Source organism: Hypanus sabinus, chromosome 19 (genome assembly GCF_030144855.1).
Source record: "Hypanus sabinus isolate sHypSab1 chromosome 19, sHypSab1.hap1, whole genome shotgun sequence".
NCBI classification, from domain to species: Eukaryota; Metazoa; Chordata; class Chondrichthyes; order Myliobatiformes; family Dasyatidae; genus Hypanus; species Hypanus sabinus.
The window spans coordinates 28,747,198-29,323,913 of record NC_082724.1 but is presented as its reverse complement, the minus strand read 5'-3'; the positions used below and the strand labels follow the sequence as shown (position 1 = coordinate 29,323,913).

The 576,716-nt window shown below is 40.8% G+C and overlaps 2 protein-coding genes across 3 annotated transcripts; one reads left to right on the top strand and one right to left on the bottom strand.

Annotated features, from left to right (window-relative positions):
- Positions 1-14,481: 14,481 nt before the first annotated feature.
- Positions 14,482-95,750, top strand: LOC132377838 (cadherin-related family member 3-like). 2 transcript variants are annotated; one of them, XM_059944258.1, is made up of 20 exons: positions 14,482-14,623; positions 17,765-17,967; positions 26,223-26,388; positions 31,357-31,448; positions 32,763-32,854; positions 38,691-38,798; positions 42,060-42,256; positions 47,047-47,218; positions 56,900-57,062; positions 58,563-58,668; positions 59,734-59,835; positions 63,667-63,765; positions 66,857-67,089; positions 76,117-76,288; positions 85,873-86,108; positions 87,319-87,521; positions 89,811-89,830; positions 89,936-89,967; positions 92,768-92,816; positions 94,175-95,750. In XM_059944258.1, exons 1-20 carry the CDS (start codon positions 14,578-14,580, stop codon positions 94,306-94,308), a joined length of 2,625 nt encoding a protein of 874 aa, XP_059800241.1. In that variant the 5' UTR covers positions 14,482-14,577; the 3' UTR covers positions 94,309-95,750. The 2 variants fall into 2 exon arrangements, with proteins under 2 accessions (XP_059800241.1, XP_059800242.1); XM_059944259.1 differs by lacking the exon at positions 59,734-59,835.
- An 86,302-nt stretch (positions 95,751-182,052) lies between these two features.
- Positions 182,053-493,146, bottom strand: synpra (synaptoporin a). Its single transcript, XM_059944257.1, has 6 exons — positions 493,006-493,146; positions 492,827-492,892; positions 286,436-286,560; positions 241,378-241,576; positions 196,472-196,663; positions 182,053-184,926 (listed from the first exon to the last, which is right to left on the bottom strand). The coding sequence occupies exons 1-6, from the start codon at positions 493,021-493,023 to the stop codon at positions 184,612-184,614; spliced, it is 915 nt and encodes a 304-aa protein (XP_059800240.1). The 5' UTR covers positions 493,024-493,146; the 3' UTR covers positions 182,053-184,611.
- Between the last annotated feature and the right edge of the window lie 83,570 nt (positions 493,147-576,716).

Below are 576,716 nucleotides of genomic sequence, written 5' to 3'. Positions count from 1 at the left end.
TGTTAAATGAAAAGATTTTTGAAAGTTTTCTTTGGGAGAAGGGAGAGAAGAGAACTGCAAGATACGATCTCCTCAGTAACTTTTAATTCCCTGGCCCTGACCGCCTCATTTTCACCATGGATCTGCAGACCCTATACACCTCTATTCCCCATCAAGAAGGCTTTAAAGCTCTCCATTTCTTTCTCAATAAAAGAATTAACCAGTTCCCCTCCAGCACCACCATCCTCCATCTGGCGGAACTGGTCCTCAATCTCAACAATTTTTCCTTCAGCTCCTCACACTTTCTCCAGACTCGGGGTAGCCATGGGCCCCAGCAGTGCCCACCTCTTTGTTGGTTACACACAACAGTACATGCTCAAAGCCTTTCCCAGTGATACTCCCCAACTCTCCTCTGTTACATCGATGACTGCATCAGTGCTGCTTCATGCACCCATGCTGAGCTCATCAAATTTATCAACTTTTCCCCTAACTTCCACCTTTCCCTTAAATTCACTTAGTCTACTTCTGACAGTCTATCTCTTGATTTCTCTGTCTCCAGCTCTGGAGACAAACTGTTGACCAACATCTTTTCTAAACCTACTGATTCCAATAGGATCTTTTCACTCTCTTCCTACCCTCTCTCCTTTAAAATGATATTCTCTTCTCTCAGTTTTGTTTGTGTCTGCTGCATCCATTCCCACAATGTGGATTTCCATTCTTCGAAGAATGAGGCTTCCTTCCTCTGATACTGCCCTCACCCGCATCTCCTCCATTTCCTGAACATCTGCGCTCAACCGCTCTTCCCGCTGCCTTAACAGTGATAGTTCCTCTTCTCCTTACCTACCACCCCTCAGCCTCTGCATCCAACATGTCACCCTCCACACCTTGAAATTAAAAGAGCACCCACACGCCAATGGTCCACCAGACAGAAAACATCAAAAACCTGAAGGAATCTCAAACGAGAATATCAACAGATGCTGGAAATCCAAGCATCACACAAAAAATGCTGGGGGAACTCAGCAGGCCAGGCAGCATCTATGGAAAGAGTAAAGTCGATGTTTCGGGCCGAGACCCCTCAGCAGGACTGGAGAAAAAAAGCTGAGGAGTGGGAGTTAAAAGGTGGGGGGGGGGAGGGAGAAACATAAAGTGGTAGGTAAAACTGGGGGGGAGGGGTGAAGTAAAGAGCTGGGAAGTTGAATGGTGAAAGAGATACAGGGTTGGAGAAGGGGGTATCTAATACGAGAGGACAAAGGCCATAGAAGAAAGAAAAGGGGGAGGAGCTCCAGAGGGAGGTGATGGGCAGGCAAGGATAAGGTGAAAGAGGGAAAAGGGGATGGGGAATGGTGGATGGGGTGGGGTCATTTACCAGAAGTTTGAGAAATCGATGTTCATGCCATCAGGTTGGAGGCTACCCAGACAGAATATAAGGTGTTGTTCCTCCAACCTCCGTGTGGCCTCATTGCAGCAGTAGAGGAGGCCATGGATAGACATGTAGGAATGGGAATGGGAAGTGGAATTAAAAAGAGTGGCTACTGGGAAATCCGGGTTTTTTTCTGGCAGGCGGAGCATAGGTGATCGGCGAAGCTGTCTTCCAATCTACATCGGGTCTCATTGATCTACAGGATGCTGCCCTGGGAGCACCGGGCACAGTGTATGACCCCAACATACTCACAGGTGAAGTGTTGCTTCCCCTGGGAGGACTGCTTGGGACCCTGAATGATAGTGAGGGAGGAGGTGTAGGGGCAGGTGCAGCACTAGTTCTGCTTGCAAGGATAAGTGCCAGGAGGGTGATCAGCGGTGAGGGACGATTGGACAAGCGAGGTGCGTAGGGAGAGATCCCTGCGGAAAGCAGAAAGTGGGGAGGGAGGGGAAGACGTGCTCAGAGATGGCAGAAGTTTTGGAGAATTATTTGCTGGTTGGGGAGGCTGGTGGGGTGGTAGGTGAGGACTCGATGAACCCTCTCCCTGGTAGGGTGGCAGGAGGATGGGGTGAGAGCAGACATGTGTGAAATGGAAGAGCTGTGGTTGAGGGCAATGTTGGTGGAGGAAGGGAAGCACCTTGTTTTGAAAAAGGAAGACACCTCCTTTGTCTTGAGAGCAGGTGCAGTGGAGATGGAGGAATTGAGAGAAGGGGGTGGTGTTTTTACAAGTAACAGAATGGGAAGAGGTATAGTCCAGGTAGCTATGAGAGTCCATGGGTTTATTAAAATCATCAGTAGATAAGCTTTATCCAGTGATAGAGACAGAGAGATTGAGAAAGGGGAGGAAACAGTGTTGGAAATGGACCATTGAGGGCAGGGTGGAAGTTGGAGTCAAAGTTGATGAAGTTGATGAGCTCAGCATATGTGCGGGAAGCAGCACCAACGCTGTCCTCAACGTAGTGTAGGGAACGTGCGGGATGGTCACCAGGGTAGGCTTGGAACATGGTCTGTTCCATGTAGCTGACAAAAAGGCAGGCATAGCTGGAACCCGTGCGAGTGCCTGTGGCTGCACCTTTGGTTTGAAGGAAGTGGGAGGAGCCAGAGGGGAAATTATTAAGAGTGAGGACAAGTTCTGCTAGACAGAGGAGAGTGGTGGTGGTGGGGAACTGATTGGGTATGGTGTCTAGAAAGAAACAGAGCTTTGAGGCCTTCCCTGTGGGGGATGGTGGTGTATAGGGACTGGACATCCCCTGGATGATCACGTGGTTAATTGGATCAGCAATCTTGTCGATGACACCAAGACTGGGGTGAAGTGAACAGCAAATAAGACTTTCTTGGCTTGCAGTGGGAACTGGATCAGCTGGAAAAATGGCAGATGGAATTTAATCCAGACAAATGCATGGCATTGAGTGTGAAGGAAGCCAATATAAAGTATTGGCCTAACACCACGGACCCGTGGCCAAATGCTCCAATCCTGCTACTGACTGTCTTTGTTAAGAGCCATCACTGACCCCTCCGCATTCACCTCGAAGCTTGAATCTTCCTCGCTGTTTCGAGATGGAGTCGTTCATGACCACGCTCCCCATCTCTGGTCTTTTCCGTGGGCCAGCTTGTGTTCTCGGATCTTTTCGCCCCCCCGCACCCCCCATCTCTGATCTCCAGAAGCAGCTTTCCAGACACAGCACAGTGTGGATCCTCCAACAGTTTCCATAACACAAACAAATCAAAATGAACAAGCAGAAGATGTAGAAAAAGTGAAACAATTGGGAAGATTTGCTATCTGAAAGATGTCACCTGAGGAATCATTCACTGGCGCCAGCTTGAACGGAAGACCGGCACCTAGTCCATGCCGGCTGATTTGAACTGGCTTCTCCCATTGGCCTGTACCCTCACCATAGCCCTCCATACCTCTACCATCCATATACCTAACCAAACTTCTCTTCAATGTTGAAATTGAGCTCACATGCACCACTTACTCTGGCAGCTCTTTCCACACTCAAATGACCTTCTGAATGAAGAAGTTTCCCTGGTGTTCCCCTTAAACTTTTCACCTTTCACCCTTAACCCATGACCTCCCATTGCTGTCCCACCCAACCTCAGTGGAAAATCCTGCTTGAATTTACACTATCCATACCCCTGATAATTATGTATAGCATGATCAAATCTCCTCTCAATCTTCTTTGTTCCAAGGAATAAAGTCCTAACCTTTTCAATCTTTCCATATAATTCGGGTCCTCTAGGCCCGACAACATCCTTGTAAATTTTCTCTGTACTCCTTCAACCTTACTTACATCTTTCCTGTAGGTGACCAAACCTGCACACTATACTCCAAATTAGGCCTCACCAATGTCTTATACAACTTCAACATAACAACTCATCTGTTGCACTCAGTACTTTGATTTATGAAGGCCAGTGTGTCAAAGGCTTTCTTTCTGACCCTATCAACCTGTGACACCGCTTTAATTGAATTACAAACCTGTAGTCCCAGATCCCTTCATTCTATCGCACTCCTCAGTGCCCTACCATTCATTGTGTAAGACCTACCCCGGTTGACCCTAACAAATTTGAACATCTTGCACCTGTCTGCATTAAATTCTGTCTGCCATTTTTCCAGCTGATTCAGTTCCCTCTGCAAGCCAAGAAAGTCTTATTTGCTGTTCACTACACCCCAGTCTTGGTGTCATCCACAAACCTGCTGATCCAATTAAACACATTATCATCCAGATCGTGATATAGACACCAAACAACAATGACCCAGCACTGATCCCTATGGCACACCCCTAGTCACAGGCTTTCAGTTGGAGAGGCAATCATCTACTACCAGTCTCTGGGTTCTCCCACAAAGCCAATGTCTAATCCAATTTACTACCTCATTTTGACTGCCAAGCAATTGAACCTTCTTGACTAACCTCCGATGTGGGACCTTGTAGATGCCTTGCTAAGTTCCATGTAGACAACTTCCACTGCCTTGCATTCATCCACTTTCCTGATAACTTTCTCAAAAATCTCTGTAAGATTAGCTTGACATGACCTACCATACATAAAGCCTCATTGACTATCCCTAATCAGTCCAGGTCTGTCCAAATACTCATATATATGGTTGCTTAGAATATCTTCCAATAACTTACCCACTGCTGATGTCAGGCCCACTGGCCTATTATTTCCTGGTTTTATTTAGAGCCGTTCTTATATGGTGGAATAGCATTGGCTATCCTCCTAATCTCCAGTACCACACCTGTCTTTAAGGATGATTTAAATATCTCTGCTAGGGCCCCAGAAATTTCTGCACTTGCCCCTGCAGGGTCTGGGAGGACACTTGGTCAGGCTCTGGAGATTTAATATGCCTTAAAATAGCAAACATCTTCTCCTCTGTAATCTGTATAGAGTCCATGAAGTTGATGCCATTTTGTCTTATTTCTGTAGACTCTGTCCATTGCCTGAGTAAATACAGATGCAATAAAATCCATTTCAGATCTCTCCATCTCTTCTGGTGCCACCAGCATCAGTTTTTAATAAGGTGACACAAGAGGCTGTAGCTTCCGGAGCAGCAAAGGAACTCAGCGCCATTGAGTAGCATTTATAGGGGTGCGGGGAGTGTGCTGGAATTGAAACCTTGTATCAGGATGCATTCTGTCTGATGCAGGTTTCTTTCCTTTTCCTCCACAGATGTTGCTCAACCCACCCAGTTCCTCCAGCAGACTGCTGATTGCTTCACTTCTGTTGAAACATCGGGCAAATACCCAAATAACTCACTAACTGGATCCACTTGACTATCAATCAGTGCATGGCTGAAAGGGCCACTGTTGCACTGTACAGGGCACTGTCCTCTTTATCCGTCCAACTTGTTGGGAAAGGAGCAAATCACTTGATGGATTTGGCGTGGGTGAAAGGGCAAGAGTGCAGCTCATTGTCTATGGATTGGAGAGTTTGACAGCATTAGAGAGATGAACTACAAAGAAAGTTAAGGGTGGCTGCTACTTAGAACTAAAGGTGTGAGAATACTCAGCAAGATGGAGTGAAATATTTACTTCAAGGCAGAAAGTTGTCGAAGCTCATCTGTTCTTTCCATGTATCTTTCTACATTGAATCAGTGACCTGCGCACATCACCCATTCTTGTTGGGAGCTGTCGACTTATTCTCCCCTCTACAGGAGAAATTCATGGCCGCTTTCCTCTGTACCATTCGATAATTGCAGTGAAGCTTCTGAAATCTCGGTTCTGAACTGGTTGCAAACCCATCCCAAACACTTCTATGTATGGATTTTATATGCTATTGAGCTCATATCCTGTGATGAAACACGATGCCTGCTGCAGACGTTGAACACTTATAACCTGGTATTTAAACAGTACAACAGAACAGAGATGAACTGATTTCCAGGTTTCACTCATGCAATTCCAGGCCAGATCAGAAAGCCATCTTGAGCAATATTGGGATTGTAGGTTATGTTGACGTAAGTGTCTTAAAAAGCAATGGAACTTTGCCAGATTGAGCATTAATCTGAAGCCATATTTACTTCTTGACTTTGACAACATTAACCATAATTGATAAGACTGACCACTTTGACCACAATTACAAGAAAAGGACAGAGTTATTCTGTCGACATTGCTTCTTCCTCTTCTGCCTGGCCTGCTGCGTTCCACCAGCATTTTGTGTGTGTTGCTTGAGTTATTCTGCCTCTTGGTCAATATTATTACTCTAACCTTTGCCCCCATCTCATCTAATTGTGTGGGATATTGAGGACTAATATAAAAAGAACATGACTAATAACAACAACTTAGATTTCTGGACAACTTGCTCATGTTCACTGTTGACCTATGAAATTATCGGCTCCAGTATGGTCCCCTTTGGTGTGAAATTTTCTATAATTTAGTTAAACTGCCCAAGACTAGTTTCCTGCCTTGTCGCATGAACTCTTTGATTCCTGCCTGCTCCCTTATCCTTTAATTAATCACAATTCCATTCTGGAATACTATCCCCAACATCATTAACCCCCATTTTATACAACAGTGCCTCGCCAAATACCAATTGCAAATTCAAATTCTCGGTTTGGTTCCACTTTACCCATTTTGATTATGGCACTCCCTTTATAAAAGCACACTGATGCTGTCTGTTATGATTTTCTTTAGTGTCTTGTAATCATTGCCTTAGTAATCGATTTCAGCTTCTTCCTGACAAATGAAGCAAGGCTAATTGGTCTTTAGTTCCCTGCTTAGTCTTTCTCTCCTTTGTAAACAGTGAGATTACATTTGCTACTTTGCAGTCTCTTGGTGCCATTCCAAGCAATTTTGGTACAGCACCGTTACTGAATTATTATTCTGGAACCCTGGGATGCATCTGTCAAGTACAGAAGATATTTTAATGTTTTCCTCTCTGTATTGCCTTCAGTACTTTACCTTTAGTGATACTAATTACCTTTACATTCTCAATGTCATTGGATCCTTGGATTTTATTCTTGCTAATTTATTAAGTCAGTGAAGGCTGATGTAAAAGGTGTATTTCATGTCTCTAATATTTCTCTAATTCCCATAACAAATACTCCTGCCTTTGAATCCAAGGGACCTGCAGTTATTCTTGCTATCTCTTCCTTTATACAGAAACTCTTAATCTCTTGCTATTTTTATATATATTCTAAATTACTCTCAAAAATCTGACTTCTTTTTCTTTATCAAATTTTTAGGCAATGGAAACAGAATGACAAGCAGGTTCATTATCCTAAATTATGTGATGTGAAATGTGCTGTTTTGTGACAGCGGTACAGTGCAAATTAATAAAATTATTACAAATTACAACAATAAGTTGTGCAAATAGAAGGAATAATGAGGTAGTATTCGTGGACTGCTCAGGAATCTGATGGTGGAGGTAAAGAATTCAGGCTTGTGTATTTTCTCCCCAATGATAGTAACAGGAAGGAGCATACCCAGATAGTGAGGGTCTTTAGCAAAAGATGCTGCTGTCTTATAAATCTGCATCTTTAACCTAAAGTCATTTTTAATCTCTTAGACACATTTAAAACACTTTTCTCCTAGATATCTTAATTTCTCAGTGAGATACTGAAGGATTTGAATTAATTTTTAAATGTTTGATATGTTTTGTCTATTAAGAAGCTGCAAATCAATATTCCCTAAATTTCGTTAGTTCAGCCTTCACATCTGAGGTTTGGATTATTTGCAACCCGGAGAGTCCCCGTACTTTATGAGTTCTAAAGCACTTTGAAATGTCCTGAGGTCATTGAAGGTGCTAAATACAGTGCCTATAAAAAATATTCAAACGCCCCCCCCCCCCCACAACTTGGAAGTTTTATTGTTTTATGAAATTGAATCACAGTGGATTTAATTTGTCTTTTTGTTTGACATTGATCAACAGAAAAAGGCTCGTGTTAAAGCGGAAACAGATCTCTACAAAGTGATCTAAATTAATTATAAATATAAAACGCAAAAGAATTGATTGCTTAAGTATTCACCCCCTTCAAGTCAGTATTTAGTAAAATGCACCTTTGGATGCACTTAACAGCCTTCAGTCTGTGTGGATAGGTCTCTTATCAGCTTTGCAAATCTGGACACTGCAAATTTTCACTTTTTCTTTACAAAACTGCTCAAATTCTGTCAGATTACATGGGGATGGAGAGTGAATGGGCTTTTTCAAGTCTAGCCACAAATTCACAATTGGATTGAAATCTGGACTCTGACATGGTCACTCCAGGACATTAACTTTGTTGCTTTTAAGCCATTGCTACATAGCTTTGGCCTTATGCATGAGGTCATTGTCTGGTTAGAAACAAATCATCCCCCAAGTCACAGTTCTCTTGCATTAGGTTTTCCTCCAGGATTTCCCTGTATTTCGCTGCATTCGTTTCACCCTCTACCTTCACAAGCCTTCCAAGGCCTGCTGCACTGAAGCAACCCCAAAGCATGATGCAGCCATCACCATGCTTCACGGTAGGGATGGTGTGTTTTTAATGATGTGCAGTGTTTGGTTTACACCAAACATCGTGTTTAGTCTGATGACCAAAAAGCTCATTTTTGGTTTCATCAAACCATCGAACTTCTTCCAGCTGACTTCAGGGTCAGCTATCTCCTGTGAGGTTTTTTCAACAGTGGCTTTCTCTTTGCCACTCTCAAAGCTGCGACTGGTGAAGCACCTGGGCAACAGTTGTTGTAAGCGCAGTCTCTGCATCTCAGCCACTGAAGCTTGTAACTCCTCCAGAGTTGTCATAGGTATCTTGGTGGCCTCCCTCACTAGTCTCCTTCTTGCACGGTCACTCAGTTTCTGAGGAGGACCTGTTCTAGGCAGATTTACAGCGGTACCATATTCTTTCTATTTGTTAGTTGTTGACTTAACTGTACTCTAAGGGATATTCAGTGACGTGGATATTTTCTTGTATCCATCTCCTGACTTCTGCTTTTCAATGACCTTTTCATGGAGTTGTTTGCAGTGTTCTTTTGTCTTCAGGGTGTAGTTTTTGCCATTTACTGACTCACCAGCAGTTACCCTTCCAGATAGAGGTGTATTTTTACTACAGTCAGTTGATACACCTTGACTGCATGCACACAGATCTCCAAAAACAGATCTCTATTTAACTGATTATGTGACTTCTAAAACCAATTGGCTGCGCCTGTGATGATTTGGTGTGTCATATTAAAGGTGGGTGGGGGTAAATACTTATGCAATCCATTATTTTGTGCTTTATATTTGTAATTAATTTAGATCATTTTGTAAAGATCTGTTTTCACTTTGACATGAAAGACTCTTCCTCTGTTGATCAGTGGCAAAAAAAAGCCAAATTAAATCCATTGTGATTCAAAGTTGTAAAACAATATAACATGAAAACTTCCAAGGGGGTGTGAATACATTTTAAAGGCACTGTAGTTATTATTTTATGATGAACTGCAGTAGTATACTTGTTACTTTGATGTATAACTAGTGAAGAGGAATAGCAGAACTTTATTTTGCTTTTGTGTCAAGAGATACTGAAAGCAATTGTTCAGGGACAAGAATGATTGATGCCAAGTAATTTCCTTTTGTCAAAGGAGTTGTTGCAACACATGGGGAGCTCTTTTGGGACGGTGTATCTGTTTGAAGTTTCCCAAGTCAATTGGATCAACTTCTCACAACCAGTTTTCACTATAGATTTGCTGACTCGGTTTAACTTATTGCTGAAATTTACAGTGCCATTCAAAGCGAGGTTAGAGAAATTGTAGTGGTACACAATATATTGTCAAGTGGAAGTGATTTTGTTTACATTTCTTTTATTATTGCTGTACATGATCAAAAGTACCGTGGTCAGGGCTCCTCCTAACTTGACCCTTTTATACATCTACTTCTCAAAACAAAATGACACATGATCCTTTATAGCATCACAAAAGCATGGAACTGTAACTTTGCTCAGACTCTATATCTGACTTTCTCTTTCCTCGCCTGTTCAAACCCATATTTAGATTTGACTTTACACAGCCTTGCTCTCTTTTATTGCTCCAGTGCTGGAGTTGGGTAATTCCCTGGTCAATCTTTATTTCTGAAGAAAACAGTGAATCATGAATCTGTATGAACCTTTAGACCACCATGAAGTTTCTTCTTTCAGGATTTAAGTAATTGATTTTCATCCCACTGGATTTTGAATTTTGGTCTACTTGGGTTGAAAATTAATCTTATTTAATCTTGTATCAGTGAACTCCTGATCAGGTACCAGCAGAGTTTGCTCTTGACCGCTTTGTCCTATACTTCCATAATCTAAAGAACTTCTATTGCATCATAAGGCAATCTATGTCGTTATAATGGAAAGCAAATTCAATTCTCTAATTATTTCATTGTGCTTAAATTTTCAAATGTCCTGATAAGGCAGAAGGTACAGGGGCCTCAGGACTCGTACCAATAGGTTCAAGAACAGTTACTATCCCTCAACTATCAGGCTCTTGAATAGAAGGGGATAACTACACTCAGTTGTTGAATTATTGAAATGTTCCTACAACCAATGATCTCCCTTTAAGGGCTCTTTATCTCATTATTTATTACGATTTACTTTTATTTGCATTTGCACAGTTTGTTGTCTTCTACACTCTACTTGATCTTGCATTGATCCTGATATAGTTGCTATTCTCTAGATTTACTGAGTATTGTCACAGGAAAATTAATCTCAGGGTTGTATGTGGTGACATATATGTACTTTGATGATAAAATTTACTCTGAAGTTTGAAGTAGCACTGTACATCTCTAAAGTTCTGATATATTATACATCCTATCATGATGAGCCTTGTCTGTCTGCCTTCCGTAAATCTGAGCTGCGCATAGCCACGTGACAGCATCCTACTTCTCTGCTAGTCCCATTTACTTTCCACCCTGTGCTTGCTGGCGCTCAATGGCTGCAGTAAGCAACACATTGATTTTAAAATTTTCAATCTTTCTTGCAAATCCATCCATAATTTTACTCTCTCCACCCTGTGATGTTCTCCATGGCTACTGCATTGTGAGGTACCTCTGTTCCACAAATTCTAGCTTTTTGAATATTTCTACTTTTCATTACTCCTCATCAGAGGCCAAATCTTCCGTCTGCAAAGCTTTGAACTGTGGATCTTCCTTCTTAAACTTTCTGCCTTTCTATCTCATTTTAATTCTTTATGACATTTATTAAAATTACTGCTTTGACCAACCAGTCTAATGTCTCCTTATGTGGCTAGTAGTTAAATTGCGTTTAGTAACTCTCCCGTGAAGCACATTAGGGCAATTCTCTTTGATGCATTATAGGAAGAAGTGGAATTGGTTTTGTTATTGAATTTTATCCTGCATGCAGTAGCCCAGCTCGGAACTTAATGTGGTTTTATACAGGCTCATCATTGCTTCTTGGCTTTTATATTCTGATAAATTGCATTCTTTTAATGGTTGGTTACCTAATGCATTAGCATTAAATCTATCTGAACCACAAAATCAAATCCCTTCCCCCTTCCATGGATACCTGCAGCTATTTTTTAGAGAGTTTTATATCTTATCAATATTCCTTTGGTTTTCTTTCACCTTTCATCTATAGCATTGTGCCTAGGTATTCACCATCAAGTTCAGTCATTGTGGTGTGAAATCAGGTTCATGGCTTGGTGAGTGGGGCAGAAGACACTCACAACCAATAAACACTGTTCCCTCTAAGCTGTGCAGGTGTGCGGGAGCACAGATACTGAAATGATCTCGTGCACGTAGTCTTTGTAGCTGGAATATTTTTTAATATAATGTTAATATAAAATACCATGCGGTTTTCAGTCCACGTAAAAATTCCCTGGTCAGAACACTGGTTGGCCTGTGCAGTTGTGAAAAACAGTTAGAGGGAACAAGGAAGTTAGCTATTTATTTACAGGACAAGACAGACACTATACATTCTGTAAACCCTTCCCAGTTACAAATACCAAAAAGTGTGCTCGAGCCCTCTTGCACTGCAGCACACCTCCACTGTTTACATGGCACCGGTTGTGACTCAGTTCATCGGTGAGCCCTCAAAGCAAAAAAGACCAAGTGCTTTCAGCACGCTAGATTTATGCTCTACCAGTGCCATGACATCATCAGTTGTCACCGTGGCGCCAAACAGCAGCCAGCGGAAGGGCTGCATTGCTCCTTAATGGGCCATTCTCTAGCTAGTATGGGAGAATGCCTTTCGAAGAACAGGTAAGATCAAACCTTTCTGCAACATAATACTTTCATCATGCCCAACGTAATCAGAGGAAGAAGAGAAGAGAAAGAGCTGAAGATAGGTGAGTGACAAGTAAAAGGAGTGGAGTAGGGAAGCAAAGAAGAAAGAGTCAAACACGTGTGGATTGTGAGGTGAAGGAATTAGGGGAAGTGTTCAATTTGCTTTGGTGAAAAAGGGAAGTGCTGCAGTCCAAATATTCTATCATATATAATTCCCAATGTGTCAAGTGCTGTAGGACCGGTGTTGCACTCATAAGTGTGCGCAAAGGCCTTTCCTCCACTTGCCCCACCACTGTTTGAAAAGGGAGGGTGCAGTGAGGTGTTTGTTGAGAGAGAATTGTGTTTGGAAAATCAGGGAAGATTAGAGATTGAGGAGGGAGGTCGCTTAATGTGGTCATTACCTCTGTGCAAACTGCTGGAAGAGATCAGTGAGCCAGGCATTTGTGGAGACAGAGGAATGGTCAATATTTCAGGTCAAGGTGGAGCTTCTCAGCCCAAAATGTCAACTATCCCTCTGCCTCCACTGATGCTGCCTGACTTGCTGAGTGCCTCTAGCAGTTGTTTTTTTCTTTTGCTGCACATCCCAGCACCCGCAGTCTCTCTTGTCTCCAGAACTTCCATGGCTGCATTGTTACTTCACCATTTGGAGATGCAGTCAGGAAGGCATTTCTCTCTCCTGCTGTGGAAAGACAAACACGTGAGGGCATGGGCTTCAGGGACATCATTACAAAGAGTGGGCCAGGCTGGTCAAGAGGAGGGAGTGGTAGGCAGATGAAAGCAGAGGTAGATTGAGGTGGTCTGCAGTGGGATCGAAGACGAAGTTGGAGGAAGAGGGTGCAGTTTTGGGCTACAAGTGGTTGTGACTGGATTGGAGACATGATTGGGCTCATGATCTCAAAGTTCTGATGGGGGAAGTGAGGAGAAGGTCTATGATTAGGCTTGGGGCTGTGTAGGTAGGAGGAGTGGAAAATGGCGATGTAATTGGGTTTTAATGTGGTAACGGTATAAGGGTTTTGAACAGAAACAACTGCAGGCCGAGGGAGGAGGAAAAGTTTTAGAGATTGTCACAACAGTCAATGAACCAGCAAGGCTATCTCTCTAATCAGCTTAGACTTGGTGTGAGCATTGTATGAAGGCCTGATTCTCTGTGAGTTGCCTATTTTGTTAGAGGGCCACAGATATACTAATAAATATTGCTTATGAATTAGAAGCTTGCATTGTGAGTTACAATGTCACTGCACAATTTCTCTATTTCCAGTCATTGTGAATGACAGTGTGCATGCATTTGACGGCATTTTCCAAACAATATTTACGAAATTATCTGAATACACACAATCGACCCAAGCTTGCTTTGTGATCATGTTTCAAATTAAATTCCTTTGGGGGAGACCAAGTTTGCTGCTGCTGTATAGTTCCAGTAACCAGGTTTCAATCCACACTTCAGACGCTGGTTCTGTGAGCTTTTGTGAGGTTTGCATGTTTTCCCTGTGACCTTGTGCATTTTCTTTGTGTCCTGCAGCTTCCTCCCACATCCCAAAGACTGGTAGGTCAATTGTCTACTGTATACGACCCTGAGTGTAGATAGCAGGCAAGAGAATTCGGGGTGGGAGATCGTGTATGTCGTGTGGGGGAAGGTGTTGTGGGTGGCTTTGTGAGGGAGAACTGGTTACAAGGAAATAAATGTGGGAATGCGCTGCGAATCAGCAACGAGCCAATGAGCCAAATGGTTTCTTTCCATGGTGCAAGAAAATATGAAACAAATGGGATGCAAAGTTGTGCGGTGCAAAGAAACTTCCTGGATGGGTTCAAGTAGAAAGTAATGTTTAATGAACCAGAGATTCCTCTTTCCGTATGCATGGGGAAATCCAGTTCTGAACAAGCTGTGATTTTCTTTAAGAGTTAACTCTTGAGATGCCAGAGTGAACATGAGCAAGTGTCATATTACAAATCTTTTCCATGTCGCCAAGTACAGTCCATGTAGCTACAAAACTGCATATAAGCTAACTTAAATATTTACAGTGTGTTTTGATATGGAATTTTGTGAGACATGTATCATATTTAATAGTTTATTTATTTATATGAAATTCATACCTAATGGAATAAAAAATTATTTCATCACTGTTTTTTTTAAATAGACTTCTGTTACAGACTGGTTTGTCAATCATTTCATGCGTTTTAAAATGTATTGGAAAATGTTATGTTCATTTAATAAGACTTTAGATGTTGGCTGGAACAGGAGACAATGCTGCTGCTTAGAATATCATATTTCTTAACATACACTTGGGCTAAACTTGAACTGTGATACTCCTGTGATTGGGAGGCAACTCTTGCACAGTACCTGTTTTCTAAGCTACCTTCCCTATGGTTCAGAGGGTGTAACCACCCAGTGTTTATGTTGGATGCCAGGAAACAACACAACCTTAAAATTCCAAACAAATAAAACAGACTTGAGGATAGCAGCTAAACTGGTCAACAGTCCTACACTGTTTTAACACATCTATTTTGAAGAAAACATGGAGAAATATTTGTTTCTCATCTATTTATTCAAATCATTAACAGGTCAGCTTTTTATAGTTAATTAAATATTCCACTCTATTCTAAGTTCACCAATTTGACTTTATAATTATAATATTAGTAGCTTAAAATGGCTTATACAGCTTTTGTGTGTCTTTATTAATAATATTACCAGCACCAGAAATAGACAGTTGTATATTACCAGTTAAGAATGAACGATAACAATTGTGTTCACTTTCATCAGTCATTGGCCTTTAAAAACTTACAGAAATGCTAACTATTGTCTTGTAGATTACTATATTCTAATCGGTTACTGAACTAATTCACTCAAGAAATAATTAAAAATTAGTAATGATATTTTCTTTTAGTAACAGCTTTCCTTATTAAAAAGGATGTGACTTTTTTGTGTGTTCAATACAAATATTCAACTTTGTCAAAACATTATATTATTCTCAGCAATAAAATGAGACGATTGTTGTGGTGTTTTCTTTCCATGGTAACTGAGACAATGTCTGCTGTCTCAGACACTGAGAAGGATGAGAGGGACTCATAGAAAGGTATACGATTATGAAAGGGATAGAAAAGATGGTGGCAGGAAAGTTGTTTCCACTGGCAGGTGAGACGAGAACTAGAGGATGTAGCTTCGAGGTTCAGGTGAATCGTTTTAAAATGGAGATGAGGAGAAACTGCCTTTGTCAGTGAGTAGGAAACCTGTGGAGTTCTCTGCTGAGGGAAAAAGTAGACTAACTCATTAAATAGATTTACTCTAAGACAAAGATAGATTTCTGCATACCAGGGGATAAGGGTTATGGGGAAAAAGGCAGGTGGGTGGAGCTCAATGCACAACCAGAGCAGCCATGATCTTATTTAATGGCAGAGCAGATTCAACAGGCCAGATGGCCTACTCTTGCTCCTCTTAAATTCAATGTAGACAATTGCAATAACTTTGTATTTCTTTGCAAAAGATATGAATTAGTTAATAGCTACTTCTGTTGTGACGATGACGATAAAGGATCAACAAACCACTTGATGATGGTAAATGAGCAACTACATAATAAATGTCCCTGTAGTCTACAATTGCAGAACATAATACTTACTTGATCCATACCAAGGAGCAGAGGGAAAGGGTCGATGAGGGACACACAGTGCCTATAGTTTGCATTCATGTAGTTTAGTCATGCAAAAAGACCTTGGGGGAGATGGTTAAATAAAAAGATGTATTGTGAGTAAATTTCTTTTAGTACAGAAGTAAAAGTGAATGGATGTAAAGAACAGTTTGTTGGAACATTCGAAAATGGATTGTAGGGTTCTGTTTTGAGATCACTTATATTCAAGTGTCCTTAGATTCTATGCAGATCAGCTGGTGAGGGTATCTTTTAATCGCTCCATGCTTGAATGTGAGGGTCCTTTTTTCAAGTGCCAAAGGAAGACAAGGTAATGAGTCTTAATGACTACCACCCTACAGCTCCTCCATCCACCATTAGGAAGTGCTTTCAGTGGCCATCATGGCACAAATTAACTCCTGCCTCCCAGACAATTTTGGCCCACTGCAATTCATCATTTCCCGAGGCAGGTCTACGGCAAACACCATCTCCCTCACTCCACGCACATCCCTGAAGCATTGACAGTACGTCGACATATTTTTTATTGACTACAGCTCTGCACTCAATACCATAACCCCATGCAACTCACTTGATCCTTGACCTCCTGACCAATAGATCATCAGTAAAGATAGGGAGCAATACCTCCACCACAGTTATTCTCCACAAGGCTGTATCAACATACTCCTATGCACTCATTACAGATCTCTATACACTCACTACTGTGTGGCCAGATTCTCCTCTAAGTCTATCCACAAGTATGATGCCATCATATGGACCCTATCTCAAATAACGATAGACAGTGTAGTGAAATGGTGTCATGACAGTAACCATCCCTCAATGTCAGCAGGACAAAAGAGCAGGTCATTGATTTCAGGAAGTGGGTTAGGGTGGGGAAACACACATGTCCTGTTTCCATCAATGGTGCTAAGGTTGGGAGGGTCTTCAAGATCCTAGGAGTGAGCATCACCATTAGTCTGTCTTGGTCCAACCACGTTGATTCCAAGACCAAGAAAATTCACTATCACCTCTACTTCCTTAGGAGGCTAAAGAAATTTGACTTGGCCCCGTCGATCCTTACCAATTTTTATTGATGCACCATAAAAAAGTATCCTATTGAGATGCACAATGGCATGTATGACAACTGTTGTTCCTGTGACCACAAAACACTGTAGATCTTTGTGGACACTGTCCATCACATCATAGAAACCAGCCTTTCCTCCGTGGACTCTATGCGTCTTGCTGCTTCGGTGAAACAGACAACATAACCAAAAACTTCATCCACCCTGGGCATTTTCTTTTCTTTCTTCCTCCTAGCTGGCAGAAGATACAAAAGTCAAAAAACATGTACCACCAAGCTCAAGGCCAGCTTCTTTCCTGCTGTTATACAACTAGTGAACAATAGGATAGATTCCTGATATAACAATTTATCTTGTTAAGGCTTTTCACTTTATTGTCCACCTACTCTGCAATTTCTCTGTAACGTTAACATGTTCATTGTGCAATTTGTAATTGTTTTACCTTGTACTGCTGTTGTAATGCAATGGTCTGTGTGAACAGTATGCAAGACAATTTGCACTGTACCTGAGAACAGCTGACAATAGTAAACCATGTCTATTAATGACATCAGGGAGCAAGATCTAAATTAGCAGATGATGATAGATTTGGAATAATTCAGTGGAAACTACAAAGACATGTAGATAGACTGTGGAATGGGAAAAATGGTGACAAATAGAAATCCCAGTCAGCTACTGTAAGAGTTAATTAAAATATTTAGTTTGAATGAGGAAGAATTATGAAAACATAAGTATTGAAATTAATTAAAATTAATATTAAAAATAAAAATATCAACAGAACACAAAGTTGATTATATAAAAGCTGGATAAAAATATGAGTTTATATGATGTTTGAGTGTGGCCATTTGACTAAAAATTAAATTTCTGATTGGAGAGAACAAGTAGACCATTCAGCCCAAGTCACATAAGCAGTGTTGTTAATTCAACTTTAGTAGAAAGGAGTAAAACATTAAATTATCACTCGTATGTGTACCTGCTTTGAAACGTGTATGTCTCTTTAATTTATGCAGGTACACACAATGCACCAACTATCTCAGGTGTGAACCCACTGAATCTTGAGATTCAAGAAGATACACCAGTGCATCGTCTGCTCACCACTATCACTGCCACTGTGGCAGCAGGAGATAACTTGGTTGGTGGTCCAGTTATCATTAATGCTGATCCAGCGGAACATCCATTTGACATTATTCCAAATGCAACAAATCAATGGGATGTAAGCTTCACAGCAATTTGTTTGTAAACTTTAAAAAAAATTGCCAAATCTTTTCCATCTTTAACTTCATTACCAAAAATGCCTTAGGCAATCTCTTAAACTTCTTGTATTGTTTTTATTAACAGAATAATACATTTCCATTAAAAAATTACCTGAAGAGGCTTATTATGTTATGAAATTTCCAACATACATTGAAATATTATGGATGTGCATTATTAGGCTGGTGATTAAAGAGGGGAGTGACATTTGCGATTTTCTAGTCTTTCAGAACCATTTCAAGAGTCCAATGATTTTTGAAAGATGACTTCCACTGCCTCCACAATGTGTGTAGCTACCTTTTTCAGAACCCTGGGGTGTAGTCCATCTAGTCCATGTGACATATGCAACTTAAGACTTTTCAGCTTCCCAAGCACCTTCTCCTTAGTAGTAACAACTACACTTACTCCTGTCCCCTGATTCTAGCATACTGCTAGTGTCTTCCACAGTGAAGACTGACACAAAATACTTATTAAGTTTATCTGCCATTTCTTTGTTCCCCCATTACTACTTCTCTAGTGTAATTTTCCAGCTGTCTGATATCCACTCTCACCTCTCTTTGTTTGCTTTTTATGTATCTGAGAAGTCTTTTGGTATCCTCCCTTATACTGTGGGCTAGCTTACCTTCATATTTCATCTTTTCTCTCTTTATGACTTTTTAATTGTCTTCTGTTGGTTTTTAAAAGCTTCCCAATCCTCTAGCTTTCCACAATTTTTGTGCCCTCTCTTTCATACTTTCATCACTGAAAATAAAATACCTTGACCCAGAACACATGGTCACATGCAGGAGAACTGCATGACTCCTGTCGCAACGCTGTTCTGAGGCCAGAACACTAAATTGCTAATTTTTACGCAGAATTGGCTTATCAGTTATGGATACCATTTGGTAAATTGCATTTGTTTCAATTCCTTACAATAGAGGTGTGAAAAGTTCATGGAACCTACAAGCTGACAACTGATGCTACTTTGAAGTTAGTAAAACTATTGTCCCTTAGCTGGTGGGTGTATTTCACATCCTTCTGTTATTCCTAACTTGTCTGTCTCCGACACCCCTATTGTGTAAGGCCTCATTCAGTGAGGCATGAGGACACACCCACCTGTCCGATCTGTACTAAGCTGATCTCACTTGAAAAGTCTTTAACCCTTGCCTTAGTGCAACTCCCATCTCGACCCGAAACATTCTTGGTTTATTCATTTTCATACGTGTTACTTGATTTGCTGAGTTATAGACAATAGACAATAGGTGCAGAAGTAGACCATTCGGCCCCTCGAGTCTGCACCGCCATTCTGAGATCATGGCTGACCATTCACTATCAATACCCAGTCCCTGCCTTGTCCCCATATCCCTTGATTCCCCTATCCATCAGATATCTATCCAGCTCCTTCTTGAAAGCATCCAGAGAATTGGCCTCCACCGTCTTCCGAGGCAGTGCATTCCACACCTCCACAACTCTCTGGGAGAGGAAGCTCTTCCTCAACTCTGTTTTAAATAACTGACCTCTTATTCTCAATCCATGCCCTCTGGTACTGGACTCTCCCAACATCTGGAACATATTTCCTGCCTCAATCCTATCAAATCCTTTAATTATCTTAAATGTTTCAATCAGATCCCCTCTCAATCTCCTCAATTCCAGTGTGTACAAGCCCAATCTCTCCAATCTCTCTGCGTAAGACAGCCCTGCCATCCCAGGAATCAACCTAGTGAATCTACGCTGCACTTCCTCAATTGCCAGAATGTCCTTCCTTAAACCTGGAGACCAAAACTGTACACAATATTCCAGGTGTGGTCTCACCAGGGCCCTGTACAAATGCAAAAGAACATCCTTGCTCTTGTATTCAATTCCCCTTGTAACAAAGGCCAACATTCCATTTGCCCTCTTCACTGCCTGTTGCACTTGCTCATTCACCTTCATTGACTGGTGAACTAGGACTCCTAGGTCTCTTTGCATTTCTCCCTTACCTAACTCGACACCGTTCAGACAATACTCTGCCCTCTTGTTCCAGCTTCCAAAGTGGATAACTTCACATTTATTCACATTGAATGACATCTGCCAAGTATCTGCCCATTCACTCAGCCTATCCATGTCTCCCTGTATTCTCCTAACGTCCTCTTCGCATGTCACACTGCCACCCAGTTTAGTATTGTCAGCAAACTTGCTGATATAGTTTTCAATGCCCTCATCTAAATCATTGACATAAATCGTAAAGAGCTGTCGTCCCAATACAGAGCCCTGTGGTACCCCACTAGTCACCTCCAGCCAGTCAGAGAAACACCCATTCACTGCTACCCTTTGCTTTCTATCTGCCAACCAGTTTTCTATCCATGTTGAAACCCTGCCCCCAATGCCATGAGCTCTGATTTTACTCACCAATCTCCTATGTGGCACCTTATCGAATGCCTTCTGAAAATCTAGGTACACAACATCCACTGGCTTACCCTCGTCTAACATCCTTGTTACACCCTCAAAAAACTCCAACAGATTAGTCAAGCATGATTTGCCCTTGGTAAATCCATGCTGGCTCGGCCTAATCCTATTTCTGCCATCTAGATGTGCCGTTATTTCGTCCTTAATAATGGACTCAAGCATTTTCCCCACGACTGACGTTAGGCTAACAGGGCGATAGTTCTCCGTTTTCTCCTTCCCTCCCTTCTTGAAAAGTGGTACAACATTAGCCACTCTCCAATCTTCAGGAACTGATCCTGAATCCAAGGAACATTGGAAAATGATTACCAATGCAACCGCAATTTCCTGAGCCACCTCTTTTAGAACCCTCGGATGCAGACCATCTGGACCCGGGGATTTATTAGCCTTCAGTCCTACCAGTCTACTCATCACAGTTTCTTTCCTAATGTCAATCTGTCTCAATCCCTCTGATATCTTATGACCCTGGCCCATCCATACATCTGGGAGATTGCTTGTGTCCTCCCTGGTGAAGACAGATCTAAAGTATGCATTAAATTCTGTTGCCATTTCTGTTTCCCATAACAATTTCTCCCAATTCATTCTTCAAGGGGCCAACATTGTTCTTAACTATCTTCTTTCTCTTCACATAGCTAAAAAAGCTTTTGCTATCCCCTTTTATATTCCTGGCTAGACTGAGCTCATACCTGATTTTTTCTCTCCGTATTGCTTTTTTAGTTAAGATCTGCTGTTCCTTAAAACTTTCCCAATCATCTGTATTCCCACTCATCTTAGCCCTGTCATACTTCTTTTTCTTTAATGCTATACAATCTCTGACTTCCTTTGTCAACCACTGTGGCCCCTTCCCCCTCTTTGAATCCTTCCTTCTCATTGGAATGAACTGCATTTGCATATTTTGTATTATGCCCAAGAATATCTGCCACTGCTGATCCACTGTCTTTCCTGCCAGGGCATCCGCCCATTTAACTTTGGCCAGCTCTTCCCTCATGGCTCCGTAGTCTCCTTTATTTAATTGCAACACTGACACCTCTGATCTGCCCCTAACCCTCTCAAATTGTAGATAAAAACTTATCATGTTATGATCACTACTTCCTAATGGCTCCTTTACTTCAAGATCACTTATCAATTCCTGTTCATTACACATCACCAAGTCCAAAATAGCCTCGTTCCTGGTTGGCTCAAGCACAAGCTGTTCCAAAAATACATCCCTTAGACACTCCATAAACTCCCTATCCTGGGGTCCAGCACCTACCTGATTCTCCCAGTCCACCTGCATGTTGAAATCTCCCATAAAGACTGCATTACCTTTAGCACATGCCAATGTTAACTCCCTAATCAACTTGTACCCAATATCCACGCTACTGTTTGGGGGCCTGTACACAACACCCATTAGGGTCTTTTTACCCTTACTGTTCCTCAGCTCAATCCACACAGACTCTACTTCCCCTGTTCCCAAGTCACCTCTTGCTAAGGACTGAATCTCATTCCTCACCAACAGGGCCACCCCACCTCCTCTTCCCATATTTCTGTCTCTACGATAGCACGTATACCCTGGTACACTCAATTCCCAGGCCTGATCCCCTTGCAGCCATGTCTCCGTTATCCCAACAATATCGTAGTTCCCCATTTTCATCTGAGCTTCAAGCTCATCTGTCTTATTTCTGACACTACGCGCATTCAAGTATAGAATTCTTAGCCCATTCCTCCTCTCTTTGCTTAAAGCACTGTCTACTGTACCTAACCCAGCTCCTTGAACTTCCATCGGGCAAATTGGACCCTGAATTTTGATGACCTTCTCAAGATCACCCAAACCTTGTACACATTTAACCCCATGCACCTTCTGACCAACCCTCTGGATCTGGATCCCTGCCCCCTGCACATCTAGTTTAAACCCCCCCCCCCCCGAGCAGCACTGGCAAATACTCCTGCAAGAACGTTAGTACCCCTCCGGTTCAGATGTAGACCATCCCTTCGAAACAGATCCCAATGTCCCTGGAACAAAGACCAATTATCCAAAAACCTGAACCCTTCCTTCCTGCACCATGCTCTCAGCCTCGTATTAATGTGCATAATCATTCTATTCTTCGCCTCACTCGCACGTGGCACAGGTAGCAATCCCGAGATTGTCACCCTGGAGGTCCTGCCTTTCAGCTTCACTCCTAACTGCCTGAACTCTCTAAGCAGGACCCCCTCACTCACCTTACCTACATCATTGGTCCCTACATGGACCACTACATCTGGGTTCATGCCCTCACTCTCAAGAATAGCCTGCACCCGATCTGAGATGTCCCGGACCCTGGCACCAGGGAGGCAACATACCATCCGAGACTCCCGATCTGCCCCACAAAATCTCCTGTCTGCAGTTCCTCCAGCATTTTGTGTGTGTTGCTTTGGCTTTCCAGCATCTGCTGGCCTTCTTGTCTTTCAAGTCTTTCAAGTCAAATTTGGCCAGCCCCTCTCTTGTGCTTCTGTTGTTACCTTTATCCAACAGTGATACCAATATATCTAATCTTGGCTTCCCTCTCAAACTGCAGGGTGAATTGTATCATATTATGATTACTGTCTCTGAAGGGTTCCTTCACCTGAAGCTCCATAGTCAAATCTGGTTCATTACACAGCAACCAATCTGGAATTACCTTTTCCTTAGTAGGATTGATCATAAGCTGTTCCAAAAATCCATTTTACAGATATTCCACAAATTCCTTTTCTTGGGATCCAGTACAATCCTGAGTTTTCCAATGTGCCCACACACTGAAATCCCCCGTGACTATTATAACATTGCCATTTTTACATGCCTTTTCTTTATTACCTGTTATAATTTGTACACATTTTGGCTACTGTTCAGAAGACTGCATATAACAGGGTGTTTTTACCTGTGCGGTTTCTTAACTCCATCCACAAGGGGTTCTACATCTTCTGATCCACAGTATGCCACTTCCCTTTAAAGATTTGACCTCATATTTCATCAACAAAGCCACCCCACCTCTCTTGCCTTTCTGCCTGTCCGTTTGATGCAATGTGTATCCTTGGATGTCCAGGATATGACAATCCACAAGGTCATATCCACGGACTTCTAACTGCAGTATAAGCTCATCTAACTTACTTTGTATATAACACTTTCAGTCTGATTCACTAACCTTCTTCTCAATTCTGCCTATTTCCTGAAGTTACATTTTTATCTATTTCTAAAGTTTCTGTCCTGTTCATTATGGTGGTGACTTCTGGAATGTCTCTGACAGTCTTCAAGATGAAGCGTCTTGTCTGGAGCTATGTGTGGTGGCCAGGAATAGAGAAGCAGATTGAAGACATGGCTAAAAGCTGTTCAGAATGCACCTCATAGGCTCTGTTACACTTGGGGGAGTAGATATCATCACCATGTCAAAGAGTACATATTGACTTTGCTGGGCCATTCATGGACTCCATGTTTCTGATTACTGTGGATGCTCATTCGAAGTGGCCGTGGGTCATACCAATGAAGTCAACAACCTCAGCAAAGACTGTCTCCACCCTGAGGACTATCTTCACCAGAAATGGCTTACCAGAACAAATTGTGAGTGTCAATGGACCACAAATCATGTCAGAAGAATTCCAACTGTTCATGAAGAAAAATGGCATCAGGTATATCAAGACAGCTCCCCACCACCTAGCAATGAATGGATTAGCTGAAAGGTTTATCCAAACCTTTAAGAAGTCAATTAAAGCTATGGACAAGGAGGATATTTCTCTACAGCACAAGGTGGACAACTTCTTTTTGTGTATTGGTACTCTGTTCCTGCTACGATAAATCAAACAGCTGCAATGCCATTCATGAACAGGAATCTGAGATCTCACATAGATCTCCTGACACCAGATCTATGGAGGGAAGTGCAGAATAAACAGATCAGCCAGTTGCCGAGTGAAGCAGCAAGGAGCTCCGAGGTGGGGCAGGAAATCCTAGTACATGATTACCGAGAAGACGGGTGGACACCCGGTAGGATAGCTACAAGAACAGGATCACTGCTGTACACAATGGATGTTAGAGATCAGACGTGGAGACATCATGTGGACCAGATACTGGATGTTCAACCAAAGAACACACCTGAGTCTACTGCATCTAATAAGAAGGACGCATTACAGTCACTGGACTTAACTCTCAGTGATGATCAGGTCACTGACAGCAAGGCAAACGAGAATGTTTTCTTAGACAAGACACCTACCAAACCTGATGGCACTCCTCAGGTCCAGAGGCATTATCCAGAAAGAAACAGAGCACCACCCAAAGGACTGAATCTTTAGTATAGTGAAGTTAGTTATGGACCATTATTGTGAAAGCATATTTATTTGGAATATGGTTTATGAAAGGGAAATTGAATGTTTTGTACATACAGAATAGTTTTATGTTGCATTAATCTAAAGGGGGAGGAAGTGTAATGTATGGACCTATTTATTTTAGAGCAATGACCCCACCCCCCCCCCCAGCACTATGTATTGATCTGTTGTCTGCACATGTGCATTGTTCTCTCTTTCACTGCAATGTGAATACAGCAGTTAAAGCCATCTCCTGTGTACATTCTCTTATTATAATTGATATGTAGTTACACAGATACAACAATTACCTTTTTGGTTCTGCATTTTAATTTAGTCATTAGCTGCTCATATTCCCTCAGCAGTGACTTTTGTTGTTCTTCCTGTGTTGTTGGTACATACATGGACTACGACAATTGGATCTTACCCCTTCCACTCCAAATTCCTCTGCAAGCTAGGTGAGGGGTCGGAAACCTGGGCACCAGTGGGCAAAGACAGTCTTCAGGATTCTCAATCATTGCAGCAGAGAATTGTATCCATTGCGCTGACCATACCACCTCCGGTTGAACTGCACTTTTCTTCTCTCCTCTCTCTTGAATGGATTCCGTAACCATGGTGCTGTGGTCCAGTTGCTCATCCTTTCTATAGCCCCCACCCCCAACTGCCCAGGAAGTATGAATCTTAGACCTGCTGGTCAAGCTCAAGGGCTGAGACTTTTCCAGCACTACCACTTGGATCTCCCGAACCGCCTCAGTCATAGTCACACGCTCTTGTCCCTGACCACAGACTGAATTTGAAGTAGTTAATGTAACCAGTGTGACTGCCTCCTGAAATACAGCTTCCAGGTAGCTCGCTCCCTCCCTGATGCACTTGCAAGCTCAGATTCCAACTCATCAACTTTAGGCCTGAGTTTCTCCAGCAGCCGACACTTGCTGCAGATGCGATCACCAGCAGCCACAATGGGCTCCACCAGCTCCCACATGATGCACGGCATGAACGATTGAACTGAAACTCAGATGATCATTGAGAGGAAGTAACTTCATATAACACCAACGTCTAAAATAGAGTCATGGAGTCATACAGCATGGAAACAGATTCCTCAGCCTGACTCATCCATGCTGACCAAGATACCTATTTAGGCTATGGGGAGGATGTGACTGAGATGTAGGTCTCAATTTATTTCCTGTCCATGTAGCTATCCAAATGCTTTTTAAACATTATGGTTATATCCAACTCTACCACCTCCTCCTGTTCCATATACTGACATATGCTGTGTGGAAAAACTTGCTCTCAGATCTCCTGTAAATATTTCCACCCTCAACTTAAACACATGTACGCTAGTCCTAAGCACTCCCTGAAAAAAAAGATTGTGGCTGCCTACCTTATATCTATGCCTAGAAGGATAACAATGGAATATAATATAATCTTACTTCAAATTTTCATCAGTATATTTGAATGCAGTTTTTATACGCTTAATTTTACTTAATACTGTGTTTTTACTTTTTGTAACAGCTAGTGACAACAAGCAGCCCTGAGCTTGATTTTGAACGCACTCCACGTTTCACACTTCAACTGCTTGTGAAAGACCAGAAGGGTAGTTCAGCTTCCCAAACCATTGTAATCAAGATTCTTGATGTAAATGAGCCGCCTGTCTTTCTGGGAACTTTGGGTAATCAAGGTATGCATTTACATCCAGCAGATCTTTACAGACTAAAAAGGTATGTAGTATGTATTAAAAATATACGTGTGTCTGGAAGTCATTGCTATCTACGTGAGTACCACATATTAAGTAGTTTCTCATTAGCAAATGCACGTTACAAATAGCCAAAGTACACAGCAGTAAATTGGGGACAGTCCAGATAATATTTGATATATATTAAGAATCTGAGCCTGATCTAATGAAATAGATTATTTAACAGAGTTGTATTTATAGGGTAAATACCTCCAATCTGATCATCTGAGATGGGGTGAGATCTATACAAAAAAAACATCCAGCACTTCAGCGCTTTTGGCAAGGATTTCTGTGTAACAGTACATAAAAACCAGAACAATGGTTTGTAATAGTACTGGTATAAACCTTTTACATCATACTGATGAGCACTAAAAATGTGTGATCATTACGGGGTAAATCGAAGCCAAGTAACCTGAGGGCAAGGTTCTCAGAGATAATTGACTCATGACGATAATTTTAAGATAGTAAATATTGCCTTTGTTACAGATGCACATATCCTTAAGAGTTAATCCCATTTAAAAAGTCCAGTATCATTCTATTTGGCACTAATTCGAGTGAAAGGATCACCTTATGCACATCTAAGATTGCAGATCACGATTATAATTTTAAAGAGAACGGACCACAATGGTCTAAACTACAACTGAAGAAAGGGTTTTGTTACACTTTCTCTAGGTTGTTTAATTTTGACTTGGGCTATCTGGAACTTTGATACATTTCTGTATTCGCTAGGTGCACTGAACTAGGAAGTTATTTTTTTCTATTTTCGTTATTGATTTTGCTGCAAACATCAATTTAACTGAGTAACTGATTTTAATCAAATTAAACGAGAAAACATTCTCACTCAAGAAGATTGTGCAAGTATAAGAATAATAGAAAATACAGTCAAGAGATGATTTTTTGGTCTGTTTTCATTGAGTGTGGCCCTGGTTAAAGAAAAAATATGATTTGACACTGCTAGGGTAATTCCTGATTCGATAAATAATGTAAATGCAAGGGCCATTATCACAATGTTATTTGATTCTGTCATTAATTTTATTCTGCCTTTCTAAGTTGCAAACCATGATCATACAGTCATAAAAACTAGCATGAAAGAATGAAAACACCGAAACTGATTATCAGGCAAGTTATTAACTGCAGGCCGTGCACAACACACAGGGAGTGTTTATTCAGGAGATTTCTGTGCATCTCCTAGCAACACATGGCAGAATGATTTTGATTGTGACTGGGAGCATTCAGCTGTCCATTAACTTCACCAGAGAATAAAACTTCCTTGGAAATATACGCACAGTTTTATTTTGAACCAATCAATTATATAACACCATTTGAAATCAAAAGTTTCTTTTGGGATCAAAACAGCAGAACATTTATCAGCATGGCATATAAAGTATCTTAAAACTTCAGTATTGATCATTTATCCAAAACAACGCTTCACATGTCAAATACTTCTGTCCATTATTTTATTAGAGAACATAAGACCATAACACATGCGATTAAACTTAGGCCATCGGATCTTCTCTGTCATGACAAACACAATCTTTGGAACTCTTGATTTTGTGACAGAGTTTTGTCTATTCTCCTGACCATGCTACCCTCAATTACAACTACATTTTTCTTCTCTCCACCCGCCTGAATGGCTCCCTGCGCCACGTGCCATGGTTCGGTTGCTTATCCTTCTTACAGCCTCCGCTTTCATTCTCGTGGGGAGCAACAATCTCAGACCTGCAGGCACCTCAAGGGCTGAGGCTCCTCCAGCACTACCTCTTGTCCTCCTACTTGCCCCAGTCTGAGTCACAGCCTCTTGTCCCTGGACACAGACTGATTTGAAGACTTAATGTAATAGTTAGATTGCATCAAAAAGATAGGCAGGAAGGCAGAGGGAGCATCATTGCTCTGTTGGAAAAAAAATGAAATCAAATCATTAGAAAGAAGTGACATAGGGTTGGAAGGTGTTGAATCATTATTAAGGAGCTAAGGACTACAAGTGTAAAAAGACCTGAACAGGAGTAGTATACAGATCCCTAAACAGTAGTAAGGATGTGGCCTTTCAATTACAACAGTAGAAAATGCATGCCAAAGGGTCAAAGTTAAAATAGTCAAGGGGGACTTCAATATGCAGGTAGATTGGGAATTTCAGGTTGGTGCTGGATTATAGGAAGGGGAATTTCTAGAGTGCCTATGAGATGGCTTTTTAGAGCAGCTTGTGGTTAAGCCCACTGGAGGATCAGCTACTCTCAACTGGATGTTGTGTAATGAACCAGATTGATTAGAGCGATTAAGGAAAAAGTACCCTTAGGGGACAAGGGATCATAAGATGATTGAATTCACCCTCAAATTTGAGAAGGAGAAACTAAAGTTGGATATATCTGTACTACAGTAGAGTAAAGGGAATTATAGAGGCATGAGAGAGGAGTTGGCTAGAACTGATTGGAAAAGAACACTGGCAGGGATGACAGCAGAGCAGCAATGGCTGGAATTTCTGGAAGCAATTTGGAATGCAAAGGATACAAATGTCCCGAAGATGAAGAAGTCTTCTAAAGGAAAGATCACAACCATGGCTAACAAGAGACGTCAAAGCCAACATAAGAGCCAAAGATATAATATAGCAAAAATCAATGGGAAGTTAGAGGGTTGGGAAGCTTTAAAAACCAACAGAAGGCAACTAAAAAAGTAATTAAGAAGGTAAAGTTGGAATACAAAAGTAAGCTAGGAAATAATATTAAAAAGAATACCAAAAGTTTCTTCAGATATATAAAATGTAAAAGAGGTGTGAGAGTGGATTTCGGATCACTGGAAAATTATGCTGGAGACATAGTAATAGGGATCAAGGAAATGGAGAATGAACTGAATAAGTATTTTGCACTGGTCTTCATTCTGGAATACACTAGCTGTATGGTGGAAGTTCGAGGTGTTAGGGGACATGAAGTATGTGAAGTTATTTTAACCAGAGAGAAAGTTCTTGGGAAACTGTAAGGTCTGAAGATAGATACGTCACCTGGACTAGATGGTGTACACCCCAGAGTTCTGTAGGAGGAGGCTGAAGAGTTTGTGGACGCATTAGTAATCATCTTTCGTGAATCACTAGATATGTGGAATGGTTCCAGAGGAATGGAAAATTGCAAATGTCACTCCACTCTTCAAGAAGGGAGAGAGGCAGAAGAAAGGAAACCATAGGCCAGTTAGTCTTTCCTCAGTGTTTGGGAAGATGTTGGTCTGCTATTAAGGAGGTCTCAGGATACTTGGAGGGACGTGACAAAATAGGTCATAGTCAGTATGGTTTCCTCAAGGAAAAATCTTGCCTGGCCAATCTGTTGGAAGTCTTTGAAGAAATAATAAGCAGGATAGACAAAGCAGAATCAGTTGATGTTGTGTCTTGGAAGATCAGAAAGCCTTTGACAAGGTGCCACACATGAGACTGCTTAACAAGCTACGAGCCCAAGGCATTACAGGAAAGATTCTAGCATGGATAAAGCAGTGGCTGATTGGCAGGAGGCAAAGAGTGTGAATAAAGGGAGCCTTTTCTGATTGGTTGCAGGTGACTAGTGGTGTTACACAGGAGTCTGTGTCGGGACCAATTCTTTTTACATTATATGTCAGTGATTAGGATGATGGAATTGATTGCTTTGTTGCAAAGTTTGCAGATGATATGCAGGTGGAGAGGCAGGTGATTTTGAGGGAGTAGAGAAGGATCTAGACAGATTAGGAAAATGGGCAAAGAAATGGCAGATGGAATACAGTGTTGGGAAGTGTATGGTCATGCACTTTGGCAGAAGCATTGAAAGGGTTGAGTATTTTCAAAATGGAGAGAAAATACAAAAAAAAAGTGCAAAGGGACGGGAGTTCTTGTGCATGGTTCCCTAAAGGTTAATTTGCACATTGACTCTATGGTGAGGAAGGCATTTTAATGTTAGCATTCATTTTGAGAGGACTAGAATGTGAAAGTAAGGATGTAATGTTGAAACTTTATAATGCACGAGTGAGGTCTCACTTGGAGTATTGTGTGCAGTTTTGGGGCTCTTATCTTGGAAAGAATGTGCTGAAACTGGAGGGGGCTCAAAGGAGGTTCATGAAAATGATTCAGTATTGAATAGCTTGTCATATGAAGATCATTTGATGACTCTGGGCTGTATTCACTAGAATTCAGAAGAATGAAGGATGACCTTATTGAAACCTATCAGATGATGAAAGGACTTGATAGAGTGGATATGGAGAGGATGTTTCCTATGGTGGGAGAGTCTGAGACAATTAGACACGGCCTCAGAGCAGAGGGATGTCCTTTTAGAAAGGATCTTAAACATTTGTCCATTGATAATTGCTCTGGTTTCCTGGACCACAAGATCTATTTCACAAGATTTAGCTTCACAAGATTTTAATTTTTAATGCATTGTCTCTTTGGGTTGCATTTACGGTTGTGGGCCCTGCAACCTGCCTGGGCTGTAGGGACGCAGCATCAGTTGCCTCCATCTTTCATAGCTGTGGGCGAATGCCCGGGTTGTGGCAAAGCTCTCTCTGGTCCACTCTGCAATGTTGTCTGCCCATTTCTTCCTCTGTCTACTCCTTTTTCTTTTCCCCTTAACTGTTCCCTGAAGAATGGTCCTTGAGAGTCCACTTGATCTTGTTATGTGGCCGTACCATCTCAGTTTCCTCTTCTTTGCTGTGGACAGTAGATCTTCGTACTGTCACATGCGTTGGGTGATGGTTCATCACACTTTGTCATTTGAGACGTGGTCTGTATAGGAGTTGTTGAGGAGCATTCTGAAGCATCTCCTTTCTACTGTCTGGCTCTTCTTTTGCAGTCCTGCTGTCAAAGTCGAAGAAGATGGAGAACACAATATGCATTTTAACTGTAAAGAAATAGCTTATATTTTTTCATTAAACACTGTCATTTTGAGCTTTGAAACTAATCTGATTTTGCAGATGCTGAAGTTTATATTGCAGAAAATACTCCGGTTGGCACAGTAATATACAAAGTTTCAGCGAAAGATCCAGACAAAAATGATGTCCTGGAGGTACAAGCTATTTATTCATTTTGAAGTTTTCTTATTTTTCAGGAATACTTGCACTGAGCAAGGAAAAACTGCGTCAATCATACCCAGGTCCCTTACCCTGACTGGATAGTTTGCCTATATACAATACTAAGTACAGACAATGATCTCCTATGCACTAATGGAACACTTACATATCCCCTCTGAACTCTTCTGTCTATGGTCTATTTGAGAGACGTTGTTAATTTTGAGCCACGTTCATAATACGCTGTAAACACATCTACCGAAGCTGTTATGCCACTGCATGTCTGTGGGCCACAGAGGAGGAACTTCCAGCTTGCTTTTGAGGATTGATCCTAGCCCAAGTCCCAGAAATGAGGCAATGGGCTCATCTACTGTAACATGAAGTACATTCATTAAATTCCCTCCTTCTCTGATTGGCAATTAAAAATAATTGTAAAATATTTGTTTGCAACAGCGAGTTGTTCGTTGCTTAGCATGGATATGGAAAGTGGGCAATTCATTAAATGAAAAGCTTTGTCATAGGTAATATCATCATGTCACCAGCAAATGAAAAATCTGATCAGAACAAAATCCATTAAAGTCATGGGTATTTCCTAAAATTACGCTGATTATTTTATTTTTTTGTTAGATTGCAGGAGTTCTTTGGAAGTAAAATTGATAAGTCATGTTGATGTCACTGTACACCAGACCGGGAGTAGCACATTTTGTTCTGCTTTGATTGCAGGCTTTTTTTCTAGCTAGGGAGGGGATTAAAATGTTAAGCGTATTGGGTCTGTACTGCCTCAGGGCAAGGATTTGCTTCTTTAAGATGGGGAGGAATTCCTTCTTTCAGAGGATTGTGCACCTTTTGAACTTTCTGTCTCAGAGAAAAAAGTAGTGGAGGCCCAATCACTGTTTCATCTCCACCATAAATATCTTCTGTTTTTGGACTGCAGGGAAAATAGAGTTATTGGGATTGGGCAGAAAAGTGTTCAAAACCAGATTAGCTGTCATCCTACGGAATGGCAAAGCCTGCTGTGGGGTTGGGGGGGGGGGTGGTTGCTGAATGTCCACTCCTGCTCTCATTTCATGTCTTGAGTTAATTATGATCCATAATTAACCTGCATTGTCAAGAGGGAAAACAAACACAAGAGTTAAAATTACAAACCTCCATTCATATTGTGGGTATATATTGTGGGTATATTTTGTATTAGATGTTGATTTGAACAGATGTTAGAAACTTAAAAAGCACTCAGATTAACAAAAGAAATTAACTGTATGTTTTCCAAAATATTATTATTCAAACAATTAAATTGGTGTTATTGTTTCTGACAGTATTCATTATCAGGCACCACAGACTTCCAGATAGGTGCTACAGGTTCGATATCAATTGGGAAGACTCTTGATTATGAAGGTGGATCAAAGAGGTAAATCAAACATAATTCAGCAAATTTGCTTCAATCTGTTTTTCCAATAAAGAATAAAACACATTTGCACTCACAAAACATCTTAACATGTCCTTTTTAGGACATCAAAAAGGCCTTCAAAATGTATTATTTACCTCTGAAATGCAGTTTGGTAGTTGTAGAATACATCTTCTAGTGCTACTTGGACATGTCTTCAGTGATGAACCTGGGGTCGTAGGATGTTTTGGACCTTTAACCCTCACCCAAGCGACCTAGCCGGGGGTGATCAGCCCCTGACTTGTGTCCAAGTGGCGCACTAATCCACGGATCCCCCTCCGGATCCACGGCCACCGCGAGGCCTTTTCAGCAGCCTCCAGAATGTTCTCGGTGGCTCTTCTGCACTGCAGTCCTTTTACTCCAAGGAGTTTAAGAGTCCGCTGTAATGAATGGCCAGCAAAGCCCCGGCACCCAGCTTCGACTGGCTCACAGCAAGCTCTCCAGCCACTGCTCCAGCACTCTGCAACAAGATCTGTGTATTTAGCCCTCTTGCGCTCGTTGGCCTCTTCAATTCGGTCTTCCCAGGGGACAGTAGGTTCCAGCAGGACCACTTGCTTTGTAGGCTCCGATATTAACACCACGTCCAGGCGGAGCGGAGTAGCTGCTATGATCTCTGGGAACTTGAGCTGCCTCCTTAGGTTGACTTGGAGCTGACAGTCTCGTGCAGTGGCAAGAAGCCCTCCCGAGGAGCTAGGCCGAGGTTGAGCCTTCACTCCCGCTCTTAGAAAGGTGATGGACTGTTTGGGAGAGTGCTGATTTTTGCTGTCTTGAATAGCTGTGCTGATCACGTCCGCCATAGAACTTAGGACTTGGTCAAGGCGCCAGTGGTATTGCCCTTCCCACAGAGCCTTTGGGCAGCCATTTAGGACATGCTCTAAAGTGCCCTTCTTCTGGCTCAGTTGGCGTGCTGGAGTATTTGCCATGCCCCACCTGTGCAGGTTGGCCATGCTTGGGCGAACGTCATAGACTGATTGGACGAGAAACTTAATGCACAATGGTTCGGCTCTCTGGAGCTCTGTCCAGGTGAGCTTGCGAGGTTCCGCATGTTTCCATCTAGTCCAGGCACCTTGTTTGTACACGCCGTCCATCTTGCTGTATCGCTGTTCCTCCACTTCTGCTCGTATCTCGTCCAGAACCAGTTGACGCTTCTCCTTTCCGCGGGTTTTGTCATGGCGTGGTTTGGGAAAACAGCCCAGTCCTGCCCGCCCCACTGCTACAGTGCCTACTGGTATGAAATCCCGGAACTGGATCACTTACCAGCAAAGATAGAGAGGACCATTGAAGTCTGATGGTACTATTTTTAAAAGTATTTATTGATAAAGGGAACAAAAATAAGATTAATGCAAACATACAGATAATATACGTCGTCAATACTAAATCTAAAGCGCAAGTATAATAATAACCAATAAGAAATAGCTCTATCGTTGTCTAGGGGTTACTGTATTGTCCAATGGAAAGATAACAGTCACTATCAGTTCGTTCAAGCTGCAGCGTTGTTGGGTTCAAAAGTGATGCGGTTTAAACTTGCCCCAGGTCTTTTATGATGCCAATCAGTTGATTCAGGGGAGCGGATTCCCCCGTTGTTAGCTAAAAGCTGTTTTCCGTGTTTCCAGCCACCGATTCCAGCCACAGAATCGAACGCACGTGGCCTCTTTCAGATGATTTCCTGCTGTTACGTGGTTGCTTAACGTTTCTTCTGGTGCGTCTGAGGGACTGTTCCTACAGACCCTCTTATCCTGACTCGCAGGGTCATAGATGTCAATCAGGTTGGGGGTGTGCACTCTCTCCCTCAACCAGCCCACTTTGCCTGAGGGCGTTCACGTAGTATAGTAGCTCAATCCACAAATTGGTCTCCAAGAGACAATGGCCATGTCCCGTTCTTTACATCGCCGGGGAAACGAGCCAGCCTGCACGTCTCCATTCCCATTTCCTGGGCCCCTTGACCCAACCCAACAGTGATCTTGCGATTCTCACAAAGGAGGGGGCTACAGACGTAACACTACCAAAATGTTGTGACGCAGCCGTGCCTTCGCTCTGTCGACAGCTTCCTGTGCCTGCCACTTCCTTCCGGTCTTTACACGGATTCCTGCCAAAGCGACTTTAACATCAGAGAAGTCTCGGTACATCATAACCTCCCTGGCTCGAGTGACTTTGAATTCCTCCGATAGGCCGCTGTTGGGGAGCTGCAGCCTGCTGGAATGCAGCTCAAAGTCGACCAAAGTCTTGTTGTTTGGGGGTGAACAAGGCAAAGTTCACTAACTCTAAAACAAATGTGGTTACAGATAACTTTGTTTTAGTTGTGGGGTGATGCCATGTAAAAGAAACAAGTTCTGTCCTTTGACTGCAAATTTTACATTCATCTGAACAGCCTAAAATATTTCTGTATGATGTTGTTTTATGAAGCTGCATAAACAATAGATTCAGAACACGACTGAAATTACATGTTCGGGTTCTCAAGTGGGTCTTGAACCCAAAATCTTCTGAATTCAACGGAATACTGATCCAAGTAGCAACTGAGAGCCAAGTTTTAGCTTTATTATGCTGGTAACTGAGACAACCATGAGCATGTGTGAGGGTGGTCCTTAGAAGTATATTGTACCTGCAGAAACCTCAGAGACAGTGCAACAAAATGTGGAGTTGTGCAGTGATCTCTGTGCCAAAAACTGCATTCTACCCTTGTGACAACATTCTAAGGTCAGTGTAGGAATAAAGTTCCCAGGTATCCACGTTTTTATTAAAATTTCTTCAATTATGCATAACATTGAAAATCATAACTACTAATTTGCCATATTTTCCCTGACTTCTGTGAGAATGTCAGCTCAGCGCTTATAGGGATAAATTCAGTTAATTCCTTCTAACATTAACTGACATCGATTAGATGCAAGCTTTTGTTTTTATATGAAATGGAATGAGGTTAATAAAATACAGGAGCTTATTAGTAGTAAAACAGATTGAAATATTGATTTATACAAGATGACATTCCAATCCAATCATAAATATAAAATGATAGAATCATAGGATGGTTTCAGCACAGGCTGGCACAGAATCACAGCTAGTAGAACCACTGCCTCACAGGATTAGAGATCCAGTTGAATGGACACTTTTGTGTCATAGATTACACCTCATAAGGGAGGTTCCAGCAATCCTGTCTTGACAAAATCCTCCAAATCCACTGGAAAGATAACATACCAATTATCAGCTTCATCTTCCCAAGTAACATTCCCAGCCCTGAGATCTGAATTCCCCTCAATCAGCTTCAACGGGCAGGTTATATTGTCTCCATGCCAAGCAGCAGACTGAAGAAAGAAAGATTCAGGCTCCGTCATAGTGTGTGATTAACAGGCTGTTTTCAAAGCCTCTTTGAAGAAGTGTAATGACCCCACTTATGGGAGCCCCTATCCCAGGACTACACAAAATGGAGAAGGGGCATTCAAGACAGCTTTGAAAACCTGGACTCCATTCATTTGGAGCAAGGCCACTGTAAATGGTAGGAGGGGTGTGCCATCTTACAACCGGCCGGTTGTCCTGCCTAAGGCAGAGTTTGCACGTCTCACTACATCAAACCCCCCAGAATGGAAGCAAATCAGTCCCAACCCCCAGGGACTGGCGAAGTAGAGGAAGAATGATGGAATGGAAATGGATGCTAAGGTAGAATGTCAGCCAAAAGGTCTGCTGAGACAGCTGTGAGCCATCTGAACTTGAATATTTTACCGAAAAGTTATGGTTTGCCGGTTGCCGGTGTAGTGGCATCTGCACCAGACTTCAAGGCGAGAGGTCCCGGGTTCAGTTCTGGCCAGCTCCTTGCATGCTTTTTATCCGTGCTGGGTTGAGTGTCAAACCAGCGACTCCGCCTCCTAAATAAAGAACAGACAAATGCTAAAGAAATGGCAAAGGTTGCCGTCAGATATGTGTGGAGAGGAACAAGAAGTTACTGTTAGTTTCCTTCCAGCTAGCAGCTCCCTGAAGTGAGAGTATGAAAGAGAGAATGATCTTTAAAAACTGGAACTGGAATTTGTGATTTTCTTTCGAGAATTGTGATCTGTTCCTCGACAGTCTCTAGTGTCATACCATTAAGAAAGAATTGATTTGGATTTTGCAGGCAACAGTGCTGACCTTGATATAAAAACTACCCCTATTCCTTCAAAGATCCTTCCACTTTTTTTTATAGGCATTCGTTAGTCTTGAGAGACCATAGATTTGTGCCTTGGAAAGTTTCCAGGACGCAGGCCTGGGCAGGGTTGTATGGGAGATCAGCAGTTGCCTATGCTGCAAGTCTCCCCTCTCCATGCCACCGATGTTGTCCAAGGGAAAGGCTTGGCACTGGTGACATCGCAGAGAAATGTGTGGTTAAGTGCCTTGCTCAGGGACACAACACTCTGCCTTAGCTGAGGCTCGAACTAGCAACTTTCAGATCACTAGACCAACGCCTTAAGCACTTGGCCTCGTGCCAATACTAGCAAATAATAAAGGACCAGAAATTTTTCAGCAAAACCTCATGCCCTATTCTGGGTCATTATTTTGTTCAGCATTATGGTTAGACTTTTTAACACAATCAGAAATTGTCCCTAAACTCAGGAGCACGGTAGCATAGTGGTTAGTGCACCACTGTTACAGCTCGAGTAATTAGAGCTTGCAGTTCAGTTCCAGCATCCTCTGGAAGCAATTTTGTGTGTTCCTTCCCATGAATGTGTAGGTTTCCTCTGAGTGCTCCAGTTTCCTCCCTCATTCCTAAGACATACCAATTAGTATGTTAATTGGTCATTGCAAATTGCTCTGTGGTTAAGCTAGGGTTAAATCGGTAGGTTGCTGTGTGGTTTGGCTCAAAGAGATGGAAAGGTCTGTATCTCGAAATAAAATAAAATAAAATAAAAATATTTATGCACACATTTAAAACTTAATGGAACTTGTAGAAACTTTTAAAATCATCTAAGATACCGTAATAATTCATGGGAGAGGTTTGATAAGACCTTTATATTTTTCCCCTAAACAAACTAAATTAAAATCTGCCACTAGATTTCTCGCAGCTGTTTTCTGCCTTTAAAAGACAATGGTACAAAGCTTCAGTTAAGTTAGCTTTGTACATTAAATAAAAAGAATCACTTTGTTGAAGTAGTTGAATAGCTTCATTGAACCCCATATTAAACTTGTATTGTAGGCACCATCAGAGTAGGGGTGATGATTGCTGACAAGTTTAGGATTCTCACATCCATTTTATAGAATTCCTGCAGTTTCTCTTACTGACATGGAGTAATAAAAAATTGTCAGTTTACCATTTATACTATTTTAAAAAATAAGGCAAAAATTTTAAATCGATTACTTTACACGTCCATACATTGAAATCCATCTGCTACCTTTCTGTGCACTTGGTTTCCCCATCGATGCCCTTTAGTAACCTCTTGTTCAACCTGTAAACTTGGAAACACAAGAGATTCTGTGTGGAGGCTGGAAATCTTGAGCACCACGCACAAAACGCTGGAGGAACTCAGCAAGTCAGGCAGAAACTATGGGGGTGGGTGGGTGGAATAAACAGTTGATGTTTCAGGTCCTGGTGAAGGGTGTTGGCCTAGAATGTCGGCTAATTACTCCCCTCTGAAGATGCTGCTTCGTGTAAACTTGGATTTCTCTCAGTTCCTTCATTCAAGTCATTGAGATGCATGTTGTAAAGCTGAGAGATTCCCAGGAATACTACATGTGGACGTATGTATTCACATGTGTCTTGGTGTTCTTTTTATAATATCAATTATTATGTGCATCTTCTTAACAGAATTTTCTAGCTAATACATATCTTTGTAATTTCAAGCTATTCCTTGGCAGTGAAGGTAAATGATACAAGTGGTCTCTTTGTTACTGGAACCGTGAATGTATTCATCACCGATGTCAATGATAACAGTCCAGTATTATCTTGCACGTAAGTCTTGATAATTATTTAATGAGCTGTAAGATATATTGTACTGCTGCCAATGGCCCACTTACTGCCAGAGCATTTCACAAATTCAAGTACTTACAATGTCCTGACCCTAAGGACTGGAAAACATTGAGTGGTTTCCAGCAGAATTTCTGAGTTGATGTGGAAAGTCCTTCTGATAAAATGGATGTATGCAAAATTGGTCTGTTTTATGTCTTCACCTGAAATAAGAATAAATGCCTTTAGTTATGAACTATTGATTTAAAACTTTCACAATTTCACAGGTGAAGGTACTTCAGAGTTGAAATCTCTGGTAAACATTATGTTGTAAAGTCTCAATCTTAAAACTCCCCACTTTGTTACATTTTAAAGTGAGTACTTTACATATTTAAGTGAGGAAATCTTTGTACTGGACATCAACACATCATCTTTGTTGCATCCAGATTCATTGTTCACAGGTTTGAAAAACCAGGTCGAGATTCAGTTAAGCCATCTTAATGATACCAAACACATCTTCTCAAGTGGTGCCCTGGCAGATCAAAATCCAGTTTTTGCATCAGCTAACATGCTGAGTTGGCTCTGAAAATAACTTACAGTGGGTAGCAATTATCTCTGAATGTCTGAATGCTTTAAGTTGACCAGGAACTGAAATGACAGACCAAACTTATAGTTAATATACTTTAGATTATTGTTGAATGCTAGTTCAAAAGTTCATTCATTATCAAAATATACAACTAGTTGAGGGGCCGGTGTTGCAATCCACTATGTCAGTCAAGCCACAATAAAGCATTTACTGTGCCTTTTGCACGTTTCAATATTCAGACTGGTAGATTTCTTGTAGCCACTGGGGATAGTGGTCAGTTCTTGTTTGCAACAAATATTATCATTTTATTCAATATGATGCCAAAATATGGGTCTTTCTCTTGTAAGTTCCCATACCACAGCAACTGTGAAACTACTTTTCCACTGAGAGATTCGCACACATTTTTTTGTTAGAATTTTGCATCTAGAATAGCACGAGGATTGGAACTGTTCACTTCCTGCTTACAGAGGAAACAATAATACAAATGTCCCTGCACTTACCAGTGACCACTGATGAATTGAGTGTTAGCTTGCTTTTGAGAGATTTGTTTTTAGCCTTTCTAGAAATGCGGGCAAAGAAAACATAATTTTGTTAAGTTGATTTTTATAATTATTGTAATCACTGTCACAGATCCAATATTGATCTACCGTTCTTTACTAAGAAACCAATAGTCGGATGGCCATGTGTGAATGTGGATATATAAACCGATATTGAACTGGAAAAAATATGAATTATTTATAAATTGGCTTAATTCACATTTCTTCAGGATTTATTTATGTCTTGGTATTTTAAGAAAGCTGTCAGGTTCATTTCCAACCGGGACATTTCTTCTGCAGCACTGCATTAGAATGATATTTATCCTACTCACACAGATGAAATTGGGTGTGTGCAAGTAATTCAAATTCCTTTGTGTGAATTGATATGGTGACTAAACTCTTAATATTAACCATTTATAATTCTTACTGGCACTTGGGATAAGAGGCTAAGCCATCTATCCAAGGCTTTTGAGATCCTTTGTTAAATATGTACCGTGGGGGTCTGCTGTCCACCCTTCCAGGTGAAGTCCTTAGATTCAAAGAAATTATGAAAAGTATGTCATTCATTTTTGCTTAGGAATGAGTCTCACAAGGAGAGTTAGGTCTTCCCTAATCTGAATTCCAAATTCACTTTCATACTTCAGGACTTTTCTGTAAGCTGAATCTCTGTACAGACTTGAGTGTTCATGCAAATCATTCACTGTCCAATTCTTCAGAGGCTTTCAGCCTTTATGGGACAGGAGGGAAGTTAATATCCCACAACCATTAAGGGACATTGTGTTAATATTAGTGGCAGTTCTTTTTAAGCCAACCAAAACTACTGAGACACAGGCCAACAACGGCTCCTTCCTCTCCAGGGATGAAGTCTTTGGAGGTTCTGTTGGCATTTCTGTAGCGCTGGGTTTTCACGGGATGGGGTTGCTAGCCCTCATTTTGCACCCAGGCTTGGGGCCATCCATGGCAGTTATTAGTGGCAATTGTCAGGCAGCAATTAACTTGCCAATATAATTTCTCACCCATGCTGTTGCCACACTATTTAAGTAAATCATTTATTAAAGAAATTTATCAAAACAAATACAACTGTTAGCAGTGATATCATGTTGAACTGTTGCTCCATTTGCACAAATGAAACTCAGAGCTTTTTGAATATGTTTTTTAATTAACATATGGATGTAAAGTTTCACCTCATTGTGTTAATTTATGTCATTGAAAACCTTTGCTATGTTGTTAACCATTCAAAGCTTTTATCCAAAATTCAATACAGAGTCTTGCTGGATGTAGACCTAGAGTTGATTTAACATCACCTTAGTTTAAATTACTAAAAACATGATACAGAATCAGAATCAGGTTTATTATCACCGGCATGTCACGTGAAATTTGCAGTTCAGTGCAATATATAATTTAGTAGAGAGAGAAAAAAAATAATAAATAAAATAAGACATAATAATAAATAAACAAATAAATCAATTACATATAGTGAATAGGTTATTAAAATGTGCAAAAACAGAAATATTGTACATTAAAAAAAAGTGAGGTAGTGTCCAAAAGTTCAATGTCCATTTAGGAATTGGATAGCAGAGGGGAAGAAGCTGTTCCTGAATCGCTGAGTGTGTGCCTTCAGGCTTCTGTATCTCCTACCTGATGGTAACAGTGAGAAAAGGACATACCTTGGGTGCTGAGGGCCTTAAATAATGGACGCTGCCTTTCTGAGACACCACTCCCTAAAGATGTCCAGGGTACTTTGTAGGCTAGTGCACAAGACGGAGCTGACTAGATTTACAGCCTTCTGCAGCTTCTTTCAGTCCTGTGCAGTAGCCCCTCCATACCAGACAGTGATGCAGACTGTCAGAATGTTCTCCACGGTACAACTATAGAGGTTTTTGAGTGACCTAATTTCTAATAAATTTTCAAACTGTTAGTTGTCTTCAGCATGGAAACAATTAGCCCATGTTCAATTTCATCTGAAAATGCTCTTCATGTATATATTGCAATTTTATAAATACTTTATCTATTAAAGCAAAGTCTATGAATATAAAGGTCTGGCATAATCATTGTGGTTTTTAAAGCAGACAAATAATCTTTCAGGAATTTATTGAAAACTGTTCTGTTTTAATTCAGTCTAACTAAGATTGTTTTGTTTTATAGTTTCAAAAGTATAACTGTTGGCAAGGAAACAGAGTTGAAAGAAGATTCTACTTCGGGGAACACAGCAATTATGGAGTTAGACGAAGAGCTGGCTGTCGGAACAGTTATTGCCACATGCACAGCTACAGATGTTGATATTAAGAGTAAAATCAGCTACCAGCTTGATCCTGCAAATTCTTATTTCACCATTGACAGCGGTAAGTTTCTCAATACTTATACAATTCTTTACATATTAATAACTTTTGCAAGGTTTGGGTTTGTAGGTTATGGGTCTTCACATCCAAGCACTGATTAACTTTATGGGGTTTCTATTTCTTTCAGGCTGTGAATTCTAAACTCTTGCCATTCTTTCAGTGAACAGCTCTATTTTTTTTAAATCTTAAGACTATAAGCCATGGGAGCAGAATTAGGCCATTTGGCCCATCGAATCTGCTCTGTAACTGTTGTACTAATAATTTCAAATAGAAAGTATTTATCATTATATAGTATATACACTTCAACAACATCTTCGCTCAAGCCTTGATATTCTGAATATTACAGCAGCAGCTTAATTGACCTTTAATCACAGATGAAATTTTCCATTCCTGGCATCATTTTTGTAAATCTCCCCTGGACCCTCTCCAGTGCAAACACATCTTTGTTAAGGGCAGTGATCAACACTGGATATACTACTCAAGCTGTGGACTAACTAGAATGCTACACTGTTCCACTTCCATCTCTTGCTTATTATCAATGTCTCCTCTATGGGACATGTTTTCTTTCTATCTGTTGAACCATTTATTGACCTGTTCTACTATCTATAATTTTCTGATGAAATCTCAAATGTTAATTCTTCTTTCTCCACAGATACTACCCAACCTACTGGAGATATCCAGAAATTTCTGTATTAATTTCAGATCTCCTAGTCTTTGCCTTTTGAGTAACTTTATTGATCTGTTGACATATAGATTCATTGATTCATTGAGGTCCATGCTGACCTATGTAGATGAATCCCATTTGTCCTCATTAGATCCATATTTTTCTTTGCCCTGCTTATCATTATACCATCCATTTTCCATTATCTATTTTCAAGGATGATAAATTGCTGAATATTTCCTTATCTACTACGTTCATCCCATTTAATAATTAGCACATTCACCATAACTACAGTAAAATAATCTTCTATTTTTTTTGTGAAGACAGCTGCAAAATATTCATTAAACCTATCAAATACTGAAAGCCCTAGACAGAGTGGTCATGGAGAGAATGTATCCTTTAGTGCGAGAGTCTTGAACTAGAGGGCACCAGCCTCAGAATAGAGGCATGTCTCTTTAAAACAAAGTTGAGGTGGAATTTCTTCAGCCATGGGGTGATGAATCTGTGGAATTCATTGCCACAGGCAGCTGAACAGGGCAAGTCATTTGGTATATTTAAAGCAGAGGTTGATAGGTTCTTGACTAGCGTGAATCTTAGAGATACAGTGCCCTTACAAATCAAGGCAGGAGTAAATAATTTAGGAGTTATTCTTGGCTCTGACCTAAATATCAAATCACACATTAACCATACTATTAAGATTGTGTTCTTTCATTTAAGAAACATTGCAAGAGTTCAATTTCTTACAGCATCTCAAGATTTTATTTATTTTATTTTCAACCAATTAGACTACTGTAATGCACTCTTTTCAGGACTGCCTAAGAGAGATATAAATCAGTTGCCGCATGTTCTTAATCCAAAAAAAAATCTGAGCACACTTCACCAGTTTTGGCATCATACACTGGCTGCTTGTGTCCTTTAGGATGAATTTTAAAAATATTCTTAATTGTATATAAGGCTCTGAATAATCTAGCTTCTAAGTATATTTTGGAGTGTCTATCCCCTTACTTCTCTAATCATAACCTTAGTTCCCTGAATACAGGTTTGCTTTGTGTTCCTAGAGCTAAGCATATAAGAACCAGTGATACAGCCTTTTGCTCTTATACACCAAAAACCTGGAATACTCTATTGAGTGAGATATGCCAGGCAAGTACTGTGGAACGTTTCGAAACCCTTCTAAAAACTACTTTTTTCTTTTGGTCTTCATGTGCCTGTTGATGTTGATTACATTTATGTAATTGGTATATTTGATTACATTTTTTTCTATATAATCTTTGTCTTTACTTAAGATTTTTAATTTTGCTTCATATTTTATGACTATACAGATATTGATTTATTTTTACAATCTATGTAAAGCACTTTGAGCCTGAATCTTAGCGTATGAGAGGTGCTATATAAATAAAGCTATTATTATTGATTAGTAAGGGCATCAAAGGTTATGGGCAATAAGCAAGAGAATAGGGTTGTGAGAGATAATAAATCAGCAATGATCAAATGACAGAGCAGATTCGATGGGCCAAATGGCCTAATTGTGCTCCCATGGCTTATAGTCTTAAACCTTCCACTTTTATTCATAACTTTTGTTTGATTTTTAAATTTCTCTTACAATTTTCTTCCTCCACTCCCTATACCTTTTAAAGTTTTTTTTCCTGCTGCATTGAGATCCCAGATAACTTCTGAATTGCCAACTCTGAGGATGATGAGAATACTGTAGATCATTTGTATTAATTTCACGTTTCAAATAGTTACATGTCAATTTTTGGATGGTTGTGTTTGTGTTTGTGTTTTAAATGGTTACATTTCCGTGATTTCAGTGAATCATTGCACTTTCCTCCTATGAGTGGCTGCATTCACGTCGTTTGAACGATAATGTTTCAATTACTTCCGTAGTTTGTTCTCAACATTTTGAATGGTCACATTTATTTACAGTCATTTGAATATTTCACTTACAATGGTATCACTGAAGAAAATATTTAAAATAAAACAGCAAGCAACTTTTGAAAGGGAAGAAGACTAAACTATCAATTCATGCATGTGTTAAAGGAGTGGCTCCAAGGAGGAAAGATAAAGGTAGAGAGACAGAGGCCTTTATGTGCAGATTTGCTCAGCCTATTCAACTGAAGGCATTGATGGCATGAAGGGAAGAAAAGTTCTCCAGAAGACTAGACTTCCAGGGGCAAAATCTACAGATGGAAGACAGTAAAGACTTGTAGGTGTGGGAGATCATGGGGGAATTTCAACACAAGGTGAAGTTCAAAGTAAATTTTATAATCAAATTACATATATATATGGTCATATGTCACCATATATGACCACAAGATTCATTTTCCTATGGACATACTCAGCAAATCTATAGAATATTAACCATAACAGGATCAATGAAAGATCAGCCAGAGTGTAGGAGACAATAAACTATGCAAATACAAATATAAGTAGGTAGAAATAAGTAATGAGAACATGAGATAATGAGATAAAGAGTCTTAAAGTGAGTTCATTGGTTGTGGAAACATCTCAATAGACGGGCAAGTGAGTGTAGTTATCCCCTTTAAGAAAGAGTCTGATGGTTATGGGGTAGTAACTGTTCTTGAACCTGGTGGTGTGAGTTCTGAGGCACTTGTGCCTTCTTCCTGATGGCAGCAGGAGAAAAGATCATGGCCTGGATGGTGGTGATCTCTGATGATGGGTGTTGCTTTCCTATGACAGCGTTTCATGTAGATGTGCTCAATGATTGGGAGGGCTTTATCCATGACGTACTGTGCTGAATCCACTACCTTTTGTAGGATTTTCTGCTCAAAGGCATTGGTGTTTCCATACCAGGCTGTGATGCAGCTAGTCAACACACTCTTCATGTATGAAGAAGTAAAACATTGCTTGACTGTGGTGAACAAGTAGAGGGCAAAACTGAACTGGAAATGCATTCAGACTTGTGACATTTTTGTGAAGGGTGGTTTTATAGATGAATAGTGTATCAAATTTAAACTGTCTTTACTTTCTTTGTGTGCCTCAAATATTTTGTCTAAAAATTATGTAAATAAAAAACTGGCAGTTTAATTAGACATCAGTAGCAGAAGAAGGTTGCTTACAATATGTATGTTATTTCCTGCTGCAGTTTACTGACTATAGCTTATAAAACACAGTTGGAAATTATTTATTAAGCTGACCTATTTTACAGACATACAGTTCATTATGTTGACCTAAGTTAGACTGGATTGATTACTGGTCCCATATGCATAAAAAAATCTATTAATCAAATGTTTGAAATATTCTAACGACCTGTTTTTTTTAAGGCATCATCTTCTTCAATGGGGGATTAAGAGTGGGCTGGATATGATAGCAATTCTAGTTGATGCTTATTGGTGCTGGAATAGAAAACTAAACAGCTGAAGGCAAATGAAGCCGTTTGTATAAAGAAAGTAATTCTGAATTTGTCTCAGAAGTACTGATTTATTTTTTCCTCCTGGTGTTTTAAATTTGTTTTGGTGCACTATTCATCACCTAGCAACTCTTGATAATCATTTATATGTGTATCCTACCGAAGTAATATACATTTAGAATGCAGCTGAGAAAGGACTCAAGGGAGGCATAACAACGATCCTACGCTATTAACATTTGATAATGAAAGTTCTGCTTATGGAAGCTTTCTCCACAGGCTGTCACAAGCTAATGTCAGGCTCAGAAATGAAGGCCTGTTGTTACATGTCTTTGTTCTTAATTTCTGTGAAGTGTTGAATTTGAGTGTTATGATCACAAAAATAACCCTCACGATAGCTCTCATTCATTATCTTGCAGTATTTTTATAAAAGCTAATGTGTCAAATTAACAATGACCCTAGGGAAATGTTTATCCAATGTAACTTTATTTAAAGGGATTGCAGACTTTAAAGAATCACCAAATAAAAAAATACATAATGATACTACATTCACTGGCACTTAGGATAACGACAATTTAAGTGCACCAAGCCACAGTTTCCTAAATGTCAATGATGAGAATGCTCCCTTAGCAATGTGCAGTTTTTATTTAACAGCAAATTAGTCTACACTTTGTCAGGTTAGCAATATCTAATGTGTCTATCATCACATCTGTCATACCTGTCAGAAAGAATATAGACTCAACTTTGTTCATCTTTCGGACACAGGAAAGGTGGTTGTTTTTTCTCAAATGGACAGGGACCAAAATGGATTTCAGGCAGTCCAGACGTTCTCTGCTAAAGCATGTGATGAAGATCTGAAGTGTGCAACTATTCCAGTCAGAACGAACATTATTTCAGTTAATGACAATGCTCCTTCTTGCAACCCATCTGTTTATAGGTAAGTGGTTTATACAAATCATCAATGCAGCATATTATTGCAAATGAGCAATAAACCTTAAAATGTAGACTTTAACTAAGTCAGACTACAAGGTTCACATTTATGCCTTTTCATAAGGTATTAAAATTGGAAGTTTACTATCTTCACATTATAAGGGGAATATATATTTTTTCCTTTTCCTCATACTGTGGCATTTATTTTAGTTTCATGACTGGTCTTAAATTAATCTTCTTTGGAAATCTTATGATAATCAAAAAGAGAGATGAGATTAAATTCTACCAAATTCCCATTTGCTTCAAAAAGGCAACAATTATACCAGAGCTAGAAGAATAATGTGAGCTGTCTTAATGAATATCAACTGGTAGCACTCACATCTACAGTAATGAAATGTTTTGAGAGGTTTGTTATGACTAGACTGAACTCCTGCCTCAGTAAGGACCTATTGTAATTTGCCTATGGCCACAGTAGGTCAATGGCAGATGCAATCTCAATGGCTCTTCACACGGCTTTTGACCACCTGGACAACACAAAGACCTATGTCAGGATGCTGTTCATCGACTACAGTTCAGCATTCAACACCACCATTCCCACAATCCTGATAGAGAAGTTACAGAACCTGAGCCTCTGTACCTCCCTCTGCAATTGGATCCTTGACTTCCTAACCGGGAGACCACAATTTGTGTGGATTGGTGATAACATCTCCTCCTCGCTGACAATCAACACTGCTGCACCTCAGGGGTGTGTGCTTAGCCCACTGCTCTACTCCCTCTATACCCATGACTGTGTGGCTAGGCATAGCTCAAATACCATCTATAAATTTGCTGATGAAAGAACCATTGCTGGTAGAATCTCAGATGGAGATGAAAGGGCATATAGGAGTAAGATATGCTAACTAGTGGAGTGGTGCTGCAGCAGCAACCTTGCACTCAGTGTCAGTAAGATGAAAGAGCTGACTGTGTACTTCAGGACGTGTAAGCTGAAGGAACACATAACAATCCTCATTGAAGGATCAGAAGTGGTGAGAGTGAGCAGGTTCAAGTTCCTAAGTGTCAGGATCTTTGAGGACCCAACCTGGACCCAACATATCGATGCAGTTATAAAGAAGGCAAGACAGCAAATATACTTCATTAGGAGTTTGAAGAGATTTGGCATGTCAACGTATACACTTAAAAACTTCTATACATGTACTATGGAGAGCACTCTGACAGTCTGCATCACTGTCTGGTATGGGGGTGTGGGGGGCTATTGTACAGGACCATAAGAAGCTGCAGAGAGCTATAAATTTAGTTGGTTCTGTTATGATCCCAGCCCCCTCCTTTGTGAGAATCGCAAGAGCACCCGTTGAGGGTGGGGGGGGGGGGTCTGTAGACCCAGTCGGGGAGAGAGAGAGAGAGAGAGACGTGCCAAATTGCAGGTACCACCAGGGATACAGAATAAAGACAACAGCGACTATTGTCTCATGGAGACCACGTGAAAAGCCCTCGGGCAAGGTGGGCTGGTTGAGAGAGAGATTGCATCATCCCAACCTGATTGACACCTGCGACCCCGTGAGGAAGTATAAAGGAGAGTCTCAGGGGGACAGCCCCCTCAGACGCACCAAGAAGACAGGAGAGGGTGGTCCCGCAGCAGTGGGAAGCCATTCTGAAGGAAGCCACGTGCGTTAGATTCCGGGATTGGAATTTGTGGCTGGAATCACAGAAAACCGGTTTAACTAACATCAGGGAGAGGAAACCAACGCACCCCCGATTTCACGGAAGACTCATCGAGACTCGGCAAGTTCTTTCTCTTCTCCCCCCAATCTCTCTCTCTCGGTCGCCCCACGTGAAACCCAGCGATTTTCAAAGGGCTGAGGCCGGCAGCCCTCTGAGTGACTTTTATATTTCCAACGGACAATCTATTAACCCCTAGACACCAGCAGAGCTAACTTCTTAATGATGATGATTACTATACCTGCGCTTTAGATTGAGTGTTGACAATGTGCATTATCTGAATGTATGTATTAACCCTACTTTTGTGTCCCTTTACAAATAAAACATTTAAAAATAGTGACAACAGACTTCAACAGACCTCTCTATCTTTGCTGGTAAGTTATCCAGTTACGGGATTCGTAACAGTTCCATCTTAGGTACTAGCCTACAAAGTACCCAGGACATCTTCAAGGATCGGTGTCACAGAAAGGCAGTGTCCATTATTAAGGACCTCCAGCACCCAGGGCATGCCCTTTTCTCACTGTTACCATCAGGTAGGAGGTACAGAAGCCTGAAGGCACACACTCAGCAATTCAGTGACAGCTTCTTCCCCTCTGCCATCCGATTCCTAAATGGACATTGAATCTTTGACACTACTTCACTTTTTAAATATCTATTATTTTTGTTTTTTTGCTAGATTTTTAATCTATTGAAAACAGATTATACTGTTATTGATTGATTGATTATTATTATTTTTTTCTCTCTTCTATATTACGTGTTGCATTGAACTGCTGCTGCTAAGTTTAACAAATTTCACGACACATGCCGGTGATAGTAAATCTGGTTCTGATTTTTTTTTCTTTGATATACTGAATTTTCTATTCAATATAAAGATCTTTTTTCCTTTACTGTAAATTTTTTTGGACTAAGACCCCAACCTCCATTGTTTCCAGCTTATAAATTATGCAATAATATACTTAGCTCTCTCCGGACTAGCTTCTGAGGCATAAGGTCATCAGTTATGGAGACCTTTACACCTTTATCAATAGATTGACAGATTTTGGAATGCTATGGAATCCAGGGATTTGGGAAAGTAAAGGCTGAGCTGGAAGAGTGGGATTGATATGGATCAGCTTTAATCGTCGAGGGCTTGGTGGCCCGTTCTGCTTCTCCACTATATTCATATGTTCATCAGATTATGTGACATGTCAAAATGGCCTCGTCTCTGGGTACTATGAGGCAATGTACCTTCAACACTCATTTATCACTTAGGCAGCTTGTGAACGGTTTAGTGCAGGGGTCAGCAACCTTTACCACTGAAAGAGCCACTTGGACCCGTTTCCCACAGAAAAGAAAACACTGGGAGCCGCAAAACCCGTTTGACATTTAAAATGAAATAACACTGCATACAACGTTTTGTTTTGCCTTTATGCTATGTATAAACAAACTATAATGTGTTGCATTTATGAAATTGATGAGCTCCTGCAGAGAAAACGAAATTACATTTCTGCATGCAACAAAAACATTTTGAACTCCGAAAATAAGATGTTGGGTTGAAGGTTACTTTTAAGTAAAATACTCAACGTCTATTTGAGTCCTTCTTGTGTTTATGAAAAACGCTAAACTTAAATTTGCCGCCAGCAGCAAACCAAAAATAACGTCAGCCAGCTGTCAACCTGAAAAATAAAAGGACTATTTCACTGAACAATGAAAACATATGAATATACGTAAAATAATAGGCAATTAAAATATTTATCATACTTGGTCAGGTTGACTCACACCTGACAATGCAGTCGTATTCGGTAGGGATGGATCGATGCTTAGGGGAGTGACCGGGAAGGATAATGTGTTTTTTTCCTCTCTGAACTCACAGAAGCGTTTCCCAAACGATGTTTGCATTGCGATGATTGCAGAATGTAAATACTCCGAATTTATCATGTCGTGACCTTGTTTGAACTCTCTCAAATTGGGGAAGTGAGACAATGTGCCTTTCTGTAAATCTCTGGCAAGCACTGTCAACTTGCGCTCGAATGCCAAAACATCCTCCAACATGTGTAGGGCTGTAAGTCCTTACCCCTGAAGAGCTGTTTTCAGTGTGTTCAGGTGCGCTGTCATGTCTACCATGAAGTGTAGCTTTTCCAGCCACTCTGGCTGTTCCAGCTCAGGAAAGGTGAGCCCTTTGCTGCCCAGGAAAGTTTTCACTTCTTCCAGACACGCGACAAAGCATTTCAGCACCTCCCCTCTGGACAGCCAGCGATAAAAACACGTTGTAGCGGTGTGCTCACGCAGTCAGTAAACTGCAGTCGAATAACTTTATTCGAACTAAACAGCCTTGCTTTTAAGCCTCCCTCAACCCAGCCCCCATGGACGCAGATGCTGCAAAAGACGCGTACTCACAAACCCCCGTAGGCTATCTCCCTTAGCCGGAATGCTGGCTAATTGTGAGCCATTTCGGATGTGCCAGGAAATGTGTCGCCACACTTAGATTGTACAAGATCACCATAATCTTCAAATTTAGAATTACATTTCAAAAGCTAACAAACTAACATAAAATACATTTTAATTAAATACTGACCAATTATTTCCCAAAGCCACAGGGAGCCGCAGCACAGAGGTGAAAGAGCCACAAATGGCTCGGGAGCCGCGGGTTGCCGACCCCCGGTTTAGTGGATAATGGATTTGTACATTTAAGGCTTTTGATAACGGTGGACGCTGCAGAATGAGCGGATAATGAATGTGCTGTTTTGTTCTTAGATACCCTCTCTCTGAGGCAGCATATCAGTGGAGGTGCAAGGTGTGAAAACAATGGGAGTGGTGGTGAGACCAATATGAATTCCAGTGGTTCTCAGCAGCACAGGCAGGCAGAGTGGACTTCTGTCACAGGGTGAAGCAATGGGTTACTTACAATATCTACGTAGGTGTTTTCTTGAATGGCAACAAAATGCAGATAATATAAATCTGAAATATAAAACAAGCATGATAGCACCTGGGGTGAGAGAAACAGGGTTAACATTTTAGGCCTATGCTCCTTCATCAGAACCCAGGTACTTTTCCTCTATTGTGCAGTGTAATCCAGGTATAGTTAAGTGTCAAGATTATGAAGGCAAGGTAAAGACTGTTGAGTAGTCAGGAGAGTTGGAACATGAAAGTAATAATGATACACATTTAACAATCTTGAGATTGTGAGTTCCCCTCATGGCAAACTGTTAATTTCACCCCTCTTCTCTGCTGCCCACTCTGTCCTTTTACTTCTTCTCACCTGCCTATCACTCCCCCTGGATCCCTTCCTCCTTCCTTCCCTTTCTCCTGTGGTCCACTCTCCTCTCCTATCAGATTCCTTCTTTTCCAGCCCTTCACCTATCACCCTTCAGCCAGCCTCCCTCCCCTCCCCCTGCCTTTTTACTCCGGCATCATTGCCCCTTCATTCTCAGTCCTGAAGAAGGGTCTCAGCCCAAATCGCAGACTATTTACTCATTTCCCTAGATGCTGCCTGACCTGCTGAGTTCCTCCAGGAATCGTGTATATTGCTGTTGATTTGCACCTTGCTAGATTATCACAAGATTCCTGTGTGGAATCCCAGACTGTCTAGTCCAGATATGACTTAAGTCCACTGTTCTTGGTATCGGCTTCTGAATTGATACAGGAAGGCCACCTGCCCCCAAAATTGGAAAGCAGAAAAAGAGAAATATTGCATCAGTGTGGTGTTACGAACCCCGTAACTGGGTCACTTACCAGCAAAGATAGAGAGGTCTGTTGAAGTCTGATGATAGTATTTTTAACAGTATTTATTATTAAAGATACACAAAAATACTATCAGTGCAAATATACAGAGAATATACGTCGTCAATACTAAATCTAAAAGTGCGGGTATAATAATAATCAGTAAGAAATAAGCTCTATCGTTGTCTAGGGGATAATGTATTGTCCGATGGAAATATAAAGTTCACTCAGTTCATGCAGGCTGCAGCCTTTGGGGACCGCTGGGTTGCAATGGTTGGAGAGAGAGAGAGAGAGATTTGGAGAAAAACTTGTCGGCTTTCCTTTTATGATTTTGATCCATCAGGAGTCCCGTTCTTGTGGCTGTTCACTTGTGGCCTCTCCTTCAGCTAAGCCGTTCTTCCGTGGTGAGGCCGCCAATCCCAGGCAAGGGAAGGATGCACACGAGCCCCCACCGGCTGTCGCTATTAAACGCTGTCACGGGATTTGTAGCGTTTCTCCTGGTGTGTCTGAAGGGGTTGTTCCCCAGACCCTCTTTTATCCTCACTCACGGGGTCTCAGATGTCAATCAGGTTGGGATGATGCAATCCCTCAACCAGCCCACTCTGGTTGTCCCCTGAGGGGTTTCAATGAATAGTACAGTAGTCAATACTGTTATGTACCCCGTAACTGGGTCACTTACAGGCAAAGATAGAGAGGTCCGTTGAAGTCCGATGGTACTATTTTTAACAGTATTTATTGATAAAATTACACAAAAATAATATCAATGCAAACATACAGATAATATACGTCTTCAATACTAAATCTAAAAGCGTGGGTATAATAATAATCAAATGCATCTGGATATCCTCCGAAACACAGCTTTTAAATTCCTCAATCAGAATTAACTCCCTGAGATGCCAAAAATCCTCTTCCACTATTTCTGCTGTACACCAACGATCCAAGAGCACACCCTTCTCATAGGCAAACTCGGTATATGTCTGATTCCACCCTTTCTTTAAATTTCTGGACATTTGTCTATACGCTTCAGGTACCAATTCATAAGTCCGGAGAATGGCAGCTTTTACTTTGTCATAACTCTCCGCCTCTTCTCCCTCCATGGACAACACTGTATATGCTCGTTGTGCCTTCCCTTTTAACACACTTTTTTTAACAACGCCACCCACTGCTCTTTGGGCCACTTCTGTTTTACTGCCACCTTTTCAAAAAGCAAGAAATAACTATCAACATCCGTCTCCTCGAACGGAGGTACTAACCTCAACTCCCGACTAACATTAAACCGCTCCTCTCGGTCTGACCCTTGATCTCTTCGCTCTTGCCTTAACTTCTCCATCTCCAAGTCATGTTTCCTCTGTTTCTCTGCCTCCCTCTCCTTCTCAGCTCTTTCCTTTTCTTTTTCAGCTCTCTCTCTCTCCTTTTCAGCTGCTTCCAGCTGCTTTAACTTAATTGCATGTTCCAACCTTAATTTCTCCAACTCTAACTGAGCCGTCCCACTAGCTGGTACCTTTTCAGGGATATTTTCCAATACCTCAGCTGCAAACACATTCTTCCCAATATAATACTGAGTTATTGCCCTTCGAACTTCCCGCTTTTTCATGGACAACCTCACCTCTGCGAGGTTTAGCCCCTTCGCCATATTTATCAAGTCTGATTTGGTGGCCACCTCTAGCGCCTCCAGAGACGGGTTTTCTATAAATTCATCCATGTCCATCTTTGCTGGTTTCCCATCTGGCTACCCGCGTAACCAGATCCAAGTTTGGACTTACAAGCCCGATTCACTGGCCTCCCAATTTGGTGTCAAATCCCGAGATGAGAACCCCAATTGTTACGTACCCCGTAACTGGGTCACTTACCAGCAAAGATAGAGAGGTCCGTTGAAGTCTGATGGTACTATTTTGAACAGTATTTATTGATAAAAATACACTAAATAATATCAATGCAAGCACACAGATAAAATACGTCGTCAATACTAAATCTAAAAGCGCGGGTATAATAATAATCAATAAGAAATAGCTCTATCGTTGTCTAGGGGATAATGTATTGTCCGATAGAAATATAAAAGTCACTTTAGTTCATTCAAGCTGCAGCTTTTGGTTGGAGAGAGAGACGGTGTTTTTAGAACTTGCCCGTCTCCGTTTTATGATGTCGATCCTTCGAAATGGCGTCGGTGGTGATCTCTTCCTTAGCTAAGCCGCCTTCCGTGGTAGGGCCTCAATCCCGGGGCAATGGGAAAGGACACACGTGGGCCCTCCACCGGCTGTCGCTATTAAATGCTGTCACGGGACTTCTTAGCGTTTCTCCTCGTGCGTGTCAAGGGCTGTTCCCCAGACCCTCTTTTATCCTGACTCACAGGGTCTCAGATGTCAATCAGGGTGGAATGATGCCATCCCCCAGCCAGCCCACGTTGCCTGAGGGCTTCCATGAAGTACAGTATTCAATACACAATTCCGTCTCCAAGAGACAATGACCTGTTCCGTGGCTTTGTATCGATGGGGCCAGGACATTCCAAACGTCTCTCTCTCATTTCCTGGGTCTCCTGACCTGACTTAATAGCGATCTTGCGATTCTCAAAAAGGAGGGGGGCACAGGCTTAACAATACACAATTCTGTCTCCAAAAGACAATAGCCGCTATCAATGGTTCCGTTTCGCTGAGGCCAGGACACATTCCAAAGCCTGTGTATTCTGAGTGTCCCTCTCTCATTTCCTGGGTCCCAGACCCCGAATTAATAGCAATCTTGCGATTCTCAAAAAGGAGGGGGCGACTTTGTACCCTTCGGCCCCTCAGAGTTGCGTTACATTCATAACAGTGGTATGAAGTTGAATCTGGTTCATTATGTGATGCCTTGGACACCAGTGCCTAAGGATCAGTGTTCAGTAAATCAGAAGATCAGAAATTCTATGACCATAGTAACAAAAACAATCCATTCTTGGAGTTCATTGATATCACTGGTCCATTGCATCTTCCAAGATTTTGCCATGACCCATCACACAAAGTACCATTGGGTTTAAACTTCTCATAGATTCAGAAAGTATGGCTCCAAGCACTTTAGATCGCCATGACTGTGCTGGCCATCAGCGCCTACCTACAATAATCCAATTTTTTAGTGCTCAGCCTTAGCTTTCTTTGCCCAGATGTTCCAGAAGCTCATTATCCTGTGTCTCTGTAGCTTTATTGTCATTAATTTTCGTGCCCCGCACATGTATATTGTTCTCTCTTTCTAACAGGTACGTAAATCATCACGTTTAATAAAAACACTTTCTCATTGGAGAGAAGTTGCTTAAGTTATGCCATCACACTCTATAAATATCACACAGCAGGTTTTCCAACAGACTAAATAATGGGCTTTGATATTACATGCCAAACTAAAAAAAAAATCCTTCATTTCTTAAACAGACATTTCAGATTTCCTATCATGAATGACATTCCATGCTGCAGGACCAGCATGAATCAAAATCTTGCCGTTTCATGGGCATTATTACCAAGACTACTTTTAACTAAATTTATTTAATTGCTCCAATTTAAGGAACTTGTCACCAGCACAGACATGGTGATCTAAAGTGCTTGCAGCAATGCTTTCTGAGTCTCTGCCTTTGCCACACTTTATGCTTTGTGTTCCAGATTTCAATACCTTTGATTAGGAAAAAATTCTCCCACAGAATTCCAAGGAATCTCCTATCCTTTATCTTAAGCCTAGAATCTCCTCTGCATCCAGTGTAATCACATCTTCCCCATTGTGTGACCAGAATTGCACACAATAATCCAGCCGTGGCCCAGAAAATATTTTATATTGCTAAAGCATAACTGCCCTGCTTTTATATTTGGTGCTTCGGTAATGAGGGCAAGTATTCCATATGCCTTCTTAATCATCTCATCTGCCTGTGCTGCTGCCTTCACTAAACCTTGGACATGTATACTACTTCCCCTTGTTCCCTGAACATATTTGGTATTTTAGCCTTATTTATCATACCAAATTGTATCACCTTACATCAAAGTTAAATTCCATCTGCTATTTCTCTGCAGGATCAATGTTGTTCTGCAACCAAAGACTACTCACTATCACCAGCACATGCTTTATTGTTGTTAATTCCTGTGCACTTTGTATATGTTGGATCATCTGCAAACATACCAATTATATCTCCTACACTCATTCCTCTATCATTAATATATACAAATAAAGAAGAAGGGTCCCATCAGAATCTGAAATATTTTTGGGTTGTTGTATCACACAAGCTGAATCCTGATTCGAAATTTCCCTGATATCTATTTCTTTTCAGAATTTCATATCCTGAGGTAGTCCTTCAAGGAACAGTGGTAGCAACTTTAATCTGTACGGACTCAGATGTTCCAAGCGACACCTTATCGTATCTTCCCATAAGTGGGTCTCTTGGCCCTGGAAGTACCTTTGTCCAAAAATCTGGTGCAGATCATGTTATACAGGTAGGCCTTATTTAATCAATTTACGCTAACAAAAATTTATTGCATTTTTATAGTGGAGTAGGTGATTTTATTAAATTTATTATCTTTCACTGTATAAAGAGTGCTAACTAAAGAATGCCAAATCTTTGCTGATGACCATGCAGAAAATTAAAAGCACTGAATATGCATTTTATATCATAGTCAAATAATTGAGTGTGCAATGCACTGTCATTCATATCCCTTGTGTTCGTCAGAGTCTGATTAAGTTTAATATGATTCTAATAGAAATATTACCTTGTGTTTTTGTAGCTTTATTGTCATTAATTTTCATACCCCACACATGTATATCTTTTCTCTAACAGATACATAAATCATCACATTTAACAAAAACACTTTCTCATTGGAGAGAAGTTGCTTTAGTTAAGCCATACACTCTATAAATATCACACAGCAGGTTTTCCAACAGACTAAATAATGGGTTTTGATGTTGCATGCCAAACTAAAAAAAAAATCCTTTTATTCTTAAACAGACATCTCAGATTTCCTGTCATGAAATACATTGATGATGCAGGACCTGGTGGATTTTTAACAAAATCCTGCAGTTCTATGGTTATTGCTAACAAGACTAGTTTTAACTAAATTTATATGATTACTTGAATTTAAATTTCCTAATTGCCCTGGTGAGATTTAAACTCACGTTCCTGGATCAATGCTGCAGAATTTTGGTTGATGATCCAGTAATTTAGCCATTAATCTACTGTACCAGGACATGCTCTTTTCTCACTGTTACCATCAGGTAGGAGGTACAGAAGCCTGAAGGCACGCACTCAGCGATTCAGGAACAGCTTCTTCCCCTCTGTCATCCAATTTCTGAATGGACATTGAATCTTTGACACTACCTCACTTTTTAAATATATTATTATTTTTATTTGATTTATTATTATTATTTTTCTCTGCTAGATTATGTATTGCATTGAACTGCTGCGGCTAAGTTAACAAATTTCACGTCACAGGCCAGTGGTAATAAACCTGATTCTGACTCCACTACTTACAGAGCCTAACCAAGATTTTCCTTCCACACCCACTGAGTAAATGCAACTTATCTAAAATCTATTCCTGCATTCTTTGTAAGGAAAAGAGACTTTTGCATTGGGTTTATCCCAGACTTTATTAGGGTTTTCTACATATCGCTTTGGAGAAACAGAACAACACCAATGCAAAATGGGTATCTCTGCTAGTTGGGTATGTACTGTATGTCCTCTGGAATTAGCACTTGACTGTAAGGAGGCCACAGTCCAGGTTGACGTCAACATTTCTGTTTTGGGCTTTTTAAATTTGGAGTTCCCTTTCTTATTGAAAGAATTGGAAACCCTTGAAGTGCTACACCATCTTTCAGTTTTTATTCTGATGTTTTTGCTTTTGTTGTTTGTGTGGTAGTTACATACACATACACATACAGCCACTTTTGCTTGTCACAATTACACTTTAAACTATTTCTGAGATGGTATTTTTGGTTTTTAGGTAGGAGCTAAAGACCTGGATTACGAAGATGTAGCTGTTGCTGCTGTCGGTTTTACATACACAATGATGATAGCTGTGTCCGATTCAACTATCTCCACTCACACTGGTGAGTGAAGTACTTTCTTCACATATGTTTGACATTGTGAGTCAGCTAGTCATCATACCAACGGGAAATTTATATCAGAGGATAATGTTGCCTGAAGTAATAAATATGACATGTCTGAAGAAAATTTAAAGAGCAATTTCCACATCGTGTGAATTCCACTTTTTTATTCATTTAACGCCAATTTAAAAGTTTATGTTAGAAACATGGCCATCGAGCTTCTGTTTTCTAAATACTAAATGGTTTCCTGAACCTTCAGTATGATGACCGTGAGTATATTAAGAACTAGAGATGCACTGTTTCCCACATTGAAAAGCTAAAATAAAGTATCTGACTCTGGCCACATCTGAAACAGCTGCTAGACTCTTTGTCCATTTCTGATAATCACCTTGAGTAGTGATCATAACCCCAGCTTTCAGTTCCAGTTTGCCTTCCAGCAGGATATATTTGTTAGGTATTCTTGTAGGAACCTTTAAGACTAATGAGGTATGAAGATCATGGGAGGCGTTTATTGTTGCAGCTTTGTCAGAGTTGTTAATCAACCTAGTTCAAGAAATACCCCCAGAAAAGGCATGCAGAAGCTCTAGTGCTGTATCTGTTATGCATGTATTGTCTCACCGAATACATACAGCATCAACTATGGTAGGGAATGTGCCATTCTCAGGAGCACTCTTAGCTAGTTCCTGTGCTTGTGCACCCTTGTTTAAATTTCTTACATTCAACAGTAGACTTAGGAATTAGCAGTTAATACTTCTTCAACTGTTGGCATAACATCTTGGAATGGTGAATATTTACAGCCTTGCGGAAACCTATTTTAATCTGTCATGTCTTTGCTAGAGTTATCTTCAACTAATCTCACTAGCCCATATGCTCACCATAGACTTCTGTTGAATTCTGTTTCAAATATCCAGTTTCTTCTAAAACAAGTCCGTAAACACTAATAGAAAATGTATTTTTCCTGTTGTCAGTCACACTTTGTCATGATCTGTATCAGGAAATATCTCCTAAAGTCTTCTCTCTTCTGGTGACATCTTCAATTTGACAATTCTTTGTAACCGTTTCCCAAAGGAATGGTTGAAGTGAAATCGGGCTCAGCTGCTCAAGATTCGAGATTCGTTTATTATCAAAGAATGCATACGTTATACGACCTTGAGATTTGTTTGCTCACAGGTAAAGGAACAAAAATAATGATAAATATATGCATGTGTTCCTCTTCTGTGCATCATGCTGGTCTTGGCAGACTAGGAGATCACACAGCAAGCAGATCACTGTCTCAATCATCATTCTGGCTGTCACTCGTAACCTTATCCCACCTAAAGTGCCCAAGCAGTGGGAAGGGATCCCTCCACATGCTTTATTTAAGTGAATTATCCACTATGTTCTTCTTAATTGTTAACAAATTTCCTCTGGCTATCGTTGCAAACATACAAGCACTTTGTGCTTTCTGGAATTTTTCCAAAATGGAAGATCTGGACTTAATATCCTTTATGTATTAAGTAGTCCAAGCTGCCCAGGGCCCTGAAGCCTTTTTCATGTTATAAATTCTCCTAATTTGTTATTGCCTTATACTTCTATTTATAAAAGTATTATCAAATGGTGTTGCACTAATTTTTCTTTCAGCTTTACCTCTGCACTCTCACTGCTATGGAATTATGGATTTCAAATTGTTCAACCTTCAACTTCATTCCAGTAATTATAAGCTATCATTTCTTGTGTTCCCTCCCACACATATCCACTTTACGTTGTCCCTACACCATTAACATGTTGTTAGCCTCCTGAGCATTGGTTTTCACCACTGTTTGCCAAACCTCCATTAGCCCATCGCAAGGAGCAGCAAGTATTTCTTTCTACCACACCATTATGACTTGCTCACAGCATGCTCACCCAACTGCTATTTTTGTGCAGCTTTTATTTAACACACTGCTTGCCGTTTAACAAATAGAATGATGTACAAGGCTGTGTTTATTGTATCAAGGTCTGGTCTTTGTGGTGACAGTTAGTGCTCACCATTATATTAGAGGAACGCTGACAGCATCATCATGCAAGCTGAAATACGTTTAAAGTGAAAATTCAGAAGCTGCTGTCAGTGATTCGTTCTTCCCCACAGGGTGCGCTATTACGGTCATTGCTGAGGCATTCAACATTCAATTAGAAAGTGATGTGAACTTCAACCTTTTAGCTGTTATTCTTGCTGTTCAAAAAACAGATTTCTAAGCTGTTAAAAAACAGAATTTCTAAGCCACAGTCACTGATGAACCATGACTTTGACCTTGAAAGGAAAACTTTTCATATGTGAAGTCTAATATCCTCAACATGATTATTTTGAAGATACATGAACATTTAAAATAACAAGATTTCTTTCATAATGTGTGGATTGCTTCTTCACTGCAGCTATTCTACGATTCTAACTTAATCTACAGGCACACCCAGTTCTTTGCACTCAGTAAGGCCTTTTAAATATATCCAAATGGGAGCTCCTTTTACTTAGTACAGTTTTGCTGTTTGTCAGTTTTCTTCAGTCCAGTTGGCTCTTCTGACCCTTGGCAGCAGTTCCCAGATAATACGGATTCATTTGAACTAAGTCTCAAACAAAAAAACCAAACTCCATCAACTCACTGAAACTTGATGGGCATGCTTTTTGATGCTGGTAAAATCCTGGCCTCCAGAACTATTAGTTTAGTTATTTTTTTAGCAGCCTCCAGGTGTTTTTTTCCCAGACACAGTACTGTGCAAAGATCTCAGACACCCTGGATTTTTTCATACAGTTTCCGATGGTATGGCCTCCATAGAGCCCTGATCTCAACATCAGGGAGGCAGTGTGGGAGTATCTGGAGAGATGGAATCAAGTCAGGCAGCCAAAGTCTGCAGAAGAACTGTGGCAAGTTCTCCAAGACGCTTGGAACAACCAGCCTACCAGCCAGATTTCTTATAAAACTGCACCACAGTGTACCTCAGAGAACTGGTTCAGTTTTAAAGGCAAAAGGTGGTCACTCCAAATTTTGATTTGATTTAGTTTTTTTTATCGCTTACTGCTCTTAATAGAATTATTTGATATTCAAGTCAAATCACTTTTTATTGTCATTTCGACCATAACTGCTGGTACAGTACCCAGTAAAAATGAGACAATGTTTTTCAGGACCATGGTACTACATGAAACAATACAAAAACTACACTGAACTACATAAAAACAACACAGAAAAAACTATACTAGACCACAGACCTACCCAAGACTGCATAAAGTGCACAAAACAGTGCAGGCATTACAATAAATAATAATAGGACAATAGGGCAGTAAGGTGTCAGTCCAGGCTCTGGATATTGAGGAGTCTGATAGCTCGGGGGAAGAAACTGTTACATAGTCTGGTCGTGAGAGCCCAAATGCTTCGGTGCCTTTTCCCAGACGGCAGGAGGGAGAAGAGTTTGTATGAGGGGTGCGTGGGGTCCTTCATAATGCTGTTTGCTTTGCGGATGCAGCGTGTAGTGTAAGTGTCTGTAATGGCGGGAAGAGAGACCAGGATGATCTTCTCAACTGACTTCACTATCCGCTGCAGGGTCTTGCGATCCAAGATAGAAACTTCTAATGTGTTAGAAAGGATGCATTTTAAAATGTAAAGAAGGAACTTGAAAAATAAAGTGTTCCCCTTGATCCTCCTTACAGAATAATTCATCTTAGAAAATCGTTAAAATATTGATTACTCCAGGTTTCAATACAGATTTAGGGTGGTGATTCATTTCAATTCAAAATTCAAAGTAAACTTATTATTGAAGTACATATATGTCACTATATACAACCCTGAGATTCATTTTCTTGTGGGCATACTCAATTTAATACACAACAGAATGATAACCATAATAGAATCAATGTAAGTCTGCACCAACTTGGGTGTTTAACCAGTGTGCAAAAGATACAAACTACGTATAAAAATAGAAGGACATAATAATAATAAATAAAAAAGAGATAAATATCAACATGAAGTAAAGAGTCTTTGAAAGTGAGTCCATAGGTTGTGGTAACATTTCAAGGATGAAGTGAAGTTGAGTGAAGTTTTCCACTTTGGTTCAAGAGCCTGATGGTTGAGGGTTAATGACCGTTCCTGAACCTAGTGATGTGAATCCTGAGGCTCCTGTACCTTCTTCCTGATGGCAGCAGTGAGAAGAGAACATGTCTTGGGTGGCTGGAGTCCCTGATGACGGATACTGCTTTCCTGTGATGATGTTCCATATGGATGTTGTCCATTGGTGGGGAGGACTTTATCCGTGATGGACTGGGCTGTGTCCACTGGGCTCACTTTCTGTAGGATTTTCCATTCAAGGGCCTTGGTGTTTCCATGCCAAGCTGTGATGCAGTCATCAACACACTCTCCATCTATAGAAGTTTGTCAAAGTTTATGTCATTTTTCTCATTGGTATTTACAGTTTCATTTTATAGACTGAACAAAAGGTGATGTTCAGAAAGTGGATTTAATAATGTCTCATACCAGATGAGACACATTTAAGGTGAGGGGGGTAACTTCAAAGTAAGTATGCAGGGGAAGTTTTTACACAGTGGTGGGTGCCTGGAATGTGCTATTGAGGGAGGGGGTGGTGGTGGAGGCAAATATGATAGAGATGTTCAAGAGGCTCATAGACACGTGGATGTGCAGGAGATAGAAGGTAATGAACATTGTGTAGGCAGAAAGGATTGGTTTAGTTGTCCCTTTACTTAATTAGTTTGGCACAACATTGTGTACCAAAAGAACCTGTTCCTTTGCTGTAGTGTTTTATGTTCTATTTAGATCAAAAAGCATCTAATTAACTAGAGTAGTTAACAACGATTGTAAGCATTGATTCAGAATGCTTACCTGTGAAACTTCAAACTGAAATGATTTCTCAGCTTAGCTACAATGTGACATGTGTGAAATGGAATAATACCATTGTCAAATTGTACATTTCTTCTTGTTAGATGTGAGACCAGAAAATGACATTTGGAAAGGAATAACTTCCAGTAATTGTTTTCTCCAGCAACTGCCACAGTGATTGTAGAAGTTACACCCATAAACGACTTCAGTCCAGTATTTGAGAAGAATCCGTATCGCTTTGATGTTTTGGAAACAGAAGCAAGTGAGTTATTCTCCTTTCCCACCATGGAAGATTTAATGATTTTCAAACAATGTGTGTATATGCAATAAAATCTTCACTGGTAAGATAAATATATAGTGTGTGCGCTCTCTCTCTCTCTCTCTCTCTCACACACACACACACACACACACACACACACACACACACACACACACACACACACACACACCACACACTCTCTCTCACACACACACACACACACACACACACACACACACACACACACACACACACTCTCTCTCTCACACACACACACACACACACACACACACACACACTCTCTCTCTCACACACACACACACACACACACACACACACACACTCTCTCTCTCACACACACACACACACACACACACACACACACACACTCTCTCTCACACACACACACACACACACACACACACACACACACACTCTCTCTCTCTCTCACACACACACACACACACACACACACACACACACACACACACACACTCTCTCTCTCACACACACACACACACACACACACACACACTCTCTCTCACACACACACACACACACACACACACTCTCTCTCACACACACACACACACACACACACACTCACACACACACACACACACACACACACACACACACAATATCAACAGTGATTTCAGGGCATTGACAGCTCATGGTTTAGATTTTAATGTCCAGAGCTGCCATTTGTAAGAACTTGATGGGCCTACAGATTAACTGTATTTTAATTCACAGAGAAATTAAGAATGTAAGTATCAATTTTCTATGTGAAAGCTTATTAATTTGATGTCAATCAACAATTCTCTCTGGAAAAATTATTTAAGTTAAGAAATTCAGTTTCTTTGGCAGGGCATTAACTCATGCTTCACAGATAGTGCATGGAATGCATCTAGCAGTGTGCCTGATGTTGTAGTGTGTGCGGGAAGAGAATTGAGTGCAGTTACTGTTACAAGAGAGCAGCTGCTCAAAAAAGCTGAAATATCTAAAGATACACAAGTCACCAGGACCAAAGGAATGGCACCGTGGGGTTGTGAAAGAGGTAGCATTAGAGATTGTGGAGGCAATTGCAGTGATCTCTTAAAAATCATTGGACTCTGGTATGGTTGCAGAGGACTGGAAAGTTTCAAATGTCACTCCACTCTTTAAGAAAGGAGGAAGGCAGCAGAAAGGAAATTATACACAAGTTAGCCTGATCTCAGTGGTTGGAAAGATTTTGGAGTCAATTGTTAAGCCTGAGGTTATGGAATACCTGGTGACACAGGACAAGAAAGGACAAATTCAGCATGGTTTCCTCAAGGAAGATTTTGTCTGATGAACCTGTTGGAATCCAAGTAGGATAGCTAAAGAGGATGTAGTAGATGCTGTATATTTGGATTTTCAGAAGGTCTTTGACCAGGTGCCACACTTGAGGCTACTTACCAAGTTAAGAGCCCATGGTACTACAGGAAAGTTACTAAAATTGTTAGAGCATTGAGTGATTGGTAGGATGCAGTGAGTGGGAATAAAAGGATCCTTTTCTGGTTGTCTGCCAGTGACTAGTGGTGTTCTGCAGGGGTCGATGTTGAGACCACATCTTTTTATGCTGTATATCAATGATTTAGATGATGGAATAGATGGCTTTGTTGCCAAGTTTGCAATGATACAAAGATTAGTGGAGGGGAGGTAGTGTTGAGGAAACAGGCAGGTTGCAGAAAACTTAGACAGCTTAGGAGAATGGGCAAGAAAGTGGCAAATGAAATACAATGTTGGAAAATGCATGGCCATGCACTTTGGTAGTAGAAATAAATGTGCAAACTATTTTTTAAACAGGGAGAAAATCCAAAAAACTGAGATGCAAAGGTGCTTGGGAGTCCTTGTGCAGAACACCCTAAATTTTTACTTGCAGGTTGAGTCAGTGGTGAGGAAGATAAATGCAATGTTAGCATTCATTTCAAGAGATCTAGAATACAAGAGCAGGGATGTGATGCTGAGGCTTTATAAGACACTGGCGAGGCCAAACCTTGAGTATTGTGAACAGTTTTGGGCTCCTCATCAAAGAAAAGATGTGCTGGCATTGGAAAGGGTCCAGAAGAGGTTCACAGGGATGATTCTAGGAATGAAACAGTTATCATTCAAGGAATATTTGATGGCTCTGGGCCTGTACTTGCTGGAATCTAGGATGACGAGGGGGGATCTCATTGAAACCTTTTGAATGTTAAAAGGCCTAGACAGAGTAGATGTGTAAAGGATGTTTCCCATGGCTGGGGGAGTCTAGGACAAGGGGGCAGAACTTCAGGATAGAGGGGTGTCCATTTAAAACAGAAACACAGAGAAATTTTGTTAGCCAGAGTGGTGAATTTGTGGAATTCGTTTTCACATGCAACTGTATTGGCCAGGTCCTTGGGTGTATTTGAGGCAGAGATGGATAAGTTCTTGATTGCACACGGCATCAAAGGTTATGGGGAGAAAGACGGGGAGTGGGGCTGAGGAGGGGTAAAAAGGATCAGCCATGACTGAATGGTGGAGCAGACTTGATGGGCCAAATGGCCTAATTCTGCTCCTATGTCTTATGGTCTTATGGAAATGCAGTGAGCAGGTGTAAAATGTTAGCTTAGAGGAGCACATAGACAGATCTGTGAGAATGGGTGCTGAGAAAGGACAGAGGGGGTCCCTCCCCTTGAACTGAGTCCAATTTTCTGTGAGTTGTCCACAGGATCACAAAAGCTCTACGTGAGAATAGAATGTAGAATTTCAGTGCTTTCAGAAATAAGGTAAGTGATGGATGGGGTGTCAGTTCATAGAGAATTAAATGGACTCCAATATTGGCCTGAGGCCCGACACATACTGGAGCTGTGCTCTTCATCTACTGTAGCATTATATTTTGCGGGTACTTACATTAATCATTCCAGATCCTTCTCTTGTATACGTCAAATAAAAGTTATGAAATAGGCCACCATATCTGCCACATCTTCATCCTCTGTGGCTGAAGTTTCATCTCAACTTGTAAACTGACTCTATCTCCTAACTCCTTGCTCATTCTAGATTCTGGTGCATGTCTCACAAATGAGTTTGTTTTTAAATTGTGTATTCTGAACAGCAAAACAGAAGATTGGGAGAGTTGTTGCAACAGATAATGATTTTCCACTGAATTCCGTGACCTACAAAATCATTTCTGGAGACATGCAAGTAATGGCACGGTTCTGGATCGATCCAAAAGAAGGAATTCTGGAGCTGATAACACAGTTAGATTATGAATCTGTCAAAGAGTATACTCTCACTGTCGAAGCTGTGGATAGTGATCCTAATCAACCTAAAACTGCAGTCACCCAGGTAGGAATATGTGTTTGGTGTGGGCAACTCTTCGAAAGAATAAAAGGCGTAATAGATAAAAACTATAAATGGCATTTATCTACATTTATGTACATGTATTTTCTAAAATGTTACACATTATCTTTATGTGTAGACTTTGGCTGTGGGATACTTAAAATGCAAGACTAAACTTCTGAAAATGATGTTAGAAAAGTCATGTGGAAGGAACTGCCCTTGAACTCTCCAAGGATATCAATTGTCAGTCTTTACAGATCCTCCAATACTGGGAACTAAATATTTCAATGCATTCCACATTTAGAAAGATAGGCAAGAAGGAAAAAGAGGTGGGGTAATGCTATTAATTACAGATCTCATTAGCACAGTGATTAGAATGGATCTTAGCTTGGCAGGGCGTAGTATAGAATTAGCATCAGTGTGGGTCATGCTCTGAAGCAGCAGAAGCAAGAAAATCATAAACAGGCCGAGACCTGAAATGTCAACCCAGGAGTGGAAAGGAAGGAGAAAGATAAAATGGTGGGGGAAGAGGAAGGAGGACCAGCAAGAAGATGATAGGTATAGCCGGAAGAATGGGAAAGATAAAGAGCTGGAGATGAAGGAATCTGATAGGAGAGAAGAGTGGACAATAGAAGAAAGGGAAAAATGAGAGGCACCAGGGGGAGGTGATAGGTGAGGAGAAAAGGCATGAGGCTAGAGTGGGGGATAGAAAAAGAGGGAAAGGAAAGAGAAATTTGTACTGGAAGGAAAAATTGATGTTCATGTCATCAGGTTGGAGGCTACCCAGATGAAATATAAGGTATTGCTCCTCCACCCTGAGAGTGGCCTCATCACGGGAAAAGAGGAGGCCATGGACCAACATGTCAGAATAGAAATGTGGATAGGAATTAAAATGGCTGGCCACTAGGAAATTTCACTCTTGGTGGATGGAGGTGCTCGACCAAGCAGTCCCCCAATTTACAGTGTGTCAGTCTTCACCAATGTATAGGAGACCACACTGGAAGCATTGTATACAATAGACGACCCCAACAGATTCAGTGGTGAAGCGTTGCCTCACCTGGAAGGACTGTTTGGGGCCCTGAATGGAGGTAAAAGTTTGAGGTAAATAGGCAGGTAACTTGGAGGGCTTTTTGGTCACAGGAGGAAGATTAGTGGGGAATGAGGAATGGACACTGGAATCACAGACAGACCAATCCCTATGGAAAGTGAAGAATGAGGGTCGGGTAAGGCCAGAAGCAAGAAAACATCAGCAGAAGTTGATAGAATAGGCCACTGAATAATAGTGCAGTAGGGAATGATATAAATGAGTCATTACATTCAGTAATTATGGAGAACCTAAATGTGTCACATGGATTGGCCAAACAAATTAGTAAGGATAATTTCTAGGATTTATATAAGATAGTTTTCTGTTGAGGAACTGCAAGGGTTCCGGCTAGTGCTATACAAAGGGAATTGGGAAGAAAGTCCACAGTATTCTAGAATTTTGCATTAAGCCTGAAATTAATGTAATTCAATTGGAAACCATGATTTTCAAACTAAACACAGGAAGTCATGAAGGTATAATAAGGTGGGGTTGGTTGTGGGAGAGCGGGGACCTCTTTTATATAGATTCCCATGGATAGGCTATGGCTAGCTGTTGAAACAATAATACATAAAATGCAACAAATAAACATTCCTGCAAGACACAAAAACACAACATGGTCCAAACATATAATAAAGGAGAAATTAAAGATGGCATTAAATTATAAGAGAAGGTTTATAGAATTGTTAGAAGAAACAGTGAACCTGAAAATGATGAGCATCTTAGAATTTGGCAAAGAATGAGAATCAAAACCAATATCAGCCTGTGAGAGCTTCCATAGATAGGTAGAAAGGAAAAGACTAGAGAGGTCAAATGTGAGTCCCATACATATAAGATAATTTATAATTGGATATAAGGAAATGGCAGAGAAATAAACTAATACTTTGTGTCTGTTGTCACCAAAGAAAAGAGAACACATCCAGATATAGTGGGCAACAAAGTTTCAGCGCAAGTGAGGAAAAAAAAGTGTTACTAAATATTCCTAGAGAAATTAATGAGCCTGAAAACTGATTTATCCCAAAGACCAGAGGATGTCCATCACAGAGCTGTTAAAAAGGAATTACTGACCTATTAACCTGAAAAAGGTGGGAAAATAGTTCAGTCTATAATAAAGAGGTCTGTGTCTTTGCTATCGCATAGCTCATGCTTGTGTTCGGTTACGGGTGTGCTTTTTGTTTTGCTGGTGGGGGAGAGGGGACTGTTGCTCACTGCCACTTACACGTGGGAGGGGGGCAGCTGGGGGGCTTTGGGGTTCTCATGTTTAACTGTCGTTCATTTTTTGGGACACTTCTCTGTTTTAGTGGATGTTTTGCAAAGAAAAAGCATTTCAGGATATATATTGTATGCATTTCTCTGACATTAAATTGAACCTTTGAAGAGGTAAGTTGGTAGGTGGACTTTGTTTTTGGTTTCTCTTTGCATTTTTTTTGAGGAATAGAGAGCATGTCAGTAGGGTTAGTATTTTGCTCTGGGTGTCGGATGTGGGAATCCTGGGAATTTCCAGTCTCCCAGATGACCATCTCGCCAGGTGCACCGAGAAACAGCTCCTGAGAGACTGCGTTAGGGATCTGGAGCTGTGGTTCGATGACCTACTGCTTACTAGGGAGAGTGAACAGGAGATAGAGAGGAGCTACAGAGAGTTAGTCACCCCAAGCCTGTGGGAGTTTGATAAGTAGGTGATGGTCAGGGAAGCGAAGGGAAGAGCTCAGATAGTAGAGAGCACCCCTGTGGCCACCCCCTCAGTAATCGTTACCTCATTTTGGATGCAGTTGAGGGGGATGACCGGACAGAGGACGACAACAGCAATTGGGTCTCTGGCACTGAACCTGGGTCCATGGTGAGGAAGGGAAAGAGAAAGATGAGGAATGCGATAGCCATAGAGGATTCCATAGTGAGGGGGACAGTCAGGAGGTCCTGCCAGCCTGCTAGAGATACCCACATGGTGTGTTGCCTCCCAGGTGCCAGGGTACGGGATGTCTTGGATCAGGTGCAGAGTATTCTGAAGGGAGAGGGTGAACAGCCAAAAGTCTTGGTACACATTGGTACCAATGACATAGGTAGAAAAAGAGAGGAGGTCCTGAAGAGAGAATTCAGGGAGTTGTGTAGGAAGCTGAAAAGCAGGACCTCCAGGGTAGTAATCTCAGGATTGCCGCCTGTGCCACGTGCTAGCGAGTGCAAGAATAGCATGATCATGTGTGTTAATGTGTGGCTGAGAGACTGGTGTAGGGAGCAGGGCTTCAGATTCCTGGACGATTGGGGCCTCTCCTGGTGGAGGTACAACCAATACAAAAAGGACAGGTTACACCTGAACCCAAAGGGGCCCAATATCCTAGCAGATATTTAATAGAACTGTTAAGGAGGGTTTAAACTAATTTGGCAGGGGATTGGGAACAAGAATGATAGGGTTGAGGAAGGGGAAAGCAGAAATAATTCAAAGATAGTGTGCAACAGAGATTATAGAAAGTACAGGCAGGAGATGAGGCTTAATCTCAGCCAGTGGCGTGAGTTACAGGGCAATAGAGGGGTGGTGAAGTTAAAACAGAAAGCAACAAATATTGGACTGTAATATCTGAATGCATGCAGCATAAGGAATAAAATGAATGATCTTGAAACTCAGTTACAGATGAGCAAGTATGAATGATGTGGCCATCTCTGAAACATGGCTAAGGTGTGGCTGCCTTTGGGAGCTGAATGTCCAAGGATGTATTAGAAAGATAGGTTAGTAGGCAGAGGGGGTAGTGTGGCTCTGTGTATAAAAAATAATATTAAATCATTAGAAAGAGATAACATAGGATTGGAAGGTGTAGAGTCTCTATGGGTTGAGTTAAGAAATGACAAGGGTAAAAGGATCCTAATGGCAGTTGTAACAGGCCTCCAAACAGTAGCTGAGATGTGGATTACAAATTACAGCAGGAGATAGAAAAGGCATGTCAGAAAGTCAATGTCATAATAATCGCTGTGGATTTTAACATGGAAGTGGATTGGGAAAACCAGGTCAGTACTGGACCTCAAGAGAGAATGTCTAAGTGATGACTTTATAGAACAGCTTATTGTCGCCCCACACTAGGGGATCAGTTGTGCTGGATTGGGTGTTGTGTAATGATCGGGAGATAATAAGAGAGCTTAAGGTTAAGGAACCCTTAGGGAACAGTGATCACTATATGATCGAGTTCACTTTGAAATTTGAGAGGGGAGAACTCCCCAATGTGTTGGTATTTCAGTGGAATAAAGGAAATTACAATAGTATGAGAGGGGAACTGGCCAAGGTTGATTGGAAAGGGACATTTGCAGAAAGGACAGCAGAGCAGCGATGGCTGGAGTTTCTGTGAAAAATGAAGGAAGTGTAAGACAGATATATTCCAAACCAGAAGAAATTTTCCAAGGGAAGAAGAACGCTACCGTACCTGATAAGTGAAGTCAGAGGCAAAGTAAAAGCAAAAGAGAGGGCATACAAGGAAGCCAAAGCTAGTGGGAAGGAGGAGGAATGGGAAGCTTTTAAAAACTTCCAGAAGGAAACTATGAAGGTCAATAGGAAGGAAAAGATGAATTATGAAAGGAAGCTGGCAACTAATATCAAAGAAGATACTGAAAGCTTTTTTAAGTATATAAAGGGTAAAAGAGAGTTGAGGGTAGATATAGGACCAACACAAAATGATGCTGGAGATATTGTAATGAGAGACACAGAGATAGCAGTGGAACTTCCATTAGTCTTCACAGTGGAAGACATCTGCAGTATACTGGACATTCAAGACTGTCAGGGAAGAGAAGTTTGTGGAATGAAAATTACAAATGAACAGGTGCTCAGGAAGCTTAATGGTCTGAGGGTGGATAAATCTCCCGGACCTGATGGAATGCACCCTCGGGTTCTGAAGGAAGTAGCTGGAGAGATTGCTGAGGCATTAACCATGACTTTTCAAGAATCAATAGATTCTGGCATTGTACTAGATGACTGGAAAATTACAAATGTTACTCCACTATTTGATAAGGGTGGGAGCCTGTTAGCCTGAAATCTAACAGTGGTTGGGAAGTTGTTGGAATAGATTGTTAGGGATGAGATCACAGTACCTGGAGGCACATGACAAGCATGGAGGCACAAAGCCAGCATGGCTTCCTGGAAGGAAAATCCTGCCTGGCAAACCTACTGCAATTCTTTGAGGAAATTACAAGCAGAGTAGACAAAGGAGATGCAGTAAATGTGGTGCACTTAGACGGCCTTTGACAAGGTGCTGCACATGAGGCTACTTAGCAAGTATAGAGCCCATGGAACTACAGGGAAGTTACTTGCATGGGTGGAGCATTGGCTGGTTGACAGAAAACAGAGAGTGAAAATAAAGGGATCCTATTCTGGCTGGCTGCTGGTTTCCAGTGGATTTCCACGGGGGTCGGTGCTGGGACCGCTGCTTTTTACAATGTATGTCAATGATTTGGACCATGGTATTAGTAGATTTGTGGCTAAATTTGCCGATGATACAAAGTTACGTGGAGGAGCGGGTAGTGTTGAGGAATCAGAGAGGCTGCAGAGAGATTTAGATAGTTTAGGGGAATAGGCAGAGAAGTGGCAAATGAAATACAATGTTGGAAAGTGTATGTTCATGCACTTTGGTGGAAGAAATAAACGGGCAGACTATGATTTATTTGGGGAGAGAATTCAGAATGCAGAGATGCAAAGGGACTTGGGAGTCCTTGTGCAAGATATCCTAAAGGTTAACCTCCACGTTGAGTCGGTTGTGAGGAAGATGAATGCAATGCGGGCATTCATTTCTAGAGGTCTAGAATATAAGAGCAAGGATGTGAGGTTGAGGCTCTATAAGGCACTCGTGAGACCACACTTGGAGTATTGTGTGCAGTTTTGGGCTCCTTATTTTGGAAAGGGTATACTGACATTAGAGAGGGTTCAGAGAAGATTCACGAGAATGATTCCAGGAATGGAAGGTTACCGTATGAGGAACGTCTGGCAGCTCTTGGGCTGTATTCCCTGGAGTTCAGGAGAATGAGAGGGGATCTCATAGAAACATTCCGAATGTTAAAAAGCCTGAACAGACTAGATATGTCAAAGTTATTTCCCACGGTAGGGGATGCTAGGACAAGAGAGCATGACTTCAGGATTGAAGGACTCCATTTAGAACTGAGATGCAGAGAAATTACTTTACTCCGAGGGTGGCAAATCTGTGGAATTTGTTGTCATGAGCGGCTGTGGAGGCCAAGCCATTGGGTGTACTTAAGGCAGAGATAGGTATGTTCTTGATTAGCCAGGGCATCAAAGGGTAAGGGGTGAAGGCTGGGGAATGGGGATGACTGGAAGAATTGGATCAGCCCATGATTGAATGGCAGATCAGACTTGATGGGTTGAATGGCCTACTCCTGCTCCTATATCTTATGATCTTGTGGTCTCATAATGGTTGTGAAATTAGTAATTGGAAAATGATAGGGTTCAGCAGAGTATTTATGAAAAGGAAATTACGCCTAACTAATCCACTGGAATTTTTTGAGGTGCATTTGGTAAAGAAGATGAGGTTGGGCCAATGTATGTGTGCATTTGGATTTTCAATGTGCTTTTGATAAGGTTCCATGTAGAAGTTTGGTGAAAATAAAAGAACTGAGAGCACAGAACTGAGCGAAATATGTCAGTGTTAATTAAGAGCCAAGTAACAAATAGAAAGCATGACGAAGGAACAACAGGTTGGCACATTGTGAGTAATGGAGTCCGTTAGAAATCAGTAGAGATCAGAGTGGGACACAAGAGGTTGAGACTCTCTGACCTGATTCAGGGTTTTGACCTGACACATCAACAGTTTCTTTCCCACACAGACGCTGACTTCCTTCAGCAGCTTGTTTGTTGGGAGATCAACGTGAAGCTATCCAGTTCAGTAGACTAATAGAAACGCTAAGCATTTTTAGAGTGAGGGACTGAGAAATTTTGGTGTTTAAAGGGACATTTGTAGCTTTGTACATGAGTTACTGAAAGCTGAGATGTAGGTTCAGCAAGCTATTAGGAAGGAAAATGATATTCTGTATTTGCCTTGATTGCTGGAAGATTCAAGTATAGGAGTAAGTGTCTCCCTTGCTGAGATCACAATATTGGAGTATTGTATATGGTTCTAGTCTGCTTTGCAAAAATACTTGCTTTAGAGAGAATGCAATGAAGACTCATCAGAGTGTTTATGTAAATGTCTGAGTTTCGAGAAATTATTGAACAAAATAAATCCCCATCCTTTCGAGTTGAGTGGAATGAGACCTGATCTCACTGAAACACAGAATTATGAGAAGACTCAACAACATGGATATGGAGATGCTGTTTCTCATATCTGAGAAGTCACAGAATCATTGGGTTGTACAACATAGAGTCTGGCCCTTTGGTCCACTACATCCACGCCAACCTTCTTGATCCTACCTCTACCATCTCCTCCAGCAGCTCAGTCCAGATGCCAACCACTCCTTGAGAGCCCAATTTACCCTTCAGATCCACTTTAAGCCTCCGTTCTCTCCCCTGAAACCCATGACCTCACATTAAAGATGCACTGTCATGGGGAAACATGACTCTGGCTTTCTAACCTCTCTATACCTCTCACAATAACTGAATCATGTCACCCTCAGGCTCCTCTGCACTAAGGAAAACAGACACAGCCTCGCCTTATAAACCAAGCTCTCCAGTACAGACAACATCCTTGTCAATCTTTTATATGCACTCAATCTTAATCCTTCCTGTAGAGTGGTGAAGTGATGTAAGCTGGTTCAACAAAAGGAAAATCAAACTCTACACATTTTTAATTTTGTTCTGTGACAGGATGGAAATATACACAATGGGTTTAAGTGAACTTTGCCAACTTTGGAGGGGTTATTGGTGATGGAAGTATGGGTTGAGTGGCAGTTACTGGCAAATCAAATAGTGCAGTGAGCAATTGGCAAAGGACCAGGCGGAGAGCAAGTGATACATGGCTGGAAGAGACTGCTCTGTGAGGTAGTTCCTGGGAAATTGACAAATCAAATTTTTGAAAGGTAGGGTGAGAAAAGAGATGTGAGAAGCTCTGGAGGTCAAATTGGATCCTGTTGAGGCAATTTTCCAGGGGTTAAAGTGAAGTCTGTAGTTCAATTTAGAGAGCTTAATTCTAAATTTAGGACAGGGCAGAAAAATGACCAAAGTAAAGTTGTATCAGAGGTTGTTTATCTTGTCTGCATCTGACCTAACTGGGACTACAGCCTTCCCACTCTGTTTAAAGGAGAGCAATACAGGTTGGGATCAGAAGGATTTAATGAGAGTGCATCTGTGTTTACAGCTGAGAGCTGTGATTTATCATGTGTCAGTGAATTTTCTTTCATTATTTTTTGCCCTATTTCTTCTGTTTGCATTTGAAGATAAAAGTAAGATCGTGTAAGAGAGGACTAAAAAGATAATTGATTATCTTTTACTGATAATATAAGACCCATTGGTGTTGAGGTATATATTGTGACATTACAGATTTGTTTGCAGTAATGTTTGTTATCTGGTATACTACAAAGCTTCACAAAATCTTTTGGAGAGAGCCTCAAACGTTGGCTAAAGTGCATCACCTGACATGAAGTAGACATCACTCTGACCTTTGGGTTTTCTGGTTAGCTTCTAATGGCTGGCACTGCTGTTTTAGCAGCCGGTTTGGGTAAATTTTCCTGGCTTCTGATATTAAATCTCTTTTTTGTTTTCTGTAAAATTAATATGTCACTCTCCTGTGAAATCAGAATATCTCAAAATGTGAATTAAGTGCAAGTTTTCAGATAGAATACTAAAGTATTCCCCTGGGAATTGGATATTAACATGATACATCAGTTTATAATCCTTAAGCAGTCTTTTATATAATTTTCTGGCAAAGATGTGGGTACGTGTTCATGAAAGCCAACATAACTTTGAAAGCTCCACTCTTCGCTTTTTGCATATTAATCTTGCACTTCTTTTCCATTTGAAATCTGTTCCTTGTTAGGTCATCATCAATATAATAGAGGAAAATGATGAAAAACCTATTTGCTTTCCACTTACTTACAAAGCAACTATTCTTGATAACATTGCTGTTGGAACTAATATCAACAGCTTCAGACTGAGCTGTCAAGACAGAGATTCCAGTCACAATGAGACACGCTTTGAGATTGTATCAGGTATGTATATTATATTGCATCTGTCTTGAAATAAAAGTCTGAATATGGGTTGACATACAAAATTACTTTCTTGATAAATATTTATCAGCATGCATGAAAAGAAACATTTTCACCAGTGCTTGCTATTGTGTGTTTTTTAGTTCACATGTATAAATGGATCACAAACAGGTCATCAGCCTGAAATGGAATGTTAATTCTTTCCGCCTCACCTGCTGTGTCTTTTCAGCTTTCTTTGTTTTTACTTCAGAAATTAGCATTTTTATTATTGATAGTTCTAAAAGTAAAAGTGTTACTTTTCCTTGATATTTTAAAATATAAATTCTTACAGTATGATTACATGCCAGATTACACCCATATGATCAATTAACCTACTAACCCATAAGTCTTGTGGGAGGAAAACAGAGCACCCAAAGGAAACAGACACACACAGGGAGAATGTATAAACTCCCTACAGACAATGGCGCAAGTGATGTAATAGCATTACGCATACCACCATTCTACCCCAACTTTTGTCAGCTGCCTTCTACGAATGGGCTGACCCTTTCGTCTTCCTCAAATTGGCATTAATACAGCTATCCATGTGTATATAGCACTTTTAATGTAGTCAGGTGTTACAAAGTGTTTCACAGTAGCATTATAAAATTATCTGAACCAACCAAGGAAATTTGATGGATTATAATAAAACTAGCTCAGTTCTTCCTTTGAGAACTCTGTTTAGTCCCTTCTCCCTCTGTTCCCTACCTGACCTCCTGTGAACTGCAGTCTTATTAATAGTTCACCACTCTAGTTATGTGCTTTCCCACATGGAGTCTTTTTTTCTGAATTCAATCCATCAAAAACTTTCAAATAGCTTTAAAGAGCTTTATGAATTCACCCTCAATCTTATTTTGAAGGATAAATTCTGGATTCATGAAGTTACACAAAAAAACATAGCAAGTTTATAAAATATACAAAGGAAGATGCAGATTTACTTCTAGAGCAATAGTAGTGAAGTTGAGCCAAATCTATTGAAGTTTATTTCACTTATAGTCGGTGATGCACCATCAATAACTCTCTGAGATGTGAGGCGAGATATCAGCTTTTATTGACTGGAAGAAAGAACAAGCAGTAGTTGACCACCATACTACATCCTGGAGACTGATTTTACAGCATGCAGGCCATCCTCAAGTAATGAACAGATTCTGCTTTTACAAATGTCCATAATTTGATTTTGTCTGTAGGTCAGAAAATGTCAACAATCTTTTAGCGTGTTAACTATATCACCATTGTATTTTAATGAATGGTATCAAAAGCATAGCACTGATAAGAAAGAACAATTACTCAAAGTAGGGAGAGAGAGGAAACTATTTCTAATCTCCATTGAAATGAATGTGTCTATGTACACCAGACATTTGAATTTAATAATATCATGGGAGTTTGATTGTAGGGTTGATACACCATCAATAACTCATTCTGAGGCGTAAAGGCGAGATATCAGCTTTTATTGACTGGAAGAAGGAACAAGCAGTGAGTGACCACCATACTACATCCTGGAGACTGAGAGGCCGGGCTCAGGCCTCAATCGCCTTTATACAGGGGTCTGTGGGAGGGGCCACAGGAGCAGTCAGCAGGGGTTGTGTCCTGACAGGTATATGTAGTTCACCACAGTTGGACAACATTTTCATAGCAAATTAAAAAAATATGTAAAGCAAGATGAGGATTTATTTCTAGAGCAATAGAATTGAAAAGCTGTGAAGTTCTGCAAAATCTGTATTGAACCTTGGTTAGATCATATTTAATACTGCATATATTTCTGGTTGTCTATTACAGAGAGGCACCAGAGAGGTTTACAAGGATGATACAAGGTGCGAAGATATATAAAAGAGGAAAGGGTGAATATTTGGGTGTTTTTTTAGAAAATAAGGTTGAAGGGTGACATCATAAAGTCTTTAAGATTATGAAAATTTTTGATAGGTTCAGAGAAAATATTTCCATGTAGGAAGAACATAACTAGAGTAGTGAAGTGTTAGTAAAATGATAGTTAACTGGAAGTCAGATAGGCATCTGAAGGGAAACAGCAATACTCACAGGAGGAAGCCCGCGCACTACATAACTACAGGCATGTACTTGTTTTGACAGTTATGGTGCCATTGTGATTTGTCAGTGAAAGCCTTCTGAGCTTCTTGATGCCATTGCTGGCAAATATTTGTTTGGCATTGCATCTTCACCATTATTTTTTTCCAGAAAATATTAAGTGAAGCTTACAGAAACCTTATAAAATAGCAGGTAGGGCAAGTACAGGAACACAAGGGATTGCAGATGCTGGTATCTGCAGCAAGAGAAGATCAAGCTGCTGAAGGAACTCAGCGAGCCAGGCAGCATCAGTGGAGGCAAAGGGACAGCAAACAACTTGGGCTGAAATCCCTGGACTGACTTGAAAAAATAAAGTTTCTTCTGTGTGTGTAAAAAAAAATCGGCTGATTGACAGTAGGCTTTTCCTTTATATTTCGTGTTAAAAATAAGCAGTTTAAGATGTCAAGGCTGCTTTTAGAAAATACCAGTTAAATACTTTTAAGTGTAGTAAACAATGTGTATTAATACTATATGATCAATGACACAATTTGACCAGCAACCTTTCTAAGCACAAATAGCCACTGACATGACATACTTTCTAATTTGGGATACACAGTTTGACATCCATTATTCAAGTCAAGTGCTTTGTTCTTGCAGATTGAACTCTGAAATGTATGCTAAATGGTTCTTGTTAAAGGGTTTCAAAAAAATTCGACAACAATGTTTTTGATGGATTAGTTACTACATTAGCTTAAGTACCACAGATACAGAGACAAGCTGCAGGTTCATACGAATGTAAGAGCAGGAACAGACCATTCAACCCTCCAGCCTATTTGGGCCTTCAAATGCTGTTACATTTCTATTAACTCACTTTGATCCATTTGCTTTTCTGTTCTTGCCCCACCAGTTGCAGATTTAATATCTTTATCGTTGAGATGCTATTCAGTGTGTTGGAGAGTTTGCTGAAAAGAGACTTTTTACGAGTTTCTCTCCCAATAGTCTGGCTCTGACAAGAATTTTCCTACCATCGTATGACGTGGGCAGTCATGGTCTCCACGACCATGATTGTTCTTAGCAAATTCTTCTGCAGAAATGGTTTGCCATTGCCTTCACTTGGGCAAGACGGGTGACCCCAGCCATTATCAATACCATTCAGAGATTCTCTGCCAGGCATCAGTGGTCACACAATTTGTGATATGCACCAGCTGCTCATAACGCCCATCACTTGGTCCCATGGCTTCACATGACCCTGGTCGGGGGTGGGAGGGGGCTAAGCACCCTTGCCAGGCTAGCGGACTGAAGGAGTGCCTTACATCTCCTCCCCACCACCCTCTACCATAGGTAAAAATTTAATTTTCTATAACAATTCCTTCAAAACTCATAAATCCTCAACTAAATCACCCTTGAATTTTCCCTGCTCCAATGAACATAAATCTATCATTTTAGTTACATCTGTAATTTATCATTTAGATCCTTGCTAACATTCTGGTGAATCTCTGCTCCACGGCAAATATAACCTTAGGAAGACTCAGATCGAGAACCAAACACTTTGGTTCAGATATGCTCTAACCAAGCCATTGTATGGCTATAATAATGCTTCATTTATAAAATTCTATCAGAATTCTCTTTCTCAGTCTAGCACATTTTAGATGATGATATAAAATGGTAGCATAATTCTGTGAAATATTCATACCTGTTTAGCATTGTAAAATCATTCTAATTTAGTGGAGCATTCTTTGTCTTTGAAAAACTGTGAAAAGAAAACTATCCAAAGAAATCAATTGAAGTGCATGGTCTTCAGGGAAGTCAGCGTTTGTGCAGAGAAAAAGAACCCTGCACATTAACTGTGATTTGAACTACTGATATACAATTGCATGCCTGGAATTTTAACATGACTATTCCTCTTCATGTAGGCTGACCTATGAACTTATAAGAACATTATCTGTCAGATTTCTAGCATTTACAATTTATTTTGTTTTTTAAAAATTTCTATTAATGAGCTAGTCTGTGCTATTTCAGCTGCATGCAACTACTAAAAGTTAATATAAGGTTTGGTAAATTGCTCTCCACAAAACACACATGTTTGGCATCTTATGAAAATGGCTAGCTTATTCTAAGTAACACAAAAATAGAAATGCAGATGCTGTGGATCAAAGAATATGTACACAACGCTGGAAGAACTCAGCAGGCCAGGCAGCATCCTCTAAGTAACTATTTGCTGATGAGATTGAGGATTTTGAGCCCTAGTTCATGGGCTTTTACTTTTGAATTTCTTGTTTGCCTATGACATAGTAACTCAGTTTTCTATACAAAGCTACAATTCAGTTTTTTGGATAAATTCTGTTATGTACAGAAATATGTTGCCTAATTACTGCTGAGGGTGTTTTTCTTTCTAACTAGTTGTGTTTGTGTGAGGTATCGGATGTTTCTGAGATAGCATGTCATTTTATGAGGATCTGTAATTTGCAGATTTGCAGCAGTACTTGTAACCTGCCAAGAACAGCAGATGAAAACCAGCTTAGTTCTCGGGAGTTATCCTGCTTATCAGCAATGTTCCAAAGACTACAAGAGGCAATTTTAATTCACTGCATCTGGCCGGACTGGTGAAGATTTGAAGTACCAAATCTCTTCAAATTCCTAATGAAGTATAGCCGCTGTCTTGTCTTCTTTATAACTGCATCGATATGTTGGGACCAGGTTAGATCCTCAGAGATCTTGACACCCAGGAACTTGAAGCTGCTCACTCTCTCCACTTCTGATCCCTCTATGACGATTGGCATGTGTTCCTTCGTCTTACCCTTCCTGAAGTCCACAATCAGCTCTTTCATCTTACTGACGTAAATTCCAACCTCATCTGTAAGGAGTCTGCACGACCTCCCCACGAACATGTGGGATTCCTGTGTGTGAACCCACATTCCAAAGATGTAGTGGTTAGTAGATTAATTGGTCATTATAAATTGTCCCGTGTTTAGGCTGAGGTTAAATTGGTGGGTTGTTGGTGGCGCAAATTCAAAGGGCCAGAAGGGCCTATTCTGTGCTGTATCTCTAAATAAATTAGAAATGAATGAATTACAATACTGAAGAATCCTCCCAGTATCAATACTGAATTCAACTAACCAGAATGATACACCTTCTTATAGAGGAAATGTTTACAATTGTAACCCTCAGGTTCAGACCGCATGAGTTTGTCTAGAGGGAGACAGCCTCCAGCCTGGCCAAACTTGAGAAATCTTGTTGGTGTGGATGCTGCATAATGTGTTCTCAGGTTACCAATTCGTACCACAAGATGTCAGACAGCATACCATTTGTAATCAAATGATTTAGATTTATGATTCTTAATCTCACTATAGGGTTAGTAAAGAAAACACGAAGAAAAAGGGCCCATTTTACTGAAACAGTCTAAAGTGCACATTGGAGCTCACGGTTGTCCGTCCATTCATTCCACATTGACCTCCTCCGACAATTGTCGACTCCCGGACCTTCGCTCCAAGTCCACTCCATCCTACGGTCTGCTAACTCTCTCCACTCGCGTCTCCTCTCTTCATCACTTGCCAACCAAAGACCACAAAACCCTTCTCTCAGACACACAAGAAAGAAACAACATGCCTCTCATTGGATGGTGCACACGCTAAAGCCCCATTATCTCTAGTCATAACCCAAACACTGCTGCTACAGAGAAGCCATTACAATAGCAGTGAAACCTTACAGAGTGTTACACTCTTCAAATGTGAAGTGGGTTGCCAGAAATCCCAGAGCGTTGCTCATTATTTCTGGTAAGTCCCCAACAATGACATTTATACAAGGCCCAGTGGGTCCAGGCTTTTGAAGCATGACATTGTATTCCCAGCAACCTGCTGTCAGATCAATCTACATACACCCAAATACAATGAGAAATGGCACAAATAATGAAGGGAAATGCTGAATGAAAATGCCTCAACTGAAAACATTTGTTCTATTCAGATTTTCTGGGAATAATCTGAAAGACCAGAGACCTTTCACTGGGTCTCATAAAGGAAGTGAATTAGTTGCTGATGCATCTACCCCTCAGAGAATCGATCTGCTGATTGGTGTTGAGTCTACTGCAATTCTAATTGCCTACCAGCATACAAGTGAAAACCTTCCTCTACACGGACGATCTCACTGTCTTCAGCTCACGTCCATGGCCAGTTTACAGGTTGATCAGCATCTGCGACCAGTTTGAGTTGGCGTCCGTGTTAACTGCATGAAGAGTGAGGCTATATCTCCTTCACCATCAGGTCTGATTACGTGAAGGTGCTGGGAGTTTGGTTTGGAGGGGCTGAGACATGCAACAAGAGCTGGCTGGAGCGGACTGGGACTGTGGGAGAGGGCGCTCCCTATCGATTTCGGGGAAGAACCTGGATATTGGGTTTGAGTTGCTCTCAGGGCTGCTGTGCTTGATGCCGGTGTGACCCATGCCCTGCTCCCCCAGCTTGAGAATCACCTGCGGTGTCTGCAGGTTCAGCAAGGGATCCAAGATAGAGTGGATCAGGTGGGTCACCACGCACAAGGCTCTGGACACTGGGGACAAGAATGTTCCCAATGTTACCCTTACCCTGATGACCACCTTTGTGCATGACTGCATCAGGCTGAACGTGGAACCTAAATAAGTGGACTTTGATCCAAGATGGCGGCGCGACGCAGCTTGCAGCGGCCACTCCGGAACTGATTATGTTATTTGTGAAGTGGGGTGCTGTGCACAATCATAATTGAGTGAAAACGGACGTGGAAGCATGGAGAAACATTGGGAAATTCCAGGAAGACCTTCTTCGTTGCTGCTGCTGCTGTGAGGTCCAGGACTCTGCTGGGAAGAACAAGCCCCCAGTCCATAGGGTCGTGTTGCCGATGGCAGTTGGCGGGGCTGTCTTAATACGCTCTGCAGAGGATGGTGCTCAGAGAAGCTGTGCCAGAGGGGATGGTTGTCGGCTCGGAGGCTCGACGGACTCGGAGTCCTTTCGATGGACTCAGGTCGCTTTCATTGTGTGCTGCATCTGCGAGGCTGAGTCGGGCAGCGTCGTGGAAATCCATAGCGGGGGTATTCCCTTCTGCTGCCAGCGTGGGATGGCAAGTCTGTCGGGACCCTGGGGACTTGTGGAAACTGGTGATTTTTTTCGAACTTACAGTTCTTCAACATCTTGGACTATTTTTACTGTGCCCATAGTGTGTTTTTTTTTAATCAATTATGCTATTGTTTGCACTGTTGTAACTATATGTTGTAATTATGTGGCTTTGTGCAGGTCTTGTAGCTTTAGTTTTTGGTCTTGTTTTTGTCTGGTGGATTTGGAGCTCCTTTCCAGGGAACGCGCTAAGACGGTAGCGCGATATTAATATGCAGCAGCCTCTCCGGACTCTGGATTGGGGATTGCCAAACGTTGTGTGGATTTTCTGGTGTAGTCTGTTTTGTCATATGCTTTTGTGATATCATTCTGGGGGAATTTCGTCTCATTTTTTAACAGCATTGCATTTGTGGTTTCTAAGTGACAATAAACTGAATCTGAATCTGAACCAAGTGCTAGCACATGCCGAGGTGTAGCGAAGGGTGGGTCTGCACAACATCCCAGTTAGTTGGACATTGCCACACCACCGGTCCTTCATGGAAAAGTTCTTACAGACCAACACCTTTGACCACAGGGCCTTCAGGCAGTTGGACGTTCTGCAGAAACTGCAGGAGAAGGATGTGGTGGAGGTAGTGGGGTGGATCCCTGAGCAGAATGCCTCATCCCCAGGCCTCACCAACAGGCAGCTAGACCTAGCCGGTGAGAGGGGCCCCCCCAGTCAGATCCTTCCTGTGTGCATGGAACATCATCCCTGACTGTGGTGGGGAAGAAACAGCAGCTCACCTCCTTGCACACTGCGCGCTTGTGAAGAAGGTGTGGAGGAAGCTGAAAGGACACGTGTCGCGTTTCATCCTGAGCAGCAGTGTGACAGAAAACTCTCGGGCTGTTCCCGGGGCACACAGGGAGATGAACATCCTGTGCTGCTGGCAGATCATCAACTCAGTGAAAGATGCTCTTTAGTCGGCCCGAAACTTGTTGGTCTGCCAGCACGTCGTGGAGGAATGCTGTCGACTTTCCAAGCGGCAGGGGTACGTGCTGGGGACCCACTGAAGCTTGGTGCAGCCACCGCAAAGGCTCGGTGCGGAAAGACCACAGTTTAGGTTTCTTCTCCTGCTGGAGATGGAGGGGCAAAGTGGGGGGAAGGAAGCCTCTCAATTACTGTAGAGTTTAATATAAAAAGCCAGAGAGGCAGGTGAGTTCAGAGTGTGAGAACAGTATGGAAAACATTGACCATGTATATAAAGAATGCAAAGACATAAAACAGTCTATTTTTGTCAATAATCTTTTTATTGTGAATGAAGTTTATTTTGTTAAAAAAAGCACAGAAAAATGTTATAATGGAATTACAAACAGATAAGATAATCATTAAAGTCCTGATCATACTCTGGGAATCACTGGCATATGTTCCTAGTTTCATTGTCCAACAGAAACATAGAAGCACCCATAGCCCTCTATTTTTCTAATCTCCATGTACCTATCCAAGAGTCTCTTAAAAACCCTATCATATCCATCTCCATCACCGTCACTGGCAGCCCATTCCATGCACTCACCATTCTCTGTGTAAAAAACTTACCCCTGACATCTCCTCTGTACCTACTTCCAAGCACCTTAAAACTGTGCCCTCTCATGCTAGCCATTTCAGCCCTGGGAAAAAGCCTCTGACTAGCCACATGATGAATGTCTCTTGTCATCTTATACACCTCTATCAGGTCACCTCTCACCCTTCGTCGCTCCAAGGAGAAAAGGCCGAGTTCACTCAACCTATTCTCATAAGGCATCCCCAATCCAGGCCACATCCTTGTGTATCTCCTCTGCACCCTTTCAATGGCTTCCACATCCTTACTATAGTGAGGCGACCAGAACTGAGCACAGTTTTCCAAGTGGGGTCTGACCAGGGTCCTATATAGCTGCAACATTACCTCTTGGCTTCTTTACCACAGAGTCAACCTGTGCAGCTGCTTTGAGAGTCCTATGGACTCGGACCCCAAGATCCTTCTTATCTGCCACGCTGCCAAGAGTCTTACCATTAATACAGTACCTCCACTTCCTCATCCAGGTCGTTTATAAGTATTACAAAGAGTAGCGGCCCCAGAACAGATCCCCGAGGCACACCACTGGTCACCACTAAGTGCCAAAAACTTGCAGGGCGTTTAGTTTGATTATTAAATAACAAAAAACTACTTTAAATCTCACTGAACATTCTTCTGTATTGAAGAGATTATATATTCAATTATGACAGAATTCATGTCATATTTGATACTAAACGCTTTAACTAAGCTAACAGTTTCGAGCGAGCATACTTAATGAATTTCCCTCATATGAAGTAAATCCCACATATTCATAACTAGTCATTGTTCCATCAGTGTTTTTATAATTAACATTTTAGAGTAAGATGGAAATTAATCTGTCAATCCATTCTTCACCACGATGTTTTGTTCCATTTCATTTTATAAACAGGAAATGTGAACCATCATTTTGGTTTTGATCCTGTCCGTGGACTTAATACTCCTAAGCTGATAGTAACAGCTCCATTTGACTTTGAGGGGAAAGTAGACATTCAGCATCAATACCATCTTGTTGTTCACATCATCGATGATAATATTAATAAAGTGAAACCAAGGACAGGAACTGTGCTGATTGACATTACCGTAGTTGAGACAAGAACAACTGCTCCCACAACGACATCCTTTTATGTGAGTACTTTATTTTTTAAGACAGCACACTACCCATTAATCTTCATATTGTTATTACTTTATTGTAATAGTGTCATGCACCGATAATGTGGTAGGAAGTGACTAATTAGGGCACTGTCACTATTTTAACTCTTTTGGTAACTGCAAGTTTAAAAATGAGTTAAGATATTCTATCAAACAACTCACACAAAATGTTGGAGGAACTCAGCAGGCCAGGCAGCATCTATGGTAAAGAGTAAACAGTCGACGTTTTGGGCCGAGACCCTTCATCAGGAGAAAAAAAGACGAGAAGTCAGAGTAAGAAGGTGTGGGGAGGGGAGAGAGAAACACAAGATAGTAGGTTTGGGTGAAATCGGGAGACAGGGAGGGGAACCCTGCTGAGCTTCTCCAGCATCTTGTGTGTGTTGATTGGATTGCCAGCATCTGCAGATTTTCTCTTGTTTAAGGTATTCTGTGTGCGACTTCCCTGACTGCAAACCACACAGTCCGTTGTTGATGGAATCAGACAGGGATGTGTTACAGTTACTGGTCTTGCCCATCCCACTGAGCTATGCCAACAATCAGGCCGAGATGCTTGCCCTGTGCCCTAATCTCACCTCCAAAGCCTGCTGAGATGAGAGTGAGTCCAGTAGGTGGACTCCAGTTGGTTCAAGAATGGCCTGTCATTGCTGGAAGAGTTTCCTGGTCATGGTAATTCCAACTGAGACTGAAGGAGTCCATGAGAGAGGCCAGGAGCCAGGTAGGGTGCCCGGATGCCGGCTGCATCATCTCTGTGACTCTTCCAGATTTAGAAATGCTTCAATATACTTTGTACAAGATACCAAAATGCTTGCACATTCATGGCTCCTTCACAACCCACCTCCCTCTCCAGAAATGCCACCTACCCTCTCCGTCCACTCCCAAACCTAACCTGATACTCAGCTCCACAAGTGAACTACCTGCTTTCTCTTCCCTCTGACTGGCACCTTAACCTTTGGCTGGGACGAAGAGTCCTCTGCCTGCCAACTATTCCTTTCTGGATACAGAATTAATGTCACGCTGACTGCAATTAATTTCACCCTCTTCTTTCATGCCTCCCCTGGATTAATAGTGACTCTCATTTTAATGATGGCCCTGGGGATTTCAATTAAAGAGACTGAAACATGTAAATCCGTTCCGCACTAATTCATCATATGTATATGGTAATGAATTTCTCATCTTTCTTAAACAGGAAAGAAAAGGACTGATTATCATTAAGAGTGCAGTGAATACCTATAATGGATCAGATTGGTATGTTCCCTTTGTTATCACGTTGCTGGCAATCATGTTGGCTATCCTGTTTGCCCTGGCTCTTTATCTTATCTTGACCCGGACTAAATGCATACAATGCTGCAGCAAAGCATGCACGAGAAAGCCAAAACTACCTCCCAAGAAGTAAGTTCTTTAAAATTCATTACATTGAAATGATTTTAGATATGCTGCATTTTTAATTAGGAGACTTGTGTTTAGAACAGTGTTTCATTTGTAGAATTATTAAAGTTATGCTGCTTTAGGCCATGATCATGGGACAAAATTATGTTTTCTTTGTTTAACGGATTTGAAATCTGTAATGTGAGGACAAAGGGAAAATGCAAATACAGACCATGCAGTTTTTCAGTGATACCGTGTGCCTGCCTGCAATTGAAAACTGAGTCAGACTGGATGTTATATTGGCAAGTAGTAAACATCAAAAGAGGGTTAGTCATTGGCTGTAAGCCTCTTTAAGCTGCGTTGAAAGGGTGCTACATTAATGCAGGGTTCTCTTCTATCGATTAAGATGGAGCGGAGCTTCACTTGCCTCAGTCTCCTCAGATAGTGGAGGTGATATTGAGGGATCAGGTGAGGTTGTCCGTGATGCGAGCTTGCAGGAGCATAGTGTACTTAACTCCCTCTAAGGAGGAGCCATGTATCTGCACAGGGGAATTGTGCAGCTTCCTAAAGTCCACAGTCATCTCCTTGGTCTTCTCCATGTTCAGACTTGGGCTGTTCCCACACCAGTCCACCAGCCACTCCACTTCCTCTCTGCTCATTGTTGTCGATGAGGTCAGCCGCTGTTGTGTCATCTCAAACTTGATGACACAGTTTGAGCTGAATCCTGCGACACAGTCATGCATCAGCAGTGGGCTGAGCCCACGGCCCTGGGGAGTTCCAGTGCTCAGCGTAATGGGATGAGCGACGTTGCTGCCCACATGGACTGACTGTGCCATTTCTGTTAAAAAGTGCAGGATCCTGTTACAAAGGGAGGCATTGAAACCCAGCGAGGTCAGTTTCCCACCAGCTTATGGGGTATGATGGTGTTAAATGCTGAAATGAAGTCTATAAACAGCAGTCTGGTGTATGAGACCCCGATTTCCAGGTGGGACAGGACAGAATGGAGGCCAGAGGCTATGGCATTGTCAGTGAATCGATTTGAGCGATAAGTGAACTGGAAAGGGCCCAAAGTAGCTGGGAGAAAGGCTTTAATGTACTCCATGACCAGCTGCTCAAAGCCTTTCATAATAGTTGATGTTAATTCCACAGAACGATAATCATTTAGGCAGGTTACTGCCACCACCTTTGGCACTGGAATGATGGTTGCTACCTTGAAAGCCGAGTGGACTTTTCGAGAGAGGTATTGAATATGTCCATCAGCACCTCAGTTAGCTGGGGTGCACAGTCTTTCAGAACTCGACCTACTACATTATCGGGTCCCACAGCTTTGCGTGGATTGACTCTGGCTAGAATCTTCCTCACCTCTGCTTCAGCCGGACGGTGTCTGCTCCCCTGGGGGTGGAGGGGTGCCTGCCTTGCCAGTACTTCGCTCTGTCCATCAAACTGGACATAGAAGACATTCAGCCTCTCAGAGTGAAGCACCCTGGTTGCTGACGCACAGGGTAGACTCGTAGTCTGTAATCTTCAGAAATTCCCTGCCACGTGCTTCTTGTGTCAGTATTCAACAGTAAATTCTTGTCTTGGTTTCAATGTCCCTTAAAATTATGCATCATTGAATATGTCTTCAGCATGATAATTATTTAAAGGGATCAGTGCGTTCACGTTAGTTCTGACAAGCGGGTACCATGCTTGTTAAAGTGTTTGAGAGTTTCTATAATTACAAAGGTCAACTCGGAGTTGTGTGGGAGGGGCTGAAGGACTTTAAACTGACTTCGAGGCCTCTGCAACAACCAGATGCTGTAGACTTGTATATGGATCAATAGACGTTCCCCAGGAGCTCACAGTTCAATCTGCCAGAGAGAAAAGAAGGAGACATGAATCTTGCAGTGTGAGGCCACATGTACGCAGTGTGATCACATCACAGTTCTTCTCAGTAAACCTCAACATGCAGGCTTTTAGGTTGGGTATCAAAATAAAGTGGCAGAGGTATTTGCACTTCAGTTAAGACACTTGCTACAGACATAATGGACGTCTCCTTAACACTTCCTAGCTGGTTATAACACCAGCCTGTCACAAATTCCAGCCCCATACTGAGGCTAACAGTCACTCAACAACCACTTACTGGCAGTTCCTCATCTGAACTAAGCAGGCAAGGCAAAGGCGGTTGGCTACTTGCGTCAGAGGCAATGGATACCGATCATGATCCCAGTGCCCTCTAAGGTGTTTGCTTGATCGTTCTCTGAGAATCTTGTAAAATGTTTTATGATAAACTGTATTTCTTTTAATTAACTTCTCGTCTTGCTACTTTTGTAGAGTGAAGATTTATGCACCAGGTGTGTATGTTATATTATAAATAAAACCAAAAATTTGTTATGCAAACAATACTATTCAATGATGTGGTATTAATTTTGACAAGTTTCTATTCATTTTTAAAACAGAACCTAAGAAAGAAAAAGTGGAAGTGCTAACAGTAAGTAGGGCAGAATTTTGACTTTATTGAACAAAATGATGGGAAATGAAGGGGTACTGAGGTCAGTCTCATATGTACGAATTCATAAACTTCTCCCCAATGAGCAGCATCTAGTAACGTGTGTGACACCAGACCAAGCTTACACTAGTAAGTTCATGGAAATCTGGAAGCTGGGCAAAAGAGAGAATTATTCCTTACATGTCCCACACAGCATGGATAACTTCACTCACCACAACATCGAACTGAACACTTTCAAGGATTCCACAACTCATGTTTTCAGTACTATTTATTAATTATTGTTTTTATTATTAACTATTTTTGTATTGCACAATTTGCATTCTAAAGTTCAAAGTAAACTTTATTATCGAAGTACATAAATGCCACAGTGGATAATCCTGAGATTTGCTTTCTTTTACACATTGGTTGTTTGTCGGTCTTTGTGTGTAGTTTTTCATTGATTAAGTCTTTGTTTAACTGTGAATGCCTGCAAGAAAATAAATCTCAGGAAAGTATATAGTGACACAACTGTTTGTACTCTGATAGTAAATTTACTTTGAAGCTTTCTTGAATTGAGTCCATTTCCTTTCACAGAGTTTCACAGTTCTGTCACCATTCATGCTGAAGGTTTGCTTAGATATTTAATGCAGTGGGAGTGGAGTGGTGAGAGTGAGGCAGGGTCTGGGAGGGTGTGAGGGAGCAGTATGAATGATAGTTCCAGGTTGTCATTAAGGCACATTGTAGAAACAGATTGGAGGGATCTTTGTCAGTAATGACTCTGACCTGGAGAAAAATTAGATAGACAGCAACATCAATCAGTTTGATTAGAGCCAATATAGAGTAAGGGTAAGATATTACATAGTTGTAAGAACAATAAGCAGACTCACATGTTATTTGAAAAATAAGAAAATAAAATGAGACTCAAAGGATTTGGAAGCACAGATAACGATTTGTTAAAGTAATGATGCAGGTTAATAGAAAAAAAAGTCTAAGCACTACTTGTAGAAAATGTAAACTGAAAAAAACAATGATTTATCTGACCATGGTTAATCTACTTCAGAATGTTGTGTTCAATTGTGGTTATAGGAAGTGTATAAGGATACTGGAGTGGAGCAGAAGTATTTCTGAAACTGGTGGCACAGATGTAAAGTCTTTTTGTCTCCCTCTCTCTGGCACCAGCTTTTTAAATGTTTCTGCACCACTTTGGTGTCCCTGTACACCTCATATAAAACAGAAATAACAATATAGGACTATTTAAATTAGGGAAGATTTTTATGTTTACACATGCAGGCAAGAGCAAACGTAGAGCCTGTCAATTTAAAAAAGAACAAAATAGTGAATTCAGAAGAAAAAAATTAAATGGGGAATGGTGAGACTGGAGCTGAGGTGAATTGTGTGGGAGAAGGTATATTTATATATATGAGGGAGAGAAACTAGAATGCTATTTTAATAGGGTTAACTGAGATGTGAAGAGGTTTGAGAGGCAGCATAAACTATAGTATGGATTAGTTTGGGTTCTTAGTGCACTCAGTGTGACATACAAGACAATAGATAATTTCTTGAATATTGTTATGTGGCTGATTTAGCAAAAAGGTTGAAGTTAAAATTGTCTAAATTTCATAAACATGAAAAAGTTTTCAGATGCTACAAATCCAAAGTAACACACACAAAATGCTGGAGGAACTCAGCAGTTTGAGCAGTATCTGTGGAAAAGAGTAGACAGTTGATGTTTCAGGCTGAGACCCTTCTTCAAGACTGGGATGGAAGGGGCAAGATGCCAGAATAATAAGTGGGGTGGGGAGGGAAAGAGGGTTGCTGGAAGGTGATGAGTGAAGTCAGGTGGGTGGGAAAGGTCAAGGGCAATGTAAGAATCTGATAGGAGAGGAGAATGGTCAATAGGAGAAAGGGAAGGAGAGAAGGAGGAGGTAGGACACAGGGAGAAGTAATAGGCAGGAGAGAAGTGAAAGGGCAAGGTGGGGAATAGAGGATGGGGGGGGAAACACCAGACAAATATTCCCGCTCTTGCTATATTCCCCACTCTGATATTTCACTTCTTCTCACCTGCCCATTACTTCCCCCTGGATACCTTCTCCTTTTCTTTCTCCCATTGTCCACTTCCCTCTCCTATCACGTTCTTTCTTCTCCAGCCCTCGACCTTACCCATCCACCTGGCTTCACCCATCACCTTCTAGCTATCCTCTTTCCCCTCCCTCTACCTTTTATTCTGGCATCTTCCCCCTTCCTTCTCAGTCCTGAAGAAGATTGTCAGCCTGAAACATCGACCGTCTGCTCTTTTCCACAGATCCTACCTGACCTGCTGAGTTCCTCCAGCGGTCTGTGTGTACCACCTTAAATTTCATAAATTTGTTTTGCATCAAGTTTAATATTTCATAGCAACCGGAACATTCCCAGCATGGGTGAGGAAGACTGTAGGCTTGACACTGATGTAGCAGTTAAAGCCTTCTCATTGTGCAAACAACTTCTCAGCAATTAGCAAAGGGTGTTGGCAGGAAGACTACCTGGTCTCTAGAGCGAAAATGTGAAAATGACTTTTAAACTACTACCTTTGTGTTTTTAACACGGGGAAAGAGATCATTATCTTGTCAACTCTACTCTAACATTAGAAATGTCTCCATCAGCTAGAAATTGCTGATCACAACACCCTGCCCATAGGATGTGAACTCTGAATTATTTTAAGGTTAATATAAAGATTTGAAAAGACTGCAGAATAAAAGATTACACAATGAAGTAAATATTATTAATTTCTTAATTTGACTAATGCGTAACTGTTTGCTCTTCCCAGGAGGTAACTAAATACGACACTGTTTTCAATGGGCAAGCAGTCGATCCAGGTAATGGTGGACAAATACTTTTTCCAATGATTTGAAATATTTATTTGCACATATAATCTTAGGCTGAAAATTTTATGCAGATGGTTATAAATCTTTGTATGTGCATACTTAGGTGGTCTGTGGCTGCTGATCTCTGAGTTATATAGGTTCTTTGACTAATAATTAGAATCAAGAGGAACACCAAATTTCTTGGTGTTCACCTGGAGGAGAATCTCACCTGGTCCCTCAACACCAGCTTCATAGCCAAGAAAGCCCAGCAGCATCTCTATTTTCTACAAAGGCTGAGAAAAGTCTATCTCCCACCCCCCATCCTCACCACATTCTACAGAGGATGTATCAAGAACATCCTGAGCAGCTGCATCGCTGCCAGGTTCTGGAATTGCACCATCTCGGATCACCAGACCCTGCAGCGGATAGCGAGGTCAGCTGAGAAGATCATTGGGGTATCTCTTTCTCCTATTACAGATATTTACACCTCACACTACACTCACAAAGGTAACAGCATTGTGAAGGACCCTATGCACCCCTCATACAAACTCTTCTCCCTCCTGCCATCTGGCAAAAGGTACCAAAGATTTGGGTTCTCACGACCAGACTAAGCAACAGTTTCTTCCCCCAAGCCATCAGACTCCTCTAGACTGACATCTACACCATTTATTATTATATTGAAATTTGTCCTCTACTGTGCCTATTGTCTTGTTAACTAATTAATTATTGTACTGCCCTGCAATATTTTTGTGCAGTCTAGTGTAGCCTTGAGTTGTCTCACATAGTCTGGTGTAGTTTTGTGTTGTTTCATGTAGCACCGTGGTCCTGGAGGAACGTTGTTTTGTTTTTTACTGTGTACTGTACCAACAGTCTATGGTTGAAATGACAATAAAAAGTGACTTGAATGGTTGGAGACACAGGATTTGTGTGGTTGCATGACTTGACCCTGCTCTTATTTCTCGTACTTTCAGAGAAGACATCGAACTTTTATCATTTATTAGGCTGTTAAAATCAGTTCTGTCTTCTGTTATTCATTCCTGGACATTACAGCAAGACCAGAATTTATTGTCTATCCTTAACTGCCCTTGAGAAGATGGTGTTGAGCCACCTCCTTGAACCACTGTGCATCTTCCAGTGAAGGTACTCCCACAATACCGACAAGAAGAAATAATGGAGATTTAGGCCCCTTGAGGATGAAGGAATAGCATTTCCTGTTGCCTTGGGGTTGGGATTACCAGGTTTTTTATGCTTGTTTCTTCAGGTGCTGAACTGAAATACGACATTTTGTTTTTTGCTGATGAGCTGTTTTTAAAAACTCTGACTTAACTGAATAATAATTTTCTAACTGAAAATATATCTACTTTCTTCAGTTTCTGGAAGGTTGTATGAGTACAACAGTGCAACAGGTGCCAGGAAGTGGAAGGAAGAAAATGTACCAGATGTGGAAAACAGAAATACAGCACCCAAAGTACAAAAGCCTGAGAAATCTCCCTCTCCGAAATAAAGAGAAATTATTACAACAAATAGGAAGAGGAGATCTCATAAATAGGTTTATCCTGAAAAAGGATCTACGTTTATCCTCTTAATCAATATAGGATTGCTTGTTTAATAGTTTGGGAGACATTTTACAAGGTGAATAAAGATATGCATTCAGAATATTATTGAGTTATATTTTTAATTAAAAAGTTTGGATTTTGAGATTTGATTACAATTACTGATTTAGCTTTACTTTGCAACCAATAGGTTATATCAAATGTTATTGTTGACTTCCAAAATATCATAAAAGTACCGTTTTGCTGTAATTTAAAAACCTGCTTTTTACAGGGTAACAGAAATAATGATAGTTTGATGAATAAATAATGAAGCAATTTTCTAGTCATTCCTTGATTTAATCAAATTAGTGGAGCATTTATGAAGTCTGTATTATTGTTTTATCAATTCACTACCAGTGGAACTATAATAGTACAGAATTGGTTTAAGTATGTTGCTTTCTTGGGTGCATTTACTAATATAGAAGGAGACCATTCAGGCTATTAACTTTGTGTTGGCTTCCAGTAGGGCAACCTGTCAGTCCCATTTTCACCTCTTTGCAACTTCATCTGTCTCATACCCATTAACGCACCCTTGTCCCTTTTGCCTCTTAAATAATGCAGTGGATAATTTATATTAACCAATTAATCTCCCAGCCCAAAACTGGGAGAAGTACATGATGGAGAGGGGTTCATGGAAAGCCAATGCATACAGCAGCTCAAACCATGTCCATTAGAAAAGTAAAAGCCATTCTTGGGTAGCAAACAGTTTCCTTCTTTATCAGATGTCAAGTCAGTCTTTGATTCAGTATGGTAGCTCTATCTTCACAGTATTGTACTAAATGATGCACAAGCACACATGACTGAGAAGAAAGAACAATTACAGGAAGTAGAGCGAGAGCTGAAACTTGTTCTGCTGTTTGCAGGAGTGAAGGTACCGTGTGTATGTTGAACATTTAAATTTAATAATAATAATACAGGAACTCCGTCATCTGTAGGAGTGTCCGTAACTTGGATTTTTGTAACCTGGGGATGGCTGAACAACTTCTATAACTGGAACTGTGAGGTGGCACCGCTGACTGCTGTACCCCTATTCCAATTAAATATCCCAAATCCTCAAATATTCTATTTCAACTTGATTTCTAAATGTTCTTTTGCTTGGCGGGTGAGAGCAACAGAAACATAAGATAAGGCTTGACATTGCCACCCAGTTACTGGAGAACTGCAAGCTAAGAGAACTGGAATGGGAGCTGTGACATTTCTTTCACATTTTTGATATCCAAAGTGTGAGGCACAATATTTGAAAATGTGGCAAAAAGCATGAAGAGATGCAGGGACAATATATTTGATGTATATCAGTATTTTTTTCAGCTTCTCAAAATAACCTTAATAACGAACCTATTCTAATCTTGTCAATTTACAGATGTGTACATGTAAGATGCTTGTCCTTCATTAAAATCCAATTCTCTGTGGATTGAAGTCTCCTAAGGTTCAGATTTAGTTGCCAGAAATAGAAACACTGACAGACAAGTGTGCATCACCTGCTGACATCATTTTAATTTGTAATTTTAAGTATCTTCTTGCAGAGAAGTACAAGCCCTTTTTTTGTCTTTCACTGTAAAATCTGCAAAACAGAGTGCACTATTATCACCAGGCCTGCCCAAATACAGTAAAAAGACTATGAGCCAACACAGAAACAGTAAGGCCTTAGGAGCAGGTGATATCCCTGCTAAATTTCTTAAACTTGCCAGAGAAAAACAGCAGTCACCATTCCTAAATCTATCCCTCATGTCTTGGAAGAAAGAAACACACTAGACATGTTATCATCTTCAAGGAAGGCGACAAAGTTGATTATGTTAACCACAGAATGGTCTGCCTGCTGTCCATCATGAGGAAAGTCCTCCACATAATGAAAATTTTTCTTAGATTCAGTTGCCTGCAGAAACTCATCTCCAATTTATGTTTGCAAGCCAGGACCTTAATCCAATGGGTTCGCAATATGCCCAATCAGTGCAAACCACTGTCAAAGAAGGTGTTCTCATGACAAGACAAGGAAAACAACTAAATACTTTGTTATTCACATTTTTCTGGCAAATGATCATTGCAAGTAATAGCCTGTAATTCCCCTTTGGGCTCGGAGGCAATTCGACGTGGCAAAACCGAGGCAAGGAAGACCCGAGGTTCAATTGTTTTAAGAACCAGGCGGATTGGAAAGGTCAGGTACAGGCCGAATTGAGGCGGCAGGATCCAGGCCACAGAATGATCTGAGGCAGTTGAACCCAATGTTTGGATGTTGATTTAGGCACCAGGCCAGGTTGAAAAGTTCAGGGTGTCAGGGCACAAGGCAAGGGAGCAGCTGGCAATGGGTCTCAGACTCTCTTTGAGGACTTCAGTTCAAAATGCTATTTATTAGTGTTTATTGTTTGCATGATTTGTTTTCTTTCTCGCAGCACATTGGGTGTTCGAGAATCTCTTGGGTTTCTTTGTTTCCATGGCTGCCTGTCAGGAGACAAATCTCAAGGTTGTATAATGTATAGATTCTTCAATGATAAATGTACTTTGAACTCCAACACTTTACTCAGTCCTCCTCCCCACAATGCTGCACCTCACGTCCAGTAAGTCTCACAGTGGAGACCAACCACCTTCACCTCCAGTAAGTCTCACAGTGGAGACCGACCACCTTCACCTCCAGTAAGTCTCACAGTGGAGACCGACCACCTTCACCTCCAGTAAGTCTCACAGTGGAGACCGACCACCTTCACCTCCAGTAAGTCTCACAGTGGAGACTGACCACCTTCACCTCCAGTAAGTCTCACAGTGGAGACCGACCACCTTCACGTCCAGTAAGTCTCACAGTGGAGACCGACCACCTTCACCTCCAGTAAGTCTCACAGTGGAGACCGACCACCTTCACGTCCAGTAAGTCTCACAGTGGAGACCGACCACCTTCACGTCCAGTAAGTCTCACAGTGGAGACCGACCACCTTCACCTCCAGTAAGTCTCACAGTGGAGACTGACCACCTTCACCTCCAGTAAGTCTCACAGTGGAGACCGACCACCTTCACCTCCAGTAAGTCTCACAGTGGAGACTGACCACCTTCACCTCCAGTAAGTCTCACAGTGGAGACCGACCACCTTCACCTCCAGTAAGTCTCACAGTGGAGACTGACCCCCTTCACCTCCAGTAAGTCTCACAGTGGAGACCGACCACCTTCACGTCCAGTAAGTCTCACAGTGGAGACTGACCCCCTTCACCTCCAGTAAGTCTCACAGTGGAGACCGACCACCTTCACGTCCAGTAAGTCTCACAGTGGAGACCGACCACCTTCACGTCCAGTAAGTCTCACAGTGGAGACTGACCACCTTCACCTCCAGTAAGTCTCACAGTGGAGACCGACCACCTTCACCTCCAGTAAGTCTCACAGTGGAGACCGACCACCTTCACCTCCAGTAAGTCTCACAGTAGAAACCGACCACCTTCACCTCCAGTAAGTCTCACAGTGGAGACTGACCACCTTCACGTCCAGTAAGTCTCACAGTGGAGACCGACCACCTTCACGTCCAGTAAGTCTCACAGTGGAGACCGACCACCTTCACCTCCAGTAAGTCTCACAGTGGAGACTGACCACCTTCACGTCCAGTAAGTCTCACAGTGGAGACCGACCACCTTCACCTCCAGTAAGTCTCACAGTGGAGACCGACCACCTTCACCTCCAGTAAGTCTCACAGTGGAGACCGACCACCTTCACGTCCAGTAAGTCTCACAGTGGAGACCGACCACCTTCACGTCCAGTAAGTCTCACAGTGGAGACTGACCACCTTCACCTCCAGTAAGTCTCACAGTGGAGACCGACCACCTTCACCTCCAGTAAGTCTCACAGTGGAGACTGACCACCTTCACGTCCAGTAAGTCTCACAGTGGAGACCGACCACCTTCACGTCCAGTAAGTCTCACAGTGGAGACCGACCACCTTCACCTCCAGTAAGTCTCACAGTGGAGACTGACCACCTTCACGTCCAGTAAGTCTCACAGTGGAGACCGACCACCTTCACCTCCAGTAAGTCTCACAGTGGAGACCGACCACCTTCACGTCCAGTAAGTCTCACAGTGGAGACTGACCACCTTCACCTCCAGTAAGTCTCACAGTGGAGACCGACCACCTTCACGTCCAGTAAGTCTCACAGTGGAGACCGACCACCTTCACGTCCAGTAAGTCTCACAGTGGAGACCGACCACCTTCACGTCCAGTAAGTCTCACAGTGGAGACCGACCACCTTCACGTCCAGTAAGTCTCACAGTGGAGACCGACCACCTTCACGTCCAGTAAGTCTCACAGTGGAGACCGACCACCTTCACGTCCAGTAAGTCTCACAGTGGAGACCGACCACCTTCACGTCCAGTAAGTCTCACAGTGGAGACCGACCACCTTCACCTCCAGTAAGTCTCACAGTGGAGACTGACCACCTTCACCTCCAGTAAGTCTCACAGTGGAGACCGACCACCTTCACCTCCAGTAAGTCTCACAGTGGAGACCGACCACCTTCACCTCCAGTAAGTCTCACAGTGGAGACCGACCACCTTCACCTCCAGTAAGTCTCACAGTGGAGACTGACCACCTTCACCTCCAGTAAGTCTCACAGTGGAGACCGACCACCTTCACCTCCAGTAAGTCTCACAGTAGAAACCGACCACCTTCACCTCCATTCCAAAACCAGCCCAACATCAGCAAGCAGATGACGCGAGCTCTCTGTATGGACGGGTGTCGCAATGAAGCACTCTCCCCTCAGCCCACAACAATGATGGATTAGACCATGCAAAATGTGGGAGCCACCTCTCAGACAAGGCAGATGAATGACGAAATTGACCGTCACCTCTAGTGCCTCAGCAGAAACGTTGGTTATCTGAGGAAAAGAATGATCTTTAAACGCTGACCTTTTAAGCTATTTATATGGATTTTTTTTGCATCCTGTGAATTTGTGTCACTTAAATAAATATCTTGTTAAATACCAATTAAACCATCTGATAAGATTGCTCTGCCTGTGATAATGAGGTCAATTTCAACTGTTCCCTCCAGGCATAAATTTATTTCCGTTTCTATTAACTACCATTCATTTCCTGCCAGGTAGAAACTTTACAAAAAAGGCCATTATTTTGGAGCTAGCCTTTGGCCATAATTACTTAATAATGCTTCACAACAGATAGAATGCAATGCTGCTGACTAATTATCGATGAGAGTAGAGAGATCTGACTTTGTAAATGTACTTGTAACATACACCTGTTAGGGGGCATTCTCCAGATACCTTATGAGGTAACTGTAGCCTTCAGCCAGGAGCAGATGTCATCAGGTGGTTCCTAGCCTTCACAGAGTGTTTCGACCCTTAACGTCGACACTCTCCAGTTGGTGGGCCGGCAGTGGTGGCCAAGTCACTGCCCATCTGCTCCTGGCTTCCAGCTTCCCTCCTCTCGCCTACTCCAAATCCAACAAGAGGCTCGTTCTGCCTCTTCCCCCATCCTACGAGCTGCTTGTTTTTTGCTCCTTTCATCCAGGTCCAGAGCTGACAACACTACCATGCTGATTTGGCTGGGAAACCTCTGCAGCCAATCTCCACAGGGAACAACCATACCTGACATCCCTTGTCTTTGCACTTCTGCACTAAGGGCTGGTACTTCAAGGCCTTCCTCTCGTGTGGCTCATCCCATCCTTCCTCCCACGGCACCGTCAGCTCCACCAGAATTATTTTCTGGTCTTCAGTTGACCACAATACAATGTCCGGGTGGAGGGTTGTGTGCACTGCCTCCGGGATCTGCAGCCTCCTTCCCACATCGACCCTCATCTCCTAGGACCTGGCCGTTAGCAGCAGATTTGGCTTTGGTTGTTTGGTTACGAAAGGCCTGGCTCCCTCTTTGATGAAGGTGATGGCCTTCCTCAAATCTGTGCCAGCCATCCTCTTCTTGCATCTCTCTCGCTCTAGTGTGTCAGCAAGAGCCAGCAGCACCTTATCATGGCACCACCTATACCGCCCTTGAACTAGAGCTGTTTTACACCCAGACAGTATACAAGCCAGTGTTTGCTTCTGACCACAGAGCTTACAGTTTGGGTCCTCTCTCATCCCCCATGTGTACAGATGTAAAGGCGAAGGAAGGGTGTCATACACGGATTGCAAGAGGAAGGAAATATGGAAGGGCTCCAGTCTCCATAACTCTGCCCATGAGATCTTGTGCTTGGGCAGATCCCATTTTGTCCAGGCACCCTGAGACACTTGTTCCACTGCCTTTGACACCTGCTTCTCTTCCTCGCGGATCTTTACTTCTGCCTGCACCATGTCACGCCTGTTCCTTATGCTTGTGTTTCCCCACTGCTGGAAGTGAACTGAGCCGAGGCCTTACTGCCTGACGCGGGGGTTGCCGATGATATCTCACAGCTTCAGAGAATACACTGCCTGCTCTACTGCTGCGTTGGCTGCCCACTTGCGCCCAGATCTGGTTGTAACGCCTGCTTGCTTTACCAGGTTGTCATTGGAATCTCTTAAGCTTAATAGGGCTCTGCATTTAGCCACCTTGAATTTGTCCACAACAGAGAACAGGGGAAGCTGCAACTGCCCGGATCGAATAGAGAGGCCCACTGAAGAGAAGCCTGGGGGAACTCCTAACCATCTCCTTAGGTGCTTGTTGGTTTTCCTCTCGATGCCCTCTACGGCAGTCATGGGGAACTTGTAAAGTGTGAAGAGCCAGAGAAGCCTGGGCAGAAGGCCGTATTGGTACAGCCAAATCTTGAATTTACTGGGAAGTCCGGATTTGTTGATCTTCTTCAGCCATTCGTCTATCTGCTTCACAGCATTAGTGACATTGGCCCCATCTGTCAGTGGCACATTAAACCACTTCCCCAAGCATTTTATTGGGTTATCTTCGAGGGAAGGGTTGACCTCACCCTGAACTTGGAGGCTAAACTTTCAAGTAACTTTGCCCTTTCCGATCACCATACACCTGGGCTTCTTGGCCCTGAAGGACATCCTCGCCCGAGTGGCTACATTGTCCAGGATTTCCAATACCCATCTTGCTTGGACATGTGACACAGTTGTTATGGTAATATCATTCATGAACCCTTGTAGAGCTGGCTGGGCAATGGGCGAATCCAGCGTTGGGCCGTGGGTTACGTCTTCTGCTGCTGATATTAGGAAGTTCACTCCCATAATAAATAGGGTGGGGGGAGATGGTGCACCCTGTTGGAATCCCCTTCTGGAGGTCCTGCCAACTAGCTGTGAAATGGGCTGATGTAAATCTGAGTTTGTGTCCTCCTAGGTAGCTGGTGATCATGTCTCGAGTAACCACTGGGATGTCGTAGTGGTCAAGTCCTTCTAGGATGAAGTCATGTGGAATAGAGCCGTAGGCATTCCCGAGGTCTAACCAGACAATTGTTAGCTCATTTTTCCTGCTTGGCCTCACAGATCAAATGGCTAATCATTGAAGTGTGTTCCAGACACCCCGAAAAGCCTGGAATGTCGCCTTTCTGGATGGACGTGTTGATATAGTGATTCTGCGTCGTGTAACAAGTCACACTTCTTGCTAGCACAGAACATAAAATAAAAATTATTTTGGAGCTAGCCTTTGGCCATAATTATTTAATAATGCTTCACAACAGATAGAATGCAATGCTGCTGACTGACTAATTATCGATGGAAGTAGGGAGATCTGACTTTGTAAATGTAATTAGGTGGTACCGGCTTGTTGGGTTGAAGGGTCTGCTCAATACTATATCTCAATAAATAAAAATCAAAATAAATGAACTATTGCAAGCAGCCAATTTCTGGGTGACTTTATTGCACCTAATTTGAATACTGCAGTAGAAATAGATTAAAATAATTCAAGTTCACTCAAAGTTACTTTTGCTTATGTAACACCCTGGGAAAGGTTTCACTGCCAATGTAATGGTTGTTCTGTAGCAGCAGCGTTTGGGTTATGACCAGAGATAACGGGGGCTTTGGAATGTGCGCCATCCAATGAAGGGAGTGTTTTTCTCTTGTGTGCTTGAGAGTGAGTTGTTTGAGGTCTTTGGTTTGGCGGAAGATGGAGAGAGATGGTGCCAGAACGGAGTGGTTGTAAACTGCAGGATGGAGTGGACTTGGAGTGGAACCGGGAGTCGATGACACTCAGGAGAAATCGATGGAGGACTAACAGAAGGGAAACTGTGAGCTCCAATGTGCACATTAGATTGTTTCATTAAAATGGGCCTTTTTGTTTTTGTTTTTCTTTATTTGTTTCCCTCCAGTCAAATTAAGAATTATAAAGCTAAATCATTTAATTGCATATGGTGTGTGCAGTGTGTGTAGGCCTCCATTAGTTACGATAGGCCATGGATTTGTGCCTTGGAAAGTTTCCAGGGCGCAAGCCTGGGCAAGGTTTTTTTTATGGAAGACCGGCAGTTGCCCAAGCTGCAAGTCTCCCCTCTCCAAGCCATCGTTGTTGTCCAAGGGAAGGGCATTAGATATGGTGTACGGTCTGTTATTTCGTGGTACTGATTTGTAATGGGAACACATCACACAGCATCCACACAAACAAGAGTTTTTGCTCCTCGGATTTCACACATTTGATGGGCCGCAGATTGTCTTCCCTAGACTAACGCCGCCAGCCAAACCCGAGGGTTACACTTATTTGCAATGGCTCTGATGTGACTTGAAAATTGGACTGCATTGGTGAAAATAGGTGTAAAATTGTTCATTCTAAATACTGTAATTTACAGATCAAAAGCCAGACTACTTAAGGGTTTAACCTCAGCTATGACATTGAGATTGATACAGTCCTTAGTTGCAAACTCAGAAACAACCTTGATATTGGCTTTTCTAAATTGATTTCACTACAATTGCCACCCACAATCTAGAGCCATTGGTCTGAATCAAGTTTAATATCACTGACATATGTTGGTGAAATCTGTTAACTTTGTGGCAGCAGTACAATACATGATAGTAGAGAAAAAAGAAGATTGCATTACAGTAAGTATGCACATACTAAATAGTTAAATTAAATAAGTAATGCAAAAAATCGAAAATAAAAAATTAGTGAGGTTTTGTTCTTTGGTTCAATGTCCATTCAAAAATTGGATGGCGGAGAGGAAGAAGCTGTTCCTTAATCATTGAGTGTGTGCCTTCAGGCTTCTGTACTTCCTCCTGAAGGTAACAATGAGAAGAGGGCATGTCCTGGGTGTTGGGTGTCCTTAATAATGGACCTTTCTGAGTCACCGCTCCTTGAAGAAGTCCTAGATACTTCAGAGGCTAGAGCCCATGATAGAGCTGACTAATTTTACAACTCTCTGCAGTTTACTTTGATTCTGTGGAGTAGTCTCCCCATACCAGATGGTAACGCAGCCAGTTAGAATGCTCCCTATGGTACATCTGTAGACATTTGCGAAGGTCATACTGTGACTCCAAAACACAGATTTTGGCTCAAACTTTTGACAATTTCTCTACTCCCACAGACACTGCTAAACCTGCTGAGTTCCTCCAACAGACTGTTTGTTACTCCAGCCCCAGCATCTTATTGTCTCTATATTGCTATAATTGCAGTTGTCAAGGTAACAAAAACTTGTGAGGTCTACATTAATTATCTGCTAAGCAATGTGGCAAAATGGAGACACAAAAGCTGGCAGATGTTGGATTTTGGAGAAACAAACGATCTGCCAGAACAAATGATTGACCATAAAATATAGGAGCAGAATTAGGCCATTCAGCCCATCGAGTCTGCCACACCATTCCATCATGGTTAATTTATTATCCCTCTCAACCCCGTTGACGTTCCATTTTACACTACACCCATTCTTCCTATTGCATTAGTTACTTCAATATCACTGACTTATTTTATCTCAGAGCTCTCCAGATTCATGACAATTTTGGGTCATCCTGCGCTTTAACAAAAGTAACTTTCTTTCTAATGTCAAAGATCGCAAGTTCCAGCGCTGCTCTTCCCAAACTCTCACAATCTGCTTCTACATTCTTTCCAATTCCCTTAACTGTACTTCGCTGGTAGATTCATATTTCAGCTTGTGCTTGCCCTGCAAAGCTTATCTCTTAAACCTTTTCTTCCCCTGTTCAGCTTTTTTCAGCCTTTACCTCCAGCTCTTCTGAAGTCCACCATTGCAACATTAGTTTCTTCTTTCTCTCCTATTGTCTTGTTGTCACCAAATCCGCTACATCTCCGACCCTCAACAAACTGAGGACCCTTCACCTTTCTAAATAATCACCAAGACTCATTTATCTCTCTGAATTTGTTGTAATATAGGATCAATTTTCCTTTGTTTCTACTCTCTCTGCAAATGAAACGTGTTGCTGTGGGAAGCTTCTTGCACTCAAGCAATCGCTAACACTTCAAATGATGCATTCTGTACTCTGGTTCTAATCCAGTCACCTCCTCAGACGTATAATCTAAGACTTTAATGAATATTGTCATTGTTTTCTTTTCTCCTTCCAATGTGCACAATGTCATTGTTTGATTCCAATGTGTACTATACATTCAATTTCCCATCTCCATTTCAACTCTCTGTAATTTCCTGAAATAAGCTGTCAATTCATATTCACTCAAAGACTACTACAATTCCAGTTATTTCCATTTTGCTTTCTATTAGGATTCCATTCCTGGAAGAACAAAGTCCTACCTTTGCATCTCAAGAGTAAATTCAGGAGTTCTAGGTATTGGTTTTCCCATTCTTGCACAAACCTCCCTGGAGTATTCTGATAGAACACAGCAGGCTAGGCAGCATCTATAGGGAGAAGCGCTGTCAACGTTTCAGGCCAAGACCCTTCGACAGCGCCTCTCCCTATAGATGCTGCCTAGCCTGCTGTGCTCTACCAGCATTTTGTGTGTGTTGTTGTTTGAATTTTCAGCATCTGCAGGTTTCCTCGTGTTTGGGGTATTCTGATTGTTTCCTCACTTGCTTAATGATCACTTCCTTTTGCCTTACACCATTACTTATTTTGTCATTTAAATCTCTCCACCATTTCACAGAATTTCTTTTGTTCTTTCCTTTTTTCCCAACTATCAATTTTCCACTTTTTCTTCCTTACTTAAAACCTACTTACCTCAGACATTTCCCTAGTTCTGATGAAAGGCCATTGCTCAAAGTCATTCTCTCTATTCATCACTATACAGGTACTGTCTGATGTGATCTTTATTATTCCATTTTCTTTCTCATTAGCTTCAATGAAATGAATTAATCAGATCTTTTTCCTTTCATTGGAGCATGCTCGCTGACACTGTCCCAATGTTTCACTGCCATCAGGTGTTCTTCTCTTCTAAAATAATATCATTGTTATCTTACCTGCATTCCTCAGAAAATGTACCCCAGCTCTGATATTTTATCTGTCTCTTACAAGCTCATTCTTCTACAAGTTTTTATATGTATGTCTTCCCTCCACTCTCTGAATGCTCTTGGCATTATGTCTGTAAAGGTCAATGTCATTAATAACATTCCATGTGGCTGTCACTGTGACTTCAGCTCCCTGCCCCTCTGTCCTCTTCAATACTCCATTCTCCATCATCTTTTTTCCTCCACAGTCATGTTCATCTCTCATTTCCCTTTTTATAATATTTCCCAAATCAGTCATTACATTTTCTAAACAATTTTTTTCTGTTAACACTACATGGCAGTTTCACAAATACCCTAGGGTATATCCTTCCCTCTCTCCTATTTATCTTTTGCATTTCACAATGTGGGAACGTAATTGCTTATCATGAGCTCAACTCACACCAATATGGTGCTATCAACAATTCCAACTTTTTGTTATTGCAATTGACTTCAGGGGCTGAATGTTAACATTTTATTGAATCAGGAGCAGGCTGCAGGTGATTTGTACTGGGTGTTACTATATGGAGAAATACAGAAGCTTCTGTATAAGTTAATGGCTTTTTAACTTAGCCTGTGCATTAATATCTTATATCTGGGTTTCCTGATTTAGTAGGCTTAGCAGGTTGACAGTGATAAGCATTACCGATCTGTGTCCTCACCTTTTCAAGGGATATGCCGAATATGACACTTGATGGCTTCTGGAACTGAAATTGGTATTTTGCCTCCCCCAAGGAACTTGCTTTCTTGCGGGCTGGCATATTTTCCTGAAATATTGACATTGACAAATTGGAATACTTGGCCTCCACAGTCGCCTGTGGCAACAAATTGCACAGATTCACCACTCTCTAGCTAAAAAATTCCTCCTTATCTCCATTCTAAATGGATTTCCCTCAATTCTGAAGCTGTGTCTTCTGGTCTTAGATTCACCCCACCACAGGAAGCATCTGCTTCACATTCATTCTATTGACATTCGATGGGTTTCAATAAGATCTCCATCATTCTCCTGAATCCCAATATTCATGAACCTCCTTTGATAATAGGCCCAAAACTGCTTGAAATACTCCAAGTGAGGCTTCACCAGTGCTTTATAAAGCTTCAGCATTACATTCTTGCTTTTATATTCTTGTCCCATCCGAATGAAGGCTAACATTGCATTTGCCTTCCTCACCACAAACAAAATCTGCACATTAAACTTTAGTGACTCCCAAGTCCCATTGTACCTTAGATTTTTGAATTTTCTCTCCATTTAGGAAGTAGTCTACGCTTCTACTCCTCCTGCCAAAGTTAATGACTACACACTTCCCAACACTGTATTCCATTTGCCACTTCCTTCCCCATTCTCCAAATCTGTCTATGTCCCCTTAAAGCCTATTTGCTTCCTCAACACTACCTGCCCCTCCACCTATGTTCGTATCATCCACAAATCTGGCCACAAAGCCATCATTTCCATCGTCCAAATCATTGACATATAATGTACAAAGAAGCAGTCCTAACATGGAACACCACTGGTCACTTGCAGCCAACCAGAAAAAGCTCCCTTTTTCCCCATTTTTTGTTTCCTGTCAATCACCCAATGCTTTATCATTACTCGTATCTTTCTTATAATACCATGGGCTCTTAACTTGTTAAACAGCCTCATAGGTGGCATTTTGTCAAAGGACTTCTGAAAATGCAAGTACACATCATCCTCCGATTCTCTTTTGTCTATCCTGCTTGCTCATTCTTCAAAGAATTCTAACAGATTTGACAGGCAAAATTTTCGTTAAGGAAACCATGCCAACTCTGCATATTTGATCATGTGCCTCCAAGTACTAAAGTTTAATGTGCAGATTTTGTTTGTGGTGAGGAAGGCAAATGCAATGTTAGCCTTCATTCGGATGGGACAAGAATATAAAAGCAAGAATGTAATGCTGAAGCTTTATAAAGCACTGGTGAAGCCTCACTTGGAGTATTTCAAGCAGTTTTGGGCCTATTATCAACTACCTCCTTGACAATTGACTCCAACACCTTCCCAACCACTGAGGTCAGGCTAACTCACCTATAAGTTCCTTTCTTCAGCCTCCCTCCCTTCTTGAAGAGTGGGTTACATTTGCAATTAAACAGTTGTTCGGAACCATGCCAAAATCCATTGATTCTTGAAAGATCATTACTAATAGCTCCACAATTTCTTCAGCCACCTTCTTCAAAATCCTGGGATTTAGACTATGTGGTCCTGGTGACTTATCTACCTTCAGATCTTTCAGTTTCCCAAGCACCTTCTCTCTTAAAATAGCAACCTCATTCACTTCTGCACCCTGACACTCTTGAACTTCCAGTATACTGCTAGTGTCTTCCACAGTAAACATTGATGCAAACTACTTATTCAGTTCATCTGCCATTTCCTCGTCCCCCATTACTACCTCTCCAGCATCATTTTCCAGCAGTCCAATATCTACTCTTGCCTCTTTTTTACGCTTTATATATCTGAAGAAACTTTTGATATCCTCTTTAATATTACTCTTTAAAATAAAGCTTAACTTTGTATTCCATCTTTTTTCTCTTTATGACTTTATTAGTTACCTGTTGTTTTTTGAAAGCTTCTCAATCCTCTATCTTCCCACAAATTTTTGCTCTATTATATGCCCTCTGTTTGGCTTTTATTTTGGCTTTGATTTCTCTTGTCAGTCACGGTTGCATCATCCTGCCTTTAGTATCCATCTTCTTCTGTCCTGTCCCTTCTGAATTGCTTCCAGGACCTCCAGCCATTGCTGCTCTGCTGTCATCCCTGCTAGTGTTTCCTTCCAATCAATTTTGGCAAGCTCCTCTCTCATGCTTCTGTAATTCCCTTTATTCCATTGTAAAATGCTGCTCTAGTGGTGTCACCCATGAGCTGCTTTAAAAGTCACCTCAAAATAAGAAGGTCGGGGGAAGGGGAGGTAGAAGTTCAAGGTGGCAGGAGATAGCTGAAACCAAGAGAGGAAGAGGGTTGAAGTAAAGAACAGAGAAGTTGATTGGTGAAAGAGATAAAGGGCTGGAGAAGGATGAATCTGATAGGAGAGGATAGAAGACCATTGAAGAAAGAAATGGTGAAGGATCACTAGAGGGAGGTAATGGGCAGGTAAGGAGATGAAGTGAGAAAGGGAAACAGGAATGATGAATGGAGAAGGAGAGGAGGCAGAGGCTGAGGCAATTACTGGAATTTCGAGAAATTGATAGTCATGCCATCAGGTGGGGGGGGGGGGGGGGGCTACCCAGACAAAATATAAAGTGTTGTTCCTCCAACCTGAGTGTGGCCTCATCACCTCCATAAAGAAGGTCATGGACTGACATGTCAAAATGGGAATGGGAAGTAGAACTGAAATAGGTGGCCACCAGGTTTTTTTCTGGAGGATAGAGCAAAGGTGCTTGGCGAAGTGGACTCCCGATCTATGTCGGGTCTCGCCAATATGCAGGAGGCAGTAGATGACCCCAAAAACTCACAGATGAAGTGTCACCTTACCTGGAAGGACAGTTTGGAGCCCTGAATGGTAGTGAGGGAAGAGGTGTAAGAGCAGGTGGAGCACTTGTTCTGTTTGCAAGGGTAAGTACTAGGAGAGAGATCAGTGGAGATGGATGAGTAGACAAAGGAATCGCATAGGGAGCGATTCCTGTGAAAAGTGGGGGGAGGGAAAGATGTGCTTGATGGTAGGGCCTCGTTGGAGATGGCGGAAGTTACGGAGAATTATGTGCTGGGCGAGGAGGCTAGTGGGGTGGTAGGTGAAGACAAGAGGAACCCTATCCCTGATGTGGAGGAGGGTGGATGGGGTAAGGCTAGTGTTGATGGTGGAGGAAGGAATATTTATTACATATATAGCATGCATTCACATTGTGCAGGATTCCCTAAAGGTTAATTTGCAGGTTGAGTCTGTGGTGAGGAAGCAAATGTGAAGTTAGCATTCGTTTCAAGAGGACTAGAATATAAAGGCAAGGATATAATGTTGAGACTTTATAAAGAACTGGCGAGGCCTCACTTGGAGTATTGTGAACAGTTTTGGGCCCATTATCTTGGAAAGAATGTGCTGAAACTGGAGAAGTTTCAAAGAAGGTTCATGAAAGTGATTCCAGGATTGAATGGCTTGTCACATGAAGAGCGTTAGATGGCTCTGGGTCAGTATTCACTGGGATCCTGAAAATGAGGGGTGACCTCATTGAAACCAATCAAATGGTGAAAGGCCTTGATAGAGTGGATGTGGAGTGTCTAAGACCAGAGGACACAGTCCTTTTTGAATGGAGATGAGGTGGAAGTTATTTAGCCAGAAAGTGGGAATCAGTGGAATTCTTTGCCACAGGCAGCTGTGAGGGCAAGCCTTTATGTATATTTAAGACAGAGGTTGATAGATTACTGATTGGTCAGGGTGTGAAGGGATACGGGAAGATGACAGGAGACTGGGGCCGGGAGGCAAATTGGATAAGCCATGATGAAATGGTGGAGCAGACTCAATGGCTGCTATATCTTATGATTTTATATAACAGCTTCAGTCCTGTATTCATCACCTTTTTTGGTTTTGTCCCTATTTTACAATGCAACTCATCCCTTTGACTGCAATTTTGCCTATCATCAGCCTCTCCTTGCCAGCAGTCTCACTACACACTGGCTCTGTTTGTAAACCGTCTACCCCATCCTCAGTCCTATCATACTCATTCTCAAATTAATCATTGCCAAATTAATTTAAACCCTCCCCAACAGCTCTAGCAAGCCTGCCTGCAAGGATATTGGTGTCCCTCGAGTTCCCTTTTGTACAGGTTATACCTTTCCCAGAAGAAATCCCATTGATCCAGAAATCTGAACCCCTGCCAGTTCTTCAGCCACATATTCATCTGCCAGATTCTCCTATTCTTACCTTCTGGCGCAGGCAGCAATCCAGAGATTACTACCTTGGAGGTCCTGTTTTTCAGTTTTCTACCCAGCTCTCTTCAAGACCTCCTCACCTTTCCTACCTAGATGTACCAAGACTTCTGGCTGCTCCCCCTCCCCCTTTAGAATGCCGTGGACCTAATCTGAGACTATGTGTCACCTCTTTCTAACAATTTGATTTCATTTTTTACCAACAGAGCCTCACCACCCCCTCTACCTGTCTTTTCAATACAATGTGTACCTTTGCAAGTTAAGCTCCCAGCTATAATCTTCTTTCAGCCATGACTTAGTGATGCCTACAATATCATACATGTCAATATGCAACTGAGCTACAAGTTCGTCAACCTTATTCTGTATACTGTGCACATTCAAATATAACACTTCCAGTCCTGTATTCACCCTTTTCAACTTTGTCCACCTTTTATATTGCAAGTCATCCTGCTGACTGCAATTCTGAGCTATCATCAGCCTCTCCTTGCTAGGAGTCTCACTATCACTCCAGTTCCCATCCCCTTGCTGAATTAGTTTAAATGTTTTAGGCAGCTTTCTACCTAGCTCCCTAAAACCTCTCTTCAACACCTCCCCATCTATGTCATTGGTGCCAATATGCACTAAGACTTCTGGCTGTTCACCCTATCCTTGAGAATGCCATGGATCCTATGTGAGAAATCCCTGACCCTGGCACCGGGGAGGCAGCATAGCATCCAGGTGTCGCTATTGCATCCACAGAATCTTGTCTCCATTCTTCGAGCTATGGCTTCTCCTATCACTACTGCAGTCCCTTTCACCTCGCTTCTCTTCCAAGCCACAGTGCCAAAAGCAGGTCGCTGTGGCTTCCCCACCCTGGTAGGTCAGGCTTATTATTGAGTGGATCGGCCACAGAGGACCTCTGCACTGGCTGCCCTTTTCTGTCCTTCAACTGACAGTCACCAAGTTACCTGCCTCCTTCAACCTGGAGGTAACTGCAAGAAATGTGACTAAAACAATATTTCAACCTTGGGTGAAATGCTTCTAAATGATTGATGCGATATTGTGTTTTCTATAAAAAACAGTTTGTTCATCATCTTGTGATTCTGCTATGCCAACTTAATGATCAGAGGAAAAATAGTCATCATATCATACTAATCTTGCTGCTCCTCCTTCTTTCATTGTTGGATAACTGGTCCAGCTTCCATTGGGGAATATGGAGATAGATGGACAGACAGGTAGGTTTGAAGAAGTAAAGAGACTACAGAAGGACTTGCATGGATTAAGCGAATGTGGCAGATGGAATGAAGTACAGTACCAGAGAGAGTATGGTCATGCATGCCATGCACTTTGGTAGGAAAAATAAAAGTGCAGACCATTTTCTAAATGGAGCGAAATTTCAAAAATCTGAGGTACATGGGGACATGGGAGTCCTCATGCAGGCTGCATTAAAGGATAATTTGCAGGTTGAGTAAATGGTGAAGAAGGCAAATGCAATGTTGGCATTCATTTCAAGAGGACTAGAATATACAAGCAAGGATTTAATGTGAAGGCATTATAAAGCACTGGTGAGGCCTCACTTGGAGTTTTGTGAGCCCCTTATCTAAGAAAGGGTGTGCTAACATTGGAGAGGGTTCAAAGGAGATTCTTGAAAATGCCTTCAGGATTGAAAGGCTTTCCAGATGAGTAGAGTTTAATGGCTCTGGGCCTCTGCCCACTGGAATTCAGAAGAATGAGGTGTGATTGCATTGAAACTTGTCAAATATTGAAATGCCTGGATAGAGTGAATGTGGAGAGGAGGATTCCTATGGTGGGAGAGTCTAAGACCAGATGACACATCCTCAGAATAGAGGGGTGCCCTTTTAGAACAGAGATGAGGAGGAATTTCGTTTGCCAGAGAATGTTGAATCTGTGGAAGTTGTTGCCTTATGCGGAGGCCGTCATTGGGTATATTTAAGACCAAGTTTGATAGATTCTTGATTGGTCAGGGCATGAAGGGATATGGAGAGAAGGCAGAAGATTGGAGTTCAGAGCAAAATGGATTAACTGTGATGAAATGGTGGAGTAGATTCAATGGGCCAAATGGACTGATTCTTCTTCTATATCTTATGGTCTATAAGTTCATAATAAGTTTTATAAACTTGTGCAGACTTCTTCAGTGACAGCACCTACCAGAATGTAGGTGTGGTTATTGTCGGATTTGCCTTCTTTTCAGATATCATAATATTAATTAAAACATTTTTCCTTAATTTTTTATGGATTTTGGACACAGTTCACTTTCTATTACAGGAGGGAACATTACAGTAAGATATTGATCATGTTATTACTTTACATGTGCAAATTTCTTTTCAGTCAGCAAATATAGATTTTGATCGGTAGCTTTGCAGTTGAGTGTTTTGGATATTTTTGATTACATCATGAGGTGTAAATAACAAAATTAATTGATGATATTGAAAGTCACAGTTCATTTACTGCCACTTATCACCAGGAAACAGCTGTTAACAGAAAGTGCATCCATGTTATTTGTTTTCTCTTAATAAGTATGGTGAGGCACTGGAAGCCTACGGTATGGTTTTCTGTTGCATATTTAAACAAAAGAAGGCACCTCCTATTTTGGCAGTCATGTAAATTAATGAAAGTTCAGTGTGATGATGCCCGCTTTGCTGACAGAATAATTGGAGAAGACTTGAAGCGGATGTTCTGCTGCTAGTTCTGTGCAGCTGTCTGAAATAAAAGTTTGCTCATTATTGCCCCATGTGATAGTCATGCTTTTTGATGTGAAGGAAATCTAAGCATGTGCGTGAAGTATGAGAGGTAAAGGAACTGAAGAGATTTTAGAAAATAAATTCTAATCACAGCATACCCTGTCAATGGACCTGGTATATGTCACTGATGAGTTGTACACGGATTTTCAGACTTACTACAGGAGTTCCTTGGCTCTTATTTGCTCATTTACGCATAACCTCTTCAAAGAGAAGCAAATTAAACATCGAGTAGAATATTTTTCTTATAAAGCTAGCAGTTACCAAGTTGATTCCTGCAAAGACAATGGGGATTCTGCAGACAAAGGGGTGCTGTTGTACTATGGTGGGCTGACCCCTTCCTTGCTGAAGCTAGTTGGCAGCTGTCAGACACAATTCCGCAATCCTACCCCTTTGAAGAGAAACTCCCTCCAGATCATCAGAAAGCTGCCTCCATCACTGGCCTCATCAGCTCTGGAGAACTCCCATTTATTGCCACCAAGCTCATTGTTCCCTTACCCCGCAGTTCCTGCTTCTACCTCCTACTCAAGATCCACAAAGCTGACTGTCCAGATAGGCCTATTGTTTCTGCCAGCTTCTACTCCACTGAACTCATGTTCTCCTACCTTGTCTCCATTTTATCCTCCTAGATTTAAACCTTCTCACCTATATCTGCAACACTTCTCTTGATCTTCTCAGTAACTTTCAATTCCTTGGTCCTGACCACTTCATTTTCAGCATGGATGTCCAGACTCTATACACATCTATTCCCATAAAGAAGGCTTCAATGCTCTCTGCTTCTTTCTCAGTAAAACAGCCAACCAGTTCCCCTCCTTCACCACCATCCTCCATCTGGCAGAACTGGTCCTCAATCTCAACAATTTATCCTTCTGCTCGCGCTTTCTCAAGACTCGAGGGGTAGCTATGGGCACCTGCATGGGCCCCAGCAATGCCCGCCTCTTCTTTGGTTACATAGGACAGTGCATGTTTGAAGCTTTCCCTGGTTATACTCCACAATTCTTCCTCTGTAACATTGATGAGTGCATTGGTGCTGCTTCAAACATCCGTGCTGAGCTCGTCAATTTCATCAACTTTGCCCTTTAATTCACTCCCCTTTCTTGCTCTCTCTGTCTCCATCTCCAGAGACAAACAGTTGACTGACATCTTTTATAAACCTACTGATTCCTATGGTTGTCTTGCCTATACCTCTTCCTGCCCTGTCTGTGTTTTATTACACTTGCAGCAATTACAATATTTTCCTTTTCTAATAGTTCTCACCTGTGACTATTTCTGAATATATTATTCAAAGTAAAACCTGCCCACGTTTTCAAAGATTGGCTCGTTGATGCTTTATCATAGTTTCTTTTAAGAACTTCAGCTGCCAATCTGGATTTATGATCTTTATTCTGCAGCAGTCCCCAGGGAAACATGGAGATTGGGTTTCAACAACTTGACAGCTAATTATAAGCCAGGTGCACATTATGAGTATAATAGAAAAGTTCAAACTTCCAAAAACATGACATACTTCCCTAAAGTACGTTCAATATTAGCCACTGGCACATCAAGCCCGCAACTACTATTCATGGTAACATGCAGAGTTGCTAGTTTCCAGCATCAAGGTTAAGTAGAAGTTTATCAGGCCATATTAATTAATAATTGATTAGTGAAGTGATCACCTAGTGGATATTGTTAGAGCATTCAAAAAGAACAGTAAAAGGTATAAGCACAGTCTACATATTGTAAATTAGGTAAATCTATTAACTGAAACTTCTGCCAACGAGCTGACTTTTCCACTTCTAAACTTTTAGCTCTAAAAACAGGCAGGATGGTGTAAAGCATGAATAATCAAAGAGAATTGCCGTTGTCATCCCGACGATACCAGACTCCTGGGTCTGACGCCTTATTTAAGGATCATTGTGGGATGGGACCAGGTGGAGTGGGAAAACAGATTCAAGGACGTGATCAAAACCTCTCTGAAGAACTGAGCACTCAAAGCAGAGAAGGAATATTAGGGATGGTGCTGAGGATTTTGAGTCCATCAGCAGGAGCCTGAATAAGTAGCAAAAGGAATGGACTACCCCATGAGCTACTATCAGCCTGCCCTGTCAGGCAAGGGCACCCACTTGATCCCATCAGTCAGCTCACAGTCCACAAAACAGGGGTGGTTTAGGTCATCCTCGATTCTAAGGGATGGCCTAAGAAAAGGAAGCTCCTCATGGGGTCTGCTATTACAAAGCTTGATGGAAATTCCAGGGTTTGAATGTTTAACCACACTGTTGATTTTGTGTAAGTAACCCATCCAGAGAAAAGGTAGTCATATACCAGCAGGACACTATTTCTGAATGTTGGTACCATAACATTCCACTGACTTATCTTTAAAAATATTGTCAATGCTACCAAAATGAGTTATAAAAATCTTTCAGCACTTCTGTGCCAAAAACACAGGGAAACATTGTGAATTTGTTTAGAAACATTTAATGCTGTGTACCTGTCCGCCTATATTGCCTGTTTACCAGAAGAGCATGACACTTGCCAGTTCTCTGGGCCATCCAATTGTTGGCATTACACATTTATGTTCAAAGTAATTTATTATTAAAGTATGCATACATTATACAATCGTGAGATTCATCTCCTAACAGGCAGTCATGGAACAAAGAAACCCAAAAGAAACCATAAAAAAGACCTTTGAACATGCAATGTGCAGAGAAAAAAACACATCATGTTTGTAAAAATAGAATCCATAAAAAAGTAACAGCACCCATTAAATGAAGACCGTCGAATACCCAATGTGCAGAGAGAGAACAAATACATTATTGTTATGTTACTTCTGTTTAAATGTACTGTGGATTAACAATGAAGAATCATATTCTGGAAGAATTAGAGAACTTTTATTTACAGTAATAAACAAACACGTCTTAATCCAGCCATGTGCTGGAACTTTCTAGCAATCTTGCATATGCTCAGTGCTCTGTCCAATCATGTACTGGCACATCACTGCACATGATATCACCACATCTTCCTTTCCTTAAAAAGAGAAAAAACAGTTAACAACATTAGTCAAAACACATCTATATCAGATAACTAAAACTCTGAAGTTTGCTCTTTCTTAAGGTCTTTGCGAATGCTTCTTAACAATGTCCCCTCCTCTGTTTGGACCATGTATGATCTGGTCTGTGTTCATGTGTTCATTTTATCTTGTATCCTCACTTTGTCTCCTTGTCCTTCAGACAAATGTCTCCGTAGATCAGTCAATTCACATTCCACTTCCATTTGTAATGAAATATGAATCTTCTTTTCCTCATCTAATTCATTCATTAACTGTGTAATCTCTGTTTTATGCTGAGACTAGATCATTTCAATAAAACTTCTCAATTCCTTCACTTGTGCTTTCACTTCTTCCTTATACTGTGCCCACTGTGAGCGTTCTTGCTCTAGACAGTGATGAAACCGATTCTCATATTCTCCCAGTGTCTCTTTCATTATCGCTTGTATTGAAGCAACCTCCTCCTGCCATTGCTGTTTCATATCATCAATTGCCTCCCGTTTGGTTGTCTCAGACACTGCAGCTACTGCTTTTATGTTCTCCATGTCAGCACTTGCCTTCATGAGCTGGACCTGCAGTGGAGTTCCATCACCTTCCACCAACTGTAATGCAACATTCTGTTACCTCAGCTCTGTGTCACTATCCAAGACTAAAACTCTTCTCGCCAAATTAAAAAGTTTTTCACAGGCAAATAAACCCAGAATTGACTGTATATTTTTTGGCATGACCACAAATGAAAGCATGTGCACAATATTTTTGTGTGATATCTTTGCCACGCATGTTCCTTTAACTGGAATGTCTGCACCAGAATACCCAATCACTTTTATATTCATCTGATGTAACTTCGGTATTGGCTTTAAAGTATTAAACTCAGATTCTGCAAGAAAATTTACTTGTGCTCCAGTATCAAGTTTAAACAGAATATTGTTTTGATTCACTTGCAATGGAATAGTCCAGTCATTCTTACTTTGTTTATTTTCACAAAGCACATTTATATAAAATTCCTTATGTTCATCTTCAAGCACTGCATTTACTTGTTTCATTTTATTTTCCTTCTTTCTACTTTTACAACAGCGTGAAAAATAGTTAATCTTACCACAGCCATTGAAAATTTTGCCATATGCCAGACACTGATTTGGACGATGTTCCAGCACACAGCAATACATGACTTTTTTCTTTCAAATGCCGTCTTGCTCTCTGTCGGTTTTGTCGACGTATTATTATATTTCTTGATATATTCACGCTTTTTTACAGCATTTACATTGCATTATTGGATAAAAAGCTCTTCAGCCTGTGACATCACAGTCTCAGAAGCTTTGCAAAGCACCAAAGCTTTTTCAAAATTTAAATCTTGCTCTCTCAACAGTCTTTCTTGCAGAACATTATCTCGAATGCCACAAACAAGTCTATCTTTAATGGGAGAGTCCATGAGCAATCCAAACTTGCATGTTCTACTAAGCTTTCTTAACTCAGTAACATACCAATCAATTGTTTCAGCAGCTCTCTGCACACATGTGAAGAATTTATATCGTTCATATGTTAAATTACATTTAGGTATACAAAATACTTCAAATCTGTCCATTATTGACTTTAAATTGAAATTTTCTCCATCTTCAAAGACAAGATTATTATGTACCTCTACTGAATCATTCCGGAATACATGGAGCAGAAGCACAGCTTTGGTTTTTTCCCGTTTTTTTTCATAATCAATTGCCGATAAGTACAGTTCAAGCTGTTGTTTGAATATCCTCCAATTCTCAGCTACATTGCCAGTCAGCTGCAGTTTTGATGGGGGTTGTAAACCTTTCATTTTACCATTTACAGTTTGGACTTTTTTTTGATTATCTTCGATTCTTGATTCTCCCGTATTATTCTTCCAGAATCACTCCTGACACCATGTTATGTTACTTCTGTTTAAATGAACTGTGGATTAACATGAAAAATCATATTCTGGAAGAATTAGAGAACTTTTATTTACAGTAATAAACAAACATGTCTTAACCCAGTCACATGCAGGAATATTCTAGTGATCCTGCGCATGCTCAGTGCTCTGTCCAATCATGTACTGGCACATCATTGCACGTGATATCACCACAATCATGAAAACAGTGACCACCTGCAAATAGTGTTCTGACCTGAAGTCTGTAAAGAGAGTCTCCTAGTTCAGTGCAGAGCCAAGTGGTGGAAGAACGATCTTAACCAGACCATCCCTCACCTCAGACCCCGACAGCCTGATCTTTTCAATCTAGTCTGGCACCTAAGTCAATGTCCAAACATCGTATTCCATTTCCTTGATATGCTCCGGGGCCAGGATCCCACTGCTTCAATTCGGCCTGAAACCAACCTTTCTGATCCAGCCCTGAGCTTAAGTCTCCTTCCAAGCATTGGGTTCAGTCGAATCGGGACTCTCTGATGCCAAAGCCTCATTGTCTCGATTTGGCCTTTGGCTTCAGCATGGTGCTTAAAACAATTGATCCCTGGGTCTTCCTTGTTTTCAGCAACACAGCTGTAACCTTGCCTTGTCTCAGTTCTGCCACATCAAATTGCCTCCAAGTCCAAAGGGAAGTTACAGACTATTGCTTGTGATGATCGTTTGTCAGACACTGTGGGACCAATAGTGTATTTAGTTGTTTTCCTTGTTTCGTCAGCCACCAGCCAGAAGTCGCTGAGGTTCACCAGTGCCGCCTTACGCCGGTGACCATATGAGGAACATTTGGGCTGTATTCCCTGGAGTTCAGGAGTGAGGGGGGATCTCGTTGAAACATTCCAAATGTTAAAAAGCCTGAGCAGATTAGATATGGCAAAGTTATTTCTCATGGTAGGGGAGTCTAGGGCAAGAGAACACAACTTCAGGATTGAAGGACATCCATTTAGAACAGAGATGCAGAGAAATTACTTTAGTCAGAGGGTGGTAAGTCTGTGGAATTTGTTGCCTTGAGTGGCTGTGGAGGCCAAGTCATTGGTTGTATTTAAGGCAGAAATAGATAGGTTCTTGATTAGCCAGAGCATCAAAGGGTATGGGGAGGAGGCAGGGGAGTGGGGACAACTGGAAGAAGTGGACCAGCCAATGATTGAATGGTGGAGCAGACTCAATGGGCTAAATGGCCTACTTCTCCTCCTATGGTGTAATGTACATGAGTGATCAGGGATGAAAAGCTAGGTGGACTGATTCGTAGTTTTGCAATGTTGTGGATAATGTGGAAGGTTGTCAAAGCATTCAGTACAACATAGATCTGTTGCAAATTGAGCAGAGAAACGGTAGATGAAGTTCAATCCAGACATGTATGTGAAATTTGGGAGCTCAAATGCAAGAGGAAAATATAGGTAAATAGCAGGACTCTCAGGAGCATTGATGGTGAAAATCCATAGCTCCCTGGAAGTGGCAGTAGAAGAAGATAAGGTGGTAAAGAAGGCATATGGCATATTTGTTTTCACAGGTTGTAGCAGTTAGCACAAACGTCTGGAAGTCATGCTGTAGCCGTATAAAATTTTGGTCAGCCCACGTACAGAGCCATCATCATTATGTGCTATTGTGGTGACCCACTTCCTAGAGCACTCGAACCGGCTCACAAATAGCCAGCGCGCCGACATAAAGGCCAGTCCCAAAAGGGCGCCAAGTCTGCTTCACCAGCAAGGGGAAAAGCCCACGCGTGGGACAGGACTGTGAATACGTGCCCCCTACAGCATCTGTGCGTGGGACAGGACTGTGAATACGTGCCCCCTACAGCATTCGTGCCCGGGGGGGGGGATCAGGAAGGGTTTAAAGCGAGGCCGCGAAGTTCGAATAAAATCTTTTTTGTAACCACAGTTCACTGACTCCGCGTCGTTATTGCAGCGCTGCGTGTAGCACTCAGCTACACTATGTTATTTACAAGGGTGAACATGGTCTCTGATCTTGATTGTTCTTGGTAAATTTTTCTGCAGAAGTGGTTTGACATTGATTTCTTCTAGGCAGCGTCCTTACAAGACGGGTGACCCCCAGCCATTATAAATATTCTTCAAAGATTGCCTGGCACCATTGGTCTCATAACCAGGACCAATGTGATATGCACCAGCTGCTCATACAACCATCCACCACATGCTCCCATGGCTTTACATGACCCTGACTAAGGGGTTAAGCAGGTGCCACACCTTGCCCAAGAGTGATCAGCAGGCTAGTGGAGCAAAGGAGCATCTTACACCTCTTTTGGTAGAGATGTGTCTCCACTTGCCTCGTACATATGAGTACTTTGTGCATTTCTGGTTGCTGCATTACAAGAAGGATGTGGAGGCTTTAGAGAAGGTGCAAAGTATCTGTAAACCCTGCATTGAAAATCTGATATATCCTATCTTAAAATCCATTCTACTGATACTGCTGATTAATCATAGTTCAATATTGACCAGATATTCGCTTGTTAACTAATTCTTTTTCTTGCCATTGAGGAAGCAATGTACAGAGCAACCTCGATCAAATGTGCTATTTTACACTGCAGTTTTGCTTATATCACTGATATTACTATATACCCCTAGGACGAGTGCAATTTATTCCATAGTAATAATGCTCACAGAGTGCAATAGAACTGTGTTTGTGAAGCTCTGCCTGACAATTGCTGTACTGAGGAGGCTGCAGCAATTCTGGAGAAGGATTGACAATGCAACACTGGGAATCTGCTCCTCAAATTGTAGCTATGGGTCATAACAATGGAGAGAATAGGGATGGACATTGAGGAAATCTGTTCACATCTGTCAGGTGCACTGTAGCACTGGGCAAATTCCAAATTCCTCCACGGAGTTTCAGGTACATCTTTGGATCTAGTGTCCTTAGTTTAATTGGTAGAGTTTGAACATCTGATTCAGATTTCTTCTGCTTTATTTTTTTTTGTTCATTCATTGTTCATTTACAATTCTCTTTTTATTGACGGTTTGAATCCCTGATTTTTGATAGTAGTTACCTTATATTTGGTATTGAGAAGTAATCTAGCAACTGCAGATTCAGATGTGTGATATGAAATCACTACTTATCAAAGTACACTACAGTGCTTTTCAATATATTTTTATTAAACCTCATCAGATGTTAAAGTGTGAGCTGGCAGGCCTGCCCTAAATCTTTTATCCACTAACACTGATGACATGTTCTATTGAGGATAAATTTAAATCAGCTCATGAATGTGAAGCTTCTGGTTTTATGGAATTTCATTTATTTTAAATAGAATCTTTTCCCATTGCATTTGCTACTAGTTAATCATTTTTTCCCTATCAAACAGATACATTTCCCAGCAAACCCCAACTAAATAACAAGTTAGAAAACATGTTAATCATTCTAAAACAGAACAATTGTCTACAGCTAATTAGTGATGAATGAAGAGCAATTATTACTTCAAAGAAGAATGTTACTGCCTTGGGCAGTGAAGCCCATGAGACCAATTGTGGCAAAGAATAGCAATTTCCTTAAGTTTAACAGTTTTCTGAGTTCTATAAACCATGAAGGAGAAAGGCAAATACTCACCAGCACCCCAGTCCCCTTACCTGATAATACAACGGGCTTCAGTAAATAGTTCTTGTCAGTCAAATTAGGTGTAGGAAATTTTGGAAATTGATAAGGGAACTGAGTAAATCAGTACAAGAGAGAATCTGCAGGTTCTGCAAATCTGAGCAGCACACACAAAATGCTGGGAAATCTCAGCAGGCCAGGCAGCATCTATGGAAAAGAGTACAGTCAACGTTTTGGGCCGAGACCCTTCATCAGCACTCAGAACTTACAGTTACTGAATCTTTTTTTTATTTTCTTGTCTCAGAATGAGAGAGAGGATAGTGAGATGAAGAATAAAGGACAGGTGGGGACTACACGGTTCTGGAATATTAAGTGTGTAGTAGAGAAAGGTGAGGCGGAACAAGTGATAGGAAGGACACATGTACAGAGGGATGGTCTGATGGAACATGGAGTTAAATGTGCAGAAAGAATAGGCAAATTTAGGAAGAACAACAAAATTCTAGGGGCGCATAGCCCGATGGGAGTTCAGGGAGCTGGGTTAAGCACAATAGGGAGAGATTCAAACAGAGAGAGGAGAAATGGGCTAAAAATTCTATATCTGAATGCACGAAGTGTCAGAAATAAGGCGGATGAGCTTGAAGCTCAAGTGCGAATGGGTAACTATGATGTTGTTGGGATAACGGAGATATGGCTGCAAGGGGATCAGACCTGGGAAATGAATGTACAAGGGTATACGTGCTATCGTAGGGACAGAAATGTGGGCAGAGTGGGTGGGGTGGCCCTGTTGGTGAGGAATGGGATTCAGTCCTTTGCAGGGGGGGACATAGGATCAGGAGAAGTGGAGTCTGTGTGGATAGAATTGAGGAACAGTAAGGGCAAAAGGACACAAAGGGTGTTGTCTATAGGCCACCAAACAGTAGCATGGATATTGGGTGCAAGTTGAATAGGGAGTTAACATTGGCATGTGACAAAGGTAATGTCGCAGTAGTTATGGGGGATTTCAACATGCAGGTGAAGCTGGTGCTGGACCCCAGGATAGGGAGTTTGTAGAGTGCCTAAGGGATGCATTCTTGGAACAGCTTGTACGAGAGCTGACCAGGGACAAGGCTATTCTGGATTTAGTGTTATGTAATGAACAGGATTTGATAAGCGATCTTGAAGTAAAGGAGCAATTAGGGGGTAGTGATCATAATATGATAAGTTTTTATCTGCAATTTGAGAAGGATAAGGTCAGCTTGGAGGTGTCAGTGTTGCAGTTGAACAAAGGAGACTATGGAGCCATGAGGGAGATGCTGGCCAAAGTTGACTGGACAGATATCCTAGCAGAAAAGACAGTGGAACCGCAATGGCAGGTACTCTTGGGAATAATGCACAAGGTGCAAAATCAGTTCATCCCCCGGAGAAGGAAGGATTCAAAGGGGGGAAAGGGGCCACAGTGGATGACAAAGGAAGTCAGAGATTGCATAGCACTAAAAAAAAGGAAGTATGACAGAGCTAAGGTGAGTGGGAGGACAGGTGATTGGGAAATTTTTAAGGAACAACAGAACTTAACTAAAAAGGCAATACAGGGAGAAAAAATGAGGTACGAATGCAAGCTAGCCAGGAATATAAAGGAGGATAGCAAAAGCTTTTTTAGGTATGTGAAGAGAAAGAAGATAGTTAAGAACAACGTTGGGTCCTTGAAGAATGAATTGGGTGAAATTGTTATGGGAAACAGAGAAATGGCAGAAGAATTTAATAAGTACTTCAGATCTGTCTTCATTAAGGAAGACACAAGCAGTCTCCCAGATGCATGGATGAGCTAAGGACATAGGGTAACAGAGGAAATGAAACAGATTGACATTAGGAAGGAAACAGTGATGAGTAGACTGATGGGACTGAAGGCTGACAAATCCCCAGGTCCAGATGGTCTGCATCCTAGGGTACTAAAGGAGGTGGCCCTGGAAATTGCGGATGCATCGGTAATCATTTTCTAATGTTCCTTAGATTCAGGATCAGTTCCTGAGGATTGGAGAATGGCTAATGTTATCCCACTTTTTAAGAAAGGAGGGAGGGAGAAAACAGAGAACTATCGTCCTGTCAGCCTAACATCAGTAGTGGGGAAGATGCTAGAGACCATTATTAAAGATGAAATAGTTTCATATCTAGATAGCAGTGATAGGATTGGGCCGAGCCAGCATGGATTTACCAAGGGTAAATCATGCTTGACCAATCTATTGGAGTTTTTCGAGGATGTAACCAGGAAGTTAGACAAGGGAGATCCAGTGGATGTAGTATACCTCAATTTTCAGAAGGCATTTGATAAGGTCCCACATAGGAGATTGGTGGGTAAAATCAAAACTCATGGCATTGGGGGGAAGATATTGACATGGATAGAGAATTGGTTGGCAGATAGAAAGCAAAGGGTAGCGGTGAATGTGTGTTTCTTGGAATGGCAGGTAGTGACTAGAGGGGTGCCACAGGGCTCGGTATTGGGACCACAGCTGTTTACGATTTACGTCAACGATTTAGATGAAGGCATTGAGAATAACATCAGTAAGTTTGCCGATGATACTAAGCTGGGTGGCAGTGTGACACGTGATGAGGATGTTAGGAGAATTCAGGGTGACTTGGATAGGCTGGGTGAGTGGGCAGATACTTGGCAGATGGCGTTTAATGTGAATAAGTGTGAGGTTATCCACTTTGGGAGTAAGAACAGGAAGGCAGATTATTACTTGAACGGTGTAAAGTTAGGTAAGGGAGAAATACAAAGAGATCTAGGAGTCTTTGTTCATCAGTCACTGAAGGTGAATGAGCAAGTGCAGCAGGCAGTGAAGAAGGCTAATGGAATGTTGGCCTTTATTACAAAGGGAATTGAGTACAAGAGCAAGGAAATCCTCTTGCATTTGTACAGGGCTCTGGTGAGACCCCACCTGGAGTATTGTGTACAGTTTTGGTCTCCAGGGTTAAGGAAGGACATCCTGGCTGTAGAGGAAGTGCAGTGTAGATTCACAAGGTTAATTCCTGGGATGTCTGCACTGTCTTACGCAGAGAGGTTAGAGAGACTGGGCTTGTACACGCTGGAATTAAGGAGATTGAGAGGGGATCTGATTGCAACATATAAGATTATTAAGGGATTGGACAAGATAGAGGCAGGAAATATGTTCCAGATGCTGGGAGAGTCCAGTACCAGAGGGCATGGTTTGAGAATAAGGGGTAGGTCATTTAGGACAGAGTTAAGGAAAAACTTCTTCTCCCAGAGAGTTGTGGGGGTCTGGAATGCACTGCCTCAGAAGGCAGTGGAGGCCAATTCTTTGGATGCTTTCAAGAAGGAGCTAGCTAGGTATCTTATGGATAGAGGAATCAAGGGATATGCGGACAAGGCAGGAACCGGGTATTGATGGTAGATGATCAGCCATGATCTCAAAATGGTGGTGCAGTCTCAAAGGGCCGAATGGTCTACTTCTGCACCTATTGTCTATTGTTTCTATTGGGAATTTTCTTTTCTCATACCACCCTACCCCATGCTTAAACCATCATCTCTCCTTATTCTTTCATTTTCATTCTTTTTCGGTGCTCTGTACATATTGCAAATTTTACTTATCTCTTCTCTGTTGCTTATTATCTCTTATTTTCCTATAGTATTTCATTTTACTCTTACTGAAGTCCTATAGAGTCATAGAAAAATACAGCAAAAACAGGCCATTTGGCCCATCTAGTCTGTGCCTACTCCAATCAACCTGAACCAGGACCATAGCCCTCCATACTCTTATCATCCAGTACCATGGTACTGTCTTCCTCTCAGTCCTCTTGGGTCTTTTCTGGACCTGTGTCTAGAACTTAGATTTCATGCTTTTGATTTGATGCACTAAAACACGTGAATATGTGCTGCTTATTGGCATAAATTTCCAGACAGATTCCTTGCAGTATTTTAAGAGATTGAGGGAAAACATTACAAACAGTACATTGAACCATGGACTACAATAGAAAATGTGCAATCTAGGTGCTGCTTGAGAAATTTGCAAAGCGTCTACACGACAGTTGTGAAGACTGTCTGACAGTAAGTCTATTCTCCATGGCAACCATGGACCCGCTGCATTAGAGACTACTTTGGAGCTGAGGGAGGAGGTATGGTGATCTCCTTTGCATGTTGGTGCATCTCAGGAGATGGTCTTTTCTGACCTGAGCTGCGACTGGCTCCACATTACTTCAGGGTGTAGGATGATGAGGGGGGCAAAGGTCACTGGGTGCCATCCTGAGATCTACAGCAAATGGCGAAGGGGCATCAGTGCTGAGATTTTCATGATTGTGCTGCAAAGTCACTTACATCATATTGTTAATGAGTAGACGCAACTTAGGGCTGTAATGACTTCTTAAAGGGGAAGCACACTGTGCATACAGGAGATTGTGGAACATGGTCTGGAGTGTAACATGGTCCTCCAAAAGCTTTGGATTCCTTCCTCTTCTGAAACAAATGTGCAGGTTGAGAGGATAATTAGCCATAGTAAATTGTCCCTAGTGTGTAAGTGTGTTAGAACCTGGGGAAGATGATGACAATGTGGGGAGAATAACGTGGAATTAATTTATGGTTTGTGTAAATTGGTGGTTGATGGTTGGCATGAGCTCAGGAGGCTGAAGGACATGCTTTTGTGTTTTAACTCTCTCCGACTCTATGACTGTATTCGCCAAGGAGGTTTGCAATCTTCTCCACCAAAAGTGAACACTTCCACTGACTCACACTGCATCTATTGTAGGTGCACTGGGAACAGAGACTAAGGGAATGCATGGAACAGATGACAGATTTCAACCGGATCAGAACTTGATGTCCTCCTCAGCTGTGCGATTTCTCATTCAAATCTTCCATCTAAATTTCTAGATGAGGGTTACTGAAATTTGTCTTTTAAAATCCATTCAACTATATGCTTGAATTTATAAATCGAATACGGCGAACATCACCTTAGGTTCTTCAATACCAATGAAGATATTTAAGACCGTAAGATATAGGAGCAGAATTAGGTCATTTGTCCCATCGAGTCTGCTCTACCATTTCATCATGGCTGATCCATTTCCCTCTCCACCCCATTCGTTTGTCTTCTCCCTGTAGTCTTTTATGCCCTGACTAATCAAGAACCTATCAACCTCTGCCTTAAATGCATCCAATGACCTGGCCTCCACAGTCACCTGTGGCAATGAATTCCACAGTATTACTGCCCTTCAGCTGAAGAAATTCCTCCTCATCTCTGTTCAAAATGGACATTCCTCTACTCTGAGGTTGTGCTCTCTGGTTCTAGATTCACGTACTATTGGAAACATGCTCTCCACGCCCGCTCTGTCTAGGCTTCTAATATGTGATTAAATCAAATAGGGCATTGGGAATATGAAGCAAACAGTTTAACCATAGCAATGCATTCATAGATGTCAGTGTCGTCACTCGTGAGATCGCTGTATGCATTTAGCTCTGTTCAACCTGTTCATTGGCCTGGCACGTCAAGGGAAGCCTCATTTATTACACTGACTGGCACATGTAATGCTGGTGCAACATCAAACCAAGCCATCCTCCTGTGGGAGGAATATTATGGCCGTAGCAGGTTCTGAAACTCAGTCTGATTAAGAGTGGTAAATATGAAGAAAAATAATTCCCAACGTTTCTGGATGTGATCCTCTCTCTTGCATTGATGTTTTTGTGGCTGGCTATGCAACCATAGGAAATGCCTTCTATGCTCCGATTGTACTCCATTTTACAATGGCTAGGGTTAAAATAATAAAATTCAGTTTTAAAATATAGGCTTATAGTTCATCTGTCATTAAGGATAGGATACAAGTAACTGGTGTTCCTTTCTCAGTACTGGAGAGAAAGGCTCCCAGTAATATGACAGTCTCCAGCTAAGGCTTTATAAGGTATTGGTCAAACTGCACTTGGAATAGTGTGAGAAGCTTTGGGCCTCTTATCAAAGAAATGACATACCAGCATTGAAGAGCATCCAGAGGACACAAGGATGATTCCATGAAGGAAAGGATTAATAGTTGGAGCATTTCACGAGGAAATCTGCAGATGCTGGAAATTCAAACAATAACACACACAAAATGCTGGTGGAACACAGCAGGCCAGGCAGTATCTATCGGGAGAAGCGCTGTCGACGTTTTGGGCCGAGACCCTTCTTCAGGACTAACCAAAAGGAAAGATAGTAAGAAATTTGAAAGTAGTTGGGGGAGGGGGAAATGCGAAATGATAGGAGAAGACCGGAGGGGGTGGGATGAAGCTAAGAGCTGGGAAGGTGATTGGCGAAAGTGATACAGAGCTGGAGAAGGGAAAGGATCATGGGACGGGAGGCCTCAGGAGAAAGAAAGTAGGGGGGAGCACCAGAGGGAGATGGAGAACAGGCAAACAACTAAATACGTCAGGGATGGGGTAAGAAGGGGAGGAGGGGCATTAATGGAGGTTAGAGAAGTCAATGTTCATGCCATCAGGTATATAAGGTGTTGTTCCTCCAACCTGAGTTTGGATTCATCTTGACAGTAGAGGAGGCCATGGATAGACATATCAGAATGGGAATGGTACGTGGAATTAAAATGTGTGGCCACTGGGAGATCCTGCTTTTTCTGGTGGACAGCGTGTAGGTGTTCAGTGAAATGGTCTCTCAGTCTGCGTCAGGTCTCACCAATATATAAAAGGCCACACCGGGAGCACCAGAGGGAGAGGGTGGGAAGCGGAATAGTTCAGGTAGCTGTGTAGGCTTATAGTAGACATCAGTAGGTACGCCGTCTCCAGAGATGGAGACAGAAAGATCAAGAAAGGGGAGGGAGGTGTCGGAAATGGATAAATATTGATAGGGACACCAGGTACCTTCTCATGGCGGAGAGTGTCGCCCTCAGAGCTCAACGGGAGAAACAACGGGAGGCAGCGCCAATTAAATGTAAGTACCTTTGGAGTATTTAATGGCTCTGGGTCTGTATTCACTGGATTTTAGAAGAATAAGGGGGGTGGGGGGATCTCATTGAAACTTATTGAGTATTGAAAGATCTCTGCTGTAATAGGGATTTGCATTAAGGGGAATACAGCAAGATGAGTGTCCTCTTTTTAAAATCTTGTGATTGTGTCCTCCAAGAAACAGAGCCCATCTCTATATTCATACCGTTGCTGTTAGTGAACCACCCTTCTGTGGAATTTAAATTGACACTGGTGATTGATGATCAGTAATGAGGGTAAACTCTCTCCTACACAGGTACTGCTTGAAAGATTTTACAAGGCAAACCAAACTCGAGGCATCTTTGTCAACTTGTGCGAAATTTTTCTCTGCAGCGGTAAGGGAAGGCAATGTAAAAGCTAAGGGCCGGTTCCTTCCATCACTCATAACATGACTGCATCTATAACATAAGATGAGGCCTCATAGGCAGGCTTCACTGGTTGACATGGTTACAATGTGTGAGTACAGTGTCTAACATCACCTTCGTCTTTTGGAAAGCCACGCCATACTGCTTTGTCCATTGCCATTTCTTCCCGATCTGCCATAATGAGTTCAAGGGGTGGAGCATAGTAGCCAGGTTTGGCAGGAATTTGTAACAATGTAACCCAAGTAACAATGAGTGCCTGGACACCTTGCAGAACCTGGCTTATTGCTTTCTGCCAGACTGTGGGTAAATAAACCTATTATAGTGATAGAACATAGAAATCAACAGCACATTACAGGCCCTTTGGCACACAATATTGTGCCAACGTGAAACCTACTCTAGAAACTGCCAATAATCTCCCTCACACATAACCCTCCACTTTTCTAAGTTCCATGTACCTATCTAAGAGATTCTTAGAAGACCCTATTGTAATCACTTCCACCATCACCAAAGCCCTTGTGGGTGCTTATGGCAAGAAATACTTTGAATTCCTTTTCAATCTCCACTCGTACCTGTGTCTATTTTGTGGAAGTGTTTTCCTCCAGAAAGATTTTTGAAGATCTGCTCTATCCTGGGCTGCGGGTGTTGATCTGCTTTCAGTACTGGGTTGACGGTGACCTTAAAATCACCACAGATCCCGACAGTCCCATTCTTCATGGCATTGCTCATGTGCTCCACTCAACCTCAGAAAGAATTCCTCCAATGTCCATACTCACTGGCCGCTTTTTCATGGATGGTATAAGGAACCAGACGGGCTTTGTAAAGCTTGAGTGTGGCATTTTCATTTGGCACTATTTTACTCCTGACAACACACACAGATGCTGGAAGAACTCAGCAAGTCAGGCAGCATCTATGGACCTCCTGTACCTAACAAAATGGCCGCAGAGTGAATGTTCGTGGTCTTTTGTTAGTGTCGCCTATACACTTCAAGGTTCAATGTGTTGTGCATTCAGAGATGCTCTTCTGCACAAAGCTGTTGTAACGTGCAGTTATTAGAATTACTGTCACCTTCTTGTTAGCTTGAACCAGTCTGGCCATTCTCCTCCGACCTCTGTCATTAACAAGGCATTTTTCACCCACAGAACAGCAACTCCCCAGATGTTGTTTTGTTTTCCGCATCATTCTCTGTAATCTCTGGAGACAGTTGTGTGTGAAGACCTCAGAGGGTCAGCAGTTTCTGAGATAAACTTCCCTGTCTAGCGCCAACACAGTCAAGTTCACTTAGGTCACATTTCTTCCCCATTCTGATGTTTGATCTGAATAATAAATGAACCTCTTGACCTCTTGCATGTTTTTATGCTCTGAGTTGCTGCCACATAACTGGCTGATTAGATATTTGCTTTAACGAGCAGGTGTACAGGTGTACTAATAAAATGGCCACTGAGTGTACATTTTAAAGGGGCTAATCAATTATTTGTTGTGTGACTGAATATAAGTAATTATACCTTTAGTAAATGGATAATAACTGATTTCTGCAAAGGTTTTCACAGAGTACTTGAAAAATTATAATTGGATTCATTCCTGATTTTCAATCTTGTAAATGCATTGAAAATCTCTGAACTGAAAGACAGTTGTGAATGCTTATCATTCCCAACAAACCTGAAGGTCAATAACAACACCAAATGTTCCTCATTTGTCTATTTTTGAAATAACATCTAAAAATAGGTTAATTATGTAGTACCGTTCACAGCATTGGGTCATCACAAATTGCTTTGCTGTACATAAAGTGTATTTTTAGGTGTAGACACCATTGTAATGCTGGGATTGAAGCTAACAATTTGCACAAGACAAGCTCCCACAAGCTGCCATTGTTGTAAATTTGATTGAGGGATAGAGGGATTGGCCAAGATACAGCAGAAATTCTCCTGCCTGCTATTCAAAGTAGTGCCAAGAGATCTCTTACATTCACTTGAGTATGAAAATCTGAGTATAACCCTTCATCCAAAAATTGCCAGGTTGGCGCTGGTGAACCATAGCGACATGTTGAGGGTTGCTAACAAAAATGTAAATACATTTCTGAATTACTCTCACTGCAATATGCAGCTCGTAATTTCCCTGTAAGCAACGCACTTCTGAACCAACTCAATGAACTAATGATTTCACAATCTTCTGAAGGACTAGGTGGACTTAACTCTCAAACATGCAGGTATGGCACCTTTAAGCAGAAGAAGTACATCACTATGGCCAAAAGATAGAAAAGAGAGGAAGGATGGGAGGACTGTAATCCAGACTGAAATGCCAGGGAGTGGAACTTCCTCTCCCCGGTATCTTGTTAGCAAATGTACAGTCGCTGGAGAACAGGATTGGGGATCTAAGGGCAGGATGGCTATACTGGAGGGAAATGAGTAATTGGTGTGTTGTGTGCTTCATGGAGACATGGCTCTCTCTGGACATGCTAATACGTTGATAAGATCCGAAAATTTCTTGATACACCAGATGGATCAGACTGTTGATTCTGAGCAGGATAAAGATGTGAGTCTGTGTTTCATGTTAAGCTCTTAGAGGTGCTCAGACACACAGCAGTCCTGTCAGACTCTTATTCCCACAACCTTGATTAAATGCCAACCATTCTACTTACCAACAGATCTCCTCCATGATCCTGACCACAGTTTACATAATGCCAAGGCAGATGTTAAACAAGCACTCAACTTTCAAAGTTCAAAACACATTTATTTTCAAAGTGTACAACCCTGAGATTTGTCTTCTACAGGCAGCCATGAAACAAAGAAACAACATGGAATTCATTCAAAGAAAATATCTAACAGCCAACAAGCAAAAAAAAAGAAAAATGAGTGAATAGCACACAGAATATCGAACATCGGAGTCATTGAAATGGTCTAGAAATGTTCAGCTTAGTTCAGTTTAGTACAGTTCAATGCTGTGCTCCTTGTTGAGCCAGTCCATGTTGAACTCGGGCAAAATAGGAATAAAGACAGGAAGCAGAAACACATGTGATATGAACCGCAGTGTCCTCTAAAATGAGTCCAATCCATGGCCGTGCTGATCAAACTGTGTCAAACACTGAAGCCTCCTGGGCCTTCCTCCAGCAGCACTGAGCAAGAGGCAGAGGAAGACCGACAAGTACACAAATGTGGTGATGAGCAAGCACTCACCTCCCACCTTCACCCTTGTTGCTTTCAATCTTGCCCTCTGCTTCAATCAGTGAGTTTGGTGAGTAATGGAGCTGATCGTGGGTTTGCACTCCACCATTATGCCACTCACTCCATTCTCAACCTTGTTCTCCACCCCACTGAGTTCCCCAGGAGACACCAAATCACTTGAAAACACATAATCATAATGTAAGTTACAAGGTGCAATTGCATGCAGTTTAGTAGTAGAAGCACACTTAAAAGAAGAAGAAGAAGTAGTTTGACTGCAGGATGTCACAGGTGGTTGCATTGGTTGCTGGCATCAATGCATTGATACGTCAATGTGCTTAGTGCTGTGATTAGTCAAACAAGAAACAGCTTATCCCGACACCTTTCACAATCATTGTTAGGAATTTAAACCAGGCTTGTTCGAAGAAATCTCTGACAATTGTCATAAACGTATCACCTGCAGCACCAGGGGTCCCAACACACTCAACCACTGTTACACTACGATAAGGAATGAATACCATTCTATGCCTAGACCAAATTTCACAAAACCAGATAACTCAGCTGTCCTCTGGAAAGGCATCTTACACGCAAAGTGGCAATTCCAGACCAAACTTGAACCACTGAAGGATGTTCAACAGCTGTTGATCACCTCCTATAAAATAAGCAAGATAGATGATGACAAGGCTTCGCTCCCATATGAGTTCAATGCCTTTTATGCTTGCTTTGACCATCTAACCTTCACAAGCTCCCACACCACTCCCATGATACAGTGATTTCAGTCTCTGAGGCCGCTGTGAGAGCATCCTTTAGGAGGGTGAACCCAAGGAAAGCATTCGGCCCAGATGGATTACCTGACAAAGTACTAAGCACCTGTGCTAATCACCTGGCTGGAGTGTTCACTGATATCCATAATCTCTTGCTTCAGCAGTGTGAAGTACCTACCTGCTTTATGCAGGCTTCATTTATCCTGGTGCCATGGCAACCTGCCTCAATGACTATTGTCCAGTAGCACATACTGTACATCCACTGAGATGAAGTACTTGAGAAGCTGCTGATGAAACATATCCACTTCTACCTAAGAAGTGAGTCCTGATGAAGGGTCTTGGCCCGAAACAGCGACTGATTACGCTTTTCCATAGATGCTGCCCAGCCTGTTGATTTCCTCCAGCACTTTGTGTGTGTTACTTGGATAGTCTCCATTTTGCCTATTGCCACAACAGGTCAACAGATGCCATCTCATTGGCTCTTACTGAATTCTGGAACATCTGGACAGTAAAGATGCTCAGGATGCTCTTCATGGACTACAGCTCTGCATTCAGTACTATCATCCTCTTGAATCAATCAATAAGCTTCAAGTCCCAGGCCTCAATATCTCCTTGTACAATTGGACCCTGGATTTCCTCATTTGCAGACTCCAGTCAGTTTGAATTAGCAACGACATCTCCTCTACAATCTCCCTCTGCACTTTATTCTACTTGACTTATACATATAATTGCGAGGCTAATTTCACCTCCAATGCCATATTTAACTTTGCTGACGACACCATTGTTGTTGGCTGAATCAACAGCAGTGACGAATCAGCGTGTAGGAGAGAGATTAAAAATGCGGTTGAGTGGTGCTGCAACAACCTCTTACTCGATGTCAGCAAGACCAAGGAGATGATTATTTTATTGATCACAGGAGGAGGAAGCTGGAGGTCCACAAGCCAATCCTTATCAAGGGATCAGAGTTGGAGAGGGTCAGCAACTTTAAATTCCCCAGTGTTATCATTTCAAAGGACCTTTCCTGATCCAGCATGCAAATGCCATTATGAAGAAAACTTGACAGTGCCTCTACTTTTGTGAAGATTCGGCATGCCATCTGAAACTTTCTGGAAACCTTCTGTCGATGTGTGATGGAGAGTATATTGGCTGGTTGCATCATAGCCTCGTATGGAAGCACCAATGCCTTGTACAGGATATCCTACAAAAATTAGTGGACATCGTCTAGTCCATCACGGGTAAAGTCCTCCCCGGTATTGAGTGCCTCTATACAGTGCGTTGTTGCAGGAAAGCAGCATCCAGGATTCACCACTGATGCACCATCAATAACTCACACTGAGATGTAAGGCGAGATATCGGCTTTTATTGACTGGAAGAAGGAACCAGGAGTGAGTGTCTATCATACAACGTCCTGGAGACTGAGGCCGAGCGTCAGGCCTCAGATCTCCTTTATACAGGGGCCTGTGGGAGGAGCCACAGGAGCAGTCAGCAGGGGGCGTGTCCCGACAGGCACATAGTTCACCACAACCACCCAGTCTGTGCTCTCTTCTCTCTGCTGCCATCGGAACACACACAAAATGCCTTAAGAACTCAGCCTACCAGGCAGCAACTATGGAAAAGATCAAACCATCAACGTTTCGGGCCAAGACATTTCATCAGGACTGAAGAGACAAGATGAGAAGTCAGAGTAATAAGGTGGGGGAGGGGAAGGTAGTAGGTGATAGGTGAAACCAAAAAAGGGGGCGGGGTGAAGTATAGAGCTGGGAAGTCGATTGGTGAAAGAGACAAAGGGCTGAAGAGGGGGGAATCTGATAAGAGAGGACAGAAGGCCATGGAAGAAAGGGAACGGGGAGGAGCACCAGAGGGAGGTGATGGGCAGGAAAGGAGATAAAGTGAGAGAGGGAAATGAGAATGGGGAATGGTGAAAGTGGGGGGTGGGAATTAACAGAAGATTGAGAAATCGATGTTCATGCCATCAGGTTGAAGGTTACCAAAAGATATGGGGGTCTGAGGACCTGCATCATCAGGTTCAGGAACAGTTATTACCTCTCATCCATGAGGCTCTTGAACCAGAGAATATAGCTTCATTTGCACACTGAGCTGTTCCCACAACCTATGGACTCATGGATTCTTTGTCTCATGTTCTTAATATTTATTGCTTACTTATTCATTGCTATTATTATTACTATTTCTCTTTTTGCTTTAGCACAGTTTGTTTTTTTTTGCACAGTGATTGTTGTTTGTGCTGTTGGGTGCAGTTTTTCATTCATTCTATTGTGTTCCTTGCATGTACTGTGACTTGTAAGAAAATTAATCTCAGGGATGTACAGTATATGGTGACATATGCGTACTTTAATAATACATTTACTTTGAACTTTCAAAAGTGAGCAACATCTTGGTAATGCAGGGAAATTTTCAGACTGAATTCGGTGCTTAAAGCTCCAGGCTCTCAAATAGGACTTGAAACTGTGAGCTTCTGACTTGGAGGCAAAAGCCACAGCTGTCACCGAGCACTTCAGAAAAGATTGAAATTTGAGCTGTTTGCAGACAATGATCACGTTAGAGGGCATGAGGGTGAAACTCCCCAGAGGGTTTCAGGATTAGTTGCTGAATAATTGATTCTAAATTGCAATTTTTAAAATAAGGTTTATTCAGATTTTATGGGTGACTTTAACCTTCTGGGTAACAGAATATTTTACGAATTACTTTATTTATTCCTGAATATTTTGCGATTTACCTTATTTATTCCTGCTTCAAATTAGTGAAAATGAGGGTCTTGCATATAAGGATTTCAGGCATAACTACATGGCATTCATTAAAATTCTTAGTGGTGAATTTGATAATCAGTAATTTTTTGGAAAAATGCATAATGCATATTTACTGCATATGTTTGAGTTCTCTGAGCAGAGCAGGGTCAACTGGCTGAACAGCCTAATCCATTCCTACATCCATTGCAGTTTTTATTCCATCCTGTGCCTAAACAATATTCACTCTGTGACTGTAGCACAAATACTTAATGATCGCATGAAAATCAAACAATTCTTAGAGGCTTCACTGGTATGGAGGACCTGTTCTGATTGAGCAGAGCCTCCTTCCAGGAATGGAGAGTAGTACATGCTATTATGAAGAGGGTAGAGGAGTGGAATCTGTTTTAACATTCTTCACGATGATATGAGAATGCACATTTTCTCAGCACACGAGGAAGCAAATTTATAATATTTATTTCAAATATCTTCATACACCATGCATAGATGGTACCATTTCATGTGGAGATAAGAAGGGAGCTTGAAAGATTAATACTTCCAAGGACCCCTTGGTTCAAGTATTGGGAGAGTGTGGTTTATCTTTGGTTGGCAGCCGTGACATTATTGCTGGGAGTGATGTTTGTACTTTGCATTCCACAGATTCAATAATACCTTTAGTGGAAGCATTTTATAATCAGATTGTAAGAACATTAGGCACAGGAACAGAATTAAGCCATTCAGACTTTCGAGTCTGCTCCGCCATCTGATCATGGCTGATCCTGGATCCCACTCAACCCCATTCACCTGCCTTCTTGACATATCCTTGGATGTCCTGGCCAATCAGGCAACGATCAGCTTTTGCCTTAAATATACCCATGGACTTAGCCTCCACTGCAGTCTGTGGCAGAGCATTCCACAGATTCAGTACTCTCTTAAAAACACCTCCTTACCTCTGTTCTAAAAGGTCACCCCTCAATTTTGAGGCTGTTCCCCCTAGTTCTGGATATCCACACCATAGAAAACATCCTCTTCACATCCACCCTATCTAGCCCTTTCAACATTCGGTAGGTTTCAATGAAATCCCTCCCCCCATATTCTTCTAAATTCCAGTGAGTACAGGCCCAAAGCTACCAAATGCACCTCATATGTTAACCCCTTCATTCCCAGAATCATCCTTGTGAACCTCCTCTGGACTCTCTCCAATGACAACACATCCTTTCTGAGATATGGAGACCAAAACAGTTGACAATACTCCAAGTGTGGCCTGACTACTGTCTTATAGAAGCTCAGCATTATCTCCCTGCTTTTATAATCTATTCCCCTTGAAATAAATGTCAACTTCACATTTGCCTTCTTTACCACAGACTCAACCTGTAAATTAACCTTCTGGGTGTCTTGCACGAGGACTCCTAACTCAGGCATGATAATGAATACATTTAGTTTCTGATTGTTTCCCATGACTATGTGAGATTATCCTCGACAATTGCCAAAATATTGTAGATCAATATTGGTAATCCTTCATTGGATGTAAGGATATTCCATGATATTATTTTCAGAGAAAGTGAGTACATTTCAAACACAACATGGTAAATAATGAGATCATAAGGATGTGAAAGGCAGTGCATAAATACCAGTTGCTTAGCCATCCTATTTTTTCCACATCTTCAAGCCTCTTCAAAGGCTCCAGCTTATGCCTTGCTTTGAGGAAGTTTTAGTATTGAGGATCCCCAAAGAATAACTTGAACCAAGCAGTTACTTATGTCATTATCTAGTAGGGTTTCTGTCTCCCAGCTCCAGGGACCTGTGTTCAATCCTAACATTTGGCGTTCTCAGTGTCGAGCATGCTTGTTCTCTTTGTGGCTGCAATGGTCCCCTTCCAGGTTCTATAGTTTCCCTGCACATCCCAAATATTTGCAGGCTTGTAGATTGAGTGGCCACTGTTCATATCATAATACCATAAGATATAGGAGCAGAATTAGGCCATTTGGCCCATTGAGTATGCTCCACCATTTCATCATGGCTCATTTAATTTTCCTCTCAGACCCAATCTCCTGACTTCTCCCTTATCCCTACATGCCCTGACCAATCAATATTCTATCCACCTCTGCCATAAATAAACATAAAACATTGGCTTCCACAGCTGCCTGTGGCAGAGAATTCCACAGATTCACCACTCTCTACTAAAGAAATTCCTCCTCATCTCCATTCTAAAAGGACACCTTCTATTCTGAGACTGTATCCTCTGGTCTTAGACTCTCCCATCATAGGAAACATCCTCTCCACATCAACTCTATCAAGGCCTTTCACCATTTGATAGGTTTCAATGAAGTCACCCCTCATTCTTCTGAATTCTAGTGAATACAGGCCCTGAGCCATCAAGTGCTCTTCATATGATAAGCCTTTCAATCCTGGAATCATTTTTGTGAACCTCCTTTGAACCTTCTCCAGATTTAGCACGTCCTTTCTAAGATAAGGGGCCCAAAACTGCTCACAATACTCCAAGTGAAGGTTCACCAGTGCTTTATAAAGTCTCAAAATTACATCCTTGCTTTTGTATTCTAGTCCTCTTGAAATGAATGCTAACATTGCATTTGCCTTCCTCACCACAGACTCAATCTACAAATTAACTTTTAGGGAATCCTGCACAAGGACTCCCAAGTCCATTTGCACCTCAGTTTTTTGTATTTTCTCTCCCTTTAACAATAGTCAACCCTTTCATTTCTTCTACCAAAGTTCATGACCATACACATTCCAACACTGTATTCCAGCTACCATTTATTTGCCCATTCTGCTAATCTCTCCAAGTCTTTCTGTAGCTTCTCACTACCTGCCTCTCCATCTATCTTCATACTATCTTCAAACTTTGGAACAAAGCCATCAATTTCATCAAACAAATTATTGAAAAATAACATATAAAGAATCAGTCCCAACACAGACACCTGAGTAACAAAGCTGTACACTGGCAGCCAAACAAAAAAGGCTCCCTTTATTCCCACTCTTTGCCTCCTGCCAATCAGCCACTGCTTTACCCATGTAGAATCTTTCCTGTAATGCCTTGGGCTCGCAGCTTTTAAGCGGCCTCATGTGTGCAACTAGTCAAAGGCCTTTTAAAAATCCAAGAATACAACATCAACCAATTCTCCTTTGTCTATCCTGATTATTTCCTCAAAGAATTCCAAAAGATTTGTCAGGCATATTTTCCCTTGAGGAATCCATGCTGTCTATGGCCTATTTTATTATGCACCTCCAAGTACCCTGAGACCTCATTCTTAGTAATCGACTCCAACATTTTCCAACCACTGAGGTCAAACTAACTGGCCTAGTGTTTCCTTTTTCCTGCCTCTCTCCCTTCTCGATTGGTTGCTCTTCAATGCAGTGAAACTGCCGCAGAACTCTGCCTTTAAAATCTCAATCCCTGTCCTGATTAAAAGGTAGCTCTCTTAAGCAATTCCTGCCATGGTTTGTCCAGTTGTTTGCAGTGTATGAGTGAATGGTAGAATGTTAGGGCAGCTGACGGGAATATGAGGAGAGAAAAATAGGATTAATTAAAATGGGGTTGGCACAGGGCGGCAAGATGCTCCAAAAAGCTGAATAAATCACGAAGCACAATTCTGGTCAAATTACTTGACATTGGTTCTCTCTCAAGTACACTACAGAAAATTAAGCCACACATTATTATAACAAGATGTCACATTAAACAGAGGTATTATTTCCACTGCTCCCAAAAGTAACTTGCTTCATTAAATAATGTTGTGCATTATTGTTGTTAAAGAATCCAGTACCAACCTGAATGCTACCCAATCATGCTTATCTAGTTAACATATCCTTGTATATGTAACTGATTACCTCACTGGGACATCACGGTAGTGCAGTGGTTAGCACAACGCTTTACAGTACCAGCGACCCAGGTTCAATCCCGGCTTCTGACCGTGAGGAGTCTGTACGTGTTCCCGGTGACCACATGGGTTTCCTTCGGGTGCTCCAGTTTCCTCCCACAAATCAAAGACGTAATGGTGATAAGTTAATTGGTCATTGTAAATTGTCCCATGATTACGCAAGGGTTAAATTAGGCATTGCTGAGTGGTATGTTTCGAAGTGTCAGAGGGACTATTCCGCGCCGTACCTCAATGAATAAATAAATACTACATGAATATGAGGAACCAGAGAAAACGGCTTCCAGTAATAACAGTCAAAAGCCAGATTTACAAGTAAACACCTTCTTCTAAACATAATAATTTTATACATGGAATAATTCATGTTATATTAAGGTTTTCTTACCTTTATGAAACTCTAAAACTGAGTTGAAATTAAATCATTAGCCTCGGCTTTATTGAGTTTTCCACCTGGACAAGCATGATTATTAAATATTATAGCTATACAGATTTATCTAGTTCTGTGTACCTCCTTAGCACTGCAAGTAGCCAAGTACAGACTCTTTAGAAACAGTTTTATACTCTGTTATCGACATTAAATTAGTTACTGAATACAGGGACTCCCCAGTTCTGAATGACCTAAATTATGGAAAGCTGACTTTATGCAAATTCTCCCATTCATTTTAACACATTTTTCTATAGTATTAGCAATAATAATAATAATAATAATAATAAAATATTCACCGATTTCATTAATAACTGGATACAGTATATATTTCATTAGTTTAAATTTGGTTGGTTGTGGGGCGAATATATGATGAACTGGAAGAATTACAGCAAGCGTGTGTAGAGTAGTGTGTTTATGGACAATTGGTGTGCTATGTATGTGCATAGAAAACAGACATTTTGAAATTATGGAGAAATCAGCTTTCAGACACTTGTCAGGAAGGGCGCCCTTACATAACCAGGGGAGTCCCTACATACTCATTACTGATATGTTTACTCACCGTGTCCTTGCTAGTTGTTTTGTGCTGCATGAGGACAACGGATATTCTATTCTGTTATTGCACTAGTTTAGGTAACTTCTGATACATGAGTAACTTATGACGTGAAAATTTGTTGAGATAATGAAGCAAGGTTTTTTTATTCCTAGAAGTATACAACAGTTTACACTATTTAATTTCACTTCCAGAATTTTCATTTAGCTTTCCTTACATTTGTCTTAGTAAGAGTAATAATACACATCATTCATATGTTGATTAGACTATTCTAAGCCTTGCTCTACTTGTATCATTAGGCATAGCCATGTTGTGTGTTCATACAGTGAACCTGATTGGTCAAGGGAGTCATGTGATATACCTGCTTAGCAACCGAGTCTCAGACATTCAATCTGTAGTATTTGCAGCAGCAGCATGAAGTCTTATCATGTAAATAATTTGTTCTAACTTGCAAATAAACCATTATCAATGCTTATATGTAAGTGTATTTTCTATATAAGCTGTGCCTTAATTAATTGATGAAGAAATGGCATTATAATTTACCTCAGATACTTCACATTAGTCCATTATAATTTCCATTTCCAACTTTATTCAGCTCTTGCAATTGATACAATTGATATATTTAGCTTCACGTGATCAGATTATGACTATTCAATTCTTAATATCTAGTAATCTACATTGATTAACATGTGTAAAGATGTGATTAACTTGCATAAAGATGTAGCGATTACAGTGGACAATTACTCTGTGGTAATTAGAACTGATATGGAAGCACATAAAATCTAAGCTATCTTCTTATTTAAACAATGTTGATGTGCAGTCACTGTCTATTGCCTCTTTATGGATTTAATTTTGACCTGGGTGCTGCCACTGGAGCTCGTGCTGACCTAGGGCATATTCAGTGATGTAAGTATTCAGCATAATTACAAGGGCCAAATTAGTTTCATCAGGCTGTCAGCGTTGCATTAGAGACCTTGGAGGAAGTGGGGAAAGCAGAGATGTATTCAAGGTAGGTGACTGGGAAGAGATAGCTGTTAGCATTGTCAAGTCAAGGGGTTACACCTCAATTACACAGTGCTGAGAGAGGATGTCATGTACATGCTCGATAACAGTGATGTGTGTTTAAATGTAATGTCACATCAAATGCATCAGCGGCCTCAGATATTGCTGAATGCATCATTTCCTATGATTCACTCACTCAGGACCCCAGTCAACCATAGTGTGGTGAACTACATATACCTGTCTGGACAGGCCCCCCCCACCCACTGACTGCTCCTGTGGCTCCTCCCACTGACCGTGGCTCCTCCCACAGACCCCGGTATAAAGGTGATTGGAGCCTGAGCCCTGCCCTCCGTCTCCAGGATGTAGTGTGGTGGTCAATTGCTGCTTGTTCTTTCTTCCAGCCAAAAAAAGCCGCTTGGAGAGTTATTGATGGTGCATCACATAGTGTTCAGCCTGATCACTCACCAATCAGGAGAGTTGGTGGGACTCCTGATGAATGGAGAATTAGGACTGTATTTATTGTCAGCACATCCAGTGAGTTTGTTATGGATGATCAGAGGGTTATCTGTGTTATTTTCTCCTTTCTCTTGCTCCTCCTCCTCCTCCAATGGTCTCTCCAAGCCTTTAAACTCTTGCTTGTAGGGAGTTGTAGACCATACAGAATCATATTGCACTGGTCTATACTGACAATCAAGTCAATCCCACTTGGGCTCTTAGCCTACTATTCATTGCCAATTCAAGAGCTCATTCAGATGCTCTCTAAATCTTGTGAGAGTGCCTACCTCCACCTCCCCCTTCAGGCAGTGCAGACCAGTTTGCAACTACCCTCTGAATGAAAGAAAGAAACATTCCTCAGGTTTGTTCTAAACCTCCTTCTCCTTGCCTCAAATGCATGCTCACTTATACCCTCTTCCATTGGTGGAAAAGATACTATCTACCCTCTCTGTGCCTTTTATAATACCAAACACCTCTGTCATGTCTGTCCTCATGAATGGAACATTCCATCTCAGTCAACATCGTGGTGAATCTCCTCTGCACTCTCTCCTGTACAATCACATTCTTCCTATAGTCTGGTGACCAGAACTACACAACACAACATTCCAGCTGGAGTCTATCCAGTTTTTACCAGCATCTCTCTGCTCTGGCTAACGCTCATTCGCTCAGCAATCAGCCGATGACAGCACAGAGCACTGGTGATGATGAGGCTATACCTCAAATACCATACCTCATTTCTGAACACCGCAAGCCTTCTTGGGGCTTTGTGGTAGCAGTGGAATAATCTTGGAACGCGTTAACAGTCTGGTTACTCTGTGTGGCAGCAGGCATGTGTGCTTCCATATGGATGGGCTGTACCCTGGACTCCAGCCATATCACCCTGGCACCTGCTTTGCTTTGTTATAGTCACCCAAATGTAGTTGGCTTTGTATGTTGCTGCAAAATGAAAGACTTGTGGCTGTGGCTAGTGTTCGGACAATAACCTGCAGGATGAAATAAAGGCAGCAAAACAGTGGAGTCACTCAGTGGATCGGGCAACGACTACAGAAAGAGAAACAGAGGTTTCAGGTTCAAGATGCTGGGGCACAGACCAAGCTGCAACGACATTTTATGTGTCAGCTAATGAAAGCAGGCATCTTGGGTGCCTTTTTTAACCAACCGATACATTCCTGCTCCATCTTCAGGGATCTTTAGTCTTGTATATACGAGACCTTTTGTTCCTTGATACTCCCTAGAGCCTAGATCCTACAATTTATTCTTTAGTTCTGCCCTCACTAGATCACTCAAAATGCTTTAATTCTTGAACTCAAGACAAAAATTTTCAGAGCTAGATATACTACTGTTTACAGTCTTTAGCAAGTGTTAAAAAATCTAAAAATACCAAAGACCTGAAAAAAACACTCAATATAAATTAATCACCTATCTTAAGAATATGTTGATGCCTTTACAAAGTGCCATTGGGGTCCAAGCTTGGCCTAGAAAGCTCACCATTGTTTCTACTCTTTCAGCAGTTTAAAGAAACTTGGCATATCCCTGTTAACCCTTACCAATATTTAGTGATGCCTCATAGAAATCATCCTCTCTGAATTTATAATGGCTCAGTATGGCAACTGCTCTGCCTGTGACCACAAGAAACTGCAGAGTTGTGGACTCAGCTCAGCACATCACAGAAACCAGCCTCTCCCCCATCGCCTCTGTCTATGCATTTTGCTGCTTCAGTTAAACAACCAGCTTAATATGACCATAAAACATAGCAGAAATACTCACTGATTTGGCCTCTACAGCTGCCTATGGCAATGAATTTCACTACGCTCTGGCTGAAGAAATTCCTGCTCATCTCTGTTCTAAATGGACATCACTCTATTCTGAGCTGTTCCCTCTGGTCCTAAACTCACCCACCATCAGAAACATCCTCCCCACATACAGTGTATCCAGACCATTCAATGGGTTTCAATGAGACCCCCCCTCATTCTTCTAAGCTTCAGTGAGTGCAGGCTCAGAGCCATAAAGCACTCCTTGTACGTTAACTCTTTCTTTCCCAAAACCATTCTCATGAATGAGCTCCTCCAATGCCAGCTCATCTTTTCTGAGATAAGAGGCCTAAATCTGCTCACAAATCTCCAAGTGAAGCCTGACCAATGCTTTTGAAACCTCGGCATTATATCCTTGCTTTTATATTCTAGTCCTCTTGAAATAAATGCTAACATCACACTTGCCTTCCTTACTAATGACTCAACCTGCAAGTTAATCTTTAGAGAATATTGCACAAGGACTCCCAAGTCCATTTGCATCTCTGATGTTTGAGTTTTCTCCCTGTTTAGAAAATAGAGTATGCTTTTATTCCTCCCACCAAAGTGCATGGCATACATTTCCCTACACTACATTCCATCTGTCACTTCTTTGCCCATTCTCCCAATATGTCTAGTCATACACCCCACCCACTCCCACCAGGCCGAAGAAACAAATGCCTGAAAGCACTTACCACCGACCTCATGGACAGATTCTATCCCACTGTTACTGAATGGTTCCCTAGTATGATAAGACAGATTCTTGACCTCACAATCTACCTTCATATGATCTTGCACCTGCCTTCACTGCACTTTTCTGTACCTGCTACACTCTATTTTACATCCTGTGATTGTTTGACCTTGTTCGACCTCAATGTGCTGCCCAATAGATTGATCTGTATGAACAGTATGCAAGACAGGCTTTAACTGTGCTTCAATACATGTGACATAATAAACCAATTCCAGTTCCAATTTGAATACACAAAGAAGAGAAAACCTACAGATGCTGGAAATCCGAGCAACACATGCAAAATGCAGGAGGAGCTCAGCAAGGCCAGGTAGCATCTATGGAAAAATGTACAGTCAACATTTCGGGTCTCAGCCTGAATCGTCGACTGTACTTTTTTTCACCGGTGCTGCCTGGCCTGCTGAGTTCCTCCAGCATTTTGTGTGTGTTTCTCCAATTTGAATAAATAGTATTAGTTGCTTTGTTCAATTGTAATTTGATAGTGTTATCATTTGGATGTTTATTCACTTTATCATTTGCTTATGTTACATACTTGCAGTAGGTGACAGCATCCCACACCAGTGCCCTTTTCAAAACCGAAACCATGCAACTATGTACCACACACTATAAATGCATGTCTGTACGCCAGATATCAAATTGGACTGTTCAAAGGGTCCCACGCAGCTGAACTCGGTGGCTATAATTTAGAATCAATTTCTGACTGAAAAAATTCTGCAATACCATTGATTTAAGAAAAACATACTATTTACTGTAACCATATATATCATCATATTAGTTAAAGGTGAAAGAGCATCATTTCCTTGTAAACATGACTCATGTTAAAATTGCACTTAATTCAAGAGACTTAGAAAAGGCATAAATGAAGCAGACACACTTCATCCTGTCTCTGTTATTGCATTTGTTTGCTTCATATGTCAGAACCATGCCTCAAGGCAGCACATTTTTAGAAATCCTTATTCTACTTCAATACACATGCAATTTTTCTTGGCTTAATGTCAAAGATCATGGGCTTGTCACTATCATATCCCTGCAAAAGCAATGTATAATTTTGGGATATTGTCTGATGCAGTACAGCTATTGATTACTGACAACATATCCCTTCAGGACCTCTAGGGGTTTGACAGAAAAATGCTGACCTTAACTAATGACATTATTTGTGAGCTATGGTCTTACATAACATATCAGATATGGTGTTCTCATTATATACCATTATTATAGATTAATGAAGTAAAGATGGGAAGTTAATAAAAAGACAATGAAGTGCTTAAAATAATTATTTTCTGTGAGCTTCAGTCCATGATGTTTAATAGTTGTGGTGCACTTGTGGTGCACAGATGCCACTTTATGATGGATAAGTAAAACTAACGCAATTTGATAATGTATTTCAGTGTTTTGATGAATGAATGTGCTCAAATTCAATTAACTATATGTGGTTCTGAAGAAAAGGGTGAAGTAAAACACAAGGCAAGCATTGATGTGTTGACTTGGATCCACTGTTGGCTGACTGGTGGTTCTGTGAAACTCTTAATTTCAAAACTTCTGCACTGCTGTTGAAATTACTTAAGTGTCTATGGATATAAAATCCCAACTGTGAACAAATAAGTTTGCCAGGCATACAGCTGAAGCAATCTTTTCCCATTTCATTTTTCAATCTTTTTATTGATTTTCCAGTAAAAAATATACAAATCAGAGGTTTAGTAAACAGATAATACAAAAGACGTATAAACAGTAGTTAAAAAAGTGTAAATTCTCAAAATGTTACGCTGTTATATATACAATATAATCAAGAAACCCTCTTAACAAATCATAAAAAAAGTGGGAAATTTTATTTAATAAGAAGGAAAAAAACCCCACTAAACTAAACTAAGACAAAAAAAAGAAAAGGAAGATTGGGGAGTCCATTTGAGGATAAAATTAGAAGAAAAAGACAGAGAGAAAACATCCTCCCAGTCACCTCCGAACCTTCACGGATAAGGATTTTCCCGAAAGAGAATAAAGAAAAATAAATAAATAAATAAATCGGATCATTTGAAATATTGAATAAAGGGTCATCAGACTTGTTTAAAATTAAAAGATGTATCGAACATCCGGCTTCCAATTTTCTCTAAACTTAGACATGACATAATGGAGGAAAGCCAATAAAAACAGTAGGCGGGATTAGAGTCTTTCCAGCATAACAAGATAGCTCTCCTAGCCAGTAAAGTTGAAAAGGCTATCACATGTTGAGAGGAAGCAGACACTCTGCCTGCTTCCTCTGGAATAATCCCAAAAATTGCCGTAAGTGAGTTGGGTTGAACATCCCCATCTATAACTTTAGATAATATTCTAAACACATCCCTCCAAAAATTATTTAAGCTTACACAGGACCAAAACATATGAGTTAGAGTAGCCACCTCTGTGTTACATCTGTCACAAACAGGGCTTATATTATGAAAAATATGCACCAATTTATTTTTGGACATATGGGCCCTGTGTACTATCTTAAACTGAATTAAAGAATATCGCCTAATGATAGGGTTCAATGCACTTGGGAAATAGAACTTCAACATTCACTTTCAGATGATCAATGGAGTAAAATTTATTATCTAGTCAATAATTCATCTATCTGTGCAATCTTTTCTAATGGTGTTCAACTTAATAACTCATCACTGTGGAGTGAGGAGCTATTATGACTGTATTATGAAGATTATATTTTTGTGGATGGTTGAAAATCACAGAGGGGTCGAAGAAGCAAATCGAAGTCATTGAACATTATTAAATCCACTTAGTGGTCGTTCTCTGACATACCTCCTATACCTAATAAAGTGGCCACTGAGTGTATGTGCCTATCTCACTCCTGTTACATAATTACAGAGACCTTTCTTCTCCCATGGCAGCTAGGATATCAAACCTCCATTCAATTTTTGAATCTGTGGACCAACATTTGCTTTAACTATGTGGCAACTGACCCAGGTTGTCATTCTTCCTGGAGGTATGACCACCTTGCCCAGTCTAATGCACTTATAAGAGCTGGTCTGCAGGTTATCTGTCTTCAAATGCAAACTCAATCATCACTTAAGTGTAACCAGGACTTCTGCTCCCACAATCTGCTCAAGTAGTAACTTCTAGATTCGGAGAAAAAAGTCCCCATTTCATTCCAATCATCTTCAAAACATCAACTGTCTCAATTCCACCACTCCGCTCTCTTAATTCCAACCTCACTCTTTCTGAATACACAGCTGTCCATTCTCTCAGCACTAATCCTAACGTCAGTTTTATCCCCCCCCGCCACCCCCGGTTCAGTTCCTTCCCATCTACATCTGTGACACTTCACGCATTCTTGATCTTTTCAATGACTTCAAGTTCCCTAACCCCGATCACCTGATTTTCACGATGGATGTCCAGTCCCTAGACACCTCCATCCTCCACCAGCTCTCCATTTCTTTCTGGACACCAGATCCCCTCCACCACCACTCTTTTCTGTCTGGTGGAACTGATTTACACTCTCAATAATTTCTCATTCAGCTCCTTCCACTTCCTTCAAACAAAAGGTATAGGCATTGGTACTCGCATGGGTCCCAGCATATGCCTGCCCTTTTGTCGGCTACGTGGAACAGTCAATGTTCCAAGTCTACACCGGTATCACTCCCCCACTTTTCCTATACTACATCGGGGACTGGATTGATGTTGCTTCCTGCCTCCACTTGGAGCTCTTTGATTTCATCAACTTTGTCTCCAACCTCCACTCTGCCCTCAAATTTGTCTGGTCCATTTCTGGCATCTCCCTCCCCCTTCTCAATCTCTTTGTCTCTATCTCTGGAAACAGCTTATCTACTGATATTTTTTATAAACCCACAGGTTCTCACAGCTACCTGGATTATACCTTTTCCCACTCTGTTACTTTAAAAAATGTAGTTTCCTTTTCTCAATTCGTCCATCTCTGCCGCATCTGCTCTCAGGATGAGGCTTTTCATTCTAGAAATAAGGAGATGTCCTCCTTCTTCAAGGAAAGGGGCTTCCCTTCCTCCATCATCAATGCTGCCCTCACCCACATCTCTTCCATTTCACACACGTCTGCCTTTACCCCATCCTCCCATCAGGGAGAAGGTTCCTCTTGTACTCACCTACCACCCCACCAACCTCTGCGTCCAGCACATAATTCTCTGTAATTTCCGCCATCTCCAGCAAGATCCCACCATCAAGCACATCTTTCCCTCCTCCTCCACTTTCTTCTTTCTGCAGGGATCACTCCCTACGTGACTCCCTTGTTCATTCGTACCTCTCCACTGATCTCCCTCCTGGCCCTTATCCTTGCAAGTGGAACAAGTGCTACACCTGCCTGTACACCTCCTCCCTCACATTACCATTCAGGGCCCCAAACTGTCATTCCAGGTGAGACAACACTTCACCTGTGAATCTGTTGGAGTCCTCTACTGTTTTCAGTGCTCCTAGTTTAGTCTCCTGTATATTGGTGAGACCTCACGTAGATTGAGAGATCACTTCGTCGAGCTCCGATGCCCTGTCTGCCAGAAAAACTGGGATCTCCCAGTGACCACCCATTTCAATTCTATTTCCCATTCCCATTCCAACATGTCAGTCCACGGCCTCCTCCACTGCCGTGATGAGGCCACACTCAGGTTGGAGAGCAACACTTTATATTCTGTCTGGGTAGCCTCCAACCTGATGGCATGAGCATCAATTTCTTGAACTTCCAGTATTGGCCCACCCCCAATCCTTCACCATTTCCTTCTCTCACCTCATCTCCTTACCTACCCAACATCTCCCTCTGGTGCTCCTCCCCTTCCCGTTCTTCCAAGGCCTTCTGTCTTCTCCTATCAGATTCCCCTTTCTGCAGTCCTTTATCTCTTTCGCCAATCGACTTTCCAGCTCTTTACTTCACCCCTTCCCACCTCCCTTTTTCACCTATCACCCCTTCCCCTCTCCCAGTCCTCACCTACTACCTTGCATTTCTTCCTCCCTTCCCCAACCCCCAACTTTATACTCCTCATCTTTTCTTTCCAGTCCTGATAAAGGGTCTCGGCCCAAAACGTTGTCTATACTCTTTTCCATAGATGCTGCCTGGCCTGCAGAGTTCCTCCAGCATTTTGTGTGTGTTGCTTGGATTTCCAACATCTGCAGATTTTCTCTTGTTTCCAATCATCTTCTCCTTGGTTATATTGATCCAACATAATTTTACATACCTGAATTAACACTTCCCTCACCCTCCTCTTTTCCTGCCCTATATGATCTTTCCGTAAGGTTAGCAGTCCCTATTTCTACCAAGTAATAGCTCTCAAATCTCTCCCACATCTTCTCCAGTACAATCATGTTTTTCTTATAATGTAGTGGCCAGAAGAGTACTAGAGATTTCATCTTGCCCCTCCTAAATGCAGTTCTTGCACAACCACCTTGCTCTGAAAGTTAATGCTTTAGTCAATAAAAGAAGATATTATGCATGACCTTTGAACTCCTCAATTAATCTCTTCTGTTAAGTTCCTTTAAGTTCAAAGTTCCTTTTTGCCTCTGTTTCATCAACAACCTACCATTCACTCTATGTTCCTTTTCCCTTTTACATCTCATCAAAACCTTTGATTTACCAATACTTGATCTGTCCTCTCCAGCTCAGTGGATGACTGCATTTGCGACTTTAATGGCTAGAAGATCTACTTTATTGAATTGGAAAGAGATGAATCTTCCAACTACTTCTCAATGGTTTTCCCAAACCGTATCCTATTTAAACTTAGAAAAAATTAAAAGTGGTACCTTTGATCCCTCGCTTAAATTTGAAGAAACTTGGAGGCCATTTATCCAATACTTTCATAGAACGTAATTTGACCTTTTCCGATTCCTTTATATTATTTATTAATTTGAGTAGAGGAGCGGAGTTGATGACATTAATGATTTTATCCAATATAATAGAATAGCCCAACTTTGTTTATGGTCGGGCCCGAAGTCAGTGTTCCGGTTCTTGATCCGGTCTGTGGACTCCGGACTCCGGGTCCTTCCACCCCCCCTCGTTTCACCTTGAACTTAAGTAGTCACACCTGAGGATCACCTTAGCTTGGTTGGGCTCAAGGAGGCGCAGCTGATGCTTATTGGTTGGCTGTGAATATAAGGGGCTCTGGGAGTGAGTATATTTGGGGGGTTGTCCCAGCTGGGAGTAGCACTGTTAATGATGAGCTCTGTGAGTGAGTTATGCACTAGGCTGCTCTGTAGCCCACCTGAGTCTTCCAGCTGCAGTGAGTCTTAAAGTCACCCTGGACTGAGCTCCCTTCCTACCCCTGCCTCCATTGGGTAAGCCAGGCCAGATTGCTGTTGCCTGGTGGAGGGCTCTGCCCCTTCCTATCCCTTGCCTCTGATGGGTTGTGCTTTGTGACCTGCCCAGGCCCCTGTGTCCTGCCTGGGAGGTCTGGGCCCTGCCTAGGAGTTCTGTAGCCTGCCCAGAGGACTCTGCCCCTTCCTATCCCTTGCCTCTGATGGATAACCTGCCCAGGCCCTTGTGTCCTGCCTGGGAGGTCTGGGCCCTGCTCAGGAGTTCTGCAGCCTGCCCAGGGGGCTATCCTCCTGACATTCCTAGACCCAAGAACCCATCCTCAAGCCAAGCCTCTAGACACCAGCCTCTAGCCAAGCCTTGAGACCTCTGCCTCAAGCAAGCCTCAAGACTCAAGCTTCTAGACCCCAGCCTCTAGCCAAGCCTTGAGATCCCTGCCTCTAGTGAAGCCTCAAGAGCATCTCTGAACTCCAGGATCCTCTGAACTCCACGGTCATCTCTGAACACCATGGTCTCCATGAACGCACAGTCTCCACACCTTGTCCTATCCTTTAGCTTGTCCCGTCCTGCCCCCAGTACTTCAGTGCTTGTGTCCAGAATTTGTGTCCAGTCTCACGTCCCCTTATGACACTTTCTTTAGTTTAGTTTTAGTTCTGTTTAGTTTATTTTGTTTCTGATTTTTCAGTTTGAGGTTTTTTCCATCTTTTTATTTCCTTGTATCTTGTCTATGTTAAGAGTTTGGGAAGTCAATTATATTGAATCACCTATAGTTTCCACTCATGTATGTTAATTGCCAACAATGTAATCTCACTCCCTTTGTACTATAATGAACACTATGTATTTGTCTTAGAAAAATTCAATAAAAAGATTGAAGAAAAAAACCTCCCTAATGCTTCTCTAGATTAAGTTTAATCTGCCAGTGCTCTGCTCAGTTGACAAGAACAGTAAGATCTTCCTTTGGTCTAAAATTTTCTTCTTCACTATCAACCACATAGACAGTTTTTGAACTATATTCAATGTCTTTATCATTCCTTTATATCTATCATCTTGCTCTGCCCTTGGACGAAATGCTGATCCCAGAGGTATTACTTGATCTTGGTGAACTGATTAACTTGATACGCTTTGTATCTGATTAGCTTTATACTAGCCAGGGTTGAGCAAGCACCATTGATGCGAATAGGGATAATAACATTAACTTTGGAGTTTTATTTTTTTTTAGTTTCATTATGCCACTGAGAGCACAGAGTGACCACTCTCTGCTGAACATTGATGGGTCCTCCATTGAGATCGTCAAGAGCACCAAATTTCTTGGTGTTCACCTGGCAGAGAATCTCACCTGATCCCTCAACACCAGCTCCATAGCCAAGAAAGCCCAGCAGCGTCTCTACTTTCTGCGAAGTCTGAGAAAAGTCCATCTCCCACCCCTCATCCTCACCACATTCTATAGTGGATGTATCGTGAGCAATCCTGAGCAGCTGCTTCACTGCCTGGTTCGGGAATTGCAACATCTTGGATCACAAGACCCTGCAGCAGATAGTGAGGTCAGCCGAGAAGATCATCAGGGTCTCTCTTTCCACCCTTAGAGACATTTACACTACACGCTGCACCTGCAAAGCTAACAGCATTGTGAAGGACGCCACGCACCGCTCATACAAACTCCTCTCTCTCCCACCATCTGGCAAAAGGTGCCAAAGCATTTGGGCTCTCACTACCAGACTGCAACAGTGTTTTCCCCCGAACCATCAGACTCCTCAAACCCAAAGTCTAGACTGACTTCTACATCATTTATTATTATATTGAAATTTGTCCTCTACTGTGCCTATTGTCTTTTTTAATCATTTATTTACTATTTAATTATTGTACTGCCCTGCACTGTTTTGTGCACTTTATGTAGTCCTGTGTAGGTCTGTAGTCTAGTGTAGTTTTTGTGTTGTCTTACGTAGTCTAGCATCTCTAGTGTAGTTTTGTGTTGTTTCATGTAGCATCATGGTCCTGGAGGAACATTGTTTTGTTTTTACTGTGTACTGTACCAGCAGTTTATGGTCAAAATGACAATAAAAAGCGACTTGACTTAACTTGACTTGAGTACTTTGAAGAAGGTGGGATAATTTACCGCAGGGATAATTTCCTCTCTGTCTTGGCCAATTTTAATAAGAAACAGACTTTCTAAGTATTATCATATCTGGGATCTCACAGTGCCTTTCTTTCCAGCTTGGCTTCCAATATTTAACTCTGAAAGAGACTTTACACACTACAAAGCATCATATTTTCCTTTTTTTCTTTCAAAGTTTTTTTTACATTGTGAACTTTATTTCATGAATCTGGCGTTTATGAACCCACTCCCATGGTGAAAGCTTGCCTCAGTTTTGTCAGAGGCAGGCTTAGAGATCCGCATAAGAGCCTAGGGAGAGGATGTTCTCAATGGATATACCTGAAATCCATTTCTCTGCTAAATACAGTCAATAGCTCAATAGCTGGGCTTCTCTCTTTGTCATCCCATTATTTCTTTAGCCAGAGGGTGGTGTATTTGTGAAATTCATTGCCACAGATGACTAATGAGGCCAAGTCATTGGGTATATTAAAAGCAGAGGTTAATAGGTTCTTGATTAGTGTCACGTACCCCGTGATAGGTTAAAGAACCAGCAGAAATAGAAAATACCGTGGAGTCTGGTACTGCTATAAACTAATGCTATTTATTAGTAACTACGCAATACAGTAATATAAATGCAGATATATCAAACAGGTTAGCAATGATTATATAAGTGTGGAAATAGGAAAACCAAGCTTCCTCAAGCTTAGGGGTAAATGGATACAGTCTTACAATGATGAGTGAAGTTCAATTCAGTTCTTGCTATTGAGTCAAGTAGTGATAGAGAGAGAGAGAGAGAGAGAGAGAGTTTTGAGTCTTCAGGTAAGCTGATGCCCTTGATCGTCCTGTTGTCCTCTGAAATCCTTTGGAAATCACCGACTGTGACTACACACTAAGGTTCTTCTGCAGTAGAATTATTAACGTTGGACTCACGAATAACTCCTCACCGGTCACACCCTTTTCACACTGCGAGAGCCACTGATCGATTCTCCTGATTGATCCTCCAAAACCCACCTTTTCTGTGGGCACAACCAAGCTCATTCAGTGTTCAAAACCATGTAGCTGTAGGTCCATCAGCTGACCTCCTATTTATCTCACCGTGCTGAACACCAGCTGTCCATCAAACAGCTCCTCCCTTCTCTCTCTGTAAGAATACAGAAGCTGACAGCATCCTTGTAAAAGTGTAAACAAGCTTGCCGAGAAACCATAACACCATCTCTGAGCAGTCTTTGCCTCTCTCTCCCTCTTAATAACAAGGTGTCTGTTGTTGAACAACTCCCTCTCTCTTTTCAAAAACACAGTTCATAAGGGTAAATCAGGACCCCGTCAAAATTAGTAAGAGTGTCAAAGGTTATGGGGAGAAGGGAGAAGAATAGGGTTGAGAGAGGAAAAATGAATCAGCCATGATCAAGTAGTGGAGTAGATTTGATGGGCTGAATGGCCTAATCTACTCTATACCTTATGATGTATTAGTGTTCTAACCTGTTCATTGTATGGTGGCATTTCAATTTGTTTATTTGAGCCAGCTTCCACTGCACAGAGTGATGAATCCAGACTCCAACCTGCTTCCAAATGCAAAGATGCATGAAAGGCTGTTTCTTGAATCTATCATTAAAGGCATCAGCTTCAGCAGCGTTGCATCTGATTCTTGTATTTAAATTTAAAATTGCAATAGTTGTGAATTGGGGCAGCTCTTTCACTTTTGCTGTTTTTTTCACAGGCCTACAAAACAGATGGATGTGTTTCATTCAAACCATTCATGTGCATTCATTTTGCCACTGATGTTATTGTGAGGAAAGTCACAAATCTATCCTCTTTCCCCAGAACTGCAAAATATTCATAAGTTACAGCGTGGCTAATAATAAAGATGGTCATTCAAATCCAATAATAACATATTAAGTAATATTATATAAACTAACACAAGCCTGAAAGTAGAGGCATGTATTCAATTCAGGATATCATTATTAAACAGAAAAATGCATTCACTGCAGTTTACATGAATAGTTTTTGAGAATAAGGTAGGTTCTACTTTAAATAGTTTATTTTGTTAGCTATATAAACTATGAAAAAATTATGCAAATAAGAAAAATCTGAAATCATACCATTTTAGCATTTTGATTGCAGCTCTTGCTGTTCTGGTCTGTAGATTGCAGTTCAATTTTTTTTATAGTTCTTCAGACTTCACTGCAGTGCTTCATTCTAGGGACCATAGCTCACAGCATTTCATGTTTCAATGGTCTTATCTACACACTAATTCAATAAATTATTCCAGGACTTACCCTAAGAAATGAAATTTTTGCACAGTGGTTTGCAGATTTACTCTGAAGGCTGACAGATCATGATTCATGTCCAGGACATTGTTGCTGTGCAGTAATGCTCAGTGGTGTTGATGGTCACTGCGTGGGGGAAACAAATCAATATAGTCATGCGGGGTCAAAGAATGAGAAAATCCCATTCACTGTGAGACTGCCAGTATAATTACATCCATCATCATATCTGGGATAATGTCAATGATAAGTATCGAAGTGCAACTTCATCCAGTTTCAGGAGCCTCCTAGTTTTACAAAGATGGGTTTTAAATGGAAGTGCTAGCTTAGTCGATGTTTAGTGTATAGTATCACCTTGGTAAAGACTTTAAGCCTTTCCTGTTTTAAGACACCGGACAAATTTAAGTTACGGTACTTGGCAATTAGGACAAAAACTATTGTATATGATAAATCCAAACTTTCAATCAGGTAGGTCTTTCAGACAGAACAGCAAGTTACAAGCTCGAGATAGTAAGTAATGCATTGTAAAAGATAACATTGGTCCAGATACTGTAAGTTTTGTGGCACTGAAAATATTCATAGCTGAACAATATAAAACTATTAGATTCCAAGAAGAGTTTACAAAGTAAATAACAACAACACACATAAAATATTCTTAGAACAACACACACAAAATGCTGGTAGAACACAGCAGGCTAAGCAGCATCTATATATGGGAGGAGGCAGTGACGAAGTTTCGGGCCAAAACACCCTCCCATAGATGCTGTCTGGCCTGCTGAGTTTTGCCAGTATTTTGTGTCTTTATCTATTTCTCTTTGTTTTTTTTCTCTCTGTTGTAAATAGATATGAGAAAGATGATTAACTGTTTTTTCCTTCCTTGCTTAGTTGAGAGCTGGCATTGAATCCAATGCCATTTTGCTGGCAACATTGAATGGACTGTATGCCCAATATTGGGAGAACCTCAGACCTCACCATTTATCCACTTGCAACTCTCCCAGCTGTCCAAAACTAGGCATGTCCTAGTTTCCAGGGCAATGTGTTTAAAAGCCCAATTTAAAATAGTCTTGTTTGAACAGTTAGTAAATACAATCTCATGAAAAAGAGTAATAAATGATCAAACATTGTACTACAAAAAATTAGAAGACCTGAACATAATTTGTCTTGTTTACTATCCATTCAGCTTTTCATCTTCACATAAAAGCCTGTTTGGGCTTATTGAATGATAAATGTTGGAGCCATTGACCAACTGGCACATTGGTACATGCATTTTGGCATCTCTCTCTAAAAATGGTTTTAGTGAAGTGTTGGTGCTTCTTATTGCAAGCAAACAGATTAGAACCAGTCACGTGAATTCCATTGTTAATAATGAATAAAGAATCAATTCCAGTTATGTATTTCTTCAGGCTACTAATATTGTTATGAGTCTACATTAAAAAAATGACAGACTTAGACTTCAGAGATTAAATTTGATGGAGTACATGGTTTTTTATTTCTAATTGTGCCAATATTCTTCCATCTTGCATCATGAATCATGAGGACACAGTCTCTGCATGACATGTAGGTTTCATGAAGAGCATGTGTACACCATAAATATATGGAATTTGTGATAGTTGGTGATGTCAATCCTGAGGCAAAACTGACTTGGTATCTGGCCTGCCAAAATGAGCCATGATGATCTGACTGTTGTGTTTAGCTTCAGGAGGAACATCCATTATTTCAATGACTGGCTGGTTTGTTGGTGGTTGAACATTTGTTGGCGGTCAGAACATTTGACAGAGCTGTGTGTGATGAAGGTAATGTCTGTTGCTTGCACACAAGCTGTTGAGGCTGGCAGTTATCTGCAGTCTTCAGTGATGCCATTTGCTGGCTGAAGTGGGGACATTCTGCCCATTCTCTCTCCTCTATCTCCAGAGACTGGGCTGAGCTACACAAACAAAGGAGGGATGGGTGCTAAAAGGCTCTAATTTTCTCAAATTGGGTGAGCATCTGGAATTGCTCTCTGCTGGTGTGTTGTTGTTGGCATCAGGTAAATGGCAACTTATCCAGTGACAACCAGGAGTAAGTTAGTGAATCTATTATCTTACATTTCCCACAGCTTAAGAACAGCCAGTCAGGACTAGCAAAAACTTAAAATGCTGTTGTGACACTTGGAGTATGTGCTTGTATGGAGGGTGTTAATTTTCTGATTGTTAAATGCTACTTTTAAGGTTATTGAACACACAACCCAGGTGCATTTATTAAGATTTTGCATCTAGTTTGAAATGCTTACCTCTCATGTTTCTTCTCTCATTTGTCTTGATGTGTATCAGTCAAACTTATTGAGCTCGCCAGAGAACATTTTGTTCTTTTTCATCTTATCAACTCTGGCTATGAATGCAGTATTGGAAAATTAGCATTTCTATTTCCTCCTGGGTGGAGCCATTTCATTGCACCAGCTGCAAAGAGCTTGTTGAAGGTTTTTTGTCATTCAACTATACATGTGTGTTCATACCACCGAATGAGACAACATTCCTCTGGACCAAGGTGCACAACACAATACATGTAACTCATGTATAAAACACATAAAGTAATAATACCTCAAATAAATTAACAAATGATAAAGTGTATTGTTGCATGAATGAAGTCATCAGTGAAAAGTACTGGTAGACATGAAGCAGCCTCATTATTCGACAAAATGCGATACAATAGGCATCATATTGAGACCCTTTTCAGTGTAAGGTCTGCTTGGCCCAGCACTACACATCATTTTATGTGCTCAAGATCAAAGAAAAATCTAGGGCAATTCAAACATTGAAATACACACTCCTCCCTCCTTCTCATCCATACTACAGAGACCCAGGTACCCACAAATAGTAAATTCAAATCAGCATTGTCCACCCATTGTTCAGAGTTGCATTTTAGATTTAATCTTCAATGCATATTCGGATCTGAAGATTGGTCACTAAAGTCAATATTCACTTGTCAATTTCCAAACCCCCAAAACACTCTAGTAGTCCCTCCTCTTAACCCACTGGGACAAAATAAATTATGTACCAGGAAAATACAACCTGAAGGAGGATCTACTCAAATTGGGCAGCAGAAATGTCCTGCTTTGGAACCCTCTCAATTACTCCATGTACATCTACATCTACCCTCTCATCCCTAATGGCTACCTACAAAATGCTAAGCAGAGAGATCATTCCAGACATTTGAACAACAGTCTTTAGAAATCGAGCTTCATTCGTATGACTGTTGGCTCTTTCCCTGCTGGCCAGTTGCAGCTTAATTATGTTCCTCATCTTCACCCCTTCAGTCTTTGGTAGCTAAAACTCTCTTTCCAGGTGCACCAGCAAGATGAGTGTATCAGGCTCACAGGTCACGTCTTCGATGTTCAGGAAGGGGTTGGGATGGTCTGTATTTGAATGACTGCAAGGACCTCTACCCAGTAGCCCCCTTCAGAACTGTCCAGTTGATCACTGGAAGGACCCAACTCATTCATATTCTGCGAGTGACTGCCTTCTGATGCCGTGTGCAGTCTTTCTCAGTCTGAAATGCCATCAAAGTTGTGGAACTTGATGTCTCTGCTTTAACTTTAATCCCTCCCCATCTACTTTACCCAATATCTTTTAAACTCTACAGTATCCCTTCAGCAACAAGCCTTCACTACAGAGTACCATCACCATCACACTTTAGCATGCTATTCATGGGTTTCTGTCACACTGTCTGTGTCTTCTGCCTTCACGTTTCCTGTGGGTGTGTTCTCATCAACTGTGGTCAGGTCTGCTTTGGCCAGCTGGTGTTCATCTCTTAGGTTCTCAGCAATTACACGGTTACTGGCTACATTTGATACCCCATTCTTTCGGTGGGGGCAACAAGATGGTGAATCATACAGTTTAACTTGAGTTCTGTGTTTCCACTGGCTGCCTCACCGAGTCTGACAAACACAAGTGTCACCTATTAAAAGTAACACCTGTGGTCTTAACCATCTGGGAGCAAACTTTCAGGCATCACCCTCACCACGACTTGGTCACCTGGCTGTGGGAGGACTATCTTTTCTGATCAGTAAGGTGCTTTTGTTCCTTTGTCTGGTCCTTCAACACTTTCAGTTGGTTGCAAAGGTCTTTCACATACTGTGTCATTCTATCTCTGTAGATCCCAGGCTCAACGCAACCTGTAATTACCTCATGAGTGTCATATTGCTCACCCCCATCAATAATCTGTGGGGGCTGAGATTCAGCATGTGGTCTGTGGTGCTCACAATCTCTTCTGCTTTCCTGGTAATACATCAACCCATGCCTTTCCCGTCTCCGTTAAAGCTTTGGCTAAGGCATTCTTGATTGTTTGGTTCATCCTTTCTACATTCCTGAGCTCTGAGGGTGGTAAGGTATGTGGAACCACTGTTGAATCCCTAACAGTCAGCACAGTCCTTCATCACTTTCCCTGTGAAATTGCTCCCTGATCCGAGTCCACCTGGATTGGGGTTCCCACCTTGGGAAGATTTCCTTTGCTTCCCTTCCCTCCCTTTCTCCTTCTCTTTGGCCTCCACCTCTTCATATAATTTCACTAAACTGGCTTCAGTCATTTCTTCCTGCACACTTGCAATTTCAATTGCCTCTTGTTCCTCGGCTGCCTTCTTTGCACTCATGTCTAACCAGTCATTTCCTTTCTGCTCATTCCTCTCCCCTTTCTTTGAACTACACACCCTTTTCATATGTCGCGCCTTCACAACCATACTACAGCCACACAAGTAATAAATTTAAATCAGCATTGTTCAGAGTTGCATTTTAGATTTAATCCTCAATGCATATTCAGATTGAAGGTTGGTCACCAAAGTCGATAAACCCCCATAAATGCTATAACAGGTGCATATACGATACAAGTTAAAAAGTAAACAGTATAATGCTATTGGCGGTTCATACCTGATGAGGCTTGGGTGATGCCAGTGAATTTAGCAGTCTTACAGCATGTGGGAAGAAGCTCCTTTCCCATCCTAACAGTTCTTGTCCTAATGTTATGGTACCTCCTCCCTAGGGGTCAGGGATACTGTTAGATTGTTGGATGGATCTTTGACAATGCTAAGAGCCCTATCTACACAGTAGTCCTGATAAATATCTCTAATGGGTGGAAGAAAGACTCTTTGATCCTCTCAGCAGTCCTCACAATTCTTTTTAGGGACTTGTAGTCAGATGCCTTGTAATTCCCTTACCAGATGGCGATGCAGATGGTCAGGACACACTCAGTGGTGTTGTGTACTTAATATTTCAGAAATATTCCAGTAATCTTTTACAGATTTTGGTTGATAAAGCATTCTTCCTTGTTTAAATGATTCATAATGAGTTATATGTATAAATATGTGGATTGCATACATTATCACGCTACCATGTGATACTTGCACACCTTGTTTAAAGTAAACACAAAATTAGACTCGCATTTTGAACTCAGGTGTCTTTCTTTGAATTATTTTAATGTTTTGAAGTCACAAAACATAACATTAGCAATGAGGTATTTTATAAAATGAAACCGAGATATCTACCGATCCGTTCAAGCACAGTGTGACATTCAAGTTAAAAAAAAGTGCCGTGTGGAACAATAAAAAAGAGCAGCACATATTTTTTCAGAAGGGAAGACTCAACTGAGATTTTAAGAAAAGTCAGAAAGCGGAACAGTTTACGAGTTTATAAAGAGTGAATACTAGGTAATAATAATCATTTTCAAAAAAGAACTGAATGGGCTGGCTATGTTGGAAAAACTGACACACTTGATTACACAAAAGATAACTGGAATGTGTATACAGAGCTAATTCAAAAATATTTTGAAGCAAATTAAATACCCACCGAGAAAGAGCTACCAATTTTGCTGAGTTGATTGGGTTTAAAGGCATACTGTTTGCTTTGAATTTTAACTGCTCCAAACAAACCAGCAGAAATGAAATTTGCTAATACTGTTAAAGTATTGCAGGAACAGTTAGACCTGAAACCATTGTTGATTGCAGAGTGCTTTAAAGTTCAAAGTTCAAATTTCAAAGTACAATTTATTATCAGAGTACATATACTACACGTTATCATACATAACTCTGTTTCATAAGGTTTCAGAAGCTGAATCAAAAGGAAGGGAAGTCCATTTCCGCTCACGCAGCTGAATTGAAGAAGTCGTCTGACCATTGTCAGATCAGCAAAGGACTTAATGTTGCACTGAGAGATTGTTTAGTTTGTAGAATCTTACAAGAAAGCATTCAAAAACAGCTCCTAACTGAAGTACAGCTTATATTTAATAGAGAAGTTGAAATTGCCATATCAATGGAAACAGCAGGTGGAGACTCAACTGAGTTGCTGTCAGGAATGAAAGTGGGTGTGAACAAAATTGCAGCATCTAAGCAGAAGCTGGCCTGGCCAAATTAATTGTGTTACTGTTGTGGCAGGGGCTCACATACAGCAGACCAATGCAGGCTTAAATGCAAAACTTGCAGAAAATGCAACAAATACAAAGAGAATACAAAGGACACATACAAAGAGCATGCCCGGCAGACCAAAATAAAAGGATTGCTCAGGGAAGAGAAAAAGCTAAAAAATTCCAGTTAGAGTTTCAAAAAGGGTACTAATCTGCATGCTATTGATGAAAAATCTGATAATGATGAGCAAGGCATAGGACTGTGTAGCCTTGAGGTTTACAGTGTGAAAATTAACAACAGACAAACAATATGGCTTCCACCAGAAGTGAATGGCAGGTTGATTAAAATGGAAATAGACTGCTTTAGCCATTCTACAAAATGAGTTTGAACGGCATTTTAGAGGGACTGAACTAAAACCTGCAGATATTTAGAACTTAAGAACTCATACTGGAGAAAAGATAACTCCTGTGGGAATAGCATTCATAACTCAAATGCAACAACCAACAAGCCACATTGGGCTTGTATGTGGTAAAAACCGAAAGGTGTTATTGGCTGTGACAACTACAACTTGACTGGAGATCCATCCACCATTTGCACGCCACATCCCCTGCTATGAAGCCATCTGAAAGCAAATTAAGAAAGGCACTGGATGATGCCAAAACTGTCTCCATGCTGTACACCAGTAACCATTGTCCATTGTAAGCCGTTGTTGGTGCCAACCTCTGTGTTTCCGGCTGGAAAGCATATTGGGCCAAGGAAGGAACATGCTGTTCAGAAGAGTCATGAAAGTGACAAAAACAGTGGTCCGACTACAATAGTTTTATAGGTCACATATCTAAGAAAGCTTTTGATACGTTATTCAGGCAGTTCATTGCAAAACATGGCTTGGTTCCAAGCTGGATAAGGATTCAAAGAGCTTCAGGAAAGTTGCAAGCATTTGACTTTGTGAGTATAAAGATCCAGAATCTACTCTACATGCATTAAGGTTACTGCATGAACTTCAATTGGGAAGCAAAAAGCTGCATGTAAGAGTACCGTAGGTGCAAAGACCAAAGCCCAGCTGGATGAATGGAAGGCCAACAAGAAAGCAGTCAATAGAGACATGAATGCAGAGGATTTGTTAGATGACATTGTGGATAAGGAAACCAAGGGAAGATATTGGATTGTAAAGGGAGCAACAGAAGGATTAATAAAAGAATACTCTAGTGAACTAAATGCACCTTCTCAAGATCAGGATGTACAAACTAGAAAAAGAAAAATGAAGGAGAAGCAAGGTGTCCAGAGCAGTCAGAACCACCTTCTGCATGTCACAATCAATCCCTACAACCACCACGAACCTGAGATTGTTTCACAGCCAAGCAGAGTGATCCTCGTTGACAGGAAAGATTTTATCCTACAAGAGGAAGAAATCCTCCAGTGATTAAGTCTTTAGGCCTGAATGGGACAATTTTAAAATTTAAGGTTCAAGGTTCATTTTATTGTCAAAGTATGCATGTACCATACAACTCTGATATTTGTCTTCTCCAGATAGCCATGAAACACACATGAAAAAGTAAAAGAAACAGAACTCACAAACCCCAGAATCCCCTGCCCCTCCCTGCAGGAAAAGAACAATGACAATAGCAATCCCCAACCCCCTTCTCCGGAGAAAGAAAACAGCAGCAGCAATACAATCCCTGACCCCCTCCCAAAATGCTGTGGATGTCTGCATACCGTAGTTGTATTATATAGTGTATTGTGTATATAGTTGTGATGCATACTGTATTGAATTGGAGTTTATAGCTAAATGTATTTAATATTTCAGAAATATTTGTGTAATTTTGTACATATATTGGTTGATAGATCATTCTTGTTCATTTAAATAATTCATTATGAGTTATACATGTAAATAAGTGAATTGCAAACGTCGTCACACTGCTATGTGATACATGCTCGCCTTGCTTAATCAAGCAGTTAGACCCTCATTTCGAACTCCCATGTCTTCCTTTGAACTAGTTTAATGTTCTGAAGTTACAAAACATAACAGATGGTACTCCTGTAAAAATATATTAAAATGAGGTGTGGCGGGGGGGGGGGGGGGGTGAAGCCTCACTTGCCTCAATCTCCTCAGGAGGTTGGGATGCTGCTGTGTTTCCTTGACAAAAGTGGGGGTGTTGAGGGACCAGGTGATATCACCTGTTATGTACACCCTCAGAAACTTGGTGCTCCTAACTCTGTCCATGGAAGAACCATGTATGTGCCATGGGGAGTGGTCAGCCTGCACATTTCTGAAGTACACAATAATATCTTTGGTCCTGACAAAATTGAGACTCAAGTTGTTGTGCTTGCATCATCCTACCAGCAGCTCTACCCCTTCTCTGTATGCCGTCTTGTCACCATTGCTGATGAATCCAACCACCGTGGTGCTACCAGTGAACTTGACGATTGGGTTTGAGCTGGATCTAGCAGTGCAGTCATGCCTCAGTGATGTGAACAGCTCTGGGATGCACTGGTGCTCAGCGTAATAGAGCTAAAGATGTTTTTGCTAACACAGATTGACTGTGGCCTTTCTGTTGTGATGTATTGGGCTTGCTTACCACAAAGGTCTAAACTTAAATGAAGACCTTAAGTCCTATCAGGTATAAATAGCCATAAGCCCTCTCACTAAAGTGAGATTATACTGTAACTACCCAATCTTCAAACACTAGTTCACCTCCCTGTTTATTGTTCATGGCAAGTTTAACTGCCAACAACCACTATTCAAGTAGTGGGTTCCTTCTCTCTACCAAGGCAGAGATACAAAGTAGCTTAAAACACAGTTAAATTATGCATAGTGATACAAATTTAAATCCACAAAACACACCTGAAACTCTCAGAGGATTTCTATCTTATCTTGAATCATTGAATCATTGTCTTGAATCTTGAAACATTGTAAACCATTTCCAAATTAAAAAAACATTTTTATAACTCAAACCATTTCCTAAACCTAAAACATTACACTTTTGTTAGACTCAAAAGATAAAGCATAAAACATAAAGGACAAGGAATTTCCAAAATTTATATGAACTGAAAATACACATTAAAGATGCAGTCAAACAAGATGTCTTACAGATCAAAGCCAGGGGAATGGATTCTAATTCTTCCATGTTCCTGATGTTGCTTACCTCATTCCAAATGTGCCCTGAACTGAATTTAATACCCTTTCCAGCCACTTGAATGACTTCACAAACATGTGGCATTTCTTCAGATATCCTTTTAGCTCAGATGGTCTAAAAGCATTTTTTGGAGACATAGATCTTAGCTAGCTACCATTAATACTGTTAAGCTAACTTTTGAGTACATAAACCTTTAAAGTTATAAACATAACAGTTTTTGACATTCTAAATGATGTTATCCATCTGGTTCTGCAAGCTAGCTTGAACTAAGCAACATAAGAGTCAGCTTGTCTGTTTGAAAAAACTCAAATTAACCAACCCATTGTCCTATACTCTACTCTTGATCAATAATAAAGCAGGTCGAGGTGACTTTTTGCAGACAGAGCGTCTTCAAAACACAAAGCCTGTTTGCAAAGCGGTTCTATGAAGACTGCTTTACAATAGTGGTCGCCAACCCATCAATCACGATGGACTGGTCGATCTTTGAGACTTTCCCAGTAGATCCTGAAAAAAAAGAAAAATAACTACGCAAGTATTGTTGAGAGATTGTTCCTGGGTTGTGGGGTTTTAGTTCCATTCTTTCTGCCCGGTGTGCATGCGTGTAGCTCCCCCGTACTACACAGTGTACTTCAGTGGTCCCCAACCACCGGGCCATGAGGAAATGGTATGAGTCAGCTGCATCTTTCCTCACTCCCTGTCACGCCCACTGTTGAACTTGAACGAGGTCATTACCTACGCGAGGTCATCAGTTGCCTAAACGCAGTGATACCCTCGCACCAGGGATCACTGTGTGGTGAACTACATATACCTGTCTGGACACGCCCCCTGCTGACTGCTCCTGTGGCTCCTCCCACAGACCCCTGTATAAAGGTAATCAAGGCCTGAGCCCGGCCTCTCAGTCTCCAGGATGTAGTATGGTGGTCACTCACTACTTGTTCCTTCTTCCAGTCAATAAAAGCCGATATCTCGCCTTACGTCTCAGAGTGAGTTATTGATGGTGCATCACACTGGGTGCCTTGCATGGCCGGCGGGAAGTGCCGTTGCTACTGGCCCAGAGCATTGACAGATGGGTGTGGCCTCTAAACCTGTTTTACCACGCCGAATGTTCGTGGGGAACCCAGTGCTAAAATAGTCGCAGACGACCTAATTCGGGCTCTGGGTTTCGTAAGTAGCAGAGCAGCTGTCTCGCTGCGATCTACTGAAGCAAACTTTTGTCGGCCAAGAGATCCTACGAGGGGGGCAGGTGGGTGCCCTGTCGCACTCCTCGCTCGGTCGGTCACTCTCTCTGGACTGCGACCACCGTGGTCCTGGCGCAGGGACCTCTGGCTCTTACCTTGTCCTCTCACTCCACCCACCACCAGCCGCACTGGCTAAGGCGTCTGGTGGCGGGCGGGCGGGAGGTTGCAGTTCAGGCCTGGAGGCTGTCTAATGAGGCAATGAAGCCCTCAAAACTGCTTCGGTTCCCTGAGTCCAAGCACCCTGCACTTAAAGACAAACCTGTTGAGTTTTCCCAGTGGAAAAAATTGTGAGCAAGCGGGACAGAAGCTAAGTGCTGAGAGACACGAAAACTAAATTGCGGAATAGACCGGACATAAGGAACCCGTTTCGAGTATCGCTGTATTCTAGTCGTGCTTAACACCACCCTGCCCCCATCGGCCTGTCTGCAAGAATATTGTCAATACTAAACCGGTCCACGGTGCAAGAAAAGGGTGGGTATACCTGGTGTTTATACATTATTTCTACTTCCGGGTTGCGGGGTTTTACTTCTGGTCTTTTCTGCCCAGCTGTGCATGCGTGTAACTAATTGATCTGGGGCTGATCTTGCCTTCCACTAAGGCGAAGGTAGGGGATGTTGGGCTTAAAAAGGTTGGTGACCACTACTTTACATTCACACTTTAAGAACTGAAGATTGATTCCTACTTATGACCAGAAGTTAAACAAGCTGTTAGTTGGAAGGTTACTTGCAACTGTTTCATCTTACGAGATGCTGTCTTTAGAAAGCAAAGCTGGCAAAAAAAAAAGACAAGGAGTGAATATCTATCACACTGTTCAGAAATCGAGGATCCAGTTACAGAGAGAGGTGTTGAGACCCAATGAGGACAGTTCACCCACCAGCTTCTGAGGGATGATCATATTGAACGCTGAGCTGAAGACAATGAACACCACAAATGAGGCACAATTTTCTATGTGGGACAGGATGGAGTGGAATGCCGAGGCTATGGCATCGTTAATTGACCAATTTAAATGAAAAGCCAGCCGGAAAGGGTCCAATATAGCAGGAAGATGGGTTTTAGTGCAATGCATAACCAGCTGTTCAAAGCTCTTCATTATTATTGAGGGCTGTGCCACTGGATGGTAGTTGTTGAGACAGGTTACTGTTGCCCTCTTGAGCACTATGATGATGGTAACCACACATGCTGCAGCCTTAATGTAGCAGTCTTTTATTTTGTTCAGGCTTCCAGCAGTGTAATCCACTGAATCTGACCAGTTACTCATGTAATTGGACTATGTGGTAATTCGTTAATGCAATCAACACTGGGGTTAGCTCCTGCTGGATACTGAAACTGTGGGGACAAGAATTTTAGTTGCAGCTAACACTGAATAAAATAGGTAAAGGTTAGCAATGCATTGTGGCTCCAAGTTACCTTATCAATGATATCTAATGTAGCCTTGGAGTCAAAATCAACATAATAATCATGTTTTTTATGCTGCTGATTATTAAAGACGATCTTGAAGAACATTGGAAATAAACTGGTTCAAGTAGGTGATAACAAGTCAGCCCATTTCATACTCATCTCTTTTTCTTTCTCATTGGCAATGTTAAAAGTTAATAACATGATATTTCTGAAAGCTTTGTAAAATAAATTTTAATATCTTAGTAGATAGTATATACCGGAGATCAGTTTCTGGAACATATTGGCAATTAAATTTTCATTATAAACTTTCATTATTAACAATGAATTATTTGTTAGAAGGTTTAGTCTGAAAATATTTCTGGCCTTCATATCAGATGAGTGTTCAGATAAGTGTAAATATCCACAAGCAAGGTTATTAGAATAATCTTAATTGTTCATGTAAAATTGAAATAATTCAAAAGAGCTTAAAAGCCATTGCTAACTAAAGCCAATTATTTGTGACAATTTATAGAAGATTGTATTAGAATTTCATTGCTCATCTTTATACTGAACTCATTTATAATAAATCAAATCGTACTGGATTATTTAGCAGATTCTGTGCAGATTGCATTCCTTGGGGATGTGCCCACACTCTAATGCCATTCTCATTACTTTACTGATTTTTTTTCCCCATTTCTACTGTACTGCTGCATAGTTCTTCATAAGCTTTGATCATTAGGTGAAAATTTTAAAATAGAATGATAGTGTTCAACTTGCAGATCAAAGTCACCCGGCTTAGGTCAGACATTTCTGTATCTGATCTACGGTGATAATACCGGCGTGGGTTTGCTGATAATTCTTCCCTAGCTCCTTGGGGACACTTTGCTGAAGGCTGCCTTTTTTAGAATATGGTCCTCTTAATTTACCCCGACCCTCTCTGTGTTTTCAAAATCTCTGGGAAAGGGAAGAGATAGGTCTGATGTTTGTGGGACAAAGTTCATCAAGGGCTAGTGGCACCAATGGAAATTTAGTAGTCTGTTCAGTTACACTAAAGGCAGAGAAACCATTCAAATAAGAAGTGGTTGTGACATGCAATATCTATCAGTCTCTAATATAAAAAAGGAAAGCTGCATCCTGCAGTGAGATATTGTAGAAACCACCCCCCTCCCCACAACTCCTGAATATGAATCTAAGAGATGACAAAAAGTAGTGACAGGAATAAGAAGAGAAAATCAGGAACTGCAATTGTGTAATGGTTAGTACGAGGCCATTACAACTCGAGATGTCTAAGTTTGGAGTTCTATTCCGGCATCCTCTGTAAGGAGTTTGTACATCCTCCCTGTGGAACGTTACAATTTCCTCCAGGTACCCTGGATTCCCCTCACAGTCAAAGACATATCGGTTAGTAGGTTAATTTTTCATTGTAACTTGCCCCAAGATTAGGCTGGGGCTGGGGTTAAGCCGGTGGGCTGCTTGGGGGGGGGGGGGTGTGGCTTGTGCTGTATCTCTAGAGTCGCCTCTCCATCCTGAGGAGATGAGGTCCTTTGGAGTATGCAGGCCTCTCCTTCACATGTTCTACCAATCTGTTGTTGCCAGTATAAGCTTTTATGCAGAGGTGTGCAGGGGCAATGGCATCAACACTGGTGATGCCGAAAGACTCAATACACTAATTAGAAAGGATGGCTCTGTAATTGGAGTCAAACTGGACACACTGGAGGTTGTGGCAGAACAGAGGACCCTATGGAAATCTCATGGCAATTCTGGACAGTGTTTCTCACCCTCTGCCTGCCACCTTGGCTGAGCAGAGGAGCACTTTTAGAAGTAGACTAAGACAACTTCATTGTTACAAAGAGCATTATATGAGCCTCTACCCTCTGCCACTAGGCTCTATAATGAGTCAACCTATAGCCAGAGAAGTGATGACATCCTCCTGTTAGACTATTTTTTTATTCCTGCTTAATTCTCTGCTAATATGTGTAAATTGTGTATCTGTGCACTTGTAATGCTACTGTGACACTGTAATTTCCTTTGGGATCAATAAAGCATCTATCTATCTAAATAAATAAAGCAATGGGCCACGGTTGCCGGCAATGTAACACCATGGGGAAGAGAATTCTAACTCCTGTGCGTCACGGTCTAGTGAATAGTCAACAACACCTCGCACAATATGTTCAGCTGTTGCCTCACCATAGAAAAAAATGCATGTGCCTCATATCAGTTCTGTCAGGTGGGCTCTGTGAATCTTCACTCATTGAATCATTGAAAGAAAGGAGAATTAGATGATATAGGAACATGAAATCAGACACACACACACACACACACACACACACACACACACACGTCTTTTGATGCACCATGTCCATGAGGACCATCTATAACTAAATCCATTCACCAACACCTGGTCTGTCTTATTTATTCTTCCAGATGCCCCTTAAATGTTGTAAGAGTGATGCACCATCAATAACTCACTCTGAGACGTGAAGGCGAGATATCAGCTTTTATTGACTGGAAGAAGGAACAAGCAGTGAGTGACCACCATACTACATCCTGGAGACTGAGAGGCCGGGCTTAGGCCTTGATCGCCTTTATACAGGGGTCTGTGTGTCCAGACAGGTATACGTAGTTCACCACAAAGAGTCTCTGTCTCCACCACCACTCAGGCAGTGTATTTTAGATTCTAATCACCTTCCAGGTGAAAAGGAACTGAAATTCCAACTAAACCTCTTCCTCCTTGCTCTAATCCTATGTCCTCTACTTTTGCATAACTCTGTTGTGGGAAAGATGTTTCCTCCTCGCTACCCTTTCCATGCCCCTCACTATTTCTCTCAGGTTCTCCCTCAGCCTCCACTGCTCGAAGGGAAACTAACCCAACAATACAAACTCTCCCTGTAACTAAAACCCTCCATGCCAGGAAGCACGCTGCTGAATCTCCTTTGCAGCTACTGTAATTCCTTGCTGTTGTGTGACAAGCAGTTGCAAACTTTTAGCAGCTAGGAAGTGTTAATAAACCTATGCTTTTAACATTTTGCTCTTATGTTCTATGCTGTCGGCTAATGAAAACAAATAGCACATTTCTGTTTCTCATCACCATTTATATCTTCAGGGAGTCTTGGACTTCTGTGCTAGGGTCTTTCTTTCCTAAACACTCCCTAAGGCCCTATTATGCATTGTGTGCGCAACTCGGATTAGGGTTATTAAATAGAACAGTATCTCTTTTGAATTTGGGATTTCTATCATGTTGAAGGTTGCAGGCAATTACCTTGCAGGAACATCACCAAGTGTAGCTGCTTTTCTAGATCATGCACATCTGGACACATTGTTCTTGCTGGGTTTTAATCCTGGAGTTTGCTACCCAACAATGTTGCGGAAGTTCTGTACCTTCAGCAGAAGCACTGCATTGATTCAAGGCAGTGGGTCACCATCACGTGCATAAGAGTGGTTAAATATGCAGAAAAAATACTGACCTTTATATTGATCTTCACATTCTTTGGATGAATAATCAAAAAGTTAACAGGAGAAACAATATACCAGCATGACCAAGTCAGGTTTCCACTTTGTGATTTAATTACTGTGTGAGTTTGGCATCTTGGTTAAGGCTACTAAGCATCACACTGCCGTCCTCAATTGAGTCATCATCTTCTTTCCTTTATCCTCCTCTTAGTCTGCAACCCTTCTTCTTTTTTCTCTACCTCCTCTTCTTTATCCTTGCTTCTTCTTTCTTTTCCACCTCCTCTTTTCTTTCCTCTTTCCCCTTCTCTTCCTCTCAACAGAGATTCGCCATTCACCAGTCTCTGAACTAACATCTGCAGAAAATCAAGTGTCAGTATCTGAGTGGTGATTATGATGTTAGGACTGTCTTGCTGTGGAGAGACCCAGGCTAACTGAAGGGAAGAAAAGCACAGGTAAAGATTACAGTGAGTAGAAAAAACTGGGGACAAATTAGTGCTTGTACTTGCTCTGTCTGCGGCCTTCAAACAGTCAAAGGAACAGCAGGATTAACAACCAACAACTATTGTCAACATGAGCTATTGGAGTTCTTCTAAGCACTGCGTGAAGCTAATGATGCATTAATATGAGATATACTTTGATGATGTATTTACTGACCTTGTCCATAAGTGTAGCTTCATTACACTTGCAACTCTTGCGTCCATTGGCTTAGATCTTCTCTTGTTGAATTCACCTCAGCCCATTCCTTCTACCACTACCACTTCACCTAATTACCTGAGGCTTTCTGGCCTCTATGGTAGAGTCAGAATGGACATTGATCAATATCACATTTCAATATCAAACACAGGAGCAGAACAATTTCCTTACGTGAAACCATTGCACAAGCACTCTAACTCATTTAGAGCTGCTACCATTTTCAGGTGCAGATTCACACCAGTGAATAATGTTCAGAACACAGTAACATACCAGCAACACCATTCTTTATTTAAGTTGTGTAAAGTTGAACTGGTTATCTACTGGACTTGCCATGATCCAAACAATCCTCATTGTTCAGCTCAGAGGCTTACAGCAATGTGATTCATGATCCATATGAAATATTGGGAGAAGGATTCATAGGAAAGCATGGGATCCAGTTTGGGTTCAGAAGTCATACAATGATAGCAAATATGCGGTGTTGAATTAGGCCATTCAGTCCATTGTGCCTGTCAAACAGCTACCTAGCCTGATCTCACCTGCTGGCACTATGTCTATAATCATGCAGGTCACTGTACTTCATGCATACATTCTAGTATTACACATTCTCATTATTTGTACATTATGAGACAATATCATGGGACTGATTACGTCTCTGGTAATGTACTACTTACATCCTGGTAAATCAATCTGAAAGATAACGAGTAACATCAGTACGATATTAAATCTTATGAATTCAATGTCAAAGGTATAAAGTTGCAGATGTGAAGATGAAGATCTTAAACAAGCACTTAACAGAAAGTCATACTTAAGATTTTTTTTCACTTCCATTATTTCATTTTCTTGGAACATTGTCATGTATTGAGGGGTTTACAATCAAAACAGTTTAGGAGAGTTGGAATACCTCTGGCTCTCATTAAAAGTCACATGAGTTATGTCACATGGGATTTGGTAGATAGGTCATGGGGAGATGAGTTGTTTTGCTGCAGAAAAGCTGTAAAAGTTCTACCAAGATTTGAAACTTAAAACAATTTATTGCATTAATAAGCCACTGAAGCAATATAAAAATACTGACTTATTTTCATGCTCAATATATTTCCTTACAAAAATATACTGAGAAAAGTAAATCATATCAAAGTAATCATTTTTCAACAGGTAACATCAGTTTGAAACAAGAATCATAATTCCATTTTTCTACAATAAGCCATAATATATTTATGAATTAGTCAACCAAACTGGATGGGAATTTGCATCAGAGCCTTATAAAGATGGATTCTATTAAAACTTGGTGTCACCTCATCAGCAGCTTAATGAAGGTTGAAATTATCATTTAGAATGAGCAATCAGAAAAACAGCTCAATTCAAGGAAGAAGGAAAGATATCATTGTGTTAACAATATTGGATTTACAGGTACTTTATGGGATTCGCTGGCTGACAAAAATGACCTTTCTTTGCCAGGAGACAGAGTTTACGAATGAGATCCTTAATACTGTTGGTTTGTTAAATAATGAGTGTATGGGGTTGAGTGGGATCCAGGATCCGCCATGATGGAATGGCAGGGCACTCGATGGGCTGAATGGCCTAATTCTCTCCAACGTCTTATGGCCTTATGCTCTAAGTACCTGTAAGTGGATCTTCTGGTAAAACTTATATAACCGTTGGTTTGATACTGGATAGTTTCAAAGACTTCTATCGCTCAGCAGCATGGTCATGGTTAGATAAAGATGCTACAAATATTATGCATGCAGCATGAAGAAGAAGCATGATAATATTTCACAACACTCTCTACAAAACATAAATTCTAAATGTGCCCTCAACTATCAATTAGATTGGCAAAGTTTGCAAGGGCCATAGGCAATAAAAGTGTCATTAAATCTGACATAACACAGGTCAAAATGATCTCCATATCTGAATAATTTATTCTATTTACTGCATTCATCACAGCAAGAATTTGGCATATTATCAATTCCAAATAATCTACATGATTTATTAATTTTAGATAATGGCTGTGATCCTGTGGGATAAGATAACATCAATATGAAACAGTTTTATTGAAAAGTAGTGCTTAATTATCCCGAGTCCACTGTTGCACACTGCAACCAGGTATCACCATGAAAGGATAATTTCACTCTGCAGTTGATAGTAACTGCCATTATGGAAGGGATAATTTATCACATAGTAACACAAAAATAAAAGGGATGAAAGCAGAATTTCCATCCTATGATTCATGGTGACTTCTCTACCTTTAGCTTTTTTAACCATGTTTTAAAACATGTGATTAGAATACGGCAACACACACAAAATGCTGGTGGAATGCAACAGGCCAGGCAGCATCTATAGGAAGAAGTACAGTCGACGTTTTGGGCCGAGACTCTTCGTCAGGACTAACTGAAAGAAGAGATAGTAAGAAATTTGAAAGTGGGAGAGGGAGGGGGAGATCCAAAATGATAGGTAACCGGAGGGGGAGGGATGAAGCTAAGAGCTGGAAAGTTGATTGGCAAAAGGGATACACAGCAGGAGAAGGGATACAGAGGATCATGGGATGGGAGGCCTAGGGAGAAAGAAAGGGGGAGGGGAGCACCAGTGGAAGATGGAGAGGAGGCAAGGAGTTATTGTGTGAGGGCCAGAGAGAGAGAGAAAAAAAAGGGGAATAATAATGTAAATAAGGGATGGGGTAAGAAGGGGAGGAGGGGCATTAACAGAAGTTAGAGAAATCAATGTTCATGCATTCAGGTTGGAGGCTACCCTGACAGAATATAAGGTGCTGTTCCCCTCCCACTTTCAAATCTCTTACTATTTCTTCTTTCAGTTAGTCCTGACAAAGGGTCTCGGCCCGAAACGTCGGCAGTACTTCTTCCTATAGGTGCTGCCTGGCCTGCTGCGTTCCACCAGCATTTTGTGTGTGTTGCTTGAATTTCCAGCATCTGCATACTTCCTCGCGTTTGTGTAATTAGAATACCAGTTGTGTCTCTTCTGTTAGTGACTGAGGAAGCACGTTATTATCATTTGTGATTGGCATGAGGTCATTTAAGAGTCAACTGAATAGTGTGGGACTGGGTTCGAAACTTATCACACTAGTGATTACGGGAGAAAGCCGTCAGATTCTTACAGTCACCTGAAGCTCAGCTACGAAATTCTTGAGCTCAAGGTCACGAATTTTGTGTTTGAATTAATGACACTAGTTGGGGTATCTGATGCAAATTCACAAATGTTTGTTCAGCAGTGTTCAAGATGGTGATTGAAGACCAGCTGTCTTGAGATCTCATTATTTGTTTTGTAAATAAGGACATAGAGTCTTTGCCCTAAATGCTAATTAAATGAATTATGCCAAAAAATAACTGGCTGCAACCACCCTACTGAATTGTTAATATACTTTAAATAGTAGTGTGTTCATTAGTTAAATCCAATTATTTCAATGGCAAAACCAATAAAGGCAAATGACTCAGAATCAGGCTCAATATCTCTGGCATTAGTTGTGAAATTTGTTGTTTTGTGGCAGCAGGACAGTGCAATACAAAATATTGACCCTACTTTGACTATTTATGACTGAGGATGTTGGTTTGCAAAACAGCTATGGGTTGCAGAAGGTGGGAACACAAATGCAGGCGGCAGTTCTATGAAGGTGGGGAATAAGCATCAAAGCCTCATTAACTCGGAAAGATGGGCCATCCTGCATTTCCGTTGAAACATCTACAGAGGGCAGCCATCTGTATAAACGTTCTGCCAGTCTCTATCAGCACTCAGGCCAGGCCAATCAGCAGCTTGGCAATTTCAACAGTGCCAGTGTGATATTGGATACTGGCATAGATCTCTTGCAATTGCGTATACCATCTCAGACCCACAATCTTCCCTCCAACAATTACTAAGATTTCTGAGGGGCCTTCATTTGGGAAAGGCAACCGGGATTATGAGGCGCAAATCAATGCACTCGGGGCATTTGTGCTCCCTCCACTACCAATTTGGTGCCTGTAGCCAGACCAGGCTTCAGATGCTCATGATGAGAGTGTGAGGCCTGAGGTCTCCTTCCAGGTCCTCCAGGGGGTGCAGCTGTTAGAAGAGAGCCTTGTGAGAGTATTTGGACAGGCAAAGGAAGCCAGCAGCTGTCCGCGGGAGTCAATATCTGATGTGTGTATACATTTTTGATATGATTGGTCGCATAAAAATGGTTTGGAGCTTTGATTTGGTTTGGTCTTTGATTCTGTGGTTGCATCATTGTGTCTGCTGAAGAAGGACAGGAATTGGCACCGTATAGAGAACCGGGAAATTATTTATTGAAGAGGCAGTTAGAGGAGCCAGTCTCAGACCTCTTGGCCGGAAAGAATCTCCTCACATTGTCTGATCCCTTCCACCTCTCCTTCCATTCAGCTTAATTGTAGACCACATCTTCAACATGTGACCAAAACAGGTTGTACTAAATGCAGTATTCAGCTTAATACTGCAGAAAAATGTGTGAGAAAATACTATTACAAGTCAAAGTATATTAAATCTTTTTGTCTAAATGCATGATTCATACTGTAGTTGTTACTCTTTGTTGTGACAGTAACCACAGGAAACCTACTTACACTGAACATGATGTAAGAGCTTGATTCCATTAGGAATGATACAATCATTTCCATGACAAAAGTATTTGTTTAAACTTTCTAGTCAATACAATTTAATTATTGGCATTAAGTGTATCTTAGTAGGTCAGATTTCTTCCTAGAAAGGTCAGATCACATTTAACTTTGATGATACCAGATTTATGATTTCATTTGCTCTATTCTTGTGTGCTTTGTTTTTGGAATCCTATTTAGTCATTAACAATGAAGAACATTATTGTTTAAACAACACACACAAAATGCTGGTGGAACACAACAGACCAGGCAGCTTCTATAAGGTCCTGAAGAAGGGTCTCGGCCCAAAACGTCGACAGTGCTTCTCCTTATAGATGCTGCCTGGCCTGCTGTGTTCCTCCAGCATTTTGTGTGTGTTGTTTGAATTTCCAGCATCTGCAGATTTCCTCCCTCGTGTTTGAACATTATAGTTTGTAATCTGTCCCAAGAAACTACTGGCACTCCAGCAATTAAAAAAAAGTGAACAATGCCGTGTTATGACGCAAAATGAGATTAGCTTCCAAACTTCAAGGAATGATACAGGAATCAGGAATACCATAGGGTTGATTCTTACCAGGGAATTATGGAGTTATTGCTGTGTGGGAAGGTGCCCATTCTGCCCATCTGCTGTCTCCTGGTGGAATAATTAGTCTCATTCTTTTGCTCTTACCCACAAGTAGTTATCCTACTAATTCTGCTTTTTTTCAAATACTACACTCACGGAGGTTCTATTCATAACTATCTTCGCATAAATACTTAATCTCCCACATAGAAGAGAAGTCGAGTATTTTTACAATGTGAGAGATTGAAAAGTATCGGTGTTTATAAGGACATTCTCTGTCCTTTTAATTAGTACAGACAACAAGGATGAAGACAAATGATAAATTAGTCTTTTCTGTAAGATAAGTTGGGTTTAGGAACAGACATCTTGGTCCAATTCCTGACACCATATCTAGAACATTGTCTACTAGTCTGATCTCTCCATTTGAGGAAGGGTATACTGTATTGAGATAGAAGAATTGGAATAAAGGTTCCCCAGATTCATTAATATCTTACATATTTCAATCCCACTATAAAATCACCAAGAGTCCAGTAGAATCAATTAGAAAAACCGAGGGACCTATCCAGGTTTAAACTCCTTCTTTTTGCAAATATTAAGGTTCTAAGATATCGGAGTTGACGTCTGGACCATTTTCATTGAAAACAGCATTGTAGTGGTCACTCTTGAGATATTTAAAGGATCGTGGTTGGGTATGGGAAATAGGGAAGAACATATGGAGGGATATAATTCATTGGGAGGCAGGGTCTAACAATGTTCTGTTACAGAGAACCAGAGCTGATGAGCTCTGAAGAAGGGTCTTATGTTATTATGATCCTGTGTGCAATGTGGGTGGTTCACCTGGAAGCAGAGGGGACATCAGTGAGCTGGTTGCATGTGCGCATTTTGAGCAGAACCTTTACTGAAGTGTCCTGTAAATAACAAATATGTGTAACCGGGTGACCATTGAATACTATTCATTATCATTATAAAGTGTACTCAGGCATTCATCTGGGTAATGCTAGAATAGTTGTCTGTGCCTTTAAGTGGAGATGGTGATGTCATTACGTACGCGTGGGATAGTGGGGATACCATTTTGTTTTCTGCAGAGGAAACTGGTGGAGCTTTGGGATTAAGTTCCTCCCAGAAATATGGGGCATGCTGAGGACAGGTGAGCATTAGTTGACGATATCCATGTGAATTTGTTTATACTTGTTGGCAAATCGAGAATATAGGTAAACTGACATGCTTTACATGCGGATGCTTTAGATTTTCATGAGCGAAGGCATTGGCGCGGATAGCGTGGCTTGTGCGAAGTTCCTCACCGGCCGAGCAGGTCAGTCTTCCTGTAATTTAACTACCAGGCAATATCATGTCAAAGTTGTGCCAAAGTGTACCTTTTGTCTAACTTTATAGTATCATGACTGACTGTGAATGTAACAGCATAATGTGAATGTTTAGTCTCTGTTTGGAAGTTAAACATGTGTGGGAGTAGACGTCTTAGATGAGATGTATTTGCTTATATTTTCACTGCTACGTATAAGGTACAGGGTTGGGGGATTCTAATCTTGTTTGTATTGCGTTCCTTCAGAATTGCCACTACCGTATTAGTACTGTATTAGTTTTGTGTGGTTTTCTTTATGTATTTTTATACTGCATATGCAATTCATCGATACACAAGTGTGTGGATTGAAGGTTAAACGGAGATTGTAATGGCAGGAATGGGTTGTAAGTTTGTTTGTTTTGTTTTAAGACCCTCTTCCAGCACTAAAACTTCTAAAACAGATAAAGGAATTAAAACCCGAAAAAGTATTTGTTGTCCTGAGTGTGTACTTTTCCCCAGGCTACAAAATATGTGCTAGCATTTTTACCCATGCTGTTTGTCTTTATTATGAACAAATATAACATGCTGTCAGAAGTTGGCATGAGGTCAATCCAGGGAGCATAAATGAATATTGTGACCGGCTAAGAAAGAGATGCTACTTCTGACAGGAAGAAAAAAGAAAAAGAGAGTGTAGTCGGTGGCCAGAGTGGTGACACACCACATTATTCTAGAGGTTCACCAAGAGATTAAGGTGCGAGATGCCAGAAATCCGAGTCCTCCCGCCCCTATGCAGCTTGCTGATGACTGGAAACACTTCAAACAGCAATTCATTATTTATTTAGCAGTGAGCAGAGCTGGTGGGGCTGATGGATATTAGAAAGTGTCCATCTTTTTTACATGTAATTAGCGAAGGTGCTTTGGACATCCTTAACAGTTTTCAAATTGATGGGACAGACTTTAGATTGAACACTCTGACGACAAAATTTGATGAGTATCTGGCCCCAAGTAAAAACAACACATTTTAAAGATATGTTAGTTTCCTGTGACCAGAACCAAGGTGTTAGCTTTGACTAATACTTAGCTGAGCTTCACCCACTGAGTAAGTCCTACGAGTTTGGAGATCTGAGAGACTCATGAGTTAGAGGCAAAATAGTTTGTGGAATCCCAGATAATGGACATAGAGAAAGCTTGCACCATGTAAAAGAGTTAATGCTACAAAAAGCTGCGGCTATGTGTAGGGCAGTGGGGAGACACAACCACAAGCTAAGGAAATGCACAGAGCAGGAACAACAAATCATGCTGTGAAAACAAAGGAACAGAGCACAAGACGTTTCCCAAAGCAACAGCAAAGCAAGGAGGTAGGCTCAAACAGCAAATGCAGCAATTGTGGAGGTTGGCACATCAAAAAAAAATTTGTCCTGCTTACGGAAAGTCCTGCAATCATTGCTGGAAGAAATATCATTTTGCAAAGTGGGGGCTTCCAAGAGGAAGTGGGGGAAGCCTTTGTTGATACAGACTGCTGGTGCTGGTAAAACAGAATGAATGTTCCAGTGACTGTGAATGAGACAGCCATTCCATTCAAGCTTGACACTGATGCTCGGGTGAATCTGTTGTTCATGGATGATTACAAGACTCTCCAAGTAAAGAGGAAGATTTAAAAGTGACAGGCTATACTGGAGAGAATAATCTAGTAAAAGGGGGTGGTATAGTGATCTTCAAGCACAAGGGGAAGCACTTAAAGGCACAACCATTGATAGTAGATAAGAGAGTACAGCCAATATTAGTTCGGAGCAATGTTCCCTTTAATTTGTAATGACCAGCGTGTGAAAAAAATCTTGTGCTGTGCAGTTTGTTGCTCAGTGACAACAGTACGTGTGCATTGAAATTTATATAGACAGGTATTTGTTTTAATAGCTAGCAAAGCACTGACAATTAGAACTTTGATCTCCTCTGGGTTTGATCAGTTTTGCTCTCATTCATCTGCACTTCTCACAGAACATATACAGCAAGCCTGTAGCGGGTACGAAGGTGCTTCTTGCCAGAGCTTTTGCACACCGTCTATATGTGATTTGCTTGCTAAGTGATGCCTTAAAAGGTCAAGTTTTCAAATACCACTCCATTTCTTCCCATTGGAAACTTCTCCGGCGAATTTTGCATTGAGACGATACTAGCAGGTAATACCAGTTTCTGTATTGTACATAAATATTTCTCAGAGCTGCACGTTCCTGACCTCATGAGCTTTTGGTGTAGCAGCAGCTTTGCTTCTTTGTTTGGAATTGGATCAACAATTTCTTCAATGAAAACAGTATAAATAAGCCAGTTCTAAACTCTGCAGACAAATCATTGCAAGCTCCACATTGTCAACACCATAAAGGAAATGTAATTGTGTACGATCATGATATATACTTCACATGCCAATGAGGTAGAGGGTGACAATCTATTGTGTGCAGTTTAAATTCCTTCATGCAATAGTAGCAAAAGCTGTGTGCATGCACACACCTTAGGGGGAACATTGGCTCTGAGTGCAAGTGGAAAGCCAGGTCTGGAGGAAGGAGTGCTTGTAATGGCTTCACAAACCGAAGAGGACCACACAACACCCATGGAAGAGTACGCAGATGTCTTTGAGAGGCTTGAATGACGCAACTCGAGAAACTTTGGACAGCATTCTTGAGAGATCCAAAGAGGTTATGTATGAGAAGCACAAGAACACCACCTTTCAGAGGCATGCGTACCGTCTACATCAGCATCAGGATGACGAAGTCGCCAGTCTTGCTTCCACAGCATGCAGCTTTGGATCAAAATCTGTTTCTCATCGACTTCTAGTTAAAGATTGGAAATCAAAAACCAGGACCTTCTCTGAAGTCGAAGAGGAAAAACTAACAGGAAACTGGGTAGACCACACTGACCCCAAGGTCAAAACAGCACCACCAGGTCAACACAAACCAAAAGGAGGAGTTGCTATCTATGATACGCTTCCAACAGAAGGAGCTCTATGAATTGAGACAGAGTCAGTTTGAACTTGTGCGCAGACTCATTGATCACATGAATGTATTCCAGGGCTCCATTATGAGGCATGTGGAATTAATTATGGTCAGACAGCAAGATCAAGAACAGAGATGGACAGACAGGAACACTGTAGAAAGATGTGAAAGAGACAATCATGTAGATCAGCGTTCTCAGAAAGACACTAGTATTAACACAGCAGATGAAAGCAATACTGTACATCAGTTGAGACAAATAGCAGACCAAAAAGGCCCATCAAACCACTTATGAAACTGATTGAGAGTTGAAGAGTGAATAATTACTCATTACAATTGAAGTTAATGTAAATATCTTTGTTGAAAAGGATTATTATTTCTTGCAAGTTTATGAGGATGTAGTATTGTATTTGTTTTCTTTAAGGATGTGTACATAATAAAGAACTGCAGATCGCAGTGTGCATTATGGGCTGTTCACCCGGAACTGGAAGTGATGTTGGTGAGTTGGCTGCACATGCTCAAGTTGAGCAAAAGCCATTACTAAATATCCTGTAAATAATAAATATGTTCCAGCATTTTTACCCATGTTGTTTGTCTCTATTAAGAACAATCATAGCAGATCTTTGACCTGAACTGTTAAATATTTCTACAGATGCTGCTTAACCTACTGAATTTTTCCATCATTTTCTGTTTTTATTGGAGATTTCCAACATTTGTTGTTTTATTTATTTAGAGATAAAGCGCCAAACAGGCTGCACTACCCAGCAACCCACCTATTTAACACTAGCCTAATCACAGGATAATCTACAATGACCGACTAATTTACAGTATGCCTTTGTACTGTGGGAGGAAACCGGAGCACTCAAAGCAGACCCACGCACTCACAAGGAGAATGTACAAACTCCTCACAATCAGCGCCGGAATTGAAATCCAAACTCCGGAATGGCTGAGCTGTAAAAACATTGCATTAGCCACTATGCTCCCATGTACCCTAGTCTTGCTTTGATTTCTCTCTTCACCATAGGCCACCACATTCTCAATACAATTTTTCAATTATTTTTCATAGCAGCCAGTGCAAATAACAAGCTAAATACTTTCATTGGAATGCAGTATTGCACTTTAATTTGATATTTTAAAATGCAAATCACAATGTACTGTACTTATAACAAAGGAATCATATCCAGATACAATGAATAACAAACAATAATATTGTTGCTATACACCGATATTAAGCATTAGACGACTACACAGTTCAGCTTTTTTAAAGAACTGTATCAAGTTGTGATGAGAGCAACACAAAAATTGTCATTTCAATTTAAATTTTTGTATGAAACTGTAAATTAATTTTTAAAAATCAGCCAAATATTTGTATATTGTTGGATTTTTAAAATGTAATTAAAACTAACTAATAATGCAACAATGAAAATTCTGATTTATTTTCGGCAACGTTGGTCTGGGTAGAGTATAACACTCTCCTTTAGAAGGTTCAGTATTCTGCTGATGATAAAATAATTAATTTAATATAAAATCAAAACATTAGAATCATGGAAAACATACTGCACAGGAGGCTGTTCAAACCAATGTGGAGGAACCAGTGGCAAAAAGAAATTCTAATCTGATCCCACCTTCTAAACATAAACCTGTCACCCTGCAGATTTCTGCCTGTATCATTTTCGCAGATGGTGAGTGCCACGCCCTTCCCTGGCTTTGGAAATATTTTCCTCATTATTCCTCTGATCCTTTTGCTTATGCTTTAAGCCTATGCCTCCTGACTTTTAAGTGCACTATATGAGGTCTTTCCTATTTACTATATGTAAGCCTTGTTGTACTTTGCTCTAGAGAGCAGAGTTATCCACTAAGTCCTTAAATTTAATGTGGAACAAATCACCGAAAAGTGTGAGCTTATATGACTGCAAAAAGTAATATTAAGTACCTAGTACCTGACTGAACAGGACAAGCAAGATGCATCTCCTGAACCAATCTGGAGACTTATGACTGAAATAGAAATGGAAATTAATGCAAATGAATTCAACCAAAATCAGGTACAAAAAATGCTAAATTATCTTGAAAACAATCAAAACCTGAATGAATTACAGTTTAGTGCAGGGGATAGAGGAATGGGAATAGAGTTGATGGGGATGATGGCAAGACTGATTAATACCTTATTGTTAAAAGGGGGCTTAGACTATTGTGGACATGAAGTGACTTCTGTCAGTATGGTTAGCTTGCATAAATCCAATGCTCTGACGTACATTGCATTTCAATTGTGTACATCTTTCCCCCAGTGTTAACTTTGAAGCATCACATTTCAGTTTGAAATATTTTTGTTTCAAATGTAAATTTGCCCCTCACTTAAAGTTGCTGTAGCATCTTTGTGTAAATTATTTTGAGCACCATTAGTAACTCCACTATTGTTTTGACAGCAAACATGGCCCATTAAAATCTGGCAAGAAACAGACTATGTGGGTTGTTATGACATATAGATTATTAAGACTGTACTGTGTAAATCATGCAACTGGTTTTAGAGATTTATCTACTGGTTTACTTTGCCTGGTTGTGGTCACATATGCTAGAGATTACTTTGAATACATTAACACACCTACTTTTCAACCATTTGCACAATACCACAGTACTAAATGTTAGAAAGACTGGAAAGAACAGTAGTTGCTTTGTGCTTTAATATCCATAGCTAATGCCAAAATATCTAGCGTAATATATTAACTGTTTTACACACATATAAATCCAATATTTCTACAGCCACTGTTTCATTAGTGTGCGAACATAGTGACACAACATTGCAGGCAGCTACATGACTGACTGTAACCATGGATTAACTGGGAGAAATAGCTGTGGCAAGTTGCAAGCTGGTTGTACTTCTATTCATAAAAATTAAGCATTTTCCTTAATAAAGATCTTTCAATATTTTAGGATTGTCTGATGCAGTTTTTTTTAACCACTGCAGTGAAGTAGAAGATATTATAAATACACACTTGCATGCTGAAAATAATCACATATACAAATCTTTACAGATAAATAATCAAAATATCTTTTACATTCAGACATATAAAGACTTTTGAACAAAATGCATTCATTAAAAGCTGACTTACAAAGGTAATTTTCATTCTAGTGTAAACATATTTGTTCTACTGACATCACGTAAGGTGCTCTTAAGTATCACCACATCAAAGTAGGCCACAGTGGAAAAGGTATAGTAACTCCATGCATAACCTATTTTGAAATACAATGCAGTATTTTAACAGTCAGCAAGGGACGCTTACTTCTCACCCAAGTGCAAAAGGATTAAGTCAGTTTTATCTCTGTTTGCTTAGGGAGAAGCTACTACAGATGGCAGGAACAAACAGTGTACAAGCAAATCACACTTGTGCATTTCAACTATTTAACAGATTTTACCATTTCAGTACAACATAAAAAAGACAATCACCACAAAGGTATTTTATAAAGCAGAGTTTACTTATGGTAACCATCAATACTTTAATCACCACATTTGAACACGTGGACACCATTATTAACAAACATTTGAAATGACTGCCACTTTCTACTGATATTTTTCATTACCAATATTACAGCAATACTCAATGCCATTTTGTCAATCAACTCTAACTGAAAACCTTGTACTATGAAGATTTCAGACAAGAACACATAAAAGTTACAGCTGGAACGGATTACATTTGATTGGTAAAAGAAGTTGGAGGTTGCTGGCTGTAGCCACCCTGACTGTATCCTCCAATCTGGCCATAGGAAGCTTGTTGGCCAAAGCTTGCCTGCTGTCCATAGCTCTGTTGGTTGTATCCACCAGTTTGACCATAGCTTTCTTGATCGCATGAACCTTGGTTGTAAGATTGGTTGAATCCACTTGAGGCTGGCTGCTTTTCCATGGTGCTTTGAGAGTGCCGTTGACTAGATGTGTGCCAACCAGTCTCCTTGAACACAAACCAAATATTGCCAGCCCACAGAATAAAGTTAAGAAATCCAAACACCTGTGGAAATAATAAAACATTCAGTTTCTATATGTTTCAGTCTCCATTATGAATATGTTTTGTATCATAATTATCATAGTTGTGAATAAGTGGGAGGAACAAAGTGGAACATTTTAGAGCTGATGGGGAGGAGCTGTTACTATGTTTGTGATGCAAACAAAATTACAATTATGAATTATTGGTGACGAACATATAAGAAAGTTGTTTTAAAGTGCTCTGGTACTAACTCACTCTGCTATTCCTGACGAAATGCTCAAAGTGTCAGTGCTGTAAAGATGAAAGTGGTGAATTTGTAATTTGACAATCAAGCTTATCCTGATTGATGGTGAACTTATTAAGAACTTCAAGCACAGCATAAAGAATTTAAATAGGAGTGTAATTTGGCTTTGAGTGCTGAGGGTAAATAAGCATCAGAGCATTCTTTTGAGTTAGTGGAGGAGAGGAGGTCACTAACCAAACCGTTATCCATTATGGACAATCTGGCACATCCTCTCGAAGCAGAGAAGAACCTTTTTAGAAAGACTCATTCAGCTCTGCTGTCACAAGGATCATTAGAGAAAATCTTTCCTACCAAATGCAAAGCGCATATACAACAGTTCATTTCGGAGCCACAGGTGAGCACACATCATAGTACAGTAGTCTCTGCTTTATAATTTTGTACATTATTATTGCACATTGGTACACTATGTCTATATTATTACTATTTTCACACTATTATTATTGTGCATTTATTATTTGTTAAGCACACTGCTAAGTGTGTTTTTGAATGCTGCTGTAACAAAAGCATTTCCCACTTGGGATCAATAAAGTATTATTATTATTATTTGTTCTCACCTGGGTATTTGGTTCCATTACAATGACTTGAATGTTGGGAAGAAATCACAATGGACAGCTATCACTGCATCATTTGTTTAGTATTAGTGTCCAAAAAACTTTAAAAATTCACGTCACCGCAATTGACCCAAACTGCAGAACTATGCAAATAAGTTTCAAAACATATTTACATAGAAATAATTCCTGATTTTTATTATTAATTTAATCAAAACTAAATCTTTCTTAGCATTGTAAAACATATTGCTGGAGGGAAAAAGTCCATAAAGCATAAATAATTATTTGGAGAACCAACCAGTCATCGTTCAGAGTGTACATTTGTGATTTCAATTGAGTCTGAAGAGCTCTACCACCTGTAATTGCTATTATTATGCCATCAACAAAATCAGACCTTGCAAGACAACCAAAAAATGCAGATCAGCAGGAAAACAGTTATGTCTTTAGAAATTACTCCCGGTATGTACATACTGTAGGTGTTATGTGACCTTTAAAACAATTTATCATACTATTTAACAAGTTGAAGTGACAAATATAATTTTAGCTCTCAGCATAATTATCTTTAGGAAATGAACCAACAAGTAATTACTTATTATCATTTTCACCACATACCAACATTGCATTCTAGTTGTCTTGTTATTCCATCAAAAATGCAAGCTTAATTTTAGGTACCAAATGTAGAAGCATGGAAATTGTTGAAATGAATGCTTTTTAGAGAAAAATATATATTCTATTACTGGTCATCATTATTCCTTAGCAAAAGAAGCATAATTCACAAATCCCATGCTTAGGAGTCTAGCTTTGTCATGTTAAATAAACCTAGAAATGAATGCTGTATGCTAAGAAGCATTAATTTTGTATATATTAATGAATGGAATTAAAACAAACAAAAATACAGCATTGAGAATGTTATGACCTGTCATTTTTAAATTCCAAGGAGAAGATCCTGAGATTTTTCTATGAAAATATTGGTGTTTCTTTCCCTGATTTTTTTTCATAAGCAAGATATAAATTTGGGTACAGGTCACATTGATGGTACCTGGGCCTAAGAACGTATTGAAGCGGCTGGGCCCAGGACCAAGAGCAAGGAATGACCTGCTGTTTGGTTGATTTAAGCACCGGGTCAGATAGAAAAGGTCAGGGTGTTGGGGCTGGAGGTGAGAGATGGACTGGTGCTTGTGCAATGTACTAGTCTCTGCGCTGAACTGAGGCTGGGGCCTGCAACTAATGGACTTCTGGATTGGCTATAACTGGCTTCATGGCTATGGACTCACTTCTGTGGACTGCCTGAGTCAAAAAATGAGAAAATCTGAAGATGCTGGAAAACCAGACAACACACACAAAATAATGGAGGAATTCAGCTGGTCAAGCAGCATCTATGGAAATGAATAAACAGTTGATATTTTGGGCTGAGATGTCCACTCTTTATTGATTTCCATCTGCCTGAGTCAGATGTATGTATATCTTATTAACTGATTAAAAGTTGAAGAAGAGCATAAATTTCTTCCATGTAAGTATTGAGAAGACCTGTATTCTTGTGTGTTTGCTAGGAACTTGGTTCTCTAGCTATCAACTCCATCTGTTTCCTTGTTTGCAGTCTGATGCTCTTACAAAGCCTGAAATGTGTTTCTGATCTGGTCCTTCACTGAGACCACTTATCATCTCCACATCATCATGTCTGAACCATTGCTTCAGTTTATGACCTTCAGTCATAACTACCTACTCTTGGGGTTGTCTGCTCCCCTAGCTAGCCTAAATCTCAACTGTTTATAATCCTCAGCACCCCCTAACTGGAGTAAATCCTTTTCTCTTATCACCCCAGTTCCTGGGGATCAACTTGAGTCCTGGTCTAGTTACTGCTCAGTTTAAAATTCTCATCTTTGTTTTTGATGCACCATCAATAACTCTCGGAGACGGGAGGCAAATGATAGGCTTTTATTAGCTGCAAAGGTGACCACAACATCTTGGAGACTGAGGAAGGAGCAGTGCCTCCAATCGCCTTTATACAGGGGTCTGTGGGAGGAGCCACAGGAGCAGTCAGCAGAGGGGCGTGTCCAGACAGATATACACATAGTTTACCAGAGTTTTCAAAACCACCATGATTATTTCTGTGGCCACCCAAGTAAAATCTGGCAGTAATTGTTTAGGAAGCAGCTTGGGGTTTCATCATGTGCCTTCAGCTCCGGACCTGACTACTGAAGGTAAAGTAAAGAATACTGTCTCCATTAACACAACAGCATTTGGCAGTATGGCTTCAAAGTGCTTTGGTGGAACTGAAGAAGGGGCCAATACTCCCATAACAGAGTCATACTTTGTATTAAATAACTTGGTTTGTCAGTTGGAGGTAACTCACCCCAGCCCAGGAACATAATTCCTGAACTCAAGATGGCAGTACGACGCAGCTTGCAGCGGCCACTCCGGAGCTGATTATCTGTTATTTGTGAAGCGGGGTGCCGTGCGCAATCATAATTGGATGAAAAATAGATTTGGGAGCATGGAGGAACATATGGAAATCTCCAGGAAGACCTTCTTCGTTGCTGCTGCTGCTGTGAGGTCCATGTCTCTGCTGGGAAGAACAGGCCTCCAGTCCTCAGGGTCGCGTTGATGATGGCCATTGGCGGGGGCATCTTAATACGCTCAGCAGAGGATGGTACTCGGAGAAACTGTGCCGGAGGGGATGGTCGGAAGTTCAGAGGTTTGACGGACTCGGAGTCCACTGCGGTCAGGGCACTTTTACCGTGTGCTGTGTCTGCGAGGCTGAGTCAGGTGGCGCTGTGCAAGTCCATAGCGGAGGTACTCCCTTCTGCTGCCTGCATGGGATGACGAGTCTATCGGGACCCTGAGGACTTGTGGAAACTGTGTGGTGGTTTCTTTTGAACTTATAGTCTTTTAACATCTTTGGACTATTTTTACTGTGCCCATGGTCTGTTTTTTTTTATCAATTATGCTATTGTTTGCACTGTTGTAACTATATGTTGTAACTATGTGGTTTTGTGCAGGTCTTGTAGCTTTAGTTTTTGGTCTTGTCTTGTCTGGTGGCTTTGGAGCTCCTTTCCGGGGAACACGCTAAGATGGTAGCGCAATATTAATACGCAGCAGCCACTCTGGACTCTGGATTGGGGATTGCCAAACGTTATGTGGATTTTCTGGTGTAGTCTGTTTTGTCATGTGCTTTTGTGATATCATTCTGGAGGAAAGTTGTCTCATTTTTTAACTCCATTGCATTTGTGGTTTCTAAATGACAATAAACTGGATCTGAATCTGAATTGAAGGATATGCTTGGAGCAGTACCTACCCCATCCACCTTCACTGTGTTCATCAGCACCTTCCTTCAACATGTCACAAGCGGGGATGTTCACCAACAAAAGGATTATATTCAGCTTTATTTTCAAATTCCATCCACTTCTCCATCACTTTAAACAGCCTGTTTATGTTTATCCAAGCTTTTGTATGCCAATGTTAATAGCTCCTCGTATAACTTCGTCAAATCTTGATTTGATGGAGTGCCTTAGAATATAATATCATGTCAATTGTGTTTCATAAATGCATTTATCTGGAGGTGTCACCACTACAGCCAATCAAGACCACTATGGTTTGTGGAACCAGGAGGAGCCTGGATGCTTACTGCCCCAGGATCTTCACCAATCCCCACCCACCCACTCCCACTTACAAATCTCTGTCAAACACACTCCTCGTACGGCATATTTGATTGCCTTCATGTAAGAAGCTGCCCCTTAACTCCAGCAGGGCAGAAAGGAGACTTAGCACTTGTAAGAGAAAGCCTGCAGTCTTCCCACCCAAAATATCACTCCCTTTGTGCATCTCAGTGGGCCCATTCTGTTCCTTTGACTTTCATAAATTGATACCATAAGTGGTAAAGGAAAGCAGTTTCATAGAACTGCACAATGGATCTTAAGTCTATCTGTTAATGAGTGCAAATTCATATACTGTAGTCTCCTGTCTTCTTCTTTCTCTGCTTTCACATCTTGTCATTTTTCCAAAGTTTCTTTGTGTTCTCTTTCCATTTTCCAGCTTATTATTTAATATTGCCCATCACAGCAAAGCAATAATGTCATTTATTTCAAAAAATATATAAATTGTTTATGATGGGACATTGCAACAGGAAAGAGCTGTTTTTGATTGACTGATATTGAGTTTGTTAGTTTTTTTGCACACTAAAGGAATTTCTCAGGTTATTGTACTGGAATCTGAAATATATATTTTGTTGGAGAATATATCAGTTTTGACAGCAATTAAAAATCAATTTAACTATTGTTATGAAATTCCTGTAACTGGATCAATTACCAGCAAACGGAGAGGTCCGTTGAAGTCTGGTGGTACTATTTTTAAAAGTATTTATTGATAAAGCGCACAAAAAGAAGATTAATGCAAGCATACAGATAACATACGTCGTCAATACTAAATCTAAGTGCGGGTATAATAATAACCGATAAGAAATAACTCTATCGTTGTCTAGGGGTTACTGTATTGTCCGATGGAAAGATAAGTCACTATCAGTTCGTTCAAGCTGCAGCGTTGTTGGGTTTAAAAGTGATGCGGTTTAAACTTGCCCCAGGTCTTTTAAGATGCCAATCCATTGAGTCGGGGGAGTGGGCTTCCCTGTTGTTAGCTAAAAGCTGTTTTCCCGTGGTTCCAGCCACCGATTCCAGCCACGGAATCGAACGCACATGGCTTCCTTCAGATGATTTCCTGCTGTTACGTGGTCGCTTAACGTTTCTTCTGGTGCGTCTGAGGGGTTGTTCCTACAGCCCCTCTTTTATTCTGACTCGCAGGGTTATAGATGTCAATCAGGTTGGGGGTGATGCAATCTCTCCCTCAACCAGCCCACTTTGCCCGACGGCATTCACGTAGCAGAGCATCTCAATCCACAAATCTGTCTCCAAGAGACAATGGCCATGTCCCGTAGCTTTACATCGCTATGGGGGGGAGAAACGTGACATCCTGCACGTCTCCCCTTCATGTCTTGGGCCCCCCTTTTGACTCAACCCAACAGTGATCTGGCGATTCTCACAAAGGAGGGAGCTATGGACGTAACACTATAATTTGCAATGATAAACTTTGGAAGCTGAATGAATTTAAAATAACACAATCTGAAATAAAGGCAATGCAGTTGCTGTGTGTTGGCTCCTCCCAACACTCTTTAAACAAATTCATGTGAATAGTCTTCCTGCTGAACAATGATATCAACAATATTCAAATGCAGCAAAGATGTGCCTCACAACCACATTAATTCAATATTCTGATCTGTTCTCAGCTTTTGAGCTTGTAAGATATTAGCTTTGTTAATGAGTAGAGAACACACTGTTTTTATTCTAATATCAACCCGTAAGATATTTGATTAAGGTAGTGCTGTTTGAATAAAGTGGAGTCTAATGATTTTTGAAACCGCAGCATTTTGTGATGTTATCCATTCAGGGTTTCTTGAAATTGCATCCAAGATTGTCACCAAGACAAATATTTCTCTTTCAAGAAAGCAGTTGTTTGATCAGACTAAACTATCAAGACACAGTGCTTGACGTTTTTGCTCTTGATTCCTCTGACTACTGAACAGGTGGTTTTGCTGAGCCTGGGTTGCAAAGAGGGCTGTGATGGATACTATATCTACCTACTCTTCAAGGACTAGCTTACCGCCCTATCTAGTTTCTGTAACATGGTCCAGCTGCCAATATCCATTACTTGAGAGGTGAGCTCCCCTCCCGACCACAGAGGAGATATTTCCATCTAACAACATAGTACCTGTAGATACCTACATCGGATAGGACTTAAAATTGTCTTTTGAGTTTAGGGCTTTGTGGACAACACCATCATAGGACCTCATCGTGGCAGATCATTAAACTGCAAGTCAAGTTAGGGAAATTTTACTGATCAGCGTCAGCACTTCAGGAATAAGGAGACAAAAACACACTTCTCACTTGGAAAGGGCATTGGGAAGATTATTGAAATGAACTCACTTGGTACTTGCTCAAGAAAAGCCTTCCCACTGATGATCAAGATATTGCTGGTACAACAGGACATCTTTGAACACTATCCTAGAACAAATCTTGCAAAATCTGGAGTTTATGAACAATCTTACTAGATGAGAAATTATTAAAGATTAATTGTAGTTCCATGTTGTAAAAATGTTTTCCATTTAAGTGCATTATCCATCTGCTTGGCAATTTATTGTTCTTCTCTTTCCTGACAGCAAACATATTTGCAAGTCCTATAGATCTTTGACAAACTTTTATAGATACACAGTGGAGAATATGCTAATTTGTTGCATTGCAGCCTGGTATGGAAACACCGATGCCCATGAACAGTAAAGGGTAAAGGGAGTGGTGGATACACCCCATTCAAACAGAGGCAAATCTCTGCCCAGTACTGAGTACATTTACATGGAGTGCTGCCACAAGAAAGCAGAATCAATCATCAAAGACCCTCACCATCTTCTCATTACTATAAGGAAGGAGGTACAGAATCCTTAGGTCCCACACACCAGGTTCAGAAACAGTTATTATCCTAGAACCACCAATCTCCTGAACTGGTCTGGAAACTTCATTCACCACTACTCTGAAATAATATTATGATCTCCAGACTCACCTTCAAGAGCTCTTTACAACTCATGTTCTCAGTGTTATTTTTATTTGCCGTTTACCTTCTTTTGTACCGCAGTTGTTGGCCAGTATTTGCCTGCTTATGTATAGTTTTTCTTAAAATTGTATTGTATTTCGGTTTTCCTGTAAATGCCTGCAAGAAAACGAATCTCAACATTGTGTATGGATATTGGAAGTTTTGAGAGGAGAGGTCTTCAATGAGATCTACTGCCCGGGTACAAAAAGCAGCAGTGGGTCGCTACAGTGAAAAAGAGCTTTGACCAGCAGCCAATAAGGACATCAGAAGTTTTGTGAGGAGGGGACTTCAGTCAGCTGCAACACCCATGGCATAGGTAGGACAAGTGATGAGGTTCTGCATATGGAGTTCAGGGAATTAGGTGCTACGTTAAAGGGCAGGACCTTAAGGGTTGTGATGTTAGGATTGCTACCTGTGCCATGTGCTAGTGAGGCTAGAACTAGGAAGATTATATAGTTTAATAAATATCTAAGGAATTGGTGTAGGAGGGAGGGCATAAGATTTTTGGATCATTTGGCTCTCTTCCAGGGAAGATGGGACCTGTATAGAAGGGACAGTTTGTACCGGACTGGAGGGGGACTAATATCCTAGCGGGAAGGTTTGAAAATGCTGCATGGTGGGGTTTAAACTAGAGTTGCAGGGGTTGAGAACCAGAGTGCCAGGACAGTTAGTGGAGAGATTTTGATGTTGGTAAGACCTCAGACAAAGTTAGGAATCAAAACATTGAGCATGGTGCGACTAGTGTCCTGAGCTGCCTATAGCCTATATTTCAATGCAAGAAATACCGTAGGAAAGGATGATAAGAGTGCTCAAGATAAGGTAGCTGGCTTACCAACAGAGGCAATCAGTAGTGAGGAGTAGCTGTTGATAGGGCAAAATTGCAGTCAACAGGATGAAAGGTGGACAAAATCGAAAAGGGTGAATACAGGACAGAAAGTGCTGTATTTGAATGTGCACTGTACAGTATACAGAATAAGGCAGATGAACTTGCCGCACGGTTGCAGATTGGCAGGCATGATGTTGTAGGCATCACTGAATCATGGCTGAAAGAAGATTATAGCTGGGAGTTTATTGTGCAAGGATACACATTGTATTAAAGGGTGAGGCAGGAAGGAAGAGGGGGCAGTGTTGCCCTGTTGGTAAAAAATGAAATCAAATCATTAGAAGGAAGTGACATAGGGTTGGAAGGTGTTGAAGCATTGTGGATAGAGTTAAGGAACTGCAAAAGTAAAAAGACCCTGATGGGGTTGTATACAGACTATCAAACAGTAGAAAGGATGCCTGTAAATTACAAAGGCAGATAAAAAATGCATACCAAAAGGGCAATGTTACACTAGTCATGGGGGATTTCAATATGCAGATAAATTGGGAAAATCAGGTTAGTGCTGGATTCTAAAAGGGGGAATTTCTAGAGCGTCTATGAGATGGCATTTTAGAGCAGCTTGTGGTTAAGCCCACTAGGGGATCAGCGATTCTGGATTGGGTGTTGTGTAATGAATTAGAATTGATCAGAGAGCTTAAGGTAAAAAAACCCTTAAGGGCAAGATATCATAAGATGATCAAATTCACACTGAAATCTGAGAAGGAGAAACTAAAATCTTCTTATCAGTATTACAGTGGAGTAAAGGGAATTACAGAGGCATGAGAGAGGAGTTGGCCAGAATTGATTGGAAAAGAACACTGGCAGGGATGATGGCAGAACTGTAATGGCTGGAAAAGTTTCTAAAGGCATGACTATACAAATGTGGCTAACAAGAGACATCAAAGCCAACATAAAAGCCAAAGCGAGGGCATATAATAGAGCAAAAAATAGTGGGAAGTTAGGGGATTTTAAAAACCAACAGAAGGTAACTAAAAAAAGTTATTAAGGAGGAAAAGGAGGAATATGAAAGTAAGCTAGCCAGTCATGTTAAAGATGATACCAAAAGTTTCTTCAGATACATGAAATGTAAAAAAGAGGCGAGAGTCGGTATCAGACAGTTGGAAAATGATGCTGGAAAGGTAGTAATGTGGGAGAACAAAATAGCAAAGGAACTGAATAAGTATTTTGTATCAGTCCTCACTGTGGAAGAAACTAGCAGTACAGTGGAAGTTCCAAGTGTGAGGGGTCATGAAGTGTGTGAAGTTATCATAACCAGAAAGAAGGTTCTTGAGAAATTGAAAGGCTTGAAGGTAGGTAAATCACCTGGACCAGCTGGTGTACACTCCAGGGTTCTTAAAAAAGGTGGCTGAAGAGTTTGTGGAGGCATTAGTAATGATCTTTCAAGAATCACCAAATACTGGAATGGTTCCAGAAGACTGGAAAATGGCAAGTGTCACTCCACTCATCAAAAAGTGAGAGGGGCAGAAGAAACGATACTATCGGCCAGTTAGTCTGACTTCAGTGGTTAGGAAGATGTTGGAGTCAATGATTAAGGATGAGGTCTCAGGATACTTGGAGGCACATGATAAAATAGGCCATACTTAGCATAGTTTCCTCAAGGCATTTGTCTTGCCTGACAAATCTGTTGGAATTCTTTGAAGAAATAACAAGCAGAGTAGACAAAGGAGAATTGGTTGATACTGTGTACTTGGATTTTCAGAAAGCCTTTGACAAGGTGCCACACTTGAGGCTGCTTGACAAGTTAGGACCCCATGCTGTTACAGGAAAGAATCTAACATGTTTAAAACAGTGACTGATCGGCAGGAGGCAAAGAGTGGGAATAAAGGGAGTCTTTCCTGGTTGTCTGCCAGTAACTAATGGTGTTCCACAGACGTCTGTGTGGGACTGATTCTTTTTATGTTATATGTCAGTGATTTGGATGATGGAATTGATGGCTTTATTTCAAAGTTTGCAAATGATACGGAGATAGATAGAGGGGTAGGTAGTTTTGAGGAAGTAGAGAGGCTACAGAAGGACTTAGACAGATTAGGAGAATGGGCAAAGAACTGGAATATACAGTTGGGAAGTGTATGGTCATGCACTTTGGTAGAAGAAAGGAAAGGGTTGACTATTTTCTAAATGGAGAGAAGATACAAAAAAAAATACTGAGATGCAAAGGGATTTGGGAGCTCTTGTGTAGGATTACCCAGAGGTTAATTTTCAGGTTGAGTCTGTGGCGAGGAAGGCAAATGAAATGTTAACATTCATTTCAAGAGGATTAGAATATAAAAGCAAGGCTGTAATGTTGAGACATTATAAAACACTGGTGAGACATCTCTTGGAATATTGTGAGCAGGTCTAGGCCCCTTGTCTTAGAAAGAATGTGAAGAAACTCGAGAGGGTTCAAAGGAAGTTCACAAAAATGATTCCAGGATTGAATGGCTTGTCATATGAAGAGCCTTTGTTGGCTCTTGGCCTGTATTCACTAGAATTCAGAAAAATGAGGGGTGACTTCATTGAAATCTATCAAATGGTGAAAGGCCTTGATAGAGTTGATGTGGAGATGATACTTTCTATTGTGGGAGAGTCTAAGACCAGAGAACACGGTCTCAGAATAGTGGGGTCTGTGTCTAAATGCATTCTAAATCTGCATTTAGAATGCAGACGAGGAGGAATTTCTTCAGCCAGAGAACGGTGAATCTGAAATTCTTTGTCAGAGGCAGCTGTGGAGGCCAAATCTTTATGTATATTTAAGGCAGGTGTTGATAGATTCTTGATCGGTCAGGGCATGAAGAAATATGGGGAGAAGGCAGGAGATTGGGGTTGAGAGCAAAATTGGATTAGCCATGATGAAATGGCAGAGCAGACTCGAAGGGCCAAGTAGCCCAATTCCGCTCTTATATCTTATGCTCATAAATTTACTTTGAACTTTTGAACTTTGAAAATTCTTGACATTTGCTGCCAGGGTATTGACAGTATTGTTCTCTGCACAACCATAAACCATTATGCAAAATTAAAAACTATTTACATTCTTGTTCTGCTTCTCCTATTGTACACCAGAGATTAGGAGATTACAGGAACAGCTATTCACTTTACTGTCTGTGGCACTGAACATTAAAGACCATTATGTCTGTGGTGAACTACATATACCTGTCTGTCTGGACATGCCTCATTAAAGCAGCCTCCTCTTTACATTAAAAATATTAATAACATTGTTCTACTCACAACAGATGTGTTTAATCCTGACATTGCAGGGTCTCTAACAGGTAAGCATTTATTGCCTTGCTGCTTGCAAGCTGACATTAGCAAAAGCACTTCGTCAGGATCCGTAGCAACCTTGACATCAGAGAGTCCTTTTGCCCAGGCCGATGATCCCACAAGCCACAAGAATGAGAAGACCACAGTCACAATAAAGTCCTGAAAGAGATTTTTAAAAAAGTCACATGTAAGTTGCAGTTTTGTTGTAAAGAGACACAACATTCGCATGTTGCCATCTGAGGATTCCTTGTATAGAAACCTGTTCATACTAAAGGTACAAATTCACCTTGCCCCCAGCCAAGGCTATAGTGATCAGTTCGATGAAAAACCTCTTTCAGTCATTTGACTCCTGATTATCCTATATCTTGTTTTTTTTTGTCCAATGGCTAAGGAGAATGTGGAAGGTTAAAATTACACCAGGAAAGCTGTGGCTGCAGAACATATAGATCCGAAAGAGGAAGGAGGAGGTTGGAGCTGGTCGGAGAATATTGAAACAGCACAGACAATCAGTGAAAGAAAACTTAATTAGCTGTGCAAGCCTTTAATATATTCAGAGGACTCACATCAGTTTCTCAAAGAGAACCAGGAGGTTTCACATACATTGCCAAATTCCACCCACCATTCGTTTTCACTTGGTAAATCTCTGATTCTTCCCATTACCTGTACTTCTTCATTTCACAGGGATAGGCTTGTGACCAATAGTATCTTAAAGTTGTGGATACCAAAAAAAGCTTAGTTATAATTTCTTCTCTGCTTCCTGAAAGGGCTCGATTCATGCTGTCAATCTCCATAGCATGTATTCTGATGATGCCATTTACCATACCAGTGTTCTAATTCCCTCCAAAGATTCCCAGATCCTACAGCTGAAAAGAACCTCAAACATCTCTACCCTGTTTTCTGCACCAGTTCCCTCCTCCAATCTTCTCAAAATAAGGTGAAGATAGTTTCCTCTGGTCACTATGCTCCTCCATTTTGCACATTCAGCAATTCATTGCTGTCAGTTCAGACACCTTCATAGTGATGCCACCACCGGTCAGGCCTTCCCCTCCCCTTTCTGCATTCTGAATGGATACTTCCCTCCTGAATATTTTGGCTCACTCTGTCATCTCCAAAACCAGTGGCATCTTCCGAAGTAACCACAGGAGAAGAAACACTATCTTTTTACCTCTTCCTTTCTCAGATTTGAAGTCCCCAAGCAATTTCAGTAGGCCCAACAGTGACTAACTTGTACTTATTATCAGTGTACTGCACTCAATGTGTCTTCTTGGCTTCGGGAAAACTAAATGCAGAACGCCACCATTCAGCCTGCAACATTGACGCTGAGCTTCTGGTGTCCTATCACTTTAATTCCCTATTTCACTCCAACTTCAACTTATCTGCTTTCAGCCTTTTATACTGCTCCAGTGAAGTTCAAACCATATCATGTTCAGACTCAGCATATAAGAATCCTCAAGGCTCAAAACTGAACTCAACAATTCCAGATAATCATCTATCCTAAAATATATCTCATATTTTATCTGCTTTTCTTTAAAAAACTGCTGATTTCTTCCTGTCTCCCATTTACATCCTTTACCATGTACATTTTGTTTTAATTCTTTAGCATGTACTAGTTGGTGCCATCACAACTTTGATTAAAAAAACAGTCTTAGACTTTATCCTTTCACAAACCTTTCCTTTTCTTTCCTCTGCTCTCCCCACTCCTACATTCATACTGAGAACTTTTATTTCCAACTGATCCCAGCTCTGAGGAAATTGAAATGTTAAATCTGGTTCTTTCTCCTCAGCTACAGTTTGTGCTGATGAATGTTGGTACTGTGTTTTATCTTATTTGAGATTTCATGTATCTGCAATTTTTCACTTTTGAACCATGATTGCAGATGCTGACATCATATTTATAGCTATCTTTGGAAGACAATGACAATGGATGTAAGTATCCATAAAGTTTCACTTGTTTAAACTTTTTTGTGGAATGTGTAAAGTGCTAAATCTGGAGATTAAAGTTCACTGAGTAAATAACTTTAAAATTGCACTATGCTTCAATTGTAACTTGTCAGAAAGTGAGAAGAAATATCTTTATTTTAATCACAAACAAGAATTGTTTCAGCTATGAAAGATCAACAGTAAACCAGCAGAATGAATCAGTCTTCTAGCTCTATTAATTACTGCATATTTCTTTCCTTTTCAAAGTCTTTGAACAGGCTTTCTAAAACCATGAATAGGTCTACATTGAACCCTTTCTAACAGATATCTACTTCTGCCACAGCACTAAATGATCAGTATTCTTGTGATAAATTATTTCTTATTAGCCTTTGTGGCATGCCTGTAGCATCTTTCTCTTTGACACTCATTTGGGTGGCACTGCCGTGATAGAAGTCTGAAACAAAATATGGAAAATGATAAAAACACTTAGCGAGTCAGACAGCACCTTTGAAAAAAGAGACAGAGTTAATATTTCAGGTTCAAGTTCTGACAAATGGACTCCAAGCAGAATTGTTAACTCTGTTCCTCTTTCCACAGGTGCTCCTTGCCCTATTGTGTGTTTCTGGTATTTTCTGTGTTTATTTCTTTTCCTGGTTTATTTTAATCTGTTCATTTTAGGCAGAGAATCACCTCAAATTGTTCCTCTTTCTGGCGCTGTGCCTTTACCTTTACTCACTCGTCCCTGGTTTCTGCCAACCTTTCATTCTCTTCACTGACATCTTTTCAGGTGGTTGCTGATGCCTTCCAGGACTCTCTCTCCACCTTCAAACCCTCAGTCACATGTAGTTTGCTTGCCATCTCGAAATCTCTTCCAATTAAGACAAATCCGGTGTCTTTGGTGCCTTCCACAAGCTTCAAACTACATAGGCTACCCAATTCTTATCCCTAGGCACTCCTTGATGATAATTCAGAGCACATGATAGATATGTTCCAAGATAAACTTCCTACCCCACATCTCTGCACTACCAAGGCTGTCGTATTCCACACCTGCCTTTCAACACTGACTTCCTCGGTCCATTTACAGCAAGGATCCATCCAAGTTTATCTTTTCTTTTAGCTTTGACTAGCCCCCCATACTGCAAATCTTCCCAAACAGAAGCAAGCTCAGGCCGAAACGTCGACAGCGCTTCACTCTATAGATGCTGCCTGGCCTGCTGTGTTCCACCAGCATTTTGTGTGTGTTGTTGCCCAATCTTAGCCTAGCTGACTGCTCCATAATATACTTAAAAGTTCACTCACCTATCATTTCTGTTCTCATTGGCTCCTGATACAGAAACACCAGAAGATTCTCATATCTTTTAAAATCTTTCTTCAGCTTCTGTGCTTCCTTTTATGTATAATCCTCACAGGCTCTATAATTCCCCTAGTTCTGTATTTCTAATGCTTTTGGCTGGCTGTAGCCCAAACTCGGGAATTCATTCTGCCTTCTATCCTTTTCTCCCCCGTTAGGATGTTACTTACATCCTTCCTCTGGTGAAGATTTTGGTCACCATTTTTAAATTTCCTTAGCGAATTCATGTCAAAATTGATCTGGTAACGCAGCAGTGATGTGCAACAAGACTTTTTTTGCCTCATTAAAATTGCATATATACAGTAAGTGCATGGTATAGTTAAAACACCTCAGTTAGCAGACGCAGTAATTCTCAGCCGAAACATTAGCTGACAATGATGCTGCTAAAATATCACTGCATTTTCAGAGCAAGTGCCATTATCCATCAAATGAATACATATAAAGCTGTTGAGAAATTTGAGAATAGTGATAAATCATATAGATATTGTATATTGATTATGGTCACTCAGTCAATGTTATTGGTCATTTATTTTTACCTCCTGGTTCTTCTCCCAGCTATAAATCCAAATATATTTTGATGGGAAAATGAATACAATGCAGACATCTATGTTTAAAAAGCTTGATAATTACAGCCTCTAATAGTTAAACATGACCATATGCTTAGTCATAAGGCTAGGTTTATTAATTAGTTCTACACATCAAAATAGGGAAACAAATAAATATAACATTTACCTTGTCATTAGACTATGAAAGGAAAACAAAAAACATCTATGTAACTGAAGGAAAGTTCACTAACAATGTTCACAATTAACTCAGTCAGTATTAGTAGCAAACTGTTACACATATGCTGAATTACTGCCTTCAGAAAAAGACAGCATTATAAAGATATTGACATTGATTAACAACAAGAGAAAATCTGCAGATGCTGGAAATCCAAGCAAAACATTCAAAATGCTGGAAGAGCTCAGCAGGCCAGGCAGCATCTATGGAAAAGAGTACAGTCGATATTTCGGGCCGAGACCCTTCAGCAGGTCTGGAGAAAAATAGACGAGGACTGGAGAAGGTGGTGGGGGGGGGGGGGAGGAAGAAACACGAGGTGTTAGGTGAAACTGGGAGGAGGGAGGTGAAGTAAAGAGCTGGGAAGTTGATTGGTGAAAGAGGTATGGGGAAAAGGAGAAAAGGAAATGTGATAGGAGAGGACAGAAGGCCATGGAAGAAAGAAAAGGGGCGCTCAAGAAATCAATGTTTAATGGGGAATGGTGTCTGACGTGTCCAGTCCAATGGGGAATGGTGAAGGAGGGGGAAGGCATTACTGGAAGTTCGAGAGATCAATGTTCATACCATCAATTTGGAGGCTAGCCAGATGGAATATAAAGTGCTGCTCCTCCAACCTGAGTGTGGTCTCATCGCAACAGTATGTCAAATACTTTGGAAAGAATTCACAGCAAACTAGATAGAAAATAAACATGAGATTTTGCTTGGTTTAAAATATTGCTACCAACTAGGAAGAGTAGTCACTTGCACGCCCATTTTAATTGCTCTATCTCTGTCTCTAATTTCACTCCCACGTCTTCCTCTGCTCCGATAACTCCAGAGCCAGGTTTTGGATTAAATTTGAGAATCCATCCCCAGCATCTACTCCACTGTCCTTAGTCCAAAGTTATCAATGATGCCACTATGACAGTTGAATAATATTTCAAATATTAGGTCTGTAGTTGACTAAGTGGAGGTAGCCAATGTTCAGTCTGATTGACATCGAACCCAAGATAGTTACCCTTTTCACACAAGAGATTTATCATCATTTGTCAGTGCTTGTTAACCTACTTTAGATCTGTCTAGTAGATTGTAGAATGTTGCTTCAACATTGATTATTGAATTAGGTAGAGTTTTACAACTTTGAAAAGTCTACCCTGCTTTAGCTAACAGTTACTAAAAATGCAACTCTATCAGCAACTTTAATTTCAAAGCACTTATTCAATCATATATGGGAGTGGCATTCTGCGAATCTTGGAGGCAGATCATAAAGTATTACTAACACAAGGTATTACTGTCCATCAGAAAAGGATAATTGATTTATAATCGATGTCAATCAGTAACTTGACTAAACATTGACTATATCTACCTAGTCACCTACAAATATAAAATATGTAATATTATTCAGCTTCTGGTACTGTCAATTTTCATCCATGAGATTCCTGGATCTCAGGCAGCAGAGAAATTTCTAGGGATAATTTTGAATTTTTGATGAAATTTGAATCCCAGATTATTTTGTGAAGAGTGAGATGTGTGATGAGCATAAGGTCAGTGTTATGGTTTGGCTGACAAAATCAAAAATCTTTGGCAAAGTCCCCGAAGTTTGGCAACTGTGCAAAACAATGAGGTGTTGCTAATGGAATATGTACGGTTTATCAAAAATGGAAATGTTTAAGAAGAGGTTCTCAATGGAAAAAGTTAAAAACAACTATCAATGGAGAATCAATCTATGATGTGCTCAAAATGTATATTGAAGATAGTATTCCAATTAGGAACATGATTTCTGGTGCAACAGAGGGAGCACCATGTATGATGGGTCACCATGCTGGATTAGCGGCATTTATGAAAAAAGAAATTCCAAGTGTGCTTGCAATCTATTGTGTAATTCATTGGCAACATCAGAAACCAGAAACCTCAGCCAATGACTTTTTTCAAGAATGACTCTTGTAATATCTGCTATCAACAAAATTAAAGCTCATCCATTAAATCATAGACTATTTTGCCAGTTATGCCAAGCTAACGATGAAGAGTTTGAATGCTTGCTTCTTCACATTTAAGTATGTTGGCTGTCAAAAGGCTGCTGCTTGAAACATTTCTTTGATCTTCTTGGCACTGTGGTTGAATTTTTGCTCAAAGTCAACAAGAGATTAGGAAACCAGATTGAAAGAGCTTCAGAAACCAACGAGAAGTCAGGTGGTGTTGGGGTCAAGTGGGATCCGGGATCAACCATGATGGAATGGCAGTGCAGAACTAATGGGCTAATTGGCCTAATTGTGCTCCTATGTCTTATGATCTAACCTCTACGTGGAGATGTGGCATACCTAGCCATTCTATATGACAAAAGGAACATTCCAAATATGAAGCAGCAGGGTGAGAATCTCAATTTATTGATTTCAGTTGTAGACTTGGATGTGCATTGAGAAATTTAAAATATATCAACAAAAAAAACCCCATCCTTCTTGCTGTCAGTCAGTTTTATCCATGAGAATTGAGATAATTGGCATTTTAGTTATTGTGTGCTTATCCATTATGGCTGGGTTTAATAGACTGTACAATGCAGATGAGTGGTAATTACAGTCCATGATGTAAGTGATAAATATCCCTCTGGTAATAGCATTGTTTATTGGGTTGTCAGTAACTTCAAAGTATCAACCCTTTTCTTAAAGTCTTATGCATCATTACTTGTGAAATGACACAGTCGAAATGTGCTTGGTGATCAACAATGATTCTACCATCTGCAAAACCAACTCATAAAATTCTGAATCTTCTTGATTTACCATCACTTGTGTTTCCGATTTGTATGTACTGTCACAGAAAGCAAAACAAATCCAATCCAGCTAATTAATGGACAATCAGTCTATCTCAATAATCAGCAAAATGATGGAAGCCTTCTTGAACTCAGTCACTATTAGTCTATTCATAAATGCCTGGCTTGGAGTTTGCTCTGGTCACTCAACCCCTGACCTCAAAGATTTTGTCCAAACTTGGACCAACCAGTGAAATTCCACAGGGGTGGTGAGAGTGATTGCCTTGACATCAAAGCAGCATTTGAAAGGGCATGGACAGAATTTGTTACTCTGTTTGTCTTTTCATACCTTTTTAACTACTTCCATGAAAACTTCGGCTAATTAGGGCAGCCACTTAATTGGGTCAAATTTACCAGCCATGATTTTGTGTGTATAACCCATAGCTCAGTGATGGGGTGAGTGAAGTTATCCCCTCTGGTTGAAGACCCAGATGGCTGAGGGTTAATAACTGTTCCTGAACATGGTGGTGTGGGTCCTGATGCTCCTGTACCTTCTTTCTGATGGCAGCAGCGAGAAGAGTGCATGGTCTAGGGAGAGGGAGTGGGATCCTGGATGATGGATGCCACATTCCTGCAAAGGCACTCTGTGTAGATGTGCTCAATGGTGGGGAGGGCTTTACCAGTGATGGTGTGGGCCATATCCACTACTTTTTGTAGGATTTTCCATTCCAGGGCATTGGTGTTTCCATACTTGGCAACCAGTCAATATATTCTGCTCCACACATCTATAGAAGTTTGTCAAAGTTTTAGATGCCATGCTAAATCTTTGCAAACCTTTAAGGAAGTAGAGACGCTTCCCTGCTTTTTAAGCAATTGCACTTATGTGCTGGCCAAGGACAGATCTTCAGAAGTGATAACAGAAGAATTTAAAAGTTGCTGACTCTCTCCACCTCTGATCCCCTGATGAGGACTGGCTCATGGACATCTTGTTTCCACCCGCTGAAGTCAATAATTAGCTCCTTGGTCTTGCTGATTTTGAGTGAGACGTTGTTGTGACGCCACGCAGCCAGATTTTCAATCTCCCTCTTTGATGCTGATTCATCACCACCTCTGATCGGCCAATTGCAGTGGTGTAGTCAGCAACCTTAAATACAGCATTGGAGCTTGCTTAGCCTCACAGTCATAAGACAAAAGTAAGTAGAGCAGGGGACTAAGTACATTTTGTATATAGCTTTGTGATGCAACATGCTAATGGAGATTGTGAAGGAGATGTTGCAAAACCAAACTGACTGGGATCTGCAAGGGAGGAAATCAAGGATCCAGTTGTACAAGGAGGTATTGAGGCCAAGGTCTTGATGTTTATCAATTAGTTTTAAAGGGATGATAGTGTTCAATGCTGAGCTGTAGTTGATAAAGAGCATCCTGATGCATGCTCCTTTGCTGTCCAGATGTTTCAGGGTTGAGTGAAGAGCCAATGAAATGGCATCTGCTGTGGACCTGTTGTGCTGTTAGGCAAAATGGAATGGATCCAAGTCACTTCTCAGGCAGCATTTGATCTGTTTCATCACCAGCCTCTGAAAGCACTTCATCACAGTGGATCTACCTGACTTTCAGGAAACACTTCATATTGTGCAATATTGTGATTTCCTTGAAATCATTCCTTTAAAAACATTTGTGTTAATTTACACCATTAATTTGTTTCCATTTCTAAAGAATGAGTGTGATAAAAATTCTTCACCTGTCTGGACACTACTGATAGTAAGTACTTCTTATTATATTCACTCTACCTTCTTGACACAATCTGCTTATCCTTACCCAGGTCAAACAGTGTTCTTTTGCTCTGGAATTGCTGTTTCATTTCTATTGGATTTATATGGATTTCTAATAACTAGTTTATTTCTAAATAAACTACATAAACTCTGAACATTGCCTATATCATCACCAATCTACTACTTCACACTACTGATAAACCTACTCTCTAGTATAAAGACTATGGAGGGTCCTAGATATGTGGTTTACCAGGATATTAGTTCCAAACCATTTAAGAAGAGCTAGTTCCATCAAAAAAACTCTTTTATTTCCCTAGAATGGATGTGAGGTGAGGTTGCTTTCTACACTGGTCTTTGAGTCACACTTTTAAGTCTGTTCTAAATACTGCAATTGGTTATTATCTTTGAATTTCTGGTTTTCAGTTTGATCCTCAATTCCTCAAACTCCCTAAGCAGAAGTTTATTTTTTGTAGAATAGCACAATTGATCATGACAACCTTTCCCTCAATTGAATACAAGAAGAACATATCTCATATTTACTAGGCAGAATGTTTACTGCCCGAAGCTCCTTTAGCAAATAAATCCTAATCTCAAGTCTTCTTGACTCAACATTCATCCACTGCTGCGTTTGATCGCTGACTAACTTTGAAATTGTTCTTAACGCAAAGGATAAGACCGCCTTCTGGATCAAACTGTTCAGATCATTTGACTCATTTCTGAAGTACTACTTTATCTGCAGCTAAGATTCCAGTCCAGAGATTCTGAACCAAAAGATTTGCAAGAGGAGATAAGTTGGAGAAGTGAATTACCTTTAATTTTTATATTAAGAATGCATAGAATGGTACAGGGATGAATAATTTCAGTTAAGATGAGAGACTGATGTTCTTCATGGAATATTGAAGATGAAGAAACAATTTGATTGGTATTGTTTGTGATTGCTTTAATAAGGTAATTCATTAAAGTAATTGACGATTTACTGCAGCACAAGTATGAGCCGCATGACACACCCAGAAGATGATGACATTCAAACATACATTGATGCCAATCCCATTTACTAGACCCTAGTTTGAGGCCTTCTATGTCTTGGAAATTCATGTATTTGTCCAGATACTTTTAGATGTGATGTGTTAATATCTCCACCACTCTCTAGTGTTGGAGCCATGCAGCACAAAAGTGGGCAGTTAGCACATCTTTTGTATGCTGACCTTTTTTGCCCATTTGTCGGCATAAGACCACCTTCTTCTATGTTTTACCTGTTAAACATAGTAGTTCTGACTGGTGCTACCATCTCCTCTCACAGCACACTTAGGATCTAAACCAATTCTTGTGTAAAAAAAAATCCCTCAGATCCCTTTTAAGCATCTCCCGCTCATCTTAAATTTGTGACTGCTTGTTTTTGAAACCACTACCACTCCAGGGAAAGAGATTCTGACTATCTACAGTATGCCTCCCATAATCTGGGGTCAGGTTATTCCTCTGTCTTCTCTGCTCCAGGAAAAACAAGCCCAACCTATCCAATATCTTCCAATAACTAACGTCCTCCAATCTCAGCAACATATTGGCGAACCTCCTCTGAACTCTTTCCAGTGTAATCACATCCTTCGAAGTATGTGGAGACCACAACTACCTCACCAGCATTTTGTGAAGTTACAACATAACATCCCAATTCTCATATTCTATGCTCCAACCTATGATAAGAAGCCTTCTTCCCTATCTTATTGACCATGTTGCCACTTTCAGGGAACTACAGACTTGGGTTCTTAGGCATCTCTGTTTGTCCACATCCCTTAGTATCCAGCTATTTACTGTATACATATCCTATCCCTATCTGACTTCCCAAAGTGCATGACTTTGCGCTTGTTAAAATTAATTATATATGCCAAATATCTGCCCAGTGTTTTATCTGATCTATATCCTTCAGTAGTCTTAGACAATTTTCCTTGATATCGCAAAATGACCAACTCCCATGACATTCAAAACCTGCTAATTATATATCATATATTTGCTTGCAAGTTGTTAACATATATTACAAACAGCAAAAGTCCCGGCATCAATCCCTGCACTACAGCATTAACCACACACTTCCAGTTAGAAAAACATACTTCCACCAGTACCCTCTGCTTGCTATCACAAGTCAAGTTTGGATTCATTTAGTAAGCTCACTGTCTATTTCTTGTGCCTCAACCTTCTGGTCTAAGTGACCATGCGGGACTTTGTCAAAGGCCTTGCTAAAGTCTACTTATACAGTACCTCCTGCCTTGTCTTCACCAATCTCCTTTGTAAACTTTTCAAAAAAACCTTAAGCAGATTAGTGAGGCAGGATTTCCTTGAGACAGATTGATGCCGATAATCCCTGGTTAACTTCTGCATTCTCTGTCTTTCCAGATACACAAATCTTGGTGGTATAAGGTCAATTACAATGAGACCTTAATTGACTGAGCCAATGGGCCATGGAATGGCAAATTGAGTTTAATTCTGATAAATGTGAGGTATTGCTGTTTGGTAAGACCAACCAAGTACAACTTGCACAGTAAATGGTATTATTTTAGAATGAATAACTTAGGGGTACAAGTACCTAGTTCCTTTGATGACACAAAAAAAAACCCCCAGAGTGGTGAACGGTCAAATGTCAGGACATCATGTTATAGCTGGTAAGGCCATGCTTGGGAGCATCACATACAGTTCTGGTTGCCCTTAAAAGATGTCATTAAACTGGGGAGAATGTGTAAAAGATATACAAAGGCTTGGTTTTTAGGGAGAGGCTGGATGGGCTAAGACTTTCTTCCTTGGTGTGTGGATGGTTAAAAGGGGACCTTACAAAGCTCTGCTAAATCATGAGGAGCATAAATAAAATCAGTAGGCAAAATCTTTTCAGAAGTCCAAAACTGGAGGGTTTGGTTTGAAGTGAGAGGAGAGAATTTTGAAAGAGACCCGAGGAGCAACATTTTAATCCAAAGAGTGGGTGATGTGGACATAATGAGCTGCCAGGGGAATTGTAGAGGTACGTACAATTGCAACAATTGGACAGTTACAAGGATGGGAAAGGCTTGGAGGAGTTTGGGGCCAATACAAGCAAAGAGGACTAGTCTAGTTAAGCCACATGGTTGGCATGGGTGAGTTTGGCCAGAAGGCCTTTTCCCATATCATATACCTCAATGACAATGATCCTACTACATGATAACACCAATTTCTGTGGCTATTGCGAAGACAACGGGTAACAGACTTAAGATGATGTGCAAAAGTTATGTTAGGGAATGCAAGTAAGACTTACTTAAGCAGAGAGCAGTTGTGTTCTGGAGCACACTGACTACAAGAATGGTAGAAACAGAATGAGTCAGGTCCTTCAAGAATGATTGGACTAATACCTAGATAAAGAAACTTACAACGCTAAGGGTGGAAGGCAAGTGCTTCACAAAGAACTTGTGTACCAAGATCCCTTTGTTATTCAAGATTCTTCAGGGCCATTCTGGGCACAAAAGGGTTAAATAGAGTTGCTGTCCTGTTATGATATATGATTCTATAGTTTCCATCAACTCTCACATGGTGCGACTACAACGAACCTTACCGATTTTCTGTATCTAATTTGTTGAGTTTTAAACTTAATTTCAAATTTAATTTGTTTTTGAATAACCGGTTGATTTTCTAAAACTTAATTGATCTGTATTATTTTTCTGCATCTTTTAGTCTGTTGTAAGCATTCAAAAGCACATGCTAAAATGAGATAAGCATGTAACAAAATCTTATGTTTACTGCTAAGCCTTAAATAAAGCACAGTTGGAGGCACAGTAGAGCACCTCTTTCAGCTTCTCAACCCTGACAGCAAACTGCCCAACCCTACAAATGTTAACAATGAGCTGTTTTTCCAGTCCTCCCGTTTAAGCAGGTCCTTGTAATAAAGCCAACTCCACAGAGCATTGAGAGCAATTATGCAAATTAGCCACCCAAGGAAACTATCTGCAGTCAGCTCACTACATTTCTGGCAAGCTTTGTGCTAACTGTATTTCTTAGGGACCAGGAAACGTACCATTTTGTTCTATTATTAGTAAGGATAATGAAATAACCTTCCCATTGTTATGGTCCAAAAAGGAAGCTTAGCCTTTTAGAAGCACATTTTGGGAAGACAAGTGACATGTCCTAAAATATACTTATTGCATCCTGAGCAAGGGAAGCCAGATTTTAAAGCATAGCATTAGTTTGTGATGTAGCTGAAAAGCAAGGTTTATTTACTAACTTAACATCTATAAGTATGCCTAAGCATATTCTGATATAAAAATCATGTGTTGAATTCAACAGCCAACAGCAGAGCTATTTTTCTCGTTTGGATATTAAACTGGCTTTCATTGCACAGATAAGGTAATATATTTACAACTTAAAATGTATTAAATTTTGCTCCTGATCCCTTGTTCAAGATTTTTTTGTAATGTGCTGCAGGTAGCACACTGATGCATATCCATTGCAGGCAAAACTTATTTGGAGTTAGCATTGACTGGGAATGATCAGCAGGTCAGAAGCTCATGGCAGCTTGCAAACAATGTAAAACGTGGCCAAACCACACTGAGAAAACTAATTATGTGTGATAGTGTAGCGGTGTGCTACATGCAGCGCTGAAATAACGACACGTAGTTGGTGAGTTGCAGTTGCAAAAAGGTTTATTCAAACTTTGCGGCCTCGCTTTAAAGCTTTCTTGTTCCCGCCCTCCCCGGGTGGGAATGCCGCAGGTCTTGGGGTACGCAGGTCAGGTTCTGCCCATGCTGTGAAGTGGGTATGGGGGCCAGGTTACCGAGCCTCTCGCGTAGTCTGCCCAGGACTGCTGCGGGTTCTTCCTCTTGCCCCCTTGGGGCTGGTATGAACTCTCCTGGGACGACCAGGGGTGCGCCATGCACCAACTCAGCCGACGAGGTGTGCAGATCCTCTTTGGGCGCCATGCGGATTCCGAGCAGGACCCAGGGAAGCTCGTCCACTCAGTTAGGCCCTTTGAGGCGGGCCATGAGAGCCGACTTCAGGTGATGGCAGAAACGCTCCACTAGTCCCTTCGACTGTGGGTGGTAGGCAGTTGTGTGGTGCAGCTGTGTCCCCAAAAGGCTGGCCATAGCTGACCACAGGCTAGAGGTGAACTGGGCGCCTCTGTCGGAGGTAATGTGGGCCAGTACACCAAAGTGAGATACCCAGGTGACAATCAGTGCTCGGGTGCAAGATTCGGAGGTGGTGTCGGTGAGCGGGATCGGCTCTGGCCATCTTGTGAACCGGTCCGCGATAGTGAGGAGGTACTGCGCTCCGTGCGACACTGGCAGGGGACCCACGATATCCACATGAATGTGGTCGAAACGCCGGCGGGTGGGGTGGAACTGCTGCGGCAGGGCTTTGGTGTGCCGCTGCACCTTGGCTGTTTGGCAGTGCATGTACATTTTGGCCCATTCACTGACCTGCTTGTGGAGTCCGTGCCAAACGAACCTGTTGGCTACCATCTGGATGGTTGACCTGATGGAGTTGTGCGCTAAATTGTGAATGGAGTTGAAAACGCGCCACCGCCAGGCTGCCGGAACGACGGGGCAGGGTTGGCCGGTGGTGACGTCACAGAATAGGATCCTCTCACCTGGGCCTACGGGGAGGTCCTGGAGCTGCAAACCGGAGACTGCGGTTCTGTAACTTGGGATCTCCTCGTCTGCCTGCTGCGCCTCCGCCAGTGCTTCATAGTCTACCCCTGGGACAGGGCTTGAATGTTAGAGCGGGAGAGGGCGTCCGCCACGACATTGTCCTTTCCTGAGACATGCTGGACATCCGTCATGTACTCGGAGATGTAGGACAGATGTCGCTGCTGGCAGGACAACCAGGGGTCGGATGCTTCCGTGAACGCAAAGGTAAGAGGTTTGTGGTCCGTGAACGCGGTGAAGGGCCTACCTTCTAAGAAGTACCTAAAATGCCGGATTGCCAGGTATAGCGTCAACAGGTCCCGGTTGAAAGCACTGTATTTGAGCTCGGGTGGTAGTAGGTGTTTGCTAACAAACGCCAGGGGTTGCCAGCGACCCTCAATGAGTTGTTCCAGCACCCCACCAACTGCCATGTTAGATGCGTCCACTGTGAGGGTGGTAGGGACGTCCATTCTGGGGTGCACTAACATCCCGGCATTTGCCAAGGCTTCTTTGGTTTTAATGAAAACGGCGGCAGACTCCTTGTCCCAGGTAATGTCCTTGCCCGGACCCGACATCAGGGGGAACAGGGGGCGCATGATTCGGGCAGCTGAAGGGAGGAAGCGGTGGTAGAAATTTACCATACCCATGAATTCCTGAAGGGCTTTGATTGTGTTGGGTCAGGGGAAATGGCAGACCGCGTCTACCTTGGCGGGCAGAGGGGTAGCCCCTCCTGTGGCCCAGGAAGTCAATGGTGTCGAGCCCAAACTGGCATTTGGCCGGGTTGATAGTCAGGCCGTATTCACTCAGTCGGGCACAGAGTTGACAGAGGTGGGGCAGATGCTCCTGACGACTGCTGCTGGCTATGAGGATGTCGTCCAAATAGATGAATGTGAAGTCCAGTTCGTGTCCCACCACGTCCATTAACTTCTGAAATGTCCATGCGGCATTCTTTAGGCCGAACGGCATGCGGAGGAACTCGAGAAGGCCGAAGGGGGTGCTGTGCCGTTTTGGGGATGTCGTCCGGATGCATCAGGATTTGATGGTATCCCCGGATGAGGTCTACCTTGGAGAAGATCCGTGCGCCGTGCAGGTTTGCTGCAAAGTCTTGAATGTGTGGCACAGGGTAGCTGTCCGGCATTGTAGCCTCGTTCAGCCTGCGGTAGTCGCCGCATGGTCTCCAGTCCCCTGTTGCTTTGGGCACCATGTGCAGGGGGAAGGCCCATGGGCTGTCGGTCCATCGTATGATCCCCAATTCCTCGATCCTCTTGAACTCCTTCGCAAGTTGGAGCTTGTCCGGGAGAAGTGGTCCTTGTGTCGGGATGTGGTGCTGTACACCGTGTCTGGGCATGGCTGCCATGAACTGTGGTGCGAGAACCGATGGGAAATCCGCCAGGACTCTGGTGAAGTTGTTGTCAGACAGCGTGATGGAGTCTGGGTGTGGGGCCGGCAACTGGGCTTCACCCAGGGAAAACGTTTGAAAGGTCTCGGCGTGGACCAGTCTCTTCCTGGGCAGGTCGACCAGTAGGCTGTGAGCTCACAAAAAATCCGCGCCCAGGAGCGGTTGGGCTACGGCGGCCAGTGTGAAGTCCCATGTGAACTGGCTGGAGCTGAACTGTAGCCGCACTGTACGGGTGCCATAGGTCCTTACTGTGCTGCCGTTCGCGGCCCTGAGGGTGGGAACCGGTGCTCTGTTGCGGGTGTCGTAACTCGTCGGAGGTAAGACGCTGATCTCGGCTCCGGTGTCGACCAAAAAGCGGCGTCCCGACCACTTGTCCCAGACATACAGGAGGCTGTCCCGATGGCCAGCCGCTGTAGCCATCAGCGGCAGCCGGCCCTGGCGTTTCCCGGGAACTTGCAGGGCGGGCTACAGCGGCGGGCCTCTGGGGTTAGCGGGCTTTGCGGCCAGGCCTGGTCTGGTTTGCTGCTAGGAGTGTGGCCTGGTGGTCTGTGTGACGGACGCCCCATTCTCCTTCTTGGCTTTCCACAGCACGTCCGCCCGGGCCGCCACCTTCCGGGAGTCGCTGAAATCCGTGTCGGACAGCAGCAGGCGTATGTCCTCGGGCAGCTGCTCCAGGAACACCCGCTCAAACATGAGGCAGGGCTTGTGACCTCCGGCCAGGGACAGCATCTCGTTCATCAAAGTCGATGGTGGCCTGTCCCCAAAACCATCCAGGTGCAGTAAGCAGGCAGCTCGCTCGCGCTATGAGAGTCAGAAAGTCCTTATGAGCAAGGCTTTGAATTCTGTGTATTTGCCGTCCTCTGGGGGCGACTGTATGAACTCCTCAACCTGGCGGCTGTCTCCTGGTCAAGGGAGCTCACCACGTAGTAGTAACATGTGGCATCTGAGGTTATCTGCCGAATGTGGAATTGGGCTTCTGCTTGCTGGAACCATAGGTGAGGTCGCAGCGTCCAGAAGCTTGGCAGTTTTAATGAAACTGCATGAACAGTTGCGGCGTCGTTCATCTCTGGTCCGAATATCATTTGGGCCGTCAGGGTCACCAATTCTAGTGGTGTGCTACATGCAGCGCTGAAATAATGATACGTAGTCGGTGAGCTGCAGTTGCAAAGAGGTTTATTCAAACTTAGTGGCCTCGCTTTAAAGCCTTCCTGTTCCCGCCCTCCCCGGGTGGGAATGTCATATTCACAATCCCGTCCCGCGCGCGGGGCTTTTCCCCTTGCTGGTGAAGAAGGCTTGGCAGCCTCTTTGGGACCAGCCTCAATGCCGGCGCGCGCCACTTTGTGAGCCGGTTCGAGTGCGCTGAGAAGTGGGTCACCACAATAGTAACATTTTCTGTCAATAGCTAAACATTTGGTCTTATCCAAAGACGAACCTCCAGCAGGCCTGGATGCCAGGAGAAATCTACATTACTCTAATTCCTGTCGCTGGTGTACCTCCCTTTGCATTCCTCTGGAGGGCAAGAATCATCATTCAGAGCTTTGCAATTCCCTCCTCAATCCTTTTTGTTTGTCAACCATGCATCCTTGTTTGATTTCTATAGATTGTGTTGGGAAGATCTTAAATTACAGTTGATATATAAATGCTAGTTATAGTTTAAAGTTCAGTATTTCATACAATACCTTTCCCTCAGTGAATTACCTAAAATAGCAATACTTTAGATAAAATCTTCAACAATATTAGAATTTTTCTTATTAATTTTGAATCATTATATCTCATTAATCTTTTGAGTCCAATAAGGTAGATCTTCTAAAATTTACTTTTTTAATTAGATGCTAAGCCAAATTGTATCAATTTCACATACCTCCTGGCAGCTTCAGTGTAACCCTTGAACTAAGCATTTTGTGAAAGATTTTCATCTGAACAACTAGATGAGTTATCTAACTTTTATATCCCTTGATATCCATGAAAATGAAATTTCTTTGGATTCTATAGAGCACAGAAAAGTACAGTATAGGAACAAGGTCTTTTAATCCACCATATCTGCTTCAACCTTAGTTAGATTAATCCCACCCATCTACCTACAAGTGGATCGTAAGAGCTTTGACCGGCAGAAGTTTGGAGATGAGGGGATTTCAATCAGGTTCACTGCTCGAGGATAAAAGGCAGGGTCATGGCAGCAAATAAGAGTTTTGACCAGCGACCAAACAGCATTTGGGATTGAGTAAATTAAAGGAAGGTAGGGGCAAGCACAGCTGCCATCATCTAAGTGGACACAGACAGAGTCAGTGGCCATTGGCTGAGTGGACAAAGTTAGAGTGGTGATCTTGAGGCTTCCGTGAGGAGAGGCTTCAGTTGGAGAAAGCAAATGAAAGAAAGCTCAAGTTTTTTTCCCCCTTTTCTTCTTTATATCTGTTCAGCTAGGACAGTAGAGATGCCAGGCGGGACAGTGAAATGCTTCTCTTGCGGGATGTGGGAAGGCAGGGAGACCACCGGTGTCCCTGACAACTACAACTGCAAGAAGTGCATCCAGCTGCAGCTTCCAACAAACTACTTTAAGCAGTTGGAGTTGGAACTGGATGAACTCTGGATCATTTGGGAGGTTGATAGATAGGACATATAGAGAGGTAGTTACACCCAAGCTGCAGGACGTAGGATACTGGGTGACAGAAAGGGGGAAGGGCTAAAGGAGCCAATGCAGAATACCCTTGTGACCAACCCCCTCAACAACTGGTATATCATTTTGGATACTGTTGACCTAACAGAGGAAAGTCACAGTGGTCAGAACTCTGGCACTGAGTCTGCTTCTGTGACTCAGAAGGGAAAGGGGGAGAAGAGGCATACTGTGGTGATGGGGTATTCATTAGGGGAATGGACTGGTCGCTCAGTGGTGAGAATGAGATTCCCGGATGGTATGTTGCCTCCCGGGTGCCAGGGTCCAGATTATCTCAGATCGATCCTCAGTGTTCTTAAATAGGAGGGTGAACAGCCAAAAACCATGGTCCATAGATAGATATATCAATACTTTATTGATCCCAAAGGAAGTTACTGTGTCATAGTAGCATTACAAGTGTCCAGATACTCAAATCTTCAAATATTAGAAGGGAAGTAAGAAACAATAAAAAAAAAGTTACTTCAAACAGTCTAACAGGAGGGGGTCATCACTTCCCAGGCTGTAGGTTGACTCATTATACAGTAGAGCCTAAAGCCTCAGGATAAGAATGACCTCATATAGCACTCTTTGGAGCAGCACAGTTGTCTTAGTCTATAGAGGTGTATAAGATGATGAGACATTGATCGTGTGGATAGTCAGAGGCTTTTTCCCAGGGCTGAGGTGGCTATCACGAGAGAGCACAGTTTTAAGGTGCTGCGGAGTAGGTACAGAGGAGATGTCAGGGGTAAGATTTTTACTCAGAGAGTGGTGAGTGCATGGAATAGGCTGCTGGCAATGGTGGTGGAAGCAGATACGATAGGATTTTTTAAGAGTCTCCTGTTTAGGTACATGCAGCTCAGAATAACAGAGCTGGGGGTAACCATAGGTAACTTCTAAAGAAAGTACATGTTCAGCACATTATTGTGGGCCAAAGGGCCTGTATTGTGCTGCTGGTTTTCTATTTCTATGTTTCTACTGAAAGTGTTCCTCTGTTCAGCCAAGGTGGCATGCAGAGAATGAGAAATATTATCCAGAATTGCCAGGATTTTCCGGAGGGTCCTTTGTTCTACCACAGCCTCCAGTGTGTCCTGTTTGACTCCTGTAACACAGCCAGCTTTTCTAATCAGTTTATAGAGCCTGTTGGCACCAGCTGTGTTGATGCCATTGCCCCAGAACACCGCTATATAGAAAATTGTACTGGTGACAACAGACTGGTAGAGCAAGTGAAAGAGAGGCCCGCACACTCCAAAGGACCTCAGTCTCTTCAGGAAGTGGCTCCTCTTGTATTCAGCTCCACCCAAATCTGTCATCCAGGTGCACCCCCAGGTAGATGTAGGTCCTCACTACATCCATGTCCTCACCATCAATAGTAACAGGGAGCAATGCAGGCTTAAAATCCATCACTATTTCCTTTCTCTTACTGATGGTGAGCTGCAGATGATTCAGCTTGCAGCACTTGACAAAGTCCTCCACTAGGGCCCTGCATTCATCCCCCCCGTCCTTCCTTTATACACCCAACTATTACTGAGTCATCAGAGAATTTATGCAGACGACATGACTCACTGTTGTACCTGAAGTCAGAGGTATACAGGGTAAACAGGAAGGGAGCCAGTACAGTCTCCTGTGGGACCCCAGTGCTGCTTATAGCCATGTCTGACACACAGCTCTGTGGTCTGAGAGACAGGTAGTCCATTGTCCAGGATACAATGGAAGAGCCAACCTGCACTGAACAGAGCTTTTCCCCCAGCAATGAGGGCAGTATAGTATTGAAGGCACTTGAGAAATCAGTGCTGCCCTGCTTATCCTAATGGGAGTAGGCTCTGTTCAGCTGGCAGGTGACAGCATCATCAAATCCAATGTGCCCCTGGTAGGCAAACTGTAGGGGATCAAAGGCTGATCTGACCAGGGCTTGGAGTCGAGACAGGACCAGCCTCTTTAAGACCTTCATGATGTGGCCACTTGAAGACTTTTGGTTGGCCCTTCTTGGGTACAGGGACAACATGATGTTTGCCACACAGTCGGTACCCGTTCCAGGCTGAGACTCTGATTGAAAAGGCCCTGGAGAACTCCACACAGCAGCTCAGAATACCCCTGGGGTTCACATCATCCGGTCCCGATGCTTTGCCGTGTCTGAGTTTCCCTAGAGCCCTTCACGGCTGCTCAGTAGTGAAGGTGAGTCCATGATGACTGGGGAGTTGGTGGAAGGTGGGTCTGGGGAAAATGAAGATTGGAACTACAGCAGTTGGTACGTGGAAGTGTGGATGGTAGTTGCAGAGCAAAGAGGGGATGTAGACAGTGGTAGCCTGGTTTGTTCATCCACATGTTGAACTGGAGGGGGGAGGGGGGAGTTGTTGATGCTGAGGGAGCATTAGGTGCCTTGGCATCTGGCCTGGTGAGCTGAAGGATTGTGAACAGGAGGGCAATTGTCAAATTTATTGAGGAATTAATTAATTCACAGCTGCATTCCAAAGCTCTAAAGCTAGGCTGTTTAAAGCCAGTGATGTCCTTCATGCCTCTCCACACCTCCTGTGTGCTACTCCGCCCAAGCTTGTTCTTCAGCTCTCTCCTGTATTCCTTTTTAGCCACCTTGATCTTCCCCTTTAGCTCCCTCTGCACATGTTTCAAGCCCTCCCTGTCTCCTGATCTAAAGGCTCTCTTTTTGTGGTTGTGGTTGAGAAGAGCCTTTAAATTACTGGTGATCCATGGTTTGTTTGGGGAAGCAGTGAACAGTCCTGGGTGGTATTACAGTGTCCACACTGAAGTTGATGTAGCCAGTGATGCAATCAATAAGTGCGCAGAATGTCCTCCCCATATTGTTCACAAAGCACATTTCAGTCAGTAACCTCAAAGCAGCCCTTCAAGGCCTTCGATGGCCTCTGGAGACCACTTCTTTACGATCCTGATTGTAGCTAGCTGTCGCTGTACTTTGAGCTTATACAAAGGCATGAGGTGAACCAGGCTGTGACTTGATCTTCCAAATGGGGGAGACAGCTGAGGAGCTGTACGCGTCTTCAACATCTGCATAGAAGAGATCCAAGGTTTTATTCTGGCACTTGACAAACTGATCAAAGGTGGGTAGGGTTGTTGAGGGAGAAATATGGTTGAAGTCCCCCAAGACTGCAATGAATGCATTGGGTGTTGAATCTGGAGTCTCACGATGGTAGTGTGTACGACATCACACGCAGCATTGGGACTGCGTTGGGAAGGCGGAATGTAGACAACCAGCAATATGGCGTGGCAGAGCTTACGCGGTAGATAAAATGCACGCAAACTCACAGCAAGCAGTTTGATGTCCGGACTGCAGAATCGTTCTTTCACAGAATTGTGACCAGGATTACACCATCTATTGTTCACAAGCACAACAAGCCCGTCTCCTTTCCTGTTACTGCACTGTAGATTAACTCTGCTTGTATTGTTGAAAATCCATTCACAGCAGCTTTGGAATCCGGGATTTGCTTGAATAACCATGTCTCAGTGAAACATGTAACACTGCATCCCCAATATTCATTCTGCGTCCTCAAGAGTACTGCTAGTTCCTCCATTTTATTTGCCAGTGATCTTGCGTTCTTCATAATAATAGACGCCATGGTACCATGTAGGTACCAGTGACGTGGGTAAGACGAGTGATGAGGTTCTGCATAAGGAGTTCAGAGAGTTAGGTACTAAGTTAAAAGGCAGGACCTGCAGGGTTGTAATTTTAGGATTGCTACCTGTACCACGTGCTAGTGCGGCCAGAATTAGGAAGATTATACAGTTTAATATGTGGCTAAGGAGTTGGTGTGGGAGTGAGGGCATAAGATTTTTGAATCATTTGGCTCTCTTCCAGGGAAGATGGGACCTGTATAGAAGGGACAGTTTGCACCTGAACTGGAGGGGGACTAATATCCTAGTGGGAAGGTTTGTTAATGCTGCATGGTGAGGTTTAAACTAGAGTTGCAGGGAAATGGGAACCAGAGTGCCAGGACAGTTAGTGGAGAGGTTGTGCAGGCAGATATTGGTAAGATGTCAGACAAAGTTAGGAATGAAAAGGTTGTGCATAGTGCGACTAGTGTCCTGAGCTGCCTATATTTCAATGTAAGATGTATCATAGGAAAGGTGGATAAGAGTGCTGAAGATGAGGTAGCTGGTTTACAAACAGAGGCATGAAGAGACACAAGGAAAGGGCAGGAGATTGTGCTGAGAGGAAAATTGGATCAGTCATGATGAAATGGCAGAGCAGACTTGATGGGCCAAATGTCCCAATTCTGCTCCTATATCTTGTGGCCTTATATCCTTTTCTTTCCTGTCCATTCACATGCCTGTTTAAATGCCTCTTATTGCATCTATTTCTACATTTCCAGACACTAGTTATGTTTGTTCTTTATTAAAGACAAACTTGCCTGGGTAAATATGCTAGAACTATTTAGAAACAGATTTACAAAATGGCTTCAGCTCAATCACATTTTACATGGGACACTCTAGCCCACCAAGAGAGTGTTTGTGTCCCTGTTGACCAATGTCACTTCCAGTTCTGGGTGAACCACCTGCATTGCACACTGGGAACTGAAGTTCTTTATTATATACAGACATAACAACACAACACCTACCAACTGTCTGTGTAAAAAAAAATCATGCTTTGCAAAGCTCCTTTAAACTTCCCGCTCTCACCTTGAACTTTTGCCCTCTAGTATTTGATATTTTCACCCTGAGAGAAAGACATGGACTATCAAATATATCTCTGCTTCCCTTAATTTTATATACTTTTATCCAATTGTTTCCCTGCCTCCGATGTTCCAGAGAAAACTTTCTAATGTCTTTGTAGCTAATACACTCCTTTCCAGACCCCAACCTGGTAAACCTCCCGTCCCTATCCAAAGCCCCATACCATGAAAAACTTGTCTTGAATACTGTCTTTCAGGTCAAATCATTGCACAGTGCACTAATGTAGGACAAGGTATAGCAATAGCAATGCAGATTAAAGTCTAACTGCTACAGAGAAAGTGCAGTGCAGGTAAAAATAACATTGAAGATCATAACGCTATATTGCCACAACCAGAACTGCACACAATACTTCAAATTTAGCCTCATCAAAATTTTATACAGCTGTAACAAGGCTTCCCAGATTTTATACTCAATGCCTGACCAGTGAAGGCAAGCATGTCATGGACCTACTTTACAACATGTATTGTCTCTTTCAGGGAACTATGGACTTGCACCCCAAGATTCCTTTGTGCATCAGTAGTCCTAAGGGTCCTGCCATTTATTGTATTCTTTCCTGTTGATATGACCTCTTAAAATGCAACATCTTTACCCAAATTTCCAACTGATCAACATCCTTCTGTATATTTTTGACAACTTTCTCACTACCTATAACTCTGGAAACTTTCATGACATCAGCCAAATTTCTAATCAGATCACCTACATTTTTCATCCAAATTATTGCTATCCATTTTACAAACAATGTAGGTCCTAACACTGACTCTTGCAGAACACCTCTGACCACAGCTCTCCATTGAGAAAAACATCTCTACCCTCTGTCTTCTATAAGTAGGCCAATCTTGAACCTAACTTCCCAACTCACCATGGATCCCATGTGATCATTTTGACCAGCCTATTGTAAATGACCTTGTCAAATGCTTTACAGGCCGTGGTTAAGGCTTTGGTCTAGTGATCAGAAGGTCGCTAGTTCGAGCCTCAGCTAAGGCAGCGTGTTGTGTTCTTGAGCAAGGCATTTAACCACACATTGGCATTGACACCGGTGCCAAGCTGTATCAGCCCTTGCCCTTCCCTTGGACAAGAGGGGAGACTCATAGCATGGACAACTGCCAGTCTCCCATACAACCCTACCAGGTCTGCGCCCTGGAAACTTTCCAAGGTGCAAATCCATGGTCTCGCGAGACTAATGAATACCTATGCTGTAGTCCATATGCACAACACCAACCATCATCAACATTCCTCAAACCTCAATCAAATTTGTGAGACTGGATCTCCTCCACACAAATCAATGATGACTATCGCAAAATAATCCATGCTTTTCCAAATCTAAGTAATTCCTGTCCTTCATAATTTTCTCCAATACCTTCCCTCTAATGCACCACCAATCCAACAGTTCTGCTTTATATCTTTGTGCAAATTGGGATTGTATCCATTTGCTGCCGCTTCTTCAGGGAGTGAGGAGTTTTATAGATATAGTGGACTATTCAAAGCAAAGGCATGAACATGGCTTGGAAAGTAAAACTGGAGTGAAATAACTAGTTTTATTTTTAAGGCTAATTTATTAGATTATATAAAGCCTAATGGGACTATACATAGTGAATGTATAGCCTTATATTAAATCTACACCATCCTGTCTATTTTCCACTTCACTGTGTATAAATCGCACTCTTGATAAACTCCAATACATGCATCATAAATGTCATACCCCAGCACTAAACTACTCTGCAGTACTCATTTATATTGAAAGAGGCAGAATCCAAAAAGTGTGCAATAAATGAAGGGGAAATATCTTTCTGGAAGGATGCTTTTAACTTATACATTTCTTCTTGGCTTGAAATCAACTGAATCCAAAGTTGAAGCTGAGTTTATTGTCATCTTGAATCCAAAATTCAACATAAATTTATTATCCAAGTACATATATTTTACTATCCACAGCCTTGAGATTCATTTTTGTGCAGGCAATTACAAGAAATATAAAGAAATACAATAGAATCTTTGAAAAAACAATACATAAAAACTGAAACAACAAATTTGGAAAAGACAGACTTAAAAAAAAGACAAACTAAAAACAAAAATAGTAACACTGGGAACAAGAGTTGCAAAGACCAGAAGACATAGGAGCAAAATTAAGCCATTTGGCCCATCAAATCTGCTCTGCCAATCGATCAGGGCTGATTTATTATCTCTCTCAGTCCCATTCAGCAGCCATCTCTCCATAACCTTTGCCATCCTTACTAATCAAGAACCTATTAATCTCTGCTTCAAATACACCCAATGACTTGGCCTCCACAGCTATCGGTGGCAATGAATTCCACAGATTCACCGCCATCTGGCTAAAAAAATTTATTTGCATTTATTTTCTAAAGGGACATCCATGTGATCTGAGGCAGTGTCCTCCGGTCCTAGACTTACCCATTATTGGAAACATCCTCTCCATGTCCACTTATCTAGGTCTGTCAATATTCGATAGGTTTCAATGTGATACCCTCTTCATTCTTCTAAACTCCAGCAATTACAGGTCTGGAGCCATCAGACACTCCTCATACTTCAACCTTTTTATTCTCAATATCATTCTCATGAGGTGAGATTTTTGTAAAGTCCCTTGAAAGTGGTCAGAGTTGTGGTGAGTGAAGTTATCCATGTTGATTCAGGAGTTTACTGGCTGTAGGATAATAACTGGTCCTGAACCTAGTGGTGTGCAACCTTTGGTTTCCAAACATCCTTCTCAATGGTAGGGGCAAGAAGAGATCTTCTCTTGGAATGTGGGGATCTTTGATGATGGATGTTACTTTTTCGTGGCAGCACTCCATGCAAATGTATTTAGTTGTGTGCACTGTTTTGCTTATGATGAACTGGGCTGTATTCACCACATTTTAAGTCTTTTCCATTCCCGGGCATTGGTTTACCCCCTACCAGAATGTGATGCAACAAGCTAGAGTACTGTCCACTCTGCATATGTAGATATCTGTCAAAGTTTCTGGTGATATGCCAAATCTATGCAAAATTCTAAAGGAAGTAGAGGCACTGAAAATGCCTTCTTTGTGATGGCACCTAAGTACTGGTCCCAGAAAAGATCCTCTGATATGATAAACGCCAAGGAATTGAAAGCTACCAACCCTGTCCACCTCTGATCCCCTAATGAGCACTGGCTCATGAACCTCCATCTTCTTCCTGCTGGAAGTGATCAGGTTTTTGGTCTTGCTGACATTGAGTGAGAGGTTGTTGTTGTGGCACCATTAACCCAGATTTTCATTCTCCCTCCTATATGCCAATTTGTTACCAAGTTTGATTCAGGCAATAACAGTGGTGTCATCTGCAAACTTAAATATGGCACTGGAGCTGTAGTTAGCCTCACAACCATAAGTATAAGGTGAGTAAATCAGGGGACTAAGCACACAGACCTGTGGTGCATCTGTGTTGATGGTGAGTGTGGAGAAAATGCTGTTGTCAATCCATACTAACTGGGATCTGCCGGTGAATAAATTGAGGATCCAATTGCACCAGGAGCTATAGAGGCTTAGACCTTAGCTTAAAGAGCTTTGAGGTGATAATAGTATTCATTGTTGAGCTGTAATCTGTGAAGAGTATCCTGATATAGGTATGCACCTTCACTGTCCAGATGTTTCAGAGTTGAGTGAAGAGTCAATGAAATGGCATTTACTGTTGACCTGTTATGATGATGGGCAAATTGGAGCAGATCCAAGATACTCCTCAGGCAGGAGTTGATATGCTTCATGACCAGCCTCTCAAAGCACTTCATCACATTGGATGGATGTATTACTGGGCAGTAGTCTTTGAGATAGATTACCATGTTCTTCTTGGGCACCAGTATGATTGAAGCCTGCTTGAACCGGATGGGTACCTCAGACTGATGAAACGAGAGGCTGAAGATGTCCATAACCACTCTAATCAGTTGATTAGCACAGGTTTTCACTACTCAACAGGTATGTCATATGGGACAGATGTTTTCTATGGATTCATCTTCCTTAAGGATGCTTTCATGTCAGCCACAGAGTCTGAGATTAAAGGGTGATTGGGGGCTGTTGGAGTTTGTGAAGAAGGCTCCAGGTTTTGGCACAAGCTGCATAAGTGGCTTGTTGGTTGGTGTGTTTCACTGTTACGAATTCCATTCCCACAGGAGTCATCTTTTCTCCAGTATAAGCTTTTAGTTTTTGTGGAATGACTGAAACAGCTGAGCCAGTGTCCAATTCTATTTTAATTAATTTGCCTTTCACTTCTGGTGTAAACCATATTGCTCGTCTATTGTTAGTGTCAAGGTGACCCACACTTGTGTTACTCTCAACATTATCAGATTTTTCATTAACAGCTTGAAGATTAGTGGTCTTTTTGAAACTGCAACTTGACTATTTAACTTTTTCTCTTCCCCGTGCAATCCATTTATGTTTATCTACCCAAGGTGCTCTTTGTCTATAATCCTACTTTTCAGCAAGTTTCACCTTTAAACCTGCATCGGTCTGGTGTTTGTGAGCCTCTAGCGCAATGGTAAAACAATTTGTTCAGCCAGGCAGGTTCCTATTTAGACATTGCAATTTTGTTCACACTCACTTTCATCCCAGACTGCAACTCAATAGTGTCTCTGGCTGCTGTTTCCATTGATACAGCAATTTCAACTGCTCTTTTGTTTGCGAGTTGCGCTTCAGTTGGGTGCTGTTTTTGAATGCTTTCTTGTACAATTCCACAAACGAAACAAGCTTTAGTGAATCATTGAACTGGCAATGCTAAGACAATCTTTTCAATTCAGTGACATGCACTGAAATAGATTCCCGTTCTTTTTTATTCCAATAATAAAACCTAAATGTTCTGCAATCAACAGCAGTTTTGGTTCTAAGTGTTACTGTGTTACTTTCAAGCTATCAGCAAAGCTCATCTCAACTGGTTTGGTTGGAGCAGGCAAACTTCTAAGCAAGCTATATACCTTTCTGTCCAATGCACTCAGCAAATCTCACACTCACTTTACACTGGCTATTTCATTTGCTTCAAGATACAGCTCAATTCACTCAGAATACAATATCAATGTATTTCTTGTGCAATCAAATACATCTTTTCTTTTGTGACCCGCCCCTTCTGTTTTTTAAAAGATATTTATGCTTACTCACTGCTTATGAACCTGTGAATTTTGTCCATTTTCTGCCTCTTATTTTAACTTAACTGTCTCTGTCCCTTCCCAAAAGCTGCATTTTTCTTTTAAAACTTGAACATCTTGCTACACTTCAACAGGTAGCTAGTTGTCTTGGGTTTGTTTAAAACTTCCTCGTCGCCACTGTTATGTCTATGTAACTCCAAAAATAATGGAAAGAAAGACACGGGGAGCCCGGAGAGTGTGTGTACTCTATGTCTTTTTTTATACTTTAGTGAGTCATGCACTTATGATATGGTGGTGTAATGACAGATAACATTCACCTACATTTACATACCATCCTTAATGAATTATATAAAGAAACAAAGAATGCTTAATCAAACAATATATTTACAATATTTCCGAAATACTGAATGCATATCAGGGAAGTCGGTACATGTCATTGGGGAGACCACACTTGGAGTACTGTGAGCAGTTCTGGTTACAGATCTATTGGAAGAATGCTATTAAGCTGAAATAAATGCAGATAGGTTGGATATTTTTTTCCCCTGGAGCAAAGGAGATTCAGGAGTAAATAGATTGAGGGGCATAGCAAAAGTGGATAGTCACAGACTTTTTTCTTCAGGATAGGGGACATATCCGTGCAGAGTATAGGTATTCTATGGAAGGACCTGCCAGAGAAAGAAGTAGAAGCAGGTGCAATTACAATATTTAAATGACCTGCATATACGTACATGGATAGTAAAGCATACAGGAATATGGGTCAAACTCAGGCAAATGGAATCTAGGCTTGTATGAAAGAGTTGGGCCGAAGGGCCTCGTTCTATAATTCTATGTTTCTGACTCTACAATGAACAAAGATGATACACTGCTTGAGCAATTTTGCAGTACAGTACAAAATCTGCTAGAATTATTGGGATATTACATATTTAAGACACAAAAAAATAGAAGATAAAAGGTTGATAGGTAAAAAGCACAATAGTGACCCAAGTTGATGCCTTGCTAAAAGAAAACCAAATGTACAGTGTGCTTTTGCTAGAGAACTATTAAGGGATCAAAAAGTACGGACAATGAGAGTTTTACAGGACTTTAAAAATTCTTCAGGAAAGTTGTAAATAGTTTTCTAAGTGCTTTTATGATAGGAGTTGGTATGTAACATCAGAGGATGCTTAAGATTTTCAATGAATTCCATATCATTTGAAATGTCTTTTATTTATATTTTTAATTTATAATCATATTGAACTATAACAATAATGAAAGAGATAGGATTGTTTTAATGCATAAAAATTATGGGGATCAATAGTGAGACAACAAAATTGCTATGAAATGGTATGACAGAATTATTAATAGCAATCAGTTGAAGAAAAGGAAACAATCATCAATGGACCAGCTAGTAATTTGATCCGGTAGGGATAATACACTTTTTTAAAAGATCTCATTATAATGCTAAAATAAGTGCATTCAAATATTTGAATGCCATATAAAGCATTCGTTGGGAATTTTCTCACCAATAAACTTTGCTGTTAAACCTCTAGAAAGTCTCATTAATTAATTTGGACTGCATTTTTCCTAACTATTCATCTCTAAACTCAACTTGTCACATTCTTGTTTCTGAAGAAGATGTGGGTTGAATTTCCACTCAGATGCAAGTGAAATAATCTTGGCTAATGTGCTACAGCAATATTGAGGAAGTGTTGCATTACAGAAGGTGTCTGTTTTACATGCAACTCCAAACTAATGTCTGCTTTCTCTGGTGGGCGAAAGCTGTCCAGAAGTTTGACTTTGAAGAAGAGTTGGTGAGTTGCTCCACCTTCTTATTCTGGCTTCTTTCTCTTTCCTTTCCAGACCTGATGAAAGGTCTCGGCCTGAAACAACAATTGTTTATTTATTTCTATAGAGGCTGTCTGAACTGCTAAGTTCCTTCAGCATTTTGTGTCCATTGGGCTGCTCAATGTTCATTTTCAGTCACTGTTATTAAACTTAACATGACAAGATCATGTTCCTGTTATGGATTTTCTTTGTGACGACTTCTCCCCATCTCCCTTCTCAACTTTTTGGCCATACTTTGGTCACCTACTCATTTGTCACTTATCTAGGGAGGGCCTGAAGATCAATTTTCAACTTGCCTTTGTCTGTGTCTAAATGTTGATGTCCACAGCTTCAGGGAACAGAGGAAATGAATCTCACAAAGGGACAACAATACTACACATGCTTTGAAGCCCATCTTTCAAACACAGGAACTTAAATGCAAATTAGTTATTCACTCTCAGATGTACTTCAGCACAATTACCAAAATTGCTTATTTCTTCTTTGTTTTATAATCCTCAATTCTTTGTGTTGCCTTCTTTAGATTGATATTTTTCTTCCTACTTGTACGGCTCATGCGGTTTCTACAACCACCATATTTCTTTGTTTTCTAATACTGACTTTTCTTGTTTTCCTTTCCCTCTTGACTGCACTTCCTTTCTTCTGCATGTTTCTTATTCTCCCCGTAGAGCTTGTATACGGAATCTTTCATGACAAAGAACCCCTGCTGTTTCAATAACATTCTTCAGTGGCTAATATTTGGGTGATCTACTTGGACAGCCCAGTGACAAAGCTGAGTAATTTGCCCAACAGTAGAATATATGAACCAGCTGGCACCTTCACTGAAGCAAATATAGAAATGCATTCAGACAACCATAACTGCCTAAGGTTTATGAAGCATAAAACTACACAATAGAATGTCTCCTTCAGTTACATTGTGAATTCTAGTGCAAAATAATAAAAACTGATTTTGTTTAGACAAATTAATTAAATACGTGCACCTTACTAGACAGTCCTTGAAGTTCAAAGGAGAAAATGACAGTATTTACACAACCTCCAGAGAAAGATAAATATCTGCAGCGTTTAGTGAAATAAACCTCTTCCTTTGTTCAGTTTACTACACATTTTCTCACAAGAAATGCAGGTTCTTTTCTCTAGGCCTAATTTATCCTGTCCACTTCATCAGCCTTCTGTAGCAAGTTATTATGCAACTCTGTTACCTTCTTAGCAAGAAAATTCTATTGGATTCTTCTTTTCATTCCTATTACACTTTCCTGTTTCCTTGAAACCAGATCTATTCCTACCGGGCAGTATTTCTTGCTTAGCTTTGTTAACCTCCATTGTAACTAGACCAATGAGAGGATGCTGTTAAGAAGAGATCAAGTGCAACTACTGTAATTGGATAGTAAACCATTTTACAAACCTCACATAATTCAATTCACATCCTTTTCAGTAGTAAAACTCAAGCTCCTGAAATTCCTACAACTGCTACAACGTTCTGTCTTTGGAATTTCTTTTCCTTCATTAGTTTGCTCTGTTTCATCGTATTTCAGATTCTTAGACTTATTTTCTCTTTTACTTCACCCTGCTCTTTGTCCCTTCATTATTTAGAGGCAAGTTATAACTTTCTCATTTGTAATACACGATGGGGTGATTGATAAGTTCATGGCCTAAGGTAGAAGGAGTCAATTTTAGAAAACCTAGCACATTTATTTTTCCTATCAATGCTTTTCTCCTCCCCCCACCCTCCCCCAAATGTAAACTAACCAATTGGGTGAAAAGTCTAAGGAGTACAGTGACAAAGTTAAAGCAGTCAGTCAAAAGAAATTTATTATCTAAGTGTGTATATGTCACCATATACTATGCTGAGATTCATTTTCTTGCAAGCATTCACTGTAGAACAAGGAAATACAGTATAATCAATGAAAACTACATGGAAAGACTGACAAGGTAGTTTTGTGAGCTGCCTGCAAGATATCGCTGTGTATCACCAGTGCCATCTTGTCTTTTTAGACGTGTGATACTATATAATTGAAGCAACTCAAATGTTTAGAAAATGAGGACGTTAATCTCCTGGTTATTGTTTTCAGTGCTCAGGAAACAATACAAAAATACATCAAAAATTATAAAATTATAAAAAATATAAAAAGATATAAAAAATTACCATTGCTTTCAATACATACTATATATCCATATGATGACTTGGCATGATAACCCGGATAAGTGTGAGGTGGTTCATTTTGGTAGGTCAAATATGATGGTAGAATATAGTATTAATGGTAAGCCTCTTGGCAGTGTGGAGGATCAGAGAGATCTTGGGATCTGAGTCCATAAGACACTCAAAGCTGCTGCGCAGGTTGACTCTGTGGTTAAGAAAGCATACAGTGCATTGGCGTTCAGCAATCGTGGGATTGTGTTTAGGAGCCAAGAGGTAATGTTGCAGCTATATAGGACCCTGGTCAGACCCCACTTAGAGTACTATGCTCAGTTCTGGTCGCCTCACTATAGGAAGGATGTGGAAACCATTGATAGGGTACAGAGGAGATTTACAAGAATGTTGCCCAGATTGGGGAGCATGCCTTATGAGAATAGGTTGAGTGAACTTGGCCTTTTTTCCTTGGAGCGACAGAGGATGAGAGGTGACCTGATAGAGGTGTATAAGATGATGAGAGGCATTGATCATGTGGATAGTCAGAGGTTTTTTCACAGGGCTGGAATGGTTATCGTGAGAGGGCACAGTTTTAAGGTGCTTGGAAGTAGATACAGAGGAGATGTCAGGGGTAAGCTTTTTATGCAGAGAGTGGTGAGTGTGTGGAATGGGCTGCCAACAACGGTGGTGGAGGTGGATACAATAGGGTCTTTTAAGAGACTCCTGGACAGGTACATGGAAGTCAAAAAACTAGAGGGCTTGGGTAACCCTGGGTAATTTCCAAGTAAGGATATGTTCAGCACAGCTTTGTGGGCTGAAGGGCCTGTATTGTGCTGTAGGTTTTTTATATGATTTCAAACTGCATTGATTATAAAACACCAGTAAGAATAAGAAGGCTGTTAACAATCTTCAGGGCAATTGATGCATTGCCCACTCATCACAGAAAAATTTGAGAGGATGTATTTTGGGAAGATGAAAAAGGAGAAGCTAAATAATGCAACTTCAAGGAACAAGCTGCAAGATGACAGAAACTGACAAGCCTCGAAGGCTGTTAGAGTAGCAAAAGGGATCATGAGCTTAGAAAAGGATAAGAATATAAAAAATGGGGAAGTTACATTAAACACTTGTTAGACCTCAGCTGGAATATCTTGTCCATTTCCGTGTCTCATGTTTTAGAAATGAAGTGAAGCTTTGGAGAGAGTGCTGGAAAGATCTGCTTGAATGGTACCATGGATACGAGACTAGTTTCACAGAGAGTGGAGAGGCTGCAGTTCCCTTTGCAGCAAAGGAGATTACAGTGAGATTAAAGAGACGCTAACAAAGTCATGAATGCTTTCAATATGGCAACAAGAAACTGCTTCAGTTTGCGGAACCTAGAGCACATAGATTTAAGGTGATTAGCTAAAGAATCACAACGTGAAGGCATTTAAAAAAACATACATTCAGTTATTGTGATTTACCATTCATTCTCAGAAAGGGTGATGTAACCCAATTCAAAACAAAATTTAATAAGTCATTAAAGTGCAGTAAGCAGTAGGTTGAAACAGAATAACAACCCAGGAGCTGTATTGAAGTATAGTTCTACAAAGCAGTCCAAAAATAATAATCTGAAAAGATTTCATCTGAGCCATGTAATTCTATGAATGGTAAGTATCATGCTTCATTTTAGAGGCCAGTTGGATGAGTGCTTTCTGGCTCATGAAGGTAATCAAGGCTTACTCTGATCAAGACTAATACAGTCAAACTACTTATCAATTCTTGTATGAAATATATTTTGAATCACTTTTCAAAATATAGCATCATCATGCTTTGTTTCACAAAATATTCATCACACAGAAGTTTTCAGCTGTGAAATATCTTAGTACGAACTAACCACAGGATTTTATTTAAAAATATTGTCACCTTTGGACAATAATTATTTTCCTTAAACCACAGGCCAGTCATGGACATGAGGTAAATGAACTGGAGTTGGATGGTAATTATAGATTAAAGATTAGCTTGGTTCATCGCATATACATCATAATATGAAAAAAATTGAAATGCATCTTTGCATCGTGGCCAACACAGTTTGAGGATGTGCTGGATTCAGCCCATAAGTGTTGCCATGTGTCCTGTGTCAACATAGCATGCCCACAGCTTACTATCTGAGTCCATGTGTCTTTGGAATGTGGGAGGAAACTGGAGCACCAGGAGGAAACCCACACAGTTATGGAGAGAACATACAAACTGTCCTGATTGCAGATTTAACTCTTTGCCTTCAAGGGTCAAACCATTATAGTTTTGTAGTGAATTAAAATCAAGGGATGTGTACTGGATACTAAGGAGACAATCTTTACTTTAAGCTCAGGGGATTCAAAGGTAGGGAGAAATGGAAAAGTATGGTCTGTTTCCACATCTAATTTGCAATCTTGGACTGGGAGACATCTGTATCAAGCAAACTCAGCCTTTCTAGCATCTTTTCAGAACCAGCTCCTTAACAATTTTTACCCTATACATTTTCTAAGCAATCTCCCTTTTTACCGTCATTTTTCCTTTCTAAGTACATGTGCAAAGTACGGCATTGCCCTTAATCGACCACACCCATTCCCTTTCTGCTCACTTATTTTTGATATGACTATGGAAGACTTTCATGTTTCTTCCCATGATGGTTACCAATCTAATCTCACTTTCTCATCTTGCACTTCTTATTTCCTGTTACTTCACCCTTGGGCTTTCTATTTTCAGCCTGGTCTCAATGTGCTTCTCCTACTCTCACTTCTGCCATCAACATGATTCTGGCTTTGGTTGCACCTCAATCACCAGGGTCTTACACTGATCATTATTTTTGCTTATCAATTTTTAATTTAAATTCACAATCCGTATCTCTTCTCGTCTAAGGTCTTCCCCCACTTAAGGAGTTCTTCTCTGGGTTGCTTCTTGTCCTTTCCCATTACTAAACTGAATCTTGTGGTACAATGATACATGGTCCACTTGTTCCCTTCTTTCTCCAGAACCAGATCCAGCAATGCCAACTTGGACAAGACCAAACTGACGCAATGATGCATTCATCTTTCTATAATATTTATGCTGGTTCATTGTAGAAATGGATATAATAACATTCATTGTAATATTATCTCTTTCAATGTAAGGATACAAGAGATCTACCTTAAAATTATAAGATCAACCAGTATCACTACTCTACAGTTCATGTACCTCACTTTCTCTTTTCGCTATTCTGTAGCCAACAGAACACCTACAGCTAGGGGTAATGTCATAACGATGAGTCAGCTTACAGAGAGGAGGTGCAGTGGCTAATGGACTGGTGCAGAGCCAACAACCTGTCTCTGAATGTGAACAAAGCAAAAGAGATGGCTGTTGACTTCAGGAGGGCACGGAGCAATCACTTCCCACTGAACATCGACGGCTCCTCGGTAGAGATAGTTAACAGCACCAAATTTCTTAGTGTTCACCTGGCGGAGAATCTCACCTGGTCCCTCAACATCAGCTCCATAGCGAAGAAAGCCCAGCAGCGTCTCTACTTTCTGCAAAGGCTGAGGAAAGTCCATCTCCCACCCCCCATCCTCATCACATTCTACGGGGATTGTATTGAGAGCATCCTGAGCAGCTGCAGCACTGCCTGGTTCACAAATTGCATCGTCTCGGATTGCAAGACCCTGCAGCGGATAGTGAGGTCAGCTGAGAAGATCATCGGGGTCTCTCTTCCCGCCATCATGGACATTTACACTACACACTGCATCTGCAAAGCAAACAGCATTATGAAGGACCCCACACACCCCTTATACAAACTTTTCTCCCTCCTGCCGTCTCTGGGAAAAGGCACTGAAGCATTTGGGCTCTCATGACCAGACTATGTAACAGTTTCTTCCCCCAAGTCATCAGATTTCTCAATACCCAAAGCCTGGACTGACACTTACTGCCCTATTGTCCTGTTTATTATTTATTGTAACACCTGCACTGTTTTGTGCACTTTATGCAGTCCTGGGTACGTCTGTAGTCTAGTGTAGTTGTTTTTTCTCCCTCTCTGTGTTGTTTTTTTACGTAGTTCAGTCTAGTTTTTCTACTGTGTCATGTAACACCATGGTCCTGAAAAATGTTGTCTCATTTTTACTATGTACTGTACATAGCAGTTATGGTCGAAATGACAATAAAAGTGACTTGACTTCTTAACATAAACAAGCATATCCTCCTTCTCTAGATCCAGAACCTATTCCTTATGAGCATAGCCATCAACAACACTCCTTTTTTACTTCCTTATTTTTCAAGAAATTATGTGAATATTTAGTACAAAGATGAGAAAATCTGTTGGTAATTGCTCCCTCCCTTCCACCATTCTCCCTTTCTCATTTCCCTCTCTCACCTTATCTCTTTACCTGCCCATTACCCCCTCTGCCGCTCCTCCCTCTTCACTTTTTCCCCCCTTCTCCAACCCTTTAGCTCTTTCAACCATCAACTTCCCAGCTCTTTACTTAACCCCTCCCCTTCTGGTTTCACCTATCACCTTGTACTTCTTGCCCTAACTTCTCATCTTTTCTTTCCAGTCCTGATGAAGGCTCTTTGCCCAAAACGTCGACTGTTTACTCTTTTCCATAGATGCTGCCTGGCCTGCTGAGTTCCTCCCGCATTTTGTGTGCGTTGCATGAATATTTAGTACCTTTGTTAAGGCATTTCTTATATTAGCATGCCATCACAATCCCATGTGAGATTTAGGGTTTTGGACTCATTGGCAAAAGGCCATTCAGCCCAACCACCCCACACTGACAGTGAACACACTTCTGGCTCTATGATGATGACTGCGATGGTTGAGAGGTTCAAGTTCTTAGGAGCAAATGTTACTAATAGCCTTTCCTAGTCCAATCGAGTGAATGCCATGGCCAAGAAAAAGCATACTAGCACCTCTACTTCCTCAGGAATCTCAAGCAATTTGGCCCCGATGACCCTCACCAAGAGGCATCGTAGAAACCATCGTATCCAGGTTCATCATCACTTGGTAAAGCAACTGCTCTGCAGAGACCGCAAGAAACTGCAAGGAATTGTAGGCACAGCTTACCACATCACAGCAACTCCTTGGGCTCTGACTAGTTTTTGGTCAAGTAACCAACATAATCAAAGATCCCGGATGGCTGCTCAGAACATTTGTTCTTCTGCCCCTCCCATCAGGAAGAAGGTACAAAAGCCTACACTCATTTATTACTTGGCTCAGGGCATCTTTCATCCTACTGTTACAAGACTTTTGAAAGGATATCTTGTACAATACGATCAATTGACCTCACATCTACCTCGTCATAGCTTTGAAACCAATTGTCTGCTTGCACTGCACTTTCTCTGTAACTAACATTTTATTCAGCGCTCTGCTAGTGTTTTTTACTTGTACTACCTCAGCGTATTGATGCAATGTAATTATCTTTCTGGATGATGTGCAATATTTAATGTTTTTCACTTTATCTCTGTACGAGTGACTATAATAAATAAATTTAGCAATTTATCAGTGGTGTCTCTTCTGTATAAATCCCATTCCCTACCATTTGCCCATGCCTTTCCAAGCCAAGCTGATTCTAGTTCTCATTGAGACAGTTCCGAAGTATTGTCAATAGTTCAGCTTGACCCACTCTCCCAGGCAGTGCAGTCCAGGTACTTACCACTCAGCAGGTGAGTAGAGTCACCTAAATCCCCTTTAAACCTCATCCTCTTACACTAAATCTGTATTCTGCAGTTTTATACACCTCAGATACAGGGAATGGCTTCCTGTGGTCTACCCTACGTATATTGAACACCTCATAATGTTGCATCCTTCAATCACATCTCCTCCTAATGTCTTCTGCTCAGGGAGAGCAGATCTAGTTTCTCTTGTTTCTCCAAGTGTTTTTACCACACGTAAGCTGTTAACTCAAATCCTACTTTTGACTTTTTTGCCGCCTCTCTTAGGTTGCTTTGACCAACACTGCCTTGTTTTTTACTTTAATGCAGGGGTTCCCAACCCGTTTTATTCCTTGGAGCCCTACCGTTACCTCAGGGGTCCCAACCAGGCTGGGAGATCGCACTAAAGTTTAATGCAATCTCAATTTCTCAGTCCTTTGTGTATTTTTTTTCTAATGTAACTGTCTTCTCTGTTACCACATTAAATGCCTCACTGGGCACACTGACCCCTGTCCTTTTGAGATCTAACTCATCCATCTTTAAACTTCTATAGATGTACCGTAGAGAGCATTCTGACAAGCTGCATCACTGTCTGGTGGGGGTGGGGGTGTAATTGCATAGGACCAAATGAAGCTGCAGAGGGTTGTAAATGTAGTCAGCTCCATCTTGGGTACTGGCCTACAAAGTACCCAGGACATCTTCAGGGAGCGGTGTCTCAGAAAGGCAGCGCCCATTATTAAGGACACCCAGCACCCAGGGCATGCACTTTTCTCACTTACCATCAGGCAGCCTGAAGGTACACATTCAGCAATTCAGGAACAGCTTCTTTCCCTATGTCATCCGATTTCGAACAATTTCGAATGAGATTAGAGGCTATATCAGATGCACAGCAACTCGGGCAGGGACAGCAAGGCATTAATTCCTACAAAGCGAAACCCAATAGTATGAATGGCAGCGATGCTTCACTACCAGATAAACTCAACGCTTTCTATGCACACTTTGGAAGGGATCTACAGCTGTGAAGATCCCTGCTGCACCTGATGACCCTGTGATCTCTGTCTCAGAGGCCGATGTTAGACTGTCTTTAAAGAGAGTGAACCCTCGCAAGGCAGAAGGTCCCGATGGAGTACCTGCTTTGGCTCTGAAAACCTGTGCCAGCCAACTAGCGGGAGTATTCAAGGACATTTTCAACTCTCACTGCTACGGGCAGAAGTTCCCACTTGCTTTAAAAAGACAACAATTATACCAGTGCCAAAGAAGAATAATGTAGGCTGCCTTAATGACTATCGCCCGGTAGCACTCACATCGACAGTGATGAAATGCTTTGAAAGGTTGGTTATGACTAGACTGAACTCCTGCCTGAGCAAGGACCTGGACCCATTGCAATTTGCCCATTGTCACAATAGATCTCCATGGCTCTTCACACGGCTTAAGACCACCTAGACAACATAAGCACCTATGTCAGGATGCTGTTCATCGACTATAGCTCAGCATTTAATTTAATTTAATCCTAATTGAGAAATTGCAGAACCTGGGCCTCTGTACCTCCCTCTGTAATTAGATCCTTGACTTCCTAACTGGAAGACCACAGTCTGTGCGGATTGATGATAACATATCCTCTTCACTGACAATCAACACTGGCGCATCTCAAGGGTGTGTGCTTAGCCCACTGCTCTACTCTCTGTATACACATGACTGCGTGGCTAGGCATAGCTCAAACACCATCACAAATTTGCTGACCATACAACCATTGTTAGTAGAATCTCAGGTGGTGACAAAGGGGCGTACAGGAGCGAGACTAGTGGAGTGGTGCTGCAGCAACAACTTGGCACTCAACGTTAGTAAGACGAAAGAGCTGATTGTGGACTTCAGGAAGGGGAGGACGAAGGAACACACACCAGTCCTCACAGAGGGATCAGAAGTGGAGAGAGTGAGCAGTTTTAAGTTCCTGGGTATCAAGATCTCTGAGGATCTAACCTGGTCCCAACATATTGATGTAGTTATAAGTGCCACTCTCTTTTTGCTTCAAGCAATGCATTAACTTAACCTCCTTAGCCTTCTGATTTCGCTCTCCCTGACCCATTGGGAGGCTGGCAGAGGTTATATGATATCTGGGCAAATAGAACAAAGGTGCAAATCAATGTCAATCCAAGTAAATGATGGAATAACCAAATGGAGAGATTTACTTATTTGCCTTTGTCACTAATTCTTCAATAACTTTGAAAACTGATGCCAACCTGATGAATCATGAAACGGGAAATGCAGAGCATTATCAATGACAAAAGATGAAAGCCACCACATCCCATTTCCTCCTGATATGGTGTTAATGTTCTGATAAACACAATTTCTGTTGTAAATTAAGATTCTTTGGTTGCCTCTTAACGCTGACTAATGCTTACATACTTTTTAATGATGTCGGTAAGATGCGTTAGCTCTTCCAAGTAATTGGCTGCCCTGCATAGCAGGGAGAAGGCAAAAAATAAATTAAAAATTCACTGAATTTTGCAAAGAAGATGAATAATTATAGGACACAAGACGACAGCTGATTGAAATAAGCTCTGCACCCACTTTACATTCTGCAACATTATCTTTTTTATAATTACAACACTTACTGTAGTTTAAGGCAACTGATAAGGAGAGAGAATACCACTCAGAGTTCCCAGTGACAGCAAGTGTAGGCTTGCTCTATATAATTATTTTAATGTCTGTCAGATAATCAAATTATATGTTAATTCTGTGCAATTTAAGTGACACAGATTTGAAGAGAACAGTGCAGTGCTCTGTGTAGAGCCAATGTGAATTTCTTTCAGATGATTCCAAGGTGCTTGCAAACTGTGGCTATACTTTGAGATCATCTCGCTCAGAGACACAGGCAACAGCCTGGAGTAAGGTGTGGCTACGTTCCCGCTGCTGGCTATAATCACAGCAATTCCATGCCCGCACTATGAAAGGAAAAGTGGAATCCTGAATCGGTCATGTTAAAATGGAAATGAAGATCCAAGCATAGGGGGCCATCGTGGATAATTTTGAAGTGTCCTGCACATTCTCTGTCCAGAAACGGAAGTCAGTCTAGCCAAAGGTGAACTTGGATATATGACCGTAAGATATAGGAGCAGAAGTAGGCCATTTGGCCCATCAAGTCTGCTCTGCCATTCAATCATGGGCTGATCCAATTTTTCCAGTCATCCCCACTCCCTTGCTTTCACCCCATACCCTTTGATGCCCTGGCTAATCAAGAACCTATCTATCTCTGTGTTAAATACACCCAATGACTTGGCCTCCACAGCCGTTCGTGACAACAAATTCCACAGATTTACCACCCTCTGACTAAAGTAATTTTTCCGCATTTCTGTTCTAAATGGACACCCTTCAATCCTGAAGTCGTGCTCTCTTGCCTTAGAATCCCCTACCATGGGAAATAACTTTGCCATATCCAACCTGTTCAGGCCTTTTAACATTCGGAATGTTCCCATGAGATCCCCACTCATCCTCCTGAACTCCAGGGAATACAGCTCAAGAGCTGCCAGACATTCCTCATATGATAACCCTTTCATTCCTGGAATCATTCTTGTGAATCTTCTCTGAACCCTCTCCAATAGCAGTATATCTTTTCAAAAATAAGGACCCCTGAACTGCACACACTACTCCAAGTGTGGCTTCTAGAGTGCCTTAAGGAGCCTCAACATCACATCCCTGCTCTTATATTCTATACCTCTAAAAACATTGCATTCACCTTCTTCACAACCAACTCAACCTGGAGGTTAACCTTTAGGATATCTTGCACAAGGACTCCCAAGTTTCTTTGCATCTCTGCATTTTGAAATCTCTCCCCATCTAAGTAACAGTCTGCCCATTTATTTTGTCCACCGGTGTAAGACATCTTTTGTATAATAATGACTGAGAGGTGAAGATGCTATCCTGAGATGGCAATTTCCAGAGTCAGAAATAGATGCCACATCATCTTAGCTGTGGGATCTAACTTCACTTCACATAAAATGAGTCCCTTCTACAGATTTCAGACAAAACCTATAACTTGAAACTACCTGACATCATCAATTGTGTTATAAGCTGTCCAAGCAATCAGGTACCAAAAGAAAGGGACATCACATACGCAGTGGGGAAGCCTGGTCAACAATATGGAGAACCCTGCTTAATGAAAGAGAACCAAGCTTTTGCTTTGGATTTGGAAAGCCAGAGGACCAAGTGAACAGGAGAATGGAATAACCAAGATGAACTGATTACTTGCTATAGTAGACTCAGATATATATTTTGCTCACATACAAGTTTTGTTCATGATTACAGGAATGTAATTACTAGGACTAATAAACCTGAACTCTGAATGTTTGACTCAAATACACAAAAACAAAAAGTGTGTGGGGGGAGGGGGGGGGGAAACTTCTTGGTCATTTGATTTGAACAACGCAGAACTGTCCCAAGTCTCACCTTCTCATCTTTGTCTATAGAACCTAATCCCTGATTTTAGATACGTTGAAAAAAATCTGTCTTCAGTTTAAAGGACTTGAATAAGCTAGCTTCCTCAACCCTCTGAGGACTTCAGAGATGCACTACCCTCCAAGAGAAGACATTTCTGTGTTTCAGTTTTAAATGACTCCCCCTTATTTGTACCTGTTTCTTCTAATTTGAGACTGTCTCATGAGGAAACATTTCCATATCTTCCCCATCATATCCCCTTTGAATTTTATATGTTTCATATAAAGATCACCCATCATACTTCTAAACATCATAGAATACAGACCCAATTTCTAAAAGCTCTCATGATAAGACAACCTTCTCATCCAAGGAAATAACCTGGGGTATATCCCTTTTTAAAAAAAAAACAATGCATGATCTCACCAACCCCTGTGCAATCATAAAAATACTTCCCTTTTTCTAAACACCAGTCTCTTTGCAATACTTTGACTTACCTACTTTTGTGCCTACCTGCCTGTTAATTTTTTGTGCATCACATACAGGAACACCGAATCCCTCCGTACTCAACTCATTTGCTATTTCTCTCCGTTCAGATTTCTCGTATTGATGTACATAACCTCACAGTTTCCAACTTTAAACTGAACTTGCTGAGTTTTTGCCAACTCATTCAAGAGAAACAAAAATTTGCTCTGAAGTTTCTGATGGTCACTCCTCTTGGGATCCAATAACGAAGTGCCAACATCATGTCTTGCGCTGTACTTAAAGCTGGGTGATCTGCCTGCTGAACCTAAGTCAGGTCAGGAACTGTGACTTCATTCATTGCAATGTAGAGCCACAGCTATGAGGGACGGAGGGAAGTATACACTAAGGTATATATCTTTTTTTAGGTAATTGAGTTTACTTAAAGTTTTTAATTGATTTTACACGCTTATAAATAGGCTTTTGAATGTATCTCAGTGTCAAATTCATTCACAAATATTCAAAATATTTTTGACAGCGTTGATAGCTAACTTAGCCAGAGGTTCTGATTTATTATTTCAAACAGGTTGGATAAGGACATCAACTGACAGAGTGTGGGTGACTTTGAAACTTTAAAGCCAAGTATTCAAGTTTTAGTGGCTTAGTAAACAACTTTTTCTTCCTCTGGAGTTACAAATTCAGGGAAGTCATCAGGTACTGCAATTGGAGGATGCCAGCAATCAGGTTGGCACGAATCTGCCTGATGAGCCACTGGTCAACACATGGCTGCTGGTAGAGCCTGTCCCTTAACATTTCACAAAGACAGAAACCATGTATGAAAGAGCATACAGATGGTCTCATTAAGTCTGAACTTAATGAGACCCTGACCCCAACAAATTACGGATCTCTTACCTACTCCCTCTGGATACACATACCCAAATGTTGAATCAATTTGCTTGAATAAACAAGACACTAGTGAGCTGCTTGACACAAGCAAGCTACAATGCAATGTACAGAACTTGTAAATGATCACAAATGCAGTAGCAGTTACAGGTAAAAGCAGAAGGTGGACAGAGGATAGTTCCATACAAATAATATGCATAAAATAAAGCCCAGTTGCTTTTAACAGCACTGATTCTCTGTATGATTGATGCAGGAATAACAGAAAAGTATATTTTTTACAATCACAACAGTCTTATAGATAGCCTCTTCTATCCAAAGGATTGATTCAACTTTTCCCTAGATCTTCTCTGGATGCCTTCATATGAGATAAATATTTAAAAGTTCTCATTCAGTTATATATGGTCAATGTGCAATGTAGAAACACTAGCATGATGAACCAAAGTTCAACGGTGGGGCTTAATCTGCTTTTGTTATCATTTTGTGCAATTATCCACACTACAGAATAAAATTTCTGTTCCGCGGCATTTTATTTGGACATTCAACCATCTGCACTACTTCCGTTAATGCCCCTCCTCCCCTTCTTACCCCATCCCTGACAATATTTAGTTGTTGGTTTTTTTCTCTCTCTCTGCCCATCACTCTGCCTGTTCTCCATCTCCCGCTGGTGCTCCCCCCTCCCTTCCTTTCTCCCGAGGCCTCCCATCCCATGATCCTTTCCCTTCTCCAGCTCTGCATCACTTTCGCCAATCACCTTTCCAGCTCTCAGCTTCATTCCGCCCCCTCCGGTCTTCTCCTATCATTTCACATTTCCCCCTCCCCCCACTACTTTCAAATCTCTTACTATCTTTCCTTTCGGTTAGTCCTGACGAAGGGTCTCAGCCCAAATCGTCGACAGTGCTTCTCCTTATAGATGCTGCCTGGCCTGCTGCGTTCCACCAGCATTTTGTGTGTGTCATCTGCAGGGACTGATGGTTTCTGTGTGCAGTGTCATGAAAAAGGGGAAATCGTTGAGGTAATCAAGGATGCTACACAACTCCAATTAGCACATATTCACTTGCATCCCTCCTGCTTCTGAGAGGAACTGTGATCATCAGAAATTCTCCACCAGCAATATTAAGTAACCTCTACTCCAAACCACATTATCTGTGAAGGCATTTTCAGCCTCTACCATCAGTAGGTGATAGCAAGAAGTCCAAGTTCATCTACTGGTGCTTTCTTTGATAAGAAGAGTACAAACTAGAATATTTGAACATCCTAATGGGCTATTAAATTATTCCATATAATAATATCTTAACAACATTCCCTAATATTCCTAGAATTATTCCTCATTTTTGAAAAATATAATGTGTTGATGATTGATTGCTACTTAATGTTGGGACTTCATGTGGTGTCAGAAATTCTTAAAATTCGACATCGGCTTACTGTACACAACTTAAAAAATACAGAGAACTATTTAATAATACAGCAAAATATTACTTACAATCAGAGGACCTCTGTTGTTTTCACGATATTTATTTTGGAAGAAAATATACACCACTGTTGCTGCCAACGAATAGAGAAACGCAAAGACTGCAATGGTGACAAAGAACTCAGCAGATGAAGAGTAGTCGCCTATCAGAAACAGACGCTCCTGCCTTTTGCCTTCACAGGTGGGTGCATCGAAATACACTTGGTGTAACCTGGAAGTACATATCACAATATAACTGCAATACCCTTAGCATTTTTATTAGAAGGAATATTGTTTATATGATATTTCATTTACTAAAATATACTTAAGTTAAACCAGAGTGTATAACCCAATTTGACATTATTTTGGCCACAATATTATTTGTTGTGTATCTCTCTCCTTGGTTATAACTAGACTTACAGCAAACAAGTGTACTTTACAGCAAAGTCTATTCAAGCATTTTGTTTTTAAAAGGGGTTCTACACATTGTAGTGTACAGAATTTGCAGATGATCATCTGCAGGCGAAACTGCGATAAAGACTTCAGCCAAACACTGTGAACAGAGGATAGTTACATACAAATTATATACAAAAAATAAATTCCAGTCACTTTTAACAGCATGGGTCCTCGGCATGACTTATGCAGGAATGACACAAATATCTATTTCCCAGCAATAGTTTTATCATAATAGATAGCTAGCTTCTCACAGTGCCTTTAATCCCATAGCTGAGAATTGCCAAATTGTCCATTACGCCTGGATCTAAATTTAAATTCATTAATAAAATTTCAAACACCATATATCATCTTCTGAGCATGAGATTGATGAATTCCTTGGAGGTCAAGTTAGAAATCACTTGTCTAGGATTTTAATGTTACCAAAGACTACAATTGTGGGAATCTGGAGCAACAAGCAATCTCCTTGTAGACCTCTGCAGGTTTTGCAGCATTTGCGAGAGGAAAGGAATTCTTGACATTTTGGGTTGGTATGTTCCAACCTGAAAAATCAACAATTCCGTTCCTCCTGCAGATGCTGCATGACCTGCTGAGTTCCGCGAGGAGTTTGCTTGCTGCTTTGTGGTTTTGATCTTTCCCGTTACTGAATGGACTAGCCTCTAAACGAGTCCCAGGTTATGGAGGGAGGCTATCATGACTGACCTTGCTTAAGATTTAAGTCATACATACTGCCAGGTTCAAGGAAAGCTTCCACCCTGCTGTTCTGTGACAGGTTCCTTGTGTGATAAGATGGACATTTCACTTCACAATTTAACCCGTTATGATCTTAGACCACAAGGTCATAAGATACAGGAGCAGAATTAGGCCATTTGGCCCATCGAGTCTGCTCTGGCATTCCATCATAGCTGATCCATTTTCTCTCTCAGCCCCAATCTCATGCCTTCTCCCAGTATCCCTTCATGCCCTGATCTATCAAACATCCTCTTAGAACGGAGCCAAGAATTTGGCCTCCACAGCTGCCTATGGCAATGAATCCCACTGATTCACCAATCTCAGGCTTAAGAAATTTCTCCCCATTCTACAAGGACACTCTTCTATTCTGTGTCCTCTGGTCCTACAGTCATCTACCATAGGAAACATTTTACCCACATTCACGCTATCGAGGCCTTTCAACATTCGATAGGTTTCAATTAGGTCAGCTCTCATTCTTCTGAATTCCAGTGTACACAGGCCCAGAGCCATCAAGCACTCTTCAAATGATAAGCCGTTCAATCCTGGAATCATTTTGGTGAACCTTTGAACCTTCTCCCATGTCTTGTACTTTACAATCTACCTCGGCTGCATTTTATCCACAGCTGTGCACTTTATTCTGCATTCCGTTATTGTTTTACCTTGTACTACTTCAGTGCACCATTGATAGCTTGATCTGTATGAGGAGTATGCAAGAAAAGCTTTTCACTGTACCTTGGTACAGGTTATAATAATAATTCAATAGACATGCTCCTATAAAGGATTTCATCACTACAAGGAACTTGGATGTGAGCAAAGCCCAATACATACCAACAGACTGAAAGCTTTTCCATTTTTTTGTTTAAAAGTACAGATTTTGCAACACTTTTTTCATCCGTTGTTGTAATGATTCGGTCATTGAAACCAGCAAAATGGAAAAGTTTCTCAATTATGGTTGTATATTGATGCTATTCTTTTTAAAATCTGAACAACAAAGTTCAAAAGTTCTAAGCAAATGTTATTATCAGAGTACATAACTGTCACCATATACAACCTTGGAAGTCTTTTTTCCCGTGGGCATACTCAGCAGATCTATAGAATTGTAACTGTGACAGGATTAATGAAAGATCAGATCATAGAAGATAACAAACTGTGCAAATGCAAATATAAATAAATAACAATAAATAATGAGAACATGAAATAACAAGCTAAAGAGTCCTTAAAGTGAGATCATTGGTTGTGGGAACATCTCAATAGATGAGTGTAGTTATCCCCTTTTGTTAAAGAGCCTGTTGGTTGGGGTAGTAACTGTTCTTGAACCTGGTGGTGTGAATCCTTCGGTTCTTGCACCTTCTATCTGATGGCAGCAGTGAGAAAAGAGCATGGCCAGGGTGGTGAATACCTTTGATGACGTGTGGCCAAGTGGTTAAGGCTTTGGGCTGGTGATCTGAAGGTCATTAGTTCAAGTCTCAGCTGAGGCAGTGTGTGTGTCCTTGAGCAAGGCACTTAACCACACACTGCTCCTGCATGTTTATAGCCCAGTGGTGGCATTTGGTGCAGTATGGACAAGACAAGATGATGGATGATGCTTTTCTATGGCAGTATTTAATGTTGATGTGCTCAGTGTTTGGGAGGGTTTTACCCGTGAGATATTGGGCCAAATCCTCTACTTTTTGTCAGATTTTCCATTCGAAGGCATTGGTGTTCCTATACCAGGCTGTGATGCAGCCAGTCAACACATCCTCCACTACACATCTAAAGAAGTTTGCCGAAGTTTTTGAATCTCTGCAAACTCCTAAGTAGAGGCGCTGTGGTGCTTCTTTGCAACTACATTAATAAATAAAGGGTAAATGACAGGCCTCTGAGATAGTACTACCCTGGAATTTAAAGTTACTGACTCTCTCCACCTCTGCTTCTCCGATGAGATCTGGCTTATGAACCTCTGATTTCCCATTCTTGAAGTCTACAATCAGTTCCCTGGTCTTGCTGACGCTCAGTGGGAGGTTGTTGTTATGACACCATCCAGCCATATTTTCAGTCTCCCTCCTGTATGCTGATTCATCACCACCTTTGATACAGCCCGCAACAGTAGTGTCATCAGCAAATTTGAATACAGTCATTGGTGTAAAGTGAGTAGAGCAGGGGCTAAGCACACAGCCCTGTGGGGCTCCTGTGCTGAGGGAGACTGTGATTGTGGAGGAGATATTTTTGCCAAGACATCAGCATAGGTAGAAGAGTGACAAGAAATAATTATGGGATATACAAAATGATCCTATTTACAACAAGATTATACCGTAAAATTGTGTTTTTGCAGTGCTTTGAGAAGGGTTAGGGCTTATGATATCCTATAAAGAAAACCTACTAAACAGGGCCTCTTTTTAATATAAGTGCTAAGCAATGTTCATCTCTTTTAAAGGTCCATCCAGTTCCATTTAGCATTCAATGGTATTATCACTGCATAATCTTGCCCCATCCCTTAGGCTCCCCATTGAACAGGAACACAATATGATTAGTAGCATAAATCCTGTAAATTTCTGTGCGAAACAGCTCATGGTGTCACCAGCCAAAGACTTTCAGACCACATGCAAAATGGAAGCAAGGAATGGGAATGAGGGAATAATCTCCATTTGTCTGGGAGAGTGCAATACTTGAAAACCTCAACACCATCAAGGCAAAGCAACTCGCTTGATTAGATCATCCAGCAGGCTGAATATTCTTTCCCTCTGCTACCACAGTCTACGGCTGCCGTGTTTACTATCTACAAAATGTAACTGCACTCGCTCACCAAGTTTTCTTTGGCAGCTTCTGCAAGTATCAGGATCATTACCAACCAGAAATCCAACAACAACAAGGTTACAGGGACACTACCATATGTGAGCTCCCCTTAAAAGGTCTTTAACATCCTGTTGTTGAATTAAATTTCAATTTTGCTGGATTAAAATTCTTGAACCTCCCACTTAAGTTTAGGTACTTATCCAGAAGGAGAGCGATCAATCAATAATGTGCCTAACTGCCAGCTTGTCAAGGGCAACTAATTTAATGCCAGCATTGGCCAATGAAGCCCTCACTCTGTTCATGGATTTCAAAAACTGCAGTTCCTCATTGTGAAAATCCCACAATTTAATTCAATACCATTTGTGAGCCTGTTATTCTAATTGACAAAGTGAAGATAATCGGCTTCACTTAGGTCATAACCTAAGCAGAGCAACTTTTAGATGCTGTCTGAATTTCAACCCATAAAAATAAAAGAAATTGGCTTGCTCTTTGAAAATCTATTAAAATCATGCATTTTGATTGTAAGTTTCAGATTCCATCTCTGAACGTTACACAAATATTCTGTTAAGTCTAGAGAAAAATAGACAAATCACCCAGCAGCATTATTTATGATGTGTTTACATACAGACATCATCGTTTGCTTTGTATTTATATTGGCACAGTGCAAAGAGGTTGCAGACATTTCACTCATGAAAAGCAGGATCCCAAATTCAATCTTGGTGACAATTTGCATGTAATTTTAGCACCAGTTGTGCGGGATCTATCAGAGCTAAGTGGAAGGCATTTCATTTCATTTCATAAGGCCAATCACACAGCTCTGGTGTTGTCAGGCCTATGCAGCTGAAAAATCTAATCAACTTTCTCCCAGTCTGTCTTGGTCATCAAGTTATTGAATTATTTTATTTTAAAATAGTTTAATGTATAATAATGTACAAAATGAAAAAAGAAAGAGAAATTAATCTACAGGATTAATTGAGATAAGAGAGAAAGGAAGCATTTAAGAGTTTAATTTTTTATCCCCTGTGATGATTAAATTCTTTATAAGACTCCTCATTTGTGAGGTTAATTTTCAAAGCCAGGTGGATCGATTAGGATTGAGGCATACTAAGCCATTAAGTAGTCACTTGCGCTTGGATGGAAAAACCCAAGCGATTTCTGGCAAATGTAGTTGGTATCTATCACTTAGCTATCCTACCCTTAGGATGTGCAATCTGTTTCGTACTAAATCTCTCCACAAGTAATTGTGAGAGTTTCTGGAGGGTTGGGTAATTCATGCTTGAAAGTTGTCAATTTCCATGTTTAACTGAACCTCTGGGATGTCAGATATCACTGCTCAATTTACTTATTGATAAGAGTGGTTTCTGAAAGATCTATTTCTTACATTATTATTTTCTTGATTGTTTATTGTAGAGATACCACACAGTCTGTACTGTAGTTATTTATTTAAAATCTCACGCACTTTGTGGATTTCTTACCATGACCATAATCTTTTTAGCTGTTAATCTAATTACTACATTACTTGAATCAATAGTGAAATTATTTCTCTGCTCCAGAGAGAAAATTAATAATAAAATTTTATAAGAGCGTCATAATAACTGAAGATGATAATCACATGGTAACATACAAAATATGGGTGGAATTGGCTGGAAATTTATTGAATAACAATACATCCTCTCTCATCATTATCAGGGACCTGACCAACCCCTTCTAAATGAGGTAAGAACTCCCATGCATCTCCACCTATGTTGACATCCTTTGCGTTGGTGAGAACAAGTGCAATTTGCACTCCACCTGCCATGGCCAACTGGAACTCTTGATTTCAAACCACTTCAATTCCCTTTCCCTTTTCCTTAATGACATGTCTGCCCGTGGCCTCCAACACTGCCTGGTTGAGGACCTCATATTCTGCCTGGGTAGTCTGTGACCTAGAGCATGAACAGCCTACATTCCAATTTCAGGCAATCCACTTTCCCCCTGCTCTTTTTTCCCTCTGCTCGTAATCTACCCAATCCCTCCTATGTGCATGGTGCAGGGGGTGGGGGGGGGGGTAGGGTACAGGGGGCATTTGTTATTGTTTCAGATCAAGATGTTCTTATTTGAGTTTTGATATTTTGCAGGTGGAGGAACCTGTGAAGAGTGAACAATTCCCAGAGGGTGGTAAAAATTTGAAACGGTCATTCAGAAATAGCAAAATCCGGCTAGACCAGGGGTTCGCAAACTGGTGTCCATGGACCCCTTGCTTGATGGTATTGGTCCATGGCATAAAAAAGGATGGGAATCCCTGTGCTAGATCATTTCTTAATTTTTATTTTGAGATGAATAAATTTTGGCAACCAAATCTATTAAAAGAGAGAGAATGGGTTTAGATCAAATATGGTATCATTAAGTAGTACAACTGGCTGGAAGGGGTAAGAAAAGGATATAATATAAGCATAGAATATACTTTCCTGTCTTCAACTTTCTTATTTTTGTTTGAATAATTTTAGGCTGGGTAGAAATTGGCTGTGAAAGTTTGCAGAGGAATTTAAAAAAGGATATTGTATGTCCAAAAACCTCTCTGGTGCTATAGTGTAGTAGTGCACCCCCTTTCCACTTCTTCCAATCAGCCGAGAGTCTCAGCAGTACTGGAAACTCTACTGGTTGTGGTCACAGAAACTCAGATCATTATCAGAATCTCCATTCCAACATCAGAGCTGCCCAAGTTTAACTGGTCTTATCAGGTCCATTTACTTGCAGTTCATTTGCCACGATTATTCCCCAAGCCAACATGGCAAGAGGGAACAGAGACGGCATGATGATGCGATGTCCTTCTGCCTCCAACACTCACCAAACACAGCCCTCAGCCTAATGCAATGGAACAGGAAGAATTCGGACACAGGCCCATGCAGTAGCATAAGCGTCTGTCTCTCGCAGGCTCATCTCAAAACCTGAACTCGGGTGAAAAGACAGGGGTGATGGTAGAGGAAGATATATTAGGGACATTTAAGGAATTCTTAGATCGGCACATAGATGATAGTAAAATGGAAGGTTACGTAGGAAGAAAGGGTTAGATTGATCTTAGAGTAGGTTAAAAGGTTGGCAAAACATTGTGGGTTAAAGCCCTGTGCTCTAATCTATGTTCTCTAAGACCATAAGACCATCAGAAATAGTGGCAGAATTAGGCCATTTGTCCCATCGAGTCTGCTCCACCATTCAATAATGGCTGATTTATTACCCCTTTCAAACCTATTCTTCTGCCTTCTTCCCATAACCTATGAACTCCAAACTAATCAAGAACCTATCAACCTCTTCTTTAGATATATCCAATGACTTGAACTCCACAGCCATCTGTGGCAATGAATTCCACAGATCCATCACCCTCTGGCTAAAGAAATTCCTCATCTCTGTTACAAAAGGACATCCTTGTATTCTGAGGCCCTCTGTTCCTAGACTCCACATTATTGGAAACATTCACTAAATAGTCTTTCAATATTCAAAAGGTTTCAATGAGAACCTCCCCCATCATTTTTCGAAACTCCAGCAAGTACAAGTCCAGAGCCATTAAACACTCCTCACATGTCAACCCTTTCCTTCTCAGGGTAAGTTTTGTGAACATCCTCTGAACCTTCTCCAACACCAGCACTTCACAAGGGTCCCAAAACTGCTCACAATAGTCCAAGTGCAGTCTGACCAATGCCCTCTAATTTTCAACATGTTAACTCTCTTTTCCAACTGCACATGCTGTGTATCCAGAGTGAGTATTTCCAAGATTTTCTGATTTTACTCCACCTGAATATTGTGCTGTCAGATGCTGAGGATTATCGAAGTCAAAAGAATTTTCTTTTCAGGTTCACCAGTCAGCTACCTTAGTTACTCAAGATGCTCTCTTCAACAGGACTAGTTGGGTGTAAAGAGCTTTTAATCACAAAATGGCAGCATGGGGAAACACTGTGGCAAGATGCACTGTACGATAATCTAAAATTATTGTGCAATTAGGGTAATTCTGTATGTAACTTCATTTTTTGAATGATCTGCAGGAAAACAGGGAATGGGCTGAAAACAGGGAAATAAGGAGGCCAAATGTCGATTGTTAAAACACCTGACCAGATTCTGTGGTCAACAGTCCTTGAGAAATAGTGGGACAAATATCTGCACATGATTAATGTTGTAGCTCCTTGCACATTCATGCTTTGTTACCAGTTGGTAGCACATTCCATTAGGACTTCTTTATAATAAAGTCCATCAAAAGTACACTGCAGATGCTGTGGTCAAATCAAGACGTACAAAAAGGCTGGATGAACTTAGCAGGTCTGGCAGCATCCGTCAGGACTGATGAAGGGTCTCGGCCCAAAACGTTGACTGCTCCTTTCAACGGATGCTGCCCGACCTGCTGAGTTCCTCCAGCCTTTTTGTACGTCTTAATAAAGTCCATTACCAGTTTCTGAATCATTCTGAAGCACTAGCCAAAGAAAAAATGCATGTAAAATTAAAATATACAGTATATATATATATATACATACACACAATGGGAGTGATTCAAAAAGTTAGTGAATTATAGAGCCTTGGTTTGAATTATTGTGATGAAAAACTAAATTCTGATTTTGATTTGTGTTGCTAGAGGTTACTAGCTTCATGAGATCAAAGAAGATTGGATATGGAAAAAAAAGCAAGCTGAAGTTTGTCCCAAACACATCAGACTAAACTTTTCAGTATATAGCTTCTGCTTTTATTTTTACTTTTACAGTTCAGCTGATGTCCAGAAAAAGACATTGTCTATAAATTGGAGGTATCGTTATAATTGTTTTTCTGTTTCCATTGTGAAAAATATTTTGGAGGGTAATTTTGTGCTCATCAGGCTTGAAGTGTCAATAATGCTGACAGAATGAATTTCCAGTACACACGTGTAGTTAAAACATCAGATTCTTGTAAGTCAGAATTTATATAGGTAGATTACAAACTCAAACTTCTGCTTACGACACAGTGCTCTGAATTCCTAATACTAGCCCAAAGACTCACCTATTTGTAACTTAGTAAGTCATGGGTGCTCTTATCTGGAAATCTCAGCCTAAAATTAACAAACTAATAACTAATAATAAATAATTAATAAAATAATTAACTAGGAGTGAGTTAACATTTTCCATCTTTGAGGGTGCACCTTAAAGTAGTTAGTTCCTTGATGCTTAACAAGCTCATTAAAAACCTACTGTCGTAGTTTGCTTGTTTCACTTTGTTTAAATCATACTCCTATTTCTTTAGTAATTCAAATAAAGCTAATTATTATCCAGTTCTGTGTGTTTTGGTCTGATTATTTTTCCACATGTCCCTCACATTTCTTTGCAACATAGGAGACCACTTAGTCCATTGAATCTATGACATACCTCAGAGTATACCCACTACCCGAGTTATTTCCCTGTAACCTATTCCCTCCTACATGCCAATCAACTCGCAACACCACCTCACCCTTCTCCCACCCACCAATTGTTCTGTCATCCACGTACACAATGTACATCAGCCAATTAACTTGCCATCATGTCTTTGGGATGTAGGAGGAAAGTGGACCCTCCAGACAAACTCCACGCAGCCCAAGGGAAAACATATAAACTCCACCTGAGTTCAGGATCAAACCCACATTCCTGGAGCTATGCAGTAACAAGGACTAGCGCCACCCACTAATGAGCAGGAATTGAGACAAATATTTCAGTATCAATCTCCATCTACAAAGTTTAATATTTAATTCTGAACAACTCTTCTGTCACAGGGCCAATGTTTGGATATTAGTACCAAACACAAGATCATATAAGGAATTAAAATGGATTATAAAGAAACTCGGTGATAAACTTAAACTTTTGTTAAATCTCATTCTTTATCAAGAATGACAGTGCATAGGACACATATTATATATGGAACACATACAGCATATACAAGACTTTCAGCCCATGATGTTGTGGTGACCTTTTAACCTACTCTAGATCAATCTAACCCTTCCCTCCACTTTTTCTATCATTCATGTGCCTGTCTAACAGCCTTTTAAATGTTCCTAATGTATCTGTCTCTACCACCATTCCTGGTGGGGCATTCCATGCACTCACCACTCTCTGTGTAAAAAACTTGCCTTTGACATTCTCCCTATATGAAGGCCTAAGGTAGAAGGAGTCAATTTTAGAAAACTTAGCACATTTATTTTTCCTACATTTACACACTTAGTCCGGCAGTTGTGGAGCATTTGGGTTCCTTCTTTGTAGAAATCAGCATCTTGGACCTCCAGAAATGGTCCACAGTATGGGGTGATTGATAAGTTTCTGGCCTAAGGTAGAAGGAGGTGAGTTATTAACTCCAAACTTTCAGCATTTTCACTCAAAGAGTTGAACTACACATGCATGTAATGAGAGCAGTATAACTCATCTCCTTCTACCCTAGTCCACGAACTTATCAGTCACCCCTGCCTTGGACCACTGGACGTCCAAGACACTCTCGTTACATGCACGTGCAGTTCAACTCTTTGAGTGATAATAAATTGATTCGTTCTACTTTAGGCCACGAACTTATCAATCACTGCTCGTACTTCCCTCTAAGCAGTTTAAAATTATGCTTCGTTGTATTAGCCATTTCTGTCCTGGAAAAAGGTCTCTTGTATTATGTAACCTATTCTGTGCAATAATCTTTATACAGAAAATCAATAATTAGAAATGCATTTTTAACCCACGATGGGCTTTGGACAAGTTATAAGCAAACACTGAACTCACTTTTCTAACTGAGGGCAATGGTGTCATTCAAATAAATGGGTCCAAACAAGAGGCATAGCTACCACCATGAGAAAATCTGCAGACACTGAAAATTCAAAACAACACATAGAAAATACTGGAGGAACTCAGCAGGTCAGGCAGTATCGATGGCAAAGAGGAAACAGTTTGGGTTGAGATCCTTCTTTGGGACAAGATACACAGCCACATGGTCACATACGAGAGCATCCTGCTGCACATCTCAGCCCAGACATGATAGCGAGTTCAAGAGCAGAGGGAGAGGTCAAACTTGCGTACATCTGATCTGCTCTGTGGGTTCCCAACTTCCACTTTGAAGCACCCATGCTTGGACGTTGGAAACGTGCTGACATCACACTTCAGGTAGCTAACGGCTTTCTATGAATACCAGTGCCATTGTTCCACCTGTTACGTACCCCATAACTGTGTCACTTACCAGCAAAGATAGAGAGGTCCGTTGAAGTCTGATGGTGCTATTTTTAACAGTATTTATTGATAAAAATACACAAAAATAATATCAATGCAAACATACAGATAGTATACATCATCAATACTAAATCTAAAAGTGCGGGTATAATAATAATCAATAAGAAATAGCTCTATCGTTGTCTAGGGGGATAATGTATTGTCCGATGGAAATATAAAAGTCTCTTTAGTTCATTCAGGCTGCAGCCTTTTGTTGGAGAGAGAGAGACGATGTTTTTAGAACTTGCCCATTTTCCTTTTATGATGCCAATCCTTCGAAATGTCGTCGGTGGTGATCTCTTCTTTAGCTAAGCTGCCTTCCGTGGTAAGGCCTTAATCCCGGGCAACGGGAAAGGACACACGTGGGCCCTCCACCGGCTGTCGCTATTAAACGCTGTCACGGGACTTCTAGCGTTTCTCCTGGTGCGTCTAAAGGGTTGTTCCCCAGACCCTCTTTTATCCTGACTCACAGGGTCTCAGATGTCAATCAGGTTGGGATGATGCAATCCCTCCACCAACACCCTCTGTTCATTGCCTGTGGGCTTCGTCTCTCGGAGGCCCAGGACACATTCCAAACCTTGAGGAATCTTTGTGCCTCTCTCTCATTTCCTGGGTCCCAGACCTGAATTAATAGCGATCTTGTGATTCTCAAAAAGGAGGGGGCTACTTTGTACCCTTCGGCCCCTCAGAGTTGGGGCACAGGCGTAACACACCCCATTGACGAGGACATCTAAACATTCTTGCAATGTCAGTGGCAACAGTTATTTGTTGATAGATTTATTTAATGGAATTTTTAAAATAACAAAGAAACAAATAAGCAGCGTTTGCCTTTATATTTATTCTGTATCTGTATCTATTCTGTAGAACATTTGGTACTGGAAGCCAAAATTAAACAAGTAATGCATCTCCCTGCTGTGAAATTGATGACCATGACCATCTTGTCTTCATATTTTTTGTTCCAAGAATTGGACCAGAGAAATAACACTCATTATACAAATTTACAATGCTCTTTCATGCCCGGTGCCATGTAAAATAGTCCCTCAGGGTTGCTTCTGTCTGTGTTTCAAGTGTTTTTGTTCTAAAAAGGCAAGTTATAATGATCCAGAGAAAGAGAAGTCTGGAAACTAAAGCTAAGTTACAAAAAATGTTGCTCTACCACTGACATCTTTGGAAATATTTGGAACAACTCAAGGAATGTTGCTTAATTTATATTATCTTTCTTTTTCCAACTTATTTTTTTCTGTGTTTTTGGTAATGATTGCATGAATTGGCTGAAATTAGTTCTGAGCATTCAGGGGAAATAGAAGGTATCAGGTGTGATTATTAAAGCTGTTCAACTTAAGTCTATAAAGAATGTATCAGTCTTGCTTTGGTTTTACATTTGTCAAGGATAAATTTTACAAAGTATGTGCAAATATTTGAAGAACAGGGGGTGCAAATGCAGAATGATGATTTGTATTACTGTCAAGGCATTTTGTCTTTTTACATGGTGGATCAGAAAACTATCTACAAATAGGTGCTGTCCAATTTGCAGCCTACTGAAATAACTAAAATGAATAATAAGTGATTTCTATAATGACTGGACAAAATAATCCCCCAAATTATATCCTTAGCAGTTGAGCTGAAGATAACCCAAAATATATGCTTACCTATTTCCCCCTCAGATATACAGTACATGCATAAACTGACACATGGTGTTAAAAAATCTGTTTCTACTTCAAATTTCTCTATTTCATTTCTAGCTATTAATTATCACATTCATATACTAATCATTTAAATACATATTTCAATCCCACTATTTTTGTCTTATAGCAGTATGCTGTAAGACAAAAATTACCATAAGTTACAAAAAATATCTATAGTGCTAAAGAAGAATAATGAAGTACTGTTCATGGGTTCATGGACCATTCAGAAATCTGTCAGTGGAGAGGAGGAAGCTGTACCTTAATCACTGAGTGTGAGCTGTAGGGTTCTGTACCTTCTACCTGATGGTAGTAATGAGAAAAGGGCGTGTACCAGTTGTTGAGGGTCCTTAATGATGATGTCACCTTGCTGAAGCTCCCCTTCTTGAGGATTTCCATGATGGTAAGGAGAATTGTGCCCATGATGGAGCTGACTGAGCCTAAAGCCACCTGTGGCCTCTTTTGATCCTGCACATTGGAGCTTCTATACCAGGCAGAGATGCAAACAGTCTCTACTGTGCATCTGGAGAAATTTGCAAGAGTCTTTTGGTGACATCAGTAGATGTGAGTGCTACCAGGTAACGGTCATTGAGGTAAATCATGCTACTCTTCTTGTCTTCACTGCATTAATCATTCTAAGAGGATGCAATTTTTTTGCAGAATATAGGCTGAATGGCTCAGTCACATATTATTGTTTTAAGCTAATGTTATAATTCAACGATGACCAGACCCAATACACTGGGCTCTGGTTAATTGGGACATGCCAGAACAAGTACATTTTGGCCCAATTATGTGGCTGCCCCAATTATCTGAGTTTAATTGGAAATAGTTTAAAATTTATAAAAATAAGACAAACTACCATTTAACTGAGTAATGATTTACATATTTAAATGAAATACAGAACAAATTAGAACACAACCAATACCTCAAGAATACTATAACATTGTGTATTTATTCCTAATTGTTGTCAATGAAGGAATAAATCCAGTGTACGTGTACACTGCTGTGTTCTTTTGATTGACTGTAGATGAACCAAATCAATGCAGACACCTAATGCAGGTAACGGACAGCCTTCCTATAAATCTTTTGGCGATTGAGCCCTCCAAATCTTTGTTATCATTGTAACATTCAATATGATTGTTGATGCCTTCAAATTCTTCATAGTTCCTAATTTGTAGAATTAGTGAAATTATTTCATTTTCACACCTGGCTGTTTCTGGCATCTCCAGGCCTGAATGCCTGAAGTGGTGGTGAGTAAAACAATTGCAAATTGTTTTGCTGCTTATTATTCAGCAGTTATCAGTGACAAAACTCACTGCTTTTGAATTGAATTGATTTGTCTTTATTACTTACATCCTTCATATACATAAGGAGTAAAAATCTCCACATTACGTCTCCATTTAAATGTGCAATGTACAATTTATAGTAATTTATACTAAATAGTATGTACAACAGGACAGTCAATATAATATAGAAAGACAGTTGTGTCAGCATGTATTAAACAGTCTGATAGCCTAATGGAAGAAGCTGTCCTGGAGCCTGTTGGTCCTGGCTTTTATGCTGCAGTACTGTTTCCCAGATGGTAGAGGCTGGAAAAGTTTGTGGTTGGCGTGACTCAGGTCTCCAATGATCTTTCGGGCCCTTTTTACACACCTGTCTTTGTAAATGTCTGAACAGTGGGAAGTTCACATCTACAGAGCTATAGGCACCACTCTTTGTGGAGTCCTGCAATTGAGGGAAGTACTGTTCTCATACCAGACAAGGATGCAGCCAGTCAGGATGCTCTCAATTGTGCCCCTATAGAAAGTTCTTAGGATTTGGGGGTCTAGACTAAATGTCTTCAAACGTCTGAGGTGAAAGAGGTGCTGTTGTGCCTTTTTCACCACACAGCTGGTGTGTACAGACTATGTGAGGTCCTTGGTGATGTGGATGCCAAAGAACTTAAAGCTGCTCACCCTCTCAACCCCAGAATCATTGATGTTCAGTACAGGCTGGCCTGTCTCCATTCCTCCTGTAGTTCACAACCAGCTCCTTTGTATTGAACGCAAATACATGCAACTGATGCTGTTTAAAAACTGTTCACATTAAGTATGGTGTAGTGCGTTACAGCGACACAAGTGCACGTGACTGATGCTTGACAAAAACTGTTCAGCAACAGTCTCCTGTTTCAGTTAAGTGGCATAGTGTCCCAAATAAAGGAAGGGAATCTCGGCGATTTTATTGATTAGTTTTTGTTCTGTAAGTGTTGTCCCAAGTAAGCAGATACCTCATTTAACTGATGGCTTCAGGTTGTAGTGAAACTAAGACTGATGTCTAAAAAGTTATCCATGGTCAGTAGTGTTGAAAATGTTCACCATATCATACTCAGCCTCCACAATTCATTCCATTGACCTAACTTCCAGTTTCCCCTTAAGTCTCAGTTGCAGAGACTACCAATGTGGCTGGAACTCAAAGTGCACAGTTAAAGCTAGGAAACAGTTGTGAGGAAAGTAATTCTAAGGATAATTTTTTGAGAGCAAATTGTTATTGGCATTACTAGTACTTGAAAGTCTCTAATATTGATTGGTTGAAATGCAGTGGATTTATACAGCAATTCTGAATGACGTGGTGTTTCTCATCATCTGGGGTATTAGATCCAGAAGATATACAGTACAATACGTAGTTCTTGAAGGTGGCATTCAAAAATAACCTTTAGGTAAAGTAAGCATTTAAGTATCAAGGCAGATGATAAATGAACTCATGGTTTTAAATCTCTGATTCTCTGCATTGTTCACCAATGGCATTTGTGTTAAGGTGTGGCTGGAACTGGTGCGGGTCCCTTTAAACAATACCATTGATGGAGATTGATTGCCTTGAATAGTCAAGATCTCCATTCTCATTACATCATGCAACCACCAAGATATTCGAGGCTGATTAAGATTGATTGTGGTCTTTTTCTGCTTATTTTTCTGTAATTTACACAACCATGCAATTATACTTTAGGCCATCAGATTGATTCTGCTGTTCAGAAAGAGGAAAATGCATTTGCAATGGCCACATATTACCTGCTCCTCCCCTTAAAGCAGTAGAGCTTGAAATTGCTTGTGTTCACTTGACAAACTCTGGAATAACAGCAGATTTTTTAAATCCCTTATCGATAATTAACACTCTATGAACAACTGGTTTGCTTATATTTGATACATGTTATTTACACAACACTAAACCATTGAATCATTTTCACAATACATTAGAAACTGAGACGTTAGTTGCATAAAAACTGATATTGTTCATTATAAAACTGAACTCATGACTTTATCTGGTGTGAAAGGCAATGACAACTGTTTCCACCTCAAGTTTCCACCTGGAGCAATTTCCATCTCTGTTGTGAGTGGTGTGACATAATTCCTAATGCAATTTTCCTTCTGGGCATAGCAGGGAAATTTACTATAATTATGCTGGGAGTGATCCTAACCCGTTCCTGTAAAAATGTATCTATGCTCTGCAATGTTGGATCAGGACCACATTGATTATCTTTGATCGTTCAGGCCTTCACCCAACACACCATTCATACAAAAGTTGGCACCATCTCAGATAATGAAAAAGGTGATCTAAGGCTCAGGAAAGTTGGGTGACGCAACAGTAAATGGAACTTAATCCTGATATATGTGAGATTGTAGCGGTGTGCTACAAGCAGCGCTAAAATTACGACACGGAGTCGGTAACTGCAGTCGCAAGATTCGGAGGTGGTGTCGGTGAGCGGGACCGCCTCTGGCCATCTTGTGAACCGGTCCACGATAGTCAGGAGGTAACGCGCTCCGCGCGACACTGGCAGGGGGCCCACGATATCCACATGAATGTGGTCGAAACGCCGGTGGGCGGGATGGAACTGCTGCGGTGGGGCTTTGGTGTGCCGCTGAACCTTGGCCGTCTGGCAGTGCATGCACGTTCTGGCCCATTCACTGACCTGTTTGCGGAGACCGTGCCAAACGAACCTGCTGGAAACCAGCCGGACAGTTGTCCGGATGGAGGGATGCGCCAAGTTATGAATGGAGTCGAAAACACGTCGCCGCCAGGCTGCGGGGACGACCGGACGGGGCTGGCCGGTGGCGACGTCACAGAGTAGGGTCCTCTCACCTGGGCCCACGGGGAAGTCCTGGAGCTGCAAACCAGAGACTGCAGTCCTGTAACTCGGAATCTCCTCATCTACCTGCTGTGCCTCTGCCAGTGCCTCAAAGTCTACCCCTTGGGAAAGGGCATGAACGGTAGGGCGAGAGAGCGCATCCGCCACGACATTGTCCTTACCCGAGACGTGCCGGACATCCGTTGTGTATTCAGAGATGTAGGACAGGTGGCGTTGCTGGCGGGATGACCAGGGGTCGGGTGCTTTCGTAAACGCAAAGGTAAGCGGTTTGTGGTCCGTGAACGCGGTGAAGGGCCGACCTTCTAGGAAGTACCTGAAATGCCGGATTGCCAGGTAGAGCGCCAACAGTTCCCGGTCAAAAGCACTGTACTTGAGCTCGGGTGGCCGCAGGTGTTTGCTGAAAAACGCCAGGGGTTGCCAGCGACCTGCGATGAGCTGCTCCAGCACCCCACCGACTGCCGTGTTTGATGCGTCCACTGTGAGGGCGGTAGGGGTGTCCATTCTGGGATGTACTAGCATTGCGGCGTCAGCCAAAGCTTCCTTCGTTTGAACGAAAGCGGCGGCGGACTCCTCGTCCCAGGTAATGTTCTTGCTCGGACCCGACATCAGGGCGAACAGGGGGCGCATGATCCGGGCAGCTGAAGGGAGGAAGCGGCGGTAGAAATTGACCATACCTACGAATTCCTGAAGGCCTTTGATCGTGGTGGGCCGGGGGAAGTGGCGGACCGCATCTACCTTAGCGGGCAGAGGGGTTGCCCCGTCTTTAGTAATCCTGTGGCCCAGGAAGTCAATGGTATCAAGTCCGAACTGGCATTTGGCAGGGTTGATTGTAAGACTGTACTCACTCAGTCGGGCGCAGAGTTGACGGAGGTGGGACAGATGCTCCTGACGACTGCCGCTGGCTATGAGGATGTCATCCAAATAGATGAACGCGAAGTCCAGGTCCCGTCCCACCGCGTCCATTAACCGCTGGAACGTCTGTGCGGCATTCTTCAGGCCGAACGGCATGCGGAGGAACTCGAAGAGGCCAAACGGGGTGATGAGAGCCGTTCTGGGGACGTCGTCAGGATGCATCGGGATTTGATGGTACCCTCGGACAAGGTCGACCTTGGAGAAGATCCGGGCGCCGTGCAGGTTTGCCGCAAAGTCCTGAATGTGCGGCACAGGGTAGCGATCCGGTGTGGTAGCCTCGTTCAGCCTGCGGTAGTCGCCGCACGGTCTCCAGCCCCCCGTCGCTTTGGGCACCATGTGCAGGGGGGAAGCCCAGGGGCTGTCGGACCGCCGGATGATCCCCAATTCCTCCATTCTCTGGAACTCCTCCTTCACCAGTCGGAGCTTGTCCGGGGGAAGCCGCCGAGCACGGGCATGGAGGGGTGGTCCCTGTGTCGGGATGTGGTGCTGTACGCCGTGCCTGGGCATGGCTGCTGTGAACTGCGGTGCCAGAACCGATGGGAACTCCGCCAGGACCCTGGTGAAATCGTTGTCGGACAGCGTGATGGAGCCGAGGTGAGGGGCTGGCAACTGGGCCGCGCCCAGGGAGAACGTCTGAAAGGTCTCGGCGTGTACCAGTCTCTTCCTGGGCAGGTCAACCAGCAGGCTGTGAGCTCGCAAAAAATCCGCACCCAGAAGCGGTTGGGCTACGGCGGCCAGTGTGAAGTCCCACGTGAACTGGCTGGGGCCGAACAGTAGCTGCACCTGACGGGTGCCATAGGTCCTTACTGTGCTGCCATTCACGGCCCTCGGGGGGGACCCGGTGCCCTGCTGCGGGTGTCGTAACTCGTCGGAGGTAAAACGCTGATCTCAGCCCCAGTATCGACCAAAAACCGGCGTCCCGACCTTCTATCCCACACATACAGGAGGCTATCCCGATGGCCAGCCGCCGTAGCCATCAGCGGCGGCTGGCCCTGGCGTTTCCCGGGAACTTGCAGGGCGGGCGGCAACGGCGGGCTTCTGCGCCCCACCACTGGTGGTAGAAGCACCAGTGGTCATTGGGCCGGGGGTTAGTGGGCTCTGCGGCCGGGCCTGGACTGGTTTGCTGCCGGGAGCGTGGCTGGGAGATCTGTGCGATGGACGCCCCGCTTACCTTTTTGGCGTTCCACAGCAAGTCCGCCCGGGCTGCCACCTTCCGGGGGTCACTGAAATCCGCGTCGAACAGCAGCAGGCGTATGTCCTCGGGCAGCTGCTCCAGGAATGCCTGCTCAAACATGAGGCCTGTGTGTCCCTCGGCCAGAGACAACATCTCATTCATTAAAGCCGATGGAGGTCTGTCGCCCAAGCCATCCAGGTGCAGTAAACGGGCAACCCGCTCGCGCCGTGAGAGTCCGAAAGTCCTGAGGAGCAGGGCTTTGAATTCCGTGTACTTGCCGTCTGCCGGGGGCGACTGTACGAACTCCGCGACCTGGGCAGCTGTGTCCTGGTCGAGGGAGCCCACCACGTAGTAGTAGCGGGTGTCTTCTGAGGTGATCCGGCGAACGTGGAATTGGGCTTCGGCTTGCTGGAACCATAGGTCCGGGCGCTGTGTCCAGAAACCCGGCAGTTTCAACAAAACCGCATGAACAGAGGCGGCGTCGGTCATTTCTGGTCCAAAAATCGTTTGGACCGTCGGGGTCACCAATTGTAGCGGTGTGCTACAAGCAGCGCTAAAATTACGACACGGAGTCGGTAACTGCAGTCGAAGGAAAAACTTTATTCGAAAACTTCAGCCTCACTTTTAAGCCTCTGTCAACCGGCCCCCCATGGCGAAGAGGCTCCAAAGCTCTGTGCTCGCAAACCCCCGTAGGCTATCTAATTGTGAGTCGGTTCGGATACGCTAGGAAATGAGGCGCTACAAGATGATGCATTTTAGGAGGGCAAATGAGGATAGGACATACATTCTAAATGGTAGGCCTTTAAGAAGTGTAAATAAACTGAGGGACCATGGCAATATTGGAGGCTAAACATAGTGACAAGTGAGAAATGTATTTTTCCTGACAAAGGTTGGGCCAGAGTTACAGAGCACAATGACAAGTGTTTTTGCATCATGCAAGCTGAAAGATGTGCCTTCATTGGAAAATTACTCCAAAGTCAATAGAAATAGCCAAAAGCTGTAACTTTGTGACAGGAGCCAGAAACAGGGTGAAAGAGTAAATACAGAGACCTGGATCACACTGCACCTGCCCAAGGCCCCCAGCTGCTCTCAGAGCTGCTAACTTCAAGGTCATGCCACTGCAGAATGGCGGCTGCAACTCAGGGAGCACAACTGAAGCTCCACCCACAACCAGCCCAGTGAAGGTTGTCAGAAGGCCCTGTCATCAGTTCTCCAATAAACAGAGAAATTTATATACCATTACAAAAATATCATTAAAAAGCTTCGAAAGTAGACAATAAGTCCGCTTCAAATGTAAATAGAATGTTGGTTTTAAAAATAAGATTAATTAAAATAAGTTTAAAAGCTCAAATGCAAATGCTCCTATAATCAGCTTATTATGGAATGCCTCGCTAGGTGTAGACCATAACACTGTAAGATATAGAAGCAAAATTAGGCTATTTGGCCCATTGAGTCTGCTCTGCCATTTCATCATGGCTGATCCATTTTCCCTCTCAGTCCCAATCTCCTGCCTTCTCCCTGTATCCCTTCATGCCTTGACCATTCAAGAATCTACCAACCTTAAATATTTTGAAAGACTTGGCCTTCACAGCCGCCTCTGGCAGCAAATTCCACAGATTCACCTCTCTCCTCACCTCCATTCTAAAAGCACGCCCCTCTATTCTGAGGCTCTGTCCTCTGGGCCTATACTCTCCCACCATTGGAAACATCCTCTGCATATCCTTTCTATCAAGACCTTTCACCATTTAATAGGTTTCAATTAGGTCAATGCAATGCAATGTGACCTTTTGTTTCATTAAAAAAATACCTTTGCATTGTCCTTTTGATTTCTTCTAGGGTTGTGTTTCTCTTCATGGTTTCAAGCGAAACACAATATCAGAAGAAAATGGCACGTAAAATTAGTGTATCAATGGAAAGACATTAAAGTATATTTAAGCACTTCATCAATCACAATCCTCTCGTACAGAAGCAAAGCACAGTTAGTGAGCCATAGCAAAACTGAATCCTATCTGAAACATGATGAACATACCATAGTTCAGTTGCTTTATATCATTCCATTGGCAATCTGGTCACATTCTGTCAGTTTCGATCAGCCAAATTATTTCACTAGTCAAATTAAATTTCACATTTCAACAGTTTGCCGATCCAAAGTAAGCAACAACCAAAACAATAGGAGAAGAGAAGATTTCAGTGGAAAGTTGTGCAGACAAAAACGAACTGGGATAGTACAATATCTATCCACAAATAAAAATGGTAGAAAAAGAATACTTTTAGGAAAAATTATTTGATAAATAATTAGTGCAATAATGTGAAACTTGAAAAATGCAATAGAATTTTTGACAGTATGATATTTGAGCAACTTTCTGCATTGAGAAAAAGCTATATCAAATGGGAAAATTGTTAATGCTAGGGGATTAAGGAATCTGGGCAACTGGCAAATGTACTCAGTAAGTATATTTAAGACAGAAATTTAGAGCTTTTTTGATATTAGGGGAATCAAAAGATATATTGTTAGTGTGGGACATTGGAACTGATGTAAAGGCTCAGCCACGATCTTATTTAATGATATAGAAACATAGACCTGCTCTTCCTTGCATTTCTTATATTCTAATGTACACAACAGACATTAAATACAGATATCAACAATATTGTAAGCAATCAAAACAGCCCAACTTTAATGGGTAAGAACCAGATGAGATCATTAAAGGAGGTATGGAAGAATGTTTTTCACACTGATTCCTTCAAGGAAAGATATGATGACGTGTCAGAACAAATATCCGTAAATATACCAAGAGTAGAATGCGTACATTTGCGTCAGACCAGATGCAAAGCCAGCCCATTGCAATCTCAGACCAGTCCTGTATGCCTTAAAGATAAATCTGAGAAGGAACTAGACAGACTCGAACAAAATAGTGCTGTGGTGAAAACTGGCCAGACTGAATGTGCCATACCAATAGTGTCTGTGATAAGGCAAAACCAAACAGTGTAGCTATGTGAAGTTACAAGGTCAGATTAAATTTTTGCATCTCGCACTCTCATTGGGAGTGTTCATAATTACACAAATCAAAAAGAAAGTACTTGGAAAAGTGTTTTATCAACACTTCTCGAGATTATGGAGCAAATCCTTGATACCAACTACAGGGGCATTAAGAATACGAAGATGTCTATTACAGTATAACTATGCAATCAAGTACAATTCCAGACAGAATGCTACAGTCAATACTTGTGCATTAAACTCTGGCATTGGACATAATCTCCATGTAATCTCTGTAACTATGACTGAAAAGGCAAGACCCAGAAAAATCTGGGTCAGTAATGAATAACTGAGAGCACAAACAAAATTTGACTAGTTCACCATTAACCATACTGATGAGAAATCCTCAAAGGAACAGCAGGCAGCCGTTCTTGTTTTTCATTACTTTGTAGGGCAGGTGGAGCTAGCTGCTAGGATATAGAGATAAAATGAGCAAAATACTGGTGGATCTTGTCAAGACTGACTTTAGACTACTTTATCTTCTAATTCAAATAGGGATGAAACTGTCTTCCAAGGATAGGTAAGCTGGGTGGTGTTGCACACTTAAATTATTTCAAATGTTGCAGTTGACTCCACAAACCAATTGGACTCAATTGGTTTTAAGGAGGTGAGTAAACAATGTGCCCTTAAGAGAAGGGAAAAACAATAAAAAATCTAGTGTATTTAAGTTTAGATCTAAACATTCCAATGGATTCAACTTCAAAGCAGGAGGCAAAAGAATTATTTAAGATTATATAACTGAGCAGTGACCCCCTTTTCTTTCTTTTACCATATTAATTAAAATTATTAACTGGATTACAATATAACATATTTTATGCAAGTCTTGTAGTTCTGTGAAGAGAGCACTTACAGATTTCTGTGTACAATTCCAAACCCTCTGGCAGATTCCTTGTATTTCATAAATTTACCAGATACTTGCTAGCTGGCAATAGAAAAGGAAATGGAAGCAGACACTTCACTTTGACAACTGTAGAAAATTGATCAATCTGCAGATGATGTTCTGGTGGAAGATTCATTGTTCCAGAACCCTTAGGTTAAGCAGGACTGAAAGTTTGAAACCATTAGCTCTATCATTGTGTTAAGGAGATCTGACGCAAGTCAAATTTGCTAGGTCAGCATAGCTTGTGCTTCACTTTTGCTTTCTTCGTATCTCTAAATGCATGAATTGCCTAAGAGCCCACTGTCTGAAAACACTCACAGCTCACTGTGTAAAAGCAAGAAGAAAGCAGAAATTTGTAGAAATGGTCTACAAATTGCTCACTGAATCTTCCTAATCTGATCCTTCAAATTGACGCGTTATATAATTCAGTCCGTAGCAATGTCCATTTAGTATAACAGGTGAACTAGCCATAAATACAGAGTATATACAATTTGTAGAGTTTTTCTGTCATTCCCAAAACATATAATTGAAATTACATTTCAATATGGCAATTATGTGCTCAATCACTACTCCCTACCAATTAGTACAAGGGTTACACATTGTCTGCAGAGAGGACACAATTTTGTGACATTCTATCTTTTGAATATTGGGTATTATGAATAAGAAAATTAAATTTTGATTGCTAATTATTGAGTATATTTTAGATGGCTTGATAGTGTGAAAAATAATGACATATATGGATCTGTTTTGAATTTTATAGAATTTTAAAAACATATTGTTGGAAATGGGTGAGGAATCAAAACGTGCATCTTATGTTCACTTCGGATCATTTAGAAAATGATCTAAAGTCTTTAAATTAAGATTTTAAATTCAGTTTTGTTGACAGTTGTAAAATTCAAATATTCTACTTCTGAAAAGCTTTGAGACTCTGATTTTATTTACAAAGAGGTATTTCTAAAAAGGGACAGAAATCATGGCATTTTGAGGCACGAAAGAGAGGAAGCTTAATGAGAGACAAAGGTAAGCATAGAAAAAATACAGAAAACATAGAAAACCTACAGAACAATACAAGCCCTTTGCCCCACAAAGCTGTGCTAAACATGTCCTTACCTTAGAACTACCTAGGCTTTACCCATAGCCCTCTATTTTTCTAAACTCCATATAGCTATCCAGAAGTCTCTTAAAAGACCCTATCGTTTCCACCTCCACTGCTACCACCGACAGTCCATTCCACGCACTCACCACTTTCTGCGTAAAAAACTTACCCCTGACACCTCCTCTGTTCCTACTCCCCAGCACCTTAAACCTGTGCCCTCTTGTGGCAACCATTTCAGCCCTGGGAAAAAGCCACTGACTATCCACATGACCAATGCCTCTCATTATCTTGTACACCTCTATCAGGTCAGCTCTCAGTCTCCGTCGCTCCAAGGAGAAAAGGCTGAGTTCACTCAACCTATTCTCATAAGGCATGCTCTCCAATCCAGGCAACCTCCTTGTAAATCCTTTCCATGGTTTCCATATCCTTCCTGTAGTGAGGTGACCAGAAGTGAGCACAGTACTCTGAGTGGTTTCTGACCAGGGTCCTGTATAGCTGCAACATTACCTCTCGGCTCCTAAATTCAATCCCACGATTGATGAAGGCCAATGCACTGTATGCCTTCTGAACCTCAGAGTCAATCTGCGTAGCAGCTTTGAGTATCCTATGGACTCGGACTCCAAGATCCCTCTGATCCTCCACACTATTAATGTTATAGTTTTATAATATATTAGTTATAATGTATTATAATGTTATAATATATTAGTCTTACCATTAATGCTATATTCTGCCATCATATTTGACCTACCAAAATGAACCACCTCATATTTGTCTGGGTTGAACTCCAACTACCACTTCTCAGCCCAGTTTTGCATCCTATCAATTTTCTCCTGTAACCTCTGACAGCCCTCCACACCATCCACAACACCTCCAACCTTTGTGCCATTAGCAAATTTACTAACACATCCCTCCACTTCCTCATCAAGGTCCTTTATAAAAATGACAAAGACTAGGGGTCCCAGAACAGATCCTTGAGGCACACCACTGGTCACTGGCCTCCATGCAGAATATGACCCATCAGCAACCACTCTTTGCCTTCTGTGAGAAAGCCAGTTCTGGATCCACAAATCAATGTCCTCTTGGATCCCATGCCTCCTTAGTTTCTCAAAAAACCTTGCATGGGATATCTTATCAAATGCCTTGCTAAATTCTGTATACACTACATCTACTGCTCTACCTTCATCAATGTATTTACTCACATCCTCAAAAAATTCAATCTGGCTCGTAAGGCATGACCTTCCTTTGACAAAGCCATGCTGACTATTCATAATCATATTATGCCTCTCCAAATGTTCATAAATTCTGCCTCTCAGGATTTTCTCCATCAACTTACCAACCACAGAAGTAAGACTCACTGGTCTATAATTTCCTGGGCTATCCCTACTCCCTTTCTTGAATAAGGGAACAACATCTGCAACCCTCCAATCCTCCAGACCCTCTCCTGTCCTCATTGATGATGCAAAGATCATCGCCAGAGGCTGAGCAATTTCCTCCTTCGCCTCTCACAGTAGCCTGGGGTACATTTCGTCCGGTCCCAGTGACTTATCCAACTTGATGCTTTCCAAAAGGGATGGGGTTGGAGTGTATGTGTGTGGGGGGGGGGACATCAGGCTGCGAGAACTGTTACACTTTTCTACCTCACCTCAACTCTGACCTTGCCCCAAAGTAAGGATGATAGCAATGCTCATCGCCTGCCAATTATCAATTTTGGTGGGGGCTGAGATACAGAAAGCCAACCGATTTCTCATCTTCCAATATTATCTGATGGCCTACCACAAACAATTTTGTAATGAGGAAACAAAGATCTCTCTACAGTTGCTCCCAAATTTGCTGAGTATTTGGAGGACTTTCTGTTTTCAGTAAGGTGTATGTAGAGGTGGTGTGCTTCATCAAATGCTAGATCAGGCATTCCCAACATTTTATGCCTTGGACCACTGCCATTAACCAGGGGTCTGTGGACCCCAGGTTTGGAACCACTGTGCTGGATAAAGAGAAAGAACTTTACCAATACTTGAGCAAATATCAGAAACATAGCTCCGAATCATGTTTAAACATAGGAAACCTACAGCACAATACAGGCCCTTCGGCCCACAAAGTTGTGCCGAACATGTCCCTACCTTAGAAATTACTAGGCTTACCCATAGCCCTCTATTTTTCTAAGCTCCATGAACCTATCCAAAAGTCTCTTAATAGACCCTATCGTATCTGCCTCCACCATCGTTGCCAGCAGCCCATTCCATGCACTCACCACTCTCTGCATAAAAAACTTACCCCTGACATCTCTGTACCTACTCCCCAGCAATTTAAACCTGTGCCCTCTTGTGGCAACCATTTCAGCCTGTGTCATGAAATTGTGGTCTTTGCAAAGGCAGTACAATGCAATACACAATAATAGAGAAACAAAAACATAAATTACGGTAAGTATATACAAGATATATTAAACAGTTAAATTAATTTATCAGTGCAAAAATAAAAACTTTAAAAAAGTTGTGAGGTAGTGTTCATGGGTTCAGCGTCCATTTAGGAATTGGATGGCGAGGGAAGAGGTTGTTCTTGATTCATCGAATGTGCGTCTTCAGGCTTCTGTACCTCTTTCTTGATGGTAGCAATGAGAACAGGACATGTCCTGGGTGATGGGGGTTCATCGGGATGGATGCTGCCTTCTTAGGGCACTGGTCATTGACAATGTCCTGGATACTATGGCGGCTAGCGCCCATGCTGAGGCTGACTGAGTTTACAACTTCCTGCGGCTTATTTCAATGCTGGGCAGTAGCCCCCACCCCCATACTAAACGATGATGCGGCCAGTTAGAATGCTCTCCACAGTACACCTGTAGAAATTTACGAGCGTCTTAGCTGAAGTCTAAGGTTCATCTTTCCTTTTGAGGCTGTCCATACCTATTCTAATACTACATTTAATACATTGTTAAGCAACCATTTCAGTTGTTCCTCTTCATTTTGTGGGCTCCCTATTGTCGACAGGAATCCCTTTGGACGTCTAGCTTCAGCCGATAAGATTAGAAAGCAGACCAGGTCGGTGAGGGTGGGACAATGTTAATTCCAGCTCTGAGAACCCTGATGCCCAAAGGAAAATCGAGCTCCCTGTGGTCTCTTCATGTTAATTTGATTAATAAGCAGAGAATGAAATAAGCAAGTTGAATTTGGAAGGCAGGGGAACTTTCAGTGAAGAATCAGAATCAGGTTTATTATCACTGGCATGTGACGTGAAATTTGTTAACTTAGCAGCAGCAGCAGTTCAATGCAATACATAATCTGGCAGAGAGAAAATAAAATAAAACATAATAATAAATAAACAAGTAAATCAATTACGTTTTTTTGAATAGATTTAAAAGAATGTGCAAAAACAGAAATACTCTGTATTAAAAAAAATGGGTTGGTGTCCAAAGCTTCAATGTCCATTTAGGGATTGGATGGTAGAGGGGAAGAAGTTGTTCCTCAATTGCTGACTGTGTGCCTTCAGGCTTCTGTATTTCCTACCTGATGGTAACTGAGAAAAGGGCATGCCCTGGGTGCTGGGGGTCCTTAATATGGATGCTGACTTTCTGAGACACCGCTCCCTGAAGATGTCCTGGGTACTTTGTAGGCTAGTACCCAAGATGGAGCTGACTGGAAACTGGATAAGAGATGCAGGGAAGAGGGAAAAGACATTGAGGCTCAGAAGGTACGACTGAAGGGGTAACGAAGGTAAATGACCTTTTATAGAATGAAAGAAAAAGAAAGGTGAAATTGATGGGATGAAGTCAAAGAGGAGGTAAGCCAGTGATTAGATTGAATGATTAGTTGGAGCTGTGGTAGGTGGGAGCATTGAGAAGGAAAACAGAGAGGGCACATCATGGGAATGAGGACAAAAGGGGAGAGGTGGAAAGTTATCATAAAAATATAACCTGCAATCCCAGCACATCACCAATAAATTCCCACTGAAAGGAGCAAAATAAAGACATGAGAAAAAGATAACAGGCTAACTAGATGGCCAAAAACCACAGGAACAGAGAAAAAACAGACATTAAAAAAACACTCGAAAAAGATAAAAACGAATAATTTTTCCACTTATAGTGGATAAAGCATAATGGAAACTACATTAATATTTAAAACAATGCACCACATGTAGGGCAGGACTAGAATGATTTTACAAAATTAAATGAAAGATCCAAGTAAATTGCGATGTGTTTGATGCTAATCACATTCAGGAAACTGTCATGTAGTGTGAACTGTTAACTAGTAATTAACTATTGTTATTTCTATTTTTACTGTGGTTAATTGTCATGTCTCTAGGCTGTGACATCTCACAAACAGCACAAGAATGAATATTTCTCCGATTTTCACCGAACAGTGACAGAAGCCAACGTTAACCCAAATGCAGTCTGACAGCTCTTTGGATCTGGTTACCAGCATGCTACTGAAAAGTGGAAAGATGATAGAAGTTTTTAAACTAGGATGTAAATAACATCCATCAGCCATAAACAAACTTAAAGGTGCTGTTTGAGGCATCACAGTAGTGCAGCAGTTAGTTCAATCCTATTACAGCGTCGAATGTGGGGGGTCAATCCTGGCATCTTCTGTAAGGGTTCTTCTACACCCTCCTTGTGGAATGCATGGGTTTTCACTCCTGTTTCCTCCCACAGTCCAACGATGCACTGGTTTGTGGGTTAGTTGGTCGTTGTAAATTGTCCTGTGATTAGGCTATGGTTAAATCACGGGGCTGTTGAGCGGCACAGGTTGAAGGGCCAGAGGATCTAGTCCACATTGCATCTCTAAATAAAATAAAATGAATAAAAACTGACTGAGGCAAAAATGAACAATCCCTTTTATTGTATTATGTAGTAACTGCAGATCAAATAGAGGACCAGTTAAATAAAACTGTATAGATACATTTATAAAAAAGAGGTTGGTGATCAGGAGCATCATTGTTAAAATGAAGTGTAAAATCAATTTTGTGGGAAACCTACTCCTACATTTCTTATGTCTGTCCCTAGACTTCAACAATGTATTCCTCTTTAGCCACCCATTTTTGGTAAAGGATCTTGTTCAAATTTTTGCTTCCCGTAGCCTCCATGCAATGGAATTCTATCATGCCATTATCATAATGCTGTAAGACCATAAGGCAAAGGAGCAGAATTAGGCCATTTGGCCCATTGAGTCTGCTCTGCCATTTTATCATGGCTGATCCAATTTTCCTCTCAGCCCCAATTTCTTGCCTTCTCCTGATATTCCTTCATGTTCTGACCAATCAAGAATCTATCAACCTCTGCCTTAAATCTATATAAAGACTTGACCTCCACAGCTTGCTCATAAGCAAAAAAAATTCCACTGATTCACCACATTCTGGCTAAAGAAATTCACACTTCACACTTCACTGAGCTATATTAGCACCCAATCTTATTTGGAAATTCTCACCCAACTGTAATACCCCAAGCACATTGACCATGTTCCATAGTTTACCAGCTCTGGCCATTTATTCATCCCTAGTTTCCTCACCAATCAGTGTTGGACTGACAATTCCTTAAGCCCTAAATTCTGAAATCCTTTCCCTTACTTCCCTGTCTGTCCTTCTTTAAGGCAGTTTTAAAGCCTACTCTCTGAGAATGCCATACAATCTAATCTGCTGCATTTAGCATTTCACAACATTAAAGGTCCTACATAAAATCATATTGTTGCATTTGTACAGAATAGAAATGAAGAATAACTGACATGCCTGAAATCAATTACGCTCAGTGCAATCCCCACTAAATATTATGATCCATCCCTATTTATTGGTCCTCATTTTCTCCTTGCACAGTAGATGAGCTGAAATGTTCAGCTGTCTGTGAAGCATACACAGTATGAGTAGTTTGTTATGATTATAATCGGCATGTAAATGCCAGGTAAAGATGATAAAACTTAGATAATTAGGAACACTCTTGATCAACATGAATTATGTTGCAAAATCATGCATAGAAAATCCTTTATAACCCAAGAATTGCAGTTGCCATGGTTTCAGCCACCAGAAGACAAATCCACCATAAAATCAGCATGTATAATTCTTTAAGAAGATATTTATAATACTGATTCAGGGAACAAGTTCACAAATAAATGTTGTGATGCAATTGAAAGCTAATAGTCTCCTTTTGTTGATATACTATTGGGTTGATAATAACCAACCAATTCAGCAGAAGGTGCCTTAACATAAGGTTTGTAGCTTGCTGCTGCATTGTTGATTCTGATTAGTTAATTGCAACTTTCACAAGGTATATCAATATGCAGCTGCCTATTTCTGCTTTGAAGGCCACTTTTAACATGAAATTAGAATCCTATGATCCACTTTGGATTCTAATAGCCATTTTAGTATAGATCTGCGTGGATTAATGTTTCCAAGCAGTTTCACCGGAGGTATGGAAGCAAGTGAACGCATACTTTGAAAAAAAGATCAAAGAAGGGGACTATTTGGCTGTTCCATAATACACACTGTAGTCCTTCCTCCACGATACACAAAACTTACTTAACAGCCACACAGTGAGTTAACAAAACCCATTCAAAACCACCGTAGATAATAAAGCAATGTCAGAATTTTAAAGTTGAAATTTCACTCCATAGAAAGTAGGAATCACAAAAAGCTCTCAGAATTCCAACTAATTTTATTTACTGTTTAGTGTAAGTAATTTATGACAATTTTTTTTTAACATTGTCAGCATCATACAAATACAGACACGCAGTCGGTGCTATGAAAGTGTTGTATGTTATAAATAATGTTATAATTTATCTAGCATCTGTGCTTGATGAAATGAGCTATTAAGTTTTGCAATATATTGGTCATAAAAATCAATACTTAATTATTCTGAATATATAATGCCCATTTTAAAGAATATCTGAATTATTAATAGCATTGTAATGCTGTTATTGGATTGTTTATATAGATCCAAATATTTTGAACACAAGAAAAAAATCATATTCTTTGCCAGAGTTGTAAATCCACATTTCAATGCAATCAATGTTTGGCACAATGATCTGTTTTGCTGACTGCCATATAAACAATGAAGACGAAAATTAATCTAGGTGATGTTTCAGTAAAGTTTCTTTCCTGGCTGTGAGTTTGAGTTCAGAGACTACTATTGGCATTTACCATTTCTGTTTAAGAATGAAACTCAACACTAGGACAGTGTTTAAAAGGTTGCAGCCCCATTTTCTACAAGGAACAACAAAGCAGCCAGTAGCCGAAAGAGCTCACTGATCTTTGGGCATGTGGAAAACCATCAGCTGTTTTCAATATTTCACCTGCATTTTTGTATTTGATGGAATTCATGGTATTCAGCTATTAATTAATGGTTAAATTTCACAGATGAACAGTTAACTTGTGAGAAAATAATGATGTTATAAGTTAAACTCAGATCTCCTTGGATCATATGTGGTGAGTGATTATGTTAAGTGGATAAAGACTTTTTTGTTATATCTCACCCCCACATTGATCTTACTATGTATCTGTTATGCCCCATTCATAATAAAAATAGGATTTCCACTTGGAAAATTACTTTCTAATTCAAAGTGATTCTTTTAGCATTGGAGAATATTAACTGAATGAGTGCTGAACAAATAATATCATTATGGTTTAGACCAGACACAACCTCTGCAGCTGCACACCAAATGTCCCCTTAAAATCACATCTGTCTTATTTGTGGTGGTGATAATAACTTGGTTAGCCTTGGGCATACAGATGCAAAAAAATTCAGGGAGACTTACTTTCAAACTCAACCTAACATAGGAAATTGGGCTCAAGCAGGTCTTAAAGTTGGACTGATGGTTTCTTTGGCAGACAATTTGAGTGTAGTTATTTCTGAGAATGCTTATAATGAGTGTACTAATAGTGCGAAGAATCTAGCATCAGTGATGGAAACATATAAAAATAAGAGCAGATGTAGGCCATTTGGCCTTCTGAGCTGTCATCACACAGTCATGAATGTATTGTTTTCAAGTCAGCAATACTGTATATTACCACTCTCTCCTCATATATTCTTTATATGTCTGGGAATTTATTTTAAAAAGTCAATGGTCTGGCCTCTAGTGCCTTGTGGTAGCAAATTCCACAGGTTCACCACTGCTGTATGAAGAAATGTCTCCTCAACTCAGTTCTAAATCTGTTACCCCATGATCTGAGATAGTGAAAATTCACTCTAGACATCCTAGCCAAGAGCTAATATCCTTCCTGCATCCAATCTATCTAGCCCTGTCAGAATACATTAGTTTAATTAAGATTACCTCTCTTTCTTCTAAACCGTAATGAAAATGATCTCAACCTAGATTAGTCAACTAAATCTCTTGTCATGCAGCAATCACACTATCATAGAAATCAGTCTGATAGCATTATAATTATAAAAGTAACATGATTTCCATTCATTTTCACACGTAATTATTTAACTGTTTCACTTTATGGTCCTGATCTTCCTTCATTCTAATGAGTGCTAAAAACTCTCATCTAAAATCCATCCTAAAAAACAAATACATCTTATCCCCTTCAATTATAAACCAATGTTGCCTTCCTGCAGTATTCCCTTCAGTAACCTCAATCTGAACCTAGATCTAGGATATTCAGTATTTACAAATAACATAACTGAGAAAATCATGTGAGTTTTAGCAGAATATTTTCATTCATTCAGGATTAGTAACAAATTTCACATATTGAATGCCAGAAAAGAGCAGGTAATTCTCGGTTAAATTAAAAGGCTTTTCACAAAGGCCACCAAGTGGAATTTAAATTTTATGAGTGAAGTTTATCAAATGAAACTTTTGTGTTTAAGGGTAGTTACAGTGACATCACTTCCTGGGTGCCAACACAGATAACCCGAAAATGGCAGCTGTCTTTACAGCCATGTAACAATTACAGCAAGGAAAAAGGCCATCTCGGCCCTTCTAGTCCGTGCTGAACGCTTACTCTCACCTAGTCCCACCAAACTGCACTCAGCCCATCACCCTCCATTCCTTTCCTGTCCATATACCTATCCAATTTTACTTTAAATGACAATATCGAACCTGCCTCTACCACTTCTACTGGAAGCTTGTTCCACACAGCTACCACTCTCTGAGTAAAGAAGTTCTGCCTTGTGTTACCCCTAAACTTTTGCCCCCTAATGCTCAGCTCATGTCCTCTTCTTTGAATCTCCCTTACTCTCAATGGAAAAACTCTATCTATCCTCATAATTTTAAATACCTCTATCAAGTCCCCCCTCAACCTTCTGCGCTGCAAAGAATAAAGACCTAACTTGTTCAACTTTTCTCTGTAACTTAGGTGCTGAAACCCAGGTAAGATTCTAGTAAATCTTCTCTGTACTCTCTCCATTTTGTTGACATCTTTCCTATAATATCTTTCCTATAATTCGGTGACCAGAACTGTACACAATACTCCAAAATTGGCTTCACCAATGCCTTGTACAATTTCAACATTACATCCCAACTCCATTACTCAATGCTCTGATTTATAAAGGCCAGCATACCAAAAGCTTTCTTGACCACCCTATCCACATGAGATTCCACCTTCAGGGAACTATACACCATTATTCCTAGATCACTCTGTTCTACTGCATTCTTCAATGCCCTACTATTTACCATATATGTCCTATTTGGATTATTCCTACCAAAATGTAGCACCTCACACTTATCAGCATTAAACTCCATCTGCCATCTTTCAGCCCACTCTTCTGACTGGCCTAAATCTTTCTGCAAGCTTTGAAAACCTACTTCATTATCCACAATGCCACCTCTCTTAGTATCAGCTGCATACTTACTAATCCAATTTACTAATGATACAGATCATTAAAGTATACGACAAACAACATTGGATCCAGTACAGATCCCTGAGGCACACCACTAGTCACCGGCCTCCAACCTGACAAACAGTTATCCATCATTACTCTCTAGCATTTCCCATCCAGACACTGTTGAATCCATTTCATTACTTCAATATTAATACCTAACGATTGAACCTTCCTAACTGACCTTTCATGTGGAACCTTGTCAAAGGCCTTACTGAAGTCCATATAGACAACATCCACTGATTTACCTTTGTCAACTTTCCTAGTAATCTCTTCAAAAAATTTAATAAAATTTGTCAAACTTGACCTTCCACACACAAATCCATGTTGACTGTTCCCAATCAGACCTTGTCTATCCAGATAATTATATATACCATCTCTAGGAATACCTTACATTAATTTACCCACCACTGACATCAAACTTACAAGCCTATAATTGCTAGGCTTACTCTTAGAACCATTTTTAAACAATGGAACAACATGAGCAATATGCCAATCCTCCAGCACTATCCCCGTTTCTAATGACATTTGAAATATTTCTGTCAGAGCCCCTGCTATTTCTACACTAACTTCCCTCAAGGTCCTAGGGAAATCTTGTCAGGATCCAGAGATTTATCCACTTTTATATTTCTTAAAAGCACCAGTACTTCCTCTTCTTTGATCATCACAGTTTTCATAACTTCCCTACTTTTTTCATGTACCTTACACAATTCAATATCCTTCTCCTTAGTGAATACTGAAGAAAAGAAATTGTTCAAAATCTCCCCCATCTCTTTCAGCTCCACACATAGCTGTCCACTCTGTTTCTCTAAGGGACCAATTTTATCCCTCACTATCCTTTTGCTATTAACATAATTGCAGAAACCCTTCAGATTTATTTTCACCTTACTTGTCAAAGCAACCTTGTATGTTCTTTTAGCTTTTCTAATATCTTTCTTAAGATTCTTTTTACATTCTTTATATTCCTCAAGCACCTCATTTACTCCATGTTGCCTATATTTATTGTAGATACCTCTCTTTTTCGGAACCAAGTTTCCAATATCCCTTGAAAACCATGGCTCTCTCAAACTTTTAACCTTTCCTTTCAACTTAACAGGAACATAAAGATTCTGTGCCCTCAAAATTTCACCTTTAAATGACCTCCATTTGTCTATTACATCCTTCCCATAAAACAAATTGTCCCAGTCCACTCCTTCTAAATCCTTTCACATCTCCTCAAAGTTACCCTTTTTCCAATCAAAAATCTCAACCCTAGGTCCAGTGCTATCCTTCTCGTCTATAATTATATTGAAACTAATGGCATTGTGATCACTGGACCCGAAGTGCTCCCCAACACATACCTTCGTCACCTGACCGATCTCATTCCCTCACCTGAGATCCAACACTGCCCCTTCTCTAGTTGGTACCTCTATGTATTGCTGCAAAAAACTATCCTGCACACATTTTACAAACTTCAAACCATCCAGCCCTTTTACAGTATGGGCTTCCCAGTCTATGTGTGGAAAATTAAAATCTCCCACAATCACAACCCTGTGCTTACTACAACTATCTGCTATCTCCTTACAAATGTGCTCCTTCAATTCTTCCTTCCCATTGTGTGGTCTATAATACACCCCTATAAGTTTTACTACACCTTTCCCATTCCTCAATTCCACTCAAATAGCCTCCTTAGACGAGCCCTCTAATCTATCCTGCCAGACCACCACTTTAATATTTTCTCTGACAAGCAATGCAACACCTCCCCCCTCTTATCCCTCCAATTCTATCACACCTGAAGCAACGAAATCCAGGAATATTTAGTTGCCAATCACACCCCTCCTGCAACCATGTTTCACTAATAGCTACAACATCATATTTCCAGGTATCAATCCATGCTCTAAGCTCATCCACCTTTCTTACAATGCTCCTAGCATTAAAATAAATGCATTTAAGAAATTCTCCACATCTTACTCTCTGTTTATCCCTAACAGTGCAAACAACTTTACTATCTTCTTTTTCTTCCTTCTCCCATACATCTGTTCCTACACTCTGGTTCCCCTCCCCTCTTGTATCTAGTTTAAATCCACTGGAGCCTCTCTAGCAAACCTACCTGCAAGAATATTTGTCCCCCTCCAGTTCAGATGTGAATGGTCCCGCCGGAACAGGTCCCACCTTCCCTGGAAAACTGCCCAATTATCCATAAATCTGAAGCCCTCCCTCCTGCACCGTGTCTTCAGCCATGTGTTAACCTGCACTATCTCACTATTTTTAAATAGGCAGGCATGTGGCACTGGTAGTAATCCTGAAATTGCTATCCTGGAGGTCCTGTTCTTTAACTTGGCACCTAACTCCCTAAACTCACCTTTAAAACGATGGAAATAATCAAATAGAGCATTTTAAAGCATGTTTATTAAAGCACATTAATAATGGCATTAACTCCACACTTTTGTTGCAATGGATCATTTGTTTATTTTAGAATTTGCAATAACAACTTCAATATGAGGGAGAGGGATTTAAATGATAAGGAATACCAGTAACCAATTGAATCTGACTAGCTTGTCAACTTGATAAGTTTTGAGCTCCATTAAGCTCCAATACATTTAATTCTACTTCAAGTCAAAGTGCCTTATATGTTTCATCAATTTGGATTATAGTGGGGTAGATTTTATGGTAAGTGTATTTATTGAAAGCTAACTTATCATCTATTTTATCAAAAATGTTATAGATACCCCTGCTGTGTTTGCATCCACACTACCCACCACTCACTACTTATCTCACACAATTTACCCCTTTGAACTTACCCTCATCACCTTAAAACACATTTGAACAATCTGTTGTCTAAATGTGGTGGTGGGGTGGGGTTATGTCTCTACCAAAGGAAGTTTTAGGTTTTTCTGCCTTCCACTAGCCTGCAGTTCACCCTTGCTTGGACAAGGAGTAGCATATGCTTGGACCCCTCCTCCCCGAATCAGGGCCACATGAAGCCTTGGGAGCAGGTGGTAGATGGTCATATGAGCAGCTGGTGTATATTCCTAAATGGACATTGAACCCACGAACACTACATCACATCTTTTTATTACTTCTGTTTTTGCACTATTTTTACTTTAACTATTTAATATATATGTACTATATATACTTACTGTAAATGATTTATTTATTTTTTTCCTATATTATCATGTATTGAATTGTACTGCTGCTGCTTTCTTTTTCAATCTTTTTATTAATATCAACATGGTAAGACTGATACATAATTATTGGGATTACAAAATTAAAATAAGCATAAAAGGATACATAAACAATAAGTACAATATACGTTTGTAGTTAAGTTTTCCCAAATAATACATGATACAAATATAATATGGACAAGACAAAAAAAAACTGGGTATATCCATATGAAAAAAAGCAGAAAAGGAAGAAAAAGAGAAAAAAAATTATTACCCCAAAAAACAAGAACTAATCTAACAAACTAACCACTATCTAATAAAAAAAGAAAAGGAGAAAAAAAATGGGCTGTTTATAGTATCTAAGAAAAGACAAAGAATCATCAGTGTCACCCCTACCACATTTCATTGGTTTTCTCAAACTATGTTATGTTTAAATTTGGAAAAAATTAGAAGTGTCATATATGACCCTTCTATTAAATTTGAAAAGACTTGGAGGCCATTCATTCAATATTTTCACATAATGTAATTTCACCCTGTACCAATCCTATTTTTTTTTCTGGTTCTGATTACGGTATATATAAGTAGAGAGGATCGGAGTTGGTGACATTGTTCTGCTAACAAAGTTAGCAGTTAACAAATTAGTTAAAAAAATTTCATGACATATGCTGGTGATATTAAACCTGATTCTGGTATCAAAAGTTATGGTTATGCAATCACTGATGGCAGGCAGACAGTCCCTGAAGAGGACTGATAATGGCTTGGATCACCCGTCTTGTAAAGACACTGTCTGGAAGAGGGCAATGGTAAACCACTTCAGTAGAAAAATTTGCCAAGAACAATCATGGTTGCCTGCATTATACAACACAGCACATAATGGTGCTTGACTAAAGTCATGAATACCTCAAGCAATAGTGTTTTTTAGTCTGTTAGTCATCTATATCCATAATGTGTGGTTTGTTTGGACCCTGGGATGCTGATTTTGACAGCTATGACATTCCCTCTGCAAACATTGTCCATCACTATATCATAACAGATTCAGTGAAGGAAACATTGAGGCTTGAACGTTTCAGTTTTAGTTTTGGTTCACTTGTGATTGTTACTTTAGTTTCAGCAAAATCAGGTGTTTTTGGGTATTTACAACTTTCACTCAGGGGGTGGCATCAATTTTTAGCCCACATAAATTGAAAATTGTAGTAACACCAATTACACATTAGTCTCAAGCTTTCAACAAAATTTTTATTTCCTTTCATGTAATGACAAACTCCTTTTAGTTCCTGGCCATTTTTTGACTGTACTTTAACTCCGCATACTTTTTCATCAGTGTCATGTCAAGCACATTTTGCATACAAGTGGTTTGCATCATTAGTTTGTCTATACATGTGAATGGCTACACACACACACACATATATATATATATATATATATCATTAAGATATATTAATGAAAATATAACTTCTCTAGGCTTGATATATATTGTTGATACAGAGTTTATTGGTGGACTACTCTTAGTCTTTGACCTGTTTGGCGTGGGCGACCCTACCAAGAGTCAAAGCACAAGGCCCTGACTCCAGCCAACACAGCTCTTCAGGTCACTGGAGCATGAAAGTTTCCAAACCCTATGCAAAGATGTGGTCCTCCTGAAGGATGAATAATATCTGTAACACCATTTACTGCTGGTCTATCAAATTTCCTTAAGGTACAAAGTAAACAAACTTCCTATCCACAATTACTTGGATAATGCAAGTATTTTTTGGTCTACTATTTGTTGTTGAGGTAGTTAAAATGTAAGTATTTTATATATTTGTTTCCAGCCGCCTTCTTAAGAACTTCCTTAAGGTTTGTAGCTGTTCATCAAATAATAAAAAAATGTAGGGATTACTTCCAAGCTGGGAAAATGACATTTAAAATTCAAGTCACTGATTTATTGCTTTGTGGATAGTTTAATGCTGCTGTTTTATTCAGTGATTCAGCACCTACCTGATTAAGTCTAAAACCCCATCAATACACATAACCCAAAGCTCAGTGACTTTGGGGCTGCAGTATAATTTAAACTGTACGCTCTGCTTTGTGTAAGCTGATATACATTATGCAGAGGCTCACTAGGTAGATTTAAAGATTTTCTACGTGGAGTCAGTAAGTCTGAGGTACTATCCTCTCAGGTACTAATTTTTGCCACCTGCTAAGGCTCCTGAGACTCGCCAAGTTCCAGCCTGTTGGGTGACATACTTTTTGTTGGATGTTTTGGGTGACAGTCGGCCAGCTGCAACATGGCACAGACCTAAAAATAAAGCCACCATTAGATCAGCTTTTGCTGCTTGCCAGCAGGAACTAAGACCTCGGATATTTTCTTGTTACCGTTCATGATGAATTGTAATCATATGGCATAGAAGGCAGCAACTGGTGCGTTTTGCCTGCGACCACTGGTGCCAACACTGACTTGTTTCCCAGAGCCCCTTGTAGCTGTTTCACTCCTCAAATATACACACCGTTCCTTTTTGAGAGGTAACTTGCATTCACACTTGAAGTTGTGCGAGTTGGAGTTTGTTTTTGATTCTGCAGAATCCTGACTTGAATATTCCCCCTAGGAAGGTCACCTAGTCTGATTGATCCTGCCTACACTGTCAGAGATCAAACTCTTGAGTGTCTGTTCAAAATTTGCTGCAAGCATTGGTCTGCCAAAAACAAAACAAGTGACAGCCAAAACATTACAACTGGTAGTGACCTTATGTGTCATTCATAAATTTGCCACTTAGTTCACAGAACATTTTGAAAATCCCACAGCAGGATAGGGATCGGAATTTTGTGATCGATCTCCTGCACATGAGCAGTGCGCTTCTCCATGGGAACCTGATCCTTGAACATTTTCTTTCTTGATGTCACAATGCTTTGAAGTTCCATGAGCTTACTTCCCCAGACACCAAGTAAAAACAGCCTCCCAGATTGTCTCATTTCTTTAGACATGCCATGTTCAAATGCAAAAGAGCAGCTTGGAAACCCAGCTCCCAGTATTGGTTGGAAAAGTGGAACATGGTCTTGAGTTTTTGGATGTTGTAAAGAACAATCTAGAAGAATCCTGTATTTTAAACAGCTATTCTGCTATTTCACAATTGAAAGTATTATTATATTTTTTGTTACCTTTTGTTACAAAATAACGTTTTGTATTATTGGAGAATGTGAGCCGAATATTATCTTTCAATGCACAGGAACAGGGAAGCATGCCCGTGACAGGAGATCTGATTTACTTGGCAGCATAGTCCTTGGAGCAGATTTAACTTAGTCATACCATTAACATATTGGGCAGCATCAAACAGCAGGGAGAAATCCACAGCTAACAGGATTCCAAAGCTGGAGATAACCATGGAATCAGCATTTGGAACGTCAACCCCGTTTCTGCACTCAAGGTCATAAACAATTTATTGATCTCGTTACATGTTGAAGAACGAGCACATTGCCACATTCACATTGATTTCATTTAGTGTGTTACCTCATTCACCTTCTTAAGTCCCCGGAAAGACCCAGACTCAACATCTTTTAGAACAGCTTCTTCTCCTCCACCATTGGATTTCTGAACACTTCATGAACTCATGAACAGCACCTCAATGTTTATCTTCTACACCATTTATTTTTCTTGTAACTCATGGTAATTTTTATGTCTTGTACTTTACTGTTGCCACAAAATGACAAATTACACGACATGCAGTACGTCAGTGATAGTAAATGTAATTATGAATCGGAACCTGAAACACATCACTCCTTGCACCAGCTCTGAATGCAGATGTGTCTCTCTGCATACACCTTGTGCCCTCACAATTTTCTCAGTCGCCACCAATACTCAATGGTGCTCTATCATTCCTTTTCCTCATTGTCACCAATTGCAGAAGTTTGTACAGAATACTGTGAACTCTTCAGAAAGGAAGTTAGCTCACAATACTGTGAACACTTGAGAAAGGACAGAATTCTCAGTCTCAATACGCGCTTATTTGCTTATCTAAACTTAAAAATGATCACGCATGTCATGAAAATTGTGAAAAAAAAACTTCCCCTAAAAGGCATGGAAATTTTAATTCCCGCCTTTACTACTTCACCTGATCTGCAGGTTGTACTGCAAAAGGAGAACAACTCCTCCCCAGACAAATGCCTTCCACAGAACTACTCAAACACAGAATGTGCTTGCAGTTAATGCCTCACCCCTCATTAGTGAGACAAGGGCCACAATCTACAGACATCGGGATATCAGGATTCTCCAAGCTCTGCCCAGGTGAGAGCAGATGTCAATCTGGGGATGAAACAGAAATTATGTGCAGCTCTGTTAGGGTTCCCAGCCCCAGAATGTCCTCTTGCAGGGAGATTAGAGGAATGCATATTGAGCACAAGATTCATGTCATAAGCATTTGCAATAATGCCATTGACCCTAAGAAGAATGCCACATTCAAGAAGCATAAAATGTAGCAATCTAACTAATGTACCTACTGCAGGTCTTTATCAAGGGCTTACAGATTTAGAGTGTCACTTCTCAGAAAGTTGAAAGATACCTGATCCTCGGCTGCTCCATGCCTCACTTCCATATTTAAAAAATGCAGTGCCTCACAGAGGGAAATGTCAGAAGACCACAAGAGTACATAGGATTCTGATAAAAAGAATCAGAATCAGATTTATGATGTGAATTTTTTGAAGAGCATTATATTATTAATTAGCAGTGGAGTGTTGTGTTTCTGCTGGTCTGTATTGTCGAGACTGAGACAACTTGTACATTGTCTCCATGCTGTTCTCATAATGCACTTACCCATTGCACCCATGTGTCTTCAATCTTCCGGCCTTGTTTCTGATGACCTTTTTACAGTTTGTGTTGTCAAAGGTTATTTAAATAATTTCTGATCTTTAAGAGGTTAAGATCATGCAAATAGCAAAAATATAAAAATAATACAAATAATGCAAATTAAATATAAATATCATACCTTTAGTTAAATTCACATTTAATTTGCATTTTATTAGTTTTAGTCTTAATATTACTTCATGTATATAAATAATATATGTATAAAGTCTTACATAAAAGTCTTACATGAAGTCTTTATATCACTTTATGTTTGGTAGATAATTAAAACCAAACATAGAGGGATATAAAGAGAAATAAACACCAAAATTTTAATCCCTTTAGTGAAGGCAGAAATATTATTCACATGAGAGGCTTTTGCTGGGTGAAGAGGTGCAAATCATTCTTGACTCAATATCAGCATTTGGCATTTTTTCACTCCCACACTGTATCCTGCTGACCTATGAATAGCACCATGTTAGTGGTCCTTTATCAAACATTTCGCAAAAGGTATTCATGGTTTGTACTCAACCTCAAAGCATTTTCTGACATTACTTTCTCACATGGACCGATAAGTTCCTTTTAAACTTTTGTGGAATAGTGAGACTATGGGCCGCCTTTGAGCAGCAGGGTCAGAGCAGGTGTGTATGGTTGTTTGTTAGACTGGATTGCACTGAGGCAAAAATTGGCTTCCAGATTTCAATGGTGGCATGGCTAAAGATGCACAGAATCCAGGAATTCAATGCAGCAATGTCTTCTGCTCCTACGCAACTGGCTGAAGCTTCTTCCTTCTCTTTCTCTTTAGTCATAAGGACTGAGTCCAACACCTGCTGCCCTCAATAGACCATGACTGTTCCTAATACTCTACCTGGATCATGTTGAAAAGAAATCAGGGAATCTAAAATACAATCTGAAAAGTATTTTTGCTCATGAACATTTCAAATGAACAGAGGGCTTTGATTGGAGCACTTCAGATCATTACTGCAGTTCCTCACCAGGCTAATCAATCATGTCTTCAATGAGCAGTTGGAAGATGATAGTTGGAAAGTGTAGGATGTTTGGATCCTGGCAGCTGTACAAGTATTTATTTTAAAGTATTTTACGTTATTATAAATTAATGAAAACACACACACACACACACACACACACACACACACACACACACACACACACACACACACACACACACACACACACACACACACACACACACACACACACATATATATATATGTTCCAAAGCTAGAGAAAGATCCTGTGGTTGCAGGTCAGCTGACTATCAATGATATGAAATCTATTCTAGTTGGCGAACACTCTAGCAAATCTAGGTATACCTCTGCAGTCACATAGTATGGAATGAAAAGAGAGCATGTCATGGTTGGTGAGGGCCTTTAGCGATAGATGCATTTGAGGCATTTGAAGGTGTCCTCAATGATAGGGAGGGCTGTGCCCATGATGGTGCGGTGGAGGCTACAACCCACTGCGGGCTCTTGTGATCCTGCACATTGGAGCCCCCATACCAGGTGGTGATGCTACGAGCCACCGTACATCTGTAGAAATTTGCAGAAGTGTTTGGTGACATACCAGATCTCCTCACAATCCTAATGAAGTAAAGTTACTGGTGCACCTTCTTTGTGATTCTTTGTGTTGACCCAATTCCCCTTTGTCGGTGCACTAGCAATGCAGAAGTCACAAGCGTTACATGGAGGTCCAAACAGGAGCGGGTATCAATACCATATGCAGCACATGTTTACCATACCACGAGAGAGTGAACTGTTTTACAGCCAATAGTTGGGTCAGATGAGCAATTATTAGCCTGAAATGTTAACTCTGCTTCCCTACGGCACAAGTGGTTGAATATTTTCAGTACTTTGTTTTTATTTGTGATTTGCAGCATCAATAGATATTTTGCCTCTCTGTGTTACGATCTTGTGGGACAGAGATCAAGGAACCAGATCCATAGTAAAGCATTTCTCTTCTGGGGTGGTAAGTATGATTTCCTTTTTATATTATTGTGCACATTCTTTTGGAATAAGATCTACAGGCCTTTGCAGGTAAAGTATAGGGTCCATTTTCACCAACATACATCAGCTGATTATGTCCATAAGTCACCAAAATTACTTGCTATAATAATCAGACTTCCATAGTATGTGCTTGAATGCACTTGTTCATATGGGGGGGGGATGTCTGTATGTTGGGCATTTGTAACTCAGATTCATCTGTATCAGCTTAAGAGTATAAGACCATAAGGCAGAGAGACAGGATAAGGCCTTTGTGTCTTCTCCACCATGGCTGATTTATTATCTCTCTCAACTCCATTCTCCTGCCTTCTCCGTGTAATCTGTGAAGCCCTGACCGATAAAGAATCTATCAACCTCTTTAAATATACCCATTGACTTGGCTTTCTCAACCATTTGCAGCAATAAATTCTACACATTCAGCACTTCTCATCATTTCTGTTATCTAAATGAATGTAGCTCTACTCTGAGGCTATACCCTCTGGTCCTAGAATCTCCCTCTATCAAAAACATCCACTGAAAGTTCACTCTACCTAGGCCCTTCATTATTTGATAGGTTTCAATGAGATTCTTCTGAATTCGAGGTGAGTACAGGCCCAGAGCCGTTAAACGCTCCTCATACAGTAATCCTTTCTTTCCTGGGATGATTCTCATGAACCTCTTCTGGACCCTCTCCAATGCCAGCACATGTTTTTTTTTAGAGAAGGGGCCAAAACTGCTCCAAATACTTCAGCTGTCGCCTGACCGATGCCTTATAAAGCCTAAGCATTACATCCTTGCTTTTATATTCTAGACCTCTTGAAATGAATGCTAACATTGCATTTGCCTTCCTTATAATTGACTCAACCTTTAGGGAATCCTGCAAGAGGGCTCCTCAGTCCCTTTGCACCTCTGATTTTTGAAATTTTCTGCCAATTTAGAAAATCGGTTATGCCTTTATTTCTTCTACCTAAGTGCATGACCACACACTTCCCGGCACTATATTCCATCAGCCTCTTCTTAGCCCACTCTCCCAATTTGTTTAAATTTTGAAGTCTAAGTCAGCTCGAACCATAAACAAATGCAAATTCATTAAAAAAAAACTTTGGACAGAAAAACTAGTTTAACTAGCTTCTGAAAGTTATTCAGCAAGCAATCAGTGAAAACTTTATATCATGATGAGATCATGTGTTGAACTTCAGACACATAATGAACCTGATTAATGAAAGGTTAAATAGTTCCTACAGCGAATTATCATACTAAACAGAATAAGAATATAAAAACATACCTGAAAGGATATGAAAATCCAATCTCTATATTCAGGTTACTTTCAGTTTTGTTTGCACAATCCACACTGACTTTCAGTGCTCCTGAGTAACCACCACATGTTGCAAATGCAAAGATTGCAAAAATCTGCCAAGAGAAAAAAAATGGACATTTGACCTATTGTGGCAAGTTGCTATTGTTTTTTTTTAACCATCAAGGCAGAATGAAAAGGCTATTTGTAAAATGACTCCTTAATCAAAATGAATTAAATTCATTAAACAGAGATTAACTAGAGATCTGTGCATTTGACCTCTTTTTCTTCAGTTGGACCCAGCAACAATGGAGCATTAATGTGCTGAGCTGTACTTCAGCAGCAGGCCATAACTGGTGAACATTACACAACATCAAACACTGACCATCATCAAATTATCTTGCTTTAGCTCATTGCTTGAATTAATTCTTAGTATTGTTTAAAATTAAATTTTTAAAATGTAATTATTTTAAAATGCACATAAGATTTTGAATAGTTTAAAAACATTTCCTATTATTTGTTCGAACTGGTCAAGGGTCTTCATTTCTCCCATTACCATTCTAGTGCCTATTTTGTATTAAAGTAAGTGCAATGGCCCATCAGAGAGAAAGTGGTGGTATTTGTGTCTGAACTTAAGGCAACTGTATCATGTTTCACAAATACATTTGCTGTCAGCCATTAGTTACAGGAACACTTGGTGCCCAGCAGCAGTGAAGGCATCAAGCAAGCTGAACTCTTTAAAGAGTAAATCAGGAGCTAAAGCTTACAATTTTAAACTAGCATTTAAAATAATTTATAGTTTGAAATATGTGCTCAACATTAGTGCAGATATTCAAATATCATTGAGTAAAATGGAAAAAAAATCTGCAATAATATGAAATATTGAACGACGAGCATCACAATCCATATGATTCTTTTAGTCTAGAGATTATGTTAAGCAATAACTATGGTTTAGAAAGTTTAAACTCCTCAATAAATGATCACATACATTTCCTGTACTGAGTACAATTTGGAATTAATTTAGTTTCTCACTGATCCACTTATTAACAAAGATTCTATCAATATGACCTACGGGGGCTCAAGGAATCTAAGAGAGCAACTTCAGATTTTCAGTATTTAATGAACAATTACTTAGTCCTTAACAACTATAAAATACAGGCCAAAATATATTATAAATATTATTGATTGTTCTGGAGTGCAATGTAATGGAAAGCATAACCTGAAAATTACAAAAATAGAATTTTTTTGGAATGTTGAAATGCTTGAAACTGCTGCTACCTGGTTAATATATTAATCACAGTGCAGAATTAGTTAACTATATGAGTGGGTGGTGTATTGGTTAACATAACATTATTACAGTGCCAGTGACCTGGGTTCAGATCTGCCATTGTCTGTACAGAATTTGTATGTTCTCCCTTTGACCTTGTGATGTCCTCCCACATAACAAAGATGTACGGGTTAGCAGGTTAATTGGTCACATGGGTGTCATTAAGCCAGGAGGGCCCATTACCATGCTGAGTCTCTAAATAAAAATAAATTATTTTACATAATAAAATGGATACCAGACTGAGCTGATACAGCGGAATAATAAACCCAGAACAACTATCGTTTGGACTTTACCCCATGATCCTATGGTTGGGTTTTTAATACAAAGCCTATTATTAAAGCAGAAGTATCTCCACTAATCTAAAATGGATATTGTTCTAAAACAATTAATAATTAATCCTGATATAAAGCACCAGAAAATATATGCTCAGGATATTCTGTTTAAAAGTCAAAACAAAACAACTCAATGTTTGATTTGAACTGCCTGGGAAATAATTATAAGTCTACAATCTTATGACTAGAAATTAGAGCTCAATTTCTTTGGGTGTGCTTCACAAAAAGCACCACCAGCCAGTTGAATCTCCCCTAAATAAAACAGTGACATCAGGTAAAATATGGTCAGTGTATTGCTCTGGTGGTTCTGCACACCAGCACAAACTACACTCTATTACAGTTCCTCTTGGACCCTACAGGCAGAGTTTACAGCGACGATACCTTTGCTATACTGACTATTGAGAAGTGAGGACGATTTCTTAGCACACTGACAAAATATCAGTTCAATTGGAGATGAATGGGTTAAAACTGATGGGCAGAATGGACTGAGAGTAGCACATTGCTTGGCCCAGATGACTCAAATTTCAAATTGCTGAAGAAAGTATGAGAGAAGATATGGGAAATAATCCAATCCTCCCCAGAAATGAAGGGAGGTTTTTCTTGGACCCAAAAAGATTAAGGAGAAGAATGACAGAAAATGTACAAGAGTATGTTAAGTTTGGATGAGACATGTAGAGAGATAATAAACACAAGAGATTCTGCATATGCCGGAAGTCCAGGTTAACATACACAAAATCCTGGAGGAACTCAGCAGGCCAGGCAGCATGGATCTTGGCCCGAAAAACACGACATTTTGTTCCTTTCTGTAGATGCTGCCAGATCAGCTCAGTTCCTCCAGGATTTTGTGTGTTACGTAGATAAATGCTGTTCCTCTTTACTCAAGATACAGAGTCTAGGTGACTACAGATTTCAGGTTTCTTGGCAAGGGTTATCAGGAGGGGAGGGTGTTATGAGGAGGTATGGTAATGACTTGGAACTCATTGCAATGGATGTGGTAGAACAGAGATGATTAATGATTTCATGGGCAAAGGGATAAAATCTTGCAGGCTATTGGGATGAGTGGGAGAATAGGAGGAGACTGGATGGTTCAGCCATGATCTAACCTGTTCCCAACATATTGGTGCAGTTATAAGGAAGGCAAGACTGTGGCTATACTTCATTAGGAGTTTGAAGAGATTTGGCATGGCAACATATACACTCAAAAACCTCTATAGATGTACTGTGGAGAGCATTCTGACAGGCTGCATCACTGTCTGGTATGGGGTGGGGGGAGGGGGCTACTGCACAGGACTGAAAGAAGCTGCAGAAGGTTGTAAATTTAGTCAGCTCCATCTTAGCCTACAAAGTACCCAGGACATCTTCAGGGAGCGGTGTCTCAGAAAGGCAGCATCCATTATTAAGGACCTCCAGCACCCAGGACATGGCCTTTTCTCACTGTTAACATCAGGTAGGAGGTACAGAAGCCTGAAGGCACACACTCAGCGATTCAGGAACAGCTTCTTCTCCTTTACCATCCGATTCCTAAATGGACATTGAACCCTTGGACACCACCTCACTTTTTTTAATGAACAGTATTTCTGTTTTCTGCAGAGTCTATTCAGTATGTGCATACCGTAATTGATCGATTATTATTATTATTATTATTAATTTTCATCTATATTACGTATTGCATTGAACTGCTGCTGCTAAGTTAACCAATTTCACGTAACATGCCGGTGATAATAAACCTGATTCTGATTCTGGATCATACTGTCACATTTCTGTAGCAATCACAGTACAATGGCAGGAAAAGCTCTCACCAATGCCCACCCCCACCACCACCACAAGGCATAAGCTGATTGGCTCCTGTGCCACAGGCCTAAGCCAGTTTCCCAAGAGTCCCAAAATGACACAGATTAATGGCAAATAAAACCTTGCACAATCTCAGAAGCTTTTATTCTGTACTTGCCCTTTAAAAATATGGAAATGGAGCTATTTCTGAGCATTAATGTTTGCTTAATTGATGAATCTGACAATTGCAATGTGATTCATCTCCAGCATACCCAATGTACCTCCAATCTCTTTACTTGTTACTGCTAACCTCCCACTTCTTCCCTTTGATCACTGGAACAATCAAGTGAGTAAAAGCTGAGAATGAGAAAAATCAACTGCACTTGTATTGATTTTAATAAAAGCTACAATGACCAGGATGAAAGGCATCTTTTCATAATAGGCACACAGGCAGGCAGACAATTTGAGAAAAGGATCTGATGTAATTGCTTTTAATCTTACTATCTGCATATCAAACAGTTTAACTCTGAGAATCACAATATTTGTGCCTCACATATATTAAAAAAGTTCAAAGGGGATTTCTAAAGCAATTCACTTTTTAAATTTACATCATGATTTGCTCCTTGAACATCAGCTAGCCCAGACAGAAATAAAAATATCCTTATTATATCCTAAAAAATCCTTAAAATATTAGTGTTGTGTCTAATTTTTTTGGAGCAATATAGCTGGAAAATATCCAGTATAGTACACATTGCAGTATTTCAAAATGCAAGTGTTCCACACACCTCAATACACTTGACTGTTCTGGAATATCAGGTTGAAACATTTCTAGACACTGCAAATTCAATTTAACAATGTATCCCCGTCATAGGAGTCTTTCCAATCTTGTTCTGACCCCAAAGCCAGACTTGCCTAGCAACTTCTAACACTTGAGGCAGAAAGATAGGAGCAGAAGTGGGCCACTCAATCCCTCAGGCCTATTCACAATTTAATTAAATAAATGTCTGATCTGTATGTGAACTCACTTCCCTGCCCTAGATCCTTGTGTCTAATGCACTTTTATAAGAAAACTCTGCTGGTCAATCTCAGTTTTATTGCAAAGTATGCCCTGGTATAGGGTCACTAACCCAAAATGTTAACTCTATATCTACAAGGGGGTTGATTGATAAGTTTGTGGCCTAAGGTAGAAGGAGTCAGTTTCAGAAAACCTAGCACATTTATTTTTCAACATAGTCCCCTCCTACATGAACACACTTAGTCCAGCAGTCGTGGAGCATACGGATCTTGGACCTCCAGAAAGTGTCCACAGCAGGGGTGATTGGTAAGTTCGTGGCCCAAGGTAGAAGGAGATGAGTTATACAGCTCTCTCTTTACATGCACAAAGAGATTCTGCGTCTAACAACATGACGGGTGATCACTTCTGAGTTCTTCGTTTGGAGTAAACATTTAAGGAACTGTACTTCAGCAAAACGACAATCTGCTGGAGGAACTCAGCAGGCCAAGCAGCATCTGTGGAAGAAAAGAACTGCTGCTGATTGAGGTTGAAACCCTGCATTAAGGTGCTGACTCCAGCAATGGCAGTCTCTTGTGTCTTCATTATACTTTGGAAAAGACTGAAATGCAAGCAAAGACTCATGCCTGGTCTGCCTCATCATCCGGACTGAAAGAATAGATTTAATCTTTTCTTCAGTACAGTGGCTGGATTATCTCCTGTCTGTAGCAGTGGGGCAGCAAACTATTGGGGAGGGAGTGTCAGGAGAAACTAATCAGAGGACATGGTTAGGAAATTGTGAGTGATGGTAACCTTAATTTTGATTGCAAGTTTGATCAGAGTATGTGTGCAAGTCCCTATTTGTCACTGCAAAAGATTGCAGATCAGAAAAATAGAGGGCTATGGGTAACCCGAGGTAATTTCTAAAGTAAGTACATGTTCGGTACAGCACTATGGGCCAAAGGGCCTATATTGTGCTGTAGGTTTTCTATGTTTCTGTGTTGTATCACAAGTTTGAGGCCATTTTGAGGACTGTCTTGGTGAATCAGAGTCTGTGAAGACAATGCTTACCATGGAAGTCTAGCTATGAGCATGCTTCCCATCAAAGCTTTTGATAAAGTCCCACATGGGAGATTAGTGGGCAAAATTAGGGCACATGGTATTGAGGGCAGAGTACTGACGTGGATTGAAAATTGGCCGGCTGACAGGAAACAAAGAGTAGCGATTAACGGGTCCCTTTTGGAATGGCAGGCTGTGACCAGGGGGGTACCGCAAGGTTCGGTGCTGGGACCGCAGCTGTTTACAATATACATTAACAATTTAGATGAAGGGATTAAAAGTAACATTAGCAAATTTGCCGATGACACAAAGCTGGGTGGCAGTGTGAAATGTCAGGAGGATGTTTTGAGAATGCAGGGTGACCTGGACAGGTTGGGTGAGTGGGCAAATGTATGGCAGATGCAGTTTAATGCGGATAAATGTGAGGTTATCCACTTTGGTGGCAAGAACAGGAAGGCAGATTACTATCTAAATGGAGTCAAGTTAGGAAAAGGGGAAGTACAACGAGATCTAGGTGTTCTTGTACATCAGTCAATGAAAGCAAGCATGCAGGTACAGCAGGCAGTGAAGAAAGCTAATAGCATGCTGGCCTTTATAACAAGAGGAATTGAGTATAGGAGTAAAGAGGTCCTTCTGCAGCTGTACAGGGCCCTGGTGAGACCATACCTGGAGTATTGTGTGCAGCTTTGGTCTCCAAATTTGAGGAAGGACATTCTTGCTATTGAGGGAGTGCAGCGTAGGTTCACAAGGTTAATTCCCGAAATGGCGGAACTGTCATATGTTGAAAGGTTGGAGCGACTGGGCTTGTATACACTGGAATTTAGAAGGACGAGAAGGGATCTGACTGAAACATATAAGATTATTAAGGGATTGGACACGTTGGAGGCAGGAAGCATGTTCCCGCTGATGGGTGAGTCCAGAACTAGAGGCCACAGTTTTAGAATAAGGGGTAGGCCATTTAGAACAGAGATGCGGAAAAACTTTTTCACCCAGAGAGTGCTGGATATGTGGAATGCTCTGCCCCAGAAGGCAGTGGAGGCCAATTCTCTGGATGCATTCAAGAGAGAGTTAGATAGAGCTCTTATAGATAGTGGGGTCAAGGGATATGGGGAGAGGGCAGGAATGGGGTACTGATTGTGTATGATCAGCCATGATCACAGTGAATGGCGGTGCTGGATAGAAGGGCCAAATGGCCTACTCCTGCACCTACTGTCTATTGTCTATAATGTCTAATTGGATAAGGTCTTGGGTGATGTGTTTCTTCCCACATGGTCAGTGAGGCTACATGAGCAATCTCTGATTCCGGTATCGAGCAAAGAGATTGGTATTGTTTTGCATTGAAGGGGAATTAAGGGTTATGGGGAAAAGGCAGGCAGGTAGAGATGAGTCCACGGCCAGATCATCATGATCTTATTGAATGGCAGAATAGGCTCAACGGGCCAAATGGCCGTCTCCTGCTCCTATTTCTTATGTTCATATGTAAGTGTGGACAGTAACACAACAAAAGTCAGCTTGCGTGTTTAGAAATATAGTTGAAGATGCAAGGAAATCTCAGTATTAAGTTTGAGCAGTGTTTGAAGCACGTATTAGGCCGCAGATTGCTGGCAAAGAATATGGCTTGAGTTTGATGTTTCCTTTAGAGAGCCATGGCCTCAAGGAAAACAATGTTTGTGAAAGCCGATTGTTCTGGGAATGAATTGGACTGTTGGATTCTCAGTAGGTAAGATTGAAAAATCACACTGAGAGGCTAAAACCAGATGTAGTACCATTGCTGAATTTTGCACTAGAATGCAGGTTTCTGCATTAGTGAAGATCCCAATGGAAAGTTATCAGCTGAGTTTACCACGAGGCACAGAAATTAGTGCATTTTTGCTCTGTCCTGCATTCAATCTATTTTTGATGGTGCAGCACTTATTCACCATCGGGAAAATTAACTTCTAGACCCATCAAAGGAAATGTTTCACTCAATCAACCCTATTACATACATTCATCAGAGTTCAATGGATTAATTATATCAACTCATAATCCTTATTCTTGGGAGAAAAACAAGCCTATAGTACTCAACTTTTCTAATAGGTTAATACTGCAAGCCCTGACATTACTTTGATAAATCTGTGCTCCTCTGAAACCAGCACCTCCTTTCTCTGGTGTACTACCTTAAACTGCACTCTGATTGGGCTTTTTAATAACTGGGCCTGGGCTTTCTCTTCCAATTGGTGTATTTTTAGATCAATTTATGCAAAATCACCATGACCATCTCAAGGTCATGTGGAATTTTAAGCATATCTGCAGTCAGTGCATCTCAAATTTCATAGTTACAAAGTTCATGCAATGCAAGAAATGTACAAGAAATGTACAATTGTATCCAAAATCTAAGTAGAAAGTACTTTCATGATTATAGAAGTCATAGTTTTATGCTTAAAATGTAATTGTCCAGTGATAGTAGATTGACTGATTAAAAATATGACAATCCCATTCTCAGCAATCAATCATTTAGCATCTTTGCTCTTAGATGTATCAAGGAATACTGTCTATCTTTTTTTAAAAAGCGAATTTTAAAAAATTCTTTAAAAAGCAAACTAATTTCACTGCTTCATGGCAGGTTTCAACATGTTCATTTGATGTTGACTTTTCTTGAAAACACTTTCAAAGCAGATGCGATTTTGCATCTGAGTAAATATAGTACGATTGTACCTTTGCCTCTTCCCCTCTGCAGCTTTGATCCTTGGGAAAAGAGCTAACATTCCATTTTTCTTTTTAATTATGCAGATCACCAAAATGTTCTGTTAAGACAAATTATTGCATCCTTCTCCCCTTGCATAGACTGAAGTAGGGTTTTTGAGTTCTAGTCTTTGGCAGATTATAAATTCCTCCACAAAAAAAAAGATGGGATTATCTGCACCACTTTTATCACACATGGTCCCGTAATCATCCTTGTCTACCTGTCTATGGAAAAAGATTGCTCTCTGTCAAAAGTTAGCCAAATTTCATGCCATTTTACAAAGGAACTCCTCTCCAGCATACCACAGCATTACTAGATATATTTAATATGCTATAAAACACTTAATATAAAACATGCTTAATTAAATATTAAAAAATTAGCCGATGATTTTATGACACAACTTTCAGAGTGCACCAAATAGAACCTGAAAGGAGTACTTTCCTTCCACAGTGATTACAATGAAGAGATGGCAAAAGAAACAAATGAAAAATATCAACAATATCTCAAAAGATTGTAGTACAAAGTGATTATATCTGCCATTGTTGGAACCATAATTTGCTGCAACTGAATTATATTTTTTGCTTGATTATACGTAGATGCTGTTGACTATGCTTTCCACCCATTAACAATGAACTGGCAAATGGATGTCCAGCAACCTAAACGTATGAGGTACATATGTCAGTTCTTGGGCTGTATTCCCTGGAGTTCAGGAGAAAGAGGGGGGATCTAATAGAAACATACTGAATGTTAAAAGGCCTGAACAGATTAGATATGGCAAAGTTATTTCCCATGGTAGGGGATTCTAGGACAAGAGGGTACGAATTCAAGATTGAAGGATGTCCTTTTAGAACTGAGATGCGGAGAAATTACTTTAGTCAGAGGGTGATAAATCTGTAGAATTTGTTGCCATGAGTGGCTGTGGAGGCCAAATCATTGGATATATTTAAGGCAGAGATAGATAGGTTCTTGATTAGCCAGGGCATCAAAGGGTATGGGGAGAAGGCGGGGGAGTGGGGATGATTGGAAGGATTGGATCAGCCCATGATTGAATGGCAGAGCAGACTCGATGGGCTAAATGGCCTACTTCTGCTCCTCTATCTTATGGTCTTATAATTTGTAGTCTTGTTATAACAAATCCCCCATTTCTGTTACCAATGGAAGAAATCTTCAAATCCACTTTCATTTTTTAAATTTTATATATATAATAACTTTAATATCGCTTATGCTAATTTTATTTACATTCCTTGCTGTTACAGTTGCCTTGAAGTGTCCATTCACTACCATCCATCCTGTCCCTACCAGCAAACAGCTGTCTAGACTTTTTGCAGAAATAAAAAAAATGCCATCGACCCTGGAAGAATGAGATAAGGATGACAAGGTGACAATCTAGGGCAGTAATTCCACTGTTGCTTTTATCAGAACCATTTCTGTCACTAAACTTTGATACATTGCTGAATGCTGTGTTTAACTCTGAGATAATCAGATGGAGGTACTTCACTTAAATGCCAGCTGATGCTTGGTTTTAGTTTGGCATCTTTATCTCTCTATACCAGAATCACAATACTGACATTTGTCGTGATATATACATTCATTGATTTATTTAAATTAGTAGTGCAAGTAGAGAGGAAAAATATTGAGTAAGTGTTTATGGGTTCATTGTTCATTCAGAAATCTACTGGAAGAGGTGAAGAAGCTGTTCCAGATGTGTTGAGTGTGTGTTTTCAGGTTCTTGTATCTCCTCCTTGATGGTGGCAATGAGAACAGGACATGCCCTGGGTGATGAGGGCCCTTTACATTAGATGCTGCCTCTTTAAAGCATCGCCCTGTGATGGTTTACTGGATGCTGGTGAGGCTACCACCCACATTGGAGCTGACTGAGTTTCTGCAGCTTTTTCCAATCCCGTGCAATGATGCTTCCAAACCCCTCCAGGGGTTGATGCAACCAGTTAGAATGGTCTGCTTGGTACATCTGTGGAAATTTGCAAATGTCTGGTGATATATCAATTCTCTTCAAACGCCTAGTGAAATATGGCTGCTGCTGTGTAATTGCATCAATATGTTGGGGAGAAAGAATTGGAAATGCTGGAGCTGGGCATCAAAAGGAAGTCATGGAAGTAAAGGAAGAGGAAGGTTGGCCAAACTTGCTTACTGCTGAGCTCTCCAGCAAGAAAAGTCTGCTAGAGCATGGCTCTGTGATTGTGCATTGGGACCCTTCACTTCTAATGAGAAGAGCAGAAAGAATTTTAAAAAATCAGCTGTTAGTAACAACAGTTTTCAAATACGGACAAGAGGTAGTGCAAACCTCAAGTGAACCTGTTTATTTGGTTCTATTGGTAGTTATAATTCAGTTTAGGATTTGTTAACTTTGGATCTGTAGCATAATCTTTTGGAGAGCTGCTTCTTTAAAAATCACAAGCCCTGCCAACATAGCAGTGCCACTTTGTTTTCCGGTGGGATGGAACAAATTGTGGAAAACAAAGAACATGCCAGCCTACAAAAAGAGAGCAAATGAGCAAAAGGAGATCATATATCAGATACAGCCATAAGAATAAAATTATCTTTATTCAGCTGAGGAAAAAGCTGCTGGCTTTTTTCCTTTGTATAGGACACATGCTGTATAATGCTATCCTTTCCGATCTACATTGAAAAATGCCTTATAACTATAAAAGTATTGAAAACTGCTGTTTGAGATTGCCAAGGGGCTGGTCATTTAGGGCAGTGATCGTGGTATGGTTCCCATTGTGGTTCTCCTCAGCATGTGGACACTCACCTGTCATGACCAGGTATGTTCAGAAGATGATCCTTACCCTCAAACACACACCTTGACATCCCATGAGTTGGGTAGGATAGGGAGAGAATTGGCAAGCATGGGATACATCTGAGAACCACCAGGAGACAACAGGAAGATCTGCATAATCCACTGCTTCTCAATTCACACCAGATTCACTGACTGAATAGAAGACACTTGTACATTGGGTACTTAATGTGGAGCGTGCAAAGCCAGGCTCAATCGATGATATCCTTGAGGAAGCCCTTTATTTTGGACAAAGCCCAGAATAATTCTTTATTGTTTTTTTCTCTTTGAGAAAGTAAATAAATTTGATTGTTAAAGGGAGAAAATTCATTAGTTGTTTCATATAGCTGTAGTTTCCCAGTTGATTGATGTCACAGATGCCATCTGTTGCAACCTGGAATTCAAGGTCATGGTGAACTGCAAAGCCACCAATTACATATATAGCCCACTGCTGAGTTGCACTTAGTGTAAAGGGCGGTTATGTGGTTCTGTCATATGTTCCCTGCTGAAGCAAATATATTGTTTCTCAGCTGAATAAAGGTAATTTTATTCTTATAGCTATATCTGATGTATGATCTCCCTTTGCTCATTTTCTCTCTTTTTGGAGGCTGGCATGTTCTTTATTTTCCACAATTTGTTCCATCCCACCGGAAAACAAAGTGGCACTGCTATGTTGGCAGGGCTTGTGTTTTTAAAGAAGCAGCTCTCCAAAAGATTATACTACAGATCCAAAGTTAACAAATCCTAAACTGAATTATAACTACCAATAGAACCAAATAAACAGGTTCACTTGAGGTTTAACAGACTACAGCCAAAGATCTATTGAAATTGTGCTAAACAACCACTTTTCAGAGTCCTGAAACTAAGGGTAAAAAACTGGCTAAAAAAACGACATCCACAATGTGCCCTCTGTTCATTTTGACATAGGACTGCTTAACTAGGGCTAGATTCTAATTCTAATCTATTTAAGGTGCACCGCTTCACCTGATCCAATTGCTAATCCAACTATATAGTCTGGAGTAATACTGGTGGTGCAGAGGCATCACCACTGGGCTTCAAGGCAGATGTCCTCAGCTCAAACCCAACCTGGGAAGCAGCAGTACCTGTGCGGAAGAAAGGTCTGGCCATCTACTTCCAGTTCTTGCCGTGAAAACCCTATGGACCCTATGGTCACGAAGAATCAGACTTGATGTAACGACTGAACAACAATAACACATGCTGGAGGAACCCAGCAGGTCAGACAGCATCTATGCAGAGGAATAAAGTCCCTTCAGTCCGGTGCTAGATGGGGTGTAGAATAACATTACTTGAATGTCACTACCTGAAATTCATAGATTCAATTACCGGTATACTATCGTCTGTAATATTCATTCCAATATCTTACTGTTCATTTGGTGCTAGTGACCAGAACATTAAGTTTTCTTTTTACTCAGTTATCGGCACCTATGACCAAATGCTGGAATTACCTTCCTGACCTTTACCAGTTTTCCACAATGCAAAGTCCCTCTTTAGCTGGGAGCATTATGGCTGAACCTTTGATCAGAACTTCTCACTTTGCCTTAACACCAGATTACTCATATGTTTCTGCAGAAGCACCTTTAGATTGTTTTGTTTTGTTCAATGTATTGCCTTACTTGCATTGACACAAAGATGCATGACATTGAGTTTAGAATTCAGCAAAATTTGGTGGAACCTCCAGTAATAGATTTTGGAGAGTGATAAACTAATTACAGGGAGACAAGATCTTCTTTACTAAGTCAACATTGTTTTAATCCTTCAGTCCACTGATCAAAAAATTTCCATTTAATATTCAACTTGAGCGAATTAGTGACTTGCTAAATATATCAAGCTTTATAAGAAATGTTTTCAATCAACTAAAACAATTGTCTACATTACGCAATATTTAAGATTAAAGATTAGCTTTGTTTGTAACACGTCACATCAAAACATCGAAATAGACAGTGAAATGCATCATTAGCACCAATGACCAACACAGTCCGAAGATTGTGCTGGGGCCAGCCTGCGAGTGTGGTTGTATTTCTACCACTAACAGCGCAATACTCTAATGCAAATCTCCTACCCTAACTGTACATCCCTGGAACATGGGGGGAAACTGTTGCTCCTGGAGGAAACCACACGGTGGTGGGGAGGATGTACAAATGTCTTATACGTAGTGCCAGAAATCGAACCCTAATCAGGAACTGCTGGTGCTGTAATGCATTGAGCTAAAGACATGCTACCATACTGCTCATATGCTTTGACAGAAAAACTTTATCATACCAAATATGCTTTGGTAAACTGGAATTCAAATAAATCAGCTGTTATTTCTAAGTGCCCTTTTCTTCGGGTACAGTGTAAGGGTGAAAGTGACTACTCCACAGGGGCCTGTCAGAAGTGACAGCTCAATTATTGGCTATCTTGTTGATTCATCTCATAGGTTAAATTGAATGCAATCAACTGTAGAAAATTGGAAAAAATATATTTTTTAAGTCAATCAAAAGAGAGATTAAAATAGTAAGAGTGCCACCTCACAGGAAGCAGTTCCTGATTCTCAGCAATGGATGCCACTAGATGTGCTGAATGTCTAGTATTTTGTATCGTCATGGTGGTCAGCAGCAAATACAGTTTCTTTCTTTATCAGCAGTCCATAGTAGATAAGAAGCAACATCATCAAAATGACCAGAACTTATACAGGACAATAAACTGTTACACTTAATCAGATTAAATTAGACAGAGTATGTCTTGGAAGAACACAAAGGATTCCTGTTTCCTATAGTATGATAATCATACTGAAAAATATATTCTAACTCCCCATCAATTAGTGCCGGCCCAAATAAATTAATCTGTGGTTCTGTACAGTTTATGATAAGCATAATGAAACATTGAGAATTTCACACCAATATTTAGCCGCAGAGGGTAACCTGTGCAGCAATTAAGAATAAAAGAAGAAAAGGTTGGATGAATTGCTAACCATGAGAGTCAAAGAAAGGCAGAAGTGGATGGCAGGGGTAATTGTTTTTTTTATTATTGTTTGACACCTTTTCATTTATAAATATGACCTCCAGCTCATTATAACATATTATCCATGTTTCCAACTTGATGTCTTTAATGTCAAATGGCATTACTCTTTGAGTGAGGAAGGTGGTGTTACTTCGCTGAGAAGAATGGCATCAGGAGCTTGGGGAGAGATGAGAGAACAGCAGGTCGAATTCAATGGAGAAGAGAAAAGATTGGCAGGTTCCTTGGGAGGTACATATTTGATTAATGCAATCAAGCTAAATGTGTCCAGTATAGGCAATAATTCTAAGATTCCTTTACTTGGGACTCTTGTATCATAACCTGTTTTACATCTCTCCTGAATTTTACTTTTGTTGATTTCAAACTGGATGCTAATTTATGATCTCCATTTTACAAGAGCCAATACATTGTTATTGATGTAGTCTCAAGTAACTACATCTGGGCCTACGTGATAACATAGCTGCAGGCCATTTCTATGAATGAACAGGTATTAAAAAATTGTTTCACAATCTGCTGTTCAAGAGTTAAAGAGATTGAAATTTCTCATCTTGTTTACACCATCAAAGAAATTCAATTTAATTATTTTACTCAGGAGCATTGAGCTTTGCCTCTAGTATGATGCACTAATTGCTCTAGCTATCTTTCATAATCCAAATGAAAAAAATCATTGTGATAAGTTATCTTGACTTCAAAGTACAGCAATTAGTCACGGATAATTTCAAATAAAGTTTGAATACAGCACATTATTAAAAGTATCTTTATTTTAATTTCTATTCTGCCACATTTAACTGCACTGGAGCATAATAAGAATCTGCATAACTATTCAAACAGCACATCATATCCAACATCACACATTGTTAAGATGTGTTTAGATCCTCTTATAAGAATGTGCATTATTGCAGAGAGATTAATTTAATAGTATTTTACCTAAAGTCAACATTTCATTGTACACATACTTAAAAATGAAGCATATAAACAACAAAATAACCCTTTTCACAAGATATCTATTATTAGATTGACTATTTATTCAGTTTTATAGATGCTGCCTGACCTGCTGAGTTCCTCCAGCATTTTTGTGTGTGTTGTTCTGGACTTGCAGCATCTGCAGAATCACTTGTGTCTATCATCGGGTGTTATTGAGTGGTACTTCTTTTGTTCAAACATCAAGATACAAGTTTTCATAGCTTGTGAAAATTAGAAGGATTTATAAACAATGGCCATTAAAAAAAATGTGAAGCCTGTGGATAGGAGTATACATCTCACTCCAGTGCACTTTGTGGAAGGTAACAACACTTAGCTGGGTGATGTTTCCTAGCCTAGGCAGCCAGAATGTAGGGACATATTAGAGAGTAAAATAGTACAGTATTCAAGTGAGAATATTCTTAAGTCATGTCTATAATGGTGCTCTTACTTAGCTGCTACGATTACAAAGGGGTTGACATCTGTAGTGCTGCAAATGCTCCCAAACATCTAGTTTCTAGATCAAGCAGTTCCTTGACTTGCTAGCTACTTAAAGATATTTTTGAAGTTTAGCACATGATATGGAGTCACAATCAGTGCATGGTCTTATCTTGCACTCACAGAAGATCCTTTGGGGTACTTTTGGCTTTCCTTTGATGGAAAACTTACCGTTGTTTTCAGGGAATTTGTCTTGGAAGCTCCACCTGTGAAAATATTCTGGTTCGGGGTGGTGGGATAATCCTTACTGGGAGAGGTCACTTTAAGAGACGTTGTGTTTCTTTGTTTTCAAATTTGTCCGGTGGTTGGATAGATAGTGATACAAATTAAAGTGCCTTCCTCCACAGAAGCACATGTTGAGTACTGCAGTACAACGAGTATTTTTTTTACCCAGTGCTTGCATACACTGAATGGTGTCATAATGACTATTAGCTATCAGGATGAAAGGCAGCTCACCAGGATAGTTACATTCGTGTTTCTTGTCTTTCACGAGAGTTGGAGTTTTATTTCTGGAACTGCAGAACAATATAATCAACTGAGAACAAGATAAGGTATCTTTTTGAAAACTTTCTAGCAGTTGCATTTGTCATATCACAGAGAAATTAAGGTGTCCAAAACTGGTACTTTACATTCTTTCAAAGGAGCATTTGAATTATAGATTGAATACATGGAAAGATGAAAAACTTTTTCATGGTAAATGACATTGAAGAAGACAAAGATCATTTTCTCCTCTTTAGGCAATCTCTTAGGAATAAGTAGAATTGCTTCCACTTAGGTTTGGTGGGTTCTGAAGTGACAGGTAGAGCACATGTAGGAACCACAAACTCTTCCACAGATGAGGCAGGAAACGCCTGACAGAGCAAGTGAATGGGTTGTGAGGTGAGCATTTTTCTACTCCCACTGCATGAACTTGAGGTTCTTAATATCACCCTGAAAAGTCCTCTATGTTGAGCAGGTATGGACCAGGAAATCAAAGTACAAAGTTCAAAGTAAATGTATTATCAAAGTACATATAAGTGACCATATATGACCCTGAGATTCATTTTCTTGCGAGCATTCTCGTAAATCCAAGAACCATAATAGAATCAGTGAAAGACTGCACCCAACAGGGTGGACAAACTTTGTGGGAATGCTTCATTTTTTCCAAGGAAAATTTAAGCACCTCCTTGAATCTTACTTCCCCAATTCACCTAGAGCCATGCATAAATGCACCCCCTCATAGGCTAACTGCCCTATCTGCCTCCTCCTGCCCCATCTGAGGATGAGTCTGTGGTTTCCACATTGACTTTATCAATACGTTCAGATTCCACAAAATCAGGGTGTAAGCAGGTCGCCACAATTCCAAGTGACAGGAGAAGGAGAGGAGAAAAAGAAGAGTGGTCAAGGCAATAGAGATGTGCAAAGAGTGAGTGAGAAGCTGAGGAAGTGAGGCCAAGCTCCCTGTCTTTGATTACCCCAGGGAAACTTGATCAGTTGGAGCAGACCATGAAAGATAAAAGCAGACGAGATCAAGTTAGATCAGCTACACTTGGCAAAAGCGCCAAGGATTTTCAAGATACTCAGTATTATTCAAAGTATAAAAGGCAAGTTTCACCTAAAGGTAAATATCATAGTTCTATTCTTCAAAGTATACTGTAACGCACAGTACAAAGGAAAAGGATCAGAAAGATGGTAGGCAGCAGGCAACATTGAACGGTTGAGTTTTCTGATTGAACTAATTCAACCATTACTGTCATGAAGATAGATGGAACCATTTGGATCTGTTAACAAGATAACACTCAGAAGAAGAAAAGCTAAACAACTGTTTTCTACTTATGTTTGCTCAGTGAGGGACTGAGAAATCTCTGACAGTTGATTTGCATGCCAGTGAATCAAGCCAAATGGATCACATAGGAATAAATATTCACCTTTGACTCCTAATGCAACAGATTTCCATTTCTGACAACATCAGTCCTGGGCATTTTATAGGAATCTTTGCATCATTTAATCCAGGGTTTATATGGTATCACAAGATACCAAAATGATATCCTGCTGTCTGAAAAGCTAGAGCAGGAACAGAAGAAGACTTTAGAAGGTGCATTCTGAAGGTATACAATGTAGGAGTTTAGTTGAAGATGAGAGAAAGACAAATCTGTCATTGTGGCCTTGGATGTAAATAAACACAAGAGATTTTGCAGATGCTGGAAACCCAAAACAACACACACACAAATAGCTAAAAGAACTCAGCAGGTCAGGGAGCATCAATAAACAGTCGACATTTTGGGCCAAGACCCTTTTTCAGGACTATATGGAAATATATATACTGGTTAATATTGAAGGACTTCATTCAGTAAGGACAGGATTAGTGTTTAATGTACTTGATATGACCAATCTGACAGTTAACGTTCTATTAAGGGTGCTTAATTATTATGAATATTTCCTGAATTTTAAGTGTTATTAAAAGAGCTGCAGATCACAAAACAACTGCAAAAAGGATAATAAAACAAGAAACTGCATTCCAATGGTAAAAATGCTTGTTGTTTAATTTATAGATTCTTTTCATTACAGTCCTGAGAAGCTGTTGTTGTCTGATGGAATTGTATAGTTTTGTTACAGTATATGGGGAATGGAGATGAATGACTAATTATTTTGCTCTAAAGTTTCTTTCCAAAGCAGAGAATCAATATTTAGTTTGAGAGAGAACATTTATCTATGATATAAGTTTCTATAGGTGTTAATATGGTCAGTATGTTGTGATTTTCACGGACAGAACTTCTACAGGATATTTTGCTGAATCTCAAGGAAACCTCCATAAACTTCCACAAAAATCTAGGAATTGGCACTAATGTCATCTGGTGCTATTGGTGTAGTTTTACTCCATTCTATGGAGACACAATAGTGTACTGTACAATCAGAATCCAAATGCTCAGAGTCAGCCATTAGTTAATGCAGTTCCAAGCAATATACCAAAAGCCTGGTGAGACTGCGTCACTGCCACTCTCCAACTGCTTGCACCACGATGAGGCATGACTCTGCCTCTTGCAGGTAAATGAACACATTCAACAGAATAGAAAGAAGAATGTAAAAATTACACCATATTACCTTATGTCCAGGACAAACAGATATATGTTAAGAAAAGAGAATGATATGATTTTCTCTGTGGTCTAAAGTGGTTTGTTCCAAGACAAGAAAGAGCATATATCCTGAATCACTTGCATGCTGGACATACAGATGTATCAAGAAAGTTGTCATAAATTTTATCTAATGGCCTGATATCAATAGCCAGCATTCACAGTTGCCATTATGAAAGATATAACCCTGTATAACATGGAAATACTGATCACTGAGAATCATCATCGACTGCACAAGACCATTTGTGTTTGACTGAAGAGGCAAAATTACATAAATGATTGTATGTTTTCATCATCAAAAGTATGAGGTCTGCTATGACCAGAGGATTCCTCATCTGTTTCTGCAACTCATGTAGTTTATGAGACCAAACCTTGAAATGTGACCTTACCATCAGTGCATTCAGCTTGGAAACTAACAGGTAAACTGAATTTGCAAATATAGAGGTTGTAGCTGCAGGGTTGTGTTGTAGTATTGAGATTCTTTAATTGCATTTTATTCATATTAAAGGGAAAGAGCTTTGTCACTTTGGGAGTTTTTGATGATCTGGCTACCATCTTCTGAGTGGACGATCTGGTAGTTTCTGTGCGAGGGAGGGGATGGGAGTTTTGCGGTTTGTGGGATTTGTTTCTTTTTCATGCGGTGAGGGGGTTGATGACTTTTCTTTCAACAACGTGGCCCACGTTCTTTTCATGGCTGTCTGGAGAAGATGAATATCAGAGCTGTATTGTACGTGCATACTTTGACAATAAAATGAACCTTTTGAACCTTTGGATATGATAAATATTCATGACAAATGGAGATTTAACAGCAAAGTACTGATATGAACTGAAGTAATTGAAAGATATTCTAAGTTAGTATATTTCAAAATAAATGCCAGTTTAGCAGCAGAATCCTAGTGGGGATTTTTTTGACATACCGCATATAATACTAAAGAATGGTCTCGGCTGTGAGACCAAAAACTAATATTTGACAGCCCTCATATGATAAATGTTCTGATTCAGATTTTACACAATTATTCAAGACATTAAAATCTGGTGTAACAGTGACTTGAGATTTAACCATGCAACTGCAGAACATAGTTTACCAATAATAAGAAGAATTTAACAAGCAGAAAATCCATATTTTTATTCCTCAATATTTGTCTTCTTTTGAAAGCATCATGATTTAGGAATCCACAAGGCCCACAACGACTATTCCTCACAGATTTGTGGCATCAAGGTAGGATTTTTTAAAATCAGGAACAGGGTATTAACATTCTGTGAGCTAATCTGCGTGGGAGAAAGGAAAGGTCAGCTCGGTCTCTGCTCCCTGCATAGTTGCTGAATTGAGCTCCTTTCAGAAAGTATTTCCCCCACCACAACAGATATTAGAGAGCCTAAGTTGCCCATGAATGGTACAAAATTGGAGATTATTGAAAGTAGCAGCATGTTGAATTGCAATCTGCCCTACAATCCATACCCCACATAACCCATTCTCTCTTCTGCCTTACAGGATTACATATGTCTTTCTTTCTTTCCGCCCACCAACCATCTCCTACATTGAACATACACCAGACCTTTTCTCACTTCAGATACTGAAGTGATACCAAAAGCAGAGGCTGCAACTAATCATTCTTTGACATTCAAAATAAAAGTACCTTGTTACTCCATTTGGTAATCACATCCTACTGTTGATATTAATATTTCCTGTATAATAGAAGGTAGTTAAGAGATGTGATCTGTGCACACATGATAAGACACCAGACTCAACTGGTCTGAAACCCAGTAATAAGGCATAGTTTCTATCTAAGCTCTTTGGAGGGCATGGGATTTTTTCCAACGTGCTTGGTTGAGGTATAAATTTGGACCATCTATAGCTAAAGGATTATAAACATATAAACATACAATGAGGTATTTGATACATTGTCTACACAGCCTGAAAGCTTGCATGAATTTCCTTGGAAAATGAGAACATATGACTTTGGATGGAGATTGAAGTCTATTTTGAGCAACTTCATTAAACATCTTTTGAAGGGCATTTATTAATCATAGCTATTCAAATTCTATTTAGCCTCACTTTCACAAAACATTGCATTTCATTATCAATGGAAATAGTTAACATTGTTCTATATCTAAGTCACCTCACAAAAACTCAAACACATTGGGCATAATAAAGGGTGACTTGGATATAAACTGGTGTCTGATGTCTGCCATCTCCGCTTTCCCTGCCATCTCTGTCAACTCTGCCAAGCAGGCTCTGACAGCTGCCACCTTGGCTCATTATTCATGTTCAAGAGGGCTTTAAGGGTGTTATGACACTCCAACCATCTGTTCTCCAACAAATTACTAGAACTCCTGATGCCCTGGTAATGGATCTATGGAGCCCTTCATTAATGCCATTCAGGTAGTGCCTCTGTACTTACTAGTCTGCCAACTACCCCCGAACTTTACTAAAGCCACACCATGTGGCAAGGAACAAGCTTTGAAGAATCACTATCAACCATTTTACATAACTCACATTGTAACAATAATGGACTAGAACAAGGACTAATTGATGTAATGCAGTGCTTAGTATTGTAATAAATACAACATAAATCTATTGGTTTTATGGTCTTATAGTCTTAAATAAGTAAAACTACTTCACTCTCTTTGGAGTGGAAGGTGACTTCTTTTAGAATCTCAATGTGCCTAATTGTCCTTTGGCAACTGCTATCACTGATATCAATTTTCCAGAAGTCTAGCATCATAGGAACTGTTATATGCCGCAAGGATATAATTATTTCCATTGATTCTTATAATACTAAATGCCAATATTAGTCAGGTGTTTACAGTGATTTCTTAAGTCAATAGTTCATGAGCATTTAAGTGTCTGCACCTCAGCGCATTCTGTTGTTGAAAGTTATTTTAAACCTCAAATATTGCACATTCATTCATTATGTTCTTGATTCCTACTGTTCCATGATTCACATTTTTCCCACAATCTTAAATACTTTAATGACTTCTCTTATTTTTTCCATTATTCCAAAAATGTGCCAAGACCAGGGAATCATTATTTCTTAAAAGCACAATATAACCAAGGTGGATGTCAGTTGCTAAGTTTTCTTGGAATAATCTGCATAATACTTTTTTACAATGTTGTGCACCAGACCTCAACCAATAATTTTCTAAATTAAAAATAATTGTCAGAAACCCTGACAAATGTACTCTACGGTGTGCCAGATGCTGTGATTATAATAGCTGCAAGGCAAATGAATGGACTTACCCTGCAGTTTCCTCCAAATATGAGGCAAAAGCAGACATTTGGAAAGTTGTGACTCTGAAGTGATTAGAAGTGATGTGTGGGCAGCAATCTACAGGTAACAATATCAGCATTGAATAATTTTAAATGGATTTCAGTATAATCATTATTTTACATTACATTAAAGTAGACGTCATGGTAAGAAATAGATTGAATGCATGCAAATTTCAGTTTGCACAGATTTGCTGTTTTAAATCTACATTAAAGTCCATATATTAATGGTAAAGTTAGAAATGCTGAATTCCATTTGATAAACTACATTAAGAATTTCTACATATTTGCTCTTTAAAGGAACCTGGAATATAAGAGGGGTGATTGATAAGTTTGAGGCCTAATGCAGAAGGAGGTGAGTTATTAACTTCAAACTTTCTGCCTAATCATTCATAGAGTTGACATGCACATGCATGTAACGACAGATGTATAACTCATCTCATCTCCTTCTACCCTAGGCCACAAACTTATCAGTCACCCATCTGTGGACACTTTCTGGAGGTCCAAGATATGTATGCTCCACCACCACTGGACTAAGTGTGTAAATGTAGGAGGGGACTATGTTGCTAGGTTTTCTAAAATTGACTCCTTCTACCTGAGGCCACAAACTTATCAATCATTTAACAGTAGTGAGGGTTTTAGGACCAAGATGTTGTTTTTGATTAAGAACTAAATTCCACCAGAATTACCTCTGCAAGCTGTTTAGATAAGGCATGATAAACACCGCCAAGATTATTTTCTTTTACTGTGCAACATTTTTAGTAGTTCAATTCCCAATCGATTTGTTAGATGACTGGAAGAGATTTAAAGGCAGATTTGGCTAAATTTATCAGCGGTCTTTGCTTTGTGGCTTCTTTCCAAATTAGCTTTCTTTTCATTGCAGATGTAATTAGTGCAGAAGTAGTGGTCAGTCTGCTGTGCCTGATTGCATCTGTCTGGAGAGAGAAGTCAGAACTAACTACTGAGGAATGTGGGTGAGAATGAGGAATTAACAAAGTGAGAATACAGACACTGTTAGAAAAAGAAGCATGAAACATAAACTTACATAATTGTTCAGCATGCAATTAAGTGTGGCTAGGCATAGCTCAAATACCATCTACAAATGTGCTGACAATACAACCATTGTTGGTAGGATCTCAGGTGGTGACGAGAGGGTGTACAGGAGTGAGATATGCCAACTAGTGGAATGGTGCTGCAGGAACAACCTGGCACTCAATGTTAGTTAGACGAAAGAGCTTATTGTGGACTTCAGGAAGGGTAAGACAAAGGAACACATACCAATCCTCACAGAGGAATCAGAAATGGAGAGAGTGAGCAGCTTCAATTTCCTGGATGTCAAAATCTCTGAGGATCTAACTTGGTCACCACATATTGATGTAGTCATAAATTAGGCAAGACAGGAGCTATATCTTACTAGGAGGTTGAAGCAATTTGGCATGTCAACAAATACACTCAAAAACTTCCATAGTTGTACCGTAGAGAGCATTCTGACAGGTTGCATCACTGTGGCTACAGCACAGGACCGAAAGAAGTTGTAGAAAGTTGTAAATCTAGTCAGCTCCATCTTGGGTACTAGCCTACAAAGTACCCAGGACTTCTTTAGGGAGCGGTGTTTCAGAAAGGCAGCTTCCATTATTAATGACCTCCAGCACCCAGGGCATGCCCTTTTCTCACTGTTACTATCAGGTAGGAGACACAGAAGCCTGAAGGTACACTCTCAGCGATTAAGGAACAGCGTCTTCCCTACTGCCATCCAATTCCTAAATTGACTTTGAAGCTTTGGACACTACCCCACTTTTTTAACATACAGTATTTCTGTTTTTGCACTATTTTAAATAATCTATTCAATATACATTATTGATTTGCATGTTTATTTATTATTATGTTTTATTATTATTATTATCATCATCATCATCATCGTCATATGCTGGTGATAATTAACCTGATTCTGATTTTTTCTTTGATGACCAATAATTGAGAAAATTCAAACTAAATGGAATTAATGTCTTATTTATTAGTTTAAACTTGGCCTTTTGTAAAACTTACTTTGAGGAGTTAAGCCAGCACTTATACAGGACCATATAGCAGGGTACTTATGCAGAAAGATATTTTTCACGATTGCTCAAATGAATGCAATGTTCCAATGAAAACCATGCTTAATAGTTATTACACCAGTAAGTTAGTATTTGCATATGAAGTGGTAGTTTATACCATTGCTGTTTATGATTCAGAGAGGTTATATCTTTGATGGAACTGGGCTAAATATTGTAGACCTAATTTATTAGCTGATGTTTCTAATATTTGAATGCCTGCTTGACATAATATATTGAAATATGGATGTAATCTCCCAATGTAGCAATAGCAGGATTGCAGCACTAATTAAGATCTCTTCCACTGCTTTTTACTTAACTTCAACAGGCTCTACTTTGGTTTGTAAGCTTTCAGCTAGTTTAATGGAAATATCTCCAAGTGGATATTCCACTTAAGGTCAGGAAAAGGTAAGTTTAAGTTGGTTGATCAAGGCTTGACACTGAGCATGATGATGAAGGAAATTCTCCCATGTTTCTCCCTAACACTTGGGTGAGGCTGTGTCAATCAGTGGGCATTTCTGAAGAGAATCAATAAATTATCCATTAGAGTCAAGCCTGTAACACTGGGTAAGTAGAAACTACAATTCATTTCATGCTCCTTACTTAGTTGATACACTCACCATACAATACTTGTAACACAGCTGTCAAGCAATACTTGTGGAATAAAAACAGAAAATCTTGGCGAAACTCAGCAGATCCAGCAGCATTTATGGAAAGGGAAAGACCAAGTATTCAGACTGACTTGCTGAATTGGTCCAGCATCTGCAGTATTGTTTTACATTTTCAATTGGAGTTGCTATAAAGTAAGTGCAATGAAAGGAATTCAAAAATGTCAATGATGCTTAAACTGGTTCATTGAGTTGCTGCATTATGTAAATTATACATGAACACAATTATCACAAAAGGATAACTTAATATCATCTGAAGGATGTAAAGAGTAGATGATAATTGCTTAGCCACCCTGGCTCATTACATGAACCACAGAGTGATCTCAGTCAGTGAGGCTTGGAATTCTTCCCTCCAACTCCAGGTTATGCAGCATCCACAGTGAACAACCTCACGGGGAAGCTTGCCAATGCTGGTTCAGCACAGGCATTTAAAACATGTGGCAAAATGGAAAATCTACCCATGCAGTTTTTTGTGCTATGGTTTGGAAAGTTAGCTGGGAGAACAAAAAAAATTGTTGTGGTAACAGACAGACATAAATTCATTAACTTCTGACCCATGGTTAGCCAAATCTATCAGTGTATTTCCATTATTTTTGTACCAGCTAATGATTATGGTATTTGTTCAATGGATGCATCAGCAGGGAGCCAGTGTCAGCAGTCCTCAAGTTAAAGTTAATCCTAATCTTATTAAGGCAATGGAGTATGTTGAAGTATCTACAGTCTGCTTTTCTACAACTTAACCTAGCAAAGCAAAACATTAAGAAATGGCACAGTCTGAGAGACAGGGAATTCGGAGACTTTTAGACATTGTATTTATGCATCAGTTGGGAAGTGGAATGGAAGTGACACAGTCTTTATTTTAAGTGTGTTGGGATGCCCTCCAAATGTATAGTATCTATAGTCAATTACCAAGGATACGTACAGAATGTAGTGCCATAAATAGGTTTAATGATATAGTGCATGATCACGGTCAGTGAACACATCCCTAGATGCCCTTCCTACCACATTTATCACATCCCCCCAACCTCCTCTTACACCAACAGCCACACCCTAATCATACCAACCACTCATAGGCTCCACTGCACCCTTTGCCTTCCTCAAATACATGTCTCATAGTTAGTACACAATGCAAACTATTCAATTACAACATACATCCACCTCACTGCTACAGACTGCATGACAACCAACACCTTAGCATCAGGTAACAAGAGAAGTGCAGGTGTGCTTGAATGTTATAAAGCTCACCGAGATGACAGTGGTTACCATTAACTGAGACAGATGTTAATGAGGTCATAGCAACAGCAAATCCATTAAATATCATGGAGTCCCCATGGTTAATACACCTTCTTATCCACAGCTTCCTTCTCAAGCTGTAACAATTTATAAGTTGTAGAAGGAATGAGCTTTTTTATTCTCTCTTCTGCCTGTGATTCTTTATTCTTTTGTAGTTCAGATGCTCAAGACTGGAAACTGGCACTGTAAGATGCTGACCATCACTGAATTTCACTCTCATAGCTACCACATTGCTACTGGCAACTGAAGGCGTTTTAGAAGAAAGTACATAGGGAACCCTATCACAAAGCTCTGTAACCATGTCAGGCTACATGCAAGTGCAAATTCAGCAGAAGAGATTAATCTGGTGCAGAATCCATCCTTTCAAAACTGGAAGTGGAGTTCATCTCTGTGTAAGCAGCCCAAACACCGTTAATCTTTAATGAACGGACAGAAATCACTACAAGGAAATCTCAACACTTTCCCCTCTCTATCTCCCCCCTCCCCCACATATTGATGCTAGCTAATCAGCTGAGTATTTCCATTGTGATCTGTGCAATCAGTTATTGAGGGTTATTTGCTCTGCCAAAAAATATGTGAGTTTGGTTCAGATGGGTAATTAATTTTGAATTGAAACCTAGGCAAAATCTGCCTCTACTTTGTGATTTTAACACAGGTAGGATAGGAAACAGGAAACTTACTTCCCGGAGGAGTTAAATATCTTCATTCACATTGTTCATTTAAACATTTTATAATAGTGCCTAGGGTCGAATCTGGGTTTCAGCTTGAATTGAGGCAGATAAGTTTCTCAAGACTCAGGATGGCTGGCAGCTGACAAAAAACAAGATTTGTTCATGCACAGTCTGTGAGCCTAAGCACCCCTGTGAATGCAATAGCACCCATTAGAGGGCATACCTTATGAGAATAGGGTGCATGAACTCGGCCTTCCCTCCTTGGAGCGATGGAGGATGAGAGGTGACCTGATAGAGGTGTATAAGATGATGAGAGGCATTGATCATGTGGATAGTCAGAGGCTTTTTCCCAGGGCTGAAGTGGCTAACACAAGGGGGCATAGTCTTAAGGTGCTTGGAAATAGGTACCAAGGGGATGTCAGGGGTAAGTTTTTTACATAGAGAAAGGTGGGTGCGTGGAATGCACTGCCAGTGGTGGTGGTGGAAGCGGATACAAGAGGGTTTTTTCAGAGCCTCTTAGATAGGTACATGGAGCTTAGAAAAATAGACGGCTATGGGTAAGCCTAGTAATTTCTAAGGTAGGGACATGTTCGGCTCAACTTTGTGGGCCGTAGGGCCTGTAATGTGCTGTAGATTTCTATGTTCTATGTATGTTCATTGTAACTTCAATCCTTTCCCTCTCTCTCCAGTTTTTCACTGAACCTCTTATTACCCCAACCCCTCCCTCCAATTCTCACAAAAGCATTAAATTAAACTAACAACCCCAGTGCCCTCTCTGACTTCTCCTCGACCATACCTCTTCTGCAGTTTCCCCAGCAGCAATCTATCAACCAGAACACTTGCTCTGTATGGAGTCTGTTAATGATACAGCCTATAGGCTAGGCACCTGAGCTCTGCCCCATCCCCCAACTTCCCCACTGTGGTTGGGAAATGCGTCCTATGTATTAGCATAAATCATAAACTTTGGTCAGTGAAGAGTCATAGTGATCAAGTGGAGAAAGGTATCGTACCCCGTTAGATTGTTGAACTTCTAAATGTACAGTATATAAATAGTGCTGGGTATTAGACAAAGATAAGCAGCCTGAATGATGTATCATTGTCTGTTCCTTGTAATTTCACCAGCAGCATTGATTAGTGCAGTCTTTATGGGACAAGGTAGTCCAGTGTGTTATATCACTCAATCTCATAGGCTGGAAATAGACAGGGAAAGCTTTTCTGTTGCATTTTATCAGCAAAACTTTCAAAAGTTTAAAAAAAAATCAATTGGAAACAAGAGAAAATCTGCAAATGCTGGAAATCCAAGCAATACACACAAAATGCTGGAGGAACTCAGCAGGCCAGGCTGATGCTCCATAGGGAAGAGAGAACAGTTGATGTTTCGGGCCGAGACACTTCATCAGGACTGATAAACAAAAGAGAAATGAGGAGTCAGGGTTAGAAGGGGGGGGGGGATGTGTGTGAGAGGAAGAAGCACAAGGTGACAGGTGAAACCAGTGGGGGGGGGGAGTGGTGAAGTAAAAGAGTTGGGAATTTAATTGGTGAAAGAGATACAGGGCTGAAGAAGGGCGAATCGGATAGGATAGGACAGAAGGCCATGGAAGAAAGAAAAAGGGGAGGAGCACCAGAGGGAGATGATGGGCAGGTAAGGAGATAAGGTGAGAGTGGGAAAAAGGAATGGAGAATGGTGATGCGGAGGGCAATTACCATAAGTTTGAAAAATTGATGTTTGTGCCATCAGCTCGGAGGCTACCCAACGGAATGTAAGGTGTTGCTCCTCCAACCTGAGCGTGACCTCATCGTGACAGCAGAGAAGGCCAAGAATTGGCATGTCGGAATGGGAATGGGTGGCCACTGGGAGATCCCACTTTCTCTGGCGGACAGAAGATAGGAGCTCGGCGAAGCGGTCTCCCAATCTATGTCGGGTCTCACCAATATACAGGAGGCCACACTGGGAGCATCAGATACCGTAGGTGACCCCAACAGACTGACAGGTGACCTCACCTGGAAGGACAGTTTGGGGACCTGAAATGGTGGAGAGGGAGGAGGTGTAGGGGCAGGTGCGGCACTTGTTCTGCTTGCAAGGATAAGTGCCAGGAGGGAGATCAGTGGGGAGGGACGAACGGACAAGGGAGTTGCATAGGGAGTGATCCCTGTGGAAAGCAGAAAACGGGGTGGGGGGGTAGGCTTGGTGGTGGTAGGTTTATTTTGCTTACAATCCCTTAAAATATAGATAACCTATCTAGAAGAGAAAAAAAGCTTTTTATTTCAATGATGGTATAAGAATAGACATTCTGTTTCTGGAAAGTGCTACTACTCAGACAAATGTGTTTCTCTTCCAGATGGTGTAGGTTGATAGATTGGTTGGCTGTTCCCAGTTTGTCAATTTTAATCTATGGTGTGATGATAATACAATAATGAAATGATAAAAAATAGTGTCAATGATCACTCTTTGGCACCAGATGACCACAAATATAGGTTTGTAAATATTTTATGTTAGTAATAAAATGCTGTAGAATGTGCACTGACTAGGATGTGTTGTAATAAAAATTTAATCCCAAGTGTAGCATCATCTCAAAAAATGAGCTAAAGCTGTGAACTACGTAAATCTTCAACAAAGAATTACCTACATGTTAAACAACAAATGTAGCATGCTTTAAACGGGTCCAACAATCCCATTACAAGTGGATGTGATCAAAGCTGCAAACCCACGCTCTCTTCTTGGTGCTCCCATAGGGACGGAGGCACAGGAGCCTTAGGCTCACAGCATCAGGTTCAGGACGAGTTATTACCCTTCAACCATCAGGCTCCTGAACCAACACGAAAAACTCTGCTCACCTCAGCTCTGAACTGATTCCACAAGCTAAGGACTCACTTTCAAGGACTCTATAGCTCAGGTTGTCAGTATTATTTGTCCATCTATCTATCTATCTATCTAATTATTTATTTATACAGTTTGTCTTCTTTTGCACGTTGGTTATTTGCCAGTCTTTGTTTTTCATTGATTCTATTGTATTTCTTTGTCCCACAGTGAATGCCTACAAGAAAATGAATCTCAAGGTAATATATGATGACATATAGGTACTTTGGCTATAAGTTTACTTTGAACTTTGAACCTGACACATCTGGTGGTGAATGGTGTTGTATAACTAAATTACATGAGGAGCTCCACAAACTTTCCCATCCTTAGTGACAGTGCCTTAACAGCACTGTTGAAGCAAGTGCAGGTCTCCTTACATCTTCATGATCAACAAAACTTGTCTTCATACAATTCAATTAAACCCACATCATGTCATGAGATGGCTGAGTGCACCAGATGCTATAGGAATGGTGACCACCCTGGTTGTATTAATGAAGATGTTCTTCAGAATTAACTCTACCTTCAGTCAAGCCCTTTCAGTACAGTTGCAACATGAGCATCAGCCCCAAAATGGGCAAACTTGCGCAGTTTGTTCTGTGCACAACAAGCAAGACAGATCCAATCTGGCCAATTACCACTTTATTGGTCAACTCTAGTAGTCATAGAAAGCATCCATAAAGCTGTCAAACATTTACTTATCAATAACATACTCAGTTGTGTCCTGCCAGGCCCACTTGTCCCTTTTCATGATCTCAACTATGTTATTACAGCCATGAAACATAGCCTCAAGATTCAGAGGAATAGTTTAGTACGGAGATGGAGGAACTGCTTTTCCCAGAGAGTGGTGAATCTGTGGAATTCTCTGCCCAATGAAGCAGTGGAGGCTACCTCAGTAAATATATTTATGACAAGGTTGGATAGATTTTTGCATAGTAGGGGAATTAAGGGTTATGGGGAAAAGGCAGGTAGGTGGAGATGAGTCCATGGCCAGATCAGCCATGATCTTATTGAATGGCGGAGCAGGCTCAACAAGCCAGATGGCCAACTCCTGCTCCTATTTCTTATGTTCTTATGTAAGAACTAAATTATAGAGTTGAGGTGAGGGTGACTAGTCTTAATGCATGTGTCTATGGGACTGATTGTGGCATCAAGAGTTTTGAATAAAATTGGAGTTAAAGAAGAAATTTCTCGGCTCGTGAGGATTAAACCCAGCACGAAGAAAATAGCTGTGACTATTGGATACCAATTATCTCAACTCAGTCTATCACAGTAGGACCTTGGGAAAATTATCCTCTGGCCTATTATCTTCAATTCCATCAGTGAACCTCACTCCCTATAGCTTTATTAGTAGTGAAGTTCACAAATCATTGCACAATGGTTAGTTTAATTTGCTCCTGTGCAGAGACTGATGAAATCTACCCCCATATATGGCAATGGCAGACCAACATTGAAATTTAGTTTGATGAATGGAAGGGTCTAGTTGCCTCGGTGGGTAGGGCCTCAATGATATTCAAGAAAGACGAAAACCTTTCCTTCAATGTCAACAAACCAAAAAGGAGGGTGGTGCACATGCTGCCATTTACATTAACGTTGCTGAGTTTGAGAGTGTTGAGGGCTTCATGTTCCTGGATGTGAACTAACCAATAAACTGCCTTGGCCCAACCACATTGATAACATGGCCAGGAAAACTCACCTGCACTTCTTCTTTCTCAGGAGGCTAAAACATTCGGCACTTTTAACAATTTTTATCAGAGCACCATAGAAGGCACTCTGACTGGATGGCAACTGCTCTGTATGTGACTGTAAGAAACTGCAGAGAGTTGTGAGCACAGCTTATCACAGGAAGCAGTCTCCACTTTATGGACTTGGTATAGGCCTATAGTTCTTGGTATAGCTAGCATAAGCAAAGGCACCACCCACCCCAGATATTATCCCTTCTTCCCTCTTCCATCAGGTAGAAGATAAAAAAGTCTGAAAGCATGTACCACAAGGCTTAAGGACAGCTTCTATCCCATTGTTATCAGACTTCTGAATGGGCTTCTTACATGTTAAGATGGACTCTTGCACTAATTGGTTACCTGCACTGCACATTTTCGGTAGCTTTTACACTTGGTTTTGCATCTTATTGTTCTATCTTATTCTGGCTCAATACACTGTGTAATGATTTGACCTGCATGAACAGTATGCAAATCAAGCTTCTCACTCTGTCTTGGTATATGTGACGATAATAAGTCATTACCAATACACCTCCCTCAGATTCCTTGCATCACAATCTCACTGTGATCTGTATATAAGATGTCCTGAAGTTTTTCATTAAAGTTTCTCCATATCTCTGTCAAACCTTATTGTAATTTGCTCTAAATCGTAGAATTCCCAATCCATTATTATGTAATAGTACCTTCACCATGAAGACAGTAGAGGTTCAAGAACTTTATGAATATCGCCTTCTGAAGAGGAATTAAATGATGAAACTCATTCCATAACGAGCAAATAATTTCATGTTGGCCAGATCGATGAATTACTTTTTCCTCTATTATGAATTAATTCCATCATAATAAATTATTGGCAACCACAACCTGAAACATGTAGAAAGGTCTCAATTGATATCTTCACTGTGTTTTTAAAATTCATCTTATTCCTTTCTCAATTTCTCACTCAATCTCTTCAATAAAATAGTTCCAAACTGTCAAGCCTTTTGCAAATCTCATATAAAAAAAGGATTTCATTAATATGTCAAAAACTGATTGTTACTTGCACTAGTTTTTGTACTAAATAAAGATTGAAATTTCTATTTTATTGAATCTATTTCATTAGTTGCTGAAAAAAATCAGTAAATATAATTGTTGTCTACTAACTGCAAAAATGCCTCATTCTAGAGACTTAACGCCATCTAGATACATTTTTAAGCTATGTCACTGTTTCATCAGTGAATTAAAAATCTCTTTTAAATATTTTTGGGGCTTCAGAAATGGGTATCTCCTGGTAATGTAGTGGAGGTAAGCAGAAACTGTTATCTTTCTTTCCTATTGTTTTAAAACTCAGCTTCAAGGGATTCTATAATCTCTTCTGTGTGCCATGAATATCTGTAGAGCCACGTTCAGTATAACCAAACAAGCAAGTAATTTACAATGATATGAAATGTGGCACACATTTTACAGGTTTTCAGTTAAGCTGATAGAAAAATTAACAATCATTAATATACTACATGCAATTTATAAATAGAAAGTGAATGCAGAAACATTTACCAAAGTAAAAAGGAAACAATATAACTTACTCTAATATCCAATAGAACTACACATTTTCTTCTAAGTGTTAAGTATAAAAGCATTCTTTTACTAATTAGACAACAAAATGCTTAATTAAACATTCATTGCTTACAATTTCTTTCAGATGCTAAAAAAATTATCCTTTACTTACCGGAGCAAATATCACCATACACATTTACAGAAAAAATTATAATCCACTTTCACTCCACAAAGAAACAGAACCTGGCTCATGCTAAAATTTGGAAATCCTTCTTGTGGACAGTATCTCTCAGACTCACTTTAAGAATAGATGTACAGCAAAGGAGAAAATCAACATGAGAGACAGAAATACCAAATCTGGCACTGCCTCAGTTGTATTTGTTGAGGGCAGCACATTCACATTAGAGAAGAAATGCTGCATTCTTACTGGAGGAATCTGAGTCTGCAAAAAAAATGGGCAGACTTTCCAGAAACCACAAAGCTATTGACAGCTTATAAAGGTGGTCAAAAACAGGAAGATTCTTGATTCACGCAGTTTATAAAACAACAGCTTTTGCCTTTGAGAACTTCTCTTGCTTCAAAGCAGAAATAAGTTTAATATAATACAGCATATAAAAAATCTCTTTTCAGCAGTGCAATATGTTGTGCCTCATTTTATTTTGAAAATGCCTGATCGCTGACAAATAATTTATTCTGCATGAGATATTCATGCTACTTTCTGAGTGCCTGCTGCACTTATCAAAGTTATCAAAGGAACTGTTGCTATTAAAACAGTTTTAGACAACAGAGACAAAAAAATGAATAGGATATAACTAAAAAGACTGATGAATAAACTACTTAGAGTAAGAACTAACAGATAGACATATAGCAATACTTTATACATATATCTCATAACGGGGATTAATATCAGGATTTCAGGCTTTTTGAATAAATAATGTTGGAATATATCTTTATTTTCAATAGTAATACACATTTATTTATCATCTGTACCAAGAGATGTATTTACCTAATTTTAGTTTTTGGATCCGAGGATAGATCTCAATATTCTGTGTATTACATTTGTTGTTGGTACTATCCATTATTCTCACTGGGGTAGATTAAACAATTAACACAAAACTAGGAGGGGACTATTTAATTTTACACAGCAGTTACTGCAGAGAATCAGCTAGCCAGTTCAAAATTGGTCAGAATTCATCATCTCCATTCCCAAGGACCCTCAATGTAGTGCATCCTTCTTCATTAAGCTAGCCCATATAACGTCTCAGATGTCTACTGTGATACTGTTTATGTTTAATACTGACTATGTGATGTATGCCTTTTCTAAAGTTCATATAGTATTCTGAGTCACTCAGGTGAAACAGTTTATAAATACATTGGATTAATCATGAGTACTGGTAGGATTGCAGGTTGACTGGTTCAGTCTGCCATTTAATTATATCTTCATGCAGAACACACAAATGGGGCACCTCACCCACCTATAATCAATCATTTGTTTTTAACCCATGAACTATTCTTCTGGCTTGTAAAGAATTGCATAATTTTGCTTTCTTCCAAGCAATAAATGTTTATATACAGTACGTAGGAAAATGACTCAGAACGCATTTTAATCAATGAGATAGTATTTGCATAATTTATGCAACCATAGGGACCAGGCATGCTTTTGTGCCTCCCTTGAACTCAAGATTTACCATAATCTGCTGAAGCCATTCACATTTAAATCACTGTAAAACTAAACTAATTTCAAAATCTAACCTTTATCCCTGTACTGCAAAAGTTTATTTCGTATGCTAGTATGTTTCCATTTTATTAATGGAGAATTTCTGGTTATTCATCTGTCATGTGAATAATTTATTTCATAATTCCAACAGGAATTGACTTCCTGCTTAAGTTTCATATTCTGGAGCTGTCCCAAATGTGTCAATTATAGAAAAGAAGCAAGTTTGATATTATTACTGGTGCTCTTTTGATATCTCTGTCATTAATGCTTGCTTAAACTGCTGGCTGCAGACTTGAATCAAGAGGCTTCATGAACTTCTGTTAAGCAACAGGAAGGCTCCCTTCTACTATCACTACCAACATATCACATTTTGAGGTGTTCATTAACAACTCACAGGTTATGTGCTTTTTCTCTCTACACGTCCACAACTGTTTATATTATTTCTTTAGTTACTTCAGGTATCAAAAGGCTGCAAAGAGTGTTGTGCACAGAGATGAGGACTTTTGATGACTTCAAGGCTTCAGGACTACTGTGTTTTTTCTTAGATTCCCTTGAATTAACTTGAAATACTGGTAGAATTGACAAAGGGCATGCAGAGGAGAGCAAACTGTGAGGTGAGTAAGGAAGGGGATTAGGACATTGTTCACTGTATAATCTAGAGTTTCATGTAGGGTCAATCTGAAGATTCTCAATCTGAAAGATGCCTCTACTTCCTTAGAAGTTGGCGCAGATTTGGCATTTCATCTAAAATTTTGGCAAACTTCTATACATGCAGGTGGAGAGTATCCTGACTGGATGCATCACACCCTGGTATGGGAACGGCAATGCCCAGGAATGGAAAAAGGCTACAAAATGTGATGAAGGCAGCCCAGTCCATCACAGGCAAAGACCTCCCCCCCCCCCAAACAATGAACACATTTACAATGAGCCCTGCCACAAGAAAGCAGCACCTACCATCAATGACTCTGATCATCCAGACCATGCTCTCTTCTCACTACTACCATTGGGCAGGAAGTATAGGAGTCTTAGATCCCCCACCACCAGGAACAGGACCAGTAAGTACTCTACAACCATCAGGCTCCTGAACCAGCGTAGATAAAATCATTGACCCCAGTGATGAACAATTCCATAACCTATGGACTTTCAAGGAGTCAACAACCTAATATAATGCATCCATTTATTTTTATTATTTGCATGACTTGTCTTATTTTGCACATTGGTTGTTTGTCAGTCTTGGTTATTTATATATTTTTGTAAATCCTATTGTATTTCATTATTGTAAATACCTGCAAGAAATTAATCACAAGGTAGTATATGTTAACATACTCATAGTTTGAGAATGAACTTATTTTGAGCTTTGAACTTTTGAAATGAGAAGTTCCACACTGAGATATCCTGTTTCATCCAGACATAATCGCAGCAGAGATGTCCCCTTCCAATCACACAAGACCCTACTGTGACTCTATCAGAAATATCATTTAACGTCTTAGAGCTTCCTGCCTTATAAAATATACACCTGCGATAGAGGGAAACCCAAGTTTACCAGACTGATTTCTGGGACTGCAGCTTTGTTGCATGATTAAACAGACAGGATAAATCACTTGAATTTACAAGATTAACAATTTTAAAGATTAGCTTTATTTGTCACACATACATCAAAACAGCGAAATGTACAGAGGAATGCATCATTTATGTCAATCCAAATCGACAAGAGTTATCTTGGGCAGCCCACAAGTTTTTCCAGACTTCTGGTGCCAACATAGCATAGCATAGCATACGACATACTAACCCTAACCACACGTCTTTGGAATGGGGAGGAAACCTATGCAGTCATGGAGAGAGCGGACAAACTCCTCACAGCCGGACGTGAGAATCAAGAATGAGAAGTAACCTCAGTGAAATGTACAAGATTCTTAGAGATTCACAACAACTTAGAGATGAATTTTCCTTGGCTGGCTTGTCCTGAATCATGAGTCGCAGTTTTAAAGTAAGGGTCAATCACGGAGGACAGAGATAGTCCTTTAACTTAAAGGTAGTGAAACTTCATGAAAACTTTCAATGCACAGAAAGATCAATTTTTAGATATTAAAGGAAGCAAAGAATATGGGATTAGGGCAGGAAGTTAACATAGTGTGAATAAACAGATATAATCTAATTGATTGGCAGATCAGGTAGCTGGGGCCACAATGTCTACGTTCTTATGTTTTCAAAATGAATTCAGAACAGTGCAGAGAGCACATTGCAACTAGCTATCAAGGACGGGAACTTCTGACTGACTAGCTCCTTCCAACTTTAGAGCTTTACAAAGTCTTGTAGTGTGGTTTCCACTAACAAGTTTCTTAAGGCTCTCCATTCAAAGAGCCTTTTCATCTTTTGATCTGTCGCACTAGAGAACAGCCAGTGCAGAAAGCTAGCTACTATATAAGAATTACAGGCTTCCTATGGTGCATCCAGTCATTGACTACAGGAATAGCATATCCTCCTTATTAGTTCCACCAAACTGGACAGTAAAGAGATTCCATTTCTTCAATGTGAAACTAGAAAGCGAATGGGGGCCATGTTTCAGGCAGGTCAATACCCTGTATTCTTGCAGAACCCCACTTGCATTCAAAATACCAGAACAAACCAAACAGAGCTTTCCAGGTGTGTTGGAGCATTTGCTGACGACATTGTTGAAACCTTTAGTGCACAACCTATCATGCACAAGTGCATTACCTGAATTCACTGAGAGTGGTATTCCACATAAATGCAGGAGTGTGAATCAACCATCGGCAATGTACTGTAGATGCTTGACATTGGAAATAAAAAACGTCAACCACTATTTCTCCACAGATGCTGCTGATTTGTTCAGTAGACTAAGGCTCCTCGTGCCCCTGGATATACCCTAAAGTGTCTGACCAAACTGGAGTCAAGAGTCATGGTGGTCTATTGTGTGTTGTACAGTGAACAGCGGAAGGAAAAGATTATGAGGCTGAAGACATTGAGGAAAAGGAAGAAGATGACTTTCAGCATTTTAGACTGCTCCTCACTCATGGATAAAAATAAATATAAAAGCAATCCTCTACAACACAATGTACAAGTAATTGTCTTATACATAGAATGACTGTATGTACATAAAGTGATGTGAGACAATGTCTATGTAATGGTGGTGGAGTGGGTTAATGTTTGGAGCTGTTGATCAGCCTGATGACTTGAGTGAAGTAACTGTTTCTGACTCTAGTGGTCCTGGTGAGAGTAAGTGTTCAGCACTGACTAGAAGGGCCGAGATGGCCTGTTTCCGTGCTGTAATTGTTATATGTTGTATGGTTATATGGCATGGATACTGCATAGACGCTTTCCTGATGGAAGTGTGCAAACAGCATTTTTGGGTCCACAGTCTGTTAAGGGAAGTGTTTACAACTTCTATGCACATAGAAGGTCTTGCACTACAAGATGAGTATATGGAATAATAACAACTTGCTGCTGGGCTCTCTTCTTGCAAAGTAATTGGACTTTCTGACTGAGTCTTGTTTTATTCTTAGAGATAGTATTAATAATTATCTGGATAGACAGGATCTGATTAGGAGTAGCCAGCATGGATTTGTGCGTGGAAGGTCACGTTTGACAAACCTTATTGAATTTTTTGAAGAAGTTACGAGGAATGTTGACGAGGGTAAGGCAGTGGATGTAGTCTATATGGACTTCAGCAAAGCCTTTGACAAAGTTCCACATGGAAGGTTAGTTAAGAAGGTTCAGTCGTTAGGTATTAATGCTGGAGTAATAAAATGGATTCAACAGTGGCTAGATGGGAGATGCCAGAGAGTAGTGGTGGATAATTGTTTATCGGGATGGAGGCCGGTGACTAGCGGAGTGCCTCAGGGATCTGTTTTGGGCCCAATGTTGTTTGTAATATACATAAATGATCTGGATGATGGGGTGGTAAATTGGATTAGTAAGTATGCCGATGATACTAAGGTAGGAGGTGTTGTGGATAATGAGGTGGGTTTTCAAAGCTTGCAGGGAGATTTATGCCGGTTAGAAGAATGGGCTGAACATTGGCAGATGGAGTTTAATGCTGAGAAGTGTGAGGTTCTACATTTTGGCAGAAATAATCCAAATAGAACATACAGGGTAAATGGTAGGGCATTGAGGAATGCAGAGGAACAGAGAGATCTAGGAATGACAGTGCATATTTCCCTGAAGGTGAAGTCTCATGTAGATAGGGTGGTGAAGAAGGCTTTTGGAATGCTGGCCTTTATAAATCAAAGCATTGAGTACAGAAGTTGGAATGTAATATTAAAATTGTACAAGGCATTGGTAAGGCCAAATTTAGAATATTGTGTGCAGTTCTGGTCACCGAATTATAGGAAATATATCAATAAATTAGAGAGAGTGCAGGGACGATTTACTAGGATGTTACCTGGGTTTCAGCACTTAAGTTACAGAGAAAGGTTGAACAAGTTAGGTCTCTATTCATTGGAGCGTAGAAGGTTGAGGGGGGATTTGATCGAGGTATTTAAAATTTTGAGAGGGATAGATAGAGTTGACGTGAATAGGCTGTTTCCATTGAGAGTAGGGGAGATTCAAATGAGAGGACATGATTTGAGAGTTAGGGGGCAGAAGTTTAAGGGAAACACGAGGGGGTATTTCTTTACTCAGAGAGTGATAGCTGTGTGGAATGAGCTTCCTGTAGAAGTAGTAGAGGCCAGTTCAGTTGTGTCATTTAAGGTAAAATTGGATAGGTAAATGGACAGGAAAGGAGTGGAGGGTTATGGGCTGAGTGCGGGTAGGTGGGACTAGGTGAGATTAAGAGTTCGGCACGGACTAGGAGGGCCGAGATGGCCTGTTTCCGTGCTGTGATTGTTATATGGTTATATATGGTTATTATGCTCCCCGACGTAGGCTAGCCCATCAAATTTCTCATCTGAATGTTCAGCAGCAAAATGCTGAAGAAATTCTATCCTTCAAAAGCCAGTAGGGAATTGTGAACTATTTGTTCTGTACCTCAGCGGAAAGAGATAAGGGGATGAGCCTACAGATCAGATATCTACAGACAGATAACTTGTCAATCATATCTGCCTGTAGCAGAGGAATAAAGGAGGTTCCTACAGCGTTGATACCAAGCAATGGAAGTCTATAACAGTAATGGAGGGAAAAAGTAGATAAGAACAATGCAAACTTTAGATTGTAGAGCATTTATTCTAGGGCAAGTGACTCCTCTGTGGATATTGGCTTGTAATAAAGAGTAAGTTTCTTTTGAAGGTAAACACTGGACTTCTTCTGTCTGCATATGCACACAAGACCTGTCACCTTACTAGTTTGTGAGGATGCGTAGAGTAGATGAATATTATATCACAGCCCTCACTGATGTTTTTTATGTAAGTGATGGGTTTGATTAATTGACCAGTGGCTGACACTATGATAGTAGCTGATTAAATATAGAAATTAAAGTCCTGCCACTGGCCCCAGCTATTGATGTGCGTGTAGTCTTTGAGTTTCATGCACCATTGCATGCAGACCTTCAGATTTTGGTTGCAGGGACTAATGTTATCACACTGCCTTCTGAATATGCTTCTGACAGGCTTCCAGCCGTGCATATGTCACTCAAATCCACAGCAGGGACAGGAAAACTTTCAGAAACACATTCACTGCTATGGGTATGAAACTCCACTTGAACCTCCAATATCGCCTCAGAAAACCACAGCAACTTGTCCTGATGAAGGGTCTTAGCTTGTAACGTCGACGCTTTATTCCTTTCAATAGGTGCCACCTGGTCTGCTGAATTCCTCCAGCATTTCGAGCATGGTAATCTGGATTTCCAGCAGAATCTCTTGTGTTCATAGCATTGGGTCACACTCTTGTATATTGACTACTGGTTCAGATTTACTTCTAGGTTGAAAGTGAGAATCTGCATCACCACAATGCGCTTCAAATAGAACTGCCTGTGCTATCAACCCTTGTGAATGTTCAAAGTTCAAAGTAAATTTATTATCAAAGTGGAACCCTGACATTCATTCATGCACCAAGCTAATGAACAGATTGGTGAGCACTGACTGATGCTACACACACAAATGCTGGCCTGCTGCCTGCATTCCACTCAAAGTGCATTGGTTGATTACATACAGTATTATGATTCCTGCATTGGTTTACATGCAATTTTGGATTTATTCCCAATTTTCTTTTAATCTTTAATTGTGGCTATTCAGTGTTTGGTCATACAGTAATTCCAATTATTTGCCTATCAAATTAAAAAGACAGGTCAGGACAACTAAAGCAATGTTTGGGGCAGATTTACACTGATTCTTATGTTAGAACACAGATGATGACCTCAAACTTGCATTGGATACATCTTAGTGAGAACGATGGGAAGAACCAATGTAAGCTAAATTATATTGTTTTATCATGGGTATAGGGACAGAGGGACCCCGAACGTTGGCTCACAAATGTACAGGAGTCATGATTTATTAACAGAGACATAGTAAACAGAAATTCCCTCTTGGGGTGATAGTGCTAAACTATCACCAGGGAAAGCCTTTGTATGTGTGGAGAAACTAGAGAATCTGGGGCCATTCTCCATAATGAAGCAAACACTAGGGGGAAGCACTTAAAATCATACACAGGTCTGAGCTGCAATATAGAGACTGCTTCTAGTGTCAAATGACAGAATTAACATAACTAGGAAAAGAACAAGGGACAGCTTTCATGATTGAAGATTGTTTAATATAATTTCCTACACACAAGTGTAAAGGAAAATGAAATAATTGTTACTCCTGATCTGATGCAGCATAAAAAATGCCACAATAAATATAAATACATAAGATAGATTATATACACAGATTGATTTATGTACATAAAGTAAAACTAGGTTCAGGAGGATCTGTACATATGACGTCTAACAGGAGTTGATAAAGTAGTAGGGGTGGGGGGCATGGTGGGGGGCATTAGTGGGTGGAGGTGTTGAACCGCCTTACTGCTTGGGGAAGTTACTGTTTCTGAGCCTGGTGGATCTGGTGTGGCTGCTATGTCGCCTCCTCCCTGATGGAAGTGGGCAAACATTGCTTTGTACAATCATTTTTAGAAATAGGATTCTTGGAAAATGGAATTTTCTAGTGTATGGGTAAAGAAGGGAGAAGAGGAACACGATGGGCGGCTCTGTCAAATAACCAGCAGAGGTACCATGGGCCACATTTTCTCCTTCTGTGCTCTGCTTATTGAACAGTTGCACTGATTTCCCATTTTGTATTTTCAATAGTTAAGTAGGTTAGATTGGAAACTGCTTTGAATCTTCAAAAAATGTTACATTAGAACCAGGGACATACAGGCACCGGCAGCCTAACATTCATTATTAAGAAGGAGCTAGAAGAGGTCCCTAGAGAAGTCCTTAAAATCAGTAAGGAAGTTAGGGGCAATGAGAAATTCACATACAAAATGGTGAAAAAAAATAGGTCAGCTGCCAAAAACCATATTTGATGTTGACTTTATGGTTGTGTATGAGGGAAATAAATAAACTGGGATATTTTTTTCCACATGCTTGATAAAATGTCTCTCAACACATAATTTTACTTTGTGATCAAGATTTGAAACATTAGTTCAGGAATTGGTTAGACCTCCTCCAAGCCAAAGAAATAAAATTAAAAGACTTTAATCAGCATGGAGCCATGGTTCTAGATTACTAGACAGTTTTCACTGGGAGCAAACCTAAGCTCAGTTGTGCCTCTGTCCACTGGCTTTAATGTAAACTCTTAAAAGTCAGTAAACTTGAGGTGATGGCAGATTCTGTGCAAGAGTTAAGATCATGAAAGAGTGAATCAAATGCCAGAAGGTTTATATAGGCATGGAAAATAGGCTACACAATGTCACATTATACAAGTTGATAAGTTTAATATAGACTCCATGCATATTTACAGGCAACAAAACTGGAAGATACTGATATGAGTAATATTACAGTCCTTCCAGATGAGACAACACTTCCCCTGCAAATCTGCTGGGGTTGTCTGTTGTGTCCGGTGCTCTCAATGCAGCCTCCTATACATCGGTGAGGCCCTTCGTAAATTGGAAGACTGCTTCATCGAGCACTTCCACTCCTTCTGCCAAAAGCGGAACATCACAGCGGCCGAACTTTTTAATTCTGATTCCCTTTACCGTCTAACATGCCGAACCCTGGCATGAATATAGATTTCTCCTTCCAGTAAAAAACAATCTCACTCCTTTCCCTCTTTTTCTATTCCCCACTCTGGCCCCTTACCTCTTCTCACTTGTCTATCACCTTCCTCTGATGCCCATTCTCCTTTCCTTTCTCCTATGGTCCACTCTCCTCTCCTATCAGATTCCTTCCTCTCCAGTCTTTTCTCTTTCCTACCTACTTGGCTTCACCTATCACCTTCTAGCTTTCTTCCTTTCCCTTCTCACACATTTTTAGTCTGGTGTCTTCCCCCTTCCTTTCCTGTCCTGAAGAAGGGCCGCTGCCCAAAACATTGACTGTTAATTTCCATGATGCTGCCTGACCTGATGAGAACTTTGTGTGTGTTGCTTTGGATTTCAGGCATCTGCAGAATTTTTGTATTTATGAGTAATATCATGGGTCACTGAAGGTTCATGAAAATATTGAGTAAGTTAGTTGGGCATTATTAAAAATTCATTACAAAGCTCTGGACTTTATTTAATCGTAACACAGGTCACAGGCTGAAGAGCAACAAGGTATCTGGTTTTCGGAATTTCAACAAGATGGTGATAAAAAGGCTTTTGAAGTTATGATAATTGTTTCCTTGCTTACAAAATACTTAGATACAATATTCAAGGACTAATATGTTACCTCATATAAAGCTGGGCCCGTGCTCCAATGTATTTTAGTCTTCCTTGACACAATGTTTCAACTCATCTTCAACAAATCCCAAACACCTAGATTGTCCTCTTTGGCACACAGCTCTCAACACACCTGCTGATAAAGTCCATGATACTTATCTAGACTGGTTGCTATGTCTTTGAACATGGACCAGACTACCAATTCTATGTGATTATGTAGAAACTCATCTATTTCCTCAGACCAGTGCTGTACAACTTTATGTACCAGATCTTCATGTTTCAGTTTCTGTTTCTATGTAGGGAGAAGGAGCATAGTCTGGTTTACCAAGGTGTGGAAGAGGGATAACTCATTAGGCATCTTTGATGGTTGCATAGCAATGGTCAAGGGGATTTGGGCTCCGGGAGACAGCCTGGTAGTACTTTGTAACACTCTCTTTTAGTTGGGCTTGTTTGAAGTCACCAGCAATGATGAAGAGGGCTTCAGGTATCCTATTTCAAGGCTGTTGACCAGCATTGATGGAAGCGTGGTTGGTAGAATGCCTTCATCTTGTACGTGAGGCCCATTGTCCTGCCAGCTTCAGTGGCTTGGAGTAGGACTGTTGAGAGTGCACAAACTGCAAGCATCATCTGTATACTGCAACAAAAGATGAGCTAATGGAGGAAATGAGTGGCTTAGCAGTGTATTTGAAGGGAAATAGACAGTTGACATTGCAGGTTTGGCCCTTATCAGTCCCAAAATGCCAAGTGCCCATTTCCCTCCACGGGTCCCTTTTGACCCACCGAGTCCCTCCAGCAGGTTGCTCTTTCCTGCATTCTGCAGATGGCACTTCTAAGAGCTTACCTGCCAATGTGAGGTTTGGAAAAGCTGTGGTGGCTGGAGAGAAAGAGATGAAGGGAGGAATTATGCATGATCATTTTCTGCTTCTGATCATTGAGCTAATTCCTTAATTCTTTATCTCTACTTCAAATTTCCTCTATTCCCACAGACATTCATCTTATTAACCAGTCTCCAGTGTGGCATTTTGTTGAATGCTGTGTGATAGTCTGTATCAGCAATGTTTAGTACATTTTTATTAATATTCCATGTATAACTACCTTCTCTTCTAATATAATCTTCTCTTAATCCATCTTCATGTGAAGACATGAGCAAAGTATTCACTTAATATGATGGGAATATCTCTGTCAGTATCTATCCAATTTCCACTGAATCTTTAATATGACCAACTTTCTTTCTTGTATTAGTTGACCTCTTACACATTTTATATTTTTAACATGTCTTAGGTTTCAACATAGGGTTGCTGGTTAATCTCTTCTAATAAGCTTTTCATAATTCCTTCATCATTTTTTTCACTTTTCTTCTTACTGAGTATTCACACTGTACTTTTACAATTTCCATAAATCTTTTTAAAATAAATTTTATTTCCTTTGTCATCCAATGTGCATTAGCTATTACGTTTTACCTCTGCTCCTCAAATGAGCCTGCCAAGTTTTATCTGAGTTCTTTTCCATGGTTTTGAAACTACTGTTAACCAAAAATTTAAATTGGCAAAGTGAACCCTCCTGAAGGCAGAGACCCACCCAAGGTTTGCTTAAATAATGGCACAAAGACCAACAATGAATCATTCCTGGTTCCATCGCATTGATCGGTCTTATTTCTGGAGGTAATGAGACAGCCTATAGAGGAGAGGCTGCCACCCTGACACAGTGGTGCCAGGTTAACAGTTTCTCCCTGAATGGTCAAAAAACAAACGAGCTGATTGTGGATTACGGGAGGAACGCAGACAGGCTGAGACCAATCAACATCAATGGGTCTGCAGTTGAGAGGGTGAGTAGTTTCAAGTTCCTTGGAATACACATCACTGATGATCTCACCTGGACTGTACACACCAGCTCATCCACCTCAGGCGACTGAAGAAGTTCAGCATGGGCGCCTAGATCATCAAGACCTTCTACAGGGCCACCATTCAGAGCATCCTGACTGGCTGTATTGCCGCTTGGTACAGGAACTGCACCAACCTTGATCGCTAGGAACTCCAGAGAGTGGTACGGACAGCCCAGTGCATCTGCGGATGTGAACTTCTCTCCGTTGAGGACATTTGTAGCAGCAGGTGAATAAAGAAGGCCTGGAAGATTATCGGGGACACCAGTCACCCCAACCATAAACTGATTCAGCTGCTTCCGTCTGGCAAACGGTGCTGCAGCATTAAAGCCAGGACCAACAGGCTAAAAGCTCCCTCATGTTGTGGGATGGATGCAAGATTTAAGGAAATTCTAATTCTAAATATGAAAAATAGAGAACGTTCTGATGGGTGAACTGAAATGGAGAGATGATACTGATAAGGAAGCATAAACATTTCGACTGTCCTGTCAGACTAACTTGTTAGGTTCTGCAATGCAACATCTTGACAAGTTAAGGTCAATTCCTCCACGACCTTCTTCTGTCCGACCTATACCATCTTCTCCAGTCTAATACCCACTGCCATGAAAGAAAGAACTTGCACATTGTAGTGATTGCTACCACTGAGCTGACAAGGAGATGAATTATGGTTTCATTGAGTTCCTTCATGTTATTTCATGCTCCTGCCTGACGCACAGCATTTTTTTTTTTGTTTAATGAGCTGTATGCAGTGATAGCTCTAAATCAAAAATTAAATTGTATGCAATGAGGTGGAAATGCTCACTGGAAATGTTAGTTATTTTCAGCATTCTATTTGATTTCAGAATTCCAATTCTGATTTAGTATGTTATAACCCCGATGCTGAATTGAAACAGGTCAGGTTTAGATGAAGGGTCATCAAACAGTAACATTTACTCAATTTTTCTCCCTCCACAAATTCTGCTGAATTTGATGGGGTATTTCCTGCATTCTCTTTAATTTCAGGTTTATTGCTAGTGCAGTATTCTGTGTCTCATGGCTCATCTATTTTATTCCACTCTTCCCGTCCCCGTTTGTTTCCTTTTCCATCAGCTTTCAGCACTCTCTCACTTGGTCCTAACACCATCTGTAACAGATCTGTAAAACCACTCTACCTTGCTTCCCATTGCATCAGTCATGCTTTCTCCACGTATCCTGCTCTCTGCAACTTATTAGATGCCTGCTTTGTAACAATGTTCAAAGTAAATTTTATAATCAGAGTGCAGATATGTCATCATATACGACCCTGAGATTCATTTTCCTGTGGGCATACTCAGCAGATCTATAGAACAGTAACTATATTGTTGTTGTTCAGTCGTTTAGTTGGGTCTGACTCTTCGTGACCTTGTGGACCATATGGTCCATAGGGTTTTCATGGCAAGATACAGAAGTAGATTGCCAGGCCTTTCTTCTGCATGAATATTACTGCTGCCCAGGTTGGGACCTGGCTGGTTTTGAACTCAGGACCATCTGCCTTGAAGTCCAGTGCTGATGCCACTACACCACCAGCCTGTAACAGGATCAATGAAAGATCAACCAGAGTGGAAAAGACAACAAACTGTGCAAATGCGAGTATTAAAAAAAAGCAATAAATAACAATAACATGAGATAATGGGATGAAAGAGTCCTTAAAGTGAGATCATTGGGGAGGGAACTTTTCAATGATGGGGCAAGTGAGTACAGTTATCCCCTTTTATTTAAGAGTTTGACGGTTGTGGGGTAGTAACTGTTCTTGAACCTGGTGGTGCAAGTCGTAAGACCTTTGTAGCTTCTAGCTGATGGCAGCAGCAATATAGTGTATGGCCTGGGGTGGTGGGGCTCTCTGATGATGGATGCTGCTTTCCTGTGACAGCGTTTCATATGGATGTGCTAAGTGACTTGTTCTGATTACAGGGAATTGACCTGAAATTTAACTGTTCCCCAATCCACAGGTGCTGGCTGTCTTGTTGAGTATTTTCAGCGTTTCTATATTTTATTTCAGCTTTCCAGAGTCTACAATAATTTATTTTTTGTTTGTCGTGTCTGTAAACTGATCTTCTGTCCTTTCAGTTCACTTTTGCCCCGTTATCTATTTCTTCAAAATTACTCACTTTGTTTGAAATTCTGCCTCCAAGTATCATTTCTCAGTCATTTCTCATTCAATCATCCCTCTTCTTCCCTGCTTTGTCTCCTACATGATAACTCTGCAATAATTCCTGTGTACCTTATCTAAAATTCCAAAACCTGAAAAACTCCGACATCCTAATTTTTTTTGAGCACTGACATGACAACACAAATGGAAAATTCCACAAGACGCTGGGAGAGTTCTCAAGTGTGCACCACAGACGGTTCTGAGAAGTGCCATTACATATGGAATGAACAGAAGTTAATGAAAAATAGAAAACACTGCATGCAGTAAAAAATAGAGATATCGATCGTGTATTGAAAGAATTAATTTATTAGTGGTGGAGCAATGCCTCATGAACTGAAAATCAAAGGCAATTGTGAATATTCAGCAGAAATGTAAGAAAAGGCACATTAAATTTTTAAAGATTTAAACATTTTTAAAGATAAAGTGTCTACTGATCAGAAAGCAGCAGAGGAATTCTTTGATAAGTTTGCAAAAATTGTCAATGATGAAAATCAAACACCAGAAGAACTCTACAATGCTGAATGTTTTTATATGTTACATAAACCCTAAAAGAATGTAAAATGCTTAACCTTTTAAGTAAAAAATGGAATCCTAGGTGGAGATTGAAAGCCTGCTATTGTTTGTTGTTGTTCGACAGCTGATTCAGCTGTTCTCCTAATCTTGCTGTGTTGCTTCTGTTACCCTGCACACATTATATTTTCAATATATTAATGGTGTGTAATAATTTTCACTATTAATTATATATGTGTGATGAATGTGTAAGACAAAGGCTGCTTACTAGAGTCAGAAATTATATATTCCAAAATCTGAAAAATTTCAAAATCCAAAATATTTCCGGCTCAAGTATTTGAGATAAGGGGTACTTAACCTGTAGCAATTAATATTCAGTTTGACTCTCAACTTCGCTGGTTTAGGTGTTATTTTACAAGAACTTGGATTACTTGTGTTTCTTGTGACCCATGGCCATGAAATAGCACAGAACAGCAGAGAGTGAAAACGAAATAAAACACGAAATTGAAAAACCATCAAATCAGATTTATTCAATAGAAGATTTATGAAATTACAAAAGCTTTCACTATGACTTTTCAAAGTCAGCATTTCTATCGTTTTACCTAAAATCAATTTTCTAATTCAGGACTATCACAGCATCCACTTAAATAAACAATAGAAAATGCTCTCTACGGGTCAGGACACATTATAACACAAAGACGCTGAATGGGGAAATAAATCACAACCTTCTCAGCTCAGAAATAACATACAGGTAGGTCAATATCATATAAATACAAGTTCATAAACACCAGAAATTCTGCAGATGCCGGAATTCCAGAGCAACACAACATGCTGGAGGAACCTGGCAGATCAGGCAGCAGATATGGAGAGGAATAAACAGCCAAGAACCTTCATAAGGACTGGAAAGGAACAAGAAAGAAGTCAGAATAAAAAGGTGGGACGAGGGGAACGATCACAAGGTGGCAGGGGATAGACCAAACCAGGTGAGGGGGAGGGGGAATGAAGTGAGAAACTGGCAGGTGATAGGTGGAAAAGGTGAAGGGCTGAAAAAGAAGAATCTGATAAAAGGGGAGAGTGGATCATGGGTGAGAGTGAAGGAGGAGGGACACCAGAGGAAGGTGATAGGCAGGCAAGAGAAGAGAAAGGATAGTTATGGAGCCAGAATGGGGAATAGACAAAGGGAGAAGGGGAGGTGGAGACAAATTACCAGAAGTTAGAGAAATTGATGTTCATGCCATCAGTTTGGAGGCAACCCAGACAGAATATCTGGTGTTGCTCCTAAACCTGATAGTGGATTCATTGTGTCCTGGATTGACATGCCAAAATGCGAATGGGAAATAGAATGATGTGGTGGATGGAGCTAAGGTACTCAATGAAGCAGTCCCTCAGTCTGTGTCGGGTTTCATCAATGAGGCGGAGGTCACACCAGGAGCACCAGTTACAGAAGGTGACCCCGGCAGACATGCAGGTGAAGTGTTGCCTCATCTGGAAGGACTGCTTGGGGTCCTGAATGACGGTGTGGGAGGAAATGAAGGGGCAGCTGTAGGACTTGTCCTGCTTGCAGGGTAAGTGCTGGGGGAGGGATGTGTGGATACAGGAGTCACAGAGAAAGCAATCCTTGTGGAAGGTGGAGATTGGGAAGAGGAAGAGGTGTGTTTAAGATCCCACTGAAGATTGTGGAAGCTACGAAGAACAATGTGGAGGCCTATGGGGTGGACAAGGGGAACTGCATCCTTGTTAAGGGTGACAGGAAGATGGGTAAGGGGGGGGATGTCTGGAAATGAATGCAAGTTCTTTATTTAATGTCAAATGTCAATTCCCACAATGTATGTTTATATTCTTCTATGGTAGTGGGCCCCAACCACCGGGCTGCGAGGAAACAATATGATTTGGTGATACAAAACGATATGAGTCAGCTGCACCTTTCCTCATTCCCTGTCACGCCCACTGTTGAACTTGAATGCACCCGAGGTCATCAGTTGCCTAAACGCAGTGATACCCTAGCGCCAGAGATCACTGGTTGGCCTCGGGTAACCAGCTACCTCACGCAGCCGGCGGGAAGTGCCGTTGCTACTGGCCTGGAGCGCGAACAGATGGGCGCCATCTCTAAACCTGTTTAGCACACCAAATGTTCGTGGGGAACCTGGTGCTAAAATATTCACAGACGACCTAATTCGGGCTCAGGGTTTCGTAAGTAGCAGAGCAGCTATCTCGCTGCGATCTACTGAAAGTCATCCCTCGAGCCAAACTCTTGTCGGCCGGTAGATCCTACCTACCTACGGGGGGGGGGGGGGAGCGGGCATGTACCTTGTTGCACCCCTTGCTTGGTCAGTTGCTCTCTCTGGATTGTGACCGCCACGGCCCCGGCATGGGGACCTTCGGCCCTTAACTTGTCCTCTCACCGCACCCATGACGAGCCACACCTGGCCAAGGCGTCTGGCGGCAGGCAGGCAGGAGGCTTGAGTTCAGGCCTGATAATCGGTCTAATGAGGCAATGAAACCCTCAAAACTGCTTCAGCACCTTGAGTCCAAGCACCCTGCACTTAAAGACAAATCCATTGAGTTTCTTGAGGAAAAAAAACGTGAACAAACAGGACAGAAGCAAGTGCTGAGAGCCACGAAAACTAAATTGTGGAATAAACTGGACATAAGGAACCCCCGTCGAATATCACTGTCTCCCATCAGCCCACAATGGGACTGTCTTGTTGCAGGGAAACAAGCCCAGGGCTCCCACTGATTCAGCGATATTGGTGTGTTGCAATGATTTTTTATGTTCATATGAGGAAAATATGTGCTGTGTGTTTAATATCCAAAAGTTACTTAAAATATTATGATGGTATTGACTTATAAGTGAGTTATAATTGACTTATCACTATATTCATGCGAGGAAAATATGTGCTGTGTGTTTAATATCCAAAAATTACTTAAAATATTATGATGGTATTGACTTATAAGTGAGTTATAATTGACTTATCACTATATTCATGCGAGGAAAATATGCGCTGTGTTTAATATTAAATTCATTAGATATACCCTTTTAGAAATGAAATTGAACGTATTAACCACTTATAAATGACTTATAGTTGACATCACCTATATTCCAGTCGTGATTAACACCCCACCACCCCCATCAGCTGGTCCACAAGAATATTGTCAATATTAAACCGGTCTGCGATGCAAAAAAGATTGGTGACCCCTATTCTATGGTAGGTGAACTCATCAAACAGTAATTATTCATGAGAAGATGGAGATTAGCTAGCATCTTCAGCTACACGATGAAGATTTAATGTTGTTAGTCAGGGAACTCCAGAGTTTTGATCCAGTGATATTTAGTGATCTATGCTCAGTGGCCACTTTATTAGGTACACCTGCTCGTTATTGCAATCTTCTAATCAGCCAATCATGTGACAGTAACTCAATGCATAAAAGCATGTGGACATGGTCAGGAAGTTCAGCTGTTGTTCAGACCAAATATCAGAATGGGAAGGAAATGTGATGTAAGTGACATTGACTGTGGAATGATTGTTGGTGCCAGACGGGGTGGCTTGAGTATCTCAGAAACTGCTGACTTCCTGGGGTTATCATGCACAACAGTCTCAAGAGTCTACAGAGAATAGGGTGAAAGACACAAAAATGAACACAGTGAGCAGCAGTCCTACACCTTGTTAATGAGAGAAGTCGGAGGAGAATGGCCAGACTGGTTCAAGCTGACAGGAAGGCAGGGTGTCAGTAGCTCAGATAACCATACATTACAACAGTGGTGTGCAGAAGAGCACATCTGAATGCACAACACATCAAACCTTAATGTTAATGGGCTACAGCAGCAGAAGACCATGAACATACGCTCAGTGGCCAATTTATTAGGTACAGGAGATGCCCAGTAAAGTGGCCACTGAATTTATTTCTGAGTTAAGGTGGAGTATGGCTTGGAGGAGAGTTGCAAGTGCTTAAGACCCCATCAATTTATTGTGTTTTCAAGGCATAGAAGTTACTAACTTAAAAAATGTGGTAAAAAATATCCTTGGTAAGATCCATTCTGTGCTTCTTGATTGTTATTACTTAGTTGACAAGAACATGATTTGTTTTGTAGATGGTACGCATTGAAACTACCATGTACAGGTGGTGAAAAAATAATTATTCATATTGACAGAAGGGGTGTCAATCAAGCCGACTGCTTTATTCTGGATGACGACAGCTTCCTAATTGCTGTAAGAGCCATGCATATCCAGGCAAGTATGTGTCTGGTTCTTTAGACAAATGAAATAAGTAATAAATTGCCAAATGAAGTGGGTACACTTGCATAATCAAAGAGGCATTTAGATAAGTTCATTCAGGGGAAAGGTATGAAGGGTTATGGGCCAAATGCGGACAACTGGAAATGGTAGGAAAAAATGAGTGTCTACAAGTACCAGAAGGCCTGTTTCCATGCTACATTACCCTAATACTCTACTCTAAGTTTTCTTTATGCACCTGTAGCGTAATTTCCAGCCTTTCACCCGGACAGGTAGACCACTTTTTATGTTACTTTTCCATTAAGTTTCCAGGCCAATGGAAACATCTGGACATTGATGTGATCATAATACCACTCAAAGTTAGTCGAGGTGGTTAGGCATTCAACTGAATGGTTACCACAGAATGTAAGTCAAGCCTTGGCTTACTTCCAGTTATCAGCCAAGTCTAATGTTTTCCAGGTCTTGTTGCAGACAGGGGTGAATGTTTCATATGGTACAATGCTGCAAGTGGTACGATCTGCAGTCATCAATGGGCATGACCTTCTGACTTAATATGGAGCAGCTGAAGTTGGGGGGGGGGGGGGTTAGGTTTTTACTTTGCTCAGATTTTCACAGTGATATCACAGGGATACAGCTGATTCGATTCCTATTATCACAACCAATATCACTTTGGTAGAAAGGCTCTTAGTGTCTGCAGAACCTTCTCCCCAATTCCTATTGATTTTAACTTTACTGAGCTTTAATGAGATGACAATAAGCCAATTTTATGAGTAACCCATACAAAATGCTGGAGGAACTTAGCAGATCAGGAAGCATCTATAGAAATTAATAAATCATCGACAGTTTGGGATAAGACCCTTCATCAGAACTGGAAAGGAAGGAGAAAAAAGCTAGAATAAGAAAGTGACAGGAATTAAAGGAGTATAAACTAGCAGATGATAGGTGAAGACTGGTGAAGAAGAAGGTTGATGGGTGGGAGAAGGCAAATGAAGTGAGAAGGTTGGAGGTAATAGGTGGAAAAGGTAAAAGGTTGAAGAAGAAGGAATTGGATTGGAGAAGAGAGTGGACCATGGGAGAAAGGAAAGCAAGAGGGAAATGTGATAGGTAAGGAGAAAAGAGGTAAGAGAGGAGCTAGAATGGGGAATGAAAGAAGATAAAAACAGCATTTTCTGTCTCTATTTCAAATGTTCAGCATCTGCAGATTATTGATTTTCATTGATGAATATATTATTGGTAAATAAGAACTAGCTGATAAGACAATTAGCAATATTTCCTATCACTTGGTATAGAAATAAGAACAGACTATTGGGATGGAAAACTATAATCAGTCATGTTAGATTTATTGATTTTTGTGTAGAGGATCTAATAAAACAATTTTGTATAATGTTGGGCTGATGCCAATAATTCTCAACCAAGTATTTCTCAATTCCTCAATTAAGTTGTTGGGGCCTACAGACTTCACAATAATTTGTAACCAAGTTGTTTCTTAAATCATTGCAACAACCTGAATTGACTAAAATAGCTAAAGTGAATTTCAGACCGATTTCTACACGGTGGGAGGATTAGAGGAAATGGAAGATAAATTATGTTCTTGGCTGCAAATGCTTCAACCTATGGAATAATCTTGCTGTTAAATAACTTAATTCAAGAATTCTTGTTTTTTTTTAGTCTGTGATTCAATATGTACATTGTTTTGGTTTTCTTGACTTCAAGTCTTTCATGGCACACATTATTTCTTAGCAAAAAGACCAGGTGATTCAAATGAAAGTAAGCAGCTCCATTATGTAAAAAGCAGCAGAAGGAGGCAAGGTCTTTTATAAAAAAGACAATCTGGGAATAAGAGATTGCTATGGAGACACGAAGTAGCACATTAACTTGTAGCTCATGACAGATAGGAGACAGTAAATCACACAATAAAATCATAGAAATTAGCAACAGTGCCAACCTGCTTCCAAAGAGACTGCAGAGATGTTTCAAGATAGATCCAACATTTGGGTATTGCACTCTCATTATTAAAACAAAACATTTAGATTGCAGGATTTAATAATTGTACCAGACACTCAATGCATTAGCCTTTGCCATTATGCCTTGAAAATCCTAATTGCACGGGAATTCTGGTCACACTTAATTGTTCCAAAATAAAACCTTTAAGTAAGTGGCACAATGCTGAGGTAACATTGCAGAGTCACAATCACTACTAACATTCAATGATTAAACAGCATGGCCAGAACAGGTCAAGCTCCTTAATCAGCTTTTCAAAAAGCTGGTAAATTCAAACACAGAAGCAGCTCATTTTATGGGAAACCATCAACAAGATTATGCAGACATGCACAAAAGAATACTGCAGGGCACCTACTGCAAATATAACTGCCTGCAGACTTAGTGATTGTCTAGTTGGAGAAACACCTATAGTAGCATTAATTACGTTGTCTTTATGTCATTTAATACAAAGGGAAATAGTATTTTTTCTGGCTGTACAACCACTTTTCTCTAATTTCATGTATTATGTACTTGGTGAATTAAATTAAATATAACCCTATCAACATTTTTACCATGCTTCATTAGCAAGCTCAATATTATTCATTGACACAACTGATTATTTGTTCTCTATATATTTTCATAGAAATTATAAATTTTAAGATATTTTTTAATAGTAGTAATCAGTGGGCAGTTTATTTAACATTCAATTTCAGAGCTCTAGTACAGAGCCCTGAATTATAGAAAGCAGCGATAACTTTATTCGTTCAGACATTTCTGAGGATCTGTATTGAGGCAAGATCTTGATACTAGTCAGAAAGTGCGTGAATTGAGATAAAACGTCACTGGTTGGTCACTGCAAGTGTGTCCAGATGAGGAAAAAGATTTGTTTCTTAATACTGTCTTTTTTAAAAAAACATCATTTGCTATAAAACAAAGAAAATAAACATGAGTGCTTAAGACTATGGACGATGATTGAAGATATATTAAAATGGTCACAAACATGAGGAAATCTGCAGATGCTGGAAATCCAAAGCAACACACATAAAATGCAGGAGGAACTCAGCAGGCCAGGCAGCGTCTATGGAAAAGAGTAAACGGTCGACATTTCGGCCCTTCATCAGATAAAGGGTCATGGTCCAAAATGTCATCTGTTTACTCTTTTCCATAGATGCTGTCTGGCCTGTGGAGTTCTTCCAGTATTTTTGTGTGTTACATTAAAATGGTACTCTCTTAATATAGCCCCCGTCTGGGGCAGATTACACGGTTGACCTTTTCAGCCATTCCCTAAGAAACACGGACGCATATTATCCATTGCTGGCTGACGGAAAATCTACCAGAAGATACTTAATTGCAAAGATAGGCATCACTGACTATAATTTTATTACTGGTTAGTAGGGTTAAACACAGTATATAATATCATAAACTCTATTGGATACAATGAAATTTTAGAAGGAGAATACATTGTTCAGATGTTACCTTTAGTGTTTTCAGCTCTACTGTCAATAGGGAATGATTTCCAAGTAGACAAAAATCTTAAAAGCACTGAGCTGCAATTCTCTTTCTATCGCAAGTTCCAGAATGACTTGTATAGTTTTCCTGGAATGGTTGAATTATAATCAGTTTTACCATAACCTTTCTTCTGGTATGAAAACCTTCTGATGACCAGAGATACCTGGGGTCTGTAGTAAGATGAAAGAGAATTAGTGATTTCCTTATTGCAACAGTTATAAAATGACTGAAGATGTTGACAAGATGGCTGACTGAAGTTTAACTTCGGGCGCCATTTTCTCAGATAGGTCTGTCAGAATCAGAATCAGAATCAGAATCAGACTTTAATCGCCAAGTACCTTGTGCACATACAAGGAATTTACTTCCGGCAGATGTTGTCTCTTTGCTCATAACAGATGATAAATATAAATGAAAATATAGATTACACATACAAGTAGTGCAATCCAAGTAATAGTTAGCCGACAGTTAACCGGCAGTTAACTGTTCAGCAAAGTGACCGCAGTAGGGAAAAAACTTCTCCAGAGCCTATCAGTCTTAGTCTGGAGGGATCTGAAGCGCCTACCAGACGGAAGCAGTTCAAACAGTCCGTGCGCAGGATGGGAGGAGTCCTTTATGACGTTCCCCGCCCTCTTCTTCAACCTGGAAGAGTACAGGTCCACAATAGAGGGCAGGGAGGCTCCCATGATGCGCTCGGCAGTCCTCACTGTGCGCTGTAGTCTGGTTCTATCCTGCTTGGTGGCGGCTCCAAACCACACAGTGATGGAGGTGCACAGGACAGACTCAATGACTGCAGTGTAGAACTGCAGCAGCAATTCGGAGTCGGTTTCCTGGAAATCATGTGGTAGCTTCCAGTAAATTGCGTGTCAGGGGTCTTACCATATGTGGAGTTGTTATTCACCTTTCAGGGAGATAAGTGAAATGCAGAACAGTATAAAAGTAAGGTTGCTTCAAGGAAACTTTGGAGCTTTTCGATTTGCTGAATTGTGCCGTCGAACTTGATACCCCTTCATGCATCAACGAAGTGTTGGGGCTACCCGGTGGCTACAGGTTGTGGTTAAGAACATAAAAGCTGTATTGTCAATTGTTAATTACTGATAAGTATTACTATAATTTGCATGCAATCTTGAGCTTGATTTATTAGTGAAGAACCAAATAAAGAAGTCAATGTTGCATCTATAGGGAGAAACACTGTCGACGTTTCGGGCCGAGACCCCTCGTCAGGACAAAGGGTCTCGGCCCGAAACGTCGACAGTGTTTCTCCCTGTAGATGCTGCCTGATGCACCATCAATAACTCACTCTGAGACGTAAAGGCGAGATATCGGCTTTTATTGACTGGAAGAAGGAACAAGCAGTGAGTGACCACCATACTACATCCTGGAGACTGAGAGGCCGGGCTCAGGCCTCGATCGCCTTTATACAGGGGTCTGTGGGAGGAGCCACAGGAGCAGTGAGCAGGGGGCGTGTCCAGACAGGTATATGGAGTTCACCACATTCACACCTCCTTTGTTTTAAAAAGAGTCCCCATATGGCGAAGTTTCTTACAGGTTAAGTCTATCAGGTGGTCAAATCTGTCGCTGCGATCTACATAGCACCGTTTGTGATTGCACAGATGCCGGTGGTGGTGCTTGCACAGGAGACGGAGGATGTGCTGGTTCCGGCCTAACTGGAGGTGTCAGCCCACTAGGCGTCAGTGATCCCTCACGCATGTGCGAGGCGCCTGGTATATACGTGTATGAAACACCCGGTATATGATTGTCGTGAGGAGTCTGTGTAGGACCTGGTGTGCGCGGTGTCACCTCGGGTACAGGGTTCATAGTTACCGGGGAGTGTTCGGGGTAGTGGTCTGCTGCTCCTGCGGGCGCCAGATCGCGGACGGAGACCGTATCCTCCCGCCCATCAGGTAAGACCACATAGGCATACTGGGGGTTCGCATGTAGAAGGTGAACCCTCTCGACCAGCGGGGAGTATTTATTACTCCTCACATGTTTCCGGAGCAGCACTGGCCCTGGGGACATCAGCCAAACTGGTAGGGTGGTCCCAGTGGCAGACTTCCTGGGAAAAGAGAATAGGCGCTCGTGAGGGGTGGCATTGGTGGACGTACATAACAGGGAGCGGATAGAGTGGAGTGCCTCGGGGAGGACCTCCTGCCATTGAGAGACCGGCAACCCTTTTGACTTAAAGGCTAAAAGTGTGGCCTTCCACACTGTGGCATTCTCCCTCTCCACCTGTCCATTTCCCTGGGGATTATAACTCGTGGTCCGACTAGTAGCAATGCCCCTAGCTAGCAGGTACCGGCGCAGCTCGTCACACATAAAGGAGGACCCTCTATCACTGTGGATATAGCAGGGATATCCGAACAGAGTGAAGAGCTGGCGCAGGGCTTTTATGACGGACGTGGTAGTGGTGTCGGGGCAGGGAATGGCAAAGGGGAACAACGAGTACTCGTCGATAATATTGAGAAAATAGACATTGCGGTCGGTGGAGAGAAGGGGGCCCTTAAAGTCAACATTCAGTCGCTCAAAAGGGCGGGTGGCCTTGACAAGTTGCACCGTTTCAGGACGGTAGAAGTGCGGTTTGCACTCAGCACAGATTTGGCAGTCCCTGGTCATCGTCCTGATGTCCTCCAGGGAGTACGGCAGGTTCCGGGCTTTCACGAAATGGTAAAATCGGGTGACCCCCGGATGGTAAAGATGTGCATGAAGGGCGTATAGCTGGTTGAGCTGTGTGCTAGCACACATTCCCCGGGATAGGGCATCAGGGGGCTCATTGAGTCTTCCAGGCCGGTACAGGATGTCATTGTTGTAGGTGGAGAGTTCTATTCTCCACTGCAAAATCTTATCATTTTTGATTTTGCCCCACTGTTGGTTGCTGAACATGAACACAACCGAGCGCTGGTCGTTCAGCAAGGTGAACCTTTTGCCAGCGAGATAGTGCCTCCAGTGCCTAATAGCTTCCACTATGGCCTGGGCATCTTTCTCCACTGCAGAGTGCAGAATTTCAGAGCCTTGAAGGGTACGAGAAAAGAATGCTACGGGCCTGCCTTCCTGATTGAGGGTAGTAGCCAGTGCGAAATCGGAGGCGTCATACTCTGCTTGGAAGGAAATGGTCTCGTCCACCGCATGCATCGTTGCTATGGCAATGTCCACTTTAACGCAGCTGAAGGCCGCGCAGGCCTCAGCAGAGAGGGGAAAAGTGGTAGACTTGACCAGGGGGCATGCCTTGTCTGCGTAATGGGGGACCCATTGGGCGTAATAGGAAAAAAAACCCAGGCACTCTCTGAGGGCTTTGAGAGTGGTGGGAAGAGAGAGTTCTAACAGGGGGCGCATATGGTCGGGATCAGGGCCAATGACCCCGTTTTCCACGACATACCCAAGGAGAGAGAGTCGGGTGACTCTTGAGAGGAGAATTCTGTGCATAACAGCTGAAGCAGCTCTTGCCTTTGAACTCTGGCTTGCATGCTTCCAATCATACTTGGAGGAGGTTAGTGCAACTGAACCCGCTGTTATGCACAGAATTCTCCTCTCGAGAGTCACCCCAAAAGTTTATTCCATTATCTGGGACCTGCCGACCTACGAAGGGGCACTGGACGCCCTCAAAAGACAGTACCTGCGGCCGATGAACACCGTCTATGCAAGAAATCATTTAGCTGCGCGCCGACAGTGGCCTGGAGAGTCGTGCACCCAGTTTCTCCGAGCTCTACAGACATTCGTCTGAACTTGTGACTGTAAAACGCTCACAGCGGAACAGCATGCGGAGCTGCTAGTACGAGACGCCTTTGTGACAGGAATTCGGTCAGTGGACATGCGCCAGCGGCTGCTGGAAATGCCGATCTTACCTTACGCTCAGCGATCGAGACAGCCGACATGATGGAAGCTGCTCTGCACAATGCTGACGCTGTCCAGCCACGTGATTCCCCACCGGTTCCTTGGACACCTCAGACCCCGCCGCCGCCGGTTCCTGCGAACGAATTAGCCAATGCTGCTGCCAGTCGTGATTCCACGAACTCCCCAAACCCGACCACGGTGGCGGCCAGGCGAAAGCTCAAGCTGTGTTATTTCTGTGGACTCGAAAAGCACTCCCGAAAATGCTGCCCGCCCCGAGAAGCGACCTGCTCCAGCTGCGGGAAGAAGGGCCATTTTGCCAAGGTCTGTAAGTCTAAACCGTGAGTGGGGTCGAGCAGCACTGCATGTGAGACGTGGGGGCCGCCATCTTGCATGCCCGGATGTGGGCGGCCATCTTTGTCGGCGCCAACATGCCCCGACCCCGACCCACAGATGCTTTCCGGGTACCAAGACGGCAGTTCAACTCTGGTCTCCGTAACCCTCGACCAAAGCGCCCCACACCAGCTCGCAAGATCAATGATGGACATCCTGGTGACATGGGCAGCACTGAGAGTTTTATTAACCCAGACACGGTGCAATGCTGTGGACTTGTGACACGACCAGTAAGCCAGAGGGTCACCATGGCTTCTGGGTTGCATTCCACAGACATCCGGGTGGGTTGTGTAGCGACATTGGTGGTGCAGGACACAGAATATCAGAACCTTGCGCTACTGGTCATGCCTCAACTGGGCGCATCTGTGCTATTGGGGCTGAACTTCCAGAGCCACCTCAAAAGTGTGACTATGGCATATGACGGGCCCCTCCCACCACTCCCTTTCAGGAATACTCAGTTTGGTGGGACTTCACCATGTACCCCATTACTGCACACACACACACACACCGAAACACACGAACCGCCCAGCGCCATGCCAACAGCTGCCTATCGACACCACTTGCAGCCTCTCCACTCTCAAGATCCCTCCCCCATCGCTGTTCGCCAACCTGACCCCCGACTGTAAACCAGTGGCAACTAAAAGCAGGAGGTACAGCGCGGGGGACAGGGCCTTCATTCAGTCAGAGGTGCAGCGGCTGCTCGGGGAGGGGATCATCAAGCCAAGCACAAGTCCCAGGTGGTTGTTGTTCGGACTGGGCAGAAAGATAGGATGGTTGTGGTCTGTAGCCAGACCATCAATAGGTTCACGCAGCTTGACGCGTACCCCCTACCCCGCATCGCGGATATGGTCAACCAGATAGCTCAGTGCAAGGTGTACTCGACAATAGATCTGAAATCCGCTTATCACCAGCTCCCAATCCGCCCAGAGGACCGCCCCTACACTGCCATCGAGGCAGGCGGCAGGCTCTATCACTTCCTGCGCGTCCTCTTCAGTGTCACAAATGGTGTCTCTGTCTTCCAGAGGGATATGGACCGGATGGTGGACCAGTGCCAACTGAAGGCCACATTTCCCTATCTGGATAACATCACCATCTGTGGTCGCGACTGGTCGGATCACGACACCAACCTGCAACGACTTTTCCAAGTGCCTGAAGCTCTGAACCTTACTTATAACAGGGATACATGTGTGTTCGGAACCATCCGACTCGCTATCCTTGGGTATGTCGTAGAAAACGGGGTCATTGGCCCTGATCCCAACCATGTGCGCCCCCTGTTAGAACTCCCTCTTCCCTCCACTCCGATATCTCGCCTTTACGTCAGACTGAGTTATTGATGGTGCATCAGGCCACTTGAAAAAATCGTTGGAGGTTGGCATCGTGATCTGACCAGTCACAACCACAGATGGTGATGTTATCCAGATAGGGAAATATAGCTCTCAGTCTCCAGGATGTAGTATGGTGGTCACTCACTGCTTGTTCCTTCTTCCAGTCAATATATTGATACACCATCAATAACTCAGTCTGAGACGTAAAGGCGAGATATCGGCTTTTATTGACTGGAAGAAGGAACAAGCAGTGAGTGACCACCATACTACATCCTGGAGACTGAGAGGCTGGGCTCAGGCCTCAATTGCCTTTATACAGGGGTCTGTGGGAGGAGCCACAGGAGCAGTCAGCAGGGGCGTGTCCAGACCGGTATATGTAGTTCTCCACACTGCCAAGCCTGCTGTGTTCTACCAGCATTTTGTGTGTGTTGTTTGAACTTCCAGCATCTACAGATTTCCTCGTGTTAAGTCTATGTTGACTCTTTTACTTGAATTAGATTCGATTTGTAGCTGCAGTTAGAAGTTGAATTAGTCATGTGGTTAAGAGTTAAATAAAATTACTTGGGTTACTAATTTCTTTGTTATTTTAGTTTAGGATTAAATAAGGTTATTTCAATGATTCAAAAATTCAAAGTGGATTTATTATCAAAGTATGTATACAGAATCCAACTCTGAGATTTGACTTCCCACAGGGAACCACAAAGGAAGAAACACCATGGAACCCATTCAAGAAAACATCAAACTATTTATGATGTTGTGTGGTTTAGTACTGACTCAGTTGCTCAAGAGGAATCAAAGAAACCTGTGCTCCACTTTGAGACAGGATCCAAGTCCATAGCTCTCTGAAATGGCCTCAGTTCAATAGAGTGTGAAAATGGCATAATATATATTTCAGAGCTTTCAGAGCTCAGGGCACAGAATATAAGTTATTGGGATGTTATGTTGCAGTTTTAGAAATAAGTGGTTGTAGGCCATACTTGGAATATTGTGTGCATAGGAGAGACTGCAGAAGAGAATCCATAAGACCATAAGATATAAGAACAGAATTAGACCATTTGGCCCATTGAGACTGCTTCGCCATTTCTTCATGACTGATCCAATTTTCCTCTCAGCCCCAATCTCCTGCCTCTTCTCTATATTCCTTCATTCCCTGACTAATCAAGAATCTATCTACCTCTGCCTTAAATATACATAAAGACCTAGTCTCCACAGCTGTCCTTGGCAAAGAATTCCATGTATTTACCACTCTCTGGCTAAAGAAATTCCTCCTCATCTCCGTTCTAAAAGGACAGCTCTCTATTCTGAGGCTGTGTCCTTTGGTCTTAGAATCTCCCACCATAGGAAACGTCCTCTCTACATCCACTTTATCAAGGCCTTTCGCTGTTCAATAGGATTCAATGAGGTCACCCCTCATTTTTCTGAATTCCAGTGAACACAGGCTCAGAGCCATCAGACTCTCATCGTATGACAAGATATTCGATCCTGGAATCATTTTCGTTAACCTCCTTTGAACCCTCTCCAGTTTCAGTACATCATAATACTCATAATACTCCAAGTGAGGCCTCACCAGTTTCAACATTACATCCATGATGGGCAAGATGGTCCATGACCAATGGTGATCATGGAGGAGACATTGTTCCCTATCCCTATTGACTGGGGTCTGCAAGTGAGGAAAGTGAGGATCCAATTGCAGAAGAAGGTATTGAGGCCCAGGTCTTGGAGCTTATTGATTAGTTTTGAGGGGATGATGGTGTTGAATGCCGAGCTATAGTCAATGAAATGCTTTGCAAGGCATTTATCTTCATTGTCCAGATGTTCCAGGGTTGAGTGAAAAGCTGATGCAATGGCATCTGTTGGTGACCTGTTGTGACAATGTGTAAATTGGAGCAAATCCAAGTAGCTCCTCCAGCAGGAGTTGTTATGTTTCATCACCAACCTCTTAAAGCACTTCATCACCATGGATAATAGTGCTACTGGATGCTTGTCATTGAAGCAGGTTACCATGTTCTCCTTGGGCATCGGTATGACTGAAGCCTGTTAGAAGCAGATGGGCACTTCAGACTTCTGAGGCGAGAGGCTAAAGATCTCAGTGAACAGTCCATCCAGTTGATTAGCACAGGTCTTCACTCCCCCGCCAGGTACATCACCTGGGCCAGTTGCTGTCCATGGGTGTACTTTCCCAAAGGATACTCTCACGTTGGCCTCAGAGACTGAACTCGCAGGGTTGTTGGGGACTGTGGGAGTTTGTGATTCTGGCTCCATGGTCAGTCAATGTCGATAAAAGGCACTGAGCTCACCTGGGAGCAAAACCTTATTGACACATGTCGGAAGCCTTGGTTTCACTTTGTAGAGGTGACAGCATTCAAGCCCAGCCACAACTGCTGAGCGTCATTCTGTGATTCAAGTTTCGTCCAGAATTGCCATTTCACTAATGAGGTACTATGAGTATCTTTATAAAGTCCATGACAACCATGGCAAATTTATTCAGCTTCTCTGATGAATACTTGAACATGGCACCACCACTGACTCAAAGTAATCCTGCAGCCACTCCCCCTGTCTCCTGCCACCACCTCTTTGTTGTCCTTACGTCTGGTGCCTTGCCTTTTAGGCTCTGCCTGTATGCTGAAAGGAGGAAATCAGCCTGATAGTCAGATTTCCTGAAATGCGGTCTGGGGATGGAATGGTAAGCATTCCTGATCACAGTGTAATAGTGGTCGAGTATGTTAGATCCCCCCCCGGTGCTGCAAGTGAGATGTGGATGATAACTGGGCAGAGATTTCTTCATGCAAGCCTGATTGAAGTCCTCGGCAATTCTGTGGATGGTGTCAGGGTAGGCTGTTTCTTGTTGATGATACTAGAATCATAGAACCATAGAACAATACAGCACAGAAACAGGCCCTTCGGCCCCTCTTAGCTGTGCCAAACTATTTTTCTGCCTAGTCCCACTGACCTGCACCTGGCCCATATCCCTCCATACACCTCTCATCCATGTACCTGTCCAAGCTTTTCTTAAATGTTAAAAGTGAGCCTGCATTTACCACTTCATCTGGCAGCTCATTCCACACTCCCACCACTCTCTGTGTGAAGAAGCCCCCCCAATGTTCCCTTTAAACTCTTCCCCTTTCACCCATGTCCTCTGGTTTTTTTCTCCCCTAGCCTCAGTGGAAAAAGCCTGCTTGCATTCACTCTATTTATACCCATCATAATTTTATATACCTCTATCAAATCTCCCCTCATTCTTCTGTGCTCCAGAGAATAAAGTCCTAACCTATTCAACCTTTCTCTGTAACTCAGTTTCTCAGGTCTTGGCAACATCCTTGTAAACTTTCTCTGCACTGTTTCAACCTTATTACTATCCTTCCTGTAATTTGGTGACCAAAACTGCACACTATACTCCAAATTCAGCCTCACCGATGTCTCATACAACCTCACCAAAACATTTCAACTCTTATACTCAATATTTTGATTTATAAAGGCCAATGTACCAAAAGCTCTCTTTCTGACCCTATCTACCTGTGATGCCACTCTTATGGAATTATGTATCTGTATTCCTAGATCCCTCTGTTCTACTGCACTCCTTAGTGTCCTACCATTTACCTTGTATGTTCTACAATGTCAAGTAAAGTTACTCCGCAAAATATGGAATAAACTACACATAGGCTATTCTTATTCTGTGGTGCCATATTGTTATTTATAAATTCAGAGAATAAAACCGTTTTATTGCAAGTAAGGATGGAAAACTTAATCTGTTTATCAAAGTCTTCCCACCTTCCAAATTTAAAGAGTCGGCCCTACTGCATATTTGATCTAGCTTCATAGAGCTGATATCTCCCCAAAGATTGCAGTGTTTGGAAGATATTCTATTTCTAATTACATTTAATTATTTTTAAATACAAATTATCCCATAAATTTAGCGTCTGTTTTGCTAGTAGCCATGTCAAGTTGGAACAATCGGTTTGAATCTGCACTGATGTTAATGGGAAATGTGGGATCAGCAGCAGCACATCAGTATTTTTAATGGCATGGATGTTGGATACCTGTGCCACAATGCAATCATTTCTTGAATCCACCTTACCATGTTGAAATCCAATTCCTCTTTACCACCATCACAGACAGCAAAGAACCTCTTCTCAAATTATTTTCATAACTCCTCACTCCTGATTAAGGGGCCCAATCAAATTTTTATTAAAATAAGACACCACAAGCTTTCTTCAGAAATATAGGCCTCTTCTCTTGGTCAGATTAACAAGATCTTTTCAGAGACCATTATAAATCAGTACTGATTATGTAGTTCCAGTAGATACGTTGTCATGGGGATGAACATCTAAACATAGGGTTCTCCACCCAGTTTTTACTTTGACACTTCAAAGACTAGGTACTGATCACGATGTCAATCACTATGTTTCTTATTCAGAAAATATTGCATGTAACCTGATTTATCATCTTCCACCATTACTGCAGGTGGGAATCCAGGAAAATTGTTGATCAAATTTAGGTTCAGTCAGTACCTGATTTTGCCCAGAAGAGAAACTACTGTCTTTCTCTTTTGTATTTAAGAACCTTTTAACTATGGCGTGTGACTCTCAAAGCGGAGTAGATGACCAGTAGAAATTTCCATTGAGTTACTAACTCCCTAATTTGTAATTCAAAGATACAGAAAATGCAAGGGCAAGAGAATCCAGCTGTCATTTTCAGATTGTGTTAATTTGTGATTTTTTTCCTCAGCATAATTCTGAAAGAGAAATATCACAAAGCAATAATCACAAAGTGCTACAGACCTCAGATTCGAATTTTCAATTTCTGCACAACTGTTTCGTAGGTAAAATTTCAAGATACACAGTCTTGTTATAAAGTATTGTATTTCACTTTTTTGCTTAAAATAAATCACTTTTTCTTGACACAGTAAGTAGTTCACTCCTTTAGAATATCTTTCAGAATTATTTTAGAATATCTTATATGCTTGTTATCTTGTATGTACTACATGGGTCTAGTGCTGTGTGTGACTGTTGGCATTGTTTTCCCCTTGAACCCAGAGTGAAGCTGTTTCATTTGTTGTGTTCAGATACTCATGTGTGGCTGAATGAAAATTAAACTTGAACTTAATCAAATAAAAGACACCCTTTTTTCGTAGATATTAATAGTTATCAACCAACATCACAGCTGAGATTATCTTCCGAGTAGGTAGTTTGTGAGTCTGCCTGCTGGAAAGGCAGAAAAAGCAACCAATTATAAGTCAAATATTATTCCATTTACACTTTGTCATTAGGAAGTCATTAATAGGTTTAATATTTGGAGCATTTGATAATGAAAATAGAGAAAATACTAACTTATCCACAAGGCTCAGTGCATAGCATTCTGATTATTCATTACATTATTAACTTAATGCAATTTGAAATTCCAGAATACAGTTTACTCTGTGGATAAAAGCTAAACTACCGAAGCACAAGTACCTGAAACTGGGTTACCGTGTTCAGTGACAACACTCTACTGTTTATTGATGTAGCTCTGGATTACGTCAATGTGCAAGCCGTACATTTGACTGATTTAGAGTGGCACTTTAAGTAAATACTCATACATATGCTACTATGCGATAGAGAAATCTCCGGAGAAGAAGGCCCCGAATCCTCGGTTTTGCCTGTTGCGTGGCGGCCGGGGCCGAGGTCGAAGCACTTGGCAGAGATGGTGCTCGGTGCTCAGTGCTCGGTGGCGGAAGGCTGGTTGGAGGCTCGAAGTTCTTTGGACGGACTCCGAGTTGGCTGCGGTCGGATGCTTCCAGAGGCTGCATCGGGAAGATTTGCGGCGCTAGAGATTCATGGCAGGAAGAGCTTTTCTTCCTTCTACCATCTACGTGAGATGATGGGCTATCGAGGACTTTGAGACTTACTTTTACCATGTCCATGGTCTGCCCTTATCAAATTACGGCGTTGCTTTGCACTGTTGTAACTATATGTTATAATTATGTGGTTTTTGTAAGTCTTGGTCTGTCTTGTGTTTTTGTGATATCATACTGGAGGAACATTGTATCACTTCTTAATGCATGCATTACTAAATGACAATAAACGAGGACTGAGTGTCCTCACAATCTAATAAGTGTCCACAATTACAGGGAGATCATGTGTCTACTGCCCCTTCTCCCACTGCTGGTTTTAGGATTTCCTTTCATAAGAAGCCCAAGTGCATATCTGAGCTTTCTTCTTGTTTAATAACAATGGTGTTAGGAGCACACCATTCCACTCATTTTTTCACAACCATTTCAGCTTGTGAAACTTGGGTTGGCTAATATATGTTTGCTCATTAAATTTTTTCATCAAAGTGTAGTTTTTCAGCTTCAAACGCTCAGTCTATGCAAAGTGAGTACTTCCAGTGTTTTCTGTTTTATATCTTGTTTCCTACATCCATTTAGATTTCCTTCCCTGCTTCAGTACAGTACTGAGGGTAGGCTGGATTACTATTGGTATTTTTGACTGTGTAGACATCCAACCTGCCTCTCAACTGAATTCATAAATTCCCATGGCATGACTTGAAGTGCAGTTGTGTGATCCTGATTCCCTGACCAAATTATGTCAAATATATATTCATAATTTAACTTATTGTGCCCATTCTGGCATTTGTCAATTTAACTACTAAGCTTCCTAACATTGACAGTACATCAAAAAAGTTTGGTAATTAATTTTAATGTTCTGAGATGCTTTATATCTGTTAAGTTGTTCATATACGCTCAGTGTCCACTTTATTAGATACCTCTTGTACCTAATAAATTGGCCACTGAGGGTACATTTGTGGTCCTCTGCTACTGTAGCCCATCCACATCAAGGTTTGATGTGTTGTGTGCTCAGAGATGCTCTTCTGCCCACAATTGCTGTAATATGTGGTTATTTGAGTTCCTGTAGCCTTTCTGTCAACCTGAACCAGTCCGGCTGTTCCCCTCTGATCTCTCCCAAGGCACTTTCACCCACAGAACTGTCGCGCACTGTATGTTAGCTTTTAAAATTTTTCTCAAAATACTCTATAAATTCTAGAGACTGTGAGAATCCCAGGAGATCAGCAGTTAGTGAGATACTCAAGCTACCCCATCTGGCACCAACAATCATTTCACGGACAAAGTAATTTACTTCACATTTCTTTCCCATTCAGATGTTTGGTCTGAACAACAGTCTGAACTTCTTGACCATGTCAGTATGCACTTCTGCATTTAGTTGCCTGTATGCATTTATGTATTGAGTTAATGCCTCATGATTGGTTGATTAGATATTGGCATTAACGAGCAGGCGTACTGTACATGTGTACGCTCATAAAGTAGCTACTGAGTGTATTTGTCCTCATAAGAAAGACTAATGATGCAGCTAATAAAAAAATTGCTCTCTTATTTACACACAACTAGTTTTAAATTTAACTGAGCAATTTGCTAAAAATCGAACACTGAAATTTTAGGGTATGAACAATAAAATGAACCTGCAAAACTAATTATCAGCGGTTTTTAATAAAACTAGGCACCCGCTAACTATAATCACATTGCTTCAGCATGCAAAGGTATCTATTTAGATTTCTTGCTCTCACCAAGCTGATTATGCTTTTTTGAAAGATTTTCGATTCATGATAAAGTTATACAAATCACTTCATGGAAAAACTAGACAATTAAGTTTTCTTGAGGGCCCTTTTTAAGAGATTTTGCATCCAAAGAATACTTGTTTTCAAACTGAGAAATTATACAGTCTGTGAGGTACTGGATTCCATTCAAAATTGTTCTATTAATTTCTGCTATATTTTTAATGATGTGGAAACAAGTTCAGATTCATTTATTTATCACAGGTACATTGAAAAATAAAGTGAAAAGGGCCTTCAGCCCTCACTAACCATTAAGCACCCATTTACACTTATCCCAAACTAATCCCAATTTTTATTCCTCCCATATCCCATCAGCTCCCCCAATCCTACCACTCACCTAACCCACTTAGAGCTGATCACAATGACCAATTAAATGAGCAATCTATGCCTTGAAGAAATGGGAAGAAACTGGCCTCAGTGCTGGGACATTGACAGCAGACACATATTAATTTGCTTTACTTTTGTATCTTTCTTCATACAAACTTCTGCAACTTCATATTTGCTTCCATGATTTTTCTGTGACGATGCCTGATTCCCTAATATAGAATAGTCTCCTCTGTCATGACTTCAATTGATCTGCGGTGTGGAATGTGTCAAGCCACCACAGCTTCTGCTGCCATCTGTCATCTACTGTCAGAATGCCGTGGAGAACACGCTGACTGGTGTGGAGGTGCCAATGCCCAGGATCGCAAGAGGCTTCAGACAGTTGTGGACTCAGCACACACAATCTTCCTTGTCATTGAGGACATCTTCAAAAGATGGTGCCTCAGAAAGGTATTGTATAAGATAAAGGACCCTCACCTTCGAGGAAATGCTCTCTTCTCAGTTCTACAGTCAGGGAGGGAGTACAGGAGACTGAAAACCCATACTCAAAGTTCTAAGATCATTTCTTCCCCTCTGCCATCAGAATTCTGAATGATCTATGAACTCATGAATACTACCTTGCTCTTTCTCTTTTGCACTACTTATTTATTTTGTATGGCAACTTAGAGTCATTATTATGCCTGCACTGATCTGTCTCCACAAAGCAACATCTGTCACAACTTGTGTCGGCATCAATAAACCTGATCCTGATATGGGCTTCATCCTCACTGTCTCACCGTCTCTCAGCGGTGCTAGGGCTATTGACATCACTGTTGAGTAGTGGGTCAACCTTGGTTTGGTTTTCCATGCCAGGCTTCTCTGTTTCTATCAACCTTTGTCGTTGAGGGCTAGTTCTGGTTTGTCAACTTGCAAGCTTCGACACTTCTTCTCATAACTTGATTTGGGGCAGAGCAGAGGCTGGGATGTTCAATAAGGATTTCTCTGTGACAGCATAGCCACTTCCTTGGACATCTTCGTAGCATCCTCTGCCTTTCGTTGTTCTGTTGAACATATGATCATATGTTCAGTGATCAGACTGCCAATTTAGAATCTCACAATGTGAACTGAGACACATTGACTGTGATCATCGGCACTTGAGGATGTCAAAGCTGGAAAACTACATTGAACTTGAGAATTTATCATGAATGGGTGATTTGTTTTAAATTCTTTCTCCCAATGGCCAACCATTGCTTGGTACCATTTACATTGTTTTCAACTGAAACTGAACCGGACTCTGTCTCTGTTCCTGTACAGCTCACCTCATTCACACCATGGTCTTTCAATAATTTTATTGTGATCTGTTAGTATAATTTTTTACCAATGCATATTATGCACTCTTCTTCCTATACACAGGCAATGTTGTTACACAGAGAGCAGATGATCATCTGATACATTCCTCAAGATGGTACAGACCAGTAACATTCAAGCTACTTATGTTATTTTACATACCATACAAAAACGAAATGGTCAGAGTGTCTCCATGCATACTTCCTGCAGAGCAGATATAACTTTATCAGGTAAGATTAAAGATTAGCTTCATTTGCCACTCATATATCGGAACATTGAAACAGAGTGAAATGCATCATTTGCGTCAAACCAAATCAGCGAGGATTGTGCTGAGGACAGCCTGCAATTGTCACCCTTCTTCTGGCGCCAGTATAGCATGCATACAACTCTCTAACCCTGACCCATACATCTTTGGACCGTGGGAGGAAACTGGAGCACCCGGAGCAAAACAATGCGGTCATGGGGAGATAGGTTGAACCCAATCGCTGATTGCTGGCGCTGCAAAGCAACTGCGCTAACTGATGTGTCGTAGGAAGTTAATTAGACTTGTTTATTCTTGAAGAGGATGTGCAGCTGAATCAAAGCACTAAAATGGTAAAAATTGTTAGCATTGATGGATAGTTTTTTTTTTCATTTTTAAAGTAAAGCATTTTTATTCTATTTTTAAGATTTACACTTTTGATGATTACCAAAAGGACACACACCATATCTATGGTTAACACCATATGGCTATTCAGGAGTCATAATCACGATAATTAGCCTTGACATCTAATTATCATTCAGCTGTTCTCTCTGCCCTTTCTGAACTATGGCATCTGCAGCTGGACAACCCATTTCATGGTAGAAAACATTATATAATTACATATTAATGACTAATCTGGCTCAGTGACAAGTAGCTTACTGTTATCCCATTATGGTAGACTCTTGAAGGCATTATACTACTATTAACAGGACACCGGTATTCTTCTACAAAAGGGGAAAAGTGTCTGGAACTCTCAACTGGACTGCATCAACTGTGGAAATTTTCAAGATTATTTAATGTCATTTCCAGTACACAAGTATAAAGGAGAAAAAAAATTGTTACTCTGGATCCAATGCAGCCCAAGAAAAAAACAATAAGATTCCTTCCTGGTGAGGCAACACTTCACCTGCAAACTTACTGGGGCTATCTATTGTGTCCTCTACATTGGTGAGACTTGTCGTAAATCGGGGGACCACTTCGTCGTGCACCACTCCTGCTGCCAAATGTGGAACTTCCCAGTGGCTAAACATTTTCATTCCCATTCCCATTCCTGTTCTGACATGTCGGTCCATGGTCTTCTCTTCTGCCATGGTGAAAACACCCTCAGGGTGGAGGAACAACACCTTATATTCCATCTGGGTAGCCTCCAACCTGATGGCACGAACATCAATTTCTCCTTCTGGTAAAAAAAATCCCTCCCCCTTCTCCTCTTCTTCTGTCCCCTTACCTCTTCCCACCTTCCTTTTTCCTATGGTTCACTCTCCTATCCTATCAAATTCCTTCCTCTCCAGCCCTTCACCTTTCCCACCCACATGGCTTTACCTATCACCTCAAGTAATCCTCCTTCCCCACCCCTACCTATTTATTATGGCATCTTTCCCCTTCCTTTCTAGTGCTGAAGAAGGTCTCAGCCAGAAATGTCAACTGTGTAATCATTTCCATAGACGTTGCATGACCTGCAGGGTTCCTCCAGCATTTTGTGTGTGTTACTTTGAATAAGGTAAAGAATAAAGCAATAAAACAAGCACAATAAATATACTTCAATTCACTTCAAGTTTAATTGTCATTCAATCATGAATACAGTCAAATGAAACGGCATTGCTCCAGGGCCAAGATGCAAAACACTGTACCAACAGTCACACACAGCACAAAGTACGTATAGTACATACATGATAGCAAGCACATAGAGAAATCAGTAAGATACAGACACGCATAAAAAGTAGGCCAGGCCCGAGGCATAAATGCCACAGAGGTCTGCAGTTGACCACAATACAGTTTGGCTTCTGCAGAGTGAACACTAGAGGGCAGCACCAACCCCAGCCTGGATGCCACACCACGCCGTCCCCTGTGGAGTGCATCGGCTCTTATTAAATACTCCCAATGGTACATGTCTCAAATAGCCTCTGACAACCAAGTCCAGCTCCTGGCCTTCATGTGGCTTAGCTACTAAGCCCGGCAAAACTGTTTCTACTGACAGGAGAAGGATCAAAGTCGGGTTACTGATATGTGACTGTCACTTCAGGAAGATGGGGCTTGTCAATGGTGGTTGGCAGCTCATCTAGGAGAAGAAAAATTCTCATCTCAAACTTCTGCATATCTCCACTCATGGGAAAGGCTTTCAACAGTAAACGCCAAAGAGAAACTCATAGCTGGAATCCCTAAGTTCAACGTTGACTGGCAAGTCCTGCGATGCTGCTGGTGCCGAACTGCATTACTCTCTGCTGTTCCTTTGGATTCATCAGCTGCATAGAGAAGGGGGAGCCTGCTACTTAGGCCACAGCTTGCTCTCCAGATCATGCCACCTTGGCTTGTGAATCATGTAGACAGCTGGAATGCAACATCCATGGTCATCCCCTACCAACAGAAGGCCTCAAATTGCTGAATGTCCGGTGTGGCAGGAATGGAGTTTCTAATGAGTGCCATTACCAGCCATTCAAAGCTCTTCATGCTGATTAGCGTCATGATGATCAGCAGTACAGTGCAATACATAACAATGTTATAAATTACAATAATAATTGTATGTGTGTATGTATATGTATGTGTGTGTGTGTATGTATATATATATATATGTGTGTGTGTGTGTGTGTATGTATATATATATATATATATATGTGTGTGTGTGTGTGTGTGTGTGTGTGTGTGTGTGTGTGTGTGTGTGTGTGTGTATATACCTCCTCTCCAATTGTAATATTAGGAAGAGGCCATGTCCAGTTTGATGGGGTCCTTAATGCAGGATGCCTTCTTTTTGAGATGTAACACTTTGAAGATGCCCTCAATGCTCCTGAGATTCACGCCCACACCTATGATGTAGCTGGCAGAGTTTGCAACCCGCTGCAGCGTTCTCCGATCTGGTGTGGTAGCCACTTCGTCCAATTTGGTGATTCAACCAGTTAGAAATCTGCTAGAATCTTTGGTGACATACCAAATCCCCTCAAATTCCTAATGAAATATTGCTATTGGCGTGCCTTCTTCGTTATCACGTCAATATGGCGTCAGTATAATGGGCCCAGGATAGACCTTCTGATCGGTCCTGTACTAATTACAGTCTTAGGGCCACTTGGTCACTTCCCTTACACTCAGTGGTGTCGTCCATTCTCCCATAATCCCCATACATTATCTAGCAACTGTACTGGACTTCCTGCAATTATGGTCCTGCTGAAATGTCTGCACTGAAGGGGGTATTCAAAAAAGATGCAACATTGCTGGAGCTAACTATTCACATCTACCTAGCCTAATTCCATTTTCCTGCCCCAGACATATATGTAGTTAAAAAAAAATAAAAATATAAACTGATATTGTGGAAAAAAGCTGGGCCTTACTGATTGTTTGATCAGCTTTCCAGATTCAACCATGAGTTTAGATTTCAGATCATAGTTATTTTTCACATTAGCAATGTTACGAATTCCCGTAACTGGATCACTTACCAGCAAAGATAGAGAGGTCCGTTGAAAACTGATGGTACTATTTTTTAAAGTATTTATTGATAAAGAGCACAAAAAGAAGATTAATACAAACATACAGATAATATACGTCGTCAATACTAAATCTAAGCGCGGGTATAATAATAACCGATAAGAAATAACTCTATCGTTGTCTAGGAGTTACTGTATTGTCTGATGGAAAGATAAGTCACTATCCGTTCGTTCAAGCTGCAGCGTTGTTGGGTTTAAAAGTGATGCGGTTTAAACTTGCCCCAGGTCTTTTAAGATGCCAATCCATTGAGTCAGGGGAGTGGGCTTCCCCGTTGTTAGCTAAAAGCTGTTTTCCGTGGTTCCAGCCACCGATTCCAGCCACGGAATCAAACGCACGTAACTCCCTTCAGATGACTTCCTGCTGTTACGTGGTCGCTTAATGTTTCTTCTGGTGCGTCTGAAGGGGTTGTTCCCCAGACCCTCTTTTATACTTCCTCACTGGGTCTCAGATGTCAATCAGGTTGGGATGATGCAATCCCTCAACCAGCCCACTCTGGTCATCCCCTGAGGGGCTTCAATGAATAGTACAGTACTCAATATACAACTTGGTCTTCCGGAGACAATGGCCATGTCCCGTAGCTTTACACCACCGGGGAAACGAGCCAGCCTGCATGTCTCTTTTCCCAACCCTACAAGTGATCTGGCAATTCTCACAAAGGAGGGGGCTACGGACGTAACACCCCCTTTCTTCAGGGCGTTTTTTACCATCAGAAAAAAACGAATTCATACAGAGTCTTACAGGGTGTTAGAATCTAACACAACACCAAAGTTTTTTTTCTACAGAGTAATGCAGTTATACACTTAATTCAGCATCTAAACAGTTAACGATTACAGTGTCACTTTCTTCAATATCTTAACATCGTGTACCATACTAAAGTCTTGTAGCATCAGACCTCAATTTAATAACCACCTATTTTTATTTCTTTCCTTCAGCAACAACTCTAAGGAGGTGTGATCTTAGCTTCCGTGCATCTACAAAAGTTTATGGAACTACAAATCTTTCGGTCATTTTCAAACTGAACAGGCAGGCTTCCATGGGGTTGTCTTTATTATTCACAGGCTGTGTCGAAATCCCGTACAACCGGCTTTGCTATTTAAAAATGGCGTCCCCATTAACCCTCGCCTCGTTTCCGGGTACTTCCCACGTGGGGAGTTGGCGCACCCTGGCGAACTTGGCTTTCGTCTGCTCCTTCCAGAGGAGTTATTTTATCAACAATGTGTTTCAAACTTAGACCATCTTCTGGATTTCCACCCAACTCTTTAAGTTTACACAGGTGGCTAACCCCCTCGTCAGGACCCTTCAGGCTATGTGTTTCTCGTTCGACCGCTTTGCTCAAGCAGTATTTCAAATTCTGCCTCTTCACACCACCCTCTGGGGCCCCTTTTCCTTCCACTTCAATCTGTAATTGATCTGCAGGGTTTAAAATTTCTTCATTCGATTTGGGAACTACAGATTTCCCGTTTCCTTCAATAATAATATTTATCTCCCCGTTTTCGAACTCCGCATTAACTTGCAACACACCTTCGAGCACAAACACCTGGGAACTCTCACTTCCCACGATTACCAAGTTTAACCCTTTCCTCACTGAACCAAGTCTATCTGACCCACCAGGACGGCCGTCTCATTCCACTGAATCAAATACCTCAGACTTTTTCTGAGCTCCGTTACTAGGTTCAGTACCACGTGCATCCCCATCTTGGTCACACTCAAACGGGACATTGGCCTTTTCCTGGCTTTCAATACCTGTACCCTTTTCAAATTCTAAGTTTCCCCGATCCTCCCAGGTACTCTCTGGGCAACTCCCTTCCGGAGTAAACTCAACCCCACGGGCTGAAACAACCTCATCTGCCAACCCAGCAGACTTCTTCAAGGCAAGGGCACCCTTTTCATCTAGGACTGCCCTCATCTCATTATCGGGAACACCTTCAGAATTTTCAACTTCGTCAAACAGTTCTGCCAAACCAGACAGATCATCCCTGTCCAACTCTGGACCTTTTAACCACTCTATCAGTTCCTCATCTTTATTTTCTGCCTCTAGGACCTTTCTCCTCGCTAAGGGCAGATCTACCTCTGCTCCCTTACCCTCTTCCACTTTACTACTCTTTGTTTTACCACCCTCTAAACCCTCGTGGTACAGGGTCAGTAGAAACGTCTCGGCCAAATCAAAACTGGCCGGATTTAAACTGCTCTCGATCTCAGCTGCCTCTCTCGGCAGGCTGCGAGTGACTGCGCATGCGGGATAGATCTTGGAATCTAGGTGCGGGGCCACTGCACTCGCCGGTCGGCGGGTCGGCGTCATGGCTGCCCAAACCTTACCACCTGCTAAATTGTTACCGAGAAAGAAGTCCGCGTCAGTTCTCGGGAATTCTGATCGCACCCCTATTTCAACTGGTCCAGATACCAGCTCACAATCCATAATGACATTATGTAAGGGCACCATTTCTGTTCCTTTACTTATTCCCTTCACAGCTACCATTCTCGTCTTACGACCAAACTCTAGTACCTTACTGCTGATCAACGACAGCTCAGCTCCTGTGTCTCTCCAGATCCGTACGAGAACTGCTGTGTCTCCCTCCCTCACAGACACGGTTCCGTGTGACAGACAAGTCTCGGACCCTTCTCGTACTCCGTCTACCCAGGGCTCTCTTGTCGATTTACTGATTACCACGGCACATCTGATAGGGACTGCTGCTTTCCCTTTTCCTGTCTCTTTCCTCGGAGCAAAGCACTGAAATGCAATATGTCCCCCCTTTCCACAATTAAAACAGGTCAAGCCCGGAAATCTCTGGCTGTCTGGCCTTTCCCCCTCAACCTTACCACTAGCTTCCGGCGGGACCTCTGCCTCAGCCGGCGGACTTTCTCGATCATTCCCACAGTCTCTCTGGGAGCTTTTATTCGAGGAAAACTTGGTCTTGTGGGTTAGGGCATATTCATCTGTGAACCTAGCAAATTCCAAGATGGACTTATGCAGCTTCTCATTCAAATACGTCCGGATATCCTCCGAAACACAACCTTTAAATTCCTCAATCAGAATTAACTCCCTGAGACACCCATAATCCTCTCCCACTCTCTCTGCGGTGCACCACCGGTCCAAGAGCACACCCTTCTCATAGGCAAACTCGGTATACGTCTGATTCCACCCTTTCTCTAAATTTCTAAACTTTTGTCTATATGCCTCAGGTACTAGCTCATAACTCCAGAGAATGGCCTCCTTTACTTTGTCATAACTCTCCTCCTCCATGGCCAACGCCGTATATGCCCGTTGTGCCTTCCCCTTTAACACACTTTGTAACAGCGCCACCCATTGACCTCTGGACCACTTCTGATTCACGGCCACCTTTTCAAAAAGCAAGAAATAACTATCTACATCCGTCTCCTCGAACGGAGGTACTAGCCTCAACTCTCGACTAACATTGAACCGCTCCTCTCAGTCTGACCCCGGAACTCGTAGCTCCTGCCGTAACTTCTCCATCTCCAAGTCATGTTTCCTCTGTTTCTCTTTTTCATCTGCCTCCAGCTGTTTTAACCTCATTTCATGCTCTCTCTCTCTCTCTCTCTCTCTCTCTCTCGGCCCTTTCCTTCTCTTTCTCTCTCTCTCTCTCGGCTACCTCCAGCTGCTTTAACTTAATTGCATGTTCCAACTTTAATTTCTCCAACTCTAACTGAGCCATCCCGCTAGCTGGTGCCTCTTCAGGGATATTTTCCAATACCACATCTGTAAACACATTCTTCCCAATATAATACTGAGTTATTGCCCTTCGCACCTCCCGCTTTTTCATTGACAACCTCACCCCTGCGAGGTTTAACTCCTTCGCCAATTCCATCAAGTCCGATTTGGAGGCCACCTCCAGCGCCTCCAAAGTCAGGTTTTCTATAAATTCACCCACGTCCATCTTTGCTGGTTTCCCGTCTGGCTACCCGCATAACCAGATCCAAGTTTTGGACTTACAATCCTGATTCACTGGCCTCCCAATTTGGTGTCAAATCTCGAGACGAGAACCCCAACTTTGTTACGAATTCCCGTAACTGGATCACTTACCAGCAAAGATAGAGAGGTCCATTGAAGTCTGATGGTACTATTTTTAAAGGTATTTATTGATAAAGAGCACAAAAAGAAGATTAATGCAAACATACAGATAACATACGTCGTCAATACTAAATCTAAGCGCGGGTATAATAATAACCGATAAGAAATAACTCTATCGTTGTCTAGGGGTTACTGTATTGTCCAATGGAAAGATAAGTCTCTATCAGTTTGTTCAAGCTGCAGTGTTGTTGGGTTTAAAAGTGATGCGGTTTAAATTTGCCCCAGGTCTTTTAAGATGCCAATCCGTTGAGTCAGGGGAGTGGGCTTCCCCGTTGTTAGCTAAAAGCTGTTTTCTGTGGTTCCAGCCACCGATTCCAGCCACGGAATCGAACGCATGTAACTTCCTTCAGATGACTTCCTGCTGTTACGTGGTCGCTTAACGTTTCTTCTGGTGCGTCTGAAGGGGTTGTTCCCCAGACCCTCTTTTATACTTCCTCACGGGGTCTCAGATGTCAATCAGGTTGGGATGATGCAATCCCTCAACCACCCCACTCTGGTCATCCCCTGAGGGGCTTCAATGAATAGTACAGTACTCAATACACAACTTGGTCTTCCGGAGACAATGGCCATGTTCCGTAGCTTTACATCGCCGGGGAAACGAGCCAGCCTGCATGTCTCTTTTCCCAACCCTACAAGTGATCTTGCGATTCTCACAAAGGAGGGGGCTACGGACATAACAGCAAGTAGGAATCTCAGTATTGCAAAAACGAAATACTGTGGCTGCAGAAAATCTACAGTAGAAAGAGAAAGAAGTTCTTTAAATGTTTATCAGGTAAGGCAGCGGCTTCTCTCCAAAGAAGCTTCAAGGACCAAATGTGGGCAGATGGGACTGGCTCACTAGGCAATGGGTAAGTTAGGCTGGAGGGCCTGCTTCAGTGCTGTTTTCAGTCTATTTCATCATGTCCATCAGACCATCTGATGCTGATGCTATTTCTGATGCTTTTCATACCTCTGGTCTCTTCTTGTCTTTGTCCCATTATTTCTCTTTGCCCCTTTATCATATATCCATTCCTCTCTTTCACTTTGTCATATTCTTTTCCTCTCCATCTTTCCATCCTTGTCTCTGGACATGTTTTCATGCACAAAGAATATAAAAGATAAGAATCAGGAGCAAGAGTAGACCATCTTGCCTTGCGTTCATTAATCAAGATCATGGCTGATCATCTATCCCAGTCCAAATTTCTAGCATTATCCATATAACCTTGATTTCCTTCATGTTTAGGTCTTCCACAACCCTCCAGAATACTTACTTAAGCATATTACCCATACTGGGGCATAGGTCATTGGCAGCTTACCAAGGTCTTCTGTCCTATACCAGTCTTTCAAGCTGTTCCCAAGTAGCTTCCAGGCAAAGATCCTTCCTCTCCCAGGGATGAGGTCTTTGGAGCTTCTGTTGGTCTTTCTGTAGCTCTTTTTTTATGGGATGGGGGTGCCCAACCTTCCTTCTTTCACAGCCAGGCTTGGGACCATCAGCGGCAGAGTCCCCTCCAGAATAGAGAGTTCCAAAATCCATTATCATCCGAATGAAACCATTTTTTCCCTCATTTCTATTGTAGGTGGTCTACCCGTCATTCCCAGGATCTTGAGTCCTCAGCCAGGGAAAACGGACTTATGGACTTCCTGAACCCTGCACCCACCCTGTTAAGCCCAGTCTATTCCTCCCCAGCTCTGATGAAGGACTGTTGACTTAAAATGTTAATTCAGTTTCTCGAGCCAGACCACACCCCAGGCCAAGCACTCAGGGAGTGTGCACACCAGCTCACTGACATCTTCATGAACATCTTCAACACTTCACTCACTCAGCTGCTGTCCTCACATGCTTCAAATCAACCACCGTCATTGCTGTACCAAAGAACTAAATGACTACCATGAATAAAAGGGAAGTGACCAAGTGGCCCTAAGACTGTAATTAGTACAGGACCGATCAGAAGGTCTATCCTGGGCCCATTATACTGACGCCATATTGACGTGATAGCGAAGAAGGCACGCCAATAGCAATATTTCATTAGGAATTTGAGGGGATTTGGTATGTCACCAAAGATTCTAGCAGATTTCTAACTGGTTGAATCACCAAATTGGACGAAGTGGCTACCACACCAGATCGGAGAACGCTGCAGCGGGTTGCAAACTCTGCCAGCTACATCATAGGTGTGGGCGTGAATCTCAGGAGCATTGAGGGCATCTTCAAAGTGTTACATCTCAAAAAGAAGGCATCCAGCATTAAGGACCCCATCAAACAGGACATGACCTCTTCCTAATATTACAATTGGAGAGGACGTATATACATACACACGCGCGCGCGCACACACACACACACACACACACACATATATACATACACACATACAATTATTATTGTAATTTATAACATTTTTATGTATTGCACTATACTGCTGCTGCAAAACCACAATTTCACAACACATGCCAGGAATATTAAACCTTCTAATTCTGACGCTGATAACTAAAACTGAATACATTGACAATCCATTTGTATTTTATAAGTCAGAATGTTTAGGTATCATTTATCAGGAAACGTTCATTTTCTCTGTTGCTGTTGTAATTGTTGAAGGCAATTTTGTATATTATAAATCATTATTTATTTTTTTTCATCAAAATATGTTTTGATGGGAAAAACTCATTTGTCTTCACCGAGTGGTCTATATATGAATGTGATATTCAAACTTAAAATGATTGAAACTTGATGGCTGAGGCAATGAACAAAATATCTATTAAAAGGTCAATTCTTTTGCAGTTGCTGAATGACATTTCTACTGAACAAGTACTTTTACCATTTATCTCTTCAAAATCACATCCTAGTAGAAAGATTTTTTTTATTATTTGTTAATAACAAATTGCATTGTCTCATTGAGTCCTCATTTCTATAAAGTGTCTTGAAAAAGTGCACAGGCCCCAATCCTTTGTTCACATAAATGAGTATTACAATCAGAGATTTAGATCAATATAACTGAAAATTTTCATTTGTGAATCACATGCTTCTTTTTTCAACGTACAACCCAAAACTCGGGGAAAATTGTAAAGTATGAAAAACTAAAATTTCTAAAACTGAAGCATAAGCAATTAAAAAAAAGTCATTCGCATTTGCTCAGTACTTAGTTGAATAACTTATTACAGCCAGAAGGCCTTCTTGGATAAGTCTCTTTTTGGACAAGTGCATGACATGATGGAGCAAGATTTACCCGTTCCTTCTTGCAAAATTGCTCTAGCTCCGGGTTAGTTGGGGAGTGCCGATGGACAGCAATCCCGAGATCTTGCCCAAGATTTTTGATCAGGTTCAGCTCAGGACTCTAACTAGGCTACTCGAGGCCATTAATCTTCTCAACTGAAGCCAGTCCATGGTTGCTCTGGCAGTGTGCTTTGGGTCATTGTCCCACTGAAAGGCGAACTTTGAGCTCTCTGGCAGAGACCAGCAGGATTTTATCCAGGAACTCACTGTATTTAGCAGCATTTATCTTCCATTCAATCCTGACCTGATTTTGAGACCCTGCTGTTAAATAGCCTCCCCATAGCATGATACTTTACAGTACAGATGTTGTTATCTGGCGGATGCCAGTTACCACTTAGTCGGGGAGCACCAAACTTTTGTTGAGACCAGAAAGTTCTACCTTAGTCTCATCTGACCACAAGACCTTGTTACGCAGCTTTACAGTATCTTCTAAGTGTCACTTTGTGAAGACTTTTCAGGAAAAGATATACTTTTTAAGCCGGGGCTTCTTTCTTGCCACTTTTCCATAAATACCTTTTTTGTGCAAGCCTTGGAGATTGTGGAGCCATGAACTTCATCTCCAGTTGCAGTCACGGACTTCTGCAGCTCACTCGGACTGACTGTGGTGTCACAGTAGCCTCTCTTAGGAGTGCTATTCTTCTCTGGCAACTATACTTTGAGAGGCTGCCTGACCTCTGCACAACAGCTCTGGCTTCATTTTGTTTCCTCTTTTTCACAATAGATTGCACGAAGCCTGAGGTATGTTCAGTAGCTTTGAGATGATCTTGTACCCTTCCCCAGGTTTATGCTTCTATATTATCATTTACCTGCCTTGTCTTGAATGCTCTTTTGCCTTCATTTTGGTTTGGTCTGTTGAAAATCAACCATACTGTTGGACTTTACAGAGGGATGGAATATTTTTTCTTATGAATTCATTGAAAACAGGTGATCCTCCAATTTCATACATCAACAAATTGGGTGAATTGGTAAAGTGGTACGTATATTGCACCTGAGGAAAGTTAGCATTATAATTGCAATGGGGATGAATACTTTTCTACCCTCACAATTTTGCTTTATAATTTTTAGTAAATTGTTGACAGGTTTTGCAGTTTTTCTTTTGTTTTGACATGATGCACAATGTTTTGTAGCTCAAAATCCTACTTCAATATATTTTAAATTTATAAAATGAGACAGTAAAATGTGAAAACAGTTGTGGGAGCTGAATACTTTTTCAAGGCACTGTATAATATCTTCAACCCAATTTTCAATATAAGCAGCTTATAAATATTAAAGACTGGAGATTACAAATGTAAATTGTACATACAAGAAATAAAAGAATGAAACTTGATTTATCACATATAGAAAATGATTGATTAGCATGGCCCGAGGAATGACTTTAGAGTGTTAAATGAAAAACAAAGTGCAGCAGAAGAAATAAGATAGAAAGCAATGGGAATTCTCAGCAGGTCAGGCAGCTTGAATACACAGAGCGCACAAAGTTAATATTTCAGGTTGATGATCTTTAATCAAAGCTACTTAAATTCTAAGCATTAGCGCTCCTATCAGAATTGGCATGAATATTAAGGAAGCAGATTACCTGAACTGATAGAACTTTAAATTTACTTGTTAGTTACAATGTTAGGAACTTGGGCCATGTCCAGAGACTTGCCTACAACAAACATACTGGTAAGGGTGTTATCACCGTCCACAGCAGTATATCTTCTGAGATACTTAGAACAGACAGAAGGGATGACGGTGCATCTTCATTTTATTGTACAAAATAGCCAGGAAAATGGTCTTTAAAAAATCACCTGTTCTCTTCAGGATGTTCAACTTTACGAAAAAGTGTTAATAAGAATCCAATCAAGTCTAGTCTTAAACTTTCTTTGTCTTTTACTGCACAGTAAAGTCTTAACCAAATTAACCTATCTGTATAGTTGGCTGGGCTCTATTTAGATCTAATTTGCCTGCTCCAGAGTGAGCTGAGCATTTTTGTCAATAATCACACTTCTGTCAACATTATTCCCACTTTAAATGGCAAGATTTTAAGTGGAAAACATTTTAATCACAAAGTCACCATAATATTAACATGCAAATACTTTGTCTCATTACCATCAAATTGTATTTTATGTTATTAATTGAAAACAGATGGTAAGCATTACCACTCAAGCGGAAAATAAGTAATTAAGTCAATAATTAAAGGGTGGAGCTGCGGCAAACAATGTAATTATCTTTTACTGAGTTCAACAGCTCTGTGGTAGGTCAGAAACGCTTATATACCATCAAGGTCTCTTTGGTGTTGTATTGTTGAACATTTAGATGAATCATGAAATTGAGGGCCTCTCAGGTGAACAGGAAAGATCCCAGAGCATCATTTCAATGAAGAGCAGCAAAGTTTGTTTTTGGTGTGCTGGTCAATCTTTACCCTCAAGCAGCATTACTGAACAAAATAATTATTTACCTATTACCAGATTGTCCATGGGGTCTTTCAATCCACACATCAACAGCAATATTTCTACACCATAATAGTAAGTATAGTTTAAATTTGCATCATTGGCCAGTTAACTAACATTACCACTTAGTCATGCTGACTACATTATGGGTGTTATATTAGCTTTCAGTTTCCAATATGCTACATGTCATTGACAGCATTTCACCCACTCTTGCCATTCGACTGTATCAGGTTTTAATGCTTGATCTTTCAGAAAAGACTGGAGTTTTTGGACTGGAGCTTAATGGGCAATGTGCCAACCAAAGGAGCCCAAATTATACCCTAAGATGAATGACCATTAATTTTAAAATGGAGTATAAAGAAAATTCTTAAAATTTTGGAGAAACCAAGCCAATGCCATGAAACTTACTATATATAAATATTAAAATAACAAAATAAAAACTTTACTTTTCAATCTGTTCATGAGAAATATAAAATTAACTAATTAATGACAGTTTTTTGATAATTGAGGAAAGATAATTATCACTCTGATTAATGTTTTCAATATTTCTATGATTAATTTGTGTGTAGTGCTCTTAAAAGTTTGGCTTTATTGCAGTAAAGTTTTGGAGGCTATTAGTAAAACAATGTTAGAAATGCAATTCAAATCTCTGCCCTCAGTCTGAAACTTCTGTAACACATATGACTGTCACTCTCCATATCAGACTCAAATTTTGAAGAGAACCTTGCAAAGTAACAGAACTGGTTGAAACATTTTGAAAGTTATGGTTCATTAAACCCCACCATTCTGTGACACATAAAAATGTATCGCATTTTAATTGGGAAAAGTATAAATGAACGCAGCACTCTAAATGCATCTCTAATTACAGTCCTCAGGGTGAATCATTGCTTAAAAAATGGAGTCTAATTAAATACCCTGCAGATTAAAGTACTTGAGTTTTGTCATTAGTTTAAGCCATTTTGACGATTTATTTTAGGCCATCATGAAAGAAGTTATATCTTTATGCACCACAATCATTTCATCAGATGATGATAATCAATACTTGAATCTTCAAACTTCACTGAATATTGCAAAAATTGTATTTTCACTTTCTTAAAAATATTCACTTAAATTTTGAGGGTTCATGAAAGTTTACACAAACTTTTGAAATTTCTGAAGGGCAGTAGCCCTTATGATTCCACGTGTACTTTTCCCTTTTCTATTCCCTTCCTCTTGATCATCCATAGATCTCGTTACTTGTTTGGCCTCAGGACTGACGATAGAAGCTAAACTCAAAACTATTTCATAAATGCCTAATGGGGAAAGGAATCTGCCATTCCCATCTCTTTATCCTACTCATGACTTTATTACTATGGCAAAAGGAAAACCAAACTGTTGAAGGATTTCAGGTAATCTGCCGTACTCTGCTTCAGTCTCCCGGATTGAAATACACTGAAGTCACTATACACACATTCAGTTCGACTAGTCTATGTTGGTGCTTACTTTTTATTCCAAGAAATAATTCTAAATTGTTCTCTTATTCTTTTTCTCTCTCTAATTGCCAGCACCTTAAGTAATGTTACCTGAACTATTTTGTCCTTATTCTCTCTTAGATATCCCTTTTGTTCTGTTCATCCTCTCACCTCTCTGAAACTTAAAGCACAGATGTTATCTCACTTTTCTGTTCTGATGAAGGGTCATAAACATGAATCACTATTTCTGATTTTCTCTTCCCACAGATGCTATCTAACCAGTGAAATGCTTCCAGCATTTTCTGTTTTTTTTTGTTTCAGATTTCCAGTAAGTACAACTTGTGCTTCAAATTCTTTATTGATGGATAACAAAACCCAAGGAGTAACAGCTGCTGAATTATCTGGGGGGTTCTGCAGACCCTCATATAGGCAATGCTTAGAAGATATGTTTTGCAATGCGGACAAATACAGAGAAACATCCTGAATGTTAAAAGGCCTGAACAGATTAGATATGGCAAAGTTATTTCCCATGGTAGGGGAGTCGAGGACAGGAGGGTATGACTTTGGGATTGAAGGACGTCCACTTAGAACAGAGATGTGGAGAAATTACTTTAGTCTGAGGGTGGTAAATCTGTGGAATTTGTTGCCACAAGTGGCTGTGGGGGCCAAGTCATTGGGTGCATTTAAGGCAGAGATAGGTGGGTTCTTGATTAGCCAGGGTTCAACGGATGTAGGGATGTAGGGGGAAGGCAGGGGAGTGGGATTGACTAGAAGAATGAGCTCAGCCATGATTGAATGATAGAGCAGACTCGATGGGCCAAATGGCCTACTTCTGCTCCTATATCTTAAGGTATTATGGTCTAAGTGGGATTTCTGTAAATGGCCAAACAAATTGGTATGTACATGATGGGCTGAAGAGTATGCTTCTGTGCTGTGTAACTCTATAACTTTATATCAAATTTCACACCAAATACTACAGTGCTTTCCTTTTAAGTGAATGTAAAAAGAATTACCTTAATTATGACTTCCATGTTTTAAATTATTCTATAAACTATTTACCAAAAATAAAAACAGGTTAAAAAAATCTTAGAAGTTCTGTCTCTCAGGTAGTTGATCTGATCAACCATTCTGGTTAGCCACCCCACCCCCTCTATCTATTACCTCAGTCACTGCACTGTATTGAAACATTTTAAACTACTTTTCATAATGCTATTTACAATGTAAGTACGTACAGGTATTTATGTATTTATGCAATTATTATTCCATATCTGGACTGGCAACTTTATTTTTATCTAATTCTTTATTCTGTACAATTGTTGAATGTTGTCGTTTTTTGTGACCTGTACCGCCAACATGTAAATGTATATGGTGAATAATGTTGATGCCTGATCCTTGATGTAATTAACATTTGTACACAATATCACCAACTACAAATTGAGCTAAATAGAATTCTACTTAATTTCACATTCTCCCAACCACATCATTAAAATATAGATTAGACATCGCTCAACAGTATGTGCCCCTGATACCAACAAACACAATAAATGAATTCTACAACATTTTTCATGTATAACAAATCTCACATGGTATAGTAAAGAACTACTTTAAAGTTTACATAACAGTCTATCATACACATTTTGGAATTTTCAACATGTAATATGGAGCAATGCCATCCTGTTGACGGCCACAAAAAGCTGCCATTCTTTCTAAATTATTCCCAAGTATCAATGACATTTCTAACAGAAACAGAATGCCTGAAGCATTCAGCAGGTTGAGCAGTGGGGAAGGTAAAATAGTCTACATTTTAAGTCAAGAACTTTTCATCAGCTACTCCTTTTAACATATTGCTTAAAGCTTCCCTGATCTTGTCTTCCTATACACTCTATTTCATATTACACCTCCCATCATGCCCGCCCCCCGTGGATACCAGTGCTTTCTTTTCCTCTGTTGCATTTTACATGCGGGCTGGCTCTCAGTGCATGCAACACAGTCGTCAGCCTCTCATGCCACACTTCAGCTTCACTGCGCTGAGCTGAGCTGACATCACTGAATCCAATTCTGAAGTAAAAGAAACATGTGCGGTCTTCAGATTTTAAAAATCACCTTCATGTCGCAAGAAAACCCGTCTCACGACATCTAATTCAATCAGAGCCTAGTTCAGACCTTTTGACAATTCTGTTACCAGCATGCACTTTGCAGGCACTATACCCTTTCCAGAACTTGTGCAGCCTCTTCCACCAGCACCCTATGAGCTTTTAAATTCCATCATTCCTCTGGATTCCAGTTTAGTTACTGCATTCGGTGCTCATGATGTAGTCACCTCGATGGATTGGGTGACTACAGCACTTATTTGTCCAGTCCACCAGGGGATCCAGAGGCTCCAATCACCTGTCGTTTTAATTCTCCATTCCATTCCACTCTTAGCTCTCTGCCACCGTTCCCACCACTTTGTCGTCAGCTTCCTGCACTGCTCCAGTGATGCCCAGTGCAAGCTGAAGAAACAACACCCTGCTTTCTGATGAGGCAACGTACAAATCCTCAGGTCTTCAACTAAGTTTTTTTTAAGCCAGAAATGTCTCAGTACCTTGCTGTTTCAATTGTTCAGTTTTAAATTGTCCCTTTTTCCACACGGTAGGCTTATTCAGAAAGTCAGAAGGCATGGGATCCAGGGAAGTTTGGCCGGGTGCTTCAGAATTGGCTTGCCTGCAGAAAGCAGAGGGTCGTTGTGGAAAGAGTACATTTGGATTGGAGGGTTGTGACTAGTGGTGTCCCACAAGGATTGAATCTGGGACCTCTAATTTTCGTGATTTTTATTAACGATCCTGGATGTGGAGGTAGAAGGGTGGGTTGGCAAGTTTGCAAATGACACAAAGGTTGGTGGTGTTGTGGATAGTGTAGAGGATTGTTGAAGATTGCAGAGAGACATTGATAGGATGCAGAAGTGGGCTGAGAAGTGGCAGATGGAGTTCAACATGGAGAAGTGTGAGGTGGTACACTTTGGAAGGGCAAACTCCAAGGCAGAGTACAAAGTAAATGGCAGAATACTTGGTAGTGTGGAGGAGCAGAGGGATCTGGGGGCACATCTCTGAAAGTTGCCTCACAGGTAGATAGGGTAGTTAAGAAAGCTTATGGGGTGTTAGCTTTCATAAGTCGAGGGATAAAGTTTAAGAGTCGTGAGGTAATGATGCAGCTCTATAAAACTCTGGTTAGGCCACACTTGGAGTACTGTGTCCAGTTCTGGTTGCCTCACTATAGGAAGGATGTGGAAGCATTGGAAAGGGTACAGAGGAGATTCACCAGGATGCTGCCTGGTTTAGAGAGTATGGATTATGATCAGAGATTAAGGGAGCTAGGGCTTTACTCTTTGGAGAGAAGGAGGATGAGAGGAGACATGATAGAGGTGTACAAGATATTAAGAGGAATAGATAGAGTGGACAGCCAGCGCCTCTTCCTCAGGGCACCACTGCTCAATATGAGAGGACTTAGCTTTAAGGTAAGGGGTGGGAAGTTCAAGGGGGATATTAGAGTAAGGGTTTTTACTCAGAGAGTGGTTGGTGCATGGAATGCACTGCCTGAGTCAGTGGTGGAGGCAAATACACTAGTAAAGTTTAAGAGACTACTAGACAGGTATATGGAGGAATTTAAGGTGGGGGCTTACATGGGAGGCAGGGTTTAAGGGTCGGCACAACATTGTGGGCTGAAGGGCCTGTATTGTGCTGTACTATTCTATGTACTATGTTTTTGTTCCAACTTATATCTCTTAAAAGTAATTGTTATCTTGACAGCCCTATTTTGCATCCTATCACACTGTTCTCAATACCTTCTCCTCTGCAACTTAAAACATGCTTGTCTTCTCATTTATCAGTTCTGATGATTATTAACTCCCTCTGCAAGTTTACAGTTAACATCCTCAACTATCAACATTACCGGTCTGACCTACTTGCATCTTCTGACCCACACCATGCAGCCTAACTCTTAAATGCTCTCATCTGGTCTAGCAAGCCACTCAGTTAAACTAGTACCGGTTTCTATAAAGAAACAGAAGGAATAGAAAGTAATTAGGGAAGGAGAATAAATGGCTCCAGGGCCCAGATCCTAAAAACAAATACAAATAAGATGACTCAAGTTCATCCCATCTCTAGCACTCATGTGACCTATTACTTTCTCAACATTCTTCCACATTACTTAGTCTCAAAGGTCACACTGCCACTATAATCCTTGGGCTTGTTCCCTGCCAGCTCCTTCAGGAGAAACTATTTCATGCCTGTCAATGCTCTTTCTGCACTGCTCCCTTAAGCGTCTGATTTGGCAGATTAGACAGCTTCGCCCAAATTTTCTTGTTTGACAGCGCAGAAGTAAATGCACAGCACCGTCATTAAAAATTCTGAAAGTCATGCCTTTTAGTCAATTCCTTTACACCAATGATATTTTCCACCACCATCATTTCTGGTCCCTGGCCGAACAAATGAAATTTGTAACTTGTGAAAATCGCTAAAGGTGCTGAATTAAAAATCCACCATGTCCCATTGAAATTCTTGTAATATTCACTCGGAAGACCTTAGCCACGATTCATGACACATACAAAGTTACTTGCATTTTGTACCACTATTGATCTTTTTGCATCCCACTTTTCACGTAGGACAGTGCTGCTCAGTTCACAGTTCTCTCCTGAAACCTTCACGATGTCATTCCCTCTCAGGAATATCACTACCTGTAAATGGTGGTGACCCATTATACTTTCTCAGCTCGTAGTATATTAACCATATCCATTACTTTATTGAGAGAATAATCTCTTTCACACTTGATTATTCCCTTCTGACTTCCTCAAAAGAAATATTCCAAACTCACTGCTAGATACAATTCTACATTGTCTTCCATTGCATCAAGTAAAGCTTCAAACCAAATATCCTTTATTGATAGCTGACACCCGGTTGACAGCAGGGGCTGACACAATGTTATATCAGATTCAGATTTATTTATCACAGGTATATCAAAACATACAGTGAATTGTGTCTTTTGCATTAACAGCCGACCCATCCAAGAATGTGCTGGAGGCAGCCCACAGGTGTAGCTGCACGTTCTGGCACCAACGTAGCACACAGATAATATTCAGTGGAACAATGCAGGGAGCAACATCAATCAAACAAGACAAGAACAGCAAAGCAACTCCCTTTCCCTCCCTCCATCACACCCACCTGCACCTCCCTGAGAAAGACACACACACACACACACACACACACGCACACACACACGCACACACACACGCACACACACACACACACACACACACACACACACACACACACACACACAATCATTCCTTGCTTCCAGACGCTCAAGGTCACAGACGTCGGGCCTCCAACTTTGGACTTCCCCCACAACTCACCATTCATGAGTTTGACCTTCAGGCCTCGACTTCTAGATTGACACGGACCTCCAACACCAATGGCCCAGATCTTTGTGTCTCTTTTGGGCCACAACCTTCAGGCTTCTGTCTCCGACCGTGCCGTGGTCTGACACTTCACCCTTCAGCTTCGCCTTGCAGACTTTGCCAACAACTGTGTATCAATCCCAAAATTCACCAATCATGGGTTTGATCTTCAGTCCTCAACCTCTGCACTCGCACGGACCTCTGGTCCCGGTGACCTGGGAAGGTAGAGTGAACTGGCTTTCAAGCTCAGACCGTTAATACCCTACAATCATCAGGCTCCTGAATCGAACTCTACTCAACTCTGAACTGATTCCACAACCCACAAACTCACTTTCAAGTGCTCTACAATTCATGTTCTCAACGTTAGTTTTACTTTATCTGCACAATCTGTCTTGTTTTGCACACTGGTTGTCAGTCTTTATGTATAGTCCTTCATAAATTCCATTGTATTTCTTTATTTCCCCGTAAATGCATGCAGGAAAGTTCATCTCAAGGTAGTATATAGCTGCATATACGTACATTGACAATAAATTTACTTTGGTTTTGACCTTGACTAGACCTCCTGCATTGGTGACGCTCGACCAGGCAGCTTCCCAACCTGGAGTCAAAACATTTATTGCCCCTCACCTCAATCTTCCCCTCATCCTCATCCCTCGAACATAACCTGAACCCAATCTCCCTGCACTTCCCCTAAAACTATCTCTACAAACCTGAAAAAAACTAAATCTGAGTCACATCAACAGACAAAACAGCTCAGAATTGTATCGCAAATTGTACATTATTAACATTGATATAAAAATGGCATATGCTCAACTAGTTATCACAGCCTCAAAAATTACATGTCTTTCAGGCTTGTAAAGATTACTTTATTGTCGGGGATATGAACAATCAACATTTCAAATTGCAAATATCAAAATATCGACTGTCCATTAGCTTTCAAAGTTGCTGCTTGACCTGCTAAGCTCTCCAGTTCTTCGTGTGTTGTCCAGATTCCAAAAAATGGTAGTCCATTTGTGTCTCCGTAACTTTGTTGCTCATTTTAAGTTCTATACCTAGCAGTATAACTTAATGCAATAAGCACCTCAAAAAAATCTCTTCCAAGATCTGCAGTGAAATTTTTTATTGAAAAATCCATACTCAACCGCACGTAAATCTAAGCATTAATGCTGGCTTTTTCACAGCAGGATCATTAGCATGTCAATCTGATTTCATGAATTTCATGAAGCAAAAGACCTCTTGGTACGGTGCTTCCTTGATGATATGTCAATCTCATTTTTTGTACTGTAGTCAGGAAACAAAACAAAGTGCTTGATTTTCTTTTGATAGAGCTAGGGGGTGGATTTGTGGAGCTGTGGAAGATGGGTGACGAATGCAGCTGAAAATCTACCGCTTCCTTCTTGTGGAAATCAATAACTATAAAAATACAAGCACGGAAGTTTCTTCATTATTTGGAAAGAGATTCATGGATTCAAGAACTCAAACAAAAGCCTCCAAATAGTGAATTGTGTTTCATACCAACTGTATCCCTTTCTCTTCCCCTCCATTACTATCATTGCATTCCAACACACTTTACAATGTTGTTTCAGCTACTTCAACAGTAGTTCAGGCGTTATATGCATATAAAGACTTCTTTTTGCTCAACTAGACAAGTATCCAGGCTTCTGCTCAGAATGTTTTCACCTCACATGTTCCTAGAATACAATCACTGGGTGTCGTTTTTGCTTTCTTATGCTGAATTTCAAATCAAGGTTATAGTAATCTGGTGACGTTATCACAGGGACACTAATCGGTTACAACAGACTACTGCCCAGTCAGCAGAGGTAAAGATTATAAAATTTACAGCCCAAGAGAAAGAATCCATCTATAAAATCTTCCCAGTTCTAAAATTATAAATAGCCATTCTGCTTTGGCTATAGGTCATGGTCCTATTAAACAAAGTTAAAACCTTAACACCTACTTCTGTTCCCATGTTCTTATTTTAAACATACTTTCCTGCTTTGTTCATTATTTATTTTTGCTTTACATTACATTTGTTTAATATTACGGGAAAGTCATTGGAGGCTATGGAATGATTCAGAAGAAGTTTACCGGCATGTGCCCTGGATTCGATGGCATGTTCTACAACGGGAGGTTGGACAAACTTGAGTTCCTTTCTCTGGAGCGCTGGAGGTTGAACGGAAACCTGATACTTAATGAGAGGCATAGATAGAGAAGACAGCTAGTATCCCTTTCTCAGGGGATTAATTGTCTAATGTGAGTTGGCATATATTTAGGGTAAAAGGGGGAATGTTTACAGGAACAACACACACACAATGCTGGAGGAATCAGTAAGTCAGGCTATGGAGGGAATAAACAGTCAATGAGTGGGGCCAAGGACCTTCATCAGGACTGGAAAGGAAGGGGGCAGAAGTCAGAACAAGAAGGTGGAGGGAAAGGAAGCAGTACAAGCTGGGAGGTGGTAGGTGAGACCAGATGAGGGAAAGGTGGGTGGGTGGTAAAGGGGAGGGGGATAAAGTAAGAAGCAGGGAGGTTTAGATGGAAGAGGTAAAGACTGAAGAAAGAACCTGTTAGGAGAGGACACGACCATTAAAGAAAGGGAAGGAGGAGGGGAAATGTGGCCTCATCATGGCGGTAGAGGACAAAGTTAAGCCAAGCTCAAGTTGGAGGAACAACAAGGCCAAACTCTGGTTGAAGGAACAAAACCTCATATTCAACATGGGTAGCCTCTAACCTTATGCCATGAACATCAATTTCTCTAACTTCCTATAATTTCCACCCCACCAGAGTCCTTTCTTTTTTCCATTCCTCATTCTGATTACACTCTCATCCCCTCTCATCTCCTCAGCTGCAAATCACCTCCGTTTGGCTCCCATTTCCTTTCTTCACTGTTCTTGACAATGAGGATCAGTAAAGCAATGTTTATTCTCCAGATCTTGCCGAGGATAAGTTTCAGAGGAAGAACAGGAGACTAAGACCAATGGGATTGTTCTACTAGGATCCAGAAGATGCTCAGTGGGGCAAACGTCTTCATTCTGCACTACCCTGATTCTGTGATTCTATGGCTCATAGCCTCAACCCCATCCAAAGTGACAACCATCATCAGGAAAACCAATACAGTGCAAATAAAGACATTTTGACCAACCTCAAATATACAAAATAAACTCTGCAGAGAGGACATGCTTACTTAAGTATCAATGGACAAAGTTGTGTCAAGGCCTTACCATTGGTTCGAGAAATTCTTTAAAGATTTAAAAGATATTTGCTACCACCTTTCTACCTACAGGTTACTTGTCATCCCAGCAACACAATAGAAAGCAGCATGTAATAGTAACAGGTTGGAGCAGTGTAGCAACAAACTCTGATTCCTCACCAATTAGCAGCAATGATGCACTCAACTTTAACCGATCAGTGGAGGTGAAGATTATGCCAATTCTAGTTTAAGCATGATGGGGTTAATTTTCACGTGACAAAATGTGGTAAGAACTGTTAAGGAAAACAGTCTTATTAATGTCATTAATGAGTCACAAGCAAATTTCTTCAGCACTTCTGGCAGAGGCTGAAGCATCTGCTCTAAACGAGCAAATCTGAATCCTGTGATATACATAGGAGCCTACTTGCTATTTAGGATTAGAACTGCATGAATTACAGGGCTTTGCCTGTGGGAATTTATATTGAAACCTAGGCACATGTGGTCTTCCTGAGTCTACCTTACTTCAGCTTGCTACCTGCCCTTCTCCATTAAAAACCTAATATTCTCTTTTTTTATCCTACTCTCATTCTATTTTTATTGGTTTATGACCCTTTGTGTAAAGTAGTGTAATCTAGCTTCTTGAACCATCACAGTGCATAGCGTGCAGGGACTTCTACAGTCTTATTAAATAGGGAATTTCAAGCTTTTGACCTAGGCCATCTTAATAATATAAATGTTCCCATGTGATTGTAAAGACCTCATTCCTTCCTGACCTACTTGATTCCAGCATAATATAATCATTTTGTTTCACTCACAGGTCATTCTAATTTATTTCTACCATTTTTAACTTTCTGGAACACGTATAAATTATGAAGTGTATTCTTAACTGAGTCCGTATGTGTTAAATCTTAAATTTGTTATTATCGGAACTACTATACAAATGAGGTGCTAAGCTAGCATGACTCCTGTAAATATTAAAGCATACTGTTGCTTACACTAAATGTTTCTTTATGCCTTATCCAACACAAGTGGAACTTTGGCCTGGATATTGCTGTGAATTGTAGATAAACTCTGTTCACTGTTCACTTTGCTGGCACTTTCTCACACAATGCCTATGGCTTCTGCAAGTAATTGTAATTTACAGCTAATAAAGAGTCACCTTCAGGGCATCCGTGATTGATGAGATTTTGGCCAGCATCAGGTTATCTCTTAAACTTTGCAAATTAAGGATCCGAACAAAATCAAACAGATTCTTCTCTCTACAAACTACTCTCTCTCCGATCAGTTCGTCTGTTCTGCTCTTCAAGCCTCTATTTATTCTCCCAGTAATACTGCACACCAATAGAAAATTCTAATAGTGCATCCATATCTGGGATTTATGTAGAAGCTTGAAGACAATTTTATTCAGCTTGCTGTGTATACATGCATAACTCCACTGCAGATGTTAGTACCTTTATCATGCACTAAGATCTAGCCAGTAGAAATCAGTGACGTGTAACGAGTTGGCTATCCCATTAAATATGTGCGATTAGGATCCTTCCTGTTATACACCTGTGCACTCTGTTGTAACATGGCCCACAAAGTTTGGATCGGTGATGAGCGATGTTCCAGTCTGACTAAGCTCCATGCATCTGTGCAAGTGCATTACTAGGACATTTGTTTCAATGCAGATCCTGTTGGAGAGAGAGTATTGACATGCGAGTGGCTGGCTGATGGTGCACAGATGTGCTTGAGTGGTGCAGGTAGTGGGATATGACAACTAGAGTCGCGTTTGTGAACGACTTCACACAGGTAAAGTTAATGAATTCTCTACAGATTCTCACATTGACAGCTCCAGCTAGCAAAAGAGTGCAGGTCCTGTTTCTTCTGCAGTACATCTAGACCAGCTCTTTGTCCCATAAGCATAATACTTCTCACCCAGCACCCAGCACCAGTGCAGGGTCAGAAGTCAATAAAGCATGGTGCACGAATTGAATGTCTTCCCTTATATGAAAGCTGAAATTTAAAAAAAAACATTATTTTATTTGTTCTATTATTTAGAGATACAGAACAGAAACAGTACCTGGGCTACCCAGTTAGACCCATGTGACCAATTAAACTACTAACCCATACAATTATGAACTGTGGGTGAATGCTGGAGCACCTGGAGGAAAGCTATGCCATCATTGGGAGAACGTACAAATTCCTTACAGTCAGCAACAGGAAGTGAACCTGGGCCACGTACACTGTAGTAGTGTTGCACTAGCTGCCACGCTACTGTGCTGCCCCTTTGAGAGGTATAAGAGAACATCTTCCTTTAAGGGGTATTATCCAATTGGTCATGCCCACAATGAATCTTCCTCAATGAGCAGTTCAGTTAGTGCTCGGTACACACTGTAACAAACAGAACCTGATACGCGGAATTATATTAAACACAAGTTCCTCCAGCTGAGTGCTCATTGCATTAAACAGATTTGGGTTAATCACATGTTGCTCTGCTTGACCACATCTTTAGGGGCTGATTTATGTCCTTTTTTTTTTATTTTAACTAATGGCCATGTTATCCGTTTAATGACCAATTAGTTCTGTAATTTATTCCATTCTCATAATTCCTTGGAATCAATGGCAACATTAAATGTGGCATGTTGCATTAATAATTATAGAAAACACCCTGAGACTCTATTGTAACATTGAACATTGTAATGTTATAAAGATTCTTTGCATCACTGGGAAATGAATGAGCAGACAAAAGAGACAGATGGAGAGTAAAAAAATGAACAGCCTATAAATGACAAGATCTGCTAGAACTGTTGTAGAGAAGACTGATTATCCATCACATCTAATCAGTCCAAATATAAAATCCCAGAACCGAACGTTAAAAGGTTATTAAATACTGTACTGTCACATGGTAGCTATAATTATAGTCATTATATTGGTTGAGGAAATATGTTGGTGCCAACTTGTGTCCGAAATGACAGCGATGATCATAATGACACCAATTTTTTCAAAGGAATGGTAGAAATATGAACACTTCTCTAACTGTATTACAACAGATAAATTGCACAATTCATCATCACTCAAATGCATTGGACACAGCACTATAGTAGCAAACTATGGCAAATAACCTCCAACCTTCTCCAAGAAAGGATGAGGTCAATGCAGTCATTTCTATCTTAGCACTAAGGAACTTGCTGGCCATTTTTCTTCCAACATTAGTTCTTTGTCAGGAAAACCATTATCCGGCGGAATATTGAAGATCCAACACGATTAACTGCTCAGTACCCCTTTTTCTTATTCATTTCAAAGAGATTGCTAGTGCCTGTTCAGATGGATGGTTGTGAGACCTGAGGAAATCAAGCATGTTCTGTTAGATACCATGAGGATTTCACTAGTGGAGCACAGGTATCGTGTGGTCATTAATTCCCAGTTAAAGGAGTTTGCAAATAAATCAAATGGTACTAAGTGGAAATCATTCTGCATTAACAATCACAAGTTTTGCAAACTAGACTGCTAAAGAAACCACAACTAATTACTAGAACATGAAACATTTTGACACAATGTCAGTAACATTATATTTCATCATCAGCCTGCGCATTGTCACCTTCTACTCAACTGGTTTCAAACCTTCCCAATATTTTATCTGATGTCAATCATAAGATTTGTGAAAAGATTTTGCAGTTCTAGTTTTCACACAGAGCATTCACCAATAATGTAGCCGCTTCCTCCAAAGGGACAACGTGATAAAGGTTTTGAAAAAAATATTGGAGTTTCGTGGCAGCTGGAAGAATAAGTGATAGACTTTTATTACACAGGCTATTGCGAGCTGACTCATCTCAAATATTTTATTTAGTTTTATTTATACTTTAGCAATAAAATGCTGAGTAGGCCATTCTGGCCCTTTGAGCCACACCACCCTCACAACCTCACAAAATTATTTAACACTAACCTGATCATCGGGCAATTTACGACAACCAGTTAACCTACCTGGTGTGCCTTTGGACTGCGGGAGGAAACTGGAGCACCCGGGGGAAACCCAGGCATTTTACAGGGAGGACAGACAGAAACTTCGTAGAGAACGGCACTGGTTTGAACTACAGAGTACTCTGAGTTGTAGTAAGAGTTGTGCTGATCACTATGCTACCATGGCGCCCACTTCTCAGGATATTCCACTAAGGAATACAAAGCCCTGTTATTGCCATTTGCGGTAGGCAAGTTGTGAGCATTAGGATTAGTATTACATCTGAGGATATCATTATTGCAGATTCAGGATAGTTCACATTTTAACAAGGGAATAGCAGATTTTCCTCTGATTTGTGGTACAATTTTAGTGGGGTGGACTGTCCCCTAACACTGTGGCAGGGTTTTTCCATTTGCCATGAATTCAGATGTATAGTAAGCGTAACCACGAAGAAGACTATAATATATTACAGTAGGAGTAAAATGGCAGGAGATATTATTGTCTACTGTACATCTTCTGTCCACTTGCAGCACTCGTGCGCACATTTCAGAGTAGCTTACTGCATTAAGCAGCGATTTGAAAAGGATGTCATGCACCACTTCTGCAAGACCCGGTATACCTAGTTATCTATTATATGATTTTATTATTATTGTCACATGCACTGATTTACAGTGGAAAGCTTGTTTCCATACTGTTCATACAGATCAAGCCATTCTGCAGTGTATTGAGATGGTACAAGGTAAAAGAATAAGAGAATGCAGAATAAAATACAACAGTTACAGAGCAAGTGCAGTGCAGGTGGATAATGAAGTACAAGATCATAACGAGGTAGATTGTGAGGTGAAGAGTTCATCATACTGTACTAGGGAACCATTCAATGGTCTTATAACAGCAGAGTAGAAGCTATCTGTAAGTTTGATGGACGTGCTTTCTGGCTTTTGTATCTTCTGCCCGGTAGAAGAAGGGAGAGGAGAGAAGAGGGAATGTTTGGGATGGATGGGGTCTTTGATAATGCTGGCTGTTTTGCCAAGGCAATGTTAAGTACAGACAGAGTCTATAGAGAGGAGGTGGATTTCTGTGATGTACTTAGCTGGACCACAAAATTCAGCTGTTTATTGTGGTCACAGGCAGAGCAGTTTCCCTATCAAACTGCGAGGAATCCTTCCATGGTGCATCAATAGAAATAGTTAATGATCACCAGGGACATGCAAAATCTATTTAGACAATAGAGGAAGTAGAGGAGTTGGTGAGCTCTCTTGGTCAAGGCCTCGATGTGATTGGACCAGGACAGACAAGTGGTGATGTTCATCTGAGGTACTTAAGGTTCTCAACCTTCTCAACCTCAGCACTGGTGATAAAGACAGCACCATGTACTTTGTCCCCTTCCTGGGGTCAATGACCAGCTCGTTTGTTTTGCTGACATTGACTGGAAGGCTGTTGTCATGACACCATGCTGACATTACCTTGCGGATGGAGTTAGAAAAGAAACTGGCCACACAGTTATGAGTGTACGGGGACTAGAGTAGGGTGCTGAGGATGCAACCCTGTGGTGTTTAGAAAATCAATAATTGTAGCGGAGGTCTTGCTGCCTATCCTTACTGATTGTGGTCTGTTGGTTAAGGATCCAGCTGCAGAGAGAGCCGTTGACTCACAGGTCTTAGTGTTTAGCAGTGAGTATTGTACTGAAAATGGAGACGTAAGTCAATAAACAATAGTCTAACATAGGTGTCTTTCCTATCTGAATGCTTTAGAGACCAGTGCCAACAGATTACTTTCCTTTCACCGTCACTTCTTTCTTTGTAATTCATCAGGAAATAAATTCAGGTGCTTTTTGAGACACCAATAATTACAGGACCACCAACCTACTAGGCTTCCTTTAAGCTTCCATGACACCCCATTGCCCACTTTATTAGTGTATCCCAGACTTTCTTTCTCTCAACAATGTTGTAAAATACACATTTGACATTAAGTGACGGAAAGCTTATGCTGTTGAATCAGCATTCTTCCTATTCCAACTTTGTCCACAGATGCAGTCAGACTTTATGAAAAGACTCTACACTAAGCGCACAAATTTAAATATAACTTTTGAAGCGGTATTAGCCAATAGTAACTATGACAGAAAAGTTAGTGTGTATTTGTAGCTGCTGGACAAAGCTGCTTTCGTGACTTTATGAATTCAGAGTAAGCTGCAATTTTCTATTCAGAGGCATCTGAAGTCCATTATATCCCAAATGGCCTTCAGATGTCTCATTCAAAACTTTGAAACTTTAAATGCCATTAACATCATTTAAAACTTTAAAAACTGTCTAGATCAGAAGCATAGGATACATGACATTTTGAGTGCTACTTTTGGACTCCATTGACAGAACTTCTAAACTTCACTTATGTTTTTGATTGCTTCTACAAAGGTTCAAAGGTTTATTTTATTATCAAAGTATGCGAGCAGAATACAACTCTGAGATTCGTCTTCCCCAGATAGCCATAAAATATAGAAAAACAATGGAGGTCGTTGTGGCCCCCGCCCCCCGCACATAAGAGAAACAAAACTTGTAAACCCCAAACCCCGGAACCTGTCCCTTGCATAAAAACAGCAGCTAAAAAATCAAACCCCAACCAACCCCTCCAAACTTACCCTACACAAAAAAGCAACAATAACATCAAACACCCAACCCCTCCTTCATCGTAACATATTGCCCATCCACCAGTCAGCAACAGGAAAGAAAACACAGAGGAACTGAGCATAGAATTGATTAAGTGATACAATTAGTGCGATACTTTTTGTACCTCTAAGAAAAGTTGAAGAGGTACATGTGCAGTATCCACAGGAAGACCTAAATACAGCAAGCCTTCGATTATGACCTGACAAAGTCAGTAAGTGATACACACGAAGCAATTACATATTGATGCTGGTAGGGAAATGTAGCCTTTGGCATCAATATGTAATTTTAGAGGTGTTGCTTGCAGCCTTAATAAATTGAACAATGCACAACATGAGCAACTTGTAATGTAAATTGCCTTTAATTCAGCAAAATACCCCAAGGTGTCTCACAAAGTAATTTGTTGAGCCAAACAATAGGTATTACGTTTATTGACCAAAGATTTATCAAAATAAATGGTTTCTTAGAGAAAAAAATCTTTAAAGATGAGGGGTAAGTAAAATTAAAGGTTTTGGTGAGAGAATTCCTAAATGTCGGTTTTAGATGGTTTATGGCATTTTATCATTGTTAGAAGGGCAGGGAGCTATTGGAGATTATCAAAAGAGAACAGAAAGCCAAAAGAGGAATTAACCAACAACAAAAGGGATGGTAAACACAAAATACTTTGCAGATGCTGGGGTCAAAGCAACATGCATAACATGCTGGAGGAACTCAGCAAGTCGGGCAGCATCCGTGGAAATGAATAGTCAACGTTTCCAAGAAAAGGGATGGAATTGCAACTATAGATAAATAGAATCATCCAAATATGAAGGTAGATTTAAATTAGCAAACGAGCTAGACCAGAAGGGAAGATAGACAATGCTATGGCAATAGAGTCTTAAAATTAAACTTGTAATGAGCTGAGTTACTTCATAAAAAGGAAAGGAAACAATCTTTTTGAATGGTAATTTCTGGATATGTCTGTTCAAAACTTAGTATTTTAATGTTATCTGTGGCTGGTGCTGAGCATTAGTTAACTTTGTGTCATCTTCCTCAATTATCAAATGAACATGTTGTGTGAATACTTAGAGGAAAAACTGTCACTGTTTCTGTGGAAAACTTTAAAAGAATTTTCAGTCAACTGCCAGAGTTCTGTGAGAACTGGTAACGTTTAACTCCCATCTGTACTTAAAATTAATTATTAGGCATCTGTAACATCAAACAATAATTATATAATAAATAATATATTTTTCAGGTATATAAAATCTGCGCTTAGTATACTGCATTCATTTTAAACATTATAGGAAAACAAAATCACTAAACAAAGTAAACAAAATCATTAAACAAAGTATTACATACACCCTTGGATGTCAATGGAGGGGTGGGGGGATATGAGGTTGTGGGTGTCAGGGGTGCTACCTCCCTGAAATGAGTTATTGCAGGGTGGGATGTCTGCCTTTGCACGGTCCACCTTTGACCCCTCCCTCCCTGTTCTTAATGTCTACCTCCACCTCAAACATCCCCTACAAACCTTTTCTGTAAGGAATTTATGTAAATCAAAGACAGACTATAATTTGACTCTGACTTAGATTGTTGTGTCAACGACAGGATTCAGAATCAGAATCAGAATCTGGTTTTATTTCACTGTCATATGTTATGAATTTTGTAGTGTTGTGACAGCAGTACATTGCAACACAATAATTTAAAAGAAAATTATAAATTATATCAAGAAATATTTGTTTGGTGTGTGCATAGCAAAAAGAGAGCAAAGAAAGAAAAAAATAGTGAGTTAGCATATATGGGTTCACCATCCATTCAGAAATCTGATGGTGGAGGGGAAGAAGCTTGACCTAAAGCAGTGAATGTGTGTCTTCGACTCCTATATTCCTCCTTGATAGTAACAATGAGAAGAGGGCATGTTCTGGGTGAAGGGGGCCCTTCATGATGAATGTCAGCTTTTTGGGGCAAAGCCTTTCGAAGATGTTGTCGGTGCTAGGAGGTCAATGCCCAATATGAAGCTGGTTGAGGTTGCAACTTTCTGCATCTTTTTCCAATTCTGTGCAGTGTCCCCCCCCCCCCCCCCCCCCCCCCCCCCCCGATACCAGAGAGTGATCCAACCAGGAGACAACACTGCAGTCTGTATTGATCAGCAGGAAATGGATGGTCATAGAGCTGGGTGGAGGGGTGGGATGTTGCTGCATTATAGGGAGTGGTAGCAATCATGTTCATTACTGAAAGAGGAACGCCCCATTTAACAAATTAACTATGACAGAAATAGTAAGATTTCTGCTCATTATCACGCTGATTAGAGTGTTCCAGTATTCCCAATACTTTCAAAGATAGAGAAAGCAAATGGACTTTATGGGAAGAAATCAAAGATGATGATATTAACATAATAGACTTGCTTTTAAAGGACAATAATGTTTTGTGTAAAAATTAACTTAAATGCAAAGGCACCCTCTACTGTGGAGAGCTGGAATTACAATACATATAGCTTTATTGCATTACTGAACACAATTAGTACTTTAAATTTCTGCAAAAATGACCAGGATGCTTTTGGTAAACAATAATTTCAATTGACTTTTTTTCACAACACTCATAAAGAGTTTTATCAATGTATTTTATTAGAGTAACTGCCTTCAGACCATTACAGTTGTGTTGAAGTTAAAGCAACAAAGATTTCACCCTCCGGAAAGGGAGTAGCATGCAACTGGAATATGCATTGATGATTTGGACATACCTTTCCGAATCACTGTGGTCAGAAATGTATGCTACAGGTCCCCAGAGTTCTCACACTACTGAACCCCTGATCTTTGCCTTTGCACTAGCCTTACTTGAGTATTACCATGATCTCCCCATCAGACTCATTTCATGTACGCTCATTAAACTTAACCTCATTCAAAGCTATATGGCCAATGGCTACAGCTGGATATTGCACACAGCAGAAGTCAATGTCTATGGTGATTTCAGATGTTAAAAATGGTGGTAGTATCTGAACAATGGGCCCGATTCAAATCTATACACATCGTTACAACACGAGACATATTAACACCAATTAGTTCCCAGGGTTCATTCTTTCATGTGGACAACTTCCACAATGACCTGCTGTACCTAACCTATTTGAAATATATAAAAACTGGATAGAAAATTAATTCATCTGGACTTCTTTCAGAGTTTATCAAAGTTACGGACCCATTAAAGTTCAAAGTAAGTTTATTACTAAAGTATGTATATGTCACCACACACAACCTTGTGAGTCATGTTCCTGTGGGCATTTGCAGAAGAACAAAGAAATACAATAGAATCAATGAAAGACTACATGCAAACAAAGACTGACAAACAACCAATGTTCATAAGAAAATAAAGAGTGCAAATAGAAAAATTTAGAAATAATAAATAGATAGATAGATAGATAAATAAACAGTTAGAGATTTGAAGGGTCCCTGAAGGAGTCCATAGGCTATGAAATCGGTTCAGTGCTGAGATGAGTGAAGTTATCCATGTTGGTTCAGGAGCCTGATAGTTGAAGAGTAATAACTATTCCTGAACCTGGTAGTGTTGGACCTAAGGCTTCTGTAGCTCTTTACCAAAGAGTGAAGAGTGTAAGAAGAGAACATGGCCTGAACTGTGGGCGCTGATGCATCGTCAATAACTCTCGGAGACGTGAGGCGAGATATAGGCTTTAATTGGCTGGAGGAAAGAACAAGCAGCAATTGACCACCACACTACATCTTGGAGACTGAGGAAGGAGCAGTGCCTCCAATCGCTTTTATACCGGGGTCCGTGGGAGGAGCCACAGGAGCAGTCAGCAGGGGGGCGTGTCCAGACAGGTATATGTAGTTCACCACAGGCGCCTTTGGTGATGGATACTGCTCTCTTTTGACAGTGCTTCCGTTATATGTTCTCAGTGTTGGGGAGGGCTTTTTGTGCAATGGACTGGGCTGTATCCTCCACTTTATGTAGGCTCTTCCGTTCTTGGGCATTGGTGTTTTCATACCAGGTTGTGATGAAACCAGTCAGGATACTCTACATTGTGTATCTAAGGGAGCTTGTCAAAGTATTAGATGATTTAGGCATGTGTCAAAGTTTATAATTTTAGTCAAAATGGCCAGTGGTGACATTTTGCAGACAACTCACAAAACAACCAGATACTCCAGTAGATGCACTTTTTCACAATTGTGATCACTGCAGTCTGAAGCCTGTAATTGCCTTTTTAATGATGTTCTTTTGGACTAACTAAATGACCTGGTGCTTTTGTGACCCCTTGGGGGATTTGGCAAACTAGACTCTTGCAAGTATAGGTACGGCCAGGGCAGCCACTGATGGGGACAGATGCTGCATCGAGGCCTGCAAACCTACAGTTGACTTCATTACTCCACACCGATTAAAACACTGTGATCAAGTTTAAACTCATTGAGGAGAAGAGCGGAAAGCAGGCAGGTGTCTGCCTCTCTTCTCGCTGCTCCATCGCGTGGCAGGTGCAGGAGTCTGGGGTCCCGCACTGCCAGGTTTGGGAACAGTTGTTGCCTTGCAGCCATCAGGCTCCTGGATGAGCTTCACTCGCCTCAACAGCTGTGGGCTCATTTTGCAGCCTCTGCAGTTCATGTTCCATGTACCCTTTTTTTTGGCTTTTTTTAAACTATTTGCACAATTTGATCAAGTGTCACAGCTGAGGGTGAGGGAGGAACCAGTGTTCAGTTTACGACTCTGTGAGGTTTACTCGTTTCTGCACTAAACTAACTCTGACTTTCAATCGGCACTCACCTCAGTGCTGAACTGGTTCCATGGCAGTAGACTCACTTTCGGGGACTCTGCGGTTAATGTTCTGCGTGTTATTTGATCACTTTTTTATTGTTTTGCTTGATTTGGGGTTTTTTTTGTGCATTCACTATTTGACAGTCTTTGTTGTGTGTGCTTATTAAATAAGTTCTATTGCATTTCTTTTGTATTGTGGCTGCCTGCAAATCAATGAATCTCAAGATTGTATACAGAACACACTTTGATACTTTGAACTTTGAGCTTTGACATGCTGAATCTGTGCAATCTTCTGAGAAAGTAGAGGCACTTTTGTTGTTCTTTGTAATGGCACTTGTTTGCTGGTCCCAGGACAATTCCTCGAATATGATAACTCTAAGGAATTTAAAGTTATTGACTCACTCCACCTCCAACCTCCTAATCATAAGTGGACCAAGTACCTCCAGTTTCTTCCTCCTGGAGTCATATAGTATCAGACAAACACAGAAGAGAAACAGATCCTTCGGCCCATCTAGTTCATGCTAAAACACTTAAACTTCCTAGTCCCATCCACCTGCACCTGGACCATAGCCCTCCATACCCCTACAATCCACGTATCTACCCAAACTTTGTTTATATGCTGAAATTGAGCTTGAATGCACCACTTGTGCTGGCAGCTCGTTCCACACTCTCATGACCCTCTGAGTGAAGAAGTTTTCCCTCGTGTTCCCCTTAAACTTCTCAGCTCTCACACTTAACCCATGACCTCTGGTTGTAGTCCCACCTCTGGTTGTAATAGCAGGAAGAAGCCTGCTCACATTACCTTATCTATATCCCTCATAATTTTTTTATACATCTATTAAATCTCCCCTCAGTCTTCTATGTTCTAAGGATTAAGGTCAAACCTATTCAATCTTTCATATTACTCAGATCCTCCCCTCCCAACAACATCATTGTAAATTTTCTCTGTACTCCTTCAACCTCATTTACATCTTTCCTGTAGGTAGGTGACCAAAACTGCACACAATACTCCAAATTAGACCTCACTAACTTCTTACACAACTTCCAACATAATATTCCATTTCCTGTACTCTATACATTGATTTATGAAGGCCAATGTGCCAGCTTTCTTTGCAACCCTATCTACCTATGCCGCCACTTCCAATGAATTGTGGACTTGTATTCCCAGATCCCTTTGTTCTACCACACTTTTCAGTGCCCTACCGTTCACTGTGTAAGACCTACTCTAGATGGTCCTATCGAAGTGCAACTCCTCACACTTTTCTGCATTAAATTCCATCTGCTATTTTTCAGCCCTCTTTTCCAACTGGTCCAGATCCCACTGCAAGCTCTGATGGTCTTCCTAGTTCTCCACCAGACAATAATCAGCTCTTTGGTTTTGCTGATGTTGAGTGAGAGGTTTTTGTTGAAGCACCATTCAACCAGACTTTCATTCTCCTTCTTATAAGCCAATACATAACCACCTTTGACATAGCCAACAACAGTGGTCTCGTCAGCAAACTTAAATATGGCATTAGAGCTGTACTTAGCCTCATGTCATAGGTATAAAATAAGTAGAGCAGGGCGCAAAGCTCACAGCCTTGTAGTGCACTTGTGCTGGTGGAGATTGTGGAGGAGATGGTCATCAATCTGAACTGACTGGGGTCTGCAAGTGAGGAAATCAAGAATCCAGTTACACAAGGAGCTATTGAGACCTAGGTCTTGGAGCTTATGGATTAGTTTTGAGGGAATGATCATGCTGAATGCTGAGCTGACATTTACAGTCCACTTTACAAATGACATCATTCAAATATTAGCCTTAATATTCCACAAAACGGCAAGTATCCAGGTCTATAAGACACTGCGCTCTTAAAGTGTGTCCCAAACATTAAATCCTTCAATGATAATTTTCAACAAATGTTGTCAATATTTTCATTTTTAAGCTGTAAGTTCAAACTCTTCCAAATTTCTACTTCATGAGGGCTAAGTCTCATTAATTTGCAAAATGTTAAAGGAAATTATTTCCATGATTAGTAGTTTAATTACTGACTTGGAAAATGTAGCAAAGGTGTAGGCCATGAATCCTAAATGAGTTACTATGGGCAACATTAATTAGAATTTAATGGAATTCTAAGGATTGGCTTTTGGTTTATGCACTAGAATCACGTGGACTGGCAGTGCCATAAGCTCAGGCTTCCTGTGATAAATGGTCAGTGAACATAGCACAAAAGCACACTCAAAGGAAACAAAAAGATAATTTGCCATTCCAAACTTACAAGTAAAGCCCCGTGCAAGGCAATAGGAACTTCACCAGGAAGTATCTGCAACATATTGGTGATAGCTGAGCTTAATTATTCTGTGCCATCTGGTGATCCGTGTCTTTTGTGTAAATCTGTCAATTCATTGACATGGAATCTAAATATTGCATGAATTGTTCCACCATTATCCACACAGTCAATATTGTTTGTAATACGGGGAATGGAGACGAGTCTACAACTAAAACAGTTGCAAATAAATTGAACTAAGATAATATTCCAGTAGAATAGGAAAATATTTGTCAAATGAAACCGGAATTTTGTTTTATTCCCTTGTGTATATTTATATAAATGGTAGAAAAGCTGCTCCTCCCTCTCTATCATCCTCAACATGGGTGTCCCCCCGGCTGTGTACTGATCCCACTGCTGTACATTGCATTCACATATGAGCGCATGGCCAAGGATTTGAGTAATGACATTTTCAAGTTCGCCGATGATACGACAGTGGCGAGGCTCATCACAGCAAAGATAAGACGGCCTACAGAGAGGAAGTGGAAGAGCTTGAGGCCTGGTGTCAGGTAAATAACCTCTTCCTCAATGGACCTTCTGCAGATGCATCCTATCATGCTGCGTCACTGCATGGTATGGAAACTGCACATCGGTGGACAAGAAGGCTCTACAATGGGTAGTTAAAACAGCACAGCACAACACTAGCAGCAGCTTACCCGTCACCAAGGACATATGTACAGAAATGTGCCAGGAAAAGGCCAGCATGAAGGTTAATGGACTGCTTGTCCCATTTCTATCAGGGCAGAGGCTACGTAGGATCCACACCAGGGCCACCAGTTTCAAAAACAGTTCCTTTCCCAAGGAGTAAGGCTAATCAATCCACTAACCCACCCCACCATACCCTCTCCCAACACCATTACTTTACACGTGAAAGTCTGAGGATGTTGGAAATCCAAAGCAAACCACGGACAGTGCTGGAGGAATAGAGCAAGCCAGGTAGCATCCATGGAAATGAACAAACAGTTGACCTTTCTTCATGACTGGAAAGGAAGACCAGAAGATATAGGAGCAGAGTAAGCCACTTGGCCCCTCAAGTCTGTTCCGCCATTTCGTCATGGCTGATCCATTTCCTTCTCAGCCATATCCCTTCAGGTCCTGACTAATCAAGAATCTATCTCTAATCTGTCTCAATAACACCCAATGACCTGGCCTCCACAGCCACCTGTGACAATGAATTCCACAGATTCACCACTCTCTTGCTAAAGAAGTTCTCCTCACCTTCATTCTAAATGGACTTTCCTCTATTCTGAGGCTGTGTCTTCTCGTCTTAGACTCCCCACCATGGGAAACATCCTCTCCACATCTTCTGTATCAAAGTTTGTCTGTCACGAACCCTGTGGCTTGCCATAGAGATTGAGCTTCTAGGGTTTTTGAGTACCCATATTTACTAATCAATATCTTAACTAGAATTGTTAAGCCCTTGTATTTTCCATTTAATCTTGTCAAGTTAATGGCAGCTGCCACATTTCCCCACATTCTACAACTATTTACACATTTGTGGGATCATTGTGTCAGAGACAACAAATTGTTTTGTGGTGTCACTCATCGTTTCTCCTCTGAAGCTCTGTTGGTATTCTGATGTCTACCTCTTGTTTCTATCTCTTCCTGGGAATCCTGCCATTCCTCTGCTCCTGGTTCAAGTCATGAGACTGCCGTCAGCAGCTCTGGGTTGAGTAGGTGCCGGTGACCTCCGAGGCAGAGAAAGCCTGCCATTCCTCTGCACCTGGGTCCAGTCCTTCAAGAGTGCACCATAACATTTTCAACATTCGATAGGTTTCAGTGAAATCCACCTCTTTCTTCGGAATCCAGAGTGTTTGATGGTCTAGTAACACTCGTCATGTAATAATCCTTTCAATATCATAATCATTTTCATGAACCCCTTTGAACCCTCTCCAATGTCAGCACATCCTTTCTTACATAAGGACCCCAAAACTGCTCATGGTACTTCAAGTGAGGCCTCACCAGGACCTCATAAACCCTCAACAGTACATACTTGCATCCAATCTAGTTTTATTTCAGTGGTGTCCTTTACCAGGCGGTCCCATAAGCCATTGGCTCGGCACAGTGACATTCACAATGACTACAGGATTGATTTTGACGGCACAAAACTATTATGCTGCACCAACAGCTTTTGGGACCGCCTGATAAAGGAAGCCTTTGAAATAAAACTAGAGGAAAAGAATTTTAACAAAGACAAAGGTCTCGCTCTATGTAAGAACTGGAATTTGATTCTAAACAAGATGGGAGAAAGAAAATCTGTTTGGATGAGGACTAACTAATCAGGATGATGAACTACAGGGCTATAAATACCACTGGACTAGACTTGCCCAGATATCAACCCTGATAAAGATGGCAGAGTTTGTCATCAGAATGTCGTTTACAATCGATACCTGTACCCGATTGGAAGCCTGAGAAGAGTTTATTCGACACTGATACTGATACAGATTTTGAGTCCTTTATGTCAAGAGAGCCTCATCTGAGTTAATTGACCTGGTCAGAGACTTGGGTTTGTCAAAGGCAAAAGAAAATGACTGGGTTCAAGACTGCAAGGATGGAATCTGCTGTCACTAGGCCAACATTTCCATAAAGGGTTTTGATATTTGACACTGATGTTTCCCAGAATAACTGACGCTAAGATTAAGGAAGGCATTTTTGTTGGTCCACAAATCAAACAGATCATCAGTGACAGGCAGTTCGAAGGACTTCTAGTGAGACTGGAGAATTTCGCATGTAAGGCATTCAAGGATGTTGTTGAAAGTTTTCCTGGCAACTACAGACCACCAAACTATGGGCAGCTAGATGACAACATGCTTCAATCATGTAAAAAACATGAAGTGCAACGTGTCACTAAAGATTCATTTTCTGATTTCCTATTCAGACTTCTTCCCTGCGAAACTTGGTGCTGTCAGCGACAAGCATGGCGAAAGGTTTTGCCAGGGCATTGTGGTCATGAAGAAGTTGTATCAGGGCAACTGGAATCCATCAGTGCTGGCTGAATATTGTTGGACACTTAAACAAGAAGCGTCAGAGACTGAGTACAAATGAAAATAGTCAACAAAACATTTTTAACTTAGCTGAACTATTGCAAGGTGCCAGCACTGTTATGCAATTAAACACATTATATTCAATAAAAAGTTAATTTCTTTTTTCTTCAAATTCCTGAGACACAAATAGTCTGAAATTATATTTGCATTCAGCTTCAAATGCTATATCAGAACCACAATAGATTTCTGAGGAAACAACACATTTGAAAAAATTTGTTAAGCAGTTTCATGTGTGGCACTTTGTCAAAGGCCTTCTGAAATCCAAGCACACAATATCCACCAATTTTGCTTTGTCTATCCTGCTTGTTATTTCCTCAATGAATTTCAACATATTTGTCAGACAAGATCTTCCTGTAAGCAGACTACAGCCTATTTTATCATATGCCTCCAAGTACCCTGCAACCACATCATTAACAATCAACTCCAATATCTTCTCAACCACTGAGGTCACAGTTACTGGAATATAATTTCCTTTCTTGTGTTTCTCTCCCTCCTTAAACTGTGGAGTGACATTTGCAGTTTTCTGGTCCACTGGAACCATGCCAGAATCAATAGATTCTTGAAAAATCATTACTGATGCCTCCACAATCTCTTCAGCCATCTCTTTCAGAACCTGGAGGTGTAGACCATCTAGTCCAGGTGATTTATCTACCTTCATACTGTTCTGTTTCCCAAGCACTTCTCCCTGGTAATGGCAACTTCACCAACTGTGACCCCCTGACACACTCAAACTTCTGGCATACTGCTATTGTCTTCTACAGTGAAGTCTGATGCACACTAGTTATTCAACTAATCCACTATTTCCTTGCCCCCCATTACTACCTCTCCAGCATCATTTTCCTATATCAATTCCTGCTTCTCTTTTACACTTTATATATATCTGAAGAGACTTTTGGTATCCTCTTTAATATTGTTGGCTAGCTCACCTTCGTATTTCAAATTTTCCTTCTTTATGACATTTTTACTTGACTTCTGTTGGTATTCAATAGCTTCCCAATCCTCTAAGTACCCACTAATTTTATTCTATTATATGCCCTCTCTTTGACTTTATGTTAGCTTTTATTTATCTTGTCAGCCACTGTTGCATCATCTTGACTTTAGAATATTTCTTCTTTTTTGGAAGGTATCTATCCTGCATCTTCAAATTTGCTCTCAGAAACTCCAGCCATTGCTGCAATGCCATTGTCCCTACTAGTGTTCCCTTCCAATCAATTTTGGCCAGCTCCTGTCTCATGCCTCTGTAATTTCCTTGACTCCACTGTAATACTGATATACCTGACGTTAGCTTCTCCTTCTCAAAATTGCAGGGTGAATTTTATCATATCATGATCACTGTTTCCTAATGGTTCCTTTAATTTAAACTTTCTAATCAATTCTGGTTCATTACACAACTCCCAGTCCATTATAGCTGATCCCTAATGGAATCAACCACAAGCTGCACAAAAAAGCCATCTCACAGGCATTCTACAAGTTCATCCTCTTGGGATCCAGTACCAACCTAATTTTCCCAATCAATCTGCATATTGAAATCTCCCATAATAATCAAAACATTGCCCTTTTAACATGTATTTTCTATCACCCATTGTAATTTGTAAATCAAATCTTTGCTACTGTTTGGAGACCTGTATGTAATTCCCATCAGCATCTTTTTACCCTTGCACTTTCTTAGCTCAACCCCACAATGATTCTACACCTTCCAATTATTTTTTTTACCACTCCATTCCCTCTGAATACTTGCCCATCCTTTCAATACAATGTGTATCCTTGGATGTTAAGCTCCGAGCTCTAATCTTCTCTCTGCCACAATTCAGTGATGCCCACAATGTCATATGTGCCAATCTGTAGCTGTGCTACAAGTTCATCTCCCTTATTTCAAATATGTAACACTTCAGTCCTGTATTCATCACCTTTGCCAATTTTGTTCTTCTTTTACATTGCATCTCATCCTGCTGACTGCAATTTTGCCCTATCATCAGCCTCTCCTTGCTAGCTGTCTCACTAAACACTGCTTCTGTTTGTAAACCATCTGCCCCATCCTCAGCCCTATCACTCCGATTCCCAACCCACTGCCTAATTAGTTTAAACCCTCCCAAATAGCTCTAGCAAACCTACCCGTAAGGATATCGGTCACCATTGGGTTCAGGTGCAGCCCATCTCCTTTGTAACTTCCCTAGGTGAGATCCCAGTGGTCCAGAAATCTTAACCACACCCCCCGCATCAGTTTCTCAGCCACACTTTCATCTGCCAAATCATCCTATTCTTACCCTCACTGGCATGTGACACAGGCAGCAATCCAGAGATTACTACCCTGGAGATCCTGCTTTCCAGCTTTTTTGCTAGCTCCCTAAAATCTCTCACAGGACCTCCTCACCTTTCTTATGTATGTCATTAATGCCAATATGTACTGACTGCTCACCCTCCCCCTTTAGAATGCCATGGACCCAATCCAAGACATCCCTGACCCTGGCACCTGGGAGAAAAGGACCAAAGATAACCACATAACCATTACAGCATGGAAACAGGCCATCTCGACCCTTCTAGTCCGTGCCGAACGCTTACTCTCACCTAGTCCCACCTACCTACACTCAGCCCATAACTCTCCATTCCTTTCCTGTCCATATACCTATCCAGTTTTTTTTTAAGTGACAATATCAAAACTGCCTCTACCGCTTCTACTGGAAGCTTGTTCCACACAGCTACCACTCTCTGAGTGAAGAATTTCTCCCTCGTGTTACCCCTAAACTTTTGCCCCCTAACTCTCAACTCATGTCCTCTTGTTTGAATCTCCCCTACTCTCAATGGAAAAATCCTATCCACGATAATTTAAGAGCAGGGTGGAAGCTGGGGACAAAGTTGATGGAATTGATGAACTCAGCATAGGTGCATGAAACAGCATCAATGCAGTCATCAATGTAATGGTGGAAGAGTTGGCGAGCATTTCCGGGGAAGGTTTGGAATATGGAGTGTTCTACATAGCCAATGAAGAGGCAGGCATAGCTGGAGCCCATGTGGATGTCCTTGGCAACCCCTCGTGTCTGGAGAAATTGGGAGGAAGCAAAGGAAAAATTGCTGAGGGTGAGGACCAGTTCTGCCAGTCGGAGGAGGGTGGTGGTGGAGGGGAACTGATTGGTTCTTTTAATTGAGAAAGAAGCAGAGAGCTTTAAGGCCTTCCTGATGGAGGTTTGAAGCGTATAGGGACTGGACATCCGTGTGAAAAGTCAGGGCCGGGAAATTGAAAGCTACTGAGGAGACAAAAAGCATGAGAAGTGCCATGGACATATATGGGAAGGGACTGAGCCAAGGGGGATCGAATGGAGTTGAGGTACGAGGACACGAGTTCAGTGGGGCGGGAGCAGGCAGAGACAATAGGCTGATCTGAACAGTCAGGTTGGTGGATCTTGAGTAGGAGGTAGTAGCAGGCTGTGCAGAGTAAGGGAGCAATGAGCTTGGTGAGTATGGTGGCAGTGGATGTGAGTTCACTGGGAGTTACTTCATCATTTCCTGTCAGAGTCACCTTATGTACAGACACTCCTGTACCTAGCATCACTTTATGTGCGTACAATCAGTTGATGTATATAAGCTATATTTTATGTACTGTATTTATATTTCTTGTCTTAACTCTATATTTATGTTATTTATCTTATTGTGTTTTTTGTGCTGCATCCAGAACTAGAGTAACTTTTATTTTATTCTCCTTTACACTTGTGTACTGGAAATGACATTAAATAATACTGAATTGAAAACCAATCTGTATGAGCTAACAAGCTGAGATCAAAAACAGTAAGTTACAATGAGAAGCAAAATGGCAAACAGCAATTGTCTGACTGATAGATCTCATCCAAACTGCAGCTCACTCGGGCCAGACTCTCGCCTGCCTCCTTGACCGAATAATCCAAGCAAGCTCCATCCCATGGTGTGGGTCAGGGAAGGAGACAGGCTGAGTTGTTGACTTCAATTGAAGAAATTTAACAGAATAAAATTTCTTCAACAACACTCCTTCCCCTATTTCACTATATCCAAATGATGACTGGTCACTTTTGGATAGGCTGTTTTATAAGCCAAACACATGCTCTTTCATTTATCAGGTACATGTCAGTTCATACCCCAGTATACAATGTTATTTCTCCATAGAGAGTAGCCACAAATGGTATCTTCTTTATTTCAAGAACTGTTCACCAGATAAATGAATTGATCTGTATAGATGGCATGCAAACCATTTTTTTAAATCATACCTCAGATCATGTGAAAACAATAAACCAATAAGAATTCAAAGGCACACGAGTGAATCTGCAGAAGCTGGAAATAAATAAAAACACAAAATGCTGGCAGAACTTGACAGGCCAGACAGCATCTATGGGAGGAGGTAGTGACGACATTTCGAGCCAAAACCCTTCATCAGGAGTGAAGTAACATGGGATGGTGGAGAGGGGATAAGAAGTGGAGGGAGGGATGAAGTAGAGAGCTGGGAAGTGATAGGCTGGAGTGAAATAACCCTTACCCCCATCCCTATCTATTATTTTAGTCTGGTTCTCTTTCTCTCTCTTTTTCCCCCCTCACTATAATCTCCCCCCAGCCCTACCTTTCTTTCTCTTTTATTTCCCATAATTCTCCACCTTCCCCCTAGCCCATTTCCCTCCAGCCTATCACTTCCCAGCTCTCTACTTCATCCCTCCCTCCACTTCTTATCCCCTCTCCACCATCCCATGTTACTTCACTCCTGATGAAGGGTTTCGGCCCGAAATGTCATCACTACCTCCTCCCATAGATCTGGTCTGCTGAGTTCTGCCAGCATTTTGTGTTTTTAACCAATAAGAATTATTCTGTCACTGCGGAAATAATGTCAATACTGTTTCAAGACACCAGAGGGTGCTGTCTACTTTGCTTTCTTAGCATTAAAACTATAAAGCTATAAATTGGTCTTGTTTAGGAGCACTCTTTAAGGGAAGTTTCTGAAAATGGGGAATTCTGAAAATAGACAATCTACCTTATTCAAACTGTTGAACTTTGCTTTAAATTGGACTTCCTGCTTGTTCACATGATTCGATTTGGAGCATCCTGAAGAAGTCGGAAGATGAAGACAAAAGAAATAATCAACAGAGAGGAAGGCCACGACCCTGAGTTAATAGCACTTTTGCCAAGGGAAACGGAGTGACAGCTCACAATGGATGAATTTCCTCACTGCCTTTTGTCACAGTTATAAGGGCAGCAGAGTAGCGTGGCGGTTTGCACAATGCTCAGCGATTCCTGTTCACTTACTGCCGTCCATGGCCGTGTGAGTTTCCTCCCGGCGCTCAGGTTCCCTCCCACAGTCCAAAGACGTACAGGTTGGTAGGTTAATTGGCTGTTGTAAATTGTCCCGTGATTAGGTTAGGCTTAAATCAGGGTTGCTGGGCAGCACTGCTTGAAGGGCTGGAAAGGCCTACTCCATACGGTATCTCAATAAACAAATAAATAATTTCCCCCATGTGGCACAAACTGCACAAGTTTCCTTATCCTAAGGTAGCACCCTGCACGACTTATCCTGCGCACGTGCAGAGACATCTCGGTAAATGGTGGCCAGAGTTGGTAATAAGGCTGAGCAGTCATATTGGATTAAAATGAAGGAGAATGGTGATAGTAAAGGTGGATAGTGCTGCCTGTTCACTGGTGCCTTACCGTGCACCTGAGTTCTATCAAGGTGCAAGATTCCAGACCGTTCTATGCAGAGCAGACTCAATGGCAAATGGCCTAATAAGATTGCTTTTATGTTTATATTTATTGTGATGGTTGTTTTTCACTGTATCAACATTTGTGGCAAACTTCAAGACTTCAAACACTCAGATATTGTCGGTTACGGAACTGGAAATGCACTTAACGTATTGAGTGCAGAGTATGTGAAAGGAAGTGCAGTCTCGGGCACTGCAGTTACTGATGGGTGCCTACAGGGTCCCTGTTTGTCACTGGTTGATTAGGGGACTGAGGTAACAAGGATAGTGATTGAACAAGGAGAATATGCCAGCTCCTAGAAATGGGACGTTTAACTTCATGCATAGTGGTAAAAGTCAGAAAATTGATGGAACCTTCAGGATGGTCTTGGCTGGACGTGGTTCACTGGAAGAGATGTAGACCACGAGGAAGTATCATAGAATTATAACATTGTGCTGCACAGAAGATCGAAGGCCGGACGTCAATCAGAAGCCAAGAACTGAGATCTGCGAGTCTGTGAGGCACAGGGGAAGTCAAAGTCCTAATATCTGAGTCTGTGAGCCCTCTGGAAGTAAAGGCCTGGAGGCAGTCTGCCCTAGGGTTGGAAGACTGCCTGTGTGCATTGCTGGTGGGTGGGTAGTAGAGAGGAAAGGGAGTTATTTTGTTGTTGTTGTTGTTGTTTTGTCACTCTTGTTCTGTTGTTGTTGAGATGCGTTAGATATTCACTTCTTGTTTTTTTTTGCTAACCTTGCTGTCCAAACATAGCTGCCACTTGTACGATCACAAACAAATGTAAGTAAACCTCCAACTGACTGTTTGATTAACTTTTGGCTGTAAATGGAAGTCAGTCTTCCGCTCTTAAAATGTAAATGACAGGCAGTAATCAGCTTGAAGTTAAAACAAAGTATTGTCAACAGAACAGCTTGGCAAACAAGTTCAGCAGATAAAAGACACTGTCTGTGCAGAAGCAGACGCTAGCTAACTACACCTGCTTTATTATTGCTCAAGGTGTAGTATAAGACAATGGGCTGTTTAATTTGGTTCTTTCAAACAAATAAGCTGACTTCAAGTTGCTTAGTTCAAGGAAGCTTGCAGAACAGGTGGATAATATCATTTAACACATGAATAACTGACGTGTATTCAGAAAAGTTAGCTTCAGAGTGTTACTGATGGAAACAGAGATCGATGTCTTCTAAAATGCTCTTAGACCAGTTGCTTTGAAGGAATATCTGAAGAAATATTATATGTGTGTGAAATCATCCAGGGGGTGGGGTGGGCATCGTAACTGTATAAAAGTAGAGAGCTGTTCAGGCTTATTAGGAATGGGATAAAGAACATCAAGAAGCCATGAAAGGAACATGGGGTGAATGAGAATCTATTCCTCCAGCTTAGGTTTTTGTGACAGATGATTTGATTGTCTGAAATTTATTGGTATTTCTTTTTAGTTTATACTTTAAAGGAATTGTACTGGTATTTTGGAAATCCTTTGAATTTCAGAAATCTTTACTGCATTGTGTTTAAGTAATGCTTTGTATTTAGGAAATAGAATATGTTTTAAAAATGGTTCAGAATATGTGGCGATATATTGTGGACTGCCTGCAGTACGTCCTTTGGTTAGGTTGGTTGTTAATACAAATGACACATTTCACTGTATGTTTCAATCGACATGTGTTAAATGAATGAATGTGAACTTGAATCTGAATCTGAAACTGAAGGGGGTTGAAAGGATTGGATATCGGAGAGTCAACGGGGATCAAGGAGGTCATGTCAATTATCAGAGGATCAGAGGGTAGGATGCAGAATCAGGGGCAAGTGGAGGCAATGGCAGGGGCACAGGGCATGATAAGGTAAATGACAGAAGGTAAATTATCCTATTTAGCACAGTGGCAATTTAACCTGTCACTGGGTTTTGCAAGCTTGGTTACCAACAGACTGCCTAACATAGTTCACAAGACAACGTCTTCAATCACTCTTACAACACTTCAAAAGGAGTTATGCTAAAGGAACATAATAAATTTAAATACGCCATGTTTGATATGGTTTTCCACTTAATGAAATGGAAACTGGGACTGCTGAAGCTAAATATCACTGAATCTCACACAGCTAGGAAGGTAGGCTGGAACACCATATGACTGTGGCCTACGTGTAGGGTGGGGTGAACATAGAAGAAAAATGTCAATATGTAAATATAGTTCAGGAGAACAGATCTTACATAATGTTTTTTAATGATTTTATTTAACAGGATAGAAGCAGAATCCAAGAATAGAAATGGACATTGTAGTTCAATTGCCCCTGAGGAGGATGAATTTTCCCATTTCACACAAACGTGTGCATCAGCATAGTAGAATAGCGACTAGCACAATGCGTTATAGTGCCAGCGATCGGGAGATCAGGATATATCCCCCCCGCCACTGTCTGTAAAGAGCTTGTACATTCTCATTGTCACTGCGTGGGCTTCTCCCAGATGGTCCATTAGGGTCAGTAAGCTGTGGACATGCTACGTTGGCACTGGAAGCATGGTAATTCTTGTGGGCTGGCCCAAGCACACCTACGGGTTGTGTTGGTCATTGACACGTGATGCATTTCACTATATGATTCAACGTTTCAATGTTTTGATGTGCACCTGACAAATAAAACTAAGCTAATCTAAAAGATCTTCAGTCTTTCAATGCTCTCAGAAGTCTTTCAGACTCCTTAACTCCAGTCCACATTCTTCCAGCCTATAGTTTTTAATATTGTGTTCATTGATGCTCACTGTAAGGCAACAACTAATAGCATAGATTATACATTTTAGACTACTTACTCATCAGTCATTCCCTGCACTGTGGTTTTGCTAGTTAAACATGACTGGATGATTTAAAGGTATATCGGAGGCAAGGAGATTACACCATATTTGCCAGGTGGGTCTTATTTCTGGCTTTTGAGCTCATTTAAGTGTTTTTGAAGAAGGCAAGAGGAGAGCTATAACTAGGAACAGATGCTTCATGAGTTATATTTAGTCCACACAATAGGAATAGGTCAGGGGTACAGTGGGTCCCTGAGAGGAGAATGTAGTCTTGCCAACAATGGTAACTGGTTCAACGAACAGTGGTAGAAAGGGAAGAGAAGCCGCCTTCAGGCTGTCCCTTACCTGCGAATGTCCTTACTTAAAAACTGAAAGGTCACCTCAGCATTTCTCAACTCCTTCAGCTAACACAGAAGATGTCTGGAAATTAATTAATCTAAAAATGCATCAATTCTCTAAATAGAGGCAGTAAATCTGAAACAATAACAGAAAACGTAGAAAGTAACATCTGAAGGGGGAGAGATGTTTAGATTATTCAGATCAATTCCCTTCCATCAAAAGTGGGCACTGATTGAGATAAAACAAATTTTTAAATGAAAAGAGAGATCAAAGGGGAAATATCTGATTGGGCAGGAAATATAAAGTGACAAAAGGAGTGGTAATGCAAGATGAAAGAAAATGAAATTGGGGTACAAAAGGTAAACAAGTAAAAGACGAATTCAAAATGAATATTGGGCATTTGACATAAAAATGCCAGAAATACTAATTACCTTTATTGTTAAGTCCAAAGGCCTGTACTTACTTGGAAGGTTAATTGAGTTCAAGTGGCTGCAGATTTGCAGTTAAGGAAGCACCCCGGTTGAAAAAGCTGAAATGATAAAACCATCAATCAATAGGAAACACAGGAGATTCTGGAGATGCTGGAAATCCGGAGTAACACACATGAAATGCTGGAGGAACTCAGCAGATCAGGCAGCATCTATGGACAGGAAAAATGAGTCGATGTTTCGGGCTGTGACCTTTCACCAGAACAAAAAGAGGAAACCCGGCTTCTGCAGCCACACTCAGGCTTTCTCTACACAAGTAATCCTGGTATAGAACTCCTGAGTTTACTGTGAACTCCATGATTGCATCACTAGATACTAAGTTCATGCTGATAGTGTTGGCCTAGGAATATCCAGTTCCACTCCCCAGCCTCTTTATTGACTCTGTGGGAAAACTTCTGTCTTGTGTTAAAGGTAGAAAGACCAACCACCTTCCCTTCTAATCTCACACAGAGATGACTGGCAACCCTAACAAGGGCAGTCAAGTCAGTGTGGGACTAGACAATCAAATTGAAGAGAAGCCCAGTGGGTGGAGATGACCTGAAAACCAATGATCTAATCTGTATCTGGTCTCCATGCAGAAGTTATCACATCAAGATTAACAGATACAGTGTACTAATTTGAAACATATGGAAGTATATCACTGGTTCTAATGATTCACTGTCTTTGGCGATGGTTGGCTAAAATAATTATTTTTAAAATGAACGAAGAGAAAGTAAGTCATAATTCAACAATCACTGTAGTTCGCCAGGCTGGGTACTCCAACGACAGAAGTAACATTGAAACACCCTCCAGCAATGGATCCCGCAGCTATAGACGTTACAACAAAGATTAGAATAGAAAAGAGATTATTTTAAATTTTTGTAAGGGTGTGAATTATGTTTTAAAAACTTTTAGATTTGATTTACATATTTCATATACTTTTAAAAAGAGCTAAAAGTGCAATGAAGTGCTTTTGTAGAGCAGTCACTGTTGGACTGCAGAAAACTTAGCCAATTTATGTCCAGCAAGATCAACTTTCATATAGTTGTTGAGGATTATGTATTGATAGGTCACTTGGAGTTATTAATGCCAGTGGACCTCGGAATCTCTGTTTAACGTCGATTATAATGTTACTTCTGCCAGTGCTGCACTGGTGCTCAAATCTCTGTGTGGAATTGGCTGCAGAACCCTCAGAGAAATGAATGTGCTCTAGTTCTTTTCATTGATGAAGTTCTAGAACAATAAATGTGTACCACTAAAATGCCAGCATTTTACCCTATGAATACAGAGCATGTCAGTCTAGTTCAGGTGAAGATTACAACCTGAGAAATGGTTGCTCTTATCAAAGCTATTTGACCTTACAGCTCATCAATGATAAATTAAAAATCACATTGTAAATAGCAAGTATAATTTCTAAAATTTAATTTAATGATTTATGTTCCTCCCTTTTGCAATTTGGTTATGTAGATTAATTCTTGCCACATTATATTTCAATTAAAAGATTTTGCATCACAGAAAAAGATATATAAATCCATAAAGAGATAAAATGAATTAATTTAGAGGCATCGAGAACTGACATATTCCTGCAGGCCATAGGTTTTTCAGTCTCTGAGGCTGAAGTGATAGCACCTGGCCCAGAAGGGGTAGCTGGCCGAACAAGTACTGATAAAATGGCTGGAGTGTCAGCTAAAATCTTGAACCTCTCCCTTTGGCAGTCTCAGGTACCCACCTGTTTCAAACAGGCTTCAATTATACCAGTGCCTAAGAAAACGGGGCAACCTGCCTCGACGACTATCGTCCAGTTGCATATACATCCACAGTGATGAAGGGCTTTGTTAGGTTGATGGTGAGACAGATCAGCTCCCGCCTGAGAAGTGAGTTGGATCCATTCCAATTTTCCAATCCATTTTAACTACAGTCACAACAGGTCCACAGCAGATGCCACTTCTCTGGCTCATTGCTCAACCCTGGAACACTTGGACAGTGTAGGTGCACGCATCAAGATGCTCTTTATCCATTACAGCTCAGCTTTCAATTCTATCGTCCCCTCAGAACGAATCAGTACGCTTCAAATCCTGGTCCTCAATACCTCCTTGTGCAATTGGATGCTCAGTTTCCTCACTTGCAGACCCCAGTCAGTTTGGATCGGCAAAAACAGCTCCTCCATAATCTCCATCAGCACAAGGCTGTGTGCTTAGCCCCCCTGCTCTATTCACTTTACACTGATGGCTGTGAGGCTAAGCACAGTTCACATGCCATATTTAAGTTTGCTGATGACACCACTGTCATTGGCCAAATCAAAGGTAGTGATGAATCAGCAAGAGGAGGAAGACTGGAAATCCGGATGAGTGGTACCACAACAACAACCTCTCACTCAATGTCAACAAGACCAAGGAGCCGATTATCGACTTCAGGGGGAGGAAATCAGAGGTCCATGAGCCAATCTTCATTGGAGAATCAGAAGTGGAGAGGGTCAGCAACTTTAAATTCTTCAATGTTAGCATTTCAGAGGATCTATCCTGGGCCCAGCAAGTAAGTCCAATTACGAAGTATTCACAGGAATGCCTCTACTTCCTTAGGAGTTTGAGAAGATTTGGCATGATATCTATGACTTTGATGAACTCCTATAGATGTGTGGTGGAGAGTATGTTTACTGGTTGCATCATGGCCTGGTATGTAAACAACAATGCCCTTGGATGGAAAATCGTACAAAAAGTAGTGGTTACAGCTCAGTTCATCACAGGTAAAGCTCTCCCCACCACTGACCACATCTACCTGGGGCACTTCTGCAGGAATGCAGCACCCATCAGCAAGAACCCCCACCACACAGGACATGCTCTCTTCTCGCTGCTGCCATCAGGAAGAAGGTATAGAAGTTTCAGGGCTCACACCACCAGTTTCAGGAACAGTTATTTCCCCTCAACCACCAGGCTCTTGAACTGGGGAGGGGGGGGGGGGGTTAACTTCACTCACTCCAACACTAGACTGTTACTAGAGCCTATGGACTCATTTTCAAAGAGTTTCATCTCATGTTCTCAATATTTATTACTTATTATTATTTTCTTTTGTATTAGCAGTTTGTTCTCTTTTGCACATTGGTTGTCTGCCTGTCCTGTTGGGTGCAGTCTTTTATTTATTCTGCTTTTTTTCTGTTGGATTTACTGTGTATGCCCACAAGAAAAAGATTCTCGGGGTTGCATATGGTGACGTATAGGTATGTACTTTGATAATAAATTTAGTTTGAACTTTGAACTTGCATTGTCCAGTCTAACATACTCCAGCTTAAGTAATGTCTCCCCTCTTCCTTTATTGCCCACTCTGGCCTTATACCTCTTCTCTCCTGTCTATTCTCCTTCCCTTGCTCCTTCCCTTTCTCCTACGGTCCTCTCTCCTCTCCTATGATTCCTTCTTCTCCTGCCCTTTACCTTTCACACCCACTTGACTTCGCCTATCACCTTCCAGCTAGCCTCCTTCTACCACCCCCCCCCCCCGCCCTCCCCAACTTTTTTTATTTTGGCATCTTTCCTTCAGTCCTGAAGAAAGGTTTTGGTCCAAAGCATCGACTGTTTATTCCGTTCCATAGAGGCTGCTGGGCTCCCCAGCAATTTATGTGTGTTGCTTAACATATAATAACATAAGAAAGGAGCAGGAGTAGGCATCTGGCCCATTGAGCCAGCTCTGCCATTGAATAAGATCATGGCTGATCTGGCCATTGACTCATCTCCACATACTTGCCTTATCCCCATAACCCTTAATTCCCCTACTATACAAAAATCTATCCAACCTTGTCTTAAATATATTTACTGAGGTAGCCACCACTGCCTCATTGGGCAGAGAATTCCACAGATTCACAACTCCCTGTGAACAGCAGTTCCTTTTCACCTCTGTCCTAGATCTACACCCCCAAATCTTGAGGCTATGTCCCCTAGTTCTGGACTCACCTACCAGTGGAAACAACTTTCCTGCATCTATCTTATCTATCCCTTTTATAATGTTACATGTTTCTTTAAGATCTCCTCTCATCCTTCTAAATTCCAGCTAGTCCCAAGCAACTCAATTTCTCCTCATAGTCTAACCCCCTCATCTCTGGAATCAACCTGGTGAACCTCCTCTGCACCACCTCCAAAGCCAGTATATCCTTCCTCAAGTAAGGAGGCCAGGACTGCACACAGTATTTCAGGTATGGCCTCAGCAGTACCCTATACAGTTGCAGCATAATCTTCCCGCTCTTAAATTTAATCCTTCTAACAATGGAGGCCAACATTCCATTTGCCTTCTTGATTGCCTGCTGCACCTGCAAATCAACCTTGAGTGATTCATGCATAAGGACTCCCAAGTCCTTCTGCACAGCAACATGCTGCAATGTTTTATCTTTTAAATAATAATTTGTTCTTTCATTTTTCCTTCCAAAGTGGATGACCTCACATTTACCAACATTGTACTCCATCTGCCAGACCCTTGCCAACTCAATTAACTTATCTATATCTCTCTGCAGACTCCATATCTTCCACACAATTTACTTTTCTACTGAATTTAGTATCGTCAGCAAACTTAAATACACTACACTTAGTCCCCTCTTCCAGATCATTAATATGGGGAGCATTTGATGGCTCTGGGCCTGTACTTGTTGGGATTTAGAAGGATAAGAGGCAATTTCAATAAAACATCCAGCAGTGGGAGAGTCTTGTGAATAAAACCTTCAGAATAGAAGACATCCCTTTAAAATCAGGATGAGGAAGAACTTCTGCTGTCAGAGAGTGGTGAATATGTGGAATTCATTGTCACAAATGGCTGTGGGGGCCACGTAGCTGGGTAAATCAAAGTCTGTTAGTTTCTTGAATAGTGGATTTGGCCCAGTACATCACGGATAAAGCCCTCCCGCCAACTGAGAACATCTATATGAAATGCCGTCTAGGAAAGCAGCATCCACCATCAGGGATCCTCACCCAAGCCACGTTCTTTTCTCACTGCTCCCAGCAGGTGGAAGGTACCGGTGCCTCAGGACTTGCATCACCAGGTTCAAGGACAGTTACTACCCCTCAACCATCAGGCTTTTGAACAAAAGGGGGTAACATTCCCTTGCCCATCCATTGAGATGTTCCCACAACCAATGATCTCACTTTATGGACTCTACCTTGCTATTTCATGTTCTCGCTATTTATGGCTATTCATTTCTATTTGCATTTGCACAGTTTGCTGTCTCCAACACTCTACTTGATCTTTAATTGATCCTGTTATAGTGATAATTCTATAGATTTACTGAGTATGCCTGCAGGAAAATGAATCTCAGGGTCGTATGTGGTGACATATATGTATGTACTCTGATAATAAAAATTACTTTGAACTTTATTAGTAAAGGTCTCAATGGTTATAGGGAGAAAGCAGGGGAATAAAGTTGAGAAGGGTTAATAAATGGAGCTGTAGTGGAGCATGTATCAAGCTTCAAATTCCTTGGTGTCCAACTTTCCAAGGATCTCACCTGCTCACTGAACTCCTCCATCCTGATCAAAAAGGTGCAACAGCGCATTTATTTCCTATGGAGCATCAAGAAAGCTCACCTTTGTCCCAGGATATTGATGGACTTTTACCGCTGTACCATTGAGAGCATACTCACCAACTGCATCTCAGTGTGGTATGGCAATTGTCCCGCATCGGATCGCAAAGCACTCCAACAGGTGGTGAAAACTGCCCAGCGGATTATCAGCACCCAATTGCCCACCACTGAGAACATTTACCATAAACGCTGCCTGGGTAGCATTATCAAGGATGCATCTCACCCCAACCATAGACTTTTTATGTCTATCCCATCCGGTAGGCGCTATAGGAACCTCCGCTCCCACACCAGCAGGCACAGGAAGAGCTTCTTCCCTGAGGCTGTGACCCTGCTGGACCTCACATCACAGCGCTAAGCAGTATTGCACCCATATTGTACTGTCTCAGTACTTTTATATTTGTGTGATGTAGCACTTACTTTTTATTCACAGTTAATTTGTAAATAACACTATTCTTTGCATTTCTCATTAGATGCTAACTGCATTTCATGGGCTTTGTATCTGTACTCGGCACAATGACAATAAAGTTGAATCTAATCTAATCTAATCTAAAAATCCATGATCAAATGGTGGATCAGAGTTGATGGGCTGAATGGCCTAATTTTGCCCTTATAATCATATGGTCATATGATCCAATATTTCTTGGTTTTTTATGAACAAATCCTAAAGAAGCTCAATTAACCTTGAAAGCTGAAACAGAGATGCCTCATTAATCTTGTGAGTACTTTTACTAATCATCTCATTTCTCAAATTTGCTAGCAATTAGCCAGTTTCTTTGAGATTTTCTGCAGCATATGGATTACAGTAATGTCAATATGCTAATTAATGCAGACGCAAATTCCTTATACACCTAATATTAGCATTATCTATAATCGCTGAAACAGTTTTAATAATAGGACTTCTTAATTTAAACGGTTTTGATTGGTTGAATTCAATGAGACAGATTTCGAAGATGAATTAACGCAAAAACCCTTAAATTACTTCCTGAGATCCATTAAGTAAATGAAAACTTACATTTTTGCAGCCTAGCCTTATCTTATCACTGAGGCCAACAATACTCCAAACCCTTTAACCTAAAAATTGTACACACAAAGCAAAATGAATCAGCATCACATATATTTGTCACTGATATATGTTAGGGAATCTGTTGTTTTGCAGAAGCACTATAAGTGCATAGAAAATTATTAGAAGTTACAATAAGAAATTTATTATTAAAAATAAATAAATAGTGCAAAAAAGAGATAAATAAATAAATAGTGTCTCACTTCTTGTGGCAGCTTTTTAAGATGCTCTCAAAGGCAGGGAGTCTAGTGCTCCTGACGGAGCTGGCTAAGACTAAAATCCTCTGCAACTTTTCTGTTGATCCTTTGCATTGATGCTTCCAGTCAGAATGCTCTCCATGGAGAAATTTGCTAAGAGTTTTTGGTGATATGTCAAATCTCAAATTCCTAATGAAGTATGTCTGCGGGAGTGCCTTCTTGGTCATCAATACGTTGGGCTCAGAGAAAATCCTCGGAGGTGCTGATTCCCAGGAGCTTGAAACTGTTCACCTTTTGCTGGTACTGACTCCTCGATGAAGACTGGTGAGTGTCCTCCTGACCTCCTTCCACAATCAATTCCTTGGTCTTGCTGACATTAAGTGCAATGTTGCTGTCGTGATACCACTCAACCAGCTGACCTATCTCACTCCTGTACGCCTGCTCATCACTGTCTGAAATTCTGCCAACAATTCTGTCATCAGTGTTTTTATAGATGGTATTTATCTGTGCCTAGCCACACAGTCAGGAGTTTAGATTAAGTAGAGCAGTAGGCTTAGAATGCATCCTTATGGTATCCCTCTGATGATTGTCAGTAGGATGAGATGGTATTGAGCCAGTAACTTCCCTTCTTAATTCACCCTAATTCTAATATAACTTCCCTATCAAATTTTCCTCATGTGAAAACATCATCAATATGTGGGACACACAGTATTTAATTAATGATAGAAATTGAATAGAGGTGTCATGATTTACAATTGTTGTCATAATTTCAGTCCAACAGCAGTATATCAAGAATGATAGTGGCAAAATTTGTGTGATTTGAAGTGTTCCCTGGCATTTCATCCCAGTAGCCTTTAGTGCAGGTCTAGTCTGTTGTTCACTGATCCTTTGATTCAAGCATCATTGCTTCATGCCTGAGGCTGCCAATAAATGATCTCCCATTTGCAATGAGTCAGCATGGAAATGCCATTACTGCTGGCTGTTTATCTAGTTAGAGATGTACCATACCCTCAAATGTACAATTGTTGAGTTACTTTACTGAATTCAGGCAATTATGACACACTTATTCTGAGATAATCCACACTATCATCAGTATTTTAGCCTCAATAAAAAGGTGACAAGTGCTTTGCTTTGAAATATGGCTACCAAGGGCAGTCTGTATACAGTAATTGCTGCTCTGCAGTTGAAACAGCGCAGACTATTGACTAATTATGCTGTCCTCTGTGGTCTACTTGGTATATTAGGTTCAGAGATTTGTTATAGTCACTGTATGCAACACAAACTAATTATAATAGGGCTCAGCCCTCAACACAAGCTTAATGCAAACAACTATGGTATAAAAGGTGAAATTGGAGGTCAAAGAGCAGGAAAAAGAGGAAAATTAACTGACATTAGTTAGATATACACTTTGTGTCCCAATTGACAATGATGTCAAATGGAGAAACACAAATTAGCCTATTGAGTGGCAGAGCAGTCTCGACGGGCCAAATGGTCTACTCCTGCTCCTGAGTTACTATGTTCTAAACTAAGTGACATCACAAAATGGCATCAAGCTATGCAAAACTAATACATTAAAACAAAGCAAAAAAATTCAATGACTCAACTTCAAGGCTTGCCTTCGTGACTTCATTTTGCATGTCTTTGCCTGACCTAGTGTTCTCCCAGTGGTCAGCATAAATGGTCTGGCTCTCCTAAAATAGTGTTCCTTGCTCAGTTCCTAATAAACATTGTAGCCCAGTCTGTGTCTGCAAGGCATTACAGACATGATACTGAGCATGGAGCACTAATTTTGCTGACTTCCTGGATTGGTCCATTCAGGCAGGTCTGCCTATTCTAGTTTGGACAAACATCAGATCATATTTTCCAATATCATGCATATTATCTATTTTCTTGTGCACCTTGCCTACTTGCAAAAATCCTTGACTTCCTCCATCACTTGGAAAAGTGTCTCTTGACAGAGTCCATCATTGCATGGAATTTCCTCCTAATATTCCTTTGACCATTTAAATAAAATTTCACCTCTTTAATGAACAACTGCATCTTTGAAGTTTGTCATTCTGACTATATATACTGCATTTGAGAATACTTTGGGGAAATATATATAAAAGCTCCAGAGCAACAGACTTGGAAGCAATTGTTGTATTTAATCCTTGCACTAGCCAGTAGCCCACAGAGGAAGAATAAGCACAATTTATTCTAAATTCTCAGGTTGGATATCTTAGTTGAATATAAAGATGAATGGTAAATCCACATATATCCAGCAGAGGGCCCATCACAATGTTGTTTGCTACTTTATGATAACGCAAAATCTCTAGCTGGACAACATGAAGAAACATACGTACATCAATATAGAGGCAAAAAGAAAGTACAATAATTTACTGGCCAAAATGGTCAGTGGAAGATACATTTCAGTAATGGACATCCATAAAAGATACTATGTTCGGTTGGAAATGCAGGGTTGTAAAAATGCTGAAATGAGCTTAAATTTCCATTGAAAGTGCAGCAAGATTTCTGCTTCTCAAGTTAGCACCTGCTTGATGTATGCTGTAATTCTGTCTCCAATTTCTTTAACATGCAGGTCAAGCTCACCAGCTTCTGCTGGGCTATAATAATTGCATAGTTATTTATAATGCATTCTCTAAAATTTCTTTCACCTATTGTGTTTTGCTGGAGTTCAAAGAGCAAAGAAGACATTGTTATATAACCATCTGACTATTACAGCAAGGAAACAGGCCATCTCGGCCCTTCTAGTCTGTGCCGAACACTTTCTCTCACCTAGTCCCACTGACCTACACTCAGCCCATAACCCTCCATTCCTTTCCTGTCCATGTACCTATCCAATTTTACTGTAAATGACAATATCGAACCTGCCTCTACCACTTCTACTGGAAGCTCGTTCCACACAGCTACCACTCTCTGAGTTAAGTTCTGCCTCGTGTTACCCCTAAACTTTTGCCCCCAACTCTCAACTCATGTCTTCTTCTTTGAATCTCCCCTACTCTCAATGGAAAAAGCCTACCCATGTCAACTCTATCTATCCCCCTCATAATTTTAAATACCTCTATCAAGTCCCCCCTCAACCTTCTACTTTCCAAAGAATAAAGACCTAACTTGTTCACCCTTTCTCTGTAACTTAGATGCTGAAACCCAGGTAACATTCTAGTAAATCTCCTCTGTCTCTATTTTGTTGACATCTTCCCTATAATTCGGTGACCAGAACTGTACATAATACTCCAAATTTGCCCTTACCAATGCCTTGTACAATTTTAACATTACATCCCAACTCCTAAACTCAATGCTCTGATTTATAAAGGCCAGTACCAAAAGCGTTCTTCACCACCCTATCCACATGAGATTCCACCTTCAGGGAACTAAGCACCATTGTTCCTAGATCACTCTGTTCTATTGCATTCTTCAATACCCTACCATTTACCATGTATATTTTAAAAAGAAAATGCTAGAAACATCTACGACGCAATAGGTCAGACAACACATATCAGATGAAGGGTCATGGACTTGAAGCATTAACTCTGTTTTCTCTTTCCACAGATGTTGCATAATCTCAGGTCTTGGACGTTGCCTGTTTATTTTTGCCAATAGGTGCTGCCTGACCATCTGAGTTCCTCCAACATGTTATGTGCATTGCTTAAGACTTCCAGCATCTGTAGAATCTCTTGTGTCTCCAATTTTCTGTTTCTGGTTCTGATTCAGCATCTACTGTTTTTTTAGTTTTACGGGTGCACTTGTCGTTAATGTCCATGTGAAGAACATTTTTTTAAAAATTGAAGCATTTAAAATGCAACACATGCATAGACAGACACATTTTACAGGACTAGGTATTAAGGTAAGATTTCAAACATGAAAATAAAAGTTAATTAAGGGTAACTTTTAAAAAAATTGATTTTGAGCTGATGCTTGAAAGTGTCAACTGAATCTGCATCCCTTGTAGCTTTAGGTATTGAATTCCACAGTTTAGGAGTGTAGCATGAGAAAAGCTGACCTGCCAGTTATCTTTTGAGGAAAATTGTTTAAATTTAAGAGACTGGCGGAAGAAGACCTGAGAGTTTCAGCAGGATTATAAAATGAAAATGATTCTGTAATGTGCTCTGGTCCTAGATCATTAAGAGTTTTAAAAACAAGTAAGAAAACATCAAAATCAATTCAAAAAGATACAGGAAGTCAATGCAGAGTAGCTAGTATGGGAGTGATATGTTTCCTCAACCTGGTTTTGATTAAAAGTCTAGCAGCAGCTGTTCTACCTCTCTAAGGAAATTGCCCCCCCCCACTTTAGCACTATGCACTGATCTGTTGTCTACACATGCACATCGTTCTCTCTCTCTCTCGCTGCAATATGAATACATCAGCTAAACCCACCTCCGCATGCATGCTTTTATTTAATTGATATATAGTTGCAAAGACACAACAAATTGGCGATGAGTATGAACCTGAATGTCAGAAAATATCACCACCTGTACCGACAGCTATGGGACGAAACAGCGTGGGTTAAACTGCACGAGAAGGTGGTCACAGACGCTAACAAATGCATGAGTACAGCATAGTACAGTGAAAGACGTGCTGTATTTAAAGTAAAAATAACATGTCAATGGCTTCAGTTGGAAAAGTTGACAAATTTGATAGTGCTAATGAAGGCTGGGAGTCATATATTGAGAGGATTGAATTGTAATGCAAACAATGTGGAGAAGGAAAAGAAAGCCCCTGCATTTCTTAGCTTAATGGGTGAAAAATGTACAGTCGCTAACACCCAGTAACCCCTGCAAAGCCAACAAGCAAGACATTTAATGACAACTTACAGAATCACTTGAACCCTGAACTGCTGGGAATAGCTGAGAGATTTAGATTTTACAAAAGGAACCAGTCAAAAGATGAAAGCCTTTCTGAATCCATTGCAGATCTGTGTAAACTTTCCCAGTACTGTGACCTTAGAGATGGACTTTTCTGATGCATTAAGGGACAGGCTTGTATGTGGTATACATAGTCAAAGCTCTCAAGTGAGCCTACTGGCAGAAAGAGACCTAACCTTTGGAAAGTCATTGGCCATTGTAATATTGTTAGACTGCAGCAAAGGATGCAGCAGAAAAAATAATGTTAGAATCTGAAATGCACAAAATGTTCCTTAATGGCGCAAAAAGCCAAAAATATTATCGATGTTGCAAATGTTTGTTGATTCAAAGAAAAAGTTTGCAGGAAGTGTCACAGACGAGGTCACATAGAGAGAGTGAGCAAGGCATACAGAAAGCACAACCCAGTGAAAAGTTTCAAATACAAAACTAAACAAATGCATAAAGTTACCGAATGTAAAACAGAATCAGACAACATAGAGTCTGACAAAGATGAACTGTCACGTCTAGAACTGCAGAGTACAACTGAAGTAGATCACAAAATCATTTGAATCACAATAGATGTGTCCAGTGTAACACTGAAAATGGAGCTGGGTACAGGGTCACCTTTGTCCATAATTTCAGAGGCTGACTACAACAGACTATTTTCCAAGATACAATTAGAGAAGACCTCAGTAATCCTAAAGACGTTCACAGGTGAAAAAGTGTCTCTCAAAGGCACACTGAAAGTGAATGTGACGTATGGAGGCTAAACACAACAGTTAGAGTTTTATGTATGGAAAAGTGAGGGCCAGCACTTTTCAGATGTGAATGGTTGAGAAAAATCCAACTAGACCAGCACTCAATCAAAGCTCTCAGTGTGACATCAACAGACAACAACAGCCCAGTTGGTAGCACTAACCAGAGATGAGCACAGCTACTTAATGCTAATGAGAAGGAGATTAGTAAATTCAAAGAAGGCTAGAATTGAACTGGATGAGGCAGCAATCCAAAGATTCCATAAAGCGCTTACAGTGCCCTACGCACTATGTCCTGAAGTGGACACTGAACTGCAGAGTTTGGAGGCATCAGGAATTCTCTCTGAGTTTAAGTAGAGTGAATTGGACATGCCCATTGTCCCGGCAATCAAGAAAGGGAAGGCCAAAGCAATTTGCATATGTGGAGATTTCAAGGTGAGCATCAACCTGATGCTGCATATTGTGCAGTATCTCCTGACATGAATAGAAGACATTTTTGCATCTTTGGCAGGTAGGGAGAGGTTTCCAAAGATTGACTTGTCAAAGTCGATAAAATCACTATGCCAGCTCATGGTAACCCTATGTTTCCAGACATCTCAGTGAGACAAGATATGTCAGAGGATGCTGATGTGTGGGTCTCATGTTAGATATCCCTCTAAACTGTGCACCACAGGGCTAGAAAATCTGCATGAAGGACACCTGGGTACAGTCAAGAAGAAGAGTCTTACCCAGAGCTACATGTGGTGGCCAGGAATAGATAAACAGATTGAAGTGTTGGCCAAAAGCTGTTCAAGATGCCAAAAAGTTCAAAATGGACGCCCACAGAGTCCTTTACACCCATGGGAGTGGCCTTCAACACCATGACTAAGAATACATATTGACTTTGCTGGGCCATTCATGAACTTCATGTTCCTGATTACTGTGGATACTAATTCAAAATGGCTGGAGGATAGACCAGTGAAGTCAACCGCATCAACAAAGACTGTCTCTGCCTCGAGGACTCTATCTTTGCCAGAAATAGTTTACCAGAACAAACTGTGAGTGGCAACAGACCACAATATAAGTCAGAAGAATTTTGACTGTTCATGAAGAAAAATGGCATCAGACATATCAAGTCAGCTCTTCACCATCCAGCAATGAATGGGTTAGCTGAAAGTTTATCCAAACCTTCAAGAAATCCAATAAAGCGATGGACAAGGTGGACATTTCTCTACAGTGGACAACTTCCTTTTTGTGTATCGGAACTCTGATCATGCAACGACAAATCAAACACCTGCAATGCTGTTCGTGAACAGGAATCTGAGATCTCGCATAGACCTCCTGAAGCCAGATCTATGGAGGGAAGTGCAGAATAAACAGTTCAGCCAGTTGCCAAGTGAAGCAGCAAGGAGCTTCGAGATTGGACAGAAGTCCTAGTGCATGATTACCAAGAAGATAAGTGGTTACCTGGTAGGATTGCTACAAGAACTGGACCACTGATGTACACAGTGGATGTTGGAGATCAGACATGGAGACATCATGTGGACTAGACGGTGGATACTCAACTGGAGAACACACCTGGGCTGACTGCATCCAACAAGTCCAACAAGACAGGCATATTACAGCTACCGCACTTACCTCTCAGTGATGATGTCACTGATAACATGACACCGGAAATCAAGAATGTTTTCTTATACAAGACACCCACCAAACCTGATACCACATCACAGGTCCAGAGACGCGACAAGAACATTATCTGATAAGACACCCGCCAAACCTGATGGTACTCGACAGGTCCAGATGCGCCATCCTGGAAGAAACAGAGAGCGACCCAAAAGACTGACCCTTTAGAACTGTGAAGTTAGTGATGGACTGTTATTGTGAAAGCATGTTTATTTGGAATATGGGTTTATGAAAGGGAAATTGAATGTTATGTACATATACAGTTTTATGTTGTATTAATCTAAAGGGGGAGGAAGTGTAATGTATGGATCTATTTCTTTTAGAGTAACAACACCACCCACTTAGCACTTTGTTTTGATCTGTTGTCTACGCATGCACGTTGTTCTCTCTCTCTCTCTCTCTCTCTCTCTCTCTCTGTCTGTGCAATGTGGTTAAAGCGATCTCCTATGTGTGTGCTTTTATTTAATTGATATGTATTTGTGCACAAGCACAACAGGAGCATTCTGAATGAACAGAAGCTTGTCAATTGATTGCTTTGGAAGGCCAGTGAAAAGCACTTTGCAGTAATCTTGTCCGTTTGGTATAAAGGTGTGAACTAGTGTTTCAGCATTATTATGTGACAGAAATAAACAGACCTTTGCAATATTTTCTAAGTGTAAAATTGCTGCTCTGGTCACTTTCTTTATGTGGGATTTAAAATTAAAATCTGATTGAAGGATAACACTCAGGCTAGTTACTTCTGATTTTTCAAGGAGAGCCAGTTTTCCAAGTTTATCAAGAAGTTTATCGCCTTTGACTTTGGGACCAGCCAAAAGTACTTCAGTTTTATCTACACAAACAGGAGAAAATCTACAGATGCTGGAAATCTGAGCAAAACACACAAAATGCTGGAGGAACTCAAAAGGCCGGGCAACATGTAGGAAAAGAGATACTGCCTGGCCTGATCAGTTCCTCCACCATTTTGTGTGTGTTGCTTGGATTTCCAGCATCTGTAGATTATCTCTTGTTTGTGATCTCAAAGGTAATAATCTCTGTGTTGCTGCTTGTGCTACACACCAGTGAAAGCAAAAGTAGTATGATTTATCAGATGAATGTGTGGCTGAGGAATTGATGCAGGGGCAGGGTTTCAGACTCCTGAATCATTGATATCTCTTCTGGGGAAGACAGGATCTGGGCAGAAAGGATGGGTTACACTTGAACTCGAGGGGGACCAATATCCTCGCAGGCAGGTTCACTGGAGCCATACGGGAGGGTTTGAACTAATTTGACAGCAGGATGGGAACCAGAGTGATAGGGTTGAGGGGGAGATATATGGATTCAGAGTGGGAGAGACCATGAGGAAAGAAAGGCAGATGATAGGGTAAAATTGCTGTAAGCAGAATGAGTTTAAATGTAATATGGGGGAAACTTGAAAAGGGTGATGAATACAGGACTGATGGTGTTTTATTTGAAGACACACAGTATACGAATGAGATGGATGATCTTGTAGCACAGTTAGAGATTGGCAAGTATGATATTGTGGGCATCATGGCTGTAAGAAGGTGGGAGTTGGGAGCTTAACATTCAAGGATATACATTGTATTGAAAGGACAGGCAGGTAGGCAGAGGGGGTGGAGTGGCTCTGTTGGTAAAGAACTAAAATTTTAAATCCTTAGAAAGATTTAACAGAGGATTAGAAGATGTAGAATTCTTGTGGAGAGCATTAAGGGCAACTGCAGGGGTAAAAAGACCCTTTTGGGAGTTATATGCAGGCCTTTGAACTGTAACCCAGATGTGGGATCCAAATTACAACAGGAGATAGAAAAGGAATGTAAGAAAGGACAATGTTACAATAGTCAAGGATTTCAATATGTAGGTAGATTGTGAAAATAAAGTTGGTGCTGGATCCCAAGAGAAGAAATTTAAAGGGTGCCTATGAGATGGCTTTTTAGAGCAGCTTGTGGTTGAGGCTACTAAGGAAAAGGCAATTCTGGATTGTGCATTGTGTAATGAACCAGATTATGTTAGGGACCATAGGGTAAAGAACTCTTAGGAGACAGTGATCATAATATGTTAGAACTGAAATCACATGTATCAGTATTACAACGGAGTAAAGGAAATTACAGAGGCATGAGAGAGGAACTGGCCAAAGTTGATTGGAAGGGGACACTATCAGGGATGATGGTAGAACAGCAATGGCTGGAATTTCTAGGAGCAATTCAGAAGGCTCAGGAGAGATACAATCCCAACAAAGAAGTATTCTAAAGGGAAGGTGAGGCAATTGTGGCTGACAAGAGAAGTCAAAGACATCATAAAAGCAAAATAAAAGAGGGCATATAATAAAGCAAAAATTAGTGAGGATAGGGAAGCTCTTCAAAAGCAACAGAGGGTAACTGAAAACAATAGGAAGAAAAGTATGAAAGCATGAAAGTAAGCTAGCCAATAATATAAAAGAATACCAAAAGTTTTTGCAGATATAAAAATAGTAAAAGAAAGGCAAGAGTAGATATTGGACTGCTGGAAAATTACACTGGAGAGGTAGTAATGGGGCCAAAGAAATGGCAGACAAACTTGATAAGTATTTTGTATCAGTTTTCACTGTGGCAGACACCATCAGAGTGCTAGAAATTTAAGAACATCAAGGGGCATAAGTGAGTGTCATTGCCATTACTAAGGAGAAGGTGCTTGGGAAGTTGAAAGTCTGAAGGTAGTCCTGGACCAGTTGAACTACAACCCAGGGTTCTGAACAATGTAGTTAAAGGGGTTGTGGAGGCATTAGCAGTGATCTTTCAAGGATGACTAAACCCTGAAATGGTTCTGGAGGACTGAAAAATTGTAAATGTCTCTCCACTCTTTAAGAAGGGAGAGAAGCTATAGACAGAAAATTATAGGGATGTTAGCCTGGTTGGGAAGATGTTGAAGTCCATTATTAAGGATGAGGTTTCAGGATACTTGGAGGCACATGATAAAATAGGCCATAGTCAGCATGGTTTCCTTAAAGGAAAATCTTGTCTGACAGACCTGTTGAAATTCTTTGAGGAACTAACAGGATAGACAAAGGAGAGTCAGTAGATGTTGTTTAGTTGAACTTTCAGAAGGTGTTGGACAACGTATTACACATGAGGCTCCTAAGTAAGATAGGAGGTAGGGGGGATTCACAGGTGGAGTACAGTGTAGAGAAATCTATGGTCATGCACTATGTTAGAAAGAATAAAGGTGTAGACTATTTTCTAAATAGGGAGAAAACTCAAAAATCTGAGGTGCAAAGGGACTTGGGAGTCCCAGTGCGGTTAACTTGCAAGTTGAATCAGTGGTAGTAAATCAAGTGCAATGCTAGCATTCATTTTGCAATAACTAGAATTAAAAAAAACAAGGATGTAATACTGAGGCTTTATAAGGGATTGGTCAGACTGCTGTTGGAATATTGTGAGCAGTTTAAGATCCCTTATGTGATTGCATTGAAGAGGGTTGAGGAGGTACACAAGAATTATCTTGGGAATTAAGGGGCTAATGTATGCAGAGCATTTGATGTCCCTGGGTCTGTACTCCCTGGAATTTAGAAGAATGAGGCAAGGAACCTCATTGAAATCTATCAAATATTGTACACCTAGAGTGGATGTGGAGAGGATATTTCTTATAGTGGGGGAGCCCATGACCAGAGGGCATAGCCTCAGAATACAAGGACATGCCTTTGTCCTAAGATGAGAAGCAATTCCTTTAGCCAGAGGGTGGTAACCCTGTAGAATTCAATGCCATAGTTGGCTGTGGAAGCAAAGTCAATGAGTATATTTAAAGCAGTGTTTGATAGGTTCTTGATTAGTAAGAGGGTCAAAAGTTATGGGGAGAAGGCAGGAGAATGGGTTTCAGAGGGATAATAAATCAGCCATGCTGGAATGATGGAGCAGACTCAGTGGGCTGAATGGCCTACTTCTCTTCCTATATCTTACAGGCTTATGGTATTGGCTACACTATCATGTAGTATCTTATTCCAGTCACCTTCTATTTCCCTAAAGTCTATAATTTTCCAAGTGAGCTAGATCTCCTTTATTTTCTTTGTTCTTCTGCAGCAATACTTAGAATTATCCAGAAAACAAATGAATCCCTTAATTTAACAGAATGGATTTTTGGGTGGATTCAATCACTGGCTAAAGGTACACTGTGTCTCGGGAATTTTGGGGTTAAATCTTCAGCGACATGCAGACACGGGCAGCAGCTTTTTTTGCCCACACCGAGTGTGCTTTGCTCAGTGTGGAAGCCATAGTGGAGGAACCCTGCAGACAATCTTCAACTGAAATAGGAAGGACATTAAACTACAATGCATGATCTATATATGAACACAATCTGAGTCAGCTAGTAAAAACAAATCTTAGCTACACTCAGTTAGATTTAATGGAATATATTAATGAAATTTAATTTAAATTTCGTACAAGAATTTCAGCACAGTTAAGAGGTTGTCCTCTGCTGTCAAGTAAATTAACAGAGAAGAATAGAAGGCAAAGAATGCAATCAAAAATCGACTTTACACAATAAACAAATTGCCAAGGCTTGATTGTCTTTATCTGAACACAACCCAGCAATAATTGTCTCTGTGGGTTTTCACTTCTCAGTCTGTTCAACATTTCCATTGATTTTTCTACTTTCCACCTTCTTTACATGTTTTTCGTATTCCAATGAAAGGTTCAATCTTTAACATTGATTTTGTTCCTCTCTCTCTACAAGTGCTAAGGAATTCTAGCAGTTTATTTCAAGTTTCCTTGAAATGATACATTTTCAATGGTCAAAAATTTTGAACATTTGGGATCAATGCATACATGACAAAGGCACAAGAATCTGTTGTACTCCTGAATAGGAATACATAACTGAATATGTGTTACATATCCGAGGAGATGTTGAAGTTGTAGTTGATGGATAAGATCATAACACATCTGCAGATGTAACAGGGATTCAATATCACCATAGTCATAATAATATCTAAAGATGAATCAAGCACCGAATATTTTTATTGAGAGAATGGTGAATTATTGGCAATAACAAAAGCTGTTTGAATTTACGTATTTGCTTTGATTTCAAAACAGGAAAAAAAACAATGCAAACTACTTATCTAAAGTATATCTTTGAATGGTATAGGGAAAGTTTAAAAACTCCAACTTCAGTCTAACTACCTGAAGGAAATTTCCCGTTATTTATGGTAAATTACTATTAGTTATCGTCCAATGGAAGAATATTATATTGGGTTTCTTCACACCAATTAAAATTTCACTGTATACAAAATGAAACTTATAACACTTGTCATTATTTTGCCTTATTTAATTGAGAGTGCATCATTAGAACACAGAATATATAATAGATCTATGACTAAGAAGTAAATGTTAACTTTGATGTGCTAGGAATGAGGCATTAAGGGTACTTAGGTCCAAACTGATGGGAGAGCTGATTTTATCAACAACACTTATATTGATGGTTGGAACACCATCAGCAGATCAGGACCAGGGTTCCTGACGAATTAGCCAGACAGAGTATAAAGATGTCACGAAATTCAAGATTAGTTCAATATTTAGTGACATTTCATATTATATTTGTTACACACCTAAGAAGATTATTCCATTTGATGAGAGTGATGAATAATGAAGTAAAAAGTGATGAATAATGAAAAACATGAGAATTTTTACACTAAAGTCTTAATTTATACAGGTTCTGTGGCTGAACCTTCATTTGTCCTCCAAAATGTTTGGCAGGATAAATTGTTCATGCCTCCATCGACCGGCTCGGATTTCATACATCGGTGAGGGCATTGAAGCACTGAGTTCTTACCCTTTCCCCCATGTATCATGTGAGCAGGAGTAGATGGTGGAGACGGAAGCAGTGGTGCCAAGTCCATGTCCAAGTGCAATATACTCTACAAGCTCTAGCTAACTGGAAACAGATGTTAGGCCTTAGGTGCTGCTGGCCACAGACCTTTTCGGGAACAGCAAAAAATGTACAAGGTGTTGGCAGGCGTTCTAGCAAACAGACTGATGAGTCAATTTGATCATATAAGGTGTGATGCAGCAATCAATGACTTTTTGAAGACCTTATCCAGGAGCTTTACAGGATGAGTCATGTTGGCCTTGGCTGTCTAATCATTCATTCCCCTGCACAGCTCAGTGCTTGAAGGGAAATGAGATAGTGACAAGGGACATGGAACTGAAGACTCCATCTTCTCATCCACAGTTCACTGCCAGTTCTTCTCCTCACTCATTCAGTGTCTCAGAGACATTATCTTCCCCTGCTCTGCAGCAGCTTGATCGGGTTATGAAGAAGTCATCAAGACATAAACACAGAAGGATATCTGCCAAGGAATTCTCGGGGATTTGCAATTTTAATTATGAGTAACCTATGTAGCTGCATCTACAGAGGTTGAATCAAGTAGGAGTATTGGAAAGAAGAAAGATTTTGTTACAGATATGATCTTGTACCTTATTGTTTACCTGCATTGCACTCTCTCTGGAGCTGTTACATTATTTTGCATTGTTATTGCGTTATCATGTCTTATCTCAACTGCTTCCCTGGGCAGAGAATTCCACAGACTCACCACTCCTTGGGAAAAACAGTTTCTCCTCATCTCTGTCCTAAATCTTCTCCCCTGAATCTTGAGGCAATGTCCCCTAGTTCTAGTCTTACCTACCAATGAAAACAACTTTCCTTACTTCCATCTTATCCATCCCTTTCAAACTTTTGTATGTTTCTATAAGATTCCCTCTCATTCTTCTGCATTCCAGAGAACATAATCCCAGGCAACGCAATCTCTCCTTATAGGTTAACCCCTTCATCCCTGGAATCAACCTGGTGAATCTCTTCTGCACTGTCTCTACAGCCAGTACAGTATATTCTTCCTCAAGTATGGAGACCAGAATTGCACACAGTATTCCAGGTGCGGCCTCACCAGTGCCATGTATAGTTGCAGCATGACCTCCCTGCTCTTGAATTCAATCCCTCTAGCAATGAAGGCCAACATTCCATTTGCCTTCTTAATAACCTTTTGTACCTGCAATCCAACTTTTTGCAATTCATGAACAAGCACTCCCAAGTCGCTCTGCACAACAGCATGCTGCAACCTTTCACCATTTAAATAATAATCTGCTCTTCTATTATTCCTTCCAAAGTGGATGATCTCACATTTATCAACGTTGTATTCCATCTGCCAGACCTTGGCCCACTTACTTAACCTATCTACATCCCTCTGCAGACTCTCCACATTCTCTGTACAATTTGATTTTTCACTCAATTTAGTGTCATCAGCAAATTTTGCTATGTTACGCTCAGTCTCCTCTTCCAAATCATCAATGTAAATGGTAAACAGCTGCAGGCCCAGCACCGACCCCTGCGGCACCCCACTCACCACCGACTACCAACCGGAGAAAGACCTACTTATACCAACTCACTGCCTTCTATTGGTTAACCAATCCACTATCCATGCCAATACACTTCCTCTGACTCCATGCATCCTTATCTTATTTATAAGTCTCTCGTGCGGCACCTTATCGAACACCTTCTGGAAATTCAGGTATATGACTCTTATACTGTTCAGTATACTGTTCCCCTCTATCCACTGCACTCATTATGTCCTCAAAGAACTCCAGTAAGTTTGTCAAACAGGACCTGCCCTTTCTGAATCCATGCCACATCTGTCTAATGGAGCCACTCCTTTCTAAATGTTTCACTATTTCTTCCTTAATAACAACTTCAAGCATTTTCCTGACTACAGATGTTAAGCTAACTGGCCTATAGCTGCCTGTCTTTTTCCTTTTTCCTTTCTATCCTTTTTCAAAAAGTGGCGTGACATTTGCTGTCTTTCAATCTGCTGGGACCTGCCCAAAGTCTATAGAGTTTTGATAAATCATTATCAATGTGTCTACGATAACCTCCACCGATTCCCTCAGCACCCTGGGATGCATTCCATCTGAACCAGGGGACTTATCTACCTTCAGGCCCTCTAGTTTGCTCATCACTGTCTCTTTAGTGACAGTGATTTTATCGAGGTTCTCACCTCCCATTTCGTCCATAACATCCTTCTTTGGTATATTAGACATGTCCTGCACCATGAAGACCAACACAAAATAGTTGTTCACTGCCTCAGGAATTTCCTTATCACCCAATATCAATTTCCCCTTCTTGTCTTCCAAGGGACCTATGTGGACTTCAGCCACCCTCTTCTGCCATATATATTTATAAAAACTTTTGCTATCTGTTTTTATATTTTGTGATAATTTACTTTCATACTCTATTTTCCCTTTCCTTATTTCTTGTTTAGTTGTTCTTTGTTGCTTTTTAAAGTTTTCCCAATCCTCCAGTCTCCCACTACTCTTTGCAACTTTGTACACATGAGCTTTTAATTTGATGCTATCTTTTATTTCCTTAGTTATCCAAGGCCGGCTCTCCCCACACTTACTGTCCTTACTTTTGGCTGGAATATACTTTTGTTGAGCACTGTAAAAAATCTCTTTGAAAGTATTCCACTGTTCCTCAACTGTCCAACCAAATAGCCTGTGCTCCCAATCCACATTACCCAACTCCTCCCTCATCCTGTTGTAGTCTCCCTTGTTCAAGCATAATACACTAGTTTTAGATCTATTTCATCCTCCATCTTTATACGAAATTCAGTCATACTATGATCACTCTTTCCAAGAGGATCCCAAACTACAAGGTTTGTTAATCTTACCTGTCTCATTGCACAGGACTAGATCTAATTTAGTATTTTCTCTTGTAGGTTCACTAACATGCTGCTCAAGAAAGCCATCATGGATACGTTCTATGAAGTCCTCCTCAAGACTTCCTTGACCAACCTGATTCACCCAATCTATGTGGAATTAAAATCCCCCATGACAACTGCCATTCTGTTCTCACAAGCCTCAGTTATTTCTTGGTTAATTGCCTCTGCCACTGCAATATTTTTATTAGGTGGCATATAGATAACACCCACCAGTTATTTTTTCCCCTTTACTATTCTTAATCTCTATCCAGATAGACTCAACATTCTGCTCCGTAGATCTTATATCGCCCTGATCTCATCCCTAATCAACAGCACCACTGCCTTCCTGCCTATCTTTCCACATTACCTGATACCCTTGGATATTTAATTCCCAGACATCTCCATCTTGCAACCAGATTTCTGAAATGGCCACTAAATCATATGCCTTGGTACTGATCTGTGCCACAAGTTCACTAATCTTGTTTCTAATACTACAGGCATTTAGATAAAGTGCCCTTATACTTATTGTCCTTTTAGAATCTAGTGACCTGTGCGATTTTTGCTTTTTACTTTAAAGCATCTACTCTTACTTTTTTCTTCACTAACTCTAGCTTTGGTCTCTGCATCAGACTTCTCTCTTCTTTTCTGTGTGGGTTCCCACCCCACTGCCATATTAGTTTGAAACCTCCCCAACAGCACCAGCAAACAATCTCCCTATGACATTGATCCCCGCCCTGCCCAAATGTAGACCATCCGGACGGTACTGGTCCCACCTCCCCTGGAAACGGTACCAGTGCCCCAAGAATCTGAAACCCTCCTTTTTGCACCACCACTCAATGGGCCAGATGGCCTACAGCTCCTATTTCTTATGTTCTGATGTTCTTATCTCAACACACTGTGAAATAACCTGATCTGTATGAGCAGTATGCAAGACAATCTCTTCACTGTAATTCAGTACATATGACAATATTAAACTGTTGTGGTCAAAAACACATTATTTTTATTACAATGAGTTTGGATTTTCCAATAATTTTGCACATTTCTGATATCTTTGGGTTTGCAGCATATTTGTTGAATGGCAAAGAGAATCAGACATGAATCAAACATGAGTCCAGTGCTCCCACTGTGGCCTCCTATATAATTGGTGAGACCCAATGTAGATTGGGAAACTGTTTCGCCAAGCACCTACAGTCCATCAGCCAGAAGAAGTAGGATCTCCCAGTGGCCACCCATTTTAATTCCACTTACCGTTCCCACTCCAATATGTCTATCCATGGCCTCTTCTATTGTCATGATGAGACCACACTCAGGTAGCAGGAGCAACACCTTATAATCCATCCAGGCAGCCTCCAACCTGATGACATGAGCACTGATTTCTCGAGCTTCCAGTAATGGCACCCAAACTCCCTCACCATTCCCCATCCCTTTTTTTCCTCTCTCACCTTGCCTGCTGATCACCTCTCTCTGGCCTTCCATGGCTTTCTGTTCCCTCCTATGGGACTCCCCTTCTCCAGCCCTGTATCTCTTCCAATCAACTTCCCTGCTCTTTACTTCATCCCTCCCTCTCTGGAATTTCACCTATCACCTTGTGTTTCTCACTCCCCTCAACCCAACTTTTAAATCTACTCCTCATCTTTTATTCTTCCAGTCCTGCTGAAATGTCTCAACCTGACACATCAGCTGTACTTTTTTCTATAGATGCTGCCTGGCCTCCTGAGTTCCTCCAGTATGTTGTGTGCGTTGCTTGGATTGCCAACAACTGCAAATTTTCTCATTTGTTTTTCCAAATATGAATTTCGTGGTTCTGTTAGTCGAAGGAGAGAAAGCATTGAGGATGGCATCTGAGTTTCTGAACTGTCAAGCTGCTGTACTTTATTGCCAGATTACATAGCAACTCCACAGCTTTATCCAATGCCACCTCCACATTGTACAATGGAGGCAAATTTCCAGCATCTTAGAAAGCCTATCCCCCAAGAGTTAAATTCAAAATCTAGAATTAAATCGATTTAGCATATTGAAGTCAAAATTCAAAAGTTCAAAGTAAATTTATTATCAAAGTACATATAAGTCACCATAAACAACCTGTGATTCATTTTCTTGCAGGCATAACCAAATCCGTAATTGAATAATGATCATAATAGGATCAATGAAAAACAGCACCAACTTGAGTGTTCAGCTAGTGTACAAAAAACTGTGCAAATACAAAAAGAAAGAAACAATAATGATAAATAAGCAATGAGTATTGAGAAATTGAAATGAAGAGTCCTTGAAAGTGAGTCCATAGGTTGTGAGAACATTTCAATGATGGAGCAGGTGAAGTTGAGTGAAGTTATCTCCTTTGGTTTAAGAACCCGATAGTTGAGGGGTAACAACTGTTCCTGAAACTCATGGTGCAAGTCCTGAGGCTCCTGTACCTTCTTCCTGATGGTAGCAATGAGAGGAAAGCATGATATTGGTGGTGGGAATCCATGGTGATGCCACAATACCTTGTATAGATATGTTCAATGCTGGGGAGGGCTTTACCCATGATGGACTGACCCACATCCACTACTTTAGTAGGATTTTCCATTCAAGGGCATTAGCATTTCCATACCAGGCTATGATGTAGCCTATCAAAATACTCTCTACTTCACACCTATAGAAGTTTGTCAAAGTTTTAGATGTCATGCCAAATCTCTGCAAACTTCTAAGAAAGCTGCTGTGCCTTCTTCATGATTGCACTTACTTGCTGGGCTCAGGAGAGGTAATCTGAAAGGATAACATCAAGAAATTTAAAGCTGCTGATCCTCTCCATCTCTGATGAGTACCTGCTCATGGACCTCTAGTTTCCCTCTCCTGAAGTCTACAATGAGTTCCTTGGTCTTATTGACATTGAGTGAGAGGTTGTTGTCATTACACCACTCAGCCAAATTTTCAATCTTCCTCCTGTATGCTGATTCATCACCACCTTTGATACGGCCCACAACAGTGGTGTCATCAGCAAACCTGTATACTGTTTTGGAGATGTACTTAGCCACACAATCATAAGTGTAAAAGTGAGAAGTGCAGAGGCTAACCACACATCTTTGTGGAGACCATTACAGAGGCTTAGATGGCTCAGGGGCAGGAATGGTTACTTCAAGTGCCGGGCTTTAGATGTTTCAGAAAGGACAGGGAGGGAGGCAAAAGAGGTGGAGGCGTAGCACTGTTGATCAGAGATAGTGTCACAGCTGCAGAAAAGGTGGACGTCATGGAGGGATTGTCTACAGAGTCTCTATAGGTGGAGCTTCGGAACAGGAAGGGGTCAATAACTTTACTGGGTGTTTTTTATAGGCCGCCCAGTAGTACCAGGGATATCAAGGAGCAGAAAGGGAAATGGATCCTGAAAACGTATAATAATAACAGAGTTGATGTGATGAGAGATTTTAATTTCTCAAATATCAATGGGCATCTCCCTAGAGCAAGAGGTTTAGATGGGGTAGACTTTATTAAGTGTGTTCAGGAAGGTTTCTTGACACAATATATAGCTAAGCCTATAAGAGGAGAGACTGTACTTGATCTGGTATTGGGAAATGAACCTGACCAGGTGTCAGTGGGAGAGCATTTTGGAGATAGTGATCACAATTCTATCTCCTTTACAATAGCATTGGAGACAGATAGGAACAGACAAGTTAGAAAAGCATTTAATTGGATTAAGGGGAATTGGGAGGCTATCAGGCAGGAACTTGGAAGCTTAAATTGGGAACAGATGTTCTCAGGGAAAGGTATGGAAGAAATGTGGCAAATGTTCAGGGGATATTTGTGTTGGGTTCTGTATAGGTATGTTTCAATGAGACAGGGAAGTTATGATAGGGTACAGGAACTGTGGTGTACAAAGGTTGTAATAAACCCAGTCAAGAAGAAAAGAAAAGCTTATGAAAGGTTCAAATAACTAGGTAATGATAGAGATCTAGAAGATTATAAGGCTAGCAGGAAGGAGCTTAAAAAGGAAATTAAGAGAGCCAGGGGCCACGAGAAGGCCTTGGTGGGGAGGATTAAGGAAAACTCCAAGGCATTCTACAAGTATGTGAAGAGCAAGAGGATAAGATGTGAAGGAATAGGACCTATCAAGTGTGACAGTGGGAAAGTGTGTGTGGAACTGGATGAAATAGCAGAAGTACTTAATGAATACTTTACTTCAGTATTCACTATGGAAAAGGATCTTGGTGATTGTAGTTATGACTTGCAGCAGGCTGAAAGGCTTGAGCATGTAGATATTAAGAAAGAGGATGTGCTGAAGCTTTTGGAAAGCATCAAGTTGCAGAACTTGCCGGGACCGGATGAGATGTACCCCAGACTAGCGAGGAGATTGCTTAGCCTCTGGCAATGATCTTTGTATCATCAGTGGGGACGGGTGAGTTTCTGGAGAATTGGAGGGTTGTGAATGTTGTGCCTTTATTCAAGAAAGGGAGTAGAGATAGCCCAGGAAATTATAAACCAGTGAGTCTTACTTCAGTGGTTGGTAAGTTGATGGAGAAGATCCTGAGAGGCAGGATTTATGAACATTTGGAGAGGCATAATATAACTAGGAATGGTCAGCATGGCTTTGTCAAGGGCAGGTCCTGCCTTATGAGCCAGATTGAATTTTTTGAGGATGTGACTAAACATATTGATGAAGGAAGAGCAGTAGATGTAGTGTATATGGATTTCAGCAAGGCATTTGATAAGGTACCCCATGCAAAGCTATTTGAGAAAGTAAGGAGGCATGGGATCCAAGGGAACATTGCTTTGTGGATCCAGAACTGGCTTGCCACAGAAGGCAAAGTCTTGTTGTAGATGGATCATATTCTGCATGGAGGTCAGTCACCAGTGGAATGCCTCAGGGATCTGTTCTGGGAGCCTTACTCTTTGTGATTTTTATAAATGACCTGGTTGAGGAAGTGGAGGGATGGGTTAGTAAATTTGCTGATGACACAAAGGTTGGAGGTGCTGTGCATAGTGTGGAGGGCTGTCAGAGGTTACAACGGGACATTGATAGAATGCAAAACTGGGTTGAGAAGCGGCAGATGGAGTTCAACCCAGGCAAGTGTGAAGTGGTTCATTTTTGTAGGTCAAACATGATGACAGAATATTGTATTAATGGTAAGACTCTTGGCAGTGTGGAGGATCAGAGGGATCTTGGGGTCCAAGTCCATTGGACGCTCAAAGCAGCTGTGCAGGTTGACTCTGTGGTTAAGAAGGCGTACGGTGTATTGGCCTTCATTAATCGTGGAATTGAATTTAGGAGCCAAGAGGTAATGTGGCAGCTATATAGGAGCCTGGTCAGACCCCACTTGGAGTACTGTGCTCAGTTCTGGTTGCCTCACTACAGGAAGGACGTGGAAGTTATAGAAAGGGAGCAGAGGAGATTTACAAGGATTTTGCCTGGATTGGGGAGCATGCCTTATGAGAATAGGTTGAGTGAACTCGGCCTTTTCTCCTTGGAGTGACGGAGGATGAGAGGTGACCTGATAGAGGTGTATAAGATGATGAGAGGCATTGATTGTGTGGATAGAATGAGGCTTTTTCCCAGGGTTGAAATGGTTGCCACAAGTGGACACAGGTTTAAGGTACTGGGGAGTAGGTACAGAGGAAATGTTAGGGGTAAGTTTGTTTGTTTGTTTTTTTTAAAAAAACACAGTGAGTGGTGAGTGCATGGAATGGGCTGCCGGCAACGGTGGTGGAGATGGGTACGATAGGGTCTTTTAAGAAACATTTGGATAGGTACATGGAGCTTAGAAAAAAAGAGCGCTATGGGTAAGCCAAGTAATTGCTAAGGTAGGGACATGTTTGTCACAACTTTGTGGGCTGAAGGGCCTGTATTGCGCTGTATGTTTTCTATGTTTTCCAGGTTTTCTATCCTTGAGCTGTTCCTGTCATGATGGAAATTGTGGAGGAGAAGCTTTTGTCAATCCAAACTGACTGGGTTCTGTAAGTGAGGGAACCCGTAATCCAACTGCATAAGGTCCAGGTCTTGGAATTTTCTGACTAGTTTTGAGGGGATGATGGTACTAAATGCTGAACTGTAGCCGATAAGGAGCCACCTGCCATATGTGTGTCTTTGTTGTCCAGATGTTCCAGGGTTGAGTGCAGAGCCAATAAGATGGCATCTGCTGTGATCCTGTTGCTGCAGGGTACAAGTTGGAGTGAATGCAAGACACTTCTCAGGCAGGAGTTGATATCAAGATTCAAGATTGTTTAATATTATTTCCTATACACAACTGTAGAGGAGAACAAATCATTGCTTCTCCGGATCAGATGCAGACAAAGAAAAACACATTAAATATCAATACATAAGATAGCTTAGATACATTGATTGATTGTATGGTCCATAAAGTGACACTAGGCTGTGCATAAGGTTACTGACAGGAAATAATAATGTAGTGATGGACTTAGTGAGCAGAGGAGATGATCAGCCTTACTGCTTGGGGAAAGTAACTGTTTGAGTCTCTGTGCTGCGGGTGTAACTTTCTTCCTGATGGAACTGGGATTAACAGTCCTTGAGCAGGGTGAGTGTTATCCTTCATGATGTGACTGGCCCTTTTCCAGCACCTTTCTGTATACATGTCCTTGATTGTGGGTAGGCTGTTGCTGGTGATGCTTTGGGAAATTATGGATACGCTTTGTAGAGTGTTCCTGTCCATGGCAGTGCGGTTTCTGTACCGAGCTTGTTACGATGCTCTCTACTGTGCACCTGTAGGTTGAGAGTATTGATATCCAGAGTCTAGCTCTCTTCAGAGGTGTGGGTGAGCTTTCTTGATTGTGTAGGATGTATTATTCTGGGACCACGAGAGGTTGTGTGTGTTGTGCACTCCCAGAATTCTTAAAACTGCTTGCAGTTTGCACTGCTATGCCGCCAATGTTGAAAGGGTGTGAGTGGTACGTGTGAAGTTTCTCGAATTGGGTTGAACACAGGGTGAGCAGAGTTCCCAACCCATCAATCCTCTGTAGTGCCCTGCAAAACAAATGTGAACTCAGGTGTTAAAATGCAACCCCCCCCCCCAAAACTGTTCTGAAAACGCAATTTAGACTGAATTGGCATTTCATTCATAATTCAAGAGATTTGATATCACATAAAGCATCATTTTGTCATTAATGGATACTTTAAACCTTATTTAATATAAATTAATTCTTAATCAAGGTTATTCAAGATCATCATAATGCCTTCCAATTCATGGCAACAAAACTGCCCACAAATATTAGGAAATAAATGTCGGACAAGAATGGGCCTGAAATACTCTTACTGCAATCTCGCCTGATCTTAAAGAACACAGGCAAATTTCCAGCCACATATTTTCAGTTCACCATTCAGGCACTATAGGGGCAGCTGTAACTTCAATGAGTGCTTTCCAAGGAATCTGTTCCCACACTTACTGATATTCTACTCATTCATTCAAATAAATGGTAGATTAAGGATTGAAGGATCAAAGAATGTTTGCACTGTAATTATGCTTACGTGAGTGTAATTACTCTTACACTGTATATGAAACCGTGGGATTTTATACGTGCCCTCTGTTTCAATTGCACATTAATCCTACTCAAGGTACACAATAAAGATGAGCAAATTTCCTATCTGTGACATTTAGGAAGTTAACATTTATGGAAAAGGTTTCCTTAATCACATGATAGAATCAGAATCAGGTTTATTATTACCGGCATGTGACGTGAAATTTTTTAATTTAGCAGTTCAATACAATATATAATCTAGCAGAGAAAAAAAATAAAAAATAATAATACATACATAAATGAGTAAATCAATTACGTATATTGAATAGATTTAAAAAAAATGCAAAAACAGAAATACTGTATATTAAGAAAAAAGTGAGGTAGTGTCCAAAGCTTCAATGTCCATTTAGGAATCAGATGGCAGAGGGGAAGAAGCTGTTCTTGAATCACTTCAGGCTTCTGTACCTCCTACCTGATGGTAACAGTGAGAAAAGGGTATGCCCTGTGTGCTGGAGGTCCTTCTAACCCCAATCTTATTTCTATGATCATATTTTACATATATATTGTCCTATCAGATCCGAAAAATCTATGAGAATGTTATAGAAATAAAAGATACAGCATAATTTTTTTCATATACTTGCTGCTTTCTGAATTCCATTAATGCTGAACTTCAGTTCATTCCACTTTGCTTTTCTTGCTTTCCGAACAGTATTAATATAGAATATTGCAAGTAAAAAGATGTGACAGCATTAGTATTTTTAGCAATGAATTATTTTTGATGTTAAGTTTAAGCGTAGCACTCCTCCTTAGATTTAGATGCAGCTCAGTGGTAACATGCAGACTTGAAATTCACAAATGCAAATTCATTCAAGTCCCACTCCGCAGACATATATAAAAATGGAGTTGAAGTTCCAGTGCAATAATACTGAATGCCTCAATGTGACAGGGATGGTCTTTTGATTGAAATGTTAAACTAAGCCCCTCTGGCCCTTACAGATAGACTTAAGAAAATCAGTGGCGCTATTTTCAAAGGAGTATTTAGAACATTACCAAATTTTCTGGCCAATATTTATTGTCCAATTAATATCATAACAAAATAGATGATCTGTCCACTTCTGCTGTTGTGGGATCCGTATTTCTATAAACAATGAGCACACTTAGCATGTAGTGCACTGGCTGTAACCTCCAAGAGGACTACAACCTTATCATGGTTTGGAGGCTTGCGTGGCTATGTTGGCTGGACTCAAGGTTCTTTTATGTTTTGGCTCTTGGTAGGGTTACTCATACCCAACAGGTCAAAGAACAGAGGTCAGACTAAGAGTGGTCCACTGGTCCTCCAGCTCATGGGTTCAGCTCAGGGCTAACAACCCTGACTGGTAAAACAAAGTCGTTACAGAAACAGCAATGAAGAATCCTTCTACATCTGAGTGCAGCGGTACTCCTGAGTTACCACCCAGAACTTGAATGACTGACGCTAGTGAAAAACCAAGCTACTGACATGATGAAGGAAGCCTTGAACACACCAGAGATGGAGGACCTTCATTGCTGTTGTAAACACCAGTGGTGTAATGGATAGTAGACAGATAGATGGCTGTAAAGTGGTTTGGAACATGTTAAGCTTGTGAAAGTTGTAATAAGTTCACCCTTTCATCGATTTTTGAAAGTAATTATCAACACTAAGTTTTAATGAGTTCAGAAACTACTTTTGTTTCATTATCATTGTATATAGCTTTATTAAATCAGTAGAAGTAAATTATCCCATTAAAATTCATTGCCAACAACCTGTCACATATGTAAACATACTTAGCTAAAATGATCCTCCTATCTTTAAGTAGTAATTATGACCTCTATAAAAGGATTGAATCTAAGAAAGAGAAGCAGCTGTTTATTCAGACAGATTTAGCAAATTGTCCAAGTGTTCGCAAGGCCATTGATTTCCTTGCCATTAAGTGGGGCTTTGTCGTCATTGCTTACACATAGATTTAAACACATTCCAAAGTAATCTATTTGACCAAGAAATGCTGGAATATCTGAAAATGCATAATGTACAGTCAGTCCAATGACAAATTTAATCAATTGCTAGAAAATAAATATTCAGTGCCAAAGATACAATGACTTCTTCAACCAAGGTCTTTCATTTTAATTATGCATTAGTGCTGAATAGAAAACTTCAAATAAATTTGATTGGTTTATTCATAGTGGGGAGAGTTCGTGACTTTGTTAGTGGCTGATGCACCATCAATAACTCTCTCTGAGACGTAAAGGCGAGATATCGGCTTTTATTGATTGGAAGAAGGAACAAGCAGTGGTTGACCACCATACTACATCCTGGAGACTGAGAGGCCGGGCTCAGGCCTCAATCGCCTTTATACAGGGGTCAGTGGGAGGAGCCACAGGAGCAGTCAACAGGGGGCGTGTCCAGACAGGTATATGTAGTTCACCACAGTGGCCTAGCAAAAACCAAGATATGTTTGCCAAACAATGCCAGCAAAATTGGAAAGGAACATGCACTCAATATAAAGCCTGCAGAACAGGATTTTGCACATGTTGAACTACATTGATTATTGATGACCTTTGTGCTAAGACCTGGTACGCCATTCTAATATATGTTAAAACTGTGATCCATCGATTTTACATCATAGCCTGGATTTCCACAGCGAAATAAACTCTTTTTGTACATATTAAAAGCACAAGTGTACCTGTCCGTCTTTCCTCTAAGTGGGTCAGCAATTTGACAAAAAGTACTGAGCAGCAGTACATTTTTAAGACTTCTTCAGCAGGTGGATAGCTCATGTGGAACGGTGTCAGCAAAGCCATCCTGTGAGTGTGTACAGTGTATCTCTTACTTAGGAGGAAGAAGCCTTTTCTAAAGTCATAACCGAAAACTAGTCAAAATAATATGTTTATGCTTTCTGAACCACTGGCATCTGGAATCATTTCACTGAACTGTACATAGGCTTTGATTAGAGAAAATACAAATCCTTGAATTATTTAAACAATTATTTCTTCAGATTTGAAAAGAGAGCAATCACCCTATGTTTCATGTAATAGAAAAGCACAATGCATGTTACCTTCCGCAGAAGGTTGATGAGGCAGCATTTACTTTCATTTCATTTGCTAAAAATAAAGAGGTTCTGAGGTAAAATAATGCAAATGGACAGCAAGCATTTCATGCTCTTATTTCCTGAGGCATGAACCTGATTTTTTAAAGTTCCTTGAAACTGAGAAAAACTGATATCATTGAACAACCCTGCCAACGTTTAAATCCAGGACCCTTTGAGCAATTTCCTATTGCTCATCCAACTGAGCTAACTTGCTACATACAGAACTATATATAAATGATAAAAGGCTTAATCCTTCTAACTATTGTTCATTAGCAATAAAAGGAATCCCACAAAGTGTTCAGCCTCAAGCAGTAAGCAAACTCAACTTTAAAATATTGGTGAAAGGGCACCCAGATTTGAATGCATTCTAAAAATTTAACTGGAAGCCATAATAAGCTTTCAAAATGGCAGAGAAAAGGAGAAAGCAAAGCACTGAGGCCTGCAAAACATATTTAGTTACGTTCGGTATTTGGTGACAGAAGGCCAAATGTAAATGCTGAAATTGTCAACATATCCAAACAGGTTAACCCTCCGATACACTTCAATATTCTCATTTGGCTCCCATAATGAAGGAGTGTTATTGCACACTGGCTCCACACCCAACACACCTCTGCCCACAACCCCCACTCCCTGAGATAATTCTTGTTGACCAGGAATATTCTTCTGCTATGGATAAACTTCTGGACTGCATAATTTTGTAAAAAAAATAAGAAAATAAATAAAACAGCCTCCTGATGGGAATGAACATAAATCATGATTGCAAGCTTCATAAAACGATGGACAGAAAAGGTACTGCAGAAGCCGGAAATCTAGAGCAATGCGTGCAATCATCTGGAGGAGCTCAGCAGGTCAGGCAGCATCTCTGGACATTTCAGGCTGAGACCCTTCAGTGGGTCATAAAATGACTTATTTTGCAAAGACTAGAGCAAGGTTTATAAAGTGTTCAATGGTTTTCAGCGATACCGTCTTTACTAACAAAATGGCTTTGTTACAACTTTAGTTGCATTATTAGTAATCAGATCCATATTTTAATTCTAATTTTAATCATGGTGTAGTATTCTGTCTCTAAAGGAAAACTTGTCAATGGATTGAAAACTCTGCAATAGTTAATATTTTTAATAATATTGTTAATCAGTTGATAGTGCAAAAGGAGTTAAATGTTCAACAATTTTCATTATTGATATCTCCAAAAGTGCCACAAAATGTCTAGCAAAAACTGATAAAGAAAATCAAAACACTACAGCTGCATGAATCTGCAGTGAAAGGTCCCAAAACGTTAATTACTTCTTCCTGTGATGCTGATTGGCTTGCTAAGTACTTCAAGCATTTTGCGACTAAAACAGACGGTATGGAGCTAACAGAGAGAGTGCAGGAAGACTCAACCCTGTGCTCATTTGTCTAATATAGCAAAGAAAGTCACTCCCACTGCCCTTTATTATCAATGCATCTCAGTGAGAAAAAAAAAACTGGATCTGACTCTAACCTCCTGGTAGTGGAGCAACTCAGTTAACATCTATTGTCCAAGTCTTTACATAAAGAATTTACATTTAACCATGGCACCTAAGATCACCAACTGCAGGTGTGGAGCTACCTCACAGAGCGCTTCTTCCAGACCTCCAGCCTTTTATTAGCTAAGTAAGCACCTCATCACAACTTCTTGCCTGCCAATTCTCAAATCCAGGCTGCAGAAACTCAAACATATATCAAAAGAAACAGAATCAGACTATTCCCTACGAGCTGCACACCTTCTGTCTGCTCTGTCAGTCAATAAAATCACGATGATCTTTTACTTCGGCACCACTTTCCCCACACTAAACATCTCTCTCCATTGCCTCAATATCTAACTTTAAAATGCTGCACTAAAAACTGTAACAATAAAATTTGCAATCAGGAGTCAGCAGTGTAGTGAATCTTCAAACATGGTGTGCTGGCTGTTTTCTGTGAATGTGCATTGTGATCGAACGGGTGAGTCATATCCTGCTTCTCTGCAAAGTAACATTATCACAGTCCTATAATTAGCAGCAAGTCTTAGTCTCAATATATGAAGAGTTTTCAGATAGTGTCTTGTAGATAAGCCCATATCTCTTCTGGATAAAAGGTAAAAACAAAATGGCTGATCTTTTGTGTCAGTGTCATTTTCTGGTACTAACTCCATATCCTAAATACTGAAAACCTGTTGATTTCCAGCTAAGCACCACACACAGAATTTTGGAGGAACTTCGCAGGCCAAGCAGCATCTACGAAAGAGAGTACATTTGACGTTTCAGGCAGAAACCCGTCAGCAGGGCTTGGCCCAGATCGTCAGCTGTACTCGTTTACATAGATACTGCCCAGCGTGCTGAGATCCCCCAGCCTTCTGTGTGTGTTGCTTGGATTTCCAGCATCAGCAGATTTTCTCTCGCTTTATCTCCAGCTAAAATATGTATTCCGTGACTGAGCTTCCCTGGCCCTCTTATGTGGAGAATTCCAAAACTTTACTATAGTGAATAAAGACACTATTTCTCATCGGTTTCCTGAATGGGTGACTTTGGAGAATATGATCCCCGGTTTTAGACACCAAGGCCAGCAGAAGTTTCATTCTTAAGTCTATTCCATCAAACAACTCTGCGCACATCAGTGAGTCATCACTTATTCCTGCAAACTCAAGAGTATAGGCCCAGTCTGCTTAGTCTATCCTCATGCAACAAACCCCCCATTGGAGGAATTAAGCTGGTGAACTTCTGCTGGACTCTCTTGCAAACTTACCCTTCTTTATTTCAGAAGATCTGACCTCTGTACAGTAATCTACAGCAGCTTCATGAGGGTCTTCATAACAGAGCAAGACATTCCTGCTCTTGCACGAATGGCCAACATACCATCTACAGTCCTAATTGCTTGCAGTATCTACATAATAAAGATATTTAAATTACTTTTCATCCTCAGGGCTATAATACTATCCACTTTTGAAGTGCTACTCAGCGAAGGAGGATGATGACAAAAATGATGTGGAATATAAGGAGATGATGCTCTGGTTTTGTTATGGTATTGTTATCCCATACAATATTGGCACACTTAGTCCTCCCATTCAATATTATTCCCTTCACTACCAACTCTATCCTACACAGTCTACATGAGGGCAATATCCTCGGCCTTGCAGCTAATTGTTTACCTTCACTGCACTTTCTCTGTACTGAAATACTTCACTTTGCCCTCTATTAATCATTTTATCTTATACTACCTCAACGTACAGTTGTAATGAACTGATCCGTGTAGGCAGTATTCAAGATAAGATTTTCACTGTACCATGGTACAGGTGACAACCATAAACCAGTTTAGCAATTTATTATGGTACCCAGGTAATCCAGTGCAAATGAGTAACAGGCCAAGGGAACTTTTCCTTCCTTTTGTAAAGGAAGAAAGTCACAATACTTGGAAATTGAATGAAAACTTAAGACATGATTTGGGTAGAGAGCTAGTATGAGATCTTGAGTGCATTCATGCAATTCATCCTGATTTAATCATAGTGTGATTGGGATAAAGGCAGTTGCTTTATTTCATCCTCCATAAAGACCCAAGACCAGAATCTTTATATTACATCTGAAGCTAATTCTTAAATTAGAAGGAAGAGGAAGCAAGAGGTCCATGGGCCAGTCCTCATTGGAGGATCAGAGGTGGAGAAGCTTAGCAATCTTAAATTTCTCGGTGTTAATTTTTTGGATGACCTGTCATGGGCCCAGCACTTAAGAGCAATTATGAAGAAATCACGCCAGTGCCTCTGCTTACTTCGGACTGCAAAGATTTGACATGACATCTAAAAATTGACAAACTTCTATAGATGTGTAGTGCAGAATATATTTACTGGCTGCACCATAACCTGGTATGGAAACACCAATGCCCCTGAATGGAAAATCCTACAAAAAGTAGTGAACGCTGCCCAGTCCATCATGGGCAAGGCCCTCCCAACCATTAAGCACATCTACACAAAGCATTGTAGCAGGAAAGCAGCATCCATCATCAGGGACCCCCATCACCCAGGCCAGGCTCTCCTCTCACTGCTGCCATCAGGAAGATGGTACAGTAACCACCAGGACTCACACCACGAGGTTCAGGAACAGTTACTACCCATCAACATTCAGGCTCTTGAGCCAAAGGGGATAACTGCACTGTATTTCACTTGCCCATCATTGAAATGTCCCCACAACCTATGGGCTCACTTTCAAGGACTCTTCACCTCATGTTCTCACTTATTTATTATTATTATTTCTTTCTTTTTGCATTTGTAGTTGTTTTCTGTTGCACACTGGTTGAAATCTCAAAGTTGGTGCAGCCTTTCATTGATTCTGATATGGTTATTATTCTTTGGATTTATTGAGTATGCCCACAAGAAAATGAATCTCAGGGTTATATATGGTGACATATGGTGTACTTTGATAATAAATTTATTTTGAACTTTGAACTTAGATCATTCTCAGGTCTCAGTTATACTGCCTTATGCTTCTCAACAAATAATATTTTATGTCAATTTTGACCTTCATGGCATTACAAATTATTTCAAAGCACTTATTCTGGAGGAAAACAGCATTTCAATTTATTCTTTACAGCTCTTCCCTCTGGCACCAATGATTGCTGGTCTCCTCAGCAGCACTTACAGGATTTGAATGGTGCTTTTACGCTATTGTGACCAGAACTATAGCAATCCCTCAGATCCAAACTGATCTAGACATTGAAGATTTGGCAAGTCTCCAAGGATTCCGCTGTCGTCAATTAAAATGTTAATCCCCTTCCTCCCTCTACAAATGAGGTCTGCTCTGCTGAGTGTTTCCGGCATTTTCTGGTTTTATTTCAGATTTCCAATCTTTAAAGATGCTTTAGAATCTTATCTGCTTTGTTTTCCTTCGAAGCTTTCATGCATGTCAAATGCTATATGAGTAAGGCCGCTAGAGAAGAGAAAAAAACAATGAACTTTGAACTGTTCTGCTTTCCTGCATCTTGTTCAGAAGATGAATTGAGTGTTGGCAGGCAGGTGAAGCTGTTACGTTTTTTTTTAAAAAGAACTTTATACTTCGATCTGTGTCATCAATACTATTTTTGGAAGAAGAGAGCAAATTGGGCAAGACTGACATGCAGCTGTTAGCTGCAGAGACTATTTTTATTTTGAGAGAGAGGAAAATAAAGATCTACATAGTATAATGGGTGAAACAAAGTAATATATTTTGATATGCAGATATACCTTATAATTTCTTAATTCCAACCGATTATTAGTTCCCAATATGTTACTATATTGTATTTGCTCTAACCATCTCGCAGTAATTAATATAACATGAATATACAATTCTCACATTTTTTTGTTTCCACTCTGAGTTTGTGGATTTGATTCTTGCGTGATTAAATGATGCTTCTCATCATCAAGCTTAGCAGCAACCAACATCACCACAAGCTTCACAAATCATCAGATGGTAAAAGCATCAATTTATTTTGATATTAGAGATTGTGGCCTTGGGGGTTGTTATGGTTACATGGTCAGGTGACACAATGTAGTCTTCCCTGTCCTGTAGTCATTGTCACCATGGTTCTTTAGCCAGGGCACCAAATAGGATTTGATTGGATAAAAACATTGGCAATATATTTCATATGCTACAATAATAAGCTCTGCAAGTATCTGAACTGGAGAACACAATTAATTTAAACCAGCTGCAAGATTTAAAGTAAAATGAAAACCTGAACAAATCTTCAGATGAAATGAAATTGGTACAAGCATTTCACTTCATAATGTTAGCAAAATACAATCTATTTTGGTTTTTAAAATGATTACCTGTATCCAACTCTTAGAAATAATCCTTCCACATGTGCATTCACATAGATGCTTCAATAAAAATAATACTCAAGAATGTCTTGTTTACAACAGACAGACTTCAGGTATTCACAAAGTCCTTCAATAATTATACAGGAAATGCATTCACAGCAGGCTTAGATAGGTCAAAACAGCTAATGATGCAAGAAAACATTAGAAACTATTATTTTACTGAAGCAGAAAATAAAGTCTGAATCTGCTACAAAGGTGGCAATTTATTTGAGTCTTAAAATGAATAAATATATTAGCATTGAGTCTTAATCAAGATTTCTGTCCTAATATTAGGTTACTATCAGTTGGATTAAATTAAGTTTCACAGGTTTAAATAGTATTTTAGGTCAAAGTGAGTTATATTCATAACCATAATTACAATAGAATATCCATGATAATATAACAGTTCAAAAGTCTGCTCACCTTAAGCTGCACTGTTTTAAAAACCTGCCACAAAATTCAGTCCATGTCTTTCACCTTATGGAAAATGAATCAGATATGGAGTGTCCACATGATTTGATTAAGCTGACATTCACAATACCACATTGATAGGAAATGGGGATAATTTGGCTTGTTTTAGATGTCAATCACTATAAGGCCCCTTGTTTCTTAATTTACACTGCACAACAAAGATGTTGTTTCCTGAATACTTTGTGGTGTATCTTATGGATTTCAGGCTATTGATTATGAAAATCATCATTTTTTAAAAATTGCCTGTATTTGTTATTTGAATTCATAACTTAAGTCAGAATAACTGAGGCCAAGGCTAAGGAAGGCATTTTTGTTGGTCCACAACTCAAACAGGTCATTAATAATAGGCAATTCAAAGAAGTCCTCGTAGGACTGGAGGATATTGCATGGAAAGCATTCAAGGATGTTGTTAGAAATTTTCTTGGCAACGACAGAGCACCAAACGAAAAATGCAGCTGGTTGACAACATGCTTCAAGAATACAAAACCATGAAGTGCAACCTGTCACTAAAGTTCATTTTCTGCATTCCCATTTAGACTACTTCCCTGCAAATCAGAGCACTGTTCTTGACAAATGTGGTGAAAGATCATGGAGAAACGGTATCAGGGTATCAGGAATCCATCATTGCTGGCTGATTATTGTTGGACAATTAAGTGAGAAGCTTCAGACATCTACAAAACGTTTCTAGCTTGGTTGAACTACTACAAAGCATCAACACCATTATGTGATTAAATGCATTATATTCATTAAAAGTTCATTTCTTGTTTATCCAAATTCCTACATGATACAAGTAGTTTTATTTGTGTTCAGCTTTGAGCAGTCTATCATAAACAAAAAAAAATTCTGAGGAAGCAACACTGTCAAAAAAAATGCTGTCTAGTGTTATTCTAGAACAAGCAAAAACAAACTTGTTCAACACCCCAGAATTAGCCAGTTATTTAAGGGTAGGGATATATTGGGAGCCTCAGCTCATGATGTATTTGTAGAGAGCTTCAACAAATATAACTCCCTTCAAGGAGAGGATGCAGCAGAACAGAAATTCTGTTCTTTTAATAAACAGGCAAAGAGGTTACTGCTCTCTAGCTGTATAAAGATACCCAAAATAACCTACTACTACTTCATATCCTATAATTCTCCCAACCACAAAGTGACAACTAGGCAGTTAGACAACTAGGAGCTATTGCAAGTTTTGGTAATGGAAGATGAGGAGCAAGGAGAAATGTCTGAGGGGTATACATCGTCACAGAAATAGATGTGTAAATTATTGGGTGACAAAAGCTTCAATTTCAAGCTCATTGTCATTCAACCATAATTCAAGTATACCTCAAACTAAAACAGCATTCCTCTGGACCAAGGTGCACAACAGGGTTCATATAGCTCAGAAACAACACATAAATAAAACACATACTGTCACAAATAAATTAACAAATATAAGGTACATATATGACACAAGTTAAAAAGTAAATAGTAAAATGCTTGGAGTACTGTGTTTAGTTCTGGTCACCTCATTACAAGAAGGATGTGGATACTGTAGAGAGAGTGCAGAGAAGATTCACAAGGATGTTGCCTGGATTGGAAGGAGTACCTTATTGGAATAGGTTGAATGTACTCGGCCTTTTCTCCTTGGAGCGACAGAGGATGAGAGGTGACCTGAGAGAGGTGTATAAGATGATGAAAGGCATTGATTGCCTAGATAATTTGAGGTTTCCTTTCCCCCTTGGCTGAAATAGCTAACACGAGGGGGCATAGTTTTAAGGTGCTCGGAAGTTAGTACAAGGAGGATGTCAGAGATAAGTTTTTCACACAGAGAGTGGTGGGTGTGCGGAATGTACTGCCAGTGGAGGTGGATACAATAAGGTCTTTTAAGATAGGTACATGGAGCTTAGAAAAATAGAGGGCTATGCAGTAGGGAAATTCTAGGCAGCTTCTAAAGTAGGTTAAACACGAGAAAATCTGCAGATGCTGGAAATTCAAACAACACACACAAAATGCTGGTGGAACAAAGCAGGCCAGACAGCATCTGTAAGGAGAAGCACTGTCGACGTTTCAGGCTGAGACCCTTCATCAGGACTAACTGAAAGGAAAGATACTAAGAAATTTGAAAGTCGTGGGGGGAGGGAGAAATGCGAAATGATAGGAGAAGACCGGAGGGGGTGGGATGAAGCTAAGAGCTGGAAAGGTGATTGGTGAAAGTGATACAGAGCTGGAGAAGGGAAAGGTTAATGGGACGGGAGGCCTTGGGAGAAATAAAGGGGGAGGGGGGAGCGCCAGAGGGAAATGGAGAACAGGCAGGGTGATGGGCAGAGAAAGGAAAAAAACAGACAACTAAATATGTCAGGGATGGGGTAAGAAGGGGAGGAGGGGAATTAACGGAAGTTAGAGAAGTCAATATTCATGCCATCAGGTTGGAGGCTACCCAGCCGATATACAAGGTGTTGTTCCTCCAATGGTAATGGGACGTGGAATTAAAATGTGTGGCCACTGGGTGATCCTGCTTTCTCTGGCGGACTGAGCTTGGTTACATTCTCATTCAGATATGTCTATCCATGGCCTCCTCGACAATCAAGATGAAGCCACACTCAGGTTGGAGGAACAACACCTTATATACTGGCTGGGTAGCCTCCAACCTGATGGCACGAACATTGACTTCTCTAACTTCCGATAATGCCCCTCCTCCCCTTCTTACCCCATCCCTGACATATTTAGTTGTTTGCCTGTTCTCCATCTCCCTCTGGTTCTCCCCCCCCCTCGCCCTTTCTTTCTCCTGAGGCCTCCCGTCCCATGATCCTTTCCGTTCTCCAGCTCTGAATCACTTTCGCCAATCACCTTTCCAGCTCTTAACTTCATCCCACCCCCTCCGGTCTACTCCTATCACTTTGCATTTCCCCCTCTCCCCACTACTTTCAACTCTCTTAGTATCTTTCCCTTCATTTAGTCCTGATGAAGGGTCTCGGCCCAAAACGTCGACAGTGCTTCTCCTTATAGATGTTGCCTGGCCTGCTGTGTTCCTCCAGCATTTTGTGTGTGTTGTTCTAAAGTAGGTTACATGGTCGGCACAACATTGTGGGCCGAAGGGCTTGTAATGTGCTGCAGATTTTCTATGTTTCTGGCACTTCATGCTTAATGAGACCTGGGTGGTGGCAGGGAGTTCAGTAGTCTCACAGCCTGGGGGAATCACGCATCCTAAAGGACCTTGTCCTAAATCTGTGGTACCTCCTGCTGGGGAGGGGGGCTTCAAAGAGATTCTCAGACGGAGGGGAGGGATCACTGACAATGCTAAGGGCCCCTCATGCAGAGTACTTCTAATAAATCACTTTTAAGGGCGGAAGTGAAGATCCTGATGATCCTCTCAGCAGTCCTCATAATTTGTAGGGACGTGGGCAGACACCTTGTAATTCCTGTACCAGACAGTGATAAACTTGGCCAGGGCACTTGTAGTGGTGCTCCTGTAAAAACTGGTTAGAATGAAGGCAATCTCCTCAGGAAGTGGAGATACAGCTGTACTCTCTTGACCAAAGGGGTGGTGTTGAGGGACCAAGAGTATAGTGGTTAACCTTCTGTTTAATTTATTTGCTCCATCTAATTAAAACAAGCTCTTTGACTGTGTGTAACTACTACCCCAATTCTCCTAATAGCTTTGCACAAAGTCAATTGCCAAACTACTTTCCAAAGCAGTTACACTCTATGTAGTGCCCTATTCCTCAAAGTCCCATTAATAAAAGTAGTATATTCCTGTCTGGGAAATGATGAAAAACATTTTAGATATTTAGATGGTAGATGTTTAGAACAAAACATTTCAGACATAAACTGATGAGCCAAACAAATATGAATTTATTAACAATGAATATGATGCGACAGAAGTGAAATGCTTTCAGGTACCAGCACAGCTGCTGAGGAACACTATGTACTGATGTAGGGCACACTTGTGAGTAATGGGTGCTGTCTGCATCAGTGAAACCTAACAGCCATGTGTTGTATTTGAAATCCTTGTTTTTACCTGAAGTGAACATGCAAGTTGAGCACTTTCCCTCAACAAATCCATGAGGTACAAGGAAGAATAGATAGCATAACCACTTCTGCTGGTTTTGGAACTTATTTATACAAAACTTAAACACATATAATTGGAATTGGTTGTTGACTTCAGAAGGAGTAGCGGACTGCACAACCTCATCTACATCGGTGGTGCGCAGGTGGAACAGGTCAAAAGCTTTAAGTTCCTCGAGGTGAATATCACAAATGACCTGACTTTGTCTAACCAAGCAGAGTCCACTGCCAAGAAGGCCCACCTGCACCTTTACTTCCTGAGAAAGCTGAAGAAGTTTGGCCTGTCCCCTAAAACACTCACTAATTTTTATAGGTGCACTGTAGACAGCATTCTTCTAGGGTGCATCACAACCTGGTATGGAAGTTGTCCTGTCCAAGACTGGAAGAAGCTACAGAAGATGATGAAGCTAGCCCAGCACATCACACAAACCAATCTTCCATCCTTGGACTCACTTTACACCACACGCTGTCGGAGCAGTGCCGCCAGGATAATCAAGGATAAGTCTCACCCAGCCAACACACTTTTTGTTCCACATCCCTCCAGGAGAAGGTTCAGGAGCTTGAAGAAACGTATGGCCAGATTTGGGAACAGCTTCTTTCCAACTGTGAGAAGACTGCTGAACGGATCCTGACCCGCATCTGGGCCATACCTTCCAAATATCTGGACCTCACTTGCACTACCGTACTTTCCCTTTTCTATTTTCTAATTATGATTTATAAGTTAAAATTTTATTATACTTATTTCAATTTGTACTTCAGGGAGCGCAAAGCGCAGAAACAAATATCACTGATGATTGTACGCTCTAGTATCAATTGTTTGGTGACAATAAAGTATTTGTATATGGCTTGTAGCAAGATTTAATATGATGTGTAAAAATACATGAAGGTAACACACTGAGAAATAGTCATGTATAATTATTATTTCACTCTATCAGCTTATTCAATGTGATGGATATAATTATTTTAAAATCTTTAATGTTTTCACATTGAGAAAGAAAGGAATTTTACAGTCATGCAGAATATATTCAAAAATCTTTCAACAGTTTTCCATTAAAGTTATGAATATAACTGGCTCTTGTTAATAGCCACACAGTGTCACAAGGAAATGGATATGTTACTCCACTGATTCGGTCAACGTACAGGTGCAGCAAGCAGCTAAGAAGCAAAAGGTATATTACCTCCTTTACAAATAGATTTGACTGCAGGAAGAAAGAAAATAGAAAATAGCCACTAAGGAAATAATATTAGAATTTGTCAGGGTCATCATGGATTTTTGCAAGGCAGAACATGTTAAAAAAATTCTGGTGGGTCTTTCGAGGTTTTTATTTGCTGAAATGGTAGTGGGAACAGTGGTCTGCTTGGTTGTTCCTCTGATAGGGGTAGCAAATGAAATTAGCATACATGATATTGGAATAATATGAAGGGTGATTGATAAACTCGCGGCATAAGGTAGAAGGAATCAAATTTAGAAAACCTAGCACATTTATTTTTCAACATAGTGCCCTCCTACATTTACACGCTTAGTCCAGCAGTCGTGGAGTATACAGATTTGGACATCCAGAGAGTGTCCACAGCAGGGGTGATTGATAATTTAGTGTCCTAAGGTAGAAGGATATGAGTTATTAACTTCAAACTTTCTGCAAAATTAAAGAATTGAACTGTATGTGCATGTAACAAGAGCTGTATATCTCATCTCCTTCTACCTTAGGCCACAAATTTATCAATCACCCAGCTGTGGACGCTTTCTGGAGGTCCAAGATCCGTATGCTCCACGACCGCTGGACTAAATGTGTAAATGTAGGAGGGGACTATGCTGAAAAATAAGTGTGCTAGGTTTTCTGAAATTGACTCCTTCTACCTTAGGCCGCCACAAACTTATCAATCACTCCTCATATATTAGATTGTGGATTGGATACGAGGCATAAAATGGAAGTGGTAAATGGTGCTCTTTTTCACATTAATGACATGGGACTAGTGAGGTAGCACAGGTATTGATGCTGAGGCTAGCTATTCACCATCAATCACTTATACCAGTGGTTCCCAACCCTTTTTTGGCCATGCCCCACCTAATCACCTCTAAAATCCTGATGCCCCCTGTGATGATACATAATTCTTATTATTCAAAAAGTGAACTCCTATTCACCTGGAGGAAGCCTAAAAGACCATTAACTTGGTTAAACAAGCTTCCAAAGAACATGGCATTCATGAAAGAGAAAAATAAAAGAACCAAAGGACTGTTAAAATTCTGAGGAAGAATTTACTAAGAAATTGTAAAAAAAAGAACATTAAGTGATATTAAAATAATAATAATAATAATAAATAAAACAATGCCGATTCGTTTCGACAGCATACAAAGACAGATACACCGTTTAAAAGAGATGACGCAATGTACACACTTTCACACCACCAAGAACCGAAAGCTACTGCAAAAAGCAGCATTGGCGCGACCTCGTACGAGTTTCTTATGCGTTTGGACTTGTTCATTCGTTCCTTCCTACATCAGTCAATTCATTAATTTAATTATGAAAGCCATTTGATGGTTGTAATGATGGTGATACACTATATATACAGTACATACGCAATTACACATGTACATACACACAAGTATTTTTATCTATGCATACTGTATATACACATGTATTAACTCGCACACACACTCATACTCACACAGACTTACTAGAAAAAATTCACTGTTAATAACTCATTCTCCAATTGCCCCCCTTAAAAATCAAATTACCCCCCTGTGGGGCATACGCCCCACGTTGGGAACCACTGACTTATACCCAAGTCTGCTGTTGATACAAATCTGAGTGGAGGCATTGTTTATTAGGAGGATGCAGAGGGATTTCAGATGGATACAAGATTAAATGGAGGGGAAAGAACATGACAGGAGTTATTTAGTAATATGGAAAAATATGAAGCCATTCACTCTGAAAGAAATAAGATTTTTAAAAATAGAATTACAAATAAATTAGAAAAGCAAGGTTATTTCCCAATGCCAATCACTTATTATGTTGTTGGCACCACAGCACCATAGCTGTTAGCACAATACTATTACAGCTCAGGGTGTTGGAGTTCAAAGTTCGACCCCAGCATTCTCTGCAAGAGTTTTCTATGTCCACCCCATGGAATATGTGGGTTTTTTCTGGGTTCTCCCACAGTCTAAAGGTGTACCAGTTAGCAGGTTAATTCGTCATTTTAAATTGTCCCGTGATTAGGCTAGGGTTATTTCAGGGTTTGCTGGGTGGTGCGTCTCGGAGGGCCAGTAGGGCCTATTCCACACTGTATCTCTAAATAAAATAAGATTAAATAATTTTGGTATTCAGGGGCACCTGGTTGTCCTTGAAGTTGGTTGGTAGGTAGAGCAGTAATTAGAAAGGCAGCTGCACGTTGAACTCAATTATAAGGATAACTGAGTACAAGAGTAGAGATACCAGTCCTGATGAGCATCTGCAAAAACCATGCAGATTTCTACTCATATCCTAAAGTTAGATTTGTAAAAGAGGAGTGTAGTGAAATCTTACTACATTGTGATATTAATGGGGAAGTGTAGAGGGGTTGGTAGATTAGTCTGAGGATGAAGAGGAAAGATTGTGCTGTGAGGCAAGGTTAAGTAAATTGAAAGGTGATCGCATTGAAACTATTTCTTACAGGACCTGGGAGGCTAGATGCAAGGATAATGTTTTCCACAGCTGAGGTTCGCAGAACCGGTGTTGTCTCAAAACCTAGGACTGGCCATTATAACAGCAGAATACAAGCTGTCCTTAAGATGGTGACACCTACTTTTAAGCTTTTGCATCTTCTGCCTGATGAGAGTGGAGAGAAATGAGAACATCCAGGTTCTGATTACGCTAGCTGTTCAACTGAGGCAATGGCTCAGAAAAATGATAACACATGTAGTTTCAGCTAAATCCTCGTATTCTCCAGGCCACATACAGCTGAGGCAAACATTGCAGCTAAGAGCCATCTCTGTCACAGTCATGGTGAGAAGTGAAGTTGGGACAGATAGGAGAGAGGTTTCAAGGCAAGGCATTCTGAAGTCTGGAAATACATATTAAATCTGTGCAAAGAATAGACATTGATATCCCAGAATGTTACAGTACCTACTTTGAGATAGATACATTGCTGTCATAACTCTTCGTGGTTTGTACGACTAGAATTTCAAATATGTGATTATTTATTTCGTACTTCAAAAAATGAATCTGATAGGAGAGAAGAGTAGACCCTGGGAAAAAAGGAAGGAAGAGAATCACCAGATGGAGGTGATTTCTCCTCCTCTGCGTTCTCTCTTTTTCCATTCTCTATTCTGCCTCCCCGCTTACCCCTTCCCTTCCCTTCACCTGCCCATCACCTCTCTCTGGTGCTACTTACCCTCCCCTCACCATTTTCTGGCTTCTTCCCTCCTCCTTTCCATTTCTGTCAAAGGGTCTCGACCCGAAACATCGACTGCTTCTGCCCCTCTAAAGATGCTGCCTGACATGCTGAATTCCTCCAGCAATTTGTGTGTTGCTAAGGAGATGGATAATTTTATTTGCACACAGCAAGGCCCCTCAAAGAGCAGTGAACTAAATAACTAAATCATTTACAGCTATTGAATGTCAGCCAGGATGTTAAGTGGTCTCCTCTGGCTGTGAAGAGTATTTTAGCTGCCCTTGAGAAGGCCAATGGGGACTTAGTTTGACACATTATCCAAAAGATTCTGGAAATCTGAAGATGGCAACAAAATAGGCCATCTCTCCTGTATTATGCCAAGTCCACTCAAAATTATATACTTCTGTCTCTTGAATAGGACTCAACTTGTGAATTTCAGGTCGAGAGGTCAGTATACTTCAAAAAGACGTATCTGAAATGCAACAGAATTTCTGAAATGACAAACTATCGTGCTTGCAGCTTGCAAGTCTACCAGGCTCTTACTTGCAGTCTGCAGATCGTCAGTGGTAGCATGGTCCTTTAGCTCGATAAAGAGGTTAGCAATAGAGGCTTGCAAATGAAACAGATATCACAGTTTAAACAATCCCCTCCCATGGAAATAACTTTGAAGGCTAATGAAGTCCCATTCCCAAGGTAAATTTTCAGACAAAACATCAGAATGTTTTAAATGCACAAAAATCTGAAAAACATTGAAAACACTGAAAACCCACATTTTAATTTATTAAAAAAAGCAAATTACTGAAAACTACCCCTTTCCCTTACAACCAAACATCCCCATTCTAAAATGGCACGTTCAATTGGAGAAATTTCCAGCAGCAATTCTGTGACCAAGTTTGGCACTTCCAAGTATATCTGCAATTTCATTGAAGTCCTGAGTTTCAAAAACAATTAAGCTCATGTCTTACTGAGATCTGTTCTTCTTAATGCCTTGAAATAAATTAAGTTTTGCCTATTTTTTAAAAAATGACATTAGTATATATTTTAATGAGTAAACAAGTCATTATTTCCCACTAATTTCAGTAGATAACTACAATATTTGAAATAAATTTAAATTTATTCCTCCATAGTAATAGATAATTTCTATTACAAAAATAAATTATTTGATACTGAAGTACAAAGTTTTGTGTGTTGTGCAAGTGCATTTTATTCTTGAGTAATAAGCATTTACATAACTGGGTTTTCATATGCCCTGTAACAACGTTTTAATTGAAGGACAACCTCCAGCCAGCTCATTAGCTGAGGGGATAACAAAATTGGCCTGTGACTATCTCACAGAGATCAACACAAGTGCCAGCTATGATTACTATGTCACCCCACTGAATGATACCACTTCCTCAAGCTCCACTGCTCGAACATTAGAGTTCAATACAATAAAATCCAAGATCCTCCTTCCCAAATTACCTCCAATTATTGTGCAGACAAGTTTGGATGTTAAAAGCAGGCCTCCACTAGAGATTTTCCTGTATTGTCATATACAGTATACTGTAATAGTGTGAAAGCAATCATTCCTCAAGATCGGCCCATAAATTAGATACTGGAGACATCAAAAATATCCAGATCACTCTTAAAAAAGTGCAAATAGTTCACTTTACTGTCAGATTTTCTAGAGTAAAACATAATAAACCATTGCTGTTTGTAAAATGACTAGTTAATTAAATCATAGTTGTGCATTTAATAAGTAAATAAAACACCAGAGTCACTATAATTCCAGTCTCTCACCCAGCAGCTTCTGTAATACTGGATAATTAACACCAGGACATGTGCAGCAAACAGCATGAAAGAGCAGCCCTTCTGTCACTTTGTATACATGTCTCACTAGACCAATTTTTCAGCAGGATTGGGTGGTGGCAGGTCCAAATATAAACTTACCACTGACACCTTTCTGGAGGCCTGCCTATTGCTATTGACAGGCAGGCAGTTATTTAGGGAGCTGCCACTCCCATCAGAAACAGGCACATTATTCCATGCAAACTGAGGTCATCTGGCATTTTGGTATCCATGGTGCACGGCAAATGATAACTCTGCATCTACACACGGTGAAACATGGCCAGAACCAGAATCTCTTAGAGGGACCACGCACTAGCTGCGTAAACAAAAGCAATTCATGTCTTTGTCATTATTGAGGTTTCAGAATAAGCAAAACTGTTCTTCCTTACCTCACTAATGATCACTTTCTTATTGCAAACAAAACTTCTTACTATCCACTTCTTCTTCCATTACTAGAATTTACCCTTAGTCTCTGCCCCTCTCTTGGAATTGCTTACTAATGGATCAGCTGCATTGAATGATTTCAGTAAATTTCCAATAGCAGTAGGGCAAAAGGGCCTGAGTAGTCTAATTCTACTTCCTATCCCTTTGTAGTCATGAAATTATTGACCAGGCACCATGCAGAATAACCAGTGTAGATACCAGTCATTACATAACCACTCAAGATAAATTTCAACTTTGATGATTTTAAGACTTTTCTGAATTATATTTCAACTAAAGTTGCATGATAAAAATGAAATTAGCTCAGGCTGGCTGCTAAATATAAACATATATCTTAGGAGCAGGAATGAGCCAAATGGCAACTTAAACATGTTCTTATATTCATGGTGGATCTGACTGTCATTTCAACTTTGCATTTTCACTTGCCCTCAGTAACTTTTCACACCCTTACTTAGCAATTATATACTTACACCTTCTTAAAAATATTCAAAGAGCCTGCCACTGACTGAGGAAGACAATTCCCAAGTCTCATGCCTGTCGGAATGAAATATATGTGTTTTTCCTCTCTGCCTTAAATGGGTAACCCCTGAGAGTAAACAGTGACTCCTGGCTCTGGATTCCCCTACAAGAGGAAACATTCTCTCCGCATCCACCCGTTAGGATATGTTCAGGCAGATGGATAGAAAGGTGAAACAGATATGCCCCAACTGCTGCAGGAATCTGAATATCAAAATATATTAATTCCTGGGTCTTTCACTTCTCTCCCACATTCAGTACGAAACAACTGTCAGTCTCTGAAAGTACTGCACAGCCTATATGAGCCCTTGGTAGCATTCAACCAGGTGTAGTTGTGTCAATGGACCCGGAAGTGCATATTTTAAGGAGTAGTCTGTTGGACAAAGCAACATAAAAATTACAGTCGGCAAGATCTGTGGGTCTCAAAGGTGGGATTTAACTGCTTGCTCAGTTTGCTTTCTTAACATTATTAAAGACTGCAATGAAATACATCACGGAATAATTACATATGTGTGTGGAAACTTGCAACGTAATTCAGCGCAACAGTTGCTTCACTGATCATCGCATTTTTTACCAAATAATTAAAATGAATAGTTAAGATTAAGGATCTCTGTGATTCAAGGCCAACAATGAGAGGAAATGAAGCTTTACCAACTTCCACTCAAATTCTACACATTAAAAATTGCCTACTAGTAAATACTGAGAAAGAAACGCAAAATTAACGTTAACCATCCAGATCTAACTAATTCCAGATATAACAAGTTAACCTTTACACAAACAAGAACATGGAATTATTATGATTAAGAGCGTGTGTTTCCTTGGTGATAAGTCTTTCATTTGCTAGGCAACACTTGAAATAGAACATGCAAGTCTGAGATTTCCCCTGGGTGTAATGCTGCACTTATTAAATTTCTTGCATTTTGTTTCAGTAATTAGTCTTAAAGGGCAATTTTATTTGTACTTTAGAATCTTTCATTATCAGTAAAGATATTAGAACAGTTTCTTAAATAATGATGCAACACTTGATTCAAAACAGATAAAATTCACTGAATTTCCAGAATACTAATATACTTTAAGCAATTTCTCACTATAGAACACATAGTCATAGAGTCAATCAGCAAGGAGACCGGCCATTCAGCCCAACTCATCCATCCTAACTGTTGTCCAGCAAGCTATTCCCATTTGCTCTGATATTGCATTCAAATCCCTATACTTAATTTGCACATATTTCAATAATTTTGCCTTTCTTGATTTTAATAAAATTGATTCTAATATACATTTAATACTTTTGCTAAAAGTGAAAGACACAAATTTCTGGTGGTGAAAGAGAAACTATGTTTTCTCTTGCTCAGACTGAAAAGAAGTTCAGTTTCACTTCAGGCCATACATTCTGACCCTCTAATTATGTCAACATATAAAGCAAATCCTTGATCTTGCTTTGATTGCTCAGGTATGTTAGGTGCTGCTGTTGCAGAGAACAGGTGAACACAAACGCAGGACACAGGCACAGAGATAGAGTTGGGATGCAGACATGGGAGTGAGCATGGCTGGAGCTGAACAGCAAACAGCAGAATGGACGGAAAGGCAGGTGGCAGGCAATCCCTATCTTGACACGGAGCATTGCTAGAGCTGAACGGCAAACAGGCGGCAGGCGGCAGGCAATACTTATCTTGACACAGAGTGTTGCTGGAGCTGAATGGCAAACAGGAGAATGAACAGAAAGACAGGAGGCCGACAGTGCTTACCTTGACACGGAGAGGCAGAGTTCACACAGGCAAACCACAGTACTGAAACAAAACTTAGAGTACATAATCCTAAGCAGCAGGGAACATGAATTACCACACTGGCTGAAACAACAATCTGGTGATGTGTGGATACAAAGCCGGGGTATTTATGCTGCAGATTTAGATGAGGATCAGGTGTGCCGCTATCAAGGAGCCTGGGAGAACACGGGGAAAAGGGAATTAGAAGAGTATGAGGAATTAATGGTCGGGACCGTGACAGCTGCAAAATCTCCCTTCCTTTCAACCCAAGTTTGTCTAGCATAAATCAGTCTGGGCCTGAAACATCTCATGTGAAGTTTGATGAATTGCTTCGGTTTTGCTTTCAGCATCTGTCTCTTCTCCAAGTATGGCCATTGGATTACAAAAAGAGTAGATACCCTTTGGTGTATCTTAAATTAGAAAATGGTTTGTTACAAAAAAAAACTTTTGATTTGTTTCTATGGGCAAATCACCCTTATAAAGGTTTATTTAAATGCTCTAAAATGGTTTCACACATTTTCTGGCCATACAATTTGCACAATGTCATGACACATGTTTAACTTATTGACCAAAATTAGATCCAAAAAAATCATGACCTTTGTTTTTACACTTATGGTGAAACAAGGAAGAAAACACAGAAAAACTAATCAATTCCAGCTGAACAATGCCATATTCGCATAAAATATCTCCAAGCTGTACCACATCAATGTTATTCTCACTGAGTACTCCTTATTGATTTAGTCCTCCCTTATATATATGGGCTGACTTGAGAAACATTGCAATATCTGTGCTCTGTGCACTTCAAAGCAGGATGTTGTGGTTTGTGATTCATGATGCTTATAGCAATGAAAGCCTGATTCCAGCATTGGTGCTCCAAAATGGCTCCCCCACCCTATTAATGAAAAAGAGCAAATTGTTGGGAAAGTAGGAAATATTGAAAAAAAAGTTAATGGGGGGGGGGGGGTTGATGTTTATTGCAGACAGTGCACTGAAAGACTACTTTCCATGCCATATCTTTCTATGGCCTTCTAGATGTGCACCCTCCAGATCACTTCCCTCCAAATTTCAAACCCTCCCTCCCTCCCCAATTCCATGACTGCCATGGATTGAGCAGATGATGTTGTGGTTCAGTGGATCAGAGAATGTGCTGAGGAGAAGGACGTACATAATTTGCAGAGTTGAACAGAAAGTTGCTTGTCAGTTATCGTTGGTCACATAGTGATTAGCTGTCAATAGCCACACCTCCCAATTAGATTCCATGAATCACATTCTACTGCCTGATTGTTCTGAACCTCCAGAACACTTACTTACCATAGGACATGCCTTAGAGATGCCAGTACAGCAATTCCATTCTTCATCCCTTTTTACTTGAGGTTTGAAAAGAAGTGAAGTTTGTGCAGTGAAAATTACGACTGAGAAGGTGCTCTGGAAGCTTGATGGTCTGAAGGTGGATAAGTCTCCTGAACCCCGATGGATTGCCCCCTCGGGTTCTGAAGGAAATAGCTGGAGAGACTACGGAGGCATTAACAATGATCTTTCAAGAATCGATAGATTCTGGCATTGTACCGGATGACTGGAAAATTGCAAATGTAATTGTGCTATTTAAGGATTGTGGGAGGTAGCAGAAAGTAAACTATAGACTTGTTAGCCTGCATCAGTGGTTGGGAAGTTGTTGGAATTGATTGTTAGTGATGAGATTATGGAGTACCTGGAGGCACATGACAAGATAGCCCAAAACTAGCATGGTTTCCTGAAAGGAAAATCTTGCCTGTCAAACTTACTGCAATTCTTTGAGGAAATTACAAGCAGAGTAGACAAAAGAGATGTAGTAGATGTGGTGTACTTCAAAATACAGAGATGCAAAGGGACTTGGAAGTTCTTGTGCAAGATACCCTAAAGGTTAACCTCCAGGTTGAGTCGGTGGTGAAGAAGACAAATGCAATGTTGGCATTCATTTCTAGAGGTATAGAATACAAGAGAGGGATGTGATGTTGAGACTCTACAAGGCACTTGTGAGAGCACGCTTGGAGTATTGTGTGCAGTTTTGGGCTCCTTATTTTAGAAAGGATATACTGACATTGGAGAGGGTTCAGAGAAGATCCACAAGAATGACTCCAGGAATGAAAGAGTTACCATATGAGGAACATCTGACAACTCTTGTGCTGTATTCCCTGGAGTTCAGGAGAATAAGGGGGGAATCTCATAGAAACATTTTGAATATTAAAAGGCCTGAACAGATTAGATATGGTAAAGTTATTTCCCATGGTTGGGGAATCTAGAACAAGAGGGCACGATTTTAGGATTGAAGGATGTCCATTTAGAACTGAGATGTGGAGAAATTATTTTAGTCAGAAGTTGGTAAATCTATGAAATTTGTTGCCATGAGCAGCTGTGGAGGCCAAGTCACTGGTGTATTTAAGGCAGAGATAGATGGGTTCTTGATTAGCCAGGGCATCAAAGGGTATGCGGTGAAAGCAGGGGAGTGGGGGATGACTGGAAGAATTGGATCAGCCCATGATTGAATGGTGGAGCAGACTCGATGGGCCAAATGGCCTACTTCTGCTCCAATATCTTATTGTCTTATAGGAACTGACCACTTCCAGAGATAATGATGAACAAAATATGCTCTAATAGTAGTATGTGATGAAATGACTAACACATTGTGAAATCCCTTTAAAACATGATCTGCAATACCTGGGGGACCAAAAATTATTTATGACAAGATAGTTCATCAAATTTACTTTAGATCATTTTAATCCATAATGAAAAATAAAGGCAAGCAACATAAAATGTGCTGACTTTATGGCCTATGATAAAGTTAAAGTGATAGAGGGATATTAAAGAGCACAAGGCTCCTTGGCCTGTTAAGTTTAAGCTGACCATTAATATCTATGTGCTCCAGGGGTTCTCAACCTGTTTTATGCCATGGACCAATACCATTAAGCTTGGGGTTTGTGGACACCAGTATGGGAACCCCTGATGTATACTAATCCTACCCCAAACCATTTTATCTTCCTCACATTCCCACAACTCCCCATAAATTCTACCTGTACACTTGGAGCAATCCTGCACATTTTTGGGATATAGGAGCAAACCACAGCACCCAGAGGAGCCCCATACATCACAGGGGGAAAGAACAAACTCCACTCAGCCAGCACCCAAGATCGCTGGAGCTATGAGACAACAGCTTTAGTAGGTGCACCACTGTGTTCCCCAAACACGTAGCAAAGTCATTCAGCTTCATGCAAATAATTATTTAAATTAAGTTAAAATATGTACCAGTAAGATTGAAATTTGGCTACAGCGCTCATGGTATAAGGCTGAGGAAATTATGCATTGGCTGAAGTCACTCAATCAACCAACAAAACTTTGAGATCAGAGTATAGGAGCATTTGTTATACTGAAACCTGAAATTAAGCTGATTTAAAAAAAACAAGAACAATTTTTACTCTATAATTTCCAGCAGCTGCTTGGACATCATCTATTATTTTAAAGTAATCACAACTATAAATTATTAGTGTGAAAATTGCCTACTGTAGCTATCTATTAAACTGTAATGGTACAACAGCTGCTTAGATTTTAGTTATTAGTTTAAGTACCACATTAGGTATTAGCTTAAGCACCATATTGTATATCATTGCAGCTTTGAGCTCTCAATCACCAGCCACTCGTGATATCTCTCAATTATTTTAATAGATTGAGAATTGACAATAGAAATCCACTTTGGGATAGTAAGGCAGTACAAATCCAGTAAGGTGTGGTAAAATATGGGGAAAGAACTCAAGTAAAAATAGACTTCAAGGGAATTCATTTTTATAACTGTATGAACCACCTTTCTTTTTGGGTGTTTCAGGAAATGGCTCATTAGCTCTTGCCGGCAGTCTCCAAACTCAGCGCCAAAAAACACACCTTTCTCCAGCTTCATACCTCTAGGATGCATACAACTTTGGTCCCACCAAATCCACGAGGTTGGAACATCTTGTCCACTCAAACCCCGGTTCTTTGTGAATGCTGTGTGATTTACGGACCCCGGCAAGAAATAACAGATCGCGTACTACATACAATTTATATAGAAGTGTGCTTAAGAATGTTAATTTAAGCAAACAGTTATTAAATGAGAGAAAGAGAAAAAAAAAACAAAAAGGCTCTTTATTCTTAAACAGTCAAATGTGCACTTTAAGTTGGAGCTCATCTTGAACTTGCCCGTCACTCACTCACTGGACCCTCAGTCTGTGTGAAACCACACTCCAACTTCCGAACATCACTCAAAATCCAGCTCAGATAAGCAGGTCTCCCATGGGAGTATTGTTTCTTCCTTCACGAGGCCGTTCAGCTGCAACAGGGATGGTATGGTCAGCCATTTTCCCCCCCCCGTCTTCTTCCAGCTCCCAACAACAAAGACCCTCAACACAGCATTCTCCAGAAACGTCTCCCAATTCCACTACACTGAATGGCTGACAGCACATTCCTAAGTTGAATAACAAGCCTCTTACCTTAGCTCAAACCCAAACAAGCTGAAAGCAAAACAGACTGCTCTTACAGAACTGCAAAAATGAAATACCTGAAGCATAGCAGTAATAATCTTAACCATGTATAAAGTTTCATTTTAACAGTTGGATTTTATTTGGAAGGACTGTTTGCGGAAGAAGATACACTGCAATAATGGAACATTTTCAGTCCTTCGAGAACAATAGGTCTCTTCAAGGTAAAGTGTCACTGACTGATGTAGAGCAGTTCCAGATGTGTGGAACATGAAGCCATAATTCAGGTGTGACAAAGGCAGTTCTCATTCAGTTATAAGTCTAGTGTGCCCCTCCTTCACAAAGTTCCTGCCATTTTCTTCATAGAAAGTATAGCAGACAGGATGCATTGGTCATACTCCACAATAAATATTAGGACAAAATGCTTTATCAGTTATCTCCTGTACCTAATAAATAGCCACTGAGTGTATGCTCATGGTCTTCTGAAGCTGTAGCCCATCCACTTCGAGGTTTGATGTGTTGTACCATCAGAGATGCTCTTCTGCACAGCACTGTTGTAATGTGTGGTTATTTGAGTTACTGCTATCTTCCTGTTAACTTGAACCAGTCTGGCCACTTTCCTCTGACCTCTCTCATTAATGAGGCAGTCTCAACCACAGAAATGCCACTCACTGGACGTGTTTTTTTTAGTTTTTCACCCCATTCTCTTAAAACTCTGGAGGCTGTTCTCCATGAAAATCCCAGGAGGTCAGCAGTTTCTGAAATACACAAATCATCCCTCCTGGCACCAACAATTATTCCAAGGTCAAAGTCACTTGGATCATACTTCTTCCCCAGTCTGATGTTTGGTCTGAACAACAATTGAACCTCTTTACCATGCTTTTATGCACTGAGGTGCTACCACATGATTGACTGATTATGTATTTTCATTAACAAGCAGGTGTACAGGTGTACTTAATAAAGTGACCACTGAGTGTAAATGGAGCTCTTCAGATCTTCTCAAGATAGGGTTCCCAACCTTTTTTATGCCATGGACCCCTACCATTAACTGAGTGGTCTGTGGACCCCAGGTTGGATGGTTGTAATAATTTATATATTGCTTATGTGACAAGAATGACAAGAATGTGAAATAATCTGTCAGCCAATAAAACAGCTACCTAGTTAATATCAACTGATATTGGTTAAAATTAGTTAAGTAGAATTGTTGGCCAAGAGACTTAATGTTGCAGAAAGAATATGGTATAAGTGCTGAAAAAAATAATTTTATAGGGCAATGTTTTGTGCATATACAACTTAACTTTCAACCTAATTATAAAGATCTTATGGACACAGAACTGCTGTTCTAGGTATGAGGTAAGTTCACCTATTATCCTTTTTGTTCGACATGCAGGCCAAGATTGAAAGTAGGTACTGGGGAAAAAGTGCTGTTTAGTTATCTGGACACCATCAAAACTTTAAGTACCTCCAAGGAAAATATTCTCGTTTTGCAGAATACTGTGTGAGCGTTCATCCAAAATGTGCTAGCGACACATCTTGAACATTAATGCACTAGAGCATGAGGAGTTCAGAGTTCCCAAGAGCAAGTAGCTTCTTCATGACAACTTAGAAAGGCATGAAGAACCAAGCACAAACGGTCCTTTCCTCACCATCATTAGGATGAGGAGAAACTCAGTTACTGAAGACTGTCTCTGCCATGCTGGCCTGCTAGTTGACACGATAGGGATGTGACCAATACTCCAGGGTAAAAAGATAACACTCTAAATTGTGCATGAGCAGCTAGGGATAAACACATGAACAAATATACATCCCCCTACCAACCTGATCATCGAGGAATGGGTCAGAGTGCTTTGTTCTATGAGGGAGAACATGAAGACCATGAGACATAGGAGCAGAATTAGGCCATTTGGTCCATTGAACCTCTTCCACCATTCCATCATGGTTGATATATTATTCCTCTCAACTCCATTCTCTGGCCTTCTTCCCATAATCTTTGATGCCCAATTATCAACCTACCAACTTATCATTGTGCAGTGATCTGAAGGTGATAAGAGAGCTTAAGGTTAAGGAACACTTAGGAAACAGTAATCACACTATGATCGAGTTCACTTTGAAACTTGAGAATGAGAAACTAAAGTCCAATTTGTCAGTATTTCAGTTGAATAAAGGAAATTACAATGGCATGAGAGAGGAACTGGCCAAAGATGACTGGAAAGGGGCACTATCAGGAAGGACAGCAGAGCAGCAATGGCTGGAGTTTCTGTGAAAAATGAGGGAAGTACAAGACAGATATATTCCAATTAAGAAGAAATTTTCAAATGAAAGAAGGACATGGTCCTAGCTGACAAGTCAAGTCAGAGCCAAAGTGAAAGCAAAAGAGAGGGCATACTTTTAAAAACTTGCAGACGGAAACTAAGGAGGTCATTAGGAAGGAAAAGATGAATTATGAAAGGAAGCTGGCGATTAATATCAAAAAATATTCTAAACGCTTTTTTAAGTATATAAAGGGTAAAAGAGAGTCACTGGCAGATATAGGACCAATAGAAAATAATGCTGGAGATATTAAAGTGAGAGAAACAGAGATGGCAGAGGAACTAAATGCATATGTTGCATCAGTCTTCACAGTGAAAGACATCTGCAGTATACTAGACATTCAAGAGTGTCAGGTAAGTAAAGTATATTCAGTGACAATTACAACCGAGAAGGTGCTCAGGAAGCTTTATGGTCTGAGGGTGGATATATCTCCTGGACCTGATGAAATACATTCTTGGGTTCTGAAGGAAGTAGCTGGACAGATTGCGGACACATTAACAATGATCTTTCAAGAATCGATAGCTTTTGGCATTGTACCAGATGACTGGAAAATTGCGAATGTTACTCCAATTTTTAAGAAGGGTGTGAGGTAACAGGAAAGAAACTATAAACCTGTTAGCCTTACATCAGTGGTTGGGAAGTTGTTGGAATTGATTGTTAGTGTTGAGATTACCGAGTACCTGGAGGCACATGACAAGATAGGCCAAAGCCACCATGGTTTCCTGAAAGGGAAATCCTGACTGTCAAACCTACTGCAATTTTTTGAGGAAATTACAAACAGGGTAGACAAAGGAGATACAGTAGATATGGTGTACTTGGATTTTCAGAAGGCCTTTGCTAGGTGCAACTCATAAGGCTGCTAAGCAAGATAAGAGCCCAATGGAATTACGGGTAAGTTACGAGCATTGGTGGAGCATTGGCTGATCAGCAGAAAACAGAGAGTGGAAATATTCTGGCTGGCTGCCGGTTACCAGTGGAGTTCCACAGGGGTCAGAGTTGGGACCACTGATTTCACGATGTATGTCAATGATTTGGACTATGGGATTAATGGATTTGAGGCTAAATTTGCCAATGATACAAGATAGGTGCAGGAGTGGGTAGTGTTGAGGAAACAGAGAGGCTGGTGAGAGTCTTAGATAGTTTAGGGGAATGGGCAAAGAAGTGGCAAATGAAATACAATGTTAGAAAGTGTATGGTCATGCCCTTTGGTGGAAGAAATAAACAGGCAAACTATTATTTAGATGGGGACAGAATTCAAAATGCAGAGATGCAAAGGGACTTCGGAATCTTTGTTCAGGATACCCTAAAGGTTAACCTTCAGGTTGAGCCCGTGGTGAAGAAGGCAAATGCAATGTTGGCATCCATTTCTAGAGGTATAGAATATAAGAGCAGGGATGTGATGTTGAGGCTATAGGGACTCATGAGACCACACTTGGAGTATAGTGTGCAGTTTTGGGCTCCTTATTTTAGGAAGGATATACTGACATTCGAAAGAGTTCAGAGAAGATTCACGAGAATGATTCCAGGAATGAAAGGGTTACCTTATGAGGAATGTCTGGTAGTTCTCGGGCTGTATTCACTGGAGTTCAGGAGAATGAGGGGGGATCTCATGGGAACATTCGGAATGTTAAAAGGCCTGAACAGATTAGATATGGTGAAGTTATTTCCCATGGTAGGGGAGTCTAGGACAAAAGGGCATGACTTCGGGATTGAAGGAAGTCCATTTAGAACAGAGATGCAGAGAAATTACTTTAGTCGAGGGTGGTAAATCTGTGTGATATGTTGCCATGAGCTGCTGTGAAGGCCAAGTCATTGGGTGTATTTAAGGCAGAGATAGATAGGTTCTTGATTAGCCAAGGCATCAAAGGGTATGGGGAGAAGGCAGGGTAGCGGGGATGACTGGAAGAATTGTATGATGGAGCAGACTCGATGGGCCGAATAGCCTACTTCTGCTGCTATATCTTATGGTCTTATGATCTCCACTTTAAATATACCCAATGACTTGGCCTCCACATCTGCTGTGGCATTGAAGTCCACAGATTCACCACCCCATTATCTCTGTTCTACAAAGTCAATGGATGCTCCTCTATTCGGAGGCTGTGACCTCCAGTCCTAGACTCTGCCCCTAAACATCCTGTCCGCATCCACTCTATACAGGCCTTCGAATATTCAAGAGGTTTCAATGAAATCTCCCCTCATTCTTCTAAACTCCAGCAAGTGCAGGCGAGTGCAACATATGTCTACTTTAAGCACTTCTCACCACTGTCACTTGCAATGCCTTGCACAACGTTGCCATCCAAATAGTAAGGAACATGAGCATCCTTGATAGGTAGGTGTAAATCCTTGGAACCAGCGTAAGAAAGAATCAGAGGTAGAGGAACCTATCATTGAGAGATCTGTTCGGTCATCAAGACATACCTTATTAAAAGGATGAAGGCCGAACATTTCAGCACCCAACCCAGAATATCATTTTAGACTACAGAATGAGCACGCACAAAATAAATAGTTATCATCTGAATGAATAACAGATCATAATAGAAGCAATACAAGTGAATTAAAGCCCAAGTACCCTTTTCATACTTTCTCATCTATGTATACCTTGTTGGTTCCAGTGCTACTCCTGCATGCAAACCACACAGAATTGCATGTGGCAGTTTGTTCCTGCTGAGCAAGAAGAACAATCAGACTGAAGTGACTCCTATTTTATGACAGCCTATTCTTGAGAGAAAGCTGCACTTCAGAAGCTTTTTGTTCTGGCAGCTTGATATTACCTCCTATTTGCCACTTCAGGTAAACAGTAGGAAGGCAGGTGTGTGACACTACTCTGAGATAAAACAGATTTTCTATTGTGAAATCTAAGAAAGACAACAGACTGTGTCCAAGCCCCCTGAGGCTGAATGCCGGTAAGCAGGGCATTTTCTAAGTTGTCTATGACTGTCACCTGAACTGAAGCATGTGTTTTCATAGTGTAGGAGGTACCGATTAATGCCAGTAGACTCCTAATGCTTTCTTTGTTACATTTCTCCTAGCAGTGTTTGAAGGTCATGTCCATGAGTTATAACATGTTTTAACAGACTACAAATTACATGACAGCCATGCATCACAGACATATCAATATAACAGCCACTCCGACGTGCCTTGATGTCATTGTATATTGCTGCGGAACTCTGTCACACTTTACTTCAATGTCTCTATTCCTCATTTTTCAAATCTCTCTTGACGTGGAATTATTTATGGACAGCTCACTGCAGGACAGCAAGCCCTGGCTTGGGCAGCAACAAATGAAATCCAAGGTTAATATCTTTACCAGATCTTTCCACTCAATCCGACTAATTTTAAACTCGGGATTCTGATCTAAAAATATAATTGGTTTAGATATTCTGTGTAACTCTACCCATAAAATGTATTTATTTCCGTGTATTTCTGAATATATCTAGTTAACAGCTCAAAATCAGAATCAGATGTATTATCACTGACATACGATGTGAAATTTATTGTTTTGCAGCAGCAGTACAGTGCAGAGACATAAAAATCTATAAAGGACAGAAATAAACAGTGCAAAACAAAAGAAAAATCAAGTTAGTGTTTATGGATTCATGAAATGGTCAGAAATCTGATAGCAGAGGGAAGAAGCTGTTCCAAATTAGTTGAGTGTGGGTCTTCAGTCTCCTGCACCCCCTCCCCAAAGGTAATAACGAGGAAAGGTCATGTCCCGGATGGTAAGGGTCCTTAAAGATGGATGCCACTGCCTCTTGAATTCATCCTTGATGGTATTGAGGGTTGTGCATCTGAGTCTACAAACCTCTGCAGCAGCTTGCGAAGGGTACATTTCAGACTGTAATTCAATCAATCAATCGATGTACATCTATAGAAATTAGTAAGAGTCTCTAAACAAAATCTATTCAAACTCCCAACAAGGTGGGGCCACAGATGAGCACTACATTGCTGTGTTGGGACCAGGATAATTCCTCCGTGATGCTGATGCCAGGAACTTGAAACTGCTTACCCTTTTCACCACTAACCTCTTCATAAAAATTGTTGTCTGTTCTCCCAATTTTCCCTTCCTGAATTCATAATCAATTCAAAGTTCTAAGTTAATTTATTTTCAAAGTACATATAGGCCACCATATACAACTCTGAGATTCTTTCTCTTGTGAGCATCCTCCAAACATCCACGGAATAACAACTATAACAGAATCAAAGAAAGACTTCCCACTTGGGCACCCAATCACAGTACAGAACACAACAAACTGTGCAAATTACAAAAAGAAATAAATACAGGTGTCCCCCGCTTTACTAAAGTTCGATTTACGCCACTTCGCCTTTATGAAAGACCTACATTAGGACCTGTTTTCACTAACCAAAAGAAATCCAAAGAGGATTTTCCTTTTACAAAAAAAGGTGCCTGCTTTAAACTTGTGTTTACCCCGAGAAAGACTACCATGATCGTGAAGCCTTGTGCAGGCAGGTGTGTGCGCATGCGTGTACGTGCCGATTTTTTTTCTACAAATCAGTTTTGGCTAAATCGTTCCGATTCTGGTAAGTGAAACTACACTGTACATACATTATTTCTACTTTATATAGGCTGTGTATTTATCACATCATTCCTGCTTTTACTATACGTGAGTGTTATTTTAGGTTTTATGTGCTATTCGGTATGATTTGGTAGGTTATCTTTTGGATCTGGGAACGCTCAGAAGTTTTTCCCATATAAATTAATTGTAATTGCTTCTTCGCTTTATGCCATTTCGGCTTACGAAGGGATTCATAGGAACACTCTACTTTTGGATAGCAGAGCAAACCTGTAATAATAAATAAATAATAAATGCAGAACATGAGATGAAGAGCCCTTGTAAGTGACTCCATTGGTTGTGGGAACATTTCAATGAGTGGGCAAGTGAAGTTGAGTGGTTCAAGAATCTGGTGGTGTGAATCCTGAGGCTCCTGTAGCTTCTTCCTGATGAGAGCTTGACCTGGGTGGTGGGTGTCCTTGATGATAGATGCTGCCTTCCTGCAACAGTGCTTCATGTTGATGTGTTCAATGGTGGGATGAGCTTTACTTGTGATGGACTGGGTTGTAACCATTACTTTTTGTAGGTTTTTCTGCTCAAAGGCATTGGTTTACAATACCAGGCTTTGATGCAGCCAGTCATTCTACTCTCCACCACACACCTACAGAAGTTTGTCCAAGTTTTAGGTGACATGCCGAATCTCTGCAAACTCCTAAGGAAGTAGATGCACTGCCTTGATCTAGCTGATGTTGAAAGCAAGGTTGCAACAAGGTGATCTATCGCACTCCCACAAGCCTCCTCATCACCATCTCAGATAATACCAACAACAGTGGTGGCAATAATAGCCAAACTATCAACACTTGTCATTTTACTCAGGAAACTGAAAATATGCAAAGAAAATACAGAAATAAACTGGTGACGCCCAACTCATCTGAATTGTATGCTGCTATAGTCTTGAACACAATATCAGTGATATGACGTGTTCTTTTTATACTCTATTTTTGAATTGGAATTGCAGTTGGTTTATTATTGTCGCAGGTCTCCTGAGGTAACAGTGAAAATCTTTTCTTGCTCACTGTCCATACAGTTCAATTTATCACACAGTGCATTGAGGTAGTACAAGGTAAAACAGTAGAAGTCTTCAGATTAAATTGCAACAGCCACAGAGAAAGAACAGTGCAGGTGCAGATTAAGATGCAAGATCATAACAAGGTAGAATGTAAGGTCAAGAGTCCATCTTATTGTATGAGGGAACCATTCAATTGCAACGTGCTGAGCTGCATCCATAACTGTCTGCAGTTTCATGTGATAATGGGCAGAGCAGTTGCTATGCCAAAACAAAATGTATCCCAATAGGATGCTTTCTATGGCACATTGATAAGAATTGATAAGGGTAAAATCTGGTAAATTTTTCATGGTAAGGTTAAGCTAGCAACTCGACCTCATAAAAAAAACCTGGAGAAGGATGGGCGCTACCAGGTTTCAGACGTCCAAGACATGCCACACGATGAGCAATCACCAAAAAGGTTGGTGCAAAAAACCCCTCATGACAACTGATTACAACTCACCAGAAATGGGAAAATATAACCCCCAGAGCATATTTTATCTCAGTGGCATATTTCATCAAAGAAAGCAGCAAATGACAATTTAACCATTCACTGTTCCTTGCTATCTGATCTGATGAATATTTCCAGCATTTTCTATCCTTATTTTTGATAAAGTGTTTCTGCTTTTTTTTTGCATTATATTACCACTCCTTTTTTTGCTGACTAGACCAACCCAGGTAGAATGTTATTTACATTAACACTGGATTCAAGAATCTAAGGAATTACTTCTCAAAACCGCAAAGAGTCCATATTGTGAATAAAATTATTGAAATTATAACATATTTGCAATGAAAACAAAATCAAGAGAAATACAAGTTATATGCTATCACCAGATTTGATTTGTTGCACATTACCAAAATTATTCCTACCATGCTTGTAGCAAATTCCCTTCCTACGACATTAAGGCAGCATAGCCATAGGTCACAACCCTTGGATTGCGGATTCGAGTCATTTAACAATTGATTTTTTGGTTAAATATGTTATGGACTAGTACAAGATTTGGAAAACTACTCTCAGTAAAATAATGGTGAAAACATAATCTTTCTTCAGTTTCTGTTTCCTCTTACATTATTTACACTTGATTTCTTTCTTTTCATAACTCACAAAAGGAACCTTACTGAAAAGAGTATCATTGTGGGATCCAGGTTTGATCCTGGCCTTGAGCGCTATCTGTGTGACTCTGCTTGCTCTGTTGCTTCAGTTGTCTTCCAACATCCAAAAGATGCGCTATAATAGGTTGATTAGCCACAGAAAGTTCCCTCTTCCTGTGGCAAAAATGAATAAAAGGAGCTTTTGGTGAGCATGCAGAAGACAGAATAAGCTGCAGCGCTACGTGGCAATAAGGAGTGAGGGAATGGGACAAAGGAGGATGCTCACATATGGTCAATATGGACTTTATGGGCCCAATGACTTACTTCTACATCATTGGAAGAAATTTTTTTTTCAACTAACAGCATTCAAAGTAATATCTATCAAACTGCAGCAGGTTCAAAATTAGACTAGAACTGCCAGCATTCGTTAATCTTTCTGACCATATGGAGAAGGATTTACTGTGATCTGTTCAAGGGTGAATTTGTTTGCAGAGAAAATATAACCTTTTCCACCTGTTGGTTGACATTTCCAAACTACTATGAGATAATTCTGCAGAAAATCTATCAGTAGGTGGCATGATGAGTTTGAAACTCACCAGCTGCACCAAAATACAGGCCAGAGTTACTTTAATTTAGAATTGCAAACATAAGTTTTCCACCGATTTCATTCACACACAAGAATCTGAACCAATTTCTGAAAAGGTTCTTTAAACCATAACACAATCCTGTAGATGGGTTGTGCTGCCTCTTGCTTGTGTCCTTGACATCCTACCTTGGCATTGTTGGATCAAGATCTTGTCCACTGGCAGATTTTCAATCGACCTCCAATTACAATGATGATGTATCAAGAGAAGGTACAGCACGCTTTATCTACATGCTCTGATAAACTATTATGATAGAGTAGTAGTGCAAAATGAAGCAAAGGAAAATTTGGCAACATTTTAAGAGGAAGCAATCTGCCAGATTATCATCATCCCCACAATGCATGGAGCCAACTTGTCAAATCTCATTCCTGCTGGAGGGATGTTAGTGAAAAGGGTACTTGCTTCATTAAGGACATTCAAAAGCAACTGCCATGCTGCTCTACAACAACGGTCAATATTTCCTCCGCACCATTAAGCACATCCATAAGGAGCACTGCCAGAAAGCAACATCCATCATCAAGAACACCCCCCCCCCCCATCCCACTCTCTTCATGCTACTGCCATGGAAATGAGGTTCAGTTGCCTTAGGTCCCACACCACCAAGTTCAGGAACCATTGGTATCATCAGGCTCCTGAACCAATGTGGATAGCTTCACTGACCTCAACTCTGAACTGGTTTCGCAAACTATGGATTCATCTTCAAGGACTCTACAACTCATGTTCTCAGTTTTATTTATTTACTTAATTCATTTTTTATTATTTTCACAGTTTGTCTTTTTGCATGTTGGGTGTTTGTCAATCATTATAGTTCTTCATTGATACTATTGCATTTCTCTGTTCTACTGTGAATGTCTGCAAGAAGGTAGTATATAGTGGCATATGTACTTTGATAATAATTTTACTTTGAACTTTGAACTTTTTATGTGACCCTGTACATTACAAGTTTAAGGGCAAGACAGACTTTGCAGGAGAGCCAGTGAATTCAATATCTAAGGCATTACAGCATTATAGAGGTATGTTCTGAGAAATTCTTAGTTAAGGCAAAGCCTAATTACTTGGCCAATATTTTGTCCTGATTAATACCGTCCAGATACCTTCAAAATGAACCAAAGAAGGAAATGTTCTGAGAAGGATTAGTTGGAAGCTGCAGAGCATCAATAGATTTGTACATGGGTGGGTTTGAGTCAAATTTAAATGGTCTTAACTTTAGAAAGCAGCGGGCAGCAAGTTACCATGCCCTTGTACGATTAGTTAAGTGTATAGAAACAATAAGTATTCATCTTCTCATTTACTTAGATTATGGCTATTCACCAGACTATCAATCTGGTTGTCTAGTAGACCCAGGAGTATTTTTTTCTGCATCTTCCCTGCCTGGAAGCCTCAACATTTGATGTGCTATATTTGCAGGAAGAGAAGCTAGGTGCTAACAATAAGTGTTGATTGTTCAGTACAAGTTAACAGTGAAACTTTTATCCAATATGTTGTACTTTACTGAAGTGCCAAGATATTCCATCACTAAATCTGCACTGCCAGCATGTCAGACATTTTTACCATTTTACAACAAGAACAAAGTAGCACGTTGTGAATACAGCTTTGGTCTTGAACTGATTCATTTGTTTTAAGGTCTCCACTATATTTCCAGTCATTTCTTCAGGAAAGTGGAACAGGCTGACACTTGCCAGGTGTGGCTAGGTGTTCCAGTATGCAACATATTCACTATTAGAAATGATGCAAACTCTTACCTACACATGCAAAATGTGAGCATAGAACAAATCAACTAATCCAAACTATCACCATGGTCCACTACTGAATCCCCTGGAGTCCAATAATGTCATAGAACACTACAGCATAGAAACAGGCCCTTCAGACCAGCTAGTCCAAGACAAACCATTAATATGTCTAGTCCCCTCAACCTGCTCTTGGACCACAGCCCTCCATATTCCTCCCATTCTTGCACATATCCAAATTTCTCTTAGATGCTTAAATTGCGCTAGCAGTTCATTCCACACTCTCACCACCCTATGAGTGAACAAGTTCCCTCTCATATTCCCCTTAAACATTTCACCCTTAACCTCTAGTTATATTCTCAACCAACCTCAGTGGAAAAAGTCTGCCTGCATTACCCTATCTGTACCCTTCTTAAATTTGTATCAGCACCTCTATTAAATCTCCCTTCAAGTTTCTACATTCCAGGGAATAAAGTCCGAACCTATTCAAACTTTCCTTATAACACAAGTCCCAGCAACAACCTTCTAATGTTTCTCTGCATTCTTTTAATCTTGTTTACATCCTTCCTGTAGGTAGGTGACCAAAACTGCACACAGTGCTCCAAATTAAGCCTCACCAACATTTACACAATTGCAATGTAACATCCGAACTCCTGTACTCAATATATTAATTTATGAAGGCCAATGTTCCAAAAGCATTCTTTATGGTGTTATTTACCTGCGATGCCACTTTCAAGGAATTATGGATCTATATTCTCGAATCCCTCTGTTGTACTGCATTCCTCAGTGTCCTGCCACTCAGTATGTAAGATATACTCTGGTTGGTCCTCCCAAAGTGCAGCACCTCAGACTGGTCTACACTAATTCCATCTGCCATTTTTCAATCCATTTTTCCAGCTGCTCCAGCTCCTGCTAAAAGCTTTGTTAATTTTTCTCACTGTCTACTTTACCTCAATCTTGATGCCATCTGTAAATTTGCTGATTCAGTTTTCCACACAATCATCCACGTTGTTGACATAGATGACAAACAACAACAGATTCAGCACTGATCCATGCAGTGCACCACTAGTCACGGGGCTCCTTTCCATTGTCTGCAGATTCTCTCCTGTTTGTACATCTGTTACCACTCTCTGGCTTCTCCCATGAAACCAATGTCTAATCGAATTTACTACCTTATCTTGAATGTCAAGCATCTGAACCATCATCTCCAACCTCCCATGCAGTACCTTGTCAAATACCTTGCTGAAGTCCATGTAGACAATATCTACTGCCTTGCCTTCATCAATTTCCCTGGTAATGTCCCTGAAAAGCTCTTTCGGGTTGGTTAGACATGTCCTATTACACACAAAGCCATTATCCCTAATCAGGCCAGGCAGCATCTATTAGAAGAAGCACTGTTAATGTTTCAGGCCAAGACCCTTCGTTTCGGGTCTCGGCCTGAAACGTCGACAGTGCTTCTTCCTATAGATACTGCCTGGCCTGCTGCATTCCACCAGCATTTTGTGTGGGTTGCTTGAATTTCCAGCATCTGTAGATTTCCTCGTGTTTGCACCCCTAATCAGTCCCTGTCTATCCAAATACTTACATATCCAATCCCTTAGAATACCTTCCAATAACTTTCACACTACCAGTCAGGCTCAACAGCCTATAATTTCCACTCTTATTCTTTGAGCCTTTCTTAAATAGCGGAATAACATTGGCTATCTTCCAATCCTCTGATACTTCACCTGTCACTAAGGATGATTTAAATATCTCTGTTGGGGCCCTGTAATTTCCGCACTTGCCTCCCACATGGTCTGAGGGAACACCGTGTCAGGTTCTGGGGACTCATCCACCCTAATTTGCCTCACAACAGCATACACCTCCTCCACTGGAATCTGTATAGGGCTCCTGACCTTGCTGCTTTTTACTTCTATAGACTCTGTGCCCATTTCTCAAGTAAACACAGATGCAAAAAAGTCCATTTATCATCTCCTCCATCTCTTCTGGCTCCACACATAGATTACCATTCTAATCTTCCAGATGTCCAATTTTGCCTCTTGCTATCCATTTGCTGTTCGTGGAAGCCCTTGGGATTCTCCTTCACATTGTCTGCCTGAACAACCTCATGCCTTCTTTTAACCCTCCAGATTTTTTTCTTAAGTGTTCTCTTGCATTCTTATATTCCTTAAGAACCTTTTTTGTTCCTACCTACCTGTACCTGATATATACTCGTTCCTTTTCTTAACCAGAGCTTCAATATCTCTCAAAGACCAAGGTTCCCTAAACCTGTTATCCGTGCCTTTTATTCTGAAAGGAACATACAAACTCTGAACTCTCAAAATTTCGCCTTTGAAGGCCTCCCAATTACCAAGTACACCTTTACCAGAAAATAACCTGTCCTCGTCCACACTTGCCAGATCCTTTCTGATACAATTAAAATTGGCCTTTCTCCAATTTAGAATCTCAACCTGAGGACCAGACCTACCCTTTTCCATAATTACCTTGAAACTAATGGGATTATGATCACTGGACGCAAAGCGTTCCCCTACACAAACTTATGTTGTCTGCCCTGTCTCATTCCCTTATAGGGGATTGGTATACAATGTCTCTAGTTGGTACATCTATGTAGTGATTAAGGAACCTTTCCAGAACACATTTGACAAACTCGTTCCCATCCAGCCATTTTACAGTATGGGAGTCCCAGTCAACGCAGAAAGTTAAAATTACCTTGCATAATAACCTATGTTTCTTGCAACATTCTGCAAACTCTCTACAAAGTTGCTCTCTAGATCCTACAGACTGTTTGGTGGTCTATAATCTAATCCGATTAACGTGGTTATACTTTTCTTATTCCTCAGTTCTACCCATAAAGCTTCACTCCAGTATATCCTATTTGAGCACTGCTGTGACAATTTCCCTTACCAGTAATGCCAACCCCCCCCCCCCCCCCCACTGCCAATCCCTCTCACTCTATCACATCTAAAACAATGGATCCCTGGAGCACTGAGCTGCTAGTCCTGCCCATCCTGCAACCAAGTCTCATTATTGGCTACACTGTCATAATTCCATCTGCTGAACAATGTCCTAAACTCATCTGCCTTTCCTACAGTATGCCTTACATTGATATATACACAGACAGAATATTAGTCCCACCATACTCAACCTTTTGATTCCTGACTTTGCATGAAGGCGTAACAACATCTTTCTCCATTACCACTCCACTATCTGCTCTAGTGCTCTAGTTTACATTCCCCTGCAACTCTAGTTTAAACCCCACCACCCATCCCTTACAAACATTCTCATGAGAATATTAGTTACCCCTCCAGTTCAGGTGCGAACTGTCCCTTCTGTACAGGTCCCACATTCCCTGTAAGAGAGCCCAATGATCCAAAAGACTGAAATCCTCTCACCTGCACCATCTCTTTAGCCACCTGTTAAACTGCATGACATTGCTAATCTGGTCTCACTAGCACGTGGCACAGGTAGCACTCCTGGGATTACAACCCTCGAGGCTCCAAAGTACCAAAGTCATCGAACTGCCTTTTGAGCGGCTGGTCACCTCTGCTACAAATGTCGTTGGTACTGATGTGGAGCACAATTTTGTGCTGCATTCCCTCCCACTTAAGAATGCTGTGGACTCGATCCGATCTGTCCCTGACCCTGGCATCCAGGAGGCAAAATACCACCCAGGAATCTCGTTCTCGTCCACAGAACCTCCTTTCAGTTTCCCTAAAACCCTATCATGACAGCTCTCCTTTTCTCTCCCTGTATCTCTTGAGCCACAAAGCCAGACTCAATGCAAGGGAGACCTGAACACTGTGGCTTTCCTCTGCTGGACCATCCTCCTCACCGTATCCAAAGTGGTATACCTATTGTTGAGGGGAATGGCTACAGGGGTACTCTGCACTGGCTGCCTATCCCCTTTCCCCCACCTAATGGTCACCCAGTTACCTGTGTCTTGCACACTGGGTACCTCTTACAGCTTTCTGTTTGTTCTTGTATGAGAGTCACTTTTGTTGGGATTTCTGATATTAAGGTGGAGCATTGACAGGCAGATTCTGGACTGCTGAGACAGCATACAAGTTGAATTGAATTGAATTGATTTTATTACTTACAACCTTCATATACACGAGGAGTAAAAATCTTTACATTACATCTCCATCTAAGTGTGCAATGTGCAATTTATAGTAATTTATAATAAATGGTATGTACAGTAATATAGCATATAAATACAGTTGTGTCAGCATGAATTAATCTGTCTGATGTCCTGGAGCCTGTTGGCCCTGGCTTTTATACTGCAGTGCTATTTCCTGGATGGTAGAAGCTGGAACAGTTTGTGGTTGGGGTGACTCGGGTCCCCAATGAATCTTCAGGCCCTTTTTACATATCTGTCTTTGTAAATGTCCTGAGTAGTGGGAAGTTCACATTTACAGATGCACTGAGCTATTCACACCACTCCCTGCAGAATCTTGCGATTGAGGGAAGTACAGTTCCCATACCAGGCATGCAGGGTGACTTGGACAGGTTGGGTGAGTGGGCAAATGTATGGAAGATGCAGTTTAATGTGGATAAATGTGAGGTTATCCACCTTGGTGGCAAGAACAGGAAGGCAGATTACTATCTAAATGGAGTCAAGTTAGGAAAAGGGGAAGTACAATGAGATCTAGGTGTTCTTGTACATCAGTCAATGAAAGCAAGCATGCAGGTACAGTAGGCAGTGAAGAAAGCTAATGGCATGCTGGCCTTTATAACAAGAGGAATTGAGTATAGGAGTAAAGAGGTTCTTCTGCAGCTGTACAGGGCCCTGGGTGAGACCCCACCTGGAGTATTGTGTGCAGTTTTGGTCTCCAAATTTGAGGAAGGGCATTCTTGCTATTGAGGGAGTGCAGCGTAGGTTCACAAGGTTAATTCCCAGAATAGCAGGACTGTCATATGTTGAAAGATTGGAGCGACTGGGCTTGTATACACTGAAATTTAGAAGGATGAGAGGGGATCTGATTGAAGCATATAAGATTATTAAGGAATTGGACATGCTGGAGGCAGGAAGCATGTTCCCGCTGATGTGTGAGTCCAGAACTAGTGGCCACAAGTTTAAGAATAAGTGGTACGCCATTTAGAACAGAGATGCAGAAAAACTTTTTCACCCAGAGAGTGGTGGATATGTGGAATGCTCTGCCCCAGAAGGCAGTGGAGGCCAATTCTCTGGATGCATTCAAGAGAGAGTTAGATAGAGCTCTTATAGATAGTGGGGTCAAGGGATATGGGGAGAGGGCAGGAACGGGGTACTGATTGTGTATGATCAGCCATGATCACAGTGAATGGCGGTGCTGGCTAGAAGGGCCAAATGGCCTACTCCTGCACCTACTGTCTATTGTCTATTGTCAGGCAGTGATGCAGCCAGTCAGGATGCTCTCAATCATGCCCCTGTAGAACGTTCTTAGGATTTGGGGGTCTATAGCAAACTTCTTCAATCATCTGAGGTGAAAGAGGTGCTGTTGTGCGTTTTTCACCACACAGCCGGTATGTACAGACCATGTGAGATCCTCAGTAATGTTTATGCTGAGGAACTTAAAGCTGATCACCTTCTCATTCCCAGATCCATTGATGTCAATAGGGGTTAGCCCAGGCATGGGCAAACTACGGCCCGGGGGCCATAAGCTTTTTAATCCGGCCCGCAGAACTTGATGAAATTATATTAATAAACCTTATTAACGTTTTTTCCCCGCAATTCTGGCGTTTTCCCAATAGATGACGCACTCTATATACATTGACCTTTGTTGAGGTGCAGCGTATTACTCCACATTTGCGCTTTACTCTTTGTTCGGCTCGACCTATTTGTGTGAACAGACGTCCAGTGTCATGAACATCAACAAAGCCAGCCACAGATCCAAGTTAACTGACCAACACCTCAGATCCATCCTGAGCATCGTCACAACAAAACTAAATCCAGACTTTGATGCGCTGGCTAAAAAGGGAGACCAACAACACTGTTCCCACTGAAATTAAAAATAAGTTTCTTCGTTGTGTTATGTAAAAAATGCATTTGAAAATATTTTTTTCAATAGCCTTACATGTTACATGTCATTTCTGTTAAGTGATAGACATGAGTAGTGCGCAGGTGCACGTACGTTCTCAAAATAAAAAATGCGCTCCAGATCAAATAACACGCTCCGCATACTGGCGCGCTGTCACTGTTCTGTCCTTGTGCTGGTCGTTGTTGAGTTTTGGCACAGGGGACAATTGAATAAGAAGGAGCAGGACAAGTAGACCTGCATCTCCTACCGTTTTTGAAATAAAGACAGTCAGGAGGAGAGTGATGATGATAATATCTTGAAGGATAACAGAATTTTCAGTGCTTTAAAATAATAACTGTTACTATTAAAAAAAAGCTGTATTTTATTCATTTAATTTTCAGTGTTTTAAAAGTCATTTCAATAAATAGCTAAATACCATGGGACTTCAAAGACAGATATTTTGTTGTAATGCATTTGTTCATTTTCAATTGAAATTAAAGCACATGTTTTCTACATATCCCATGATATTTTATTTTCTCTTATGAGGTGTATTACCAAAACACTCCATCCATCTGCTCCTGGTCTGGCCCCCCTGTCAAATTTTAGAACCCTTTGTGGCCCACAAGTCAAAAAGTTTGCCCACCCCTGGGTTAGCCTGTCTCCAATCCTCCTGTAGTCCACAACCAGCTCCTTCGTTTTTGCAACATTGAGGGAGAGGTTGTTTTCCTGACATCACTGTGCCAGAGAGATGACTTCTTCTCTGTAGGCTGCCTCATTATTACTTGAGATTAGGCCAGTGTAGTATCATCAGCAAATTTACTTAGCAGATTGGAGCTGTGGGTGGCAACACAGTCATGGGTATACAGAGGGTAAAGGAGGGGCTTAGGACACAGCCCTGAGGGGCACCTGTGTTGAGGTCAGAAGGGCAGAGGTGAGGGAGTCCACTCTTACCACCAGCTGGTGATCTGACAGGAAGTCCAGGATCAAGCTACACAAGGCAGGGTGAAGGCCAAGGTGTCTGAGATTCTTGTCGAGCCTGGAGAGAATTACGGTGTTGGATGCTGAACAGTGTGTAGAGCAGCACCTATTGCATCATCTGTCGATTGGTTGCGTTGTTAGGCAAATTGTAGGGGGTCCAGTGTGGGTGGTAGCAAGCTGCAGATGTAGTCCTTGTTGAGTTGAGTGCAATAGCACACTAGTCGTTCAGACGTGTTACCTTGGTCTTTTTGGGTACAACAATAGTGGATGTTTTGAAGCAGGAGGGCACTTTACACTGGGTGAGAGAAAGGTTAAAACATCTGTAAACATACCTGCCAGTTGTGTCACACACACAACGGAGATTATAAACTTGGAGGTTTGGTTTTAATAATTTTGCTTCCGTTTTTTTTAAATCTAAACGCTTGGACTTTTTTTCTTTAAAAATATTTTAATGCATTTTCAGCAATGGTTAGATTTAGAAGTACAGGTGCCCCCCCCCCCCTTTACAAAGGTAGAGGGTTCCTATGAAACCTTTCTTAAGCCAAAATGGCATAAATTCAAGCCTATCATGGTATTCGAGGTTGGACCAGCCTAAACATAATCATCATTAAAATCTCACTGCTAAATGAAAGGGTACAGAGGGATAACAGGATCAGTTTATTTCTTCAATTCAAGGAAAATGCAGGGACCATAGGTAGCACTGCAGGATCAATCCCAAAGTAAATGGAGAAGCTAGTTCTTGAGATGTGTGTTGGAGAAACAAAGTACGAGTCCTGTAGGTATTAAGGAACATCACGTGAACATGCACAACCCTACATTGAAGGATCTGTAGTGAAAAGAGTAAGCAGCTTCAAATTTCTGAGGACCAACATCCTGAGCCCAGCACATAGATGTAACCATGAAAAAGATGCACCAGTGTCTCTGCACTCCTAGAAGTTTTAGGAGATTCGGCATATCATTAATGATTGACAAACCTCTACAAACATACCACAGAAAGCATTCTGACTGGTTGCATGATGGCCTGGTATGGGAACTCTGGTGCACAGGAACCAAGAGGCTACAGAGAATAGTGGACTCAGCCAATTTCCTCATGGGTACAGCACTTCCCACCATTGAGGACTTTACAAGAGGTGATGTCTCAGGAAGTTGACATATAGGATCCCCATCATTTGCACCATGACCTTTCTTATTGCTGCCATCAGCCAGAAGGTATAGGAGCCTGAAGACGTACACCTCCAGATTCTAGAGCATTTTTCCCCACTGCCATCAGATTCATGAACCAACCTGAAAAACCCTAGGTCCACCTTCGATAACCATGTATTTCCTGGATATTGCACTAATGTTGTTGATATGTTTGTTTATTCTGTCATACAAGTTGTCTATAATCTATGTTAATTTATGTAATTTATGTTATCATGTTTGTAATGTGCTGCCCTGCTGCTGCAAAAAAGCTCACTTTCACGGCATTTGTATTCTGGGTATGTATGCCCATAATGATGAACTTGAAACTAGTACAAAACCTTAAACACATTTAACTTTCTATTGGTTTCTTCTTGTGGATGGTTAGATCAATATTTATAAAATGAGTCTGAGATTTGTTTACCATTCTATAGCTCTTCAGGAATTATTTTTAGGATGCAATGTGACAATATGTTTGCTTATTCCAAGTCATCATATTATCTTAAAATCCACATCTGTGGAAGCTTTGATATAAATGTTTTCTTTAGACCTGCATCTTGAACCATGTACCATGATATCCAAAGATATTTGTACTTACCTAGAATCAAATTTTATATAATCATAGGGTAGCAGGGTGGAGGTGTGTCCCTACCAAAGGACATACAAGGTGCTCCTTCCTTCTGCTAGCCTGCAGATTAGCCCCCCCCCCCCCAATCAGGGTCATGTGAAGCCATGGGAGCAGATGTTCAATGGTCATATGAGCAGCTGGTGCACATTACAAGTCCTTGTTATGTGACTACTGACACCAGGCAGACAATCTCAGAAGAATATTGATAATTGCTGAGGTTACCCATCTTGTAAAAACACTGCCCAGAAGAAGACAAAAGCAAACCACTTCTGTGGAAAACTTTGCTAAGAACAATTATGGCCAAGACCATGATCACCCATGTCATGTGACACTATACACAATGATGATGATGATGATAATTATCCATGTGTCTGGAAGAATATCACCTTCTCTGCCTACCCACAGACAAAAATGACAGACAAGCTATCCTTCAAATGGAGCATGCTCATTGTAAGACAGTCTCAAATATTTTACTTTATAATTTAAAAAAGTTTAGTCAGACACAAATCCATTTTTCATCATAGAAAGGTATTAACTACCCTTTGCATCTAATTAAACATGTTTCCTGACATCTTATTTAGGAGATTTCCCCCTAATCAACAATATTTATTTTGTTGGAAAAGCATCATTTGTAAAAGTTTAATAAAACCCGCAATGACCTTCACAAATTTTTGACTACTTACCTGAATGCACAGTGAGTTTTAAATATTCAAAATTCATATATAGGTCCCCTTTTCTTAATTTTTATAGCAACATTAGTGTTCTGTCATCATAATTTATGCCCCAAAACACAGCACATTTTTGAAATGAGGATATGTAATCAAACCAAAATATCTTCCCCAATGTCAGTTCTGGAGTATAAATAGGGACGGTTCAAAGCTAATGTTCCTCATTGAGAAGTCTTTTTATTTGCTAGTGAAACATAAATATAATTAATTCAATTCAAATAAATTTACTTGATTACATTTAGATCCTTGAACTCATACTGCATTTGGATTTCTAGATTCTATATTGAAATAGACTGAAAGAATTTGAAAAGATGGAGGTATAGAAGAATGTGAAAACCTTGGAATGCATAAGGAGATGCTGGAATATTCAGGCATTGAATGTTAACAATGCAAATTTACTCTTCTCAATTCCATCATTGCACAAGCAGCAAAGACATCACCAATAAACAAGGTTCAACAAATATATTAATGTTTATCAACAACTTCATTTTTTAAAATGATATCTTACATTTTTCACAACACATACATCAGCGTAAATCCAGTGGAATCTAGCAGCATTTCTTTGAAAATTCTTTGCCAGACAAATTCTGGCTCCCGAGGGATGCCAGTTCCATTATGGACACTGTCCTCTATCAGATCCAAGATTCTTTAGCTCTTTGTCACTTCCACCTATCACCTCCTAGATCCTTACATCATTCTTCTGTTATCCCCTATCACCTAGATATGCCTATCACTCACCAACTTTTGCTTAATCTCTTTCCCCAGCTTTTTATACTGTTTATCTGTCTTCTTTCTTTCCAGCCCTGATGAAAGATCTTGGCCTGAAACATCAACTGTCCACTTCCCTCCATAGATGTTGTCTGAGCTGCTGAGTTGCTCCGGCCTGTTCTGTATTGCCCCAGTTACACATCTTGCATCGGATGACATACAGTGTGTAATACTTATAATGAGCATATTATAATTTGAAGCTGATAAATAGGCATAGTGGTTAGTGTAAGTGTCAGCAACGAGTTTGTACATTCTCCCCGTGACCCTGCAAGTTTTCTCTGGATGCTCCGTGTTCCAAAGACATACGAATTAGGTTTCAGAAATCGAGTGCATGTTATGTTAGTGCCTGAAGCATGGTGGCACTTGTGGGCTCTCCCCAGCATATCTCAGACTGTGCTCGTCGTTGACACAAACAGTGCATTTCACTGTAGGTTTTGATGTACATATGGCAAAAAGCTTTCCTTTATATCTAAATGCTCATCTAATGATGCATTTCCGGGCATTGGTGCCAGTAACCGCATGTACAGTACAAAGAGCACATTTGGTCCTTTGTATTTGTGTCAGCTCTGGAGCAATTCAGTTGAATCCCACTGCACTGTTCTCACTCCCCAGCCTTATGTTTGGCTTCAAATAATCTTCAACTTTAAATGAATAAATACAATGGTGTCTGCTTCAATTATTCCTTGTGACAAAAGTTTCATATGAATCTGTGCCTGAAAACATTTCCTGTTAAGTTCTTGTGCCTGAATGTTGCTTAGATCTTGTTGCCTTCTGACGTAAACGGCTTCTCGCTTTATTACTAATTATAGTTAAATAGATGACCTCTCATTAACCAGTAAAATACCTTAATCTTCAATCTATCTTGTTGGTTTCATCAAAATCTGGCAATTGTAATAACTTATTTTAAAATCTGTTATCCTTTTCTGCAATAAAATAAGTCCCAGTTTTTCCAGATGGACGTTTTAAACAGTGAGAGAGAGCTGTACATGTTTAATTAAGCTTGCATGTTACCATAACAACATGTTCTTCCAGTAGAAACCAACCACCAACTTTATAATCTCGATTCCATTATTCAGCTTTAAACTTTAACAAAAAGGCAAGACTTCGAAGGGAAAAAAATTGAATAACCATCAAATTGCTTTGCTTCTTAAAAATGTGAAATACACATTGAAAATTTCACAATAATGGATAACTTTTTCTATCATATACTAGAACAGAGCACCCTGGTAGCACCCTTACTTACACCAAGAACCTCCATCCTAGGTTACTGTGTACTGTATTAAAATTCAATTTCTTAAGAGTCAAGATTATTTTTTATATCTTGGTAGGGAAGTAATGGAATTAGATCATCTATTTTAAAATATAGCCTGTGAATTTCTGTTTAATATAGGAATAGTGGGATAACTCTCTGCAAAGCTGTTACATCAACCTCATTTGCAACTCATTAGTAATCCTCACCCACCCACTCAAATCCACTTCTTAACCACTGGGAACAGTTTCTGATAGGTGACAACAGTTACAGGCTAAAAGATGACAAATAACAATCACATCACGAAAGTACAGGTAATGGCCATTTCCAAAAGACAGTCAGCCTATATCTGATACTCAATGTCCATTATGAACATCGTGGTAATTGTACCATTCACACAAATGGGGTGGCTACAAGGGAAAGACAAATGCTGGGAAGCCTGAAGCAGATATTGCACCTTTTGACACCCCAAAGGCTTCTCAATGTCTGCCAGCAGAGAAGGATGTGAATGTTGAGGATGGTTAATGGGGCTGCTAATTGAGAGGTTGAATGGTGTAAAGCTTCTTGAAAACTATTGTTCTTGCCCTTATTAAGAGTACTGCATCATGTTGACAGAGGAAATTCCTGGTGGCATCAGTAAATGAGTTTTTCATTACAGACTGGGACCTGTCCTTGTACTCACAGTATTTATGGGGCTGATCCAGTTTCTGGATTATGTGCTGGGGTACTTGATGATAGTATTTCTATTAAATGTCAGTGATAGGTGGTTAACCTCATTGTTGTTGAAGGTGGCTATTTCCTGACTGTTTTTGGCACAAATATTACTTGCCACTCTACAGACTTATGCATGCATCTTGCTTAGGTCTTGCTGCCTTCTGATGAAGAGTGTTTCATTTGACAAGGAGTTGCAAAGGGAATTGAACATAATACAATCATCAGTGAATGTAAAAACTTTGGACTAAGTACTAGAAAGAAGCTCAATGGTAAACAAGCCTTGGACAGCCTTGAGGAACTTCTGTGTGATGTCCTGGAGTTGGAAGGTTGAGCTCTGACAACCACAATAATTTTTTTATTTGCAAGATACAACTACAACCACTATAAGGTGTTGTATTTTGGGAGGTAAAATGCAAAAGGAAAATATACAGTAAATAGCAGGGCCATGAGTATTGATTACTGAAGGATCTTGTGCAAGTTCAGAACATGTTGAAAGTGGTCATACAAGCATTTGACAAGCTTGCATTTATTTGTTGGAGTTTTGAGGATAAAAGTTGGAAAGTCATGTTACAATCACAAAAAAAAACTTTGGTTAAGTCAAATTTGCAGTATTGCATGCAGTTCTGGTTATTGTAGAAGCATATATGATAAAGCTATTAGACAGAAATGTGAACAAACAGGGAGTGAAGGACATGGATCATGAGCAGGCTGATTAGATTAGTTTAAATTAGCATCATGGTTGTCACAAACTAGGCAGGCCAAAGGACTTATATCATCAATGATTCTACCAAGGTAACAATACCACACATGCTAAATGCTATCTTGATATCAATTATAGCAATTCTCACCTCACCTCTGACTTTAGCTCTTTAAATCCACATTTGGACCAAGGCTGTGATGAGACCTGGAGCCAAGAGGTTCTGGCAAAACTAACAGTGAACCTCATTGAATAGTTCATTTGTGAGTATGTGCTGGCTGACAGCTCTGTGTATTATAGATTCCATCACATCAACAGGGCAGTAGATTGTTATTTGACCGGTCTCAGTCCTGCTTTTTATTAGGTAAATGCCAGTGTTGTAACCATACCAGAACAGCATGTCTAGACGTGCAGCTGATTCCAGAGTGCAAGTCCTTAACACAGCCATCTTGGTCATTGGTCATTGGTCATTGGTCATTGCTGTATCTAATGTCTCAGCCATTTCAGATATCATACAGTGTGAATCAAACTGCCTCGAACCTGGCTTCCTTGATGGTGGGGTCCTCAGGAGCATGTCTCAGCAGGATCCTTGTTAAGTTTCATGATGCACTCAATATTGGTTTAAGGTTTTTGTGATAATGAGCTCCCAGGCTGGATATGTTAGTTTTATTTTGAACCAGATAATGTTTCATATGAATTAATTTTTCTGTGTTTATTTTTGTACTTCATGCTACATTTTCAAGACATGAAATGCAGTTAACACTTTTTTTAATATTGTTTTAAAATTTAGATCTAGACTGTTAAGTAATTTATCTACTTGAGCCTCTACTGTCTATGCATTAGTGTCAGTTCATTGAAAATAAACTCAGTGGCTACATTATTGGGTACACCTGTATACCTGCTCATTAATGCAAATATATGATCAGCTAATCATGTGACAGTAACTCAAAGCATAAGAGCATGCAGACATGGTAAATAGGTTCAGTTGTTGTTCAGACCAAACATCAGAATGAGGAAGAAATGCGATCTAAGTGACATTGACCATGGAATGATTGCTGGAGCCAGACGAGGTGGCTTGAGTATCTCAGAAACTGCTGATTTCCTGGAATTTTCTCACACAACAGTCTCTACAGTTTACAGAGAACACTGTGAAAAACAAAAAAAAAACAACCAGTGAGCAGCAGTTCTGTGGGCAAATGCATCTTCATAATGAGGTAGGTTAACGACCAGGAAGGTGAAAGTAACTCAAATAAGCACACATGATAACAATGGTGTGCAGAAGAGCATCTCTGCACATGCAACACATTGAACCTTAAGGTGGATGGGTGACAGCAGCAGAACTCAGTTACAGCAGGTACCTAATAAAGTGGCCACTGAATGTACAGCATCTATGATACTAAATGGTTTTCACTGCAACAGATTAGACTGAAGAGCAATAGCTTAGTGAGGTTTCATGTGTCACATCCATTGTCGTCCTGAAGAAAATATCAGTTTATGGCAACATAACATGATATTAATTACTGAACCATGAATAATATTGAAAACTAAAACCCATTGTTAAGTGATGTAATATGTGCTTTCACAAAGAAAATTCCCATCCACTATTTTAACACAAATGTTAACTTGTATATTTTAAATAAGTTAATACATATGTAAAAATGGAAGTCAGGGCTATGTCATCCATGTAGGTCAAATATGTATGCATGCCTTGTACTGTAGGTCAATTATGAATGCATGTCATGCATTCGTTTCCTGACATGTAAAATAATACTAATTATGCTATTGATTATAAAACAATGACTCATCCACTAACAATGGGTTCTAGCCTGCCTGATATTTATGGTTCTGTAATTAATACATTTATATATTTTTTTAAAATGATACAAATCAATATTGTCATGGACGTATCCTAACACATTGTAAATCTACAGATCATGAACTGAAACCATGTCAATGCATTTTTCTTCTTTTAATACTCTACAGGGATTTCATAGATCTGGTTACATTTGTTTTATTCTTAATTTATTTTAGCATTAGAATTATTATTTTGGATTTTATGAAATATTAAGCATACATGAATAATACAAACAGTAACAGTAAAGTTATCTCATGCAAAAGGAAATCAGGTTAGTGATAATTTCATTAACACTTCAATTCAAGTATGTATAGAACATCATATTATCAAATAAACTTGCTGAGTAGATAGGTGAAATTGGCTCAATTTTAACAAGTAAAAGAACTATATGATCCATAGGGTCTATTAATTGTAACTGAATGAGAACAAGCCCTGAACTAAAACTAGCCAATTAATTTCAACTGCTCAGATTTTATATCAGTTTTTACCAAATTTAAAGACTTGTGCTATAGATATTTTATCTTAATGCTTGCTCATTACTTGGAAAATAATGCTAAAGAATGCATTTCATGTAAGATATATACATGATAATGTCAGTGGAAAGCAGCAAAACTTCTGGAGATTTTGGATTTACTTTTCTGATATGCCAAAACATTCTTCCTTCAACTAAATGCACAGAGGAACCTTGCTCAATTCTGGTGCATGATTTGCTTAGGTAGGTATGCTTTGAGTGGAGTAAGGTGCAATATTATCAATTTTTCCTGCCTCCAAGACTCCAACTACAATGTCAGTGAACATTGAAAAGAGGGAGCCAACTCAAGCAAGCTCATGTTCCAGGGAGACATGCAGCTTAAACTTCTGTTAAACAAGCAAATTTCGTCATTTATTAACAAACTTCTGTAAATCAAAACAAAATTGACATCTTGAATTCCGGTCCTAGAAAAATTCCAAAAGTTCTACCTCTTCAAAGTTCAAAGTAAATTTATTATCAAAGTACATACTGTATATGTCACCATTTGCAACCCTGAGATTCATTTTCTTGCAGGCGTACTCAGTAAATCCAAGACCCATAACAGAATCAATGGAAGGCCACATGAAACACGACACTCAAATGACAAATGTGCGCAATACATCAACTGAGCAAATATTCAAGAATTAATAAATAGCTGGATAGATGGATAAACAAGCAATAAATATTGAGACTGTGAGAGGAAGAGTCCTTGAAAGAGAGTCCATAGATTGTGGGAACAGTTCAGTGATGGGCTGTGTGAAGTTGAGTAAAGTTATTCCCATTGGATCAGTCAGATGATGCTTTACAAATGTTTACACTTTAATTTTCAAAAGTATACTCTGTGGCCATTTTATTAGGTACCACCTGTAACTAATAAAGTGGCCACTGTGTGTATGTTTGTGGTCTTCCATTTCAAGGTCGACATGTTGTGTTTTCAGAGATGCTCCTCTGCTGTTATTTGATTTACTGTCACCTCTCTGCCAGCTGAGTCAGTCTGGCCTTTCTCCTCTGACCTCTCTCATTAACTGAACCTCTTGAACATGTCTGCATGTTTCTATCCATTGAGATGCTGCCGCATGATTGGCTGATTTGATACATATATCGACAAGCAGGTGTACAGGTGTACCTAATAAGGTTGTCACTGAGTGTATATACAAGGTGAAGAACGAGTCAGCAATGTATTATTAAATTGTATCATTCAGAGAATTGTTTCATTCTTTAATGTATAAATGCAATGAAGCATATTGCAGTATAATTCTCTACAGTATGACTGTTTCTTTAGCAATCTGAAACATAGAAACATAGAAAACCTACAGCACAATACAGGCCCTTCGGCCCACAAACCTGTGCCGAACATATCATTTAATCTGCTCAATTCCTATGATTAAGATGAAAATTTAATTTGTAATCATAAATAATAAACTACTTTGATGACAGTAATTTATTTGCTAATCAGGAATCTAAGTATAAAAAATAAGGTGAATGAGTCTTAAATCCTAACATTCTATTTTCTCTTGAGTAAATTAGAATCCAACTTTTAAATATATTGATATGTATTATTTATGAAAAAATATTATTGTTTTATGCATGAAGTGATAATGTATACTTTTCAATATTCTATACTTTCATTGCATGTTCATTATCCATTTTAAAAAACAAAGTATTAATAACAGAATACACTCTTCATTTTATGTGGTAAAAATTAAATTTAAGAGCTAGTAAATAAATTGGCAAGTTAAATGTCTGAATTATTAGTCCTACAAGTTTACTCATGGAATGTCCCACATGACCAAAGTATAATTTGTGATAGGACTTCTTGTGTAAGAAGTCCTATCACAAATTATACTTTCCCACGATTCATAAAGCAATAACAACATTGACAAGCTTAATTTCCCGAATAACCGACAATAGTAATTTTGATAGAGTTTTCAAAGTTGCAATATTGTTCTGAATTTTGAAATTTTGATAAACATGTTGTGTTTGTTTCAACAAAATAATGCAACGAAAGGATTCTCATTATTACAGTACTTTAACCGCATTTCTGTATAAACCAGAGCTCCAAGGCTTGTTAAGCATTCTGTAAATAAATCACTGTCTAAGCATATATCACCCCCTCCGGAATTCTACAGAAGCAATCACACATACCATCTGTAAACGAATATTATTAATGTACTAAAATTATGTCCTTTGAAATTCAGTCATATACGAAATTACAACGTTTTATAGACAATGAAATAATTCACAGTGATTTAATGTAATGAACAAAAACGTTCCAAGTTCTTTCCCCACGATTGGATCAAACGTTTTCTGACGAAGTGAAACAAAGAGAAAAGAAACCTCTCAGAAATGTCTGCTTATAAAGTCAGTATTTTTAACACATGTAATTGCTTAACGTCACAATAAACATAACTAGCAAATCGGTTAATAAGTGCCTCATTTTTTGAATACTAGAACTGCATTTACGCAATCCTTCCCATTGCCGAATTCTAGCGCCAAAATCTTTATCTTTATCAAATATTGCCAATCAGACACGTAAACTGGACTTGAAAAAAATAATATCTGGCTAAAAATATTTCATATGCACTAGTTTGCGCAACCATTCATAATAAACCTTCGCCTAAAGGTATAAACAACTGGTAAGGGGAAGGGGCGGCACCACGTTCTCAGCAGAAATGCTTTGTATTAGACCTTTTATGCTGAAAACCAAATACGTGCTTCGAAACAACAGTATAGACATCTATGTGTTAATATTGCTAGCAAATTCAGTATTACATTCCACTTAATCAAGCCAGTGATAATTAAGTCAAACAAATCAAAGAAACATTATAATCTCATTATATATCAACACCCTCCTTAAATGTCACAAGTGTGTTTTCTCAGAAACTTACCCATTCCAGAAGGCGCAGAAACCCCAAAGGCTCCTTCGCGACACGGAATGTACCCGATGCTACAAGCTAAAGAGCAGGATGAAGTGTAGAGAACATTTTAGAGAAATTACTCATAGGAATCTTACTATTGTATTATTTAACCAAATGTAACTTAAATTGGATGGACGTGCATCCCTTACGTGATTAATTATATCCATCTCTGAATGTTGTGATGATGTTGATTGGTCTGAAGGCTACAATAAGCTACGAAGTCCAGCCGCTGTTGACAGCTCCCAGTGTAACTCTCTCAAGGTTCGGATTTGCCGGAAATTGCCGACGACTGACGGAGATGGAATGACAGGCGGGTGCCACTCGCCGACGTATTCAAGAACTTCTCCGATTGGTCAATCGGGCTTTACCCCGCCGCCCGTGACGGGATAGGCTTGTTCTTATTGGCCAACGGCTCCAAACACCAACTCTATTTTTATTGGACAATCGCAGCCAATGCCCATGTTGCCTAGCAATAGCAGGTGTGCGTGAATCGGAGCAAGTGTAAGAGTATTGAAGTTCGTGGAATTACAATATTTCTCATGTGGCCAAATAGTTCGCATAAGTTAAAATAAAATGATATATTAAATATTTGTACCTGGCGTTCTTTCTACTTATTTTGTTGTCATGACCAACAGCGTTGCTTCAGCGCACTCGCCTGATGTCTCTTGGACTAAAACTGAATCAGTTTAAAACTGGCTCTGGTATAGCAGCAGCCTCAGAAAGAGATTGGAAATTATTCTCCACTTTCTACCTTCAAGGTAAGTTAACATTTCTTTGCAAAACTCTGATGTATTCGATGGCCATATGCTGGAAGTCTCTTGTTAACTACTTAATTCGCCTGTTACACTGGAAATACGAGTATGGGGGTGGGGGTACCTGATTTATGGGATCCTTTACTACTTTTTAAAGTATATTCAATGCAAATGGTGACACATTGGTTATCATTGGGTTGCATCTATTTTCAGTTATGGTAGTTGCATTTCTTGACATTTACATTAGAGTTCCCCCTCCCTTACTACCGTCTTTAAGTAATGCAGATGTGATGGCGATGGCAGTCATATGTTCAGATTTTAATACAATTAAGTTTGGTACATCAGTATAATATCCTCTTTTCTTCACAAATCAAAGCTTATTCTTTTTACAAATTGATTGATGCAAACTGTTCATCCTCATCCCGTTGTCTGCTACAAAATCATGAATTGTTCAATATAGGACTCTTTGATATTTGACTATAGCACCATAAAATTGAGGAATAGATCTTTGTTACTATTGATGGTGTGGACGTGGATGTGTTGAGGATCTACAAGTACCTGTGAGGTACACCTGGATGACAGACTTGAGTGGAGCACCAACACAGAGGCTGTGTACAAGAAAGGCCAGAGTTGTCTCTGCTTCCTGAGGAAGTTCTTCGGAGTAAGCAGGCCCCTCCTTCACATGTTCTACCAGTCTGATGTGGCCAGTACAATCTGCTATGCAGTGGCATGCTGGGGCAATGGCATCAACACAAATGATGCCAACAGGCTCAATAAACTGATTAGAAAGGCTGGCTCTGTTTTCGGAGTCAAGCTGGACACACTAGAAGCTGTGGTAGAACAAAGGACTGTGTGGAAAATCCTGGCAATTCTGGACAATGTTTCTCACCTGCTGCATGCCACCTTGGCTGAACAGAAGAACACGTTTTGTAACAGACACTGTTTCAACCGCACTGCTCTAAAGCGCGAGATATGAGGCTCTATAATGAGTCAACCAAAAGTTGGAGAAGTGATGACCCCGTCCTGTTAGACTGTCTGAGGTAACCTACTTTTTATTCTTTCTTACTTCTCTTCTAATATTAGTATACTTGTCTATCTGTGCACTTGTAATGCTACTGTGACACTGTAATTTCCTTTGGAATCAATATCTATCTAACATACACACACAAAATATCTGGCCTGCTGAGTTCCTCCAGCATTTTGTGTGTGTTGCTGGGATTTCCACCATCTGCAGATCTTCTCTTGTTTGTGGTCTACCTAACATATCAGTCTTTAATGAGGAACTGATCAAAGCATATCAACAACCAAATGTTGCCAGAAGTTCTGATGTTTTTCACATTCAAGCTGCACTTATAGATATTGAAAAAGAAATGTCCCTGGCAACATTCACTTACAGGGGTGTTCTGTGTGGAACCAAGGCCGCCCATGCAGTACTCTTCCACTCGCAGACAGTTTGAAAAGTCCAGCAAAGATCCATCGGGTCCTTGTGCATGCTGGGAAAGAGTTTTTCATCATTTTTTGTCAACTTTTTTCACAATGAGTTTACTGGTGGCACTTGCATTAAACTAGGGCACTTAAGAGAACAATTAAAAATGGCAACATCAGTAAAGGTCTGAAGTCATAAGAAATACAAATATAAAAAAACAGAAAATTAAGAAGATACTCAGCAAGTTAGTGAAGAGAGAAACAAGTTCAACATCTCTGTTGATGACTTCTCATCACAACATCATCAGTCTGCAGGAGTAGAATTGTGCTGTTGAAGTGTACTGCCAGACTGACTGAATGCTTCCAGGCGTTCCCGTTTTTATTACAATGCTGTCATTTGTTTTTCTTTCCTCGCTGCATAGGTGACGCAGTTGAAGTTCTCCAGCATCTCAGCCTTTTGGAAAAAGAACCACTAGATTTAGTCTGATCCTGCAGAAGTGGAAACCCATCCTGTTCTCCAAGGATTATTCTCTGTGGACGTCTTGATTCACTGGTGATTTCCAAACTGAGAATTATGAAACAGGATCGTATCATGTTGCCAGAAGGAATGCTGTGACAGTAGCCAATCAGCTGTTCACAGATGTGAGAAGCTAGTCACAGTTAAATTGCTTGCTTCAGCAGCTCAGCTCATTGTGCCCATGGGAAATTAAAAGCACCATTAGGAGTCTGCATGATGTTACAGACCGGCCAGGTTCCTAAAGGTGTGGGAGGTTTGAATTTCTCGATCTTAGCATGTTGGCAGCATGTTTTTCAAGTGCTCACAAGAAATTGTGCTATTGCTTTTCATTTTAACTAGTGCAGAATTTCATCCATATCAGCCCTGAATAAACAAGTCCCAAAGCAACTCAATGAGGATGAAAAGCTAGCTTACTTAGTAATAAGCATTGCTGGATTGAAAAAAAAATACAAGCATGAGCTGAATGCTGAAGCTTGAATCAATATCATGGTATCCTGCACTTCCAACATATTTCATGGATTATTGATGGACAGCATGTGGCTGCCTGAGTTGCAGAAGAGAAACTTCGGCTGGAATTTGTGAGTAGTGGAGAAGTGATCTCACTCATTATTGAATGTTTTATTTTTCTCATCCATGGAGATCTCTAACCCAAGAAGTTTCCTTTCCCTGATATACGCCACTCTCAGATGGCTATATAAAGTGGCTGAGTAGCAAGTTTCATTAAAGAATTCACATGGACAGGCCATCTGGAATCAACATACCCCTGCCTTAGTTACCTTTTTAAACATTATACAGAATGCTAAATAAAGAACAGACTGTATATGTATATTATCAACTAGTTGAAGTATCAGCTCCTATTTGAAAACAATTTTATATATTCTTTATATCTTGAATTGTTCTTGAGAAAATTACAGTGCACATTTATAAAATTAGTTTTTTTGACCATGATAGATTTTAAAGCAGCATTTGTCATTAAAAAAAACATTAAAATCTTACATACTTTTTCTGACTAAATAGAAGATTTACTGGATATTTTACACCAAGATTAGTTGATATATTACTAGAAATTCATGATCATTCAAATGCTTCCATGAAAGAAGACAGGAAACAGCAGTGTGCTGAGGCATCCTGAATCACAGGCAGCCATTTTGGGTTTTTCCCACAGCAATTTACACATACATGCATATCTCCAAATTGGTCTTAGTTACCTGGAGTAATGTCAATAAACATGGGTTGCTGTGCCATCAATAGTCTTACAGATTTTGTGTTCTTAGCTCCTGCTTCCTTGCATGATGTATGTCTCCACTGCTCGGTAAGGGACATACACAAAATAATAATTTCTAATGCCTGATGTTTATTTTTTCTCTTCCTCATCTGTATACAATTCCCATCATCAGAATCACCATCTAAGTGCTCCAGAGGAAGTTCATATCACCACCTATAATGGTAATTTGGTTATCCCCATCCTCAGTGACATAAATGACATAGAACAGTTCTAAGGATAAACACAAGAGTTTCTGTAGATGATGGAAATCTAGAGTAACACAAACAAAATGCTGGAGGAACTCAGCAAGTTAGGAAGAATCCATGGCCGAAATGTAGACTGTTTATTTGTTTCCATTGATGCTGCTTGCCCTGCTGAGATCCTCCAGCATTTTGTATTTGTCCTTAGGATGCTGTGTTGTTCCAAACAATGGATCAGGCTCACATGTAATCAGAAAAGAACTCCATTCTTGGGTGGGCACCCAAGTCAATCTTTTGTGAATTTGCTCTTCTTACAACTAATTGTTGCATGAATTTTTGCCTGCTATGTATCAATGGCTGGCTGGTATAGTGGTTCTAGAAGTTAGCTTATTTCATCAAAGACTATTTTCATCAGGGAAATTTTTTATCCAAACAAATTAAAAATGCAAAGTATGAAAAGGTTTGTTGTGATATTCAATTATACTTCATTACAGGGAGAAAGCAGAAGAATGGAGTTGAGAGAGAAAATTAATCAGCCACGATTGAATGGCAGAGTCAACAATGGGCCAAAAGGGCTAATTCTGCACCTACATCTTATGGTCTGCAAGCTGTTGACATAATAGCTATTATTGTGGCTTTACATTTAGCCCCAAATTATACAAATATACCAAAATATATTTGTTTATTTTAAACTGATTCATAAGTACATAAATAGTTATTTAAACTATATACAAAGATGATAACTTTAATACATTTGTTTGTTTATCACCTCTTCTCGATGTTGGGTCTTGTTTTTTTATATTAAATGCAACAAAATGCATAAGGTACTGGTAAAAAAAGTTTCTAAAAATCAGGATTGGACATTCATCACTTGGAAAGGTCACAAGCTGAAATGCGGAGTGAATGACTGATGTGCATTTTCTATCCCTTACAAGTGCTTCTCTTAAAAGTTTTACAAAGGTTGGCACTGAACTTATCATTTCCTGTTAGGTTAGAGAGTGAATAGAGAAATTTTGCTTTGTTTTTGACTTGTGAAAAAGCATATTTTAAAAACAAAGAAAATCCATTCCAAATAGACAATTCTCAATTTGATAAAAAGCAAGATACCTTGGATATTAGAAGTCTGAAATGGAAAGAGAATATATTGGAAATAGTTCACAATTTAAGCATGCCAATTAAATAACGTTAGAAATAGGAGCAGGAATAGGCCATCTGGCCCATTGAACCTGCTCCGCCATTCAATAAGATCATGTTTGATCTGACCATGACTCATCTCCACCTACCAGCTTTTCCCCCACACCCTTAATTCCCCTGTTATGCAAAAATCTATCCAGTCTTGTCTTAAATATACTTACTAAGGTAGCCTCCACTGCTTCATTTCACAAAAAATTCCACAGATTCACCACTCTTTTGGAAAAGCACTTCCTCCTCATCTCCCCCTATACTTGAGGCTATGTCCTTTAGTTCTCATCTCACCTACCTGTGGAAATAGCTTTCCTGCCTCTATCTTATCTATTCCTTTCATAATTTTAAATGTTTCTATCAGATCTTCTCTCATCCTTCTAAATTCCAGTGAGTACAGTCCCAGGTGACTCAATCTCTCCTCGTAGTCTAACCCCCTCATCTCTGGAATCAACCTGATGAACCTCCTCCGCACTGCCTCCAAAGCCAGTATATCCTTCCTCAAGAAAGGAGACTAGAACTGCATGCAGTACACTAGATGTAGCCTCACCAGTACCCTGTACAATTGCAGCATAACCTTGCTGCTCTTAAATTCAATCCCTCTAGAAATGAAGGCCAGCATCCCATTTGCCTTCGTGATAGCCTGCTGCACTAGCAAACCAACCTTTTGCGAGTCATGCACAAGCACTCCCAAGAATTCTGCACAGCAGCATTCTGCAATCTTTTACCATTTAAACAATAATATGATCTTCCATTTTCCCTTCCAAAATAGATGACATCGCATTTACCAACATTGTACTCCATCTGCCAGATATTTACCCACTCACTTATCCTATCTATATTTTTCTGCAGGCTCACCATATCCTCTGCACAATTTGCTTTTCCACTCAATTTAGTGTCATCAGCAAACTTAGATACATTACACTTGGTCCTCTCTTCCAGATGTATATTGTGAACGTTTGCGGGCCCCAAAACCCTCTCCTGCATCACACTACTCACCACTGATTGCCAGACAGAGAACCACCCATGTATCCCAATTCTCTGCTTTCTATCGGTTAACCAATCCCCTAACTATGCTAATACATCTTCTCAGCTCTATGTGTCCTTATCTTATGGATAAGTCTTTTATGTGGCACCTTATCAAACGCCTCCTGGAAATCCAAGTAAATAACGTTGATCTGTTCCCCTTTATCCAATGCACTTGTTATATCCTCAAAGAAGATCCAGTAAGTTTGTCAATTGTCAGAGTTAATAACCCAGCTCATGTCCTTTCAATAGAACTCCTTGACGTAAATATTGTGGAAATGCACTTCGCTTTATTAAAATGTAATGTGAATAATGGAGTGAAATATATCATTTTGTTTAATAATTATTCCAGCTACCTAAAATTATGTAATATTAAATATACAAATGTTTATTCTAGAGATTCTGAAGTATATATATAGTATTATGAAACATTAATTTTTGCTTTGCAAACCCTTATATATCCTGGTGGTATCATTTGTATTTCACTATTCATTTGAAATGTTTATTATTGATGACAGAGGCCATCATATCAATTGAATTCTTCATGCTATATATTTCTTTAGAGATTTAAATGAATGACATGTACTGTATGTCATCAATGGCCAAAATAGTACTTGCTCAATCAAAATGGCCCCCAAATGTTCCAAAAGGAAAATACTGTGGATTCCAAAAATTATAAACGCACAGAAATTGTGGAAATTTTCAGTAGGTCAGGTGAATTCCATGGGGCGAGAGAATGGGGAAAATTTTTCACTTTAAAAGTATTTTATCAGAACTGAGAATTTCTGGAGATAAAGCAAGATCTAAAATGGGAGCAGGGCAGGAGAAGATAATATTGAGAATAAGAGAGAATAAGTGATAATACAATGTGAAGGAATGAGGTTATACACCAGGGGTGGGCAAACTTTTTGACTTGAGGGCCACAAAGGGTTCTAAAATTTGACAGGGGGGCTGGACCAGGAGCAGATGGACGGGGTGTTTTGGTAATACACCTCATAAGAGAAAATAAAATATCATGGGATATGTAGAAAACATGTGCTTTAATTTCAATTGAAAATGAACAAATGCATTACAACAAAATATCTGTCTTTGAAGTCCCATGGTATTTAGCTATTTATTGAAATGTCTTTTAAAACACTGAAAATTAAATGAATAAAATACAGCTTTTTTAATAGTAACAGTTATTATTTTAAAGCACTGAAAATTCTGTTATCCTTCAAGATATTATCATCATCACTCTCCTCCTGACTGTCTTTATTTCAAAAACGGTAGGAGATGCAGGTCTACTTGTCCTGCTCCTTCTTATTCAATTGTCCCCTGTGCCAAAACTCAACAACGACCCGCACAATGACAGAACAGTGAGAGCGCGCCAGTATGCGGAGCTCTGTGCTCGCAAATCCCCACAGGCTATCTCCCTTAGCCAGAACGCTGGCTAATTGTGAGCCGGTTCGGATGTGCCAGGAAATGGGTCGCCACAAGGTCACAAAGTAAAGCGCAAATGTGGAGTAATACGCTGCACCTCAACAAAGGTCAATGTATATAGAGTGCGTCATCTATTGGGAAGACGCCAGAATTGCAGGGAAAAAACATTAACAAGGTTTATTAATATAATTTCATCAAGTTCTACGGGCTGGATTAAAAAGCTTAACGGGCCGCAGTTTGCCCATGCCTGTTATACACCAATGAGAGGAAAATGAGAACATTCTGGAGACGTGTGAATGCAATATATTTATCTTACATTACCAGAGAGATGCTGAACATCTGAATTAGAAATTCTGATTTAGCTGAAATTATTGAACTTAATGTCGTCAAAACGATTAATGTACATAACTGGAAGATGCTCTTCCATAAGCTTATACTGAGAACCACTGGAATGTTATGATGGATGGTTAAAATGACAGATACTGGGAAGCACTCATTCTATGGGAGATCTAAAAGAAGCCATTCTGGAAAGCAATGACCCTTCCTGATATAGAAATGATCACATCATGAACTGTGAGTAAGAAGAATACCAAACTGAAAGTACAATGCCACCAATTCATGTGATATATGTGATATGTTTATTTTGGGTCCTCAAGGCTGTGAAACGAATGAGTACCCTGCCACCACCAAGGACAACGAGATGTTGGCTGTTTACCTGTCCTGTATATTGAATGATATTTTATTAACTCATTTGAGATAATATTTTGTTTTATGTTTAGTGTGCAATTTATGCTTTGTGGGTGTACCATGGTCCAGATGAATGTTATTTTGTTTGGTTGCAATATATATGTACAGTCAGATGACAATAAATGTGAACTTGAATTTGAACTTGAAAAGGTGGAAAAGGAGAAGATTTATTTAGTGATACAGTGAGGAGTAGGTCCTTTTGGCCCTTCAAGCTATGATGTCCCAGCGGCCCTGAACAAACCCGCTTAACCCTAACCTAAACACAGGACAATTTATAATGACCAATTAACCTACCCAGTATGTCGTTGGATTGTGGGAGAAAACCAGAGGACCCAGAGAAAGCCCATGTATTCCACAGGGAAGACGGTCAAAGACTCCTAATATAACAGTGCTGGAATTGAGCTCCGAACACTGGGATCCCCGAACTGTAATAGCATCACACTAACTGCTATGCCGCCGTCAAATAGGTGTAGAGATACGATCAAGGGTCAGATACTGTAATGATATTACATCATGTGCAGCTCTGCCACCACTCATGGCCTGGAAGTTTAATATCACGAAATCGTTGAAGACCAAGAACATTGGCAGATCAAAATGAGGTAAATCTGTATATGGTGCATATTTGTATGTGGTTACTCAAGTTGAGTATGTTCTCCTGAGGGGTTATTCCCTTAATGGAGAATACCTGTGCGTGATTTTATTCAATGCAGGAAGACTGCTGTTTTGAACAGATCAGGGGCACCGTTCAGTAACATGGCATCTGAGATGCCTGGGACTCCCTCACTTCTGCAGCCTTCTTCACTGCTGTTGTGATGCGTCATCATCTTCCACCAGCTCCAGCATTGAGGTCTTGGTTGGATTGCTCCCCCTCCCCCTTGACCTTACTACCATGAATGACCCTACTAGGAGCTAAGCTCCAGGCAGTATCATTCTCGGGATCTCGGGAACTCAAAGGCCTCTTCACCACAACAAGGTGACAATCTTCGCAGAAGTCGTGCAAATGTCAACTGTATGTTTGTGTGGTTGATTGCTGACAGCAGTTTCTGGTGCAAAGTTTGAAGGCAATGAATTCTAATCATGAAAGATGGTAGAGACTAACATTGTTTAAACAAGTATTTACACTGAGAAAGGTGAGGTACTACTACGAATACGTTGACTCAGGCCTAGGGGGCTGGCGACGGCCAGTGATGTGGTTGGGGCATAAGTGGGGGAAGAGCTCAGAAAAAGTGACATAACAGACTTTTAACATTATAAATCAGTGAATTGTTTGTTGTGTCTCCCGTCTTGCTGTGAAACAGGATCACCTCATTTTCCCTTATTAGGGAGAGAGAGCGCCTGTGGTATGTCGAATACCGGGTGAACAAGTAGTCTTTGAGATACTGCAAGTCTGTGTCTTTATTGATGCTTTGCTGCACACTTGAGTGCTTGGTGGAGGGAGCCGATGCTTTTTTTTGCTGGTGGGGGGGGGTTCATTGCCTCGCTGCTGCTTGTGCATGGGAGGGGGGAGCTGGGGAGTGTTTTGGGGTTCTAATGTTTAACTGTCATCCATTCTTTGGAGCACTCTGTTTTCATGGATGTTTGGGGAGAAAAAGAATTTCAGGATGTATATTGTATACATTATTCTGACTTTAAATGCACCAATTGAACGTATTGAATCTCAATGGATGGGAAAAGAATGGGGAAGGCCTATATATGAGAAAGTCCTGGCCAATGATGTGATTGTGATATGATGTGATGTGATACTGCTGTAAAGGATAAAGTGAAGTGTATTTGATATATTAGGAGACTCCTGCACAATGTTCCATTCTACTTTGTTACTGGATTGTACAACACAAGCAGAATAGTAAATATTCTATAACATCCTTGATTTTAGTGTTATGAAGAGTATTTGTGGCAAATCATTTATTACCGCAGATCCAGCTTCTGCATTGTTCTTGTAAAAATGATGTTGAAATGGTTAATCCAGTTCTGGTCATCGTTGGCTCTCTGCCCACCCTATGCCCACTGACACAATTCAAACAGATAAATGTGTTATGGGATCTATTCCAAAAATTGAATAATGAATCAATATTATAAAGGCATTTGTCCAAATTAATCAAATGAGCTCTCCACAATTTGAGCACAAATTTTAAAAAATCACAGAAAGCACCAGTTATTCATTCCAATTATATTTTCATCACCAACTTTAAATGATTAGTTGATTTTCAAGTGTTGCCATTTTGGTTTATGTTAATTTGTTGAATAAGAACCTACTAAATATTGAAAATACATCATTTATTTCTTAGCACAAACTTGTTCTTACATTTCCTGCACATATTTCCTGTATTTTCAATAATGCTCTATAATTTTGCATTAAGCCTGTAATCTACCATCTGGCCTACTGATTATTACACTGATGGTTCAGCTTTATCCTCTGTGCAAGAGCATTTGAACTACTGGTTTGCGATTCAGAATCTGGGTCTTCATTTCAAAATCTGGCCATATTATACATTGAACATAAAATAGTATAACACAGAAACAATCCCTTCAGCCCATAACATCTGTGCCAACCATAATGTCAATTAAATTAATTCCATTGACTTGCACATGATCCAAATTCCTCCATTCTCTGCATGTTAAATACCTCTTAAACGTCATGATTGTATCTGCTTCCGTTACCCACCCTGATAGTGCATTTAATCAACACACACACAATGCTGACTGAAACTAGTCCTGAGGAAGGGTCTTGACTTGAATTGTCAATTGTTCATTTTCCACCATAGATGCTGACTGATCCACTGATTTTCTCTAGCATTCTGTGTACAATCCAGATTTCCAGCATCTGCAGTCTCTTTTGTGAAATATTTTAAGGACATGTTATGGTAAAGTAAAATAAATAAATCAGTATTCAATAAAGCACTTAAAAATTAACCTTCAGTGTTATATTACAATGTAGATAAAAAGTGTCATTTGACTACAAGAAAAGTATTAAAGGCATCAAGACTAAATTCTACACACAAATCAAACACTTTCTTACTCTTACTGAGTTTTATTTTGGTCTCTATTTCGTCATTTTATGAGTGCCTTTCAATTAAACTGCATCTGTTTTTGGTGCATTAAAATGTGGCTGCATTTAATACAAAAGAAGTTGTGAAATAGGTGAAAAAAGAATTTACGAAACTTTTCTTCAAAGTTCAAAGTACATTTATGATCCAAGTATGTATAAATTATACAACCTTGAGATTCACCTGTTTACAGGCAGCCACAAAACAAGAAACCTGAAAAAAAAATTAGGAAAACAATACTCAGTGCGCAGAGAAAGGAAAAAACACGTATCAGGCAAACAATAAAAGCCAGGATCAGCTTTCAGAATGAAAGTGAGTTCATAACCCCAAAGCCCAGAGCAAGTCCATTGCCTCAGCCTCAGTTCATCACACAGTGGGACATATCGTAGCAAACCTCACAGATATGAAGCCCATAGCATGACGTAGCCTCAGCCTCAGCGCCATGGAGAGTGGAGTAAAAGTCGCAAAGCAGTGAATGGAGTCGGCCCGACACTCGCCTCAGATCCTGACACCTTACCTTTTGAATCCATCATCCCCGATGTTTAAATATCCAAACACCCTGTCATCTCCCGCACTAGGACCTGGGCCCCGCTGTATCAATATGCTCTGGGCCTAGACCCCATTGCCACATTCCAGCCTGTAAACAACCTTTCCAAATTGGTGCTTAGATTGATCAAACCCTACTGAGGTTAAACTGAGGTTTAGGTGGACAGGCTCCAAAACTCGTATGCTCCATTTGTTCTAACTCCATCTCAAACATGCCTTGACCTCACTCCAGCTACTTCTTCACAATGTTTTGACCTTGCTCCAGCTTTGCATTTGCTCGCCTCTTCATTGTTTGCAATTATAGTTTACCACAATTTTCCACAGAAAACTGTGTTATTAATGAAGTATTTAGTTGTATTTCTTGCTTTATGAACCACCAGTAAACCATTGCCCTTCTTCAGAAGCACCATCTGAAACAAGATTGGGGTGGTTAATGCCCATAAACTAGTGCAAAAATTGCAACTGTGTAATTCCTTCAGAACCTCGCTGTTCAGAGAAGATATCCTCACACAAAGTGTGGTCTGCTGGTCTAAGATCTTTCACCAAGCATCACTCAATAGAAATTACAGAGACATTGTAACAAGTCATTGAAATATTGGAGCAGGATGTCCTTCATTTATATGTGAAAGTCAGTACAGATGAGCACATGGGGGATTTTTTTGTGTCACTAGGGCTCCACCAAACTGTGTGGTATGTCAGTGATAATTATAATCAGAATTAGAATCTGAATCAAGTTTATCAATTGACATGTCATGAAAATTGTTGCTTCATGGCATTAGTGCAGTGCAAGACTCAAAAATATTACAAATTACATTAAACTTATAAAATAAATAGTGTAAAAGAGGAGTAGTGAGGTAGTGTTCATTGACTGTTGAGAACTCTGATGGCAGAAGGGAAGAAGCTGTTCCTAAAATGTTGAGTATGAGTCTTCAGGCTCCTGTACCTCCTCCCTAATGATAGTAATGAGAAGCCAGCCGGTCCCAAATGGTGGAGCTGCTGCCTACTTGAACTACCACCATTTGAAGATGTCCTTAACACTTGGCGTACCTCCCCCCATCATCTTTTTTTCTCCCGTCCTGATGAAAGCTCTTAGCCTGAAACTTCTACTGTACTCTTTTCTATAGATGCTGCCTGACCTGCTGAGATCCTCCAGCATCTTGTGTGTGTTGCTTGACTTACGTTATTCATTTTGATTTTGTAGGCTCCTCAGGAGATTTTTTTTTACATTTTTCTTTGTCACAATGCTTCTCTTCTCCACTCAGCTGGGAGATAAGGCTGTAGATGCTGAACAAGGAAAATCTTTCTGGAGGTCACCTTCTTTCTTCTTGCCCTTTTGCTTCTGCTGGTCTTCAAGCTCTGCATCATTCCCTCAATTACTCTTTCTCTGGTATCATCATGCAGCTTGGCAATGCCTCTACGTTTGCTTCACCTCTACTGCTGGATGTTCCTCAACTCATGAAGGTAACTCAATCACATTTTGTGGTGAACAATGGTAATTTCCACTATGATCCAGAAATTGCATGGCTCTGCTGTATCAACACTCAGCTACTGTAGTTGTAGAGCTCACAGGGGTAAAGAACTAGGGATGAAGAGAGCGGCCCTTGTTTCTTGTGATCCATCCCTCCAATCAATGGGTAACCACTGAATATAATAACCAGTGTGACTCCCTCACACTGAGGGTGTGATGAATCATCTTAGAAATGTAGCAATCACCATTTTGATGATCCAAGACAAGCTACCCATTGAAAAAGTGAAAACATTTCTATCTGGTGAAGAAGTCTGAGTCATTAAGAAGAATCTTCATGGCTGCACGAATGCAATCAATGTCAATCCTAGCAAATTCCATTGTCCAAGATCCCACTTGATCCTCATGAGAAAAGAAGTAGGTGAAATTATTTTGTTATGAATACAGAGCCTGATTGCCCTTTCTGAGGTAACAGTGAGGAATAACTAGAGAGATAATTGTGATCTGCTGCAGCTACCTGTGAGGTCCTATAGAGATGGAATTGACAGCCAACATGACATTCTCTTCCACAGAAAGAAAAGTACAAACATGGGAATGCAGCCAAAAGTCTTTCTGCAGAATGGCATATACACTCAGTGACCACTTTATTAGAGTACCTCCTAATTTGTGGTCTTTTACTGCTGTAGCCCATCCACTTCAAGATTTGATGTGATGTGCTTTAAGAGATGCTCTTCTGCAATCCACCCTTGTAACTCGTGGTTATTTGAGTTCTTGTCACTTTCCTGTCAACTTGAACCAATTTGGCCATTCCTCTTTGGCCCCTCTCATTAGCAAGGCATTTTCACCCACAGAACTGCCACTTATTGACTGCTTTGCTTTGTTTGTCATGCCATTCTCTGTAAACTCTAGAGTCTGGTGTGCGTCAAAATGCTAGGAGATCAGCAGCTTCTGAGATACTCAAACTAATCCATCTGGCACCAACGATCATTCCACAGTCAAAGTCACTTAGATCAAATTTCTTCCCCATTCTGATGCTTAGTCTGAACAACAAATGAACCTCTTAACTACATCTGCATGCTTTTATGCATTGAGTTGCTGTCACATGATTGGCTGATTAGATAATAGGATTAACAAGCAGGTGTACACATTCTGCGGACGTGCCTGGAGTTTTACCTACCTTTCATAAGTTCTGATTTTGCACCTTCAATAGATTATCCTGTTAAGTAATAAGGAAAGCAACAACTCAGCAGGATTTACTCCTAGTTCTGCTGAGACTGATTCAGGACAATTGTATTTCAGCTCTGATTTATGTTGCACAGGAAGAAATAAGCAAATAATGATGCCATTAGATGGATGCCTGATGCTGGAAAACTTCATGCATGAAGTGCTTGATCCAATTTTGTGATTGCATTGATATCATCTAGAAATGTCCCCTTTTGAGTATACCTGAATTAGCACCTAAAGAAGTGTTATGCAATTCAATTTCTCAGCTAAAATTTACCTCATAATCTCTAAGTGTATACTTTTCAACAATTATAATAAATAGACTGGAAAATCATAGAAACAAATTCAAATATTGCAAATTGCCACTAAGTGATACCCATGAGAAAAACAAATATTAAACAATGTCAGCTGCAGATATTTGTTATTTCTATACCTTAAATATACTGTATATTGTTTAATTTCAGTTCAAAAAGGTTTAAAGTTTAAAGTCCAAAGTTAATTTATTATCAAGGTAACATATATGCCATTACTTTCTTATAGGCATTCACCGTAGAACAGAGAAACACAATAGAATTAATGAAAAACTATGCATAAAGAAAGGACGACAAACAACCAATGTGCAAAAGAAGACAAATTGCATAGTAAGATAAATAAATAATACAGAGAATGAGCTGCATTAATTAGTTTGAAATAGAAGCCCTTATTAATAATGTCACTATAAGGAACGTATACAGTATATGCAACAAGACATTCAGTAATTGCTGTGCAAATTATTCAATAATAGAAAATTGAAAGGTGTTGATTGAATAAGCTCTGAAGTTGGTTTCTATTTGGAAATGCCTGAATTTAAAGTCTGCCCTGAAGAAATTCACACAATAATCTTTGAACCATGAAAAATAGTTACCACTTTTAGTAATAATTTCTTGTCTCCATGTGAAGCATTCAAAATCTGATAGAAATCATAGCTGTTGGGATCTTGCAAAATCTAACCCTCACGTATACATCAAAAGTGACTGAAAAGGGGGAAAATTTACATTTCTGTAAAATAGGTAAAATATGGAAATAACTGCTAAATAAACACTAGAGGGCTTACTTACCCTGTTACAGTGAAGATATGCCACACTACTTCAAAAGCTAAGTCAATGATCGTGAAGTAAGTAATTTATCACAGATGCAAAGACCATAGTGTGGAAATTCTGCAAGGTATAATTTAAAACTGATTTAGAATATTTATTAGTATATTTACTGCAAAGCTATTGAAGAAAATGGCTAGCTTAAAGTAAATAGCAAATATTCTAAATGTTGTATTAAATGAATGTAATATATGTCATTGCCTATGTCTATGTGTATGCACACTGTGTGTTAAGTCTATGCACTAAGGTCTGACTTCCAGTCATCTGATATCTCTTAGCTATTAAACCAAGATCCCAATCTGTCAAATCCATGTGATAGACACAAGAGACTGCAAATGTTGGAATCTGGGTTGTTTGTAAATTCATGCAATAGTTGATCATCCCATGCTCAAAGAATTCACATGATGACATCTTTCTCAGAGCTGAAGCACAAGCAATCTGAGGGAGTACTGAAGCAGAAAGAGTATAAAACCCAGACATAGAAACATATAAATAATTAACGTTTATTTGAAAATACTCTGTGCAATATTTGAATATCACCCAGAAATGGTTTATTGTTGTGATCTGTCTGCCAGACATAGTACTTTAGTAATTTAACTTTTATTAAGTTTGATATATTTTGATTTTATTTGCTTCAAAGAAATCTGGCTGCTACATCTGCCTCTTTGACATGGTAAATTTTTAAGGCAAGATAAATTGTGCATTCTGTATTTGTCTGAGCATATACCAATGCAGAAGTAAGGTTCTCTCTCTATTATTTTCCTAATTGCTTCCCAAGGTGTGAGATGTGAATTATAAGCTAACCAGGCTCATCTGTTGGCATAATGTTGACTCTCTTTATTGGAACGTGTAGCTGAGGAACAAACCTTCGGCCCATGATATCTGTAGCCTGCACATGAACCAGATCCCTCACTTCCCTGTACAGTGTATTCAAGTGCTTGCCTAAATGCCTTTTGAACGTCATTATCATAATTGCTTCTATCACTGCACTGCCTCCTATCTTACAAACTCTCTTTATAGCTAATACTCTCCAAACCAGGCAACATCTTGTTGAACCTCTTCTCCACCTTCTCCAAAGACTCCACATCCTCCCTGTAATGCAGTGCCAGAGATGCACACATTGTGCCTTCCAGTTCCAGATGAGTGGTGTGTTTGATTCCAGCGGCTTCCACTGGACCAACAAAAATTGCTAGTGTTTTTAAAAAAAATTTTAAAACATTTTTTTTATGATTGCCAGATCCTTCTAGACGTTAAACACTTAAAGTACCGTGGGTCTGCTCCATCAGTGAATTGCTCGCTGGCAAAGAAAATATAGGAGCCGTGCATCATACTGCTGCCTGCGTTGAAGGAGCCATGCAATCTAACAGCGAGTGACTGTCTTTGTCACTTTTCTTGTGATTGTTAGCCCCTTTTTGTGATTGTTGATGTGGAATGCTGCAAGTTCAATTCAGTGAATTATTAGCAGGGAGGAGGGGTGAATGGTGGGGGAGCTGCGTGAACAGTCGTAGCAAGGACTAGGCCTCAAGCTGCAGTCTCACCGGTTTACAGCTGCCAGGAGAGAGGCATTGGAACTGGTGCACTCCAGCAAGGGGGCGGTGTGGCACAGCGTCCAGGCTGGCGTCGTTTCTGCAGCCCCACCCCCAGTATTCACTCAGCAAAAAACAAGCTGTATCTTGGTTGACTGCAGATTTCTGTGACATCATGGCTTGGGTCTGGACTATTTTTTCCATTGCTTTACTTTACTGTTATCTTTATATGCTTGCTATCGTGTATGTGCTGTGTGACTATTGGTATTGTGTTTTGCACCTTGGCCGGAGAGTAACATTCTCACATTTGGCTGTATTCATGTAAGGTTGAATGATAAATAAATTGAACTGAATACTTAAAATATACTTCTATACTCAATGCCTGGACCAGGGAAAGGAAGCATGCTGTATACAGTATCTTCTGATACTCTCCATATTCAGGGAGTTAAGGACTTGCCCCCCTCAAGATCTTTCTGAAGATCTGTCATTTACCATATACTTTCCCTTACATTTGATTTCCCAAATGCAATATCTTACATTTGTCTAAATTAAACTGCCATTTTTTCCACACATATTTCCAATTAATCTAATTCATTCTGTATCTTTTGACAACCTTCTTCACGATCCACAAATCCACCAATTTTTGTGTCGTCTGCAAACTTAATAATCAGCCCGTCCACACTATGAATTCTTTATATATGCTGGGATCTTTGTTGTAAAATCACTGAAAATGGGGTACAGCACTGACTCTTGCGGAACATCGCTATTTATAGAATTTCAGTCAAAGAATCATCTCTCCACCATTACACACTGTCTTCTGTAGCCAAGAATTTTAGATCTAGTCTACCAAATCACGCTATGCATTCTATGTGTCTTATTCTTCTGGATCAGTTTACCTTGAGGGACATCGTCAAATTCCTTTCTAAAGTCCATGTAGACAACATCCATTGCCTCATCAACTAACTTCATCACCACTCCAAAAAAACTCAAGCTCAATCACTCAAATTCCTCAGACATGGCCTATCTTGTACAAAGCCATGCTGACTAACTCCAATAAATCCAAAGGTGAGTAGATCATATCCCAAGGGTACTACTGGAGTCTTGTTTTAAGACTCACAATGAACCGTGGTTCACTAGTAGTTCAGGAGTCTCTCTGGTGCTACTCAGTAGGGTTTAAACTAGGTTGGAAAGGCAGTGAGAACTAGAGCACCAGCTCAGAAAGTGGAAGGATGGAGAAGAATATTGATGTCAGGGCCAGTAACAATGGGCAGGACCAAAGTAATAGATATGATGAGACAGACAGTTTGAAGTGTATTTTAATGCTAGGAGTATTACCAGTAAAGGTGATGAACTTAAAGCATGGATCAGTACATGGAACTATGATGTTATGCACATTACAAAGACTTGGTTGAGAGAGGGACAAGACTGGGCACTTAATGACCCATGGTTTTAAAGTTTTAGAAAAGTTAGAGAGGGAGGTAAAAGAGGTTGGGGAGTTGCACTACTAATCAAAGACTATACTCAGAGGGGACATACTGGAGGGCTCATCCACTGAGTCTAGGTAGGTAGAGTTTTTTTTGTAAAAACAGGAACAGATATGCAGGCAGATTAAGGAAAGGTGTAAACTCTATAGGGTTGTTCTCATGGGGGACTTCAGCTTCCCTCATACAAACTGGGGCCTACTGAGTGCAAGAGGTCTGAATGGGCCAGAATTTGTTAGGTGCATCCATGAAGGTTTCTTAAACAAATATGTAGATAGTCTAACAAGAGGAGAGGCTGTACTGGTTCTGGTGTTGGGAAATTAAGCTGGCCAACTGTTATTTTAAGGAACAGTGAACACAACTCCTGAAGTTCTATGATAGCTAGAGATAAGGATAAGTTTGGACCTTATGGGAGACAATTAAATAGGAGCAGGGCAAAGGGAGAGTTAATTGGGAACAGCTCTTTTTTGAAAAACTCATATTTGACATGTGGAGGGTGTTTAAAGACCAACTACAAAGAATCCCAACTACAAAGGACAGGCATGGTCCAGTAAGAAGGGAAGATAAGGATGGCAAGGTAAGAGAACCTTGGTTGTTGAGGGAGGTGATGAGTTTAGTCAAGAAGAAAAAGAAGCAGTATATAAAGCTTAGGAAGCCAGAATCAAACAGAACCCTGGAGGATTATAAAGAAGACAAAAAAGAACTCAAAAAGGGTATTAGGAAAGCCAGGAGATAAGTCCTTGGCAAGTAGGATTAAAGAGAATTCTAAGGGAGAAATTCTAAAGCTTAGATGCAGAGGATGTGGGTGCAGTCCTTAAGGAGTTCCTTACATCAAAGAGAAGGGCATGGAGGATAGGGCAATCTGTGCTGAGTGTATTGATAGTTTAAGGCAGTTTTGAGGTGAAGAAGGAGATTGTGTTAGGTCTCTTATAGAGCATTAAGGTGAATAAGTCCCCAGGGTCTGATGGGATATATCTCAGGTTATTGAGAGAGGCAAGAGAAAAGATTTCTGATGCCTTGACCAATATCTAGCATCAGATGAGCTCCCAAGGGACTGGTGAGTAACTAATGTTGTTCCATTATTCAAGAAGGGAACGGGGATAATCCTTTAAACTATAGACTGGTGAGTCTCACATCAATGGTAGAGAAATTTCTGTAGAGGATTCCTTTAATGTATTTATGAACATTTGGAAAAACATCACCTAATTAGGGAGAGTGAGTGTGGGCAAATCGTGTCTTACCAACTTGATTGAGTTTTTGATGAGGTCTCGAGGGTGGTTGATGAAGGTAAACCTGTGAATGCTGTCTACGTGAATTTTAGTAAGGCATTTGATAAAGTTCTTCATGGAAAGCTTATCCCAAAGTTTAAGATGCATGAGACCAATGGTGAATTGGCCGTTTGGATTCCGAACTGTCTGTCCATAGAAAACAGAGGGTAGTGGTCGAAGGGGCTTATTCAAGCTGAAGGTCTGTGATTAGTGGTGTTCCAGAGGGACCTGTAGATGAGTAGTGTTTCGGAGGGATCTGTACTGGGACCTCTTTTGCTTGTGATATATATAAATGACCTGGAATAAACTGTCAATGGGTGGATTAGTAAGTATGCAAAGATATAATGATTGTGAATGTAGTAGTTAGTTTAGAAGACTGGTAAGGAATACAAAGGGATATACAGTAGATCAGTTGCAGGTATAAGTGGAGAAGACTTCAGTTTTTTGCGGGAATGGGACCTGCTCTCGGGGCCTCACGACCGGCCGCTTTCTGATGTGCCAAGGATGCTACCTGGAAAACTCGTACACCTTCAGGATGCCAGATTTTTGTGGCTCCAGAGACGAGTTGACTTTAGGTTAATGCTCCTGACTGAGGCATCTTGGGAGAACACGGGACATCGGGAGCAGCGGGCTAGCTGCTGGCTAGGTGTTCAGGCACCTGAGCCTTTCTGGGGCCAATTCTCTGGGAGCAGGGCTCAGAAAAAGCGATGAAACGGATTTTTAACATCAGAAATAAAGGAGTTGCACCTTGGTAGGTCAAGTGCAAAGAAAATATACACAGTTAAAGGCGAGATTCTTAACAGTGTTGATGAGCAGAGGGATCTGAGGGATCCAAGTTCATAACTCCCAGAAAGTGACTACATAGAGTGGTTGAGAAAGCATAGGGCATGCTTGCCTTTATTAGTTGAGGCATTAAGTTCAAAAGCTGGGAAGTTATGTTCAAGCTTTATAAAACTCTAGTTGGGTTGCATCTGGAGTATTCTATACAGTTCTGGTCACCCCATTGTAGGAAGGATGACGAGGCTTTGCAGAGGGTGCCAAAGAGGCCCAGATTGGAGGGCAGGTGCTATAATGAGAGGTTGGATAAACTTGAGTTGTTTTCTCTGCAGTGCCAGAGGTTGAGGTTTATTAGATTATGAGAGGAATAGATAGAGTAAACAGACAATATCTTTTTCCCAGGGTAGAAATGTCTAATACCCCCCTCTCACACAGTTAAGGTGAGAGGGGGTAATTGCAAAGAAGATGTAATGGATAGGTTTTTTACACAGAGAGTGGGTGGGTCCCTGGAATGCACTGCCTGAGGTGGTGCAGAGGCAGAAACATTAGAGAATTTGAAGAGACTTTAGATAGGCACATGAATGTGAGGAAAACGGAATTTATGGACATTGTGTCGGCAGAAGAAATTAGTTAGCATTTGATCATTAATTTAATTGCTTCACCACAACTTGCGGGCTGAATGGTCTGTTCCTGTGCTGTACTCTTCAATGTTCTGTTGCACTTTCATAACATTGGCTACTCTGCAATACTCAGGGACATCACCTTTGGCTAGAAAATATGTAAAATTTCCGTAATGGCCCCAGCAGTCTCTTCTCATGCATTTTTTACCTTACAATTCTTCAAAAGACCTGACTCCACATCCTTCTTGATATCAACAGCTCCTAGAATATTAGCATATCTCACACTGATTCTTCTCCTTGGTGAATACAGATGCAAAGAACTGATTTAATAACTTGTCTGCTCACTCTGAGTCCAAGCACAGACTTTCTCTTTTATCCTGCATGATCCTATCCTTTCCCTGGCTATCCTCTTGATTTTAAATGTTTATATAAAAAGCTTTGGGATTTTGCTTAATCCTACTTGCCCTTTTGGCCCACCTGATTTCCCATTTCAGTTTTTGCCTGGTTCCTTTAGTTTTCCTTGAAGGCACTAAGTAATTTCAGCTTCTTACCCTTGAAGCAAACACGAGGAAATCTGCAGATGCTGGAAATTGAAGCAACACACACAAAATGCTGGTGGAATGCAGCAGGCCAGGCAGCATCTATAGGGAAAAGCACTGTCGATGTTTCGGGCTGAGACCCTTCATCAGAACTAACTGAAGGGAAAGATAGTAAGAGATTTGAAATTAGGAGGGGGAGGGGGAAATGCGAAATGATAGGAGAAGACCAGAGGGGGTGGGGTGAAGCTGAGAGCTGGAAAGGATTAGAAAGGAAGTTAGAGAAGTCAATGTTCATGCCGTCAGGTTGGTGCCTACCCAGCTGGTATATAAAGTCTCTGCCGCATCTGCTCTCAGGATGAGGCTTTTCATTCCAGGACAAAGGAGATGTCTTCCTTTTTTAAACAAAGGGGCTTCCCTTCTTCCAACCTCAACTCTGCTCTCAAACGCAATTCTCCCATTTCCCGCACATCTGCCCTCACCCCATCCGCCCGCCACCCCACTCGGGATAGGGTTCCCCTTATCCTCATCTACCACCCCAACAGCCTCCGGGTCCTACGTATAATTCTCCGTAACTTCCACCACCTCCAATGGGATCCCACTACCAAGCACATCTTTCCCTCACCACCCCCCCCCCTTTCTGCTTTCTTCAGGGATCGCTCCCTATGCGACTCCCTTGTCCATTCATCCACCCCATCCCTTCCCACTGATTTCCCACCTGGCACTTATCCTTGTAAGCAGAACAAGTGCTACACCTGCCCTTACACTTCCTCCCTCACGACCATTCAGGGCCCCAGACAGTCCTTCCAGGTGAGGCGACATTTCACCTGTGAGTTGGCTGGTGTGGTATACTGCGTCCGGTGCTCCCGGTGTGGCCTTTTATATATTGGTGAGACCGGACACAGACTGGGAGACCATTTCACTGAACACCTACATTCTGTCTGCCAGAGAAAGCAGGATCTCCCAGTGGCCACACATTTTAATTCCATGTCCCATTCCCATTCTGATATGTCTATCCATGGCCTCCTCTACTGTCAAGATGAAGCCACACTCAGGTTGGAGGTTCAACACCTTATATACCAGCTGGGTAGCCTCCAACCTGATGGCATGAACATTGACTTCTCTAATTTCCGTTAATGCCCCTCCTCCCCTTCTTACCCCATCCCTGATATATTTAGATTTTCCCCCCTCCTCTTTTTGTTCTCTCTCTCTCTCTCTGCCCATCACTCTGCCTGTTCTCCATCTCCCTCTGGTGCTCCCCTCCCCCTTTCTTTCTCCCTAGGCCTCCCACCCCATGATCCTTTCCCTTCTCCAGCTCTGTATCCCTTTTGCCAATCACCTTTCCAGCTCTCAGCTTTACCCGACCCCCTCTGGTCTTCTCCTATCTTTTCACATTTCCCCCTCCCCCTCCTAATTTCAAATCTCTTACTATCTTTCCTTTCAGTTAGTCCTGACGAAGGGTCTCGGCCAGAAATATCGACAGTGCTTCTCCTTATAGATGCTGCCTGGCCTGCTGCGTTCCACCAGCATTTTGTGTGTGTTGCTTCTTACCCTTGATTATGCTTCTTTTTATCTTTTTGACTAAATATATTACATCTGATTCCTGAACCTTGCAATCTTTATCTTTCTTCCTCATAGGAACATGCTGGCACTGAATTCTGATCATCTGGTCTTTAAATGATTCCCACATGTCAGAGGTGGACTTGCCCAATAACAACTGTTCTCAATCTACTCTCCCCAGTTCCTGCCTGTTGTTGTGATGTGCTTTCCCCCAACTATTTTCCTCAAATTGAGCATCTTTCCCCACAATTATTCCAAAACCCAGCTGATGTAATCATTGTTCCCAACATGCTCTAACACCAAAGCCCCAATCATCTTGTCAGGCTCATTTCCCATCACAAGGTTTAATATTGTCCCTTCCTGGTTTAACAGACATAATGTTTCAAGAAATCTTCTTGGACGCACCTAACAAATTTTGCTCCATATAAGCCTGTTGGACAATGGAACCCTAGTCAATATTGGGGAAAATAAAGTCACCCACTACCACTGTCATTTCTACATCCTTTCATAATCTGTCTATATATCTATTCCTTCATCTCCTACTGGCTATTGATAGGCTTATAGTAGAACCCCATCATAGTGATAGCACCTTTCTTTTTTCTGAGCTCTATTTATAATGATCAGTGGATGACTACTCCAGTATACCTTCTGTGCAGCTGTGACATTTTCTTGAGCAGTATAACCCCACCCGCCATCTCTCTCACATTCTTCTCCATCCTGCTCCTCTCTCAACCATGCTTCAATAAAGCCCACAACATTATACTTCCATGCATGAAGTCAGGCCATAGGTTCATCTGCCTTCCCCATGATACCCCTTGAATTGAAATAAACACACTTCAGCCCATCAGTCCCACCCTGTTCATTAACCTATCCCTACCTGACCTTTCTATCAGACTGGCCTGACTCTATCTTCCACTCAATCCCTTTACTTGCTGATGTGCTCTGATTCCCTTTCCCTGCCATCGTACTTTTAAACCCTCCTGAGCAGCACCAGCAAACCTCCTTGGAAGATTTGCGAATGCTACTCAGCTCTAGCCCCTCCAGTTTAGATTCAACCCTTCCTTGAACAGGACTCACCAGTCCTGGAAGAGAGTCCATTAGTTCTTGTAACTGAAGCCTAACCCACCTGCACCAGCCGTACCATCAACTGTACAAATTTCCTATTTCTTTTCTTCATGAGTGGAAATGAGTAGTAGGAATGGAAATCTCATTTGAACAGAGCCTGATGTTCCCTCATTGATACTATAACAAAACAAGGTACAGAAGGGATACTCCCAGCTCATTGAGCCTGCTCCATAATTCAACAGGACTGTGACCAATCCTTTAAGTCTTTGACATTCCCACTTGATCCTCACATGTCTTAATTCCTTCAGTTTCTAAAATTTTGTTCACCTTGGCATTAAAAGTAATCATATAACCTATGGAATAAAGGATTCACAATGTTATGAAATTCCTCCTTATCTCTGTTCCAAGCGACCATTCCTTTGTCAGGGAACAATAGGCTGAATCATGCTCTAACTCACTGCCTGAATTTGCTGCAGGTCCTATCCATCTATCCAAACTTGGTATTTCCAGATTTGGGGTCTGGTTAGTTGCCTCTCTGTGCCCATGTAACATCCTGCAAAGTCAATTGAGCACGGACTGTTGACTAACCTTAGGCAGCAGACAACTCTGTCCGCCAGCTTATCCTGGACCTCATGATTTGTCAAGCATACTGAAATCCAAGTTGATATAAGCTATGAATTGCTGGCAGCTAGAAGTTCCCTACTTATCTGAAAGTCAGCTTAATGTCATCCTATGCTTCCTATTTTAGATTCTTGAGTCAGAGAAAATAGCTTCTAAGTATCTCCCTTTGCAGTCCTTTTCAAAATATTATACATTTCAATAAGATCCTGCTGAATTTTCAAGACTCCAGTGAGTATTGAGATAACCTACTCAATTTCTTCTCGAGAGATAATTCACTCATATCAAGAATCAAATTGGTGTGTCTGTGCTATAATAACTCCCAGACAAGTCTCTTCTTCATTGGGTTTGGAGGCCAAACTGCACACCAAAGACATATACAATTGCAGCTTTTTCATTACTCTTGTATTCTACCCCCATACTCCATCTTGTAATTAAGTTTAAATTGCTCCACTTTCAAAAATAATTTCTAAATTGCCTGCTAACTTGTTACAATTGTTTTGGAGTACACAGACCTTTTGCATGCTATCTGCTCATTATGAAGAGTCTCGGCCCAAAATGTTAGCCGTTTATTCCCTTGCCTGGGTGCTGCCTGACCTGCTGAGTTCCTCCAGTACTTTATGTGTGTTGCTCAAGATTTCCAGCATCTTCAGAAACTCTTGTGTTTACCATTTAAATTAACTGTTTACTAAAGAGTGACCTGGATCCCCAGAAATTTGCCCACCATCCCAGTAGTTCAACATCAGATACCATTTCAATCCTGGAACATCTTGACAGTGAAAACTCATACATTGGGATGCTTTTGATTGACGACAGTTCAGCATTCTTCAGCATCATCCCCCTCAAAACTAACCAATAAACTCCAAGACCTAGGCCCCAAAATACCTCCTCCTGCAACTGGATCCTTGACTTACTCACTTGCAGACCCCAGTCAGTTTATACTGGCAAAAACATCTCCTCCACAATCACCTTGAACAAAGGTGCACCGCAAGGCTGTGTGCTCAGACCCCTACTTTAAACTGATGACTGTCAGAGTAGGTATGTCTATTACCACTTACAAATGAAACAAGGCTTCACTTCCAGGCCTTGTCCAGGTGCAGGTCAGTGGGTCTAGGCAGAAAAATGGTTCGGTACAACCAAAAAGGGCTGAAGGGCCTGTTTCTGAGCTGTAATGCTCTATGGTTCTATGGTTCTAAGCGACTTGGATCCACTCCAATTTGCCTACAAGTCAACACAGATGCCATTTTATTGGCTCTTCACTCAGTCCTGGGACATTTGGACAGCAAAGAGGCATGCACCAGGATACTCTTCATTGACTACAACTCAGCATTCAGTACTACCATTCCCTCAGTACAAATCAATAAGCTTCAAGTCCTGGGCCTCAATACCTTCTTGTGCAATTGGATCCTTGATTTCCTCACTTGTAGACCCCAATCAGTTTGGATTGGGAACCAGACCTTCTCCACAATATATATATATATATATATATATATATTTGCAGCGGTGTGCTACACGCAGCGCTAAAATAACGACACGGAGTCGGTAAACTGCTGTTAAAGAAGATTTTATTCGAACTTCACAGCCTTGCTTTAAAGCCTCCCTGATCCCGCCCTCCCTGGGCGCGGATGCTGTAGGGGGCACGTACTCACAATCCCGCGCAGGCTTTTCCCTTTGTTGGTGAAGCAGAACTGGTGCCCTTTTGGGACTGGCCTTCATGCTGGCGCGCTGGCTATTTGTGAGCCGGTTCGAGTGCGCTAGGAAGTGGGTCGCCACATAACCCCCCCACCCCCCAGAACCGGTGATACACCCCCCAATGTCCACAGTCAGGGCTGGACCCTGTTTGGGAGGTCGGCCTCTGCGCCGTGGTGCCGGAAACTCGACCGGTTGCGCCAGGTCCACATTGGCTGGTTTGAGTCGGTCCACAGTGAAAACCTCCTCTCTCCCCCCAACGTCCAGCACGAGCGTGGACCCATTGTTCCTGAGCACCATAAACGGCCCCTCGTAGGGCCGTTGTAGCGGTGGCTGATGCCCGCCCCTTCGTACAAACACAAACTTACAGTTCTACAGGTCTTGGGGTATGCAGGTCGGGTTCTGCCCATGCTGCAAAGTGGGTATGGGGGCCAGGTCACCGAGCCTCTCGCGTAGTCTGCCCAGGACTGCTGCGGGTTCTTCCTCTTGCCCCCTTGGGGATGGTATGAACTCCCCGGGGACAACCAGTGGTGCACCGTACACCAACTCGGCCGACGAGGCGTGCAGATCGTCTTTGGGCGCCGTGCGGATGCCGACTAGGACCCAGGGAAGCTCGTCCACCCAGTTAGCTCCTCTCAGGCGGGCCATGAGAGCCAACTTCAGGTGACGGTGGAAACGCTCCACCAGGCCGTTCGACTGTGAGTGGTAGGCAGTGGTGTGGTCTAGCTGTGTCCCCAAAAGGCTGGCCATTGCTGACCACAGGCTGGAGGTGAACTGGACGCCTCTGTCGGAGGTAATGTGGGTCGGTACACCAAAGCGGGACACCCAGGTGGCGATCAGTGCCCGGGCGCAAAATTCAGAGGTGGTGTCGGTGAGTGGGATCGCCTCTGGCCATCTTGTAAACCGGTCCACGATAGTCAGGAGGTGCCGCGCTCCGCGCAACACTGGCAGGGGGCCCATGATATCCACATGAATATGGTTGAAACGCCGGTGGGTGGGGTGGAACTGCTGTGGCAGAGCTTTGGTGTGCCGCTGCACCTTGGCCGTCTGGCAGTGCATGCACGTTCTGGCCCATTCACTGACCTGCTTGCGGAGTCCGTGCCAAACAAACCTGCTGGAGGCCATCCGGACGGTCGTCCTGATGGAGGGGTGTGCCAAGTTATGAATGGAGTCGAAAATGCATTGCTGCCAAGGTGTCGGGACGACAGGACGGGGCTGGCCAGTGGCGACGTCACAGAGTAGCGTCCTCTCATCTGGGCCTATGTGGAGGTCCTGGAGCTGCAAACCGGAGACTGCGGTCCTGTAACTCGGGATCTCCTCATCTGCCTGCTGCGCCTCTGCCATCTCCTCAAAGTCTACCTACCCCTTGGGAAAGGGCATGAATGTTAGGACAAGGGAGCACGTCCGCCATGACATTGTCCTTACCCGAGATGTGCCAAACATCCGTCGTGTATTCAGAGATGTAGGACAGATGGCGCTGCTGGTGGGACGACCAGGGATCGGCCACCTTAGTGAACGTAAAGGTAAGCGGCTTGTGGTCCGTGAACGCGGTGAAGGGCCTACCTTCTAAGAAGTACCTGAAATGCCGGATCGCCAGGTATAGCGCCAACAGTTCCCGGTCGAAAGCACTGTATTTGAGCTCGGGTGGCCGCAGGTGTTTGCTGAAAAACGCCAGGGGTTGCCAGCGACCTGCGATGAGTTGCTTCAGTACCCCACCAACTGCCGTGTTAGATGTGTCCACTGTGAGGGCGGTAGGGACGTCCATTCTGGGGTGCACTAGCATCGCGGCGTTTGCCAAGGCTTCTTTCGTTTTAATGAAAGCGGTGGCAGACTCCTCGTCCCAGGTAATGTCCTTGCCCGGACTGGACATCAGGGCGAACAGGGGGCGCATGATTCGGGCAGCTGAAGGGAGGAAGCGGTGGTAGAAATGGACCATTCCTCCGAATTCCTGAAGGCCTTTGATTGTGGTGGGTTGGGGAAAATGGCGGACTGCGTCTACCTTTGCGGGCAGAGGGGTTGCTCCGTCTTTAGTAATCCTGTGGCCCAGGAAGTCAATGGTGTCAAGCCCAAACTGGCATTTGGCTGAGTTGATTGTTAGACCGTACTCACTCAGTCGGGCGTAGAGTTGACGGAGGTGGGACAGATGCTCCTGACGACTACTGCTGGCTATGAGGATGTCATCCAAATAGATGAACGCGAAGTCCAGGTCCCGTCCCACCGCGTCCATTAGCCGCTGGAACGTCTGTGCGGCATTCTTCAGGCCGAACGGCATGTGGAGGAACTCAAAAAGCCCGAACAGGGTGATGAGAGCCGTTTTGGGGATGTCGTCCAGATGCATCGGGATTTGATGGTATCCCCGGATGAGGTCTACCTTGGAGAAGATCCGTGCGCCGTGCAGGTTTGCTATAAAGTCCTGAATGTGCGGCACAGGTAGCACAGGTGTGGTAGCCTCGTTCAGCCTGCAGTAGTCGCCGCACGGTCTCCAGCCCCCTGTCGCTTTGGGCACCATGTGCAGGGGGGAGGCCCATGGGCTGTCAGACCGCCAGATGATCCCCAATTCCTCCATCCTCTTGAACTCCTCCTTCGCCAGTCGGAGCTTGTCCGGGGGAAGCCGCCGAGCACGGGCGTGGAGGGGTGGTCCCTGGGTCGGAATGTGGTGCTGTAATCCGTGTGTGGGGCATGGCCGCTGTGAACTGCGGTGCCAGAACTGATGGGAAATCTGCCAGGACCCTGGTGAAGTCGTTGTCGGACAGCATGATGGAGTCGAGGTGTGGGGCTGGCAACTGGGCTGCGCCCAGGGAGAATGTCTGAAAGGTCTCAGCGTGGACCAGTCTCTGCCTCGGCAGGTCAACCAGTAGGCTGTGAGCCCACAAAAAATCCGCACCCAGAAGCGGTTGGGCTATGGCGGCCAGTGTGAAGTCCCACATGAACCAGCTGGAACCGAACTGTAGCTGCACCTGACAGGTGCCTTAGGTCCTTACCGTGCTGCCGTTCACAGCCTTCAGGGTGGGAACCAGTGCCCTGTTGCGGGTGTCGTAACTCGTCGGAGGTAAGACACTGATCTTGGCACAAGTGCCAACCAAAAAACGGCGTCCCGACCTCTTGTCCCACACATACAGGAGGCTATCCTGATGGCCAGCCGCCGTAGCCATCAGCGGCGGCTGGCCCAGGCGTTTCCCGGGAACTTGCAGGGTGGGCTACAGTGGCAGGCTTCTGCACCCCACCGCTGGTGGTAGAAACACCATTGTTCATTGGGCTCCCCACCCCTGCTTCTAGGGTTAGCGGGCTCTGTGGCCGGGCCTGGTGATCTGTGCGATGGATGCCCCACTCACCTTTTTGGCGTTCCACAGCAAGTCCGCCCGGGCTGCCACCTTCCGGGGGGTCGCTGAAATCCGCATCGGACAGCAGCAGGCGTAGTCCTCGGGCAGCTGCTCCAGGAATGCCTGCTCAAACATGAGGCATGTGTGTCTGCCGGCCAGAGACAACATCTCATTCATTAAAGCCGATGGAGGTCTTTCTCCCAAGCCATCCAGGTGCAGTAAACGGGCAGCCCGCTCGCGCCGTGAGAGTCCGAAAGTCCTTATAAGCAGGGCTTTGAATTCCGTGTACTTGCCGTCCGCTGGGGGAGACTGTAGGAACTCCGCGACCTGGGCCGCTGTGTCCTGGTCAAGGGAGCTCACCACGTAGTAGTAATGTGTGTCCTCTGAGGTTATCTGCCGAACTTGGAATTGGGCTTCTGCTTGCTGGAACCATAGGTGAGGTCGCAGCGTCCAAAAGCTTGGCAGTTTCAACGAAACCACATGAACAGATACGGCGTTGGTCATCTCTGGTCCAAAAATCATTTGGACCGTCGGGGTCACCAATTGTAGCAGTGTGCTACACGCAGCGCTAAAATAACGACACGGAGTTGGTAAACTGCAGTTAAAGAAGATTTTATTCGAACTTCACAGCCTTGCTTTAAAGCCTCCCTGATCCCACCCTCCCTGGGTGCGGATGCTGTAGGGGGCACATACTCACAATCCCGCGCAGGCATTTCCCTTTGTTGGTGAAGCAGACCTGGCGCTCTTTTGGGACTGGCCTTTGTGCCAGCGCGCTGTCTATTTGTGAGCCGGTTCGAGTGCGCTAGGAAGTGGGTCGCCACATATACATATACACAGTATGTTGGATGATTATGCATTCTTGTTAGTTTTAATAATTATGAAACCCCTTTTATATGGGCATCTCTAGAGATGTGGCTTGTTAGCCCCTTGATAACAGCCATTGTACGCAATGGTGAGAAAACCACCTTTCCTCGACTCCGTACATCTCGGGTCGATATGACATGGGTCCCACCAAACTCAGGAAGCTGGGGTATCTTGCTCACCCGAACCCCGATCTGTGTGAATACTGTATAACTACTGTCCTCGTGCAACTGCCCTTTGGCAAGAAATAACAGACCGTATACTGCATACAGTTATATAGAAAGAATATTTATCAAACAGTTAGTAGGAAAAAGAAAAGGAAAGAAACAAAAAGGGCCGATTACAGTTAACCCAGTCCAAATGAGTACATAAGTTGGAACTCATCTTGAAGTTTTCTTTAACTCACACACTGAACCCACAGTCTGTGTCAAAGCACACACACCTTCCAAAAGTCGCTTGAAATCCATCTTGAACAAATGGGCTCCCCCACGGGAGTATTGGTCCTTCCCCCTTGAAACCATTCATCTGCACCAAATATCTTTGCAACAGAGATGGCATCCTCAGACATCTTCCCTCTTGTCTTCTCCCAGCTCCTGCCAAAAAGACTTTGACCCACACCAGCGTCTGTCACAAAAGCCTCTCCGCTGAGCGTTCTCTGGAACCTTCTCCCAATTCCACCATTCTGATTGGCTGACACAACATTCCTAAGTTGAACAACATAACTCCTTATCTTTAGCTCAAACCCAAACATGCTAAAATGAGAACGGACTGCTCTTACAGAACTGCTAAAGTGAAATACCAACAGCATAGCAGTAAAAATCTTAACTAGGGTAGTACAATTAACTATGAGTTATATGTAAAAACACATTATTTGCATACATCATTACGCTACCCTATGATACGTGTACGCCTCACTTAAAGTAAGCTCAAAGTTACACTCGCACTTCAGACCCTGTGCCATTCTTTGAATTAATTTTATGCTTTGAAGTTACAAACTTAGCACTTAGCCCCCTGCTCTGCTCACTTTATGCTATGAAGGTGAGGCCAAGCACAGCTCCAATGCCATATTTAAGTTTGCCGACAACACCACCATCGAATCAAAATCTGGCTGAGTGCTGCTACAACAACAACATCTCGCTCAGCGTCAACTAAACCGAGGACATGATTATTGACTTCAGGAGGAGGAAGCAGGAGCTTCATGAGCCAGTCCTCATCAAGGATCAGAGATTGAGAGGGTCAGCAACTTTAAATTCCTCAGAGTAATCATTTCAGAGCATTTGCCCTGGGTCAAGCAAATACTGTAAGTGCCATTACAAAGAAAGCAGTGTGACACCTCTACTGTATTAGAAGTTTGTGAAGATTCAGCATGTCACCCAAAACTTTGACAAACTTCTATACTGTGTGGTGGATCATATGTGTCATGGCCTGGAATAGATACACCAATGTCTTGGTACAGAAAACCTACAAAAAGTAGTGGATATGGTCCAGTCTATCACGGGTAAAGTCACCCTCCCACCATTGCGCAGGAAAGCAGCATCTATCATCAAGGGCCCCCTCCATCCAGGTCATGCTCTCTTCTCACTGTTGCCATCAAGAAGAAAGTAAAGAGCCTCAGAACCCACACTACTCTGTTAAGGAGCAGTTATAACCCCTCAATCATCAAGCTCTTGAAACAAAGGGGATATTCCTGCTGCTGTCCATCAGGAGTTTATACATTCACCCCGTGACCATATGAGTTTCCTCCAGTGTTCCAGTTTCCTCCCACAGACCAAAGCCGTACTGCAAGGTGTATTAATTAGCCATTGCATGCTGTCCCATGAGTAGGCTTGGGTTAAATCGGGTGTTGCTGGGTCTATTCCAAGCTGTAAAATTAAATAAAAAGTAAAACTTCATCTGCCCCATCATTGAACTGTTCACACAACCTATGGACTCACTTTCAAGGATTCTTCATCGCAAGTTCTCAATACTTATTGCTTACTTATTTATTTACTCTTTTTGTATTTGCAATTTTTTTTACACATTTCCTGTTGTCTGTCCTGGTGGGTGAAGTCTTTCATTGATTCTATTGTGTTTCTTCTACTTACTGTGAATGCCTGTAAGAAAATGAATCTCATGTTTGTATATGGTGACAAATACGTACTTTGATAATGAATTTACTTTGAACTTTGAATGCCTGCAAGAAAGTGAATCTGAGGTTAGTATATCATGACATATACGCGCACTACTTTAATAACACCCTTACTTTGAACTGTTAAATTTTTACTTTAAAATGAAGAATCACACATTTTATTGCCCTAACCTAAATTTGATATTTTCTCACTCATTTATTTTCACCTAGTTTATATATCAATGCAAAATTATTGTGTCTCCTGACAGTTTCTCTTTGCACTGAGTTCTGCCTGGATAGCAAACTAGAATGCTTTGTTTTTATTATTAGTCATTAATAGTAACTGTACATAGCTAAATGTCCACATACTAATATTTGTTGTGCCCACTCATGACAGCTTGGTAACTTAAAAATGTATATTTATTACAGGTTCTCTGTTGTACCTTTTTATCAATGCTTGATCCATTCCAATATATTACCCTTTAAAGCTGTAAATTCAAAAATCTTGCTACACTCATTTTTCATTTAAGTTAAACATCTCCCATGATAGAAAATATTTATTTTCCTGAACATTATTATGGTACAATGGTGGAGCAAGAATTATGAGTAAACTAGCTTAAACTATTTTATTGTATGCTAAGCTATGGAAGCTATAAACAGAGTTGCTATTTTTCTTTTTACTGCTTTGCATTTGATATAAGGTCTTTACATAAAGTAAGTTGATTCGAGATGATTTCTGCCTGAAATAATAAAACTTCATCTGATTCTGCCGTTCCGTTGGATTCATCAACTGCATGGAGAGAGAGAGCTTTCTGCATGGGCAAAAGCTTGCTCTAAATATCATACTGCCCTGGCTTAGGCATAGACAACTAGGCCCCAGCATCCATGGTCAACACCGATTAACAGAGACTTCATCATGTATGACGCCGTATACAACCCAGAGATTAGTTTTCTTGCGGGCATATTCAGTAAATCCAAGAACCATAATAGAATTGGAATCAACTTGGCATGGCTGAGAACAGGGTGTGCGGCCTAATGGCGGAGTGCGGCCTAATGGCTCCAATTCTTGACCACCTCACCTAATTAAAGCGTCAAGCAAGATTGAAATCAGTGAGGATGAGCACTCCTGGTGAGCAGGTGTTCGGCGCCATCTGCCTGTGTTTGGCCAGTCTCCCTCTCCCTCCTGCACACTGCTGCCGGAGGGAAGCGCAGGAGTCTTGCAACTTGGGCAAGGTCTGATCGGTATGGTTTACGGATTGGACTCGTTTTTTAGAGGACTCTGCAATTCATGTTATATGTGTTTCTGGTTTCTCCTTTTCTTATTGCTATTTTGAGCAATTATGAGTGGAGCGTACTGGCACTGGGTCCAGCAGTCAGTGAATGACACAGCATTAAATTGAATCGAATTGAACTAAACTAAATATTCCTGGACTGTTTTAAGGACTCTGTGGTTTGATCTTTGATTTTCTGTGTGTTATTCGCTCGCTTTTTGCCATTTGTGCAACTTGTTCTTTTTGTTTGCACGCCGGGTGTTTATAGTACTTTGAACGGGTTCCATGGTGTTTCTTAGTTTCATGACTGTCTGTGGGAAGACAAATCTCAGGGTTGTATACCCCATACATGCCTTGATAATAAATGTACTCTGAACTTTGAACTCCGAATCTGAAAGACCACACCCAGCAGGACAGACAAACAACTATTTTGGGAACTTTACAAAAAGATCTATTGTTATCACAATGAAGTGAAGAATTTTACTCTTCAATTTATTATCTTTTGAAAATGGAAACAGTGGGGGTCCACTTCCACTATTTTGCCAAGGGGGGACTCTCTGAAACAGTCTTTCAGTCCCCGAACTTCCATTTTGCTTGTCTTTTCTTGCTTGTCATTTCGCTCAGCCTTCCATTTTCAAACTCACCAACTGAAGGACATGCTAGTGCTAATGCAAGATGCAGTACGAGTGATTTTCCCTAGATATTCCAACTACCAAACAACCTATGAAATGGCAAAGGAAGGGTCCAAATCAAAACTGCTGGTTTATCTCAGATTCAGGACAAGATATCTTATTGATAAGGACCTGAAGTCTGCAATAGGAATGGCTACTTGGAGAACCAATTGCGCCTTATGGCTTGTCCCAAGAGGCCCTCCTAACACAGCCAGCTGAATAGAAATAAACTATTGTTTAGTTTATTTTCATTTGACCACCGAGGAAGGAGATGCCGGAGCTAGCTGTGTCTTGCTGAATTTGCTGCTCTCCAGTGTTTGCTCGCTGAGAGACAAGCTGAATTGCTATTGTCTGCAACTACACTTCACGATATGAGGAACTGCTGTGGGCTTGTTCTTGCAGAAACACAGCTCTAGGACAATATCCATGCACCATCAGCCTGCAGGCCATGACGCTCAGGGCCTTGAGCTATATATATATTTTTTTGTAACTATGTTTTTCTGCTATCGTAATTATGTGTGTTATTTGTGACCGTTGGTTCTGTGTGTTTGCACCCTGGGCTCAGAGGAACACTGTATGTGAATGGTTGGATGACAATTAAACTTGAACTATAGACTGTATTTTAATTTGCTCATGACTGAAAGCTTATGTGAAGCAATTCACTTGCTGCTGAAAGTTTAAAATATCAGTTTTTCCATGACAGCTTGCCAAATTCAGCAAAAACTATTGTAACCCTTACACAACAGGCTGGTATATGTCTAGGGGAAAAAGGGGATCCAGCCACTCTCCAACCCACCTCCCGTACACGCAGGTGCTGTGAGAATCGAGTTTACGCCTCGAGCCCGCCAACAGTATCAAATCCACAACAAATACCGTTATGAAATACACTTTAAAGAGTTTACTAAAATTAAAAAGAGTAGTAAGCAATACAATATATATACACAAGGAAAAAAAACAAAAGGCGCCACTTATCAAAGTTCAGTCTGTTTAGTGCACTCGTTGGAGCTCAATCAACGAACCAATCGACCCATCCGGCCGTCGCACCTGGGTCTTACGAGCAGTCCAGCACACGTCCACCTTCTTCAGTGTCTTCCTCGGCCTCTCCCAAAAAACCCACGAAAACCCCTCTCCCAAGTTCCCAGCATCACCAAGACACAATGACATTCCCCATTGATTAACAAATGAATACAATTACCATATCAGCCATTCTAAAGTGAAGCAACGGCTAGAGAAACACTTATCCGACAAAGAAACATTCCTACTTGTAACAAACCAAAGAGGCCATTTTGAGTAACATACCCAGGACATTGTACACTATTACTATTGTATTTCCACTGGAAATTCCATGAGGATTTTATTTTATTCTTTTCCCCTATTTATTCATTTTCAGGATGTGGGCATTACCAGCTAAGCCAGCATTTACTGTCCATCCCTAGCCCTTGAAGAGATGGTGATGTGCTGCCTTCTTGAACCACTGCAGTCCCTGAGGTGTAGGTATACCCACGGTGCTGTTAGGGAAAGAATTCCATGATTTTGACCCAGCGACAAAGAAGGAATGGTGACATGTTTCCAAGTTAGGATGGTGAGCGACTTGGAGGGGGATTCACATCAGAAGACTAAAAGCTTTGGTACTCTATTCTTGGACACCTCTTGAGAGTTACCAGGAGGAAGATCATGCTTGGGGATTCCTCAACAGATGGAAAGGAGACAGACATGACGTCAGGCAAAACCAGACTGGCTGCTGCAGTATTGAGGGACAACAGGGAAATATGGAAAATATGTGATACTTCACATCAGTCCTCCTCTGTACCTCTTCCATCAGGGCATGCAGTGCTTGCCTGCTTCTTCATGAACATGTTGTCTCATCGTGGCTAGTTCTCTGTCATACAGGGTTCTCTGTATTAGCATCTCCAAGTCAGTGAAACTCATTCAAATTATCAATTAGGACCAAGCTAAAAAAAAACAACTTTCTAAACAGGTCTATCTTATTACATTTTATTTTTCAGTCTGACCCTTTTATTAAAATAACTGCCCCTATCTTGTGACAGAAAGATTCATTAATGCTTTGGGTATGCTGTAAAGCCAAAGACATGCAGTAAAAAAAGCATCTTCAGAAACAAGGGACATCCCAGAGCACTTCAGAAATGTAGGATGCATAGCAGACAATCGTACTATACTGAAAAGAATGACGTGCAGTGGACACTTGTACACAGACAATAATAAACAATATTGAGATAATGACCAGCATATTGGATGGGGAATAAGTAATACCCAGAATTAGCCAAGGACTATTTTCTCAGTTTAGGCTAACTCCAAGTATGGTGGTCTCCACATCCATTGTTGATGAATGAGCAGCCTTTTCCTGAAAGAACAAACCAGACATACAGCTGATAAAATTTGTCAGACCAGCCATGCAGCCAGCAAACGCATATCTTTTGTTGTGTGAGTGTAATTCAATCCAGTCTTCATAGCAGCAGCGGAGGATAAATCATTCAGCTTTTAGACATCATTTACTAATTGCAATGATTATATGAGTGAACTTTTTTTTAGGTTCTGCAGAGAAGGAAAAGGTCATTTGGATTCTTTGCAAAGGGTCACTTAGAGATTTCTGCAATCTTTATTATTAAAATGTGCACCTATGATGGATGTTCACTATCAAGGGTCAGGAGGCTTTTAGCTAAACTCAGCCATTTTAGACGCAGCAGAAAAAAAAACAGTTCAAGATATTTATTGTTCATTTTTGACTCTTATTATTTAATCATCCTTCTCAGGAACAATAATGTCCAGGATCAGTAAACTTAACTGAGACTGCAGTCTAATCAGAAGAAACTATGCTCCTGTCACCTGACCTGATAGATAGGGTGGTGAAAACATCACCTGTTGATGAGATCATTACTAGGTGACTGGCAAAATAAGATGTCAATATTAAAAGGCAGTAAGGGTGAGGAGGACTTGCAGAGATGAATATGTAAAGTACACTCTTCAGCCTCAACTAAAGCAGGATCTCTTCCCAGAGCCTTCTTTTTGTGAAAGATTATTACGTTTTGTAACTCCAGAAATTAATTGAAAGAAAAATATGGGATCCCAGGAAAACGTATCTACTTCATTTTTACTTTTAGTGAGACATGCACCTATGACCTGGAGGCATAATGACGTATACCATTTACGTATTTGACATATCAGAACAGAATCAGGTTTATTATCACTGGCATGTGTCATGAAATATGCTAACTTAGCAGCAGCAGTTCAATGCAATACATAATATAGAAGAAGAAGAAGAAGAAGAAATAAATAAACAAATCATAGTATGCTGAACCCATAATGAATTATGTAAACAACAAAGAATGCTTAATCAACAAACATATTTACAATATTACCCAAATATTTCTGGAATATTAAATATAGAACTCATGACATATTCATCTGCAATTCATTAGTATGGTTTTCCAGTTTGGAGGAATTGGTTGGGAGCAGGGACTCACTGCTTAAAATAGTCAGTCGTGACAACAGTAATTAGAGCCGCAAGGTGGAGTAGCAGTTAGCACAGTGCTTTACAGCACCAGCGCTATCTGACAGGAGTTTGTTTGCTTTGTAACTGTAGGGGTTTGCTTCAGGTTCTCCAGTTTCTTGCCACATTCCAAAGTCTTAAGGTTAGGATTAGTGAGTTGTGAGCGTCCTATATGTTGGTGCCGTAAATGTCACGACACTTGCAGGCTGCTTGGCACAATCCTTGCTGGTTTGATTTGATGCAAATCAATGCATTTCTCAGTGTATTTCAATGTACATCTAATATTTAACATAACGCTAATCTTGATCTTCTCATCTTCTAACCCCATCAGAAGAGAGACTGAAGTAGTTAAGTAAATTAATCTTTGAATTATTGGTTGATAGAGTGTAATCTCACTAAAGTGATGGCTTTGCAGCCAGGTTGCGGACTAAATAAAGATTGGTGGAGATGCATGTAGTGTTGGGGCATCAGGGAGTCTGCAAAAGGGCTTAGACAGATTAGGAGAATAGGCAAAGGAGTGGCAGATGGAATTTTGTGCAGGAAAGTCTATGGTAATTCACTTTGGTAGAAGGAATAAAGGCTTAGACTATTTTCTAAATGACGAGAAAAAAATCAGAGGTGTAAAGAATTCTCTAAAGGTTAACTTGTAGGTTGAGTTGGTAGTAAGGAAGGCAAGTGCAATGTTAGCATTCATTTCAAAAGGATTAGAATATAAAAGCAAGAATATAATGCTGAGGCTTTATCAGGCATTTGTCAGACTGCACTTGGAGTATTATGAGCAGTTTTGGGCTACTTATCAAAGAAAAGATGAAGATGTGTTGTCATTGGAGAGGGGTCCCAAGGAGGTTCATGAGAATGATTCTGGGAGTGCAAGTCTTAACATATGAGGAGTATTAAATGGGCAGGTACTTGATGGAATTTAAAAGAATGAGGAAGGCATTAATTGAAACTGTAACACTTACCCAACAGGCTGGTATATGTCTAGGGGAAAAAGTGCTCCCGTACACGCAGGTGCTGTGGGAATCAAGTTTACGCAGTGCGCACACATACAATATCAAACTCACACCAGATACCGTTACAGAATACACTTTAAAGAGTTTACTAAAACTAAAAGAGTACTAGGCAATACAATATATATATGAAAGAAAAGAAAAAGCAAAAGGCGCCAAACTTATCAAAGTCCAAACCACTTCGTGCACAACCATTGGAGCTCAATTACTGAGGTCTTCTGGCCACCATTTGACCCCCTCCGAACTCCTCGACTCGCAGCTTAGGACCATCCAAAGTGGTCAACCAAACAAATCTATCTTCGTCTCCTCTTCTCGGGGTACCTCCTAGCCTCGGACCCCCGCTTGAGGCCCATTCCTCGCCCAGTTTACAGCATCAAGTCCTCTCTCTCTCACCCCCTCGCGCCGATCTCCCCAAAAGCCCGCCAACAATAGTTTACAGACTCAGAAGAAAGAACAACATTAATCCCAATTGGTTAACAAAGGAATACAATTCTCCTTATCAGTAAATTTTAACCCAAGCAAGCTTCCAGCACTCTCTCGCAACAAAGAAGCATTCCTACTTTCAACAAAACAAAGAAGCCATTCTGAGTAACATGCACAGAAACAATGAAAAAGAAGATACCCCCTTTACAAAACCTATCAAAGCAATGAAAGACCTAGACAGAGTAGATGTGAGAGGATGTTTCCTATAGTGGACAAGTCTAGGACCAGAAGGCACAGCTTCAGAATAGAGGGACATTTCTTTAGAACAATGATGAAGAGGAATTTCTTTCACTAGAGGATGGTGAATCTGTGGAATTATTTACCACAGAAGGCTGTGGAGGCCAAGTCATTGGGTATGTTTAAAGTGGAGGCTGATAGGCTCTTGATTAGTAAGGGCATCAAAGATTACAGGTAGAAGGTAGGGGAATCGGGTTGAGAGGGACCATGGTCGAATGGCAGAGCAAACGTGATGGGCTGAATAGCTTAATTCTGCTCCTATGTCTTGTGGTATTATGGTATGGTCTTGTATGGTATGATCAAAGTTGGGTCCTTGAAGGCAGAAACGGGTGAATTTATTAAGGGGAACGAGGAAATGGCAGACAAGTTGAACAGGTACCTTCGATCTGTCTTCACTAGGGAAGACACAGACAATCTCCCAGATGTAATAGTGGCCAGAGGACCAAGGGTAACGGAGGAACTGAAGGAACTTCACATTAGGCAGAAAATGGTGCTGGGTAGATTAATGGGACTGAAGGCTAATAAATCCCCAGGGCCTGATGGTCTGCATCCCAGGGTACTTAAGTAGGTGGCTCTAGAAATCGTGGACGCATTGGTAATCATTTTCCAATGTTCGATAGATTCAGGATCAGTTCCTGAGGATTGGAGGGTAGCTGATGTTATCCCACTTTTTAAGAAAGGTGAAAGAGAGAAAACGGGGAATTATAGAGCAGTTAGCCTGACATCAGTGGTGGGAAAGATGCTGGAGTCAATTATAAAAGATGAAATAGCTGCACATTTGGATAACGGTAACAGGATCAATCTGAGTCAGCATCTATTTATGAAGGAGAAATCATGCTTGACTAATCGTCTGGAATTTTTTGAGGATGTAACTATGAAAATGGACAAAGGAAAGCCAGTGGATGTAGTGTACCTGGACTTTCAGAAAGCCTTTGATAAGGTCCCACATAGGAGATTAGTGGGCAAAATTAGAGCCCATGGTATTGGGGGTTGGGTGCTAACATGGATAGAAAATTGGTTGGCAGACAGGAAACAAAGAGTAGGGATTAACGGGTCCTTTTCAGAATGACAGGCAGTGAGTAGTGAGATACTGCAAGGCTCGGTGCTGGGACCGCAGATATTTACAATATACATTAATGATTTAGATGAAGGGATTAAAAGTAACATTAGCAAATTTGCAGATGACACAAAGCTGGGTGGCAGTGTGAAATATGAAGAGCATGTTAGGAAAATGCATGGTGACTTGGACAGGTTGGGTGAGTGGGCAGATGCATGGCAGATGCAGTTTAATGTGGATAAATGTGAGGTTATCCACCTTGGTGGCAAGAACAGGAAGGCAGATTACTATCTGAATGGTGTCAAGTTAGGATAAGGGCAAGTACAATGAGATCTAGGTATCCTTGTTCATCCGTCACTGAAAGTAAGCATGTAGGTACAGTAGGCAGTGAAGAAAGCTAATGGCATGTTGGCCTTCATAACAAGGGGAATTGAGTATAGGAGCAAAGAGGTCCTTCTGCAGTTGTACAGGGCCCTAGTGAGACCACACCTGGAGTACTGTGTTCAGTTTTGGTCTCCAAATTTGAGGAAGGACATTCTTGCTATGAAGGGAGTGCAGCATAGGTTCATGAGGTTGATTTCCAGGATGGCGGGACTGTCATATATTGAAAGATTGGAGCGACTGGGCTTGTATACACTGGAATTTAGAAGGATGAGAGGGGATCTGATTGAAACATCTAAGATTATTAAGGGATTGGACACGCTAGAGGCAGGAAACATGTTCCCGATATTGTGGGAGTCCAGAATCAGAGGCCACATTTTAAGAATAAGGGGTAGGTCATTTAGAATGCATTGAGGAGAAACTTTTTCACCCAGAGAGTTGTGGATCTGTGGAATGCTCTGCTTCAGAAGGCAGTGGAGGCCGATTTTCTGGATGCTTTCAAGAAAGAGTTAGATAGAGCTCTTAAAGATAGCAGAGTCAAGGGATATGGGGAGAAGACAGAAACTGGGTACTGATTGTGGATGATCAGCCATGATCACATGGAATGGCAGTGCTGGCTCGAAGGGCTGAATGGCCTACTTCTGCACCTATTGTCTATTTCTATAAACACTCACAAGATTTAAGGTCTTTTAGTTCAGCTCTTTTAGAATGAGTACACTCAGTACCATCACACACTGTTCCTTGATGGCCTTTGTGTAGAACTGTTGGTTAGGATCATGGCTTACATTCCATCATGATGCAAACTTAAAATGCAAATGAATATCCATGGGCAGCCACATTTGAGGGAAGTCCTCCAGAATCTCTTCCAGTTGATGGAATCAAAGACTTTGAGGTCAAGAAGGATCATATATGATTGGCCCTCTCTGTATTTCCCTTGAAGGCTTCTATAATGTAAGTTTTATCTTCTGTGCCTTCAGGTGTACAGAATCTACACTTTAAATTGAGGAACTGTTTTTGGCTTTTGGAAGGAGGTGGTTGAGGGGGATGCTGATGATGGCTGTGAACAGAGAGCAGGGATGTTTGTTTCCCTTCTTAAATATGGCTTGAATTACAGTATCCCTGAAGTCCCCTGGAATATATCTCCTTCTCAGATGTGAACAGTGAGTTTGTGAGTTTATGACTGAAGCTTTTCATTGTTGAGTAGAACCTGAGCAGGGATATCATCTGTTCTTGAAGTCTTGGTTCTGGGTCAGGAGATGACCATCTCCACTTTTTGCCAGTCAGTCAGGAGTGAGAGCAAGACTTGATCAGTTCAGTTGTTGGAGGATGCAGTCAAAGGTACTCACGTGAAGTTCTGACTGAGTTGGGAAGATCATTGAACTGTTCTTTCCTGTGTTATCTTTTATATCTTTGAGAAGTTCATCTCAGTCCTGAGTTTTCAGGAATGCAGGGCTTTGGATGTTTCAGCCATTGATGGTCTTCTCATCACTAAAAGACTATGGCTGTCAACAGGATACTGGGCCTCCTACATTCTTTCCATTCTCCATCTGTTATTTTGGTCTGAGGCTTTCTGCTAGATCACTTCCTTTAGCCTCTTGTAAAGCAGATTCTTTTCCCTGAAGGAGCAACTTCCAATTTAAGAATTCTTAGATTTTGTGGTTAACTAATTCTTCAATCTTCTGATCATTCTCATCACATCAATCTGTGACTTCTAAAAAGAACATAGAAATAAAGCCACACAGCAAAGGACAGGCCCTCTGGCCAATGATGTCTGTGTTGACCATAAAAAAAACCATGATGCCAATTGAAACTGCATATTGATTATATTCCTCTATTTTTGGAGAGAAACCAAGAGTCTCTTTACAGGTGCCAAATAATTGAATTCAGGATTAAGATAATAAATACAGATTGGAATGATTTTTGCACTATTTATTTTATATGCAGTATATATTCTTACTGTAATTTGTATGTTTTCTTATTTTTAAGGATGCAACTGTATTGCAGCTAAATGAAAAATTTCATGACATATGCCAGTGCTATTAAACTTGATTCTGATGTGTATTATATCAGGACAAATCTATTTTTCCTTGTGGGTATAGCTCACTTTCCTATTGTAACCAATAATGAAAGAGGCGATTATTATTTAGCTCAGCCAAAATGAGGAGTTTCTCATGTATTGTTTTTAATGTAAGACCACATTTGCTCAGGACTTTTAGTAACTTGCTGCCAAGAAACAAATACTTGATAGAAAACTTCCCCAAATGCCTAATGTGTAACCATGCAACATGCCAATACCAAATGAATGTTTGGTAGTTACCATAAATACAGCTCTTGTATCAACCAATCCAACTTTATGTTAAATGGCCTTTGCAAATATTGGCAGTGAATGTTGTTTGAGGGATTGATTAATGGAATTCCTACTTTGCTGAAGGGGAAGGTTGTTTAGCATCAGGACTCATTTGCATTTAAATTGGAAGAGTTTTTTAAATGCTAATAACAGATTTCAGATGAATAAATAATAATATTTCATAATATGACTGAGCTTTACTAATAACCCTGCATTTGTGCTTATTCAGAGTATCATTAAAGCAATACTAAAAATGGAGCAAACACGAGGAAATCTGCAGATGCTGGAAATTCAAACAACAACACACACAAAATGCTAACAACACACAGCATCTTTTAAATGATTGCCAGTGTTGCCAGTTCCTGTGTCTTGGGGTCATATCTCCATGAACAAGCGTGCAAACTGTAAAATCACATCAGGGACAAAGCTTTAAAAATACTTCATATTTTGCAAAGCACTTTGGAGTACTTGGAGATCAAGAAAGATGCTATAGAGATACAATTCTTCATACGGAGATCTTTCAGAAGACACCACAAGTAAAAAAAATGCTAAAGAATATCCATAAAAATAAAAACACAACAAACTGCTCCTCTCTCTCCATCAATCTCAATATGGGTGCATGCCTAGCGCTACGTGCCAAGTCTATTGTTGTACACTCTGTTCACACGAGACTGCATGGCCAGACTCCCGAGCAATCACATCGTTAAGTTCACCAATGGCATGGCAGTTGTAGTGCTCATTGCCAACAATGATGAGATGGCCTAAAGAAAGGAGATGGAAGAGCTCGAGGCCTGGTGCTAGGCAAATAACGTCTTCCTTACTGTCAACAAGACAAAGGAGATGGTTATTGACTTCAGAATCGCACGCCTCTCACACCACCCTTCAGACTGGTGGCACAGCAGTGGAAGCTGCAAGCAGTCTCAAACTCCTGTGAGTGCACAACACACACAACCTCTCATAGTCCTAGAGCACATCCCACACAGTCAAGAATCTTCACTGATGCCTCTACTTTCTGTGGAAGCTGAAGACAGCTGGACTTTGCACACCCATATTCACATCATTTTTCAGATGCATTGTCGAGAGGACCCTAACAACCTGTATCACTACTTGGCGTGGAAACTGTTCCACTGCAGCAGACCTGAAGTCTCTACAGCGGGTGGTCAAAACTGCCCAGCAGACCAGCTTACCCACTATCAAAGATATATGTACACACACAGTACATACAGAAAGGTGTGCTGGAAAAGAGCAGTAATGTCATGAATGATTCCACACACTCTTATCATGTACTGTTTGTCCCATTCCCATTAGGGAGGAAGCTAAGCAGCATCCACACCAGAACTACCAGCTTCAGAAACAGTTACTTTCCCCAAGCAATAAGGCTGATCAACTTCTCCACCCACCACCTCCACCACTACCTTATTACTTCCCATCAGTCGCCTTATATACAACCTAGTGTCACTTTATGGGCTTACCATCAATTTTTATAGATCTATATATAAAAGCTTATCTTATGTATTTATATTTATCATGTGTGTTTTTGTGATATTATTATTGTGTTCTGTATCTTTTCTGTTTGTTTGTGCTGCATGGGATCCAGAGAAAATTTTATTTCATTCTCCTTATGCTTGTGTACAGGATATGATATTAAGCAATCTTGAATCTTGAAATCAATAAATTCCAATACAACTATCAAAAACACAAAAAAAAACATTCAATACAAATTTTCCTAGCTTGGTTGAATTGTGTTGTCACCATAAAATCTTAGTTTATTTTGTAATTTGTCTTGGTTCTTATCATTGCTCAATGCTTAAAAACTATTTTATTAACATATTATTCTCCACTGACCTCTCTAGGTCAGTGGCTCACTGATAAGTGGCCTGCCTTTGGTCGTCTGCTTGCTTATGTGCCTCAGTATCAAATTTGGTTTGATAATGTTCCTCTGAAGTCTTTTGGGATGTCTGCTATTTAAAATGACACGGCACATAATGAATGAATGCTATGCAAAGTGAAAGATTCACTGATTCATAGAAGGAGACCAGTCAACACCAATAAGCCAGGAGTCAGCTGTTTATAAAAATACCTCTTCAAGGCTGTACTCTCTTGATTCTCCAGCTAAAAGAACTGAAAATCTTTTAGAATCAATGTTTATCCAGCTCCCTTTTGAAAGCCACAATCCACCACACTCCCAAGCAGTACATACTTGATCATATTCTCAGGATCTTCCAGGAAGCTGAGCACTTCATGGATAACAGCTTTTCTGAGGTGCTTCGCCCAAGGTACAGGCTTCAGACCACCTGGAAAGACAAAGCAAGTGGGGAGTCAGTGCAAGTAACACGTATATCCCTTTGGATATTGCTGAGGGGATGGGGGGAAATTGCCTATCAGGACATATCAGCAATAGCCAGGTCAAGGACAATGTTGCCAATTCTGAGTGTCAGCAGGGAAGGGTAAATCAGGAAGAGCAATAGTGATAATAAAAATAAAGCTCGATGGTTAGGGAGATCCACTAGACAGGAGAATCTTTTGGCCACAGAAGAGATGTCAGGATAGAGTGCTGCTCCCAGGAGCCATGGTAAAGGATGTCTCTGAATGGCAGCAGAAAATTCTTGACGGGGAAGATGGAATGGCCAGAGCTCATTGTAATAATATAGGCAAAAGAAAGGATGAGATTTTGCAGAAGTATTGGGAATTAGGTAATAAATTAAAATGCAGGACCTTGAGGAGAGTGATGTCTGGATTACTGCCAGTGTCATTTGCTAGTGAGTCCAGGATAGGCCAGATGAATGCATAGCTGAAAAGCTGGTGCAGGGGTCGTTGGAACATTGTGATGTCTTCTGGGGTGGAAGTGACCTGTGCAAGAGGGATGGGTTGCATTTGAATTAGAGGAGGACCAACATCCAGTAGGGAAATATGCTTTTCCCACCAGGGAAGACCTGAACTGGATTGGCAGTGGGCTGGGACTCTGGAGAACAAAGTCAGTGAGAAGACAAGGACACAGGTAGCAACCAAAGCGCGTTAGCCTAGTAGTAAGGATAGTCATATATACAGTAAGATAGCAGAGAGGACCTCCATTTCAATGCACATTGCTTATCAGGTAAGGTGAATGAACTGAGGGCGTGGTTTGCCTCCAGTGGCCGAGAGAAGGACAAGACTGGCAGCTCTGTGTTCCAGTGTACTGATGCGTTAGAAATAGGAGGGAGAGGAGGGGGTGATGCTTTTTTAATAGGGGAGGATATTCAGCAGTGTTTATGGAGGATATTCTTGAGAGATCATCTAACAAGGTCATTTGGGTACAACTTAGAAATGCTGGAGTGCAGGAGTACAGGAGAATGCACGGCGATCTTATAGAGGTATCCAAAAAACATGGGGTATAGACAGGGTGAATACTCGCAGGCTTTTTCCCATCAGGTTGGGTGACTAGAACTAGAGGTTATAGGTTTAGTGTGAAAGGTGGAATCGATGATGAGTGGCATTGATCGTGTAGATAGTCAGAGGCTTTTTCCAAGGGCTGAAGTGGTTGCCATAAGAGGACACAGGTATGAGGTGCTGGGGAGTAGATACAGAGGAGACGACAGGGGTGATTTTTTAATGCAGAGACTGGTGAGATCGTGGAATGGGCTACCGCAACGGTGGTGGAGGCAGATACGATAGGGTCTTTTAATAGACTTGGATAGATACATGGAGCTTAGAAAAATAGAGGACTAAAGGTAAGCCTAGTAATTTCTAAGGTAGGGACATGTTCGGCACAACTTTGTGGGCCGAAGGGCCTGTATTGTTCTGTAGGTTGTCTATATTTCTATGTTTCTATTTAAGGGGGCTCTGAGGGGAAACTTCACTTGGAGGGTGGAGTAAGTCTGGAATAAGCTACCTGTGGAATTGGTAAATGCGAGTTCAAAGAGATGTTTGGATCAGTAAATGAATAAAAGAGGTATGGAGAGCTCTGGTGCAGGTACATGGGTCAAGGCAGTAGACCAGCCCAGCATGAACTAGATAAGCCAAAGGTCCCGTGTCAATATTGTAGTGCTCTGTAACACTATGACTCAAAGAAAGAGAGTGTCACCTTGGTAGTGCTATATTATAGTAACACTAATAATCAACAGAAACTTGAGGAACAGATGTTTAAAGTGAAAGTTCACAGTTAATTTATTATTGAAGTACATATATATCACCATATACTAGCCTGAAATAAATTTTCCTGAGGGAATTCACAGTAAATACAAGGACACACAACAAAATTAAAGAAAAATGCACCAAACAAGACAAACAACTAATGTGCAGAGGACAACAAACTGTGTAAACACAAAAATAAAATAAATAAATGTCAAGAACACGATTTGAAGAATTCTTGAAAGTGCATCCATAGGTTGTGGAATCAGTTTAGTGTTGGGGTGAATGAAGTTCTTTCTTCTAGTTCAAGAGCCTCATCGTTGAGGAGTAATAAAGGGTCAGAAAGACGGTGCCCTGTTAACTCTACTGCCAAGTTAATGGCTATTCGTCTTCTTCTTCTTCTTAAAGGCAAGAGAAGAGTTAGCAAATGGAAGGCTTTTAAAAGAGTCATTAAAAAAAGTCTAGGAGCAACATGTTCCTGTTAGGGTGAAGGGTAGGTATACCAAGTAGAAGGAACCTTGATGAGATATTTTGAGATTCTTGTCAGAGAAAAGGAAGCGTACAATACTTTAGGCAGCTGAGTACAATTGAGTCCCTTGCCAAATATGAAATGTTTAAGAGTAGGCTTAAAAGGGAAATCAGGAGGGCAAAATAGAGTATGAGATAGATTTGACCAGCAGGATTAAAGATAGCTCTAAGAAGTTCTGCAGTTGTATTAACAGGAAAAGGATGACTAGGGAGAGACTAGGTCCCCTTAAAGACCATCAGGGCAGCCAATGTGTGGAGCACAGGAGATGGCCAAAATTTTTAATGTCTATTTCTCTCTAGTGTTTACTAAGTAGACTATTATGGATACCAAAGAAATTAGGCTAATAACATGTCTTTCAAGGAAAGATTAAGCAAGCTAGGACTTTTCACTTCGAAGTGACAGTGGATGAGAGGTAACTTGCTCGAGGTGTATAAGGCTGAGAGGCATAGATAGAGTGGACACCAACACACTTTTCTCGGAGCAACAATGAGCAATACCAGAGGACATCCATTTAAGGTGAGAGGAGGAAAGTTTGGAGGTTGTTGTAAGATGCGGGATTTTTACACAGAGTGGTGAGTGTCTGGGACCAATTATTGCGTGCAGTGGTAGAAGCTGATGCAGCTGAACTGTCACAACCAGGGTTTGTTTTTAAAAGAAAAAGAAGAGATTTTTTCAGTTAGTATGTGGATTGTATTTTCTCAAAGTCATCTCGTGGGTATGCAGTGTTCCTCGGGCTGTTGACCTTTTAGGTCTAATTTTATATCTAATTTGTCTTCGGACTAGCTCTGGTTTTCCACTTTGTTTTGTCTCATTTGGTTCATGGGGCTTTTTAAGCTCTCTTTGTATTTGTCACTTTTATTGAATTTGGGACAATTAAATTAGCATGGTATTTTCTATGAACTGCATTGCAGTTGTTGTCTTTGGGGATTATTGCTTCGTCTGGAAACCTATGTTGTCTGATTAGTCCCGAATTCCTACATATATTTCAGGAACACTTGCCAACTCCTCTTTGCTCAACCGTTGTGGAACCTTGTCTGGTGAAACTCAGATGAAATTCTTCTGTCTATTGTGAGTGATTTCAATTCGACCAGATTGTGTGTAGTTTGTCTGAGCTCTGATTAGTTTTGCTGGTTAATTTCTGTATTAAGTCTTTTGTTTCATTTGAGATGCTGAAGTCTCTGTGATTCCTGCTCTTGAGTTCACTAAGGAACCCTTAAAGGAACATTTAAAGGATTGGTTAGATAGGCATATGAATATAAGAAAAAGTGGGCCATGTAGGAGAGTAGGGTTGGATTGATTGTGGAGTAGATGGGCACAACATCATGAACTGAAGAGCCCAGACCATGCTTTACTGTTCTGTGTTCCATGTTCTACGTTCTAGTTAAGTGTGAGGTGAGGCATTTTGGGCATTCAAATCAGGGTAGGACCTATATAGTGAATAAGTGTTGTGGAACAAAAGGACCTGGAATACAAGAGCACATTTTGTTGAAAATGACTGTGCAAGTTGAGAGGGTCAAGAAGAAAGTGTTTAGCATGCTGGTCTTCACATGTCAGGGCACTGAGTTTAGCAATAGGGATGTTACATTGCAGTTACACAAGACATTGGTGAGACCACACTTGGAGTATTGTGTATAGTTTTGTTCACCCTTTTATGGGAAGGACATTGTCAAGCTAAAGAAGATGCAGAAGAGATTTAGAAGATGCTGTCTGCACTAGGGTGCCTGAATTATAGGGAGAAGTTGGCCAAGCTGGATCTTTATTCCTTGCAGTGGAGAAGAATGAGGGATAACATCACAGAAGTTTTAAAAATCTTGAGGGGCGTGGATAAAGTGGATGGTCATAGTGTTTTCCCCAGGTTTGGGAGTACAAAACTAGAGGGGTGGGACCATGGTGATCACGGTGAACCAGTGCTGGATTGGTTCTCCAAGGTGACCCACTTCATTGCTCTGTCAACCTTTTGTCAGCCACTGAGATGGTGGACCTGGTTCTCCAACGTGTATTTCGCCTCAATGGCTTTCTCCAGGACATTCTGTCAAACCAGGGCTGACATTCATCTTCCACTTCCGTTGAGCCTTCTTCTCCCTCCTCCGCACCCCAGTGAGTTTGTTCTCTGACTATCACTTACGAACAAGCAGACAGTCAGAAATCAGCAAGTAGAGAAGTCCCTGAGAGGTTTTGCCGCCTCTAACCCTTCCACACGGAGAAGTATCTGTTCTTGGCTGAACTGATCCACAATCTACACACCCCCTCTGCCACAGGTATGTCACCCTTTGAAGTCCTTCATGGCTACCAATCCACATTGATCAATGCGGAGGAGCCAACTGCAGAGGCACTGTCTGCCAGGGCCCTGGTTCACCACTGCTGGGATACTTGGAAGAGGGCACAGAAGGACATCCTAGCTGCCAACTTCACCTACTGGCATCAGGTTAAATGCAGTTGATGCCTAGCTAGATTTCTCTGGCCTGGGGACCTATGTCAGGCTGTCCAACTGAAATCTGCCATTCTCACCAACTTCTGCAAGCTCTCACCGCAATTCATTGGCCCTTTCAGGATTACCCATAACATCAATCCAGTTACTTACCATCTCTAGCTGCTTTTATCCCTCAGAATCACAGCTACCTTTCACGTGTCCTGCATCAAGCCCATTGTCCATGGAGCACTCAGCATACCTGAGTCTGCACCTTCAGAATTTAGGGTGGTGAAAAGTGTTCCAGTGTACACAGTTCACCAATTGATGGATTCATATCATTTTGGACAAGAGTATGCAGTACCTGGTCAACTGGCAAGGGTCCAGCTTGAAGCAGAGATTTTGGATGCTATCCAGTTACATCTGGGATCCATCACTCATTGAGAAGTTTCGCCGGACCTATCTAGATCATCCTGGGCCATTGGGGGCGGTCATGGGGGAGGGGTGTCCTATCTGGCCTGCACGTGCAGGCTCCTCTCAGTCTCCACCCAGCTAACAGGAGTCAGCTGCCCTTTGCTTCCATCTCATCACCTGCAGCCTATTTAAACCCCCGGTCTCGTACACAATCCATGTTTACTCATACAAACCAGCCAGCCTCAGCCAGTTGCTCCTAGTCTTCAGTTAACTGGTTGCCTTATCATGTTATCTGCTCTGTCTTGTTCTGTGGCCCCACGTGGCTTGTTATTTTGCAGTTTATTATTAAAGTTAACACTCACCGCTAAATCATTGCTACTGCTGTAAGTTTGGGTCAAGCCTCCTCTTCATTTCCTGACACATATTATCTTTATTGATTTTCAAATTAAACTTAGTTATATTATAGCTTTTTTCCTTATTGATCTTTTCTTCATGTTAATTATTTTCATTGTTCTATTACTCAAAACCACATCTAATGTTAAATCCTTTGTTAGATTACATTATTTTGCAAGCAAGGTAAAGCAATACATTTTTTCTAAATTTAGAGATACAGCACTGTACAAGGCCTTTCCAGCCCCGTGATCCCACACTAACCAGTTACACCAATGTAACCAATTAACCATCTTTGGAATATGGGAGGAAACTGGAGCACCTGGAGGAAAACCATGTGGTCACAGGGAGAACATAAAACCTCCTTACCGACAGCTGTGGGAATTGAACCTGGGTCACTGGTGTTGTAATAGTGTTATGCTAACTGCCACACTACTGTGCTGCCTATGCTACTGTGCCATCACTATGCAATATTCAAACTATACAATATTCAGCAAAGTAACCACCAACTAAAAAATGATTTGAGAGACTTTCTAGTACTTAGATGTCTCCTTTTGCTCATGAAAGTAAAAAGCAAATATCATCATTGGGTTTTAACATTCCTTTAACTTCAGTAAATCCTGTACATCATGCTAAGCTAATCACTTTGCTGGGAAAGTGGCGGAGGCAGTGGGCTTTTAGGACTAGTGGCATTTCTATTTCTGAACTGTAATTTATAAGGAAACCTTTTTCTCAATGTCATATTAATCTTCAGCTTCTCCTTGAATTTGTTCCATCACTCATTTGGGTGCTTTCTTTCATTACTGCTTACAATCTCAAGTGCATATTTACAGGCTGGGTTTCGAATATCAAGTTTACATAATTAGCATATTTTAGTTGAATTTCCCCTTGTGGTCAAATTAGCATGAACAAAAATTACTGAATACATTTTTATATATTACATTGTGACCTACTTACATCTTCAAAATCCAACATGCTCCTAAATCTACACAAGTACAGAAAAAGGAGTTTGAGCCTAAGCATATCATAATCTAACACCCAAAATATCAAAATTGTCAAATAGGAAAATTTTCCTGCAGAGAGAGAATTACAATTTGTGTTTATTACAGGTGTCTGCCTTGCAATTTTGGAAAAAATATTTGCTAAATATGTTAAATATACAGCAGCCGTTATCTTTGATCCTCTCTATGATACGCATTCCTTGGTCACTGAGTCTATTCCCTATTCAGGCAACCTCCTGCTCACTACTTTCTTGCTATATATAATTCTGACTCTACACTATGATTAGATTCCCTAATTTTACATCCATAACATTCCTCTTCCTGCTCTCCAGCACATTACTGTTTGTGCCCTACACAGAATCCAAATCGCCCACCTTGTGCTGACTTATTTTATTTTATTTAGAGATACAGTACAGAACAGACCCTCCCACTGTGCAGCTCCACCTGGGAACCCACTATTTAACCATAGCCCAATTACAGGACAAATTACAATAACCAATTAACCTACTAAGCAGTATGCCTTTGGAACGTGGGAGGAAATCAGAAACTCACGTGCCCGCAAGAGGGGTGTACAAACTTCTTATGGAGGACACCAGAAATGAACCCCAAACGCTAACTCCCCAAGCTGTAAAAGCATCACACTAACCACTACTAACCTTTCAATTTTGCTACCATCAGCTGCCAATGTCCTAAATTCAGAAGTTCCCTTCCTGAAGTTCTACTTCTTTGGCCAAGCACATGTCACTTTCTGTAATATGTGGATGAGTGGCATTCCCTGTTTTTCAAAGGCCTTACTCAAGTCCATATAGCCCACATTTACTACCCTGCCCTCTTTGTTCTTCTTGGTTATTTCAGAATAAGAATCATTCAAAGTTCAAAGTTCAAAGCAAATTTTATTATTGAAGTACCTATATGTTGCTGTATACAACCCTGAGATTCATTTTCTTGTGGGTATAATCAACAAATCTATAGAATAATAACTGTAACAGAATAAATGAAAGCCTGTCCAACTAGGGTGTTCAACCAGAGTGCAGAAGACTGTGCCAATGCAAAAGGAGGAAACAGTAATAATAAATGAGCAAAAAGAAATCAAGAGCGTGAGATGGAGAGATGAAGTTTCTGTTTGAGCAATACAATCCCAGTTGGGTGACCCATGCCGCCTTTTTTCTCACCAGGGTCTCAATACCTCTAGTCATCCCTAATCTTGCCAATTTTGCCCATCTAACAACAACATGTAAACCTAGAATGATGAATCATTGTTCTTTTGAATGAGGCAGAGTCTCTTTGACACTTTTGGCATAACTCATCAGGAATGAGTTTTTAGACAAAATATCAGTGAAAGAAAAGTTTTAGATGATTGTGAATATTTTCAATAGGAAGGATATATTGGGTGAAAATTACCAAAAATACTTTGTGCTGTTCACGTCCAAAAGCGCGTTTTCTATTAATCCGCATTTTTATTCAGTAGAATATGGAATGAGAGTCCCTGGTTTAATTCCAGCTTCAGCTGTCATTCATACCTAAGCTTTCTCCAAGTTGTTGATCTGAGCTGTTATAATTAGAAGAGGAAAGTAGCTTGCTGGCAAGAGGTAAAAGTCAGTGGGGTGCAACCTTGGATTATGCTTCAACATCCCCACTGGCTAGTTACTGAATGGCATTGGCAGATGTCATGTAAATCACAGAAGATGCTTATGATCTCTTCAAAGAAGCCCACATGAATGTCTGTGGAGACATAGAAGGGAATTAAACCATGTGTAAGTAGAAGTAAGTATTTGATGTTCAGGAATAATTCATGACACTTAATTTTGGCACAGATAACCTCTGAGGAATTTTCACCCATTACCATGTTTATCTGTTCAGAGACAGAGCTGTTTTGCAAGTCATCTTCCGTGTCATTCATATCTATTACAAGATGCAAACACTGGAGGCTGGTTTTACCCCTGCTTGGTCTCCAGGCCGACAGATAAGTTGGTAAAAGTGCTTTGATTCCTGTGTTTCTTAACCTCTTCTCAGTAAATGAGTGAGGCATCCACCAGAATGCATTGGAGTTTTTAAAAATGTAAGTAACTGTCATCTGACATCACTTTAATTACAGCCCTACATGGAAGTGCTGCTATGTTTTTAAAATAACCTCAAATGGGTTTTTTTTTTGTTTATTTTGCTGGTACAGACAGGAGAAGGAAGAATCTAAACTTCCTTTACTGAGTCCATATTGAACTTCCTCTTCTTTCCCAATCAGACTCTTAGCCCAATGGCAGGTACAATTCATTTGAGTTGCCCTCACCACCCAGGTCATGATCTCTTCTCACTGCTGTCATCAGGAAGAAGTACAGGAGCCTCAGGACTCACACCACCAGTTTCAGGAACATTTACTGCTCCTCGACCATCAAGCTCTGAACCGAAGAGGATAACTTCACTCAACTTCATTTGCCCCTTTATTGAAATGTTCCCACAAATGATGGACTCACTTTCAAAGACATCTCATTTCATGTTCGCTCTATTTATTACGTCTGTTTATTATTATTATATCTTGCTTTTTGTAACTGAGCAGTTTGTTGTCTTCTGCACACTGGTTGAACACCCAAGGTGGATGGTCTTTCATTGATTCTGTTACATAGAAACATAGAAAATAAGTGCAGGAGTAGGCCATTTGGCCCTTCGAGCCTGCACCGCCATTCAGTACGATCATGGCTGATCATCCAACTCAAAACCCAGTACCTGCTTTCTCTCCATACCCCCTGATCCCTTTAGCCACAAGGGCCATATCTAACTTCCTCTTAAATATAGCCAATGAACCGGCCTCAACTGTTTCCTGTGGCAGAGAATTCCACAGATTCACCACTCTCTGTGTGAAGAAGTTTTTCCTCATCTCGGTCCTAAAAGGCTTCCCCTTTATCCTTAAACTGTGACCCCTCGATCTGGACTTCCCCAACATTGGAAACAATCTTCCTGCATCTAGCCTGTCCAATCCCTTTAGAATTTTATACATTTCAATAAGAACCCCAGTTATTATTCTAGAAAATTATTGAGTATGTCCATAAGAAAGTGTCTCTCAGGGTTGTAAGAGGTGCCATTTATGTATTTTGATAGTGAATTCACTTTGAACATTGAACTTTGAATTGCAAGAAATAGATTCTACTTCCTGAAATTCTGCTTCCTGACATTCTCATCTGAAGTTATTCACTTCAATATAGCGTACCCAGTAGGCCCTTGGCAGATGTGGCCCAAGACTCAAACCTCTGTGTAGGCCAATCTAACTCAATGACCACCCAGCCATACAACACCTGCCCCAAGTTAAAAACAGTGTCTGAAGTTTTACATTCTGATTTAGAGTTTTGTTGAAAGATTGAGCTTTATGCCAAAATGTATTTGCTTGAAAAACTCATCCAGAAGGTGGTGCCACAGGCTTTTTGCAGAATTAGGGCGGTATCACTGATGGAAGCTAGTACATCATTTCCAATCAATGCACAGAATGAACCACAACTACCATGTATTTTCCAGAGAGCATGCCCCAACAAATGTAACCTTTTTCTATGATAATTGATAACGACAGCATAAGAACTTGTATCCCATCTACAGTAAAAAAGAATTGTTAATGTGTTATTCTAACTTAGTAATGTATTATTATATTTTGTTGTTGATGTCCTGTCAATTTAAAAAGAAACACTGATCCTGCTAGATACTGCTGTCTTTTTATAATGGATTTGCAGCTATATTTCAGAGTACTGTGTCCTCATGAATGATATCGTTGATGAGTTTTATTTCATTGTGGCATTTGGAATCCCAATTCAAAGGACACAGAAACATGTTTTGAAATCTGAAGCAGAAATTTAGTAAATTCAGTTTATTCTTTTATCTTTTTCTTTGCCTGTTTTTTTTCTTCTTTTTCTGTCAGCAGCCCTCTTGCTGATCAGCTGAACACAGCCTGAATAATTTGTTGTTAATTAGCCCAATGAAGCACAAAGAAGTGAGCAGGACTGCAAAATTCTCTTCAGACATAAAGACAAAAATTGCAAATAAGAACAGCTTCCTGTGTCTGCTGGAGTGATGACACTCTGAATGCAAATCAGTATAAGCTCTGCTGACAGCTGAGCTATTTCAGTGTCCTCATTATGGCTGCTAGGCATTCCAGCTCTAAGATGTCTACAGCTGTACCATGAAGATCAGATATTTGTCCAAAAGTAGTAAGCGAATGTAATGGAGCATCCAGGGTAATAAGCATCTTTAAGTGAAAGACCAGCTGAAAAAGGTACATATGTTTACTATTACAAACATAATATCATCAGCACGTGAAACAAGAAGTTTTTTTAAATCAATGTCCTCAATGGTATTCAATAAATTGCTAATTGAGTGAATTATATGCCTTTTCATACAAATCAAAGACCAATGAAATACACTGACCCAGTTCAGTCACACAGTCATTTACATAATTGTTATGCTTTTTCAAATACCCATACTCTGGCATTCATCAGAACAGCACCTCTTTACTCAGATGGGCTAGCCCGGATGCCTTGCGCACTATTATCCCCGTCTGTCTTCCACTTACCCTCACTTACACTCATTGCATCATCTGTCATGCTGCAAGTTTGGTGCCCTCTGACTATTTGCAAGGCAGTATACTTGGCATGCGTACTGCCCCCAGTGCCAGAGAAAATAACCTTCTTGTTGCCAGCACTGTCTGTCACACTTTTCTCTGGGGCTTTTCTCTGAATAGTCAAAATTTGGAGTTTGTGATTTTCAGAATCAGAATCAGGTTTAATATGGTGAAATTTGTTGTTTTGCAGCAGCAGTATACATAATTTTTTGAGAACTATAAATAACAGTAAGAAGTATATATAAAGCATTAAATTAAGTAAACAGTGGAAAGCAGTACTTCCTCCTTGATGGTAGCAATGAGAAGAAGGCATGTTCTGGTTGATGCAGGTCCTTAATGATGGACTGTTTACTGAGGCATTGCCTTTTGAAGGTGTCCTCGATGCAGGGGAGACTAGTGCCCATAATGGAGCTGGCTGAGTTTATAACTTTCTGCAGCATTGTCTGATCCTTTACAGTGGGCCTTCCATACCAAACAGTGATGTTCTCCACTAGAAATATGCGAGTCTTTGGTGATAAACCAACTCTCCACAAACTCCTAATGGTTTATAGCTGCTGTCAAGTCTTCTTTGTAATTGTATCAATTGTATGTTTTAATTGTATGTTTTTTTAAGTTCTGATGTTTTAGCATTTTTGTATATAAACATATTTTGCATGTAATAATGGAGATCTTTCCTCTGACGGTTTATACTTATACAGATATTCAATATAAAATACTTGCATGATTTTCTAAGTTTCTTATATATAAATAATACTTACATAGTTTTTAATGGTAATAGTATCAACCAAGCACAATGCAGAAGACAAGCTCCACACTAGGCTAATTCGATTGATTAAATTAATACCTGTGATAACTCTTCCATCAGCATTAGCCTAAAACAGGGTTTTCTCAACCATTTTACGCCATGGTCTGTGGACCCCAGTCTGGGACCCCCTAGCCTAAAAGAATGATTACTCCTTGATTGTGTAACTGGTTCCTGATACACTTTGAGTTTGTCCCTAACATTTCTCAATCAAATCACTGCAGAAGTTAACTTCTAGAGGTGTTCTCAATAATTAACATCTGGATCTTGTGTAGATACTATATGGAATTAATGCCAAGAAAGGGTATAGACAGAGTAAATGTGAGTAGGCTCTTTCCACTTAAGTCAAGAGAGATAAATATGAGAGAACATGGCTTTAGGGTAAAAGGGGAAAGGTTTAGGGGGAACATTAGGGGGAACTTCTTCACTCAGAGAGTGGTGGGAGTGTGGAATGAGCTGCCATCTGATGTGGTAAATGTGGGCTCACTCTTAAGTTTTAAGAATAAATTGGATAGATTCATGGATGGGAGAGGTCTGGAGGGTTATAGACTGGGTGCAGGTCAATGGGACTAGTGGAATAAAGTTTCGGCACAGATTAGAAGGGCTGAATGGCCTTATTTCTGTGCTGTAGTTTTCTATGGTTCTAAAGTAGATTTCCATAGGCATCTGGTGTGATAAACGTATGCCCATATAGATCACCTTAAAAATTCAAAAAAAACAGGCAGGCCAGATTTTGTTCTTTACAATTCATCATTTCAGGATATGCATAAGGACACTGGCTCCTCACTTTCTGAGGAGTTCCAAATGAAATTGAACATTACATACATTACTGAAAGTCAAATAAGTTTATCCCTCATGTTGGTTTACTCACTACCTGGCACAGACTTAATCTGGAACTGATGTCAGTGGTGATGATGGCACACACTTCTTGGTGATGGACAGAAACCACGCTCCCCCACTCAGCATACTTCCTGTGCTCTTGCTGCTTTCAGTGTGTTGTTCAACACGGTGAAGCATCTTTTCATTAGCTGAGGGAGGAACTACATGTTTATCATGAGAAGGCTGCAGAAGAGTGGAAGGAGGGGATATGGCAATGGTCTGGCCTGAATGATGGAATGACCCCAAGGTCAGGGATGATTAGAAGGGAATTGATTTTAGCAGACAGCTCTCAGTCAGTTTGAGAGGCAATGATTGGTTAAAGGAGCTCCATATTTTCCATATTGCTGACCATGGGAGAAGTCGTATGCAAAATATCAATATAACATTGTAAACCCTTCACACCATGGGTTGTTTATAGATTCCCAATGAGCCAGCAGCAGTTGTCTTCCGAAGCTCTGGTTTCCACGAGCGGTGAAGGAAATGTCTGCAGCTGAGCTGGGCAATAATTAACACACTAAACAGTAATCATAAATGGTAATGTCTGGACCAATTTTCTGATGGCTGATATTTGACCCAGAGTTACTATTGGCCTGATCTAATCCATGGAAGATAGCCTCAGTTGCCCAGATAAAGTCTAAATTTGCACAAAAAATATAAAGTATATGAAAATATGTCCAACTTCTAGACATGTTTGTTAACTTATTACCAGAAGTTAACTTATAGTTTTTCACAGAATAGATAAGAAGCATTCAAACTTCTTTTAGTAACAGGCTAAGCTACTAAACTAGTTCCATGTTTACATTAATGTTGTTACTAACAGAAGCAAGCAACCGCTAACCTAAATATTTCCTTACTGGCATACCCTGAATGGTATGATACCAACTGCAACATCTTGCCAACAGCACCTCCACAATATCCACCACCTAGAAGAACAAGGGCAGCAAACATACAGAAGTATCATCTCTCCGGTGATCTCTTCTAGGTCATGTCGCTTCCTGACTTGGAAAGGTATCTCAAAATCAAGGAAGGTAACCCAAACAGAACTCTTGAAGCAAGTTCACCACACAAGTTGTTAAAAGAAAGATATCATTATTTTCTGAAGACATTGCAGCACAATTAGTTACACTAACTTACCCAAATTTTGGGAATTAATTTAAAATAGAAATTGAATTCAAATTTTATTGGAAAACACAACCAGGAGCCGGTACTGAAAAAGCAAATCAGATAAAGCAGCCCAATAAGTTTCTTAAATATCCTCTTACAAGCTTTTGATAGAATACTTACCAAACAGAAAGGGACAGTATAATTCTTCAATGAAACAGAATCTTATCTTTGCAGAAATTACATTTGCTTATGTTTTCTGAGTCACATCCCATTCTCCATGCTTTAACTGTTAGTCCTGTAATACATCAATTCAGAATTTTCCTTTCATCTCACATCAATTTCCTCACTGATGATTCTCAGTAGTTTGTCCTAATAAGACATATAGGTTGATTACATTACCTACAACAGAAAATGCTATAGCCCAGCTCATCCACATGAAGCATAATGGTGCAATTTGATAACAGGAAACATTCTTTGAGACATCAGGTTTAACATATTAGCATTCAAAATATTAAGCTGTCAATACTTTTGGGCAATTACATGATGTTTGGTCATTTACAGGACACCTGAAGAAAGGTCTTGGTCCAAAACATTGACTGTACTCTTTTCCATAGATGCGGCCAGACCTGCTGAGTTCCTCCAGCATCTTGTGTGTGTTGCTTTAGATTCTCAGCATCTGCAGATTTTTTTGTGTTTGAATATCCGTGAATATGGTATTGTACTTCTCAAAATAACATTGATCTGAGCTACATCCATTGTTGGCCCATTCATGTAATTACCCATAGCTCTTTGCATGGAGTCAATCTGAGGCAGAGATTGAGAATAAAATGTAGTGGTTTAGGAAATCAGGATTATGGAGCCCTTAAAAAGCTGCAGTTCTTCCTCAACTTTAAGCAGGAGGACTCTGACTGAAAAGAAACACCTCAGCTGATGGAGTTATAGAGTGTGTGACGTCCATCAGCTTCTTTCCATTTGGGAGTTCAATTGCATTCTGATCAACTGGACATGCAACATGGCTCATGCTGAAGGGCTAAAATTCACAATGCCAATTGACTTAATTCATCATATACTCCAAGTATGGTGCCTGTTTCTAATTATTAAGATTACAAGGCACACATTCCTTATTGGAAATAGTTCACAGAATGGACAAACAATCATTCTGAGCTGAGGGATCTTGATGGGCAGATCTCTGGAGGAGTGATTTCCAAAGAACGATAATTTCACTAAATGGATGCCTGATGTTCTGCTGCATTTCTGCTGTCAGAGGAGCCCAATCCCACACGTGCAACATTACACAACCTGCAGAATATCTTGGAAAGGGTAAGAATATGTTGTGGCATGGGGAATAATATTGGTTTCTAGAGTGGCATTTGATGGCACTGAGAAGACAGCAGACTTCAGGGGATCTAAAAAAAAACTCAGGGTCTGCATGCAAAACAGATCAGCCAGATCTCCTGGAGACTGCGTGTCACAAATGTTTAACTGTCAGCCCGTTTCACACTAATGAATCACTGAGGTCACTCTTCACATTGCGGTGCATTTCCATTATCCAGCTCATTCAGAGCGTCACTTCCACAGGTGAATGTTCAATAACAGCATAAAATTAAAAATGTTCACAGTCTCATACCATGTAAGTACTTTACACAGCAATCGTGCAGCAGAACATGCAGTCATTATTACAATTAGGAAGCATTTATTTGCAACTATGCTTGTATTTCTTCAAGTTATGGGACATGGGACACATTAGCTGCACAATAAGATATTGTTAAACGTGTGAAGCACTTCTCAGAGATCATAAACTCTACAACTTTCCTGAAGGCAGATTGTGATATAAGAGGGCAATGTATAGCGCAGGTCAGATTTTACACAAACTTGGATTATAACATCCTATCCTACTCTCTCTTTTTCAGTCTTTTTATTATTATTATTAATATCAACAAAATAAAATTGATACATAGATAATAGGATTACAAACATACACATTTCAACTGAACATGAAAGAATACATAAGCAATGGTTACAGTATAAATAAGTATTCCCAAATCATGGATGATACAAGTAACAAATAAACATGGCAAACCTAGGTATATCATAATATATATTTAAAAAAGCAGAAAAAAGAAAAAAGAGAAAAAGAAAAAATGGAAAAAAAGGGCTGTTTATAACATCTCACAAAAATACAAAATCATCAGTGTCGTCAACTCCGATCCTCTCAACATATATAAAATCGAAACTGGAAAAACAAATAGGTTTGGAACAGGGTCATATTACATCATATGAAAATATTGAATAAATGGTCTCCATATCTTTTCAAATTTAATAGAAGTATCAAATACAACACTTCTAATTTTTTCTAAATTTAGACATAACATAGTTTGAGAAAACCAATGAAATACGGTAGGAGGATTAATTTTTTTCCAATTCAACAAAATAGATCTTCTAGCTATTAATGTAAGAAATGCAATCATTCGACAAGCAGAAGAGGATAAATGGAGTGAGTCCATCATTGGTAAACCAAAAATTGCAGTAATAGGATGAGGTTGTAAATCAATGTTCAATACCGTAGAAATAATATCAAAAATGTCTTTCCAATATTTTTTCAAAAGCGGACACAACCAGAACATATGGGTTAAAGACACTATCTCAGAATGACATCTGTCACAAATAGGATTTATATAGGAGTAAAAATGAGCCAATTTATCCTTGGACATATGAGCCCTATGCACAGCCTTAAACTGTATTAATGAATGTTTAGCACATATAGATGATGTATTAACTAATTGAAGAATTTTATCCCAATTCTCAATAGGGATAGTAAGGTTAAGTTCTCTTTCCCAATCATTTTTAATCTTATAGAAGGGCTCTGAATGTATCTTCATAATTATATTGTAAAGTTTTGATATTAGCCTTTTCTGAGAAGGATTTAGTTCAAACAATTTCTCCAAAATACCTGAAGACACAAAATTTGGAAAAGTAGGAAGTACAGTATTTAAGAAATTCCTAATCTGTAAATATATAAAAAAATAAAATCTAGGCAAATTATATTTATTAGATAATTGTTCAAAAGACAGAAAACAATTATCCAAAAATAAATCAGAAAATCGTAGTAAACCTTTAGTCTTCCAAGCTGAATAAGCTTGGTCTATAATAGAAGGATAAAAAAAAGCAATTGGATACAATAGGAATATTTAAAACAAACTGAGTCAATCCAAAAAATTTCTGAAATTGAAACCAAATACGTAAAGTATGTTTAACTATCGGGTTGTCAATTCGTTTCAGCAATTTAGAAAGAGCAAAGGGAAGAGAAGTGCCTAAAATAGAACCCAATGCAAATCCTTGTACAGATTTAATTTCCAGGTTCACCCAATGAGGGCTAAAAGATATATCCCAATCCTTTAACCAACATATCAAATATCGGATATTAACTGCCCAATAATAAAATCTAAAATTAGGCAATGCCAATTCACCTTCCTTCCTTCCCTTCTGTAAATATTTTTTACCTAATCTAGGATTTTTATTCTGCCATATATATGAGGAAATTTTTGAATCAACATTAGCAAACAAAGATTTCGGAATAAAAATTGGTACCACTTGAAATATATATAAAAACTTGGGTAAAATAACCATCTTAATAGCATTAATCTGACCTATCAGAGATAAAGATACTGGTGACCATTTCCTATCCTACTCTCAGTGAGCTCCACCATTCACTCCCACAAAAGCACATACACATCATGTACCTCATACTGGATTTCAGTATCTCTTCATGGAATCAAAGAATCATTATCCTACAGAATGAGATCATTCTGCTCTATGCCAAATCTTGTAGAGTAATCCAGTCAGCCCCATTCTACATTTCTTTCCTGTAGCTCTACAAATTATATGCCTTAAGTGCTTATTGAATTTTCTTTTAAGAGTTGACTGATTCAAGTTCCGCTGCCTAATTGAGTATGAATTCCAGATCATAAACTTTCTCAGAATAATTTTGTTTCACTTACACCCCCAACAAAACTATTGCTCATCATTTTGATCAGTCTCCCATGTCCTTGAATCAAATTATGCTATTTAAATCATTCTCAGTTTTTTGTACATCTGTAAAATCTCCTTTCAACTACTCCAGGGAGAACGGCTACAGCATTTCCAGTTTCAACTTCATGTCCAGACTCCCGGAGAGTTTCCATTAGATTGTTTGCATCCACTTTAGGACATTTAGATACTTCCTAGAATGTGGAGACCTGAATTTGGGTAGTAACGTTCAGGACCGCTGTTGCCAAAGATAACAAGCAACAACAGTACTGCCCACATCCTAAATGGTAATACTTGTAATTTTAAGGATGTCGCTAAATACATTAGAAAGAGTAAAAGTACAGATTTTATAGGAAGAAGTATAGTATTTTGGAGTGACAGGTCATATTGCTGCAGTAGGTGAGTAGAGAGAGCATACTTTGGTAACATCACGCAAAAAGTACTGGAGGAACTCAGCAGGTCAGACAGGAAAATGAACGGTGGATATTTCTGCCTAAGACCCTTCATCGGGACTGGAAAAAAGGTAGGGAAGAGGCTAGAATAAAAAGCGTATGAGCTGGCAAGTGATAGGTGAATCCAAGAAAGAGGGAAAAAGTGGGAGATGGGGGATGTGGGAGAAGTGGGAATGTTGGGAGAAGCTGGGAGGTGATGTGGAAGAGACAAAGGGCGGAATAAGAAGGAATCTGGTAGAAGAGGACAGAGGGCCATGGAATAAAGAGAAGGAGGTGGGGAACCAGAGGGAGATGCTGTGAGTGATGAAGAGGTCATGATGGAAGGGGAGGGGAAAGAGAAAGAGTAAGGGGACCTCGGCTGGAGAATACATTATTGACATTGTTGAACCATTTTTATCCTACTTCCCATTCTCACATTACATGCCTGTCCATGGTCTCCTCTGCTGCCAATGGAATATGACCTGTTGATTCTCTAATCTGCATCTAGTATCAACTTGGCAGTAGAGGAAGCTGTGGACAGGTATGTAGTGTGTGAATGGGAAGCTGGATTAAAATGGCTGGCTGTTACAGAGAGCCTGCTGTTGCAGTGGACTGAACAAAGGTGCTTAATGAAGCATCGCCAAAATCTGTGTAAGGTCTCACCAGTGTAATGGGGACCACACAGGAAGAACTGGCTGAAGTAAATGACACTGATGGATTTACATGCTGCCTGACGTGGAAGGAAGGATCATTTAGGACCCTGAATGATGGTGAGGGAGGAGGTGTAGGTGTAGGTGTTATGTTTGGGATGGTTGCAGAGATAAGAACCTGAAAGGGCATCACTGGGGAGGGATGAGTGGACAAGAAGATCACAGAGAGCACAATCCATGTAGAAGGTGTAGGAGGGGGATGATGTGCCTCGTGGGTGGATCCAGTTCCAGATAGTGGAAGTTATGGAGAATGATGTGTTGGATATGGAGGCTAGTGAGATGGTCAATGAGGAGCCTACCCCTGTTAATTTAGGGGAGATGGGGTAAGAGCAGATGTGCGGAAAATGGGCAAGATGCAGGTGTGGGCTCCATTTTTGGCAGTGCAAAGGAGCCTCCAGTCAAGATGGCACCTACGAACAATGATTCTTAGGACAACCTCTTCCAGATAGCAATTCTATCCAATTATTTCACCTTTTCTGCATCTTCTGCTTGTTTTTCTTGTCTTCTTGGTGTTACAAGAACTGCTGAAGCCTGTGATGTACAGTCTGAAACTCAATCAAAGGACCCAGTGCTATGAGTTCTTGGGAGTTGCCTCGAGGAGATCAGAAACGGAGATCTGAAAAGGTCTGAGAACACAATCTGACGTGGAAATGAGGCATGGGGTCATGAACAACTCCACCTCGAAGCGGCAAAGAAGAATGAAGTGGAGTTGGTCAGCGATGGTTCCAACAAAGATGGTCAGCAGCCTGATCACCGTGATCAGCCCCAGATCGGTGAAGTTCAGACCCACGTTGGTGGCGTTCGATTCCAGTTTGGCGGTCACTCTTTATGGAAACACTGACTTCATGCAGCTGCTCTCCTTGTATGCAAATGAAAAGACGTTTCCCATATTCCAAGGTTTATGTGATTATTGGACTGTACTCTATATCGGTTTCCTTCAGTTTTTCAGTGTTTTCTTTCTAGTGGACAATTGGCGGGTAGGTGATCTGTTCATTTTTGTGTGTAAGAGGGGGTTAGACGCTACTGGCACTGTTCTTTTCTGTGAGCGAGGGGGTCAGGGATTGTTATTGTGGCTGTTTTTTGCTGTGGGCAAGGGAGGGATTTTGGGTTCTGCAAGTTCTGTTAATTTCTTTTTTGTGCCGGGGGTGGGGGGAGTTGATGTCTTTTCTTTCATCAATACCCATGGTCTTTCTGTATTTAACGGCTATGTGGAGTAGACCAATATCAGAGTTGTATTGCATGCATTGACAATAAAATGAACCTTTGAACCTTTGAAAAATGAGGACATCTCAGATGTCAGTAGATAATCTGTCTCCAGAGGGGAGAAAGAGGGGAGAGGTCTCAGAGATGGATGCTTTCGTAACTTGGCCTAGATAGAGTTGCCTAAATTACGGGTTGAGACAGAATCCAACAATGTAGGGAAATAACTATACTTGAAATCCATTCAACGTGCCCCCTTCATTAACCTTACCTGCCCTTGTCAAGAAGCTTGGAATTCCATATTGAATTCTATTGCTAATGTAAGAGTTGATGCTGAACAAATTTGTTCTTGTGCATCTAGTCCTTTTCAACTTACCTGTTCTGCTATAGTATGAATACTTCACAGATCCTTGGGAAAAATAAGCCATAACTTTGGAGCATTTAAATTGTTGCCTCACTTTATATTAAGAAATTTGGAAACATTAAAAATGTCAGATTAAGATGATACTGTATCAAAGAGTTGATGTGAAACTGGGTTAGAGCGGATATAAACTCAATGGCCTAAAGGAGCACCATCAAAAATGAGCTCCTTTTAATCTTTTTTCTAACTGAGATTTGAAAACAAATAATGTAAACTTGAAGTAAAAGCCAGACAATTGTGGCATTTAAATATATTTGTATTAATTGTAGGACCTTAATGAGACAAAAAATGGTAATACTCTGGCAAACAAATCCAGCTGTCTAGTAAATTGCAGGCTTTCAAAATGAGATGCAAATTGTGCCTAAGACCCACTTGTCTAAAATTGCTATTCCCCAATGCCCATTCCAAATCTGCACAACTGCAGAGTGAACATATTCTCTTGTATCTAAGCTGCCAGCTGATGTTTAATCAAATGTATGACTTACATTTTGAGTGTGATAGTTTTCGTACACTTATTAGATTAAAAGATAAAAGGGAAGGAAAAGGTAAGAAATAATTGGTATCATATAATTCTATTTTTGCCACCTCTTTATGATGTGAGGAACAGGAAATGGAAGATCATGCTAGTTAAAATGTCTCTATCTCCTTGGTATCCTTGGATGGAGACCAAGGCATTATTGTTTCATGTCTGAGATCTGCTTGTAAGATTATCTTATGTGGGGAAAAATTGATAAGTGACAAAGGATCTAGTGCTTCTCCAGCCTACAGTGGTGCTAGAACGTTTTTGAGCCCTGTAGAACTTTCTCTGTTTCTGCATAAATATGACCTAAACTGTGATCATATCTTCACATATGTCCTAAATCTAGATAAAGAGAACCCAATTAAATAATAACCAGATTAATAGCATCCATAAACCCATAAGGAAGCATAAATCCCAGTTTACGCAGGTCAAAGATGACCTACGACTCAGTATGGCTGGTGTATACAGGACTCCCTGTGAATGTGGGGCAGTGAACGTTGACCAGACAGTGGAAACCTGCTTCAAATCGGTGGAAGTAGAACACTGCATTGACAATGCCCGGGGATTGACTTCAACGGCAATAAGCTAGTGTCCCATGCCAATGGCTTTTGGTGTGATGAGAAAGCCATTGAAATAAAACTAGAGGAAAAGAATTTTAACAGGGATGAAGGTAAGAACTGGAATTCAATTGTAAACAAGGGGGAGATGACAGCTCAAACCTGATTAGTTGAGGACTAACCATTCAGGAAGGATGGATGATAGGGGTATATATACCATTGGACTAGACATGCCCAGGCATCATCCCTGATGACAATGGCAGAGTTTGTCATCAAAACATCAATTAAAGTGGATACCTGTACCCAAAATGGAAGCCCGAGAGAATTTATTTGTTCAAAAGTTGATAAGATTTTGGAATTTCTGTATCCAGCTCTTGAAAACATACTAAGATGATGGGCGTCATTGACGTCATTGGATGTCAGAGTGAAAGCTGCATTGCATTTGATGCCTAAATATTATTCTAAGCATCAATACAAGATACATTATATATCTCCAAAGCTGTAGTGTGCATTTAGTCTGTTCAGCCAAAGAATTTCTTGTTTCAAGCATGAATCTATGCTAGGTTCGTTGATTTGTGACTCATTAGACACAAAGTGCAGGAAGTGATTCAGAATTCCATGAAGCAAAAGTAACTATCAGAGATCTTAGTGTATTAGATGTTGCAACAAACTCCAAGTGTCCTGATAACTTCAGATAAGATGTCTCAGTTACTTTAGCGAACCTTGCTTAATAAAATCATGTCCACAAAGGTCTGATGATCATGTATCATGACCAAGAGAGCCAACACCAAATAATGGAAGAATGAGATTCCACAAAGAGCAAGGACGTTGTTATTCTGCTGCTGTTTATCCAGAAGTGGACATGAAGCAGGATACAATAAGCCTCTGTACTTATGAGCCAGTATGTTAAAATGTAGGATTGTAATTAGCACAAATACCCAATACATTGATTCAAAGGAAAAACAAAACACCATTACTGTTATTCCTATTTAGAGACCAGCAAGTGGCTCTCTTTTACAAACGTTTGTACTTCATCAAAACATTTTGTGGCATTTCCAGAATTAATTTCAGCCCAGTCTTTATTTACCATAACCATATTACTCTGGACTAGAAGCAGTATATAGTATATTCTTGTTTTTTAATCCTACATTACTCCACTCAGAGTCCTGATTTTGATGTATCATGTCTTGCTTCAAGGAAGTCAATGAAACATATTTGACAACTTTTTCTGAGTCCTTCCACCTTAGCCCAAAGGAGCAGTGGGTATTATATGAGGTTATCCTGAGCTGAAGAAATAAGTGTTTATTCCCCGCTCCAAAAGACCTTGAGAATTTGGGGAGAACATCTTTTTATTTTACTGAAATAACCCTCCAAACTCTGTGGGGAGCTGTGGGAGAAGTAATTCTGAGAAGGTGCAACTCCCACCCTTGCCTTTCCATGTGACAAAGTTCATGAATCTAGAAGATGCTAGTGAAGAAGCCTTTGCCGGTTATTTTGGAGCGTTTCGTAGATGTTATACAGTATTGCCATGCAGCAGATGGATACTGGATGTTGTTCCAAAGAAATAAGTTGCATCGCCCTGGAAAGTGCCAAGCTTCATGAATATTTTTGGAGTTAAACTCTTCAGGGCTATAGGACAGTATTCCAACATACTCATGACATATAGCTCATAAATGATAGAAATGCTTTGCAGTGTCATGCTGTAAATCATTCCCCACAAGATATATAATCCTCGATCTACTCTGTATCACTGGTATTGACGTAACTAAGCCAGTTGTCTTTTTTATTTTAATCCCCAGAATATTGATGGTGATAGATGTGATGGTGGGAATTTCATTCAAAGTCAAGGGGAGTGCTTGGCTGCTTCTTGTTGGAAATTATCAATTGATTTACTTATTTATTCATTATTATTATTATTATTATTATTATTATTATTATTATTATTTCCCCTACATTAAGTAATACACTGAACTGCTGTTGCTAAGTTAACAAATTTCATGACACATGGCGGTGATAATAAACCTGATTCTGAATTTGATCTGACACTTGTCACTAATCAGTTCATGTTTGAGTTGTAATCTGATGGTCAATTGGATGGGTTCTGGAAGGAGAGGGAATGTGCACTTGATGGGTTTGTCCCTTATCCCGAGCAGATCCACTCCAGGAATCCTGGGTGTTTGCAAAAACATAGGAAAGAAAAGGAAACGATGGGTGACTCAGAATGAAGGCTTTTAAAGTCATAGCAAAATATATAGCACAGAAACAAGACCTTCAGTGTCCAGTCTGCCCCATCCACCAAGATTATTTACACCAATCCGACTATTTTGTTCTCCCTACACTCTGAATTCTAACACTCACTTACTTACATACAGTGGCTATTAATCTACCAATAGTTATCAGCCAAACTTGTTATTAAATTAATAATCCACCAACCTTTGGATCTGGGAGAAAACCAGAGCACCTAGAGCAGGGGTCGGCAACCCGCGGCTCCGGAGCCGCATGCGACTCTTTCATCTCTGTGCTGCGGCTCCCCGTGGTTTGTTAGTTTTTGAAATGTAATTCGAAATTTGAAGATTATGGTGATCTTGTACAATCTAAATAAAACGTTGTGGAGACCCCATTTCCTGGCACATCCGAACCGGCTCACAATTAGCCACCGTTCCGGCTAAGGGAGATAGCCTACGGGGATTTGTGAGTACGTGTCTTTTGGAGCATCCGCGCCCACGGAGGGCGGGTTGAGGGAGACTTTAAAGCAAGGTTGTTTAGTTCGAATAAAGTTATCTTTGACTGCAGTGTCGTTATTTTAGCGCTGTGTGTAGCACACCGCTACAACGTGTTTTTTATCGCTATTAATATACATCACCACTGCCAATGCCTGACACCTGCCAGTGCGCGCTTTCTTTTAATTCTTCGATCCAAGGTAGGCTAACTAATGGAGTAACCTTCAACCCAACGTCTTTTTTTCGGAGTTCAAAATGTTTTTGTTGCATGCAGAAATGTAATTTCGTTTTCTCTGCAGGAGTTCGTCAATTTCATAAATGTAACACATTATAGTTTGTTTATACATAGCATAAAGGCAAAAAAAAAACGTTGTATGCAGTGTTATTTCATTTTAAATGTCAAACGGGTTTTGTGGCTCCCAGTGTTTTCTTCTCTGTGGGAAATGGGTCCATATGGCTCTCAGTGGTAAACGTTGCTGACCCCTGACCTAGAGAAAGTCCACTTAGTCATAAGGAGAACTTTCTTAGAGTGGTCATACATATTAATGTGATGGAATCCATTACAGTTAAGGCAACTAGTTTAATTTGGTACTTTTACCTACTTGAGTGCAACCTATTATTTCAAGATTCCAGATTGTTTAATGTCATTTCCAGTGCACAAGTGTAAAGAAGAATGAAGTTATTGTTACTCCTGATCCCATGCAGCATATAAAAAGCACACTAAGATAGAGAACATAATAATTTTAAAAATACAATAAATATAAATACATAAAATCAGCTTATCAACATAAATTGATTATATATGCACTAAGTGATAGTAGTCTGTATGTGGTGTGACTAACAGGAAATGATAAAGTCAAAATGGTGGTTTCCTGTGGCAAGCAAATGTTTGCAGAAAATATTTAGCACTTCTCACTTGCTCTGTGTCGTATGGATGATCCAAAATACTAATTTTAAATTTCTCTAGTTTAATCAGGGAAGTCTCTGCGCACCAGAGAAATGGTCTGCTGATCTCCACATAAAAAAGTATGACGTACTCACAAGAGCTTTAATAACACACTGCAAAGGTCAATTCAATAGTCCATTCAGACATGAAAGCTAAAAGGAAAGGTAACACAGTATGAAAATGCTTCTATTTTCCATTCTATATAATAACAAGAATAATATGCAGTCTTGGAATTACAAATATATTTAAGTAAATTTAAAGGAACACACACAAAAGACTAGAAGAACTCAGTGGGTCAACTCAGCTGACCTGCTGAGTTCCTCTGGGTTTCCAGCATCTGCAGAAAATCTTGTGTTAATAAGAGGTTAATGTGCATTGCAAGGTATCCTGAGGCAGTTCTTGGATACTGCTGAACTTTTGATAAATTCTACATCTAATCATAGTTGCAGGATGCAGAACCTTCAGAGAAAGGTGTTAACTCAGGCTTTAGTGGGAAGGAACTCACAATGCAGTGTGCTTACATTTTTATATCACTACATTTAAAAGAATGATAGAAGATATCATCAAAATTCCAAAGTTATTGAAGAACTTCACTGTCATGAAACGTAGATGAGGCATGACCCAAACAGAGCAGTGGAGGCAATTTAGCGCTGAGCGATAACTTTAATAATAAACTGCTAAATTACAAGCCATTAGGAGCCACAAAACAAGAGAGAACAGATACCTAACACAACAAGGCAACAAGGTAATTAAAGGCCAGGAACAACTGATATCGACTGGCTGACTCCTTCGAGTGAATAAGGACTGTGAATGAGAGCTGGGTTTAGATAGGCTGCAGGTGGTGAGCTGGAAACAAATGGCAGGAGACCCCTGTTAGCTGTGTGGAGACTGCATGTGCAGGCCTGATATTGACAGACAACACACTAGTTGTTATTCCAGACTGAAGAGACAAACACTTGAGGTCACTCTTCATCACGCTTCTAAGTGTGTTTATATATCCATTTTAGTAAATAAATGCTAATGTTAAGAGCAATCGCAGTGCTGTTACCAGGAATATTCCCCTACAGGCTGCTGTGTGAAAATTTACTTTCCACAGCCAGTATCAGATATATCACTTATATATAAGTTAGATATGGCCCTTGTGGCTAAAGGGATCAGGGGGTATGGAGAGAAAGCAGGTACAGGGTTCTGAGTTGGATGATCAGCCATGATCATACTGAATGGTGGTGCAGGCTCAAAGGGCCGAATGGCCTACTCCTGCACCTATTTTCTATGTTTCTCTATATATATATATTGGATATATAACTGGAGTAGTAATTGTTTCGATCCAACCAATTTCTGTTCTTTCTGACAAATCTTTGTCTAGTCATCCTGTTTAATCCACTACAGCCAAATATAATGCAAGACACTGGCCTCTGTAGTATGCTTTGAATTGCATCAGTACTAGACTTACAAAATATGTACAGAATCAGTCTTAAGACTGACCTCGCTTCTTAATAAGGATAGTTAGTGGAACCGCTTGTCACAAGTATCTTTCCCCACAATGGAACAGTCTGCCACTGTATATCTGCATTTCTCACAGTTTACAACATGCTTGTCATACAAAATAAACTCCTAATACTGTAGCTCTTTTCTGAAACTCATAACAATGATTCTTTTTTTAAATCATGAATATTTTTATCCCTGAAGGAGAGCTATGTATACTGCTGGAGTTCTGGTAAATTCCTGTTATAATAACAGCTGCAGGACACAAAAAGCTTTGAACATGAGTAATTATCACAACAGAGGCCTGATCCCAAAAATGAATTTAATTAAGTATGGAATTGACTACATTGGAACTTTGTCATACTTTCATTGATAGCAACATGTGCAAACCTGACATCCTTTTCAACATGGCATATTTACAAAGCTTACCATGACACAGAAGCAGGCCATTCCATCCATCCAGTCCAAACCTGTTCTCAGTTGAACAGTTCTGTTGGTGCCATTCTTCCCAACCTATTTCTCTGTAAACTTGCAAGTTATTCCCTCTCAAACGCACATCAACTCTCCAGTATCTTTTGCCTTGCAACTACGCTAAGATGTAAATTACAGTGACCATTTACTCAACCAGTGCTTCTCGAGGCAGTGAGGTAGTGGGGAAATCTGAGCATCCAGGGAAAAAGGGTTATTGGAGATATGTGCAAACTCTTCACAAGCAGCACCCAAGGTCAGGATCCAATGTAGATCACTGGAGCAGAGAAGATGAAATAGTACTGACTGCTGTGCCCCTGTACTACCCCATATACAACTGTATACAAATACATCAAATGTGCCCATGCTGTGACTCTTATCAACTGGCATTCTATATTTTTTTTGCTTAACACTAACTTGAGATCATACTTGCCTAATTGGAAGCAAAGTGTAATGTACTCCTCTAACTACTCCAAACAGAAGAAGGGAACAAAGGCGTTTCCATTAGTTCTATTTAACTGGAGCATCAACTACTCATTAGTTGGTTACTGGCTGATTCCTGATCACAATTGCCACAAATTTCCATTTTTTGTATCAAAAATTCTCTCTTAAATTGCTTTCTGCAACTTAAGAAAAATTTCTGATACAAAAAAAATTGCATTGTGTAATTGGTGTTGCAAGTATCAAAGTACTTCATCCTACTATTAAGGACTCTGCACAAAAGAGTTTGTACGTTCTCCCCTTGACCACATGGGTTTCCTCCAGTTTCCTCCCACAGTCCAAAGGCCTCCCAAAGTCCAAAGGTCAATTGGTCCTGTGATTAGGCTGGGATTAAATAGGGGGATTGCTGGGCGGCTGGACTCAAGGGGTAAAAAGGGCCCATTCCACACCGAATCTCAATAAATAAATAAAAATTAGTTGGCGTTCATCTTGGAATGCGGCATTACTGCGATGGTTAGCAAAAGGTATACAGAAAGTGATGAGCTGATAGAAGAGTAAGCAGGGTCAAGGATTTGCTCTCAATAGGAAGCTTTAGATGTCCAGGTGTTCATGAAGCAATTTTCCGAAGCTAATCTCAATGAGAAATAATGTGTGGTATGTATAATTTATTATGGATACCCTACCACCGTTTGCAGTAACATTGACAAACCTGGAGCAAGGTAACGACTACATTGCCAGCGACTGTCAAGGGCACTCTGCCCAAATGGCTAAACATCAGTGTTTGATTAAGCTGCAGCAATTAGTTTTCACAACATCCACTCGTGCATAAAGGAAATTAATAGTGTATTTCATCGGAATCACTGACATTATCATGACATTTCTTGTTTTACAGCAGTAATACAGTACAAAACATAAAATATTCTGTAATTAAGTAAGTAATGCAAAAAAAGAGCAGAAAACAATAGGTAGTGTTAATGGGTTCATCATCCATTTAGAAATCTGACGGAGGGGTAGAAACTGTTTCTGAAATGTTGAATGTATGTTGTCTGGTTGCTGTACTTCCTCTCTGATGGTAGCAATGAGAAGAGGGAACGTCGTAGATGGTGGAGGTTCTTATTTGAGGCATCACCTTTTGAGATAAGACCATAAGATATAGGAGCAGAATTAAGCCATTTGGCCCGTTGAGTCTGCTCTGCAATTTCATTGTGACTGATCCAATTTTCCTCTCAGCCCCAGCTTTCTCCCCCACATCCCAACATGCTCTGACCAATCAAGAATCTATCAATTTCTGTCCTAAGTACACATAAAAATGTCCTCAACACTGGGGAGGCTAGTGCCCAAGAGGGAGCTGGCTGGGCCTATAACCTTCTTTAACTTTTTTTCTGATCTTGTGCTGTGGCCCCTCTATGCCCAATGCTGATGCAACGAGTTAGAATGCTGTCCATGGTACCTCTGAGCTAGAGGTTCTGGTGACACATCAAATCTCCACAAATTCCTAAGGAAATTTAGCCATTATTGTGCCCTCTTCATAATTGCATTAATATTTTGGGCCCAGGATAGACTTTCTGAGATGTTGCCACCCAAGAACATGAAACTGCTCACCTTTTCCACTGCTAACCTATTGGCATGGACTGTTGCGCATTCCCTCAGCTTCCCTTCCTGAAGTCCACAATCAATTCCTTGGGCTTACTGACACTGAGTGCAAGGTTGTTGTTGTGACATTACCTGACTAGCCGATCTGTTTCACTCTTATACATCTGCTTGTCACCAACTAAGATTCTACTAAAGGTGCTGAATGCTGAGCTGTAATCAATATGCCTGATGTACATAGAGAGCCAATGGGATTGCATCAACTGTAGACCTATTGTGGTCCAAGACATCCCAAGATGTTTTTGATTTACTTTTAGTATAAGATCCAAGTAGAGTTTGCATGCTCCTTCACAAGGCCACAGACTTTTCCATTGAGTATTGACTGTAGACATGGCTTGTCAACTGTGATATGTCACAAATTGAAAGGATTTCATTTCCGCATTGATCATTTGGTGTGTGACCATTAACAGTGCACCAAGCTGTCTGCACAATGTTTGCTCTCTTTCTTGTCTGTTATCATGTCACATTCGTTCTGTGGTTTTCCAATGCACCAAGGATTTCAATTATCCCTTGTCTGAGGGCTACTATACTAATAGCCATAATCACCAAGATGAAAACCTCAGAGTTTTAGGTATGTTCAGGCAGATAAATGAACACAGTGTAAGGTTCAAAATAATGAATCATGCTCAATGGCAGCAGTGGCATAACTGAATGTTATGCTATATTTTCACCAGACCTAACAACACTACTACTAACATCACATCACTTACTGAAGGAAGACAATAAAAAATCAAAGGAATTTAAAAACAGCTTATGAAAGAAATCTTGGAAATGTATCTTTGTTGGTTTATTGTGATACAATATGTGTATTGAAACTGGTTCAAAGTTCAAAGTAGAATTTATTATCAGAGTATCTACACGTCACCAAATACAAGATAATTTTTCTGAAGGTGTACTATGCAAATCTAGAGAACAGTAACTGTAAACTGTAAACAAGATCATTGGACAATAATCTGTGCAAATACAGATATAAATAAATAGCAATAAATAACAAGCATGAAATGACAAAATAAAGAGTCCTTAAAGTGAGATCACCAGCTGTGGGAACACCAAATATTGAATGAGTGTAGTTATCCCCTTTTGTTCAAGAACATGATGGTTGAGGGTTAGTAACTGTACTTGAACCTGGTGGTGCAAGTCCTGAGGCTCTTGTACCTTCTACCTGATGCATGATACTTCAAAGTATGGAGTTGGAGCAACAAGATATCATGGAATGAATATTATCCTAGAAAAACAATTGCACATTCATCACCCAGTTTTATTAAGAGTGAGAGAAACTATGCTTATATTAAGGAGGAAAATCCAGGAATTATCTTTGGAGTGAAAAAGTTTCCTCAGGTTTTATCTAAGTTGCCCATGCCAACAATGGCCTCATTGCGAATCAAAACTGATCTATTTTGTATAGAATATAAGAGCTTAAGATAAAAAGTGATAGCAAATACATTGTCACATGAGCTTTACATTAATATATAGTAGCAGGTATTTTTCTGTTTATAACAGTGCAGATGCCTGAGAACACAGCAATAAAAAGTTCTTAGATAAAAATACTGTAATAAAAACTTGAATAGGAAAAACTAAATCAGCCATTTGTCCAGGTCATAACATTGCTGCCAATCAGTAACGTGGCTTGATGATGGGACAAGGTCATGTTACCAAGTTATCGCAGCATGTGTACTGAGAAGAGCTGTCCTTGAAGAGCTATACACTGGACGTTCTAACATTGTGTACAGGAAGGCAATTGCCAGATGTTTGGCTTATAAGCAGATTAGTTAAAGAAATAGAAATGCTAGTGGATAACCGTACAATCTGTCAAGTCTGCAGATTCAGGTCACTGAAGATTTCTTCACAGAGCTGGAAGTGACCAATCAAGCTTAACTCAGGAGTAAAATTTGATCATTGTGAAAAGTGGATTGACAACTCATATATAATACAGTACTCAAAGTGGAAGACTTGTAATCTAACAGAGGATACTGTCAATGAATTGAGATTCATTTTTGCATTTCAGGAGTTACTAGAAAAATTGGCAATAGTCTCATTTTCATTCAGTGAAAGAAGAAAGTGCAAATGCTGGAATCTGGAGCAATTAACACAAAGTTGATATTCATCTGTAGGGAGAGATCCCACATCAGGACTGAGAATGGGGAGAAAAGATGGACAATATAAAAAGGAAAGGGTTAGATGGCAGCCTGTAGATGATTTTTGGACTGAGGAGGGGTGAAGGATGATGATCAGATGAAATTAGGTAAGGGGAGGGAGAGAGTGGAATTGAGAGGCTAATATCTTACACCTACCTGTCTCTGTGAAAATAGGAAACAGAATTAGAAATATATATATGTAAATTATTTAATTCGTCCTGGGGATAGAAAAAAAAAGCACATTGAAAAATTATGAATTCATTAGTGTGTTCCAATCCATTTTGTGGAAAGTGGAAGAAATGGCATAAAATTCCTCTGAACTGAGTTAAGATGTGATACCCCTCATTTCAAAGAGTGGATATAATAACAGCACAATTTATTTTCAGATCAACAAACTCAGAAAATAGGTGAATCAATTAAATGTGTAAATCATGTTACTACATGAATTGCTCTTTTCAAAAAAGAGCAGGTAGTGTAGTGTAGGTAACTATATGCATATTGCACAAATGTAGGTTGAGATAGTGAAATAAACAAAGTACATCCACATCAACAGCACTCTTTTTTGATAATTTAATAAATTCTAATACAGTTACAATAAGAACCATACATATATTTAAAAAGTCCAGTCAAAATGCTCTGCACCCTAACTCCCAAGAATGCTCGATCTAACCTCATCCTTTTTCCTGAGGCTAGCCACAGACCGCTTGCAGCTCACCATATATAGGTTCCACCTTTAATTTCTAAACTTTGCATACTGTCATTTTTTAAGCTGCTGGCTGGCAGTGCAGAGTAAAATTGCTGCGTACCTTCATGTTAATCCTGTTCCTGCTGTTCTAAGCCATGAGGTACATTAATCTTCAAGTCAAAATGGTTGGGCTTTTATCAAGATATCAGGGATCACTGTGTTATTCATTAACCGGTGTTATGGCACAGCATGCACTACTGCTCTTCATTGAAGAATTTCCATCCCATCCACAGTTTGTATTACTGGGTTTGTTCATATAAACAATACCATGGAAAGTCCATCATGGTTTACTTGTGAGGAATCAGCAGAGTTTTCACTTGAGTAATTAAGTAATGATTTACATCACTGCCTTTGAATAATTGATCTAGATTTATAAATTGCACCACATGCTTTAACCTGAGAAGCTGATTGAATCTCTGTAAATTTGAATTTTGGTCTTTGAAAGAAGCAGGCTTGCTGTCCAAAGTAAAAAAAGAATGAACGGATGGATATTTTTGGGTAGATGCCTTTGACTTCCAACCAACAGATGAGACTTCCCATGGGGAGAGGCATGTTCAGAAAGTAGGCCTTTACTATCCATGTTCCAAAAAAGACAAAAGTATTAATGTTGATTGGAACATCTTCCTTGTCTCTTCAGACATTCCACAGCAGGTATCCACATCAGAAGGTAACAATAATAGATGCAAACTCTGGAATAAAAGTGAGGATGATCAAGAAGTACAATTTGTATTTTTCAGTAGCAACGTATAATGTACTCTTCAGTCTAGTCTCATTTATAACCTGATTGATGCAGTATTCAAAAGGGTGAAGCATCTGCTGGGGTCTAGACTTAGGCTGAGAAAGAGACAATGAATTGTCTAAAAACATTAAGTTTAAATCAACACAGAATCTGTTCAGTGAATAATATATTTCTCATAAGATGGTGATCACCCCAGTAAAAACAATATTTAGTTCATGGACCTGAAGTTCATAGTGAAATATTAGAAAATGTCTTGGTAGAACAACAGAATAATACTACCATGAGGCTGCGCTGCAATTTACCTATCTATTGGAGCTTTTGATATCAACTATAATTCTGAAAGTTTCAGAATAAGCATGCACTATGCAAAACCATTCATTTCAAAGTTACATAATCTAAATTATCCAGTTACTGGCTTAATTACAATTGGCATCGATAGAAAATAGATCGCAAATCCTTACTTATTCAATGAAACATATTACTACTGAAGAGGCATGAAGAGCACCCAAACTTTGTCACTGTGTAAAAATTCCTGGTAGAAAGTGCTGGAAACCGGGTATGTAACTGACAATTATAACCATGTGACTTGATTTTAATAAAGAAATCAATTGTAAGGAAAATTGAGGATTTGTTGTAAGCCCTACAATGTCCACAATTTTATTTGGGATACAAAATTGCGAGTGCAGAGAAGGAGTAGGCCACTAGGCCTGTCAACGATGATTCATAAGTTAGTAAAATCACGGTTGATCTAATTGTAACCTCAGCCCTGAAATCCTGCTAATGCCTTGCTTAGCAAGAACCTGAAAAAATATTCAAATATTCCATCACCTTTTGAGGAAGAGAAGTCCAAAGACTCACAACTTTCTGAGAGCAAAAAAGAACCTCATTGTTACTGGATTCTTCATTTTCAATAGTAACTTCCTAATTAGAGATTATCCAAAAAGAGTAATCATAATTTTCTTTCAAGATCCCACATGTAATATATTTTTCTATGGTCTAACAGATACAGTTCAGCATGTTAAACCTTTCCTCTGATGACAACCCATCCATTCCTTGTTATCCCCGATGTGCTTACACACAAAGAAGCTCATATATAGGTCATGTGATAACACAATTGCTGTAATTTTAGCCCACAGCCTGCACCAGTCACATACGCAGAAGAAAGCCTTCAGAATCCGAATCACGAACACTTATTGTTGGTTTATTATCACTGCAGGCTTTTTCCACAGAGGTTGGGTGAGACTGGAGCTAAAGGTCATGGGTTAAGGGGGAAAGGTGAAATATTTAAGGCGAACATGAGGGGGAGCTTCTTCACTCAGAGAGTAGTACTGTCAGCAGAAGTGGTTGATGCAGGTTTACTTTCAACATTTAAGAGAAATTCGAATAAAGAGGGGTATGAAGACCAATGGTCCAGGTTCAGGTCGATGGGACTAGGCAAATTAATAGCTTGGACTAGATGGGTTGAACAGCCTTCTTCTGTGCTGTGATGTTCTATGACTCAATAATATATATTATGAAAATTGTAGTTTTGTGGTAGCTGTACGGTACAAGCCATAAAAATACAATGTTACAATAATAAATGAAAAGGTAGTATGAAAGAGCTTGAGCTTCTTTGAACTCGTACAGCCTCCTTCATTGTTATTTAGCAGGTACCTGATTGAGCGGATCTCAGGTTGCAGTGACTGGCACTGGGAACCCATGGTGGCAATATTTGCCAGGCCAACTGTTCTTCTGCCCACCAATCTTCATCCCAACCCTTAACCACAAATCTCCATTGACAGCCAGGCCTGCAAAACATCCTATTGACTTTCAGGGCAGCACTCACAACCCCTTTGATTATAAGCATAAAATTTGTCATTGATTGGAATTAATTATTCCCCACAAATCAATGACTGACTACATACCCCCCAACCACCACCCCACGCCCCACAATGGCTTCTGTCTAGATCTGCAACTTGCCTGTTTTCAGAACAGCTATGTATTCAACATGGAACCATCAAGAAAGCCGTTTTTGGCCCACTGTATTTAACCATCTATGATGGCTGGCCAGTATAGTAAGTAAGTCTTATGATTCTCTGAATCTCATGACTCTATGGCACAGTGGAGAGGCAGAATTTGCTGCTGTAGGTCCAGCAAACTAGGCTTGATTCTGACCCCCCAGTGTTGTCTGTGTGAAATGTGCCCACAATATCCCTGTAACTGTGGACGACTTCACTGGGAACTCCTCTTTCCCCTCATGTTGCAGAGATGTACTGAAGGTTACTTTCGGTGGTCAGTGTAAAATACTGCCAGTCTGCAGTGGATGGGTGGGAGATTAATGGACATGTGAAAAGACATTGGTAGGGAAATAAGTGGTGGAATGGAATTGATGGGCCAAGACGGCACTGAGCTATGGTCTCCGTTGAGGTGGTGGCTGAGACTTAGCTCTTTTCCAAGTTCATGTGGACAGTTTGGGGACAAAGAAGGGAGTTAGGAGTCATGTTAGGGTTTAGAGACAGGGATGTGGAAAGTTCTAGCCAGAGTCGAGGCCTTCACTCCATGCTCCATATTCAAAGGCCAGAGACATGGACAGGTGAAGGAGGATAACCAGAGTCCAGGCCTCCACTCACTCCTCATTTAAAGGCCAGAAACATGGACATGTGACAAAGTATACCCATGAATATCAGGTTGCCAAGGATGTGAATGAGCACCAGTATGGATGATGGCTGGTGGCCCACTGGATCAGCAGGCTCCCCGCGTCGGTGGTTGATCAAAAGTCCAGAAGTCGAAGGCTGTTGGCTGAAGCCCTGTGTTTACAAGTCTAAGCATGCACTGGGAAAGTCAGACACTTGTTGTTTGCAAGTATTCAAGTCCACCGGAGACTGAAGTTCCGGAGACCCATATTCAAGTTGGACCACTGTCTATGTGTCTATGTGCGTGAGAGAGGAGAGGGGCTTGTTTTGCTATTGTTGTTTTGTTTTTTTGTTGTGCTCTGTGTTGTTCTCCCAAGCAAAGTGGACATGCTATGTTGGCGCTGGAACGTGTAATGACACTTCATGGTTGGTAATGCAAGTGATGCACTTAACTGTATGTTTCAATGTACATATGATAAAGAAATAAATGCATTTGAATCTGTAGCTGAAAATTAGCAAGGGCCCTATCGGTCAAATAGTCTCCTTTGTTGCCATAAGGAAAAATGAGAATAATAATTCTGCAGCAAACTAAAGCCTGACTTATTCTGCTTAAGTTGAAGTGGAACAAGTGCATTAGCCATGTCCTGCAGCACTTTAATCACAGAAAGCCACACTGACCACAGGAATCAATATATTTCTTCCCACACAAGATTGCTAGTACAGGCTGACTTATTTATGAAGGTTTCATTTCAAGACTTTCTTCCTCAATCCATCCTGACTCATGACTCCTGCCATAGTTCATCCATTGCATCCATCCTAATGATGCACTGTCTTCCAATGCCGGTTGGGAACCAGACCGACTTCTCGTTGAATAATCCTTCATTTGCAGTTAGACATACTGTTTTTAGTTTCTGCAACTCTGTTAGTTTTATAACAAATAAGCTAAACTTTTCAAAGAAAAATGAGATCTGTTTTTAATAGGTAATAGTTTTTGTCACATCATTGTGCGAACGTTTAATCATTAATTCCAGAAAACTCCGGGGGGAGGGGGGTTAGACCTCAAAGAATGACAACTTCACCCACGCAAAGTATTTTTTGAAGCTTTGGACCAAGTAAGCAAGTCACCCTGATTGCTGGCTTGCCCAAAGCAACTCATAACTTCTCCTGAGACTTTCCTCTTCACTAGCGAGGGAGTATAAGGCCCACAATTCATCAACGTCCCAACTCAGCCTAGGGTCATGCCGTGTGTAATAAAATCTCCTCAAACTTAAAGTAAAAATGTCAATATCATTGTGCATAAGCAGTGAAATAGTTGGAGAAAGAAATAATACTTTCTGTCTTGGTATTTTCACTTAAAGTTATCACATGTTCAAATATCTGAAAATATCTGAAGCAGAGTTGTAAAGTGTATAAGTCTTTCTTTTTCTTTTCTTCTATTAATGATGACCAGGAAGATCTAACACTTCTCTTTGAAATGTACCACAGAA

Excerpts from the sequence above, each read along its gene's own strand:
- LOC132377838 (XM_059944258.1), top strand. The coding sequence starts at position 14,578 with ATGGAGAAATATTTGTTTCTCATCTATTTATTCAAATCATTAACAG. Across the intron at positions 26,389-31,356 it reads GGGAACTTTGGGTAATCAAG|ATGCTGAAGTTTATATTGCA; the intron begins GTATGCATTTAC and ends CTGATTTTGCAG. Across the intron at positions 86,109-87,318 it reads CCACAACGACATCCTTTTAT|GAAAGAAAAGGACTGATTAT; the intron begins GTGAGTACTTTA and ends TTTCTTAAACAG.
- synpra (XM_059944257.1), bottom strand. Across the intron at positions 241,577-286,435 it reads GGATTTTCATATCCTTTCAG|GTTACACCAAGTGTATTTCG; the intron begins GTATGTTTTTAT and ends ATGTACTTCCAG. Across the intron at positions 184,927-196,471 it reads CAGGATTAAACACATCTGTT|GTGTTTGGATTTCTTAACTT; the intron begins GTGAGTAGAACA and ends TTATTTCCACAG.